This window comes from Falco punctatus (genome assembly GCF_963210335.1).
Source record: "Falco punctatus genome assembly, chromosome: 9".
In the NCBI taxonomy this organism is placed as follows: Eukaryota; Metazoa; Chordata; class Aves; order Falconiformes; family Falconidae; genus Falco; species Falco punctatus.
In genome coordinates, this window is record NC_137589.1 from 30,484,822 (window position 1) to 30,965,767 (window position 480,946).

At 46.0% G+C, this 480,946-nt stretch overlaps 5 protein-coding genes across 9 annotated transcripts; 1 reads left to right on the plus strand and 4 right to left on the minus strand.

Annotated features, from left to right (window-relative positions):
* Positions 1 to 928: 928 nt before the first annotated feature.
* Positions 929 to 3,510, minus strand: CALHM2 (calcium homeostasis modulator family member 2; the record flags this gene model as incomplete). The annotated part of the gene is made up of 2 exons (XM_080403515.1): positions 929 to 2,884; positions 2,968 to 3,510. 2 exons carry the CDS (start codon positions 3,508 to 3,510, stop codon positions 2,468 to 2,470), a joined length of 960 nt encoding a protein of 319 aa, XP_080259641.1. The 3' UTR covers positions 929 to 2,467.
* A 5,725-nt stretch (positions 3,511 to 9,235) lies between these two features.
* Positions 9,236 to 16,576, minus strand: CALHM1 (calcium homeostasis modulator 1; the record flags this gene model as incomplete). The annotated part of the gene is made up of 2 exons (XM_080403520.1): positions 11,139 to 16,576; positions 9,236 to 9,703 (listed from the first exon to the last, which is right to left on the minus strand). The coding sequence occupies exons 1-2, from the start codon at positions 11,685 to 11,687 to the stop codon at positions 9,236 to 9,238; spliced, it is 1,017 nt and encodes a 338-aa protein (XP_080259646.1). The 5' UTR covers positions 11,688 to 16,576.
* Positions 16,577 to 16,672: 96 nt separating this feature from the next.
* On the minus strand, positions 16,673 to 30,852 carry CALHM3 (calcium homeostasis modulator 3). The gene is made up of 3 exons (XM_080403521.1): positions 20,343 to 30,852; positions 19,201 to 19,456; positions 16,673 to 18,263 (listed from the first exon to the last, which is right to left on the minus strand). Exons 1-3 carry the CDS (start codon positions 20,630 to 20,632, stop codon positions 17,877 to 17,879), a joined length of 933 nt encoding a protein of 310 aa, XP_080259647.1. The 5' UTR covers positions 20,633 to 30,852; the 3' UTR covers positions 16,673 to 17,876.
* A 60-nt stretch (positions 30,853 to 30,912) lies between these two features.
* On the plus strand, positions 30,913 to 204,956 carry NEURL1 (neuralized E3 ubiquitin protein ligase 1). 2 transcript variants are annotated; one of them, XM_080402564.1, is made up of 6 exons: positions 30,913 to 39,478; positions 137,238 to 137,479; positions 142,157 to 142,478; positions 184,570 to 185,250; positions 200,496 to 200,642; positions 201,941 to 204,956. In XM_080402564.1, the coding sequence occupies exons 1-6, from the start codon at positions 39,394 to 39,396 to the stop codon at positions 202,180 to 202,182; spliced, it is 1,719 nt and encodes a 572-aa protein (XP_080258690.1). In that variant the 5' UTR covers positions 30,913 to 39,393; the 3' UTR covers positions 202,183 to 204,956. The 2 variants fall into 2 exon arrangements, with proteins under 2 accessions (XP_080258690.1, XP_080258691.1); XM_080402565.1 differs by lacking the exon at positions 30,913 to 39,478 and adding an exon at positions 105,673 to 112,989.
* Positions 204,957 to 208,253: 3,297 nt separating this feature from the next.
* SH3PXD2A (SH3 and PX domains 2A) lies at positions 208,254 to 480,320 on the minus strand. Of its 4 annotated transcripts, XM_080402560.1 has the most exons (14): positions 480,155 to 480,320; positions 432,600 to 432,680; positions 401,301 to 401,376; positions 368,656 to 368,732; positions 359,099 to 359,190; positions 308,358 to 308,386; positions 283,733 to 283,864; positions 248,149 to 248,262; positions 243,560 to 243,643; positions 231,175 to 231,292; positions 225,298 to 225,632; positions 224,387 to 224,436; positions 222,116 to 222,235; positions 208,254 to 221,981 (listed from the first exon to the last, which is right to left on the minus strand). In XM_080402560.1, exons 1-14 carry the CDS (start codon positions 480,224 to 480,226, stop codon positions 220,086 to 220,088), a joined length of 3,276 nt encoding a protein of 1,091 aa, XP_080258686.1. In that variant the 5' UTR covers positions 480,227 to 480,320; the 3' UTR covers positions 208,254 to 220,085. The 4 variants fall into 4 exon arrangements, with proteins under 4 accessions (XP_080258686.1, XP_080258689.1, XP_080258687.1 ...); XM_080402563.1 differs by lacking the exons at positions 308,358 to 308,386; positions 359,099 to 359,190; positions 368,656 to 368,732; ... (1 more) ...; positions 432,600 to 432,680; positions 480,155 to 480,320 and adding an exon at positions 287,810 to 291,866; XM_080402561.1 differs by lacking the exons at positions 308,358 to 308,386; positions 359,099 to 359,190; positions 368,656 to 368,732; ... (1 more) ...; positions 432,600 to 432,680; positions 480,155 to 480,320 and adding an exon at positions 287,707 to 291,865.
* Between the last annotated feature and the right edge of the window lie 626 nt (positions 480,321 to 480,946).

Genomic DNA, 480,946 nt, shown 5'->3' on the forward strand with positions numbered 1-480,946 from the left:
TGTCTGCTCAGACATGCCTCTCCATAGGGAGAGAGAACGGACAAGCTGCACAAGCCCCTAGCCCATCCCAGCACATGTGAAGTGGCTGGAGTTAATGGAAGGGAGGCAAACAGTAAAAGATAGTTTGTGCTCATGGTTTATTCTTGGGATAAACAAATCCATTCCGAAGTATTAAGTGTCTTGCCCATTTCCTTCAAAGGAGGGAAGGGGAGGAGGTGAAGGTGATTCAAAAGAATCTACCAAGGAAGAAAGCGAGGGAAGTAAAGGAAGTAAGAGGAACACTGCCTTGTTTCAGCAAGTCACCTTGCGTCTGCTGTTCTGTGTGTGGGGGTGGCATACGTGTCTGCATGTTCACACTTGAGGGCCAGCGAGAAGAAATGCAAATGAACTCTTTCATCTCAAGTTAATGCAATTTCATTTAACTTGCATGTGATCATTCCTGCAGATTAGTTGACAGCGAGGCTGGGAGCTAAGCCTTCCCACAAATGCAAGGCAAATCTGTAGAGGAGCTGAACAAGGATCCTGGGATGCCTCGCCCATGAAGTGGTGTTCCAGCCTCTTTATGCAAAGGAATACCCTCCAGCTCACTCTTGCAAGGGGAAGTATTTGTAAAAAGGTCTCTATATATGTTTTCTATCATTTGCTGCAGTTGTGTATCCTGATGTACAAGACTTGTGCTACTCACTGCAGGAATAACTAAAAATACAAGAACAACTAAAAAGCAGTGTTATTAAAATTGTAATATGTGGTAATACTTAAAGACTTCACATTCTGGGTCATCTGGATAGGAGAGGATCTGAATGTTTAATAGAAAGAAAAGATAAGTTCCCAGTCCTTGAGTTCAAAGGGAATGTAAAATTATGCCTTTTCTTTGCGGCACCCCCCCCCCCCCCAAAAAAAAAACCAAAAACCAACCCAACTCAGCAGGCAATGAAAAATAACTCTTATTTAATAATTAATTTCAGTTCTCTTTGTATGCAAGCCCCTCTGAGTCCTGTGAGTTTGAGTCATTTTTTGAGCAACCTAAGGCTTTTTGGTAAACAGCAAAGTGTAAAAAGAAGTTGGACCTATAAAGAAACAGTACAAGTAGGAAAAACAAACTTCATTGTCCTGCCGGCTCTTGAAACGGTGTAGGGCTGGCCCTTGGGAGAAAGGGGACCGTGCAGTGCCAGAAGAGCAGCCTCGAAGCCATAGTCAGTGTTATGGTGAGGGCAGTAATTTTGCACCTTTCTGGCTTTGCTTTCTCAGAGTCTGGCCACATCCATAAAAGAGACATTCTGCTGCCGGGACCATTTAAGTCAGTGAAAAGAGTTTCAGTGGTAGAAGGGTAAGGAGAGGGGTGCTCCCCCATGCTGTTCCTGCTGTCCCTTGTCACGCCAGGGTTCCAGTACCAGTGCAGCAGATGGGTGCATGTAATGTGGTCTTTTGGCTGGCAACTTTCTTGCCCCCTTTCCCTCGAAGAAAGATGCTCCGTTAATACAGCTAACTAAATACAATGGCGTAGTATATACACTAAATACATATATGTGTATATATACAGACGTACAGAACTAATTCTGTTTGAAACCTTGCTGCAACTCACAACGCAGACAAGCAGGACTCTCATGCGACTGTTGATGAGAAACGCAGTGAGCTGCAGACAGCGGTATGGCTCACTGCGGGTGCTGCTTCCTCCAAAGCTTTCACTGAGCCACCTCACCTGAAAGCTATTCTGCTGATGGTGCCACCTTCTGGGTTTATAAACCCACAGCTGCAACCGTTTGGGTTCATTAGAAATTGCCAGGCACTTCAGTAAGATCAAAGGGAGTTTGGTGTCCTACCAAAATCCCAACTTGGTAATTAGAGTGTCTTTCTGAATACTGGGAATATTGGTGATTCCTCCTGCCTTAGTCTTTCAGTTATTCAGTATGCTGCTGTATTAATGACTCATTCCTTCCCGGGTGCTATTGCATCCCCCTTGCCACAGGAATTTACCCACTACTTCCCTCTTTTTCCCTGTGCTGTAGTCTGTAAAGTGCTGCGGGACCTGCCTGCATAACAGGCACCGCACAACTGCGTAAGAAAACACTGATGTCAGTAAGACAGGTAGGTGTGTGGGGTGGCTGGGGCTAGCCCTGCCATGGAAGAGACAAGTGGGACTGCAGGAGTCACGGTTAGAAAGGCCATGTCCACCTCTTGCTGTCTGAGGCTTCTGCTGGTGTACGGGCAGCCCAGAGGCAAGGTATGCATCTGCTCCTTGGTCCCCTTGTGTCTCTGGGAGCAGCAACGAGATGGTCGTCTGGGAGGGAGGGCTTCCCCAGCTCAGTTATTGCTTATCAGTCTCTGCCTTGAGGCTGTTGATCCCTTTTTACCTGCTGAAAGAAGTAATCCCGCTGGGAGGAATATTCCCAGTGAGTCCCTGAGCTGCACACTGGTACTGGTAGGCCTGCCGGGTGGTCTGCAGAACTGCTGTCAGTGCCCATCTGTCTTAGGAAGCCAGAAAGAGCATTTCGTGGCCTTCTGGGCTTGGCCCATTCCCTTCCACCCCTTTGGCCCACTTGTGGAGCCGGCTGTAGAGGGGGAAGCCCTTGTTTTCCCGGTAGATGTAGACACCTGTGATGGCGTTCCACTGGGGGCTTGGCTGGACACCCTCCACTGGGAACTCCTGCACCAGCTCCTTCTCCTCCTTGTCCAGCGCCACGAAGCCAAAGAAGTGCTTCACGTTCTTGGCTGCCAGGATCCTGGAATGGACCTCAGCCGTGCGTCGGAAGAGCTTGTCCTCGTTGGAGCGGTACTGGGCCCAGTAAGCCTCCTGCCGGTAGCTCAGCGGCGAGCAGCAGTGCTTCAGGCACTTTGTGAGGAAAACCAGGACCGCAACGATGCCGATGAGCAGCCAGCCGAAGAGCTGAGAGAGAAGAGAGAGGCTGCGTTAGGACACAGCAAGGTGGCCTTACCCACTCTGCCTGGCTTTCTTCCTGGCGTGCCTACCTGGGACTCGTATCTCAGCCTCCGTGTCACCTCATCCCTGAACTTGGTGAGGTTTGCCGGCACGTCTTTACAGGGGAACCTGGCCAGCACCTCAGCCCCATACTCGGCCGGGAACTTGTCCAGGGAGGACGGCTTGACGAACTCGCTGAGGGCGCAGATGTAAGCCTCCCCGCGCAGCAGCGAGATGACTGACCAGGTGACGGGCGCCACGGCTGCCCGGCCCATGATGGAGCCGAAGAGGAGGAAGGTGGCAGCAGCAGAGAAGTTCTTGATACCACGCTTGTGGCACTCAGCCACCAGGTTCCAGGTGTGGTTGTTCCAGATAACACCGATGAGGAAGAGGGCCAGGGCCGGGACGCCAATGGCAGCCAGCCCGTAGATATAGTTGCGGGCAGGGGAGCAGGGGCAGTTGAAGGCAACGACCGAGAAGAGCTCCTCACTCCCCACCGTGCCCAGGGCCACCAAACCGTTGAAGATCATCACATCTTTGCTCTTGAAGAACAAGGAGAGGAAGCGGAAGTTCTCGGCGATGAGGGCGGCCATCTTGTCCCGGGTCCGTGCTGGCCCACCTCCCCGCACTGAGGGACACAACGAGGGGGGACGGAATGGCCTTGGCCCAGCTGGCGTGCAAGGGGCTGAGCCAGGAACACGGCACCTTCACTACTGTCCCTTCCTCCCACCCAGTGTCCCAGCCTCTGGAGCTTGTTGCTGGTACCAGGGATACTTTAAAAGCGGCCGGAGAGGGATTCAGCCTAAGCAGTGTGTGAAACCTCAGTCATTGCTTCCCACTAAGCGTCTCTACAGCAGATTGCCGACGGGACAGCTGCTTCTGCCCTTGTCATCTGCACGTTTGTCGTCTTTCCTTCTCTTTTGTTTTAGTCACCTCCCCGCAGAGGTGATTACTCTCAGCGTCGCCACCAGACACTTGAAGATCTCCCAAGCCTGCAACGAAGGAGGACGCTGTGTTACTGGGAAAACTGGACCAGAGCACTGGCACTAGGATGTGTCCCCAGTGCTGACGCTGACTCACACTAGCCCAGGCACAAGTGGCACGTGCGTGCTGGTGCCGCGCTGCCTTGAAGGTGCTGTGTGTGGCTTTTACCTCCCTCTTTAGACCTGATGAGTTAATATTTAGTAATCGGCAAAGGTATGTGAAGGAGGCAGCAAGAGGCGCTGTGAGATGGCCCAGCCGGTTTGGGGGCAGAGATGCAGCATGGGAGGACCAGGCAGGAGCAGCCACTGCTGACGGGGGTCAGGGGCTGTTCCTACAAGCAAGAGAAGTTACTTTCTGGGAAAGCAAGAGCTTATCTTGATGACCCAGGATACAAACACCGAATGCCGATAGAGCAGGGTCAGCAATTACGTAGGAGTTGTGCTAGGATTAGGTGTGGCAGGATGATCTCCCACGGTTGGTTGACATAACCGTACTTGCTGTCCTGGCCTGCAGTCCTGGCTCAGCCTTGCTACTGCTGGCCTGAAACTCAGCCCCTCGACCTGCACACCTCAGTGCCAGAGATGCACTGCACTGCTTTTTGATTGTGCAGCTTTCCCCAGCCCCTTCCCCCACTACAACACTGGTTAAACTGAGATACCCGCCCCACTGACAGAGCTGGGTTGTGTCGACTGCAGGCACTCAGGACCAAGCAGGGGAAAGCGTGTGCCCCGATTTTTTGAAGGACAGGGAAATAATCGGGGAGGGTATCCATGCTCTCTGCAGTGATGCCCATTCCCCCATGCCACTTGCAGCCTGTGTTTAAATTCTTAGCTGACTTTCCATCTGCATCCCCGCAGGGTTTCATCTCAGGAAGCCCCAAGCACCTTGCTAGCTCTGGGAACCCTCACCCACGTGACGAAACCTGCTGGCCTCAGAGGAACCACTGTCACTGAGGTTTGCTGGAGACAGGAAGGACCCAGGCACCCAACTAACCATCTCTGGTAGCTTGCACGGTGCTGCCAGCATTGGCACACATCTGGGGCTCCCAGGGGGCCCTGACCCACGGCAGGGCTGCCCCAACGTCTGCCCTGAAGCCAGCATCTCCCAGCTGGCTTGCATGGAGCAAGGCTTCTCTGGTCCAGCCCCAGCTGCAGGGAAAGGGCTGCAGGGACAGTGATGCAGAAGACACAAAGGCACCTTAATCCTATGGTCTCTTGTATGACACTTGCTCACGCACTGTGCTTTAAATCACTACTGTGCTCCAGCCCATCTGCTGCCCCACCAAACCCTGCTTTACCCACTTCCTCTGTGGGGCAGTGGAGGGAACACAGGCAGAAATTTGGCCTCGGTTCCCTGTTGTGCCTAACCTATGGCAATCCCTTTAAAGTCACACTGTGATATGGCTGAGTTCAAATACAAGCAGCTCTTAATGTCTTCCTGCATCTTCCCAGTTTTCCATATGCAAAACTCCCTCGGCAAAGGAGACAGACCAGCTGAAACCTGCCGCCATGTGACGGGGAGCGGGGCCTCCATCGCCAGCTGCTGCGCTTTGTGATACAGCACGGTTGCAGCCACACACTAAACCCGCAAACTTGTTCTGGTGCATGGGATTCAAAACCCTGTTATTAGTTACCAGCAAACAGCCCTGATAAACAAGGCCCTTCCACCTTCCTGACAGCGCCCAGCAACTGGTAAAGCAAAAATAAGAGGAGCTGGCAAAGGGGAGCATGCCACTGCGGGGGGAGGTGGGTACCCTTCCTCTGCTGGGTGGTTATGGTGCCTGTCTGGGAGGGAGAGGGTTGGGTAGCAGGGGAGGGGAAAAGCTGTTTGCAGCAGATGGTTTTTGAGCAGCCTCTGTTAAAGCCTTCCCCTGAAACGTGCATGAAAACAAGAAAAAATGAAGTCACTTACTTGAAAAGTTGTTGAAAGCAGTTCTGGAGCCTTCTCGGTGCCTTGTGTGGTTTGTGCTCGGACTCTGGCTGTGGGGGCTCCCGGCCGTGTGCGGGGCTGTGTAAGGGCTGAGGCCTGATAGGCAAAGTGAAAGCTGATGCAAACAGCCTGAAGAGTTTGGCAGCTTCCTTTTCCAGCCTGCGACGTGCTCTCTGCTTTTGGGAGGACGGAGGAGGGTGTTCTTGGGCCCTGTGCTTGGGTGGGGCGAAGTGCAGGCGCTTGCCTTCTGCTGGGTGCAAGGCTGAGGTTGTGCCTTTAAAAAGAAAAAAAAAAAATGGGGAGGAAAGGCTGAGCATGAGTCACTGGAAAAAACACATCGGCCTTTTTCAGACCCTCGATGCAGCTGTGCAAAGGCTGGCTGGGACGGCCTGGGTGTGCCTGGAGGATGGGAGCGATGGGGTGCCTCGCTGGGGTGCCAAGGGGAAATGCCGGAGCCCCCCAGCCTGGGGGGGGTGGAGGCAGGTCCCGTGGTCCCCAGGAGATGCGGTTGTGCTAGTGGGACCCAGCTCAACCGAGGGTGGTACCTAAGCTGTGCAGGAGCCCGGAGCAACCCTAAGCAGGCGGGGACAGCATGGGAAAAGCCCTTGGTCCCACGTGAAGGGGCAGAAACTTCTGCCTTTGTGCACAGGAGCCGGCTCAGCCAGCAGGGAAGACGCCAGCCTGGCTGGGTTTTCGGGAGAAGCAGGAACTTGCCATCAGGAGCCCTGTGGGGCGGCCAGGTTTACTTCCCACCGCCCAGGACGGAGCAGTGGTGCTGCTGCGGGGGGCAGTGGGGGCCGAGCGGGGCTGGAGGAGCCACGTGTGCTGGGCTGGGCACAGCTCGCGATTTGGCGAGCTCGGTGCGTTCCTGCTCGGCTTAGCTTTTCCACTCGCTGCTTCCTCTGCAGAGCGATGCCTGCGAGGCAGCCGAGGATGCCTCACCTTCTCCCTGGGTCGCTCCTCTTTGCCATCTGTTTCTTGGCTCCAGCTCCTGCCCAGCCTGTTTGTAGAGGCCGGAGGCCCCCATCCTCCTTCCCCAGCCTCCTCGTTGCCATATCCCCGGGGTTAAATTCAGCCCTCCCCAGAGGATGTCTTCAGCACAAGAAAATCTTCAGCAACACCCACGTTCCCCTGTCCCTGGAGCAAAGCTAGGCTCAGCCCAGTGCCGGCAGTTCTGCCAGGATTTTTGGACCTAGTCCTCCTGCTCATCCCCAGATCTGGGGTCCCCGGGTGGGTCTTCGCAGCTCCCAGGTGTCTGGGTGCTGTGCACCCCTTGGCACTCCCACACCTCCATGCCTGCCTGGGGCTGACTCCCCTCCCACTCGGTGCCTGCCAGCTTGGCTGGGGGCCCTGGGGCTTGCTCCATGCTCAGGGTGCTGCTGCTGGCCAGTCTCAGCACCAGGGCTGCAGCCTAGCTGAAATCCCAGCGGCTGTGTCGGGGTCCCTAGTGAAGGGTCTCCTCCTGAAGGCGATGAACGATGTCCCCAAAATCCAGCAGAGAGAGGACAGCCTGCCTGCTTTATGGGGACTCTGCAGCTGCTGAAGTTGCTGCGTGGGGGCAGAGCTCTGATCCTAAGAAACTAAATTAAAGTCCCAAAGCTTCTCTTTCTAAATGCATGCTATTTTTTTTGGTATCTTACTGGCTCTGCTGTGGAGCCCGCCAGCTCTGCACGCTGCTCGCCACTGCGGGGACTCTGAGCGCACCTTTCTGGGTGAGCCACTAACAGTGCTGAACTGCAAATAATAGGAGAGGAAACCACCTTTATCTTTTAATCTCCTTTGCTTTGTAAATCAGGTTTTGTGCCTATTAATTTCTGGGCAGGTGCCTTAATTAAAGTTTGGGGTGTGAAGATGAACAATAAATCTGTGTCACGCTCCTTTCTCCTGGGAGTCAGCCAGATTGAGCGTGCCCTTGACTACAGGCTTGCTAAGGCTCTCTTACAGCAGCCAGGAGAATTTCCTTGTCATTTTGGTCCTTTGTTCTCCTCTCCCCACAGCCTCTGTGGAGTTACACACTGATAATTAAGGTTTATGCAAATGACAGTCACCTCAGTTACCAGCCAGTCGTAATAAGTTGGTTTGAACAAGAACGCGGCAGCAGAAATGTCAAGGGGATGAGCATTTCAAAAGGGGTAAAACTCATCTCTCAGAAGGGGTTTTCCTTCTGCGTGTTGGTATTAAAGTCAGGGGCACTGGGGAACTGTCTTCAGGGCTGCGATTTCCATAGTCACCTGGAGGGCCTGCATCCCGTCATCCTCAGTTTCTATGGAAATGGGCAGTGTGCGGTTGGTGTTGCCTCCCTGGTTTCTCCTCTGACTCGCTCACTGCTGACGGCTGCACGCCAGCAAAACGCACAAACTCGCATGGACTCAGCACCCTGGGCTTGGCCCAGGCCCCCCCCCCCCCAGTCCTGTTCATGGCATTCAAACAAACAAACAAACGCCAACAGCTTTTGTAAGTAGCTTTTATAAATTCTTGTGCGCGAGCACAGAGCTTGAACAGTAAGTCTGAATTATTTATTTGGCTCTTTAAACAAACACCCAGGTGGGTTTTTAACATCAGTCTTTGTTCCAGGGAGGAATCCAGGTAAATTGCAAGAATAAATCATCCTGCAGCAAATTTGTGGCAGGGGGTTGGCCTGGCCCCCACCCTCCGTCCTGCTGAATGACAGCTGCTCTCTGTGCCTAGACACTCCCTTCGAGGAGCATCTCTGTGGGATATTTGTTCTGTGGGATGTTGAATAGTACCTGTGGCAACAACTACGCCATTCCCACCATGTGTAATGCAATACAGATTGTCCCTTTAATAGCTCATTGCCTGAGTCAAATTTATTTTAAAGCTTTTCTTGGCCTGGAAGCTGTGTGTGTCCGTGGTGATGTAGTGTGTGGAGGGGTAATGGGAAGACTTTTGGGGTTTCACAGCTTGGCGTGAGAAAGGGTTACCCCCAGCTTGTTTCCCCACCAGGGGATTTTTAATACTGCCTAAACGAACATGCGCTGCCCAGTGCTGAGCACATGGTAAAAGAAAGGAAGTTTTGCACACCTGGTAGTGTCTGCCGTGGCAACTGCCCCAACACAAACCTGCTGCTTAGTGGTGTGGGACACACGGTATGTCTGTCCGGCTGCCACATCGTGCCCGTCAGCATCCCCAGGGCTCATCCATCACAACCCTGAGTAGCTGTCCTGCTCGGCACAAAACTTGTTGCCTGAATTACCGGTGCTGTAGGACTGGGATATGAGAGCAGATGGGATTGCACCGGCACCGCCGAGCCCTTTGGGCGCATGTCCACCCGCAGCCCCTGTGGTGCTGGCTCCCGCCTCTGCCTGGCTCGGATGCCTGCCTGTCCGTCCTCTCTGCAGCCCCTCTCCCAAATGTGCATCTCTGCCTCTGCACAGCCCTGTCCCCTCACACCCAGCTGTAGTAGGCAGCCACCTCCCTGTGGGGCAGAGGGGGGTGCACAGCGGGCTGCCCTTCCTCTGCCCAGCCGCTGCCGCTGGGGAGGGCGGGCGGGTGGAGGTGCAGCGGGGGCTTGCATCTGTGCCAGCTCTTCAGGGCCATGTTCATGGTGCCCCGGTCGGTGATGCCCAAGAGCTTCTCGGTGGCTTCCCCTGCACCTGCAGGGTCTTTCCTGGGCAGGTGGCAGTGAGCAGCCACCAGGTCTGTGCTTACGCCCTCGAAGAACTGCTGGATGCAGACCTTGGCAAAGCTCCTGGCGTGCTCCGTACATGTCTCATCAAACAGCTTGCGCTCGATGTCGATGTAGTGGGACCAGTACCTGCTCTTCAGGAAGGCGGCTTGGGTGAAGCAGGGCCGGAGGGATCTGACCAAGAAAGCCAGCATAGTCATCAGCAGCACAAAGCACCAGCCCAGAGCCTGCAGAGACGAGGGGGGAACCGGACCTGTCACAGGTAGGCAGAGCACATGCCCGGCATTTCCCACCATCCGGCAGGAGCCCCCCAGGCTGCAAACAAGCCTTGCTCCACTGCGGGCTGTTTGACGCTGGGCTGCGTTTACATTGCAAAGCTGAATGAGGAGACCTTACGTGCCATGCCAGCGCATCTGTGCTGAAATTCTGTTTGATGCACCCACCCAGGCAGCACCTCTCCCCTTCTTGCCTTGCACAGATTCAGCAGGCAGTGACCATAAATAACACCAAACTGAATCCTGCACCCAGCCCTCAGTCCTGCCTCTGGTACAACCGCACCTGGGTCTAGAGTAGTCTGTGCCCTCTGAATTGCAGCTTAACGTCGTTCCAGATACTCCCCAGGTTTATGCAGCTGTCTAACCCTTTTCCTGAGCCGTTAGACCTAGTAACATCTACTGTGGGTGATCAGTGGTGACAGGTTCCCCTGTTGATGGGGTTTGACAGGAAGGGTGAGAAGAGGGCAGAGCCAGGACTGGTCTGTCTTGTTCTTCGTTGGTTTCAGCTCAGGCTGCTGCCAGGCTGTGCAAGCAGAGCTCTTGAGGGTGAGCCCCCCTGTAAATGCAGCCCCCTAAAAGACCACCTGGGAGGGGGGTACCTAAGTGGCCCCTCTTGTTTTGCAGTTCCCAGCGCTTCCCAACAGCCTGGTAATTGGGGTCTACCCAGGAAAATCTGCTTTGTGTCTTTGGAGAAGTCCCTGTGCCTCCGTTTCTCTTCAACTGGGGTTAATAATACTCATCTGCCCTAAGGAAGTCAGGGAGAGGAGCTGCTTTTAAACAGCAGTCCATGAGTGACCAGACTGGGTCAGGCCATCCTGTATCCGACATGGCCAGAAGAAGAGAACTTGAGAGGAATTAAGCACAGGACAAGTGGTTAGTAGCACTTCTTCATTTGTGGTTCCCTGGGATGGTTACTAAATACACTGGCTTTTTCCACGCATGCAGCAGAGGCAAGTGGCATAGATAATTATCAGCCTATTGCTTGCACATGTTATAATAAGCAGCAAGAGCAACCATGGGGAACTAGTGGGTTATGGGAGAAAGTGACAACCCGCCAGGCACCGAGTAACATCCGTGTCATGCCCTTCTGAACTTGCTCTAAATAAACCTCTGCATATAGCTTGGCCATGTGTCTCTGCCCTGCAGCCCTAGGCTTCCCAGGCAGGAGCAGGGACCGAATTATCAGGACAACCTACAGCTTCAGTCTCTGCACCACACTGGAGGCAAAACTCCCTGGAGCTCAGTCTGAACCCCTTTGTACCCCTGAAAAATCACCAGTCTCTCCTCCTGCAGCTTAATTTCTACAAGGAGATTCTCCCAAAGGAAGAGCTAAGGCTGGCAGTGCTGAACTCTAAACCACTAGCAAGGCACAGCCATGATGCCTCACCTGTGAGATGCAGCGCAGGTACCTGACGGCCACTTCATTGGCGATGAGCTCCTGTCCATTGTAGATCTCCTTGCAGGGGATGCGGGCAAGGACGCGCTTCATCTCCCCTTGGGAGAGGCCGGTGTGGCTGGCATTGCCCAAGGTCTCCACAGGCACCGAGGTGCAGAAGGCACAGGTGATGCACTTGCCATCCAGCAGTGTCACTGAGACCCAGACAGCCGGGGCGATCATGGCCCGCTGCGCCATGGAGCAGAACATGTAGCGCAGGACAGACGGGTCCTTCCCTCGCTGGCCCTGGGGCCGCCTCCACTCCTCTGCCAGCATGGAGATGTTGTTGTTCAGCACGAAGCCCAGCAGGAACAAGATGAAGGGGGGCACTAGGAGGATGCCCAGCCCGTAGGCCATGTTGTAGTGTGGCAGGCAGGGGCAGTTGAAATCAAAGGCTGAGTACATCTGGGTGCTCGCAAGTGCCATGATCCCACAGATGCCATTCATGAAGGACTCCTGGTTGGACTGGAGGAACTGGAAGATCATCCGAAACTTGTCCATCTTCCTTTGATGTGACTCCTTCTCCCACCGGGGTCCAAGCTTTGGCCTTGGTTTACTTCATTCTCTCAGCCCCACTCTTCAAAGGCGGGCATCAGCAAGTCTCTGTGCAGTTCACTGATTCATTCATGCGCTCTTACAGCCCCAACATTTATAGCAGAAAATAATAAAAAAATATTTCTGCTGATTTTGCCACTTGCAAAACTTCAGAGTTTGCTTCCAGCTGCTCTTCTTTGGGTCTGTGAGACCTGGGTTGTTTCTGTTTTGCTAAACCTGGCTTTGTTCTTCTCCGCATCCCCATTTCTGCAGTCTTCCAGCCACTGACCCCCTTGGCTGGAAGGTGCAGGTGCTACCATCACTGTGCCCTCCCCAGGGTAATCTGCCCTGGGCAGAAAGAGGAGTTGGCTGGTTGCCGTCTGTGAACCTGTTTGCAAATGCAGGAGGTGGGAGCTCCTCCCAGGGCCCAATGGGATGCCCCACCTCTTCGGTGCAGGGACACACAGAAAAGTGAGGTGCTGGAGCTTCCCCCCTCCCTCCGCGTACTCATCACCCCAGCAAGCACCTCTCAGGTCTGCCAGCCCCTCCTCTGTACCTGCTTCACTGGGAAATGCCTTTTCTGGTTTAGTCTGCAGAAGGACGAGAAAAGGAAAGGGAGGAAGGAGGGATAAAGCTCTCAGAGCTCTGCGATGTAATACAGCTACTGTCTGTTAGTGGCTCCCCTCTGTCCTGTGAACATCCATGTTTCAGCCAGACTTACAAGGTGATGCCTTTAGCTTTGATTTTTACAGCCCTGTGCCTTCAGGGATTGCTAAAATATCCTTCAAACCCTGGCTCGCATGGGCTGGTAACATCGAGAGGCACATAGTGCTTTTCTGGCTTTGGGGCTGGAGAAAAATAGGCACAGATTTCTCCCTGAGATTTCTTCTGTTCACCCACTTCCAACAAGCATTTCTGAAGGGCTGGCTGCTCTGAATGGCAGCGATGGAGGCTGAACAATTTTCTTGCAGCTGCCTCTTGTGGGTATAATCCCAGCCCCTTGATAAATCTGGGTTGTGCAGGAATATCGGTAATACAAGGAGGATGTGTAAATCCTGCCAGTGACCTCCTTGGCCCAAGGGCAGCCGTTATCCCCCAAGGGACGGTGTTTCCTACCAGCACCAGATCACCTGCAGGCACCGAGGGCGCAGAACCCTTCCTGCCCATCAGGCCAGCGGGTACCAGCAGCCCTGGAGGGCTGAGGGTGCAGTGGAGCTGTGGCTCCTTTGAAGATCACTCGAAACCTGCCAGGAAGGGCAGAGCAAGGACTAGACGAGCCAGCAACGTGCATCCCTTTAGCAGGAGGAGCTGAGGCTGGGATTTGGCTGTATGCCTTGAACTGAGGCTAAAGGTGTCTAAGGGCATGTTTGCCACGGAACCAGTGACGGTGCAGGGAGGACTGGGCTAGCCGGGTGCTGGGCTGGCTGGGCTGTACAGCACAGCATTGCTGACAGTTTAGCCATGCCGCTTTACGTGGGCTTATTAATTCAGCAGCAGAACCAGGCGATCTGGACCCAAGCAGACCTGAATACCTGCATTGCCCTGCCTGCTCTTAGTGCACCAGGAGCAGCCTGGGCAGAGCCAGCTCAGGTCTGTGGTGGACATGTCCCACGTGCTGACACTGGGGTGCAAATCTTCCCCACCACTTCCATCCCTCTCCTCTTCACGAGGGCATGGCTCAGTTCAGCTTGTTGCTGTCAGCTCTGCAGACCAGGGGGCTTTCTGGTGCAGAGATCCTGTGTACATTTGCTGGCACAGAGCAGGCCAGACGGACTCCTCCCCAGTTTGCCAGAACCAAGACAAACACAAATGAAACGTGACAGTGACGGTTGGGCCAGGCTTAGCTCCTACAGCACAAACCTAAAGGAAATGGACTGTGTTGTTGGTGCTCTCCTGCATTTCTATTCCCAGTTCACAAAGCAGCTTTGATATACTAGGTTTCTCCTAGTATGGGAATAATAGGGATGGGGGAATACTGGGACTACAAGTGGCCGCAGAGCAGATGGTTGCAGCACTGACTACCTGCAAGGTGTTCGGTCCCTCCGGTCCGGGCACCACCCGTGCTGTTGACATGAATACCAAGATACACCTGATTGCCTGGGCACCAGCACGGCTGCATTGGTGGCTGTGAGACACGTCACCAAGGCAAGCTGTACACAGGTGGGTGGCACGTGGGAGATACTTTTCCCCAAGGTTTTGCAGTGCGTCAGTACAGAGGTAGGAAGCTAAACCAGGTGTTTTGACCATTAGTCAGCACTGCAGTTTCTGATGTCTCCCCGCATGCCAGCCCTGGGGCTCGGTTGATAATGCCAAGTTCACCCTGAGATGCCACCACAGAGGTGAGCATAAAGCACATGGGTAATACCTAGGCAGTCTTAGCTCTGCCTGCTGTGGAGGGGTTAATTGCATGATCTCAACAAAGGGGAAGAGATTTGGCTGCATGAATATAGATGAGGCTTATTGTATTGCTAGCTAAGAGCTCAGGCTGGCTTCCTTGTTTGATGCCGAGTAGCTTTTTGAGGGGCAGTTCACATCAAAGCCTGCACGAATCAACCTCATAAAAAAGCAGAGGGCTTTTTGATCTCCAGGAAAACTCTGCCTTTCATGAGACATGAATGAGAGGTCTGACCCTGCTTGGTGCAGAGCACTGGTCGTTCTGACTGAAGCCAACAATAAGTCAGTGGGATTCAAAACAGAGCCCACAGAAGCCAGTGCTTGGGTTTTTCTTGCCATGTTGCCTTGTTAGGGAGGTCCTTGGTTTCATGAGCTTGCCAACAGAAAGGACACTCCAACCGATTTACAACAGAAGGCAGAGTTAGTGCTTCCTCCCACAATCCCAACCTGCTCATGCTTTGGAAACCAGGTCCTGGGAGAGATGGTGGGTGGCCAAGTCCCTCCCAACACGGGGTCCTGCACCTGACCTGGACATCAAGCCAGACACCAAGCCAGGGAGGTGGGGAGGGCTTTGCATGTCCCAGTCAATATAGGATACAGAGCGAAGGGACGTGAAAACAGTCACAATTCCCATCAGGACAGTTTGGGAAGAGACTGGTGAAGCTGTTTTTGCAGTCAACCCTGCTGTTTCACAGGATTTTGGCAGGTGAGGATCCCTGAATGTAGAGGGAGGAAGGAAGGCAGGTTAATGAACTTTGATAATGTACAGCTGCGGGCTGGCTTCAGGGGTGGTGGGTCGGCTGATGTGGATAATGTGCAGCTGTGGCTGGTTCCTGCTAAGTACTTAAATAGCTCTAAGGGGTATAAGAGAGAAGGACTGTATGAAGAGGAGTGCTGGAGGAAGGGAGACCTGGAGGAAAGGAGACTTGGAAGAAGTAGAGAGAGCACACCCTGGATGTAGGAGAGACAAGAAGAGGCCTCAGGAGAAACAGAGAGAAGAAGGGGGCCCAGATGAGGGGAGGAGGAGCTGGGAGAAGGAAGAATCTGGATGCAGCAGAGGCAAGAAGCAGGGTGGACTTGGTCTGAAGAGGATGAAGAAACAGCATGGACAGTAAATGAACTTTTAAAACCTTGTAGGGGATTGGTGGCTGTGCTGGGGCAAGGTGTGGGAACTACTTATTGAACTTAACCTGGTAAGTGATGGAAAAAGCCTTGTTGCAGCCAGCTAGTTTTGGTAGTGCTGCAACACCTGAGCATGTCACATATGTCTGTAGGTCAGGCATCAGACCAGCCCTGAGGGACAGAGAGCTGCTGAAGTTTGTGACTGACCGTTTCCACTTCCACAGGACAGTACACACTCCTAGCAGAGCTGGTGGGAAGGGATCCCTTGAGATTGTCTGGTCCGCCTTCCTCCCTGCTCAAAGTGTGCTCAGGGCCACATCTAAAAGGGTTGTGAATTTTTCCATGGGTGGAGATGCCACGATCTCTGGGCAGCCTGTTCAATCACCCTCAAAGTAAGTGTTTTCTTCTGTTTAAATGGATTTCCCTGCATTTTGGGTTTGTGCCTGTTGCCTGTTGTCCCATCGTGGGGTGCCAGATACCATTTTCCACAATGGAAGAGAGTTCTCTGGCTTCAAAGGGGAACACAGCAAGGGACTCGGGGAGGGCCATGGGTGTTCGAGCCTCCCAACTGCAGCTGCTCCATGGACCAGACTGACCCTCCCAGCAGGATGTGAGCCTTTGTAGACCTGCATAGATCTATAGCAGTGCCCTTACATCCCCCAGTTTTCTCCCTCCCAATACAGATAACAAAGCTGTTCCTCTTCCCCTTTTTTGCATGTCATGTTTTGCAGCCACTCTTGGATGACTTAAAACCTGAGAACATGGAAAGCAGCATGCAAAAGTGAGCTGTGGGCTTCTGCTCTGAGCTGGTTAGGAAAATAGTCAATTTGACTAGTGGAGAGTGGTGAGCCTGAACTGAGTCACAGCCTGAGATTTGTGATGTTGTGTCTGATAAAAGTAAACCAGAGATGAAATTCAAAGTGCAATCCTGATTTCAAAAGCATGTTCAGAGGCTCTCTGGACTTAAAGAGCTCCTGGTGGGAAGACCACTGTGTTATTCCCAACCAGCATGGGACATAGCTGCCTTGGTGCCCTCTCTGAGCATGTCCAGGTTATCTCAGGGATTCATCCAGAGCTGATTTTGCTATGAAAATAAGAGCAGCTCTGCACCCCACAGCTCCTGGCCGGGCCTCAGCTGGCAGAGCGGTGCAGCTGCCCACTGGTGGCCCAGGGAGTTATTTGGCCTCCCTGTATTTTGCCACATGTCTCCTCCCTCCCTGACCCCATGCATACAAACATCCTGGGGAGGAGGTGGCACGCCTCCCAGCAGCTTGACAAGTTAATTTGGGGAGTTAATGTAAGTTTTCAATTTGATCCCTCATTTTGGGTTTAATCACAAGGTGGTGGCAGGTTTCTTTGCCCCCTCACCACCCGCTGCTTTCCTCCTGGAAGCCCTGCTTGCCCCATCTGTACGTTCACAGCCAAGGAGATGTTTCTTTCACCTTCCCTCCTCACACCTCTGCCTTGCACCCCTCATTCCCAGGGACTAAGTGGGCATCAGTGTGAGCCTCAGGTGGAGGAATATATATGTCTGTGCTGGGTTAGTCTGCAGTAAAGAGTTTAATGCATCCAAGCAGCAGTGCTGGACAGGAATATCAATCACACTGGCACCGTGGTCGGCACCACCTACAACAGGGGCTGGAAAAAGGCAGGTAAGAAAGTAATTGGCATTAGAGGCTCAGATAAAGGTTATATTCAAACAGTTTAAAAACTAAGGATGGAAATAACCAACCAGGTGACACAAGGATATCTTCTGGATAGATTGGTTTGTACTAAAATCTAGCAGGGGAGTATTTAAAACTGGTGTTCAGACTTTTCAGACAGAGTCAGTGTGTCCTTTCCATGGCCCAATGCCAGTGCTTAGAGCAGTCACGTGGACCCCAGCAGAGTCCTGTGGCTCTGGATATGTTAAGCAAAGCCTCAATCTCACTTTCCTTCTGCAAATCCAATCCAGGGATGCTTGTCCAGAGGTATCTTCAATTAAATTTATGCTGCTCCATGAATTTCAGTGCATTGCCATATTTTGTTTTGAGAACTCATGGAATTATTGATGGCTTGTTAGAGGGAGGCTGAACAGTTTGGCAGCTGGGCTGGGGGCAGCCAGAGCTCTCAGCAGATGGGAAGACGTAGGAGGTGGTTTTGCCTTTTTGAGTAAATGTGTTGGTGTGGTACTAAAAGAGTTGCCGATTAAATAATTTCAGTGTCAGCACTGCTAACTCTCTGAACCAGGTTTCACTGAAATGGGCAGGAGCTCCCCACACCTCTGGGAAGCTGCTGCTCCAGTTGGTTTGCATAAGCAGCCAGATGTTGCTGCCTTGGTTGAAATCCTTGCTCAAGCCAGAAGGGTTTTATCACAGCTGTAAGGAGCTGCAAACCCTTTCATATGACAGAAGGGCTATGCAGAGCCTTTGGTTTAGAAAAGTCATTAAGTGATTGAGTCTGGGACCTTTGGATCTTCAAGAACTACTTTATTTTGGAGGTTTTGCCAGGCATGCCCTGGAGCAGAGCCTTTGGGGTTGTGGTTTTGGAGGAAGATGTGAGCACTGCTGTCATCACCCTGCTGGTCCTGGCTTTGTGCAGTGGTATGGCAGTGTCTGCAGGGCAAAGCAGACACTTTGCCTGGAACAGAGGGGATTTTTCTCACCCCAGGGGACACCTCTGGGTTGCTTGGCTGACATTCAGGGGAGGTTTCTCATAGTACCACCTTCTCAGAAGTTGATTCACCTGCTCCTGATCTGTGATGCCCTGGAGATCTTCCTCTCCCTCAGCCCCCTCTCCCTCCCTTGGCAAGCTGAAGCTGTGCAGTTTGATCTCTTGCTGCATGCTTTTGAAGAAGTGGAGGATGCATTTATGAGCAAAGAGCCGGCTGTGCTCACAGCAGGTTTCCTCAAAAATCTTTTGCTCGATGTCAATGTAGTTGCTCCAGTGACGTGCCTGCAGGAGGGTGGCCTGGTTGAAGCAAGGTCTGAGCCAGCGGGCGAGGAAAGCTGCTACTATAAGGATCAACAAAATGCTCCAGCCGAGTGCCTGAATGATAAGAAATAAGCAGTGGAATAGGAGCAAGACAGGCACAAGCTGTTTGCCTGTATTACTGAGACGGAGAATTTGTGTGGCTGGAGATGTGGTGCATTTGGACTCCTGTCCTCAACCTGTACCTGAAGCTCAGCACGCTCAAGCTGCACTCAGATGGTGTAATCTCCAACCAGTGAATATAGGACATCTATTTGTGCATCAATATTCAGTAGATAACTGCAAAGTCAGCCTGGAGGAGCCAGGTATTTGCTTTGAGCATGAGTGCGCCCCAGGGGAAGGGGGCTTCAGTGCTCTTCTTTGGCACTCGCTTATCTCCAGTGAGATCTTCTTCTGCCACCTACACTGGCTCCAGGGCCCAGGAGTCCCCACAGTAGGGTGAGGGCAGCCCAGACTACGTGCAGCTCCCTTTGGTAAGAGGGAAAGGCTTGCTTTCAATGCCCTCCCACAGGTCCTCATCCCTGACCTGGCACTCCTGTACCAAAAGCAGGGACTGGCCAGGGCCACTCACCATTGTGTCCTGTTCTATTGTTCCTGAGCAAGCTGTTGCCATCTGTCTTGGCTAGCACTGTCCTTCAAACAGTGTGTCCTGTCTGCAAAGCTAGCAGTTAGAAAGGTCTTCTAACACTGGACAGGGCCTTAGGAGGCACCTGTGATCTTTACAGTCTGTTTTTGATTATCTGGGTTTAGAAGTTGCTGGGTCTTCTAGAAATGGTTCTTTTAATTAAACCATCCTTTATTTTGTCCCTTCTCCCTGCCTGAGTGACTCTGGAGATAATTGCTGAGTGTGGCAGCATTTGGGGGCATAAAGAAGCAAAGGGCAGCCTTGCTCCCAGCCTGACTGTGGTGAAGCTGTAACAAATCGAGGTAGAGCAGGAGCAGGTGATGTGTGCCCTGGGCATCTCACAGGGGGGCTCGGCTGGCAGTGACCTACCTGGGACCAGCAGCGCAGGTACCTGGACACTGCCTTGCGGGATGTGTTGTTCCTCATGAGCTCGTCATCCTTGCAGGGCACCTTGGCCAGCACCTCCTGCACCTGCACCAGGCTGGCATTGGCAAAGCCCACAAACTTCTCAGGATCCACGGAGCTGCTGAAAGCACAGATCAGGCATTTGCCATCCAGGAGGGTCACTATGATCCAGACAACAGGGGCAACCATGGCTCGCTGCAGGATGGAGGAACACATATACCTGGAGCAGGAGAGAGAGGTGAGTGGGTAAATGCCGGTAGCTTTCTCCTCATCCAGAGCCTTGATGGATGCAGGCTGCCCTGTGCCAAGCAGTCCTCCTAGAGCCAGGGAGCTGAAGCCCAGGACCGTCCCCAGTGTTGCTCTAGTCTAGCTAATGCCTCTTCTGCTCTGGGATCTCTTTGTTGGTGCTGCCTCCCAGTGAAACCTGTGCAGGTGCATGGCAGTGCTCTGTGTCTGGTGGGCATTTGGTGCAGTGCACAGTCCTTGTGTGCTTGCCTTGACTGTCTCCCCCATGCACAAATCCTTGTCAGCTCTTTCTTGTCTTCCACTTGCACTTTCTTTTCCTGTCAGTGCAGTTTCTACCTGGAAAAAAATAATCACTTTTCTCTGCAGCCTTTCTTCCCCTGTTCTGTGTCAGCCTGTGCACTGGGTAAAACTTTGTATGTAACAGATTGAATGTGATTCTCATCTCCTTCCCACAAGTGTAAGTCAGTAAAAATTCAACTGAGGGGAGGGAAACCACAAGGCTATTGATAAAGAATGACTGTGATGGAAATGATGCTCTTTCTGCAAGTTTAAGTGGAAATACCTCATCTTTTTGCATGTTCAAGCCCCGGGAGAACCTGCATGTGCACCCCAGGGCAGCCCCATAAACACAGCTGCTGGTGTCAAAGTGCTCCTGCCCTCCTTTGCTGGGATGGGATGAGGCTCTGTGTTCCTTTCTGCTGTTGCAAATGCATTTACCATGCCCCTACCCCTACAGGCTCACGGGGAAAGGTCTTGGGAGCTGAGCTTAGAAGAAAATTATCAGGAGGATCAAAGCTATGGGGAAAAGACAACTAAGCAGGAGATGGAAGGAAGGACGCCGCTCCCGGTGCAAACCCCACCTGATGACATCTAGGTCCTTCTTTCTGTGCCCCTGTGGTCGCCTCCACTCCTCCAGCATCACCAGGGACTGTCTGTTGAGGATGAGGCCGCAGAGGAAAAGGGCGATGGGGGGTACAAACATGATCCCCAAGCCGTATGCCATGTTGTAATGGGGCAGACAGGGGCAGCTGAAGTCAAAGCAGGTATACATCTTTATGCTAGCCAGGGCTAACAGCCCACAAATCCCATTCATTACAGACTCCGAGTTGGACTGGAAGTACTGGAAGATCATCCGGAAACGGTCCATCATGTTCTTTTGGCCAGGGGTGCTCCTCCTGGGAAATCCCTGGGCTGCCTGGCACAGCCTGTCTCCCTTCACCCCTCCTTCTGCTGCCGCGGGGCAGGGGATGCAGCTCTGCCTGCAGTCGGCTGGGTCAGGAGGACAAGGATGGAAGACAGCTGCTGTGGCAAGGGGAAAAGCCCCAGAACAGGGCTCCCCACTGGCACACAGCTTTCACAGCTGTCTCACGCAGTGTGTATCTTCTGGGGCAGCTGGTAGCTTTTCTAGGTGAGCAGATGGATGTGGCCTCCGGTAGCTGTTTTTCCTGCCCCGTTTCTCATTTTCAGGGTGGTCCCATGTGCCAGCCAGCAACAGCCTCCAGTAGTGCTGTGTCCCTCCCTCCTGCCAATGTTAACTCTCAACATAGAGCTGCCAGTGGATGCCTGTGAGATGCCCTCTCCACTGATTAAGGGTTGTTGAGCAACCATCGGGCTGGGAGAAGCCAGGTGAGTCAAACAAGCTCATCTGTGTTATTGCTGCTGCCCTCTTTCTCTTCAGTGAAACAGGTCTGCAGCCCTGAGCAGGACAGGGAGCACGCTCCTGGCTCTGAGCATACCACATCACTGATTTCCCTATGAAAATGGGCTGAAACGACCAGCCCTTCAGTGAGGAGGCTGTGAGGATCAATAGCTTTCAAAGCCTGGAATGGCACGTCAGGGCAAAGGCTGTGTTTGGCTATGTGTTGTACAGGTACTGTGACCTTTATACCATACCTTACATCCATGTCCAAGACCCTTGTGCTGGGCCACCTTCTTGCTCACTGTCAGAAGGCATGGTGCAATCAGAGCACCTGGCTCACTTTTCCTGTGGGACTGAACTATTGTCTTCTGTCCCTTTAAATAACCCAAAAGCAATTATTCTTTTCCTCTCAAAAATTTATTTTACAGATAAATACAGCTTGTTGCCACACAAGGAAGCTCAGTTTTGTTCTGATGTATTCAACACCATTTTCCTCTTCCCAGCTTTCATCTGAAAAAACTTTCAGATTTCTTGGCTGAAGTTTCCACATGCCTTCAGGAAAGGGCGGGGGGAAAAGTGTTACATTTATCTATTTTCTTGAAAAAGAGAGGAACCATCTCCACAAAAGTGCACTTGCTGCCAGCACTGAGTTTTCTGCCCATGCTGGCTCGCATTGCAGGGCTGGCTGCCTTGATGGGATCGCACTGGAAGGGAGCAGTGGGAGGAGGTACCTATGGTTTCTCAGGGGCATGTACAGCGGGTGTGCAACACATGCTGACTTAGAGGGCCACAATGTCATCACCTCGAATCTAAACAGCAACTAACACAATTAGTTTAATGAAACACAAATGCACTGACCATAATATCTATGTTCTCTTTTACCTGCGAGTGGAAATGAGTGTTAATGTTCATCCAGCAGCAATAAAAACCCACAGCTAATCAGCTCGTGTTTCCATTTTTCCTTTATAGGACATCAGGACCACTCCATTTCACTGTTACAGGGCTTCAGGGCCCCCCACAGGTGAGTTTTAGCCAGGGTGCAGCCTGCTTTGGTTCCCCACTGCTTCAATGTTCACTGGGTTTCTTGTTTAATAGCTTGCGTTTATGTGCTGACTCAGGTTCAGAAAGTGCTGTGCACTCTCTGTAAAACAATTACTTTAGAGAAATAATTTCTTTCCAGCTCTCCTGGGCAAAAACATAGGAAAGGCTAAATAGTACCTCACAGCTCAGAAAAACAAGATGCAAAAAGAGTAGGAAGCAGCCTCTGGATAGCACAAGCTACAAGGGAATTTTACTTCATCCACATGCAGGGTAATCACTGCACTCTGCTGTGATCTGGGTTCTCAACAGTAACTCGGAGCAGAGACATGGAGCTGTTGAAGAAGGAATATTCCTTAATTTACAGCACAATCAGGAGCTTCCTGGGGAGAGGGGGAAAGGACCCTTAAGGTAAGTTGCTAGACATGGGTAAATGTTCAAAATTATTCTCAAAACTAAGCATGTTGGATTACTCAGTTCTTAGGGTGAAACAAAAAGGACTAAAATAATCTATCTTCTCTTCTCCAGTGAGGAGATCTGCTCCAGTGTAGTCACCCTTCTGACCCTGCCGCAAGGCTGCATGCAGCTCTCTGGGGCTGTTGGACAGGGATGCTGTCCTCAGAGGAAGGCAGCTGCTCCTTGGCAGAACATCTCCAAAACCATGCTGGAAGCTGTTGTTCCTCAGTGGATCTTTTGGATGTCCATGTTGGATAATGCTTTGGTTTTGCTTCAGCACTGCAGAACATCAGCAGAGGGAGGGAGATGCTTTTGCCTGGTCCTTAATGAGAGTAAAATACCAGCTGTAGACATTTTGCCTTGGATGATGGAGAGGGTGGTGGGTGCAGGTGTGGGAAACACCCACCCTATAGGTGAGTGCTCTTTTGGTCCAGCACAGCCATCAGTCTCTCTTGCTTTGAGGAAAAGGATTTAATCACCAAAATTTGAGGTGGTCATTTAAAATGGGATAAATTCAGCAGAATGGTATGGTCAGTTTTGTGCATGAGCCTGCAATGCTGAAGCAGTGCTGATGCTGTGTGTGCAGCATGCCTGCCCTCAGGGTGTGTGTATAACCAGAGTAAGCTGTTATACGTATTTCTAGATGGGGAGCAGAGTCAGCAGCACAGATCCAGTGTGTCTGGGGCTGTGCCCTCGGTCTGTGCCACCAGCTCCATGCTCACCGTTGGGCTGATCCCCAAGGGACGGTGGCAGGAGCACCATGGCTGTGCTAGTAGCCCTGCTTGCTCCCTGGCCTTCCCCACACCCCAGCTACGAGTGAGCTGCTGGGGATAGGAGTTGCTTGGTCACACTTCAGTCTCCCTTTTCTGTGCTGGGACCAGACCCCCTTTCCCCGAGGAAGGCTGGTGTCTAGGAGCAGACATGTCACTTTTCCCAAAGCTTGCTCTTCTGGAAACAGGCCATTGCCATGAGCACTTGTCCTGGTAGGGGTCCTGCAGGGCTCTGGCAGGAGTGGTCCTGGCCCCTGGCATGGGAGATGATGTTTTACCTCATTAGGAGCCATTTGCAGTTGTTTATAACTTTGGCAAATTATTTAATTACCCAGACTAATTTTTTTTTCTGTCCTGAACATCTGCCTTAGGCAAAATATTTTTAGAAAACTTACATGGGTTGGTCAGCTGCTCCTGAGATGATGTAAGGGCACGAAAAATGAAGGACTACTTTTTCTGCTGTTAAAAACATATTTTTGCAATTGATCTGCAAAGGCACAGCAACTCTGACACCTGCCTGGAGGGCACAGTGGTGACTGTCCTGCTCAGAGCAGGTGCTGCAGTTGGGGTCCTCGTACCAGCCCTGCAGGAGGCTGAGCTATTGCCCCATTCCTGTCCTTGCCTCTGCTGGCTGTGGAGTTACCCTGGGACAAACTGGGATGCAGAATTGGCCCAGCACATTTCTGGACAGCAAGAGATGGCTATGAAATTAATTTAGCTCTGAATGTCTCTTCCTTCCTAATTTCTTGGCTCATTAATTGTCACATGGAATGTCACCTCCAGGTGGTGTTTAGTTAAAATAAGCTACAAAAACCAGGGCCTGAGGGATGCGTGCTCCTCGCCTCACATTTAATTTACAGGGTTAAGTGTGGATCCATGTGATCCCCAGCCAGGGACTGGGAGGATGAGTAAGTCACTGGTGAAACACTTCGACCCTGCGGTGTGAGAGCATCTATGTTCTCGGAGGTCACCTCAGGAGGGCTGTGGTCCCATCTCTGTTTTTGGCACCTCTCAGCAGGTGAACTGGAAAACCCCTTCCACCTGGCCGTGTTTATTCAGAGGATAAGGGTTAATGCTTTGTTAAGGCTTAAGAGGAAATATGTTATCTCGTGTTCAAGTGAAGGCCATTAACACCATAAATCACCTTTACCAGCAACAGTGCCTGCAGACCAATACTTTGTTCCTCTGCAGTTCATGTGGGCCAGTTGCTGACCCCTGGGCACACAGGGAGACCCCCCTGAGAGTCTGTCTATACCTGGCCAGCAGGTTGCAACCCAGCTCTATTTTCTACTACCTTTTTCAGACAGTTCGGGGACCAGTCTCCCACTGCGATCTTGGGATAGCGGAGCAGCAGCATTGCTGCCTTTTTCTGCAAAGCTGGCAGAGGATTTTACCCCTTACTGGCTGGAAATCTTTCAGCTTCTCCAGTCTACCGCAGAAGAAGTCACCTTCCATTTCAACTGCTCATGAAGAAGGACACAAGCAGGATTTCTTCCCTACCATTAGGCGTTTCCACAGCATTGGGAACTGGCAGCAGAGCCAAATTAAAGCACTGTTAGCTCTGTGGGACGGGGACCACCTGAATCTCAGTATTTTTGCACAGTGGAGTACTCTGTGCTAAGAAAAGAATAAGTAATGACCATTAAATGATTAATGAGATGCTAGCAAAAATAATGGCAGCATTGTGAAATGTAGTTTGTCTTCACTAATGATGTTCTCTGGAGGTTAGATACTCCTGTGTTCTGCCTTGTAACTTCATTAAAGCACCAACATGCAGCTGACTGCCAGTGAGGAAATATATGGCTTAGTTATGTGTTGTTCTTCTTAAGAGCCCATTATATATTTCTCTCCTGGCCATTAGCACTTGGGCTTTTGGCTTACGTGGGAGCCCTGTTGCCTGATCTCTGCATTATCCCAACCTTGACCTAATTCACGCCATTTCTGATGGAGAGCTTTTTGCAAAGCCATTTATCTGCTTGGCTTGGAGCTGATGCTGCAGTGAGATAATTTGAGATGGAGTCTCTTCTCATCTTGAGAGTGAATTAGGGAATAAGGTGGAGAATTAGGGAATCGGGCTGATCTCTTAATATCCTGGCTCAGTGATTTTTCAGACTTTTTCTGATTAGCTAATGCTCACATATCTTTCAGAGAGGTGCAGGCCCCAGATAGAGGATTTAAGGCTACTGACATTTAACTAGCTTTTCTTGTTATTTTTCTCAGGCTCTTAAAATTAAGCTCCAGCCCTGGGGACTTCACAGTTTACAGGCTGAAAACCACTGATAACAAACTTTTCTTGAGAGATCAGTTTGGCTGTCATAGAAACTATTTAAGTGTCTGAAAGGAGATGGAGGTTGGGTGATGAAATGCATCTTGCTGCCACGACCCTGTGATACTGCAGCCATTGGGATTTGGAGCTGACACAGTCCTCGTCCAGTGTGACTGCTCCAGGAAGCAAACAAAGTCCTTTGATAGCTGGATTCATGGCTTTTAAGTGAAAATTTTAGTCTGTGCTGTGTGGTTAATTCGCCAAAGTCCTTCAGGAAAGTTACAGCTAAAAGCTGATTCTGTCACCTCATTTTGCCACATTCCAGAGGTGCGTGAGCACTTGCCTTGCAGATGTTGGCTGCCAGTGCTCCCATCCCAGGTACGGGCTGGTTTGCTGTCACTGTTCTCCTGGCTGTTACGGTGAAGTGACTGTATGGTAGTAAAATCTTGTTTGATATAACCATAGGGAATATGGCTTGATGTCCTGATTATGTTTCCATATCTCATTACAAGTTGTTCCACATTAACATTCAAGAACACGTCATGTACAAGGTCAGCTTTCTGTTGACTTACCAGCAATTCAAGTAGTAGCCATTTGGCATACTAGATATGGACTCTTGAATTTTCAAGATGTAATCCGTAGCACAGATTTCTTAAAACATTCCTGTGGCTACAGATACGTTGTTATAACAAATCTACCTGCACTGCTTGTGCTTGTGGTTGAATTTAGTACTTCTGGGATGCGCAAGCAACGACGTGGGAGTTTCCTAGAGACAAGCTGATTAATGTCATGGATCTTTTGTAAGGAGTGATCCTCTATTTCTCTAATTTACATGTCAGGAATGGAAGAAGTTTGTAAAGACAGAAAGATAAATTTATTAGGAAGTTTCACAATATTTTTCCCCAGGAAATTTTTGGTTTTATTCAAGGCCTTAAGTGAAACTGACTGTGGTTTTTGAGTCATTCACATAGGATGAAGCAGCATCCCAGTGTCACTGCTGTGCACTCTGGTGCAGCAGAGCAGGACCTTTAAAAAGGGAAGCTAGGGCTGTTTGCACCCGGGGGGGCTGGAGCTGGGGGGTGGGGTGGAGGGAAGGGAAGGCAGCAGAGCAAAGCCTCTAAACGGGGTGGAAACAGCTTTTCTTGGTACAACACAGTGATGCACGGGTCCTAAACAGTGCATTTTAAACCAGCAAGCCTGCGTCCTCGTGCTTCGCTTGCAGAGGGACCCGTCACCACGGAGCGGTGCTGCGGCTCCGGCCGTCCCACGGGCTCGGCGCCGGCGGCTGCAAGGGCTGTCCGCCCGCCCGCCCCATCGTACTCGTAGACAAGAGGGAGATTTTTCAGGAGTGCTGAGCATCCCTGGAAGTGGTACCGGGCAGATCAGCGCTGCCAGCCCTGCTCCGGAGTGGCTCAGAGGTACAGTGACACAGAACTTCTGCAGCATCGATGCAATGCTGGAGGCTGAAGCACAAGCATGGTTGTCATCCAGGATGCTTGGGCTCATCTCATGTATGTATCTCTGCTAACTTTTCAGAGCCATCAGGCATTTTCTGGGCTAACAGTGTGGTAGAGCAAAGTTAACTCTTTCTTAGGCACTGCAAACGAACCGCAGGGGTTGTACTGGCTGGTGAAAGAAGCAATCCCACTGGCAGGGCTGGGTGGTGTAAGGGTCTGCTCCTCTCTGCTGTAAACCATGCAGCAGTTTCCCAAGAAAATTGAGGTATGCATGAAGACACCATAACCAAAACACTACAGATGTTTTCTTGTTAAAAACCCCACAAACAATCTATTTCCACATATGTTAAAGTTCACCTTGCCTCCATGTTCCTTGGTGCTATGAGGTGGGAGACTGACTCTTCCAGTGTGTTTTGTGGTTATTTACTCTCATACACACGATGGTTAAACCCCCCTGCCTCTGTGAGAGGAGGATGTGCATGCAGCGAGGCAGGGTTTCTGCTTTGCAAAGGTGTAAACCATCACATACAGCAGTATTTAAGCCAGTCACGGTTTGGGTTTGTCTCAGGTTTCCTTTGAGCAGCAGCGCTGACTCCAAACTTGCCTCAAAAAGTGAGTCAGAGGCAGAACACTCAGCTCACTGTACCATTTCTCTGCAGAGAAGAAAAAAAAAAAAACAAAACAAACCCAAATCAGCAGCTCTTTCTCATAAGAAGCCTTTAGTCACATCCTTTGACAGCCCCTTTGCCAACCACCCTGTCTACCTGGTGGTGCAGTCACAGGGATGAAGCCTCAGCTGCTCCTCACCCGAGCAGGCACAGCCCTGCACAGGTGGCAGCTGTGGCGGTCACTGTCACCAGTGATGGAACCCACGTGGGAAGGGCTGAGCAGCTCTGACATCTCTTTACCCCTAGCTGCTGCTGCTTTTCTGAAAGCCTTTTCTTCCAGATAAAAATCTACTTTGTTTTACAGACTCCTCTGGTTCAGAGTGGCTCAGCTGGAGAACGTCTGTGTTTCTAGGTCGTTCATTCAAGAGTAGCAATGACAGTGTAGTTTAGAAACTGTGAAGAGGACATCTTAATCATCTGTGCAATTATCAAAATTCTTTGTCCTAGCTCTTCTCCTTACCTGCCAAAAAGGAGCTTTTCCAAGTATCTGGGGCCCAGGTAACAGCTTAAATGTTATGAAAGTTGCAAGAGCTTGTTAGCCAGCATATGTGTAAACACACACTGCTGTCTGGTCGTCGGTTCCTCTGCAGAGTGATAGGTGATCTCTGAGCCTAAGTAAAATCTGTGTTCTGACATGAAAATTCTGTTTCATTCTTCTACTGATGCTAGGGCCATCTGATCTAAGACATACATCCCTGAAGTATTTAAAACTTGGTGTTTCACAGTAGCTGAAATTCGTCTTCCAGCAAAATTAGAGTCCCGTTTCACAAGACTGTGTTGTCATCTAGCTCTTGACTTTATCTGTGTGTATAACCCACCTTCCTACATTAATATTTTTCTCTGTGTACATTTGTGGTATTTATATGGTGCTGGGTGTCTTCAGAAGGCTGTGAACACAAATGCAGTCATCTGATTGTGGCAATTCTCTCTTTCTCCCAGGAAAATACCAGCATGCCTTTACCTTCTCGGGGGTGTGTGTGTGTGTGTCTCTTTCTTTCTCCAGCAGCAGATATTCTCTGTGATGCCAAGTGACTTGTCAGTGATCCCTGTGGCAGATTTCATCTATGCTTGGCCATGACAAATGGGAAACCAACAAATCCTAGGAATCTCAGGATGTGCAGACTCAAAGGTACAGTTTTCCTTTCTTTGCCCAACTCTTGTTATTTCTCTCACCCACGTTCTGACTCTGGCGCTTGTCTCTGAGCTTAAAAACTTTAGAGCTTGAGCTCTAACACCTTATCAGAAGGAAGAAGGGAGGAAGAGGTGGCTGCAGGTTGCTGTGGGTTTACTGCTGCATTGCTGGTCTCTGGCATGTTCTTGCTTGCTGTCCCCAGGTATATAATCATGAGTAGTAATTCATGCATGTTTTTAGAAGAGGCAATCCCAAGAAAGCAATAAACTTCATCCAAAGCAGCAGGTAATCTTACAGGACTCGTATGGTAAAACTGACCAGCCATCCCAGCCCACCCCTTCAAACTCTTGCAGACAGTTAAGGACAAAAACACGCCATCATCAAGGCAGATGGTGCTTCACAAAACTGGCTCAACCCTCTCAGTCCTGGTCCTCAGTGCCAAGCACAAAATACCTTTGGAAGAGAAGATTATGGACTATGGTTTATAACTTTAGTTAATACTAACAATCACGGACTCAGCAGAAATGGTCTTTTAAAGCACGTTGCAATTTTCCATATTCTCTGTCCCAGGCTAAATCCTTGTGGACCCACAGGCAGTAATTACCTGCTGTGCCTCGTGTCCCGCAGAGGATTATCATCTCACTCTGCCTTTGGTAACAGCCCATCTCTGTCTAAGCACTCCTGCCTTTCTGAAGCAGATAGCTAGAACCACGTCGTGTGGGATGATAGGATCCTATGGCATTGTAATAGCCACCCCTCTGCTCCTTTAGGCTTTATCTGCAGTAACAGGGCTTGGGCTATGGGCCTTTCCCAAGAGCTCTGGGTGCCCCTGAGCTGTTCTGTGTTAAACCTCCTCAGGAACTCAGTGTCCCGACTTTGGTACCACATGCAACATTAAATGTGCTGTTGTAAATTAATCCCTGTCCCTTCATTAAGACCTTTCAGGGGCAGGCCCCCATGTCCCCTTCCCCTCCCTTCTTTATAATGGGAACATGTCCCTTTGAGCCATTTTTTGTCCTTAAACCTCGTTAAATTTTCCCTTTTTCTTTAGCTGATGGCAGTCCATCTCTGCAAAACAACTGTAGTGTAAACTGCTGTAGTGACCCTGAGAGGCACTACAGAGAATATTTGAGGTCCATGTTATAAACAGTAATGGAGTGACAGCATAGCTGAGTGAGGAGGGTCAAGAGAACTGATCCCTCGCCAGCGTGGTCTCAGCCAGGGTTTTCAGCAGTTAATGGCTGAGCAGGTTTCTGGCAGCTGATTTCCCAGCCATGTAGCAGCACCCTCAGCTCGGTGCCGCTGCACCATTTCTGGCATTCACCTCCATCCTCCAGCCCTCTTTTCATCTGGCCTCCCCGGATTCACTGCCAAGAACCACCCTTGCTCCCCAGGAGTAAATCACCTCTGGGTGACTGAAGCTGATTTGGGGGGGAACCACGCCAGCACACAGTGGCCACAGAACAACCACAAACTGGATTTGCTGCTGCTGGTTACAAGCAGCACCTGGAGCTGACTTCACTCAGATGTTTGCTGGCCTCCAGCCATGGCTTTCTGACCTGAGCAGCAGAGCAGAACGATTAAGCCATATAAGTGCAAGGCAGGGATTGTACTTTGGGTTATTTCAGATTATCAAATTCTCAATCTTTGCATCTGGCATAATCATTGATTTATTGCCTGTGTCCTCTTTTAGCTAGAAGTGTGCTCTGGAAGCGGACAGAAGCATTGCAAACCCAGCTCTTGCTATTGAATTCCTTCCCAAAATGAGGTTAGATTCCACCCTGAAAGGGTTTTGACTACCACAAAGACAGAGAAGGTGAAAATAAGAACAGTTATAATGGTATAAAAGCAAAAGCCCTGCCTTGACAATTAGTCTTAACTACTATAAGGCTGTTAATTAGTCCGTTGACCTGTTCAGTTTGTTGAAAAGAAGGTTGAATGATGGAACCACAATTCATGAGTATCTACTTTACCTGTTGGATCAAACAGAAAAACATGTAACAAGCTCCACTGACATGGAACTTGCAACTCAGCAAATTCAGACTGGGCATTGCAATTTTTTAGCAGTCATTTAAACACCACGAAAATTAGTCTAATGGTGTAGTAGCTTCTCCTTTACTTGCAATTTTAAAATTAAAGGGGAATTTGTTTTCTAAGTGTCTCAGGGACATCTTGTCTTTAATTCATAAACAGGGAAGCAAAATTTTCTTTTGAATCCAGTAGGTATAACTCAGAAGGTTTTTGAAGAGAGAATATCGAGAATATGTTTGTCAGTAAATGAGGGCTGAGAATCTCTATCTGTTCGTGACTTGAGTAATGATGGGTGATGTTTGGCTACTAGGCTCTAATGCTGCCTGCAGGATTTTAGTGACAGCATGAGCAATGTGAGTGGTGCAGTTTGAATTAGAGTATTTATTCATACGGGAAGGGAGCGTTTAGTCCTTATGTTCACATTTATCAGAGCCCAGTGACAGTGTCTGATTTCATATTGTGATCTGTTGTGCAGACTGGAAATTTTGAGAAAAGAACAGATCTGTCAGCAAGATTGTTCAAATAAGCCCTGTGGGGCACTTGTGCTCTCCTCTGTTCCTCCCTGGTTCAGTTGTGCATTTCAAGGGTACGGTTTTGAAATGCGTGCTGGCTGATCCCGGCTGTTAAGCCAAAATTAAGGCTGATATTTGCCTGTGGGGTTAGTCCTCACTGCCTGTGAGACAGGACTGTACCCTTGGGAAAAGAAATAGTTGCACCTGTTTTGCTGAATTCAGCAGTCCCTGGTATTCTTCTGGTGAGAAGGGCCTCCCATCAGGAATGCACCTCAAATTGCCTTTGAGAATCAACAGGGCTTTATGATACTAAACTTGACATTTCTGAGTTTCTGGCTGGCTCCCACCATTTGTGTCAAAGAGCAAAGAAGAGAAACGGTGGCTTCAAGATGCTACCAACAGGCTGCACATCCAGTGCCCCAGCCAGAGCTGTGTAGACTGTGAAGGTTATTGCTGCTGTTTCCAGGTCATCTTCTTGAGATTCAGACAACTTCAGTGCAATTTGCTTGGGAATCCTCATGGGGCCCAGGAGGGAATTAATGAGCAGCCTCGTCAGCCTGCCCGGGACCCCTGAAGGTGGTGTTCAGCTTCAGCAGCCATGCAGGGAGGGGCTGGACAACTTGGGTGGGATTTTGTCAGGAGAACAAATACTGGATGCATCCTGATTCTACAACCAGTCTAAGGTTTAGTCTGATGTGGGAGGACTGTCTTGGTTGTCTGGCTGTTTGGTACTGTTTTTGTCATTCTGCATGGTTGTGTTCGGGGCTGTTTGCTGTCTGGGAGCTCTGCAGACTATGGAAGACTGGAAAATCAAAACCTAGACTCTTCCTATTGCTTTAAGTTTATTTGGAGTTTGTAAACCCTGGAGGCTGTGAAGCTGCACTGATGTCCTGGAAACAGATGGGGAAAGCTTGAGGAGTCTGGATAGGAATAGGATGAGGTCAGTCCATCACTTTGCTAGGAGCGGGGCCAGGGGCTGTCAGCAGCCCTTCCAGTGAGGAATGTGTTGAGGGGGAAAAGGAGCTGGACCAAAAAGGTGTTAAAACGTCATCAGTTCTCGTGTGCAGTATGGGTAGGAAATATTACTGTGAAATAACTCCACCTGTAGGTGAAACACACAAGGTCAAGACATACTTAGTACTTTGACGGTTGACTACTGACCAGTATTCAAAAGTTGTTGGGTGCCTTCCCTTTGATAATCTAAACCACCATTTCAGGTATTGAGGATGTCAAACATTTTTAGAGGTACAGACTAACAGCCCTTATCACACTTCCCCTTTCTCTAACTGACCATATTTAGTAAAAGTTTGTTTTCTCCCATTATTTATTGAGGATGCTGACTTCCTAGCATGAGTTAAAATTGGCTTGCAATGACCCAAGTTAGAAATCTGGGCACTTCCACTGTTAATTTGGGCAGTAAATTTAATAAAAAGCAAATATTTGGATGCAGAAATAGGATATGAGGTTGGCACTGGCATCTGTCATCCAAGTCTTGCTTTTTCCCTACTATAACAGAAACCCATTTAGATCTGCAAAGAATGTAGGATCTTCTTTAGAAGACAAGTATCCCTCAGACTTGGTGTTCTGCCACAATGGTCTGCCTGCCACCTCAGTAGAAATATCCACCATCTCGACAGAGATGTGAAGATCCATTGTCCAATAAAATGTTTCAGGGGAGAGATTACCCAAAAGTAAAGTGAATGGGAGAAAAAAAATCCCTGCAACACTGGTCAGTCTGTGGGGCTGGTAAACTCACTGTAATGTGCTAGGGGGAAATCTCTGGCTCATATTGCTGGAAGTAGGGGTTCAGGCTGGCTGACACAGTGAAGCTCCAAAGGGAAGATCAAAGGCTTGATGATTAGCTGTGCTAAATTCCTGTTAGATTTCTTTTGTAGATCAAAGAATCCTTTAAATAGGGAGGAGCTGATTCCCCTGGAAATAGCCCCTGCTCCATAGTAGTCTTTCATGTAAGTTCCATCTTAGTGGTGAGATGTGGGCTTCTGGGATATGGCAAAAATGTGCCCCTTGAAGCCTTCTGCTGTGGGAAGAAGCAGCCTTGGGGTTGCTCTAACATACTCTTGGGGCTCAGCAGGCCCCACAGTTTCCCAGTGTGGGGAACACAATAGTCTTGAATTAAAAAAGACTAAAGACAGGAGTCAACCCTGTTGTCCTGCAGGATGGAGCTGAGGCTCTGAAAAGCTTAGAAAAGCAAGTGTAGTACCTTGATGCCATCAGGAAGAGAAACCTGCTAGGCTACACGAGCATCAGTCCAGGAGAACAATTTTTCCAGAAGCCTCCAGGATGGATGTCCACGTATATAACAAGGCACCAAAGTATCATGTAATTGCTGCTGTGGTTCTGCCTTGAAGGTCAGGCAGCAGCTTCTGCTCTTGTGCAGATCCTGTGCTGATGAAGGATGAACTGCTAATGTAAAGGTCAGAAAATAAATAGAATTAATCTGAAGCATCGAGCTGGCTGTACAAAACATGTTTTCCCAGCCTGCACACTGTAAATCCAGTATGTCATGAAAGATGGACACTTCTTTCTCATCTCACTCGTAGAAAAAAACTATCTACATTTCTTGCAAAAGATGCGACCTAGGATTTAGCTTTCTTAGGGAAAGAACACCAAATTGGATGATCACCTGTCATGATAACATTTTGTAGACTGCTGTCTGAGACTAAGCATTTTATAAATATTGATAAGGCTTTACATCTACAGATCTTTTGACTCTCTTCACTTCTAGTTGCTGTTTCTAGAAGTATCTTTGCAGACTGTGCTGGCTGCTGCTGTGAAATCTATTGTCCTGTTAGACACAGGAACACACAGGCAAGAAGTTGTTCACTTACGACTGAGAGCAGACTCTTGCGATCCTGTCCTATTTCAATTCACAATACTGAATTTGCTTCTGTCCCATCTGAGTCTTACATCCAGCTTTGCATCGGTTCAGAGGTGACAGCCATGGGGGTCAGACCTTTCTGAGGTAGCATCTGCAGGGCTTTTGTCTTGGGGTGATGCATGCCACATCAAGTATGCCATTGGCCAACTGTCATTCAGGTGATTAAAAATACATAAATTAGGAGATTAGTCCGGCAATTAGGTGCAGTGAGTATCTGCCAAATTATCTTTTCTCCCTGCAGCATTCAGGTCTGTATATGTCATGGATAGGTGTGGCTTCTTCTTCTACATCTGTGAAGATCTGATGCTAGGCATTTAATTACAGCAAATCAAGCAACATCTGAATTCTTTTGCAGATCCTTTTTCAATATATAAGGCAAAGAATTAAATTAATGAGCATGTGAAATGAACAGGGCCCAGTGCATCAAACCTTGCTCGAGAAGGGACATAGGGCGTATGTCCATCCCCACCCTCAGCCCCTTTGCTGCTTCAGGTACCACATAAGCTAAAACAGCTTGTTGCCTCAGTTTCTCCATCTGGAGATGGAGGAAAAGAGGAAGAACGAGGAAAGAATTCACTCCTTTAGATTATTTTTGAGATTAATGTTTCCAGTGTGTGTAAAGGGTGGTCAAACATGTCCAATTTCTTAGCACTCCCATTCACATGTGTGCTAGTGAGTGGTCCAGGCTGCTGGACCCCATGAATTTCAAAGCTAAAAGCACCTGGGCAGCATCTACTCGCTGCTCTGTGTTTTATTCTGACACTCATTCCTTGGGTCACGCCTCTTACTCTGAGCATCCTCTTGGGATGTAAATTCTGACATGTGTTTACCCAGGTCTCCAGCAATGGTGGCTTGGGCTTCATGCGTATTCCTGTTCTTGTAATTCTTCATAATTATACCTTGTTTGTGGTTGCCTGGTTTCTTGTGTAACCTCTTGAGGGATGATGTGCCTAGAAGGCACAAACACAGGCTTTGTAAAGGGAAATTTTACCTATGTTTGCTTCGTTGCTGCATAGCGCTTCAGAGTTAGAGCCCTTTGCAAAATACCCAGCGTCCTTAGATGCAATTGTGTTCAGTCTTGCCCCAAATCTAGCAGTCTGTCCGGCCACCCTTCTCCATGAGCTCTTTTTGCATGTAGATGGTACCCTCCCACCGTCTCACAACCCCCACCCCCCCCCCCCCATCCCATCTCTCTCCTTCACAAACGTCTGAGCTGAACAGCTGGAGCTCATCGTTGCACCCAGCTTTTGGGTGAAGAATTCGTGGGTGGTGTCGTGACTTAAGGCAGCAGATGTTCCATGAGCAGATATGACTGTGCCTTCCTCCTTGTGTTTGTCATGATAATCATGACGTTAGCACCTTTCCAGGAGCTGATGCTTGTTTCAGATGAAGTTCATGGAGTGACTGCATTGTCTCTATCGACTTCTAAGTACAAATTACAAATTGGCTTTCAGCTGCCCCCACACGAATACAGAAGGTGGAGAGGAATTATAATTCAGTGCAAACTGATCCTGCTCTATCACACGGCATGACCAGACCCCCACTACCTGACAGGATTGATACCAAGAAATTGCATGTCCCTAATCAGCCAATTCAATTGATATCACTAATACCAAGAAATGTCCTGACTTACTAGCGGGAAAGCCCTGCAGTTCTGGCAAGCTGTTTCAGTGCTCCCTGTTGCTACAGCACAGGGAAAAGGCAAAACCCCAGAATCAGTGTGATCCTGTTTTGTCTGTCGAGGGCCCCTGTGATCACAGAGCATATTTCTCGCCCTGCTCAACATTTTCTGCGGAAAGAGCTGACATAAGCTGGCAAGGACAGCAAGCAGCCCCTCCTTCCCACTCCTTCTCCAACCAGTGTCAGGAGCAAATCCAAAGACTCTTTGATAAAGTGCACCGAGATACGATCACAGCAAAACCCTGGTGCTGTTTTGCATTCCTCCCCACGGTGTTAACTGCAGGCTGCGGTGTTAGGCAAAACGAAGCCCACCCCTCACAGAAGCTGAACACGTTGCTAAGGCAGATCTATATGGACTCCTCCTTTCACTGTTCTCTATCTTGATCCTCCAAGGGGAAAAGGGTTGAGCACATAATCTGTCAGCCATGGGTATAGTTTAATATTCACAGTGTGGTACCAAGATTAAATTGGTGCCTGGTGACTAAAACTCAGAGTGGATTTGGTGAGAGCAGAAAGCACTTGGTCCTTCTGGGAGCGGGTCTACCGTGCAGTGAGCTATCACGCAAGGCATAGTTAACAGCATGCATGATGCACGCGTGAGTGCCTGTAATTTAACAGATGACTGCACAGAAATGTTCCCTGTGCTATTATATGGATGTCCCCTGTGTCTCTAGTTCAAACTTTTTCAAAATCTTTTTTATGCCTCTTTCCATTATAATTTGCCTTATGCTGACACCATAAAACGTGAAGCTTTTATGTTGACAGTCCTTACTCGAGACCTCTTACAATTCAAGGACAGGCACAGAGAGAGACTAAAGAAAAGGAATTGAGAAAGAACGGGGATTTTTTTTTTGTTGGTTGCACACAATTGGGTTCAGCAGGATGGAAGGTATTGTACGATGAGGAGCTTGAGTTGCCTGTCTAAGGGCCATTCCAGTCCTGTGTTTCTTTGTGGGCTCACTATATAATGAGCTAGCTGGAAATACAGTGTTCACAAAGGATATAAAGAAAGATGTGACTCACTCTCACTTAATCTCTGTCCCACCTCTGCTCATGAGCTTCCTGCCTGTGGGTGCAGCTGATGGACTTACCAGAGCAGGACCCCATATACTGGCAGCACCGAATGTTGAGAGGCTTGTGTTTGAGCAGGAGCTCAAGGCCCGCACTGCCATGGCAGCACTCTGACTGGCATGGTCATCCCTTACTGCTTCTGAGAGAATGAGAAAGGATGTGAAAATGGGGTGCACATCTCGCCCATATTGCAATCTAAGGCTGGACAGGATGGGAATGATTCCACAGCCTGGCCTCCTGCATCACATGCACCAAAAGAAATCCTCATCCTGATTTCAGCATCAGATTTTGGTCAAGATTTTCACTATTTCTTATCAAGTCATATTATTTAACCTCAGAAGGCTTCCCCTTCCCTGAAAGTTATGTACCTGAGTGGTTTCAGAGAACAAGGGTCTTTTGGCTCTCTGGGTGGGGAAACCATGGCAGTAACTGTTTTGAAGGTAGAAACGTCCACGTGTGGCCCCTGACCAGGAAGGGCTATTCTTACATTTACTAGGAGGACGGAGAGATGCGGGTGGAGGTGGATGGATAAGTGGACAATTTCACCTTTTGGAAGGAAGCTGAACATTAATTGTTTGGTCAACAGAAGGAAGGGAAAAGACATTTTACAGCCCTGACATAGCTGAACTGAAGCTGTCCTCAGCCTTCAGCATTTGCTGAAACTCCAGATGAAGCCTGCAAATGTGTGTGTCTCCAGAACGTACTGCCCCCTTTGAAGAAAAAGGTAACGAAAACGTGCAGCAGACCAGCATCAGCTGTGGATTTATTTTAATGTGGTACCAGCTGAGCTCCTCTGCATCCTGGTTTGTGCTCATCGCAGCAGTAATCCCCCTGTGGCTGAGGGGCTGCTGGGGTGAGGCCAAGGGGAATCTCACCAGCCTGTATGGTCCTGGCTGCTTCTGTGGAGCAACTCGTGGCCTGGGTGGCTGCCGGGTGGGCAAGGCAGGGAGGACCCCCACGTTTGCTGGTGGGCAGGTGTGGTATTAACCCAGGACCTTCTCTTTCATGGCAAGAGAGCGCCACGTGTGTGTGTGGTATGTGTGCAGGTATGAGTGAGTTTGTGTCAGCAGCACGGATGCTGTGCAGCTCTGTGTGGCTGTGCAGAGGCTCAGCTCTGCACAGAGGGCTCCAGCCGTGCAGGGCAGTCCCAGTTCATGTGGGGTGTGTTTATGTTGCAGCAGCTTTCAGAAGCCACAGGTGCAGGCAGTGCCCCATGCTAGTGCTTCACCAGTACAAGCTCCTGACCCTTCATGGGACTGACACTTGCTAGTGAAGTGTTTCCCTTCACCCCATTTCTACCCTGCCCGCTTCCCTGAGCTTGGCTAGAGCTTCTTGTTGCTTTTAGCCACGGGGGTGGGTAAAGCGGTGGGTGCAGGCACCCACTTGGCCTTGCTGGGTAGGTTGGGGACCAGTAAGGGACCTACTCGCCCCTCTACCTGCCTTCTTGCCCACCTGCCGCAGGGCTGGGGAAGGAGCTGCCTGCCCCTCAGATTTGCCTTTCCCGGAGCCCTGCTTGGACATCCGTGAGAATCCCTGTTGTTTTAGGACAGTTCTGTCCCCACGCACGCTGTGGCTGCTTGGGTGGATGTTGGTGCGTGACACAGCTTTTTTTTTTTTTTTTTTTGGGGGGGGGGGCTGGATTCTGGGGTCACCCTCAAATCCCCTTGCCTTTGCTGGCCCAGGGAAGCGGGTTTAGGGCCAGCAGGTGTGAGAGCGGGCCCCATAGCATCGTCCCGGAGGTGGGGCTGTGTCGCTTCACAGGGTGCTTTCCCCGCGGGCTGGGGGGGCAATAACGACCCCGGCCCGGGGGTCTGCGGGGGGAGGGCTGGCTGTGCTTGCCGCCGAGATCCCGGGGGAGCCGGGCCGGGCCGCTGCCGCCGCCCCCGCTGCGGGGCCGCGGTGCGTGCGCCCGGGACCGAGCCGGGGGAGCGGGAGGGGGTCCCGCGTGTCCCCACCTGTCGCGCCAGCGGTGGCACATCTGGGCGACGCGCGGCGGCGCGCCCCCCCCGCCGGGGCGGAACAACTGTCTCCATGGCGACGGGGCGCGGCGGGGGGGCCGCGGTGCTGCCGCCCCGCCCCGCCGTACCGAGCCGCGGCGGAGCCGGCGCGGCCCCGCGGAGGGCGACGGCACCGTGGGGCATGGGGCCCGGCGGGCGGCGGGCGGCGGCGCTCCCGGCGGCCGAGTGAGCGCGGGGGACGCCGGAGGAGCGCTGCTCCCCCCCGCCGCTGCCACCGCCACAGCCCCCGGGCACGGACCTTGCGCGGTGTCGCCCGCCCGGCTCGGATGTCGCCATGGGGAGCCGCTTCTCCAGCATCCCCGCGCTGCCCCGCGGCGGCCAGGGCCGCCTGCACCGCGCCCGCCACCACCACCTCAAAGGTACGGCTCGGCCGGCACCCCCGGCAGGACGGGCACCCCGTACCCCGGGGCACCCGAAGTACCCGTGCAGCCTGGAGCGGGATGGGAGCTCTGGGCACCCCGAGGTGGGATGGGCACCAAAGCAGGACACAAACCCTGGGCACCCCAGGGACCCCACACCGCGGTGAGACCCCTAGGCACTCGTGGCGCCCGGAGCACCCCGCGCCGGACAGGCTCCCCGGGCACCTTGGGGCAGGATGGGCTCCCTGGGCACTCCGGCCGGGTTGGGCTCCATGAGCATCTCGGGACAGTCTGGGCTGCCTGGGCACCCCGCGGTGGGATGGCTCCATGCCTGACGCCTCATGCCGCCTGGTGGTGTGACCCCCCCTGCCCAGCTCCCAGCCCTGCTGCTTCTTGCCCGGCAGTGCCCCGTGGGTGACTGGTGGGTGCACAGGTCTCCCCAAGGCAGCAGCACCCCGGGAAAGCAAGGGTCAGTGGAGTCGACCACCAAAGCATCTCCAGGTGTTTCTCAGTGAACGAAATCATTGCTTTGGTGCCTTTCCTTGGTGCTCCAGGAACGTGTCTGGGGGTGTGTGTGGTGTGGGGGTGGACGATGACTGTCAGTCCTGTTTGGAGGAGGGCAGGGTCTATGTGGGGCTCCTCGTCCAGCTTACACGGTTATATTGTTCCTCGTAAGGATGAAATCCCTTTTCTGAAATCCTGGGGCACTGTTGGATCAAACTGAGTGGGGGTGACTTCTGTAAGGCAAGCAGGAGTGACTGCCCAAGGTCTCCTCTGTCCCTGCCCTTTTTTACCCTCTTTCTCTGTAAACCAGCTGGTGGTGGCAGAAAATGACCTGTCATCCTTGAAAGGGATTTCCTTGGGCAGCAATATACACCGTATTTGTTCACCGCTACCTGGGTACTTCTTCACTAAGCACGTTTTCACAGCCAAAGGCGCTGAATGATGGGGATAGAGGATGTCAGACATCTCTCTGTAAGCAGGGAATGAGAGAAGGTGCTGCTCCCACAGCCATTTCAGATGATCGGAACTTGTTGCAGCTTCCCCAGCGTGTTGCAGAATAAGCAGCCGCTAGTGTGTAAAATAGGGATGTTGCTGTTCACCCTCATTTTTACTGAGCTTTTGGATACTTCTTTGGCATAGTTTAGGGGAGTGGAAATGGTTAATGATGGGCTGGGCAACTGGTCATTACACTGAAGGATTTGCTGACACTTGCATTATTCTTCCATTACACCTCTCTGCTCCCTTCCTCTGTGCTTGGATGATTTGGAAGGGTTGCGTGAACTGAGGAGGATTTTATCATAGCTTTTTTAATGCCAAGGAGACGTTACGAATGCTTACTGCTCTGTCATGGAGAAAGTCAGTCAGAAACTCGGCCTAGACAATGCCTGTGCTTAAAATTCGACTTGCAAGGAGGGGGATGCTGAGCCCTAAACAGTGAACCATCATCCTCTATCAATGCAAACATGAAGGCACACACTGATGCTGTAGTAGTTGGTATGCAATTGTAAACTGCCAGGGAGGATTTGTCTCTTAAGAATCATGCTGTCAGCTGGAAATCTTTCTGGAGCAACCTTAAGCAGATAAGAATTTATAAATTGGAGCCAGAAGGGACACTGCCACTTAATCCATTATCAGTGGCTTACGTGAGATTTTGAAGATGCTCTGCATGAATCACCTGATTTTGGGTGTGCGGGTTGTGTGTTAATGGCACTTTGTTTTTTTCTTTCTTCCTTTAATTTCCATTTTAATTAAATTTCTACCTGTGCTGAGGCAGCAAGCATAAATGTCCTCAAGACTAATACAGCAGAACGCTGAAATAATTTTGGAGTAAAGAGTTAACAAGGCATTGCCTTTGTTGTAAAATCCAAGCAACTGCCAGGGACAATATGTGCCTTTTCTGTCTTTTTTTTTTTGAAACTGGGTTGCCTCAGGTCCTACATTTAAATGCAGAACAAACAAGTCTGATTGCATCTGACAGGTTCCTGTAAAATGGTCTGGAGGCATAGCAGCGAAAGCGAAAGTATGAATGTCACACAGTTTTGTTACATGTCTGCCATTTAACATTTTATAATGTGTCTTTTAATTGAAGGTCCCCAGTTGTTCTTCCCGCAGCATCTGGCCCAGTGTAAGGGATACTGAACTCTGATAATGTGGCCACCGTCTAGTGCTTTCCTTCTGCCATGACCTCTTCCTAACCTGATGCTGGGGTGATTTAGGCTCATTCTTGCTAAAGAAAAAGCTATGATTGCATTAAGTTTCCCAAGGTGGTCTGGGGACTCTGAAGTCAGTCCCTGAACCTTTCAAGTTCATCTCTGCTATATATGAAGTAAGACCTCTGTAGCGGTGTTCCCACAAGTACTGAAAATTTTTATACCTTTCTGTTAGCCCTACTAAAAATGGTCACTTTGAGTTGAGTAAATCTTTTGAAGACCATGTAATACTTCTGGTGGTATCAAAGACATAACACACAAATATAATTTCAGACCGGCATGGCTGGCAGAATACTTACTTTGCTTTTGATGGCTGTGCGTAAAAAGGAAAGCACCCAACTTGGTTCTTAGACTTCAGCTGCAGTTTTACAACCAAGCAGCTGAAATAGGCAGGTCTTTACTGAAGGTGCCAGCAACAGTAAACCTGGAACCCCAGGCTGATGATTTTAGAGTTGCTTTTAGGTAGGACATTACTTTAAAATCTGCTATGTCCAGCCCTTTATAAAAGGATTTCACATTGCTGTTCACTAGAAACTGCTACTCATGAGCACTTTGGAAGTACCTATCCAAAGCAGTATGTCATGCCTGGGTTGTTGATCCAGATTTGGATGTCACAGTTTGCTTGCAGGCTTTAGCTGGTTTGGAGATAGTGAAAACTAAGGTCAGTGGAAACAGAAGTCCTCCAGGACCACAGCTGATCAGATGCCATGGTCCTGATGTGGCTGTTAATCTTAAAGTCATGGCCAGTGGTTGGAAGGAGGTTGTCACTTGGTGATACCATGCTGGGGAGGTTGAGGTGAGATTATTTTCAGCATTTCTGTGAGTATTTCCCTTCCCGTAACCCAGATGTGGCTGTGTCTCTGAGGTGACGGAAGGTGATCCATTGTGTGCTTTCTATACACAATGCTGAGCAAAAGATTATGACTATCTGATAACAATCTCCTTAACGATGCAGCCAGATAAACTCCAGGAAATTTTTGCTGTCCACCCTCTCTGAAATATGGTTTGACATAACTATCACAAAAGGTGTGTATGGCTGTTCGGAGTGGAACCGAGTGGGAAAACTTGAGCTGTATCTAATCTGGATTCTGAGATGATAAAGGTCAACCTTTGCATCAGTGGCTCTGTGTACTGTTCATTTACTAGTGCCAGGGCAGTCTGGCTTGAACTGTTCCGATCAAGGAGACTATTATTTCTCAAGACATACATTCCCAGTTCAACCCATCTCCCTGCCCCAGGGCTCTTCCAAGATAGTCTATTCAACCTCGTGTCTTGATGTGAGTGTAGCTCAATAAATTACCCTCCTTGCCTAGTGTTATAACCTCCAGATCTCTGTGGCTGTTGCGTTCCTCCTTTAGCTACTGCTTAGCCTTGCTGGATGTATTTAACTCTTCCTTCTGTCATGTGTGGGCTGCGTACCCTGTTAGGGCTGTTGTGTAGTTCCCAGATTTGCTGGTCTAGGGTGCTAGAAATGCTGGTTTTGCTATCCCTTGGGTCAGAGGTGAAGCACAGGACTGGAATGCCATTTCCTGGGCTCCGTGGGCAAGCAGCTCTTTATCCTCACTTGTCTCTGTGTCCTCAGCTTCAAGAAGGCTTAGCCATTTCTGCAGACGGCAGATCAATATTACATTGTAAAAGCTAAGAAGTATTACTGTCTACTCTCTTAAATCCTTTCCTCCAGCTTCCTACTTAGGCTTGCTGCTTGTTCCTGAGCCCCCTCTTGCCTTGGAAGGTAGATCTCCGCAGTGAGTGAGAGCAAGCAGGATTTCTTCCTCTCCAGTTTCTCACGGGTTAATGCACCTATGCTATTTATGCAAAAGAATGCACGCGCTGTATTACAGAGACAGCCTGACCTAGTCAGAGATCCTCTTTTCAGTAGTGGCTGATTACTCATGTATTATTCTTTATTATTTGTATTACAGTGGCATCTGGAGGCTCCTGTTGCGATCTGAGTCACATTGTGCTGGGTGCTTCCATGGTCCCCTGTACTTACTGCTCATTCATACAGATAGCTCTTACTCATGTGTCTGAGTGACGTCTCTGGGATGATTTGGGCTTTTGTATCTCCAGAGTATCGCATGAAGCAGACTGGCACCTTGGCAGGAGGGTTCTTCTTAGTCCCTTCTTTTGCTAGGAAACCTGAGGTCAGAGTCAGCAGTGATTTGCTGAATCTGGCTGCAAGCCCCCAGAAACACAGCCGGTTGTGCAGCATTTTGCTAAGGGGGCAGGGGTTTTGCTGCTTTTCCTGGCCCATGGGGGATGCCAGTCATGATTATACAGTCTTTGCCTGCATTTTGCAGTTGCGGTTCTAAACTTTATATCCCGCTGGCACAAAAATATGTTGGGCTTTTTTCTCCTTTCACTGGTGTTTTATGAGCTTCTGAAAGACACGCGGAAGATAGTAATCTGGCTGGTGTAGGCATTTCAATAATTGTATGTTGTTGATAGGAAAGACTGTCCTGCTGCCAACTCCATTTTGTGCACTTGCACTTGCTAGATAAAGCTGAGTGGGGAGTAAAGGGATGTCAGCAGCTGATGATCGTGGGGACCACAATTTGGGGTGCAAGCAGTGCACTGGGGGGCGATGCCAATAGTGATGCTGCGAGATAACCTCAGCTGCCATTGCTGCTCTAATTGGTTCTTCTTTGAAGTACTATTTAATTTTCTTTCAGTGTTAGAGAGTCAGAAGGTTCATCGTTCAAGGCTTTGAGGGATGCCTCCTGCTTCCTGCCCTTCTACTTTCATTCTGTCCTGGGTCGTGCTTGTTTCTCTCTGACCCGTCAGTGTCTCTGGGCTGTAGGTGTAAAGTTTTTCCTGCCTGTGGTTCTCAGGTTTAAATGACCTTCTCCCAAGCGCTAGATTTTTTTTCCCAGGCTACTGAACTTTGATATATTGCGTTTAAACTGCCTAAATTGCTCAGTGATCCAAACACAGCAATTTATCAATCTTACTTTTCCTTTCTCATTGTCCTTTTCATAAGGTGCTGAATCCTGTTGGTGGAACAGGTAATGAGCTTGACAGAAATTTCCAAGGAAATCATGTGGTGCTTTGCCCACAGGTGATGCTCTGTATTTCTCAAGGGCAAGAAAGGCTACTTTTGAAAATCGGTAGGAACAAAAACATCAGGGGGGGGATTGAGCTGAAAATGTTAGCGGAAGGCTGACTAGCAGTTAAAGTAAATGAAATACTAGAACTTATAATGAAGCCAAACAGAAGAAAATAGAAGCCATGACTAGATTGTTGTATAAATCTGAATATTGTGTGTAGTTCTGGTTCTTCCCCTTCCGCCATCTTAAAAATGAGACAAGATAACTGGAAAAGGTTCCGAAGAGGGCAACAGGGACAGACAGAAGTCTGGATTAATTGTATGTAAGGAATGGTTGAATAAACTAGGACCCTTACCTCTGGAAAAAGGGACAACTAGGATGGGAAATGATTTGGCATGTAGAGAAGGGGCAGAGCTTCACTCTTCACTTTCTCTTCTAGCACAAGAATTAGGAGGACATCAAATGAAGTTGGTAGATTCCAGCTCCTTTTGAACAAAGGGAGGCTGTAGCTGTCTGCCGTGGCTAGCAGCTCCGTAGAGCTCATTAATAGCGGATGTTATGGTTGCTAAAATGAGTCCAATTTTAGGGGAGACTGGAGGAGGTCATGAAAGAGGAATCCTTTGAAGTTTGCTATGTACAAGGACCACACATTCGCCCTGCTCATACGGACTTCCCAAGGGCATCTTCCTATGGCTACCTGTGTGTAGCTGATAAGGATAATGCTGAAATGAGAACTTCAAACTTCTCCACAGCACCGAAAGCTGGGACTGGGTTGTTCAGACAGTGGTAGACAGAGGGATAGAGCTTGCACTGGTGTTGGCTGGTCTCTAGCTGGATCCATCCTCCTTTTCATGAATGTCCCTGCCTGGGTGTTTACGGAGTGGTTCATTGCCTTGGCAGCCTCAAAGTCGTGCACAGGATGTTCAGGCTTTATTTGGGAGACAGTAGAGATTGTGTCGAGGTCTCTGTGCAAGCTTTCGTGGATGAGGCTGTGTCTCCTGCACTCTGTGATTTTGACACATAAAGGTGCTTTTGCATTTGTGGGCTCTTCGGAGTAAGAGAAAGCAGGTTCTCTGTGCTTACATTGACCTCCCGAATGACAGAGGCCTGAGTAGCCCCCACTTCTTTTTCTTTCCTATACTGTTGGAATAGCAGCTTTTGTGGATATCCCCATATTTGGGGATATTTCTAATACAGAAGCTTGGAATATTTCAGATTTGGCAGCTGTTCTTAGGTACTGCTGCTAGGATAATGGCAGAAACCAGCTACTGCTGCATCGCTGAAATTGTTGCCCATGGCAAGTACGTAGTAAGTACGCGTTGTTTTACTTGGCAGTGCATACCTTCATGGTAGCTACTTATTTCAAGATGGGGTTCCACACATGCTCTGGCTTGATATTTTAGGGCATCTGAGTAATCCAATTCTGAACTGTCCTGAGGAGCAGGATCTGCACGCCTGTGTTTCGGGATTGTCTCCATCCAGAAATGGTTCATCTAAGATTAACCTTAATCACAGCACTATGCAGGTGCTCAGCACTGTGCTGCCAACTGCCAGATCCCAAAGTAGTTTCATATTTTATTCGCAGCACTGTGCATGTGCTCGCTTCTGTGCCAAAACCTGACAAATCTCGGAGTAGTTTTGGGGACAAGAGCTGACTTTTAACTGAAACTTAGGGTCTGGCAATGGTTAAAGTTTCTGCTGTGACTGTGATACCTATACATGAACCTGAGCTACCTTTTAATCTAGCTCTACTAGGGTGTTGCCAGCTCTAGCTGGGGAGGAGAGCAGACCCTTGGATACTTACCCATACTAAGGTCTTGGTTTATGCAATTATGTCGTTAAAATTGAGGTGGGGAAGCTTTTCATCTTCATTCATTCTTGGAGATCTTTGGCTGGTAAAAGCATGTTGTATATAAGATTCTAGTTCATGTTTACACTGCTGGTTATTTGGCCTTCCAGTTACAGGAGTAAAATAAGATTGTGTTTTAAAATTATAGGGTGGAGAACGTCATGGAGGTATTATGTTTATACAATTCTCCATTAGTCCACCTCGGTTTGACTCTTTGCTGAAGCATAGGGAAGGATTCTCAGAAAACTTCCAGGTCGAACCTCAGGGCTATTTTACACAAAACTCTGAGAGGTAAATGTTAATAGTTCTCAGCCAGCCTCAGACATAAAATAATACGCAGATTTTGTTAATTAAAAAAACCCACTACTTAATGTAGACATTTTTTGGAAAAATCAGTAATAAAATTTTAGACAAAATCTAAAGTACTGGCATTGCTCACAGAGTCTCCTTCCTCTCTTTGTTCCTTTGTATTTGGTATTTACGTTTAACGCTGGTAACACTGACACTTCCAGATGTTCCTGCATGTGTGGGTTTACACACATGTGCACTGGCATATGCAGGGATTCTCTATTGACTGCTGATCTCATCATTTTTATGATACGGCCAGAACACATCCTATGTCTAGCATGAGGACCTGAGAAGATTGATCCAGCAAAGCAATGGCTGGGAAGCTCTGTAATTAGCCAGTGTCAGTAACTAGCCAGTGGGGTAGCAAAGAAGGACCCTGGCTCCTGAAGAGACAAGGGACCATGGGATGTTGGGCAGAACAGGAAATCTTTTGGATCCTTTGTCCCAGTGGAATTAAGGAGCTCTTTTAGGGTATTGGTTTCTTACTTGGGGGGCTGAATGGGAGCATGGAAGTCTTTGCAAGCAGTCCCTGTCTGGACGTCCCTCTAGCTTCACCCTACTTGAAAGCTGTAGCTCACACCCTGACCCAGTCAGAATAAATGTAATCATGTTATGCTTGATTCATTCTAATTTAGATTGACTTCCCTTATGTCAACATACAATTTAAAACCCCCACTGATCATCTTTTATCCTCTGTTAGGCATAAGCTCTGCTTGATTTCCCTTTAACTGCTACTTGGATGGAGACGTGACTGCGTTTCGTGCTCTGCTGCTCATCAACACCATCTAATGTAAAGCTTAGTGCTAGAGTCTTAACTTGCCACTGGACAGGCTTTTGCCAGATAAGCCAAGCAGCTGTAGATCCAGAGCTTATTTACCATCTCGATTCCAACTCTTCATCAGAAGATTAGTTCAAATCTCTTCCTTAAGAGATACCTATTTAATATAGCATTTACTTATATCGGGGGCACTCAGGATTTCTTTCATGTCAGTAACTGGTACCATTGCATTTTTAAATATCTATCTATCTTGTAGATCAATTTTGTCCATGATGAATGCTTGGGTTTTGTACTTAAGACGTATTTACTAGGTAGGAAGGGAAGAGATGTTTTCCTATAGAAGTATTGAGCCACTATAGAAGACAGGACACAAATAACTGTAAATGTTGCAAACAAAATTGGTGTATTATGTGAGTGAGTGAGTCACTTGCATAGATGTGATAGAAAATGGGAAAGAGAAAATGTGCCTCACTAATTATGTTGTGGCATTTCAGCAAATCCAGAAAGAGAAGCAGTTGAAATAACTTTATTAAAAAATGCAGTGAATGTATTATAAGGGACCTGGGTAACCTCTGATGTTAGCACCGGGTTTGCACATTCCCACTCCCATATCTGTGTATCATTTAGTGTACCTGTTTTAACAGTACAACCCTCAACAATTACATCCCTTAATAGGCACAGAATAAAATAAAGGTGCAAAAAGCTCTCCCTATTTAAATCCACAAATACCTTTTGTTTTTAAAGGTTTAGACTTGAGATGCCAAGTGATAAGTACTGACAGCTGAGAGCTTTGCTCCTCCACTTGAAATCTGTCCCGCATTAGTTGCAGCAGAAAGTTCTCACCATCTGCTGGATGCCTCACGGCCTGTGGAGATCATCTGGTGTTCGGTGCATTTCCTTCGGACAGTTGTTCTCAGACCCTCTTGGTGTGCACTGGAGGATTTAGCAGAGGGGTTGAGAGGCAGCTTGAGGTTTCAACTAGAGAAGTCCTGCAGGTGGGACCTGTAGCAGTGAATGGAGTGAGCTCTGGTTGCTCTTGCCCATGCGATGTGTGTTTGGTGGCTGAGCAGATATTGTCAGTCTCTGGTCGTCAGTTCAATGTGAAGCCCAGGAGGAAAAATTACTGAGGGATGGGTGGGAACAGAGACTGAAGGTAAACTCCCAATTTGGAAATGTTAATGCTACATCCATTATTAATAACCCCACTGTGAAATAAAAAATGCTTTGCTGCAGATGAAGCTGTGACATGGGGAAGTGGCAGGCAAAATTAAAATTTCATACTTGCTGTGGTCTTACAATAAAGGTTTTGTGATACACACCCAGCAATGCCACTATAAATAGTCTTGTTATCTAATCTTCCAACTCAGAATATGACAGATTACAAGTAGGAAAACAGTTCGGTGTAGCTTTTAGCTATTTTCCCACTGCTTCCCTTGCTTCTACTGGAGCATTATTGCTGTGCCCCTTGTAATTCATGTGGAGACAACGTTATTCAGAAGTACAGAATGTCAGTAGGAGGAGGAGAGTTCAGATAAAACCCAGAAGATTTATGACATAGTTTAGATAAGGCCATGTAGGAACTGAGACGAGGGAATAATGATAATTTGCAGTCCAGCGGTGTTTCTTTGGGTGTGGTGAGAACTTCTTCATGCCAACTCCATTGGGTCAGATACAGAGCAGGGCATGTTTTAATAAGGTGCTCTACATGCTTGATTGCAGAGGGAACCCTTTTGCTAATAAATAATCCAGACACATGATACAGTATGGATCTGTCCACATGGGTCTAGGACCTGATCCAAAACCAACAGAAAGTCTTTAGAAAATTTTGCAGAGGCATAGCTAGCACAGAGACAACCTTTTTTTCCTTTTGATCTTATTTCCCATGGGGGTAGGAGGAGTTGGCTGGTGGCAAGGGTAGTACTTCTCCTCTCTCTGCCCTGCTGGCGATGCAAATCCTCATTTCTGACCCTTTCTTGGAGCCCTCCCCAGCCTGTTTCACGCAGGGCACCTGAAGGCAGCGAGGGGGCCTGAGTCCTGAGAAAGCTCCCCTTGAGCAGGGGCAGCTAAAACTGACCACCTGCAGCTTTGTGCATGGACATGAATAACCCTTTCCACAGAGGACTGCAGGTCGCTTTCTAAACTTCCATGAAGTTTTCCCGTGGCAGCCATGGGAGGAGGCACGAGGGAGTATGGCTATTGAAGAGTTGGAGCCTCATGAGATTTGAACTTCTTTTTGCTCTCAGACAGGAGTTAAGAAGACTTTGAGTATTTGTTCAAACCCCAGTACTGCTCACCTGCTTCAGGGTGGCTTCCCTACCAGGTGGCTTGGAGGAGGCTCTCCACCAGCACCATGTTGGCACATGTCCAGACAGCTCATCAGAGTGCGGTGGTGGGCACACACATGTTCTCCAGCCATGGGCAATTACAGAAATCCTCTTCTGTGCCTTTATCACACCTTCTCGTGGATGAGCTAAAGCAATGACAAAATTTGAGGAGCTGAGCCTCACCACAGCTGTTGCAGGGAGGCAGGAAAGGGCTTGCACCATCCCCTTGTCCTAAAATAGGCTGATGTCTAGGGAGGTAAAATTATTTACGTTTTGCACAACAATTCAGCAGGAGAAAGACTCAACCCATCTGTTGAACGCAGTAGTCCTACATCCATCAATATCCATCGAGTTCATGTGATCCAGGCTCAAGATCCCCTTTTGACTCCTAGGGAAATGCTGGGACTAGAGGGCTTCCCTCTGTATTCCCAGTCCATCGATGCAGCTGAGCAGGCATTCACCTCCACCTGCCTGCGTCACCCCCTCCCTGCTCGGCACAGGATCAGCAGCATCCTGAGAGGAGGTGATAGCGTTCAGCTGCCACTGACTCACTCAGCTGGGCACTTCTGTCTCTTGCAGCCCTCTGAAAAGCATCCTTAAATGTTGCTAAAAGCATGAGCCAAAGGACATACCTGCCTTGCTGAACTGCAGGTACTGCTAGCAGTTCCTTCTACCAGCCCAGATTCTGGTATTTCAGCTTAAAGTCCCAGGCATAAGCAATTACAAGTGCTGGCAGGTAAAAGGCTTTCTTGATGTGAACTTTCTCATGCTGTAGCCTGTTCAGAAGGAAGGAGAATTACCTTCTTCTGATTAGATTCTGCAGGCAGAGCAAATTTGCTGTTCAAACAGAGGTCTTGTATGTAGTAAAATGCTCCCAGGTATGTTTTTTAGTAGTGCTTCTGGGCTAAAGCAAGGATTTATTAGTAAGAGGCACCCAAACCATATTACACACTGAAGCAGAGCTGGAATCCTCAGATTCAGGATGCTGATTGAATTCAGTGACAGATGCCAAGTATTTATGTCCTTGCCCGAGTTTATCTGTTAAATTTGTAAGTGTTAAAAGCCAGAGTTATTTTTGGAATAAACATATTAAATAGTGATGGAGAGTTCCAGCTAGGTATGGGTAGGATAGTATTTTATTATTATGTGTGGTTGTCCAAAGTATATTGCTCAGAGTGTCAGAATAGAAAGCTGTGGGGATAATACATTGCTCCAGATTTGCACCAGAATACTTGAGTTCAGAGAGCCTGGTGTCTTTGCTTGTGACATTGCTTGATATCATGAAGAGTACAATGAAATTATATTTATTGTAGAAGTACAGCTGAATAGAATATATTCTTTTGCAATTGTAATATTTGCTGTAAAGTTCCTGACAGTTTTCTATATTTCTGCATTTACATGGAGGGGGTATTTTAATGTTAGGTATGTTTTTTTTAGCATATTGACTAATTGCCAGACCCTAGGGAAGCTGTTACTTGCCTTGGAAGCCAGTGCAAACACACCTCTTGGTTCCTTTTGCACATCCCTCCTACCAGTAGTCTTTTGTGCTGCTTTGTTTAATTTCTTCTGTAACTTCACCTAAAATAGCTCCTGGCCTTTATTTTTGTTTATAGCTTGTTTATAGTTCCTAATAGCGTTAAATTGTTTTGATTTTATTATGTCCTCCTTAATGAGTATTTTGCCCTGTTAGTCATTATTTAGCCTTTTGATCTTTCCACGGGCCATCTTGAAGCCCTTGAATGGTGTCTCTTTAGAGCTGAACCAAGACTCAGGGTGAGGATGAACAGCAGACCCATAAACTTCAGGCAAGTTGTCACATCTCCAATGCCTCTGAGCCATCTTGTGCCTCAAAAGTTAATGTTACTTACAAATTGCCTTCTGCCATGCTCCACCAAATACTAAGATGCTGTAATTACTTAGAGATGTGTGGACGTGGTGCTTAGGTACATGGTTTAGTAGTGGACTTGGCACTGCTAGGTTAACGATTGGACTCGGTGATCTTTTCCAACCTGAACGATTCTATGATTCCATTACAGTTAAAATCTCCTGATGTATTCAAATAAAAGCCAGACATATAGGGAAACACCCTGTAGAGGAAGGTTATAGTATGAAAGAAAAGATGTCTTGCTTTGTCTGCAGGTCACATTGACAGGCAAGCTAGAAATACATGTAAGAGATGGAGACCTAGATGTGCTGGATTTAAGGGGGAACTCCGTAGTTGCTGCCATTGGACTATTTTCAGGTGTTTGGATGAGTGAATGACCCAAATATAGTTTAAGCCCGTGACTATTTCATTTTAATAGCAATGCAAATACAGTAGGTGAAGGCTAAGAGCGCTGCATCTAATTTGGCAGTGTTGCTTTAGCAACATCGTGCAGGATGCAAATAGTCTCCTTGGTAACACTTCCTTAGTGTCATTAGATAAGCGATGATTATAAACACGGAAGCAGATCAGAATGAGAGACATGCTCTTGTGCTGTGCCTTTTTATAGCCCCAGACATCACGATTAGCAGGATGGCAAAAGGAGAGAGGAAAGCTGTTTTGAGAATTGCAGTGCTTGTTAGGGTTTTATATATTGTGCTTTGGAAAATCACACCAGTGGTGATGGGATTTTCTGACTTGGTTTGAATAAGGTTTTAAATAAAGGGAGTGGTGTCCCTGCCCACTGATGGCATTTGTCAGAGACATATGCTAAGTGTCCTCCTGTCTCCCCAGGGGATGCAGACTGGCATCTCTGCTAGCACCCTTCTCTGGCACCCTTCTGCCCTCTACTTTGATGGCATACTCATGTCCTGGTGAGTTTTGAATCTACAGGTTATGAAGGGAAGAGGCAAAGATACCCCAGAGCTCAGTGTGAGTGTGACCCTCTCGTCTTCACCCTAGAGAGGAAGTGGAGGTTGAGGTGGTGGTGGAGGATCTCCTTCTGGGCTGGGGTCAGGTACAGGATCTGCTCCCCTTCTGCTGAGCTTCCCATGCCCTGGTGTCACTGCCAGTGGATTGCCTCTCCAGATTTTGGTTTCCCTGTTGAATTCTGAAGACTCTTTCCTAGGGATCAGCAGCACAGTAGGGATGAAGGTGAGAATGAGGTTACTTAGTGCTCAGAAACAGGGCAGTTGTTTCTTCTGTTGGCATTGTCACATAGAAAAGAGTAATGAATTGAGGCAGCTTTTCTGGCTCTCATGATAACTGATTTTTTTTCCTAAAGCCTCAGCTGCTGGGCTGAAGGGATTACATGAGAATCCTAGCTTTTGTTTAAATGCCTCTCAATTTTATATACTTCTCTGTTACAGAGAAAAGCTGTGAGGTATAAAAGAAATATGACCTAATGGCTCAAAAATCAGAAAGCATACAAAAGAACCACCAATGCTTTTGTTTTCAATTGATCTTTATTTTAATCCCACTGGTTGATGCCTGAGGATCTTATCCAAGGAATCTGAATGCCTGATAATGTCAAGTGGAGCACATGAAAGACAGTGGAAGGAGCCAAGTTCACAAGAGCATCAAAATAAGTTTATTCTGGTTTGAGATAAAAGTATAAAAGAGCAGATGGTTTTATTTTATCATGAGCTTGACCCTGCATCAATAGAGGCAGACAATTGGTGGACTTTTGCATTTTTTTGGAAATAAATCCTCTGAATCGAAGCTAAGCCAGACCCTTTCAGCCAAACAGCCTGTTCTGTGACCTTCAGTCCACACAAAAGTCCAGTGACTGGAGACTAGCCCATCCAAGGGTCCCTCTTTCATTTCAGTGGTGTGCAGCACCTTGCAATTTAGACACATGGCAAAACACTGACTGCTATTTTTCCTGTTCTAATGCAAAAGGTAATTCAAATGTCAATAGTCTCTCTTTACAGGGAAAACTCAGTATAATAATAATAAAAAGACCAACCATCCCCCACAGCCCTTTTTTGCTCCCAAATCTTCTTGGAATTCATCCATCTTCATATCGTTCATATCTCATGGCCTCTGTTGTAAATGTCAGTGCTAATTAATGAGACCTTGGCCCTCCGTGTAGTTAAGATGAGTAACAATCCAGTGTTTGTTTGTGAGATAGGTGCCCTTACATCTCCCCTTCGCAGGGGAAGGCACTGGGGCTGTTAAGCCTTGCACATGACAAGCTGCAAGAGGCAAAGTCTGAAACACCACTCTACTTCTGTAGTGTCAAAGGCCAGCAGGTGAAGCTCTTCTGAGCTGACTGAGAGAATTGTTTCCTAAAGCTTTTAGAGATTAAAATGGAAAGTCTGAGGTCCCCTTACTGAATTGCCCCCATCTCAACCCATCCCATCCTTGTTCTGGGCTCCTGGGAGCCCACTGGAAGGTACTGGTGAGTTTTCTGCTTTGTGAAGGAGACATTGAGGTTGCTGGACCCATGGGATGCCATTCCAGCCCTAAGACAAAGTGTTGCTGCTTTCCCTGTGCAGCATAATGGCCTTCGTTCAGCGGGTCTTGGGACTGATGTGAAGGCAAAGTTTGTCTCTGCATCCAAATTGTTCTGCAGTAGAGGGATTGAGCAGCAGTTCCTCACCACCATGGCCCATGGCTTAGTAGGACATGGGAATTTGGGCAAATTACTCTGCTAAATGGGAGCTCAGCCCTCAACCTGCCCTTCCCTCTGCTGTATTCAGAATAGAGTGTTTCTCTCTGGGACAGCTAAGTAACTGTGTTGCTGCTACATGTTGATTGGGTACCGAGTTCTTAAACATTTGTAGGCATCACTTTTTAAGCCATCTTGGGATTGGAAAATGGTCTTTCTCCCCGATATTCCTGGCGTGTTTCTGCTGCAGATGGGTGGAAGCTTGTGCTTCCTGGGGGAGCACCCAAATGGCAGGAGGGTAAGTGAGTACCTTCTCATGGTACTTTGGGATCTCCAAATAAAAACGTATCGGGGGCAAGAACAGACCTAAATCCTCTCCTTGTCATTGGTCAACACATATGTCTTTGTAGCTCTTCACTGGGCTCTGATTTTGCAAAACCAAATGTGGAACTGTAGAGGAATGAAGGCAGTGGGTTGATTAGCATTGATAATGTGCAGCTGTGGCCTTGCCTGGAAGGCAGTGGGTTGATTGACATGGATGATGTGCAGCTGTAGCTCATTCCAGCGAAGTAGTTAAATAGCCCTGAGGATGGGTGGTTGGGTGGAGGTGGAGTAGTGTGGTCTGACCTCTGCAGGAAGGAGAAATGGCATGGACAGTAGAATCTTACTGATGGCAAAAGCCTTGTTGCAGCCTACTGGTTTGTTTGTGCTGCAACAATTAGTGCCCAGTGTGAGGCTGCTGGACTCTGACTACAATAACTGGTGCCCAGTGTAGCTGAGACAAGCGGGAGAGCCTGTGACCTGAAACAGGCACTGTGAGAGGTGAGCTGTTGACAACTAATCAATATGGGTGTATTGCAATATTTGTTGTCTATCTTAACTCAAATTACAACTTTTGGTTCCCAACGTAGATGGGGACTAATAGATATGGGTGCAGAAGAATTAACAATGCTTATAGATATATTTGAAAAAAGAACCTTAAAGTGTAACAAGAAGGCAATAAGTACTTTGCTAGGATGTTGCAAAGTAAATGATGTGCTGGTTATGCTGAAAAGTGTCTCCAACGTTCAGACATGGCAAAATGCTGGAAAATTATTTTTTGAGGCTGCCTCAAGAGGGGATAAAATTGCAACAAGATCACTAACAACATGGAGATTAGTCTTAAACTTACTAGAACAATTAAAAGTGGACAGGGAGACAAATTCTATATTTGCAATGAAAAAAAGAGGTTTAAAATACGATGAAATGGCAATAAGAATTCTGCTAGTGTGGTGTAAAAAGTACGATTTGGCAGTTATGGTGAGAAAGGTTTTCAGCATTCAGACATGGCAAAGCATTGGAAAGGTACTTCTTGAGGCTGCCTCGAGGGGAGACAAAATTGCTACAGCCTTGTTAACAACATGGAGGTTGATCGTAGATTTGCTAGAACAACCAGAAGTGGACAGAGAGACAAACCCTGTGTTAGCAATGCTAATCAACCCACTGCCTTCACTCCTCTACATGGAATTATCCAGGATGATTTAGACCTGATTGTGACTTGGTCTAGCTGAAGAGCTGGCTAGCATTTTGTTCCCATGAACACCATAAAATGCAAAGCACTGTCATGTGTGACGTGAGCCGGCTTTCTCGTTGGTCATAGCCCAGGGTGTGGTTCAGCCTGAGACTCATTTTTCATGTCAGGTAGGATCATGTTAGCTCATCTGAATGTGTGCAGTCCTTTTTTTCATCTCTGGGGGTCTCAGGGGGCTACATTGCCCCTGATGACCCCCTGGGATGGTTGATGCAGCCATGCTGCAGCCTTGACCTGAGCCAGCTCAGGCGCTTCTGCACTTGCACTGCAGTCTCATCCTGAATAGCACCTCTGCATGATGCCGATTCATTGCCTGTTCGGCAGAAAGAGCAATGCTTTTGTATTCCCAGCCCTGCTTCCTGCAGCACCTGGGTTTTCCTTGGAGATCACCCGTTCACACTTGGAGCCAGCCCCACTCCTTGGGGCCGATGGGCACACGGGACCCCGCGGTGAGGCTGTGAGCCAGAATCCCCAGCCTAACCTCACACCTGAGACCAGAGGGCTCTTGCCACTGTGCAATTGCAAGCTCCATTTAAATCAGGGGTTTAATATGCACGAGGCAACTCTGGCTTTTCTGAGACCTTGTGTTATGTTTTTTTGTCCATAGTGGGAATCAGGAGTTTCACACCCCATTGTGGCTTCCTACCCCACAAGGAAATTCCTTCTTTTCTCTCTTGATCAGTTGATGCTGTAGTTTTGCAATGCAGCCTCAGTTAGAGGTGAGAGAGCCGTGTGGGATTGCAACGTGGTTCTGACAAGGGATGCGCCGTCCTCTCTGGGGCAGTGACAGTGTTCCCCAGCTCCTAATCTGCATCACTCCCGTGTCCTGTGCCCTGGTTGCTCCATATCTGCCAGCCAGGCTCCCCCCCTGCCAGCCACCCAGGGCCAGATGCTGCCCCTTGCCTACCTCCCAGCAGCTGGGGCCATCTGTAGATGGGGACTGAAATGTGTCCCCACAATAGGAGGGCATCCCAGTGCACTGTTCAGCAAGTGAGACTCCTTTCCTGAACTCCCCAGTTCTGACCTCCGGTTCTCCCTTTGCTGCCTGTTTCTGTGAATACTCTCCTTTTTTGCATTTCTTCATAGAAGAATAAAAGAGATCGCAGACAAAAATCCTTTCTAAGCAGCTGGGGCAGCCGCAGGGCAGCTCTCCCTTTGACACAGAAGTCCCTAATTCAGTATTCACCTCTGACAACAGATGACTTTTTGCCACTGTTTTTTGCTCGGATACGGGTGTTATCATTGCTCACTGGGCACTTCCTCTGCAGCTGGGAGCTGCTTTCACACTGTGCAGTTATCCGCCATGTCTTAGACTGGCACCCTTCTCTGTTATTTTTATATTTTTAGTGGCCTTCCTTGTGCAATAATATGAATTATCTTCTTTTTTTTGATAAGCTTCTTAGCAGAATATTAATGTATATAATTAAGATAGTATTTGACTCTTGAATCACACTGTTCATCCCAAAATTGGCTTAATTACACAGCTGCTGCTCTAGAATGAAGCTGTGTTTGTTTAAAAGCTTCAGTATGGAGATGGGGCAAAATTTCTTTCTCCAAGGAGAAAACCTCCATTTCAGATTTCTAGCTATGTTGCAAACAGTGGCTTCTCTATTTTAGGGAGGGGAAGAAGTCAAGGGGATAGTATTGCTGATTTTTATTTTTATCCTCTATGTAGGGAGTGAGCCACAACCCCCCTTGATGATTTTTTTTTTTCTGCATTATTGAAGGTAGAAGGCACGAGGGTCTTGCTTTTCTTGGGTTCGTTCCTGTGTCATTCCTCTGGTTTTCCCCTCTCCCTCTGAGATCTTGAAATGTAGGTGTCCCTAACAGCCAGATGAAATCTGTTAGATAAAGCACCTGCTTTTCACCAGCTTCCAGTTTGCAAACCATAAACCTAGCTTTAACAGCAGCCTTAACCTCTCAGTGTTACAACAACATGGAAGAAAAATGCCTCCTGGCAAGTCTGCAGGATTACTTCAGCTTATTCGAGACAGCTGAGAAGTTATGTTCAATTTTGCTGTCAATTCTTCCGCTTTAAACATTGCTGCTGTAAACTATCAGCCCCTCCTGTGAGTACGTTCATGTTTGGAACTATACAGTAAATCAGATTAGAGCTGCCCATTATTAACTCTTAGAGCTGCCCTTTATTAACTCTGATGCACAAGATTTCAGCAGTAGAGGTTTGATTCAGAGAAAATGAATGAGGATAGTTAAAGTCAAATATAAATAGAGCTCATTAAAAAACAAACAAACCAGCCTCTGTTTCATTATGTGACTCTTAACTGCACTATGAGAATAAAGTAGCTCTCATTAAAGTCCCCTGGCAGCCTTGTTCTCTTCATCTTCTGCAAACTCACTCATGAGCTCTTGGGGACATGAACCCAATCTGTACGTTGGAATGGGAGAGAAAGGGAGAAGGCAAACAGAAGAAGCCTGCGTGTACACACAATAAAATGAGTATAGCCCTGCTGGCACATCCCCATCCCGTCCAAGCTCCTAACTGTGTCTGTGCAGAGTACCACCACTCCCCTGCACCTGAGACCCCTCTCCTATGCTCTCAGCAGCACCCTGTCCTCACCTGGCTGGCTAAGCCAGGGGATCCCCCTGATTTCTCCTGCTCTGCCCTGTGCCTCGGTCGGGGTTTGTGCTGTGGGTGCTGGTGCTGCTGTGGAGCCAGCTCTGCGTTTCCTCCCCATGTACTACTGCAGCTGGCTGGTACCTGGGGATGGGCTGTGCAGCAGGGCCAGGATTGCTCCCTGGCTGCGGGAGAGAGCATCCCCTCTGTGCCGTCCTGACCACCACAGCGAAGCCCAGCACTGCCTGTGAAATGAGAATAAGCTCCTTATTCCCAAGCACGGTCTGTGGGGAGCCTCTGCCCTTCCATCAGCACATCTGCAAGAAGAGCTCAGAGTCTGATTTACACGCTCACCATCCCTTTGTAGGTGGATTTGTTCATTTTTACTGGGTTTTTAAGTACATATGTTTTGGGGGAAGGGAGAAAGTAAAACAGCAGTGATGTAGTCAGAGCATGGAAAAAATCCAGCTACGGGAACAAAATACAGTGTGTAGCAGTCTGTGCTGAGGAAGGCGAGGTTGCGGAATGGTACCCAAAGCTTCCAAGTCATTAATGTACAGTCAACCATTAACTTTAATGAGGCTTCAGGTATTGCCTTAATGAATAGGTGTGCTGGGCTGACCCTGGCTGGATGCCAGGTGCCCACCAAAGCTGCTCCATCACTGCCCTCCTCAGCTGGGCTGGGGAGGGGAAATATAACGAAAGGCTCAAGGGTTGAGATAAGGACAGGGAGATTGCTCAGCTGTTACCGTCATGGGCAAAACAGACTCCACTGGGGGAAATTAGCTTAATTTATTACCATTCAGATTGGAGTAGGATAATGAAAAATAAAACTAAATATTAAAACACCTTTCCCCAATCCCTCCCTTCATCCCGGGCCCAACTTCACTCCCCATGTCTTCCCCCTCCTTGGCACAGGGGATGGGGCTGGGGCTGGGTCAGTCCCTCACGCCCTGTCCCTGCCACTCCTGCCCCCTCAGGGGGCTCCTCACACTCTGCCCTGCCCCGGTGTGGGCCCGGGAGACAGTTCTCCGTGAACTTCTCTAACGTGAGTCTTTCCCACAGGCTGTGATTCTTCATGAACTGTCCCGGTGTGGGGCCCTCAGGAGGTTGAGGGGGGATCTGCTCCGCCGTGGGCCTCCATGGGCTGAGGGGGGATCTGCTCCAGCATGGGCCTCCATGGGCTGCTCCGGGGGGATCTGCTCCACTGTGGGCCTCCACGGGCTGAGGGGGGATCTGCTCCAGCATGGGCCTCCATGGGCTGCTCCGGGGGGATCTGCTCCACTGTGGACCTCCATGGGCTGAGGGAGGGGGGATCTGCTCCAGCATGGGCCTCCATGGGCTGAGGGGGGATCTGTTCTGCCGTGGGCCTCCATGGGCTGAGGGGGGATCTGTTCTGCTGTGGGCCTCCATGGGCTGAGGGGGGATCTGTTCCGCCGTGGGCCTCCATGGGCTGAGGGGGGATCTGTTCTGCTGTGGGCCTCCATGGGCTGAGGGGGGATCTGTTCTGCTGTGGGCCTCCATGGGCTGAGGGGGGATCTGTTCCGCCGTGGGCCTCCATGGGCTGAGGGGGGATCTGCTCCGCCGTGGGCCTCCATGGGCTGAGGGGGGGGATCTGCTCCACCATGGGCCTGCATGGGCTGAGGGGGGGAGGGGGAGATCTACTCCAGCATGAGCCTCCATGGGCTGAGGGGGGATCTCTCCTCCACAGGCAGAGGACACAGCCTGCCCGGCCATGGGCTCCACCATGGGCTGCCGGGGAATCCCTGCTCCGGCACCTGGAGCCCCTCTGGCCTCCTGCACCGACCTGGGGGGCTGCAGAGCTGTTGCTGTCACATATGTTCTCATGCCTCTATCCCACTGCCATTTTTTTGTGCAGATTTTTATCCTGTTCTTAAATGTTATCCCAGAGGTTCTGCCACCATTGGACATGGGTGAAGCTTCTGGCAGCTTCTCACAGAAGCCACCCCTGTAGCCCCCTGGCTACCAAACCCTTGCCATGCAAACCTGATACAATAGGACATGCTTACCTTCATGAGACTCTGAGCATGCAGGTACAGTGGATGGGGAAAAGAGTCCTGGAAAGGGTGTTGCACAGTGTGTGAAAGGGAGACCTGTAGTTCTGGAAAAGGAAGCTACTTGTAAAGCAGAGCTGAAACATACATTCTTTTAGAAAGGGCCTATTAAAGAAAAGGCTGTGTGAGTCTCAGTACTGCTAGTGCAATAGCACAAGTGGGAGATTAATATTCGGCTTAAGGGAATAAAATTTGAGCAAATCTATTCCCACGTGAACAAGAGAGCTCTACAGCAAATAACAGCTTTATGCTATTTACAGTTGCACTCCTGGAACACTTGTGGAGCCTGCAAGGGACCTGGCTGTATCAGTTATGTTTTTCTCATGGTTCCCCCCAGTTAGAAGCACCAGTACAATCCCACTGTTATCACCAGTTCAATCCCAGCATTAGTAGCCCTGGGAACAAGGTGAGAGAGTCCTTGGTATTTCAAAGCAATGCATCATCTACTTCTGCTCCCTGCAGGCTTAACTGGCATGATGCCTGGGTGCCTGCCACAAGGGCTCCCACCGCTCCAACTTCATGTGGAAAACCATTCTAAAGTTTTGTTTAATTTAATTCATGATCGCAGAGCAATTTGCTGTGTGCAGATGAAAATCGGTGGAGAAGTGTTAGTTCATCGTGCTTTAGTAATTTTTATATATGCATATGTTTTACAAAAAGAGTTGACGCTTACTCAGAACCTGGACTGGACTGTGCTCGACTGTTTAATTGCTGTTCACATAGAAGTAATTTGCAAAGTGTTAATTTCTGAAATCAATGCACTCTGGTCCAATAAATATTTAATGCTTCCATCTGCCATTTTTAGGTTAGTTACGAACCCTGCTAGATGAAGTCTATGAAACAGTTGTCTGCTGTTGACATAAAGAAGGGGTTTGAGATCCAGCTTGTGTGGAAACCTAGAAAAAAGCCTATTTCCTGAATCCAGTTATATTGACTTTTCTAGATTAAATATGGATAGGGAGAACATTGCATATGGAGACAGGTTAATAGCAGACAGGCCTATGTAAAAATACATCTTAATTTTATGAGGGGAAAGACATCGAGTCTTCCCTAGTGAGACTACAACTGCAGATTCTAGTTCTGAATTTTGGGAGGAATCTAGCTGGAGCATGCAGCATCTTTTCTGGTAGGAAAAGCCTAATAAAGTGAAGGGCATGGTGTCCATTTCAAAGAGCAAAGAGGTGGAGAAGCCCCCTGCCTGTGCAGGCAGGAGGGGGCATGTGAGGCACACAGGCAGCTGGAGGGGGGGTGCAGCAGAACTTGCCACCCTCTGGCTGCATGGAAGACTATTTAATTACTGATATTCATGGGGATTTTGGAGCTCTCTGGATGGCAATACCTTGTGCCAATGCGAATGTCACTGCTTGTGGTACAACATGGGGGCCTCGATGATTAGTTCTGTTTTACTGTTTTTCTGGTATAATTATGTTTAATTCATGTGTTGTTTCATCAAAGTGTCAGTCACTCAGGGCTTGGCCTCATCTTTTTAAATAGCTGGATATAAAATTACAATGTGTTCCTCCAGTGAGACCATATTTTCAGAACATCATGACAGCTTTATTATGACACAGGGCTTTCTGTTTAGCTGAATGGATATACTGAATTATTCTTTTTAAAAAAAATATAAAACTCTTTTGTGGTTAGATCATTAGACTCATGTCATATTCTGTACGGGGTTACCCTAAATCAACATAATAAGGATCTGGTGCAGTGGCCTTTAAGCTTTCTCGCTGGGTTGGGGTGGGCTAGTAGTTGTGCAGGAGGCAAACTGTAAAGCACCAAGGAAAGCAGGGCTGATTTTCCTGTAGATGTTCTCTCTTTGAGTCTTTCCCTAGCTTAGTGGCAGCTTCCAGGGATTACTCAGAAAGTAGCGAACTAGTGGGAATGACCCTCATGTCCCTGTGTTCCTAAAGCTCCTGTAGGACCCCAGAGGAGTGTTGCTGCCAGTACCACCATACTTTAAACACCAGACTCTGAACTGCCAGTGTGGGCTGCCAGGAAGCATGTGCCTGTAAATACAAATCTCTAGTTCAGATAACGGTTTTAGCAATGCATTCAAATTATTGCCCAAAGCTATTCCCCACTATATTCTCATATGTAAAAAGACCAACTTGTCTAAGCCTAATGGGACCCTAATGAATTTGCTTCTTGTAGCTTTATGCTGTGCAGCTGGGTGTAATAACTCCAGCTAATGCACCAGGGACATGCAACAGCAAAGTTCTCAATGCACTTGATGAAGTTGCTGCTGTAGTGGATGGAAGGTTTTTGGGATAGATAGATGTGCCAATCAATCTATAATGAGACTTCTGGATTAAAAAATTAGATTATGGAACAAGCTTTTGAATTGCTACTGTGATGGGCTACCCTTGTGTAACCAGGTTCTACAGTCTCTTTTTGGCTTCCATGTGGGTGGTGATGTGCCAGAAAGGGAGAAAAAAAAAAGAAGCATGGGAAATTGTGTTGAAAGCATAATTTGCAGTATTGCTTTGGTACAGCGCCCCCCCCCCCCCCCCCCTTATTTTTTTTTAAGATGGATTTTAATCTTCATGGGGCAGGTGCTGAATGGCTGCTGTATGGCTTGATTAACTGGAATCTAACCTCAGGAAATCCCTAGTGGCTGGAAACAAATATTAAGTTAAGCAGTCCTTTTGACTAATGGCTGTGCCTCTACTGCCGGTAAAGTGGTGTCCTGGGCAGTTTTCTTGCTGCTTTTATTGGATTTCCTGAGGGAACCAGGACCACTGCAGTCAGGTGAAGTGCAGGGGGGCAGGAACCATCTCACTAATTCTTACTCTTGATTTGGACATATGCATGGTGGTGGAGCAGTCCTAAAGAGAGTGAGGCACTTTCTGTCCCCATTGTCTCCTTTGCAGCAGCCTCTGCAGGAGAACAGAATCTGAACACTGCAGAAATCTTCTTATTAATGTAAGACAGCATGGTCTAATAGTCACAAGCAGAGCTTAGTGGAGATAAATCCCTCTACTTGATGTTCCCAGCTCTCCCACACAGATACCAAGGCATATCACCTCTCTGCACCTCACAGTGCCTATGCATAGGGACAAAGGAAGGAGAGACATAGAATTGCATTGTTGTTGTTATGGTCTATTTCTAACCAGAACCAAGTGGCAGGAAAGAGCTGGCAGTTCTCAGTTCCTGCTGCTGTCATTTAGACCCAAATTAGTGACTCAGTGTGAGTTCCAAGGAGGTTTGAGCTGGCTGGTGTTGGCTGTGCTGCAGGCCCCAGTTTCCTCCCTTGAACCCTTGAAACTGGTGACCACATGAGAGAATCCATATTTTTTTGGCCTAAAAGCAATTTCTTTCTGCCCCCCCCCCCCCCCCCCCCCCCCCCCGGGTCTTGTTTCAAAAGGTTATTTTTTAGCTGGGTCCCTGAACAGGCTTGCTGTGCCATGCAGTGTGTCCTGAGTCAATGGATGGGGCGGGATGGTCTGGCCAGGGGGAGAAGCCAAGTCATCCCCATGGAAGGATCGTGTCATGTGGCTTTGCTGAAAATTAAACTTCATTGGAGGGATTGTACTGAAGACTGAAGGCAGGTTTGAACTCAGGGTGTGGATTGTCATTTGACCAGCTTGTTGCCTTGATTTGTTGAGCTTTTGTGCAATTTAGGGGAGATTCTCCTCCTGATGACACCTCTTCTGCTCTCTGTGACAGCCCTGTGCAAGCAGGACCTTCCTGGAGATGACAGTATATGCCCTGATTTGCAAGGATGTCCCTTGCAAACACTCCTGAGGGCCAGTTTCCCAGAGCTGTGATTTGCATTGCTCACAGAACAGTCAGGGTTGGAAGGGACCTCTGGACCTAGTCCAACCCCTCCTAAAGCAGGTTCTCTAGAGCAGGTTGCACAGAATTGCACCCAGGCGGGTTTCTAATGTCTCCAGAGAAGGAGACTCCACAGCCTTTCTGGGTAGCAGAGTTCACTTTTGTAAACCAAGAGTCCCAACTGTGCATCATGGATTGAGCAGATGAAGCCATCAAGGCAGCCTTGTCATGCTGCTTCTGTCCATGTATCTCCGCCACAGGACCTGATCTCCTGTCTTTGCACAGAGGCCAGGCAAGACTGCTTGGTTTGTGGAAGAGCAGGCCTTTTGCAAGACAGTACTGTGCGTCTTCATCATCTTATACAGGGGCCTGATTGTGCCACCTCTGTAAGCTTCAGTCGAGAAATTTGCTTCCAAAGACCATATTAGTATTCTGCAAAGAAAGTGGGAGTGCTTTCTTCATTGAGTCAGCTCAAAGGACTACTGTGTGTCAGCTATCGTAGGAAATAAAATGGCTGCTGGAAAAAATAAGATTTTTTTTTTTTTTAAACTTATGTTCTGCATTGAATTATTTAGGTTCAAAAAATAAGTTGGTTTAGAAGGATGGGGGCTGATTCAGGAAAGCAGTGCTGTGGGAGCCAGCAGCCCCCCAAGCCTTCAGGGTGAGACCCCCGGGTACAACTTGACTTGGGCAGTGTCTTGCCGGGCAGCTGGCAGAGAAAGAGTCTTGTAAAAAGAGATAAGCAAAAGCAAGCAGGGGAATAACAGCACATCCTTAATACTGCATTTCCTGGGTATTAGAGTAATTCTATGATACAGGAATTTAATAGTGCAAATCTGGCTGATAACCGATTTGGTAAATAATAATAAAGGAACTGTGACAGTTCAGCTGAGGCTTGACTAATGTAGTGATAGTATCTATCTGGAAGAGAAAAATGCAATAGCACAGAAAGTTCCTTTCTGTCATTTGTCAGGTGTGTACATGTCATTGGGTGACATTCAGGCCTGTGCAAGGTACCAGCACACATTTACACACCTTTGGATCTGTTTTAAGCCTTCTTAAAATACCCTGTTTCTATGTTCTGAACCTTTGTGCTTGATGCATTTCACCCGTTGTATGGAAAGCAGCAGCCCTCCTTCCCTTGCTTAACATGGGGATTGCTTCTCTCTAACAGGCATTAAAGACTGAGCTAGCAACCCAGGCAATCTGTTTCTCCTATACTACATTAATAGCGCTTGCTAGCATTAAGAGACCTCTGCAGCCCTGGGCATCAGTATGGTTTGTGTGTTTTTCTTATTTAATGACCAAGAGGAGCCAGAGATAGTTGATAAACTTGGCTAAACATCAAGTGCTGAATGAAAGGGCTTAGATCTGGCCAGGTGGGAAATGGCAGGTTCATTGCTGTGCCTTCCTGCACTTCCCTACCATACCTTATGGCATTAAAAGCTTGGAATTATTTTGCTTTAGGTGGGGTTAATTTAAGTTAATGGGAATAGGCTGCTGAGTCATCTCCTCCAACCTGCATATTAATGCTACCTCACACCTTTTTTCCCTTCCCAACCAGTCTGAAAGCAGAGGAGAGGGATGAGGAGACTGCTTGGCAGTATCTCTGTGGCAGAGGTAGGTGCTGAAGCTTTAAGAGACCTGGCTGCCCTTAGCTGTGAGGTAACTGCTGCCTTCTGCTAGCATGTTTGCTTTGCATTTGTTTCTTCTGGTTGCAGCCAAGGTACCCTATGTCTTTTTTTCCTAGATACACTGATGTTCTTGTGTGACTAGCTCAGGAGAGGTCTGCTTTGAGCAACAAGGAGATGTTGGGAGCTCTGCTTTTAACTGCAAGCGTGAAGTTCTTAATCTGTAGCCCAAATGAATTGCCAGCTGTATTTTCATTTAAATAATACTTCTTAGGACAAAGAATAGGATTTAGAAGCTAACTATGCTCTCATTTACTTGGATGGGAATAGGCTTTGGCTTTCAAAGTGGTAATAACCAGTATTGTTTGAGTGTATCTTACGGTAAGCCAGAAGCCCCATCTAGGATTATAGTCCATGTACTGTGGTGCAGTAAGAAATATGCAGGCTTTGCCTTGGAGAATGTACACCCTTCTTAAAATGATCTCCTATAGATCTGTACAACTTGCTTGTCAAGCTTTAGTTAACTCTGTATCAAAAGAAACAGTTTTAAGTGCCCAGAAATTCAGCTTCAGTCTTCTTCCTTTTTGGTTGTTGTTTTTAAAACAAAACTAAATAAATTAAAATGGCCACTTCAGTAATGTAATGTTATTTTCAGCTTTCTAAGAAAGTGTTGGAAAGGAAAACTACAAACCTTTGCTAGATTTGGCAGCTTCCTTGGAAACTCTATCCCTGTGTGAGAGAGCATTAAAAAGAATGCTCTCTGGCAGCGCTTTTGGAGGCTGGAAGCCAAAAGGTAGTAACTGACTCTGTATTATGGACTTCTTACATCTTAATTAAATCAGAAATCACGACTATCTCAGACTTACTGTTCAAATTCATGGAGAGGAAAGCAGCTGGCCACACTTAATTTTAATGACATTTCAATATTACATTGTTCTTCCTCTTTCCCCAAGTCCTGCAATGAGGTTCGTGCTTTCATACGGTAGTGCAGGATGAACCTCGCTAGGTCTCTCTGATGGCCAGTTGGTGTGTGTGAGCTTGCCTGGAGCTTCTCTGTTGATGCCTGCCGCTATCCTGTCTCTTCAGCTGGGACCTCTTCCAAGTTTCTAAACAGAGACAAAGCTCAGCCTGAGTTTGGACCTAGCTCCTGAGTTTCTCTGGAGTGCCAACTGGCTGAGTGTTTGGTACCAACTGTACCAACACTGCTAATACATCACACTGTCTTGGATGATAAAAATTAGTTTCTAAATCTAGGATACCAAAGAAAGTGGTAGCTTTTATTCAGTGGGGACATACATATTCCCTGCCCTGAGTTGTTACTAGTCAGATATGTGTGCTGCTGGAAACATAATTTTTTTTTTAATGTCTCTTTCCCTTATTGCGTAAAGAGTTATCCATTCAACACTTATTACAGTCCAAGAGTATTATAGAATCATTTAGGTCAGAAAAGACCTTTTAGATCATTGAGTCCAATCATTAACCCAGCACTGCCAAGCCCACCGCTAAACCATGTCCGTAAATGCCACATCTACACATCTTATAAATGCCTCCAGGGATGGTGATTCCAGAATGTCCCCAGGTATCCTATTTCAATGCTTGACCAGCCTTTCCATGGAGAAATTTTTCCTAATATCCAATCTAACCCTCCCCTGGTGCAAATTGAGGCTATTTGCTCTTGTCCTGTTGCTTATGTACTTGTGAGGAGACCAACACCCACCTTGCTGCAACCTTCTTTCAGGTAGTTGAGGAGAGCTATAAGGTCCCCCCTGAGCCTCCTCCTGGCCAGGCTGAACAGCCCCAGTTCCCTCAGCTGCTCCTCATCAGACTTGTGCTCCAGACCCTTCCCCAGCTCCGTTGCCCATCTCTGGACACGCTCCAGCACTTCTATGTGTGTTTTGAAGTAAGGGGCCCAAAACTGAACACTCTAGTTGAGGTGCAGCCTCACCAGCGCCGAGTACAGTGGGACGATCACTGCCCTGGTCCTGCTGGCCACACTGTCTCTGATACAGGCCAGGATGCTGTTGGCCTTCTTGGCCACCTGGGCACACTGCTGGCTCACGTTCAGCCGGCCATCAGCCAGCACCCCCAGGGCCTTTTCTGCCCGGCAGCTTTCCAGCCTCTGTTCCGAGCCTGTAGTTGCTTGGGGTTGCTGTGACCCGTGTGCCAGATCCGGCACATCTCCTGGTTGAACCTCATGCAATTGGCCTTGGCCCTTTGGTCCTGCCTGTCCAGACGCCTCTGCAGAGCCTCCTGCCCTCCAGCAGATTAACACTCCTCCCCCAGCTTGGTGTCATCTGCAAACTTGCTGAGGGTGCACTCGATCCCCTCATCCAGATAATTGATAAAGGTGTTAAACAGGACTGGCCCCAGCAGAGAGCCCTGGGGAACACCACTGTCACCTGCTGCCAGCTGGATGTAACCCCATTCACCACAATGCTTCTGGCTTGTCCAGCCAACCAGCTTTTTACCCAGCGCAGAGTACATCTGTCCAAGCCATGAGCAGCCAGTTTTTCTAGGACAATGTGTGGGAGGCGGTATCAAAGGCTTTACTAAAGTCTAGGTAGATGCCGTCCACAGCCTTTCCCTCATCCACTAAGCAAGCCACCTTCACAGAAAGAGATGAGGTGCATCAAGCATCAAGTTAGTAAGCATAGGCTTCTTGGTGTTTGGCATTCTGATGCTTGACTGGAGGGAAGATCTACAACTTAAAAGGGGGTTGCAATAATAAAACCCCAAGCAGTAAGCTATGCTTGGGAGATAACAATGGTTGATGTTAGCCCTGAGAGTGTTGGGTTTTTCACTTAGCAGTGAAATGAGATCCTTGAATGAGAACTGTGTAATTGTGCTGGAGCCTTGTGTCTGGGGTTGTGGCTCTGGTTCCCCTCCAGTGTGATGTGTGGCCTAAGAACTGCTTTGCTAAGGACATCAAGAGGTGGTGATTTTACAGCTGTCTTTAGCTACAAGGTATCTCTCAGATTCCCTTAAGTTTAAGAATGGGTTTCTTAACCTTGCTGCTGCAGGCAGGATAATTTCTCTTTAACTCTTTGTTATCTTCACTATCAATGATAAATCTTCAACAGAAGCATCCCTTCAGGGCATGCTGTACTTCAAAAAAAGAGATCCTTTTCCCTCTTTGTACAAGTATTTTATGTTAAGAAGAGCTGGATGCGTTACTCTGGAGAGAAGGATGAAGGCACAAAGGCTGGCACGACAAGGTTGTGCACGCAGTGCTTTAGTAACGTGCACCCTGCTTTCTCATGCTCATTATCTCACAACTGTTTCTACTCTCTGGCACGTGGCTCAGGTCCTCAGCACATCCTTTATTTCCAGCACAATGATTTGATGCTTTTTTTAAATTGACTGCATTTAGCCTCTTGCATCAATTCTGGGCACCTGGTTACTGGAAAGACTAACAAGAAACTCTGAAAAAAAAATAAGTGTATGGTAATAAATTGGATTGAAAAGATTGATTTTAAGAGCAAAGATTAACAGAGCTGAATATGAGTAGCTTTGCCAAATAAAAACTAAATAAGTAGAAATGTTTTTATGGTACTTGATGGGTACAAAAATGAGGAAGACTCATTTAAAGTACTTACTGGATACAGCAAGAATTGAACTGAGAGGGTAAGACTTGATGTGATTAGCAGGTAAACTTTGAGGCATCGCTGTGCTATAGAAGCCACAGGCCTTGTAACATCAGACATACTGACTCAGTTCTTGAGTAATAAATTCAGTCTAGGACCAATCCTTCTTTAGTAGAGAAAATTAATAGATTTGGGCCTGCAGGAATTGGTTTGGTCCTGATTAGATTCAGATCTACAGTAAGTCTTCTCCACCCTGAGTGCTCAGTGATGGTGTACAGCCAGGGGACCGATGCTAGCTTTGAAGGGAGTTGGGTTTTCCTGGATAATGTGGCAAAAACCTCTTGAGATCTGTGGCAGAAAAGCACAGTATCAATTCTCCAAGGAGCTTGATGTGTGCTGCCCTACCTTTAGCATGTCCCCTGTTACTCTGTTAAAAATAGCTTTCTTGGGTGGTGTTGGTGTGGAAGGTTATGTGGCACCCCCTCTCATGCTCTTGTGTGTTCCCAGCCTCAACAGACAGACAGCTGAGAAGACCAGGTCTTCAGATGTTGATCCTTTTGGGATCTTCACAAGGGCTTAATGTTGCTTTTCCTTGAGTTCTTGCTCAGCCATCTTGCTGTGCTTTCAGCTTGAACTTCTTTCTCAGCCCTTTGTATCAGTGGGCCATGAAAGCGCAGCAGAAAACATCCAAACAGTCTAAGGGATGCACCATTGTCTTTTCTCCCACGCAGCTACATGATGTGTGCAAGAGTGTCGGTGCCCCCTCTTTTCTCACCCTCTATCACCCAGCTGGTTGGGCTACAGCCCCTGTGAATCTGTGACTCACTACAGAGCCTCTCATCATTTCTTTTCCACCGTTTTTCTGATTTTATTTCTAGGGCTCTGGCTTTGCTTGCAGGTGGGTTGGGAAGCCCAGGGCCGCCCTGCATGGAGCAGAGCTGTCATGTTGCTTTTGCTTCAGCAGCCTCTAGTGGGCAGAGTGATAAGGTTAAAGCCAGGGTGGGATGCTTCCCGGACTAACTTCGACGTCTTTGTAGACCAGCAAGAGTAGTGAATTAGTAGCGTCTGGAGTCTGAGATGAACTCTCTTTTAATCCATATTGTAAGCAAAGGCTGATGAGTAGAAGAAAAGGCTATTATTTTTTTCCAAGAGGTCAATGTGGGGGATTTGGTGTTCTTTTTTTTTTTTTTTTTTTTTTTTAATTTCAAGTGTGGGGGAAATAAAACTATCTGAGGTGAATGAGTCACTTTTATGAGTCACCAATAGTGGGAAGAGGGGATTTAATATTTGTGAATCAGAAACAAAAAGTACAGTCTGTTCCCTGCTTGGTGTGTGAGAGAAAATAATGGACAATTTCAAGAAGCTATTTTCTGCACAGAATAAGCATAAGAATCAGGTTTTAGGCTCCAGCATCTCAGGGTGAATGGCTGCCACCCCTCCTGGCACAGTGGTCCTGCCGAGCCCTGAGCCCACTGCACCAAAAGGTACTTGTTGCCTCCTGGGTTTTTCCAAACCTTGGGACTTCTGTCCCACGCTGCTGATGGCATTTTGATGTGGCTTTGGCCATGCCTCCCCACTGCCTGTCACTCACTTTCTCCTCTACAATATGAGGCCATTACCAGTAACTTAAAATTTATGAAGAGGCAGACTTTGTGCCTTCAGCAGCACTTTTTCTTACCCTCAGAAAGAAGATGTGTAAATGCAGTGTAAAACAGGGCTGCAGGCAGCGGGAGGGGGTGGCAAGCAAAATCATGCCCTGGCTATGCTAGTAACTCTTCCAAATGCCTGCTTGGTGCTGCGTAAGAGTGTAGCCACCCGAAATCTCTCAGAGAGAGTGTGTACAGCCCTGGTGATAAAAGCACTGGGGCGAGAGGGCTGCCTGCAGCAGGCTGAGGGGGGCTCAGTCCCGGCTGCTTTCTGCTCAAAGGGCGCAGGACCCTGTGCACATAGTATGTGTTCTGTGGCTCCTCGCTCCAAGGCTTGTGGGTTTTAATTCAGACTATGCAGAGGAGGAGGAGGAGGAGGCGGCAGCGGCATGGGGCTTTCCCCCCGTGTCCGCCAGCTGTCACTGTTGCTGCACACACCCGGGTGGCCGGTGCATTTTGTCTGGCTGTGCTGTACAGCTGAGCCTTCCAACACGGTGGGCACCACGGAATGTGTAAGATGATGTTTGCTGCCCCAAAGACTGAGCAAGTTTGGCTCATCTGCGGTATAAGTGAGAGCATTTAGCCTCATACTAACAACCGTTCCTGAAGCTGCAACTTTATGGCCTATTAAAAAGCTTTGTAAGAGCTCCAGAGGTAATTTTTAGTGCATACACATTTCCCCCCTTCTGGGTGTAACCGCTTTAGGGATTTTTTGAATTATTTTTTTTTTAAGGGATTGTTACAGAACTAAAACTCCCTTGATCTGCTTCTCCAATTAAACGGTGGTTTGTATAACTGAGGGAAAATAATAGTAAATTAGGACTGGTGGTCACAGCAGGATATGGCAGGCTTTGGCAGCATGCATTCACACACACAGTATCCACATACCCACCTCTGTGTGCACAGGCACTCAGCTTCTTCCCCTCGTGTTCTGTGTGAATTAGTTGAGTTAATGAGAAGTGCTTGTGCTTGTAAAGTGAATGAGATGGAGCTTTGCCTCAATGGGCAATGGCTCAGAGATGGAGGTGTTCCTGTGTGTGCTTGATGAGGGCTACTCTAAAATTACTTCCAGAAGCAGTTAGCATCTCTTCAAGGTATTGCACTTTTACTGTCTGAGCTGACAAACACAACATTCAATTGGTACGCGTCAACCTAAGACAAGAGTTATCTGAAATTAGCCCAACATTCACCCTATGGTTTAAAAGACCATATACCTATATTGTAATCACATTTTGCTTGAGTTCAGATATCCCAGAACTTGATACTTGAGAGGACTGACTCAGCATGTTACTTGAATTAAATATTGATGTATTTCGTGGAGAATACGCAGCAGCAAGAAACCCCACCACACCATGTTTTACGTGTAGCCTTGTTTTGGGTTTGAGGTTCCAATACCTATTAAACCAGATTCTGCTGTGAGAGATACAGATGTAAACTGGAAGTCATGCCATCCCTCAGTGGTGCTGCTCAGTACTTACTGCAACGAGCAGCATCCGACCTTTAAAATATAATTCTGGTAGAAGCAAGCAACAATCTACACTAATTTCTCCATTTAGATTAGATCCTGCCTCATTCAAACATAATTCAGAAGGGAAAGTGAGGTCCTGGCAGAGACAGATGGATAATCCATGCCCCTGCCTTGTGCTCACGTACTTGCTCTTGTCTCCTTTCAAACCTGAGTTTTCTTGTTGGTTGTCTCTCTAAGTGTCTAAGCTAAGTGTTAAGAACAGCAAATTGATATTTTTCAATTGTTTTCTCCATTCCTGCCTGGATTAGAAGCGCTGACTACAAAGGGGAAGAATTTATGGGAGCATGTGGCTGTGCACAGCCAGAGCTGCACAGAGTCTCCTGGAAAGGGCTCGGTTGAGTTTAACATGGGCTTTTTCTTTTGCATCTGCACCACCATATCAGTCGGACTCCTCCTGTGCTAGGTGGCTGTGTGGCTAGAAGGGGAAAGAGGCATCTTTCCCATCTGCATTTCTGCTTTTATTTTGGCAGTGCAGAGGCCTGGTTTGCAGCCAGGTGAGTAGCTGTGCTCACAGCCGTGCCTGCGCTGTCCGTGTTGCTGTGTGTCTGTACCACGGGCTTGGGAAAGCAGAGGAGGTGAGTTACGATCAAAAGGGCCATTTGTTTCTCTAATAAGGTATTTACATGTGCAGTTCAAATAAACACAGCCAGAACTGAGGCATCCTGATGTGTGCTTGGAAAACATCATTGAGCTTGGGAATGTGGAAGGAGGCTGATAAGGAGTGTGGTTCTCTGAGCTGCCTTGCTGCCTCTCCTGCCTGCAGCCAGGTGCTGCTGCTCAGCGCTCTTCCAGACGATTTTTAATTGCTTTCTTCTGATGTGGTGACTTCTGTTTGGATCTCCCGGGAGCCAGCAGTAACACAGGGTAGTAGTGGTCATGCTCCCAGCACAGCAGTAACGGTGGGGTTGGTCCATAGCTGGGATGCCTTCTTGCTTTTCTGTCTACAGCAGTCCTCTCTCTGCTGCAGCCCTAGTGCTTCCCATGTGGGGTGGGGAGCTGGCAGCCCACTGTACTGGGTTTTGGGATGGATGGGATTTAGTCTTGATTTATGCAAGAAGAGCTGAGAACTGGTTTCCTCCAAGTGTTGGCGAGTGATGGGGTTTCTGCCCTTGTTGACTCATAGGACCTTCCCTTGTTTCTCTTCTGTCTCCCTCCCCCTGTTTAACTACAAGCACTGTATTGAAATTCTGTTGCTGAATAAATGTCATATCCTGGGCAGTATTTGCCTTTGTTTTCCATATTTCTTTGCCATGTTGAGGCTTATCTTGTTTGTCAGGTTTGAGTAAACAGCCTGTGGCTGTTCAGAGATGGGGCAAAAATGAAGGAAGGGTTAACCAGGTGACATCCAGATACTGCCAGCTGGGACGTGAACATATGTTCATGTGTCAGGCAGAGGCAAATTCAGTTTGCCTAGGTTGAGCCTGAGCAAATAAGCTCTGCTGAGAGGTGGTAATACTAGGTTGAGCTCAGCATTGCACGAAGTGGTCATACAGCTTCCATATGGCTTAGGGGATGGATAGAGTACGGCTGCATCTGTTTAGGAGTGCAGCCTAAAAATACCTAATTCGAGCCTTGCTACACTAAATAGCAGTCCTGATAGATAGAAAGACAACTGAAACAGTTTAAGAAGAGGGAAATGAAGTGACCTGCTCCTATTTACATTCATGACAGCAGCTGAAAGATACAGGCTATATGGTCTATGTTTGTTGCAACATAGTGAAACTTCCCCTGATCTGACATTAATAGATGAGCTTAAAAAAAAATAAATTAGATCTTACTTCCACGCTGGCAAAAATAATGGGGAAATGAAATAGAAAGACTGCCGTGAGGCCACATGTTAAGCCTGGTCTACATCGGGAGAAAATGGAGACAAATGGTGTGGTTACACCAAAGTGTGACTCGGGGCTTGCACATGTCTACTCCTCACTGAATCTGTCCCAAAGACTCTAAAGCAAAGGAAGATAACCCAGTACTGGGTTTGCTGTGGCGCGGTTTCCAAAAGAGGCCTCTAGCTGCAGGACTCTCCTTCATCTGCACTCTGGAAACAAACAACCAATTTTTCATTTTTAGTGGTTAATTCTGAAAATATGAAGGTCTGTTTAGTCTTGTCTCGTAACATAAACCAGCCAGAACAAGGCAGCTTGAGGGGAGTTTGCAACAAGTTCCCTTATTTGGAATAACAGTCACTGTTGTAATGTGGCAGCTGGGGGACTTTCCCACCCTGGTGGGGCTTGGGGGGTCGCACTGGTCTTGTGATGTATCACCAGGTTGTGTTGGGGAAACCACGGTGGTGATGGACACATTTGAAGAAGCACAACAGGCCGGACTCTGTCGTGAGCTCCGGACATGAAATGCAAGAGAAAGTAATATTTCTGTGGAGTCAAACTTTTTCATGTAACTTCCATGGCTGTGATTTTTCTGTTTTACTTCTGTAGGGGATAGCACCATCCTACAAGCTCTTCCAGGAAGAGCTGCTGTCCCTTGCCAGTCGTGTACTTGTGGGCAGGTGCCACCTTTGCAGGATCCTTGTGTCATGGCCATGAACAGGCTGGTGCAGTGGCTGGATGGCTGTGGACCTGCCGAGCATCCCCTATTGCTGCCCTTCTTCCTCCTCCTCCTCTGTGTGGCCATGCTCACCCTGCTGCTCATCATGATTTTGATCCTGTGGAAAGGAGCACAGAATGGCTCTTTTGCACATTACGTTGTCTTTAATGCACTCTTTTTGTCTACAAGCATCAGAATTTCAGTAACTTTCGAAGGGTGCGAACTTGTCAGCCTCTCAAATTCACAACTTTCTGTGGTTTGAAATGACATGCCTTCATCCTTGGGAAAAGGGGGACTGAGTTCTGTGAGCTCCTGCTGAAGGTGTGCTGGGGATTAGGGTTTGGTGAGCTGGGCTCCACCCAAACTGTGGCATGTTCTCTGTGTTTGAGGTCTGGTTACTATTTACTTTTGGCAAAAGCAGAAAAAATATTGAAGACGTGCATTTCATTTCTATATATGGCTTTTAAAAGGTAAATTATTGTCCCCTATGTTGAACTATTTATTTACGCTCTCCTCTAATGGTTTCTGCCTTCACTGGTGGTGAAGGTGAGAGCCTTCTCTTGCTCAGCTGCTGCTGGTGGGAGTGCTCACTCTTTCTTCTGTGTCTTCCACTGTTAAAATACCTTTATTTGTTCTCTTTGTTGGAATTGCATTGCATGCTAATACGGTATGGTAGATGCTAAACACATTTAAAATATGATGATACTTGGATATGCATTCTTCACTGAAAGAGCCTTTTTTTTTTTTCCTCATTTGTTCAGTAAAGCACTAATGCAAGTTCAGTTCCCGGACAAATTCTGGATCCTCCCATGAGTTTTTGCAGTATCAATAAACTTGGTTTTAATGCATCTGTCTTTATTAAATGTACTTATAAATCTGGAAGGTAAATTTGCTTTTATAGGTAGGTATTTATCATTTCATAGTCTCCTAACCAAATTTCCATAAATGGAGTTTTGAGCACTCTAAATTATTTCCATGCCATCTCAAATGTTTCAGCGACTGTTTTCACGGCCTAATGATGATTCTAAGACAATGGAAATCTGCATTGCCATGAAGAAACATTTCCTTTTCACACAGCATTTTTTTCTGAGTCACTATAATAACTTTTATTCCTGCTCAAGGTGCTTTATAAATTCTGGATCTAGTTCAGCAATCCATCCCAATTCAACAAAGCATTTAAGTGCATATCTGAACTATACCTGCTACAAGAGAATGAGTCCAAGTTCACATGTCAGGAACAGGAGAAGACCCAGAAGAACCGACTCCCTGGCCCTTGCACTAGCTAAGGGATCTTGTGGCATTACTGTGAGTGCTGAACCTGTCTGTCCAGGGTTTCAGCCACATTGCCATTCCAGGACTTCTTCTAGAATGAATTCAGATGGGATGGGGGGAGCCAGAGCGCATCTGAGCTACTCTGTTCAGCACTTGTTAAGTCACAGAGGTTTATTGGAATTGCTGCCACTAGCTCATGTTCTGTGCTTGGAGGATGGATCAACGTGGGAGTTGTCCTGGCTCTGGGGAGGGAGCAGCGGGGTCCTTCTGGCAGCTCCCCGGTCCTGTTCAGAATGCACAGTCCCATGCTGTTTTGGAGCAACCAAGCTCTTTACTTTTGTCTACTCACTCAGATGGGTGGGATGAGCTTTTGTAAATTTTCTCCTTTTCTAATCTTTTCATTACTAACACTTGCTCTTAACTCAGTGGAGATTTTATTAATAAGAACTATAAAGACTTTTTCCCCCTTTCCACTCATCTTTCCCTTTAAAGCTCCCACTTCCAGAGCGAGCAATAATTACAGATGCCTTCAGATTGTTTTGCTCTCTCTTTAAACACAGAGCCTGACATCTGGCATGTTTTGAAGTTACTTTATTGAATCTTGATCGTTCCTGTAAATAGGCTGTGCGTGTGTCATACCCCAGAGGCAGTAAATAGATACATCTCTTCCTGCCCTGAACAGGAGATGCTCTGCCAGGCAGCCCTATGATGGCCACAGGCTGGAGGATTGATGCCCCGAGGGCAGAACCTGTGAAACAGGGACTGTTCCCACAGGAGTGGGAGGGTGTACGCACGTGGATACAGTGGTGTTAGGATGCTGGTGAGAATGGATCATGAGATGGATAAGCAAAATAGATGGAAGAGTCAAAATGCTGTTAGGGTAGGATTGAGTCAGTTTTGGGGGAAGCCTTGTTTTGACAGATTCAGATGCGGATGGGCATGAAGCTCAGTCTGTTTTCCGGATTTAAAAGCTTTTCTTTTTTTTCCTTTTAATTCTGTGAACAGAAGTTCCTTGCTAGTATAGTATGAAACTCCAGTTTCCAGGTGTTAAAGTAGGTTTTATTTTTACAAATCTGGGAGATACTCTGCAGAGCTTCCCCAATTGCTGTAGAGTTGAAAAAACAAAAAGCTTCTAGCATGATGCTACGGAAATTCTATATGTATAGCATGAAATTCAAAGACACCCAATGGCATAGGAACCAGGAGAATGAACCTGGGTCTTAATGCAAAAGTGAAGTAAACTTCTTACTCCACATAGTGATCTGGCTGATTTGTGCTGTTGGTTTTAAGATGGCATTTACTGCCTCCCTATAGCTAAACGTGGCCCTAAAAATCATGAACAGAGGCTATTGTCACAGCTTTCTGCTGAGGTGAAAGAGAAAGGTGAAATGGTTTGTCAGGTTCCATAGAGGAAGATTAGTAGGTTCAGGAATTGATCCCAGGTATCCTAAAATATCTTCTGACTTTTCCAGTGTTTTGGGGGAAGCAAATTTTCTGCGCTTACAACAGAAACTGAGGAAAAAATGTTTTTTTAAGTTGTATTTGGTATAAACGCAATTCCTTTTCCATAGTTTGTGTTCGTGCATGTCTTGCGACAAAGACAGACTGAAATTTGTTATGAAGGGCTATAATTCTTGCACATTGGAGGGGGAGGAATGAACTATTTCACTTAATCTCTATAGCATATTCCATATTTTCCTCGCTTTGGTTACATTTTTGTGAGGCGAACTATGAATTCCCTCGCCTATTATTAATTTATTGTTACTGGAACATAATAGTGCAGAATGCAGTTTGTCCAGGAAAAAGCTTCAGCAGGGAGTGAGTCATTGATGGTAATAAACTTCCGTCCCTCAGTAGACCATAGGACCGTTTAGAAAAATGTTTTTGCCATGAATCCTGAATTGCTTGTACTTTGTACAGCAGCTGGTAGAGATAAAACTGAACGGAGCTGGGCAGACTCCCTGTCTCCCCTCTATTACTATAGTATGTTTCTGAATAATACAAAAAAATGTTTTTGGTATGTAAAAGTGACTTCAGAAAAGCAACTCTGACTAGAAAACAGCCAGCACTGCAGTGAGGATACATTCTCAGAGCATGACACCGAGTGTGATATCCACCATGTATATAGTGCTCAGGCAGTTAGCAATGCATCAATGTGCAGAGCTGAGCTATTTAACATTACGCTTCCATGAGACGTGTTATCTCCTAGGAGTCTTGGGCCCTTCAGGAGGTGAATCTGAGCTGAATCAGATAGTGTTTCGCAGCTGCCTGGGCTAGGATGCAGCTTTGCACATTGCTGTCTGTAACCTCCATCTTGTTTGGTGTGCAGGATTGTAGTTGCAAAAGGCTGGTCTCCTGTTTGATGGAGCTGTGTGGCATGTTCCCTGCTCTGCTGGATCCAGGTGCCCAGGAGCCAGTGCCCCATTCAGGCCTGGGAGAGTAAAATGTATTTCTCACCATGATCTTTTGCTCTCCCTGTAAAAAGGCAGTATAGTTAGTGACTGGATAGATAATAAACACCTTTTGAGGATGTTGGATCTATTAAAAATGGCATTGGGGTGCGATCTTCACTGCATAAGCATTCCTCAGTCGGAGAACAGTTTCTGTGCATTTGTCTTCACTATGTGGTGGGAAAGGTTTTAATATAATTTCCAGCCTTCTTCCATCGGAGTCCTTTCAAGGCTCCAGGTCCTCCAAGAGACTGCAGCACCTACAGGGGAGGGTGTGACGTGGCATTGCTTTCCAGAGTATTCAGGGAGCTGTGTTGTTTCCAAGAACTGAGCATATGATTGTGATGGCCAGATTCTGTACAGCTCATTAGATGGTGTCTTACGTATCTGTGCAGCCAGTTGCTCTCATCACCTTAATGGGCTGAGTCATGTAAACATCATGACCAAAGGTTTTGCAGCCCAGCCTTAAGTGGACAGGAAGGAGTCGCCATAGCTGTCTTGTGAATTGTAGAGCGGTGGCTGGATAGCCACTTTTAAAGTAGCCCAGTGCAAATGGGAAGCTACATTGCATAAACAATAAATGAACCCAGCTTTGCCTGCCTAATGCTATTATATCTAGCTTATCGTATGATGGCTTTAGCTGACAGATATGATTCTAGCAAACGCAATTGCTGTTGTCCCTCAGGGCATGTTTTTGTTGTAAAGGCTGCAGTTGGGTGACTTTTCTTGAGTGCTATGGTGTTATCTGTAACACTGCCTATTGGAGTGCTAATACAAACTTTTTTCCTTTTTTTCAGTACAGTAACAAGCCTTTTTTTTTTTTTTTTTTTAGCAGGAGATAATAAGGTATTATGAACTATTTCATCATTTTTATCGGTTTAACAGATTTCCAAATCTTCTTTCATTACAAGTCTCAGTAGATTTCACACAGTTGCAAAAATATTTCACTTTGTATTCCTCCCAAGTGTAGCACCACTTCTGGAGTGGTGCACAGCAGCAGCAGTGTGGGTAGGGATACGCAGCATCCCCCAGGTGAATGGCGCACAAACAGAGTCAGGCTGTGCAGGTTCCTGGGCTGTCATCATCTCTCCTACAGGAAAGCTGTAGGACCTGTCCTGCTCAAGTATATTTGGGTTTATATTTCTTCTAATAAAAGAAAGAAGATTTTTTTCTGAGACACTGACACTCATCAGGAGACTGGTGAAGCCTCAAAAGGAACCAGTTCCTTCCCACCTTTAACAAACATATTATATTATATATTATATATTAAACTCCTCGTCTACTGTTAGGACTTTGAAGGCCATGCAAATACCTATGTACTTGGCTTCCTGTTATTTACTAGAAGACACAGTCTTCTCAGCAGGTGATGCAGGTGAAGGTTGCAGGCAGACTTCTTGCCTCTCAACCCAGAAGGCACCCTTCTAAATATTTGATGCTGCTCACTTGCTAGGGTTTCAGGCTCCCTCATGCCTGCTGTGCTTTCCATCCTTGTTCTCTCCATTACTACATGCAGGAAAGCAAATTGCACAGACATTAAAAAAAAAAAAAAAAAAAAAAAAAAAGAGGTATTTACATTCACAAAATGGATGGGTTTGTGCACCACTGCTTCTCCTCTCAAGTGCTTCCTCAGTTGTAGAAACGTTTGATACATCTCCACAAAACTGTGTTCAGACGTATTGCAATCTGTTGAGATACTCATAAACATGCAAATCCCACCTCCAGTGTGGAGCTGGGCATCCCAGCATTTTCTTTATGTGAATTCCAACAGCTGAAAACTTGGAGGTGATTTGTTTTGTGCTGTGCTAGTGTAAGGGATCTTGTCAACTCATTGGAGCAGATGGGGCTGATGAGGAGGTTGCGGAGGTCAGGGCAGAGCTGGAGCAGGTTGGCCTGAAAGCACCTGGCATCAGCAGTGGTGCCCGCTGCGGCAGAGTGATGGTTCTTGCTGTTGCTCACTGAAGTAGTTATCACTTGGGAGCTGCTCTGCGCCTTGCATATGGCCCATCACCCTACCTGATTTTTTTCTCTTGCTGTGACCTGGAGCATCACTTGCCATGATACTGCCTTGTCTAAGCCAAGCAGTGGGGCAGTGGCATCCTCCTGGGCTTGTCTCCATTTCTTGTAAGCTCCTTGCTCAGTGAGTGCATGACTGATGTCTGCTTGAAATGCTGGTTTGGGTTTGCACAAACAAGATTGAAATTGGGCCACAGCACACAGATTTTGAGATTGCAAGTGAAATACATGGTTTTGTCTGTTTGGAAATTGTAAATGTTGTAGGGACTTAAGTTGGACAGCCAAGGGGGGCTGACTGGAGACCTGACTGTCAGGGGCTTTGAGCTCTTGGTCCTCTGCTGAAAGGGAGTGGGAGCTGCACAATCACAGCACATTTAACAGAGACACATGTGCTTTAGGTGTATGAATACTGTGGTTTTGACCAGCACCCAGAAGGTGTTTATTCCCTGGCTAGGACTGACTTAATTTGTTTTATCATTAATTGTTTAATTTCTATGCTGGGACAGGCCAGCACAGTATAAACAGAAGACTAATCCAAGTCACTGCAATTGTATTTAAACTGGTTTGAGTTCATAAAGCACAAGAAAAATTATTATGTGTACTCTTGTTCTACATTTACCTAATGAGCTCATTGAGTGGCAGGAGAGGAGGGCGCAGTGAAATGCAGGATGGACTGTGTGCGCTCTGTGGTGGTGCTGATACACAGTTGCGTGTTGTTGAGGTTGTTAAGCATTCTTCAGTGCTCACATTTAACCATGAGACAACCAGGCTGAAGGCAAGGGAAGGGCAGAGGGTAAAAGAAGACAGAACATATTTTTTTTTTTTTTTGACACCTGGATAACTGCTGCATTGATGTGCAGAAGGCATTGTGCTGTGGGTACAGGGCATGCAGTGTATGTGTGACTTGCAAGTGCAGGGTTACCCTCTTTCCCCTGGGTGTGTGCAGCATCCGTAGGCAGTCTTGATGTGGGGGTTATCACAGATTCCTGACCAGCTGCAGCAGGTTTGCAGAAAGTCCAGGAAATTCAGTGCAGGTTCTGGATAAGCTAATGAATCTTAAAAGCCTCGAAAGCTGTGTGGTGAATATAAAGAAAATAAATGTGGCATGCTGCAGGGAAGGACAGCTGGATGCTGGCTGTCTGCCGGCCCCAGGTCTTGCTGGCTGCTGCATTCAGCTGCCCTTGTAACCCATCAGTCATCCTTGTTCCTGTGGGATGTTTTCCTTCCCTGGTCCCTGCTGACCACACTTGCAGGTTTCTCTCTTTTTTTTCCCAACCTGTGCAAGCCCTCGTGACCTATTCTTGGTCACCCAAGTTCAGCACGCAGCACTGCTGCCATGTAATAGTAAAACTCAGCAGTGCCAAACCTAACAGCCTGTTGCATTGCTTGAGCGATACAAAAGTCCAAGGTCCCTCTAGAGACACAGTTCATGCTGATGCTGTGGATATACTGGGGAGCTTTTGCTAAAATTGTGTTGCTCATGCTATGTTGAAAGAGCAGTCCATGCTCTGGCTCTTCTGCTCCAGACCCACAGTGTGGGAAGATGCACTCCTGGTCCTGTACAAATCAGTGCAAATCTTGTCACTGAATTCAGCCAGGGCAAGGCTCCGCTGTAAAGTTCCTTCTTTTCAGGGAAGAAGGGATTTGCTAGGTAGACATGACTAATTTTTTTAATCAGATCAAAATGTTTCATTTTTGCCTTCCACTAAATGTAAGGAAAATGAGTGCTGTCCTAATTAATTCTAGATACTTTTAGGTAATGTGGGTGTCTGCTGCCTGGCCTTGTTTTTTGTCTGAGTAATTATTGGGCTTTTGGGCTATAAACTCCACTGGACATCTTTCCCAACCAAAAATCAGTGGGGAAGAAACTTTCTCCTAAATTTCATGTATTGCTAATTTAAGCCCAATGTGTTTGCTTCCCTAGAGAAATGGGATGCCTTTCTGATACAGGAATTACTTCTGTTGATTCTTATCTAATACAGATATTTTGCAGCACTATTTTCTCTACAGTGACTGGTATGGCTTTGCTATAACCTTTTTTTCCCCTCACCACTTGTTCTCATTTGCTGCCTGTTCATCAGAATAATGGCAGATGCTGAGATAAAGTCAGTGCTTAACACTTGAACTCCATCATGACCAAGCAGAGGATGCTCACTCTGTGAAAGGAGTTTGTGTTCTCAAGAGGTTCCTAGTGGAAGTGTCTCTGGAATTTACCCGGGTGACATCAAGTTGTGTTGTAGGTTCAGGACAGCAGGCATTCATTTAAAAGGCAGAGAAGTGATCTGTTACATTTCATCCCAGAGTTCTTCTCTTTCAATCAAGGGCAGGTCATACAGGATGAGTGAATAGTGGGAAGTTTGTATAGATAATTGTGAAGAGCTTCTTTTGGGTATCCTAGTTTACCTGCATTCAAGATAAAGGTGTTTTAAACAGATCTGTGAATAGTAGGTGTTGCTCCGTTAACATGGCACGTTTGGTTGACAGTGTGTTCATTACATTAAACTTTAAAGAGGAAATAAAGTAAAGTTACTGCTTACTAGCAAAAGCTGGTTTCTCCCTGTGGCAGGCACCTCTCTCTAACAGGGCTCTGTATTTTGTTTTTTTAATGTTGTGTAATACACTTTAAAATCACTGCTTGCTTGTAAATGTTTTACTGTTTGAATACACTTTAAAAGGCTGTTAATATTTGAATCTGCACCCTGAAATGTTTTCTGCATGGCAGTTAAGAGCGCAGCCAGAGAATGGTGCTTCAGCTTAATGGCTGGTGAATTCAAACTGTAGCAATGCTGTTTTCTAACAAGTGTTTCTGTGATTATCAAGAGCAAAGACCAGTGAAAAGCTAAAATATTCACCATGTTGGAAAATATCTGTCTTTAATCCTGGGGCTGTGGAATCTGAAATATGATGTGTGACCCAACAGGACTTTTATCTTGGGTGGGAGATTGCTAGCTGGGTGATACAGATTTAGCCTGCCTCAGTTGACTTCAGCAAGAATTCTGCTTATTAAAGAAATATTCTTACAGATCGTCCACTAGAAAGAATGGACTGCACTGGAAATTGCTGTATTGAGCATATAGTATTTCAGGTGTAATCACCATGTATCATATGTGATCATGGAGACTGTAATCATCCAAACCATCGTATAATTATCCCATTCTTCTGCAATGACTTAGTTTTTCATGCTGGCCTCTTTCACACCTGTATCAAATTTACTTTTCATTAGTGTTTGTTAATATTCTTCGAACGGGCAGGTTTTCCTTCCCCATGAAATTTATTAGGAGGTATTTTCTTCAGGATGTACCAAGTTTGTATCTTTGGAGTCTGCTCTCCCTCAGCTGTCTTTTGCCAGCCTTCCCAGTGCCTCTTGTTTATTTATTAATTCTTCCTAGTGATTACATTTCCTAATTAGTGAGTTCTCTCATTTCACTTAGCGTGCTGTGGCCCTCTTTGGGTGACTGGATGTACGTCTGTCCATCAAGTGATCCTATGGATACCTTGGCTTTTCCTCCCAAACACAGAGGCATCTGTTCTGTAGAGTGTAATTACTGGAAACCATTGTGAATATCCTCACAGCTGCTGGTTTCTTCCTGTCAGCTCAGCTACTTACATCTATTAAAGGACTTGACTGATGGAATGTGCACTATTCTCCATCAGCTTTTAAAAAAATTCCTGATTATCAAATTATTTAACAATTCTATCAAATTCTTTTCACCCACTTTTTCATGATTTTGAATTTTAGCCGATTTAGTTTATTTTATGAAACAAGTCTTTTTTTTTTTTTCTGAGCAGACTTTTTTTCTGTAATTGTCACTTTTCTGACATCTAGTAAAATATCTCCATCATCAGTCATATTTTTCCATTAGTTCTCTTTTCTAATTTTGCTTGTAATTGCTTTCATTTTCATGAGTGGGGTCTTTTTATCATATGCATTATTCTCTAATTACTGTTTTGAACTTAGTATTTTTCACATGCCAAATGCAATGAAGTTGAGAAACTAGAGCACCTGGCTGCTACTATTTTTATTCTTTAACTCCTCTTTCTGTGTGAAGATGAGATCTGATGTGGCATTTCTCCCCTTACTGGAGATCTGAGAAGGTGAATGTTCAAATTACAGCTAAGCTTCAATTAAACACTTGGGTCTTGCGAGATGTGGACAGGAGCTCATTGCTGATGGCATTGCTGGGTAAGCACTCGCTGCTATGACTCTGGGTTCCCAAAGCAGCTGCCAGGCAGGCACCCATCCCCAGTGGGATCCTCCTTGTTGTCCTTACTGGAACCTCTTCTGTAAAAGTATTTGCTTTATCTTCTCACCACATGACTTCCCAAGCTGACAGCATCTGAGATCCTCACTGAGGATTTGAGGAGCCAAGCACTCGGCTTGTGCTTTCCTCACTACTGCACCAGGAGTGCAAAAAACTCAGCGCTGCAACTCGCAACATCAGGGTAGCTCTGAAATAGCCGCTAAGGAGAAATAGCCAGTAAGCTCCTTTGTTTTGCCTCTTCTCTTGGAGAGCCTTGAAATATTCAAGTTATTTGGTGAAGGAGCCTATTTCTCACTATCTCTCGGTATTGATTATCATTTGTGTAATAATTAAGATGCCATTTGGGGCAGGCTGTTGATGTGGTGATGCTTCTGGAATGAATGTTGCTGTAACAGACCTTCCCTCAGGAATAGAGCCACCTCTGTGATGAGGGAAGCTATAGCATTTTACTGCATGTTTCAGCAGGCTGAGAGCTTGGACATCACAAATTAATGTGGCTCACTTGCTGGGGGGTAATTAGTTAAGTAACTGGTTATATGCTCACGTCTTCAATCCTTTAACTGGATCAATGACTTAACCTAGCATAGCAATTCCTAATTCCTTTATGAAACTTTGCTGAGATCCTGGACTCCCTCCAGTCCAAGAGGCTGCTGCTTTTTCATTAGTGGTTATCTAGGAAAGCAGTTAAGAGCAGCCTTTAGAATTGGTGTCAAGAGTGACATTAAAGGAATCTTTGTTCTTATTTGAGGTGCAATAAATAATTTTAAAAGCAATGAATTGGCCCAAGAAAAACCCCTCAATCGATCACGTGCCTGCAGCACCCCTCTGCCTGTGATGCTGATCTCGCCCTGAACAGCTGAGCTCTGGAGCAAAGACACAAGTTATGACTGCTGGAGATTTCAGTGAGATGATTTTTTAGGAAACTGTTTTTTTTAGGTGACCTTAAAACCTGATAATTAACAACTGTATCAATAGCTATGTTTGGAAATAAGATTATCTGAAAAATGCCTACCTGTGTGGTTTTTTTAGTGGCTTAATATCTGGGGCAGGCTTAAGTTCATATAGTTGTTTTGAAGGGAGTAATTTCTTTTGAGTGAAATCTGTAGAAAGGTAAGTGTTATACCAGCGGGCCAGACCTGGAAGCGCTTTACTCACTAGAAACTGAAAATTATCTTGATGATAAAGTTTCAGAAGTAATTTGGAAGTGGCAGATGTGACTCCATAGAGACAACAGCACAATGCTGTTCTGGGACAGAAGAATTCATGGGTGCAGACAAATATTAGTGCAGTGGGGATCTGGGAGGCACGTTCAGTGAGAAGTGGTTTAATTCTGCTGCAAAAGAATAGAATTTTATTCCCAGGGGAATTGGCAGAAGCCCCAGAGCTGGGCTGGGACAGTTGTTCCCCTCAGTGACAGGGGCTGAGCTGGCATTACACGTCCAGTTTTGGGCAGCATGATTCAAGAAAGATGTGGAAACACTTCACAGAGCCCAAAGGAGATGAACAAGAACGATGAGGCAGAGGGAGCTGTTTCCAATGAGAAAACTCTAGAAAGTAGTGGATTAAGTTCCTTTGAGGAGGTGAAGGGAGGTGAAGTCTTCCTTGGAGATGGCTGTGAGAAAGCACAGAGCAATCGCCTGTCCTTCAGCAGCAGATGAAGGGGCAACCAACATCAGTGGGATGTTTTAGTCAAGCATTTTGGAAAAAACTTCTAGAGGTAAGGGTTGATAAGCACTAGGACTGGTTACTGCAGGAGAAATCCGTTCATGGGAGGTTTTAGTAACAAGTCAGACAACATCCACAAGTCCCAGCTCCTCACCATGCCTTGTGCCCTATGCATGCTGCGGTTTGTCCTGTCCCTGCTTCCTCACATCCATCCCTGCATGCTGTGTACATCCAGGTCCATTCTACTGACAATCACAGGCTGAGTCCTGGCAGAGAAGGTCCATTGCTACTCCATGTGCAGGTGTACTGCAGTGGCATGAGCGGGACAAGCAAGAGTGGTTTGATCCTGTCCTGATGGGACCACCTCGGGGGTGAAAGGGTGCTCAATCCTTCGGAAGAGTATTATATTATAGGATTAAGATTGATTTGCTTAGGAGTCAAATGGGCAATCCTGGATTTCTTTTGCAAAGCCTAGCTGAAATCTAAATTGCAACTCTAGTTATAAACTCTAAGAAGTGAAAAAGCCCCTATTTGTAAAACCTATAAAAGTGATTAGACACCTTGCTGATCTTATCTCTTGCCAATGGAAAAGCAGAAAAATCAAGGTGGCTGGTCTGCATGTATCTTGGTGTTCAAGAAGCTACGAAAAGTAGGCAGGTTTTAGGTCTTGCCTTAGTGAATTTGTTTTCCTCTCTTCTTCCTTTTAGATGGACCAGTATGGTACCTTTTCATACCTCTGTATGTCTGACACAATGAAGTTTTTTCTGTCTTTGATACAGGAATTGTATTGGGAAAATAGCTTTAAGGTTTAACTCATTTAAACTGCTAAATAATTGGTCAAATTTTCACAAATTTTGAACCCACCACAACCCCCTTAAACCCTCTCTGAAGCCTCAGGAGTTTGACTGCTTAGTGATATCCAGCCTGGCATGAATATCCAGCCACTTGAAAATTAGGCCTGTTTGTTTATTTGCTCTGGGTGGTGCTGCTTGAAGTGTTGTGTGATGGATGAAGCTAATTGCCGAGCATTCTGAATACACCTGATCTGGTACTCACCCTCCACCTGTATCCAAACCCCTGTCCTTTGTGAGCATCTGTGTTATGTGGCAGGATCCAGTAATATGAGCAGTCATCAGGACAGAGCGAGAATGAGCTTTGTGGGAGCAGATAAGAGCGACTTGCGCTGGAGCAGCAGATGTGACTGTTGTTTTCTGCAAGCAGATGATTCCCTAATCCTCTTAAGGATAGCCCGGGTAAAATCCCCTTTGTGACATTAGGCGCAGCTCTGGGCCAGGTGGCCTCAGCTTCTGTCACTGGCTTCGTAAGCTGCTTTGCTCCAAGGAAACTCTGTGCTGCTGCTGAAAAACCACCGTAAAAACAGGCGAGCTGCCAGGTGTGCAGGAAGAGCCCTGGGTAACAGCCAGCATCATGGTATGGTGTGACCTTTTGCTGACTACAGCTAAATGGTCTTGTGTGTTTTTAGGTCCTCAGAGTCTGTTTCGGAAATGCTAATTGCCCTTCCTAGCAGTTAGATATGTAAGAGGGTGGTAAAATACTGGGCAAAAATAAAAAGGGATGGCAGCATGAGCTGAGGGATGAATGAGATTGTATGGGAAAAGCATAATGGTGTGAGCTGAGCTGCCATGAGGAATATTTTTCAGCTCCTTCTGCCTTTCTCTAGGGAAAACCACTCCTTTCACTGATGTGTCTGGCCTGTGCAATTGTAGAGGACAATTTTTTCACGTGGTTGGATTGTGTGTAGTGTGGTGAAAGAGAGTGGTCAGGACATGGAATGGTGGTCTGACACCTGCCGTCATTTCCCTGCTATGTCACGGACTTCCTATGAGAGCCAGGACAAAATATTCTGTCCTGGAATATGGAAGGGACCCCAACTCTGTAAACAGTCTGAAACAAAGACTTGGAAACTGGGACATTTCTCCCACTTGCCTTAGTTGATATTTCTTGTACAAGCCAGTGACCTTTTAGAAAGTGTTGTTGTCCATTATTTCATGCTTAATAAAATATACCCTCATCAGAAGTCAAAACCCAAGCTCCCTCCCATTGCTGCCCTCTTCAGTGCCCCTCAGTACCCTTTTCCTTCTCCCATCTCCTTGCACCGTACTCAGCCACCAAAATCTGCATCATGAACTTTCCTCTCTTACTTAGTGCCACAAGGAGTGGTGAAGACCCTGTATGAATGCTATGTGCCACCTTCATATTTATAGCATAATACTGAAATTACTGTAAAGACAAATGACTTTGAGATTGTTGTTTTCCTTTCAGTTTGGTAGACACCACTATTTTTGTCCTTGCTTTAACTAGCCAAAGAATTTTGGTAAGCCAAAATTCATCTTTGGAATGACACAAAATACACTGTGGGAGCACATCAAGGCTGTTAAGTTCTCTGGATTTTGGTGAAGATAATTTTGGAGGGTGCAGTCCTGAGGTTTTTAGTTGGGCAACTCTCCCACAGACGCATCCAAGACTACCACGTTAAAGTCATCAAGAGGAGATTATGAAAGGGTCTGAGTCTGTATGCAGTATGATTCTGTAAAATATTTTTGTGTGTCCAAAACAACTGGTATTAGCTTGATTTCCAAGTTTTCTGGTTTATTTTTAATTCCTTCACAACTCTTGCTCATGTGTTCCAAAAAGACCCTTCCTGACATGCGAAAGGAGGCAAAAATTTCTGGCCGTGCTTCCTTTGTAAGAGGTGGTGATGGCAGTGTCTAGGGTTGTTGGTAGTAACAACTTCAAGGGGGAGGAGAACATTTTAGTCCAATTAAGCACAACAGCTTTTCTGTGGTGACATGCACCACCCTCGCTTAGTCCTTGTGACTGATGAAGCTGCTGGAATGCTGGAAGCATTTCTGGGCTGGAAGATGTTCAACATCTTGGTGCTGGTCAGCTACTCACTCTTTTCTACAGATTATACATGAATAATGTGTAAAATGTAAAAGGTATCAATTCACAAAACAGCTTTCAGGTACAGATTGTGATTTGCTTGCTCTTTTTTGAATTTAAATAAACTTTTGCATTTCAAAAGAGCTTCCTTCTTAACTGTGTCCTAGCAGTCTGCTGGAAGTCCAGTGTCTACCATGCAAGTCCAGCTCCAGTCATTCAAGTAGGAACAAACTGCCCTCTGAAGGTATTTTTCTCTGTTGAGTATCTTTCCTCAATGAAATTATTGTTTGCAAGAGACTGCATGAAGGAGTCTGGGGTCTGAGCTTTCAGGTGTTGAAACAAGCAGTTAACTTGAAGTTTGGTCAGCCCAGGACCTGTTCGTGGCTCAGCTACCACCTGTGAGGAGCTTCAGTCTTCCTGGGCTTGGGTGCTTTTCATGAATAGGTAAAAAGATAATTAAGAAAAAAATTAAGTCAGTGTTTGCATCAAATTAGCTTTTAACAGGCTGTAAGGCATGGAACTGTTGCAGCATTACGTACTTTTTTGGCTTCAGTGGAGCTACTCCGCATTTCCACTGATGTAAAGAAGATCTGAATCTGTCCTTTTGGCTGCTCCACTTCAGCAATTGATTCTAAATCAGCCTCCCTATCCAAACATGTAGAATTAAAGATTTGTTGCTAATTATGTAGCTGCAATTCCTGACTATTTTTCTTCCTAGTTTAGTCAAAATCTTTCTGACATTTAACAGATTGACATTCTCTTAGCATCTCCACAACAATCTGTCCAGTTTGTTTAAGAAGGCAACATTTTTGGAAGAAACTGCAGCATCTCTGCTGGAAACTCAAGTACCTGGCAAGAGACGCTTGAGATACTTGTTGAGCTGGCCAATTTCTGCTGCTATGCATAGTGATTGCAATGGGCAGTTGTGTGACCTCATGTGTCTTCAACCGTCTAGGGCTCACCTTTTGTTTTCTGCTAGAAGACTTGGGAAAAAGCACTGTGGAGTTACAGGGCACAGCAAGAGCCCTATTGCCCTGGATGGTTCCTTCTCTGCAGTGTTGACTGCTGTCTTTGGTGAGAGGCAGTCACTGCCAGCATGACACATGGTCATGTTTCTAGTATGTTTGCGCATTTCCTCATTTCCACGGTGGGGATAATGACTGCTTGCTGGCCAGATGTGGTCATCAACACTCAGTGAATACTTGACTCACTTCAGGGAAGGTATGAAGTGCTGGATGATGGTTCCCGTTCCCCTTGTGAGGTCTGGAGAAGATTTGGGCAGGGGGAAAGATTTCCATGTCAAAGTTGTTACTTTATGACTATATTCTAAGGGTCTACCTAGTTAAGAAGTAAACATGTCCTAGGCTAAGGACACAGGACCTGTGTCCTCTGAAACCGAATAGCTACTGAAAGGTAGTCATCACTCTGAAAATAAACATGATGGTTGAACAATTTACTCCCTGCTTGGGGGCTCCTAACTCTACCTGGGGACTGCGTTTCTCCAATCACCTTGGCTGCTCTCTCCACTGCTGTCTAACAGTGCTCTGAGAGCCTGCTTGCACTCTTCCATGTGATATCTATATTGCTTCACACTTGATTTTGATTTCTACCGGTTACTGGTGAAGTGGTCTGTCAAAGAGCCTTAACAACTGTAAAAACACTTTGAGGTGTATAAAAATGCTTTGAAGAGGCATTTCCTATTGTTTTCTGTTATGAGCATCACTCTTCCACATGTTTACACCCAATGCACTTCACATTTCAAAGTGATAGTGCTGACCTCTGCTGATGCCTGTGCAGGTCAGGATGTCAAGATGGGGGCGAACATGATGTGTGCTCAGGGCGAGGCTCTGCTGGTTTTGTTCATTTGTTTGTTCTTTATTGCAGTAGTTCGGTGGCTGCAGGCATTGTTCCATCTTGCTGGGCAAATCGGTTATCTTGCAGGATCAGCCGTGCTCATCATAGGCAGAAGTGGATTGCATGTCTGTTTTTTATATAATTTACTGCACAGCAGCAGTCATTTCTGTTGTGCATGATACAGGTACTGAATTTCAGGCTAGTCATATTGAAGTACGCACTATTTTTGCTACAGTCCTTTTTGGTCAATAGGGAAATGTAGTGATGACTTTGGGTGTTACCAACTGATTCAACAAGGGTTACTCAGAGGTCAGCCTTTTAGCAGATACTTAGCTTATCTGTACTTGCCCCTATTGGAAGATCACTGTTTATTCTCATTTTGAGCTCCATGATTTGGATAGCTTTTTACACATTGCTCATTATAAATTATACTTAGTGTGTTTCCATTTGGCCTGGATTCCTCTCTCTTTAAAAGCTTATTCCAGGATTTGTTCACTATCTCTGTTTCATATTCAAGTGGCCCTTTTATAACCTTGGTGAGAATTTACATGTAATTTAAAGCCTTGTGTCCAGTTTCAGTTTACAGACCCCTTTCATTTATGGCAGAAGCACAGACTTCGTTCGGCCATACATACAGCAGTTAACTCAGTGTTGTTAAAAAGTGGTGAAGACTTGAGACAACTTACTAGCAAACTGGTTGCTGTCTTGATTTCAGAATGGCAGCGGAGAAAACGAGGGCTGTGCTGAGCTAGAACATCAGTGATAACACACTAGCAATCGATACCTCTCAACAAAATATTTACTGATGGATGGATCCCCGCTTGTCAAAACTTCAGAGTAGAAAAGGCTGGAATAGATAAAGCAGTCCTTTCCCTCTTGCCCAGGGCCCTCTGAACTTCATCTAGAAGATAAATTCTTTGTTCTTGGGTGAAGAGGGTGTACGACTTGCTTAGGCATTGCTTACTCTGCCTGCTGCTTTGCTGTCTAAGAGGCCATCTATTAAGTAGTACGCTGGCAGAAACTTATACTCTTTTATCAAGCAATTGTCATTTGAAGATCTCCAAATCTGTCCAAAGTGGAGGAAATTTATTATCTCTATTTTGTAAATTTAGAAACTAGAAACAGACACTCAAGGTCAGAAAACCATTGCCAGCACTGGAAATAGAACCCAGTGCTTTTGAGTCATGGTTTCAGGTCTTGCTAAAAACTAGATCACAAATGGGGAAGGGAAAATGGTTCTTAAAACAACAGTTCTTAATCTACTTCGGAACCTGCCTACTGTTGCAGTTAAGTTGATAGGCTGCCGTGGTCTCTTTACCCGTGCAAGGTAACAATGTAAAGCTGTTTGCACAGTGTAACCCAGAACGTTGCCTGACACGCAGTAGCAGCAAACCATTGCAGAGCTTAGGTGTGCCTGTGCACACTCTGGGAAGGGTCAGGTCTTGTGGACCAGCGTTGTCCTGCAACGCGGCTTCAGCTGTAGAGCTGGATCCAAAGGGATAGGGATTGTCTACCTGTAACTACATACAGGGCCTGGCGAAATGATGCCTTCATCCTGCTTTGATCCGAGATGTCACTGAAATGTAAATACTACAATAATAAATTTTTAGATGCAGAAGCAGTGAACTTGTAAGAAGCAAATGGAAAATCCTCAGGTCTTGCAGCATCCAGTGAACCTGGTGTGTTGTCTTGGTCCCTCAAGTCATTCACACATTCTGTTTCCCTGTTAGGAAATAGGGAAGCATTTGCAAACCTAATCTGGAACAAAGTACAAGAGAAAAATAGTCCTTTGTGCGGGAGATCTGCAGAGACTTTGTCTTTTGTATGCAACTGGCTTGAAGGACATTACTGCTGCTTTTAAAAATAACAGATACTGGCTTGCTGGGTGAGGCAGCATCTCCCAAATTCCACCAGTCCACTGTTGGTGAAGAGGGAATTAATTTTTCATCCTTGTCTCTGGTGGAGTCATCTCCTTTCTGTGAATCACAACTCAACTCTGCTAGAGGTGGCTGAAGCCTTGACATAATGAAAACATTTCTTAGATTGGTCCCCATCACTGCATTCAAGCATCTGCTCCCTGGGGAAGACCATTTGCCTCAATATTTTGATTCAGAAATTATACTGATGTAAATAGACAGCAGCATCAGATTCAGCATCTTGAATGCACTTTCCAGTCTCTGCATATCTTCAGGCTATATACTAGGAAAAAAAATTGAATGTAGTTCCAGTGAATTCACTTAGATACTAAGTCATTTAAATTCTCAGCCTTTTTAGCCACTGTTGTTACCAGACATTTTTATAACAGCACAAAGCAGTAGTGTTCACTGCCTCGCCCTCCACGTTCACGCCAGCATGTAGTCTGGTGGGCTTGGGGAAAGCAACTTAATGGGATCCCTTTGTTAAAATGGGCAAGTCATCTCTGAAGTGGAGGGCACCTTGGTCTGATTGGAGATGGTGGGTTTTGTTCTTATGGAATAATACTCCTGCCCTGCTCCTGTGTCACATTGACAATGGGCAACTTTAAAAACCATTGGCTTGAAGATACGTCAGGGGACTGGTGCATCCAGAGCAGCCGGGAGTCTGAGCGAGCACCTACCTCTTGCTTTTTCTCTGTGACAGCACTGGGAATATATTTTCCTAATTCTGAAATGGGAACTAATTGAATGCTGAAGACCATTTGTGCAAGCTGCTGCTGAAATGAAGTGATAAAAATTCCAGAAAGGTCTGTTAGTCTAAAGCAAAGTCAAGGTGTCTGCTGTGCTTTGCTGCAAGATGTCCCAGCAGACTTGTGTTAAAGATAGCTTGCGGAAGGGCTGGCCATCCTATTGTCTTTTCTGGTTTATGGCATGTTACCTAAAAGTTTTGCCTTTCGGTTTCTGTTGGGTTTTTTAAGTTTGGAGGTTTTTTTTCCCCCTTTTTCTTTCAGTTTTCCCTGCTGAAGAAAGGTGCTGATACAGAACACAGGAAAAGTAAAAGTGAAATCTCAATGATCTGATGGGATAAAGGATTTTTAAATAGAATGCTTTGAAACTTTTTTGATTAATGCCAACTTAAGTTCAAAATCCAATGGGCAGTTTAAATTCCTGACCTAGAGGTTAAACACTTCTTGAATTCTCTTTGATTATCCCCATTACAAACGGGCCTGGTGATTGTCGGGGGTTTTCCAGCAGCACAACCAGCAATGCCAGATTTCATACTCCTATCTTAAAGTTCAAAACTCAGCTGGAAACCACAGCAAGCCATTCTGTATCATCCAGACTGCTAAAAGCCTTTAGGATGATGAAAAACCAATGCTGTTCATGGTCCCACCTTTAGGGAGTGTTTTACAGCTTACTAGTAGAATCTCTTTGAAGAAGTTTATTGCTCATGTCCTGCTTGGGGTCTCAGATCACATGATAGATGTGCAGGTATCCTGAAGGCTTTGAAGGACTGATATAATGTAGGAAAATTCACATTCTGCTTGGGCTGGATCAGATAGTCTCATATATTTATATCTAGTTTTTCTTCTGCAGCCTTGCTTGTCTTAAGGTAGATGCTGTAAGCAATAGTGAACAGATTTAGGACAAAGCTAAACTGAAGCTGTATGTTTCATGCTATAACTGTAGATTTTTGTCTTCATTACTTCCAGCTGTGGAAGCATGTATTCTATTTGTAAGGTACTAAGTACCTTGGTCTCTTAAGCTGTAAAACATTTAGCACCTGTGGGATTTAACAAAACATAGGGCTGTTTTTCTCTCTGGCACATGTTCTCAGCTGTATGAAAGTGTGAGAAATAGCTCATGGTTCAGAGGATGGACTAGGTCTATTCTCATTGTAGAAATAGGGCAGGTGTTTTCCATCGGTGCCGTATCTCTCTGTTCTGCCCCTCTAACTTCTCACTACTCATTTCCCAAACGAAGCTCCTGGACCAGAGGCTCGGGGGCTATCTGTGAGGAGGTACCCAATGCAGATGTATAGGGAGTAACATCCTTGAGATCAGCCACTGAACTCACTCACTTTAAAAGCAAAGGAAAAATGCTCTTTTTGTTTGTGGGTTTTTTTCTTTTCCTTCTTTTTTTTTTTCTGCAATGAGCTTTTAAACATTTCATCTAAATCAGGGGTCCTCAAACTTTTTAAACAGGGGGCCGGCGCGCAGATCAAGTGGCAGGCAGTCATCTGTGGCTACTTGGTTTCCCCCCCCCAGCCCCCTGTGGGGGTGAGGTGAGGGGGTCTGTAAATACCGGGGGCCAGATTGAGGACCCTGGGGGGGCGTATCTGGCCTGCGGGCCGTAGTTTGAGGACCCCTGGTCCAAATGCACTGCTTGGCAGGATTTGGCACCTGCAGTATTCAATGTGCAAGGAGAGGCTGGTCTTGGATGCACCAGGGCATCACTCTACGGCCTCCCCTCAACCCCAAATCTTCCCCCACTATTTCTGTAGTCACTTAGTTTCCCCCACCACTTCTTACAGGCAATAGAAGGAAGGAGAGGCTGTGCCCAGCTTGTCTGTTTTCATCACCTCCAGGCAGATCTGTTTATGAACAATGTCACTAAACTCCCTACCCTGTTCGCAGGGAGGAAGGACCCAAGCCCAGGGTGTGTGTCTGGAAGCAGGCTCAGCGTCCTGTGTTGCTGTCTTACAGTGTCATCCAGGGACTGTTCAAAACAAGAATTGCTCATGTGGTTTTATGCTAGTGTGTATTTAGAAAACCTGAACTAGACCACATGAGAGATGCTCAGGCTAGATGGAATCTCACTGGGCTGGGCAGTGCTGAGAGTAGGAGATGTCATTCTGCTGGACTTCCTGCATCCTCCACTTAGGCAACCGGATATTTCCTGTGGTTTCTGCTTGCAAATGCTCCCCCCTGCCTGGCAGTCTTCATGGTGAAAGCTTGCTGCCTCTCAGGCTCCTTCCAAACATCTGAGGTGTCAGGCTGCAGCAATGCTGACAGTGGAAGGCAGGCTGTTAATCATGCTAATGCCTACTCAGTCTTTATGCTTACATACCAGAGTTGCACGTTTTGCTCCTGTACACCAAATGCATTGCATGTACAGTAGCTACTTGTGTCTCTATGTTCTTCCCATAAATATCCCACCCTTTCCTGCTGTATTTTGGAAGCTCCCTGTGTCCCTGGCTTAACACAAGGATTATGGGGACTTCTGAACAACCTTTCCTCTCCTTGCTCACCCTTGTGCCATTTCCCACAAGTCAGTGGTATGTGTGGCCCCTTTTCTGTTTCTGTGGTAGAAGTCATATAACTTGTGATTTTTCTGTAAACCTTCTAGGGATGGGGGACAGAGGTGAGATGAAGAGTTGTCTTGGATACCACTACCTGTTCACTTCATCCGCACGTAATTACAGCAGCAGCTGTAGTGTCTGCAAGTTGGATGGAAACAGATTTGTGTTGCGCCTTCTTTTTTCTTCTGATTTTTTTCTTTTCCCTAATGATCCCCCTCAAATCTTCCTGTCTTGTGGCACCTGGAAAACTTCCTTGCATTTTGCAAGGGAACCAGTGGAGTTGCAAAGTTGTGCTCACAGAGAGTGAACCAATTGCTTGTGATCTGAGCAGAATAATTTGCTGCTCTTACCATTTTTAGCCAGGAAAACTTTTATCTGTGTGTTGTCCTTCCAAGCATCTCTGACAGGGAAGGGCCCTTGGGAGATGCTGTGGTGCAGTTTACAGCAATCTCCCTCTATTGATGGGCAACTGAATGTGAGGGATCTGTTTTGCTATTACTTACTTATCTATTGAGCCGTGGCAGAGTGCTGCCTACGAGCACAGAGTGGACTGTGGCAGTAAGCAGTGTAACTTACACCCACCCTGAATAACACAACAATTTAGAGATGCTTTTAGTTTCCTTAGCAAACAGTGCTCTGCTCCACAAATAGGAAAAGGCAGTCAACTTGGAGAGAAGAGGGAATGTGTAAGGAGCAGCAACTGCTGTGGCAGTGGTTGCTGTCCCACTGCCACCCATCCTGTTTGGAGGGGAAAGCCCTTCTCTCCATGGCTTTCCCATGGTTTCCGTTTGGATACAGCAGTGGTAGGGATGACTTTGTACATCTCTGTCCTACCCTTACAGATGCAGAGGAGTGAGCAGCGGCTGGTTTGGGGACGGGAGGAAGATGGGAATGGGGGGTGACTCTGCATGCCCATGGAGGGAGGAGCAATGAATGATTGGTGAGATCCTGGTCTCCATCCACAGCTTTGGTCTGACTGGCAACCACCAGAACAGGCTCTGTCCTATAAAAGACAGACTTTCAAAGCAAGAAAGTGCATTAGTCATGTTTTGCCAACAGCTGGTGGTATAAACGCAGTGAAATGAATGAGCGGCAGTTTAAGAGGGTGCTGTGGACATGTGATCCTCTGTGGACTGGGCATGGAGCAAACACTCTAACTCTTACCAGGGGTTACAGCTGTGTTTTTTTTTCCAAGATTTCATTGCTGTTGACAGTCAGTCATCCTTCAGAGTCCTTCTAGATGCTGCAGATAGCATGTGCTGACTAAAGTTGCTGTGTGGGTGACCTCTGAGAAAAGAGGTTTTGCTTTTGATCCAGTTCCATTTCCAGATCCTCACACCACAGGCAAGAAAAATGACCCTTGAAATTGCTACTTTGCTGAGGGCATGAGCAGAGAAGCCCAGGATGGTGGTGGCTGCACAGAAAGTTACCTGTAGAAGGTGGCCTGGGAACTATGGGAAGGGTCCCTGGGGGCTGCAACAGCACCTCTGACCGGGTGCACTGTGTGCAGTGAACAGTTTGAGTTGTCCTGTTCCTTAATTGCCTTTGGTAAATCTGGGATGTTTACATGTGTGTGTCTTATCTAAAGTTTGTCTGCTCCTGGTTGAACAATTAATTGCTTCTGACCTCTGTTAATAATGAGTTTTCATTCACTGCTCACCTCCCTGGCATGTGATGGATCTTCATGATAGTACCTCTACTTAACCGAGTGACTGCAGCTGTCTGGTTTGGGATGGGAAATATACTTTCTGCAAACATTCCCATTAGCATGGTTTTTCTTGTCTGTGCATTTATCAGTGGTGAATACAACTTATTTCCATGTATGGGTTTATATTTGCCATTAGTGTTTCAGAGCATTGCAAACATCTAAGGTCTGGTTGAGGGAGAGCTGTGATAATTGTGACCGTGTTGTAAGGCTTGGGCAATGAGGAGAGGCATTCATGCTGTTTGATTTTTGCATCTTTTAACTTTAAAGTCAGTTTAAAACATTTTTTTTTAATTTAATGCTATAAATACTATTTGAATTGAAGAAATAGCAAAAGGACTAGCTCCAGCAGGGAAGCTGCCTGTACACAAACAGTAATCAGGAAAGTTGCTGAACTTAAACCACATGAGATTTGCAATGATTGCCATTTCTCTGGAGCTGGAAATGAGGAACTTGCCAAGTGTCACAGCTGGTCTATCACCAGTGATGGTCCATTAAAATGTTGTTTGCTGCTTGGCTTGTGTCCCTTGTGGGAAGAGGGGCAGAGGAGCGGGCAGCTCTGGAGTGCTGTGGTCCTGGTTCTGTGCACCTGGCGCTGGTTGCCTCTTCTATATCGTCTGGGGTCTGACCTGCTGCTGGTCAGGGGTGGCAGTCTAAGGTCCTCAAAGGACTCTGGATTTGACCCATCTGTGACATCCCTGGCTCTTGCTGACCACATTTAGATGTCAGTATTCATCCATCATTACTCTTCCTCCTCCACACCTTGCCTGATGTCAGAGCTGTCTGTCTCTGTGGTGCCTCTTCATATTACTCTTTGCTTATTTAAAAAGGGGGAAGAAAGCCAGGTGGTGTCAGGCTCCATTGTGCATGCTGCCAATTCACCCTCTGTAATTTTTCATATGTGACTGAAAGGGAATTGTTCCACTTACTGCTCCAAATTTTTTTTTCAGAAATTTCTAACAAGTTTTTGCAAGTGTAGAGAATAACTGAAGAACCCCCACATTTTATTTTTTTGAAGACAAAACCTCCTCTTTTTATTCTTTGACTAAAAAGCACGAACACCTGACTTACTGGGTAAAAAACAGATGGCAGAAGCTTGAGGGATAGTATGCACACACAAAACATCTGCTAAGCAGACAGTATTTAGAAAATGATGATATCAGAGCCTGTTGCATTTTGAGGGCTGTATATTGTGTAAATGTCTCTAAGAGACACAGTTCCCAGAATGGGACCTGACCCCAGATTTGACTGCACTGAAATGCTAGACTTGGATCTAGTTGTGGTGGCCACTACTTCCCCAAAGGTTAATTGTTTGGGGTTAGTGGGAGATGATCTGGCTGAAGAACCTGCAGCCTTGAAGACCTTGGCCAGTCTATAGGGGCACCTGCAAGGACAGCGTGTGAGTAGCAGTATGGGGCTGTCAAATGGGAATTTTGATCATTGGGTTGTGGACAAATGAGCAGTGTAATTATGTAATTAGGTTTTTTTGTCCATTCAGTCTTGATGACTCTGTAGGGGCTTTGCTGTGATGGTGTGAACACCATGTGGATAAAGGCCCTCTGGTGACATTTTACTGGGAGCATCCAAACAAGTGACTTTCGGGGGGAAATGTGACACATCTTTCCTCCTATCCTGATCTCTCAGTATCTGTGTTTACTATGGGAATCTTAGGAAATATTTTCTTCATTGTGAAGCTCGTCTTCCTCCTCCTGGCTGGGGAATGGGTTGTCCCTGCGATCAGCAGGGACTGGTCAGCAGCTGCCTCCCTCCTGCAGATGCCCAGGTGAGGAGCTGCAGGGCAGACTCCATGCTCTGGCTGGGACTGGAGCTTCGTTTGCCCATGTGATATGCTGAGTTTGTGCTGGGCACAGGGTGATTTCTTCATGTCTCAGCAGTGCAGCCTTTTGCCATGAGGTTACCACTACCTGGTAATGTTTGGGTCAGCCTCCATGCTAAGTGCAAGTGGTGCCTGTCTGGCCTCTAGCTTCAGCTAAACCCCCTGGGAAGTGAAATATCAGCAGAGATATAGCAGGTAATTTTTAAGGATGTCAACCAATGTACAGCCTTGCGATTCTCAGTTTTGAAAGGCTTTTAAATCGAACTATGAATACTGAAAAAATAGGTGTATTTAATGACTAGCACACTGCTGAGTATATTCTTGTCTCTTGGGGCTGCTAAAACACCTGATGGTGAGAGATATGAGGATTTCTACAGGTGCTTTTCTTCTGCAGTCATTAGGTGTTTCCAATGCATCTGCAGAACTGCAGCCCTTGGAGTGATGCCTCTGGCTCTTTCAGTGTCCTGGAGCCTGGTCTGTGCATGTGCCAGACAGACTTCCATTGCTACCAGCCATGAGATGTGAAAGGCTGGAAAAACCCATGTGAGGTACAGACTAACTCACACTCAGGTTGTATTAAAATAAAAATGCACAAAGCTTCGCACCATATGAATCTGTGCACATGAAATACATTGAGCAAAATCTTCACTTTTTAAAGTGGTGGAAGTGGGACATAGAGGGCCACATTTCCAAGCATCTGCCTTGCTGTCAAGGGTTTAATATTTGCAAGTCTGCTTGGGAAAAAGATCTGTGCCCCTCTTGCTGAGCTCTTTACAAAATATGGCCTCCTTTTTTGCCAACATGATGGGAGCTGAGAGCATTCTGAAATGTGTCATCCCTCCCACCGCCTTTATTTCTTCTTTTATTTCTTGTTCCTCTTCTTGCTTTTGGGCTGCTGTGTATGTTGCTCTCCAGTTCCTCATGCCATTCTTCTGCTGTCTCCTAGTGCAGGTCTGCTGCCTGCATGACTAATCCACTGGGTATCCTTGGAGTTTTATGTGATAGTCCAAGTCCTGTTTCTCTGTTCTGCCTTATCTTCATTATATGTGCCCAGAGAGATACTAATTTCTGAATACCATGCTTTCCGTAGTGACTGTTCAGCGGCCATCTCATGATCTTAAAGATAGAAGGCCATATACTTTCATTTATACTGCATAAGGAGTTGGCCTCTGAAGCTTATGTGATCAGTTCCCAAACATTAATAATTTACAGAAATATTTTGCCTTTTACATTCCAAGGACTTAAGTTTATGAGGGCTACTTAAGTAATAAATTATTTACAACAAATTTTATCCAATTTTTTTTCTGTTCCTGAGCATGCATCTTAATCTCTGTGTTGTATTCTTCTCTTTTTTTCCTGTCACATGTTCTTTTGTTTGGTGTCTTAAAGATTTAGCATGACTGTCCAAATGGAAAATCTCTTTCTAAATATGACTCAGCATAAGCAGCCTTTACAAGCTTCAAAACTCTCCAGATCATGACAACCTCATACTGTGAAAATGGAAGTTTAAAAGCATCCACTACCTATGGTATATTATTTATCCATCTCATAGGCTATTAACTACAGCAATCTGTATGAGTCTAACAGCAAATGTCAAATGTTGTTTCCATTTCTGCTTTTGTTTTGCTTCCCTGGCAAAATTCTTACTGATTTCAGTGGTGGCAGATTAAGCCCTGCGTATGTTTCGTTTTCATGAGCCAGCAAAACTGTCTTTCCTCTTTGTTGTGCCCATCTCCTTTAAATATTTGCATGTCTTTACACAACTCTCCCATTTAAATTTCAGCATCTTCCAAGTCTCCTTCCTCAGCTCAAGTTGTCTAAATCCTGACAAGTATTGGCTTAGACTGTGGTCTTACCCCCAGATAAGTGTCCAGCCCAGCTACATGATAGAGACACTGCTTTTGTTTGCTAGAAGTTGAAATAAGGTGTTGAATAAAGATGCTTTTCGGTGTCACCTGAGTTTTGAGGTCAGACTGTTTGGTGTTTCCACAGACTTGCAAAGCAGCGGTTAGCTAAATGCTGTCAGCAGTGTACAGTAGGTTGTGGAGAAAGAGGTACATACTACTGATTAGGTTTGCTTGAACAATATCCAGAATGAATGACCAGCAAGGAAACTCTGGTTTCTGAGCATCCAGGGACAGACTGCTCCCTGCCCTCCTCAGCAAGAGCAGCCAGTTTGTAAGGGAGTTGCTAGGGTCACTGTGGTATGGGTTGCCCACATCTCATACATAGTCTCTTAAATAAACCTCTGCCTTGACAGGTGGTACTGGGGTTTGTCTTGAAGCAAAAAGCTTTCATCTGGGAAAGTCACAAACTCCCAAGGCATGGATCTTGCATAGACTTCTAACTGTTAAAAGGGCCATCATCCAAAATAATATCGCGACCATGTTATGTGCAGACCTGTCCTGCTGACACTGAACATGCAGAGGTGTAAATCTTTTCATGTCCATGTTTAATGCTCCTATCCTAATCTAGATGGGCAGAAAAAGATTTATACTTCTAAGCTGTTTCCATATTAATGAAAAACATTCTTGTCTCCTGTCCTCTAAACACACTCTGCAGCTGCAGGGGAAATAGTCTCTGAAGTGGGAATGAGACCATGGTCAGACCTTGAATGCGGTCTTGGAAATGTCAGTGGACTGAGTACATTGTATGGGAATTTAAGTGAGTCACAGTGCAATTTGATGAAGATCTGGTTGAAGTTGGAGAGCGCTGAGCATCAACCATCTGTGTTTTCTTCTTGGAGGTCAAGGCTGGGTGAGAGTCAAATGGGCATTCCCCAGGGAAGAGCAACAGTCTCCTATGGGCAAGGCCACACTGCTGACACCAAAGCTTTGGTAATTTGGAAGTTACAAGGCAGGAGGAGTTGCGTGGCAATGTCCGCTTCTGCCCTAATAGGGCAGAAACATTGGCAGAGAGTGTGGTGACTGATCCACTTCCAGAAAGAGACATGAAAAGTTGCTTTCAACAGAGCAGTCTAGCTGGTTCAACAGAGTGTCTAGCTGGATACCTGGTGTAGCCTGGTTAAAGACCATATCTGCAATATGAAGTCTCTGTTGCTATGACTTGTGTTGATAAAGCTGTTAAGATGGGTATTTTGTCTATGTGGCTACAAAAAGCTAAAGTGACAAAAGTCATCATCGTGCAGGTGCACAGGTGAAAATGCTTTTGGGCAGATAAAACGTCTCCAGGACAGTTTAACAATAGCTGAGTTAAGATGACCTGATAGGGAGGGAGAGATGTTCTGGGCTGATGTAAATGATGTGGTTGCTGATTTTTACCAGTCTGGGGTAAAAATCAGCATGGGTCACCTTAAGAAAGCAAAAAGCTGCACAGGTTGGCTTAGAGTTTCTGAGTCATCCTGTGGAACATACGTGTTGCTCCTAATAAACCATGTTTATACTTCATTGAAACTCAACTTCTTTGGTTCTGATTCTGTGTAGGAATCACAAACGTTATTTTTAGGCCCTCGCGCTGAGCAGGGTTCAGGTGTATTTTATCTGCTCAGTGTCCAGTTGTGCTGGGGTCAGATTCTGCCTCTTATTAGGAATATGTGAATTTACTAAATTTCTTGTTTTAACCATCTACGTTAACCATTTTTTGTTTCTCAGATAGGTGTGATTTAACCTATCATCTTCCTCTATTAAAGGCGTTTTCCTGTGTTCCACCAAATCCAAATAATAGTTTGGGAGACCGAGAGAGGGAAGGGTGGGAAGAAGCAGACATCTAAGTAAAACATATGTTGAATGGGAAAAAAATCAGTCATCTTAGGTTCTGGGCCCGTGATTATTTCCACATGCCTGGACCGTATCGCTCTGCTGTGTGCCATTAATGTCATTAGATGCTTTATGCCAGAGTGGATTTTTTGCGTATGCTGATGAGATTGCAGGAGTGGGACCTGGTAAATGCTGCCAGTGCTGTGTCGGCACCGCAGGGGTGGGTGCTGCACGTGGAGGTCTGTGGCCTCCCAAACCCCCTTCTTGTGCCGCATGTGTGGGCGCACGCCCAGCCAGCCCAGCAGCCCCTGCAGTGCCAAGAGCTGCCTGGCTGGTTAACCAGCCTCCGGGCAGCAGAGTTTGTCCTCGGCCCTTTTTAAGAAAAGCAAACAAGAAAAATGGCTAATCAACCCCCACCTTGTAAAAATGGGTATTTTTAACTGGTGCTTGGTGCTGGAAGAAGGCACGGTTGAAAATAAACATAATGTTCCTCTTCAAAGGTGCCTGTGTGTCGGGAAGAAATGCCAGCCTTTCCCCCTTGTTTTTGTTGGGGTGGATTTGTGAGAATGTGAGACTTTGGGAGCCATTGCCATTCCCTTTGGTTCCTGGTGAAAGGAAAAGAGATTTGATTGCTCCCTCCAGATAAAAATACTGAGGAGTCTTCTAGGCCAGAAAACAACTTCTTTTTTCCTTTTCTTTTGTTTTTTTGTTGTTATTTGAGCTTGCCAGATTGGTCTGCTCTCTGCTTTCCAAGTGTGTGGGCGGCACAGAAGAGGATGCTGAGACAAAGAATGGGGGAGGGAGGAAAGAGAAGTGAAAAAGACCTTTGGATTTGAGGCATGGTATATGGGAGGAAGAGAACGCAATGGCAGAGGCAGCTTTGTTTTGGTTTGCACAAGTTTGCAGCAAATCAGAAGAAGCTGTGGTAGGTCAGAGACACTCAGTCTAGATGCTGTAGTGATGAGTATATTAACATGGTTAAGATCCTAGGCATAAAGACGTTTTTCTGCATTTGGTAATTTTATGAAGCTTGTGTCCTACTGCTTTCTGATTCCTCCTCCTGGAAATTGGAATGTTGGATGGAGGGGTGGTTAGAAGGGAACGTAACTATTGCTCTAGTCAATACGGTATTTGCATTTTGTGTTCATCTGCTTTATGCTTTGATAAAGTAGGTCCAAACCAAATGGCATTTTGTGAAGGTAAAGCTCTGACTTTTTGTGCTGACTATATCCTGGTTTCCTGAGCTGAACAACTAAAACTCTCTAAAAAAATAGCTGCTCTTAGGCTACTGCATCTGGCTTGAGATCTTTCATGGTATTTTTGTGAGACTGAGTTACATGCAAAATGTCTTTTAAGTTGAGTAACAGAAGAAAGGAGTTAAAAGTTGTAGCAAGGGAGAAAGGGTAAATTTCAGATAAAACACAAATAGTCTAGGACAGGGAAGTACAAGACAGCAGTATCTGGTGAGGGGGATCACAAGACCAGATAAGGCTGAGCATCAGATGAACAGAGGGAGTGGGAAAGGGCAACTCATGTAAGAGGTGTTTACATGATTTGTTTTGCATCTACACCTGCAAGATCCATCTTGCCTGGTTGGGAAAATTCACCCTTGCTGTGTGTTTTGCCCTTGGACTTTGCCTTTTTGACTTCCAGCTCCTTTGGTTCCTTGAAGTCTAATGTAAGAGAGCTTGCAAAAGCAGCCCTGTAAAGGGAAAGTTTTGTAAATAAATCCCATTTCCTATAGGGTGGCCTGGTAGCAGGAGGCAGGTAAGAGAAGAGGTGCATGAGGAGCCAGTCCTGGGGGAGGATCAGGGACTTTCCTCTGCGACCTCAGGAGCCTTTCCAAGCCCAGGTTGAAATGTTGTGTGAGCACTTGCCGGTGGGGGACGTTGCCTCACGGATGTGTGGCGTGGACCTACCTGCCTGTCTTGCCAGCCCAGAAGGTTTCTTTTGGACCTGGTTGCCCTTCACCACCCTCTCTGAAGGTCTTTCAACAGGGTAATAAAAAGGTGTTTCTCTGCTGGGCTAATATTTACATCACAAACATCTGGCGCCTTTGCTTGGTTACAAACACCAGTGTATGCGAGTGAGAGGCATTTCTCAGAAAGGGTGGGATAGGAAACACAGAGGCTATTCTGTCCTGTCACTGTGTTTGCTAAGAAAAATCTCTGGAAATTACACCTCTATGCTGAGGAACATTATTAAGACTACAAAGTCAAGCTCACGCATGCTGCGGTGGAAGCTGTCTATCTAACCTTCATTTGTTCCCTGGTGCCAGTGTTTTCTGATTACCTTATTTACCTCTTTGGGTTCACAGAGCTCCTGCCTGTGCTCTTTCCAGAGGGCATTGAATGAAGATTGTTAGAGCAAATTAAGCTGTTGCTCGTAAGGTCCTCCTTTAACACAATAATAACTCAAAATATGCTTCTCTAGCTTGGGCAGGGAGGCATCACCTCTTCCTACAGGAATATTGTGAAAACAAATGTGGTGTTTGCTCAACAGTCACATGTTAAAGCGAAAATGCCATAAAAATGCTGACGATTCCAGCTGGTAATTTCGTTTTTCAGTGCAGAGTTTAGATGTTACCACAATTACCAATAGATAATTGTGTAAACAAGCTACTTCTATAGGAAGTGTGTAAGTAATGTACCAGTGTTCCCTGTAGCTCTGTGTGGAAAAAAACCCTCTGCTGTTGTTGCTAAAGGTTGTTGTAGTGCCTTATCACACGGGATAATACTGTTTGAAGTTTCCAAATATTTAATAGCCAGGGAAATGGGCTTGAAATAACAGATTTCTTGGTCCTGCCTCGCTGTAGTTGTGCTGTGCCTCCAGTCAAAGTAAAAATCAAGATATTGACATGAGACTAAAGAAAATCTTTGCTTGAAGATAGAAACTTTGGTTTTCTTTCCTGTTCTTATGCTTGTTCTGAAAGCAAGTCAGCTTCATTAAGTGAGTGTTATAAATCAGCATTCATTTGTGTTTTTTTTAAAAATTACAACATTACTTCTAGTGAGATGCTTTTATCTTAATTTTCCATCACATTTGGATAGGCCTAAGGATTCTTATGCTTGAAGAGTTAGTCTGAAATGGCAGTGAGAGGCTAAGCTATTAGTGTTAATTCAGCATATAAATGAAGATGAGGACTGGAGGCATTGGAAGGGTAGTCAACATCATGCCCAGCATGGTACTGTCCCTCAGGACTGGGCTTTTGGCAGATTCCAGGGGATGTTGCCCCAGAGCAGGCAGAGGTTTTCTGTGTCATCTAAAAGCTCCATTTTAGAAACACCTTTTAGCCCAATGCAATGCTTTATTGCCAGGCACATCTTATGTTGAATTCTGTCATTTCCAGTCTCTCCTACCTTGTACTGTCCCACAGGGTTTTCTCAGTATATTATCTCAAAACTATTCAAGGAGGAGGGGGCACTCTTGGCTTTTGGGGCATGAATTTCCTTCCTGACACCTTCCTGCACTGAGTCACTGTCTTTGAAGATAAACCCAGCGTCCAGTGGGGGTTTGCATGCTAATGGAAAAACATTGTGCAGTTCTGCCTAAGGTCAGGTCAGTTCCTTGCCTTGGAAAACCTTCTCCTTGCTCAGCCTCCTGCTCCTCTCCAGCACTGCCATTCCCCTCTTCCACTCCTACAGATGGTTGTGCAGGGAGGTTATGATAAAACACCGAGTGCACAGGATCAGAGTTAAGCCTGGGATGTCTGTGGCAGCTTTGGCTTTGTGTGAACAGGGGCTGCAGCCCTGAGCAGCGACATGAAAACCTGGGGCTCACCTATCGCTGCCCTGTCTCCTTCCGGAATCAATCTGCATCCTGGACATCCATTACAACACCTCGCTGATGTCTTCATCGCCCTGCTGAGAGGCAGCCTTTACCGCTGCGCCGCTGCGACTCCTGTCATCAAAGCACATGCAACTGATGTCTCATTTACACTGAGCACAAATGTAAGGTGGATATACAGCCCCGAGACTTTCCCTGTCCTTAAGTTCGCCTTCTTGCCGTGCCTGCAGAGAACAGCACCAGGAAAACTGAGCTGCCCGAGTTAGCGGTCACAGTGCTGTAGTTTGTAGGTATGAGTGGTGATTTTGATATTAAAAATTCCAGCCAGAATCTTGAATTTCATTTGACCTACACATGGAGATTTGGTTTTCATCCAGAGATGCAGCTTTATAATAACACTTAATAATGACATAACTCATTATATTCTCAAATGGGTGCATAAACCTCCACTAATCAGCATACCTTTTGCTAGGGCAGTATCTGTGTCTTTGCACTACAGATGAAGAATGGAAAGCAGAGACGCATCTTTCGTGTAAGCCCCCTCCATTAATGGCAACAAATTAATGTTAAAAGGATGCATGGAATGCAAAATTTCCTAGCTCTGGTCCCTGTTTCTTGTGCACTAGCACATGCTGGTGAGACGATTTCTCTTGGATGCTTTCCTGTTGAGAACATCATTTTTCCTCTGGTCATACAGTGGCAGAGGTTCCTGGAGGAAATCTGTTTTCTGTACAGGTGAAGGTTCCCCCCTAAAAGCAGGGACTTGTGCTGAAAAAAGACCCAAGAATGCGTTCCCCTAAATTCCCCCATCTTCCTAGATGATGTCCAGCCATTTGCTGAGAGCTACTGTATTGAGTGAAAAAGGACAGTTTGTAGTCAATCTGTTTGTTACCATAAAGTGCAGGTGGTAACAGAGAAATTGATGACACCTTGTTAAACATAAAGATCATTAAGAGAAGATTCTTTGTCCCTGGTAAATGTCAGATTGATTTCCACAGTTCCCTCCTTTCCCCCATACTGATACTCCAGGAAACTTTTTGGACCATTTCTTGGTGGGATGTCTCTACCTGCAGCACTGTTAAAGTGCGTGAAACCCCCATCAAGACAGGTTTTGCTTATTTTGTCTTGCTTATGAAAATTAAACTCCAGTTCTTCATAAAGCCAAATCCAGTCCCAAAAGAGTTTTAGCTGTGTGAGGCTCGCATGAACTGGAATTTAATTTTCCTGTCCTAGCCTGTGACTATGTATAATCTTATCTTTGATCTCCATGAGCTGGATTTTTCATTCTTTCCTTCTTCCCTGTCTCTTGTGCGAGGCAGGTCTCTGCAGAGCTGGCTTTCCGTGCCATGGTTCCCTGCAGGTATCTCTGCTGCTTTCCTTCAGTTGGGGTGGAATGGGCTGTTTGGCTGTGTGGGCATATCTTTTCCCAGACCACGGTGGGACTCTGGCATCCTCCTTGCTGACTGCTAGCCTTTTGACCAAGACACCAGGGGTGCAATGCAGATGCTTGTGACCCCTCAACTTCACACCCAAACCCACTGCCCAAAGCCCAGGGCTGGGGGTTTCATCCTGGGAGGGGTGGGAGAGGTGCCCTGTTGTCTGCTCAAGGCCACTAGGAAAGATCCAGGGTTTTAGCCTAGCACACAGCCTGATGACCGTGAATCTTACAGAAGTCCTCTGCAGCCTCAGCATCCTACTCTTGTGGTTAATAAGTATATTTAGCAAGATCCTCAAAATACTCCTGCGGCAAATTCCTCCTGGCTTGGACAGCAGCACTGCTGCTTGGCCAGAGTTCACTGGATGCTATTCACAAATGGGGATGGATTTAGGGGCTGGGTTTCTGTTGTGTCCAGCCCTAATACCTTTGTCAGTGATTTAGAAGGGAGCACAAATGGTGATGATAATTGATTTTTATTCTTGATGTCAAAATGGGAGGCCTTGCCCATTATGGCAGTGGCAAAGAGATACCCCAAGGGGACTTAGAGGGTATCGGCAGAGAGAATTGCAAAATAAGAATGGGGTTTTAATAGGTTTTCTCTATGTCTAGAGAAAAATCAGAAAAGACTGAAGAGGGATTTGGGAAAGGGCAAGGTCCAAAATGGACTCAGCGGAGGCAAGAACAGATCAGGAGTAAGTTTCAGTGCGATGGCTGCAGAGGAAGGATTTGCCATATGGCAAATGATCCTCGAGGAATTATCATGGAACAGAGCAGACAGGCTATTTGACTATCGTGGATGGCTCTGTGGGACTGCCTCCCCCAGGAGCTGCTCCACAGCGGTGAGGGCAGTTCATGAAGGTGGGTGCTGGACATTTTCTGGAGGGGGGAAAAAAATGAAGCAATTTTTAAATCAATTGAAATTGTTTATCATTTTCTGCCAAATGGGATGACTCATTCTGGCATTCTGCCCTCCCCACCGTCCCCCTTGGACAAACAAACAAAGCCAGTAAGTTGCAAAAAATAAAATAATCTAAAAAGATAACAATTCAAAATTTTCCTTTTGGTACATTCAAAACAAAGGGCTTAATGGTTTTTTTAAGACATCATTTCAGAGCTGGATTCAATGACCATAACTTGAAAAAATGAGGTAAAAGTAAGTCTAAAAATAAAATGCTTCATTTTGAGTTAAAGAAACATTTTGTTCAGTGAGACACACAAAGCATTCAGTTTTGGGCCAACATGAAATGATTTTTTTTTTTTCTAGCAATCTCTTGGTTGAGGCAGTGAACCAAGAAGTCAATTATTCACAGAACTGTAGCAAGGTTAAGGTAAGGATGGAAAGCAGAGCCGAAATGAGAAACTGAGGGAGAACATTTCGGGGTTGAATGTCCAAGTCAATCTTCATTCCTCCGAGTGAAATGTGGTAGTCGATGGTGTGAGAGCATGGACCCTTTGCTGTCAGCCCGAGCAGGTGGGCTGCCTGCCAGGAAGTGTAACCAGCAACGTCCTTATGGCATCCGTGGGTCCCCAGTGGCATGGGAGCAGAGCAGGGTGCTGTGATGGGTTGGTGTGACCCAAGAGATGTCCTGCACGCGTCAGGGTGCGGGGCCCACGCTGCAGTGCTCCTGGGGACGCGTCCTCACCCTGCACTGCTGCTGCTGCTGTAAATGCAGTATTATCTGGGAGGGGAGGGAAAAAAAATAGAAGGGGAAAAAAAACAAACGAGGGAGTCTTCTGCCAAGAAGCTGCCGTAAGCTCTGCAGAGTGTGACTTTGGGCAGGGAGGAGTGGAGCGCTGCCTGCGTGCTGCTCAGCTAGGGAAGAGCTGCTGCTTGGCTCTGGGGTCTGGGTGCAAGTCCCCTCATCTGGGCAGGTGGGAGCCAGGGGGTGAGCCAGCAGTGGTGCCCAGCTACTGCTGAGGGGCTCGGGAGGCGTTCCTCTCGTGGGTTGGGAGTGCTGGGCACAGCTTTAATCACGCACGCAGCATTAGGGCAAACACCCTTATTGTGCTTTTTGGCTTGGGCTTTTTTTGCATTGCCTTTTTTTTTTTTTTTTTTTTTTTTTTCTTTTCCCCCAGAAGTGCTGAGACCTCAGCACCCAGCCATCCTAAGCAATAATCCTTACAATACAGGCAAGAGGAGATCTTATTTCCCATTTTTCTGGTGGCAGAGTCGAGGCAGTGGGATGGCAGGATTTACCCAGCACCATGGTAGGAGCTGGGAGGCAGAGCTGCACTCGCAGCTGCGTAAATTTGACTCCCGCTCCTTTGCTGAGTGAGGAGCGACTGCGGTGCAGCGTAAAGATGTGTGAGGTAGTTTTAAGTGAGCCGGCTGGGATATACCGCGGCCGGCTGTGGCAATTTGGTGCCTGCCGTGTTATACCCTCAGAGCAGTGGACAGGAGAGCTGTAGGGAGACATGCATGCGGGCAGCGGTGCGTGGTGCTGGCGATGGAGAAGAGGGAATGAGCAAGCTCCTTGCACGAGCTACGGGGTGCAGATAGCAACTGAGGGAGCAGCCCTGGCTGCGGCACCCTGTGCGCCGCTGCGGCACCCTCGACATCCCCCTGCTTTTAATAACGCTGGCCGTTATCCATCAGCAGAGGTAATGAGCTGGAGAGCAGGAAGCATTGTATCTGGGCTGAGCATGCAAGCCTCGCACAAAAGAGTTTACGGGGAGTAATGTTTTTATTATTACAGTCCATGGCGAGCCATTCTGCATTTCAAGCACCACTTCTTTGCTATTAAATAATTAATAATTAACCAGCAGAGGCTGTGTGAAGACTCTGGTGCGGTGATGTCTGGTAATAATTTTTTAACTTTTTTTTTTTTCTTTTCCTTCCTCTTCATTTATTTATTTATTTATTTTCCCCGTTCTCATTATCCCAGGGCTTTGCGCTAGGATACCAAACCCCCGGGGAGCGAAAGTTTCAAACGGCCGAAGCCGTTTGATTTTTATAGATGAGTTCTTAATTTGATTTTTTCCGGCGGGGGTGCCGGTGCCCCCTGCTGTGTTCTGGGTGCCGCCGGGGCCCGCACCCCCCTCCCGCCGCCCGGGGCGCCTGTGCCCGTTGTGCGGGGGACGGGGACCGCGTGCGTGGGGACTGCGCGCGGGGCGGGGGGCACGCCGCATCCCTGACACGCCGGCAGCTATTTCAGGAAGCCGCGAAGTCTCCTCCTTCTTATGTAAATAAACATGACAGCTCCCAGCGCCGGTGCCGCGGCTGGAGGCGCGGTGGTGGGTGGAGGCTGCCGGCGCGGGGCAGCCGGCTCCCGCCTGGCCCGGGGGCTGCTGCCGTGGGGCGGGAGCCGGCCGGGCCCCCGCGGGCTGCGCCGCCATGGGGGGGCAGGTGACCAGAAGCCTGCTCTACGGTAAGGACCGACCCCCGCCGCCCCTCCGCCGCGGAGTGGGGGGGCGGCTGGGAGAGGCGCGGGGGATGCCCGGCGTGTGCTGCCGCAGCATCGCGCTGCCGCGGGGCAACTCAGCCCGGGGCTGCCGGCCCCGCTGCACCGGGGGCGAGAGACAGCGACCTGCCGGTGCCGGGGAGGGTAACTGTGTCCCTGTGCGCTGTGAGACGGCTCCCACCCGGGGAACAGCGGAGCCGTGGTAAAGGTCGCTGCAAGGCAGCTGGGCAGGCGCTCGGAACAGCCGCCTCGTTCTTCCCTTCCACCCGCAGTCCTTGACATAAATTCTGGTTTACCTGGTTGTACGTGGATAAGGTTTGGGATGAAGGGTGTTTGAGTTGACGGATGCTAGGCAAAGCCCTGAGGTGCAGCGTGCTCTCTGGGTTTGCTGGGTGATGCTGGGGGAGCGGGGGGAGCTGGAAGGGACCGGGAATATCCTGCACAGGCCAATGTTAAACCACAGTTTGCACCTATAGACAACGTGCGATACTAGCCACGTCCCTGTCTGCGCAAATCTCGTACCATAAATACTTTTGTGAGAATGTTGCATTCCTTAATGTTAAATGTGCCTATTACTCTGAAATGTTCGGTTTAACTTTGGCCGTGGTAAATGCACTGCACGCTCAGTACAGTATGAGTGTATTTTCAGAGATGCTTCCTTGTTACAATAGTAAATATGGGCATGAAAGGCACAGGTGAAGCGTGGCGTGGGCTTAGAGCGTCTCATATCCTTTCTTTGAATAGAGATTCATGGGCTACTTACGCTTAGGCTGTGAATGTTCACATTGCAGTCCTGATTCTTCTCACGTTTTCCACCAAGTCCAAACCCTATAGTTTAAGGAGTAAACGGACATAGTCAGGAAGTAGATGATATTTCCCCTAAAGGTATTTATGAGGCGTATCTCAGTAGAGATTACTGTTTGTTCATCATTTGTGTTCTGAAGTTTCCATGGCCTGATCTTATTTTTTCCTATTCTCATGATACATGTGCAATATGCAGAATAACAGCGTTGTCGGGTCAACATCAAAAAAAGAGCTCTGGCTGTTGTCTTGTGATTGTAAGTGCCTTTCCACCTTTGAAGCATTATTTGAATGAATTTGGAAAAAAAACCCTGGCCGCGAAAGAATAATAGCTATATATGTTTCTTGCGTGTGCCAGGGACTTGGCATTCCTGCTGGGGCTGTCTCCTGCCTGCAGCTGACAGCGTGCTGCACAGTAATCCTGCAACTTCTGCCTTTCAGCAATTCTACTCCAGCGAGTGTGCTTCTCTTTAATTTTTATTTTGTTGGGAGAGGGAAACTAATGAGGAGATGTGGGTAATTAACTCAAATTTCCTTCTCCCTACAGAGGGGTTACGGGCTGTCTTATATTCAGAGGTGATGCACTGCTGTGTTTAGCACAGCGAGCTTTAAAAAAAAAAAAGGGACGTGCATTATACTTCAAAAAGAAAAAATAGAAAGTCGTGCAACAAAGCACATTTAACTAAAAGAGACTGCATCTGTACTTGTGGTTTGTCTGTGGCTACTATTCCCCCACTTCCATCTTTCTGTTGAATATTTCTGTTTCAGATGTGTCTCAAAATAGCTGGGGAAAGAGAACTGACACCTTGTCCATTTCTCTGAAGGATAATAGAGAATGAATGTAATGATACTGAAAGGAGTTGTGTTGACAGTCTAGGGGGTTGACATCCTTTGTTTTTAGAAAGCACAGGTAAAGCATAAACTCACATCCTCCAGACATTTCTCTGTGTTGCGAGGATGAACTGGGATTTTTCACAAGCACCTAAGTAATTTAACCTCACTGAAAATTAGCTCAGATGGGGAGATACTGCACGGGCTGGCTGCTTGCAGCTCTGCTGAGCCAGTCCTGGGGAAGCAGCTGGTGTCCCCAAGCCGCGTGGCCAGAGCGGTGCGCAGGGTCTCTGCCTCCTCCAGGGCACACCCTGACCTTGGTGGGGTCAGGAAATTAGATTGAGATAAAAGCTTCTGAAACAGATTCACGAGGGAGGCACCGTTTCAAAAAAAGCATATAATCAGGGGGGTGATTTTTAAAAGCTATGGGTGCCCTGATGTAAGGACAAATGTTTATAGTACTCAAGTGCAGCCATACACAGACTGTCATGACGAGGAGCACCTGGCATCATTTTACTCTCTTTCACCTAGAAATCTGCTTTCAAGCAGTCGAGTAAAGCGACACAACATTCCTGCTAGGCAGAAGAGCCTCAGCGCCCTTTGCATGAGGAGAGCCATGGGTGGGCGATGCATCATGCCCAAGAATGCATGGTTGGTGGTAGTGGTGCTGGATGTCCCTGGACCTGCACTGCTGCTTGGGTCTATTGTGTAAAGCCCTACACGCCAGTGCTGTGCCAATCCTGTTTGAGCCATACAGTGAGGTACACGGATGCTTGCATGGGCAGGCATCTCTTTGAGTGAAAACGCTGCTTTCCCACTGATATGATGGCAGTGCAGGAAAGCCATGCTCGTCTGTCCTAATGATGGAGCTGGTGGGTGCTGAATGGGCCCTGAGTCACCTGAAGGAAAGTTTCCCACCTGGTGGGACTGGGAGCAAAAATAAGCTTTGAACTAGGGTCGCTGAAGCATCAGTTTTCTGAGCTTCCTGGGAGAGATCCACCTCCAACTTCATTCCTTGCTAGCAAACACCCCAATGGGCTTGTGCCATGAAAGACAGCACTTGTTTTTGAAAGGAGACATATGACAGCTTGACAGTTGGAACACGGGAGCCGGTCAGTCTTCTCTCTGAAATGACGTGCAGTGCTGAAGTGCACTCGTACAGTCTCCATCTATGTCCCTGTGCTGGGCACCATGAGGGTCTCTGCTCCTCTTCCCCATGCCCTTTCTGTTTCCCACTACCATCCACAGCAGTCCTTGGGGTGCTTTCCAGGGCTCTATATGCAAAGAAGAGTTGAAATAGGAAGTTCAAAGGTAACACAACCTTGATGGACAGGATGTTTACTTGCTGTTTCAAAAGTAATATCTATATATGTGGGGTTTAACAATATTTTAAACAGGAAAAGTTAATATGATTGCTTGTGGTTTGCTTTAACGATATTTTATACAGGAAATATTAATATGGTTGCTTGCGGGTCATCTGGGGCTGGTTTCTTCAAGAATGGCTGTGTACTGTGGTATTCCTGTAACATAGGCAGAGTTCACTAAATATATATATATTAAACTACTTGCTAGCTAATCGTGCTTGGAACATATCTCTGACAGATGTGTATGTAATAATATGTATGTTCTTGTTATGTGTTTGATTCAGCTGTCACCTGCTGCAGTAGTTTTTAATTCCTCCTTATTCCTATGAGTGAGGTGATGTTTGCAGAAGATCCTGTTCTTAATTTTAGGAGGCCAAATCCAGGAGTTTCTATCTGTGAAAAAGACCACCTTGAGTATTTTTTATTTCTCTTTCACTCAGAACCAAGCTAGCACAAAGCGATGGTTTAGCCAAGGAAGCTGCTGCATTGTGCTGGGAGAGGTATTCAGTGTATATAGACGTGCAGAGGTTAGTGATTAACATGGGCACATCTCTTCAGAGGGCTTTTGACTAGCTAGAGTATACACAGTGGATTAATTCACGTGCATGTGAGTGTGTACGTACCTGTACATTTGCTCAATAACCTTTCTTCCTACAAGTCATAATTACTAATAAGTCCCTCATTGCAGGGCCTTGTTTTATTTTTGCTTTAATTACATGACAGGCATTCATCGGTGTTTTGCAGTGGAATTATTTTTACAAGGAGCAGGGAAAAAGGTATCTTGTGCTACATTTTCCAAACTGTAATTGTATGGCATCGATGTAATTGCAAATAAATCCCTAGTGAGAGTGCAAGGGCTTTTTAGCCTGGGAAGCTGTACTGATCGACAGATGTGATTTTCAGTTTGAATGGCTGAATTTTTAAGGTGCTTGCAGGTGATGCTCTGTAAGTTGTGGATACAATATAAATAACGGCTCGTGTGTCTTTGTGTGCTGTATGTAGAGGCCCACATAAGTGTCATGCAAGGCTGGATTTTCCCCTTACCACATGTACGTAAGCCTGGTGAGCAATGCAGGCACCCTTGCACGGTTGTGCCACATAAAGGGAGAAGGGAGCAGGACTCTGTCCATGCTGCATGGCAATAGGCTTTTCAGTGCCTGTCTCCATTCATTTCCCATTTCATCACGTTCTTATTTTCCACAGGCTTTCCTGCACCTGGCTGGTCATTTATTCCCATGCAAAAGAGGTGTGAAGCACTGGCGTTGTCCTCCCTCTGTGTTTTGTTCTCCCGGAGAACAATTTCTGGGTCTTGCTCACACATGTTGGTGGGAGGTACGGGATGTCCGGGTGCTGTGTGGAAGCCCTCAGCCCTGGTGAGAACCGCTGAGCTGCTGCTGTAGCACTTTGGGGAACAGCAGAGGGTGGAGGCCATTTCCCTAGTGTAAGATAGCTACTGTATGCAACTTCGTTTACTCTTACTTTCCACAATAGATCTCTATTTTTAGCTTTCTCTTAATTCCTTGTAGTGTAGCGAATGGTATATCTATCTATATGCAAGGGCTGAAATCAGCCCCACGCTTTGTTCTCACTGTCTATTCACTGCCTATACTGCAATAAACCGTTCCAAATACCACATTTCACCCTTGCAGTTAATATCACTAAACAGCATTGTATTCCAGTGTACACTGCTGTACACACCTTCGAATTAAAATTTCCCTCTTCTTCTACCTAATTAAAATTGCAAATATTCCAGAAGAAATAAGAAACAACCACAGTGAAAAAATGAAGACCCGACAACAGAAATTGTTAGAAGATTTCTTTGCAAATTAGTATTATTTTGTATTCTTATCATATCTGAGTTATTGCCTAGATTTTGGGGTAACTTCTCATTTGATGAAGTGACTGGTGATGGGATCAGCCTCACTAGGGGGTTAACATCTCCCATGTTCTGCAGACAGTTGCTTGTTGAGATCTAATGTGGGACTGGGGAGGAAAGGCCCTTTCAAATACTCACTCTGCTTTTAGCACAATTGGTATATAGCCCTGAAAGCAAGTGAGTATGTGTGCATGTGTGTGAGAGAGAAATTAATCCTGCTCAGGGCGGGATTAACTGGTGCAGAAGACCCTGGGCAGGGTGCCAAAACTGTGTTGGCATTTGCTAAAAGTGGGGCTCCCAGAGATTATTTCGGTTAATGCCTGTGACCTGTGGGTCACCTGCCAGTGTCCCAGGGTGGCTGATAGTAAAGCATATTAACTGCTGACAACACTTCTGAAAACGAAGTGTGGTACCTCTGTGTATAGAGGTTTTACAGGTAACCACATTTATACTTGAAACCCGTTCTACTGTTGTGAAAGGCAGATGAGGTTTTCATTAGTTGTGGCAGTATTTGACTGTAAGGGTCTTGCTACAGGTGCTGAGAGCAAAGAGCATCCCCGTTCTTGCTTTGTCCGTTGCTTTCATGGCATTTGCCTGTTAACTTCTGTGTCAACTCGATGCTCATTTCTGGTGGGACCTAGGGACTGAATGTTTTTTTTTCAGGTTTTGTTGTCTTATTTGTCTACTCTTTGCCTGATCATCTCCCTCCTTGATACAGAAGCATTGTTACCTCTGATCTTTCCTCACCTCTTTCTTACTGAACTCCTGTTTTTTTAAGAATTATGGGTGATATGTTTAGCTATCATTCAGTTAATTTAGAGGTAGCAGGTGTCTCTTCAGAAAGCTTTGTAGGATCCCCTGACATGTCCTATGGAATCATCTGCATGCTTATACAAAACAAGGAGTCCCGCAGCCAGAAGATTCATGTTGTTAATAGTATAAAATAAATTTGCTAAACAAATACAATTGCTGACATTTAGCAGGAATTAAGAAGAGGCAGCCTCTAGACATATGGTCTTAAAATTGATAGGGCTGCTTTCTTTGTATTAAAGAACATTACATTAATGATATCCATACATACATGCAGAGGGTTGCATTGAGATCAATCTAAAACCCGATTAATCCTAAAGGAAAGGGAGTTTCCTGGGAAGCGAAAGCAAAGCAAAGAATCGATCCCAATCGATTGCCCTCAGCAATCGGCAGGGATTACTGATGGCACAGCAGGGTAAGGAGCTGGAGGTCAGGAAAGATCTTGCCTCCCAGAGGCTAAATAAGAGTGTGACTGCCAGCTGCAAGCCTCACCGAGTGCCTCCGGTTGGAGCATATGCTGCAGCCCTGCATGTCACTGTGCTTTGCTCTAGGGTTGATCCCTGTTAGTGTTGTTGTCCGTTTATTTTTCTCCCTGTCTGTCCCCCCTTAAATCCAAGTTTTGCTTTGAAAATGTATTTATCTCAGTGAAGCTGGTCCAAAATGAGTTAGAGCCACCTTCTCTGTAGCTCTTGTTGAGTTAGTCTCGCAAGTATTTCAGTTCCTTGACTCTGTCCTTGATTGTCTCTTGAAGGGACACTTTTAATTTGTTGGCGTTAAAAATAGCATTCAAGATGACTGCAGTTGATGGGGCTGGGGAGAGGAGTCCTTGGGTTTATCTGACATTTGCCGTGGGTCCAACAGCACAGCAAAGGGGGTGGGCTCAGGGACAGCTGTGATAATTGATGGGATGCATAAGCATGTTTTTCCTGTTAAGAGTGCTGGCACTTTTATTTTAAAGAAAATGGGAAAACAGTAAAAAGGGTATATAATAAAAGCCATATACGTTAATGAACATGATGCAGAATGTAAAGAGTAGGCTTCTGGTTGCCTCTCCCCCAACAGCCAGTATCAGCAGAAATCTGGATTTCTTGCCCTGTCCATAGAGTTAAAATCACTTCTATGTGGGAAGCCTTTGTGATAAACCAAGGCCCCTTGCTATGAAAATCAACTTTCTTTTTGTGGTTCAGTTTATATCCTTTTTTGCCTATATTAGTAAACGTATCCTAGTACAGAGGGGAAGCATGGTGGGGGTCAAGTATCACTAAATACCCCTGGGCTGAATTAGCCCCATCACATTGTACCTAATATGACAGTTCTGCATGGGGGTGCATGAGCCTGGTCCACGTGAGGCAACCTGGGGCTCCAGAAGTTGCTTACAGCAGGCTTTGTCAATGAAGTCTGGATGGCAGCAGAGGACCCAACACTTGTCCCAGGCAGGATGGCTGTGCAGTGACCTTTTTATAAAATTTGCTTGGGTAGCACTGGCTGTTGGCATCTTTGACTACCTTTGGAGAGAAATCCTTATGGATCGAAGCACACAGAGCCCTAATGAGGAAGTGCCCACAACTGATGTGCGGATGGCTCAGCGTGGCTCTGGAAACGCTGTGTTAGCCTTGCGGCAGGTAAAGGCCTTGGGTTGCTGGTTGCGATTTCACACAACCTTCTCTGGCTGCCACTGCTGTGTTTTCTCTGTGATGGACCTTGCTGTGCATTTTTGGCAAATACACTTGTCAGCGAAAGCAGGGCCTGCTGAGAGACACCAGGGCAGGACTGAAAATGTCTTTTTAAAGGAACTGTGAGGCACGTGGCCTGGCTTAAGCAGAGCTTGGGCATCGAGGCTGCCACCTCAAAAGCAGCGCCTGTTGAACCGGGGAAGCGGTTTGAAGGAAGCACGTGCCCGTGTTTGAGTTGCATCTTGGCAGGTCTGGAGGTTGTTTTGGTTTTTGGTGTTTTTTTTTGACTCGGACACCTGCAAGAGCCTATTCTTCTGTTCCCTGCCGTGCTTCCCAGCAACCCAGTCCTTTGCTTGCTTACGAAGTTCAAGTGATCCTCAGGCTACTTCAAGTCCCAGACCTTTGTTGTCAGCCAGAGGGAAGCTGCGTAGCCTCAAGGAGATAGTGGATGGGTTTGAGCGTGGGAGAGCTCTCCCATCGGTGGAAAGCAGGTTTCCACCTGCAAAGCAAAGATGGGGAAGGGGCTGTGCAGAGCCCCGGTGTGATGCTACCCCCTGCTTGCAAGCGTAGAGGGGAAATTGAGCCATAAACCACACCGTGGCATGCAAAGAAGCCATTCTAATTTCAGTCTCTGCTGGAAGCACCACATGGAAAAGAAAATGTGATCAGTATAAAAATAAATGTTTATGTTTCTAGAAGCAGAGACCTCCCAAATAATTAACATTACTCGACAAACTGCTGTTTAAAACGCAAGCGGTTTGAGTGCTGCAGCTCAACAGGCATTCATCACAGCTCCGGGGTAAATGCAGTATGTGTTGTGGGTTGGTTACTGCTTTAAAGAAGATTACCCATAAACATCTTTTGCTTAAGGAAATTGTCTCCATGATTTCACTTTCTCTTGCTTGGAAAAGCTAAAGGTTAGAAAATGGGTAAATGGCAACTTGGTGGCAAGGGCATTGAGGATAAGGTTTTGGAATGAAGTGCTGGATCTTAGTTTCACTTAGCTGGACAGATCAGGCTTTTGGTCAGAAGACAGACAGAAATGTTTCATTGGCTTTAGCTTTTGGGAGGAGGAGAGAGAAGGGAAAGGGCTTTTTGGGGGAGAGAGTTTTGAAAGCTACAATTTCAGCTCTGATTTATCTTTAATACTCAGTGACTCAACTAAAAGCACTTTAAATAAAACTTTACTTTTCTCTAGGGCTGTTGGAAGACTGACTGGAGACATAAAGATTGTTAAGACAGTATTTTTCAAAGGTTAAAAAAATAGCAGCTTACAAAGAGACTGGGATTAAAAAAAAGTTAAAAGAAGAAAGTATTTCTGGAAGATAGAAATATATGGGTGCCTATAATATGCTGAAGAATCCCAGGTCAAAATTACTTGTCTTTGCACATCAAAGAGAATCAGATTATAAAATATAAAATAGAGCCTTAAGAATCTAATTTCTTTTACAAAGGCATTACTAATGCTGTTGAATTTCCTGCAACTTGGAAAAGGAAAGTTGCTCCATTTATTTTCTGGTTATCCTAAACTAGTTCAGTGCCACCCTCTGATTTTTCATCTCCAAAGGGAAAGAGAGCATCACTAATGCTGCCGCCTTATTTTCTGATTCTGAGTGAAGCTATGTATTTAGAAGGAATGCAAAGTCAGAAGTCCTGATGGGTGCTGGTCCATCTCACATGGAGCTGGAGCTGCAGCATGACAGCATGGTAGGAGTTGCTGTCCTACTCTTAATCCCTCTGTCCATCAGTGACTTTGCAAAATTGTCTGAAGAGACCTTGCTGCTTGAAGGCTGTGACAAGGTTCCTTTCTGTCCAGCCCAAGGCTCTATTGCTTGAGCAAGGGTGGGTGATTCAATATCTAGATATTGTATCTCTGTATTTCATCGCTTGGATTTTGGATGGTTACTGACTATAAAATGATCTTACTCTCCTTGGCCTGTGCTATTCTGTGCATGGCTTCTAGCAGTCAGGCTTAGGTGGGAAGTGGGCAAGGCTGTCTTTGGGATACAGTAGAAGATCTTGCATCATGTTAGAAATTAATTCCTGAAATGGAGATGCAGTGATTACAGCTGCCTGTATCCCTCCTAGGCAGATTTGCAATGGTATTTATCAGACAAAGGATGAAACATTCAGGCTGTCTGTTCCCATGGTAGAAAGGATGAAATGCAGGGAAATATCCTCCAAATATTCTACAAATAGATTTGAAAGAGTGCTAAAGTCATTCAACATATTTGCAAGAGATGACTGCAGATCTTACAGTGCTCTTCACCAGAGACCCGGTAACCTCAGCCAGCAAATAGTTTCATCAAAATGCTGGAAGATGTTTCTATTCCGTTATCTGTAAAGTGACTGCCTGAGCTCTCTTTACCCACTCGTGATTACCCCACAGAGACCTTTCTGCTCTGAACCCCTCCACAGCAAAGCTGCTCACTGGAGGCTCACTGTGCTTTGGGGAATCTGTGCTTGAACCCTTGTGGACAGACTTTATCCATTTTATCTTCAGTGTGTGGCAGAAGCAGTAGTTTTATGACACATATGTGCCTGGTACTGCTGGCTCAGTTGATGCAGGAGGAGGCGTGTAACGTTGTGTGGGCAGCTGTAATGGAGTGTAAATATGGGCAAGTTACCTTAAATAACTTCAGTACTCCAGAGAAGTGATTTTGCAGTGCACCCTTTATTAAAGATCAGTAGCAGTTTTGGATTTGTGACACTTCAGTTTGATGACGAGTGTTTTGTGTTTTTCCTGTATGTACTGCATTTACAACAGTAGGTTCAGATTATGCATTGACATTGGTTTTTAGGGGCAGAAAGCTAATGAGGGAAATGCTTCGTGGCCCAGAGGTCTGGATTTGCAGACCAGTTCAACAGCTGCATCTCTCTGTACTGTCAGGAAGGAGCATCTGTCAGGGATGCAGTGTGGTCCTTATTAAATTATTATTTAGAGCTGTGGCTTTAAAGAAACAGGTGCCATTATATACTAAAAAAAAAATAAATATCCAGTGGTCTTTCCTAGCAGAAGAAATGCCCCCTAGCTGGACAAAGACTAAAGGATTTTCCATGATTTTTCAAGCTACAAAGAGCAAGGAAAATGGATGAATGAATTGGGCTCCACACTTAATTGCTCATCCTCTTCTGAAGTAGTGTAGGTGTATTCTCTTTCCACCAAGAGAATAAAGTCCCCTGAGCCCTTTAGGCTTGTTTCCTATTTGCACATGACCTTCAAGGCAGTCACACCATGAATGTGGCAACATCAGGAACAATGCTTTGAATGGTGTGACATCAGATTTCTTCCTCTTTTGACTCTTATCAATACCTCAATATGCAAAAATGCCCTTTTGCATGAATTTTAAAACTGTGTTGTTCCCGTTCCAAGCTGGCTTGCTTTTCTAGCACGTCTCTTGTCTTTCAGCTATTTAGAAATACAGTCATATTTTATCTTCATGCTCTTCCTTCCAAGTCACCTGTTCTACATTACCCGAATTCAGTAAATGGTAACTGATCATCTGAGTCAGGAAAGGTGGTGTTATACTGCAGCAGTATAAAATTGCTGAAGACTGAATCATTGGGAAGTTTTCTTCTGCTTAGCTTGCACACATCAGTGTTCACACAATTTCCAAGCCAGGGGTGGCAAAGCTTCCTTGGCACCCTGTCTTGAGAAGCATTGGGGTAGCGTCCTTTACAAAACAACCCGAGGGATTGACTGTGTTACCCAAGTGGTAAGAAAATAATCAAGAAAGTTTATGGGAATTCTGTGAGGGCTTATAATGAAAGGGCTTTGAGCTTTTAGTTTGAAGTGTATTTCGTCAGAGAGGACTGGAGCTCTTTTGTGTGCTGTTATGGTGACAGAAGAGGTGCTGGAGTAACCTCCCACTGTCCTCTGGTGCAAGGAATTGCATTGGCTGAGGGTGTTGAACAGCACGTGTCCTGACAGATTCATTAAAATCAATTGAAATCAGATAAAACTTATATTATTTAGAAAAATATCTTCCTCTTACTTCCGTTTATTTGCTGTTTATTTTGTTATATGCAGACTGTAAACAGTTTGGGGCAAGACCCATCTCATTTTTGTGAGATTCAGCATGAGGCGGTGGTTAGCAGGTAGGATCACTTTTAAAGAAATAAAACATCTTTATGTGCTCTTGTCCTCAGGCAATAAGGATTCAGCACCCCTGTTTTTTTACTGGCTGGCCGGTTACAGCAGATGCTAAGGAAAACAAGTTCCTGTATGGACTGCTCCAGCAGTTATTTATAGCAAAATGTTAAGTAACAACTTCATGGGTCTAGCATGGGAATTGCTAAGAAAGATGATGGAATAGTATTCATGCTTTTTCTTTGGAATAAGTGCCAGAGATGCTGTTTATCGTTGTTAAAATAAACTGGAATTTCATGCCCTGATTGGCTGGTGCAGTTTCATGTTTTAATTCAATGATCCAGGCTCAGATGCTGGTCTGCTGGGGAAACAGGCTGGATTACTGGTAGGAGGTGTTTAAACTGGTGCAAGCGATGTGCTGCAGAGCCAGATGAGAGCAGGAAGGTCAGTAATTTAGATTCCACTTGTGACTGTGGTACAGAAAGTGCAGATTAATGAAGGAATGTATGTGTGGATGGCCAAATTCTTGCGTAAAGAAGAAATGTTGCCCTTTCTCCTGGATTTGTCTCAGTAGTGCTTAAATTATTTGCCTGCAAAAAATATATATGTTTTAATCATGTAGTGGCTAGCACTTGAGTGCTACTGGAGACCTCTCTGGTCTGGGCAAAATTTCTTGGTTATAATTTATGTTTGTGCAGCGAGAAGTTGCTGGAGAGCAGCGCTGGTGTCCTGTGCAGGGTAGGCAGCTTCACGTCTCATGCTGGCTCTGCTGGGTGGGCTGGAATTTTAGCAGCTCCGTGGTGGGGGAGTCAGGCATGGAGCTCCCACACGTTCACCCCAGCAATGCACTTGGGAAACTGCCATTTCGATGGCAAGCTCCGTAACCTCGGTACCCAGTGCAAGTTACTTTGCAGGAATACGTTACAGATTAACTAGTGGGTGCTACCAAAATAAATCCATCTAATTATAACTTTGTGAGGTGAGGGAGCCTTGGTTAATCACTAGGACCTGTTGCTTCAGGAGAGGAGTGGTGTTTTTTTGTTTTGTTTTGTTTTCATTTCTTTTTTTTTTTTTTTTTTAATGAGAAGATACGAAGCATGCCTGTCTTAAGGAGAACAAACGAGGAGAGTGCAAGAGATTGTTTGTTTTTTTTTAATAATAATAAGGGAGTAAATTTAAGTGAGAGAGAAATGTGCGGCTTGAGGTGAGGCCAGTGGTGGAAAACTTGAAAGAGGGAACTGGCTGAGAAACGATTAAGACGATGTTAAACGTGGCTGCGTAGTAGAGGCAGTAGTAAATTTTCACCAGCCTGATAAGTTGCTAGTTCTAATAACCCCATACTTTTGGGATTTGTTTGCAGCCAAACATAATCAGGAAAAAACTGAATCAATATCTTTAGGGGTCTAGTCAGTGTGTAGCAACACTGGAATTTCAGGTGCATTTATCCTTCATGAGCGAAGAATATTCCATTTCACAACGGCATAAACCCTGCAGCTGGGAGACCCTCAGCTGATGTATGTTTGAAGGGCTTCCTTTTAGGATTGCTTTTGGACTTTATATTGAATGACAATCTTTTTATTTGGGTAACTGGTGTGGATGGAAATAGTTTGGAAACTGTACCGATGAACAACAAAGTGAGCAGTGCAATTTTCTCATGTTGAAAAGGGGAGTTTTCAGTTGATCAGAAAGAAATGAAAACAAAGAAAGACATAGAGATGTACTGGGTGACACTGTACAGCCACCAGTATGTAGAAAGGAGAAAGCAAGGACCTAAGTATGAGGACATCATCAGCAGAATGTTTTTGCAAAAGATTCGGAGGCCTGCTCACGCAGCTAAGCAACATGGTCCTTGGAGAGAGGGCTAAGTGCTCACTCCCTGGCTCCTGGGGTGATGCAGGCTGACCCTCAGCCCTGGTTGACAAGAGCAATGCAGCTGCAGAACAATGGACACTGTGGTGCTCTGGAAATTCTTGGTGTCTCTGTTGAGGGGTGGAAGATCTCCATTACAGGATTGCAGGAGCATCTGGAGATTTCACAACTGCTGTCCAAAGTTGTCTATGATGTTTCTGAACAGAAAGGAACATTATGCCTTACCAACTGTACAGCAAGAGCACATCAGGGCTGTGCTGGATGTAGCTGTGCTGTGCACAGAGGTGGGTATTTGGGAAGGCAACAAAGCATGTGTGGATGCTGAATCCCCAGCATGGCTGATGCCATGAGCTCTTGAGGAAGAAACTCTTTGCTGTGATCTAAGCTCACCTAGCATGTTGAGCTCTAAATCTTTTGTGGCTTTGAGGAACTGATGGTGTTTGAGGGTTACATTGCTATGATCTCAGGGATACTTCACTTAATGCAATTCTGGATTTTGCTGTTAGATGAATGACGCTGTCCCTGTCTTGGAGTGTTTTCCAGGCTCTTTCTAGAGGCGATCTTTGTTCTCTTCCCTGGAGCTACAAAACCAGCCCAGCACCCATCCCACCTTCTTGCAAATGCTGTCTCTGCAGAGATGTTCATGCTTTCTGTTCTATGTTGGGAAGCCTGCGCTATTCCAAGGTCTTACTGTTCACTTGCCTTATTCCAGGATCACTTGGCAGAGCCACAGTTTTTTGAGAGCAAGGTAGGATGGTGTCTCCAGCCTGGGGCTTTTGTCTTTCTCAGTAAGAGGTGGTCTCCGATTCAGGAGCTGTGCTAAACAAGACACTTAGGATATGGGAGGTCAAAAACAGCAAGAGGTTTTTGGCCACAGTGTTTTGCATTCCTAACGTACGTATCATGCACTGGGATGAAGGGTGGAGCAGTGGCAGAGCATTGTCCAGTTGATGATGCAGACAAGAAGCATAATTCAGAGATGCTCCTCATGACACTTTTAAGACCCTATCTTTTTCCACTGGTGATAGATGGAGTATAAAGAACAGTATCCTAATGTAGCTCATTATATTGTGTGAGTAGCCTGCTGTGGGCCCAGTTCAGCATCTTGAGTCTAGAGGCACATCTTTGATTTTACAGAGATACGTATTACTCAAAGCTAAATCAAGGGTTTGGGTTCAGAACCACAGCTGCTCCAACTTGCATTTTCTTTGCAAGGCTTTGTCTGTAGGCTACACCATCTCTTGGATTTTGGTTCTGCAGGTCCATTTGCTTGTCTCTGCCACCCTTATGTTTGCTTTATTCGTGCTCTCCATTGCTCCCACCTTCCTTCTTGTCCTGAAAAATGTCTAAAGTTTAACCTTGACAGGTTACTTCTGCTTCTGGTGAACTCTTAATATTCAGACTTGCAAGCCATTACACTGTACATGGAAAATGTGCCCAGGATAGACTTTCCATTAAACTGTATTTAAATTGGAAGAGAATGCTGGCACCTCTACAAGTATTTTAGAATTAGATCCCAAAATACTGAGGCTGGTTAATCTTTTGGAAGAACAAAAACTCTTACTGATTTATATTTAGCAGAGGGAATGCATTTTAAAAACACAGTCTATATGAGGCCCCTTGAAGAAAACATCTTTTACATTGATTTGTAGTGCATGGAAGTACTACGTGGCCATAAAATATTTGCAGTCAGGCTCTGCTTTAATGTAGCTACTTTTTTGCAGTGTGAACTGTCATGAACCCTCGGAGAGTGGCTGCTCTGCGGGCTGTGCAGTGGAACACGGCTACCTCTGGGGCAGCAGCCTGGCAGTTCATCACAGCTGCGCCTGGTATCGCAGGAGGGGAAGGGGAAAGCAGCGTGCAGTTAGCACTGTGGTGGAAACTCTGGGCTTGGGAGGGTGAGGCTTTGGTTCCAAACCACTGCAAGGTTTGTACTTGTGCCGTTCCCTGGGACCTGCCTAGCCCAGGTGCCTGCCTCTGGCACAGGGGCCAGAGGATGTGCTGTGTGGGGACAGCCCATGTGGAGCCACCGCTGGGCTTCCCGGCAGACTCGAGGACACAGGGGAGAGCAGAAGGTGAATTTGACCTCTCCGTGTGCTTGCATGAGGTTAGGGAGAGGGGAGGAGGTACTGTTGGCCCCAATCTCAGCAGCACTGCTCTTAGTTAAATGTCTACAATAACTACTTAGGCTTACTTTACATGACCATAAATTAGGAGTAGCTCTGTAATGTTAATACAGGAGTAAAATGTTCTGTGCATAGTTCTGATCTATATTAAGAAAATGAGTAACTGGAATAACGGTAGATGGGAGAGTTTACTGGTTTGTCCCAGGTGGACAGTTTCTGGAAAAGGAGCTGTGGCAGGGAACTGGTTCATTAATGCAGTGGGTCGGAGAAGCAAATGTAACTTATTTTATAAAGTACACATAATCGTGTGGCCAACAGTGTATCAGTTTATCTTCGAGAAGATAAGGATTATCAAGAGGAGGTAGCATGGAAAGTTTTGGGGTTTTTTCTTCCTCCTCTCCCACCATCTGCAGCATGGACAGATCAGCCGTGACCTTGGGCAAGCTGTTTCTCCTCCTCCTCCTGAAGCATCAGATATTAGCAAAGGAGAAAATTCCCAAACTGCACATTTGCAAGAGAAGGGTAAACAGAATTTTTAAAACATCCCTAAATCTTAAACCAAACTGGATTTAATCTTGCTTTCTTTTGTTACAAGACATAAATACATTTTTACATTTCTCGTTACACTGCTGACAGACATGACCTGATCGCAGCAGAGCAAAACTGCTCTAAATCAAGGAAGAGATCTTGGATGCTTCGAGAGCACTATTTTTACTTTGATCATCTCATTTCCTACTCTAACTTATGATGCCTTAGTAATAATAATAAAGATGCAAAATCACCAATATGCAAAGAGAATAAGGTCAGAAGTGCCTTGTTGCTCTCAAAAATAATTACATGGCACAGGCAAGTCACTCCTGCCTGTGGCTCAGAGAAACTGCTGGAAGGTAGTATGGGGAGAAGTGGCTGCTGTTGGAGGGATCTCAGTCTCCTTTCCATGGACCTGGCTGGACCCCAGGGGACGTGGGTCCTGAGGCAATTCATCTTGATGCTGCCCATCTTGATGCTTGCACCATCTTTCCTTACCCAGCAGACAGGAGCATATGGCTGCTTTCTTATGCTCTTTTTGTTCTTATGTGCTTAGTGGGCTTATGGTCTGCAGGGGCCTGGGGGGATTTGCACAGGGAGAGGGCAAGGAGGGAGCCTGCAAAGGGTGGGCTGCACTCGTGGGAACTGGAGCGGTGCTGGAGGTCTTGCAGCCATCCTCCGTTCTCCATGGCATCAGTGGTTGAATTGCTACGAACAACTGTGAGAGATGCTGGGTAAGCCGTTGCCTAAGTAGGGACTAGGAGTTGGTTAATGATTACATGGCATCATTACTGAAGTGGGAAGTTTAAGAATCAATTTGTAAGGGAAAGGTGTTTATTCTCAATAGCCTTATGTGCATACAGAAATACTTAGGTATTCACACACCTCTCTTATGATACCATCTTTTCTTCACAAAAAAAGGGCATGATCAGCCACCTTTGTGGTGGTTGGTATTTTTAAGTGCTTACAGTGCCATCACCAGACTGTTCCTCCTGGAGATGGTGTGTGTGAGGGTTTGCCCCCAGCTCAGTCCTGCCTTGCTGTCCTCTCCTTGGGCCTCTCCTGCGTTATAAGGATCTTCCTCACCTTCCTTCCCCCAGCTGGCAGAGTCTCCTTTAGACTCTGCCCAGGAACATCTTCTGATGTCTCTGTGGGTAATTTCAACCACTGACATTAGTTCACTCATATCCTTCCTACAGTCAATTAACAGATGCACCTCTCCTCTGTAGTTCTTACATCTCCTTTGACCAACCTAAATTTTTGCTCTTTTTTTTTTTTTTTTTTTTTAATAAAGTATTACAAACAACTCAGGCTTAATGTAACTGAAGCAGAGCTCTTATTCTTCTGTCACTCCTCAGCTATTTTATCTTCTTTTTTTAAGCTTTGTAAAAATTGCTCCCCCCCCTTAACTTTTACTAATATTCATAGCCTCAGCATCGTCTCCAAGCAATCCTTCATTACATCCAAGATGTAAGCAGGGACTTGTAAGTCGAGAGGTTCAGCTGACATTGCCAGAAAAGCCTCCCCCACAGGTAATTGCCTGGCACTCCTGCAGAGGTTAGGAGGGACTGTTGAACAGGACACATCTCTGCTCCTCAGGTACTGTGCTGCCTGTGGTGGAGGGCGAACGCACATCCCAGCTGAGCAGAGAGGTGGAGGAAATAGCAGGCTCTGTTTCAACGCATCCTCCTAAATCTGCTCAAACACATCAGTGTCCTGAGTCTTGCAGATTGTGCCTGCACCTCTGCCCCATCTTCAGGACACAGCCTTTCCCTTTTCCTTCCCTTTCTGCAAGCTTCAGTGTCTCCTCTCTCTTGCCATTGACAAAATCTTACCATACTTGTACTTATTCTAAATTTATGCTGTTTTCCTGCCCTCTGCCCTTACTGTCACTTTTTGCATCTCTTTCACTAATTCTGTTTTTCTCTATAAAATCAAAAATCAGGTTCTTCACTTTGAAGGCTCCTCAGAAACTAACCAATCCTTACCACTTATCCACCAGGTCTGAAAGATGGATCTGTTGTGGATCATCCTGCAATCAACTGCAGCTTCTTTTGCCCACTTTTTATACTGGGTTGGGGGGCTTCTCATAGATGTGTGTACAACCACCTTTGCTGTTTTTCAGATCTGTTACTTTAAATACAGCTTTGCTTTTTGGTCTAAAAAGAAGAAGAAAATAAAAAAGCACAACTCTAACCTCCACCCTGACTGCTGTTATCTCCTTTCATGTGCATGTGGTCTTGTTTGCACCTGCCTCTTGTCTTGTAGCTTGCGATTTAAGTGGAAAATCTTACACTATGTGCGAACCTACTCTCTTGATACATCTCGTCACTGCTAAAATAGCACAGATGAAAATAAGTTACGTTTTGGCTTTGACTTGGAGTCTTGGATGAGAGTGCTAGATCTGACCTGCTGGCTGAGATCCACCTCGTAGATATGTCCCTAAGTCACTGAAGTTTAACCCAAGATGCTCCATAATTTCAGGTGTTCTGGTTTTAATGCTCCAGAATTAACGCTTTTCATTGCTATCATCAAATGTCCCAACACCTGCAAAGCTGTAGTCTGTCGTTGTGGAAGAGCAAAGCTTTGCTTTTTCTTCGTGGTCATCTTGTAATGCCAAGATGAGTAGTTGACCGTGGTGACAGCAGTCTGATAGGGTCAATATCATTGTAAAAGGCACAGGGAGAGTTAGCTATAGACTGGAAATACATGGTTATTTGTTCCTCCAAGAACACCAAACATTTTTAAAGGCAGTGAAGACATTCTTGTTTTTAATTTGCATTAGTTTATGGTTCTCTTCTTTCTGTACACATGTCCTGGGTCAGGCTGCATGTGAGAAAACACTGTTTGCAATCCCTTTTCAGTTTCCACTAGTGTTAAGCTAATATTTATTTTTAATGAACTATATCTTGAAGTGTGGTTTTAAGAATCCATTTGTGAAGCTTAGCACAACAAATTCACTCTGTTTTTTTTCCTTTTGAACTTAATTAGCAAATGTAAAGATCGGCGTAACTGGTTACACTGTATTTCACTGATAATTCTCGAAAGGATGGGACCACCTCAAAAAGTGGTAAGGCTTATAAGCATTCATTTCACAGCTGATGTTTTCTCCCTGTGCTGCTAGTAACCATCCAGCTTTGGAAAGGCTGTGCAGATGTTGTTTCAGGGTTAGGGCTTTCCTGCTGCATCGTGCCAGTGTCCCTGGGGCAGGGCTTCCCTTCCATTCCCCACACCCGCAGATGGTTTCCTTTCCTTCCTTCTAGAACCCTTCATTTTAAATGCTTATACATTAGGGCTACCAGCCAGATGAAGCACTGTCTGTCAGCCTCTTGTGATAACGTAGTAATTTTGAAACCCTTTTCTCTTTTCAGAGTGTGGTGTTTTGCCCTGTCCACTCTTTTCACTGTCACTAGCCTGCAGGACAGGTACCTCTGCCACCAGCCCCAGACCTCTCCTCTCCTCCTCCCCAGGTGGACAGGGATTTGTCGTTCCCACTTACTCTGGCACGTTGGTCCCTGGGCTCTGTTTTGAAGTCATCTTTTGCTGTTTCTCTCAGTTCTGAATGACACTTATTTTACATGCTCTAAGAAGTTTATCTAAATACCTTGCCATTAGTTATGAGTCTGGAATGATTTTTTGACAGTGTTCTGATAAGTGCTTATCAAGATTTTTTCAACCGGAAAAAACATATTTTAAAAAAGTTAAATCCAGTCATTTCTTGCAGCATTTAAGAAATCCCAAGCCTTTAAGATTTTGCCTAATGTTTGCAGACCACGAATGCTTCTGGTGAAAACCCCTAGCAGGCTTCGGGATGTATTTTGCTAAGCTGAGAACATCCAGTGCTGTCTTTTAAGTATTGTCTTGGTGCTGCTCGGGCCTTGAGATCCAGGAAACCAGGGACATCTGATGCGTGGGGAGGGAGAAGTGTGCCACCTTTGGGGCAATATTTCCTTTCTCAAACAGGGCTCCGAAAAGGATGCTCTTCAGAGCGGGACATGGAAGGCAGAGCAGTTCAGGCTGCTTCACGTTGTGGTTCACGTTGATGTCTCCTTTGCCCTGGCTTACTAAAGGTTTCAGAGGATCCAGCCCACGTGCTTGTGGCTCAGGGGAGCACATGGTACATTACCACTCTTGCTGCTCTTTTGGCAGGCTTATGGCATCAGGGCAGGTTGTGTTCAGGGCTCAAACCCAGTATTGAACAAAATGGTTCAAACAGCATCTATTAGTGGGCACAAACTGAAAACTGAAGTCTATCCAATCTTGAAAACCATAAGACTGAGCAGGTGCTGTTCTCTGTGACACCCAACATGAAACCTGGAAAGCATGGTGCGCCTCTAGATTTGTAGCCCTTTGACACCAAGGCTGTTTTCAGACGGGTGTGGTTTTGCCCTGATGACTTTTGTCACAAGATACCAGTTTGTGTCACCTTGCCATGTTGTCACAACTGCTTGTTAGGGGGAAGTTGTGTTATGCTGCAGAGTAGGAAACTTGCAGTACCTTGAACATGCTGTCATATTTCAGCCTTCTTTCAGATACTTGTTTGCAATTTTTCTTTCAAGCATTTACTTCAGTTTGCCTTTGTTGGGTGACTGATGTCACGTTGTGGCACAGGAGGAGTATGGGACAGACTCTCAGTTAAGGGAGCCTTACATGGATGCTGTGAAATCAGAAGGACTTCTGACTGTTTCACCAGCTGAAACTCTGGGTTTGTGAATTTCACTCAATTCTTTCACATAATGGAAAAAATAAAAAAAAAAAATAAAAAAATTGAAAGGTACTTCAGGGGCCCCAGCTGTATTGTACCAGCATTGCTGGTAGCAAAGGCTGAGGGTGTCAAAATGTGTAGTAGTTTAAACAAGGGGATGGGAGAAGGCTGGAGTCCAGGTCCAGCCCAATGAAAACAAAAACCTTAAGCAGATGATTTATTTCCTTTTTAGCTGGCCAAGCAACGACAGCAGTGCATCTCACCAGCTTGTGTTGCTGAAGTGTCCCTTTCCTCATCTAAGTCCAGTCCCAGGTGTTTGTGTTGCCGTCTGGAGTCACACACTGTCTCTTCCTTTTGGAGTGACGTGCTGCCCTGAAGAAGTTAAGCAAAGGCCTTTGTGTTTGACCCCTTGCTTTGTAACTTCAAGTATTTGTAAGGTGTGAAACCCCATTACTAAATAGCTGCACTTTAAAAAAATTGAGACCTTTTCTGGTCCTTACCCAAGTCTGTTCATCAAGCAGAAGTCATCGCTGTGTAAGAGCATTTGGGAGAGAGAAGGGGGTCCACAGTGGTGCCAGACTGTCACAGCAAATAAGCATTCCTCTAGCACCCTCCCTGTGGGGTCAGGCAGGACCTGTGGCTCTGTAACGCTGCTCCAGCAGATGTGCGGGCCGTATGCGGTCTTGTTATCAGAGCCTGTTTTGAAAGACGTGGGCAGTTTTGGTGACTCCATTACCGCATTTTAAAAGGGCGCAATGTCCTGTGGAGAGGTGCAGCAGCTATGAGCACAGCCAAGTTATCTGATAAAATTAGCGCACTGGGAGATGCAAATAGGTTATAATGTGTGTGCCCTTGCACTGCATGAACTTGTTTTGGTGAGTGACTGCTAGTAAAAAGTTTAAGCTACAAAATTCAGATCTGGATGCAAAGATGTCATGAATTGAGTGTGTATTTACTAGCAGTTGCTTCTTTCACATATATGCATACCTAGAAACTATCAAACAGGTGTTGAAAAAAACAAGACTGGAAATGACTAGAAAAAGTTTTTCATATTTTTCTATGGATCCCTTGACTTTAAATTATCTCAATCAATTGATGATATCCCTCAATAAGTGTCTTGTTTCAGAAATGACTCTGACTTCATATATATTGTAAAGAAGCTGAAAAATGCAGGAATGGAAGTTTTCACACTAGATGTTTATTTTTAGTTAGTCTGCCTATAAAAAAGGGGTATAGTGGAAACAGAGAGGCAGATAAGAGATGAGCAATGAGGAGATCCAGTGGCTTGAAAAATTTCTGCCAAAAGAGAGGCTGGGATGATTTGCTTTGACCATCTGTCAGCGGTCTTGTCCCTGCAGACCAGCATGACTTCCCTGGGGAAGTGGAGTGGAGCAAGGTTAAGTTGGCCACTTCTGCTGGCTCTGGCTCATAACCATTTGTGAAGGTGAACAGCATCATGTTTGCAGCGATAATAGAAATACTTCTTGCAAAAATACCGTTAAGCCTGAGGAACACATCAGCAAGGTATCACTAAAGCTGACGGCTTAACAGGCTTCCAGAGGGTTGGTAGTAGAGAACATAACTGGTTTGGAAAAAATTTAGTGATGCTGGAAGGGATTCAATCTCCTGTTCTTCGGGACATAAGACAGCCTCTAGTTAAACGGGTCTTAGGAGGTAATCTCAGAAGGTTGTCTCTGTACGGCTGCTGCAGCTTGCGGTGTCTTATGACCACCCAGTCTGGGCTCTGGGGAGAGACGGGGTGCTCTGCCCCAGGCCAGCAGCGTGCCCAAAGGAAAAAGGTCAGGCTCATGTGAACTGCTGCATCCTGACCTTCCCTGTGTCAAGCTCCCCCTTCATGCAGTCTGTTCCTCCTGATTTCCCTCTCTGACCTGCCTGCTCAGGTGAACCTCTACTTTCTCCTGGTGCTCTGCACCTTATTTCTCCCTTTCCGAGTGTGAGGAACAGGAGAAGGAAGATGACTTACATTCCACGTTATTTTTAGCATCAGATAACTCCCAGTTGGTTCATTTCTCCCTTAAAGCATTAGTGTTTAAAGGTAACAGCCCAGTTTGTCTGCCCCCCCTGCTCTGTTCTGAAGGGATAGCACTGTTGCTGAAAATGGGAGAAAAAAAAACAGCAAGGAAATGAGAGGAGAAGGCCAGAGTGACTGACGCTGAAGTTTAATTAAAATGTTCTCATCAGAAACCAGGATTTTAAGTCCTATTGCTAGTTATTTACGCTCAGTCTGATGATGTGCCATTGCAACTTCATGTAGCTGCAAGCTAAAACTACCCCAAAGTCTGGGAGAAATAGGGTCTAGGCTTTTTATTACAAAACCAAGAGTTACATTAGAGGTATAAGCATTATTTTACAGTAGCTATATGAAGACATAACACTCAGCAATTAATTTATATGAAGAATGTATATTATTAGTTTCTATAGTTTGCATGTGTGAGGAATAGAGTTTTTAACTATACTGTTTAGTCATGCATCTTTATGGTGCAGGCTGGCACATTGTTAAGGTCATATTTGCTTTTGTTGCACCCCTGAGTCTATCAAGGAATAATCCTTTATTCTGTTGATCCTCTGTTTCCAAATCTATGAGTATCTCCTCCCAAACATATGTGCATAATGTAGTGTGTATGTGCACACAAGGAAAAGGAAGCAGATGACTTGAGTTCAGTATAATGATTGTTTTGTGCTTGGACTGCTGCAGGCTCCCTGTTGAAAAGAAACTCGTGCATCCATTTGTTCATGAACAAAGCTGCTGTCGTGACTCTGTTGATCATGCATTGACTCTTTGTGTAGGGCCTTGGTTAGAGAAAGATGCAATCTCTCTGCTTCATAGCCTTCCTCCCTTTCTTTGCTTTCCTCACTGTAATCATAGCGTGCTGATCAATGCGTTCTTGACAAGGGGGATCTCAGCTGAGGTTCCCATCAGTGGAGGAGAGAGGAGAATGGGTGGTGCTTGTCAGAGGAATCCATGTGGATTATTGCTGAGTGGTGCTTGAGTATAGATTAGCAATGTATGTGTCTGAGCTGGCGCATGACATGGGTGGGTAGGACAGTGTCCAAAGAGATATGAAGGCAAGGGTTGATGGAGCTGCTGATGCAAAGGAGTGAGAGAAATGGTCAAGTTGCCTGGGAGTCCTCTGGAAGTGGAACTCTCTTTCTCTAGGTGTGACAGCTTTAGTGCAGTGACTTCACATGTGTTTTGCTCCAGTTTTGGAACCAATTCCTGCCGCCTTTTCTGATGTATGGCCTCAAAATGGCCTGTGATTTCAGTGCTGAGCTGCCCTCTCCCTGTCATGCTCTGTACTATCAGCCTGCCCAGACAGGAGCCTTGAGTATCCTCATAACCTTCTATTGTTCCATATGCTCTAGAAACCCTCAGCAATTTACAGAATGGGGATTTGACTAACTTTTATTTGGAACTACAGTTCCCCTCTGAAGTACCCCTGATTTTGTTTTTGCATTGAAAGTTTTTCACTTATTACCCACAACAGATTTAAAACCCTTTTTTTTCCCCATTCTGCTTTCAGATTCCATAGGTGGGTCGTTTTCGGCTTCTTCCCACCGATGCCACCACAAGCAGAAGCACTGTCTCCCCATCCCGCAGTGTGGAGTTCTGTCCATCAGCCCTCTGCTTTTCCATCCTCACACAAAGGGGTCCCAGATCATAATGGACACGACGCAGAAGGCAGTGAAGCGCCAGGCTAGCTTCTGCAATGCCATTACCTTCAGCAACAGGCCCATCGTTATATATGAGCAAGTCAGGCTTAAGGTGAGTAAAGGACACCTTCCCTTATTGCCGTGGGAGCTGCTGTGAATGAATGTCAGGGTGTACCAGGCTTTGGTGCTGGCACCAGATCTTTAGCCCTTCCTTGAAAAGCACAGTAGTCAAATCTTGGCCTTAAAGATCTGTGATCTCTGTTGGTACTTCTGCTTTTGTCACTGTAGTTCTTGGAGCCATTGGTATAGACCCGTGTAGAAACTGGGAAGAAAAGGGAAATCTGTGCTGCAAAAGAGCTTACCTTGGATTTTAGACAAGGAACGACAGATGGAAGTTGAGATTGCTTAGAAAACAGCAAGAAAAAAGAGCTGTATTGGTCAGTCCAGAAGGCGGCAGCCTCAGCATCTCTCTAGCCAATGTGTCCTCCAGGCTTTGCCTGCATCCTGCGGAGCAGTTTTACTGGGTGGGCCAAGATGGGGTGAGGAGTTAGGTAATGTGTTCAGTTCCACAAGGAGCACTTTCTTCCCATAAACAAGGCAGCAATGAGGCTGGTCTTATGGAGGTGGGAGTCAGCTTCCTCACAGCCAACACATAAGAGGTGAAAAGGACCTGGGAGTGAAGATGCTTGCTCCTGTGCTTGGCAGGGAAGATCGAAGGGTTTGACTGAAAGGATGAAAGGAGCAGTCAGTGCGGTCACAGTTGCCGTCTAAGAAAAGGGTTTTTCTGTCAGTCTGCTGACTGCTTTGTTGAATCAGTCACCTGATAGCATTAAGGTCAGAGAACAGAACATTGCAGGCATCACATTTTTCTGGCTGGCAGAGGCTGCTTTCACTTCCTTTGTGTCTGTAGTAGCCAGGAGGATGGGGTTGGTACCCCTTGTGCTGCAGCTGGTGTGGGAAGTTCAGCTCCTCTAAGACAGCATGCCTCCACATGTACCAGGAACTGCTTCCTCATGAAGAAATTAATCGGTCCCCTCAGGAACTGAAGCACTTTTTAGGCTCTTGGCACCTTGAAGGAGCTTGGAGCCCTTAAAACTTCATCCACAGATACTTTCCAATATTTGACCTCTGGTTTGTGGGACTGCATTTTTCTATTCTGAGCTGATTTCATGCCTTTCATTGGCACAAAGAATGTCATCTTTGGCAAGTTTAGTTCGTGACACACATGAAAGATCTGCCTGCAAATCCTTCATTTACGCATGAGGAGTTTTCCAGGAGGTTTATCTGCATATAGCTACTGAATCTGAGTGATCCTGCTGTTGCCTACTGCTAGAGGTCCCAGACTGCGGGATATCAGCATATCAGCCTTCCCTGGCTCTTCCCTTACAGCCAGCAAAAAAACAAGAAATGAGGAAGATGCCTCCTTTTGAAAATATAGAGAGATTTCAGTGATTTCAGGCTCAGGTCCATAGGTAGAGGATCCCTTCTACATGTTTGTTATGTTTCCTGTGGAGCTCTTACTGCTTCCATTCAGGCTAGAAACCCAGCAGGACTCACTCACATTGCCTAATGGGATTTTTTTCCACGTTGGCCAGCAGTTTGGACAAACAACTGCAAAAAATGATTTGGGAGGAGATGAAAGCAGCATTTCTTTTTGAAAACACCATCAAAGATTTGAGTGGGTTTAGTGGTTTAGGCAAAGGTTCTGGGTTATTTCTTCCTCATTCTGAAACAATGTAGCTATCTCTGGAAATTCACACTTGTTTATCATCCTGTATTTTGGGATTTTAGCTTGCATAACATATGCGAAGAATACGCATGCAAGTCTACACAAGGGATTTAAAAGTAGAGCTCCTGCTGAGTCCAGTGGGAAAGTCTCATGGGAGCAATCAACAGGCTTCAGCAGAACTTGTACTCTAGGGATGGATGGAAATGTGAAAACATCTTTGCTTCTCTGATATGTCCATCCTGCAATTGCCTTGTTATTGTGTGTGCCTGTGGAAAATGGTGTCTTAAACCTTCTTACCAGCTAAAGACTAACCATGAACCCAATCATTCAGGTCCTATAAAGTTTAAACTCGCTTTGGAAAACTAGAGGAAAGAAGTCGGGAGGTTTCTTTCTGTTTATTAGGTATCATATCTTGGATTTTATTCTGAGATTTCTTTGCAGCTTTGGGAATGCCATCAAGCAGCCACATTTCCTCCTCCTTTGCCTCCAAGATATATATCCCAGTATGGATTCTTCCATGTAATTCAGAGCACTGCTAGGGAGTGGAGTGAGGTTGTTGAAGGTGACACAAGGCGCAGGGCAGTAAGGAGCAGGAACCTGAATCTGTGGGAGCAGCCATGGCTTAGCAGTTTGGATGTAGATTGTATCTTTTCCTTCCCTTCTGGTACCCGGTGGACCTCCCAAGATTTTCTGCTAGCAGTGGCTGCTGAAGAGAGATTTTGGTCCATCATTAATCATTGCCTTTTTTAGCAAAACTGTGTACCCTTTGTCCAGCTGCATCTAATTCTTGGCAGGCTTTATACTAGATTTTAATTTGGATATTAGTTTGCCTGTGGTCAGACTGTATTGAGAACTGTTTATAGGTGCTGATTAATACATGGAACATGTGCAGCCTTGATTACCATATGACTATTTACTTCATGCGGTTTGTGATTGCTGTGAAGTATTGGCAAGAGACTGTGAAGGCGTAAATTGTACAAATAACAATGAGGCCATATTTATCTCAGACCCAAAAGCTTTTAGGGCTTGCAGTAAATTTGCTGCAATAAATAATCTAGGCTTCTTCGTGGAGTGTGTGTATATTCCCCATTTTGTCACATGCACACCCCATCCACCCCCCTTGCACTGGGGACATGCAAGATCCCATCCCATCCTGACCAGGCATATAAAATAGCGGATCTGCTTCAGTCCTTTTTAGTGCCACCCCGGTGTCCATCCCGTAAGGAGGAGCTTCCCAGGGTTCCTGGGACTGAGCTCAGTGCTCAAGTGTTTCATGTAAATGCTTTAGGTGCTTGGCTGGACTGAGTAGCAACAAAGAGCAGCACTCACTTAGCGGAGGACCTGGTTGTAGATAACTTTTTTCTGTAGCTCTGAGTTATTTTCTCTGATACTTTAATTACAAACCAGAAATCTCTAGGCTTTGAACAACGTCTTTGTTGTGAGATTATTGTGCCCCCAAGGGCATACGTTCCAGGATTGCCTTGGAGAGGAACATGTGAAAGAAAAATGCAATATTTACAAATGTGATTAGAAGAGAATTCAGAATGTCTGGGAGAATCCCTTGGTGAAAATCCTGTGCTTCTAAGCTGGGACATGAGTGGCTGCTGCCAGGCTTTTGAAGACAAAATCCTGCAGTCCTCAACAGTTCAGTTGCTGGCATTGCCACTCATCTGTGCGGTTAAGCACTTTGGCAGAGCAAGAAGTTGCAGATAGGTAGCAAGTTTTGTGTGACATCTGGTAGGCAGTATCTATCCATGTTTCTGCTCTTGCCCTGCAGCCAAAAGCGAGTTTGCTTGAGGCTGCCAATGCTTTGATGGAATAGGGCTATCTCAATTGCTTTTGTGTTTGCTGCAGGTTCAGCACATGAACAGAAACACCGGTTACATGTCAACAGGCATACAGGAACTGTCTTGGTCCCACATCAAGATTGGATCCAGCATCCTTTCCTTAGGTCTTTCATTTCATAGTCTGGATGCTGACAGGCTGAATCCCTTTGAGAGGAACAGTTCCCAGTACGTTCATACTTAATAAAATGAGAGAAGAAATTCTCCCAGGGCATCATCTCTGTCTGGGAACCATACTAGCCCTGGAAGACTCCCTGCTTCCATGGGAAGACAAACACCTTGAAACTAGGTTGTGTTTTGGATGTGCTGTGCGTGTTTAGGACCCACTCTGCTCCTGTCAGATCCCCTCCAATACAAGGCTCAGTTCATCTGAGAAGAAGCTGATGGCTCTGGAGGCATCTCTGATCCATTGCCCTGCTGTATCTCAGGTGCAGAAGGGTGGATATGACACGTGCACCATTCCAAAAGCTATAGCAGGTGTTCCTGACCCCAGACACACTGAGTAACCGCATACTGATGTGTGGGGTGCAAATGAGCACGACAAACCTTGAAAAACACCACTCACAGCTGAAATAAATAGGTTTTCCCCAATCATAAGAACATCTATTGTTGTCTCCTAATTGTATATTTAATATAGTTAAATGCTTTAAGTTGTGCTTTCCCACACACAATTTCTCTGCTGCAAGGCTGTGATTTCATCTAATCTGACATACCAAACAGGGGTAAGACTGGCTTTTACTTGGCTGGGGAACTCGGAAAGCCCTATGGTGGTAACTAATTCTGGAGCCAGTGCTTTTCCCAGAGGTCATGAGAGCCCCCATCACCTGAGCACCATGGGGGAAGAGCTCTGCTGCTGCAGATGCTGAGATGAAAGCTCTTATGGCCATGTTGGGCACATTTTGTGAGAGGATGATTTTTAAGCCAAAAGGAATTACCCTAGAAATAGAAGTGAGTCATTATGCAGCTGTAATTACATTTCACCTCTCCGCATAGATTTAATTTGATTTTTTTTTTTAATATGTACATTGTATCCTAAGTGTGCACCATTGCTGCTTGCAGCTGAAAAAGCTACAGCAGTGTCTGGTGGGTAAAATGTTTCCTAAATCTACTGGGTTCATCTGTGTGGTGGCCATCAGTGCTTGATGGCACAGAGCCTGTAGTGTGTAAGTAGAGGTTCAAGTACCAGATGCTGTTATTGCTGCTGTTATCTTTGCAGATCACTAAAAAACAGTGTTGCTGGAGTGGGGCTCTTCGACTCGGGTTTACTTCAAAGGATCCATCAAGGATTAACCCTGACACTCTGCCGAAGTATGCCTGCCCTGACTTGGTTTCCCAAAGTGGTTTTTGGGCCAAGGCTCTTCCAGAAGAGTTTGCGAATGAGGGAAACATCATAGCCTTCTGGGTGGACAAGAAAGGACGGGTTTTCTATCGGGTGAACGACTCCACTGCGATGCTCTTCTTCAGCGGCGTGAGGACAGCAGAGCCCCTCTGGGCTTTGATTGACGTCTATGGCCTCACTCGCGGAGTACAGCTCTTAGGTGAGTACCTGGGTCCAAACATGCAGGGGTGATGCTGAGCAGTCCCTGGCAAAGGGCCAGCCTGACACTGCCTGGCCCCCTCACTGTGCTGGGACAGGTGCAGGGAAACGGCCGTTGTTCTTCCCCCAGAGCATCTCACGGCTTCAGCCTGGATCAGTGGGTGTTTGAAACTTAGCACGTAAATATAACATGAGTGGGAGGTGGGAAACAACCGCTACAGTATAGCACTAGAAGCCATCTGTAAGTAAGTGGATTTCTGCTCGGTGGTGTTGCTCTATCAGAGCATAGTCTGGAGTGTGGCAGATACCTTGCAAAACTCTTTTTTTCTCTTCTGCTGCTTTCCCCATGCCGGAGTGAGGAAATGCATTTTACATGCTATGGGTACCTCCTTCCTGGATGGCACTGTTATGATTTTCTGAGTGGTTTAATGGGCAGATTTGAAATATGGATATCTTCAAAAGTACCTGCGAGAAGCTGCAGCTGGTTTAGCCAGGCTGTTGCTTTCACAGAGGAGTTTGGTTTGTCCTCTGGAGCCTGAAAGTTGGATATATGGTTGGGGTTGGAGGACGAGGGGTGCTGAGTGACTGTGTTTTCTGCCATCCTCAGCTGAAGTGGAAATAATTTGACGTTCATGAGTACTCAATCTAGCCCCATATGTGCAGGTTGTCAATGTCTGGGCTATTTGAGTTTATATCCTAGAAGATATTAAATCCTAGAAGAATTGAAAAGAGTGTCCAAGAACCCAACTTAAGGGGCAGCTAGGTTGCTGGGGAACCAGAGGTCAGCGTGCAGCTTTAGAGCTGTCTGCATTGTCACTGGGAGGCAAATCACAGCACTTCTCCATGTAACAGTAGTTTCATGGGTCTTGTTTTCACCTTTGAAAAGGTTACATGGTACCTGCTGACCCTCATGAGCTGAAGTTCCTTCTGAAGATGAGATGATCTTGCTAGGCTGAGAGAGATCCTGGCTTTTTCCTGTCATGCAGCCTGATAATCTCTGTTAAAATGACACCTTCATGCTATACATCAAAAACTTTGATGGAGCTTCTTTCTGATAGTTCTGTTTTCTTTCTGCACTGCTTGCTGTATTAAAAAATGTGGTGGCAACACTGCCCGTAGCAACCTACATGGCAGGGAAGACAGATGTGGGTTCAGCAGGTTAAGAAAAGGGACTGACCTCTTCTTGCTGCAAAAACTACCAGCCCAAGATTGCACAAGGCAAAGGAAGTAAGGAATTTCTTAGCAGCTTTTTGTTTTCTTTTAGGAGCAGAAAAAGTTGTCTTTTGATGTGAATCAGCTTGAATCGGAGCCACTAGGCAAAAATTTGTAGGCCAAAGTGGTGATATTTGAGTTGGGATCTAGAATGTCATGCTCACAGTTTAGGTAGAAACACGAATGACTCCAAGTCCTCTGGCTGTTCTTGAGAGATTTGTCACCTCGAGGCTTCTCTGCCTGATCAATAAGATCCCATAACTCTGGATTATGTTTCCTTTCAAAACACCCAGGAAATCATTTCCTATCCATCGTCTGCCCCTGTGTTGTCCTAGCATCTTCTACATCCCCTTTCACGAGGAAATTGTGACTCTTGCCGGTCACTGACTTGCCTCTAGTCTAACAGGCTCCGGACTCTCTGGTGGGTATGAAGTCCCTGAATGAAGCAGGCAGCTTCTGAGTTTACACAGTTGGCATGGAGCTCAAATATGTATTTGTAGCTGTTTCCAGCAGCCTTCAGCAGGATTTAAGCATAGCAACTGTGCTGAAACCTCTTTGACTTGAGTCCTCTCTGTCTCCATTCATTATTACACAGCACTGGAAGTCAGAGCAGGGAAATCATCGGCTGTGTTGCCTCTGGATCCTATAGACTTACCCACAGCAATGCTCTGCGTGCCTGTTTTAGTGTAGCAGACCACACATATAGTACAGGACAACTTGCCAAAAACTCCCGGGACTTGAAATCAATTTCATAGCTTAGCTACAAACATATGGTCGAATTCAGCCTGCTATGGCATGCAGGGCATCTAATGGAGGCTGGGGATGCTGGAGTGGTATGTTGAACAGAAGAGCCTAGCATTTCAAATTTCAGTTCAGTGATTTATTGCACCCCCCAGCTCCAAACATGTTCCTTGTTCTTGAGCCTCACTATTTTCCCAATGGCTGTAGGGTTACAGGGGCATAGTGCATCTCTGCACTGCCTCCGTTTGCTTTTATGTGTATTTCACCCAAGAATTTGAGTGAATCCAAAATCCAAAAATCCAAAAGCCTTACCATTTCTGGTGGCTATCTCTCTGTTTATCACAGAATTATTCCCTCCCCACTCCCAGTTATGTAACTTCACTTCCAAAATCAGACTTGCCCAAAGGAAAGAAATGCAGCAGTAAGTCTTGTGTCACTGCAAGATCCCATCTCTGCAGGGGTATGCATGATGTGCATTTGTGTCCCCCCCCCAAAATCACAACTTCCAAAACTTCACATTTTTGTTTCGCTCACCTGCACTACAGTAGCAGTTCCAGCCAAAATAAGGGACCCAGTAAAGCAGGGCAATGACCAGATCTAGCGACACTGTTCCTGTCTTACAGATTTAATAAAGAGACACTTGAGAAAAGGGGGGGATCTGAAGCCTGGGAGAGTTAAAAGATTTGCCAAACGTTATATAGCAGTGTCACCCAATTCAGGGATGCCATCAGCCTTGTTGCGCAGCTCAGTCCTGCCTCCTTCTCTGTCAGCATCACAGTCACTGCACCACACTGGCATCACTGAATTGTGCCTGTGTATGAAAAAGGAAACAGCTGGTTTGTACCTTGATTTTTCATTTCCTTCTGCTTATGGCTTTACCCATCAGCATCAGCCTTACTGATAATTACCCATATGTCATTATTGCTGTCAGTGCACAGCTTCCTGGGTCTGGCTGCCCTTGCTGTATGTTCAGAAGCAGAGCCCTTTAGGCAGCTTCTTTGCCTGTATGATTTCGTTCTGAAACAGGTAAAGAGGGCTTGCATGGTCCACTGCATCTCAGCCGAGGGGAGGTCAGGAGCTGAGTCTGGATCACGTCTTGCCTGTCACTGCTAGGGTGAGTCAAAATTAGAAACTGGCTTAAATCCACCTTGAAGGTGGCTTCAGTAATGAGGTTCACAGTGCTCCCACGCTCACTCACAGGTGAAAGGTTACTCCTTGCTTTCCTCGCCTCTACTCACATTATAGAGATGAAAAGGCTCAAAGTCACTGAGGAATCTGGTCTCCTCTGACGACAAGGTCTCAGCTGGTTTCATGCCACAATGTAAAGGCCCACATAGGAGAGGTTGTTGCAGTCGAGTACATGTACGTTCTGTGTTTTAGAGCATAGGTTTCAGTGTAGGTGCAGGCTTACGTGACCTGTAAACATGCCCTTATACAGTGACTCTCCTGCTGACGTGCTCAACTTGCAGGCAGGATGGTTTACAGCTCTGCTTCCCTTTTTGGGCAGCTAGTTTTGCACAACTGCACTTTTACATTCCAGGATAATTTAAAGTAATATTTACTAGAAATGTGGCTTAGCCTTATGTTATCACTTCAGCATACACACATGCTCATTCACACTTTAAAAAGAGTCCGAGAAAAATGGAATATAAGCAGTCTGTTGCCTTGCTGCTATAATAAAGCATCAAAAAAAGAAAAGGAAAGGACCAGCTGTTTAAATCTTGCGGTCTTCAGAGCCCTGGAGGAAGGATGGCCGTTCATGGGAACCAGTGTTGTCTTACATTAGCCTACTTTCAAGCACTAGGCTAGTGAGCCTGGCACAGATTAAGAAACATTCATGTACATTTTCTGTGGAATCACTGCAGGACACCAGAGGTGGAAATTTTCCTCAGTGATGTGTGTGTTAAAGCATAATGTGTGTTTTCAGCATTTTCCCACACCTTTTGGTGGGGAATTCCAGGTTTACCTGTTGTGTGGTGCCTTTTTGAAAATTGCCCCATTTTTTTTTTTTTTTTTGACAATGAGATTGTAGTATGGGCTTGCAGAATGGTTAAGACTGGAAGGGACCCGTGAAGATCATCTAGTCCTACCATCTAGTGTCTTTTCATTCAAAGCACAGCACGTGCTCTAAAAGTATGGCAAAATGGGACTGTAAAGAAATTATGATTTCAGCATACCCTTCTACCGGCCCTGCATTTCCAGTGGGGTAACATGAAGAAAGGTCTGTTCATTTTCCTTGGTCCCGTTCATTACTAATATGGTCAACAACCAACCCTCTCTACTGTTTATTACTCTCTTCGTGCTCTTCTCCCATCCATCTGTATTTTCATTCGTGCAGTATTTTAAAGTCTCGGTCTTTTACCAGCACAGACTTGGAAAACCAAGAATAATTTTGGTTATAGATTGGCACACTGAGAGGCACCTGTTGAAAGTAAAGCTTTTACCTCTTCTAGTATAAAATATGTGAAAAACTAGTAAGATCTTGTGAACTGGGAAGGTTTTAAATGCATATGAATTAAATGCACACATATTAAATGTACCTGAAGTAGAAACAGTATAAATATATATTTCAGTCATAAATATGTATACAGATCCTAGCAGAATTAACTGGCAGTGCTGTATATTATATTAGATATTTAGGAAGTCTTTTCTTTCTCCAGATCCCCTTCCTAGCTTCTTATTGCCTCATGTTTGCAAAGTATCAAAAGTCAAAACGTGAACTGACCATGGATGGAAATGTACCCATTCTGGGACTCAAGCTAGTGTATATTTGACCGGGAAGTTACACATTTTGTAGGGAAAGAAGGAAACGTGGTTTTCTTTCTTCACCCCTGTCAGTTCTTAGGTAAATTGAATCTCTACCTCCAGGGCACCTTTAGAAGAAACATTAAATAAGCCTCAAATGAGGTGGATTTATGGGCAAATTTCAGGTGTGAATGGTATAAGACTGATGATAAATCTAATTTATCACATGCATCTGCAGTTTTACTATGTGGTTATTACTGTTTTATTTTCCAAGTGTAAACCTTATTTTCCATTGCCAGTGGGAATCCATTTCTGTTGCTATTCTGATGCGTGCAAATAAGCAGACTGATCTGCTGAGTGCTTTGCACTAAACAAAATTGGATAATCAAATATGACTGCAGTGTATTTTTATAGCGTATTGTTGAAAGTGGAAGCTATAAACTATTTACCCTCTCTGTGGAAGTCTGTGACTATCTGATGGAAAAGAATAATATGTGTTTAAACAGAGTCCTACTTAATGAAGGCGAGAGATACATGACCTGCAAAGAGTCAGTTGTCCTTGTTTTTCCACATCTCCTAAGGGGAGAGAGAATTTAAATTGCTCATAAAGTTTTATTGTCTGTAGCTGTTGTCTCTATGGCAGCTGCGGGAAGCTCTCTAACACTGCTAAATATGTGAAAACAGTTTAATAAATAACTCATCTCTTGCCATTTTAATTAATGCCTGCTTTGCCTTAGCACCTCTGGAAGGATGTATTTTTCCAGATGAGATCGGTACCTGAAAATTAGCCTACAACCCAAAGGCAGCTCCAAAGGTCTGCCTGTCCTCCAGGTCGGTCTGTCTCGCTTGTGACGATAAGGCTGCTGGACACAGCACTTTCAAGCAAACCAGAGCTCATCTTCGCCTTGTGAATGCAGTGGCTTTTTTCTCTTCTCTTTGCATTTGATCGTAAAGAGCTGTGGATTTGTGCCATGTCCCTTGCCCTGCCCGCTGCTCTGCGGTTCAGGCGGTGCAGCTGAACGGCAAATACCAAGTCAGTCACAACAGCCAGATGCCGAGTACAACAAGGTCTCTGAGGGATCTCTTTCAGGCTTCACCGGGGCTCGATGGGGTGTTGAATTGCAAAATGGCACAGAGGCTGTGTGCGTTACGTGTATTTTATCAGCACTGCCTGTTGGTGCACCTGTAGCTTTCACGGAGCCACCTTTGCTTCAGCAGGACCGCTCCTGGAGTGAAGGCATTGCTACAGGTGCACAGAAAGGCCCAAACCTGGCACATAACGTGCTATCGGGCACATTGCATCCATAAAACATCCACATCAGCATCAGGAGAACCGGCAAGTGAACCTGGGTAAGAATAAATTTAAAAGGGCTTAGCCTGGCTATTATTGCCCGAAGTGAAAAGAATGAAGACTCTAACAAGACAGGATGACTAGTGGAAAAACAAAATGTGCTTTATAAAGTTCCTTTAGTTCTGGTAAGGTGAAATATTGTTCCTAATGCAGGCAAGAAGGCCTATATAATAATATTTTCCATGTTACCCATAAAAGCCCAAGGAAGTACAAAAGCCCTGAGAGCTGTAAGTGGTGTTTACATTGTGGGTATGTGTATGCTGTAGTTCAGATGTTGACACTGCAAAGATAGGCCACTGCGTTAAAAAAAGTGATGTGTTGACATTAAATGTCCGTTGTGATGATTGACTTGGCTGTTGCTGTAAGGAGGGAAGTATTGCTGGTTTTCACTAAGAAGTTTATCTTGCCTTTGCTAAGTGTTGTTACTTTTTAGCAGCAGCGTGGAACCTGTGGTCTGGGAACACTGATTCCAATTAAAAGGCTTTGACCTTATTTTACTTTTACTAAAAGTGTAAACTACTGGAGTAATTGAACAGATACTGAATTTATTACAGAGCTATAGTTAGTTACAGAAGCTTCTAGTATAGGCAGGGTATTAGAGAGAATAATAACACACCACTAATGGAGCGGTGCATTCTTTTGAGAAACATTTCAGAGTTCCTTATGTTAGCAAAGATTTTGGTGTTTTGATTTAAACTATTAGAATAAGAGACCTGTGCTGCTTTTTTTTTTTAAAAAAATACATTCTCTTAACTGATACTTAATGCTGCATATAATTGTGTTTTTCTTAGTTTGTCTAATGTGGTTCCTATTGTAATTCTGTAGGTAATGTGTCTTTAAAAAGGAGGGTGGAGAGAGTACAGAGTACAGGGAATTAATCTTTGCAGTTTTCTTAATACCTTTCTCCAAAATACTCAGTGAAATAGTTTGAACTGTACAAACCTTGGGCTGTAATGCTGAAATCTAATTCCTCTTCATTCATACAGCCATAGCTTGACAAGAGTGCATTTACTCCAGCGTAAGGCAGTTGAAGCTGGAGGCTAGTTTTGGATGTGAGTTGAGTAGATGATCTGGTGAAAGTATAACAGTTTATTGTGCTAATCTTGTAATTCCACCTGTTCCAGCTGTGGAGGCCCTTCCCCCTAAGTCTGTATAACAGATGACGGCTAAACATTGCTTATATGATAAAACTAAACACCAGCTCCGTACAGTATGTCTCTGCTGGTGCAAGATAGCACTTTGTCATTTCAACATCTAATTGGCATCACAGCTGCTGAATATGCAATCTACCTTGTAGAGGATATGATTTTGTTATCCCTGTAGGTGTCTGGGTTATTAAAAAAGTTTGACACCTTTAATAAAATTAAATTGGCTTTTCTATCCATATCAGTAACAGAGCTAAAAATGAGATTGCTTTGTACTCCAAAGTCTCCATTTTTTTTTCCCAAGCTGTATAAGCAGAACTGTTGTTATTGGGCTCAGTGTGGAAATCCTTACCTATATCCCAGCTCTACTCTCAGTTTTACCAGCCTAAATTTGCAGCCACCTGTGAAGTTGCTCTGGTTTTACACTGTGAGCAGAATCTAGCCTCACGTTTTTGCTCATTCATCACTTCTCTTTGGCCAAACACTGAGGAACAGAAGCTCCTCTGGACCTTGCTTGGCTTGTCCCAAAGAAAACAAAAATTTTGGCTCGGGGAACCTGTGCTGATTCAAGCCAGCACCTCTCTTTCCCTGTACCTTTGTCCAGTGTGGGAGAAATGAGCCTCTTGAGGTCCGTGTCACTGTAACTGCGCACAAGTGGCTGAAAGATGCCAAAATGCAAGTGGTGTCATTTGCTTGTGTGGCCTTGGGAAGTCTGTCACTAGTGCTTCAGGTCTGCACTCACTGAAAGCTGCTCTCCCAGCACTGATGGACTGGTGCAGCAATGCCCACCCCAGCTGCCACTGCGTTGGACTCTCACTGACCCATGCTGTCAATAGAACTCTCGCTAAATTGTGGGGCACTCGTGCATCAAAAAGTTATTGTCCATGTGTGATGTGTAAACGTGGGCCTGATACCTGCTATCAGTAACTGGTTGTAGATACCAAGTTTCACACTACATCGTGATGCTAATGTATGGGCTAGAATGACCCATTTGTTCATTTATGCTGAAGATATTAATTATTTGGGATTTCATAGGCAGAAAAGAGCCTCTGTGTTCGTCAGCTGTATGTGACTCCTTTCTGATGTGTATGAAATGCAATTCATATGACTGTGTGTACAAACAATAGACTGCAGCTTTGAGGTTGTCTGGGTAGAGGATGTATTGAGCCGAATGAAAGAATTTCTGAAAAACTAAAATTTTCAGTGGTGCTTCCAGGACAGGCAAATACAAAGGCATCACTGGCGCTCTGGGGCAGGGGTTGGGGAGAATGGGAGGTTGCATCGAGGAGGGATCCCTGTGCTGTCCTGTGTGTGTGTGCTCTTCCCCACAAATCTGCTTCACCCCACACTGGAGGCAGAGCCTGAGGCTGAGCGGGCCCTTGGTCTTGTACCACTCTTCTTCTGTCTTTAGCTTGCTGCAGTCCTGTTCATGTCCTGGCCTTAGCCTGCGACATGCGCACCGGGTCACTGAAGGTCCACTGGATCCAGTGTCCTATCTCTGACAACAACCAGTGTCTCTAGGTTCTCCTTGGAAAAGTGCAGGTATTATTTTCTCCTGCCTTTCATCTTTAGCCATGCTGAGCTACTGCTTCTGTTCCCCGAGATACACTACTTGCCTTGAATCAACTCCCCGTTTTGATGCCGACGTTACATCAACTCTGCTTAGGATGCAGCTAATTCTGCAAAGTGCTGTGCTCAGTGAGCCACTGGGCTCCTCTCTCCTGCTCAGGCATTTAGGAAAATCTGGATCTTGCGTTCTTCTATCACACGCTCTTAATCACGTTTTCGTAATATGTTCTTCTGACACTATTACCTGTTTCCCCAATGCTTTGGCATTTGGTGAAAATAACATCCCTTGTACTGCCATGCATTAACTAAGCTGTTCTTCCTATTGTCATGGGAATTATAGCAGGGTACTGTTGGCAGAACTTTATGAAATTTATGAAAAGCATTTCCATTTATTAGGCTAGAACAGTATGTCCAGTCACTTACAAGTTTTTATTTTCATGCATTAGCATTGTTTTGATGTTAAGGGCCTTTACAGAAATATTTTAAAAGAAATTTCCATCCCATCTGCTCCTATTAGATTTTGAAATTAAACTTATATGGGATTGGTATATTTTAGTCTGCAGCTAGGGATAAAAGATTGATAAATCAGACTGCTGGCCACTGAATCAAATCTTGTGCCACTGGCTATGGCTGGTGTGTTTAAGGAGATGAAAATCTCTTGTCATGCATCTGGCCACTGGTGTGACCCTTCACAGACAATTAATTCTCTTCAGGAAAAAAAACCCCAACGTTTAATTGCTCTATCTTCTTTTAAGAGGATAAAGACCACTCCAGGGAAAAAGCCTTCAGAATCCAATAATCCTATTCCCATGGTTGTACCATGCCAATAAATACTGCACCACTTGCATGGAAAGATCTGAAGCCTCCAAAATCTTTAATGCAGAGTGTTCCCTCTTTCTCTGCGTGCCTGAGTCCAGAGGATCCCAGCACCTCAGCACTGTGTGAGTGTTTACTTGAACCATGAGACAGATGACAAGTTCATTCGATGTTTTTCCATAAACATTTGCATTTCCTCCTCGTTCTGCAGCGGCGTTGCCCTGGTCAGTTTTCTTTGCCTCTTTGCTGTCTGTAGGCAGCAGCCATCGCCCTCCCGAGCTTTTCATGGGTATCAGCAGACTGCTGTGTTTTCCCGGCATGGCTTGTGCGAAAGCATCTTTGTGACATAAACTGGTCCTGTTGGCTTCTACCCCTGTTTCCTAGGCCTGGCTGGATCTGTTTCAATGACCGTGCACTGGAGTATGCTTGAGTTGAGCCCTGATGTTGCCTGTATTTGTCAAAACGCTTTTTTATTGCTTTGTCTCTAACACGGCAGGGTCTGTAGACCTTGACTGTGGCGTTGCTTGGCCAGGTGGAAGGAAATTGGCCTTGTGCCGAAGGTCAGTGCTAGAAACAGTTGGGAATAAAACTGAACTGATGGAGAATTTCACTGCAGAGCTGCAGGGACTGGCAATTTCAACTCAGCATCATTGGCTCACTTAAGAGAAATACAAAAATAGTTTGATCTTGGGCCATAATCACTATTATGACTATTTGCATGATAATTTCTAGTGCTTCAATTTTGCATGTGAGACCTAAAAGACCAATACTCCATAAAAACCAGATAAGCTCCAAAGAGTCAAAGTAACAATCTAATGGTGAAACAGAGGGCATTCTATGTTGGCAGGCTAAAGGGATGAAAGGTGATGGAGGAAAAATTCAAGTGGGAAGTAAAATACTATTTTTTTAAAGGTGTGTAGTTTCCAACTGGACAGATTACCTGTTCTCAGTTGCTCAGAAAAGAAGACTTCATAGGCTGCAGGGCCTGAATTCAACAGGGTGGTTAGCTACTTAACCACCTCTTATGCATATGCAGTTGTATCTGGTATGCCAGAAATGAGGTATATGCTTGAGTAAGTATGTTAATTCACATTCCTAAAGATAGCCATGTGCTTAAGCGCTTTGCTGGATCTTTTTCTTTGCCATCTGCTTGTTACTGGGTTCTGTGCAGGGCTTGCTAGGTCAAAACCAGTGGTCTGTGGTTAATCACTAATCAATGGTTTTGCAGGGATTATGCTTTGTGCTTAATGTTGGGGGTTTTTTTTCTGAGAGTAAAGACTCTTTTAGGAGGAGAAGGAGGAAGAGAGAGATGGGCACGAGCAGAGGAGTCTGGAACGCACTGTTGAAGTTAGAGGGGAGGTAGACAGGTTTCCTCCCAGCAATGCTTGCTTTTCTTGGAAAGCATGGCTAGTTCCTGTGCAGAAAGGTTTAAGAAGTGGTCCAGAAGCCTGAGGAGAGCAGGAAGGTAAAAGCATGGAAACAGGGTGAACTGCTGTCTGAAAGCAATGGAAGAAGGGCATGTCTGGCAAAGACAAATCAGTTTATATTGATGGGGAAGGCAAACGCAACCCAGTGACTAAGACACCATCCCTTTCTTGCCTGGTGTCTTCATTCATGCAAGGTTCAATTTACACTTCTAAATCACTGATTCATTTTGACTTTATGTTGATAATTCATAAGCCAAAAGCTTTGGTTTCTCACTCTCTCTTTCTCCACCCCTCTTTTATCTGGACAGCACAGGATGTTGTGTGTTTGAACTGCTTTGCATGGGTCTCTGTGGATGTCTGGATGTTCCTTGAAGATAAGTGAGCTCTTTTATCAAGTCAAGCACATAGTACTGACACTCTCTCTATCAAAGGGATCATGAAGATACAGGAGAAAAATAACATGTGGGGAAATATTTGAGTCAGATATGTTTCTTACATCCCAAATTAGATTGGTGGCTTTTTGGTCTGCTCTTGATAACACCAATTCTTCTTTGTGCAACAGCTGTTTTCATCATATAGTTAATTTATTATAGAAGTCTTTTGCTACTGACAAACATTGACAGATCTGTCGAAGGGGTGTTTTGGATGAAGGTGAGCAAGCTGTGTGAGGATAGAGGAGATACTCTTTTGTTTGTTAGTGCTTTGCAGTGGGGATTTAATACTTCTCAGTCTGTCTGTGGAATTTGCTGCCAGATAAACTCCTGTCTATTGAGTTGCACTTCAGAGTTGAATCTTCCACTTAGTAGCATCTCTAACTTAGCTTGGCTAAGAAAAAAAAAATTAAAATCTTTAAAATATGTACTGAGTATTCTATTTTCCTGCAGAAAGTTTAGTTACAATGGACAGCCTAGAAAATCAATGCAAATTAATTGCAAATATGGCTTTAGAAAGGACTAGTTATGCTAACCTGAATAATTTCTGTGGGTAAGCATTTAGAACTGAAATAGCCTGACTTTGGTTTAGCCACATTCAGAGTGAGCTCAGCTGACATTTGGTTTACTTTAAGAGTTTTTCTGCAACCACAAAAGTGAGAGAAAATAATCTTAGCCCCTCTCCGAGACAGTCACGGGGTAAATGGCAGCCACTGGAGAAACTCAAGCAGCCATCTTGTCCTGGCTTTAGCCAAAGGGTGAAACCAAACAGTGAGTGATAGGAGCTTGTCAAACTGCTTTGGGTAGACCTAAAGATAACTTTACCATCACTCCTGGAGATGTGTCACTGTTGCCTATTCTGGCATCAGTGTCGTCTGGGGCATTTTTGCAGCCAGCAGTCCCAGATGCTTACAACTACTGTCCCCTCCTCAGGATGTTCCTACTGGCAGCTATTTGACCAAGATACTATTTTATGGTATATTTAGTTCTTTTTATCTTTCCTCACTTTCAGTCTCTCCAGCCCAATAATCATGTTTTCTTCTTTACCACAGCCTCCGTATCCTGCTGTCATTCTAAAAATGCTTCTGTGATGTTAAATCTTTTCTAGTTATATGATGAGAATTAATTCATTCTGACGCAGCCATGAAAATCTGATTCAATTCCTTTTTTTGGTATCTCAGTCACAGTCCTTGATCACAGATCAGCATGAGTCAGAATTTCCCAGGTTATTATTTCCTCAGAAAGGCTGATTGCCACCCTGTCTCCATATTTAATATCCTTTTTCTGACTGCGGTGGAACCGAGCATTCGAGGCTGCAGTGATTTTGTTTGGAGACCTGTCTGTTCTGACGTTCAATGTCAGGGGCAGAAAAGGTGACACCAAAGACTATCGCAGACCAGTTTCAGTATTGCAGCTTCCCATCATCAGGTAGTAGAGTCCACGCTGGCTCTACAGCATGAAGGTGACTGCAGAAACTAGCAGGATTTATTTCTCTGGAAACTAAAAAATATTGGGTCACAGGTGGGGAGGGAACACAGTGGCTTTATCAGCTTGTGCTGGGACATGAGAAGTCAATAACGACAGGTTTTCAAACTGGCCATATTGTGCTGAGATCCTCTGCCAAAACGGACTGTCCTGGGATGTTTCAGATAGATAGATTTTGATTCCTTTTGGGTTCAACTGCATAAATTAGTAGCTCATCTGGAGTTACTAAAAGCAGACCAAAATGAAAAATAAGGGGGGAATACTCTCTTTGGGGCTCTTATTGTTCACTTATTCTCTCCAATGCATGTTTGTCTCTTAAATTTTGTCTGGAGGCCAGGACCATGTTGGCTGCCCATTGAAAGAGTGGAGTGCCCTCAGTCTGTTCTTCTGCGTTGGGCTGCACCGTGGCCAGGAGAGGTTTGGAGGCACAGGGAGACTTCCCTTTCCTTACACAGAGCCTCTGCCTCTGGATGCAAACACAGGAGGAAATCCTGCTTCCACTCGCCTTTGTACCTCTCCTTATTCTAGAGGATGTGCTGTCGGCTGAGGGGCTGCAGCTGAAGGGGCTGCAGGAAGGTGTAGGCATCACCTTTTGCAGGTCACAGGAGGCAGGCAAGATCCCCGAGCCTGTCCCCGTGGGGTTTGTCACTGCACAAATTCAATGTCCAGCTTGAGGACTAAGGAACTGTTTCCATGTTTTCTATTGATTGCTGTAGTTTTCTTTTGTGGTTCTCTTGGGTTCTCCAGATAGGGCAGTAGTAGCTTTAATACTCACTTGGGTTTTTTGCTTTCTTGCTTGTTTCCTACTGAGCTCTAGGAATATTTTTTTTTTTTCACATGAAAATAAAAAAAATAATAATGCCCAGACAGAGATTGGTCTATCATTTTTATGAGGGAAAGATATTTATTAGGATTTAATTGTGCAGGAAAAGCAACCAAACACTGCCTGCTTGGGAAATCCTTTACACCCGGCTGTGAGTACGTCAGATCAATAACTACCGGTTAACAGGAAGGGACAAAAAGCCATCCTTAATTTTAGTGGTAAAGGATTCACCTCCTGATTCAGGCTCAGATTTCTCATCTTTGTTTGAGCCGAATCACACAGCTTCCTGCTTTCTGTGGGATGGAGGTACTACTGTTTGTGACAGGAGGATGGGGGTTTTGAGTGCTCCAAATTATTGGACTCCTTGTGTGCTAAAGTGGGCAAGCCAAGCTACCAGTCCAACAGAAGTGCCTCATCTTTGTTTGTGTGCCTTGCAAGCGTGTTTCTGGCAGAGGCATACGTTACTGTTTCGTATTTTGATTTTATATTGTGTTGCATGTGCCAAAGGCTGTGTTTGTGGTGCCCCTACCCAGCTAGACACAATGGTTATTAAAGCCTAGGTGAGAGAACTCTATTTCCCCTAAAATTTCCAAACAATTCCAGGCATTATTGGTGAGGATGATTAGGATAACACGCTGGTACACTGAGCAGCATGGGTGGCCTTTGTGAGACACATCCATTATTAACCAGCCATGCAATTTCCCTTACGTGACAAGGTGCAATTGTGTTCTTTTTGCACCCAGTTGCATCTTCATGCTATGAGCAGAGATAGGACCCTCTTGTCTGCGTTACTGTGAATTACCTATTTGGGAAATGAGGATGCTGTAGGTTGGAGGTACTGCCTGGGAGCTCGCTCGTGACACAGAGACAATCAGATGCTGAATAAGCAAGAAATCAATTCTTCCTTCCCTTTCTCCTTTCCCCCTAAGAGATGTATTTGTTTTTGCTGGAGCTTTGCCTGCGTAGAGGCTGTGGTATGGAGCCAGTGTGTGCCGTCACACTTAACCCTTGGCATGTCAGAAAGCAGCTTGTGGTGGGGGCAGAAACCCTTTTCTGATGGTGACATCAGCTGAGCGTGCCTGCGGTGCAGAGGGGGACCGGGGGGAGCCAAGGGCAGGGGTGCCAGCCCTGCATTAAAACATTGGAAAACAGATGAAACAAATGTAGTACTCTGATTTAATACCACCTAATAGCTGTGCTTTGCTTCAAATGACTTACAATGAAACAAATCAGTATACTCTTCATTAAAAGCAGAGTGATAGCATAATAAACATAACCTTACTGAACTCAAGGAAATATAAATCACTTGTAATTCAAAAGCATCATAAAAAATAATTATGATTCACTGCTGAACTCTGTTTTACAGTCTGTGAAACCTTTTTATGTTTTGCTTTCAAAAAGGCATTTCTCTTAATCAGAGTTGTTGCAATTAGAGGGAGTGGTAATGATCCAGAAGACAGCTGAGTGATGTTGCCTTTTGAGGATCTCTGCAGCTGCTATTTTCATAGTGTGAACGGTGATGTTTGGTGTTGGTGGAGAAGCTCCTGTGGATCAGAGCTCCAGCAATTGGAAATGTTGCGTTTTGCAGTGCACCCCTGTCCCCCCAAACCTACCGTGGTGTTGAATTCCATCCACTTAAAACAGAGCCTGTGTTTAACAATCATTTAAATCATTATCCTGCCTGTCAGCTCGGAGTTAAGGGGCTATGCAACTGTGATTCTCTGTTTAGAAACTGCCTGGAATAATAACTTTCAGATGTCTCAAATATGCAGCACTTATCTATAACATCTAAATACAAATGTCTCCCCGCTGAGCAAGCCCGACACTGTTTACCTATCATGTCCAAACCATTCCAGAGGGTTTGCTTGGCGTGGAGAGGAAGGCCCTGTATCCGCAGCTCCAACAGTGCTGTCAGCGTAATGTTTTTCAACTCCTCCTCACCTTTAGGTGATTGCAAAGAAAGAAGCAGCCAAAGCCTGAGGGTGACAAGTGAAGAATGTCCCTGCATGTGCATCCCCCCCTTCCCACCCCCACGCCAAGGGTAAAAGTGCATCGTGAGCCAGCCCCGCGCTCTCGCAGGCAGGATGATGCTCACGCCGTTGGGTCCCTGCCAGCCTGCTGTGAGATGATCCAAATGCTGAATCCCGCATGCCCCGGGCGTGCTGGGGCTGGGCAGAGTTGAGGTGCTGTCGCCGGCTTGGGGGCCCCAGGCTCTTTCTCCGCATGCAGACCTCAGTGGGACCTGTCAAGTCTCATTGAACATCAGGCTCTGGAATTGGCTTGCGCCGTATGCTCCCTGCAGCTACAGCGTGCCGTAGCCGTGTGCTGCGCAGTCGGATGGCTCTGCTGCCGCCCGGGGAGCTGCCGTGCTGGGTACGGGCGCTTAGCATGTCCCTGAAGGGACTTCAGGGGTGATGGGCTGTGGTCTGGCATGGGGCTGCCTTTGCAGCTTGTCCGTGAATAATCAGGGTGGGGAGAGCCAAAAAAACCCTTCTCTCCTTGCTACAGCTGGCTTGTGGCTTATCATAGGGTAGCCCCTGTGACTTTTGGGGGCTCTCCCAAAGGTTTGCAGTGTCTCATACCACCCACACCTGGAAAGAGTGGAGCTCCATCCCCATAGCTGGCACTGGGTACCAAAGGCCTCTGCACAGTGCTCTGCATCCTCATGAGTTATGCTACATAGCCCCCAAATTTCCTAATGCATCCTGGGGAGACCCACACAGTTTTTTGGCTTTGTTCCCTATGGGTACACAGAACACCCTTAGCTGGTGTACTCTGACCTGATGCAGCCAGCGAAGGTTAAGTAAGACGAAATGAGAAGCATTTAATGCATCTTTGCATCATCTTTGGTCCCTAGGTGAAGCCTGAGTCACAGCTCTTACGTGTTATATCAGATTTGTGCAAATGTTGTTGACATTATTCCTGGGGCTCTTACCCCTTGGACCTCAGTTAACTCCTGGATTACCTGTTTTCCAGCCCCTGCAGCACTGTTGCTCTCCTCACATTGCACAACAGCAGGTTGTCTGAAATTTATGCATTCTGGGCATTGAAAATTGCTGTTATTTTATTAGCTTTAATAGAAAGCATGAAAGTTAGACTGTTAGCAGGGGCCAGACTTGGTACCAAATTGTTTTACGTGGCTATGGTCATGGAAGCAAGCCTTCCCCTTGTCTAGCTGGGACAGCAGTTAGCATGTGTCCCCCCTCTGCAGCCCCCCAGGGCTGCCACAAAGGAACACTGCTGATCTGCTGCCTCTGCAGCCAGGTTGAGCCCATGACTGTGTTTTTCAAAATAGCAGCAGTGTGCGCAGCATTAGCTGAGCTCAGAACAGGGTTTCTTCTTCCTTTTTCTGTTTTTAATGTAGGCTTCTTTGTAGGGATGTGGCTTGGAGGGGAGTCCTTTCTAGCTTGCTCTCAGCTGGCTCAGGAAGCCAGATCAGTGAGGCTCAGTATCTGATGGCTTGCTTCATGCAGCATGCCTGCCTCCATGCACATGAATGTGCAGTCCAGTTTACTTGCTCAAAATGCCCCAATTGTGTTTCTGTTCTTCATGAAATATTCATCTGCTTGGATGTAGTAAGCCAGGTTTTTCTGGTGGTGTTGTTTCTGGACAGAAGCATGCAGAGATACGTGCTGCAGTGCCTGCTCAGCTTGCTGGAGTTGCCTGTCCTACCTGCGAATCCAATATGTGGTGCTCGAGGAGAAGCTCTGCCTGGGGAGCTGCACGGCTCTGCCATGCTCAGGCAATGAGCTGCTCGGAGGCCACCTTCCATCCATTCATTCTTCTGCTTTGTATTGTTGGGGTCTCCATCTTTATGGGCCTGTCCTCACTTACACCAGCATCAGCATGGTTGGGGATGGGAGTGAGAGCAGCATGCAGCATCCATGGACATCCTGTCCTCAAGCTGGCTTCTCCTGCATGCTGACTCTTACACCAGTTACTTTATCAGCATCTTGTCACCTCCTCAGCAGCTCTTCACTGACTTTTCCACCAACAACCATGCCAGATGGCCTGGAGCAAGGTAGCAGAGCAGAAAAATTTCGTATGTTTAAGTTGTTTATCCGTTGCTTACCTGTGTACCTGCACTGCTTGTGTGTGACAGTTAAAAACTACTTATATTGCTTATGCAGAATATTGTATTTACCAGGCATTCTCTGATAATGGTTTGCAGCTTGGCCACGTATGCAGGAAAATAATCTGCAGGGAGTGGAGTTGCCCTCATGCTGTTTGTTGCTCTGAATTTGTACTGGGTGTTTGCTGCCTGGACAGAGAGAAGGCTGAGGTCCCGGATGCTGGCATCTCAGGTGTCTTCAGTGAGAGATGACCAGTGATGGTTTCTTCCCAAGTGACATCCCAAGGTAACATGACAGAATGACGACAGATGGTATTAGGTTGCACAAGAAGCACTGCTGGCCAAAAAGGTATAAGCAGCCAGTGTAAACCCATGTGATCAGGTCCAGCCAGGCTCCGCAAGGAGCTGCGGCCAGTTTCATTAATTGGGTTTGGGAATTGTTTGTTGTAATAAACTGAAGGTTTGAAGCTGAATTGAATCTCAGCCTCCTCCAAAACCCACAGTGCTCTCCGATCTGCTGTTTTGATTACCTGAGCCCATTTGAAATGCTAGCTCAAGCGTCAAGCCCTCACATTTCCATTTAGCTGTTCAAGGAAAACAATTTTAATAGCTACCCAGCTATTTAATAGCCTACCCAGGAGTAGTCCCTGCTGGACTAGTTTGGATAACGTGCGAGCTAAGTGCAGTGCAGTCTGAGCTTAACTTGGAACATCCAGAGGCACCAAAAAACATTTGCTTCGGTAAGTCAAGCACGTTCCTCAGCCCCCGCTCTTCATGCTGCTGGCCATGCCCAGTACCAGGAGAGGAGGGGCTGGGGGAGAGCCCGCTCTCCTGTTATTCCTGGCCCCAATGGAAACAGGAAGAATCAGGAATATCAGCTGGAAGCATGCACTTTTGGAGCTCCCACCCCCAAGCTGATGTGGACAGAGGAGGAAAGCATCTGCATACTTGGGTGTTTACCCAGCTGCCCCCCATGGCAGCAGCACCTCTGTGTGCATCCCTGTGTCCCCTGGCATTGTGGCATAGAGCACAGCAGCCTCCCAAAACCACCTCTGGCATTCCAGTGGAGTGGGAGAAGTTCATTTTTCTGGATTGTCTAAGTTCAGATAGCTAGTATACTGCTCTGTCAAGTGTTGAGGGGAAAATTCCACGTTCCACCTTACATGTTTCTTGGAGTGGCCCATGCTGAACTGAAAGTCCCTGGCCAGACAGCACTGAGCACGGTTTCACATTGGTGCTGAGGACACTGGTTTGCTGGTCACTTCAAGACTTGGGAATGCACATGGGTCTCCATTCTTGTCCGTGTATCTTCACGTAAACAGCAAGAAGTTGTTGCTTGCTTAATCTTTAGTATTTAGAGGGAAAATGCCAGAAAATGTTCTTTAAAAAAAATAAATTAATAGAAGATGAATATATTACAGTTGTTTTCATGTTGTTGCTACTGGCTGGCTGGCTTTTCCCGATCCAGCCTTTGCTAGAAATCATTGGAGAATTCCTGTGAGAGGCTCAGACACCCAAACAAATTTGGACATTTAATTACTGCAGTGGTGGGGACCTGTCAAGGCTGATGTTTGGCTGCCTTCTGTGTAATCACCGAGATCTAGAAGTGGGAGCTGGAAATCCCATAGGAGTCTGGTTTCTTTAAGTACTTTGACCCTTTAGGCTCCTGGGACAGCAAAATTTATGATAGAAATTTTGCAGTGTCTTCAGTTTTAGGAAATGTTGAGGCTGAGTGGAGTTCAGTGGGGTGAAAGGGACTGTTCTCTTGTGTTTAATAACTGTGGCTGCTTGTTTGAGGTGCGTCGATTGCTTTGCAAGGGAAGACAGAGTAGTATCTGCTTTCTGTCTGGTAGGACACCAACCATTTTGTTCACAGAATGGTCTGAAAAAAGACAGATTACTGAATCTTGTAGAAATCTTGATGGTGAGACAAAGCCCCTGCTTTTTAAAGTTCTCTATATAAGTATTTACGGCTCGCTGGCTCTCTGTATGTATGTATAAAACCAACCAAACAAAAAAGTTCCCTAAACAAAGACTGCCCAAACACTAGAAATCTTCCGGACTTTCACCATTTTCATGAAAAGCAAGGAAAAAGTAATACATTAAATTGTTCACACTTTTTTTCTGTATAGTCTAGACAGTGCTATACAGAAATAACACAGTGTGTCTAGCTGAAAGGGGGAATTCAGTTAGGACTGCAGATCCTGTGCAGACAGCAATGAGGAATTGTTGAAAAGCTTTGGAGAATGGTGAGAGCAAGATGTCCAGTGTTGTCCTGTTTGGGCTGGGATAGAATTAATTTTCTTCTTAATAGCTGGTACAGCGCTGTGTTTTGGATTCAGTATGAGAATAATGTTGATAACACACTGACGTTTTAGTTGTTGCTAAGTAGGGCTTACCCTACGTCAAGGACTTTTCAGTTTCCCGTGGTCTGCCAGCGAGCAGGTGCACAAGAAGCTGGGAGGGAGCAGAGCCGGGACAGCTGACCCCAACTGGCCAAAGGGGTACTCCATACCATAGAATGTCATGCTTGGTGTATAAACTGGGGGGAGTTGGCTGGGAGGAGCAGATCGTTGCTCAGGGACTGGCTGGGCATTGGTCAGCAGGTGGGGAGCAATGGTATTGTGCATCACTTGGGGTTTTTTTCCTTTTGGATTTTATTCCTCTCTCCCTCTCTCTCCTTTTCGTTACAGTTGCTGTTATTGTATTGTAGTTTATTTCAATCATTACCTTTTACCTTTTTCCTCGATTCCCCTCCTCATCCTTCTGTGGGGTGGGTGGGGAGCAAGCAGCCGTGTGGTGCTTAGTAGCCAGCTGGGGTTAAACCACAACAGCTGTCCACCTGGGCATTACATCTCAGAAGAGGTGCTGCAGCTGAGAGTGGCTGTCAGCTGTCCCCTACCACCCAGCGAGGTGCTGGGACCATCAGCACACAGAGAAAATACAAATAATGCAGGAGAATGGGCCTCGACTCTGCTTCTCTGAAAAATAGAGAATTACCCTTGTTGGAAGTAAAGTAAAACTGTGAAGGAAGGAGTTTAGCTCTTACAGGTTATGTATTCACAATACTTTTAAGGGTCTGAAAAAAGGAGTGAATTTGTTGTTTCTCTTGTCTTGGGACTGTTCTCCTGGCCCTGTGCTTCCCTGTGTTGCACAACAAGGGCAAGATGCATCTTCTGTGTAGGGGAAGTGTGGCAATTCCCTTGAACACTTAAATACCTCTTGGTTCCTCCTGTTGGACACGTAGTGGCATGCCCTTGTTGTTTCCATCCTCCCCCGTGCCATCTCCCTAGGCAGGGAGACACCCAGCACTACTAGGTGAGCCTGGGCAGAGCTGGTGCCATGTGGAAATATTCAGGCTTTTCCACCTGGGTGGCTCTTATGGCAGGAGCAAGTGTGAAGACAAATGTCATCTTATAGACTATGTCCTCTCTTCCCCCTGCTCACCTTCAGGCACGGGATGAAACCTTTTCAGCTGAACAAATGCAATGCAGGGAGTAAAAATCAGAGCAGGACGTGATGAGTTTGAATTTTAGGCACCCTAGAGTTTTGTAGGTCATAGCTATTGCATTTCTTTTTAATGTAGGCAAAAGATTCAGCATGGTAACTCTGCCTACCAGCATGAAGTCCGTCACCTATTGCAAGATGACCTACCAGGGGAATGTTCAGGTATGACCAGGGCAGACCCTCATGTGGGGAAGCACATTGCAGTACAGGATAGCAGATGCCCTGTATGAAGAAACACTTAAAAGCTATGCCAGGTGTCTCCTCTCTGTCTGTCAGCATCATCTCAACTGAGCAGCAATGCGTTTAAGCCAGTGCTTTGTGTTTCAATTTGAGGAGTCAGGGGGTACCTCAGTGTGTACCTGCTAAAAGCAGAGACTCAGGTCTGAGCGTTTGAGTCATCAGACATGAAGTCTCAGATGATTTTACTTGGATACTGGGTGGTGATGACAAATTTGGCCGTTGTGGAAATTTCAAAGCAGAGAGCTGGCTGGGGAGGGAGAGCTGATCCCAGGATTTCCTCCAAAAGTAGGGAGTAAGAGTCCCCTGCAGCCCTGGGAAGGTTCATGCGTTTGTTGAAATCACTTCATGCTGAGCCACAAGAAGGCTGCTGAAACGGCTGGATTTTGAGTGACTGCCACTGGTTGCTACACAGTCTACAACACATTTATTTTAAGTTTTACAGGCTGTGTTTCCCACTTAAAACTGCATGGATTTCCAGGAGAAGTTCAGCTGCTGGCTATCTGGTCCCCAGACAAATGCTTAAAAGGGCTCTTTCTCCTTTTTAACACCTAAAATTTTTCAACATTTGACAAGGCGAGTGTGGGATCCACTGCTGAGGGCTGTGGGACCTTGCTCCTGCAGACACCTGGGGGTACTTGAAGCGTGGCGAGCTGCTTGCAGCAGGGGGGCTCGAGCCATAGATCATGGAGATGAACTGACCTCCTGAAGGCTCTGTGGGGAGGGCAAGGGACAGGAATAGAAACCCGGGAGCCTGACTTTCCGCCTCTTATTCTTAAGCACAATTAAAGCACGGCCTGTTGACATGGTGCGGTTGGTGACTGCAGATGTGGTGGGAGAGCAGTGGGAGGCAAGCTTTGAGCCGGGGTGGGATCAGGAGGAGTGAGAGACAGGGGGATGGGATGAAATGAAGGCAGGTGGTTGTGAGCGTGGAGAGGAGAGAACCTTAATGGCAAAAGCAGAGGTAGAACCCCCACCAAAAGGGTCATTACAGAAAATACTTATTTTGCTCAGTGTGGAGAATCCATAAATTGTTTCAGAGCCTGCTCACTCGTCAACCTGCCCAGTGTTTCTAATCTGAAATCCTGTTGTCTAACACACACTCTTGGCTGTTAACATTTTCCGATCTATTGTGTAAATAGATTCTATTTTAACATTTTGGCAAACGGCTTCCCGGGAAAAGCCCGATTCCTCCACCGCTCCCCCAGGGTCCCATTGTCCGGGGTCTCATTTTTCCTTCCTGTTTCACATGAACGTGCAGAGCTTTGACAATAGCACTTTGTAGTCTTGAAATGTGAATCCCTTCCAAGGCTGGAAGGAGTCTCTCAGTTTTTGAGACTGACCTTTGATTTCCATTGACAGCCAGGATGGATTTCTGCAATTTTTCATGTTGCCTAGGGCCTGACATTGACTAATAGGACTGGATATTCAGCAGGAATGGCAGGAAGCCCTCAGTGATGAGATTTATTCGTCCTGTCCATGCATAGTTTCAGAACTGTAGGGCTCAGTTCCTGTTTGGGGTGACTGGAGCAGTGTTACAACAGGGGTGAACTTAGACCATTGCTCCTGAAGGCACAGAACGGCTCTTTCGTTCAACCTCCCCCCAGATCTGTCCATGCTGCTTCAAGTACTGCAGCAATAATGACATGCAAAATCATATGGTTTTCTGTTGAAAACCAGCAGTGATCCTATTGCATTTGCCTTTTGTTTATCTTTCTTAAGAAAACAGCAGTTTCCGCCTGGTTTTGCGAGAATAGCCCCTTGCTGGCTGGAAATTACTACCTATTAAAAAAAAATGTAGCAAGATGTAGCTGTGTTTGAGAGAGGTTTCTGCAGAGCTTCTGCACTGACTGAACAGAGGACATGTGGAGGAGACAACTCACAGGAACTGGGGGGCATCTGGAGAAGCTGTTTTGCATCCTGGTTATGTTCTTATGGCCTACTGGGGTTGCTACCAGCATCCTTGCAACCCACTTCCTTCTCCCCTGGCTGCTTGGGAAGCCATCAGAGCCCATCACAGCTGTGCTACAGTGACAGCTTCTTCGGGGAACCCAGCGGAGGTTGGCTGTGCCACCAAAAAGGAAGGGTGCCATGCATGGTGGGGGACTCTGCATGGCCTGGCTTCATCTTGGTGCAGCTTCATCTTTCCCAGTGGAGCCAATGGTGGCTGCAGAGCAGAGGAAAGGGAGCTTTTTTGCTTTGCAGTTAGAGATCTCTGAAGCCATTTACAATTGTAGATAAATGGAATAAATAGACCCTCGCACAGAGCTTGTATGCAGAGCACTGGTGGTATAGTGGGAGCTGGTTACATTGGGGCTCCTATTTAGAAAGTCTTCATTCAGATCTCTAGCTGTCCATGAGTACAGCTTCACATGATTAAAACAAAACTGATTTTAAGAATTAATTCATTCTTCCTTCTCTTTCATGTCTGGGGCAGGGAGGGTGAACAAAACTTTTTTTTTTTTTTCCTGTTTGCTAATTAACCTTGCCATTTAGCCAGCACTGGTTGAAATCAGGGGAGAGTTTGATTTTTATTTTTATGTAAGTGAAGGAGTATATGAAAACAGTCCTTGTTTACCTTAGGTTTTGGAAAAGGCTATTTCTGTTTTTTACAAAACACAAGTTTTGGACCAAATTTGATCTGACAATATTGTTTTTGATCCAGGATTGCTTTGAACCAGCCACTCATCCTCCTTTGTCCTCAAGGGTACCTTGGTGGATTTCACAAAAGTTGAAAATCATGTTTCCATCAGTTTAGATGCTCTCAGCATCCATCAGGGGCCCTAACATGGCTCATCCCTTGCACAGCAGCCAATGGGGTGTGTGGGATACTTGGTTTTTCTTTCTCCCCTCAGTCATCACCTGGCAGGCAGTGGCTGGGCTGTGGATGCTGAGCTAGGAGGGAGGATCTCCTGACTGCCCCTCTGCAGTAAAACCCGCAGGCAGTTGCACATATTTGCAATGCTGCACTATCTTCTTTCTTCATGGGCTCTGGCGCTGGGCATCCTCCTGGCCCAGAGAGCAACTCCACCGTGGGAGGCTCAGCAGTCCCTCCTAGGAAGGTCACTACTAAAGGATCAGCAGGAATTTACTTGGCTTTTTAAGTGCTGCTTTCAGCCCCTTAGATCAGAATTTGACCCCAGTTCAGGCAAAACAAGAAATAAGCAGCCGCTTCTCCAGCATTCAAAGCAACGTGAGAATTTTAAACTGATTGCAAAATAAAGACGTTCTGCTGACAATTCATTTGGGCATAAACATATGCTTACCAAAGAAAGATCCTCAGAGAAATTAATCTGCTGAATCCTTGACCTCCAAAGGACCCCTAAATATAGCATTGTATGCTATGTGCCTCTTTTTGTGGGTGAGATATTAAGAGTTTATTTATTTATTAGAAAGTGGTTTACAATGTAAGTTAGTGAGTTCCAAGGCCCTCTCCCAGCTGCCAAATGTTGGGAGGATGTTTATGGCCACTGTAAATAATTTCATAGCTTAATACAAATACATTTTAGAAATCAAGGTTTGATGGCTGTATGTTTATGGTGCAGTGGAGGATTTATCAATTCCTCCAGAATATGAGAAAGAAAACAAACAGTATTTCAGATACTTTAAAAATTCATAGGAAAGAAAAACCCCAAAGGTGCTTTTTCTTCATTCACAGTGTTGTGGGCTCAAGAATGTGTTGCTTTGGCTGAGCTCTCCCAAGTCTCATCGGGTCGGTGAGATCAGAAAATGCCCAGCATCTTTCAGGACCCAGCCCATGCATTTTGGGGACTGCAAAGTCTGGGGCTTCAATGGTACAGGCAGGTTTCCCCTGCACTGAATATGTATTTGCAGATCGCTTTGCTGCTGCTGAATGACCTCTGCCAAGGTCAGCTTTAAATAACAGAAATCAGATCCTTCACGGTCAGCAGGGCAGTAAGGTGGAGCAGGACAAGCGATTTGCTTTATGCTGTGGCTGAACGGTAATAAGGACGGAGCAGCACCTGTGGGTACTGGTAGAAGGATGGTTGCAGAGGGAGACCTGCTCCCCAGACAAAAATAGGATGCAGAATGAAAACGGGGCTGGAAGGACTTTCCTTTTCAAGGCATGTGTGAAGTGAGGAATTGGAAATCAGTGAGGTGATGTCAGAGTGTATGTGGGATGCTTGGTATGATTTTTGTGAAAAGTCTTGGTGCCTTGGGGAGGAATGGACAGAAATGGAGTATTACAGATGCTTCAGTTGAGCTTTAGGTCTATTTTCAGCCTTTGTGTGGATGGCAGCAGAGGGCCTACAAATATCAGCAGAAGCTGTGGGATGTTTCTGCCGCGGTGCTCTGTGGTGGCTGCACGTTCCCGTGCTGTGCTCTCCATAGCAACATATTTTCAATGTAAAACCACAGAACCAGCTGAATAGTTATGAGTGTTTACACACCCGTGTGCACGATGGAAAACTGATGATGCTGCTGAGCTGCTGTGAGACAGAAATGATCCTTGCTTTAAACTGCAGCCCAAGCTGAGCTTTCAGTCTGGAGCAGAAAGGCAGCTTGATGATGGGATGTGCTTAGAAGCATACACTTGCAGGTGCCTTGTTCTTTTTTGGGGAAAAGTGACCCTTTTTATATTGTCCAAGAAGTCCACCAAGAGGCACCTGGTTTCGGGGGCAGGAGACTGCCCTGGGTCTACAGCAAGCCAGAGTTAGATGACTTGGCACAACAAGGTTTACCCTGATTAATGGTGCTGATGCTAACTACAATTAATTCAGGGCAAAAGAACTTTTTTTTTGCAGTTTTGAGATAGCAGCAAATCCTAGTGCAACCCTGTCCCGGGTTCCAGCAGGCTGAGATTTGGATACTGTCATTGCAGCAGTGTCATTTTTTGCAGCGAATGCTGTCTGGCACCATTCTGATCCTTTTCATTGATGGCGCTGGATTGCTTGGCCTTGAGTTTAGCTGTGGGGGCTGCAAGCTCCAGTGAAGTGGAGGGGCTGTGCAGCGCAGCCAGGCAGGCAATGCGCAGCTATGGGCACAGCACCGAGATGGCCAGGGCAGTAAAGGGAAGGAGCCTGCAGGGCTCTGTGGCTAATCCTGGCCATGCCTGGTTTGCTTGCGTCTGTCCCTGGAATCATTCCCCTCCTGCCAATTTCTGGGACCAGCAATACGTGTGCTGATGATGGCTTTGAGGTGGCTTGGTGGGTACCACAGCGGCAGAGCACCCTCCGAGTGAGTGCACAGCCACTGCCGAACAAGCCAGCTCCTGCGGCTCTGCCTCTGGCTGCCCACGGCACAGGCGTGCTCGGCAGGATGGCAAGGGCACAGAGACAGTGACAGCGTTTGACATGCCTTTGTGCTGAATGACTGCGAGTGCTGGAGAACAAGGCTGCTGACCTGGAAAACCAGCCCAGATTAAGAAATGTCAAATTTCTGCAGAGAAGAGTGTTTCCTGGAGGGCTGAGAGGTAGAGAAAGTAGAGTCCGGATGTTACTTGGGATGGCCAATTTCAAATGGACCATGAATCTTCTTGTAGCACTGGTGCCTTGGGAAGAGCCACCCTGAGCTGGGACTCAGCTCCCAAAGCCGGGTGCTGGGGCATGGACGGCCATTGGCAGGAGGACATGTGTCTAGAGGTGATTGTGTCCTGCTGGAGTCAGAGCTGGAAGATGATACCTTATAATCAGCGGCCTTTAGGGAGCTTCTCACAGGCTTAATGAAGCAGGCACACATGAGCCACGCTGTCCCTTCTGACTTGCATCCATCAGTGCTGCAGCCGGCTGGGCCCCAGGCAAAGCTGCCGTGTAGCAGCGAATGGGCTCCCTCAGCTCTGCTGCAGCTTCACCTACAGATAAAAACCTGCTAACCCCATAGGTATAGTAGATGTAAAAGTGAACTCACAGAGATCCTGTTCGTTTCCTTATTAAATTCTGTTTGCTTTATGTTGCCCATAAATATGAATTTTCAAAGTGCTGCAAACTTAGCCTGGGAAGGAGTTTGCATTGGCTGAGCCTGGGAGGGCATGGGTGACTGCGGTGGCTTTAACAGACCTGGGTGAAATGCTTCTGGCAGGATGAAGCACTGGAATGTATTGAACCAAAGTTGTCATTTATCACCATTCCTGCAGGTTTGTGCCATGGTGGCAATCTCTGTTCATTTCTCTGTAGACAGGGCAGTTTCCCTGCGAGGCAGCCAATGCAGCAGAGCAGGCAGCGCAGGTTGGATGAACCTCACCTCTCCTGGTAGGATGCAGGGGCTCGGGATGTGCCAGGCTGGCTGGCAACAAGCCAGCAGACATAGACAATTTCTGTTCTCAGTGCTGCCAGTGGTCCCCCTACTAGTAAAGTTTTGTGGTGTGCTGGGTGCAGGGAGAAGGCTGTAGTAATTTGGAGTCTACGCAACTCAGGTTTCTCTTTGCTGTTAAGTCGTGTTGCTCTCAGGACAAGCTCATGCCTACTCCAGCAGTCCTTATAAGCCCTGTGATTTTTCATTGCCAATTCAGGGACTAAATGCTGCCCTCATTTCCCACTGGATGCCAGGCCCTGTTGGAAATGGCAGGTCTGCCACGAGAAGCCCGGTGTCTGCGCCTGCAGCGTGGCAGTACGGGGGTAGGATGGTGCCTGTGCAGCACTGCGACCCAGGGGAGGCAACGCTGCTTGGCTGGGGGATTTCTTGGGCCTGGCAGTTCCCCAAAAGGGCTGTTCAGCTCCGGTGTTGAGGATTCAGCTTTGCCTGAAGAGGCCATAGAGTCTGTCCCAGCCGAGGCTGTGGCATCACCGTGTGGCTGCAGCATAATGGACCAGCAGGACACTTGCAAAAATGCGCAGGGATGCAGAGCCCTTACAGTGTTTAATAGGAAGAGTAAGAGAGCTGACGGGGCTTATACACAGCATCTCACCATCTCGCTTTGATCCTCTCTTCCCTGTGTTTATCATACCCTCTCGCTATGTTATGTCTGATTTGGGCCATAAGGTTCCCTGGGGTGGGATTTGCCATTTTTAACTGCCAGGGGCAAGGCACACCTAAGCCACCTTATAAATAATATTTCTCTGCAGCGGGAAACTTGACCCTGGGACGTAAAGGGGTGGCTATGGCAACAGCTGCCTGGGTGTTTTGTGTCTCCTACAGACACAGAGCAAAAGGGGCCGGTAACACGGCTTCAGCCCGGGCTGGAGCAGAGCACGTACAGCTCCATGGGGCCCTAGCTGCTTCGCTGGCTTCCTCCTGAGCAGAAATCATCTACGCTCCTCTTTCAGTTTTTTTCTTTTCTTTTCCCCCTTGCTTTGATATGAAAAAGAGTTACAGAACAGAAATACAGCCAGTAGTAACCCTTCCTTCTCTGTTTTTAGGAATTATGATAATTTCAGCACATCACCTGCTTTTTCATCTCATCTAGCTTTTGGAAATGCATGGTGGTTTAGCTGTGTGCTTTCCTAGTACTGTCCTGTGGCAGGCAAGAATAAATGCTGATGTGAATCATCCAGGCTTTTGCTCTGTTGACTGGATTACATCTGTGCTTGGAAAGAAAGAATATTTTCCTAGTTGTAAATGAAAAAAAAAAAAAAGTATACATTTTTAACATCAAAGCTGTTGTAGTACCAGGAGCAGTGGGACTGTACTGAGCACTGTGGAGAGATGAACCGTGTTTCTCTGATAACCAGGTCACAGGCAGACCCGGGATTGGTCCCAGATTCCTTAGACTGAGCAAGACATCACTGGTGCTGGTGATGATATTTCAGTTGGTTTAAATCCATCAGTTTTTATTAATATGTAGCAAGGGTTTGATAGTTCCCTAGAACAGGTCAGAAAGATTCATAACAACATTCTTGCCAAATACTGCTTTAAACTTTGATGCTGAAGGAAGCAGAAGCTGAAGAGAGATGAATCTATTAACTGGATGAGAAATCCTTGAGTTTGGAAGAGTCACCTCTATATTGTTTACCATCTTTCTAGCCCATAAAGATCTCAGCAAGGTTCTTGCGTATAATGTTGCTGTATTGGCTCTTTTTGTTGCTCATTATACCCAGTTCACTCTAATCTCCAAAACTAAACTTGTTCATGAAATTCTGAAGCTAGATTTTACGTTTTACAGACCATCAAGGAGTAGAGGTTTGATTAGCTGTTTCCCAAACCAGAGAAGTATAGCATCAAGGGCTCAGGGAAATACAGGGTAAAAATAAAGGCGTGGGAGTTTAACAGATTGAAAGTGGACAAGTGGATAAATGGACACTTGGCACCCGTTCGTCGCCAAACTGGTGCAAAACCAAGACCTAACTAGCAGGTAAGGAAGAAGTTTAGAGCATGTGTCAGTCAGAGACAGTGACCTTTTGCATGGGCTGAAATATTAAATCCTAGTGGAAATGCATTGACAGTACAACAGGGCATCATGTGTCAAAAGGAATCTGCTGAGAAGTGGCAGACATCTGTCAAGGGAGTTTAATGAGAGGTCAAAGAAGAAAGGGAAAATCACCCTGCATACAGTGAAGAGAGCCAAAAAACTCACTGCATTTTTAGGTGCCCGTGTCTTACCCTGCTCCTGACCCCTCCTTGAAAGGTCTCAGGGACCATTAATAGCACAAACCAGCTGCAAAGTCAGGGATCTCTCCAGTGCCGTGCTCACAGTGGGCACTTCGCTGGTGCAGTGCTTTTGCTGGGGAAGCTGTGAGATTGTCAGTGCCCGGCTCCCATCAGACAGTCCAGCTTTGTCCACCACAGGGGCTGTTTCTGGGTTTTAGGATGTGGTTTCCCTGAAAGACCATCCTCCATGTCATCTCCAGGATCCCAGCAGGACCAGACTCGTTTGTGCTTAGAGTGTCAGGTGAGGAAGGGAGAAAGAAGAAAGAAAAGCAGTCCTGTGGGAAGATGGGGTGGGGGGAGAGCAGGAACTTTTGGGAACCACAGCCTTGGATCCCCTTCCTTGCGGGCTGAGGAAGGTTTGGCTGCTGGGGCTGCAGCTGTATTTAGCATCTGGCAGCGGATGTTGAACCTTGTTCTTTGTGTGAATCCTGTGGCTTCAGCAAGGTTACACCGCCTGCTGGCAGCCACGCTGTGGTCTTCCAGCTGATTCTTTTTGCTTCCAACTCGCAGCTTCAGAAAAAACTCCTGTCTTCCTGCCTAAACCTTTTGAGGCCACATCCTATGATATGTGCATTTAAATTAGCTTTGCTGATAGCCAAGGTGTTGAAGCTTTCCCTTGGGGTGAGGGAGGAATTTGTCTTTTTGCTTGTGAAGGAGTTAGCTGAAGCTCTGGTAACAAGATTCAGCTCTTTAGTTCCTTTAGTTCAGTGTATCAAAATAATTGATAAAGAAATCATGAGCCTAATGGGCATTTACTGTGACAGAATATGTGAAGATCTTATTGAAGAGATGAACTCTTCAGTTATGTACCTTAGCAGAAGTGGGCATTGACAGTCTCTTTGATTCCCCCCTAATTTGCCCAGCCGTGACAGCTGGAGCAACTGATTTAGGGTTACTGTTTCAGGAAATTCCCTTTGCTGTTCACTCCACTGGCACATGCAATGGGGCAGCAATGGAAAGTGGAGTTTAGCATAAGAAATTTTTTTAAGTTGAATTCAGTCGTTAAACCTTACTCTATACCCCTGATCTGGGGCTACTGATATGCTTGTGTGTATGTCCTGTTGCCTTCAGCGGGATACAAATACTTGCTTAGATGAAGTGCTGTCGTGAAATCGAACAGACCTAACCATGTGCTGAACTTCTCTGAATTGGTGCAGACTGCAGTAATCATGCTATTTTAAAACAAGCTCATCAAACAGCCTTGATTTACTGTTACTGTGCATAACTGGGAGAGCAGGTGGCAGCAGCTCTGGAATAGGAGTGGGGTGGATGGGGTGTAATGGCTGCACGGTTGTTTTGTACATATGGAAAATAAGTCAGAAATTGTTTGAGAGCTTTTTTGTGCTGGATTTTGGGGTGGAAATTCTCCAAGAAAGAGAAATTAAAAGGAATTTAAACAAATAAATATTCTGGACAAATAGCATTATGTGCATTCTTTCAGAAATTTAGTCATTGGATCTTTAGGTGAAGAACCAGCTTGGAGAAGGAGAGATGATCTACAAACTTAATTAGTCATGGCTGAAAAATTGAAATACTTTTGGCAAACTCTAGCTGTTTTCTTTCACTATTTTCAAAATGATATATTTCAATTTTGAGTCTTGAAGTAACATTTTAATCTTTAAAATGGCAACAGTGATTTCCAAACAAGCCCCAGAAATCAACTGGAGAAGGTCTCTGTCCAGTGTTCAGTTGCTCTTTTATAAAGTAAGATAAACTGAGTGCTTTGTTTCAGGTTAGCCTGAAATACTGTATCTTTCCAATTTATTTTATTTTTTTTAAATTCAAGCAGCTGACTGAAATACTACATAATGTGACTGCCCTGCACAAGTTGCATCTTCACTACAAGATGTGCTCTTAGCTCTGGTTAGTGAGGTAGCTGTGGGGCAGCAAAATCCTTGTGGTGTCCAGGCAATTTATCACTTAGAAGTGCCTTTGGGTAGCTCTGCCAAACCAAACAGGACTGCAGCGAGCCCAGGAAGCTGACTGCCAGCAGCGTTTCGGGGTTTCCTGAGGAAAAGTGGGAAGACCCAATGGCATTAATGCAGCTCAATAAGCAATGGTGCTGGGTAAGGTGTCGGACCTTGAGGAGACCTTGTCAGGGACGAGGTGGTTGTTGGTGGGTTGAATTCTCCCTGAGCTGTAAAACTGTAAGCGATGGCAGGAGCCTTTCACTGGGAAATGTGGGGAGAAGTTGGAGGAGTTGTCTTCTCCATGCCTGTATGAAGACGCAGGGGTAAATGAAAGCAAGTGAAAAGGATAAATGCAGGATGCATAAATACCACAGGAGGGAGTATGATGGTGGGAAGGAGGAAGAAAATACTTGTTTTGAAGAAAATTGCTGTCAGATGATTCAGGGGATGAAGGAATGTGTCTGATGTAGCTTGGGAACTGGCTGTGAGCACTGAGATGCTATGGAAACATTCACACGGTGATGTATGGAGGATTGGAAATAGAGTTGTTGAAGGGCCTGTAGCAATCTGCAACACAGCACATGAAGGTAAAGTTGTGGGGTTAGCACTGCGTGCAGTGGTGAACTGCTGTCTTACCTGAATGGGTGAGATAAAAGGGTCAAAATTTCAAGGAGGAAAGGAGAGTAAAAGGAATGATAGTGCCAGGAGTAAGTAATGGAGTCACTGGCTATGAGAAGAGGGCTCTATAAAGTTATTAGACAACAAGGAATTGCAATTACTGCCTTAATTTCCTGTGAAGAAGGCGAAAAACAGAACCTTTCTACAGAGAAATTTACATCTTAAAGATCAGGAAGCGTCAGGTGAAGTGACAATTGACAGTCTCCGGCAATAATTGGGTCTTGCACAGGTAATTAAAACAAGTAATAAAAGACTCACCAGCTGTAGAATAGGAAATGGGAAAGAAAAGCTGGGGGACACTACGGAGAGAGTCAGGACTAGGACTGAAATAATGTTGGTATGGTCCTAAAAGTGCTGATTGTTTTGCTGTCGTTTTCAAGAGGGATAATAATAGCTGATCATGGAGCCTAGGAGGCCTGGGGTGATGGAGGTGGAAATCATTGCATCAGGGTGGGAGTAAAGTTCAGAGACTTCATGTGCATGAGTGGGAGATTAAGGAGTGAATAACAGGGATTAGGTGGTCTCCACAAAACCCAAGGCACATGATTTCTGCTCAAACCATATTTCTCAGACTTTGCGGAGAGTTAGAAAACATTGAACGGAAACCCCATGAACGCAGTAAAGGGAATCAGGCAAGGAGGTGCCGACATCCAGAGGCAGCTGTGGCAGTGGTTAAGCATATCTTCAGCCTGCACGACATCTGTCAGTCTTAGGACCGCTGGCTGGGGAGGATGGGTTTACCCCCCAAAAAAAGCCTTCCTGAACAAAATCCAGAACATGTTGTTTGTGACACATGTTGCCAGCACCCCGCAGACTCTCTCTGAGCATCAGCTTTTGTGGAAAAGAAAACAAATCCACAACTGTAACACGCATATGGAAGTGTGTTCTTCATAATCTAGTGTCAGACTCTTTCAGAACATTCATATTTGCTAAGGAAAACAGTAATTTATTGCAGTTTTATGAGGCTAGTTATGCTCTTCGTGCAGTTTCATATGTGCAAATCAATTGGACATGCTTACAGATGTTAGGCAGAATTGTATGAATGTTTGTTATGAACCAGACTGGTTCAGAGCACTTTATTAGACAACACATGTCCCAGAACAACAATTTATCAGTCAGTACTGAATATTTGTACCTTCAACTATAGTCTCACTCATGTATGACATTGTATGCTTTAATTCCTTAGATTTTATTGAAGAATATGCGGACGATCAATTCAATTACTAACCTGGCCTGTAAACTGCAACAGTTCACTCTGGCTTAAAAACAGATGCAATTTCCTGAAGCTCAGGGGTTTGTATCTTCTCTTTCCAAGTATTTCAACTTGGAGGCTGGCAGTACATAAGCTCACATTCTTTTAGAATTTTTGTTTGTTTGTTTCTGATTTGTCTTCCTGTGGCATTTCATCTGTACTATTGGTACGGCATTGACAATCCATGACAAGAAATCCGTGGTAAACCCAGTAAGCCAAGGGAGGACATTTATATCCTTAGAGAAGTATCCTGACCAGATCCCAAGGGTTTCCTGAGATTCACCTGGCAGGACACCAGTAGCTCTGTGCCTAATGGTACAAAGGTGCCATTCCCTCAAAGCAGGATTTGGTGCTAAATGGCTGCAGGAAGCCACCAGGTTTGCATGATAAATTTATCAAACACCTAGCAGTTGGGAACAGTTAAAAGTCTGGGTGTATTCTCTTCCATCCCATTTTTTATCACCTCTCCAAAACTGAATCATGAAAACCGAATAGCTTTAGTCCTCATTCTCTCCCAAAATGCCTGGAAAGGAATGCTGATTTTCATCCACGCAAATGCAAACACAAAGCAAAGGAAAGTCCGGTGTGATGCTCGTTAAGCATTGCTGATTTCCACTCGTTTCTGTTGAAGTGGCAGTTGTCTGTAGCCTAACAATTAGTTCCACAGAGTCAATGGTCTGTCTGCTTTTGTAACCCAGCTTTAAAATCTGGTGACGATTTTTGGTGTAAACATGAATGATTTCTCCCATCAGACAAACTCCAGCTTTGGGCTCTTTGTAACCCTTGGCTTGAACTTTGACTTCTGCCCCTTGGTTATAGCAGAAATTCTCTCAAATGCTTTCAGCAATGTTGGAAAAACACCTGGGTACCTTGTCAGAAAGCTGGCTTAGACTGTGGTGGTCACAGACAAACAAATGCGCTCAGTTCACCTAAATATCTGCCATTCCTGCAGTGAAAATAGCTGCTACGAAATGTTAGTTAGCTTGTCTTCCAGATTGCAATGAGCAGGCAGCCAAAACTTGCAGGTAGTCATTAATTCCTGCTTCAAACCATGTGAGTGCACGCGAAGCGTAAGTTTGCTCTCCACTGACTATGCGGTGATACCAAGCCAGTGTGTTGGTGAAGGAGGAGTTCTTGAACAGTGGTTTCCGTACTGACCATTGGGATCCCGTAATGGAAGAAGAGTCCCTAGCAGGTTGAGTTTTGAGGTGAGAGGAGCAATCTGCACATGGAAGCAGAGGAGCAGCAGGTAGAGAATAAGGCATTGAATGGAGAGTTAGGAAATGAGAGGGTGTAAAACAGGGCAGTTTTGTTATGCACGGGGCTAAACCCCAGAGGTTTCACTTCAGAGCTCTGCTGGAGGAGTCAGCTGCCCCCTTGGACAGCTTACTCCATCCTGTGGTTTCCAGTCTATAAAATAAGAACATTAATTCTTCCTGCTTCTCGCTCACCATTTATATATCCTTTCTGTTCATGTGGTGAGGAGTCTCTTCTGCTGTGGAGCCCAGCAGCTGAGTCCTGATCCCAGATGCTCCACAGACCAGATTTTATAGTGTTTTAAAGAGCAGCCTGGGCATTTTATGTATATAGCTGGTAAAGTGACATTGTCTGTTGGCTGTAGTTGTGCATATATTCCTGCAATCATGTGCAAGAGAGGAGCCAGAGCAGAAATAAGCAGCTTTATTTGAAATGGGATATTTATACTATCAATGCAATAGAGACGTGCACATATGCAGGTATTGTCTAAGTAGGTATTTACTTAACTGACGTCCTTGATTTGATGTGGGTGTTTTCAAGAAGGAATGGTTGATCTGGGGCAATAACTCAGGCAGTTTGATTTCTTGGTTGTTCATAAAGGGAAATGTACTTTGTAGAAGTGAATTCCTAAGAATATGGCAAAGGAGGTTTTTAGTCTGAATCATTCCTTTGAGGGATTTAAAACATTTGCCTCCCACATGCTACAGTAATGCTCTGAAAGTGGCTTCATTGTATGATCTGAGAAGCTGCATTCTGGTGCCTGATGGTTTATGAGAAATAAACAGAACAGAGTGGTCTCGGATCATATACATTCAAGGTTTAACAGAAATGAGAAGGGAGGGGGAAGGGGAAACCTGTGCACAGCATCGGAGCAGAAGCATCCACCCGGGAGCGTGGGTCTCTGCCGTGTTGTGCTGAGTGCAGCAGAGCCCAGCCTCCTCTCCAGACCTCACATGGAGAACACAAGTTTGCAGAAAACCAAATAGTTTTACGAGTGTCTGCTCAGACACATCACCAACAGGCAAGGCCACTTTGAACATGCTCTGTGAGTGGAGCTTGCCTCTTACTGGCTGTGAGCATCGCCTTGGCTTTCTTCACTTCTTAATTTTTCTCCTGTGTTTATTTTAAGTAAGGGTGATTTTCAGTCTCCTGTTTGCTTAGCTCCCTGGTATAGTAAAACAGTTAAGATACATGTGGCAGAGACCGAGAGAGCCTAGAGCAGAGCATCCCACAGTGACGAGGACATCTTTAACACCATGAGTACAGCAGGCTGCACGAAGATCTGCTTCCAGCCTGCCTTTAATGTGGGTGGTTTATGAACTCGGGGCCACAGAGCGGTCCTTCTCTTCCCAGACCCAGTCACAGCTGCTCTTTTTTCCAGTGGAGGTGATGCTGTGGACTAGGTGCCATACACACATTGGGCAAGCTGGTAACCAAAGGGGTTTGGGAACAGGTATTGCTCCTTGTCCCCAGGCACAGTGATCTTCATCCTTATTTTAGGAGGAGTAAATGAGAATATAAGTTGTTTCTATTTTACCAAATTTTCAGTCCTCAGTCACCTTGAAGTACATAATAAATTGAGCTATAAACAACATATAGAAATTATTCTGGCTACTTCTGCGCTGAAGTGTGACAGTTCCCCAGCAGTGTGCATCAGCTCACTAGGACTGAGTCAGCAAGGGAACAAAGATCACCACAGCACGACACGGGCAGAGTTTGCAAGGCAGGCAGCTGAGCTGGGATTAATACCTGCACTCCCACAACGGGGAGTACAAGGCTGTGAGTGACAGAAGGTTTCCAGAAGCACAGGTATATTTCTTGTCTTATGACCGGTTGCTTTTCCCACAGCGTGGTATGGTACATCTGCCTCATGTTTCAAACACATCTCCCTGCAATGTCAAAGTCTTGCCAAATGGACCGTTAGCTGCATAAGCCTGCTGTAGACCATGGAGGAGAGAGTGAGTGCAAGATTCAAGGTGTTGGAAGGCCAGCTGTCCTCCCTGCATAACCCCTTGTGACAGGTGGCACTGATGGTGGGAAAAGGAGCCTTCCTCTGCCTTCCTGAGTAGGAATGGAGCCCCTCCAGCATGGTGGGAATAATACGGCATACGTCCTTTTGCAGTTGTACATTTTATAGGATATTCTTGTAGGGGCCACGGACTTCAGTATGTCTTTTGGTAGTTTAGCACCTCTGGGGTTCCTTGGTCATGGAAATTATACAGTGAGCATCAGTACTCACTAAAAATGCTATTACCCAGTGAAGTGAGGTATTAAGAGAAGAAAAATGCACTTGAGAAGAAGTAAAGCAAACAACAGAAGGAAGGGAAAACGTGAGGCTTTGCACGGGAAGGGAGGGAGCATGCTAGCAAAGTTCTGACCTTAACGATTTTCTGCTTAGTAGCCGAGGACAGGAATGTTCTCCAGATGCGAGGAATCACTAGATTGTTCCTTGACTTCTCAGCATTTCTCTCTCCTGGGAGGGAAGATCATTAGAAATGGGATAGGTTCTTAGGTTGTCAGTCTGATTCCCCTAATTTTAAGTTATTTTTTGTAGAAGTCTCAAGATTGATTTAGACTAGGTGTTCCATAGCTTATTGTGGAGAGTAGTTGCAGCCCTCATACTCTGAAGAAATACAATTCATGTGAGGCCATTGGATTGCACCAGTCTTAGAAGACTCATCAACAGGAGGAGATCTGTATCCCTAGAGCTTGCAGGTAACTACTGAACTCTGCAGGTTTCCAGCGTGTCTGTGCACACGCTGGGTTGCTCTGCTTTCTCAGATCCTTTACAGGTGTGTGAGTACTGGCTGCTTGTGACCTTGGAAAGTCAAGCCTTCAGGGCAGTAACAGACAATACTGAAAATGAGGAAGGAAATAATGATTTGACAGTCTGACAGCAACAGATACCCTTTGGGTTTATGTAGGGGTGAGATATCTGAGCAGGCTTGTGGTTAGAAACGCGTTGTGTGTTTGGATGCTCATGTAGCTATATTAAATGTGCATGTATGTGAGATCCATAAAAAATATGTATTATACATGTTGAAGGAAATAGATGATTTTAAGAAGACAACATTTAGCAGTGGTTCAAAAAAAAAAGGTGGTAGTGAAATACTTCTGTATGTGGTGATTACAGCTGTCTGTGGCTGCTCACCAGCTCCTTGTAAGCGCTGTTGTAAGGCATTCCTGCAGTCACATTGAGCCTGCATGAAAGTGGGAGGCTCTTCCATGCCCTCTGAGCAGGAAAATGGAGAGATTTGAAGCCTATGGTCTGAGGAAGATACTTCAAGTAAAGAATTAGCTGCTGAGAATCTAAATTTTCCAGATAAACCTTTCTAAAAAGGGGGAGAAAACAGATGACGCCTGAACTGCTCAAGTGCCCTTCATTTCTATTTTGCTAAATTAATTAACTCCTGTTTAATTTTTTCCTTAAACAAAGCCAGGAAAAGACACAAAGCGATTTGTGAAGTTAGGCATCTTTTGCAAAAAATTCAGTGTCTCAGATTCTTCAGCTGAGGAGCACAAAATTTGTATTTAGTCGAAAACCTTTCCACTTTGGCTATGTGTGTATTGCTAGCAGAAAATTGAAGTCTCTAAATCCAGTGTTAGCACCATAACTGCACTGATGCAGAGCTCAGGAAAACCTCTCTGGAAGGCTCCCGGGGCAGCCTGCCTGCATGGAGCCGCCGTGGTCACGGCCAGCTTGCTGGTGGGTGGTAGCCCTGCCAGCTGGGTCAGAGCCTGCTCTGGTGACTCACCCAGGGCTGTGGTCCTCACTCGCAAGCCTGTCTAATTCTGACCCAAGGAGGTCTCTCGTCAGTTGACTTTTCCCAAAGAAACACTGCCAACTGCCTTATACAGGAAATTTTATAACCTTGAATATATAATAAGGAGGGATGATTTCTAAATTGCTCAGGCTGAAGCTGGGTGATCTCCTCGGTGATGGGCTGTTGGACGCATTTTGTATTTTACAGTCTCATCACAGAAAGTCATTCTGTCTTTTTGATGTGTGCTGCAGGGTTTTTTTTCTGCAAATGTAAATGTGCCTGAACACTCCTACATGGAGCATCCCTCCATCATAGGCGTTAAAGGTCAGCTGTTCTACTGACCTGGAGTAAGGCTCGGTTATGGGCCACTCCAGCATGAGCAGCTTGGTCTGTGTTTAGAAAGTGACAGCTGAAGCTTTAGTGGAAGAAAACAACTCATTCCTGGGCATCTTCTGGTGAAAGAAACTGCTTAAAGTCACCTCACTTGTTTTGTATTTCATCAGAATTGTTCTTTCATAGCCCTTGGCCATTATCAGTTATTCTGGATAAATGGCATTCCGCATCTCTTCCAGCTTACCTACCACCCCAAAAGATGAATCTCACTTTTGTTTTACTTTATATTCAATGGGATTTTTTTTTTCTTCTTTGGCTGGGTGTTTTGTGATTTATAAAAACATAGAGTCCTGAAGGAGGCCGGCATCTCTTAGAGACTCGTCTCTGTAAATTTTCGCAAGCCTACTTCAGATACTTACAAACTGCAACCTTTTCTTTCGTGGGTATTTGCAAACATTAATATACTAAATCTCACAGTCGATCCCATATGCTTGAGACATCTTATCCCTTAAGTGTCTAGGCGTCTGAGCTACCGATGGATTTAAGTAAAACAGTTGGATGTGTAACCCTGGTTTGCTGTCGCTGCCATGTGTCTTGTCTGCAGAAGAACTGCATCTCTCTTAATCTCTTTTCAGATGGAAAAAGATATTTTGTCCAGCAGCCAAAGGGAAATGCAAGCATCCTGGTGGAAAACAAGCTGTTTCAAAACCCTGGCTGCAAGCTACCCACACATCACGGTTGTCAGCCAGGCTGCACATGCATAGTTACAGGGAATAAAATAGAGAGGACCTTCTGTTCCTATTCAGAAAGGTCTCTACCCATTCACCTACACCAAAGGATCAGTGTCAGCTGCCAGTATTAATTTATTCTCCTATGCAGGTTTGCAGCCAAAGGAGGGTAAAGTAAGTCTGGTTCTATCCAGCAGGAGCACTTGCAATGCAAATGCTGGCCCATATATTACAAAGCATTAATGCGACCCACTTCTAGATTACTTGGGGTAATTTCTGATTTTATTTATTCCTCCTTTTCCTTAATTAACTTCTGGGAAGAGAAGCTAAATATCAGTATAGGGAAAATCAAATATGAGAAACAAAGCCCATTTTTATTTTGGGACTGTGCTTCCCTTGTAATAGCAGTTTATTTAAAGAGGAGCCTGGAATAATCCAGTTTAAGCAAAGCGGAGAGCTCTGCTGAAGCCAAGCTGTGTGTGGGTGTGCTCTTGTCAGGGCTCCCAGAAGAGGAGGGCAGGACAGGCTGTTAGTCAGGCATCAGATATTGCAGGAGATGTTGGGTGCTCAGTAGCTGGCATTTTGCCTTGACGTACCAGTACAGAGCCACTGCTTTGGTGTACTGGGGGAGGGTGCATCCCATTGGGAAAATCCCCAGATAACCTGAGCTTCTGGTCTTTTGCTGTTGTAAAAGAAAATCCCAAGGATACATGTCTGGAAGAGGTGCCTGCTGCAAGGGTATAGCGGGTGGGTTAGGAAGGACTCTCTGTTCCTCTGCCCCTTCATGTCATTCCCCCTTGTGCTGTGTTTGCAGCAGGCCTGGTTCCAAAGAATGTTTATCAATATGGTGATAGGCGCTTTATATGTATCTATAAATAGGCTGAGGTCTGGTGTCATTGCTTTGTGCCACCCGTGGGGGACTGTGTTGTATGGGGTGGTCCCACCTCATACCATTTGGACCTGGGCTTGAAGCTGCAACAGTCTTCAGGCGTAATTCTCGCAGAGGAAATGTTGGGATGGGTCATAGATTATTAAGGCTTTTTCAGCAAACTACCCACACGCTCAATTTTCTCGCAGTGAATAGTCTCTTGATGCTCTGGGCTTCTCAGAGTTCAGAAACTCAGGTATAAGTACAAATCTTTGCATTATGTCAGCTTACATTTATCATCTGTTTAAATAATGTGGGGTTTTTCTTGGTATATTGCTCTTTAAAATTTCTATGGCAACAGTGTAGCTAAGGATACATTAAATGAAAGTAATTTAGGCATTAAAGGCAGGTGATTATGTTTCTTAGGAAAAGAATCACATAAATTGATAATTGGCTCTTGAAACAGCAGGTGAGGCTAACAAAGTGGATAAGGTGCAATTCTGTTTCCATGGGTGGAGTTGAATGTGTGAGCATCACCTTTCTTTGTTATGCATCCATGGATTTGATTTTTAATTATTTGGCTTGGAAATAATAAATGATGGATGTTATAGAAAACTACATATTCCCAAGCTCTGCATTGTGAAATCCATGTCTGTGCTGGTTTGCAGTGAGCACCAGAACGCTGATGATTAATTATATACAGGAATATTAATTAAATTTCATATGATGAAAATAAATTAGAACTGAACATAGTGTTTTTTTTTTAAAAAAAATAGAAAAATATGTAGTTAGGTATTTATTTCCTAGATCTATGAGAATCATTCTAGACAATGAAGAGAGCATGAAAACTTGGAGCCTGTATAGATATTGATTGGTATGTTCAGGGTATATTTCAGATATTTACCCTCTGCTTCCCCTCTCCAAGGAGAGCCTCCCCTAGTCAATTCTTCCCATTGATTTTGAGTCTGCCTGCTCAGAAGCTGAAAATGTTGATGCTGGTGGGGAGAGCACGAGAACAGCAATCAATCACAAATACATTTTGTGATATGTGGCTTCCATATTTCGAAGGGGAAAATATGGTAGCAGGTCTCCGAGTTTCCCTTTCAGACATACCAATCAAACTGACAGTGGTTTGCAGACTCCTCAATATTTTGATTTTCTCTGGGGTGACCCCTTGTTTGTTTTCTCTCCCCACAGACAGTGAGATCGTTCCCCCGGACTGCCTGCGGCCCCGCTCCTTCACCGCCATCCGCCGGCCCTCGCTGCGGCGGGACACGGAGGACACACGCCTCTCAGTCAGCCTCTGCGACCTCAACCTGCAGGAGGAGACCTTCCACGTGACAGCCACCACATGTCCCATTCCGCAGAACTCCCTCAACTCACAGCACTCCCACCTCCTCCCCTCCCAGCTGGAGAGCGACCTCCGCTTCCACCACCTGCGGGGACCCCACGTCAAAATCCTTGACGACCAAACCGTGGCCCGTCTGGAGCATGCCCGAGAGGAGAGGACTTTGGTTTTCACCAGCAGACCCCTTCGGATCAACGAAACCATTTTTGTCAAAATCAACAAGTCCAACGCTGTGCGCACGGGGACACTGTCCTACGGGGTGACATCCTGCGACCCCAGCACCCTGCGCCCCAGCGACCTCCCCTATAACCCCGAGTCCTTGGTCGACCGAAAGGAGTTCTGGGCCATCTGCCGAGTCGTGGTGCCCCTCCAGAGTGGAGACATCCTGGGATTTATGGTGAATTCGGATGGTGAGCTGCACTTGAGCCACAATGGTGCTGGCACTGGTATGCAGGTCTGCACGGACTGTTCCCAGCCCCTCTGGATGTTCTTCGTTTTACACGGCGCGGTCATGCAGATCCGATTGTTGGGTATGTTGGCTCCCCTTTTTTCAAGACCTCGGGCACAAGAAAGCAAGGGGAGGGATACATCATGGGGGAAAGGTGGAGGGAATGAATGGCTCCCTTCCTGCTCTAGGATCAGGTACAAATTTTAGGTTCATAGAGGGAAAAAAAATATAAATAAATATATATATGCACACACACAAAGGCACATATGTGGCACATGGATATGATTTACAAGACTTAACCTCTTTGTACTTCTCTAGCATCCTTCACTTGATGGTCTCAAAACTCTTTGCAGTTAACAAATTAAGTGTTGGAGACCTCCATTAAAGTACAGATGGGTCACCGCTGACCTAAGAGAAGCAAGGAATGGGGAGGTGCTTTGGGCTGAGCTTATGCAGGGCATAGGCAGCAGGAAAAATGAGACCTGATGCCCTTTTCTGTATGTTAGCTATCTGGCATGACCGATTCCCAAAAAGATGAGTTCCCTTGCTTTCCCCAGGCTTGCATGAGAGAAGCAGGCTAGCAAGCAGAGGGGGAGCCCTGTGCCCCGTGGTCCCGAGCTCAGCAGCAGAGGGGTTTCCTTGCCCTCCAGCCTAGTTTAAAGCAGTGTAGCTCATACCACTTGATGGACCTCTGAAGAGCTTGTCTCCTTCTCTTGAGATTTTTGCTCTGTTTTTAATCTTGGTTAACTGAAGTATTTCATGGAAATGCTAACAGTCATGTTTTGAAGGTGTGGAGGGAAAGGCCCTGAAATAGCATTTGCTCAGGATCGGATTTACTTTGTGTGTGTGTGTGTGTGTTGGACACGAGTGTACGGTGTGTTTGGCTGTAGACTGGGCCTGTATCATGGTTCTGCTGGTGTTAGCGTCAGAAAGTAAAAGATGGATTCTGAGAATGTGATGTAATTCCTGGTACTTCTTTAACTAGGGATGATTTAAAAGTGCGCCTTCCTTGTTTATACTGCTAAATTCATATAATTTTAAATATAGTTATATTCCTTTTTGCGTCAAATCCTCACTATTAAAATGCCCCTCCTTCTTACCCAATTGGGAAAAAAAAACCCAAAAAAACAAACCCAAAGCCAACCAACACCTCCTTTTTTAGGATTTATAGAAATTCTTTGAAGATAAATTGTGGTGAACACACACATCTCTCTGCAGGGCCCAGTTCACCTTAATCACAGTATGAAGTGCCCTATATAATTTGCTTAAAGTTGACTGTAGGCCTGTGCTGTGAGTGTTTTGTGGCTGTTAAAGGCTCACAGATGACCAGTGTCATACTGCAATTTATTTCCAGGAGCCTGAGACTCAATCCCTGATAATTCAGCCTGATTACATTTGTTGTGGGTACTGTACATAATCCATGGCTAGCTCTGCTCTCCACCAACATGTCATGGTGATAATGGTAGGTGAAGTCAAACAGATCCCAGTAAAGTAGGAGATTAAATGCTCCTGTATACGTTAGAAGGAAAACATCCTGAGGTCATTGAGCTGCGGGTAAAACTAAGTCATCGACCACTGCTTCCTTTCATATGAGATCACCAATTCTGGCAGCTGTGCACAGAACGAATAGCCTGCTTGCAGTGGGTCCTGAAACAGGGCAGCAAGGATGTGTCTCACCAGAGGGACAGAATCATGTCCTCATGCACAATTCAACAGAGCCTGGGCTTGAACGCAGGCCTCCTGTGTCCTGGGCAGACCTCCTGCTGTCCATACCCTGTGCATGTCTCCCTGCCTGCTCGTTCAGCCCAAGCCAGTACACTCCTGTTTGTGTATGTACACTCATACAGTGCATGTTTTAGAAAAATTGATGTTTGGATCTATGAAATTAAATCCACTGAGTGAAAAGACTCCTCACTACCTGTTTTTGTGACCACATAACAGGCTTTTCTGGCCTTGGTCATTGGAAGAAAAGCTGAAAATGGGCTATTGGTCTTAAATGAGGTGTAAGTGAAAAGAACTGGATTTTCTGACCTTGCCTTTCACAAGGAAAAGCTAGGACCCCGCTGGGTGTACAGCCTTATCCACGTAGCTCGGTCAGCAAGCTGGTAACTCCCCGTTAAAGGCTATGAAATTGGAGCTTACCTATAGTTTTTAAGAGATACTAAAATGCAAATAGAGCTTTTCAGACCTATGTTTCCAGTTTAACAATGCTAGGAGCAGTACAGTCCCAGTATCAGTACAGTGCAACTGCCCAGAGCAGAGCACTGATGCTGTCCCAGCTCTGCACCTCTCTGCAACCGCAGTAATTATATGGATCAGCAATATCCCCACAGAAGGCAAGGAAAATAATGAACTCCTGTCTCCAGCTTTTGCTTTGTTATTAGGGAGGTGATGTGTACTGTCTGTGCTGCAACAGAACAGATTATAGTGCTTGCTATAATATCTGTCATTATACTATTAGAAAATATAAGAAGAATATAAAGTGTTCATCTTTCTAATGACAAGTTCCATCTTCAGAATGCAAACAAGAATAATTTTGTGTGATCTGTCTTTTGTAGTTTGAGCTTTATATTGGAGGAGAAGACATGTTTATGGTAATCTTTTCCTAGTTTTAATACAAAAAGAGAAGTTCCATACCCTTGAAAGAAATGAGACACAAATACTGCAAGAGGCGTAATTGTACCAAACCTATCTTAAATAGCAGATGTCATTCTATTTCTAGGGGCATACCATTATTAGATTAATCAAAGCAATGTTATGCAGTGTTAAAGGAACATCAGCACCAGAGCTGAATATAAAATGAAATTAAAGTTGCTGGCTTTGCTTCTTCTCCAGCTTTTCTGTTTCATTTGAAGGATGGAGAAGGTGGAGAGCAGCAATGCCTCTCTTGCATCTAGAGAAGGTTTATTTTTGACTCAGAGGACAAGATGGCTCAGGGATCACTGGATACTACATCACATACCTTGAGATCAGTTATTTGGTTCTGACCCAGAGCAGTGCCAAGCTCAGATCTCTCCTGGCTTGTGGCTGTGTCATAGAAGCTGACTGCAGCTATTCCACAGTGTTGGGATACAACATTTATTTCCTAATCTAAGTATCATGGGAGCCCATCTCTACCCAGGCTGGTGGTCATACAGAACTCTGTAAGAGAGGAGGGCAGTGTGGGGTTGGTTTGACAGTAAGGAATCCAGACTGCTGTTTCCATCTTATCAACCTGGCATCATATACTGGCAATATAGTTGCTGTAGAAGAAATAAAAAAGCAGAAAATCATGACAAGGCTGGAAACACTATTTTTCTTTATGTCCCCCACAGCAAAGGGAAAATAAATGAAACTCAAGCACCACTATAGCATGGTGAGAGGCCACAGTCATCTGTAGTGGGAAGTGGAAGGATGTCAACTTGTTGCAAAGAAAAGGTTAAAAGGCAACTTGACCAGATAGAGGCAAGATAAATGGAAGAGGAGGGCACTTTAATGTAGAGATAATAGCATAAAAAATACCAAGCTGCTGGAAAATGAAGGGACACAAATTTAAATTAAACATAAGTGACGGTAATTAACTACAGGAACCAGCTATTGGGGGAGGCAATAGATCATTTTGTCAGGATTGGAAGCCCTTCTAAATATTTTATATGTAAAGTGCTGGTCTTAATTCAGAAATTCTGTGGGTTATGCACGTAAAAACAACCAAACAGAAACCCAGATCATTAGGCATGTAGAAATGAAACAGTATTTGCGTATCCTTTAGGAATTCCATTAGTTCAGGCTTGGCTTGGTTTTTTTTCAGGCATCATTCCTGTACAGTCAACAAAACCAGCCTATTAAATTTGATTTACTGCTTTCAGCTTTTGCTGGTAAGCATTTCAGCTCACACACAGTTTTATCACAGCTCTCAAAGGTTGAAATGAACCAGTCTGGATACATTGGTCTGGTTTTGGTTTGGTTTTGGTGGTGTAATTCATTTATGAAGTTAAATTGATTGACCCCATAAGGTTTTAAAATGTATGACTCATGTCTGGAGGAGCTATCACAGCAATAACTTTATATATTTAGTATTAGGGGATCCAAATGGTTGGGGATGTTCTTTCATTTTCTTTTGTCTCAGAGTGAATCACCAGCATGTAAAACATCTTCCTTCATCTCCTTTATTTTGGATTTTTTTTTTGGTGTGGTTTCCCTTGGGAATTTCATTCTTTCCAGTAATATTGAAGTTTTCTTTTGAGCAATGAAGTAACATGTTCCATCAATAGTCGTACTAAAGAAGTTGAGCTGCCAACTTATCTGTGTCCTTTCTATCCATGCACTTCAATAACTCCAGCCCCACCAGAACAGCTGCACAATGTTGCAGCTCTCTGGACGTCTTCTAATGCTGGCCACGAGCCAGCATTAGGCCCGAAAAAAACAATCCCAGAGCCAGCATTTGGTGTGGAGAAGTATATATTCACATCCACGCCGCATACATGCGGAGTGTGTGGGCTAAGCTCTCCCACCTCCTTTACCACAGGCAGATGAGATGGGCTCCTACTCAGCTGCCCGTTGCAAAATATTTCGAAACCAGTTGTTTCTGAGGTTTCCATCCTCCTTTCAGATTTGAAGTTGGTCAATGGGATCCAAACTGGGGGGCAGGCAGTGAGGAAGAAAGAGCTGACCAGGGACTGGTGGGCAGAGCAGCCATGAATCCTTGGTTCCTTGTGGTTTCTGACAACATCTGGCAAAGGACCAAACTGGGAGTTAGTTCAGCAGACTGGGGGACAAAAGCTGCTGGCAAAGGGCTGTTGAAGTCAACAGAGACGTTTTAGCTGAAGTGGCCTCAGTGCTGGTGTGTACAGGCAAACTGCAGTCAATTCCATTGCAGGCAGGCTTGCACAAAGCTGTGCCCACTGGGACTCTTACTAGTGGTTAAGGTTAGCAGCCCTGGTGGTGCTGTCCATGTTGCAACAGAGCCCTGACCCTGAGGAACCAACTGGAAAGAGCTGCAGTTTCATGGGTGAACAGGGTAGTGTCTTGCTTAGGTGACACGGAGCAGTGGTTTGCCAGGGGAAACTACTTTGCCTGCTTCTGTGACATTCATCACACTGCCCAGTCTGGTTTTCTTTGACTTTAGCTTCACGCCAGGAGAGTGACCACAGACCGCTAGTGATTCACAGGCCATAGCTAAACCTTGAAGACCACCCTCTCCTTTCTAACCAGGATCGTTCCTCTGCATCCCAGGATTCCTCACTTATTTTGCTGATACATTTCCTGCAACTACTGTCTCCAGATTATCTACAAGGGAGACTTTCTTCTCTCCTCTCTAGTCTCTGCCGGAGCACTTGTCCGGCCTGATCCTCCTAAGTATCTAGGGTTTTTGGGGACTTGATCTCACCTTACTGCGTCCCTTACCAGGCTTCTGTCCATTCCCATGTAAACAATTTTCTTAGCCTGTGGTTGCTGCTTGACTGTCCCAGCACTCCCATAGCAGAGTGTCTGTCCCTTCCAAAAAACTTTTCTGCTCTAGGTGCTGTTATATAATTACTTTGCACATGCAATGACTGCAGCAAGCATACAAAATATTTAAATGATAATTGGTATGTACAGTTGTTATACACACTGCCCATGGCACAGACAGTAGGTACCTTTTGTGGAAAAGTATCACACAGGCAAGGAGAGTCTGTGATATTCGTTCTCCAGCTCCGAATTTATAAGCTTCTCCTGTCTGAGAGAAGATAGTTCTTTGCAGTAGTAAATCACACCCCCTCATCTCCCATCTCAGAGGTGGCCAGTATATTATCCATTTGGGAATTTGATCCTTTTCCACCTTGGTTCATTCCAGTGACGTTGAAATCGCTGAGTTAAACACAGCACAAGAGAAGCCTGATAAATGCATAACTGTTGCACAGAAATGCATGTAAGGAATCTCTTTCCTTAACACTCGTTCAACTAGACATGCTACAAAGTTTTATCATTTTTCTTTTTTTTTTTTATTTTGGAAACATTTCCCACTCCTTTGGAAAATGGTCTCATTAAGGTGATTGGGATCTAACAGGCTTGTGTTGTGTGGCACTTAGCTGCCTGGAGTTCTTATGCACTGTAAGGTATGTGGTTGTGTTATGGTGTCAGAGACTAGAGGGGAAGGAATAGGGTTAATATTCAATGCCTTTTGGAACGAATCCACTTGTATTAACTGACGCCTCTTCATAAACCCTACTATTGTGCATGGTTTTATTTTTCGTGGCTAGTGAAGTACCCGTTGCTGATGTTAAGTTGTAAGAGCTGCACAAGAGCATTACAGTGTCCATAACATCTGGGCTTGATTCTAGCACTGCACAGGGCTCTCTGTTTATGTCCTGGTTTATAGTCATTGTTTTAAAGAAGAATTAGCATAAAGAGAAGCTGTTGTGTTAGAGAGGACAAGTTGCTTTATACGTTGTGCCTTGGAAAACTGCATGGTCGTGGGGCACTGGATGCAGTCAAGCGCTCATCCCTCGTGGTCAGTGGCAGCAATGACAGAGTTAATAGCTGCTTATGGCACCTTTGCACTATCCCACCAAAGATCTCATGGCACATGAGATAATTAACCCACACTTGCCACGGGTGGGCGAGTCAATGAGCATTAGCCTGGGTACTGAGCTATCGGCCAGCACCTGTGTAAGGGCTGGGTAAAGCAAGCAGACCTCTAAGAGACAGCCACAGGGCTTGCAAATGCCTGGTCCTCTGCGTGGGCTCCTCCACAAGAGGGGAAATCATTCTCATCACTGGGATAACAAACTCTCCCTGGCTGCAGTGAGATGTTCGCAGCAAGTGATGTATAGATCTCCCTTATCTCATAATGCCTTTGCCTGCCTACAGTGAATACACAGGATATGGGATCATATACCAGCCTCTTTGAATTGCAACTTGTCTGTCAGGACAGATAAAATCTGCCGACTCTTTGAACTAACAGTGGCATGAATTGTTAGTTATTCTGGCTACTGTGAGAATGACTTAGCAGACGAAACTCTTCCTTTTCCTTCTTTGCCAGATGCCTTTTCATCCAGCAGAGTGCCCCATAGAAATTCAGATCAGTGCTGGCCAAGAGAAGTGAAAGTATTTGTTTCCTGTGTGCATCTACCCCCTGTTTGTGCACATCCCTCCTGGAGAAGCACGGTGTGGAGGTGCTGGGTTTGGCAGCGATTTTCCTTTTGCTCACAGAACTACATTTGCTGTGGTCTCCCAGATACTCTGAGCCAAATGGCCTTTTTGAGAGGGAGCTGGATATGGAGCGCTTTATGAACAGAAACATTTTTGGTCAGGGTAATTAATACCTATGATCTTTTAGAGAGCTTTTTGATTTGTTTTTCTTAGACAAGATGAAAACTTCAACTCTCATTTTTCATGTGGTTCAGCTACTTAACCCAGGCTTCTTTTTTTACCTCTTCTTCATCTAAGCATCTGTCTGGATGCTTTGTTGGTCTAGTATTTCTCAGGTTGAGAAATGGAGCCCCAGGAGAGGCTCTTTCACTTCAGTTCAGCTAGGTGTTCCTTGCATGGTGTCCATACCCTCAGGGTAAGTGCTGAGTAATGAACCTTCACCTGTCAGGTCAGGAAAGTTACCCTTTAAGGTTGCTGTGGGCTCTTTGCTTTCAGACAGCACATTGGGCTTGGGCTGTGAGAGCTGCTGAACCAAAAACTTCTGTGGTGTCTGGAGCTTTCCTGTTTCTCCTGCTCAGCTCGAGTGTGCTATGACTGCAGGAGGGTAATAGATGTGCTGGTGCCCTGCTGCCCTTCTGGACACAGCAGACAGCAAGGCTCCAGTGAAGCCATAAAGTACACTCCTTTCCTGATCCACATGAAAGTCTGGACTGTTGTTCTCCATGTGGTTTGGATCTAACTTTTATTTCCCCAAACAGTGGTTGTCTGACACCCATCTGCAAACACAGGCCTTATGGTTTTGCGTGCAAAATCTGCCAGGCTGCTTTTTGTCCTATTTCCAGGAATTTCTGTAGCATAATGCAAAATGTAATATTGTTCTGTTCAGAACAAATCTAAAATCCTCCAGGAAATACTTGAATGCAAAAAAGCCCATGGATCATCAACTGATGTCGGTCACCTGAGAGGCAGAGATGAGCGGCAGCACAGAGGTCAGGCTCTGAGAGCATGGTTGGCCAAAACCCATTGAGCCCAAGGGGAAGGAAACTCTGGTTTCTGGTCAATGCAGTATTGTTCCCATCGCTGTGGGAACGTAACAAATGGCGGTGTAAATACATGTATTTTATAGCATTCAGAAGTGATGGATATGCTTACATCCTTCCCTATTATTGTTCATCTTTAACTATGTATGCCGAGGCAGCAACAGGTGCTTTGTTCTTTGTTTTAACAAGATGGCTTCAAAAGTCCCTGTTGGGTAAGACCTGAGTGGCCCTGGGGGACAGAATAGCTCTCCTGCGGCCTTGGCTGGAAGCAAGAAAATGTGACAATGTGCGAAATGTATAAGGCTGCTCCTTGGAGCAGCCAGCATGCTGTGGGGAAGGCTATCATTTTAGCTCTCTCTACATCTGGTGGAACATTTGCATTACTAAAAAAATGGTTACTGAAATAAAATGTAGAAGGATTTAGCTCTTGCAAAGCTTGTATTGATAAGACCCACCTTCTAGTGGATATGCTACTGATGGAATACCAGGGTTTCTGGTGTCAGTATCAAGGGAGAGGTGTTAGTCTGACATCTGCCTGGGGTACACCCAAAGACAGAAACTTCATCTTTCTGGGAGAGGACAGAGGAGAGAACCCAGGAGATCTCAGTACAATGTGTCTTGCCACTAGATTGCAAGGTCAAGATAATACACATTTAGCATACTGTTCCAGGTTGCCCACTGCATCTTCAATATGGACTTCTGCTCTCGTAGTATGTGAAATAGTTGTGTAATTCCACCAGTCTGCATCTCTGATAGTTAAAAGTATATCTCTACCTTTTTTTCTGAAATGAGTGGATGAATAGAGGAAAAGCTGAATTGAGAAAGTTCTACACAAGCTACATCCATGAGGAAAAAAAAATACTGTTACAGAAGATTTTTCGGTAAAAAAATAGTAAGGAATAAAATTGAGGTCCCAGTTTTACCAGTCTTGCATATGGTTAGTTATCAAGGATGTTTATGTACTAGTGGTCAGTGTAAGGCCAAAGATCTGTAGTAGATTAGCTTAAACAAAGATATGACTCTTACAGAATTAAGTTGCTGTAGCATCCAGTCTCAGTAACCTCACAGCCCATCACACTGCAGGAGCTCACATGTTATGGGACAGGTCTCCTTAGGCAGATGTTCACATGAGCTCAGTACCCACAATTGTGCCATATTTTTGAAAGAACCTTGATCCTATTTAGATAGCAAAGTCAATGGCCCTGATAAACTGAGAGTGTTAAATGTGAGAACGGATATTGAGCAATTTTTGAGATAGGGGAATTATTTTAGCAGACAGGCTTAAAAATCTGGCTCTTAGCAAAAGGAAATAGAGTTGAGAGTTTTGAAAGGCATCTAAATGGCTACAACTGTCAGGTGCCCAGAGCTCACTGGACCAAAATGTATGAGAAGTGCACAGCTCTCTTGAGCACCATAAAATATGCCAGTTGAAGGCTGCAGCCAGATTTTAGCAGCTGTACTGATCTTTTCCACTGTGTGCTGGAGACTCTGGGACCTGCAGGTGGATGGAAAAACACTGAAAATCTGTGTTTACTATTGATAACTACCTGATCTTTATTAGCTGTTCTATTTATGCAGCAAACGTGTTATAAAAAGAGAAGGGGCTGTCAATGTGCTCCACCGATACTCAGCATATGGGCAAGTCAGTATGTTGCATAATGCTTTATCTGCCTTGGAAACTATAGCAGGAGGCTCCTATATTTTGTTTTCCAGGTACAATGTTTAGTTAAGATCCTGGCATAGTCCTTAAGATGGATATGGGTAAAAAAAAAAAGCCCATTAAAAAAGTGAAGGTGATCAAACCAAGTGAACTGAGAGTTCAGTGTGACAGTAGTGGTCATTTACTGACAGCATCCTGTAAGCCAGGAAAAATAAAGTGTAAGTTGGGTGGATTCAAAGGGGAGAAAAAGGATAGCTCTGGAGTGCAGTCTGATTGTTTGTTTTTTATTTTTTTAATATATTATATATATATATGTATTTATAATGTTGTGAAATAGTCATTAAGAGCCTAGACAGGTATAATACAGATAGCAGAAGGTGAGTGAGACACCTGAGATGGTGTTTGGTGTTGACAGAAAGCATTCTGGGGATAGAAATTGTGATATTAATTCCTGTTTGCAACCAGCAAACACAGGGTATTGCTCATTTGTTTCTTTTCTACCTTGGAAGCAGAGTCTTCAGACTATGCAGTACTGCATTTCCACCTCAAAGCAGCAGATGTTTTCGGCCGGTGGAGCCTGGTTTCTGCAAGGCTTCCACAAACACAGTCCCGGTGCTCCAACAGAAGCACTGTGCTTGCAGGCCTTTTGGGTTAAGGTCTGAAAAAGTGCGATGGGACTATATAATGTTGAATTTAATTATAAGGGGGAAAGGGACAAGAGAGGGGGTCAGAGGTTTAGTGGAATGGGTTGAATCTTGATTTTGTCTCCTTGTGAACACTGGGACAGTATGAGGAATGCTCTGGTCAAATCCCGGTGAGTTACTGGGCACCTTTCACTGGCTGATGGATGTTAGGAAAAATTCTTTACCAAAAGGTTGTCAAGCACTGGAACAGGCTGCCCAGGGAAGTGGTTGAGTCACCATCCCTGGAGGTATTGAACAGATCTGTAGATGTTGCATTTAGGGATATGGTTTAGTGGTGGGCTTGGCAGTGCTGGATTGACAGTTGGCCTCGGTGGTCTTAAAGGTCTTTTCCATCCTAAACGATTATATGATTCTGTGTTTTTCATAATCTGATGGAGTTCAGCCTGTTGTCATTATTTGAGTCCCAGGAGGCCCTGCCCCTCTATCACCTCTCTCAGGAAGAGATAACCAGAAATGTGTTATGAACACCTTAAACTGGCAGTTTCCCAACCTTCCGTGATCCAAAGCCAACAGTAATAAGGAAGAACATGCACTTTGGCATTCCTCTACTTTTCTCTCCATCTCAGCTGTAGTTTGAATCTGGGAATATTAATGTACTGCTTGCTCGCAGTGGGTTGGGAATAGCTGCAGGACAGGCTTGTGGCAGCTACTGCCTGCTCTAGGCCACAGAGATGCCCTGGGGATTTGCTTGCATCATAGCAAATGCCCCTAAGCGATTTCAGAAGGAGAATGCCGACAGTGCATCACTCTTCCCACCTGGTGTGCTGGTTGTTTTCCAGTTCCCTGTCTGGGGCCTACACAGTAATAAGCAGGTCAATACAATCACTTTATTATGGAAAGAAATGTAGAAATATTTTTGTAAATTAATTAATGGGGAGAGTTAATTGAAAATGTTATGTGTTTTTAGGGAGTGTTGACTTTGTGTCTGGCCTTGTTACCAATGTAAATCCTTCAGTGGTACAGCTCTCCCCAGGCAGCTGCCATTAATTGATGCTTAGAAGTTGGGACAGCCTCAGAATATCCCCTGAGAGTGGATTGCAATGTTCTGGGAAAACACCCTGCTCACCACAATAGACACAGAGAGCCAAAAGTGTCTCTGATGGCCACAGCTGCTGTGTTTTGGTCACAGTTAGGATGTTCTATAAAAGGGCAGTTATGGGTACGGATAACTACTCTCCTAAAAATCAGAAATGCTGGATGGGATCCCAAGAGACTACTGACTTCACCCTCCTGTTCTTAAAGAGCTCCAATGATGGAGACGCCATAGTCTCTCTGGGAGGTCTGATTGCTTTACAGTGTTTCCCTATGGACATAGTGTCTATCCTGAACACCTTAGGAGTCTGAACCTGTGGGTTCTTGTCTTATCCAGAACTTTCATGAAGAACAGATTGTTTCTACTCCCCTTTGAGCAGCCTGTGAAAAATGTGGTCATCTAAAAACCATAGAATCATACAACATTTTAGGTTGGAAGAGACCCCTGGGAGTTACCTAATCCAACCTCCTGCTCAAAGCAGGGCTAACTTCCAAGTTATGGAAGCACAAGACCATGCTCAGTTGGATTTTGAGTATTTCCAGGGACAGAGATAGCACAGCACCTCCAGGCTCCTGCTCCAGTCCTTAACCAGCCTCATATGACCCTGGATTGGCACAACCTTTCCATAACAGGACAGCATGGTTGATTTCTGATCAGCTGGTGACCTCCAGCAATCCCCAGGCCTTTTTCTGTAGGATGGCTGGTTTTGTAATTGAATGGACTAATTCCTTGTCCTGTATTTGGGGAGCTGAATAAGTGCTGCATTTTGCATTTGATCATATTGAATATCATCCCATTTATATCTGATCCTATTTCCAGTTTGGCAAGACCATTTTGAATCACAGACCTTTAGCATACAGGCAGCCTTTCCTGGCATGATGTTGTCTGTACATTCCATGGTACTGCTGTCTTCTACTGAAAATATAATACTCTCTTACTTTTGGGGGTGAACATATTTTGGGGGGTTCATTTATTTACACCTCTCCCAGAGCGATGACGGAAGTGTAGAGAAAGAGTCAATCTGCATTGGATTTCGCTAATAATTTGACTTTGCAAAGATAAACCAGCAAATGGTTCAAAGTCCGTTTAAAGGTGATTCCAGTGTGTTTGGCGTGTTTGAGATCAAGCGTGAGACAAGTTAGCAGCAGAGACAATTTGTCTGGGGCCTTTAGAGAGAGGAAGAATGTTTAAATTGATTTATTTAGAATTATTTAATTTTTTAAAATCATGGTTTGAAAGCTAGCTCTTGGTAGAAGCTCTCTGCACACAATGAGCGTGTTTGGCCTTGAGCACATATATCTGGTTTTAGTTAAGCCAAGTTGGCCACACTCATTCCACCCTGCACATGATCTCATTCCATGCTCCTTGTCATGGTATCTGCACACCATCCAGCAATATATTAACGGCGTGAGTAACGTGTCTTATGTTGATTATTCTGTCACCAAGGGAGAAGTGCGTCTTGTCTGGTAGGGAACTCAGACTGTTTGAAACAAAGCTCTGTACTTATGCTGGAGAAAAGTCAAGAGCTGCGCCTCGTGTTAGGAGAAAGAACTAGAAGGTGTGTGTTGGCCCCTGGGTCTTGGGTAAGGCCATTTTGGGACTCAGATCAGCTACAACCAGAGAAGCTTGTGGTTCCTGCACTGATGAGCTCTCCTTGCACTGTGGAAAGGCCATTTGCACTGCTGCCAGCATGCTTCATCAGTTCATGCTCTGGGACACTCGGGGCACATCCAAATCCTTGGTTAGTCCAGGAAGAAAAATGCTCCTGATAGTCTTTATTTTGCATTTAATGAAACGACCAGGTTGGTGGTAGAAATGCAATGTGCTGCATGTCAGGTGAACGGGAGAAGTATCTCCAGGCTGCAGGGGGACTGAGAGGGGAGGCTTGAAAAACTCGTTCAGCTGCCTAGTGTTCATATTTGTTCAGTGTGCAGTGGATGAGCTGAAATCTGTGCCCCAGTGTGTGTTACCCACAGGGCAAGTTTTCTGCTACGGTCACAGTCATCTGTCAGATTGGAGGGGAAGGGCCATTGCTAGTGGCTGTCATTAGGGGTTGCATCATTCTCTTTGCATATTTACGGAGCTAAACTCCAGCCGCAGCTGCCTTCTGTGTGATAAAGGAGGTGCCTCTCTACAGCATCTCAAGTGTGAGCGCCCCAAAGTCTTTTGCAGACACTAATTGAACTTCAGATAGTGCCTGGGAGCAAAGCGCTCCTTATATGAAGAGGGGTAAAACTAAGCGACTGAAGGCTGAAGCTAATTGCTGCTTCTGCTGTATGCGGTCCCCAGAACAGATTTTGACCTAGATGTGACCCCCCCGCTCAGTCCCTGCGCTACATTTAAAATGCTCAGTTTTGTTCTGCTAACAAGGGCAGGAGAATCTGGCACTGGCTGCTGCTGTGCTTTTGCTTTTTTTTTTTTTTTGCACAATCCACAGTTGGCACGCGGAGTCACTGCTTCCCAGGTTTAGTCCTCCGTGGCTCAGTGGCCTCCCTGCAAACAGGCACCGAAGGACCTTTCTGGTGCACGGGGTTTTCCTGGCCTCCTCCTGCCACGTTTTTTCCGGAGAGTAGCCTCCGGCTGCTGGAGGACACTGCGGATCCAAACCCTCTGTGTCTCTCGGCTCCTTATATGGTCACATGGAGAAGTCTTAGCATTTTAGTTCTGATTTGGAGTCACCCTGGTTGTCTTAGCTGGGGAACTAGAAACTTCAAAACCGCAGGGAAACTAGTTCTCACCACTAAGAAATCGTACCTTGGTTCATGCACGCGTGTGCTGCTGGCTCGCCACTGTCTTACTGAAGACCAGGCTGTGCCGTTAACAACGAAACGCCCTTGCAAAACCTTGCTAGAGTTTTAAGTGTTCCCATTCCTTTCCCTTCTGGAAGGGGCTTTAAGATACTTGTTATAGCAGCAGAAGAAAGAGGCTGCGGCAGGGGAGGGTGCCAAGCAGGCTGTGGGGCAGAGCTGCCTTTTCTGGCAGACAGCACAGTAACGCAGAGGTGATGGTGGGCAGTGGGAGCGGGAGGTAATGGAGCTGGGGACACCTAGAAGGGACTTGAAGGGGCTCTGCATTCTTGAGCCATCATATCCAGACATGCAGAGAGTGGAGAAAATGTTCCTGAGTGGGGGAAGAGTTGTCTTTGTTCATCCCAGAGCCAAATGCATTTGAGTGGCATCCTCGCCTCTGACCGAAGCCACCCTACAGAAGAGGCAGAGCAGTGAGCAGAGCTGTTCTCCTGATTGCCAAACCCTTGAGTTTGTCTCTGGGATCTCCTTGAGTGACTTTGCGTGAATTTGTTGGAGCTGGAATGATGCAGCGTTGCACTGGGTTAGTGGAGAGTACTTTGGCAAGGGGGTACGTGCTTGTGCTGGGGTCCAGCCCACCCTACTGCAGGCTGTGTCCTCTGCTGGCTACAGCCCTATCGCTGGATGTAGTACTGAGGGTACGTACGAGTGTGAAACCGTAAGGAAAGTAATTGCACTTAATGACTTGAGACATGAGACACGTTTAAGGGCAGAAACAAAGGGTTATGATGGCTAAAGCAGCTCCAGCAAACTCAGGGGCTGTGGGAGCTCGATGTCTCTTCAGAGCCAGCTACTGGCATTTAAAAAAGCATACGAGGTTGGGTTTTTTTTGTTTCCCTCTTCTCTAGATTTCATGCTGATGAAACACAAATCCTGACAAGCTCTGAGTGCTGCACCCCCTGCCACATACCCCCAGTGCCTTGTCAGCCCCATTTTTAAAAAGTAACTGTAGGTTTCTTTTCTTCTGCTGCAGGTTCCACCATATTAGCAGAGCGGCTGGGACTGTCCACACCAAGCTCACCCACATCAACACCCAGTTCCCCCACCATCCTCTGCAGCGGTGTCTCTGGCCCCATATTGTCTACGTGTGGCTCTGGCCCCCTCTGCAGCTCTATCAGTGGTAAGTGTGGGGGGGATGCCTTTCCTCTGCCTCCCCCTGCCTGCTCCCACACTGTCTCCCTTCGTGGTCCTCACACTTGTCTCCCAAAAGGACTCTAAAACCACAGTGATCAACAGAGTCCCCTGTCAGCTCCCTCAGGGAGGAAGGAAGAGCCTCTGCAAAGGCTATTTTCAGTCTGGTTTACGTGGAAGCTGCTTAGATGCCTAGACAGCAATATTTTTCCAACCTTTTTCATCATGAAGGCTCCCAAGGGAGGCAGTAGAGTTTCTGTTATGTGCGTGGCCCAGTGACGCACAGCTCCTTCTGGAGAGCTGTGTGGCAGTGACATGTGTTGCATGCTAGCTCAGACTGGAGCTATGGCTGTGCCCTACAGCCCCCTTTTCCCTCTCCACACACCTTCACTACCTTCTTCAGAAAAAGGCAGTATTGATATTTCTAATATGCCAATGAATTCCAGTGAGATTTAGATAAATATACATGCAGTAGAAAATGATAAGCTGTTCTGCAGCATTTTACAAAACCCCAGGCACCTGCATGATCCCAAGGCATTGATGGTGGAATATGTAACTTAACAAATCCTTGTCATTGTTGTCCAAACCAAGAGTGATTTTTGCTGAAGGTATCATCAGAATCAGGTCTAATAATTGGTAACAGCAAACATTCCGATTTTTAATGGGTTTTGGGGAAAATTGGTTAGCCTCATTATGGGTGCGCTGTGAGTACAGTTACTGCAGCCTGTTGTGGCTCTTGAAGCGATGGCTCACTATGAGCTAGATGCTGTCCGTGCAGGTACCACCCCACCCCTGTCCTGAAGCAGCCACATGGGGTGATTTGTAGCCAGGCACTGTGGTCCCACATCCCTGGATCAGCCCTAGAGATGAAACTCTCCTTGTCTTGGGAGCTGCTACCACCCATGTGCCACCCAGCCTCTCCCTTTTCAAAGCAGATGGCTTGATCTGCGCCTCCTTATTTTTCCTCCTTTGTTAATGTTTAGACAGTGGTTTAAAAACGTGGAACTGCTCTTTGTCCCTGCTGCATGGGAACAGCTGTCTCTTGGTTTGCTCTGCATGGGCAGCAGATCCCAGCAGATGCTGCCTTTCTGCTGCCCTCAGCCTTGGCATGTGAACCAGGACTCACCAAGTGGGACGGCAGGTCACAGGCAGGACCCCTGATCCTGGAGCATCCAATCCTGCTAGGGCATGGTTCCTCCCTCAGTAGCTAGCTTCAGGGCAGAAATTACCCTGGGATGTCAGGAAGCCTTTTAAGCAGCATCAGTGACCCTGTTCTTTGTGTTCCAGGCACAGCTCCCAACTCTCCAATCAGCTTGCCTGAGTCACCCATCTCCCCGTCCATCTCTGGGCCCTGGGGAGATGAATGCACCATCTGCTACGAGAACATGGTAGACACAGTCATTTACTCCTGTGGACACATGTGTCTCTGCTATTCGTGTGGGCTGAAGCTCAAGAAGATGGCCAATGCTTGCTGCCCCATTTGCAGACGGGCCATCAAAGATATCATCAAAACCTACCGCAGCACTTAGAGCAGCAGCAGATGCTGTGGTGGGGACTGGGCAGGTGGGGAGGAGGCTGTGAAACAACACAGGTCTTGGTCTCTGTTCATCATCCAGGAGATTCAAAAAAACATCACCCACCACCACCCTGATCCCCTCTTCCACGGACAACAGATGAGACAAGCTTAGACATTGCTCTTCTACCCTCCAAGCAAGCCCTGGGGCTGAACTCCAGCGTGTCAGGGAAGTTGTGATGGACTACTCTCCCTTGTGGATTTTAAACTTTATCTCAAAAAAAAACCAAACAACCAATCAGCTGGTGCAATCATCCCTTTTCTATACCACGCACAGTGGAGGGGAGTCTCTAATGTTTAGCAGGCACAGCAAGTGGTAAAAGGTTCAGTGTTACACATCTCCTTCTGGAGACACCCCGCATGCAGAGGACAGCTTAGCAGCAGAGGAGGAACAAGCAACATGTTTCCGTGTACAACCAGCCTGCCTGTAGGAAGCCCCTTAGAAAGGACGGAGCGAGGCAAGCTTTGACCCAGCGAGGGAGGTGCAGTGAGCACATTCTCAGTGGAAAGGTTCGGGTCAGTGCAGAAAAGGACCCAGGATGTGTGAAGCAAAACCCACCCCGTGTCTGCAGGCAGAAAAGCAGCCCCTTGAGGCTGTTCCTTGCTCCTCCCTTACCATTCCCTGGCAGAGGCATTCAGGGCGGGTTTGGCAGCCACCACTGGCACTGGCCTTGCTCCCTCCCAGCAGCGTCCAGCCACCTCCCGATGCCAGCCATTCCGCTGCATGACTAGCGGCTCTCAAACACCCACTGCCCATCTTGCACGTGGTCTCCACGCAGCACAAGGGATGCAGCAGCATCTCTGCCCCATGGGCGTGCAGGAGAGGGACATGTGGCTCCCTCACTTTTCCTCCCCCTACCATCCAGACAGTACTTGTGAGGGAGAAAATAAATTTTAAAAAAGAAACAAAAACCCCAGCCTCACTGGGGAAGAATGTATAAACCCACATGTCTGTGGGTTTCATTTACTGGTAACTTTATCACTGTGCTTTAAGACAAAATCAGCCAGGTGGTACCCGGCCCTGCACAGCCAGCCCGCTGGCAGGACGTGGCTGTCCTTATGTGTTAGGAAGAAAAGAAAGGAAAAAAAATAGCTTGGGGGGATGGTTTTCTTTGGTTTATTTAAATTAATCCACTTACCTTCCGCCCCAGTTGAGAACCCCTGCTGTCCCCAGACAGATGCCTGCAGTGGCAGCCCCCATGGCTGTCGTGACAACTGCTGCTCCGTCATCCCATGGCCACTGGCTGCCCCTGGGCCCAGGCAGGGTGGCTCTGCAGCAGAAGGGGGTGCCTGTCTTCCCTCCAGCCCCATCCTGCTGCCTTCCAGGAGCCAGAGGCAGTGTCTGGGCCCTGGCGGGTGACTGGGGTGCAGCAGCGATGGTGTTTGCCCTGCCACATTGCCCATCAGGCCAGGCTGGGGAAGGCTATGGAGTTGCACCCCTCCTGCTGAGCCTTTTCCTTCGCACTAGTAGTGTACGGCCACTGATAGGATGCAGGGGAACAGTATGGCATAGGGATAAAAGCATTTAACATACAGAGCTGCTCGTTGCAGGGGGCATCGTGCCCCCCCTGGGCAGCAGGCAAGTGAAGGAGCACTCGCAGAGCCTGCTCCTGAGAGCACCTGGAAAACATGATATCCTCGCTCTGTCCTCTTGAGGAAATGAAAAAGAGAGGCTGCTAGCTGGAGACCACACTGCAGAGCCTTTCTCTAAAGGCACTGTCATCACTGCAGCCTGCCACAGGGGTCTGCAGCTACCCCCAGCCCACCCCAGCGGGCAGTATTAACTTGAACGCTGATATTCTGGTTACAGGGATTTGTGTTAATTCTTTGCGTACTCTCATGTACACCCCTAACCCATCCTGCCCTGCCCTGCCCTGCCCTCCAGGCTGACTGTCGAAAGCCGCGGAGCACAGTGGCTCCTGCACCCAGATGCCCTCAGTGAGGGGTGGGAGGACACCGGGGTAGCACAAGCTTGGGGGAAGGACAGTAGCCATGCCAGGCGCATGGCTGGTCCGCAGGCACGCAGCCAGCCCCCAGCTTGCCTGAGGATGAGGACAGAGCTGTGACTGGCAGGCACCGGGAGCCTGTTGTAGTAGTTACACAAACTCCAGTGCAAAGATTTTGGAAAGAAGGAACCCGAGGGGTAGGAAAATGTCGATGAAAGAGTGGATGTGGGGAAACGTGCAATAAGCAGCCTCCGGAGCCTTCACCACACCCGTGGGACCGGTACCCCTCCACGCAAGGCAAGCCAAGCCAAGGGGTATGTTTTATTTTTAAAGAAACTCCATCCATGGGTACCAGTGCAGTAGTGTGAATTCCCTTTTCACCTTTTGAATTCAGAGTGTTTTAATATATACCTGTGTTTGTTTTACTGTGGACCAAACTCTAGGAGTTAGCAGAAGCAGAAAGCTCCCCCAGCATCCGAACTCGAAAATTGGGGTTAGGTCCTGCTCCCAGCATCAGATGGCCTCCAGCTGTGAACAGGGAGGAGGAGAGCAAGGTGATTGCCAGGGAGAAAAAACAACAGCAAAAGCAGTAACAGTAACAACGATCCTAACCTTTTGTTTTGTTTGACTGGTGTAAGTTCCCACTTACCTCCGTGCTCTTGTGTCATTTGCATTTCATTGCTTTACTTTAAGGTGTTTTGTGTTCTGTTTAAAGAGAAGAATAACTCATTGTGAAAAATTGGATAACTGTGATTGTGAATAAAGTTGATTTAGGTATCCTGCAGCAGCATGGGCCACTGAGTATTTACCACTTCCACAAGCGCAGCGAAACAAGGCTGGCAGTGCAGTGGTGAGAGGCTGAGGAAAGAGCAACAGTGGCATGAGAGCCTCCTCCCTGGGGGGAGTTGGGTGGAGAGGGGGCTCGGGTTTTCCTCCAGTGCTCAAGGAGGGGGTGTTGAGAGCTGGAAGACGAACAGCCCTCCTGATGGACACCACACACCCCCCTAAGGAATAAAAGGAGCCACAAAAATAAAAGCAAGGGCTGACCGCATTGCTGCAAGCTTAGGCCCCATGCTCCTGAACTTCTTCACACCCTTCCCAGAGAGAGGCCACAGCTTCTTTACTCTCATTGCCTTGTTTGCACAAGTCTCTCCTGAGTGCCTGTAGCTGCAAAAAAAGCCTTCCACCAGCACAAGAGAAAGCGTGCTGTGAGGAAACCCAGTACCATGCTGCTCGGCCTGGTAGGGCCTGGTAAGGTGGCTGAAGATGAGGTAGAGCAGTAGTAAAATAGCCCAGTGTCCCCACCCCAGCTCTGAGAACTACGATAGTCCAACACCTGACAGGAGGATCCCAGCCCTAAGCTGAGCACCGTGTTGAGAAGGCAGACTGGCAAGCCGTGGCCTGGCCAAGGGAGATGCTGAAACAAGACGCAGATGCTTCCTCAGCATGTAGCAAGGGACACAGGGACCCACAGGGAATTTTTGCATTCTCCAGAGTGATGCCAGTTCTCCCCAAACCCAACAGCTCCTCTGCTGCAAGGATCTGCTCAGGAGGACCCTACAACACAGCTGTGTGAGATTTCCTCCTCGTCCTTTTGTGTAGCATTCAGCAGATGAGAGACTGGCTGGGTTACTCTCTGTCACAGGACATAACTGAGTTAGCATGTTCTCCCTCAGTGTGGGTGCTCCGTCTGCCAAGGGACAGGGACATCCCAGGAGAGGTGTCCTCAGCCTCTCCAGCTGAAGCTGTTCCACTCTAACAGTCACTGGGGAGTGGCCTGAAACTTTCCAGGCTGGGTAAAGCAAACCCACTTCTACAACGCAGAGCTCTTGGCTGTTGGGACAAGGCAAGTCTGCACACACCTGTGCTCACTCCAAGAATGGTTCCCAGCTCCTGCTTTCCCAGGGACAGGAGGACCTCTAGTGGGTCTGGAAAGCCCTCTCTGGTCACAGCCCAGCCACGGGAAGCCGCCTCCTGCCCCGAAGAGCAAGGGACAGCGCTGCACAATGCAGACTGCCCCAGGCACGGGGGACACCGACCTGCCAAACAGTCCCTGCCACGTGCTGAGCTCAAGCACTGCCACATGTTGGGAAAAGTGAAGCGCTGATGCTTTGGGCCCAGATCAGATCTTCCCCTCCCCTGGCACCAAGAGGGACCAGGGCAGGTACCCCTGTGTTTCCCCTCTGCCAGCCCCTGCCCGTTCATCGCCTCCTGCAGCTGCCATGTCCAACAGCCCCCGCAAGCCGCGTCCTCGCCCGCTGCGCATCGCCGAGCCACCCTGCCCTGCCCTCCCTCCCCAGGCCACCACCAGCAGCTCACCAAATCCAAACCAGATCTGCAACGTCACCATCGCTCCCAAGCCGTCCTCCACCGACACAACCACGGCGCAGCACAGACCCTCCCCGGCGCAGCCCCCCCGCCGCTGCAGACAGGGCCTTCCCCAGGGCTAGCCCGAGCCCACGGACTGCGCCGGGGGGGTGAGGAGGAGCTGGAGGAAGGCAGGAGGGAGGATGCTCCCGAAGGGATCCAGGAGCGGCAGAGCTGGTCCGGCATCGCCACCTGGTGCTCCGCACGCGGCACGGCGCGCAGCCGCTCCCCCTTCTACCCGCGCTGTTTCTCCTTCTCACAACCGCTGCAAACACACACGAGCAGGAGTAGAAAATTTTAGGCTGATCAGCACAGCTCTGGTAGTGGCTCTCGGAGGAGAGCGGGGAATGAAGGGAGCAGCTGGCAGCGGGTTACGCTGTACAAGGGGGTACATTAGCCTATGGCGATTGCACCAGTCCAGAAAAAACCCTTTCAGCCCTGAGCTGACTGGCTCGCTCTACACACAGGGAAAGAGGGGGCAGAGTTCCCAGACACACTTACTGCTAAGTTCATACCTTAAAACGCCCAGGACTGTGTGCTGCCTCAGATCCAGCTCCTGGCATCCTTCAGAGAGCTGGGCTGCCCAGACGAGGCACCAGCCACCCCCGTGCCAGCATGGAGGAACATCCCACGGGTGATGCTAGCAAACGCAGTTTCTCCGACAGAGAGCTGGCTCTTCTCACGGCCCGGGTGAGACTCCTTTCTCCTCAGGTTGCTTGTGAAATGCTACAGCACATGCTGAAAGCATAAGCCCCTGCTAAAATGAGAGGTGCATTCACGCCAGGTCATTCGTTGCTGCTGGAAAAAGAAGCTGGGGACGACCAACACCCTGCTGAAGTCCTGCTCTCCCAGGTGGCAGCCAGGCACTCGGCACGACCCCTTTACCTACAGGTTTGCAAACTGCTAACAGACAGTGAGGAAATGGACAATGCTCAGGAGGGCTTCTAGTACCGAGTTGGGAACTGAAGAGCTAGAAAACCACCTCATTTTCTCTCTAGTGTTACACCCCGTATTACAACCTGCATCCCCATTATACACCCTAACCCACTGCCTTGTGCATCCCTGAGAGACAGCCCACGTAAGGAGCGGGGGATCCATTAGGAGAAACTCTTCAGTTTTACCTTTACACTGTTTCACACAGCAAAGAACTACTTGTTGAGCTATTTAGGGCCTCCAACCTTCAAAGCCAGAGAAGAGGAGTCAGCAGGGCCCATCAGACCTTAATATCCAGTCTTCAAGGACCGCCTGCTCTGCAACCTGCAGGGTGTTCCTGCAGGCTCCTCTGAACCCGCAGAGCAACACTTGTATCACAGAACCAAAGGGCCACTTGTGTAAAAGGATGCTTTTCTTCTTATTTTGGATCTGATACCACATCTCTCTCCACAAAAACATCCTGACAGAGTATTTTAAACCTTTAGACCTTGCTCAACACAGACAAAAGGTCTTCACGTTTGAGGGCAAAGGTGAAAAGTCCATAAAACTTGGTGGATTAGAAAAGAAACAAAAATATAGCATACAGTAACAGCTCAGTGCCAGGGGTAAGAGAAACTCCTTTATCCATTTAAGCCTAAGTTGAAATTTGCAACTGCATGTGTAGCTAAGTTATAACTTATTTTGGGAAAGCTAAATGCAATGATTTGACAAACACAGGTGGAATCCAACCAGTACTGAAAAAAAATATTGAAAAAAACCAAACCAAAATAAACCAACTGGATCATAATTAAAAAGGTCAAAAATTTATTTTTCCTTAGGGCATAAGAGGCAATGTAAACAAAATACCAACAAACAAACAAAAAAAATCACAAATCAATTCTTACAGTCTGCAAGCATTTGAAGATAGAGTACCCTTTTCCCACCTCCCCCCAGAACACTGCAAGCCTGCTCAAATGTTAACAAGCAACAATTCTGGACCCTGAAGGTCCAGTGAGTTTTGCCATGTCCCAAGCCGGGACTAAATTTCTCATGTAGGAAGGACACTGCATCTGTTTCATCAAACACTGAAAAAAAAAAAAAAAGTCCAACAAAACATAAATATTACAGAGACCAGATTTAGCACCACCTTTGGTTCAAGCAGTCAGTGAACTGGGAGATGACAGGTACTGTCTGTTGAACAAATCCTTTCTGCCTGAGTCTTCGAAAACATTAGAGGTTCACATTGCAAGAACCTGCAATTACTCTGAGAAAAGAGCCCTCAGACTCCGGCAGTCCCTCACAGCCTCCCCAGGCCCTGCACACACGGAGGGGGGAGCGTCACCGCAGTGCGCAGCACCAGTGAACATCACTCAAAACACTTGGCAGAGCTGAGCTCAGCCCTGTGGGACACAGCAAACACTGTGCCAAGGGTCTGATCCTGCTTTGGCCTGGCACAGCTCTGACTTCGGGCACAGTTGAAGAACAGGAAGGGCAGTGACAGTGTGCATCCTGAATTTCCCTTTCCACTAGCATTTACCAGTCTCCAAAACCTGGCGGACGGCAGCACCTGCATGCTAACGGTGTGTGATGGCAGCTGCCTGGAAGGAGCTGAAGTTGCCTAAATGCAAGTTATTTGGCATATCTGGAACAGGCAAATCAGGACCTCGCTTATCAAGCATAGTTTACTCCAGGCCCTTTTTAGGCTCATCTTTTACAATACACACATGCCCATCACAGACACATGGCTATGGATTTTTGCAGAGAGGTGTCACTGCCCAATTACTGTGCCATAGCACTAGTGTGGGCCAGGATACAGTGACAAGGATCTATGACAATCCTAGGAGAAAAATTAAGTTCATAAAGCACCTGGCAATATTTTACATTTATTTCAACTCCCTCCTCTCCAAGCGTCCAGAACACAATTTGTCTTTTCTTTTCCTCCAGGAGTTTTTGAACAGTCTTAATTAACCATTATTAAATGCTATTCAATTCCAGGATAACACCTGCTCTAATAAATGCTTAAAGAGAAATGCCAGGATCTACTTTTAGGCACAGTGACCTGAAGTTTTTGCTCTGCATCTTCACATGCACAACTGCCCAAGACAATCTGTGTTTCTCATTCCCTGTTGAGACAACCATGCAGAGTTTTCACCTTTACAGGCACAGATGTGATTCAAATCCCTCAAACAAACTTTTGTTTTTACTTCACTGCTTCAGTAAGTGCTGCTGTAGGGAAAAACTCCAAACCTCCATTGCTTTATGTTGTTTCGCAGTTCTCTTCTGAGCAAGCACTTGGGCACGGCACGTGGACAATCTGGTGATATTTAACCCCACCATTTACTGCACTTGGCCTACAATGACATCACCATGGAGACACCTCTGAAACCAGTTCTGGACTGGGCACTGAAGTAAAGTCTGCAAGTCTGGGCTAGGGGGAAGTTTTCGCTCACCGCTGTCATATCCAGAGCAAATGACAACACTGAACTATGATAATTTCAATAATTCTCACCGGGACAGAGATGCACTTTATTGTCCCAGTCACAGAACCAGGCCCACGGTACTGCATGTATCAGCTAAAAAACCACAGGTCCTCAGCTGATCTGTGCTAAAGCTTGAGGAACATCTCTACAGGGTCACTTGGCAAAAAGGAGAGCTACGTTTTCCCCACTGATAATGCATCTTTTTGTGTTGGCCCAGAGAGAAGTACTCTAATCTGCATCAAATCTACCACGTTTACATGCAGACTACTCAGGCACCAGTCATAAAAAGGTCTTCTGTTTTGTGCCAGTTCAGATAGATTGGGGCATCTGAGCCCACATTAACAATAACTCTTGCCATCAATGGCAAAAGGTACTGTTAAGTGCAAAATAACCCCAACAACCCACCACCAAACCGCAAAAAAAGTCATTTAGTAATTTTTCTGGGTTTCAGTTTTACTGGAATAACTCAGAAATGCAAAATTTTCTATCATGCATGTGATTTCCTTTTCTAGGAAAGCATCTCAGAGACGCAAGCACATCTGGACCCTTGCAGGAGCTGTTCACTGAACGAACAGTTTTATCCAACTGGTCACCATCTTGAGTTCATTAAACAAAAACTGGGCAATGCATGAGGCTGCAGTTACTCTGTCTTTAGCTCACATTTGCTATAGGTACATTAAGGAGTGATGCCATGAATGTCAAAATACCTGTCAGCTCTGAAAGAATCAATACTTGGTTCCAACATCTGCATGATGAACAATATTCACTCCACTACCTTCAGTGGAGCTTGATCAGAGGCCACAAGAAAATATGGTCAAAAGCTGTTACCACAAAAAAAAGGGTTTCCCCAGACTAATTTTCTTCCTCTCTTGGCTTAACTTGCAACCCAAAACAAACTGAATGGACTCCTGCCCACAAACTCTCTTAAAAAAAAAATCTCTCAGTTACTCCTCCTCATATATACTGCAACATAAACCACACCAACTTCTAGACCGTCTCCCAAGCAGAACAGACAGAATGGTTCCCACGTTAAAAACAAACAAAAAAAGACAAAAAAGTGTCACCAACTTAGCCACACACACTAAGACCAGCCACACATTTCTCTATCTCTGGTCACCGACATACTCTCCCAAGCTCCCACCAGGTACATTCCCACCACCTGACCACTAAAAAATGGAGCGCTACACCAACACAGAAATGACAACAGCATCTAATATTCAAGGTCGCGTTAAGAACATCAACCACCCAGGAAACCCACTGCAAAACCTCACTTAGACCAGGCCTAGATCAAAAAAATTTTTTTGCAAATTTGGGACAACAAATCCCATAGGACTTTCCAGTCCAGACACATGCAATTGATCTGCTAACAGAGGGGAGTACAACTGCTCAAACAGCTTTCAGCCTTCATTCAACAGCAGGTTTAGGCTCCCCATAATTGACTACCCACCATTTCCAGAGACAATTTGGGCTAATTAACAGCTCCAGATGTACACGTCCAGTTGAGCTGCTTTCAACACCCACCTTGAGTTATCCGCATCTGAACCTCAGCCTAAGCAAACTGCTGGCAAGACTTCTCCTGACACGAAACTTGATATTGAGTCTTAACTGAGGACGCTCATGCAAACACTGCAAGCAGAGTAATGAGCACTGCTGTCTGCAATTAAATCTGCAATAAAGAAATGGCACTGATGTAATGTGAAGTTAGCCAGGCAGCAGAAACACACCTACTCTGTACACTATTGACCCCACAGTGCTCCTTTTGGACCCTCAGTACAAAAAAAGTCACTGTAATGCTACACACACTTTGCTTTTGCAATACTCCTGGTTTGAACTCATAATGAGTAATGATCAAGTTTTTTCAGCAAGCCTATTCAGCATGCTGCAGAAAAAATCCTCCTAGAGACTGGAAACAATTATAACTCACCTCACCCCATGAAAATCCAGGACAGGAAATAGTTAAGTCAGCTATTCACTGAAATATTTCATTTTTTCAAAGGTTTCTTTTTAATTCCTTTTTTATTTGTTCCAGTTTGCTAATTGTTACAGGCTAAAGTTCCAATGACTGCACTATTCTCTTCTGTCCTGCTTCTAGGGAATGGAAACAAACCTCATCTGGGCGCTTGGGGGGACCCAGAGTCAGAACAGAATTTGATGCCACTCCTCCCCCCCCCCCCCCCAGCCTAAAGCCCAAGGGTGATGATGGGATTTTGTTTATTTCTACTTCCCTGGTGACCCAAAAGCAGTTCAAGAATAAGCTCTCAAACCACAAAAGAACTGTTTGCACAGATAAAGTTGCCATGTTATTTAAATTTCAGACATAAAATTCAGAGTCACTAACACAGCTTTGAAGGGGAATATCTTGAGAAGCCTGAAATATTTATTTTAAAATTAAATGTTGTATTTTTAAAATTCTCCTACGGTGCCAAGTGATTTTCCCTCCCTCCCCTCTGTTTTTCTCCTCCACCAAGCAGCGACCAAGACAGGTACCATCATAACCAAATAACCCTGAGCATCAGGGAGAGATCACCAAACCCAGCATTTCACTAGAGGTGCCACTAGCACAGGGCTGTTTCACAGGGGGCCAAGGCAGGCAGAGCTGGAACGGTCACTCTTGCCTGTCCTATCAGCTGAACCTCAGTGTATGCAAACCCCCAGATACACAAACCACCTCAGTTACAACAAACATGTAACCCGTGGTTGTCCTTTGGTGGATCATTGGCTTCAGGATACAGATTGTCACAATATATCACAGAGTAAAAAACCTCATCTTTTCTCAATAATGAAATATCGTAACACAGAGCAGTGACATATTAAAATCGTCTACATAGAGAAAGCACCTGCAGTGTCAGACCAAATAATTTATGGCCTTATTAGAAACATCTTTTTCCTCATATTTTATCTATCTCTCCCCTGCCAATATAGTTACCTCTCATTTATTTCCAAATTATCAACATAATTCCTGTTATTTTAATTCAGTAACAAACAGGAGTCTCAACTCAGGACAGTAGTGGCTTATGCTGACAAGAACAGGTCTGTAAAACGCCAGTGTGAAGCTTTAAACCAAATTTATTTATTAAAAAAAAACAAACACAAAACAAAAAAAATTGCACTCCAACTAGAATCAATGCTACCTTGATGCAAGAACAAATGAAGAACATTGTTGATGGGACCAGCCCAGCCCTGACATTATAAAACGGGAGCAACTAATTTGTTCTGCCTACGCCAGTCAGGTCTGCATGCGGTGCAGCGCAGCTGTCACTCCAGCAACTGCTGCAGAGCCATAGCCCTGATGTGAGGGCACCCAAGAAAAAAAAAGATCCCCTCATTCCACCCTTGGCAATACATGCACACCCCACAAAACTGACACCCCTAAGTAGAGTTATGGGTGACTTTTTACAGACATCTGTGCTTTGCTCCAAGTTGGGTCTAAGACAGAGGAGGAAAAGCAGCAACGGCAACCTGTATCTGAACCCAAAGTCAACTGACTGTGGGGGCTTCTGGATCCAGCCCTACATACAGTACTTTATTTGTAAATTACAGACACACACGACAGACATGACTACTGAGCAGCACAGAGGGAGAGAAAGAAATACAAGCACAGGGGCAGAGCTAGCAGAGGCCATCAAACAGTTCAAGTGTGTAGACACATTCCCCGTGCATCGCCACATTGGTGGTCCCTGCTTCTACCAAGTAACTAAAAGCAAATGAAAATAAAATAACTTACACAAACATTTGCTCTCAGACCATCGTATTGGTACTGTTGGCAGCTATCAAACGCTGCATTTATACACAGCACTTTGCTATGTGGCTAAATAGCATCTGAAGTTGCCAGAGAAGGAGCTGCCAGTGATGGGAAGCCACCAGCAAATAGCAGCAAAGCTCCAGTTGGTTTTAAAAAGCTGCATAACCTGCAGGAAAGTGGATCACGGCATGGCAGCACCAAGGCTCAGCAGTCCTGTGCACCCTTTGGAGGTGTAGGAACGGTGCACAGTGCTTGCTTTTGCTGAGAACAGTCCATGCTAAGCACCCGCAAGGTGCTTTGCTCCACTGCAAGTCTTCTGTCAGTGTCACTCTACTGATGCTCATGGACCTCTTGCCAATTTAGACAAGAGCACGTGAAAGAATTAAGCTGACTCCTCAAACCCAGATTAGTTTGCAAAGTATTAGAGGTTTTCCAAAATCATGTAATTGATACCATCTCTACACAGCTGCAGAATTCCATTTTCCTGTTTGAATGCAAAGGTCTCTGGTAATACTAAGGCTTCCTGACAAACCTAAGAACAGCAGGACAAAAATTAAGCAGAAAGCTGAGGTACACCCCCTCTCCAGGGACAAGAACTAGGGCCACAGGAGATGTACTTCCCAGAGCTCAGAGAATCAAATGCTCTGGCTTTCACATTTCTCTTGCATCTTACAAAAACAGTCCAGTTTTTCAAAGGTAGTAGATTTTGCTGCTACCTGGAAAGTCACATTATTTTGGACAGGTGGAAGTTCTTCCATTCAAATAGAATTTAAAGCAAAACCTCTTTTGAAGAGCTAAGTTTCTGCCCAGCTTTACTTTGGACCTGAGAGATCGCCTTTGCAAGCCAAGAAACATGAAAACAATACCCAAACCAGCTGTGAAATTCTGCAGGTGAGAACTAACCCAGACAAAACGGGAATGTTTTTTCTTAGGTTAACAATAAGGAAAGAAAAGAAATAAAGACTTGTAAAAATACTCCCATAGTTCCTGCAATAAATACAAGTAATGATGCAGTATCAAAACTTGGGACTGCACCAGAAGAATTATTTTTCCCTTCTGAAGTGATCATTGATTCTGAAGCGTAACAGAGGACGTAACCAGCAGACATACCAGAAGACAGTATCATGCATGGATGACATACAGGGTGTTTCAAGCATAGCTCAGAAGTCCTGTATCGACAAGGATGTTAATGCACATTCTATACATAATCCTAGCAACATGCTGCATAATCCTTATGCTTTCAGTAGCAGGTAATGCTGTTTTATGAAAAGCAGCCATTACCACCCCAAACCACCCCAGCTATCAGTCCCTACCTGCCCAAGGGTCCTGCTTTCAACTAGCCACCCCCTCCCCTGCATTTCCCCTTCCCCTAAGAGTGCACGAATAGAGAATTGCAAACATTTCACACTGCACGTTCCACTCCAAGTCCTGGATGAGGGGCCTGTTTATTCTATGAATATTGCACTTATCCACTCATTGGATTTGTTTTTTCTCAAGAATGCAGAGTATTTGGGAAAAATAGAAAAAATAGTAGGATACAACACAGGAAAATATGAGTTATTAACAAGCTAGCTATGAAGATCTAAAATTAAATAGTACTAGTTCTATTCTGTTAATACTAGTAATATGAAAATAATGAATGCTTTATCAAATTCCCTTGTTTTTCATATAAGATAAAAGCAGTAACTTTCTTTTTAACTGAGGAAAGCAATGAATATATATTACAATAAAATATGATTCATTAAGATCTGAAAGTGATGAAAACAATTATATAATGCCTTCGTCAAACTTTATAGCATCATAACGGAAGGAGTCTTTGGGGTACGTATGCTTAAGGGCCAAATCCGTTTTTTAGTTATAACTGTGCAGACGTGAAATTCTATTTTTTAAGAGTCTAACCGTGACCCAATTTCAATCCTTCATTACTGTGTATTTGCCATTACTGTACACATTGATTTAAAAACTTCTTGTTGACACATCAGTGAAGCATCCCAACACGTGCCCATTGTATCTTTCATCTTGAAAAGTTTGGCTTGCAAAGGACTGGTACATGCACCCACTGCAAGGTGTGAGAGCTAAAACAATTAACAGGAATTGCCTCCCACGGGGAAGGGTTGCTAACAAAACCGTGTTACTCTTGCCGTTGTAAGGAAGTGTTTTGAAAGGGGAGACAAGGGAAACCAGCAATTAAACTTTTCAGGCATTATATAAACCTCAATAACGAACTCAGAAGTGCTCATTATTATTAAAGTTGCAGTATACAGCAAGACACAATTTTCACATTCTTAAATTTTGTTCTCTGGCATTGGAGTTTGGATTTTCTGCTGGTCCAAATTCAAGAGTTTTTGGAAAGCACTGACAGCGGGGGAGAGCAAGGCAGCCCCCTCTCCCCCCGGAGGAGGGCCCCCTTCAGCTGCAAAGGGCTTTGCCCAAGCCCTGCAGAGCTCTTCCTCTTCACCATCTGGTTCAACAATAAACCAGAAAAAGAGAAATTTAAACAGTACTATTGATTTCTGCATTGAGTGTTCACTGAGGTGTACGTTACGTTTAAATATTGCTCTTGATCCAGTGTCAGTTCTGACAAATTTAGTAGATAAAGCTTAAGGTGACATGAACATTTCAGAAAAGAGCTAAAAACACTTCTAGCACTACACTGTCCTCTGAGGCACCCTGCCAGGTTTTCCTGCCCTGCTTTTCTGATTTAGCTTAAGACCTTTCACTCCGTTTCACAGCTAACAGTGGAAAAGGCTTGAAAGGGCTTGCTATTTCGGCTATCAGTGGAGCTGACCAAAAAAACTAGCTGCTTGCTGATGGGCAAAAAAAAAAAAAAAAAAATCTCTTTTCCTGATATCTCTCAGTTGAAAAAATAAAAATAAAAAAAAATAATAAACAAAAAGAGATCAGTGAGAGACGCTATGACAATGGTAAGATCGGAGGGGGAAAAACTGCATTGGGAGGTATTTGCTTTAAAAGTGCCCTTTAAACACGAGCAGTCAAAATAGCCACCAAATAAAGGGAAGCCCAAACCAAAGCTTTCCCACAAGGTGGGAAGCCTGGCATGCTGGGCGGTGGCCCACATTCATTTCTAGCACCAAGTAGGTCATTTGCACCCCATCCTTTTTCCTGGTGCAGGTGGGGGCAGAGGCCCATCTACATCTTGCAGCCCACCTACAGGCTCTGGCCTTTCCTCAGGGGGCCATGAAGCCTTTGAGATGGGAAAAGGAGCAATTGATCCATGGGACACTGAGCTGCTGCTTGAGAAAACCCTGGCAGTACTGCAGGCACCGTCGCTCTGCGTCATCCCCTGCACCACTTGGAGCTCAGCAAACCACCTCCCTGCAAAAGCCAGAGCTGGAGAAGAAGCCAGCAAGGTGGAAAGGGAGCTGCGGGACAGGCTGGCGTCTGTTACAGAGCTGGCCCGCGTTTTACAGGCAGATCCTGAAGCCCTCATGCTAATCTGAGCCTCATGGCGAGCCCACACCCACCAGGGACCAGACTCAGGCAAGGCACACGGCAGCCAGGCACTGCAACCGCCTGCCAAAAACGGACTTTGCCACCCCAAACCCTGCAAGGACTCCTGCAGCTCAGAGGTGCTCTGGGCTCGGCTTTGCTGGATGCAAGTGTGAATACTCATAGTAGTCCAGGCTCTCTCACCTGCGTGCTGCTTTCCTCTCCCTGGGTAGGGGCTCACGTCACACCACACCACACTCAGAGAATTCAGTGGCTCAATGCAGAAGATCTGGGAGCTGTGCTTTTACATCCCCCCAAAGAGATGACCTAGTGGGAATGTCTTTAAACAAAACTTTAGAATATTTTAAATAATAAGTTAATTTTTAATAAATATGTGCTTCAAGAAAATGATAATTATATACTGCACCTTTAAATAATGCACTTGGTTCTTTGCATTGGCTTCCATTTTGGTTTCTTTATTGTTAAAGTGCATTAATTCAAAATAATGAACCACTTCCGCATCATTATTGTTAAAATAAATCATAACAACATTAATACGAGTCACTAAGTCACTACTATTAGTACTGCAATCTAGCAGATAACTCTATGTATTGCTCTATTTAATACTGTCCAGCAGAAGAATATAATACTTCTATTATAACCTCACAACAGCTCCAGCAGCTTTTATGGCTGCTACCATATTAGTACAACTAACAATGGTGAGAAGTATGAGACAGGGCCACAATGCCTCAGATACACATCCAGTAAGATGGGGCAAACTGGATATATACATATATATTACGTGGTTAAGATGTTAAGGTATGAAGAGGACCCTGCACACTGCGATACAAGCTGTTGTGCAGATACACCTCCTTCTCTTGCCACCACAATTTAAAGGGATCCCAACCAAACAGCCTTGCTCCCCATCTGGATGCAGAGAGCTGCTTGAACCACAGCACTGTTCGTAGCCAGTTGTGGCACCTGGATGTTTTTTCAGCTACCAAAAGGACATCAGTCACATCAGCTGTAGGCAACTCTCTCAGTGTTACCGGAAATTAAGAAAAACCCCAAACCACAAAAAAGGAAAACCAAAGAAGACAAGAACAACGTATAAATTGTGTAAATTTTTTTGGCAGAGAAACATCCCCAGTAATGCATGATATTGTTGTGCTATTTTACTCACCCCCTTGATCCCAGCTGTTTTAAAGTCTTTATAACCTTTACCTCCCTAGCCAAATTGGTATGAAACTGTGGATAAAAGGGCATGTATCATTTTGTATAAACCAGTAGTGAAATGGTCTGCTCCCTCCCCCTTAAAACAGATTTACAATGCTGCCTATTATTTAAAGGAACTAGATATTCATCTTGAGTGATAAACAAGGCCATTACAAAAAAAAAAAAAAAAAAAAGAAGGCATGACTTCCTCAAGTAGTGCAGGGATTTAGCCAATGATGATTACAGTGCAAGAGTTGGCTACCTCACAAATAACGCCATATTCCTAGCCTTTTCCAAAGGATGCCTCTTTCATTTCCCACACTACCCACACCATGTGACATGTTTCAAAGCACAAGTTAAGAGAGGCAAATAGAAAGGAACTAGAAGAGGCAGCTTCCTGGTTAGATGCATTGTAGGCCTAATTGCTTTGATATTAAATCTCTGAACCTGAGAAGCCCAGGCACGCTTTCCAGTACAAATGTACTTTTTGGATTCAAGTGGGAACAGAAACACATATTTGGCTCCTGCTTCAGTTTTAAGTCTCTTCTGGTAAAACAAGACAAAAAAAAAATATTAAAGTAAACCCAGAATGCACAGAAAAGACAAAAACAAAACACAGAAAAACAATTTCCCCAAAATATACAAATTAAGGATGTGCAGACTAAGTTTGATGGCTTCCCCCCCCCCTCCCTTCCCCACTGTAAACACTGATTTTGCAGAAGGTTACGGTTATTTCTAATACCTTGGTGGACCTTGCCAGCAGTCAGCACACTTGAATTAGGACCAGATCGCAAAAACAGAAGTAACACATTTGACAACTTTGTCTTTAGTGTCTTAAGGGACTTTTGTACATTTTGATATTATGACAAGTTTTGAGAAACCCAACTCCAGGAAGAGAATCAACCAGGATGACCTGGCAGGAGTCAGACACAGAGCTAAATATGGAGTCTACGAAGTAACTGACATGCTTAAACATGGGGTTTGTAGGTTTGTTTTTACAAGCACCAGTAGGCATTGCTGCCCTAGAACACCTGAAATCCCAACTCAAAGAACAAGACAGAACGAAAAGAAACAAAAAGCCCCCAACCAACACCACCTGATTGCCTTTTCTGGTGAGTTAGCAGTAACAACAAAACACAGCTGAAGTTGGAGACCAAATCTCTCCACAATGAAAAGGCTCCAACTCTGGACCTACCAACTGTTGAGAACAGTAAAAAAAAAAAACAAAAAAACCCCACAACCCTTAAAAGTCTCCAAAGGATTAGAGTCCCTCTGTGTTTCAGAAGCTTCCATTTGCTTCTCACTGTAAGTTGTGGAAACACATTCAAAACTCTTGGGTATTCCACGTACAGACAAGAATGAGGAGAAAGGGAGCCAAGATATTGTAAAACAGTTTGGCACAAAACTCCCCAAGTAGATGCATGTGTATTTCTCTCACAAAAGGCACACATTTGGTTTCCTATCAATAATGGGAAAGATGGGATGTCATACCCTGTTACACATACAAGATTATTAAACAACTTCACAAAAAGGCATTTGACTATGCTGCATCTTCCTCAGTTGCTTATGACATATTAACCCCACAAACCTCTCCAGAACACGGCAATTTGTCCTCAGCATAGACTCCTTTTATCCCTTTGTACAAACTGGAGCACAGGGAAATGTCTTTTTGTGTAGCAAAGAGGTTTTTTTCCACATGTACACAGCAGGAACAGTATAAATTAGGGAGGTTAAAGATATTGCAATATTAGTTCTTTTTCTCCAAGTAATTTGAGGGCACCCAGCCTTTGAATGGCTTCACGCCATTCATGATCTGGCAGTACCACCAGCCATTTGGGTTCCTTTCAAGGACCTCCATGCACACACCTTCCTGAAACCCTGCAGTCTCCTCATCCCCTTCATAGTCTGCAATGGAAACATAGATGTCCTTGAGATTGTTGTGGATGAACTGCGATTTCTCAATGGGCTTTGGCCTGACTGTGGACACAGGAATCCCATTCCTCTGGGTAGGGAGGTTGGAGGTGGTCTCAGAGCCCTCTGTACCCGACCGCTCAGGCTGCTTTCCCTTCGCTTCACCAGGCTGCGACCATGCGTTGCTGAAGGAGGAATTCCGACGGACGGTCCTAAGATGATCTGTAGTTGTTAAAGACTCATTTCTGCGCAAGGAGCATGACAGGTTGTTATCCTTTGGTGGTGGAGACACAAACACTGACTGCGGCCGGACAGCAAGTTGCCTCACACCATTCCTCATTTTGACTGGCGCAGATGGTTTCGAAAAACCACCAGGAGGTTTGCTTGGGATGGGTGGTGTTGCACGTTTGCTCTGGTTGATGGTGTTTAAAGCCTGGACCCTCTTCTCTATCTTCTCTAAACTGTTTGACTTGTTTTCATTTTTCCTGTTCCTGGCAAATGAGGCATCAGCTTCTGCTAATGTGGTTTCTCTCTGGTTATCAGGGAGAGCCAAATAATGGGAAGGAGCCCAGCCTTCCATGTCTCCATATTTCAGGTACCACCACCCACTGGCTTGCTTTTCCAGCACTTCCACTTCCGCTCCTGCTGGGAAGCAAATTTCAGAATCCTGTACCTTTTGGTAAGAGTCAGTGGTCACATAGAAACATCTGGAGTCATTTTCTTGCTCAGTTTTGGCTGGATGGCTAGAGCAGAAAATGCCATGGGAAGGAGCTGTAATGAGATCAGCCGAGCTCCTCCTAACAGGATCATCTTGGTTCTCAGAAGCTGTGCCGGGGGGGCTCTCGGACTCTTCACTTCTTGAACCTTTAAGTCCACCTCTGAGTTGCCCAGTTGGCCTCAGCTGACGCCTTAAAGTGCTGATATCCATCTTTTCTTGGCTCTGAGAGTCTGCCTTGTTCAGGAAGGGTTTGGGCCTAACAATTGGCTTTGCTCTAATGGAAGGACTCTGCCCAGGCTCCTTCTTCATGCCTGTTCTTGGCATGCTACGTAAGCCAACATCTGAAGCTGACCTCGGTTTTGTCTCCTCACTCCTGGAATAGTGACATTTTCCAAGATCGGGCTGGATGGTTTTGTCCATCTTGAGCTTCACAAGGGATGATTTAGGAGAGCTGGAACATGGAGAATTCCTTCGGATCAAGGAAAGAGAGGAGCTTTTCTGAGAATCAGAGTCTCCACTAGATTCCTTATTGGATAAAGCATCTTCCACGTAACGCCTGAATCCCTCGTTCTCATAGATGGTCTCTTCTTCACGAGCAACTTCTTCTGAAGACTCTCCTACTTTGAACTTTGCTTTCTGAAGTGATGACACAGGAGAGGGTTTGAGGGGCTGAAACAGTCGTTTTTCAGGAGTGCCCTCTTCATTATGACCTTCACTCACGTCGCACTCCGAGTCAAAGCCAAAGGCAGGCACATCATACTCAGGCTCTTCATATTTCAGCTTGTGGGGAGAGTCCTGGGTATCTCCTGAAGAAACCGTTCCAGGAGTTGTTCCTTCTTCAGAGTCTTTTGGTTTACTGGGAGGTGCTGGGGGAGGAACTTTTGGGCGGGTTAAAGTACTGGTTCTTCTGTTTAAATTTGGCTTCTTCCTCTTGTCAATGTAAGATGCTGGAGCCCACCCTTCCTTCTCTCCAATCTGCACGTACCACCAGCCACCAGAATTCTTTTCTATAACCTAGGCGATGACAAGGAACATGTTACTTAGACAAAAATCTCAAGCAATTGCTTTCCACTCCTACCCTTTCAATCCAGTCCCCTGCAACAGCCAAATAATATTACAATTTTCCCAGCTGCACTGCTAAGGCTCACCTCTGCTTTTTGTCCTCCACGAAAGCTTATGCCATCAGAGATACACGACTGGAACTCTGCAATGGTGTAGTATTCCACTTCCACAGAGGGTGGCTCTGGTGGTTTGGGCAACTGAAAACCCTACAGCAAATAGGAAGCTTTGTTCAATTAAATCAAAGAAACAGTGGGCTGAACAGCAGTATGAAAAAATATTTGCCTTTATTCACTAAAACTCTTCCTTCTTCTTGTGTTCCTTCCTAATGATAACTTCCCAGGTCTCCAGAGTAGAAGCTGATGGGCTGACATGGGCCACAAGAGAGAAGCCCTTCAAAATATGCACTGTTCATCCTGCCTTCACCAGCTATTAAAACTGTGATAATCTTTACCTGAACAGTAAAACATTTTACTGATGGGTCATAAAGTGTGAGCTGCCATTCCAGTCACAGTAACAACAGCCCATTTACTCCGAGATTTTGTCCAGAAAGATGGCTTGCCACAACTGCAGAGAATTGCATTGCAACAGGCCTGCAGTAGATTCTGCCCATCATCAAATATGCTACCTTAGCATGTGCTCCTAATGAATTATTGGTCTTAATCTGCAGCTGGATTTTCAAACCATCTGAAATTGTCAGTGATATGAGCTAATGGGCATCTGTTGCAGCAAGAAACAAAGATAATATCATAGACCCCTATGAAGAGCTTTGCTCAGCTACAGGAGAAAGGAAGAACTTTACTACAGGATCAAAAGATTCCAGTTCCTCCCTGTATCTGAGACTCAGAACCTCTGCTCAGGCCCAACACAACTTCCTTTTAAACGGCAGTCTCCATGAGAAGCAGGATACTGCTCCTTACAGTCATTCTGGCAGCATACCAGACTCCTTTAAAAGCAAAGTGCCTTTACATTAAGCTGTCACATTTTAGTTTGTTACAATTATTTTTAAGGAGATAAATGGGGCCAGAATCCTTTCAAGAATTTCAATATTGAAAGCTTTTCAGATTAGCACGTTGCTCATCTACAGAATGACTAGATGACGGTGAAGCCTCACAGCTTCTGCACTTCACTGCTTACGGTTCTAATGCAAGAACTGCGGTACTTCAGGATCTCTTGGAACACAGGTCAGACCTGCCACAGACAGACACAGGACAGCCAAAGACACAGAATGATCCTAAGCTGTTAATGGGAGGAAGGCAAATGGCATACCGCGCTTTACTCACATGCTCCTCCATTTCTAAGATATCCTTGTTGTAACTAACAAACCGTGTTTCATCACGCACAGCATGTAGCATTTCACAGAGAACGTATCACTGCACCTTAGGAACTGTGTCTAACAATGTTATAATTGGATGTTTCTGCACTATAAATGCTGAAATACAGCAGAAGTGCAGCATAATAAAATGCCTTCAGATAATAGGATGGTTTGGATTAAATGAAGATAATTGGAAACAGCAGACATGTTCAGGGTTTCACATATGTTATCATTGTTATTTTTAGCATGGGATTAAGCATAGTAGTCTTGCCAAAACAAAGTCTAATTGAAAATAATGCAAAGAGAAATAGGAAGAAAACACTAATACGCTATTTGTCTAGTTTGTTAAGAGGCACTTCAGGTGACAAAGAAAAATCATTAAGTCACATACTGCTCATGAAGGGTACAGCAAAGATTAAACACTATGTATTGCCTTGTTATAAAGAGGTTCTGAGCATGACTTTTGTGCAAATAAACTACTGAGTAGTTCCTATCTGAAGATGACAGTCCTAATCTCAAAGTGATCCAAACTTCCAGAATTCTAGCTTTGAGGATAAACAATCATAGGACATCTCATTCCTGTAGTACAAATCCTTCCACAAGATCCCAAGCCACTTTAAACACACATGGGAGTGAAGCTTAGCCACCTCAAAGATGGTAGCAATGGAAAGAAGGGAGACATTCCCAGTTGTTGAAGACAAGAGAATGTTGAAAGGTGCAGGCTGGGCTAAAGACATCTAGAGGAACTTTAAACCTTCTGAGACAGTCAAATGGGTTTTAATGCTCACGCATAGAACACAGCAGCTTTAGGCTGTTCTCCCTTCCGCTCAATACCTGCTTATTTGGGGCAACATTTTGAAAAAATGAAATCCCTGATTAACATTAGGATGTCCAGACATCTGCTCAATACTTCAACAATAAAATGAACAGGCATGCAAATAAAGGAGCTCTCGGATACTCCCCCCCACATTGTACTTGTAGAAAGTCTCATAAAGCACCCACACACCTACCCCACTGCTAATGTATATCATAAACCAATACAAACCAGACTGGATTCTCTTCGTGGGGGTGGCCTTGTTCTTAGATTTGGAGAACCTGAGCAGGAAAGGGAAAAAGGAGAGTTTATTTAACTTTATAAGTACTGCTAAACACATTTTTCAGCAGCTCTCTGCTGTTACACAGTTTGAAAGTATTAGAAGTCACTATTTGCAATATTTAAGCCATCTCTATGAAACAAGATAGGAAACTATGAGGGTATATTAGAAATACCAAGGTAACTTAGCTATTCATCTCAGCTAAGCCAGCAAATTTAAGAGGAAATCACTGCCAGAAAGTAGTGGATTGTATTTTCTGCTGGAACTGACCAGCTCCACTGGAGACTGGCCAGCAAAGAATTGGCCTAATACTTGGTTTTCCCCCCAGCAGTAAAAATAATCCGCTAAATTAATAACACTCACACTGTCCTCTATCATAGTATCTTGCCATTCCTTGCACAGACTAGCATTAGCATCTGCATTTGCAGATGAAGTAGTAAAAACATTATAGCGACTTGCCCCCAGGAAAACAGCAGAACAAATGCAAAAGAAGACATAGGTGGTCTCCTTGACTTTAACACACTGCCTGCATTACTGGAGATGGAGGGCACATTTTAGAGTGTTCCAAAGCAAAAAATCTTCTATGGGAAAAAGAAAAAAGGAAACACATACTGGGTAAGACAAAGAAGAACCAGGCAGCCCTTGTATAAAGTGAAGTTATATTTTATCGCTACTAATGAAGGGCCAAGTTCCAGAGTCCATGCAGATCTACAGACAATGAATGCAAAGACCTGCCTGTGTGGACTCAGCTATAAGATCAGGACACATGGGACCTCAGCTGACAGGCAACGCCAGCCCTGAAAGGTAGAAAACCAGAACTGATTGCAAGTCAGTGGAAACCCAGACTACTTTACTGCCTTACTTATTTGAGCTCTTTGTGGTGCTATCCTTGCTATGGCTGGGGATCCCTGGGCCAGTTTGGAAGCCTGCTTGTCTGGGGTCATCATGGCATTGCCATTAGAGTCGTTGCACAGGATGGGCAAACTGATTTCTTTCTTGCTGATATGGGTTTCTGCAGTCTCGTTTTCTGCTTGAGTTTCCTTGTCAGTGGATGATTTCTTGTTCAGCAGGTTACTGATCTCCATGATGTTTCCTATGATTTCCACTGGCCCAGTTAAGTTTTTTTTCCTAGATGGAAGATCATCTTTAGCTTTCTTCAGGTACGAAGCTGGGGCCCAGCCCTCTTTGCCTAGATACCTGCAGATGCAAGAGGAAACATCGCCACATCAAACACAGCCTTTTCACACATTTCAGGTATAATAGGCAAAAGTGACAGATGATAATGTAAAACAAAATTTGCGGTTCTCGGATAAGCTTTTGCGATCTCCATTTATTACCTATTGATTAGACATCTCAAAGTCAGCTGAGCTAGAGTGAACCGTGGACTGCTGTTAAAAGCCACTAATCATCCTAAGGAAGGTATCTCTTTGGATAAGAAATAGTTACTCACAAGGCAAAGGGCTTCACCAGCTTCTTTTATGTCACGCTTAGTACCAGGCAAACTCAGTATTCTCCCGTAGAGAAATAAGGCAAACTAGTGAGTAACGTATTTTGATAGGTTTAATACTTTCTAGCGGCAACTCAAAATGGAAAAGGGATAGAATATGCGTGTACAGAGCCCCTGCGTCTGCAGTTTATGAGGCCCTTGTGCAAGCCTCCCTCCTTGTAGTCATAATGAACACTGTCCCTCCTCCCACAACTCCCAGACTTCTGGGATCAGCTTCTTTTATGAAGAATATGGGTCTCACACTTCTCACACTACTGCAGCTTCCTTCAGCACTGCAAGGTTGGGAAAAAAATTGACTAAAGAAAAATGGCTTTGATGGAGACTCATTTTCCTGAACAAGCTAGGGGCTATTTGAAGAAATAAACCGGGAAATCTGAACAGACACCTGAATCCAGTACATGTTCCTGGAACACCAGCCTGAGCTGCTCATGCTACACTCCAAACTGAAGTCACTCTTCCACAACTGGGCTTTTGGGAAGATGGTTTTTCTAACTCCTGCCATTCCTAACACCTCAGCAGGGATTTCAGATTACAATCAGACTCCTGGGAGGGCCACGTGGATGAACTCTGTTTCCCTAATGAAACCCTAACTTGCTACAGACTGAGTCACTGAAACCTTTCTCTCTAGCCTCTCAAGATACCCAAAGCAGGCACTTGAACTGTAAGTGGGAAAGCAGGCACCATTAAAATCCTGGTGCTCAGGAAATCTGCAGGAAATGCAAAGGTTAAAACAGTAGGACTCTGAGGCTTTTTAATAAAAATGGAGACTCATTTGTCAGCAGAGGAAGGAGCTGGGGAGGGGGCAGGAAATATCAGCAAATCATTTCCTGGCAGATGAGCAACTTTGTCATGCCAACACTTGGAGTCTGAGGTTTACGGTGAGATTTCTGCACCAGGGCACACCCTGGGTTCACTCACCACATCCAGTCACTCAAGAGTGGCACTAGGACTTTATGGGGAGAACAGGAAAATGCAGTATAGGTTTGCTTCCCTAGACTTCTTCATTACTCCTCCTGTACAAAAGCAAGTACAATTGCTGTACTTCTAGCAATGACCACAAGGGTCTTTCTGTCCAAAATCGTGCCTTTTCCCAGCCTTCCATCTAGATCAGCTGTGATGCTAGGGATGCTGCTTCCCCTTACATACCTGTCTTCTGTCACACATGAAGGCAAAGATATGGGTTCTTCCCTGCTCAGAGAGATTAGCAACAAGTTTTTCCAAAGATGCTGGTGTCAAAGGAAAGCATCCCAACAGCTTTGAGCTTTGTTTGCTGCATGGAGACTAACAAGAAGTAGCAAAATGGTAATGACTTGGTTTGACTTCAAATAGATACATAGCATTCAGCCATTGATATTATGTCAAGATACAGTTTGGATCTATTCAATCCCGTCCCCTTTGAGGCTTTTCTGATCAGCCTTAAACCAAGCCAAAAAAAGAAAAGAAAAAAGGTTTCAATGTGCTATGTCGCCTACTGTGGCAAGGCATGTATCAGTGCCATTTTCCAGCCCTGAAGACCTTTGGCTTCATCCCCTTTTGCAGTAGATGACTCTCCTGCAGAGCTACTGATCAATGCTTTCTGCCGTCTGTGCATCAGGGAGGTTTTTCTTAAAGGACGTTTATAACTTTACATGATCTGGAGATATAAAGATTTTCATGTGTGAGAAAGACACATCGACCAATGCACTGAGCACACCAGTTCCAAAAGTTACTTTCAACAGAGCTTGATTGTGCAAAATCAGCAAGAAAAAACAGTTTATATCCATCTTAGTTTGTGGGAGACTTAACATGTTTAAGATCAGAAAGGCAGCCACAGGCAGGTTCTGTACTGGCTCGTTAGTTCTCCTGCCAACTGTACGTATATGGATCAGCCCATATAACACCTCTGCTTCAGACGCCTCTGATCTCACATAGTTTCTCCAAATAAATAGTAGCAGCAATACCTGGACAGTTAATAACTGGGCAACATACCCTCAGCAGAGAGGTCGTTGCTGGTTATTTTGTCCTGTGAGTTAGTAAATTAAATGTGAAGTTATTGCTGAGCAGTAGTTACCAGCAACTGCCAGTTTATTTGTGCAATGTCACAAATAAAAACACAGGCTTACATTTTTCACCTTAGTCCTTGAATTTTTTAATCTCAAATATCTTTGCAAACATCACGTTAAAAGACTACTTGATCTCTCCATTTTGTAAGTGAAAGAACTAAGGCAACTGCTAATCAGCTTCAGAGAAGTCCTGAACTGGTGACGATCTTCATTTCATGTCTAAGAGTTAAAATCACAAGTATCTTTCCTTCATTTTTATTCACATCCTACTGGAGACACTCCAGACCCCATCCTAGATTCCTCCTCGTTTCGCTAACTGCACTTCACTGACATGGGCTGAGGCTCGGAATGAACCACAAAAGGAAGATGCAGGCAAATAACAACAGCTTTACTTAGCATATTGCTACTTACTCAGCCTGCAACCCACTTGGACCCCCTGAGATTACCTCCAGGTGACAGCAGCTGATACAAAGTAAGATCTAAATAATGGATGCTAATGCCAACTATGAACATACCAGGAAGCACGCAGATCCACTGAACTCAGCAGAACGCTAAGAAGGATCCCAGGTCAGAGCCTTTCTTTCACTTCTCCAGAGTCTCAACAAATTACTATTTTTTTTTAAAGTCATAATGCATACGGGGCGAAATAAAGGATGACACTAATATTGCCTCTAGTTTCTACAGCATTGAATTGGGAGAGTTGCAGAACTGGGTGCAGTGATTCGGTTCATCGGTGATTCCAAAAGCCTCCCTGTTTATATTACATGAAGGAAAAAATGGATTCAAACTATAGGAATGTTAAAAAAAAGTCAGAAGTGCCTCTGCAAGTCTGAAAGTCACATCTGCTTTCCAGCTCCAGAGCACTGGAATTACTCCAGAGGGAAGCAAGCTAGGGGAAAAAAAAAAATAAAGAAAAGAAAAAGGAAAAAAATAAGAAAAAGAAGGACAGGAAATGAGGATCAGCACATGGCCAGGAATTTGGGGAAATTACATATTTAAGGTGGAACAAGCTAATGTCTTTAAGGTGGATTCCATTTGCAAGCTGCTGGATTTGTTTTTATTTCTGCACATTGATGTGTGTGTTCAGCCTCTGTTACCCAGCCCAGCAGACAAGGCAGCAGGATTCAACTCCAGTCTCTTCCTGCCCCCTCTGCCTTCACGCTCACTGCAGGAGAAGGAGTTGTTCCTGCTAAGGCACTCAGTACTCGGAAAAGTGTATTTCTGCAGAATAGGAATCCTCTTCTGAGTAGTAAGTAACAGTAATCAGAGCAGTTTAAGTCTAATAAACAGCACAAGTGAGACATCAGCTACCCAGGCTGCAAAGGACCAGCTTGCAGGGATGCCTCACCACATCATTTCCAAGAGTATTGCACATGGAAAAAAACCTAAACAAACAAAACTGTTTCAAACAACAGTTTAATCCTCCAGCAAGACTGCATCTGTGCTTCTAGTGCTCCAGAGCAGCAGAGAGGATGATGGCTGACACCTAACAGACTTGTCACACATATATGGGGAGCACCTAACCCACCTCTCAACAAGAAGGCAGGTGGCTCAACCCAAAATGCCTCTTACAAAAAAAGCCAAGGGCGTGCTGCATTCCCCAACTACCATGGGCTGGGCTATCCACTGTCTTTCCAGCAGATCACCAGGTAGGAGCCACTTAAGCCACTGCAGCAAGTGTCACCGTTCATCAGAATGCACCTCTGCTATATAGAAAAATGTGTTTTAGGTCGGCCCAGAGGAGCATGTGAGAAAAAGGAAAAAAAGAAACTACTTATTGTAGAACTATGGCACAATACAATACGGCAAAGGGGAGCCTACAGTAGTAATAAGGCTGCATTTCAGAAGGAGAATACCAAAATAAACTAAAGATGTCCTGCAACATTTTTCCCCTCAGAAAACCTATGTGCTCTTGATTCCTCTATCTGCAACTTTGGATTCCACTTCTGTGAATGATTAAAGGAGAAAAAAATGTGACCTGACCAAACCCAGGCATTTTTTTAGTTTCTCCTATCTACAGTGCCTTCCTGGCTCCACTGCTATCTTTATTAGCCTATTCACTCTATGGGAACATTATGGGGCGGGGGTGGGGGAATCAGTTTTCTAAGTAAGGGACATCAAGAAAAACAACATTGCTTCAGTCAGCATTTTTACAGTCCTCATTCATAGCTGATAAATCAGGCAGAATCCAAACAAAAGCAAGTTATGGCTTGGGGAGGGAAAGCGGAAAAAATAATCACTATAATTACAGGCTGAATGGAAAAATGATGACTAGATGAGATGTTTTGCACTGCCCGAGAGATAAACCTCCGTTTTTAAGCTACCTGCTGTATCACATCTTGCTTAAAGAGAAACGGGATGTCACAACACTTCCAGATTCACACTTAAGATGCAAAACAAAGGGCAGAATTATGAAAGAGCGCTAAAACCTAAGTGCTGTGTGAACCTAGACGGAGAAAGCTCTGATTAAGTACTCATTCTGACACCTTGTATCACTGAGACATATCTAACCTACATTGTCCCAACAAGAACCTAAAAAAGGGATTCTAAAGTCACAAGTCTCCTCTATGACTGCTGTTTCAATACATAACAAAGTTTGATACACAGTGTTAACTTCGCCTGCCCTTGGAATCCAGTCCCTCTACATTACGAATATCTAATGTGGACAGGCAGCAATCAGGCAAAACAGTTGAAACCACCAATTAGTTTGGAAAAGAGCTACAGCCAGCTAACCGATCTCATATCCCTGAAAATAGCAGTACCTGCCCCAAACAGCTCAAGAGAACACAGTCAGCCTTTCAGCATTGCTATAAATAGATTTAAACATGTTACAGAATAACTCTTATATTGGAAACACATCAAAATTACACACAACAGAAAGCCTTGTTAGGTCTTACAGATCTTAACTCTGATATGGGCTTTTAACTTGAAGGGAGGAAAAAAAAATATAAATCTACAAGTTCTGGAATTTCCCTGCTGGAATAGTCCACAGCTTTTGCAGACACTGTAGTGTTACTTTAATCACCACTATATCGTCATAGCCTTTTCTTCACATTTCTTCAAGAGGTATTATGAACAATTTGGGCTTCCTTGCCCTGCTACAGAATTATTTAAATGCTAACATTAAGTGAATGCTCAGAAAAGCTCATTGTCACAGGTTCTGCAGCAATCTGGCTGCATGTTTCTTTACCTTATGTACCACCATCCTTCCAGGTTCTTTTGGATGACCTCCACGGTGACCCCTTTTTCAAACCCAATCTCATCCTTCCCCTGGCTGGCGTATGGCTGGATAGTGACATATTTCTCTTCTAGTGAGGGGAGAAAAGGCAACATCAGTTAGGGTCAGAATTAGTCCAGCTGTTTTTCTGTTCTGCTTGCTTTTAAACTGTTATGCAGTGATTACGTGGAGCCATTACAAAAGGCGGAGCCCTGCTCAGGGGCCCACTGATTATTTATGCTGACGACATGAGAGATAATCAGCCCCTTGCCACTACCCTGCTGCTGATAATCACAAAGTGTTTCCATGCCAATAATGACACAAAGTCCCCAGAGAGCTTCCCCCCTTCTTCCCACCCGCCCCCCCATCCAAGTTCCTTGAGCGGGTAAGGGAGAGGATTTGAAGCTGGACTTAACTCCCATACTGTAACTTGACAGAATCAATCTGGCTGCCAAATCAGCCAAGCGTCACCGCAGGAGCTCCAGCCAGTTGGCTCTTTGAACACGCACAAGGCTGCACAAAGCATTGTGTTACTGAAATCCAAGCCCTGCATCCTGAGAGGGACCGATTCTCCCCAACTCAGAGGGACTGGCCCATCATGCTGATCTTGCACCTTCCAAACAGCATAGGCTTACAGCAATAAGCTTGAAACAGCATTAAAAAAGTGACAAAAGAATAAAAGGGTTTTGCATTTGACAGGAGACCATACAGCATTTGCATTCATGGGTTGTGAAGTGCTTTGCAAACATACTTTTGGCTAGACCTCACTCTAGAGAAATACACGTGTGGCGGTGGTAAAGGAGGGCCAGAACTAAGACACATACTTCAAAAGCACAAGCTAGATTTCAAGCATGGTGTTTGAGCCAAAACCTTAGCATCCCTATTAATCTCCAGCATCTATCCCCTTGCCAGCCAGGCAGAGGTGAGCAGACTTGCTAAGAGCAAACCAATGAGCAGAGCAGAAAACACTTTGTCAGCATCTTCCTCCACCCACCAGGAGTCATTTACTGCAGCATTTCAGTCATGCTCAGGGTCAGCCTTTTCCTCCATTAGCTTAAAAAAAAAATTACAACTGGCATCGAAAATGTGAACTACCAGCCTTGCTCTGCAGCGGCAGGCATGGTAAGCATTACCAAACCCCTCTCCTGAATCCAAGCTACAGTGCATGTAACAGCATGAATTTCTGTAGCTAGATCAAAGGCAGGGACAGCAAGCAATAAAGCGCACCCCAACTGGCCTTCCTAGCACTTTCTACTGGCAGTGACAATAAGGCATGGCCAGGAACAAACAGAGGGTTGTCCGTGCACAGAAATGGGCAGGAAATTAAGTGAATCCAGAGCTCCTGATCACTGCAGAACAAAGGAGCTATGAAAAGGTTGCAGCAGCTTAAGGCAAACGGTCTTTTGGAAAGAGTGCAGCAGACCCAACCATCTGTTTGGTTTTGTGGCTCAACTGCATTTTGTTGCTGGGCGAAGCATGGAAACTTTAAAGAAAAAAAAAACAAAAAACTTACTCAGACAAAGTACGACATAATACCTCAGAAAGAAGAAAAAAAATGTTGGCACAGCATTTGATGGCAGAAAATTCAAAGCTACATCTCTGAAGGCAACTTCCCTTGACGGGTCGCATTTGGATCCTTCTCGTTCTGAAGGGGTAAAACCTGTCAAAACTTTTGCCTCCAAGAGAAAAATACTCTCTCCTGCTCTCCCCTAGGAGGGCTGCTTCAACTGTTTTATCACTGGAAAGGAATTCCAGCTTGTTTGTAATTAGCACCACCAGGATATGACACCTTTCCCACAGAAATACTCTACTGCAAGATGGGGCCTGAAGAATGAAATCCTGCTAATGAAACCTGGCTTCAAAGTTACAGGAAACTTTCCCTAGCTGTGTTTCTGCTCTGCACAGTAAAGGCAGACTCATTTTTCCTCAGTTTCAACTGACGGCTGCTGAAGGAGTTACGTGCCCAGCTTCCACTGCATGCAGAGCCCCAGTCACTAAACTGAACAGCAGAAGATCCCTGGGCAGCTACATCTCATCCCTGCGAGGAGAGGGCCAAGGGAAAGTTCAGGTGTGCAGAGCTGTACTGTCCAGACACACGTTGGTTCAGAAACTTCCAGGGATGTTTCACAGTAACAAAGAGCTAAGCCACGTGTTTGCTGGGCATTGGAAGAAGGCCCTGCTTTGTCTCTCCACCACACCAAAGCCACTTTATAACCCAGGCTATCAGAGTTCACCCTTGCCACTACAGCTACAACAGAAGTTTCTCTGTTTATCTTATTTTTCCTCCATATAAACAGCAGTCCCTGCTGCAGCTAAAGCCAGCTATTCAGCTCCTGTTGCTGTGCACAGCTGTCTCTGGGGATGAGACTCCTTTCCTCTGCTGAAGACAGGGTAGGGGCCATAAGTGAGGTGCTCACTCCTAGATTTCAACACAGCTTTCCAAGCTCCTGCTCCAGCAGGACTTCTTGTGTGTGAGGAATTGAGTAGTCACTCATCAACCCCAACAGCATCTGAGTCTGATCATTCAAGGGCAATCAAAGCTTGGGTGAGGGTCCTTTGCAAACTAGGATGCAATCACCTCCTAAACATTAGACCCCTTCCTCCCCCATGCAAATCCACTCTCTCCATTCCAAATACAGATGGGTGGCTTGCCAGGGAAAAGGACAACAGATCCACGCAAGCTAATACAATAGCCAGCAAACCCAACTTCCAGTGCCTGAACATGTGTAGTTGCAGGCCCAGATCAGGCTTCCCAGGGAGGTGGTAGAATCTCCATCCCTGGAGGGGTTGAAAAACCACACAGATGTGGAGCTTAGGGACATGGTTTAGTGATGGACTTGTCAGTCCTGGGTTAAGAGTTGGACTTGATGATCTCAAAGGTCTTTTCCAACCGAAATGATTCTATGTGGGCACACATGACTGCTCTACCTGTTCTTTCCTGCCTGCCTTCCTCCCAGTCACTGATTACTGGACTTCCGGTTAGTTTCAAGGTAAGGCAGAAGAGCAGGGATAGCTTGCAACTTCTTTCATTCTGTCTGAAACAGGCCAGAAAAGATTGACCGTGCTGTTGAGATGGCAGACTGAAAACAGGAGCTGCCAGCTGCATGGGGAAGCCACATCCCCAGCTGGGAGAGCTGCAGCCTCTTTCCTGGGTTTTCACCATTGCTTAGGTTTACTGAGGAAAGATTCTACTCTTGAGCAGCTACCTAACTTCCCCCCCTCCCCCCCCCGCCAGTACTGAGATTACTGCTTTGCCTGTTGCTGCTCTTACCTTGCTGTCTTGCACACACTGCACTCTATACCACCCATCAGTGGCTCTGAATGACCAGAGACACCGGCCCACTCTAGACACACCAAGCTACTGAGGAGGATGGAGCCCCATCCAAGTACCATGACACTGGCATGCACGGGTAAGGCTTTTCTGAACTGCTACTGTTTTATTCTTTCCATGAGCACCTCCAATACTTACATCTTCAGTCCTGTGGCTTTCAGCTCAAGACTACTGCTCTTTGAGAGAAATGTCCTTCAGGTGACTCCTCCCTATATGGAGGAAGGGGGGGCAAAAAGACGCTGCATGGAAATAGGAAGGGAACACAGAGAAAAAGTTCTCCCATGACACAAGACAATCAAAAGTCTTAAAAATCCACTTAGAAAAGAGGGTCCTACAATGTTTTTGTTTAGCAGTTCTATTTTTAAGCCTACAGGTCAAAACAGGAAGCCACCATTACAATTTCCCCTTGCAAAGTGCTTTCACAGCAAAAATCACAGCCATTGCCAAGATTACACACATTTGGTTTCTTTCAGTGGTGCAGGGGATACCACAAACATACATGAGGTTTGTAACTTAAACATTGTTCTGGAGATACAGGCCCCCTTGCAACCAAGGTGTAATTCTGACTTGTTTGTCAAAGATTATCTCTAGCCAGTGAACATTTCGTACAAACCAAGATTTGCTGCAGGAAGCAGTGGAGCTTTCAGCGGATGCGTCACTGAAAAGGACTGATGTAGCATTCAACATATCAGATTACTATTCAAAAGTCTTTAAGAGAAGATATTTGATACTTCATGACTGATACAGAAAGTTACTGGGAAGACTTAACACAGATAAATGGTTTCATGAGAGACTCGGCAGAGCATCAGCCATTAGAAAGACACCGCTCCAAGTTACACTAACAAATCTGAAATACCATGATGCTTTCATTCAGATACTATGACAGGCAATGGTACAAAACACAAGCCAGCAAACCGTCCCAGACCTGCCATCAAAGTTGCATGCCCAGATCTACAGAGAATATAAACATGATTTTGATTCATTAAGTTTTGACTTAACAATTAGCAGCAAAAAAATGCAAACAAAAGTATAATTTGTATTCCCCAGCTGCAGCTTCCATTACATCAACTTCACCGTTGAGGTCAAGTGGGTGGAATAAACTTTACTACATGCTACAAAGCACATACATTTGCTAAAAGGCTGCATTTTGGAAATAATGGGATGAGAGACCTTCTCCCTTTCAACATGAAAATGGCATAAAGACACCCCTGTTCTTAGCGTGCGATACCCAGAGATCTAATTGTTCAATTAGCCAGCTTCACTTATATTTTCTTCACTTCTAATTTGCAGTTCAAAGGTACCTTCCCCAGCTGAACTGAAGAAGGTACCTCTATTGGAAATTCAGCTGCGCTAGTAAATCTGAACAAGGCACGCATGAAGAAGCACAGCCTGTTTGGCAAAAGGCTACGATACAAGTCTGTCACATCATGCATTACCCAACTGCAACCCAGTTGGATAGTTTGGAAGGAAAGGATTAGTATGTGTCATTCTCCCTCCTCCCCAGACACAGACACTATTTAAAACATTCACAACAAGAATTTCTGCACTGTTTGGACTACCAGACTCATACCACCCACTTGTAGCTGTGCTCTGCCCAGCCCTCCCAGACACCCTGGCAGCCCAGGGCTCAGTACGCTAGTTTATTCCAAAGCTTCACTTCTCTATCAATCTTTTGCCTCCCTCCTTTTCTCCTCCCCAAATAAAGGCAGGCTTCTATTTTCACTCTGGTTCTACCTAAAGTCTCCTGAAGACAAACAGTAGAGACTTGGGGTTGAATTATAGAGACAGATCCTGGTGGACCGCTGGGGAAAAACCAGCAGAAGACAGTTCCCATGTCCTTGTGACAGTCCATATTACTACAGAGAAACCTTTTTCTAGCAACTGCAATTTCCCCCCAGCAAGTGTAGCCCAGGTTGCTGCAGTGCCACTGGGAGGTGTGTGTATATACAGGACAAAGCATTTGAGCTGTACAATGCCCTGCATTACAGCTATGTATAGTATGTGGTTTGCACAGATGTACACAACCATGGTATTTCCTACAGACCTGATACAAGGCAGCCAGTGGTATTTGCCAGTTACGGGTCACTCCTTCACAAGCAGCAGACTCCTAATGCCCTCCCATGTCTATTAGAAGAGGAAAAAAAGGAGAAAAAAAAAAAAAGCACCAAAAACCCAAACCAACAACAACCATTTTGTGTCCCTCCAGGAACATAACAGCATTCTGCCAGTCCAAGGTCTTTCCTACACACAATAACAGTAGCTTTAAATTAAAGTGCTGCTTTACAAACAGTTTTTCAATGCATGCCTAGGGCCGCAGTAGCTCAGACCACTCCCTTTCCCCTCCTTCATCCTGCCTTGCACCTGCCACCTCTCCCAGCACTGTTTGCAACTCTGCCATGAGATGGACCTGAAGCCAACCTGGCCAAGGAGAAGTTAGTACGATCCCAAGTCTGGTTTCATTCATTGCAGATCTGCAAAGGAAAGATGCTAGGGAAGGTGAGAATGGTTCTTCTAGTGGTGGCACCACAAACTGTATACAACTCTTCTCTGTACTAAGCCAGGTCAGTTTCAATGCAGCTTCACTTGATTTTGAGGAAAGGGGCCTATTTCTGAGTCTGCTGGAAGCGAAGTCAAGGCAACCCATGTGAAACAATCTAAAACCAGGCTAGGATAGTTTAAGAGTGCCCACATGTCTTCTCCCAGACATTTGAAGATGTCGTTTACTAAAGTGCACTTTATGCGTAAATAGGATTTATAATACAGCTCTTAAACGATCATATGATCTACAGCAGAGCAAGATGACCTGCAGGCACCTTGGCAATGCTTATCAAGCAGTAAAAGGTCACCTTTGCAGCCACAGTGTAGTGGGGACTGAAACATTTCTTCTGTATTCACCCAGCCTGTTCAATAGCTACGATACAACATACTAGTTGCAGAAAAACTAGGGAGTCCACATTTAACTTGTTAAGTCCTCCTAAAATTTAATGTCAAAGACATTGACTTTTGGATAATGGCAGACTGTGACAACAGTGCTTTCTGGTTTTTCCTTTTGTGTAGGATTGCAGCTTGTAATCAAAAAGTCATCAGATGGGTCCATTCCATCACACTCCCTTTAAACAGCATATACCCAAACAGGTTTTCTTTTGTTTCATGCGCTGTATTTCTGTCTACTAGTAAAAGGGGAACCTCTAAAGAATTTTTAGGCATTGGACATGGCATTTTCCATATCAGGTGACGTGTTAGGATACCTCTCCCACAGGAAAAACTTCAGCCAAGATGAAGCTCCGTCAGTTCCAGAAGAAACTGTACCTATTTGTCTGACAGAGCAAGACACTGAACTCAACAGCCTGTGAGGCTCCTACAATCCCATCTGTCAAACCAAAATTTCAGATTTTACACGTACGCTTGTGCACAAACATAATATACATTAAAGTTATGAGGTGTCTTGAGAAGGCAGCTTCATCCCTCCTCTCGCTGTCTGCATTTATACTTACTGTCAGGTCAAGGAAAACAGACCTATGGTTTTACTGCTCAAGTTGTAATGTAGAGCTTCAGTAGTGCTTTCCAAATCTTCCTTATTCAATCTTCCCAATTCCCTTGGCACTGGTTATTTCAGATTCCTCCTAGTCTGTCACCAAGGTAACTTGTTCCTTTCCCCAACATCTTCAAAATCCTCTGTCACTGTTGCTCCTCACTGCTAGAGCCCAGACCTGGCCTTTCAGCCTCTTTTGCACAGCCACTACAGCCACCTCCTACCTCCTTTGCTCCCTTTCCCAGCCATTCAGCACACCACTCTTGCCACCACAACACTCTGGTACTTCAGCCAGACACCTACCAAGTGTACACCCAGCTCAGTTGTCCCATCTTGAATTTTCAAGCCTGCATGGTGTACCTTGCTTTAGTATGCTACTACACACTCTCATGTGCTCTGCTCTTGTTGGATATCCCACTTGTCTAAATTCTTTCATCTTTTCCCACTCAGTCTCATGCCTTTCTTATGATGCTTCATCAACCTGAGCAGGCTCCCTCCTCCATGGTATCAAATAACCTGGAACTCTCAAATCCTTCCTAAAATAGGCCTACCCTGACTTCCTGCCCTGCCCAACAAGCTTAGTTTTAGCCCTTCTCTAAAAGCTTTTAAAAACACCAAATAAACACCACCTTCCACTGTGAAAAACCATTTTCTGTAATAAGATGCATGCCAAATTGCCACTTGTCCAGGTTCCTTTGATGCACAGATTTCCTCTTTGTTTAGGCTGTAAACTATTTGGGACAGGAACCTCGCCTTTAAGCAGCTAAAATACCATGCACGCTTCCAGCCCTGCAGAATCAGTCTCATCTCTCCCAGGCAAATGGCCAGCACTCATACGTTTCTGTTTCCAAGTTCCAAGCGCCCCGTTTTTCATACCTCTCCTTCACCTATATTTTATAAGTTTGCTCTTTTCTGCCTCCATAAATAAGTGTGGAAGTCATCTGCAGCACTTCAGGAGTCAACCAAGTAAGGGAGTAATTTTCTTTGCTCAGCTGGTGTTTCTATGTGCCCCCGGCTTTCTGTAACCCCATCCTTGTTTGATATGCCGGTAGGGGTGGGGATGGGGGGAACTGGGCTAGAAATTAGCCAATTAGCGATTTCTCAGCAAAATGCAACAGCCCCAAACCTACATCTTCCAAACCACAGAAGAATTTTCTTTCAAAATACTTTCCCCTCAGTCAGCAGTCTGCACTCGCCCTCCCCCACTCCTCCGTTCCACCCCCCCTTTGTCAGACCTGCTTCTGGAAAAAGTCTCGCTGTTCCAGAAAGCAAAGCATTAATTCAACATGGACTTTGTTTTACTTGTCTAAATATTCAGCAGAGAAAATAACTGTCCGCAGTTATCAAATGTGTTCATCTGTAGACAGGAGCTCTTCAGCCTTTGTTCCTCTCTCCCCTCCCTCTCCCTTCTTTTTTTTAAATGACAGAAAACCTCATGCCAACAGATAAGAAAGAACAATAATGACATTTCTTCTAAACAGTTCTGTATTGCGCATGCTCTTTCTTCAACCAGCAAGGGGCAATAAACATTTACTACTTTCCTTGGAGCACACAGGAGGAGAGAAAAAAAAAAAAAAAAAAAGAAGAAAGAACAAACTAAATCTGAAGCTGATCTGTGCTGGTTTGGTTTAGCATGGCAAAGCAGCCCTGCTGTACTGTGAGTGGAAAAGATTTCATCAGCATCAGGAACAAGCAGGGAAAAAGGAGAGAAAACAAAGGGAGAAGTCCTGTAGGTAATGAGGGGGCTGTGAAAGAGGGCAGAGCAGCTCTGGTGGGATGCAGGAAAGGGTACGAGTGCACGAGCATACCAGTACTGATCAAGGGCTCTTTCTATGGCTAAGAAAACTGGCTGCAGAACAGCCCACCTGGGCTAGGAGATGGGGTTCAAGAACTGAGACCAGCTCAAGTTGGAGATGAAGTATCAAGACCACTGGGTTACACAGCTGCCTTCTATCTACACCCTGTCCACCTCTCCCCACCAAGCTCTCTCCTTCACTAAGTTAGGTAAGCAGTAGGAAGACCTATAGTTTCCAAGTTCTAACTTTAACTCATTCATTGAATAGCTTATTTCTTGTGCTAGCAGCTACTCTTAAATAATAGGCTTATCTGGCAGAAACTCAGCCTATATGTCACTATATTGTTGATATGAGTAACTTTGAAGTACTTTCCTCCATTGTAATAGCTCCAGTTGGAAGTGTTTGGCACAAACCCAAAGCACCAGTAACTTACGTCAGATATCTGGGATACAGAACTGGCATGTAAAACCCCTGCTTTTCCCAATCAAACTGTAATAGCGCAAATGACTTCTCATGAAATTAGCCTGTAAACAATCCTACATCCCCTTCCAGGGGAATTTCCAAATAAATGCATGTGCAGAATTAGCATTTTACACCGTACAAGAGAACATGAACTGCAGCTTGCAAGTCTAACGTGTCAGGACTGAGGAAAACTACAAATGTTCAGCTTCTCCTCAAAATTTGTATCTGTTATTTGAGTTTTGTAATATACAGACAAAAGTTTAGAAAATGTACCGCAAATAAAAACATTTAACATTTAAAGAAACCAAGCTCTGCAGCTACATAAGAAACATAAACCAATGTAATCTCTTAGATCTGAGCATACCATGGACCATTTTAAAGAGAAGTTCAGAAACAAATGTCATCTGTTCCTCTTTGTAAAAACGGACTACAGCTGTTCTCATTGCAGATTTTTTTTCAGCTTTAGAAAGAGAGCACTATGATGATAATCAATAATTTGTCTTTCATGTTTCTTATTCACAGACCCAAATATCCCATTTGCTCCCAAATAGCTGAAGTTCAGGATGCTTAGCCTCTTCAAATGGCTTTGGAAAGGGTAGAAATAAATAAGCCATATGTTCCCCTGATAATTCTTCTCCATCAGGCAGTCTTCAAGAGAGAAGCAAACACTCTTTCCTTCTGCACTCAGGCTTTCCCAGTGTTTTTAATATCCAAGAATATCTCTTAGAAAATCCTGGCCTTCAGAAACAATGTTTAATTCCTTTGGTTCTGGCTTTAGTGAGTCTATCATAGACCTGGTCAGTAAAAATGTTCATTAGTGGTACCCAAGAATAAAGGGGAGCATCCTTTACAGCTTGCTTTTAAACTCCAGTGAACTCTTGGAGCTAACCCTTCCAACAGCAGGGATTATCTCAAGCAGAATATCGCTGGGTGGGAAGAATTTCAGCCAAAATGTTTAATTGAATTTATTTCCAAGGAAGAGGCCAAGTGGGGGAGGGGATGCTGTTTTGCCCGAGCTGAAAAATTCTGGCAACCTCCTGTTTAAGCAGCTCCAGTTCTTCTATGCTTTGGAGCAGGGACTTGAAGGTTGGCGGGGGGGTACGTATGTATACTTCATGTATTCTGTCATTTCAGTGCAAACCCACCCAAATTTGGCCTTGTTAGAAGTCTTTTGGGCTGGGATGGGAGGGAAAGGGAGAAAGAATCTCTTCTGACCTCACATAAACTGTGATCTGTTAGAGAACAGCAGGCTGGACACCCAGAGAGACTCATACTTTCAACAACTGCAGTTTGGAAGGCATAGATGTCTGTACAGGCTACAGCTATGCCAGATGATGAAGCCACTGTTTCCAACCTGTCCCCAAGTATTCAGATCACTTTCTTTACTTCCAGTGAGCCTGCTCTTGTAAGAGCTCCCTAACCTACTACTCCAGATAACATTAAGCAGTTTATTTTTAGCCAGCCTGCATAGCTGTGGCTGAAATGCATTGGAGAGAGCTTATAGGAACAGCTCAGCAACGGAGGGTGCCCCAAACCTTGAGATGTTACAGTTTGTGCCAAGTTCATGTGCCAAGATTTAGTTTGAGATAAAGCACATATCCCCCCAACACACTCAAAACCCCAGCACTGCTTGGGCCTAATAGGGAAGAAACTGTTAAGGAACAAGAAAAAGGCTGGGATGGAAGAGACTAGGGGAGCCTGTGGTGGGGAAGACTGCCAGGAAAAGACACTGCAATACCGGGCAGAGGGCAGGTCTGGGGAAGATGCACACAGATGGTGGGCACGAGTGCAAAAGGGAGAACTTGGAAATGCAACTTAGGTCCTTGAGTCTTACCAGTCAACTACGCTAAAGGAACGATCATGCATTTTAAATTTTATGGAGCTTTGTTTGCAATATTGTAGGAATATGAAAGGATATATTTGCTTAAATTGTAAACAAACTGTTTAGAAAACTGATTCCCAGAAATTCTCCCTGTTAAATTGCCAGGAAGTATCTGGCTGAGTTTGACAATGCAAAATAAGTAGCTCCCAAACTCTTGGGGTACAGAAACAAACACAAGTCATCATGTGTGGTTATGGGGTGGGGTATTTTGGTTCCTTCAGGGTGTATTTGGTGGCTGAGAAGCAAGACCTTGTCTTCTAAGGGTAGTTTCAGTTCCTGCAGGGTCAAGCTACAGAAGAAAGAACACCTCTCTTGTTATTGTTTCCTCAATAATACTTTCAGGCAAAGGTGAAAGGTCACTGAAAAGTTGTATGTGTTTGACACACATGAGCGTGTATGAAGAACTGCCGCCAAATCCACAAGAAGATAAATTTGCTGCTTTAAAAGTACATTCTCTCCCTAGTAGGATATGGCATCTTTTCCTCATCTAGGAAGCTTCTCTTGTGCTTGTATTTGGTTCCATCCTCTCAGTAAGGTTGTCTGAAAGCTGCCGACATGCAAACGGTGCTTCCTCACTCCTCCTTCCTTTTTAAAGTGCAATAAATACCATATCTGAAAAATCCCACGAGAAGGGGAGAAGGGGATAGAAAGGGGTACCTCTGCTCTGGGAAAGACAATTCACATACACTGGAGAAATGCTTGGTTTGGAAGATTCCTCAGACTTCACCCAAATGTAGCTTCAAAACACAAGGTGTTCCCTCCTACCCTGCCATGCTCACTGTCAGACCAACAGAGCTAGAAAAACCCCATCAAAATGTTGCTAATGATGGTATTTTAAACACCTACGACTGACACCAAAAGCTACCAAAAGCTCTGAAGAAGTCTGTCTTTAGTACCAAGCACTGCCTGCAAGGAAGAGAGGGGACTGAAACTGGAATTATTCTCATCTTTCCACACCAAGTGCTTTTCCAAGACGCACATCTCTGACCATGGCTTTTTGGCGCTCTTCTCATTTTAATAGCCTGAAAGTATCACTTGTCCTTCTTGAGGTAGGAAAGATTGAGTACAAGTATGTCCAAAGTTAAAACACAACAGATGTGAGCAACCCTAAGCAGCATGAGGATTCAGACTGCAGAGCTATCCTTGGTTATTAGCCTCCGGCTCTTGGGGTGCCTAACCCTGGCTCCAAGACACCCTCCAGCTGTCATGTACAAAATCCACATGTGAACTCTGGACCTTCAGTCTCTCTCTGCTAGAGTGCTGAAGATGCAGACCCCAGTGCACAACAGTCAAAGCTGCAGCATGGCTTTTGGTGCATCCTTAAGGGCTGGTGCCATAGGAAGCTATTAATTCACCTCGACTCTGCTGCCTGTTGACTATCCCGCCCAGCGTCCATCGCCGGTCCAGGCGTCTCAGGTGAGCCTTGCGTCGCTTAGAAACTAGTTTGGAACATGGATGGAAACAAACAAACAAACAAAAAAAATAATGGGAGGGTGAGGAATAAAAACAAAAAATGGCATTTACAAGCATTGGTCTTGTCAGCAGGAATGAGTTAGGTGGGATACAGACATTTTGGTTTAGTTTATATAGTACAGTGGAACAAGTTAGCTTCTTGAGCCTGAGCAACATGAACCACCTAGAACTGACACAAGTTACCACCCTTGCTACTGGCTTTCCTTAAAAAAAAAACACAACAAAACCATACATGCACCCCAAACCAAACTGCTTGTCCGGGGAGGCTGCAGTAGCAGTACAGATCAACATCATGGACGCTGCATCTCCTGGTTAGGCTGCATAATCTTTGGAGAATTTAGCCTATTGCATATGACATCAAACCCAACAGGGCTCTAACCCTCTCTAAGCAAATTACTACACTATAAACAAAATCCAAGAAAAGGAAAAAAAAAAAAAAAAAAGGCAGCTTCTCTTATGTGAGTTCACTTGTAACAGCAGGAACAGAACCCAAGTGAAAAGTGTCTGATGTCTCCTTGCTTGCAACACATGACTCACAATCACTGCCATAGCTAGTTCTCATGATCCAAACTTCTAATGTACTAATAAAAAAATATAAGAAAAAAACCTAACCTTGCAATTACTGAGCAGGCTCAAGAAGCTAAGAAGTTAGAACTGAGAATTAGTTACACACTGAAACAATATTTTATGCTCAAAATATAAATAAAGACAAGACACCTATCGAAATGGATTATGAGAGCAGCTGTGCACAGAGGACACCACTTGTTTTCTGGATCACGTATGTAGAACTGTACTCAGATCCTTCTTCTGCTTATGAAAGCGTGAATGACACAGGAACCATTGGACCAGCACAGAAACACAGACAAACATCTCTCTTTTTCCGCTCAAGGGCTTCCATGCTAGTTTGGCAACTACTGCAAGGGTGCTTGGTGCTGCCACAAAGCAATGTAATCTATTAAATTTCAGCTATCGCTGGGGTGCAAACACAATCGGTTTGCTAGTGATGCTGGGAAGCTGTCCATAAACTCTGATATCACATTGCTAGTAATCACTCAATTCTGCTTATGTGCACTCATTTGGGGAATACAATCTTAGAAGAGTGGACACCATTGTCTTCTAGAACTAACTATAGACAATCAGGCACAGCAAAATTATTTGGGGAATCATTAGCTGAACAAGTAAAAGAATTAATAACTTCCCCCAAAATGGCTTTTGCCTTTTTGCCCTTTATATCTGTCAGGGGCTTAGATCAGACTTTTGCACCCAGCTCACTCAATTTGTCCCTTGCTGTAAAGCTTAAACCACCCCTAGTCACCCTAAGTGGAGGTGTGGCAAGTGGTGTTGAACAGACACAATGTCTAGTTTGTGGTACTCTGTACTTTCCTTTTGATCCCATGTGGATCAAAGCACCACCAAAAATTTTTAGAGGAGCTGTATTTCAAGTTTATAGATCACTGTGTTCTTGGCTAACAGAAATCAGTGATCTTCTTGGAAGCCTTGGTGGCACAGAAGATGAGCTGTCCTCACTCCTTACTGGTAATGTTTTTCTTACCAATTGGTTTAAGCTGGTGGCTTCCTCCAAATCAACTGGACATTAGACTGTCAGTTACACACACACACTACATAAGAGGCAACACAGGACACTCCACTAGACATACAGATTGTAGCAGAGAGAGAAGCTAAAGCTAAATTCACAGTAAGGGTGCCTGCATTAGGAGGTTTCTGTACAAGAAAGGAGGAAATTGAAGATGCTGAACTTAAAAGGGCTTGCAGGAAGGAGTAGCTTCAAGAGTCAACACAGAGCAGTCATCCACAGCTCCTTGCTCACGCTGGGAATTTGGAGGATTCATCCATCCGGGAGCATCCCTTGAACACAGTGGATCACAGATCCACCATGCCATGTCCTCCTCACAACACATAACTATCCCCAGTGATAGCCCTTCTATACCACAGTGATGCTTTTGTATGACTCAGGGTGGATTTTTTTTCTTCTCAACAATATTGAATTTTGCCATTTGATCCCAGACTCGGACTTGGTTGGTCATGCCACAGTCACCAGAAAGGTTATTTATCAAGTGTCTAAATGTTTCCAGAGAACATTTTAAGACATTTACTTTAACAGCTCCTGTGGCTGTGAATGCTTCAGATCGCTTTCATGAATGTTTTCAAAGCCTTGTAAAATGGTGTTGGTCTAAACACACGCCCAGGTAGCAGTCAGCTGCCTACCCTCACCCTGACAAAAGATCTTGTGCAGGCTCAGATGCAGACAGGAAGCACTTTCGTCTTTTTCAGGGAACAGACTATTTAAACAGAGACACATGGAAATATTACTGCTATGCAGAGGCAGCATTATTAGTAAGCTGCATACAGCACCTCCTTATCTTTACAAGGGCCTGCCACAGCAGAGCGAACCTCTGGGTCTGCCTGTCTTGAGCACTTGTTTCAGGCCCACTGCAAATAGAAAGGGCTAAGAGGCTGATAACAGAGAGCTCCCTACATTAATGTTTCTACCATTTCAGCATAGGCAGATTGCACAGATTGCACAGTTGCAGGAAGTCAACATCTCCAGGAGTCACTCTGAAAATTGTATGAAGTCTAAATCCAGGGGCTAGGGCACTTAATCCACTTGAGATGACTTCCTCCTCAGTTACACTTGAGCCCCTTTCTCCTGCCTACTGAGAGTTGGCAAGTTTTCTGTGTAAGTATGTTCATTTTTATACACTTTTCTTTAAGAAAGTGAATCTGAGTTGTTCTTTCCTCTCTTAGGGAATAACTATTAGGAAAAGAACAGCCCAAGTAAAGGACTGGAGGGGGGGAAATACAACAAAAGAAGTCCCAGTTTATGTGGTTAATAACATAAACCAAAGTTACTGGAAAAGCAAGCAAAAGCTGAGGCACATCAAAGTAGCTGCAGAGGTAATGCAATTAGATTTGTCACTGAGATGGAACTGAACAGAAAGGGAACACCACTCAGGTTTCAGTGTATCTGGATTTGGAGTAAGGCAAGAGCACAACTGCTGACCAAAGCTGAGGAGAGCAGTGTAATGGATTAAAAAGGGGACTGAGAGGAAAAAGATAAGGAACATTTGATGGCTTTTCCATTACCCAGGAAAGACTGCTATGTGGCAACAGCCCCGTGCAGCGTACACCCCAGAGGGCAACATGAAAGGCAGAAAAGAGCTTGGAATGAAAGCAGTTTAAGCACTAAGGCTGTCAAGCATGCACCATATTTAAGTCAGGAAAAGGGAGGAAGCTACAGAACAACAGACAAGGCATTCTTCAACTCTTTCAGAAGACAGCAGTAAGTTTTTGTTCTTTACTAACAGGGAAATTTTACTAACTGCTTTTGCATCCGCTAAGATGTTGCATCATAGCAGACTGGTTCCCAGCCTACAGTCTACAGCCAGTCTGTCTCTAAACCCTAAGTGACCCAGGATATGGGCAGCTTCGAGCAGGGAAAAATGAGTTACAGAGCCAAAGATTTCAATAAGCCACAGATGTCACCCTTGGGGCCCAGTACAAAGTTATGTTTTGCCTGTGTGCTATCTTAATGAGCAGATGGTCACCCCAACACATCTCTAAGCCTCCTGACTGTGCTAAGGAAAGGTCAGCTGAGTTTCCACATACGTTTTACATGAGTGTCACATCAAAAGCACCTAGAAATTTAGCAAGATACTCATTAGAATGGAGCAAATAATAGTAAGTGTCCTTTGTACACAGTTGTTACATGAGAAGTCCATTAAGATGTGGTTAGCCTTTCATAATGGAACAGAGGAACACGTGAGGTTGTACTATTCCATTTCTGGAACCTGAATTAAGCATCTTTAGCCAAAAAAAGAAGCACAGCTAAATACATATACATGATGAATGGCATCTAAGTTTTAATAGAATGAGACCACACCATATAAAATTACCTTTCCACACAATTACAGACCACAGCAAACAGCAGTGCAAATAGTTTCAAGGATTAATTAAAAAAAATTGTAATGAGAAGCAAATTGTATCAAGAAGAAGCCATTAAAGTTAAATCTCACTCCTTTTAATGGTGTGTGGCTCTAACAAGCATCTTCTTCCAATTAAAAGCTCTCACTTGTATAATTTCTGCAAACAAGCCATGCAAGTTCTCTCCTTCCAGGGACATGAGAGTCCAAGACTTCCACCAGAATATACTGCTTGGACTTGCACCTAAGTTATCTGTATGCTTTTTAAGGGTATTAAAATGAGCATCATTTCAGTTTTTGAACCTTTTGTCACACTGGGAGCCCAAGCTGCTCACAGAGGGATTACAGACATGGTACTTCACTCCAATTTCTTCTGCAATAGTTTATTTGCTAATAGAAGACAGCAGAGCAGGTTACTACACTGGATTAAACAGCCACAAGTGGCAGCAAAAGTTTTCAACATTCTCCTATGGGGGCAAAAGCATAAAGCAAGTATCAGTTTCCCTTTGACAACAGAAAGCTTTCCATACCTTCCCCAAGTTTGGACGTGTTGATGTCAGAGTCATCTCTGGTTCCATTTTGGCATTCCAGGTATGTAGCAGGAACCCAGCCCTGCTCCTCTGCTGTGCTCACAAACCACCAACCTACAAAAAGAAATAAAAGAAGTTGCTCAGTCAACATTCAGAAGAAGAATAGCAAGATGCTACTGAGAAGGCGGTACAGTACAGCAGCTTCGGTGCGGGTTTGAGTTACTCTGCAACCTGTTAGGAGAGGGGTTTAGTCCCATTACACCATTTCTATCAGATACTCACAGTGGTAAACAAGCATGCAGACAGGCCTCATGTAAAAAAAGTGTGCAATGGCACAAACATCAGTTTATTTTAAGAAGCCTGTATTCTATCCATGACAACTCTGATATGAGCTCTCCAATTCAGTTTCTCAAGGCAAGTCTTGCGACATATACATCTACAGTATTGAAACACTTTCTGTGTGTGTATGCGTACGTGAACATATGGGAAATAGTGCAAATGCTACCTCATTAGAATTTGGTATCACAGAACTCAAAAGATGGAAATAGTAAAGAGTTTAGTAGAAGGGCACAGATTTCAAACAGGATACAAAATAAGTGCTTCTAGAACACTTGTCATCGCAGCTGGTGTTTAATAAACATGACCTGAATTCAATGCCCTAGGAAACTGGAAAGTACTGCACAGAACAGAAATAAGAGAGAAAAGCTAACTGAAATGTGACTTCAGGCCATAAACACCAGATATTTGCCTTCGCGCCTAAACATGCAAGTTTCTACTACTATCTACAAAAATGTGGAGTATTCACCAACTATACAGATATAACCTTTAGGTCACATCCACGTGTAGACAAATAAGAATATAGGTGAGCCCTCTTTATTGGCTCATATGGGACCTAAATAATACCAGCCCTAAAGCATCCTAATCATAACTAGCCTTGCCTGCTTTCTTGCTTGGCTACACTGACTTATGGAATCCTCCACTGAAGTAGAATCACTCACCCAAGAGCGTGCTGCTCTCAGATATGAGCACAACTAGATTCTGCTCCACTCAGGTAAAGGCAGAATTAAGACACAGGACAACAAAAAGCCAAGCAGGTAAACCATTTATGTTGTTTTCTACAATGTCCCAGCCTCCCAAATAATGCAAATTGCTTTCTCAGGACAATACAAGCTATTGTTTGACACCAGTCTTCTTTCAGCCTCCCCAAAGGGAGTTGAGAAAATAGCTATTTCTGCACATGCACCTCAAAACAGTTTACGGACTTTAATGGCTGCCATAAACCCAACAGATTTCACAGGAGACTCCCATGCCTGCCTTTGCTCATCACAGGCAGGGACAAGCCAGCTTGGTGCGTAAACAGGGGCACAAAAACTAGTTAGTTTATGGTGGGGCAAAGCCCTGAGCTGTGTGACAGAGGCCGCCCTCCCACAGCTGGGAGGCTGCACCCCTGGGCCCAGCGTCACTGGGCTCCACCGCCATGCCACATGCACCTTCCTTTAAACAAAACCAAAAAAGAGCAGCAACCTGCTGAAACAATGCTCAAACATTCATGCTAAAAGTCACCCAAGTTCATTCCAAATCCCATCACGGAAGATTTTACCAGAGAACAGTAGTTACAAAGCCATGTTCTCCTCCCTGGGGCCTGTGGCTGGGAGACAATGTGCCCCAAGCAACAAACCTCTCGCTGGCCACCGCACAGCTGCTAGGTAGCTCTATTTATTTACTCTCATAGCTCAGACATGGCTTTCCATTTTCTGGCACAGCAGAGGTTTGGAAACTTTGCTTCACAAGGCTCATGGTTGGAAAGTTTAAATTTAGTTATTCCCCCTCAGCAGGAGGTGGATTCTCCTGCCACGAAGCCCACAGCAGCGAACACACAGGATCTGCCACAGTGTTTCAAAAACACATCTTCATGGTTGTTCCTGATTTTACTAGTAACTTATCGACATGGGTAGCACACACAGTTTAACATACACTTATAATTAGGCACAAAATGTCAGCAGCTCTTTCAGCTGATATCAATTAGACTGGAATAGTTTATGTAAACTCTTTGTCAGAAAGAAATTAAACACAATTGCACAAAACCGGACTTGCCTACACTTAAAAGCGTGTGCTTGGGCCAAACTCAAACCATGGTAAAACCATCTTTGGAGGGCTGGATCACACAGGCTTGACGCCGACCCAGTGCTAGCCCGTGTTGCAATACAGCTCCTCTGGTTTGGCTCACTGCGACACATCATGGCCTCGCATCTGAGTCTGAGGGCTCGTGTCTGGGGCCACGGGGTAGCTGAGCCACCATCCCTCTGAACAGGGCTCCCGGCTATAAGGCAGCCCCTCACTCCCACATGTGCCTCCCCAGTATCACTGTGCCTCCCTACTGCCATTCCCAGCTCCTGAAAGGCCTCAGCAGCGAAGCCTCACACCTCCACCGACCTTACGAACAGTATCCCACGTGCCAGTTGGAGGCCAAGTCACATTTGAGGTAGGTTATAGTCCAGTAACGCAACCAAAATTGATCACAATGTGTGGACGGAGCATGTAACAGTCTAAGTGAAGTTTTAAGTTACTTTGATTCTTCAAGCCATCACTAAGATTAAAGCTTCTAATCGCCACACAGCTCATGAAAGTTATCATTCTTCACCCTGTGTGTCAAGGTGAAGTATAAATGAGAAAGCTCCACAACTACTAAGAGATCAGCAGCATCTGTCCAGGTTCAGAAAAAAATCCAGCCCCTGCTCTGAAATTCTCTTCTCCCATTTCACACTTGCTTCTCAGGAGGACAAAAGAAAGGCTTTAATGCAGCTCATTGGAATAGCATGCCCACAGGAATTAAACAGCCTGAACAACTGAGAAGCCTGAGAAACTTCCAGCAGCACCTCCCAGAAGCAGAAAAGTCAAAAATGGATGCTCACAAGCAAGACATGCAAGGTCTCAGAGTGGCTGAGCAAACATTGCAGAGGCAGCTTACTCCATAAGAGGTGAAAATCTGAATTACGATGGCACATCTAAGCCATAACCCTACAGAAAGGAAATTACAGCACAGTGCAAGAACTGACACACTCCTACCAGAAAATGACTGAAGTGCAGACAAGTTCCACAATGCAGTCCGTGCATGACAGCCACAAACTGCAGAACTCCGCCCAGCTGATCATGATGTACTTGCTCTGTACCATCCCCTCACTAGAAGCATTAGGACAGCTGCCATTTGGTCCCTCCACAGTTTTACCCCTCAACCCCAGGTTCATGGTTTGCAGACAAATTAGCCAGACTGGCCTTTGTTTACAAAAAGCCAGGGCTATAATGGAGCAAGCTATCTCTTGTCCCCTCCCCTGCCATCTTTCCCAACACAGAGCAGCACAGAAATGTTAGAAAACTCCCTTTTGAAATACAGAACAAAACATTGCATTTATTGAGTTCTCCCTCTATGCTAGAGTTGAGCTTCACTTCACAACTCATTATTAAAACCATTCTGCAGCAACATCTGCATGGAATTATGTAAAGTTATCTCTCTGCATTGCCAAGCCAGTCTGAGGTTTGCTCTTGCACTCACACCATCTGTAAAAATTAGGCAGTGCTTTACAGCTTGAGTTAACCCTTACAGATGCCCCTATCTCTCAGGCATCAAAACACAACTCTCAAGCTCATGTGGCATGGATGTCTAGACTGACACTCATCAGCCCTCATCCCTGATGAGGGCTCAAGGGAAGCTTGAGCCTCACAGAAGGCACACAGGGAGTTGTAGCCACTGTGCCCAGACCAAGCTCAGCTTTCCTGCATCACTCTAAATCCTGCTTCAATACTAATCCAAGAATATGAATTTTTAAGGTAGGAGTGCAATTTTCTCCCCACATATGTTGACCCTTTGGTCAGCATCCCTACCTGCAATAGCCAAGATCTCTCTACACTCAGAGTCCATCTAGGCTCTGATAACTCTCAGGCATTTTCAGCATGGAGTGACAACAGTTAACAAGATATAAAAGGTTCCACTTGCCACGCATACATACACATGGCAAGATGATGATTGAAAAATGGAATGGTCACACTGGAGAATGAATAAGTGACAAAAATACTTTGATTCTAAATATCATGTTCTTGCTTTTAATTGCATCACCAGTCCTCTCCCCAAAAGGCTTTACAAAAAGCAAAAGAAATAAGCAAGTGTTATCTACAACCCACACCATGGGAAACTACTAGAACATAGCTAAAGGACTATCTTATATGCAAGTTTTGTTGATGTTTACATGCATCCTCACCCATCCATGCTTCAATATCATCCTTTTCTCCACAACAACAGGAAAATTAGCTATTCCTGTGCAAGTCTGCCTAATCCTAAGATGCTACAATTCTCTTTAAAAAATAGACACACAAAACCCCAGCAGGATCATGCTGAACAGTGGTTTCTAATTCTCCCATAGCCATTAATTTCTCTGTAAACTTTGATTGTCAATTTATGAACTTTACTAAAGTAAACAAGAATAGCAACACTGTAAAAGGGAATGGGAATCTCTCCTGCATAAGTGGACTACACAGTCTTCTAAACAATTACTTAAAAAACACTCTACCTCTCAAGAGTCTTAGAAAAATCCTGCTCAAGCAGCAGTCTGGTACATTTGACATGCGCTCTTTGGAGTTAAGAGCTGCTCTGTTTTAAGTCCTTCTACCTTGGAACTCTCTCTCTCTCTCTCTCGGTTTTGTTGGGTGTTTTTTTTTTTTTTTTTTTTTTAATCCAGTAACTTCAGTTGTCCTACAAAGCAGTACTAGATGCAGTCAGGTCACTTCCAGACCTGGCGCACAGACCTCTTCATGCCAACAGCTAATATCTTCCTTCAGAGATGTCATATGCTTAAAAAAAAAAAAAAAAAAAAAAAAAAAAAAGAGCAAAAGCTAAGGTCAGAGTATTGCTGCATAGATGAAGGTGCTTTTTTTTTCCACCCCTTGAGCTCTTCCTACACAGTACATGTGTATTTGATACACAAAAGGAAGTCAGTCATAATTGCCTCCAACAGACCTCCAAAGAATATGCAGAAGCAGAAATATAAAGGCACCAGAAGTAGCATTTTGCAAGAGGGATTTTATGCAGTAACCATATTCTCACACCCACTTCCTAAAAACTCACTACACTGTCCATACACTGTTTAGACACTATCACTGTACATGCTGGCTCTGCTTTCTGTAGAAGGCTCCTTCAGTCCCACACACTTGGCAAAGGTGCTGGGTTGAAAGCATCGAATTTTTATGAAGGTCGGTGTCTGATTTCTAAGCATTTTGTCCTTATGATTCACAGAAGAGCCATCTTTATTTTAAATATGGTAATATATGCAAGAGGTCTTTCTAGCATGGAGCTGACTATAGTTTGGGGTACAGAAGTCTGTGTGTGAGTCACTGCACAGCAGACTAAAGCTGTCATCTCAGGATGAATTATTAAAGTTGGTGAAATATTAAAGGCAGCTTTTCTCTTTAAACACATGATGTTTCCTAGCTTGTGTGCACTGCAGACTTCACTGCAGCCACCGCTCAACCACAAAGCAATGTTTGTCTCATTTTAAGGATGGAAGTAGGGCTCAAACAAAGACATGCTCGAGAAGAAAGATGTGCTTGTGGCAGACATCCTACTTGAGCACAATTAAGATCCACAGCACAGGTTCTCAGCCTTTTATGTGCCATACCCAAAGCAGATTGGGCCACATATTAGGGTTCCAGCTCAACCATGTGTCATGATCCTCACAGCCAGTTTAAGACCATGGTTTGCATGGGCAACCCCACTTCCCATGGGAGCCTCATTCTGCAAAGTGTTGCAACCCCAAATGTCACTCCTAACTGCTCTCACAGTCAAGACTGAAGGTTGTAGTCTTGCTTGCAACTACTACGGGTTGCACTCTAGGTATTGAGTACTGCTTTAAGAACTCAGGAATAAAACTTAACATCCCAAGTTAATGCTTAACCCCAAGAGGTTTTTAAATTTGTTGCTGAAATACCCCAAGAGCCCCTGAGCACTGTGATGGGGTGGAGCTGCTAGCTTTCTCAGGTGAAAGAAAAGAGGAAAAACGATCACACCTGTCACTCATTTCCTTGTAGCCCAGCATGAACTTCCACATGGGTCATGAAACAGGATTTCTACCATAGGACTAAAAGCGGAAAGAAGAATTACAAATGCAAAAACTCTGCCTTTTTTTTTTTTTTTTAATAAACATGAGCTTTTCAAATAATTAAGATTTGAAATGTAATAAGCAGCAAACATTTTGCTCCTGGTACCAAATATGCCACAACTTCTAACAGGGCATACATTAGAAACCACACACCTGACCGCTGTTCAACAGCAGTCACACAGCCATAGGCTACATTCTGCCCAGCAAACTACCCTAAATATTTAAACTGGAGAAATAGTTATAGTATTTAGTGAAGCAAGAACATGTTGAAGAAGGAAGAGAGGCTGCACATTCCTGTGCTTTGCTCTAGCATTCAACTGAAATTTACAGAAGTCCCTACAGAAACATAATAGGAACACAACCTTAAGGATACTCACTTAGGAATCCCGACAACCCAAAGCACACATGGAGTACCACAGGAAACACTTTTCTTTCCCTTCTTAGAGAGGGTCTGAAAGCTGAGTTGTGTTCTCAGAGTACAGGCTGCATCATTTTTTGCTTAATTTGGTGACGAAAAAAACACTTGAGAAGGTGGCTTCCTGAGGTGAGGGAGAAGATGGGGAGCAGGAGGTGGGGACTTCTGGATGGCTGGACTCTGTTGATATCATTTTTTGGCTATTAACAGAAGAGTACTTTGCCTTATGGAGCTAAAAGTTGGAACAAATGGTCAAGAGCCAAGACCACTGCTGCTGTTCTCCACCAATATTTGGTAGCAACTGCAAAAGCTTAGGACTTCGCAGCAGCACAGGGAATTGCATTCCTTGCACTGCTTTAGGTGTTACCGAGTTCAAGGAAAATAGAAGTGAATGTCAGAGTTCGGTGCTGTAATGTATGAAAAAAAGAATGGAGTTCTTTCCTGCAATGACTAGCTATTAAGACAACTAGTTGTTTCAAGTCTATATGGTTATGGATTTGCTATCCTAATTCTTCCAGTCTGTCTTCTCCCTCCACCCCTACTACTAATCTTGTGGCATTGGTAGATGGAGACTTCTCAGCTGCGCTGTTAGCATATCCCCTTGCTGCTGTACTCCAGTTCCTGTGGTTGCAGAGCTAGCTGGCACAGAGGGCCCACTACATGTGAATAAATATCCTAGTTATTGCTGCCACACAGGTTTTTTCTGGACCAAAAGCAGCTGGCTAGGTGTATACGTAAGTACTCGATACAGTCCCGAAGTGTCTCAGATTCTGGCTTAAACATCTAGCTTGCTTGGATTAGTTTCACATCACATTATATGCATAAACACACATGTATATATGTGGAAATTCACACCCTGACCTCTGATTCAAATACATATTACCCTAGTTTTCTACTGTGATTGGAACCACGTTTCCTTGTACTTCTGGAAAAAGCAGAAGTGTTCAGAACATGGGAAAAGTTCATGGGAAAAGAGAAAATTGGATAATATACAACTCAGTTCTAATACTTTATTGGTTACATCACTAGTAGAGACGATGGATATTCAGAGTATCAGACAATTAGGAAATACATTATTGTATTTGTTCAAATCTTATAAGCTAGTAGGTGACAAGCCTGCCAGAGGTGCACATTCAGCAAAATACGTACATATTTATCTCTTATGACCATTGTGACTTGTGTGCATGTGTGTATGTAGGGAGTTGTTTACGTAAAGCACACAGTTTAACTTTGGGTTCTGGTAACACAAACTGATAATTAACAAACTCCGATTGCTGTGTCTGCAGCTATTTGCTATGGCCAAATTGTTACCCAGGGGCTTCCCCTCCCTGTTTGAAAAAGGACCTCAGATTTGTGTATTGACACAGCTGGAATGAAAGAATCTGCCAAACACGTTTTCAAGAATTCGCATGTACATCCACAAAGCCATCATAATCCAGTACAAATTACACAAGTTGTGTCCTTAAAGCAAGGGAGGAAACGCACTACTTATTATGTTAATAGTTACAGAAAAGTCTTGGACATTGTCTGTAAATCCCAGATCAAGTCCCATCACACTCCACATCACCTGCTTCCCCTAAACTGTCACGTACCCTGGGCTCCCCAAGACAGAAGCAGAAGAAAGCATCATTTGCTAAACCTGACCATGGCCAACTCTGAAACACACACAACCAACAATGCCCAAGGTGCTTGCCAGCATCCCAAGATCACTGAACTTAGAGAATCCACAAAGCAATGAAGTCATCCAGTTCTAGAGGCCAGTCAGCACCCAAGAAGTTGCAAAAAAGGGTTTGCCAAGACTCAAACATCCTCATGCCTTCTAAAAATAAATTTAAAATAATTTTTCCCTTCCGGCTTTACTTGATTTCAAGAACACCTAACAGTGAAACTGTGTATGCAATGTGAGCTGCATTCCATATAGCCCAACGTGTTTGTGGCTCACAGCCTTTGTTCAGTTTGGGAACAAAAGAAACTAAGAGGGAGTGCTTTACTCAGAGGAAATACCTCATCAATCATGAGAAGGAACAAAGCCATCTTTAGGTGGGCATGCTGTACTGTGCAAGCAGCCTGGCTGCAGCTGTTAGCCTGTGAACACAGAGTACTGTACAGTAACTGGAGTAAAACAAGGTCTACCCATAGCCCAGTGGCTTTCAAGAGGTTACAGACTTGCACTGGTATACAGGCCAGAATGGTCCTACCATCCAGTCCACAGTATCAGCTCAGTTATTACAGAAAATACCTGCTTACTGATCGCAAATTTTCTTTTTCATTTGATCTGCTTGGAAACAGAATTTCCTGTCTGATGTCAAGTTCTGGTTGCATTATGTATAATTTTCACCTTTTCTTGCAATTTTTTTGTTTTAGGAAGTGATTTACACACATCCTTCAAAAATGAAGTCTTTCTGATTTTAGTAACCACAAGGCAAGTTAAGATTGCTAGAGGGCACACACACTTAACAGCCAGTATAAAGAGATGTGCATTAAGCCTCTGTAGGCAACAAGTGGCACTGGGCAGTATCTTCCTTTCTTCGTTCCTTTTCCCCAAAGTTTCTTTACTGCAGTGGGTCCCAGAAGTCGACCAGCAGAGATACTGACTGCAACTAATGTCTTTCAGTACAGCTTCCCTGATCATTTGAGTTCATGGGGCACTTTCCTTCCTCCATGTTCGATTACAGGCTAGAGTCCTTCATCTTCTGCTTCCAAAAGGATTTCTGTCCTGTATCTCTTTCAGTGTTTCTACTGTTAGGAAGGTGTAGCTTAGGTAGGAAAGTTGAATGATAAATCCATCTCCTACCCTCCCCCACTTCCTTCTCAGTAGCCCATCATTTAAAGTTTGCAATTTATAGATCCGAGGTTTTAATGAACCTGCCAAAGGGATACTGTAGGCACCATGTTTACAAAAAAAAAAAAATTAAAAAAATCAGTAATTTACAAGGGCTCCCAGCTACATGTTGGTTTGGCTGGGCATGGACAGAGGAGGACTCCAGCACAGAATGTACAGAAATCAGGTTGGCAAACCTGGCCTGTGGCAGCAGACAAGTAACCCACTGCCTTCAGAAAGGCTATGCCAGCACAGCCAGCTCCTGCAGCAGATTTTCCAGAACCACAAACAACTGATTACAGTAAAGGCATGCAAACAGATGGCTTTCCGCCTGACGGGCATGGGGAGCTCAGCCAGAGTTGCCAATGGAGACTCTCTAATAGTCATCACCAGTTGTGGGGTTGTGTTTTCTGTGGTCAGCCAACAGGGTGCAACAGTCCAGCTCACAAGTAATTTCCTTTACATTCACAGGACTTAATCTTAAAACAAACACATTTTGTGTCCAAGCTTTCTTTAGGAAAACATGAATAAGCTTTCAAAAGGGCCTCATAGTAATCTTTTCCAAAGATTACAAATTACTTCCTAGTGGTTTAAAAAAGTTACAGACCCCCAGCCCCAGCTGATAGGAAACAGCATTCACAGGCAGCAGAGAATAGCCAATATTTACTTCCTGCACAGATCGACAAAAGTCACTTTTGTTTTAATTTCTTATTCTGAAGTCTGTAGAGAACGTGGTGTCAGTTGCTTACTGGGAAACCCTCAGCACCACACAGAATCAGGAAAAAGAGACTCTGTGGACTGGAGAGTACCAAACACCATTCCAGGTGCTAGAGTCAAAAATCATACAGGAATTCCATATTTCAGCCATAAATACATCTGCCACCTCTGAAGCAGACTGGTTATTTCATCACAGAACAGAACAACTCTGGACAAGAGCTTGAAGCAAGGAATAAAGGCTATACTATATCCAGCAGGAATCAGAGGGTAAAGCAACCAAACAGGGATACTAGTTCAGTCTGAAGCACAGCTGAGCCACCAGATTAAAACACTGCCTCTTACAAATGTATTTTATGGGATCCTTCTGAACCCCAGTGCTCCTGCTAAAGGAACTGAGATGCCTCAGTTTGCTGGTGCCCAGGACAGTGTGCAGAGCAGCACTGCTCTTCAGCACTCGAATAACCACCTCACAAATTGCTATTTCCATATTCCGGCTGTTCCTTGAAGCTCTGCCGTCAAAATACAACGTCTGTCCAGCTCTATTTATTAGCTAGATTTGGCAAGATTGTAGCCCAGATGGTATGTTATCACAAATACTGATGTAAGCCAAACCGAATGCTCTGCTCTCCCTCCGACATGGCTTCATTGCTTTTCTCCTGAGCTCCATTCAAACCATGTTTCTGCAGTGACCCTGGGAGCTGAGCCTCAAAGAGCTGCCTGCACAAGGCTGCAGGAAATGACAGCTTCGGAAATGAGCACCAGAGTGATGAATAGCAGGCTACAAGAGCAGCCGGTGCATTAGTGGGCTGCCAATTAATGAACTACATTGTACTGAACAAGGACAAACGTGGGCAAGTAGTATCACTGACACTCCCCAGAAAAGATTACAAACCCAATTCAAGATTTTCTGAAGGGTTCTTCCAGGCTTCTCTAGAATTTAGAAACTTAAGACTTGTTACTGTATTTTGTTCAGCAAAAAGCTGAACTGGCCTCATTTTGAGAAGATTATGGAAAACTCAAAGAAAAAAAAAAAAAAAACATGGGGAAAAAGACTTGCCTTTTATCTTTTTCCATCATGGAGACCCAGACAATGAGAACAGCCTGTGCAGGTGGAAACAGAAGAGGACATTCACCTTGAGGAAGGGTATAACTGAGCTCATCCACATAGACTTCAAAAAGCAAGCAGGAATTACTGGGGTATCTGATTCCCTCAGCTCTAACAAAAAGGTGCCTCAGCAGCATGAAAAGGTGAATATAGGAAAGTTACTGAGGCAAAAACCTCTGATAAGATGCCTATTTCCCCTGCTGCAGCAAAAAAAGCACTCCTCTTATATTGCAAAAAAATACTCTGCACACAGACAACTAAGCATTAGGTTCTACTCATTCTTGCTTGGCCTCTGAATAATGAGGCTACACACTTTGCTCAAGCACCTTTGCAGGGTTTTTGCTACATGTTAGTAAGCACATCAACTCCCTGCATCTTGCTTGGTTGTCTCGCCTAGGACGTTGACTTTAAAGACTGATACTTATTAGGCTTTGTTGCTCCTTACAGACTGGAAAGGCAGCCTAGACTCAGAGCAGAGTACTCTGCCTGGAAAGACTAGGAATGCCTCAGTAAGTCCTGCACTACAGGAACATCAATAGCAACGTTCCTATTAACACCTTATTAGAGAAAGGCTGGGTTGCTGGCAACCTCAGTTGCTGACCTGCCTCCAGGAAGGCACTGTTAAGTGTACAGTAAGTCAAAGTCAGAATATTTAAACATTTTCATTTTCTGACTCTCCTTTCCATCTCTTCAAGCTTATTCAGAGCCAGAGCAGGCACTAAGCGCAGATTTGCTGGCAATAATCAGTGAGGCTGATCTTCTGATGCTAAATAAAGGTTAGCAAGGCAAATTAATGATGTGAGATACAGAAGAGCTGTCAATCTCCACACATTTCACAGAGCTGAGACAAGATAAATATATCATTGTGAGGCTTATTCCTTTCCATTAGGAATAAATCAACCATGAAACAAGGGCAAGAGTAATGCTGTCCTTGGGCAAAAAGCTGAGAATTGCAGACCCTCCATTACAACCACACAGGCATTATACAATGCAGCACCATTTAAAATAAACATGCAGCACAGTAAGGGATTACCTAAACCTGTTAGACAGACGATATAGAGCCATAGTGTTTATCTTTTCAACAGGAGTCACTTAAGCTTACCCTGTGAGTGCACGCAAGATTAAACCCTTCCCTCTCCCCATTACAAGGCTACCAAAAGAGGACACGCTGGACTGCCTGTAAGTGCCCCAGCCAGACTCCGCTGGAAGTGCGATACCTCCCGTGTATCTCCTCCTTTCTTTACACAGGCAGCTGCTGTTCCCCCATCGCTCTAATGCTAATGTCATAGAGAACCTTGAGTTCAGGCATTTTGCAACCTTGTACTTTTCAGGATCTCACTCTTGGCAGATTGATGGCCTCTTCCCCCCCCCCCCCCCCCCCCTTTTCCTCAGAATGCACTGATTTCCCCTTCTTATTTTGGGAAAGGTCAGTGATGGAGCACAGAGGCTGTATGTTCACTGCAAGCTGAGAAAGAAGATGGTCCTACTGCTGGGGAGCTGGTCCAGCTTTGAGGAGTCCTCTGCAAGGGAACTAAGAACCAGATCAATTCTTTTTGTGGAGGGCTTTTTTCCCTCCCCAGTTTCCAAGTCTTAGTTACTTCCCTTCCCCTCCCCCACCACTCAAATCTGAACAGTGTTTCTTTTGTCTGTCCCTTACGTAGGCTTCTATTCTCTGGAAACAAGGCCTAAATGTCTCGCACAACAGGGCCCTGATCTCAGCTGGGCCTTAGGCACTGCCATAAAAAATAAACAGAGATCACAAAAGCATGGCTCTTGCTATGTAAAACAGCCTGGATGGTAAATAAGTCTTTGGATAGGTCTGTTAGCTGACATACTAATTACAGCATTGGAATGCTATGGTTTAACAAAAGCTTATACGGCCTGAAAATTTATTCCCAAACATCCCATTTAGTGACTATGTGTGCAACTTGGAAGGGTAATACTGCAATACTAACACAAAATATATGCAACAGTGCACCTCCAGCAAGACCAGCTGTACTACTAGCACATTTTAGGATGACTAATGAATTGAAGCTTCTTCAGCATGCATCCCTCCCAAGGGCTGCAGGCAAGGATTATGGAGTGGAAAGAACCCAGCCTGGGTTAAAGAAAAGTACATATTCCTGTAGGCCCCAAATCCCTACTGGGGAAGGGGATCTCCCATTGCATTTCAGAGAGATCTACTCCCCCTTCCTTGTTTGCATGAGCTCGTCAATACACCACATTCTAAGACTCCAGCTCAGCAAAACATCTTGCAATGCAGCCTGCAGAAGGCAACCAACCCCACGTATTTTTGGTAAGGACAAACATCACTTCCAAATCCCTTCCTAAGTTATGCAGAGACTCTCAACACCAGGTGTGAGGGGAGCCACCTCCAAGACATACCAGCCCCTTGATGAATTTCTTGATCAATGTCCTGGCTAATAACTGACACCTCCTGAAAGTTCAAAATTGCCTCCTGATGTTCCTCAATCCAATGATAAGATATAGCGCAGCTCTTTTGTGCTTACAAGCCATTTTCAGGGAGATTATGCTTTCTTCAACTGATGTATTTGTACCAATTGCTAATGTAAGTCTGGGTGGGGCTGCCTGGTACCAACACACATAGTATCAGCTGGGAGCGCAAAACAAGCTTTGTGATGCACTTATTTTGGGAAATGACCACACGCTATACTTGCAGTAGTGCATGTTAATTATTAGTGAGTATTAATTATGCAGTATTAACTTGTTAATTTTATTTCTTTAAAATGTCTTTCCAATCTGCCCTGCTAATAAACAAGTTCAACCAGATACCAAACTAAAATATGGTTTGGTTTAATAAAATTTGTAAGTCAACTTCACATGGTGCTAAAATTAAGGGCTTAATTCTCTGTCCTACAAAAAGTTAGATTTGTTGGTCATCTGCAGGATGTACTGCCTCAGCTTTAAGCTATGCCCCTACTTGCTCGTCCACACTCAAAGCTGAAGGCTCAAAGGACATTCAACATCTAGTCTGCCTTCTTGCATCTCACAGGCCATTAATGCTACATCACCTGGCTCACCAGCGTTATGCCTAATAACCTTTACCAGACTACTCATTCTGAGGAACATGGCTTTTTTCCATAGTGGAAGTTACAGTATGGAGGCTATTCCAGAAATGCAGGCACCAGCCAACGATACCTGAGGAATTATCATACAGACATCTAACCTGCTTCACAGGATAACTTGTTGAAGATTTAGGTTACAGGATATTGGAAAGATTCAACCTTGCAACATTTGCCTAGTTAAGATTTCCATTTTTTTCTTTCCCTCCTAATTTTTCCCTGCCACTTCAGCTTCTGCAGTTGCCTTGTTAACACCTTCCAGGAGTCCCAGAAAAACTCAAGCGTAATCCAGACATAATCTCAGACATTTCTGTTAGCCTATCATATCAGCAAGTATGTCAGAGTGACCAATCCAAAGTCTTGAGAACCACAACCACTGAAATTTCAGAGGAAGGTTTGACTTCATAACCTATTTTCTAGTTTGAGCAAAACACAAATCCATATTTTCATAATCTCTTAAAGCCTGAGAATTATCTAACCGTATGAGAGGACGTGATCTGCATCTACTTGGATACAATGAATAAGGTCTGACAGAGGGAGAGGATCTCAAAAGCACCTTCCCACAGCAAGAAGCAATCAGTCAATTTTGCTCACGCTTGTTTCCTTCAAGTTCTGATCTCTAAGAAGAAGATAATACTCATTACAGTAACCTTAGACCTCAGTATGACTTTTGACACATTTGTTGATGTGATTTACATCAACATGTCAGCATGGCTATGACTTACTTCCAGGAGCTGCCTCTCCTCCTTCCCCCAGGAGATGCAGAAACCTCACATCCATACCCCTTCCTTTCCTGGTATCTCTTTTCCATAGAAAATAGGATGGGAAAACCCATTAACCAGTTGACTTTGCTTTCTTACCACTTTTGCCTCTCCATCAGCAGGGCAGCCCCCTACAACATGGGAGTCAGAGAAAGCTGAAGCTATCTGCCAGCAGAAGCTGTCTCTTCACTGCTGGCCTGTCTTCTGTCCAAAGGTAGCTCTAGTGCTTGCCAGCACTGCTTCCCCACAACCACAAAGGAATGGAGCTACTCGTCTTTCATGCCATTTCTACCTTTATTTTCACAACTGTAAAGAGGACCACACTGCAGTTTACTTTTATAAATAAGTAGGAAACTTTTTGACCTGAATTATCCGAGTAGGCTGTAATGTCCTATTCAAGTAAAGGTATTTAGCAGGAAAACAGTGAAATACCCCAGACCGCATGTTCTAGTGAAGTGTAGGCTTAAGCACTTGGCTCAGCAGAGGAGCAGAGCCAAGGAGTGAGCAATATCCTCATAAAAACCCCTTCTGCAAGGAGCCACTTGTTCCTTCACTGAGGGCAATGCCTGTACTGTGGTGCCATTAAGCCTTTAACTCATCACAGCTTTGCACTGTCACTTCCAGACTCACTTGCCTTTTCCTTCCAACTATGTCTCAGGCCTTTGGATGAGCCTACGCTTATTTATTTGCAGCTCAGTTTTCAAATCCTGAGCCAGAGCCAACAAAGCAGAGTGGCTTCTCCAGATGAGGTCCTAGAAATTAGCTACAAAGGTTTCAGTACAACAAAGGACACTGCATTTGCTTCCTCTGCAAACTAAATGAGGGTGTGCAAGGGGCACAGATATTGCATAGCAAGTAAGAAAAAAGGTGAGATGAAGCCTTTATCACGGGGAAAGAAGTTACGAAACCCACTTCCAGCCAAATATATAAAGAAATTTAAAATATAGCTTACCTACCTACCCCAAACATTAGGCTAAGGTCAAAGACTGGCTTCAGGCTGGAGTTCAGGGGATTTCTCATCTGCTGCTTAAAACCACCATCCCTTTGATAAAACATTGGTAATCCTATTCAATTGCAAATTTAGAAAGCCGCAATAGAAATCAGTAATAAAGGATACTGACAGCCCTGCCTTCAAGCACTACTAGTATACCTTAGGGTATATGTCTCATAGCTGCACAGGGGAGTGCAATAGAAAACCCTACTTTGCAAGCAAGATGCCTGTCTTTAACCAGAGCCAGAAGTCTCAGGAGCATGACATTTCATTCAGACATAGCAAAAGACTTCTTATGACGAAGATGAGGTATTGATTAAAAAAAAAAAAGAAAGAAAAGGAAAAAAAAGGAAAAAAAAAAAGAAGTGGCTGACTCACCCCCTGCCCACTCAAGCAAGCTGTAAGTTTGAAGAAAAAGAACAAAATGAACTTTGGTTTGACTCCTCTGTGTTCGGAATTACTTTGCGACAATGATTCCCTGCTGCCAACACACACTCCAGCTCTGAAAGCAGGGATGACTGTGTCCAAGCCAAACACACGCGTGGCTGGAGAGCCTCGCAGCAGATTAGACAGCTCTTCTTTGTACTGATACATGAAATACATCTGGGGCACCCCAGCTATATGAAGGGCACATTCCTTGGCTGAGCCGATGCTTGTTGAGTGCTGCTGCAGGCACCAGTGACATTCATCTCTGGAGCACTGATACAGCACATTCAGCAGCTCCCCAAGCTGACAGATGGAGATACCTGGGAATGGGACTTGTGAAACACCCCCAAAGGGCTGATACTCTCACTCAGATTATCTGAATACCAATGTGGAAAACACATCAAAAGCATCCTTACTTTGAATCACAATGAAATGCTCAGTAAGGGGCTGGCTTTACAGAAAGCCAGCTGCAAGCAAAGGCAGCCCTTGGTCATCAGCGTCACAAACATCTTCAGGAGTCAACTCAGATATACAGATACAGTTGTATGTCCAAGTCAAGCTCCCACCTCAAAGTCCAATAATACTTCAGCCATACTGTGCATCTGGAACCAAGCTGTTGCCACTCCAGACACAATACGTCTGTAAAGAGTCTGTATCCTCCAGAGACACAGGTCTGCAAATAGCTCCATTTCTCATGGGGCTTTTATGGTTAAAAAAGTTTCTTTTTAAAGGTTACTTTAAAAGGGAACAGAAATATTAGACTCTGCCCTTACAGTGATGGCATCATCTAATATGAGAAAAATTAATATAATTGAATGGAGTTCCCTTATTATCCATTTAATTAAACATCATCACTTTTTTAGCCACTTTAACTGGCCCATCAAGAAGGTATGAAAATTTACATTGAATCAGTTTAAGGGCCAAAACCAAACCAAGTGTACCAGGCTCTCTTTTAAGTTTATACACCATAGCTTTTTCATGCATTTAGAAGTAAACTTTCAACTCTATAACATGAATGTCCAGCTTAACACTAGTGAGTGCTAGTAACATCACCACTCATGTAAATCAGAGGTTATTTGATGGGGCACCAGAAGATTTAGGGAGAGAATAGACATCTCTACTAGCCGTGAGCTCTGGCCCACGCAGCACAGCCTGGGCCAACAAGAACCCCAGCAGTTTTCAGTCCTCCTTGTGCTAGTCTTGCCACGACATTCACACTTTGCAGTGGTTTTGAGTTTCCAAATCAGAAGCTTTGCTGGATATTTCCAATTTTGAGAAATCCCCATGCCAGAGGAATAAAAAAAAAAAAAGATTCTGAAAAATTTAAATTTTTCCAGACTGCATACCAGGCTTAATTCCTTATTCTCTGTTACTATTGTCTATGAGTTCACTTGACAATTTTCAGCTCTTCAGATTTACAACCATTCCTAGCAAAATATTTCATCCACAAATAAACGCAACCATCCTTTTTTCTGAAGGCAAGGGGAAAATATATAGAAAGCTCACAGATGTTTGGCAAGTACATCAAAGCTAGGCTAGTCAGTACAAAAACCCTCCCCAAAACCCCTGACATTCTCAACGCTTTAACGATACAATCAAATTTTAAATATGAACAGAGGGGGATTCCAAATGGGTACATAACATCTACAATAAGTTAATTGGAAGCGCACAAAAACTTGGAGCACAGAAAGCCATACACTGTATTAAACATCTTCATGTGCCACTTCATTCTGTGAAGCCAGTCAGGCTGAGTCTGAGCAAATCTTTGTTTTTCAAATTAATATGAAATTAGATGAGGCTAGGCAGTGATATCAACTCCTGGCCAGTAGGTATCAACTTACTGTCTTTGGCAAAGCCACGCTTGTGTTCTCTAGACAGTTGGAGAATACGGTACTTGGCTCTTCAAACCCAGTGATTCGCTGCTACCCATGTATGTTCACTCAGGTGCTCTTGGATCTTTGGAGAGCAGAGAGCACTTTCCCCTCTGACAATATTTCATAACTTCAGCACATAATACCTTTTCCAAAGGAGGACAGATGTGCAGGAGTACTTTCAGTCTTCCAAGAAGTTTTCCATTAGGATCTTGATTTTTTTTTTTTTCCTCCCTCTGGCTGTGCAGTCCAACAGCATAACCATAACCACAGCCCTGCAAGGCTGGAGACAGGAGGTTGCTGCTCAAGCCATACTTGCTGCAAGCAGACCATCCAGATGAGGTACTGCCCATTCGCTCCCCAGGTTCAGAGATGACTCTGTGAGGAAGCTTGCCAGCAGGCAGCTACTCACCCTTTTCAGAAGAGCTTTGAAAAGGGCACTGTGGAAGAATAGTTTGAGCCCAGCTTACCTTACGTGGGAAATTTCAGCCAAGAGCCATCATGTCAAACATTCAGTTTTTTTGAGGGGTAGAGAGTTATCATATGGGATGGGTAGGGGGGAATGGCTCTATTTTGTATATGCTAGTTACAGGAAAGAAGCCAGCAATAATGCCTATCCCACTCACAGTTCAGGGTTGTTTTTTATCTTTGTTTTTGGGTGGGGTTTTTTTGGGGGTTTTTTGTGTTTGTTGGGGTTTTGAGATTTTTTTTTTTAATTATTTATTTATTTAAAGTTTTGTAGGCTTTGAAGAGGAGTGGGAGGAAGAGGAAGATCGTAAGCTTCAAAAATTTCACTTTTGGCATGCCAAAGCCAGAAACAGAAATGCCTGGATTTTCCATGATGGTTTGGACACATGCCACAGTGAAAGAAGCCACTTCATAGTAAGCTCTCGTCTGTGAGGAGACACGCTTCAGATCATCCAGGTTCAGGGGGAAGGGACTATTTCCCTTCGCTACAGGAAGGCCCAATCTGCATGTGAACTGCTCCTGCCAAAACAGGCTGTTCAGTCAGCCTGGACAACTACGGACACAAGCAAGTCTATTGTCCTGTTCCACAGAAGGCATCACATCCATGATGATGTTCAAGGTGCATTACTATGGGCTAAAGTAGTAGAAAGCCTGCAAAAAGCAGAAAGGAGAAGGAGTTTATGGGAAAGAAGACAGTTGCGTCCCTAAAACTCCAAGAGAAAGTCAGGTTTTTGGTAGGTATTTGGAGGCTGGAAGCAGACAGACAACCACAAGTTAACTGTTTGATATCTACATGCACCTCAGGAAACGTTATTTGTTTCTGCATGTTCCTATTATAACACACTAGTTCTTGGTTACTCTCCATTTTTTTGCCAGGAAACCCTGATGCTGCTGTCACATGATTAAGAAGCCGCTCACTAACTCAGCAGAAACCCGACGCTCCAGAGTCTTTGGCTGTAGCCACTGTACAAAGAGCATTTGGGATCCTGTGGCATCTGACAGTTTTCCTCTTCTCCAAGACTGCCATTAACCAAAAGCCTCCTATCCAAAACAAAAACGCTAGACGGAACACTATCCACGTTCCTCCTATTTTGGGAAAGTCTGGATTGGAAGCCTAATTTCTCATCTTGAACCCATGTGTAGCTGCTTAAGTATAGTTCACGAGCTATATAACATTTACAGCTTATTCCTATGAAGGCTACAGAAAGCTAACAAAAGTAAGAATCATCAGCAAAATGTATTACAAAATGCAATGCAGAATAAACTGGAACAAACACTGATCATATCACTGCTGCCCAACAAGGACCTTCTGCTGCACAGAAGAGATGTGGTATTGGGAAAAGGTAATTTAGTGACAAGTTGAGAGCTTGGAAAGTCCAGTTTTATGGAGGAAGGCTGGGCACTCTTCTCCCAATTCATCCCAAGTCCATTCCTCATTTCCATGAGAAACTGCACTTGGATTTTCCAGAGTCTTTGCCACCTATTCAGAATCCAGTCTTGAGCAAAAAAAGGCAAGTTTGCAAGGCTGCCAGTTCTTCAGTCCCTACCTGGTCACACCATAAAGTCCTCTGCCTTTTGATTCCCTTCTACCAGCCTTCAAACAGTAATTTCTGAACACTTTCAGGCAAAATTCCACCTACAATATATTACTGGCTTTGAAACAGAAGAGGGCAGACAAACATCCAAATACAAATTGAAAGCATTTGCTCAAAAGACTCCACTAGTGTCTCAACAGTTCTTGACTAGTCAACACGTTACATTTTTATTTTTAAAATGTACTTCTACCATGGTTCTTGGACCACTTAAATCAACATCATCAAATTCCACTATGGATTTAGACTTCACAATGTGACTTGAGTTCTCCAAGCACAGAGTAAGAGTCTTGTGAGAAGATTTTGCTTCTGCCAGCATCCACTTCCAAGTTATCCAGCCCCGGATAGCTGAGAAACAAAACAGGATAGCTGCCTCACGGTGGTCAGCCTCCTACACACTCAGGAGCTTCCTGACTACTGCTGCATTATGAATTTCATGAGCTGTCAAACAGAGCTAGGTCCAGCTGTGTGCCCACTGGTTTTGAACTGCGCAGCTTGGGGCACCACATGCCAGGCCAGTGCAATACCCTGTCATGAGTACGTGATAGGAGGCACAGTTCTTATTTCAGGGAAGATTATGAAGCTGTACGCATCCAGTGAAACAAAAACCTGATATGGCCCATATTGTGAGATGGAAAGGTGCACACAAATATCGAGCCCAGATGATCAGGAACTATTTGCTGGCTTGAGCAAAGCTATTATTCACACCTGTTCACTGGCAAAACTGTACAAGTCCAGTCAATTACTGCCTCTGTGTTGGCATCTCTGAATGTAAAGCCACGAAAGAGCAGAGAAAGATGGATGGAAAACATGACCAGTTATGAGACTCGTTTTCCTCCTCCACACTAGAAGTTAAGCACAGACACCAAAGAGCACAGGAGGCAAAAATTAAGTAATAGAGAAAGGGGTGCATGACAGAGGGATACATTTGAGTAGCAGATGCCAAGGAAGAAGCCAATTTTAATGTTCCTTTGCCCTTTAGGCCACAAGGCACCTCCTGTGACTAATGCACATGGAAGTGTTTTCAAGGATGTTGGCCACATAATGCTCACATAAACTTCATGGGATTAACGCTACAGCCTGTGGGATGAATCACTCCTATCTCTTTCTTTTTTATCTCACAGTAAAATCTCAGAAGGAAGAAAGCAGTGTCTTGCTATAAAAGATTCTCTCTCTCCCTACTCTCCAAAAACATTTAAAGGACTTCTTACAAATTGGATATTGCTGAGGCTACAGGTAAGAGGATTATGTACCACTGAAATAAACGTACCCAACTTACTTCACATCATTAGCTAAACTGTCTTCTGCCATTCTTTCTATGGTTATTTGTTACATCACCTACAGAAGCAGTCTGAAGTATGAGTTGGCCATAAGTAAGCATTCAGTGGAACTTTGTAATCCCCAGGAACTGGTCTTTACAAGTCCACTTTCTCTGAGAAAGAGGCATCATTGAGCTTCAGAAGTCAAAGATAAGCAGTTCTGACTTCCGTCATGACTCCAGTTGAACAGGGGTGACTACAGTTGTGAAATTTGCTTTCTTAAGTGATGGCTGCTTTTACCAACCGAGGTCAGGCTCAACTACAGCAATCAAGACTCTTTCCTGCCAACTCACCTGCAAGAAAAACACTAAGTACCAATGGATAGTCTAACTCCAGAGCTCTACCTTATAAGTGAAATTCTAGTCCATCCACCAAGACCTGGTGAAGGCACAGCTCTGAGACAGCTACAGAAAAATGCCTCAGCATCACATTGTTGAGGTTAAGTAAAAGCTTCAGTCCCACAGAAACACAGGATTATGATTTCCTTAAACAGAGGAACATGCTGTGTTACATTTCCTTAGATGTGAGATTTCCTTAGATGAGGAGGACCTGCTCCTGACAGGTCACATTAGCTGAGGATTTAGCTATCACAAAAGACCAAAAAACATTAGTCACGTGGGAGTCTCCACAGAAGATATAGGAGATCAGTGGAAAGGAACAAGAAACACAGCAGAATAAGTGGTACCCAGGAAGGAAGTTGCTATTCTCCACCTTCACTCAGTTATCCTCCTTTCAGGCCTCCCCTGCTGCTGCACACACTTAAGTTTCTAACAAATATTCCTGGGATCAGTCAGATGGTCCACTGAGGAGTCTGTTTAAACAAGAAGCAAAGAATAAATAGAGGAAGGATTATAATGATTAGGGGATATGGAGAAGAATTACTAGTTTCAGCAAGTCTCAGCTGAAGCAGATGGTGTTCCTGATGTACCAGGGATCTGGCGCTGTTATTTCACAGAAGCCACAGTAGCTCACCTGGCCACCTGCAGCCTTAGCTAAGGTGCAGGTGAATTTGGCCCAGTCACTATTTCTATTCCTGTCACTGTGTTGCCCCCGAGACACACTTGCCAAGGGCAAGGGCATGCCCAGGCACTCAGCCTCTGCCATGCCTACACATAATCAGTGGAAAAAAAGCCCTTATGCAATTCAAGCACACCATGAAAGGTCTCAACACCAGCTTCTGTCACAGCATTGCAAAGGGTGGCTACATTTCATCTGTAACGGAATCCCTGAAACCACCAGCATTTACCCTCAAATGCCACTACACAACAATTCCTGGTAGTCTGAGCCAAATTAAAACCAGTGTCAGCAAGCATCTTGCAAGCCATCCCCAGAACCGTACAGTCCCTGAGTTCCCCCATGTGCATTGCACGATGGTGGTTTCTGTTTAGGGTTGTTTGCAAGGGAGGCTCTGGGGTGGTGTAGGGAAAGCAACACCCTTTCATGTGGCTGGCTTTGAAACCTGGATACTTCTGTGAAAGAGATACTTAACCTCCCAGTTCCCAGTTGCGTGGAAGGGTTCACACGCCAACTCTCAAAGGCTCACTTCTTATTTTAAAACCAACAGGCTAACAGTCCAGGAAGTGTATAGTCAGCTCCAAAAATACACCAAAGACGTCTGGAATGACCAAGTGTGTAATTTAGCTTGTAGCTGGTACAGGAACCAGTCCTGCTTGCTGTGCTCAGGAAGAGCAAAAGAGGCAATTTCCATAGGGCTCAGTTATCCCATTTGCCTGGCGATGGAAACAGCATCCCATTTCTGGTCATTCCACTTTTATTCAAGGACATTTTGGTCACAGAAGGTCTACTCGAAGGAAGGGAATAATTTGAAAGCTCACCCTGAGCACACAGCCATCCCATAATTTTGGTTCTTCGTGCTCTGCAGAGAGCTTCTTTCTTGGTAACAGTAAGGAATTTTAGTCAGGATTAAGAACAAAATCTTAAAGAAACTGTCTCTCAGATTCGTGATCCTGTTTTCAGGCAAACAAACAAGGTTCACCTTCTCTCATGAGTCACTGTGTGCAGTTTTCTCCCTGCCCACACCCAGAAATACAGATTCTTCAAAGTGGTTTTGAGGGCATTGAATAAGTTCATCTTGAGTTTAACACTAGGGTTTCAAATAGTTAGTGATGGATCTTCCCAGGTTCACATTAACCATCCTGAATCTTCAGCTATACTCAGTTAAGATGAATGGGCCGTGTCTCTCCTAGTAGCTCAGGTTTTCCTCATGCAGGGAGGCCTCCAATAACATCCAAATGCTATAAAAGCCCATGTGGGAGATTAAAGTGCTATTTATGAACAACGTTCAAGGCAGTGATTCAGGTTTAACATTAGATGCTGTTCTTCCAGTCTTAGGATCACCACTGCACGGACATTTGCCCTGCACCCCTCCATCAGCTCCGTCATGTTTGAGTAGGGACTGTGTTGAGGGCTTCCTTAACTTCATTTCAGTTTCAGCACACTGACATTTCTCGTTCCAATTGCCAGGTTTTGTATGCAGTCACCTAGACTGCCTAAGAGCTATTGTCCTTTAAGAAGGATACATTTCACCTGCACGTATGGTCACTGTTTGAAAGTCAGCACCATACCTCAAGACCTGGATATCAAATCATGAAGGTGTTATCTTATACTTGTCAGACAGCACAGACACGCGTGTTAGTCTAGCTAGTGGAGGTGCTGCTAATCATGAAAAAGCGACAACTTATTTTCTCTTTTATCCAAGTATCAAACCGGTCTGGGATTCTTAAGCAAACACAAGGCAGCTGTATTAATATAGGAGCAAAGTGAAGCTAGTCTGCCGCGTAAGTGCACCCAGCATTGTCCTTGCCCTCAGCTGCTGGGAGATATGCTTGCATTAAGTCCCACTCCACCAGTATGCTTACCAGAAAGGTTGTGTGTGCACAATGGGAGAGAGGAAAAGATCAGCAGGAGACAGTTCTGCAAACAGAACTAAAACAACTTTTCAAAGCAACAGGCCAGGGTTTTCCAGCACGCGTTCGCATTGTGGGGAGAAATAGAAAATATGGATTCAAGCAAAGTCTGGGAAATTCTTGACATTATCACCGAGCCGAAGTTTAACTACATTGCCAATATAACTGCAGTCCAGCTTCATTTGAAATAAAGTGATGTCCCATTGCATGTGAAACTTTCAGATGAAGTCACACAGTATCAAGATACAAAAAACTGAACTGGCCAATAAAAATAGTAATGAGAAGCCAGCCAGTAAAACAGAGATCCAAGAGAACCCATCTCATACCTCGTGTCTTCCAGAACTGCTTCAGTTAATCTAGCCATGAGCCAACATCCTTCTACCACAAAAATAATTAAAGTCTCCATCAAGAATGCTGGAAAGTCTGACGTCCCAGCCTGAGGGGTGGATGGGAAGAGCTGACATACACCTCTCTGTCAAGCTACCCCCTAAATCCAATCATATTCTGAAATTCCTAAGCAAGGCAATTACTTCTTTAGGTTTTGCTTAATCTGAAGATGGACAAGAAACTAGTTTGTGGGGAAACTGGACTCTTTTTAGCATGAAAACCAAAAGCAAGGAGTTATGTAGCTGGTCATAACTGAAATGCGTCTGCTAATGATTATAGCTTCCATTTTACTGCCAAAGTATAATTGGAACTGCTTATTTGCTGTACAGCTTGGGGGGGGCGGGGGGGGGGGGGGCGGGGGGAATCTCTTCCATCCTTTATTAATCTTGTCCTCATCTGACACAACAAAAATGCACCATCAGTCTTTTGCTTACTTTGAAATGGGCCTGAAAGTCACCACAAGAGCCAAAGCTTTTGTGTATAATTGCTTTCTTGATTAACTAGAACAAAGGGCAGAAAACATCAGTCACCATGCATTAAGTTTAGTATTTTCATGGCTTATTTAAAGCCATTTCAGTGACTTGCTTTCTTAAAAGAAACAAAAACCTGGGAAATAATTGCTTTTTTAGGGTTTTTGTGGTGTGGATTTTTTTATTTTTGTTTTTTAAGGCAGTCACATCCCAAGGAACGTAGCCCACAAGGTAACTATGGGACTCATCGGAAGGCCTCAGTAATATCCTTGTATCTTCTTGGCCCCAGGCAGTTTCTTGCAGCGGTGCTGAGCTGGTGACCTATTTGGCTGATATAGGAAACCCAATCATTAGAAAGTTTATATATTCTAATATGAAAAGCAGATTTTCCTTGGAAACATTTTCTTGAGGCAGGTTTCAGGGTCCTGAAACTGGCAGTGACTGCATAAATAGAGGAGGTAATAAGTAAAGGCTCCAACCAGGGATGCTGTGTAAAATTTTTTCCTTTTCAGCCTGCCATCCTAGGTTCCAAACAGGGTATAGAGTGGAAAGAGAATTTAACTATCTGCCTGAGTAGAAAGTCTCAGCACAGCTGGATTAGACGAGAAAGGAAAGAGGAGGGAATTTGCAGGCAGCTGGAAATTTCAGAATTGAAGTTTTCAGAGGCCTAGTGGAGAGCCTACCGTTCAGGAGTACCTGGGTGTGTTGTACAGCAAACTTAAGGTAGCATTGCTTGTGTCTTGGCTTCTCCACACTTACTGATGTGCCCTGCTCCTCTGAGGCTAAATTGCCTTTAAGGACAACCAAGTCTTCACATCTGTGGTTTCAGTGGTCACATCCCACCCTCTCCCCAGCAGCCAGACTAAAAGGGCAGTCTCAGAAGCCCTGGAGAAGATTTCATGCTCACACAGCTACCAAACATGGAGTTCAGACAGACTTGTTCCCTCTCTTGCTCCTGGAGGGGGTCTTCAGGGTCTTAAGCTCCTTGGATATAGAATCATAGAATTGTTTAGCTTGGAAAAGACCTTTAAGATCAGAGTTCATCTGTTAACCCAGCACTGCCAAGTCCACCACTAAACCATGGCCCTAAGTGCCACATCTACAAATCTTTTAAATACCTCCAGGGATGAAAATTCAACCACTTCCCCAGGCAGCCTGTTCCAGTGCTTGACGAGCCCTTCTGTGAAGAAACATTTCCTAATATCCAATCTAAACCTCCCCTGATACAACTTGAGGCTGTTTGCTTTTGTCCTGTCACTTGTTATCTGGGAGACTGACCCCCACCTGCCTCCAACCTCCTTTCGGGCAGCTGTAGAGAGCAGTATCTATTATATCTAATCTAAATCTGCCCTCTTTCAGTTTAAAACCATTACCCCTTGTCCTCTCACTACATGCCCTTGTACAAAATCCCTCTCCAGCTTTCTTGCAGGCCTTTTTAGGTACTGGAAGGCTGTTTTAAAGTTCTCCCTGGAGCCTTCTCTTCTCCAGGCTGAAGAACCACAGTTCTCTCAGTCTGTCTTCTTAGGAGAGGGACTCCAGCCCTCTCATCATCTTCAAGGCTTCCTATTCACAAGAATAACCCTTCACCCTAGCTTAGAGAAATTTGGGGGTGGGGGACAGTTGTCCCACAAAGACATGACATCAGCTAAATAAAAGGCAAATGAATGCAAAAGAAAGTGGTTGGACTTCAGATGTCTCCATAAAAAAAAGAAAAGAAACCCACATAACTGAACTAGCCCTGTCAGAATACCAGTTGCCCAACATTAAGAGAAACAATGGGAAAGGGATTAAAAAATGAATGTAAACCACAGACTATAGCCCAAAGCATTTCAGAAAACACACTCTAGAGGGATGACTTCAAACAGGAAGGTCAGTTTTATTGTGTCTCTATCTGGAAAGATGTACCTTTAAAACAATTAAAGACCAAACACTACATAAAAGGGATCTGATAGGTAATACCAAAGAGGAGAATGCTTTAGAGGAATCTCTTGTGTCCGTACTATTTGTTAATCACTCTTTTCCCTCTATAGGAGGATGAAGTGAAGCAGCATTGCTAGAAAATAGTAATTAATTTCTCACTACACTGAAAACTTCCATAATGAACCTGAGGGAACAACACAACTAGTTAACTTTAGCAAGGCTTTATGAACACACTGAAGGTCACTTTAGTATGACATTCAGCTGCTCCCAGCTCAAGTGGGACCCAAATAATACAAGCTGCCATTTAAGCTCCCCATCCCAACAAGCGAAACATCCCTACTACCAGAGCTCCAGTGCAGTCTGGAGGTGTCCCAGGAAAACTTCAGCAGAGTTAGGCATTGCCAAGGGTATAGTGTTACCAGACAGCCATATTTCAAGTGTTCATAATGAGCTTGTCACCAAAAAGTCAGAGCAAGTACACACTGCAATTCAAAGCCGGGCAAAGGAAAACCAAGCGAGGATGTCTATGAAATGCAGAAGGGCTTCCAAGAAAAGATGGAAACGTCACAGCACAATTGACAAGATACTCTCTCCTTGTCACAGAGCTGAAACAAGTATTCCCAGCAGAAAAGCAGGAGCCCACCTCAATCCCTTTGCGTGGTCACAAAGCTGCAGGTATTTCAGAAGTGACGCTAGAAAACAATCTCATTTTCCACAGTGACAGGATAACTACAAACACCAGAGTATTAACAACCCTGCATTGGTTGCAGCATATAGAATTACTTTCCAAGCTCTTAAACACAGAAACAAACGTCACTTGTTATGTAAGTTACTGAGTGGGGGAGAAGAAAACCATTTAGACATCACAAGGTAGCAGCATGAATATTACAAAACATTCATAATTCAAGCATTTTGTTTTAAGCAGCAGCCTCCCAACTTCAGCTGAGATGGTAGTGCGGTGATGCTCAAGCAATAGGCAGGTCTAGAAAAGTCAGTCCCAAATAGCTTACCATTGTACAGGGCAGCCTTGAACTGCAGCTCAGAGGTAACTGCTTCAGAAATGTTGTGGCATACTTCCTTTCTGGGCAAAGTAAATGTACATTAAATTCTTAAAACTCAAGTGAGGGCTTCAGCCATACCAACATATCCTTTGCCTGCTGAAAGCTGAACAGAAGAAAGCAGCCACCACCTCCCTACCCTTGCAGGGGCACACATTTAAAAATCTAATCTGATTAGAAAAAAGGCAAGAAAAAAAGGGGGTCAGAAAATAGCTTATGAAACAGAATCACCAGAGAGGTCAGGGTAGGCTGTCAAGGGCTGCTTCCAGCTTAGTACAGCTGCTAAAGTCATTAGACAATGTCACCCCACCCTTGGCCTCCCAGGGGCAAGAGCAGAGGAAGGAGGGCTCCTCCTCATCTCCTGCTGACCTGGTTGTTTCTTGTGTCAGTGTAAATTCTCTCCATCCATTCAACATTTTGCAAACAGGCCACTGGAAGAGGGAGTGCCTGTTTGCAGGGTTGGTCAGACACTGTATTCCCAGAAAGGGGCTGATCTCCCATGAGAGCTTGGCTAGAGCAAGTCATTGCATCCAGTTTCACCTCTTTGTTCTAAGCTTGTCTCAGGTTTCCCCTGGAGCCAGCACACAGCCTGAATCAGTTTAGATGTTCCTGTCCATCCTATCATTCCTCTTTTCCACTGCCTCCTTTAAAACAAGGGACCCTGGCTCTCTCCACAGACAGCAGCTTCCAGACAGTGAAAGTTTAAAATAAAACTCACCCTCTGCAGCCAGACGCACCAACAGGATGCTTTGCCTATACTGTGGCAAAGCAAGAGACCAACCAACCTTGATCACTACATCCACAGAGCCTGAAGACAAAGACACTGCTGCAGTGAGACAAGCAAGTGCCATTAAGCATTAACAGAGACGTCTCAGACTCTGCCTACACAGAGAAGCCCTTCCCTAGCCCTTGAGCTGCAAGTGTTTGAAAGAGAAAAGCATCATTGCTTTGCCAGTATTCTCCCTGTTTGGAGGCAGGATGCATACAGTGTTTTTTAGGACATTAAACAACTTTCCAGTAACTCCTAGCCAAAATTCCTAATCATCCACCCTGCCTCCTCAGATGGCCCGTGTTCATTTGCCTTAGTACATACACTGGGCAGAAAATTGAGGCAGGACAGGAACTGATTCATAAGTGGATCAAGTATCCTCTGCTGTAGGGCTGGTGACAGTCCCAGAAATGCAGGACACAGGGGAAGGCAGCACTGTTTAGAATAGGGCACTGGAGTCTACAGACCTTCGTTTTTGAAGAAAGGGTTTGGGGTGGTCCTTCCCTGAACTCAGCCCTGCTTGTCAGTTACGAACACTGGTGCATACAGGAGTAGTTACACAAGCTATCCCAGGTATTTAGTGGTGGCCACTCACCTAAACTTGTCCTCTGGGGTGAAGCCACCAGTGCTAGAGGAGAAGTGTTCAACCTGTGTAAGTGTTTGTTTCTCCTTCTCAAATTCCAGGCACAACTCAAGGACTGATCAAGAAAAGGGGCTGCTGTATGAGGGAGTATTTACATTTTATATCACGACCACAGTCTCTTACAAGGTCTTAAAGGGAACAAACGGAAATGCAGAGAACTGAAGTAGCTTTCTCAGAGCAAACAGCAGAGCAGGGCTGGATGTACAAACAGAAATAAAGTCCTGCATCACATCTGATGGACTACGCTCTCTTGAAATGCTTTGTAAGGAAAAGAGCTTTCCAGGGAAAGCCAGCATGCACAACAGCACCCGAAATAAAGCATAATATTGGAAATTAGGTACACTGTGTCTGGCAGCACATCTGACCACTGGATGCAAAGCTATTGACAATTCAGAAGCAAACATGGTAATTGCATTTGCAATTTGTTGGAGAAGTACATCCACGTTTGAAGCCTAGGAAACGGCTAGTGTGTCACTTATCTGTTGGAATAAACAGAAGTGTACTGTGTTTTGGCCAGCTTTTGCAAGATGATAATACTAATGCTCAGAGACATTCGCTAGCAGTGCACACAGCGTCATGCTCCCCCCACATACAAAGCAGGAGATCATGAAGACAACAACATCCTAGAGAAAGCAGCAGAGCAGCAGAGAAGCAAGACAGGAATAGTGGTCCTTACAGAATTTAAAACAAAAACGTCACCAACACTAAAGAAAGGGGAACAACAACAAAAAAAATAAAATCAGTGCTACTTGCAAAACCAGGCATGGTAGAGGGGATATAGAGATAACAGATTGATCCATCAATTGTGAAAAAACATGTTTCTCTGTTTCAACCTGTAAAACTTTAAGGGTGCACCTTTAGCTAAAAGGCAGTAGTTAACCATGGAAGTCATCTTGGCCTGATTTGGTACCAAGTAAAACCACTTATGTAACTTGCAAAACAACACCTTCAAATAAAGGGTGCTATGTTCCCCATGAAGAGGCAGAAGCCTAACTCAAAAAGCCTACAGTCTAAGAAGAGGGAGTTTGCAATAGGGAAGCCGGTGTACCCTCAGAAGTCAAGAGTCCCAAGGGAGCTGTGGCCTGTCTGCATCTCCCTCCTAGATCATGACTGCAGCCAGTGAGCAGCACAAGTGAAACCAAATGGTTTAGCAGAGCACATTGCCGAACTTTGAAAACAACACCAGTCTTCTGACACTGTGCAGACAACAAGCAAGTCCCAAGACCCCTAAGCCAGAGCACCCTGATGAGCAGAGATCTTGCTAATGGTGGTGCTTCAGTGCCATGTCTCGCATCCCAGCTAAGGAGAGAAGAGTAGCTTCCCTTCCCAGAGACCCCTTTGGGTCCCGATAAAGTTATACTAGCCATAATAGCTTTGTTCTACATATTGCTTGTAATATAATATTGGAAATTGGTCTGCAATTATGTAATTGCAAAGGAAATGGCTACAGTTCTGCTCAGCCCCAGCTGAAAACACCATACCATGATGCCTCCACTACAGACATGGCTCCCGGAGTCCGCAATGGAAAAGCCTGCAAGCAGAACATCCTGCCTGCAAGCAGAACAGCAGCAGAGCCAGAGGTGCTCGTGAGTATGCTTATACTTCACTGTCTGTCAGGTTTTCCATTGCAAACACTGCTGCCACAGTTTATAGCTTCACCATTTCAAGCCACATCCATGCAAAACTTGGCAGAGAGCTGCTCTGGCCCAGTCCCTCCCCCTTCTACCTTAAAGAAATCTGTGTCGGATTCCCCCTTCTACCCTAAAGAAATCTGTGTCGGATTCCTGCTTTAAAGTCACAACATTTCTTTCCTGCAGCAGAAAGATTTTTAAGTCATTCCACAATGCTTTTTCAGTTAAGGTTTAAAAGAAACCTACATATATGACAGACAAGACTGGACTCAAGTATTCATATTGTTATCTTGAAACAGCTCAGAAATGTTTAGATAGTGTTGGACAGTGCAGGTTGGTTATACAGTGCCTTTAAACAAATCACAGCCACTTCTAGCAGGGAACACAGGCCCTGTTAACTACAGCCTGTTCCCAGACACCATCTGTAGAAACTATAAACCTCCACTTTTCTCCCAATGCATCTGTGGCCATTGTTACATGCAGATTTTCCTCTCAGCTAAGGAAAAAAGAAAGAGATAAATATCCATCAGACACATCAGGTACACTGAGGGTCTTCTGCTCATGTAACCAGAATTAAGGTCTGAAGGACAGTTTTTGTTGAGCCAACATAGGTATTCCCTGCAAAAACCGAGTGCTGACATCTGAGAGCTAGTACATTACTAAATAATTTGTTTTGAAGTACAGAAGTCCTCCAGGTTTCTTTCAGACTAGCAAGGTTTGCATCCATGGCAATTGCAGCTACTGTCAGGTTACAGTGACCCATGGGCTTCATAACAGTGATGAAAGATTTTAGAAATTACTCACCACATATGCTACACTGACCTTGCTTTTAAGTCAAAATACTGAACAAAAATTTCAACTTCAAGTGATGTCCAAGTCCTAACTTTTATTGGCACAATAATGAAGACAACATTATCCAACTCCTTCAATGAAAGGGAAAACTAAGCATGAGACAAGGTCCTACCAGACAGGTTTACACATATCTGCCTGCAAGACTCCTTAAATACTATCTCTTATATGGGAAAACTAACACTGAATAATACTACTCAGTAAATGCAACACCCTTAAGATGTCAACATTGCCTGATGATAACCAGATAAGACTGCAATAAATCAAATGGCAGATTCTCCCCCTCCCCCCCGCTGCCTCTCCTTCTGCCCTATACACTGGCCTTTGAAAACAGAGCTCACTTCCTTTCAAAGGGGTACACAATTTGGAGGCAAACACCAGAGAAGATGGTAACTCTAGCTCAGGTCCTAGAAGTGTTCAGAAGAAAACATCAAGCAGAACATGAAACAGGCACCATTGTTTGGAAACTAGTTTTGAGGTTCCTTGTGTAAAAAGCATAGGACCATCTGACCAGTAAAGAGAAGGGCTTTTTTCCTGTACAAAGCCATGCAACAGAGTCAAGTCAAGGTTTTTCCCACTCCAGCGAACAAAAAAAAACATTTAGGTGTCCCTAGGCTTTAGCAAGCAACCCTGTTCAGGCAAGGTTTTAAAATCAAACAGTCACCCGTGCCTTTTCATACCTAGCTTGCCCAAAGTACAGATAAAACCCCCAAACTAGACCTACAATATGCTACATGCACGTGTACGCACAAGGAAGTCTGAGATCCTGGCTCAGCAGCACATCCAATGCACACTGTCCAGTCTGATGGGACTTCTCAGCCACGCAGCTAACCAGCTATCAGCCATACTCCTTCCGTTCCCTGAAGGAACCGGCCCTGCTGCAGGTGACATCTCTAACACCTTACAGCACCTTTGTCTGTCTAGACCAGGAGAAGAATGAGCATAATTTATACAATCACACCTATAGTTTTACGACACTTACCAAGTCAACATAACCATACAGGTCAGACTAATTACTACACATGTGCATAGTCCAACAATCTTATTTTCTTGGAAAGTAAATTGCCATGTTTTCAAAAGCCATAGCCACACCATCTAAGCTTGTTTGCCTACACTAAACAGACACCCAAATTCAATCAGTAACTTGTGAGTTTTAGAGGTCAACACTTGAGAAATTTTTGCTAGATTCGTTACGTGCCATTCACAGGTTCAGCTATAGCTGAAGAGACAAGATGTCATAGCATTAAAGTCACTCCTGTGGCATCCCTAACCTGGGACAGAGTGAAAGTGTACGCTTGGAGTCCTGTCCTCTGAAGAACTAAAAATGATTTCTCTGCCAGAACAGTTTAGACAAGCATCCAAGCAAATGATGCTCCCTCCATCACCAATCTCACTTATGGATGTTCTTTTTTAAATATATATTGATATCTTTATTTAATACATATCTCTGTATGTATCTATCTCTCTAAAGGGCAAGATCATAGCATGGAGTTCAGGACTTCAGATCTTCCTTGCTTACATGGGCATGAAGACGTTTGGCTGCTAAGCATCATAACATGGTCTTAGGAACTTCAGTCCAATTTCAAGGATGTTTCCTTAGAAGAGTCATGTTTCTGGACCCACTAATTAGATTCAAACCCTGACACTCTCCATTTATATCTCCACAGACCACGTGTTCAATATAATATGACGTGAACTGTGTAAGGCAGAGATGCCACATTAAAAGAAAGCACAAAGGAACTGTAATTTGAAATTCAAACACTTCTTGCATTATTTAACGGCCCAATTTCCTTGGCTCCACAAGCCATTATTCAAGACAGGGATATCATGGATATGAATGTAAGTTGCCACAACAACCGGGCTTGTTCTGACAGCAGTTAACACCCAGTACTGACAATGAGGAGCCATCAGGCTTGGAAGGGGCAGATGGGCATTTTGGCCTCTGCTAGTTTTGCAAGTGATGCAGTCTGTGCCCAGGAGACAGGCATTTCTGTTCACACTGGCCAGGGCATTTCTACAAACAATCCTTTTGGACACCATGCTAAATCACTGGCCAGCAACTGACTGCATCACTTTGAGCCAAACAAGCATTAGGCTTTCATACAGCTGAGAAATCACCACTCCATTAAAAGAAGAGAAGAAAAAAAGAATAAAATACAATGCATGGTCATCATTGTGGATAACCTGACTCAGAGCTCTGGAAACTGGATTTGAGTCCCAGATCAGGGTGTCCTGGTTCCCCCAAACTCTGGCATGCCCAGCACACTCCAGAGCCAGCCAGCTGTGAGAGCCCTGCATGTGGAGCTACCACAACGTGAGACTTTGCTTGAAAGGCTCCGAATGCCAGCAGCTCCTCTAGATGAGGACACACAAGTCATGAGTGGGCTGGACACCAGTCCTGGACAACATCTCTGGTTTAATACACAAAGAGTGCTGGAGGGGAGGAGGGGGAGCTGCTGAAGACAGGCAGTTATTCAAACCAGCTGCTAACCCGCTTCAACCACTCACACGTACACAGTCTGCTGTGTTCAGCTCGAGTCAAAGCTACCAGGCATCCAAGAGTTAAAGTACACGAAAAGACATCTATACAAACACTTGCCAAAAAAATCTCATTTTCCAAGTGAAGCTGGTTGTTCCACGGATGGCAGAAGGGATTTCGTCTTGCTTTTACATGACAGCCTCTGCCTGCTTGCCTCAAGCTTCCCCAATTAACACTTCTGCAAGAAGTTTTGAAACCGTGCATGACCACGTATTTATCTACGCACATTCTCTCCCCTCCCTACCAAACTCTGGGCCATGGGCTAAGCTGTCAAGCCAAGTTTCATCCCAAGCAATTTTTAAACACTCATCCTATAAATCCTCCAAAAAAGGGAGTTAGTAATGGAAATGCTGACAGAGACTTGAAGAGACAGCAGGGCAACTCTATCAGTCTACTATACATCAGCTTCATTAGCTGCAGATCCTTCTCTCCTTCACCTTCGTTTTCCATTAGCGTACTTTGGCTAATTAACGCACAAAACCTATGAAACATTCTTATGGGAGAAGGCAACATTTGGCCCCCGTCCCAAATCAACACTGAGAAACTTCAACATGCTCAGTACAGTAACTGTACCAGATGGAGCTAACGTACAAGTAGTGACGAGGAAACTGGAGGAAGAGGAACACATGCAAAAATCGGACCATTGGAACAGGGAAAAGGAGCAAATGTGTCTTACCGCTTTCGTTTTTCTCTATGACATCCACGACCTCTCCAGCCTGGAGGCTGATCTCAGAGTTCTCCTGCTTCTCATAGTTGGACACCACCACATATTGCTCCAGGATCATGGGTTCGGAGCTAGCATCAGCACCTGGGGAAGGGAAAAAGCAAGCCGTAAGCCAGCTTCCAGCCATGGCTCCTTGAGAGCGACCTCCGTCCATCCGATTCACAACAGGCCAACTTGTCACCAGAGCCAAGCGAATCAGCAAACAACCTTGGCTCGCAGCATATCCCCAAATGGCTGGCCATATAGAAACAGCCTCCTCTGGCCCACAACCCAGCAGCACAGAGGGACATTGGAGAGAAGAAGAAGAAAAAAGGGGAGGAAAAAAAAAATATGAATAGGAGCCGAAAACAGTGAATTAGTTGCAAAGTTTCATGATGGATTCTGAAAGTAAACCTCTTCCCAACATGGTTTGCATAATCCTTGCTCCCATTCAGAGAGAAAAATCCTGGGCAGAAGCAGCATAAATCCACAGCTGAGCCATCCCCCCAGTAAACCCAAAGAAAAAACAGCTCTCCCCTTGGCGGCTCAGCTCCTTCTCCACTCTAAAGGCTTGTGCTGAAAGTCAAGAGGGGGCTGTAGATGCCAATCATATTCGTCTGCACTGCAGCCCTTAAATAGAAACACATGAGCAGGACTGAAAGAGAGGGAGGTGGGGTGGAGGGAGAGAGGGGAGGGCGGGGAAGAGTGTTTGCTTGAAACACAAGAAGAAGAAAAAAAAGTTATAGCGCCAGATCCTTACTCGAACACGGCCACCCCCCGCCTGCCCCGCAGTTCCGCATTCCCCACGGCGGAGCAGCCGTGAGTGGGACAGGGGCACGGCGCGCTCCGGCTTCCCCCTCTCCATCGCTCCTCGGCGCCTTTTCGGAGCCCTGGGAGCCAACCTCTCCAGTTGTTTGGTTTCTCTCCGTACCGAGGGCTTTCAGCTGTCAGGGCCGTTTATGAATGAGAGCAGGCTCTCAGACAAACAGGGGCAAAAAGACGTGCAAAATAACTGTTCTCCTCCCTTCCCCCACATTCCTGGATTTTCTTCTTAGGTTTGGTTTGGGTTTGCTTTTTTTTTATTTCTGACTTTTCCACCCCGAAACCGAAATCGTGCGTTTTGGGGTGGAGCTGCAAGGCGGGCACACCACCGCACCAGATGTGGAGGGAGACCTCCTCACGCTGCTGCTTGCTGTGTGAGACACATCTCGGCTCCCTGGTGCAACATAAACAGTGCAGATGGGGGCCTCCGCAGTCTCAAGCCCAGGCACAGACCGCCTGGAAACTGCCTTGAAAAAACACAAGAACCTTTAGGACACCAGGGTTTATTAATTTGCCCTCATTTATACACTCTTCAAAGTGTCTGACCAGAACAAAAAGCACCCACAATCTCTAAGAGCCAACATGCCCCAACACAAAACTATTTTACAGGTTTCCTGAATTGCAGCAACGTGTATTAGGGCAGAGCCGTTTGGGCCAAGAGCATTATTACACATTTTACATATCAAGAGGCAGTTCCTGTCTCCCTAGATTAAGATGCAGATGGAAAGGGGAGACAGAAGCAGATGTACGACTTGCTGAAAGTCCCATTTCACGTGATGGGGGCAGAGCCAGGAGCAGACTCCCAGTCTCCTGATTCTCTGATGACAAATTGGCTATAAGAGACGGGAAGGAAGCAGCATGGTCTGAAACTGTCCACCAGACAAGTCAGGGGACTGACAGCCAAGCACAGGATGCTCACTGCCATATTTCCAAACGCAGCATGTTCATATGTGTTTCATATGCAAAGTGATTCTACAGACAAATAATTAGCATCCCTGCCAAGAAAGAGGTGAAGAATGCATCAGCCATTAAAACAGCATCCTGTGAAATGAAAATCCTAGAACAAAAAGCAATTAATTCAACAGTTTCCTTTCAGGAAACGCTATCACAATGCCTCTCTTTGGACCAGATTTAAGAAATCCAGAGAATCAGAAGACTACCTTACTCCCTAAGCGTGCCTGACTTTCCTCAGGTTACGTAAGCTAATTTTCTTTAAAGAGGAGTCATCTCCTCTAGAACTTTATGTTTAAGAGATTTAGCTTTTCTAGGTAGTTGAACCACAGCCAGTAGCAGGAACAGGGGAAGAAGACCATGAACTGACAACATTGTAATTTGTAATAAAAATTTTCACCACAGCTGTTCATTCCAAATAAGCATCGTGTTTCTGTTCGCGATGAATCAGCTTGACTTGTGTGTTCTGGTTTAAACTAGTGCTAACTGGGTTACCTAGGGTGGGATACAGTGCTTTCCCCTCTCTCACACTGCTTCCCACACAGTCCCTTCTCCAGTTCAGAATGGGGCAGCATGATCATCCTCCTGCAACCTATTTATGCAAGTAAAACCTACAACCCCTACTTCGTTTTAGTCTTAAGATAAATACCAGTTCTCTAAACCAGAACAAAAGGTGTCATGGCCTTATGTTTATGAATGAGCAGCAGCAAAGAATTCATTGTGTGAAAATGCAAAAGGAGGGACCGAACAGTGGCAGAGGGAGCAGGGGACATGTAGGAGGCTACTTGCTAGCCTTCTTTCCTCTAATCTCCTGGACAGTTTTCATGGGAGTAGATTGAGACAAAGCCCAAAACCACAGCACTGGCTTGGTGGCAGGAGTGGTGCTCATGTCATGCACATGTCCCTGCTAAGAGCAAGGGGAGGACCAGGCTTGGAGTGCAGGCTGGCAAGCGCCCCGCTGCCAGCCACCAAGGGCAAGCCAGGGACTGTGTGCTCAGTGAGCACCCTTGCCAGGAAACCCAGAGAAGCAGCACTTCAAATCCACCTCTGCAACTCTGGCTCTAAAAAAAGTGGCTTTAGAACCCACCTTGTCAGGTATCTTGTGTCTGCACTCACATCTCCAAAACCCAGTAGGACTTCATGATGCTGTTTACTCTGTCCTGCCTTGGATAAAGTGCTCACTGCAGGAGGATTTATTTGTCACTACAGTGGCTGGGGCAACATACACGATCAAGAGACTGTTCAAAGAAGCTTGAGTTTTACAGGGTTCTTATTAAGAAAAAAAAAAAAAAAAAAAAAAGTGATAAATTCCTTGGTCAAAGAAGTAACCCAGGTCAAACAAGCTTGTCCATTTACAGCTATAGCAGATCATACCTAGATGATACCCCCAACCCCTACCCACCTTTGGAGGGGTGGGGTCCCCACAGCTGCCAGACTGATGCTTGCCCAGGATTAGGTACTGCACAGTGGGAAAGACTTCAGTAACAGTAAAGAAAGAAGGAAAGGAGGAAGGAAGACAGAGACACAGCTCCTCCCAGTAATCAAAAGCCTTAAACATCTTCTGGGTAGCCTAGTTTAGGTTGTTACTATACTCCCTTCAGGCACTTTAACCCCTCCTCAGCCTTCCATTCCCCACAAGCATCTTTATATGAATTACTCCTCAAAGACACTCAGGATGCCCACAGTATTGCTGGTATGTTAAGTCAGACTGCAGGTTCCCCTCCCAAAGGGGATTCTCAAGAGAACAAGACAGGCAGCCCCACAGAGAGCACAGCACCAATTAACACCCGCTGCCGTGAGCGCTTCTGCATCCTTGCCAATTGATTCAGATCTAATTTGAGACACAGGACACAGCATTACATTGAAGACTAACAGCCTGCTCCGTGTGAAGCACGCCAGGCAGGAGGGATACAGAGTGGCACGAGTTCCCCAGCAAGCTCACATGCATGCTGTGCTGCTCCCGACACTGCAGCCCCACTTTTTTAAAAGCCTCTTCAGTCCAGGCAGGAGAAACAGAGAGCAGAGGATAGGATAAGGCTGATGTGCCAGGTGAAGTTCCCCCCTCCTCTCCCACAAAAAAAGCAGAATTAGTATTTTGATTTAGCTCCAACTTGCAAGCCCTCCCCAGAGCAAAGCGCATGATAGATTGCTGGCTGAAGTAAGAGTTTGCTTGCCTCTCCATTTCTTTTTGCCGCGAGTCCGTTTCCTGGTTAAAGTCTTGAGGATACCCCTCCTCCTCTCCATAGGGCTCCACTTTACAATCCTCCCGCTCCTCACCTCAGCAACCCCTTTCCTTGGGCTGGGCAGAAATGTCATCGGAGCTTGTCCATGCCCCTCAGAGCTGGCACTAAGTGACACAGTTGCACCCTGTCCCCCTCACTGGGCAGTGAGGAGGGAGCGTCATTCCTCCCACTGTACTCACGAGACCAGCAACTACTGGGAAAGCCTCCTAAATAAGAGCGCAGAGCACCCGTTCCAAGCAACGTCTTCCTCCTCCTCCTCCTGTGTTGCAACAGCTAAGACCTATGATGGTTTTGCAATAGCCAAAAATTAAAACCACCAACTGGACTCCAAAAATAAAATCATCTGGATATGGAAATCTGAGACTCCTGATCTTTGCCAGAGTATGCCGTTGTTATCAGGCTATAAACATGTCTGCTCTTTTAATCCGTACAGTGCACAGGCTTTTATATTGCCCTTTTATGATTATCAATCAAGTGTTTACAGATTCAGACTAAATGAATTAGTACTGGGCTGGTCAGTGGAAGTTTCGTGGAAGAAGCCAAAACCACAGAAACGGTCAGTGAACGCCATAAGGATGATTCACGGCTGAACAACCAACTGGCAGGTAGTCCAGCTCTTCCGACCCGGGCACACTGCTGAGGACACGTGCAGGGTCTGCATGCAGGGGTGTCTGGCAGAAAGCATCCCCAAGTGTCATGGCATTCCATATGATAAAGTCAGAGCTCTGCACTTCTCTGTACATAGGGAGGAGTAATAGTGGTAGCTTGGATCTAGAGCTGTGGTTTCTTGTTAAAGCCAATTCTTGAAGGGCAAGCCTTTATATATCTCTGGAAAACTCCTTTTGGGGAAGGAGGCGGGGGATAGATAAAAAAAGAATACCCAGAAGAGCAGCAAACCTACTTAAAACCCTCACATCAGTCCATGCCCTCACAACAATCATATGCCCAGCTCTAAACACAGGGATTTTCTTCCCCTGAAAGCTCTACTTTTCTTTCTTACCAGAAGGACCACATCACTATGATAAATAAACATATTAAAATGGCATGTTTTCTTTGAGCCTTCCACCAGTGATCTACCCCCAAGGATTTTAAAATAGAGAGCTTAGGTCTGCCTAAAAATTGGGTTAAGTGTCTGTTGCACACAAGATCAAAAGCAGACTTTACCACGTAAAGCACATGAGCTCACAATCTCACAGGGGTCTTGGAAAAGCAGTTCCTAAAATAACCAGTTCCTAGAGTAAGCAATGGGACGAGACTGATGAAGCCTCCTACAAATCTCCTTTGGGACAACACAAGTCAGATCAAACCCACGTTTCTAAGCCTAGGATCTCTTTTCTATTCAGTGTCGTGGGGTTTTGTTGTTCTGGATTTTTGTTTGCTTGTTTGTTCATTCTTTTTTTTCATTCTGTGCCCTTTTTCACGCCTGTGCCCTTAGCAATCAGGCCTTTGACTCATCTCCTGGATATTCCAGGACTCCAGCCTGTCACTCTTCAGCCCCTTCCCACTTACCAAAATTCAGGCTATATTTACACATCAATTATTGGAGGTAAAAGGCCACCCACAGGTTGTGGCAACAGGAAAAGGGATTAGTTTCCATCCCTTCTGCCAGACAGGAATCCCCCTCAATTCTAGCAGTGTTCAACTGCTCTTGGTGTAGCCATTCTGAGCCACAAAAATTTAGGGACAGAGACAAAGGTCAGAATCACCCATAGTAACTAAAGGAATTCAGTGCAAGTCCGGTCCAGGTCTCAGCAATAAAGCAATACTGGCAAAAGTCCCCTTGCCTCATTACAGATGAAAACAAATGTTTGGATAAGTCTATCAAATGTGTTATTACTACACTGTAATTTCTGTAGTTCTTCCCTGAGTTTGGCCAGGTAGCTCTTCATAAAAAACAAAGCAAACCTGTTGGTTTTTCACAAAAGTTTCAGAAGCAGGTGACACTCTGCTGTTAGGCAAAGACAGGATTGAAAGCAGAAAGAGAAAGGTTTGGATCTGACTGCTTAAGTAATTCAGAAGACCCAAAGGCTGAGAAGTTTAGCCTAAAACCTAGTCCAAATGCAAAGAATGCCTGAGAATAAGCCAAGGCTGAGCACTATGCGCCCAGTGCTGGCCAGGTTAGCGTGCAAACCCTCTCACCCCGGGTCAGCAGCCATGGTTAGTGTACAAGAAGCTTCTCTGTAAGTGAGCATCCCTGCACACACCTTCCTCAACTCCACAGTGCTCATGTGCTCTGCAAGCCCTTCAGTACATGGGGCAACAGCTTCCCTGAAGAGCAGCTACAACTCCAGTCTTTCTTATCTTTCTGGCTATACAGGCAGAAACCTGGTATAGAAGGTGTCTCCATGAGCTGCATTAGCTTCCTCCTGCCCCCCTGGGTTGCTGCTACAAATAGCTACAGGGAGCCCAAGCCAACAGCATGCATTGCCACCAACAAGGGAATATGACCAGCAATCATAGCAGCAGAAAAATAACCTGTGCCTGGATTCATTCCCCAGCATAAGGCACACGTAGTATTTTCTAGCAATTCTAAGAACCAAGATCTGGATAAGCCTTCAAGAGTTTGGGACTAGGGGCAGCTTTAAGGTTGACTATGGCTTCCAGCAGTGGAATACGTGTCTGACACACAGCTAAAATCAGCAGCAAAACACAACCCCCACGGGGAGGGAGTCAAGAACGAGCTTGGCCCATGGTAAATGGCAGGCATGCTCTCAAGCGAGTTCTCCAGTTCAGTTCTTCCTTCTTTACAGTCCTCAGCAGCATTTCCAACAAAATCCTGACAAACAGACAAATTCAGTGCTGCCCTTTGCCAAGTGGAGCTTGTTAGTCTCAGGATCTTATTTTTTATTTTTGATCTGCTAGGTTCTACAACAGAGCCAAGAAAAATTAGCGGCAGGAGGGTGAAAGGAAAAAAAAAAAAAAAAGAGTCCTCTTCCCACTCCTTCTTGGAAAGTTGGCTCCCTGAACAGCAATTCCAACCAAGTAGGTTACAGGTAGCAACAGTTAAGAATACTTAAGTATTTTGCACACAAATCTGTTAAACTGCTTGGAGATTTTCAAACAGCTGCTAGACAGGGTCTTCCACCAGGCTGAAGTCACCTATATACTCTGGTATTTGCCCTAGTCCTGCTCAGCAGCGCAACACATTGACATCACTTCACACGGCACAAAGCAGACTAGCCAAGGAATTTAATGGCAGTTGGGGTGGCCCAAACTAGTGCCCCACCACAGCACCTCTCAGGATCTGGCTGTATGGCACCTTTTCCCGAAGTAGGAAATCAAACCACTTGCAATCCTTGGTTAGTGACCACTTCACAGAGCAGGTTCGCGCCCTCAGCTGGAGCTCAGGCAGCATGAAACTGGCTTCTGTTCCAGTCCCCAGCCCCCAGTTCAGGACACAGGTACGCGCTGGACTGGTCAAGATCATATTCAAATTCAAGGCTGCTCTGTCAGCCTGCCACATTAGTATACAGCCCATGGCAGATCTGGACTGAAGACTAGCTGTGTTGGAAACCGTGGATTCTTTTAGATGAGAAGTAAACTGAAAGGCCGTGTGAACTGGAACAGCATGGGGAGCTAAGAACCTGCAAACGTACCAGAAGACTTCTGAGCAGGACTATGTATCAACAATCACCTTCTTGAGCACCATGCAATGCAATTAGTCACGTTTGCCCTATCATCATGCACAGATTTTTTTGGAACTAAACTAGCAACATGCATTTAGCTAAAAACAGTCAGCAGAAGGGAAGAAATTTATATCTGTTTGAGATTTTACTTCCTTGCCCTTCAAGAAGGATGCAAGCCTTGGCATTCTATTTGTCATTTTACATATAGCAACATGAAACAGTCCCAACGGATGTAGAGAGTCAGAGAAATCCAGAGCCTCACCCCACCCCAGCCGGCTAATCTGAGGGCTTCTTGTCATTATTCCCAAGCAACACCACCTCTTCTGTCTCCATCTCAACACATTTCTCTCCTGCTTAGCCTTTTTCTGTTTCCCTGTCTGAGCTCCCTGGTGACCTTTCAGCCACCAGGCTCCTGTGAATGAATACTTCAGGTATTTCTGCATTTTTTATCCCTCCTGAATTTAGACCTACTCTGCTAAGATCAGGCACATACACACACACACACACACACACACACACCGGGTTATATTCAACTTCTGTCAAGAATAGCAGTTCTGAAATCACAGCAGTCTTCCCTACTATAAACCTCAGACAAGCAAGCACTCACCCATTGAGGATGGTGGGATTTTGTTCACATACTTTGAGCAGGGCATGAACTTGAATGTTTACCAAGTCAGGTATGGAAAGGAGCAGGAGTGTTTCCACCTTTCCTTGCCTTGAGACGTATGTGTGGCCTTAACTGCCTGGGTGACCAGGCCAGCATCCTGTACAAACACAGGGTCTACAGCTTGTGATCATTTTTCCTAAGTCTGAAGGAAGACAAGATCCCTTCTCTGGTATTCCATGTCAGGTGACAACTGTTTGCAGAAGAAATCCACTGGTTACTCAGGAGAAGTCCCAATTCCTTACGCTATAAAGCTTAGGTTTTGCCTTGTATTGGTCCACTTCTCCTCAGACTCTGACACCTCAGCTAGAAGTTGTTTCTCTGCTCCTTCCTCCTTCCCAACTCCTGGTGACAAGGAGTCTCATGTGCCCATGACAATTTTGCATCTTCCCGAGTCCCACGTTTTCCACACAAAACTGTTTCTAGTTACTGTGGAAAAGCAAAAGAGCATTTCAGAAGAACAAGGAGCACAGTGTCATGTTTCTTTCCTGTGTCTTGACCCACAAGATTTCTCACTTTTGCTCCTCTTTTCTCCTCCATCCCACATGGGACAGTGAGAGAGCAGCTGTGCAGGTACTTAGCTGTGGCCAGGGTCAACCTACCACAAGAGGGGAAGCTGCTTCGGATTGCAGCTTTGCGTTAAGCACGAAGATACAACACACCAAGCTACTATCTGCTGCTAGCGGTGACATCAAAGTGAGGCAGCAGTCATCACAGCAAAGCGCTTATCAGAAATCATGCATCATGAAAAACCAATACACAAGCAGAGAAAGACCCTGGCTATATGCGGTCAGAGACTCATATTGAAGACAAATCCAAAACCACACAGTTTGAACTACAGAATTCTCTTTTTAATAGCATGCAGAACACCAAGACATGAGAATTTACCTGGAGCGACACTCTTTTTTGGAGTCTCAGACAAACTGGACATCCAAACTTGAAATCCAAGAAGAGGGCAGCCATGAAAAGAGAAAGTAATTAGAGAAACAAGAAAACAGTCATACCAGAAAGTTTTAAAGTTAGTCAAGACAGCTTTGAAAGAGATGTTAGGTTTCTTAAGAGTGGTGTTGGCACGATAGGGACTCAGTTAAAGGTCAAGTCATAAGAACTACCCGGTTAATTTTTATGTTTTAGGGGACTTGCAGAGCTTATGAAACTGATCTGTAGTGATCCAACTTTGAGATCTTGGAATAAGATATGCTCTGAGCTCACTCCCAATAGGACAGGTAATGCACACCAAGAGACAGTTTGACTTGTTAAGCCTCAAACCTGCAAAAGTATTTAGCTTTGCAGCTGTTAATGATCCCCAAAAGACCAACAGGCAACTCACAGAGAGCAGCTTAGCACACACATGCAAGTTTCTACAAGCATTTTGTTACCCTGGAATAGCATTAAGGAAAATAACAATAGACAAATAATGCTCAATGGAAAAAGAATACAAAGCTCCAATAAAGGTACATCCAAAGTTAACTAGAAATACCATTTTTTAGCCAATGAATATGAGGCAGAAACCTGGTTTAGGAAAAAGCTAACAGAGTTGCTACCAACAAGGTCAAAGACTTCCCTCCCCCTCCATGAAACGAGGTGTAAATACTTGGGTTGGGATTCTGGGAATAATCTTCAAATGTTAAGTGTTATTTTTTTGTTTGAATACACTGGAAGCACATTTTAAAAGTTGGCAGGTTTGCCCCCATTTCTACATAAGAACCAGCAGACATTCCCCTTCTGTGGGATGAGGGAGCAGAAGGGCAGCTGTCACTGTCACATTGCCTGGGAGAAGAGATGAGGAGGCTTGTTTATATGACAGGCTAAGAATTTCCTAAATTCTAGCAAACAATACCAAAATGCAATTTAAAAAACTCATTTGCAATGGGGAACCCAGTTCTGGACCCATCAGTTTAACAGCAGAGAAGATGCACCCTTCAGTCACTTGGAGAGAGGAGCAAGCTGTACTGGTGCCCTCGTCTATTTGACTTATCTTTTGACCTGCAGATTACTATCAAGACAGCCAAAAATCAGTAATGTATATGACTAGTATGTATGTAACTGAGAAATTGCTAGCATGACACAAAACATACGAAGCTGCTTTCAAACCTCTCCACTGGAAACCAGAGTTCCAAGAAACACACTGCTGCGTTTCCTCAGTGCTAATGGAATGGTGAAGTTTCGGAATCCTTTCTTTAGATCAGGCACACAATTTTTATTGCGTTAGAGCAAAACCGGAATTCACATGGATTCGGTATTTCATTTACTTTTCAGTAAGTTCTCAATAGTGGCAGTCTGGAGAAAAAACTGAAGGTTTCCAACAATCTAACTCCCAAACTTATACGCTGTATTGTCACAATACAGTACAAAATACACTATGGTACATTACTGTAATTTACTTTGGCTTTACCATTTAAGAAAAAGAAAAAAAAATGAAAGGCTCTGCATTGGTAGAGTACAACAGGAAATCATTTGGCAGAGTAACTTGTGCTCTAGCTTATGGAGGGTATATACAGCATGTTTCTATTACAGACTTGAGGCATGCACAGGAAAAGGTGTGAAGGAGTTGTTGTCAGCGACTTGTCTATTAGCTTTTGAATAGACTTCACTGCCTTCAGGAACTGGATTATGAACTTCAGTCAGCTGTCAGATCTTTTTCCAGACAGAAGAACCTGAATATGGCAGCGATAAATAAAGCAGAAGACATATTGCAGGAGCAACTGGGAAGATTTCAGTTTGTCCCAATCCAAGTTGGCAGCAAAGTGCTGAAACAGCCAACAATTAAAGATAGAGCAAAGAAGGTGCACTTAGCACAAGCTTAGGGCTACCCTGAATCTGCCTGCCCAGGAAGAGAGGGTGTTTAAACTTAGACACTCAGTAGCCATATCTACAAACGCCCCCTGTGAGATCTCAAGGAACCAAACTCCCCATAAAAACCAATCCCGTTAGTGACTATCAATTTTTTTTTCATTTCTTTTTAAACAAAGTAATTTTTTCCTCCTTGTCAAAACTATTGGCCTAAGTTAGAAAGGGGCAATCTAAGTATTATCTGGTAAACAATCCCACAGGTCCCCAACATAGGCTCCCTGGCCCCAGCAGCAGCACAAAAGCAGCAGCACTTCTCGGCTGCCTCAGCCTGACAGCAGCTAGATGTGGATGAGGTTGCTTCTGAAGCAGAAGACAGCTAGCATATTTCAGCTGCTCCTGCACATCTGCTTAGCATTAAACTTCCTTCTTGGGGATTTTTTTTTTTATTCCAAGACATTTAAGCTCTAATTGCTACCAGCTTTTAAGAGTCCCCCCTACAAATAATAAAAATATCAGACATTAGTGATGGATTCCACTTCACAGAGAGCTCAAATGAAGAGCCGCGGAGGGAGCCAGGGTACAGGGAGGAGGTCAGAGGCCCCAGAAGCACACTGTGCCCGAGCCAGCAAAACACAAGCTTTGAATGGACCTGGGTTTCCCCTTTAGGACAGAGTTTTACTGGAATTCTGCATGGGGCTTGGAGCCGGTTTCCAATGGGATTGGTAACGGTAAACGAACAAACCCTCGCTTCCTGCCTCTCCTCTCCCTTGTTGCTGCACGGCTGAGCGCCGGCTGGTCTCAGATGACTTGGAGGTGGGGGGGAAATCTCAGCCTTTGGAAGGGAAATTAAAGTTGCCTGCTCAAAGCAAGCCACTCCTAAGGCAACAGCATCCCAGTTCTGCTCCTAACACCAACCCCCACAGCCCTTGCTGCTGGCTTCGGCTGCAGCCAGAACAAACCCCTCCAACTGGAATTATTTTTAAAAGCTCAAAAGAAACACTGGTCCATAAATTACAGTTAAGCCACGGGGCCAAGGCAGTTGTGAAGAGCACAGAGGAGGCTCCCCTTCAGAGCTGCACCACACAGAAATAGCGGTGGAGCAGGCAAGTCACTGGACGAGGCCACTGAACCCCATCTCATCTGAGCTGCCACCACAGAGGTGGGTGACCCCTCAGATGGTTCAGCTGGGCTCCTCAGGTGGGGAGGGAAAGGAAGGAGATGGGTGTGTGTGTGTGTGTGTGCACACAGGCTTTAAAGACACAATTAAGACGGTTGCTCTAGTGAAGAAAACACATGAAATGGATTATTTTAGATTTCACCAGAAGCTTTCCTGCTGCCAGTGAGACTGGTTTGTTTGCTGCTCCTCCCACCCCTAGCAAGAGAACAGGCGCCAGACTGCTGGGGACCAATGCTTTATGCTTGCGATACTGCCCCACTCATCTCATTTTAGCAGCAGACTATTTGTCTTGTGTGCAGTTACAGCAGAGCGAGCTTCAAGGAAAATCTACAAAAGCTAGAGTCAGTCTAGCACGAGCTCAATGCTACCAAAATCCAGGAGATGCTGCATTCACAGTTCACATCAGTACTGCAAATCCAGCTGGGTCCCTGGTCCAGCAGGTGCAAAGAAACGCCTCCTACACAGGCATTTTAGCAATAGCTACTAATGCAGGTTTCTTTGTTAATGTCACTTAAAGTGTTCAGATCAACGTTGAGGCCGGCATCCGTTATTTAATACTGCTGTAAGGCCAGAAGGAACCCCCTCCTGAAGGTTCACAGGTTGCATATTGCTGGGGCTATCGGGGACCTTTAAAACTTTTTAAAACTAGTGTCTGTAGAGCTGTCTAGCCTGTTAAGCTACATATCTCCCAACAACATTTCTGCAGTAATCCTGGGGAATTGGATCATATTGGTCATAGGTCTCAGCATGGTTGTAGCTCTGGCCACGTGGCCCTTGCCCCACATGATTTCTGTGCACAGCTGAGAAGTTAGCATGGGTCAAAGACAAGTCCTAGAATGATTAGGAAAGGACCTTAAAGATCACCTAGTTCCAAGCCCCCTGCCATAGGCAGGGTCACCTTCCACTAGACCAGGTTGCTCAAAGCCCCATCCAACCTGGCCCTGAGCACTGCCAGGGATGGGGCATCCATAGCTTCTCTGGGAAACCCATTTCAGTGCCTCACCATGCTCACAGTAAAGGATTTCCTCCTTATATCTAATCTAAATCCACCGTCTTTCAATTTAAAATTGTTACCCCTTGTCCTATGGCTACAGGCCCTACACTAAAAAGTCTGTGCCCATCTTTCTTGTAAGCCCCTTTAAATACTGAAAGGCGCTATAAGGTCTCCCCGGAGCCTTCTCTTCTCCAGGCTGAACAACCCCAACTCTCTCAGCCTGTCCTCACAGGAGAGGTGCTCCAGCCCTCTGACCATCTTCGCAGCCTCCTCTGGACTCGCTCCAACAGGTCCATGTCCTTCTTGTGCTGTGGCCCCCAGAGTTGAACACAGTACTGCAGGTGGGGTCTCACAAGCGGGGTCCCAATAAATCACTTAGATGTGGCTACCTTGCTTTGGAGGGTAAAAAGCTTAATTGTAAAGGCATGACCTGTTCTGCAATAGTTGTCATATATAGGAGGTAGCAGACCGAGGTCCGTTTAATTAATAAAACTCTTTTGTTCTCATGAAGCCCTATCTTAAACATCACCTGGGAATACTGAAATCTCCCTGCAGCTGTTGAGGTGCACCTTAAAATACTGAGAAAAGGATTGTAAGAACAAGTGGCTGTGCCGAAGAGATGCTAACGTCTGAAAGAGACCGCCCCTTTCTAACAGTGACCAGTTCTGTAGTTTGTTAGTCTTCTCCATGAAGTAGTACTACTGGCTCAGTTACTCAAGGACCACAGCAGTGAGTGCAGCTGAGCATTTTGCAGATTCATTTCCCAGACATACACCCTTCCTGTCTTAACTGGAAGGGTGAAAAGAGACTAAGCAGTACAATCCTAGAGTAAACTGAAAGTATACTGGCGTCCTGAGAAGTCAACGACCAGCACTCCACTCCAGACAACCTCACTGGTGGTCCAGTAACTGGCAGTGATTCCTCAGACTGGAGCTGGGGAAAGTAAATGATGTTTCTACTCACCGCTTTTCAAACAGAAAGCATTAAGAGAAGAAAGGGGTGTTCTCAGCCCAACAGTGGTATTTGATAAGTCAGCAAGAAGTGGGCTGACGGGGCTGTTCCTTAGAAGTGTCCATTTCTTACAGTTGGCCAAGAGCCTTGTTCACTGTGATGTTTGTCACGCATGGCAGAACAGAAAATGGAAGTTAAGCCGTCATTTCAATCTAGATTTTGGAGGTCAATCCTGCCAAGGAGTTGGTATATATGAAGTGCCACATTCTCCTGGGCGCTCAGGTGGGATGCCTTACTGCCCAGAGCAGTGAAGACTTCCAGAGGGCCAGGCTCAGTCTACCCCAGCTCCTCCAGAGCTTCTTGCTGGTATTTTGCCTCCACTTCTCCCCTCATCATTTCCTTTCTGGCCCCTCAGACAAGCTGAGGAACAACCTCCTCCTGACAAGGTGAGGCCTGCCATCCATACAGCCAAGAGCAGGAAGGTCACTGAGGCACCCCAAAACTGTGGTGCTTGTTTCTGCTCCCATCTGCAGACAGAGCACCGTGCTCAGTATTTCCCCCATACCCTTGTGTGTCATCTCCAAACCCTTCATCCCCCAGACTCATTGACCATCCTTTATCAGCCCATCTCCAGGTTTCTCTCCTCTAGTCTCTTCTCCTTCAGCTGGGGCTTGATACTTTGGCGAAATGGGAAGGCAGCAAGATACACTAGTACTAGACTAAGGGATAGAGAAAGAAATACTTGACGTTGCTAGCCTTCGCCAGGAATTGAAGTACTTTTATCAGAAAGTTACTGTGATATAGTGTCTACATGTAGCTCTACAATATGGCTGTAAAACAGCCTGGAAAGATTAAAAAATGCAGATGAGCCTTAATCTGAATTGGAACCATTTTCACACATTTCTGGCTCACACAATTAATTTATCAGAAAACAACAGACAGCCAGAGAAATGGGAGGATGGCACAGAGAGATTGCAAGTGTTTTGATGTATTTCAAGCGCTGTCGCTCAAGGCATCCTGTTGAACTGTGCCATTGATGTTTCGCTCTCCAGACTCCAGAGGGACCTAAACAAAAACAACGTTTGTGCCCAGTGCCTGACCTAGGGTGGGCCTGCTCAGCCATTACACTTCCTAGGTACCACATGACAGATTTATTTGCTACTGTAATCGTTGGACAAGCAGCAGCCATCCCTGTCCCTCACCAGAGCAGCTTAAATAAGTTCTCCTTACTCTTATGTCTGTGGGATGCTAATGCATCATGTTTGAAAGAAGCGTTTTGAGATAGTCCTTGAAGGAATACAGAGATATAATCTTGTCTCCAACCCTCCCTCCTTGGGAGACTTTTTTAAAGAAAACCTCTCATCCCTGCAGAGATACATCCTCTTCTATATACCTGACACAGAACATCACCTCCACCCCCCATGCCATCTGTTAGAGAGGCAGTATCTTAAAGGGCTACATCTTGAAAAAATACTTGACTAGTAGATTTGCATGTATCAAACATGCAAATTCAGCCAAAGTGCATAAGTAAAAGAATTAGCAGCAGGCATTAAATAAGGCCTTTAATTTTAGTCCTATGCAGAGTTCAGCCGCATCACGAACAGCTTGTGGAGGGCCCAGACTCTGGAAGAGGCACTGCATTTGTGCTGAGGGTGGGGGCAGATGTGCTTGAGCTGCAGTGCCAAGCCCAGCCAGCACCTTCTTCTCCCTGTCAGAAGCAGCTGCCGGGGAGCTGCTGGGGCTCCTCGCCTCCCCAGCACCATGCTGCAGCCCGATCTCAGGCCACTTCCACTTGCCACGTAACCAGAGCTGCCTGGCGTACACTAGACCCACACACACTGCTTGGAAAATGTTCACATCTGGCTTTCACGTGACTCAAGCATGCCTCATAAATTCATCATCTGGATAACTCACTCCTGCAGGAGAGAAATCTACAACCAGAGAGCCTTTTCCAGAGTCAGAACAGAGCAGCGGGGCAAGAAGATTGTGTGCTCGACGAACTTCACAGTGACGCCCTCACCAGCTGCGTTTCCACAGCCTCACACAGTCCTTCATACTTTCTAAAAAGTATGAATGTAGAGTAAATTAGTTCCCATTTTCTACTGGTTTACATCTGCAAAAGCCCATCCTAACCCCATTCACAGACCCAGAAATGTCCAGGATTGTTTCGTTTTTGTTCTGGAAGCCACAGCTCCTATTAACTCTTTCCACATGGCAAGCAAGGACTGCTTCCCGCATGATCACAGTGGTACGGCCCCTGCACATACAGTTTTGTAGCAGTTCCCAGTTTTGCTAGGAAGTGCCTAGAATATCTGAATACTAATCCACATCTACAGCTGTAAAAACTGAGAGCATCACCCCTCTGAGCAAAAAAACCACCAGCCTCCAACATTGCCAAGGAAGCCGGAGAAGCCCCAGACGTTGCACTTGGAAAGTCACAGGTATGTACACACACTAGGATTCATGCATGGTTCAAAAAAGAAAAAAAAAAAAAAAAAAAAAAAAAGCACAAGTCAAATCCCAATTGTGAAGAAGTCACGCTGCCAAGCACAGAGAACGTACCATAGCATCAGCATGTCCAGGCAGCGTGTTTTCACTGGCAGCAGAGTGAGCTGGCCAATTGATGCTTATGTTATAACTCCTGCTGAACACCTTTCTAAGTAATGCTTTCAGTCATCTCTGCTTAGATGAGCCGCTCCATCTAGAGCAGACTGGTGAAGATTTTGCTTGTCATACAGCCTGGATGCAGGCCAGCCAGAATGTGACAGCTATAAAACCATGCACAAAGCTGGAGACACTCAGGGAGTGCTATTTTAGGGGTGAGTGCTCTCAAAAGCCTAATTCTGCTATCCATCCAGAATGCTAACACATTCTGCTATCCAGGTTTCCTTCTCACAAGACAGATTCAAATTTCAGGTGCTCACCAGCCTGAGACTAAGTTATCTAAACACCCAGCTAAGAGGTCTGCTCCTCTCAGCCAGCCAGACTCGTCTGTGCCACGTACAGATTCCTGCAATGGCTGAGGATCATCACCCTCCACTCCAGCTCCCAAGTGCATTTCTCTCTTGCCTCATCTAACATGCCAAAATCAAAATCCAATACTATACAGCTCTCTCCATGGAAGAGCAGGAAAACTCATGCAGGCAGTTTTAATACCATCTGCCATCGACAAGACAGGAGGAAGGCAGAATAGGAGCAGATGGAGAATAGAGAACTCCTTAAAACCACAAGAAATGCCATTACATCCCCTAAGGTACCAAGTGCTTTCTCAGCACTCAGCTGAAGGCTCTCAAAGGCATTTCCAAGGGTGCATGCTGTTCTGCCATGGTTGTGCTTGAGCCACACCTCATACTTGCAGTGCTTCCCTGCCCTCTCTCCCCAACACGGGGCTCTGTGCAGCATCGGCGCTGAACTGGGAACGGCAAAGAGCAAACACATTCCTTTCGCTAATCCTGTACCCTGTCCCTACACTTCAGTTTAAAAGCCAAGGAGCAAAACAAAAAAAACCAACACAAACAACTCTTCTTCTCTTGTCCTGTCTTCTTCCCACTCCAGCATATGGGCCACCCAGAAGACAGCGACCCTATACATCTAACAGGCCACATGTCCTGTCAGCAGAAAAGGCTGAAGCAGTGTGAAAAAAAAAAGTCTCCTATCTGCTCTTCTCTTCAGTAGCCTCAAGCAGAACTCCAAAGCATTTCAGTTTAAACAATGACTTTAAAAATATAGTCTACAAGGAGAAGTGTGAGATCAGTTTCCTCCTGCCAGAACACCACAGGCTGGATGTGGAGTGTGGGATTTGAGTGGACAAATTCACATCTTGACTGAAGATGCAGAATTGGGTCACACACTCACAGACACTGCAAGGAGATCAAGTCTGCCTGACTTAGCTGAAGCTCTTCCTTAAATCCTGCTCTGTGCCAATGCACCTGAGCACAGAGCAATAGCCCTGCTTTGGAAATAACACAGAGTGGATGTGACTTCAGTTATACGAAGAATTTGCTAAAAAAAAAAAAGACAGAGAGAGACAGGCTTATTAAAAAATGAAGAGGAAAGAAAATGAGTTGTTTTGGGAATTACTGCATCAGGCAAAAGCCAATAAACTGAACAGAAATGAAGAGTTTAGCATATTCACTAGCTGAGGAAGAATAATTCTCCACCATAAGAAGAGGCAGCTCCATCATCAAGGACTGAATCGAGGATGCACACTGAGATCATTAACTACTAACTCCTTCCAGCACCAGGCCCAAGATGTATATCCCTAGTAATTATACGCTAAGGTTTGTTTGGTCCTTGGTTGCTATGCTTCTGCCTACTTTATCCTTATTTTATTACTAAATCTTTTATCCTCCTGTTAAAAAAAAAAAAAAAAAAAAGCTATGTGAGAACCAAAATGTTCTGCCAGAATCTGCTGTTTTTAAATTCCATGCAGTAATTAGTACATACAGCCAAGAAGGTTAATCGTATGACGGGGGAACAGATCCTGATTTCTGATCAAGAGCAATCCTGTCAGTACATGCTTGTGAAGTTACAAAATAGTGGCTGGCAAAATACCTTGTCCAGCCATCCTCACCAACAGGCCAAATAGCACCAAGGAGCCCGTCCATTGCTGCTGTTTTTGCACTAATTGTAGAAAACAATGCAAGGAGTCCAGCACACACGTGTGATTCATCAGGACACAAACAAGAGCACATGTCCTACCACAGATTTCTTAAAAGGATTAAGACACCAAGCCCAAGCTACATGATTTAAGATGTTCCTGGGACCTTGCCATGGGCTTGGACAGACTTAAATCCCCATTTACCACCTTAAAAAAACCAACAAAAAAACAACCTCCCAAGCTGAAGCAGAACGTCTCAAACTAAAATTTGAGTTTAAACCCGCCACGTTCTAGCCTTGCCACTATCACCTGGGCTCAGATTCATCGAGCAATAACAGCTGCGTGCTCCGTTACTCACACACTCAACACAGGTAGCCCCAAAACATCTGCTGCAGTCAGCACCCTGACAGGAGATTTGTTGCATCATGCTGGGATTCACCATGTTTGTTAACTGGACTTTTCAACATCTTTAGTAACACACGCCTAGATTTGGCCCCTTTGAGAACCCATTTAAAAGGTTCAGGCTTCCTCGGGCTGAGAGAGGGAAACTGAGACAGATTTCTTCCCTCCCCTGTGGCCATCTCCCACAAATAGCTAAAGTACCTGCCAGGGCTGGAGGCCATGTGTTCCCTCCTGTCCCTGTACCCATGTGTAGCTAAGTGCCTGCTGCAGAGCTACGAAGCTGGCAGAGAGCTCCGCACCCAGTTGCACCTCAGTGCTGCTACAGGCAGAGCCAGCCCCAGCCACACAGCATCACTGCTCCAGCTCACGCTTGTGACCCCATCGGGTGATTAAGCACAGGAAGGGTAGCACACACCATTCATTATCTCTGTATCGCCTCCAAAGGAGACAGTTCAAACTGAAGTTAAGAAAATAAAGCTCATTTATAAAAATATATATAAAAAAAAAAAAGAAGTGAGATGTGCCATGGAGCTGTAAGTGCAGGCTAGACACTTGCGGTGTGACAGGACCAGAAAGGTTAAGTTCTGAAGTGATGAGCACAGCTCAGCTGTAAAGACATAAAAAGCCCAATGTCAAGCCACTTCCCTTTGTAATTACAAAGGAAGCAGAAAAAACTATCCCTGATAATTCAAAGAAACAGCAATTACGGCATCTCCCTGAAGCTGACAGAGCATGCATCCTCAGTGTGTGAGCATGGAAGAGGGTTTCCCTAGTAATGAAGAATTAGGCTAAAGTAACAACCCTTGCTGTCAGCATCACCCAGAAGCCCAAGGCAGCAATCCTGCAAAGTGATCAGCCACCAGGGCCCTCGATGCTGTTACAATGATCTGCTTGTTTCTCACTTGGAGGCCCCACTTCCATCACTGTTGCAACTCTCTCAACTTTACTTAATTTCCTCATTGAGGGAAAAGACAGCATTACAGATGTTTCTATAAAAAGTCTGAGAAGTAGCTTCCCATGGACTCTGAAGTTTTTACTTACTTGCCAATGGATACAACTTTCCTAGCGTAAGACTACAGAAGGGAAAGGAAGCAGACGTTGTTGTCTGGGTGCTGCCATATTCTGCCAGTCCAAAAATTGTCTGTGGGAACCAAGTTGAAGGACAGTTCTCTGCTGAGGAAGCCAAGCCTTACTGGGGCTTGGACCTAACTGTTCATATTTCAAGTACTCAAATACAGCCAGCTTGATGCAGGAAGGATCTGATCAACTAGACAAAGGAGACACACTGGTACTGATGGAAAAATACACTTTTTTATTTTTATTTTTTAATTTTTTTGTCCCTCACTTGGAGCAGCATCCTATCAAATAGTAGCAAGGTGCCAGAGAAAGCCATTGAGCAGCAGCTTGAGCTAGCTGCACCTGAAGCAGAAAGCAGGGCAGCCAGAGCAGTGGCAGTGAGCAAGCAGTAGGGTTTTTTGTTGTGATTTCAGAAGGGGGTGGCCAGCAGTGCTCCTGCTAGCGCGCACTGAAAGCGGCCAGCAGCCAAGCCCTTGCGCTTACAAGGCAGGTAGAAGAAATCCATGCCTTAACTTTGAAAGCAAGGGTGAAGCAGCATCTCTGCTGCTGGGTCTGAATCCACCATTAACAAGGAGAACCCTCTCAGTAATTGAGGAGCACTAAGATTCAGCGTGGAAAAGCTGTGGAGCCCACACCAACTCCCTATTGCCATCAAACACTAGGTCCCAGATTCTCGCTTCAACTTCATGACTGGGGATCTGACAACAACTTTGGCATGAAACAAGCCAAGAAAGATTCTCAGCAAGGGAAGACAGCAAGATCATCTTACTCCAGGAGTCTGAAACTTGCCCTAGCCAGCAAGGGGGTGGGGGAGGTGGGGAGGCACATCTTTGGGGAGGAACATACTCCAACTAGTTTTACAAGCCACATGAGGATTAGCAGATGTCTCAAGGGTTAATTAGTTCACCATGCACAGATGGTAGCTGGTAGAGTTTGCAGAGTGGATTAACCTAATTTGTGGTTTGTAATGTACCATGCAAATATCCATTACTAGACTTGCAGCGATTCTGCTCTTATTTTGATTTGAGAAGAGAAAACCACACAATGAATGCTTGCAGAGAAGTAATGCCTATTTTGAGTGACAGATGAGTTCTGTTCACTTGGTTAATGGGATCAACAAGTTTAGTCTGAAAAGTAATCCCTTCCCTTTTTGCTAGAGAGGGTCTTTGGAGAGACCTAGATGAGACCATTTGTTGCAAGTATACAGAATATGCCCACAGTAACCACTCCTTACAGTTGTACTGAGGTCTCTTCAGCACTGACAGATGGTCATAGAACAACAATTCAGTTGGCTGAAAATACAGAGGCAGCTTTCTGAAGCAGCTCTGCAGCATGTCAGGTAAAGCCCCACAAATCCAAGGTAACAGCACATGCAGCAGTTCAGGCCACAGCAAACGCCCATGCCTACACAGAGCCTCGGGTCTCTGAGCTGACTGCAGGTTAAAACATTTGTAATTAGATCACGTCCAAGTAAAGGACTTCATGTTTATAAAGCACTTTGCACAAAAGGAAGCCTGGCTCAGGGCTGGCATGCCAAGATGCCCCAGGTTGGTGCAAGACTCCCTTCTGTTTAGCTAAGGACACACCATGCCATTGCACTTGGTTCACAAGGTCTCAGATGTTTACAACCAGTATCAGCTGCAGTGATAAATGTTTCTGTAACTCCCATTAAACTCTGAACTTACCCAATTTCTCCCTGCTCTAAGGGGCGAGTACAGGACTAGCAGACACACACACTGGCAAGGCAGAGGTCACAGTAGAGGTGATGTTGGCCATCAGAGGCATTCCCCAAATGTTTCTGCAATCGGCCATGCCCATGTCATGCCTGCACATGCCTGAGACACAGCAGCTGTGGGATTCCTGTCAGACAGTGTGGGACAGCCATGCTCACACCCAAAAGCCTCCTCCCAGCACATCTTTGGTCAAGACAGAAAATGTGTTCACAGGTCTGATTCATTGGGAGGTGCTTGCATGTATAGGTGCCTATTTGTCTCTTGTCTAAAAATTGAGTAGTGTCTGCACTTATGGAGGAAAATACGCTACAAAGCTATTTGTTATCTTTGCAGACTCTCACAGCACACCCTGGAATTCTGTGCTTATTTACCCCATCGTTTGTTCAAGTGTCATAAAGCTGGTCTTTGTTAAGAGGCTGTAACTACCAACTCCCTTGGCATATTCCCTGACTCATTGCATACATACTCCCACAATACCCAGCTCCAAACAGAAGGAAGCATTCCTCCGCTGCTCTAAAATCAGGCAAGAGGATGGCCGAGAACAGAGTCCCTTTATGCAGCTCACTTTGGTCTGAGTGCTGCTTCACATTCTCCTTCATACCGGGTAAGCAGAGAAAAAGCATCCCTAAACCCCGCTGTTTCAAAGCCCCAGTTGTGTCAGCAGCCAAGCACCAAGAAGCAGAGAGGAGGCAACAGGAGACCCAGCAGCATGTGGAGGTGGGACAGCCAAGGGAAGAAGCCTGACCTGAGCATCTATCCCTTCAAGGGATGGATGAGCACATCAGTTGGGATGCTCAGGGAAGGAGGCCAACAAAGATTCCAGCAGGGAAGCGTCCACAAATAGCATTTCAGTTATACTGATTCAACTTAATCCCTCTTCCCCCAATGTCATGGGGCATCAGCTCCAACTTCCCCCCAGAGCCACAGGAATGGAGGAGCAGCAGTTTGCTCACACTCCCAAAGCAATTCCTCACAGCTCTTCCAAATATATTGCAGTTCCTGTGCATATCAACTGGTGCACTGAGCCCAAAGCTCTCCTGTTTTCCTAATGCTGTTCTAGGTCACTGCTAAATCAGGTCACCCCAGAGACTTCAGCAACGTTTTTCAAAAGTCTTTACATTGCCCCAAAGCCCCCAGTGCTCAGGATGTGGCACTATGCGAGGAGCTCCCACACTCAGCTCTGCCTTCTACAGTCACTTGGACCTTTATGGTCAGCCCCTCCAGAGAAAGTGCTACTGCCAATTTAATTTGCAGGCCATTGTGAACAAACTCTTCACTTGGTACTACATTTAGGAGGTCCTAGAAGCACGACCTAGACAAAAGCTTTGTAGGAGATTAGGAAGATGAAGCATGCTCTTGTTTATCGTATCAGGTCAGCACCATACTTGCCCCTTCATTACCACAACCCATCTCAGGGAAAGGGTACCAAAAGTATTATTGACCTGCAAAGGCAACAGCTATTTGATGCACAGCATTATCAGGGTCAAGCAACAGTTTCGCTTTAGAGCATCACTTAACTTATTACAGCACTGCAGCTTAAAAGCTCTCATAATTATCCAACAAATCAATCTAGGCAGTGACATTCATTGGAGTCCAGTACGTTACATCCATCTTCCCTTTACTTCCCAAAGACTAAAACACTGCAGTGTTTCTTCATCACCTTAACAAGGAAGAAGAAAAAAAAAAAATCCTCTCCGCCCCTGCACACAGGCCAGAGTTTTCCAGGAGTTGCTATTGGTCTGAAAGGCCTCTCTGGATGCCCTGAATGCAATTTGGAGCATCCAAGACTCCAAACAAAGTCAATGAGAGTTGCAGGTGCTCAATGCTGCTTGAAGAAAAAAATAAGAGAAAAAAAAGGAAAAAAAGAGAAAGCCCTGACACTTACAGCTCAGAGCAGCCAAACCCAGAGGCCCATAATTACACGTCCCTATTGAAAACACATCTGTAAAAATCACTAAGAGCTACACGGGGAAGGGAAAATTTGGATTTATATCATTTCAAATCAGGTTTTTATAGGACATTCGAATCCAGGATCTCAAAAACAAAACACTGAGCTAGAGCCTTTGAGGCAGCCCAAACCCAGACACAGGCACTGAGAACATTTTGCATCAGAAGCCTCACCAGAGCCTTTTAGAACGAGTGGGGGGGGTGGGGGGTGGGGGGTGGGAAATCAGACCAGAACAGAAAAACCTTCCCTTCCTCTCCCGCAAAGAGCCCCAACTCTCAGGCTGCATTTTGACTGTTTGCTCAGGTAAATAAAAAAATCAAAGAGAGAAATTTAATACAATTATCATCTCAGAGTGGAGAAGGAGCTGTATAAATACAGTTAGAGGAGAGCAATAATTTTAACTGCAATACTATATGGTGGGCTGCTTCTCTCCAGCGCAGAGGGAAGAAACTGATGCCTGTCTCTAGCAAGCTTCAACAATAAAAAGTTAAACTGCTATACAATTTAATGCCACACAAGATAAAGAGAAGGTTAAAAAAAAGGGAGGGATGGGGGGGGCGGCAGGGAGAAAGGACCTCTCTGTAATCGTGCAGTATATAAAAAGCCTGGTATCTTACCTGATTTTCTCTTTGAAGATCCATAGTCCCTGAAAAAAAGACAACAACAAATAGACATGGTTAGAGCTGGAAACGGTGGTGAGAAAAGTGGTGCCTCCCAAATTTCCACCCATATGCTCAAGGGCTCATCCTGTGTGCTCCCTCCGCTAAAGAGGAGGTGAGGGCTGCAAGGCATTGACAGGCAGGGTCGGGATGGATCCTGAGCAGCACCGGCTCATCAGCAGAGCAGCTGGGCTTCTGCAGCACCAGGGGCTCCGGGAGCATGTGATCGAGACAGAGCAAACCATCCACAACCGGCAAGGCAGGGGAGAAGGGTGTCATTTTTTCCCCTTTAAATTGAGCTATTAAATGCACATCTACTGAATTAACCCCTGACGTTCCCCTGGACACGAAAGGGAACATTAACTGTTTGCTGCAGGGGTGCAGCTGCTACAGGCTTATCTGGCATTGCTTGCAGCCCTTTCCTTTCAGAGCCTAATTAATTTGTGAATAACCTCCAGACCTCTCACAGTTTTGACAAGCACTTGTCTTCCACTAGGAAAAACAAACAAACAAACAATCCCCAAACTTTGTCTTTTCTTCTTTCTTCCAGGATGAGGAATGCACCCTTACTTTTCTGCAGAGATTTAAAGGGTGCTGGCACCTTTGCTCATGGCAGAACAGCTGAAAGCTCAGACAGCTGCTGCAGAAGTGGGAAGAAATTACAGAAGGGAGCAGCGAGAAGTGATGTGGGGTAAGCAGAACCAAGGACAGAAATACTTCGCTATGGCTGTGCATCCTCCCAGCGCTCTCTGGAGCCTCTCAGACCCAGCTCTGAAATTGTCTGCACAGGCAGGAGCCCGGGCAATGACAAATCGGGCAGAGGCAGCACTGCTGTGCAGGCACAGTGCCCAAGGCATAGCCACATGCTGCACCCAGCACCCTTAACGTGGGGAAAATCACCCAACGAACCCACTGCAGAGGCAGGCTGTGTTTGGAGGAATCCCACCGGAGGGGCAGGTAGCAGCCTCTAAATTTTGAGGGGGGCAGGCTGTCAGGAGTGGGGGTTTGTCCCTTGCAAGCACACTGTGTACTCCAGAGGAAACCCAGAAGGATCATCCCAAACTATTTATTTAATTTCAGGAGTATTTGGGGAATCATCTGCAGAAATGACACGTGTCTTGAGGGCAGAGGTATGTCTACCCATAAATTCTGTTTCTCCCAGCACTTTGCCTGCATCCCATGCCTTATATGTCTAGGATTTTCTTCCAGTGAGTAAATAACCACTTGGGAGTTTTTTGCACCCTCTTTGAATTTTCCAGTGTCATTTCTACTTCAATTAAATGGTTGTTTTCTCAGCCATGTCTGCGGTTATATTTGATGTGAAGATGCTACTGCTCATGAATAGCCTGCTTCTTCTACAGAAGTGATATCATATGCAAATATAATGCCTACTATATGGTGCCTGAAACAGAGATCCCTCAGAACGAGCCAGGGGAGGCACAATCCCCAAAATGTAGTCCTCTGCCCCAGCTCTGCTCCCACGCCAGCCTGGAGCTTTTTGGTTGCTGACAATACAGCTCTCTTGGCATGTGAAGTCTGTGTTTGGTCCTGCCCTGAACTGCCTCTCTTCCGACAGTGCTAAATGGTCAGGAGGTGAAACCCTGCTGAGATCCATACGTGTAATTTGCTTTAACCTAACAGCTCCATTGCGCACATGCTTGATGCTCACTTCAATCCCTCCTGCCTGTCCCGGCTTTCTGAAATGAAGCTCCTGGACCTTCTCAGTACTACAGCTTGGAGCTGGGTTTGGCTGGGATTTCCCTCTGCAGCGTGTTGCGTCCCCACCTCCCTCTGTGTTGTGCAAAAAGGCTGCCCCCAGCTCTTGCAAATGTTAGCGCCCCCAGGGACCTGGGAGGAGAGTGTAGCTAGGTGTAATCCACAGAAGAGAAACACAACCATCCTCCCAGCCTTTGCCAGAGGGCCCTCAGCACACATTTCCAGGGCAATCTCCTACCAGCCAGCCACGCTGAGGACACCCCACAAACATCCTATGAGAGGCTGTAGGTGAACCGAGCATGCACAAAGGGTGAAGAAAAGTGGCATTAAACAGAGGCGAAAGAGCCTTCAGCCTGACTGAAGCTGCAAAAGAAAATGCAACTCCTTTTTGCCACTTCAAAGAAAATCACCCAATTTACATGATTAGAAATGGGGTATTGATGGACTGGTATGGTTAATAAGCAATCAAAACCAGATAGAGATGTTGCTGAATATCTTTCCCTACCAAATCAGGCCAGAGCTGGTACCCAGGTTTGGAAAGTACAGTAGATGATTTGTCTGTGCTCTCAATGTGCAACGGTGGCAAATGCCACAAAAGGCTCAAAATTCAAACCTCCATCCTGTGCTCTCCCACATCTCTCAGCACAATCTCTAGCTGCTTTTACAGCTTATGTGAGTGACTGCAGGAAGGTTTTAAATGAGGCTTGTTCTTTTAATTCTGAAGCATGACTCAGCCATGCAATTTAAAGAAGGTAGAAATTGAAAAAGAAGCAAAATTTTGAAACTGTTTTTTTCTTTCTACATGCAGATCATGGGATTATGAGATATCACTCCATAAATAACTTTTTCACTTTCCCCCCCCACCCCCCCACCCCCCGTTCAGTCTCTTTCATCTGCCTGGCATTTCTTCTACAGCAAAAGCACATCGTTTATGGAAGTGTACTTGCCCTTAAGTTCCGTCATGCAAGCCCTACAGCGGGCAGACATGTCCCACATCACACCACTAATGCAAGCACAGAGCACTGTCCTCGATACGATGTGGCAAGCCACATTTCTGGTCAATGACAAACATGGTGCCAACAGGGGCAGTAGCTGTTCATGTGGGCCAGAAGCTCTAGTTCAGCAAACCCCATCACTGCTTCTCTCATGGCTTGTGTATTGTGAAAACAAACATTTAGGTTAGTTTGAAGATGGAAAAAGCCCCTTGCTGTCACTGCAAAGTGCACAGCTGAGCAGTTTAGGGTCAGCTATAAGAAGATGAAGAAGCAAGTAGCTCTCAGTGCTGTCCCTTTGAGATCAGGATGGTAACTAGCATCATCAGAGGATCCAGAGTGTGTTCAGACACTTGAAGGCAATTGAACCTACAACTTCTGATCTTAGTTTCTAGACTTAAAGCATGAGATCTTTTTACAGAAGAAATTAAATGATCATTACAAAATATTTATTTGAATTACCACCACCCCCCAACTAATGAGGCTCACAAAAAAAAAAAAAAAACACAACCCACTAACAATCAACCTATTGGGCAAGTTTTCATCTTTTTGTTCTTTCTGTATTCTTTCTGTAAGCTTTAAAGTCAAGTTTCATCAGGTTCTGATTTTGGAGTTCCTGAAGTCCATGTACTGCATGTCTCCCCATCTTGTCACTTTTTTGCACACCCACATTTAGTTCCTAAAATCAGGACAAAGCAGTATCAAATAAAGTGGAGCTAGAAATGAAATCCTCATCTCCCTAGTGAATCTCTGAAAACAGAACTTGGGAAAAAAAATCACTGTTGAAAAGCAAAGAAAGTATAGCAAATAATCTCTCTGGCTGTGTAAAGTGTTGTTTGTATACATACTCTTTGTACACATACTCTTTTCTGCTAATGAAGAAAGCCTGTGCTGCTGCTTTGCAATAGCAGCAGCAAGGAACCCTGCCTGACTCCATGTTTATTTTTTATGTCCTATTATTCTGTATGGAATTCATTGATGCCTTTTCCCTCTCCCACCTGGGGAGGTGAATCTATAAGGTGAATACCTATCAGCTTCACTATTTTCATAGGAGCATTAATGTGAGGATGAAGCACTGGATTATGTCTCCAAAACAATAAAGTGCATTATTTAATGATTTCTCGTAACTGTAACAACTTCCAAGTGAGAACTCTGATCTCTCCTGCAACACAGACTGTGCCTGGGGCACTGCTAGCCCTTACCTCAGACAAAAACCTGGCCTTGCAGAAGAAAAACCCTTCCAAGGAAAGGTACAATGAATGTCACATCCGCAGCTACACAGGGAAGCTCACTTTCTCTTCAGCTCTTGCTCTTTTGATCTTTTTAACTTTATATACACACAGACATACTTCCATTCTTCTTCCATTTCTGTACAAGAACAGATACCACCATCCTAATTTCCCTTCCAGCCATAGCTACAAGAATAGCAGTGAAACCAGTGAGTGGAACTAAAAATAGCTCTGGCAGGTCCCTTCTTCATTAGTCAGGATCACTCCACACTGAACAAACACCTTTCACAAAAATTGCACATTTCTAGCCTTCTTTGTATCGGAATATAGCAATATTGTCTAAAGTCTTCCTGTGGGGCACCACCTTTAGCTGACACTGAACCTCATTACTGGCAAGGAAAGTATTTCCTGCTGCTAATGATATTAAAATATTGCTGGTGCCAAGCACGTCACACAAGCTGGACACACTTTTTAATGACAAAGGAGAAAGAGTCTGGATCTCCTTTCTCGTCAGCATTACACCAGGATAACATTAGTCATTTGAAATCTAGCAATGAATGTGAAACGAAGACCATAATCATTGCTGCAGAGCTGATACAGGCAGCCAGGAAATTTGTGAAAGGTGAAAATATTTTATAACATTGAATTTACATCACCTGCAATCTAATTTAATTATGAAGGTTATATTAACAATGCTATGAAAAAGTTTTATGGCACGTCCTTTTTTAGGGACTGACTTTGCTGCTGTATTCAGTGACAGTTAATAAACATTGATGTGTGAGTGTGCGTGTGCTTTCATCTACCTAAATACATACATATATACACAAAAAAGCAGCGGCACAACTGGGAAGTCATTTAACAAATGAGGATTATCCTGATACTTGTTCAATAAAGCCTAAGAAATGTTCCAAGTGGAGGAGAAGACTGGAGGTGACTAGGTGCACCTGCAATGGACTGTGTCGTTCTCTTTAGCCATACTTCTCATTCAGTTTGATTTGCATCTGGCCCAAAGGGTTTCTCCTGCATCTTCCATGAAGATCCAGCAATTCAGCAGAAGCCTCCTGCAGGAACCAAGGAGAGTTTGCAGAGTAATGTGGCATCAACAGAGGGGCTGCAAGGCTGCGACTTGGCTTCTGCACAGCTCCCCCTCAAAAGTGATCCATTCAGTTGCAGGACCTCATCCCTGTGGCACCCACGATGCAAAGGCTCTTCTAAAAGCTTCTCCCCTTTGCCGTGGGACAGCAAACCCAGCAAGCTCACTCTGTGGGACTTCTCCTTTCTCAGATAAGTCACCTTTTAGCCCAGGGCCTCTGCCTGATGGCAAAGCAAGGCTCAGCTTCAACTCATTTAGCAAAGATCTCAGACAACCGTGAGCTTCAACCATGAGAGAAAACAGTGCCTGCCAAGCATGAGGAGCTGTCAGAGGAGGAACACGGCCAGGGAGCTGCACAGCAGACATTTCATTAGATGAGACAGAAGCTAAAGGGAAAGTAAATCATCTTTCTGTCTGTTTCTCAGTGTTTGCTGTCCAAAGGAGATGAGACAGTGACAAACTCTGAGTAATGGAGGTTAATCTGTATCCTCTAGAGTATCTTAATACATAAATTAAAATTGTTTAGTATTTGTTGGCTTTTGCTAATTCATGTTTAAATACATTGTAGGCGTTTATGTTCCCATGCTCCTTAATTCCTAAAAGTCCTACTGGTGTGGGCAGGCTGCGGCAGAGATGTATGACATTTCAAACAAACAAATCAGATTATCATTTAATCACCAATGATTTGCCAGGCAGACTAAAAGAACAGAAATGTTTTAACAAGAAAGTCCACTCTCTGCTTCCCAACACTCATACTTTTTGCAGTCAGTAACGAAGACCACTTTTTCACAAACTATTTTTGTTAGTGCTGCTATCAGATGCTGTGACCATGTTTTTAAAGTAAACCATACAGGAATACTTTGCTACTGCTCTTTACGCATGCAAAAACCTGAGCCTCGAGAATATATTTGCATCTTGAAACTCTCCTAACTGATTCTCCACAACACCAGACTGACATTTTCTATTTGAGACAAGGCACAACCTCAAGTGTGACTGAGAACTGTCACTAGGTGCCTGCCTGTCATCAAGGCCTATGGCTGGAGGAGCACCCAAACACCTGACTATATAATACTATACAAACACAAGCTATACGGAGAGTGCAGGGTTAAAATTCACATTCATGGTAGCCAAAGTGCAAAAGCTTAACCATATGCATGAAAGTATCTCCATTCCCATTGAGCTCCAAGACTCACATAATTAAGCACGTAATTAAACAAAATTAACTCTATATGTTATGCACCAGGAACTCAAACACATGGATGCATCAGCTATATGTTTTCCTCTTCCAGCACTCCATCTTCTGAAATCACAGAAGCACAGCTGATCTCTTCCCTGAGCCAAATAAACGGGTGAAGCTTTTTTCTTTTTCTTTTTTTTTTCTTTTTTTTTTTTTTTAGAAAATATTCTGCTCATTTCCTGATATAAATTGTTGCATTGTGGAACCCCCTCGAACATGAATCTGTCCTTTCTGAGCAGAGGTCAAGCTTTCCAGCCCTGTCAGAAAGGGCCCCATTGTGGCGGCCCCGAGACTCCAGAATCCTTGCTGCAAGCAAAAGGGACTTGAGGGGCAAGAAGAAAGTCTGGCAACCTGACTTCAAACCCAGGCATTTCTTGCTGCCTGGAAGCGGTCTCTGCTTGCTGCAAAGAAGGGTAAGCCACTGTTGTGCGACCAGGGCCTTAAGAGAAAAGAGGGAATTTTGCTTTCCTGCCACCTTCCTGTTGTCTTCACAGCATTGCTGTAATGCTGGCACAGAACAAACGGCCCGGCTTTATATACTGTATACTCCTGGTTACGCTGCAGTGATTTTCTCTGCAACATATAACAATGGTGGACCAGTTTGGCCCACCAGGACCCAGCTGGAGGTCCTGATTTAGTGCTGACTTCTGACAGCTCCCTTGAACCCAACCAAGTAAAAGTCAACCCGAGTTCTCCCTGAGAAACTCCAAGCACAACACTGGAAACTCATCTGTAAGTGCAGAAGAGATCTTCCCTATACCAGTAGCCTTAGCTTGCACAGAAAAGCCAAGGTTGGAAGGAGATGGACACTGCCTCCTCTCCAGCAATGCTCCTTGCACCTGAATCCATGGATTTGGATCATGAAGGGGAGGTGCAGGACGAGGAAAACCAGTGTCCTCTGCTCTGCATTCAGAGGATCGAGGAGACCTGCCTTGCACAGCACAACTTGAGCTCTGCCACCAAGTCCAAGATGCAGGGGATGCAGACAGCTCCAAGATAAACGACATCCCCATGGATCAGCTCAGCCTCAACCAGACCCACAGTGTTTGGGGGCAGCTGTCACCACTTCTTTTTTTGTGGAGAAAAGGTGTAGAAGAATGAGAAATGGGTTTGAGGCATCACGCCCCTTCCCTAAATACCTGGGGAATGTCACGGATTTCTGTCCCAAGATTCCTCAGCGGTGAAGTTGATCACTTGGCTCCAGAGTGCAACTTCAGTATTTGGCTCGGGCTGAAGAAATGCAGAATTAGCCTCTTGAATTTTTCACAATTATACTTTTTTATGATGAAGTTATCCTTCTGTAGGAAGACAGGGCTTTGGAATTGCACATTCAGCGTTTCACCAGGCTGTAAGATATGGGGCAGGGCGATCTGACAGTGAAGCCCGGCCTCTCCGGCACCAGGGAGAGATGGCTTGGCACAGCCTGGAACTGCAGGACACTGGGGCAATGAGCTAATGCCATGTGATTCTCTACTGCAAGGCTCCAGCAGCCTTGAAAGAGACAACACAAATGTTTATAGCAAGCTTTTTCCTGGAAAGAAGTATAAAAACAAGATCTTGCCTAAGAGTCACTTCCTCATCTGTTTTTGTTTTACCCTGTTTATTCCTTCAGATGACAAATTTCTCCACAGGACAGAAAAATGTATTTACCTTAGCAAGAACTCTGGGTGGAGGTGCTCTGCACCTCCTCTAAACCGACCTTGCTCACCCCTTGCGGGGAGGCCAGATTTATCTCTCTCTTACAATGGCCAAGCACGTGCCACTTATTATAGCCTTTATAGCATAAATGCTGAGTGATAAAAACAAGGTAATAAAAATTAATCATTCTCATGTGCAGCTTTTCCAGTTGTGTTCTTCACTTTGGGATTTTATTACACATATCTACGTGCAGATACATTTTAAAGATGCATCTAATCATAGTTACAAATCAAGTACTGATTAACTCAAGTATCAGAATCGTAAATTCAAGTGTACCTTGTACACTAGTCGGGCTAATGAGCTTGCGTATGTATCGTACAGATCAAGAGCGTAAGAAGGCAGCACAGACTTTGAATCTTCTTTTTTTTTTGATCCCTTCCTAATTTGAGCGTGGGCCCCTCCAGTTCTAGTTTCCATAGTAGATCTGGGTCCATCCTCTGACTGGCAACCACATGGTCCATCTGGGTTTCCAAACTGCAGCCCAACTGGTGGTTATAAGAAAAGACAGAGCCCCTTTGCTGCCCCTCTCCAGGGACACCTTCCTTCTGCTGTTTCAGACTAACTTTGCCCAGAACTACATGTATGATGCATGGCTACTGTCTCCTCCATCCCATGGTGTCACTGCCCCCCTACAGATAAACTCCCCAAAAGGAGACATCACCCACTACCTGCCAAGTTGTGCCTGCTCATGGGAGGCAGGATACCATCCCTCCACCAGAGCCTGCATGGAGACCAGCAGCATCACCCCAAAACTCTCATCCCAGAGAGTCCTTTGAAAAAGATAGAGGGAAGGAAGAGGAGAAAACCTGCAAGTTAAGAGATTTCCAAGCCTCAACCCCAGGTCCAGACATAGTTTGTCCAAAAAGGCTTTTGTCACTGAATTACTTCTCCAGGAAGAATAGCTGGAGCACAGCAGTTTGAATTAAACTAAGAGAAGAGCTTCTGCATGTAACACAGCTGAATTATGGTACTCACTGGTGTTAGACATTGTAATCACCAGAACTAGGCATGGGTTCAAAAAGCAATGAGATAAATTCATGAAGCAAGGATAAATGGTGACTATTGTACTCCATGCTCTGGATGCTTTGACCCAAAAAGTCCCGTAATGGCTGAGTGCCAGAAGCAGGGAGGATACACGAGGGAAGCTCACTCTTTATTTGCTTTGTTTCTTGTACTGACTGGAAGCCACTGTTGGAGACAGGAGGCCAGATGGGCCTCGGTTTCACCTAATTGTGGCCTTATAATATATTCTCCTGTAAAAGATCAGACTGGATTAGGATAAATTACATCCAAATCACACTGCATTACTCAGCACATTAAGTTGTCCTTAATCACATACTTTGATGGTCTAGATTCCTGCTTAGATTTACCTCCTGTGCATATTTCTGTGCCTCTTCTGTTGAAACCACTGCTGAATTCCAACTATACATAACCAAGCTCTAATGAAAAGCCAATAAGGCTCTTTGATCAAGCTTTAATAGGACTAATCATGGGGACATACTCTGCTGTGGCAAAATGGTTTCCTCATCCTGTCTCTTTCAGAAATGTTTTGTGAGCCTTTAAAAGCAATTTAGCCCTGATTTATGTTAGCCAAGTGATTTCTGTTGCACATGTGAGTTACAAGAAAAGGGCTCTCATCTCAATTTGCTACACTGTTCAGGAAATCGGTTATAAATGCTGCAGTGCCTTCAGTGTCTCTGACTTCAATGCAGCAGAAACTAGCAATTTGAGTAAATATTTCATCATTCCCAATTCCCCCATCCACTGCATGCAGTACTTGACAAGAGACAAGCCACAGGATATTTTTCTTTTGGTAAAGGGTACCAAGCTTCCCCTGTCTAAGCTGTTTACCTAAGCTGTTTCCAAAAGACATTCAAGGAAAGAAACATGCAATTCTTTAATAGAGAGCATATGAAACATGCTGATGACTATCTAATAAAATTGAGCACACATTCAATAGGAGTGAGTCACCTCATCACAAGTTCAGAGATGAGGGATGTAGAAATGGTGACTAAGCAAGCTCATGTACTAAGCCAGGGGTGCAACAGCAACCCAAAAGTTTTGATGGCCTGGGCTGACCTGTCAGTGACACCCAAGCAGCCCTGGGCATGGTTAGAGCAGGTCTCTTCCCACCAAGGGACAGATGCCAGTAGAAGGACCGAAGCCATTGCGAAGTGCCGATGGCCAGGAGGTGTATTGCCAGTGGTGGAAAGCACTACAGCCACTGCTGCTGCTTTGCTTGTGGTGCTGCTGAGCAAAGAAACACCCCAAAATCCATGAATCCCTGAAATGAAGGATCTCAAACAGCACATCGACACTTCTCCCACATTTCTATAAGCCAGAGAGAATAATGACAGTAACTGCTAGGGAAATAAGGAACTATTTTCTGTGAAGTTTCTTCTACTGTCCAGTTTCAATGTCCCACACCAGTTTGTGGCCATTGCTCTTGTTTGTACTGTTTGCCACTACCAGCAAGAGTTTAATTCCAACATCCTTGTAACTCCCCTTCAAGAAGCTGTAGATCACCTCTTTACTTCAGCTTTACCAAACAAGTATCAGAAACACAACAAAAATATCCAGCTATTTTTTCTCCCATTTCTTCTCGCTCCTCATCTTGGGGCAGAGGGACCTGAGAAAGGAGCAGTGGCCCACATGACAGTGGTCTGGGCTGCCTTCCTCCTCTCTCCCCTCCTGCTTGCAGGAAAGCCCTCAGCACAAGCAATCCCCCTTGACCCACACACCCTCATGGGCCACATCCCACCTGTGAGCACGGTTCCCCATGCTGAATCAGCAGGGGCTGGTGACACTGAACTCTGGGGAGCCCCACAGGAACAGGACCCTGGAGGAAGCCCACTGGGAAGGCAAAGCAGAAGAGCCTCCTGTCCACCCTTCCCCTTTTGACTACCCAAGCCGCAAGGATTTCCACTCACTGCCCCTCCCTCAAATGCTCTTCTTTGCCCCATACCAACCTCAAAACCACCCCATGGTGGGTGCCAGGTCTCGGCATTGCTCCCCAGGATCCCCTGCAGCCCGTCCCAGTGCATGGCATAAGCACTGGCACCAGCCCGCACGCTGGAGGTTTGCACAGGGAATTCCCAGGCTGCCACTGGCATTTTTGACATTTTAAAGGCTCTAAATTAGCAATGTACGAAATGAGTTACAGGCATTTCCAGACATGGTCTGGGCCCTGCTAGATCTCCAAGCTCCCAGTATAAAGGAGAACGTGCCAGATGCTTGGTATTATACAAGTTTGCATTCTGTTCTGGTGCAGTTCTTATGGTGTCTAGCACTTCTGCGTACCCATCTGGCTTTTTAGCAACATGCTCCTTGCACCACTCTGTCTTGTGCTCCTGCTACGTGTCCAAGGGCAGCAGGACCTGAAAGATTAAGACCACAGTGTGCATAGACAGCAGATGGCTATTGCATCTGTACTTACTTTGCACTGCTAAATACCCTATTGCCCTAGCTAGTTTTACATCCCCTTTTAGTGGCAGATCTGTCTCCCGATCTTTTAAAATCATCTGTTGTACATATGGCCCTAAGAATGGTAAATATTTGTTCCAGGAGAGGCAAAAACTTACGATGCACATGGGAAGACAACATCAAGCCCACAGTATGAACTCCAACTTCATCTGGTGACTGTAGTCTTTCCTTTCCTTATTACATTTCCTTCAGTTAGAACAGCAAGATTGAAACAGCCGTTTCCCAAATCTGCCTCAGCAGCATGTCCTCAGTTAACTGTCTTGCAACATCAAATGTATTTCCAGCATACTAAAAAGTAATGTAGTTCTCTATAAGACACCAATTTTATGTACCTTGGAATTGTTTCTGCCTGTTTCTACAAAGCGGCACATGGAAAGATCTTTCAAGTCATCGGGTTCTTTACTAGTCAGAGACATAAATCACAGCATGTAGGATCTACTGCGAGTTCATGAACTCTAGGAAATTTTTCTAATCACTGTTCTTTGAACCAAGCTTTTTCAGAAACTGTAAAACTCCAAAACATATCTAGTAAATTTTGCTGGATTGGCAACTACTAAAAGCAGACTTGTCTTCCCTGATTACCTACCAGCATCAGGCCATCTTAAAGCATCCTCTCTGATTCTAACACTAAAACATAAAAGAAAAAAGAAGTCTTGAACTTGTCTTGCCCAATATAACTGCTGGGATTCATTAAATGATTCCAAATTATCATTGACAGGGACCAATTAAGCCAGAAATATAGAGACAACTTCCCAAAGATAAAACCTTTCAAACCCCAGGTTTACTTTTCAAGGTAATGACCGTGATCCCTTTCAAATACCCAACTCTGATAACTGGTCCCACTCTTCTCTGCTCCCCAAAAGGTTAAAGAGCTAAATTACGTGGCTTTTGCTAAGAAGCATCACAAAGTTTCCTGAGTACTCCACACTTGGAAGTATCAGACTCACTGCACAAGGATTTATTGCACCCCATGAGTGAATGGTGATGCTATTTTTTGTACTGTGGGTATGGAATAGCAATATTTTAAAAAAGCTCTATACTTCAAGATGGTGTAAAGGGATTGTTTCTGTATCAGTACTCTGTTCATTTGGGGAAGGAAACAAAGAAAACAGCACAGCTACTTCAGCCTGGACCAGTATAAGATTTCTGAGTCTAGAGATGACAGAGATAGCCTAAGTTTAATAGACACATACTCAAAACTATCAAAACTTCTAGTAAATCTTGCTTGGTTGGTATCTGATCACACACTTACAGATTATAATACTGAACTCACTTTGCGGAGGCAGAAGATGGTTTTGCTAGTACATGTACGGATCCATGCTAATACTTCCTTTTGAGCCTTCCTCAATTAAAAGGACAAATCAAAAAAATAACGTTGACCTCAAATATATGCATGTATACTTGCTCCAAAACACCTCAAATAATGCCAGCTGACTTTCTAAGGTGACCAGCATTAATAATTAAATGAATCTGGAAAATATAAAAAAAATACAATTTTTATAGGCATTTAAAACATATGCAGATTGTAGGCACCAAGGCACAGAAGTGCCATCACATGCCATGAAACAGTGCAATGACTGAATAGAGCAAAAACTTTGCAGTCCAGTTCAGATACAAAATTTGGATGTTTTTCAGACCTACTTATACAGAAAAGAGTAAATTTCTGCTTGTTCCTTTTATGTAACTCCTGTCCAATTCTCAACCCAGACATTAACTTTTAATTCACCTCATACATCTCCAAAGGGTGTGTGGGTGTGGTATTTCCACTATCTTTTTCTGTGTTCTAGGTTCAAAAAAGTGAAGAGGCATAATGAATTAATTTAATTATTTCCATCCATTCAACTGGTTATAGAAGAAGACCTTTTAATTCAGCTAAAAGAAATCACTTGTTACTTCAAAACGAACACAGATTCAGGGGCATTTCTGCAATATGAAGTATCTCTATGTTTTCAAAGCTAAACAGTCACTGGCAGCTTATTACTGCTGTAACTGCTCACGTTATCTGATACAAAGATATCATATGTGGGCGAAGGGAAAATGTCATCGATTGTCAGGAATGATGCCCCCTCCCTTTCAGGGTGTTGATCTCACTTCCTCAGTAATTCAGAAACTCAGAACATGAATGAGGTTCTGTAAATGTCGTGCCCTGCAATCAGCTTTTGTGCACTGTTTTCTCCCTTTGTTACCTGAAATGCCAGAAGCTGGACAATAAGAAACAACACTTTCAGCAGGAACATTGCCTTTCCTATCAGAGCCGTGCCGTGCTGTGCCTGGCGGTGAGCTCCTCCTCATGGAACTGCCCCTACAACAGGATCCGCACATCCCTGAATTCCTGGTCTGTGTATCCTGAAGTCCACACTGGTGCCCCACCAAGCAGGTACACTGGATGTTATACTATACCACAATCATGCTGCATAAAAACAACTGTAAATGTGAAATGCAAAGGTCTGCATTGCTCTTCGCTCCCAGTACTGAGTCTGAATTCAGTGCTATTTTGAATAATCCCTCATCACTGTAAAATACTGCAAGATTCAAAACTAGGATCTGGGCACACCAGTTACGAGATGCAGCAGTAGGGATTATGAAGCAGAGCACGAAATGGAGTGTCCTGCTGCCAATAACCTACTTATTAATGATTCCTTCCCCAGTCATCCTCTGGGACTGAAGCTAATTCCAGGAACCTTCTGCTTTGCCTCTGTTCTCTCTCCAGCATCTCTACCCACCCATCCTTGCCTTACCGTACCTGGCCTCGACCTGTTCTCTCTGTGGCTGGTTGCCTCCCTCCCCTTCCTGTAACACACTCCTCACCGTAACGGAATCACACTGATCACTACAGGGATATCCTGGGCCCGGCACAAAACCCAGCTCTGACCTACCTAGCAATCGTGTGCAACACCAGAAACTCAGCTCTCTGTCTTACCCAGCCGGAACAAAAACCCGTCAAGCCCTGCTGTGCATCCCATCCATTAGCAGTGCCTGGGGAGCGGTGTAGAAACCTACCTCATGATTAGATAAAAGCTTTTCCTTCTAAATCACTGTCCAGAAGAAACCAAAGGTCTGGAACAGTGAACTCCACACACATTAGAGGCCAAGCACATCCCCTATGCTGGTTATTTATGTGTCTTTGTTTTATGCTAAGCATGCAAGGTTCTGTGGTAGGGAGTATGTTGCTTCATTTATTTACTGTGATAACGATACCATGACCCTTTTCTTAGTAAAGACACAGAAAAGGGAAACATGCTCCAGTTTCACCCAAGAAGAAACGGTTTTTAAACAACATTGTGAAAATCTCAGAGCCCTATGTGTACCAAAACAAATCTGGGATGGTGATGAGAAGGAAGGTCAGAGATTTTTGGCTACCTCTCTGCCCTCACTTCCCTGGAGCCTGCAGGGCACCTCATGCCCAGTAGGTCCCAGAACTGCTCTAACCAGCACAGGAACAGTCCAAAATGCAAACATGATACCCTGTCCTGATCCCTCCTTCACCTGCCTGGAGAGTCTTCAAAGGAAGAGGAAGCCCTGAAAACAGCCAACCTCCCGAGGCACAGCCATACACAGAGATGGGCTGCACCGCGGGCATGCCCTGGGGCGGTGCTCACTGCCAGCTCCAAAGAAGAGTCCATCTCCCAAACAGAACTTGTGAAAAATAACAGCAACAACGACGAGAGCTGCAAATATGTCTCCAGGTGCAGTTTTGCTCAATGCTTAAAGTCATGAACATCTCAGGAGGAAAACTGCAGTTCAGGCTGGAACCAGATCCTATTGGAAAGATCTCAGAGCATCCAGTCAGTAATGCAACTGTGGCCATGCTATCTCCACCACTGAGCACCCACAAACTTGGGTGGATCTCTCTCTTCAGAAGCAGGGACAAGGTGCCACTGCATTTTGCAAGAAGAGAGCTGAGCAAAGAGCTCCCAGCACAAAGTCGCAAAGGAAGAGTGGAGGCTGGGGTTTCACTTCTTGGTCCCTCAAAGACTCAGACTCAGTTGGGCTGACCTTCATCTCTTGCCATAGTGTGAGTTTAAAAATACACTGTTCCTCTTGAAAATGTGTCACAGCTCTTGGAAGCAAGAAAATCAGGTTGTGGGTGGGAGTAACTGCACAGTATATATATATCTACTTTTAAGCAACAGTCTTTTAAACTCCATTTTACATAAACCAGACTTCATAGCACTTCAGGAGTTGAACATACAATTATTACCAGAGGCTGGAAACAGAACTGTTTTAAGAGGTAGCGGTCACTTTCTAATCATGTTTTTAGGAATTATACTTCTTTTTTGCGGGTCTGGTTTTTCTTTAAAATAATTACTTTATGCTCAGTCACAGCTTTTCACTGGTAATGTCACGCCCAATTTAGAAGATATGAGCACTGAATGATTTGGCATGGCGATATACACAAACAAAGGAAAAGAAACTGCTTACAATTTATGATATGCTTTGATAGCCGTGGTTTAAAAATGCCAGTGTTTCATTCCAGCAAATGTTACAATAACAAGCACTAGACTAATGACCTGATGCTTTGTCACAGATGTTCACAGGTCAGATAAAACCACCACACTATACCTGCAGGATCCAGCATTTCAAAGACAACCCGGTTTGAGCTTCTCCTGGGCTTTGATCCCTGCAAGACGTATGTCAGCACTATCTTCCCAAAAGCTGGCCTCATGCTGAGGGTTTTTCTGCCGACACACTTTCAAACCTCTGAAATATGGCTGGGTTGTCCTACCTCCCATCCATGGCCATCTAAACCACCCGAGTGCTTTCCTGCGTTACGGGGAAGCAGTGAGAGGACAGAAGAAAACATTCAGCCCCCATCAGGCTTTGCCAAACAGCTGGTAAAGGATAACCTTAGAAAAACTGATATTTAAGCAACTGTGGAGGAGATTTGCCGATTTAAGAGGAACAGGGTGAGATCATCCACTGCCTTCTGTTGTCTTTTGGCTGAAAGCGGCCAATGGACAGCTGGATGGCCCCTGATCCTGCACTTAAGCACAGTCACAGAAATATTCGCATTTCATCATCATCATGTTGCATTTTTCTCTTCTTTTCACAGGCCTTCCCTCAGCTCGCTCCAGGGTTGCCAGGCCTGTATCACATCCCTTCACACCTGCTGTGGGCTGTTCACATTTAACGTTGAGCAAAGCATGTGAGCAGTAACAAATAGTTTTCTCAGCATATTTAGTATCTTCTTTGTTCAATAAACTTTACAATTTTTTCAGTTACCGTTACTTAAAAGTATTAGCTACATAATCTGGGGAAATGGCACTAGATTGTCCACAGGTAGGATGTTCTGAGGACGCGACCTCAGAAGCTCAGAGGTGCAGCAGCAAACTGTATTAACACATTGCAGTGCAGACTTGCGCTGGTGATACTGCTTACGGATCAGGACACGCAGGCAGGATTTCAGCAGCACCTGCATTTTTCAGTCACTACATTTGCTACAGAAAGACTTAATTTCCCAGAGAATCCTGCAGCACTCGGACTCCCTCATGCTGCCAACCTACCCTTGAAGAGGCTGCACAAGGACTGTGCAGGCAGCCCTGTGTGACGTGATGGAAATGGCTGTGGTTACAATAACCTGACAGAGAAACGAGGTTTTGCTGGGACTCTTCCACTTGTCTGTGCACAGGCATGGCTGAACCTCCTCGGGTGCTGCAGAGTGGCAGCAGCACTCAGCAGCCCTTGGGGTGAATTGCAACCATATCTTGCAAACTGAGTTTCATCCTTTACATTTGACACTTCTCCCTCCAAAGGAGAGAGAGACACATGTACAGGTACATTCACATGTAAATATTACACTGTCATATGCTGGGTACCAGAACACGTGGTCTTTCCAAGGCCCATGTTCTTGCAAGAACAACCTTCTATAGTCATAGAATCATAGAATCGCTTAGGTTGGAAAAGATCCTTATTTCACCAAGTAGAACGATTAACACTGCCAAGCCCACCACTAAACCATGTCCTTAAGTGCCACATCTACACATCTTTTAAATACCTCCAGGGCTTGTGACTAAAGCACTTCCCTGGGCCACCTGTTCCAAAGCTTGACAAGCCTTTTGGTGAAGAAATTTTTCCTAATATCACAGAATCACAGCACGGTCAGGGTTGGAAGGGACCTCACCTACAGCAGGTTGCACAGAGTCACATCCAGGTGGGTTTTGAATGTCCCCAGAGAAGACATCACCACCTCCCTGGGCAGCCTGTTCCAGTGCTTGGCCACCCTTTCCGTGATGAAATTTTTCCTGATATCTAATCTAAACCTCCCCTGGTGCAACCTGAGGCTGTTTCCTCTTGTCCTGTCGCTTGTTACTTGGGGGAAGAGACCGACCCCCACCTGCCTGCAACCCCCTGTCAGGGAGCTGTAGAGAGCAACAAGGTCCCCCCTGAGCCTCCTCCTGGCCAGGCTGAACAGCCCCAGTTCCCTCGGCCGCTCCTCATCAGCCTTGTGCTCCAGCCCCTTCCCCAGCTCCGTTGCCCGTCTCTGGACACGCTCCAGCCCCTCTGTGTCCCTCTGGCAGTGAGGGGCCCAAAGCTGAACACGGTGTTCCAGGTGCGGCCTCACCAGTGCCCAGTACAGGGGGACGGGCACTGCCCTGGTCCTGCTGGCCACACTGTCTCTGATACAGGCCAGGATGCTGTTGGCCTTCTTGGCCACCTGGGCACTGCTGGCTCACGTCCAGCCGGCCATCAGCCAGCACCCCCAGGGCCTTTCCTGCCCGGCAGCTTCCCAGCCGCTCTGCCCCGGCCTGTAGCGCCGTGTGGGGTTGCTGTGACCCGCGTGCAGGACCAGAACTGAGCTTTTGCAGAAGATACAATTCAAGGCCAGATGCCTCTTCATTTTATAAAGCATTTCACAGAACCGTTTGACAATCCAGATGGATTTTCTGATCTGCTTTACTTATGAAGTGATTTAACATTTTGCTTTACAACATGTGATTAGGAGAAGACTATAAACCAATTAGATTAAATGGAGGTATCAGAAGAAGTTAAGCCACCGAGTTTACTGAGCAACTTTTATTGGAATACATGCTATGTCCTTCCCTGACAGGACCCACATCTGTACCCTCTCCCTTGACTCACTGAGCAGCCTTATCAAGTCTGTCAAGAGATAAATGCTCAGAGACACAGCGATGCTTGTCTGCCCTTCCTTCTGCAGGATGCTAAACAGCAGCTGATGCCTTAATGAAAGCAGGCTGCTCAGGGCTGACTTTACACTCAACCTTCGCCCAACACGGCTTCCCCCTCCTCCATGTTACTAAGAAAACTTGCGTGACTACAGTCTCTGTTCTTTGTGGCTCACCTTCTGTTCTCTGGTCAACACTTCAGCACGACTTGCAAATGATTATGAAAGAAAGGACAGGGAGTCAGATGAAAGCTGTGCAACCCTCAAAATGGGACAGTAATCCTGTTTTCCTAAAAATGTCCCCATGCAGGACACAGAAAGCTGAGGCGCAAGGTGGGCTCTGAGGTCCCAAAGGAGCAAGGACCAAGCATGGTGCATGACACGCTGCTGCCTGACGATGTTGGGGCACGATCACCATTTCTTCCAGAGCACTACAGCTGTGTCTGCCACCACATTTTCAGCTGTTTGACAACTGGCAACCAACATGCATCCCCCCTCCTGGCAGTAGACAAAATTTTCCCTGCTGTGAGACATGGGCTTTTTAACTACGCATGGCCAGCTCCTGCTATGACCAGCTTGCTTTGATCGATAGGTGGTAAACACACTTTATCCCTGTCCCCGGCCACAGCCTCCAAATCCCTGTCGTGTCGAGGGCACTGACCTTCGCTCTCTGCCCACTGAGTCCCACCGGGGCCCATCCGGTGCTTGTTCCTGCTCGATTTCAGGCTCCTTTCTTTGACACACTGCTCCACACCTCCTTGTTTCTCCGTGTGTTAATCACTTTGGATCAGCAGACCCGCAGCAGGGTGAGGGTTGGCGTTATCTCCAGTGAGCAGTCTTAGCCCGGATATCCTTGGTTTTCAGACCAGATATTGCTTTCCAGGCAGGTTATGGCTCACGACAAAGTCCTGGCAGCACCAAGTTGTTATGGGGCAGGGGCTCAGACACATCACCATCTTCTGCATCCTCTTCCCTCTCCAACTGGAGTCAGCCACAACGTGGATGGGCCCAAGCCAGCCCTATGGGGACACCGAGCTTGGGTTCAAGCCCAGACGCTGAGGCTCTGCTTTATCTCTGCCTCAGAATGGAGCACAGCAAAAAGCAACTCTTGGGACTCTGCAGTGACCCATAAAAATTAATGGGGTTAAATCATCCTGGTGTAAGCCACCAACTTCAAAAGAATTACACAAGGGATGAATCTGGAGCCATTATTTTTCTTCTTTGTGCCTCTCAGAAAGATGATCTACTTTCCAGACTGTTATGCTCAGCCAGTCTTTCTAACTAAAATAACTACCCTCTCGTTGGTCTCTCACTCCAAGCAATTCCAAGAACTGCTCACCTGCTCTGGTTTTCCTGATGCAAAGCAGCCCTGTATACTTCCAACTGGCCTAATCAATTTATTTCAGAGGCAAAACCAAACAAACAGACAAACAAACAAACCAAAAGAAAAAACAAGTGCAAAAGCAAGGTTTCATCAGAGAAACCAGAAGGGTTCTGTACCCACATAGCACATTTCTCCTCCACCCTAGGTTGCAGCAGCAGGTAAAGAGCAGGTACAAGTGCAACACTTGACCCCACACACACACACTTAAAACTGAAGTGCACAAAGCCCAGACATGACTGATGTATGTCACATACACTTTTCTGTAATTGGAAGCACTTGTTTGAGTTAAAGGAAGTCCAGGAGACCAGTAAGACAGGCAGCAAAACCTCATACGTAAAAGATACAGGCTCCCAGCTACGCTGTGATCTGGAAGCCAGTCTTGCTCCTGAGGTGGCTCATTCAATAACAGCACCTGTGGAGATGGCCTTCAACTCTTTCAGCAAAGAGCTCGGTAACCTTAAAAAGCATAAATCAAAACTGTTAAAACTGGCAGATGATTTGATAGGAAGAAATTGCCTTTTGGGGACTGCTTTTTGTCTGCCAAATTCACCCAGACACAGATCCACATATGGATTTCTAACCTACCCAGGTTTCAGTGGTGATTACAGCAGCAATTGTGGCATGAACCATGCTAGACATGTTATTTTGGGAGAGCTGATGCATTAGAGGTAGACAATGAAAAGCTCAGAGTGTATTTGGTCTGTGATTTAACCCAACTCCATAGTTCCCAGGTATTCAGCTCTGGGGGTTTTGGCGCAGAAAAAGCAGACTTGAAATTCAGCTCCTGAACTGGTTTCAAACTTTGCTGAAAGTCCGGAGGTGTTTGGATCTGGGATTTTGACTAGTAGCTCCCAAAAGAGGCTGCTAATTTCTCAGGGTGAGGCAGCAGTGGATGGGAGGAACTAGTGTTATTTCACTTTGCTCTAAACGCAATGCAACCATCTGTGCAGCCACTAAACCACAGGGCCTTAGAGGAACTACAAAATAGTCTGACTGTAAAGTCAGTCACTGAGAAACAGTCACTGCCAGGCTGACACAGCCTGCTGGTACTCCTCAAACCCCTGGAAGAAATGTCGCCTGACAGCTGCTTTCCATCTCCCATGCTTTGGCCCCATCATGTCCCCACTAGCATCTTTTACAGCGCTGGTTAAACATATACCAATGATGCATCAAGATGAGTAACGGACTTAAAAAGAAAACCTACAGAGTGATCAGGAGCTCCACAAAGCTGCTTGTAAATCTACTGAAAGTGGCATGTTTCCATAATAAACAATCCGTTATCGCATTGCTCTGTTCCCACTTAGCAGTCTGCCAGGAGAATGGGAAGAGACAGGCTGGTCCGCAGGGCTCTGCATTTAACAGACAAGCAGCCGGTGTGCAATGGTCCACACTCCCTCTGCCGGCTGCATCCGCTGCACCCAGCATCCTCCGGCAGCTCTTGGAGACGATGCTTCTTGCTCTGATGGAGGCCAGGCACGATTAATTCCTACTTGCACTGTGGCAACATCTGTCCAGGCACTGTCTGTGAAGTGAGACCCTCTCTGCCGGGATTTACACAGATAAAGAATAAAAGCAACAGTATTCTATGTGAAAGATGTTGGGCTGCAGCTGGCATGGGACTGTGAAGAAACACTCTCCAGCTGGGACCAAGAAGTCCCTGCTGTCACCTCCGTGAGATGGGAGCCATCACCACGTACAAAGCATGCACAAGGCACGTTGGGTTCAGTGGGTGGGAAGCATCCTGGGAACCAAAAGGTTTGCAATTTTCTTACAGGCAACACTTTCATTTCCCTTGCCCCAACAACCTCTTTTGACAATATCCCTGGACAAACAGGGGTCTGTAACTGCTAAAATCATCTGCCTTCCAAACGGTCTGTTGGTGAAATGTGTTCGGCTCAATATGCTTCATCATGCCATAGCAAAACTGGCAACACCTGAAAATACAAATGTGTATAGAACAACGCGGCTGGCAGGAGCAGGGATTAACATATGTCCATGTATTTCATGTTAGTAAAATGTGTATTTCCAAAGCACAGACTTGATGACATTACCCTGTCACCACCAGGACCTCGGAATGTCTCAATCAAAGAGCACAGAATTGCTGTGCTGTCCATCAGCCACAGGTATCCCCTGCTGGGAGTTGGCCTGAGAGCTAAAATACAGACTAAGCAATGCACAGGGAGATAAAGCAGCTCCTGTAAAGCAAATCCGCAGCAGACAGAGAATGTGAATTCAGGACTTCTTAATCCCTCCCTCCCACTCATCCCGTGAGTCCTGCCTCAGCCTCATCCAAGGAGGCTCCTACTGCACTGGCTATGCAGAGCCCCTGCCCCCAACGGCAATGGCAGGCACAGGGCACCTCAAACCTCCATCAAACAGCTTGCCTCCTGCTAATTACATCTTGAAAGCTAATGAGCTTTAAAAGCCTAATTCCAGACTTATTTTTCCTGCATCACTTTTGATGTAATGGGGGCAAACCAGCTCACATCATAGCTTTTAAGGTATCAGGCAATTTAATTTCTTGCTTCTCTGCTGATCTCTAAGCAGACATAACCCTTTTGATGTTCTGCCCCACGTTTTAAAAGGATGTGGCAATCCTGACAGTTTAGAAATGTGCACACAATTATGAATGCTAATAGAATTAACAGTGAAAGACTTGTACTTGGATCACAAACTCAGCTCTCTTCCAACTCAAACCCTCCTCACAGGCTTCCGAGTAAATGGGTCAGATAGCAGTACAAAACTGCAGATAAAGAAAACTAATGCTTATACGGAAAAAAAGACCAACAGAATTCTTCAAAAAGCCCTGACTAGGCACCGTCACAGAGATTAAAGACAGGCGCAGCTCCTTAGCTATTAGGTGCCAGGGTCCAATTTCATGTAGGGCAACTGAAGGCAGAGTTACTCCGGGGATGCAAAGGATCTGGATCAGCGGTGAACTACGAGTAAGTTTTACCCCTGTGCTGGGTGCAGCTTCAGGATTAGTGCCTGTACCCCCTGCAAGGCGCACACATACACACACAGAGCGAATGATGAAAAATGCATGATCAAGTTTACTGCAAAACTCCCACCAAGGATCAAAGCTGCCGCCCCCAGCAACACTCACTGGCCCCAGCCAGCTTCACATGCTGCCTTTTTGAATTTTCTAACATGGGAAAATACATCAAAAGCCTGGAAAGGGAAAAAGAGCATCTCCAAAGAACAGCACCTTATGCAGGCAGCCAGCATTGCAAAGGAAGGGGTTTTTTCAGTACTCTGCAAACATCACAGACACAAAACCAGCCACCTTCTCAGAAGAGAAAGAAAACTCCACTTGGCCAAATCCAGAAACAATTAGCCCAGGCACATGCTGTTTGAAGCCAGCACTGCAACAAGGGGAGACCCTGCCACAGCCAGGAATACTCAGTACTTCCGAGAACAAAGCAGTTAGTACAAATGTAACGGATTCAAGTAACTGGACTAAGACTGGTGCCTCTTCTCAGAAGCTTTGAGGAAATTTCTCTTCCCAGACCCGGGGGACCACAGGCAGCTGGCTCAAATCAGCCTGGTCGTCCCATAGCACCGCAGGCTGGGTCAGCATCTCCATCGCCAGCGGCAGTGTCCAGCTCCTCCTCCCTTCCCGGGTCACTGACTCACCCGTGTAGGGTAAGGATGCACCTTGCCCAGGACCTGCAGCCCCAGATTCTCTCCTGCCAGGAGGAACTCTGCACCCAAGGCAGCTGCTGCCTAAGAGGGCTTGGCCGGGAACTGCTCCTGGCACTGCTGAACACTGGGAGGCCGTGAGAAGGGCAGAGACTCTGAGTCTCCCAAGAGCAGCTGGGCATGGCTTGAAAACCTCAAGAGCTGTTGCTCAGGTTTTTGAGCTCATAACTGCAAATGCATTTTCCTCTTAAGACCATTTTACCAACAATTCGTAACTCTGTGGCTTGCAAATTGCCCAGCTCTGGGTCAGACGGTTGCTTGCAACTGTAAAACATCAGAAATTGCTTGATTAAATCAGGTTAAAGAGGTCACAAGACCCTCTCCCCTTCCCCCAGGAACAGTCATTCTTTCCTTGACTTGATCGCTTAAATCTTTATTCTGCACCACTCCTGCCCTTGCACTGAGTTGTCCATTTCACCCACAAATGAAGAGCAATTTTCCTTCAGAGCAGCATTTGGAGGATTTTGATTGTAAAGTTGTCCCTGTTCCATCATTTTTCACAGGCTTTGTGGTTCCAACCTGCTTCTCACTCCGCGTTAAAAGGAGCAACGTGTACAGCTGTTTGTTTTACTGCAAGGCTGGAGTAGGGGCTGGCAGGGAGTACCTCAGCTTGGCTAAGAAGTGATCAGGTGCTGGCTGCCAGATTCCTGTAAGGTCCATATGCAGTCTGCAGATACCACGGTGCTGGGGAGGGAAGGAGGGAGGGTTGCATGGATGGACGGATGGATGGGAAGCATACAGGACAAGCAGAAGCAATCCCTGCCACCTAGGGAATAGCTGTGCCTGGAAAGCTGTGGAGGGAAAGACCTTCTCTGAGCTTCGCTAAGGAGCAGCAGTGAGATTAAGCAGCAGCCCAAGTGAGCCTCAGCAGATGTGGGGTGGAGTTTAATCCTTCCTGGGTCAAGCAAGCAAGCCAAAACTGGATTAATATACAGTGTGTCAAGCTGCACATGCATGCACTGGCAATACTATTTGGATGACAGCAAACACCCCGATTAGGTGCTGACAACTCCCCTAAAAGGATCACGCATGAAATCTGGCCATAAGAAAAGCTGTCGCTCTGACTTTCACAGCCAAAAACACAAGCAAGCCAGTGACACCTTCCACACTGAAACCCTGCCAAGTGCCCAACACAGCCAAAGCTGGGGATGAGAAAGGTTTCCCTTTCCAAGTGGGCTCTCTAGCTTAGTGGAGCAAGAGCAAGGAGAGCCTGGTGATCAGCACCGCTTCCCAGGCCTGGGGAGATGATGCAGTCCCAGACCAAGTATTAAAGAGACAATTAGATAATCTTCAATCTCTTCCATATGCTTACAAATGTCTGATCCAGGTGTGGTTCTGCAGTCGTTTGTATTAATGTCCAAGACCGCAAGTCTGCTTCTTTCCCATTCCCTCGTCAAGTCTTAGATGCAATGTTACTAAATACAAAAAAATGTCTATCATAAGACCAACGGAAAAAGATAGGGCTGTAACACCTAATAAGAAGCCAGGTGGAAAAGCTATTTTGTATCTGTTCATAGCAACATGACATAGCTTTCCCACTGCTGTCTAGAGGAATTCCTGCTCTCTGAGGTGCAAGAGCCAAAAGAAAGTCAGCTTCGCCGGAGGAGCATGGCAAGGGGGTGAGGCAGGGCACGTCCCTGGAGAGAGCTGAATGCACACACCACCCTGTCCAACATCCACACAAACCCATGGCATTTTTTTCCGGCTCAGCTTGCGCCTTTTGCTGCACAGCACAAGCGTGTAAAGCCGCATTTCCCCACGACGTGGCAGCAGCTGCCTGCGGAGTCCGTCAAACAGAGCCTTCCCATGCCTGACCCTTGGCATCAAGTGGAGCTATTTATACAGGCTGCAACAAGCTGGGCAACAAATACGCCTTTTCAAGAGGGTAGGACAGTTCTGCAAAAAACACCAAGAGCAAGCCTTGAAAATTTTAAGTTTGCATGTCTTGTTGGCGAGGTTTTCTGGCCAGGCTTACCTGCAGGTTGCCTGTGAAGCACGAGCATTGCCATTCATTTTTAAATAGAAAGTCAGACATAGGGACAGCTGTGATAGAAGGGCTGTACACACCTACACATACATACATACACGCACACGAGCAAAATATTCTTCCCCTCATCAAGTAGCTTTTGACACATAATGGGCTTTTGGGTAAGTTTTGTGTGAAAAGCAGTCAGAAATCTCTGCCCTCTGGAGCAATGTTGAACGCAGAGCATTTTGTGGACAGGGGGTGGACATGCCTCTTAATGTCCCTGGCTGCCCTCCAGCACGATCAAGTGTGCTGAGAAGTGCCTCTCCTGGCTGTCCAGGAAGGGAAGGACACTGGGCAGGTGAAGCCCTGCCTGCCCCGCTGGGAGCTGAGTTTGGGAGTCTTCACCAGCCACCGCTAGTGAAGAATGGGGTATCAGCCTGAAGTGGCCTCCCCCAGGGGAAACCCTTTGCAGAACAGATGCCAGCAATGGGAGGGAGACACTGGACACCAACTCAATTTCACCACAGCCTCAATGTGGTCTGCAGGAATGAAGGGCAGGACACACTGAAAAAGCTTGTGCAGGGCTGGGGAAGGAAGCTGTTCCTTCCCTGCTGCTGAGTCCTCCTGCCAGCGCAGAGCATCCAGTTCATCCCTTGGCACCTGGTCTCCAAGAACAGTCTTCATCCTCTTGATCTTCATGCTGCTCTCCTCATGAGTCTTCCCTGTGGCAGCACTCATGAGATCAGCCCTCTCCTGGCATTGCTCCTGGAGGATACCTTAGCCCATCGCACTTCAGGCACACCTCAGTGCCCAGGGGTGGCCCTACACCGAATCTGCCTGAAGACCAAATGAGTCACGTCACCGCTGGCAAGAATAACTGTTGGAATGAGGGGACAACAAAAAAAAAGGCAATGGAAGAGAAAAGGTGTTCATCAAAGGGGGACCCAACGACAGCAGCCGAGTCACATTAGGTGTCATGGCATTTACCTTCAAGTGGTATTAGTTCAGTAAATGTTACAGACCTTGGATTCAACAGTCGTCTTCAGCCAGCAAGGCTCAGAGGAGAGGACCTATGGATAATCTTACTGTTCCTCAGGGCCTTGGGGAGTGGTGACATGCAGGCAGCATCACCACCTCCTTGCCCAGGTAGCCCAGATGCTGCACTCTTACACTGAGGTTGCTGCTACACGCTCCAGCTGCAGCATGGTGCTCTTATTGCTAAGGAGACCTTTGGGGGTCCATCCTTGGACTAGCGACATGGGTCTATGCAATGCATGGACTGCTCTGCCTTCAGTGGGAACTTCCAGCCCAGCACAATTAGCTTCCCAGCTCCCATGCAACCTGCCCCTCAGGCAGCTGGGGATGAAGGCACATGTGCTTACTCCCCCATCTCTTTCCACCTCACGCTGAAGACGTGAATGAGGACTGAAATGTGTTGAGACAACATTTGGATAAGGTCAGCACTATGCATTAGCCCCTGGTTTTCAGAGATCAGAGTCCTGCCCAAGAAGCTGCCGTAAGCTGAAATCTGGCCAGTGCACGGCAGACGGAGACCAGGCAGGAGGTGAATCCTCTCACACACACAGTCCGGTGAGCTCTTGCCGGGCATGGCTTAGCTCTCCCAACACAACACCTGCAGCAGCAGGAGCCGCTCCACTGGCAGCCACGCTCCCAGGCAGCCTGGTGCTAACTTGCCTCTTCCTCTCATGTGGCTTGGATGGTATTTCCCTCAGCACTGCCAAGCCATGAGCCCTTGTCCTTCTGGGATGAGTGGGTACCCGCAGGCAAAGCTGGCAGGGCTGTGTGCTGGAGTTAGCGAGGCTCCTGTGTGCAGGGTGAGCCGGGCAGGGGACTTGGGAAAGCAGGACGGGGTCCTCTCCAGGGGGCTTGGGAAAGCAGGATGGGGTCCTCTCTGGCTGTCCCCATCAGGGCTGTTCTCTTGTGATAAGAACCGTCCCTCACACTTGGCTCCACTGCAGGAAGCTTGTTCTTGTCACCCCATTTCCCACCGCCCTCCCCTCTCCCTGCAGGCTGGGGAGGTCGCAGCCCTGGGCCGTGCAGAGGAAGGAGGCACGCTGGAGCAGGCCAGCCCTGCCACCCTCCTCTAGCCAGACCCGCCAGCAAAGGACTTACAGGGAGGAATGCCTAAGAGCAGGTCCACTGGTTTGGTTTCCCTTGCGAGCACAACCCTGCAGTGGGCTGTTTGCAAAGAAACAAATCATCCCCACTACAAATCTTTCAGTTGTTCCCTTTCCCCACCCTTCTGCCAGGGGGTTTGCCCCCTGCACTGTGCGGGGCGGCACAAACCGCTGGTTCAACATCCATCCTGAGAGGGGAAGAGGTGGGAGCCCGGAGCTGCCTGCACTTGACACAGGACTCTGCTGGCAAAAACAGCTTCTCTCCACCTCCAGAGCTCCTCTCCAAGCGCAGCTCCCCACAACATGGATCTTCTGCATCCCTCGATGCTCTCTCCTGTCCTCTCCATGCCGCAGAGAGCAAATCAGCATTTCCATTCCTCCTCGTGTGGGCAGCTGGCGTGGGGGGCAAACCCCAGCGAGAAGCAAGAAGCAGGCAGAAAGGAGTGGCTGGGGATGAAACTCTTGAAATGATCATAAAAGAATACATGGCTTTAAGCAGCCCAAAAGCCAACTGGAAGCAGCTTAAGGGAACACACTGCATGTCTGCATTCACACCCTCTGCCCTCAGCTCTGCCTTCACACGGGACTGGAACAGCAGCATGTCCCTCCCCGCTTCAGGTTTCAGCATCACACACTGAGGCTGCTTGACGGAGGGGCAGAGAAAGGGAAACTGGTGGGTCATTCCAGCAAAAAGCCCTCTCTGTGCCACTTCTCCTCCACCTAGTCCCGTGCTCCCAGACACGTCGAGACATACGTACGGTGCCTAGTTGGCAGCGCTGATGATCAGCATGGACGGATATTGCAGGCGAAGGGAAGCTGCCAACAAACCGTGTGACAATAGCGGCACTTCCCACACATTTAGCACTTCCCCTGCCAGAACCTCCAAGCCCTGAGGGAGCCAAAGAGTCAGGTGGGCTAGCAGCAAAGCCCATTATTTTCTGGGAAGTTGGATGAATTTAGTCTATTCTCTTAGTTTTACAGACAGGCAAGTCGCAGATATCTAAGACACCAAATTTGTTCAAGGTGCGCCCCAGTTCTGTGTGCTGTCACACACCCCAGGCTCTATTCAGGCCTTGCATCCTGAAGTGAAGAATCCCTGGGTAGCATTTCTAATGGGAAACTCTTCCCACAACACACTTTTAAATGCCTTCATACAGTATCTGATCAAGTGGCTGCAACTCTCCAGGGCTCTGGGATTTGCTCTCCATTTTCAAAACTACCAACTTTCTTAATGTGGGAACAATCAATCTTATAAATGAGTCTCCCTAAAACCTGTTTAAAAACACCAGCTCTGGTGGCAAAATCTGCTGCTGCGACCCCACGTCCTCAGCCCACCTCAGATTCAGGTAACATTTACCTCAATCTCTCTGCTCGCTGTCACCATTATTTTTTCCCTTCCAGAAACAGCAGGGTCAACCACAGGTTTCGAGGAGCAGCTGCACACAGAGGTGGAAGTAGCATTGTAGCCTTTAATGGTAACAGCCTGCTGAGGAGTCACCAGGCTGAGCCAGGGGAGGGAGGAGGTTTCTGAGCTGCCGAGTCAGCACTTTGCAACTCCTCTTGTTTCTGAGAGCTCTGCACAGGCAGGTTCAAACCCTTCCTGCAGGTCAAAGCAGCAGCACCACCACCACCAAAAACACGGCGGCAGAAAGCAGGACGCGCTCCGCAGCGTGGTGCAAAGCTGACTAATAAACTGCCCCACCTTGTGCCTCCGAAAAACCTAAGGACTGATGTATCCCTCGGGTAACTCAGCTGACACCAACAGCATTACTGCATACGGTGCCTGCCCTGTAATGTTATACAGAGCCTAAGAGGTGGCTCGCTGTGCCAAACACCACGCGGCCACCCCTGTAGCAAGAACCAAGAGTCTGTTGCAGGATCTTCCCTGAGTGCTGGACTTTGCTGGCACCCTGTGGGCAGGTGGTTTACAGCCTCTCCCTCACTGCAGCCTGAGGAAAGTCCTCACAGCACGGCACAGGGAGAATTTCAGGTGCATGCTGGGTTTGGCAGGCTATTTGCACACCAGAATTATTGTTTTCCTATTATTTCCTATTATTATTATTTCCCCAATTCAACTAGCCAGAGTGAAGCGAAGCTGTTGGTATCATGCAAGCTGTAGCCGATCACAACCAAAGTATTAATAACTACCCACTGTTTACATTTCTCCTTCCTATGCCTCTGACCCAAGAGATGTTAATAGCCTCAAGGCTGAAGAGAAGAGAAAGCAGCATAAGAGATTTCTTCCATAAATGACTTCGCACTGAATATATGAAAAACCTCTATCTGGAGAAAAATGGTTCAAAAGCTTCTGTTAAGCCCAGCAGATGCCCTCTCTCCTTGTCCTGCCTCTTTTAGGTGTCAAAACACTGTGATATCTATCGTTCAGTGTCCCTATGCTCCTGAGGATCAGGGTCTAAAACATGAACAATTCGACACCCAAGTGGGTTGCAGTATACGCTGTCACCCCTTCTCCCCACATGCTGCATCCAGCACCAGGTACCCAGCAAAAGCAATTCTCTAAACGTAGTCACAGTAGTTACCTGAGGTTTCGCTCCTATCTCAGCATAGCCAGCAGTAACCCACTTTTCAATCCCCAGCCTGAAGCAAAGGTGGAAGGAAGAGAAAACCATCCATTCTTATAGCCAGAAGCACTTCAGCTCCAGCTGGAGATGCACATTTTCTCTACTTCTTTCTTTTTTAGCTCTTTTTCTACTGGTGCCACATTTGAGCTGACACAGGGAGGATATCTGAATTTTAGTTTCAATAAAAAATAAACTAAGAAATAAAAAGCAATCGGAACAGATTTTGCAGTGTCAAATTCAGCTCTCCAGAGGCAAAGGACCACCTTGGATTCCCAGTGCTCCTGGCCCTCCCCCCATTCCTCCCAGTCTCATCTCCATCCCTCTCCTGTGCCTCTGTGAAGGCTCCACTATTTCAGTACGTTCCCTAGCAGAAAGCAATTATTGATGGTATATGTTACCTCGGCCATAATGGCCAACCCAAACGGGGCCTGTTTGTCCGCTGCAGAAACACACACCTGCTTGTTTCTGCCCCAAAACTTGCGATCTGAGTGGCTGGACAGTGCAGGGTGAGGGAGCACAAAGCCCAAGCTGAGGACAGCCAGTACTGGCAGCAAGCTCAACCACAAGCCCGTATTTTTCTGGAGCCAGTGTGGTTAGTAGTGGAAGTGAAGTGACAGTGGTAGGAGGAGAGCATGGAGCAGAAGACCAACTGGCCAACTGAAGGAAAGCCCACAGATGAACTGCAGGATGTTCTCTGAAGGTCCCAAGGTCTTGGCTTGGCTGCTTTTACAGCTGTTACGGCTGGCTAGAGCCTGGCTGGTTTTCCTCTGCAGTTTCTTTCCTCAATCCAGTTGGGACAGAAGAGAGCAAGGATGCGAAGCAGCAGGACCGTGGCACTCTCCCAGTGGCACGCACATCCCCTGCATGCTGCTGGGGCTATGACATGAGAGGGAGAGGTGGCCTGGCCTGGGTACCACTTCCACACTGCCACCCCTCAAACACAAGTCCTGTATCTGCTTGTTTGTGCCCCTGCTCCCACCAGCTGGAGTTTGGCTGGCTCAGTCTGGGTGGCTAATGTTTGATCTCCAGGATCAAGGCAGCGGGGCAAAGAGTACCCTCTTTGCCATCTGTCTGAAGGAGCAACACAGCCTTGGCTCTTGGATGGAGTCTGTAGGTGTTTCCTCACACTCACACGGGTAACTTCTGGCCCGCTATGCACGCACTGATTCCTGAAAGGCTTCTCCCGAGTCCCACTGACATCACAGCAGACCTTACCACAGCAGCAGCAGCAGCAGCAGCACAGAGGAAATACAGCAAATACATGCAAAATCCGTTCCCTTTTCTTAAGCATTTCAGAAAGGGGACATTTGCTGCAAGAATCCTGGACTGAATCCAAGAAATGGCAACTCTTTGCTTCTTATTTCCACCACCACAACCTCACATCAAGTGGCATTCAAAATGCCACCAACTCTGGAAAGTTCAACCAAGAAACTCATCTCCAAATGCCAGCAACGGCTGCCCCAGCTCTAATGATCCCCTTGGATGCTCTTCTGCATCTCAGCTAAGCACAGTAATACTGTGTTACATTTATTCAGACCATATGTAATACGCACAAGAGCCCATAAAAGCTTAAACAGCACAATAAATATTTGGAAAAGCACAGTGACCAGATTTACAGGGTTTGGATACCTGCCAGTATGACCCACCAGCATCAGATCCTTAACTTTTTGTGTAAGCCCAAGACATACACACAACACGAACACAAATATGCTGTTATCCTTGGAAAAAAGATAAACTGCCCCTAAAGCCCATCCCCAGCACTGGAACATGACAGCCTTCCACTGTGACTGACTGGATTTAGTTTATATCAAGGCCATAAAGAAGGTCTTGGCAAGGAGAAGTAAATGCAGCACAACAAAACTTCACTCCAGAGTACACAGTAAAATTGAGAAAGAGGGAAAGACGAAAAGATTTAGACACTTAATTTCCATTGAAGGGGAGATGAGTCCTGCTGCAGAAAGAGCTGTGCTTTGCCAAATTCCAAGATACTTTTGTGCTAATTTTCCTCCACAGGGATGATGTGATATCTCCTGTGCCACCTACCAGGCAGGAGGAGGGGGGTTGATGGCTCAACAGAAGAGGTGTGAAATGATGACAGATCCCAGGGGACGCAAAACATTTTGTCTCAAGGATCTGCAAAAACCTTGAGCTTTCATTTGTACAAATGCACTCTGGGTTAGTGGGACAGCAAGGCACTGGTGGGACGTAGAAGTTCCTCAATTTCCCAAGGTGGAGAATGGTTGAAACAGTTCCAGTTTTCTGGTTTCTTGGGCATTTTGTGACACCTTTTTTCCCCACTTCCCTACATTTAATAACATTTATGGCCAAAGACAGTACTTTGCATACCTTATATACATTGTGTACCTTGCATACAGCCCCTTCCAGTTCACAAAGATACTGCACGAGCAGGATTTAGTACAGCTGAGTGCTCAAGACAGAAGCCAGGAGTCCTGGCTCTGCGTTTTGTGCTCTAAAACACATCCAGCAGAACCCCATCTCCATACTTAAAGCAAAAGGAAAGAGATGAAAGAACAGCACAAGACACTGCTTTTGAGAAACGTGCCTCATTTGTTATGATAAAGGAGAGTACTACAGATTAGCTGGCAATACATGGAAGGAATTGCCCACCTCCCATGCATAATTTCCCAGAAAATGTTTTTACACGTTTAAGATGAGCTGCTACATAAAGCTGTACAAAAGAAAGACTAAAAATGTGACGACAGATTTACTTACATGAGTCTCAGGACGTGAAGATGCCCTTGCTGTTAAAGAACTGGCTCAGAAGCACTGCTCCGCTCTGCTTGCTGAAGCACAGAAAAAGGCTGTTTGTGTTTATCTGCTGCTCTGGGAGGTGGGTCGTGCACTGAGAACAAAAGCTACATGCAAGGGCACATTCTCTCACCCACTGGCACAGGCATGCTCAGGGATGGCTTTGTGGAGGACAAGGTCTATCTTCAGCATCAGTGGCCACAGAGGAGGACAGAGCAGGGGCCCTCTGGTCAGATTGCTTTACGGTATGAATTTCTGGAAAGACCACACATTTGGTGACTGCAAGATCTAGCGAGGAGGCACAGAGTAGTAAAGGGTCCTGCGGGAGGAAAAGATGCTCTGAAGCAAGAGCCAGAATGGCGTGGGTAATGGAGCACACGCCAATGGAAAGTCTTAGTAGCTCCTGAGGGGGAGGTCAGGCAGTTAAAGGTCTATGTGAGGCAGATGTGCTCGTGTTAGCTCACAAGTCAACAGGCACAAGAGTTAGGGATGGGAAACAGGACGGGACAGGCAGGGAGAGAACAAAGCCAGCGGGAAGGGCAATGCGCTTTTGACACATCCCTCTTCCACCTGCTTGGGAAGGTAACTCGGACCAGGAAAGCTCTGCTCAAGCTCCAAACTACACAGCTGCCTGACTGCCAGAACGGCCCCAGCCAAACCCCGCTGCGCAAAGAGCCCCGTGGGGCTGGGGGCAGCCCCAACACAAGCTACCATCCGCCAGCACTGCAGTAAGGGACATGGACAACCAGCAGTGGAGGAGGCAGCCAAACTGGAGAGCAGAGGACATCAAGAGACACCAAAGGCTGACTCTGGACAAGGACCTGCAGATGGAATAAGCTGACCAAGTGTCACAGGGAGTGGAGCCTGCAGCTGCAAATGGACTGGTGTGCCAGGAGCCAGAACAGAGTGTAGACTCCTCAGCGATTTATTTTTCTACAGCAGACTGTGCTCCCAATACTTACAGAGATTTGGTTGAGCAAGAAGAGGGAGACCCAGGAAAGCACCAGCCCTCCCTTCCTCCAATGCTCACACTGATCCTTTCCAGAAATACCATGAGGCAGAGTCTGTGCACGAAAGTGGCTGCTTCATCCACATCACAGCTACAGCCCGCCCTGGTCACCACGCTGTCCCAGCAGATGAAGAAGCGTGGGCTGGTCTTTGTGTCTCTTCTACACAGGTATCTGCTGTTCATCTGGGGAGAGTGACTTAGATGAGGTGATTCACCACAGTTTGGGGTAGGGAGACAACAGGGTGAGGTCGATCTTGAGCTAAAGATGCTTACGAGCAAGAGGTGAGTGTGTGTTAATTTGGAGGACTGGGGGGCTAGTGATTGAAGCAGAGAATTTAAGGGCATCCTGAATCCTGGTCCCACTGTAACCTACGGCAAATTAGTTCAATGTTTCTTTGCCGCGTTTTCCTCAAATGCAGCGCTTTCCAAAAATTGATATGGAAGCTGACCCACTCCTGCAGATCCAGGGCGCTGTGTATCAGCAAGCCAAACTGCTGGTGTGCTAGTGGTGTTCGCAAAGGCAAGTAACAGAGAGTATGCTGAGAGTCACAACATGAAGCTAAAATTCAGACCTTCTGGCTCCTGTTCCAGCCTTGGTGACCATTCAAAAGCACTTTTGCACTTTTGCTTCCTTAGTTCTAAAATAAAACCTGTATTTCACAGTCAAGCTGAGAGAGCGGATTTGTGTTTGGGCTGTACCTTGAGGACTAATGGTGAGGTAATTCTATAGAAGAGCAACGCAGTACTATTGCCGTTACTACTATATGATTCACACGACACTTTCTTTTCAGTATTATTCTTAGGAACAATCCCTGGGAATATTCTGTTTTCACTAAAAAAAGAAAAAAGATAGATTATAGGCAGCTAGGGACAAAAATAATCCCATTCCCCTGTGGTTTGTGCTGTTTAAAGTGACATAATACCTATTTTTGCAAAGACCAATTCCACAAGACAACAACTGACATCTGTCAGCACAAAGAACTTTGGAAAAATAGATGTAATATAATTTTCAAAAAGCTTTAGGAGTGCCTGAGATGATCCAGAGTAAGGGAGCAGGGGGTGGAAGCACGCCCTGTGTGACAGAGCCCAGCCATCTCTCTGGCAGCATATGAGCAGGGAGTAGTATTTCTAACTAATTTTTAGAGCAGAATCTTGGTTTCGAGCCAGGAGGTTGAAGGGTGAACACAGCAGCACAGGACCAGGCACACAGGAAGAGCATTTTGTCCCACATTCCCACATTACTGTTCACTGTCCTGGCTACCGTGAAGTGGGAGAAAATGCATGTCGTGTATTCAGCACGGATTGCCATTCCATATAGTGGGCTGAGTTCTCCTCTGCTGAAGTATCTGGTGGTTGGACAGAAGCCACTGAGCTAACAACATCTGTGTCTCACAACCGACAACAGCTGGAGGCACCAAGAAACTAGCAGACAGGGGGAATTTGCCCCGCACAGCACCGGATAAAACAGGAAGGTCTTACTCCTCCTGTATTTCCACTGCATCCTCCACGGTGATCTGCTGGGGAAAACTGTCTGCCAGGATCCAGAGATGCGGGGATCCAGAGGTGTGAGGATGGACTGAGGCGAGCAGTGGAGCTGAAGGACATGAGCAGACAGAGCAGGGACTGCAGGAGGAGCAGAGGGACGCAGCTGGGGATGCTGGGATTTCACAACATGGAAACCAGGGCAGGATCACTTTTTGCACGTTCTGGCACATCCTGACCCTCATGCAACTGCTACGAAGCATTAAACTTGTCCTGGACTACAACCTGGAGGAAATTTAGACATGTCTGCAATATGGAAAATCCCAAGTCACAGACTCTAGAGTTAGTCTGGGTGTGTTTAGATCTATGTGTTTTGCTCTGGGAGCATCTCAAACTCCAGCAAAAACATCGTGTAAAGAAGCAGCCAAGAGAAGGAGCACATTCTGTTTGTGCTGGTGCTGCCCATATAGTTACCGTCACTAACAACCAGTGGGAAATCAGTGAGAGATGCCTGAGACACAGCATCTTCAAAGGAAGATGCTCAGCACACCATCTACTGCTGCCTCATTTATTCTGAAGACTTAAAACAAAAGGTTTGGGGCAACTGCAGATAGGACAAGGCTGAACACACAAGAGTAAACTTGCTTTTGTTTGTCTATAATATTCATAAGCGCATTATGTAATTTCCTTGGCTTACTGATGCAGCAACTCTGGTTACAAGACAGGATGGGATTTCCTTGAGGTCATTCCCCCAAACTGTGTGAGTTGTTATTTTCCTGGCTCACCCACAAACAGAGTGGGTTTGCTCTTCTAAAACACTAACGTCCGACTGTTGAAAGGTTTTGCCAATCAAAACATTGTGGCCTTACCCCGTTTTAATAATCTAAGGCATCAGTCTCCCCCTTAGTATTTGTTTGATGTGTTCTGCACCCTGCTGAAATATCCCCTCCAGACCTCCCTGAGCTCAGGCTCTGATTGAAGAGAGATGCCATGCATCAGGCCTGCAGCTTTCTCTCTGAAACATTTAGCAGGGGATGGTGGTAAAATGTATTTATTTTTGTGTATTGAGGAAAGACCATATATTCCAGCCTCTTTTTTTTCCATCACTCAGAGATGGGCCTGAGGCCAAAACGGTGCTGCTAAACTTGTTTTCTATTTAAAACCTTCATTTTTATTAATAACCCTTTACAGCCTACACACCAGCACTGCGGGAGTTGCATTTCCGTGTTATGTCATCGTGAACCGTTATGTATTTAATTCCTGTACCCACAAACCCATATGGACATCATTAAACATGCACCGTACAGTATTAAAACTGTGTTCCATAAAGTGTGATTTAGAAAAAAAAAAAAAAAAAGACCTATGAAGTGTGGATTTTTTTTTTCCTAAGGTCATGGGAAAATTAAGAAGTAGGGGAGAGAGAAAAGGTTCAGCGGTGCTGCGGGTTAGCTCATAGCTCTCCGTGCCTGCAGACTGAAAACCCAGCCCACCCTATCCACCACGGATGACTAATTACCCAGTAACTTCAGGCCAGAGATTACGAATTTCTGTTTGGCAGACCACAGAGACAACTTTTACAAAAATTACAGGTTACAAACCGGCACAAGACCTTGATGATTTTATTTCTGCCAAATTAAGTTTCCATCACTTCTTCTGAAAGAAGATGCCTTTACTGGGGCAAAAGAGCAGGTTTCCCCATATTGCTGAGGGTTAGTTATCAGGGGCACTAACACAGGTGAGAGTAGACGCTCACCCCATGCACAATGTGTGTGTTGCACATGGTTTACTCCCTGTTTCTGTTATGGCCCCAGCTTGGCTTGTCCTCGTAGTCTATGCTAGCAGCAAATCCAGCAATCGGGCAACTTCTGCAAGGCAGCAAGCGCACACCTATCCTCAGCCTCAGGATCTTGTCTGTGTCCAGAACACTCCTGTCATCCCTCTGTTATCTCTTATGTGGGATTGGGGATGACAAGATACGGGAAAGAGAGAAACTGATGGAAGAAATACAACAGAGAGCAAATAAACCCAGCGTACAGAGCACCAGTGGGACAAATAGCAATGAGTGTAGCTGTGCTGGGTGAAGCAGGACAGAACATATTGAGAAGGAAGAAAACAATACCCAAAGGTTTTTGAGGATAATGAAAAAACCCAGAGTCAGTTAAAAATGACACAAGAAAAGGTATGTCAATATGAGGCAGAGAAGCTGATGCAGACAGGGATGGTAAGAAAGCAAAAAGAAAGCAAGAGATAAGAACAAAGCACAAATTTAAAATGTCCAGTAAAAGTTTTATATATTTATGTATGTAAAACAGGAGACAATAAGTTAATTGCCTACAATACACACTACAGAGCTTATGATGACCCTCATACTGTAAAAACCTGTCAGATACTATTTTCACTGTGGTTTGTTCGCTTCAGCTAGTACTTGCTCCACAAATGTCCATCTCCAGACAAGACAGGTTAACATGATCTGCAGAGGTAAACTGATGAATGAACATCCTTTATATCCCAGCCCTCTCCAGAATTTTTCATTCCCATCAAACACACACATGAATACACACACAAGTAACATTGAATGCACGTGTGCTCCCGTTAAGTTCAATACAGTTACTCACTGTGTAGAAAACTACCCATGTGCATAAATGTTTGGAGGAGGTGGGCTACTCATAGGATGAGGCTGAGGCTGACAGCAAGTTTTGTGTTATCTAGCTGCATTAGTCTGGAGCTGAAATGTTTTTGACGTGTGTCTCTGTAGGGTTGTGGAATTCTTCACTCAAATCAGGAATCTGCTTTAATGTTTTGAAAATAAAGCCTTAAAAGAAGACACAGACACAACTGGCAAAACTTCAGGAAACTTGCAAAGGACCATTAGAGCCCCAAGCTGTTAAATGGTACATTTTGGGTCAGTGCTCTCTTAAACTGACAGTCACATCTCCTACTTATACAGCTCCCTGGCATGTAAGTGTATCTGAACTGAAAGCATCTGAAACGGAGATAAGATTGGAAAACTTCTGAGCACATACTAGGATAGACAAAATCATAGCAAAAAGCAACACTTCTTGGTTAAAGCCAAAAATTCTCTGATCACTGGTATTAATTCAGTCTTGCCTCACAAACTTTATTTACCTTGCCAGGGATCAGGACTTATTGGGCACTAAACCAGGGCCTCAGTAGCCTGTAGCCCTTTCAACAACAACAACAAAATATAAAACACTTGTCATAAATCTGCACGAACACAATTTTCTGATTTATGAAGATGTTGAATGATTGAGGTAAGAGCATATTTTTAAAAAAAAACCTTAAGAGAAAGCAGACAAAAAAGGAAGGAAAAAAAGGTTGTAATTATATAATGCACTGGAGACCAGCCTTCCATAAGAAGAGGGGGAAAGGGACTCCTCTTACAATGCCTATTTCATCCCTTGCCTAATAACCCAAAAGCACCTAACTTTCAAAGCACTGTGTTTTTTCATAGGCTGGAAGCACCACAAAGCATCCTTCATCAGCCTGCCCTTTTGGCAGTTCTCCTCCAAATGCAAATGCTACATCTGGAAAAGGCAGGAATCCTCTCTCCTGCCTGAAAGCCTCCTTTTATCTCCGTCCTCTGCAGAACTCCTACTTCTCGCAACTACTCACTCCAACATACTACTTTATTGAAGGCATTCAAGGTTTTCTCCTCATACGCTGAATGCCTGCCTCTTCTTAAAGTCCCAGCTCACCTTCGGAGCCCTCTCGCTAGTTAGCGTGGGTCACCCTGCCATCCCTCAGCCAAGCATCCGTTAAACAAACCCCTCCTGGATGCACAGATGAGCATGAAAACAATAACAATGAAGATTAACAGAAGCTTATTTGTCAGGCCTGGAAAGAAGAGCATCTCACTAGCTGGTATGCCCTGTGCAATTCAGCCGCCGGGTGTTCCTCCTCCCCCCAAGGGATGACACTGATGCATCATGAACATTAATAACACTGTTAGTGCGCGTCCAACAGAGCCCTGCTTTGTGCCTTGAGACAACCCAGCAAACAATCAGATATTTTTCCACTGAGCTCTTGCTGGAAGAGTTTAAAGCTGTTTGCAGGGATGTGAATGACTCTTGCAGCTTTCTCTAGTTGCTCCTGGCCCTTAGTTCACTATAAAGATATGTATGGAGGTGAAGGTACTAATCCAGAGCCAGTAAGATGCCTCAGCACCCAGGTTACTGGCTACAGAGACTGCAAAGGTTATGTGTAAGCTGAAGAACCTTATTTTTGGGACCGCAGAAAAGAAAGCGCTCAGTTTTGTTACCCACATTGTTCCCCGAACTTGGGAGCTGTATTGCTAAAATGTCCCACACTGTAGCAAGAAAAGTAGAACATTGGCAAGATGTACTGGCCCCCACCACAGAGTAAAAGCTACGTAAGTTACTCAGCCTGCACACCTTCTTTGCATGTGCCCTTATTTTCAAGAGGTTGATGACAGCCTTACACCCCACCTTCTGCTCCTAAGTTCAGAATAGCTGAAACAATTTTCCTCACCTGGGGTGAAAATTGCTGGTACCACAGTGCTGTGGTCGGGCTTTTTCACAGAGAAACCCTCTCTGCTCCTCTTTTATTCAGCAAATATTCATAATGCCCCAAACAAGTGTTGCACCAGCACTTGCTCTTTCATGTGTTCATGAGCCCTTTCTTTGCTCGCCAGATGCTGGCAGGGGAGAAAGGGATCGGCCACGTGGATGATGCTCTCTCCCAGAGCTGCCCGCTGGAAAAGTAAGGGATTCAGTAGGCATCACCAGACACACTGCAGCACTATGAACGGCAGATCAAGTCCCAACCACACAGCACCCAGAGACCTGAACACCATTGCAGAAAGGGTCACCTGCAAAGCCATCTCTTGGATGTCTTTGCACATGTCTGCTCGCTGCTCTAGTAAGGCTGATGAAAACTATCCGAAATTGTGGGGTTTGGGACCATGTTTCAACAAGAACCATTCATTTTTGGTAACACATTTTCATGAAAAGCTGTTCTTTTAGCCAGATTTAGAGGATAACCAACATCTCCACAAAATAGTGCATTCTGATTGAAATATGAAGATTAATTTAATCTTAACATCCTCAAGATTGCTACTACAGCTCCCCTCGCAAGAGAGGACAACATTGGTGCGGTTCTAATCATTAGAAAAAGGACTGAGACCTATCCACAGGGAGCAGCAAATTACTAATTCCCTAGTGAACCAGGACAGCTTCAAGTCTCTGATGAACACTGTCTCTGGTACGAGTCACTCACACTTCATTCCCAGCACACTTGGATGGGAAAGGAAAAGCTTTATCTGTTAGATATGGTGCCCCTCCATCCTAACCCCACAGCTGTTGCAATGGGTCTCTTCTCATAAAGCAAAATGGACATTTTTTGGCCCCAAACATTCAACATTTTCTTCTCCTTTCGTATTTTCATGCACTAGATATCTCAGGTTACTAGTGATTTTTTTTTTGCGGTGGTTCCCAAATGAGCCTGAACTGCTCTGATTTTTCAAACCCACAAGACTGTAATTGAAAGCAAATGTAATCAGACATATACAATGTTCTGAGGTTCACCACAGTGCACTGCAGTCAGCATTACTGGAGTGGCTATTAAAACTCCTTGGAACTGGGAAGCAAATACAGCTTGCAAGAATCCAGCAAATAACCAGCATTTATTAGATTAAACTAAAGTATTGCAAAGCCACAGTCAATCCTCTATTCAGAATGTATCCGAGGTCTGTTTAAATGAACATCTTTCCTGAGCTTAGGCCAATTGTTTTAAGAGATGTGACTGGAAAAAAGTAAAGCATTCTACTTTTAACACAACAAATTCTGCAATCCTTAAATCAGCGTAAATCTCAAATAGTCCATTACTGTCAGCAGGGTTGTTCCAATCAAACTCTGCATAACTGGAAAAAGAAAGTGGCCAAAAGACAAAGGGTATCTCTGAACCCAGACACACAGCTCTAGCTAGAGATAAGCAGTAGCAAATCCCTTCCATAAACCTCCCAACAAAATGCCAGCATTAAAAGGAGGGGTGAGGGGTGTTTAATTGAATTCCCACTGGCACTTGAGCCTGCACTTAAAAGCAGGTCTAGGGTTATCTGTGAAATTTCAATTAAATCAAAAGCTTTGATAACATGATAAGTCACTCCCAAGTTTGGAGTCAAAACATGTTGCTATTTGATCCTCTGCTTGTGTTTCTGGGAAAGCACGCATGAAAGACAGTCAGCTGCAGACCAGTCAAGAAGATGGAAAGGGTGGAAATGAATCTACCGATAGATCACTGTGTCTCCTACAGCCAGAGCCACTTGAGGTCTAGTATTTTTTATACATCCTAAGTCCTAAAGAAGGCATCCCATTTCTCAAGAGACACAAGGACAGAGCAAAATAGATCATCCCAGATGCATGCAGCATTCCAGGGGATAGGTCCCTGCTGCCACCAACGTTTTTTCTCTCCAAGCTTGCTACAAGCAAGATTTTAAGCAGCAACAGCACTGGGAGCTGCATGCAGAACTCTGTGGACATGAACCACCAAGCCCTGTGTATGTAATGAAATGGATTTCCAGTGCAAACCCTTTGGTGGCGTGGGGTGAACAGGTGAAGCCAGGTGTACCAAACAAGAACTGTCTAACATGCTGTTATGATAGAGCCAAGCCAGAAAGGAAGCCGAGCTGTCATCCTAACTCAAAGCAGGAGGCAGTGGCTCTCCAGAGACCTGATGACTCGTTTTACTTGTTTTACAGCACTCTGATTACTAACGCTGCTTCCTCCTCTCTCTTCAGTAGCAACTGCTGGATGCTAAGGGCAGTACCACAGACTCTCAGAGTTCAGAGTCCTGTTTACCAAGGAACACCACCTCTACCTCCTCGTGTTTAGACAGAAATGCTTCACCTTAAATAAATGTGAGATGTCAACTCCACCTGCCCTGTAGTCAACAGCATTAGATCACATTTTAAGCAATGCCCTCCCTTGTGATGTATAGTTCAGCCTGATAAAACCCTATCAAATGTAATGGGATGTCTTACGTTGCACCCAACCAGTTCAGAATTGCATATAGGGTTCCAGTAGTCACGTGTCCATGAGAAAAACACTCTATTTATAACTGGCGAGGCTACCAGTCCTTAACAGCATTAAAAATAAAGGGACTCCAGATAAGCAATGTCAGAGTTACATAGTGATCAACAATAGGAAGAGCAGAGCACTGAAAAGTCCCATCCGACCCCAGGCGCCAGTGGGAGATAATTTATCACCCTGGAAGCAAAGACACCATCCAGCACATCTGTCCCTAGTGCCCTCCTCTTTGGAGTGGAAAAATATCTTCATTAAACAATAGTGCGACCATACTAAATGTAGACATGTGCGACCATACTAAATGTAGACATAGTAACGAGAAGCTGGATTCTTCTCCATGATATAATTAAATTTGTAACATAAGCTGCCTATTCCTGTTTTTCAGAGATGTGACACACAGAGGACAAAACAGGCTATATTCAATTCTGTCACATTAGTGCAAAAACTCCACCCCATCTCCTCCAGCCTGGCAGGTCATGAGTCAACAGTGACAGACAGCTCAGTGCATGCAATTAACCTGCTAGCGGGGGCTCACCAGAACAAGAAATCCAGATTAGAAGAGGAAGTCCCCATCCCCCTTCCTCTCCTCAGTTCAAGCCTTATGCACTAAGCACGGCAGGACCAGACACTCTCTTCTGCGTGGACCTAAATATCTCTTCCGTGTTTATTGGCACGGGTGATTCAACCTATGGGCTGCTCCTGCTTTGGGGTCTCAAACCAAGCATGGCCAGTTTTTAAGCAGAGATATTCAGAAGATCCTGTGGCACTGAACTAAACATTTCTAGAAGTGAGGGCTCGAGGATAATGGGTGCCCTAAAAACTTCACAACAAGTTTGATAACCCCTGAATCCAGTTATTTAGGTTCTGCTCCGATCTCACCTCATTAGCCTGGCTTTACCCCACTGCCAGATGAATAAATTTGTTCTTTCAGCTCCCTAACCAGTTTTGCATATAGAAGCACCAGCAGAAAAGGCTTTCCTGACAGATTTTGGAAGCAATGTTTCCTCCAACGTTGACTGATGATTTTAAAAACAGATTGTTTTTCTAACTGGTCATTTCTAGAATCATATTAATGAAGGAACAGGGTTTCTTTACTAGAATCAAATCCTCTTAGCCAATGTCTGAAACCGTACACTGCAGATGCAGCCAGATGTGAGAGGCCTTTCCAACATCACAAAATACGTCAGTAAGACAGTAAGGAGCAGATTTCCCAAACCCTTGCATTAAACGCTAAACTACTCTTCTCCAGAAGGAAGGAATTTCATGGGTTAAGTTAAATATTAAGCAAACTATTACTTTCTAATCTACAAAATAGGTATTGGCAAATTATCAGCAGTGATTGTTCCTTTAGGATATGAACAAAAATTACTGGACAGGAAAGAAGCCCTCAAGCCAATGGGCCTGGCATTTAGTTTTCTAAAGGCATGATCTCTGCATTTCAAAACATCTCTTCAGTCCCAACTCTTCTACAGAGAAAGAAAAAAAAAAAAACCACCAGTCCTGAATTTGTGTTCATAAATAGTAAACTTTTACTAGCACCAACACTACCGTTGTGTTTGGCCCCGGCCAGGCAGTGTCTGGTGCCACTGCTGAAGCAGCAGCGTGTGGGCAAGGCTCTGATCTCGGCCACATTCTGACGGATTTCAGAGAAGCCTGGTTATTCTTAACCCATCCTGTGCCCATGACAGCATACCGCTTTCAAGCCTCGCAGCACGCGCAAAACCAATCCAGGCAAAAGCTATTCCTGGACACTTGGCCACCAGTGCCAAGCATCAGAACACTGAACTCTCTTTGCTCCTCTCAGCCCTGTGTCCTTTCACAGTCAGACCTACAAAGCATGAGCAAATCCAAATGTGATATTCAAGGCAAGAAATAAAAGCTCTTGCTGTACAATAACAGCAGTAACATATGTTGTTCCAACTGCAGTTCTACATCTTTTTATGGTTGCTGAACCTATTTCATTTAATGTGCTTTCTGCTTCCCCCCAGGATTATTGTTTGATATTTATCTATATATAATATTTTTAAAAAATTTTCTGGATGAGTAGCAAAAACATTCAAATCTTCTCCCAGGAAGGCTGAGTTATTTTCTGGTATCACTGATGCTGCAGCCAGTAGCAAATTTCAATATCCTTCATTTGATAAGCCAGCACAAACTGTTTATATGTTGCAAACAAAAGGGAAAGCTCCATGTCAAACCAAAGAGGACAAGTAATGCATCTGTTATTTCCTTTTTTTCCATTCCTAGAGACTCCTCCATCCTTGCACTGGCTTAGTTTATTTAAGATAATGATCTCTAAGCAAGACCTTCCCAAAGACCATGATAATAAGCATTGATGAAAGGCAGCGTACACTGTCAGTGTATCTAGAGCCCCATCTGACAAAGGCCAGGTCCCAGGGACTGAGCTCCTGCTCTCCAGGTCAGAGGGGGCACAACTGGGACTCAGCCACTCTTCACTCCTCTATTTCTGGGGCACAAGGCTGCCTGACCTCTCAGCCACTGATTTATGACAGCCCCACACTGTAAGCACTTCCTCGATTCAGAAGCTGAAAAAACATCTTCATGCAAATTTAGGTGCTGAGGCCAAATATTTCTAGTAAATACAGCCCTAAAACAGACATGTTTGAGAAACTAAACACAGGTGCTCTACTACACCGTCTTTATACAGAGCTTTTGCTGCTCTGTGTTTTACAATTTACTTCCCAGCTGATAAATCCCATAAAAATAAAACTTCCATCTCTTTTTGATTTTGTATTTCTTAGGGAAATTAATTTCCATTCTGCATCTCTCAAGTGGAATGAATTTCCCTAATAAAATGTGTGCATTCAGCAGTCGCAATACCACTGCCAAGTGCAGACTGTAGCACTGATTGTCACAAAGTGGTGCTGACCACATTCCTAAATGATGTGAAAATTATCTGTACTGTAAGTCCTATAAGAAAGAGCAACCACAAAAAAAGAATGACAGTCTTGCTCACAGCACATCTGCTCAGAGACTCAACTATCAAACGTGTTAGGAAATGCAATTCTAAAACGGATGAATTATAAGAGAAATGTAAGGGATGAAATACAGAGAAAATATTTGCATAATATCAAACAAATCAGAATAAATACAGATATTTTACAGATGAAAAATTTTCCTCCTCTACAAATAGGTAATTGAATTGTTATTACAGGGCAGATCAGAGTACATCTGGGAAACAGAAATAGTTGTATGTAAACACAGTTGTGCTTATGGATAGAAAAAAGCGTATTAGGGAACTGTGCTTTAGCACTGGTACATGCATAAGCTAAAGCAAGCTTCCTTAACGTGGTCGCTGCATTACCCTGGCAACTTCTTTCTGGTTTCCTTATCAGAAATTTAATACATGAAGAAGAAAGGGAGAATCCAGCTTCCATTTTACAGCGGTTGCCTGGCATCTGAGTATCTGAGTGTTACACCAGTATTTATGTGATAGAGATACGATCAGTAAAGCTCATGGCTACAGACCACAATAAAGCATATCTGTTCTTCAGTAAAGGCACCTTCAGCAATAACCCCATTTTCTGCATCAACCCTCACAGTATTATGTCATATACCTAACAAGTTTCCTAGTTTTTCTGGATTTGCATGTTGTTTGAAAATCGCTTTATAATTCTTACAGGAAAAATACTTCCAACTATTGAATACTGCTTTAAATTCAGTTGTTAATGTTAATAGTGATGGTTGAAACAGAAATCTCGTTTCAGCCTGTACGCATTTCTGCAGGCAGAGTACTGGAGAACTGAATCCTTGGCTTTTACTGGATCCAGACCCAGAAAGAAAAAACTCATGAGTGGTCTGGCTGAGATACTTTGAACCTAATGCAAAAAAGCCCTAAAAGCAGTGGACCATATGCAATGTCAAATTGATTAATCCTACTCTTTGGCTATTTCTGTTATTTCTAGTAAAAAAGAATCATTAAAAAAATGGTTTCTGAGATTTTGTTTGTTGACTATGAGCCCTGGCCTGACCTCAGCCTTGAATTTAAATCCCCAGTAGAAGTCTGAAATTAATCCACCTCTGGCTTAGTTATCAGTAATTATAATTATTAACAGAAGTATCCAGTAAATGAATGGCTTTCAGTAACATGGTGTTTTAACTTAGAATAATGGATAAATAAAAATGCACTTCCTTCTTACCTTGCAGCACCCTTTTCCCATAGCAATGCAGGATCTGATCCTGACATGGGCATGGTAAAACACACAAGCCCAGTCATTTGCCTGTATACATATGCATTTGCTCAAACACTAAAATTCCACATATTACAAATGTAAGACATCAAAAACTGCTCCTCCTGTACCAGACTTGACTGTTTAAAGCTTGCTTTCTCCTAAGCTAATCAGTGGAATGGAGTGAGAGCAGCAGAAGCAGCTGCCCTGGGAACACCCGCACTGGAGCTCCAAACCCCACCTTGCACATCAGTGCCCACAACATGTGCAGGCTCCCTTGCAAAGACCACACTTGCACCACGTGAAATTGTCCGAGAGAGCTCCCAGACTATCCCACAGATGGATTCAGTGTCCTCCTATGGTTTCTTCCATGCAGCATGAAGCAAATCTGCTGTTGGGAGCTATCTGACCTGGAGCTAGCTCCACTGCACATGAGCGCTCAGCGAGGACTGTCAGCTGGTTCAAATGCTGTGATTTCTTGAGACATCTCTCCAGCTATCTGCCTGTGAGCTGCTGTACCCAGAAGAGGTTTAATGGGGCTGAAAGGAATACCTTCTGCCTATTGTCACAGGACCCGAAGCCTGGACCATCACCAAAACAGGAAACAGAATACCTAAGCTGCGAATCCAGCAAAACAAATTGGCTGGATTATAAGAGTGTTGGGAAAGCCCAGCTTTTGTTATAGCTGGATTGCGTGCTGCTCAGCGCCACGGGCAATCAGAGCACAGCAGCGGTAGGAAATGACCCTGCAGGGTGCAGCCTGCAAGCCAAACATGGCATAACCCAGAGAGGACAGGAGATAGAAGCGGCGAGAAGGCAAGGGTAGGGCCGATGAGGATCATAAGGAAGAAGCCAGGAACACATCTGTAAAAGTGCCTAAGGGATTACAGGGAAATGTTGGTTTCTTTTAGGACAATAGGAACAGAATTGAAGGGCACAGCTCTGCAGCTGAATTACTGCAGTAATACACAAATTACTGCACATGCGTTGTCACAAGCCATGGCTCAGCAATTAAGGGGTTGGATAGCTCTCCATGCATCCCAGCTGCAAGATAAACCAGACATTTTGTGCCTCCTCCCTCGAGGTTTAAGCTTCCATGGTTTTTTTGCCTGGGAGCATGTGCTCAGTCACTGCTCTGCAGACATGGAATAATTCAATAGACTCTCTGGGCTCAACAACCCAAGTGCCATGGGATTAAGGCTACGCTCTTGAAAGTTAGTTAACTAAACTCTAGATCAGATTTTGTCTTATGAGGCTGAGCTACTGCAGAAAAATAGAGCAGGTGATCATGCAACTAATGACCATTTCATTGTGCACTGAAAGAAGACATTAAGGTGGCTCAAGCAACTCCGTTCCACCATCCCTTGGTGGCTCAGTCCCTGGCTTTGCAATGTTTGTTCTCCTTTAACCCAGCCAGCTGAATGCCACGTCTACACTGACAGATCAATATGCAAACCTCTTCTGCACTGAGGGCTGAAAGAAGCAGCTGAAGAAATAGACAAAATAATCAGGGTAGTCTAGAAGCTGCCCCCAGGCTATACTCCTACCACCCCCAGTGAGATGAATGATGGACCATGAGGTCCAGGGAAGACTGAATGCACAGGGCTTGGGCACCACTGGCTCATGGCTTCTGGAAGGACTTGGCAGAGTAGCCAAGTCAAATGAGGAATTAATCGGGGATTTCTCTGGCTGATCGTGCTCCTTCCTGCAGTGACTGCTGAGGCCGAGAATCGCCCTGGAGGTGTCCTTCCCCTGGACCCTACACAGTGGTCCAGTACACCCCAGATCTCCTCCCTTCCCCCTCATTTCACAGAAGAAAAACACCAAGATGTTTCCGTTGGCTTTTACATCATCTTTTTGTAGAGACTAATCTTCAGTTTCAACAATACATCTTTTGTGAAGCACTCCCAGCAGAAACCTTAGACACCTTCCCTAAGATCTGTTTGCTTACAGAAGACGAGGTAGGATTTGTTTAAACCCAGCTAGATTAATGTCTTGCAGACATTAGTGAAGTGAGATTTAATCAGGTTATTGCTCTACATTTTCCAGGGAAATAAATCACACTTATTACTAGGTTGGAATAAGATGCAAGGCTTGGGCTGAGAACATGTAGTCTTTTTTGTTTTTCCAGCGGGGGGGGAGTGAATGGATAACTTGAAAATTGCTGCAAGGCTGTCGAACAGGGAGCTCAGCAAAAGACCCTCAACAACTTGTAAGAGGGAAAAGAGAAGGCAAGCCATAATGACTAGTGCCAGCCCAGGGGTGAGCCCTGGTCCCCGTTCCCTGCCTGGTGGAGGTCCAGTCCTGACTCCGTTTTACTCAGCCCTAACACTGCAGGGTCCATGTCAGTACAGAAAGCAGACAGGAGTGTTAAACAGCATTTAAAGCAGACTTCTGAGGTCCATTTGAGACCCTCCAGGTGAACTCTCCCATAACCTGGGGGACCTCACTCCTCTCCTGGCACATGGGGATGTCTCCTTGCATCAGAGGGGTGGCTGTGGGATCAAGCAAACCTTGCAAACCTCCTTACAGATCCTAAACGGAAACTCTGATGGTCAGCAGGTCTCAAGAGTGTAGGCATATCCTGCTGCAATGGTTTCTAGGTTTGCAATACGTGCTTAACAATGAACACGTAACTGTTTATTCACCCCACACATTTTTCTAAACCAAGGTTGGCTAGAAAAAGGAAGAAAAAAAGAAAAGCAGACCTCTTTCCAGCCCTTTAATTTAAAAACTGCTCTTTTTCTCATTCAAAAAACAAAAAAGACTTCGCGCTCAGCTATGCTAGCAGTGTTTTCTTTAGTGCAAATGCTAATAAATCCCCTTATATAAAACCACTTACGTGCAAGAGACAAAGTTTGGGAAATCAAACTGCAAATGTCCTCTCCTCTACACCAGCATGGGAACAGACAGCTGAAGCCAATACAAATCTTTCTGCAAACTACAGGTTTGCATGTGCTGAAGTGCCCAAAACCCAAAAGCTTCACATCCATTTTCCCTTCCCCAACAGGCTGTGCAAACACTGAAGAAAGCAAATTACGATAACACAGCCTGCAATCAAGTTTCAAATTGTGCAACAAAGCAGCACAAAACACGATGGGACTGAGTCAAAATCTTATTGCTGAGCACAATAAAATATATCCTGTTCTGTATGAAGGAGAAAAGGAAATATCAGGTGAGGCAGCACAGTTGCTTGCAAATACCCTCCTGCCAATGCTTCCCCTGGATAAATCAGTCCTGTGAACCCTGACTGCATCAGCATGAATCAGCCTGTCTGCTCCAAGGTAAAGGCTATGATTCCGTTTCATGTTCAGTGGGAACTCTTTTTCCCAGCCTTTTCTTGGCTTCCTGCTTAGAAAGAATAGACTCTCCAGAGACAATTTTGGATCTGGACCACAATCTTGCTCTCCCTTCAGATGCCTAAGTATCTCTGGGCAGGAGTACATTTAAAGAAGCAGCTGGTAATTATGAGCCAAGTGCTTACTGGCAGGATTTCCCCCTGCTGCTGAGCCAATGCCTTTGGGAACTGAATGACTCTTTGGTGATAATTATCAGCTAAAAGCCACAAGCCAGGGGAGGTTCCCTCATTAGAACCATAAGCAAGAAACACTGCAAAGGTGGGTGGAGGATGGCTGAAAATTGTGTCTGAGGGCTGCCTAACTCCCCTGTCCTCCACACACCAGATGTAGCTGTACGTAACTGCTGGGCATTTTCTAGGCAGTGCTTGCAAGCTACAAAATCCGTTTCCACACCTACAGCAGTAATAAAAGCAAATGACCTTTTCCTTCCAGCTAATCAAAACGAACTGGGCAGCACTGGAAATCCATCACAGCACTTACTCTTTTGGAGGGTTAAGGTCTTCTGGGCGAGCCTCAAAGAACCTGAAGACTTCATCGCACTGTGAAATGTGAGGAGGAAGCCGAACCAGGGCCTGCAAAATAAAACAGGGAGGGAGGAGGATTTAGAAAAGTCAGGTTCAAAACAGGCCTCAAACGTCTAAACTACCAAGCAAGAGGTGGTAAAACAGTTCTGACAGGGGGAAGGGAATACAAAAAGCAGGTATCACGCCTGGCTACTTAATTGAGAAGAAAGGAAATAGCATGTCTTGACTCCAAATGTCAAGTAGGATGCAATGAACTTGCAATGAGACAAGCAACAGTTCTTAGAGTCAGCCAATGTAAATTCTTTGCCATGTGTACAAGAACAGAATTTGGTCCACATGTGCAAAACAGTAACACTGAGTAGATAAGTGTTCTGTAGCCAGGACAGTCTCCGTGACTAGTGTTTGCACAGTACCTCAAACAATGCAGTTAGGGCTTACAGGTTTCATGTCAATGCACACAAACTCAGGTAGTGAAAATCAACAGACTCAACACCCACTAATACAACAGATTAATGTGCTCCATAAAGTTTTCTGTTAAACACTGTCAACAGAAAAAGCAGAGTTTGCTAAAAAAAACCCCAACCGACCAACCAACCAAATCAAACAACAATTAACAAGAAAGACGGTTTAAGTGCCTGGAAAAAAAACCAGGCAGAGAGGCTATTTCTCCATGAAGAAGGCTTCGCAGCACCTCCTGGCTAACCATGTCCACGCACTCCGCAGGGCGCAGGTACGCAGCGCTTGTCGCACTCAGCAGTATTTAAGCACACTTTGAGAAGCAACCGCATTATGCTGAAGTGTACTGGGAAGTGAGACTTCAAACCAAGGAGACAAGCACACAAGGCAGAAACACACTACGAGTTTGCTGTTCAGAATCGAGCCTGATGGTACCAAAAGACGCCAAAGAGCTGTCTGCAGCCCACAGAAATGGGACAGCAACTGTAAGTGACATGACTCTGAGATTGCCTCCAGAAATGACCAGCAGGAGAGGAAAAGAGATTGGTGCTCACCTCCTCCTGTGCTAAGTTTTTATTGAAAATAGGCCACAGGTTAAATATAGACCAAGCTTCTTAGAGGTGCCATAAACCTGTTTGACAAAATGAGATTGTCTGGCTCTTCTGCTAGTTGCAAGTAGGACAAACAATGTGGAAAGATGGATAAAAACAGCACTAGAGCTAAATGAAGGTGCATTAGGTTGAACTGGTTATACTAAGCCATGAGACATCTGATTGATCTTGGTCAGACACACCAGAAGGCCCAGCCAAAGCACAAAGGCAGAACAGGGCAGTTGGTTACCCTCATGGCTGTTTTTAATCAGGCTTTAGAAGTGGCCAGATTTGTTCCAAGACCACTCCTGCTTGGAGGTGTGAAGAAAAATGCTGAAAAATGAAAAAATACTGCTCTGGAACTGCAGGTCTCCAGTATTACATTGATGGGGTCTTGTTTTAAAGGCAGCCTGAAACCCAAAGCCAAGTGCTTCTACACCTACAGCTCTTCTTTCCCTCGTGGAGGTACGTTATAAAAACACAAGGAAAATCCATTTGCTATCAGCAGGCTGTGATGGTCACATGGAGCTGCACTACAGAACAGAAAAAGATACCTTGCAATAAGGAAGCAGCACCAGATGCAGAAGCCAGGCAACTGCCTGTTGGGTCCAAGTGCTGGGGCACAGAGTACTGCTGGCTGCTGCACTAACACAAGGTGAAACACAACAGGTGGAAAACTCAAGTGCTTTAATTTGAATTAAGGATGCCCTGGCCCCCACTGCTATCCACTCAATCATGCCTAAAAGCGTAACAAAGGCGTGAGCTCTCTGCCTGTATTCCTAGCGTGCACAAAGGCACGCATCCAGCTGCCAAATCAGGGCTAACCCTGGGAAGTCAAGAACTGCCCAGGAATAGCAACAATCTCAGCACGCTGAAAGAGAAAGAAATGCCTCACCACCACAGGCAAACCAGGACACAGACAACATTAAAGCACGTTTTATTCATCTCTATCTCAAGCAGGAGACAGACATACATAGAGAAGCAAGGCTGTCTAACCAACAGTGGATGGGGCTGAGATTTAGTGATGTCTCTATTACTAATGCCCTTCTCGGTTTGGGCAGGTTACTTAACCTCTTTCCATCAAATTCAGCAGGGCTGTATCTTCAGCTACCCATTTACAATGCTAAGCAGTAACACTTACCTAATCCACAGAAAGGTTATGAGGCCCAAATATTTAAAATCTACAGTGTGTTTTGAAATCTCAAAGGGCCTGATCCTGTGCAGTCAATGGGGCAAGAGCAAGCGCTGCAAATGATACATATCGTTACTAGAGAAATGCAAATACCCAACTCATAGCTATCGTAGGGGGTCCTGGACATAAGATGCTTTCTCAAAGAATCACCACTTCCCTAGAGGTCGCAGGCGTTCACCCTGCCCAAAACCAGGCCACAGCTGTCAATGCTCAGCTGGAGCACAGAGTGGATTTTCAGTGGTGGAGGAACACAAATCCTAACAAGCTGCTATGGAGATTTGTGTTTCTAAATCAAGGGAAGCTTTAGGAAACCTGAAACCCCCTGAAGCAGTGGTCTGCTGCCTGGAAATCTCCAGGAGCACCGTGGTCCTGCCAGGTTGAAGGAGGATAACTGAAAAGCACCTCCAGGACTCCAGGCTTTTGCAGGCAGCAGATAAAAATCAGCCAAAGCCATTTCCACACCCAGGCATCCACCTTCCCACCCTGGGGCAGGACTGGCTCTCCTGCTTCTGAATCACCTCCCAGAGTACTGCAATTTTCAGCCCTGTGCACAGAGGTGGAATGAAATCCACCCGGTGGTAACTTGCCGATGCATGTTTTTGGGGGAACTTGGGTGTGAAGTCTGCAGCCAGTCAATTTTTACTTGTTTTTGTTAAGGAACAAAACCCTAAGAAGCAGTAAGAAACACTAAGAAAGGGTTAGGAAGAGCAAACGAGGGTGTAATACCACGCAGAGTTGGTCTATTGATTTTGGACAGTGGCAGGGACCAGAAATACTGGTTTGAGAAACAAACGTCTCTTCAGCAAACACACAACATCCACCCAGGAGCAAGCCAAGTCCAACATGATTCCAGTGAGCGAACAAAAAGTGCATTGAGGAGATGAGGGACACTGCTGTCACTCTGCAAGGGGAAAAATGCAAGTTTCTGGCATTTCCAGCAAGACGGTTCCAGGGCAGAGCTGCAACAGCCTGAAAGACTGCAGGGTCAAGGAAAGAAGGGTAAAGAAAAAGAGGAAAACCAGATGGTAAAAGGATGGAAAGGACAAGGAAGTGATATTCTTACTGGAATGTGGAAACCAGAGGTAAATGCACACAGCTACAATCAGCAAGCATCCAGAAACAGCAAGGAATTTGCACAGGAAAGGTGAGAGATAATAAGGGCCAGTGAGCAGAATTCAGCCTTGCACAACCATCAAATATTATCAGTAAGAGCATGTTTCCTTGCTCGGCATGCAAAGGCAGACGTGCGCTGCTCTGACCTCACACGCTCCTCAGGAGATAGGGTTTTATGTGTTATTTCAGCCTGTAATGATGTCTGTCTCTCTGTGTTACAGGTTTCAGACAGTCTTGCAGAGTGGATGATTCCAAAGGCTACTGAAAAGCTGTAACGTCAGGCAGGGTGTGAGCAAGCAGCCCTCGGTGTGGGGGACGGCCAGCTACTCACACAGTGCCAGCTTATCCGCAGGCAGGCTGCTGCACGCCACACGCGGCACTCGAAGCGAACAGAGCACCAAGCACAGGCAGGGGTTCATTGCTTAAGGTTACATGAACTGGAAACAACTCCATGGGGCTACATTACAGCTCAAAGGCTTCATGAAAACATGTACATGGGTATAAAACCACGCAGGTACTTGTAACGAAGCATTGAGTGCGTGTGTGGCATTTATGCAGACAGATTTATAAAAAACAGACGCGGAGACGTGTATATGTAGAGATATACAGTGTGTGTAGGCATGTGTGTATATACTCACAGAATGATATTCACCCCACTGAACTTCATGCGTCTAAAATGGGAGACTGGTCATGCTTGTCTATCAACTTGTATAATCGCTAGAGAAAGACCAGCACCTTCAGGGGTGCTTTGTCTGCCCCACCACGGATGTCTAGCTCTGGATGGAATGAATCACTGTTTCTCCCCGCAGCCTGTTGAGGCACTTCAGGTGCATAGCTTTTAGATCCCTAATGTTCGATGGGGTTAATCCCAGCTCTGCACGCAAATACACAGAGCCAGCTGACAGTACTGCATCGTTAGGACTCCCTGACTTTTCCTATTTAGCATCCTGTTCTTAATTGTTTATCTCTTTCATTAATGTTAATCATTGCCGCCAGATGTTTGGGAATGGTCATGAGTCCAGCAAGAGGGAAGGTGCAATTAAAATAGTTCATTTCTCAGAACAGAAAAGTTAGTTGTTTCACCTACGTGAAAACACTTTCTGCTTTGCTGAGAGCAAGTAACGCCAAACTTGAACTCAAAAAACACTGCAGTGTGGAGGCTGGATGGCAAACACTAACCGTCAGAGGGGAGGACAAAGAGTGCATGCTGGTGCCTCAGGAGAAGAAGTGGAGAGATGTCGGAATAAGTAGAAGGCTGACAGAAGGAGGAAAGAGGGTGCAGAGTTTTGGAAGTAAGTGGGACATAGAAGGGCTTCTGGCATGGAAGGACCATAAGGCAATGGAAAGTGAGGCTCTACTCCAGATGCTGAGAGGCGTGTTGCAAATACTTAACTCTTTTTACAGCAGCTGGTCTAAATGCATCAGGATTCTGAAATGTAGATTTAAAAAAAAGACAGATAAAGTTTGAAAGTTTTTCACTTAAAACTCTTTCATTCTTGACCAGGACTATTAATTCCATGTTCAGTCAACACTAGTTTAGTTGTACAATGGATAGAGAGAGAAATGGATGTGCATCTGTCTTGACAGGTTCAAGGATTAAACCTTGAACTGAGAGACCAAGAGGGAGATCATCATGTTTTTGAAGTATGGTCTCTCAAACTGTGAACGTTACTAAAGAATGAGCAACGTTCCCTGGCACTGATGTGACTTTCTCATCTAACCTTCATTTGGGCACCCAAGCCTCACTATAGAAAAGCCCATAAGCTTCTACTTATAGAGCCACCTCCAGCTGGGACAGCATAAAGGCATGTGACAAATCCAGGTAAGTCTTTATGACAATTGGACTTCACATCTGAAGAGCTTCCCTGCACAAAGATGCTTCCCTTGATTATGACCAACACAAAGATGCCAGTCTGCGACTGCTGGCCCGAGCCTTCCCAGAGGGCTGTGTAAGGAGCCAGCAGTGGTTTTGTGAACCACTGACAGGAGAGGTCTTTCTTGAAGACAGGATGGTACACACTGGACAAGCACACACCAGAGGTGTGTTTGGGAGATCAAAAGCTTAATAAGTAAAAAGCCCCTGGCAAGGGAAGGCTATGAAGTTGCTCTTTCTTTCACATTGGCAAAAGCTCCCAAACAAATTAAGAAAACCAGGTCCAATGAGCCCAGAAGACCTTAAATCACACTAAACTAATTCCAAGCCGGGAGTTAAGAGGGAAATCATCCAGAGATACCAATTCCAGTGGGCAGCACATATTTACTGGCAAAACACAGCTTGTTTGGTAACTCAGGTTACCAGTAAGGACATTCAGACCTTGCACTTTCATGTTTATAAATGAGACAAGTCCTGGAAATCTTCCTCTGAATGTCCCACTCCTCTTTTTTTCATTGAAACTTCAAAGTTTCTTATGGCCTTAGCAAAACCACTGGCCTGGTTACCTCTGTGATGGCATATTTCTAAGCTGGGACAATGCAATGAAGAACCACCCAGGTGTGAGGGGTTGGGAGGCCCATGCTGTAGGGTCCAGAGGGCTCATGCCCTGATACAGAACGTTTTGCAGACCTCCCCTTACTGCCAAGCATCCCCACAAACTCTCAGATGGCCTCTGCCTTCCTGTGCCCACTGGTGCAGAAGCCACAACACAACCAAACAGCAGAAGTCAGACCTGCTTCTCAGCCACGCAAATCACCACGCTCTGTCAGAGACAGTCTGCAAAAACAAAAGAACAAATGGCCGAACGTTTGCACCACTCATTTGCCAGGGCCCCTCTGTGCTTTGTCATTCCAGGGCAGGCAAAATGGATGCAGAACCCTCTTCTGGCAAAAAAATTACCACAAACTTTACATCCGAACCTGCCTCCCTCCTCTGCTTCCTCACAAATCCCAGTGGACAAAAAGGTCTGTTGTCTCATTTATTCATTTCATTATCCCATGTCAGATTTTCTCCATCAACTTCACCCACATAATTCCAGCATAATTCTCTAATTTTTTCAAAATTAAGCATGTTGTCTGCCTACGGATTTTAGGACTAGCACGGGACGTAAGCTTTGCACAGGACTGAACTTTCCAAAATTATGCTCTTGCTCTACAGTTCTATATAATTCTCTAAAGAGTCAAAACATCCATTGGACAAGGGAAGAAATGCAGAAACAGCTAACACTTCCAAACAGGCAGGCATAATCCTGCTCTGAAGTCACACACATGCACCGGTAGCTGCTACAGAGTATGAAACAGTAGTGTGTATTATTATTTTACTAGCAAAAAACACCAACCTGCCATATTTTCCCTTTTTACACGAAGCAGGGGTTCATTGCATTTCATTCCAGCTTTCTAGAAGTTAGCATCAGAGCTAAGTGAGTCACTCGGGTTCCCGCTGTAGTTACAGCTGAATGGGGAGAGACTCTGTGCCTGGTTTAAGCTGGCAAAGTGGGGCTACTCTGGTTCAGACTCACCACCTAATTTTCTGTTTCCAATTCACAGCTTTCGGTCATTTCTGGTTAACTCCATATTGGGATGAGAAGATTACAGGAGGGTTATGAAGGTCATGTTCCCAAAAACCTTGTAAGTGGTGGAGGTGGCAAGAAGGCATTCCTGAATTTTAAGCCTCTGCTAAGCACCAGAAATGAAATCCTGTCCCCGCTGAAGGTCAGGAACAGAACTACTGCTGATTTCACTGGATGAAGAAGCTTTCCTTCTACAAGCTGTTTCTCTAAATTCTTTGTGCCTTTGAAGTTCAGTGTCTCATTTTCATCATTATTTTCAGTCCTGTGGACTTTCATATCCTGGACAAGGTTTGGAACAGCAATAACATAGGACAGTCATTTTCTGAATAAATGCAAATTGGATGAGCCATAAATGTTCAAAAGAAAAACTTTGAAAATGTGCAGACTTAGAATGGCTGGGAGAGGTATGAGTTGCAACTCTCTGGTCCCTCTCTTTATTTACACAGGTTGCTCACTGTATGTCCTGGCATTTAAGAATGACTGAGTATGTCCTGTGCCAGGTGAGGGTGTGACCAACTACCATCTTCATTCACTCTGTAATTAGGAAGAAGCTGTAGCAGAAGGAGAAGAAAACAGCCCATAACTGAATCTGATGACAGGCAGGACATGATAGCTACTTTACACTGTTTCTGAAGAGTGGGACTTCCCTACCATCTACACTAGACAAAAACTAATATCCAGGCATGGGTCAAATGCAGGCAATGGAAAAAAAAAAATTGGCATTGCTTTACTTCCCAGCACTGGCAAAAGCACCCACCTACCTGCAGCCCAGACTATTCAGGCACAACCAGGGTTATAAATGCTCCAACAAGATACATCCCAGGGGGATGGACGAGCTAGCCAGGGCCTTCTTAAAGACACTCTAAGCAGAAAGACACTGTGGAGGACGTAGCCCTCTTGAAGCACTCAGAGACATGAGATGTAATGCCTGCTCAAGCTTTTCAATGCCTAGCCTCGCTCTCCAATGCCATCCAGATTTAAACATCTTCTACAGTGAAGTACAGAGGCAAATTAAATACAAATTACAGTAAACTGCAAATGCAATAAAGAGACATTGCATCAGGCACAAGAAACTTGGGAGTCAGAGACCACTGGAAGCTAGGATAGTGTTCTGAAGAAGTCACTACAGGTCTGTCATAGTCGGTGCTGGGCACCACTGTGGCTGCTGCTGGGGACGAGAAACACTAGGCTGGGGGAAACTGGGCTAACCCAGCATGGCTGGATCTATGCTTATAAAAGCAGCACCTATCAAAAAATAGGTTACATAAACAGCTTGGCTTTGAGGAAGCATCCAGCCATGTCTCTGAGCTGGGCAGCAGCAGCAGATCTGCCCCCATATCATCTGAACCAGAGCGAAAGCATTCTGTGATACTGTGATTCTATGGACTAAGCCAGACTTCCCCAGGACAGAACAAAGGAAGCGAGGAGGAGGGTGGCAGTGACAGTGCTGCCGTGTCAACGAACATGACGCCACAACACATCCCTCGCCCGCCCGGCGGGCCTGGGGGGTCAGGTCAGGTCTGTCTGGGGTGCAGACAATGGGGTCCCAGAGAGGCAGCTGCCCCTCGGCATAAGTCACTGCTTTCTCCACCGCGCATCTGCTGGGTGAACCCTGACACGAGCCCTCACCGCTCCTGTTGCCGGCAGTTCCTGTCTAAGGAGGGCGGCTGGGGACGCAGTGGGACCCTACGTATTTTAAAGGGAGCCGTTTGGCTGCCGGCAGGAAGACAGTGTATTAATTGTCGCACAAGAAAGCCTGATCTCATGAGATAAGACTTTAATCACAGCTTCCTCGCCCAGGGGGTGCAGATGGCATGGGTTTCACTGCACCCCCCAGCACGCCTCAGGCACTTTGGCGATCTGCTCCCAATTTTGGATGAGCAAATGTCTGACTGGAGAAGTTCTTGGGAATGTATTTTTTCCCCTCCACCTGCTTCTCTGGCTTTCTAAAAACGGAAAGAAAATGCCACGGGAAATAAGAAAGGAAGTCTGGGGTTTAAATTATGTGCTGACGTGCTCTATACCTCTACATAAACTGGGTATCCGCCTTGCTTAGAAATGACTTTTAATTTACTGTCAGAGGATTAATTATCATCAAATCATAAACTCTAAGCTAGAAAGGAAAGATTAGGTGACTTAACTTTCTTCTCAACAGAGTCGTGCATTTCTGTCCTGCAATAAATTTCCAGGCTTTCACTCATCAGGAGAAGCACTCCTGGAAGCCACCCGTCCACCCCCCGTGCTGCACCATCCGGCACTGTCCCTCATGCGGCACTGGGGGACAGACAGGCAGGGAATGGACGAAAACGCCATCTTAGTTGTGCCTCTGCAGGCTCAACTCCTGCATTCATCAAGGGCAATGCAGAAATAAAATCCACATTTAGGGCAGCTGAGTCTTACAGCCTTTACTGAGTACGTGAGGCACCGACCCAGTGCACAGTCTGCAGGGGAAAATGCTGCGAGGAGCCTGGGAGCAAAGAGCAGCCTCTTTTCACCTGTCCTGTTAGTCTCGGTGGTGTTTGGGAAGGACCATCCTTCTTTATAACAGAGACAACACAGATAAAGCTTTTACTAGTATCCGTCAGGGGAAGCCCAGTGCTGGCGGTGGCTGTGAGCCCCCCCGCCGCAGGGCTGCCAGGCGCCCCCCCAGAGGTCTTACCCTGCAGTACTCATCGATGGGCTTCAGCCTCTTCACAGCTACGTCTCGGACATGGCTCCTCCGGAACAGGATCTTGCCTGAGGAGGGAACAGATGAAAGAGGAGGGTTAGGGGCATCACCTGCCATGGGGGACAGCGCAACAGCACCCAGCAGAAAGATCAGCAGCCATCCCTGGCTCCAACCATGGCTGGTGGCAGTGCTGGTGGGAGTCCCGGTACTGGAGAGGTTCTCACAGCAGCAGCCTTGTGTGACTGCAGCCCCTCATTGCTACGAGACAGACAGGACAGCACACTCAGAGGAGGTTTGAGCAGATCAGCAGCTGCCCTCGGAGCAAACTGCACAGAAACATGCCTGCGGGGCAGGCAGCGGAGGGATGCAGGACAGTATCTATTACAGGAGCGTGCATGGCACCTCCTGCAGCTGGATGCTGCTGGTCCTAAGTTTGCACAGGAGACGCAGTGCACGGCCAACGACGACCACCGGCACAGCAGCAGGTGTGAAACCTCAGCCACAGCTGCCGAAGTCCTGCTTCTGTGAGCCATGAAAGGCTCATGGGGCAGAGGCAGTTTTTTCTGATTTCATCCTGTAGATAACACATAGTTTTTGTTCCCTTTTAGTGATGGCATTATCCTAGAAGGGACTGACACTGTGTTATGACTCCCTTCGACTCTGGGGCCACTTTGACACATCCATGCAGGCAGCACCGGGAGCATCACTGAGGTGGGTTGTGGACCCCATCTCTGCCCCACACCTGCCTACTCAGCTGCCCCCCACTGCAAGTGCTCCTGCCCTTGCAGGCAGACAAACCGCACAGCCAGCTCACAAGCAAATACAATGCTGTTGGTGACAGAGCCCTTATAAATCTACAGAGTAAAACCAAATAATAAAAGAAAAATAAACAAACTCTCTTTTTTTTTAAGGTAAAAAAAAAATAACCTCCTCAGTGTCCCTACTGGATGACATTTCTGCAGGCAGTTAAGATTAAATAAACGGCTGGGTTTTGTGTGAAACTGATTGTAACAAAGTTTATCAAAATAATCTAGGAGCTGAGTTTCCCCACACACAAGGATGTCATAGAATTGGTATTTTTTTTGGCTAGAAGGGATTATATCTTCATATCCTTTTTTGGTCATTTTCTTCCCTATTTCTTTTGTGCTGTATTTCTTTTAATGTAATGAGACAAGAATAAATTACACGTTCTGCTTGTGGTGGAAGAAAACAGTATCTGCCAGCATTATTTAGTCCATGAAATGTCTACGTAAAAAACCCACTGGCATATATACCACTCCCTGCTCCAAAATTCTTCTGCCAACAGGCAAATAAGATACTCATCCATGGGATAAGAAAATGGACTAGGAAATGAAATCAGATGAAAAATCTGGATGTGTGGCTTTGATTTTGTCATGATTACACAAGCCGAGAGGTTAATGAAATGACAGCCTTTAACAGCCCAGTAGCAGAGGATCTAAACCCTCCCAGACTCTGCCCCTTTTGGTTGCCTTTTCCTCCGTAGCTGCTAATCTGAAAGGTGTTAAAGCCTTTTGTTTCAGGCAGGAGAAAGTGGTCTATCTCCATCCCCAATTCTGGCAGCAGAACAGTTTGTCCTGTGAGGTAACAGCATTTCCTAGTGCCATAAATTTACCTCTCTGGGTTCCCTGTGGTTATCTCTTTGCAAAGCTGGTGCTGAGCCATCCCTGTAGGATGTGCTGCCACATGGTCACCGAGCACAGGGAAAATCTTCAATAGGTGTCTGAAATGTTCACCTGAGCTTGAGCAATTTAGTCAGAAGCTTCTGGAGAAGGGAAATGGCACTCCCGCCTGCCTGCACCAACCCTCTTTGGGCACAGCAAAGCATCGCTGCTTTCCCACTTCTCTGTCTGGCAAATGGGTATGACTACCTCCACTTCCAAAACATTTCTTATTATTTCTGACAGCCTCCAGGACCACACTGTACTTGTACTGCATCACTGCAGTAAGCCGCTTTTTCGTGGGGGAAGGAGTGTGGGGGTAGCTGTAGAGAAAAAACTAGTTCCTTTCTCAGTACTCCAGAAATGCTGGTGTGGGAGATCTTGGTACTTCTTTGTAACTTTTACAAATATACTGCAAAGAGAAAGCAATGTTTTGGAAACATTCTCACTTTCTGGCTTTCCTGTTTTCTGTTTAATCTGTGAGTTGAAAGTCAAACCAGTGACCATATAAAAACATAAAGGAACCAAAGACTTTGACACATTAAAGATCTCCCGTAAATGCAATTCAGCTTTCCTAAAAATAATAATAAAGAATGCTATATTAAACTCAGAGTACAAAAGAGACCCCAGGACATGATGAGTCTTAATTCAGTCCTTAAATGGAAGGGGAAAATATCAGGATAACTGGGGCATTAGGATGAAGCAAAGCCCAGAAGGTGCTTTCATTTTTATCCCTTCAGAAAAAGGAAGATTGCTTTTCTGCTACTGAAAGCTGGAAAAGGCTCGATAAGGGCTGTGTGGAAGATCTGTAGCTGCTTAGCCCAGTATGGCACTCAAAACTGAGATCTGGAAAAGGCTGAGTAGTTTAGAGCCCCATGGAGTAGCAGACAACAAAGAGAAAAGCAGGAAGAAAACCAAGGACACACTGTGAGCGCATCCAGTTCTGGTGGGCAGCAAGGAGGAACCCCCTCAAAAATCCTGAAGGTCTTCAGGCAGAGAAGTCTCATTGCCAGGGGTACTGGAGCAACTCTAAGGAGGGGTAACTTCCCAAATGCCCAGCTTCTCCCCTTTTCAGACAGACTGTGCTGAAAGAGGCTCAGCCAAGGCCATCATGACCAGCCAGCAGAAACCACTGCAGATCCAGCAGGAGTTACTACTGCTTTCGCCATCCCCTTTTTCTACTAGCCTTCCTCCGAAAGCAGGGGAGGTCCCGTGGGGCTGGGAAGGAAGGTAACCCAGGACAGCCATGCTGTACACCCTTTACACTCTCCAAGCGGGTGCACTGGACACAGATCCTGTTAATGGAAAGCTCTACAAATGAGGTAGGTACTTGGGGTGGCCATAAAAAACCGAAGAGCAGGCAGACAGCCGAGCCATTGGGGCACGTCAGCACCAGCGAAGAGCCCTTAGGAAGGCAGTGGCAAGGAGCATTTCACCCACTACTGATGTGAAGCAGGGAAGTCCCAGGGTGGCTGGTAAATGCAGAACAGCCCAGGCAATTTCCTCGTGAGGGTGGAGTAGCGGTTTGTGTGCCGCGTGGCTTTTCCTCTGGGTAGTTTCCACATCCCTAAGGAAGGGACCTACTTCTATGCAAGTACATACAGTGGGCTGCTTCCTCTCTCCTGCATTTTACTGCAGCTCTTTAAAGCCTCCGCAGGCACTATACCCATTTTACAGGAAGACGAGCGGCTTTTAACCAAGCTGCAGCCCAGCTAGGAAGTGAACGGGAAGTCTGTCTCAGACTCGGATGGGAAGCTATAGGCTACGTGGGATGGAGCTGCCTCATTCAAACATTTCTTTCACCAATGCACCAGGCTCGGACCAGGCCAGGGGAGATCTGGCACATGTTAGGAAGGGCTCCAAGGACTGCAGCACTGGGAAAGAGAGACGTGGGAAAGACACAGGGCTCCAGCCCTGCTGCTAATGCAGGATAACAATATTTATTTTTATCCTTTTTGCTTTAAAGAAAATATTATTCCTAGGAAATTAATGTGGATAAGAGGCAAAGTATCAGGTTTAGCATTGTAGGGGACATCTTAAGTCATCCCTTCATCTCTCTGTATACATATAGATGTAGTCTTTAATTCCACGACCACACACCTCTTCTCTCACAGGACCTCAGTTTCCTCCTGTATATACAGTGGGTGCACAAAGTGGGAAGAATAAAGCTATGCAGGAGACTGTCCATCTGGCAGCTGCTGATTCTGCAAGCTTAAAGGTATCCTCTAAATATCACCTTATTCCTGTGTACCTTCATACTTTACAGTAGCATAGGTTTTAACAAGCACCACGGACTCCGAGAACAAACAGGTTTAAAAGCATCCCAACACTCTTGTCCCTCCATTAGCCTACAGGTCTCTGCTGAACACACCAGAAGGGTCCACAGCCTAATGTTTTTTAATGGTCAATGGTGTGGTTTGTGCCGGGAAGAAGACCAGCTCCTGGTGGGCTTGGTGACACTGTGAAGCACAGTCTGAAGGCAGGACAGCACCAGGCAGAGAGGCACGAGAAGTCCCTGAGGGGATGCCTAGCAGGACAATCCAGTCTATCCTCTTCAAGGGAGGGGGACATATGCCCCTACGATCACAGCAGATGCCAGCTGTCACAGCAGCTATGGCCTTAGACTGGTGATTCGTAAGCTCTAAGACGGCCTCTAAACCAAAGCTCCTAATCACACCTTTCACTGCTAAGGAGAGGTGCTGCATATCTAGGCCTCGAGACCTTGAGATGTTTTTGTCATCTTCCCACCACGGTGCCAGCGGCTCAGCCCCAAGCTGCCAGCTTTGCTGCTCTTTGGGGCCAGGCAGTGAGTGGGAGCTGCGGCAGGGCGACAGGGAGGCAGGGAAATTCCTGGTTAGCTCCTTTCCAAATCCACCACAGAACAGATCCACCTCTTGCTTTTACTCTCCGATTGCTGATCTTGAGTCTCCTTTCAAGGGACATTTGGGTGACAGACTGGTCTAAGGACACCAAGGTGTTTCACGCAAAGCCTATCTGTCAGAGGTTAGGAAGAGCCCAAACCCACTGTCAGAGGGACGATGGACAAATGCATACCCACGTTTAATCTTCTACTTCAAGCGCCGTCACCACACTTCAGAGGGCAGTAAGTGAAGCAAGCCATATGATAAATATTCAACAGCAGACAGCCTGAAGACTAATGAGTGCATTAAAAATACTGTGATGTCTCATCTGATTTATGTTTAAAAGAGACTTGTGCTGCCTCCAACTACAGAAGCTCCAGCTGGAGAGGCTGTCAGTCAGCTGTCCCCCAGGAGCAGGGAAGAGCTCCTGCTCCTGGCTCTTCATGTTCTTGTTACTGTGCTGTTGGTTCTCTCCTCTGTTTACCCGAGAACCTGGGAGGTACCAGGTCTGTATATATATTGCCAAGGTGTTCAACTTCAGATCAACTTCTCAGAGACAGTCTGCTTATGAGATGAGGTCAGACCCTTTTTGCAGTTAAGATTGGGGTTGCATCGGTAAAAAAAGAGTAAAGAATTTAGCCCTCACAGTTACAGGGTCAAGCAGCTTCCTCCAGTGTAACTAAAACCATTTTGCTGCTCAGGTATTTTTATGAAGGCTTCTACTTGTACACATAGCTGTTATTATTTTTATAAATAATATGCTGAAGAAGCACATACATGCAATCAGCTATGACACAAATAGCCCTCAACCCATTTTATCCGTGACATCCACCTCAGGGTCCTGCTCAAAACTCTCAAGCACCTGTCACACAATGTAACTCCCAAACGAAGCATTCAAATATTCACTGCCACCTTGCAATGTAAAATAGGTAATTCAACAGCACAACACTATGGGACAGAAGAATTTTATGTTTCTCATGGAAGTAAGTGTGATTGTCAACCAGATGGCAATCTGACAGTGGCCAAAAGAGAGGCGTGTTCCTTACAAAATAATGTCTTCTTTTTACATGGGGATTCCAGTTTCCATGGATTGTTTCACCCATGATTTCCTGGAGTCAGAAAACCAGTGCCAGGGTCCTAACACTGATGGCATTTGCTCCTGACAAAGGGGAGGGAAATGATTCATAGTGTTTCCACCGGTGGGAGGGGGAAGGACTTTTTTAATAAGTAGAAACTCGTGACAGAGTCAGAACTGCTGCCTGAACTTGGCTGCCAAAGAGCCTCAGTTGATAAAGGCCTTTGCTAATCAGCAGGAATTACTATGAAAGCTGACAAATGGTGATGGAGACAGATGGGGCAGCCAGGAAAGCCAACTCAAGCAATAACAACATTGCCCAGAGATATGGGGGATGGTGGGGAGGGTGTCCTGCACTTGGATCCTGTTGTTAATGTGCATAAGTTGCAGTGTTAAAGAAAATCACTGAGAAGCAATAAAGCATGGGAAATAACACAGCTTGTACAAAAGAAAATCACCAGGAAGACAAATCTTCCTCCATTAAAACTGATAAGCAGAATATGCCCTTATGTGAATAGTTACAAGGGGAAAACAAAGACAGGCAAGAGGTGAAGCTGGATTCCCCAGCAGCAAAGAGCTCCTAACTCGGAACCTGGCTGCTTTTCACCATCTGTAGGGGTGGCTACTAACCTCCAGGGACAAGAGCTCTAGAACAGCTTTGCTAGGACAGACTTTGGGAATTCAAGCACCAGGCACAGCCTGAAGAAGGAGAAATGCCATGAGCACTGATGTTGAAATTCAGGAGTGACAGATGGGGACTATGGGGTGCAAATCTCAAGCTAACAGCTCTGTTACTGTTTGTACAGTGTTTTGCAGAAGGCAAGAGCTACTTCATGTTGCTCTGTGTCCTGCTGCTACCACCCAAACAACCCATTGCTCCTGTAATCTCCTCCTCAGCTGTCACAGCTGCAAAACTCCCACCTCTCCAAAGCAAGGCAGGAATCATGGTGCAGGCAAATTATGCAGTGTTTGGTCTGGAAAGGGCACGTGAAAATGCTACAAAATTATCCTTTCAATTTTCTTACTGTGGGGCGGCTCTCTGTGTATTGGTCTGTATGTACCAGCAAACTTGAAGAGATCCATCACTTTGCGTAAACCAAGTTTACCACCAGAGTACAGCAAAGTAAAGCACCTACCCCATGCAAGAGGATCTCAGTGTGAGCACAAGTGCCCATATCCCTTGAAACAGAACTTCCCAGTCTGTGAGTAGTTGCAAAATGTTGGGAGTGTTGATGCAGTGACTAAAGTTTTAAATTTCTGCAGTGAAACCAGTGCCTCCTCCAACTACATGGCTCAGCTTCACCAAGGGGGAAAGTGAACTCCTTTCTAATTACTGGTTGCAAGTGCTACATTAGCCTGCAAACAGCCAACTGCTTTTAATTGCTGAAAGCAGTCAGTTCGTCCGAGGGGAGAGGGAGAATGGTATTCATACCTGCAGCCAGCAACACTGGCAATTGGCACACCCTCACTCGGAGAAACCAACCTGATGATAAATTCTGAGTCCCAGAAACAAGGAGCCAAAAGAAGGTCACAATTTCAAAACATCTGAGAAAAACTGCCTTAGGAAACAGTACAGCTTCCTCACACAGAGGATGCAGGAGCGTCCCTCTCTTTACACACAGTCCTGGCTACGCTGGAAGCAAATGACACAGAAAAACAGGAAAGCCTATGCAGATCCAAAGCCTATGCATACTCCTCCCCTAAGGTAAGAATCTGAACACTTACACACCCACTGCATCCTGCATTTTGTTGAACATCCTCCAAAAAGATCTGTTTCCAAATTTCCAGGACCAAGTCATCCAACATGCGGAAACATCAGGGCTTAAGTAACAATCAAACTATCTACACCCTACACCAAACCAATCACAGAAATGTCAACTACTACTTCTCATTACTGAAACACTTGGTTTTCTTCCTGTTACCAGCTGATGCCAGTGTCCTGCTTCCACCTAGGTAGTTAGTACCTCCTAACCTGTAAACTCCAAATCACTAGTGGTCCATAGACAGCCTGCAGAGCTGTGTTCAAGAGTAACTTTCACTCCCTAGCCATTGTGGGAATGATATGGATCGCTATACTTTGGTCCAACAAGTTTGGGAACCAGCAGCCCCTGTTTGTATTACACACTTGGTGGTGAACATGTTTCTATCATCTGAGCTACTCCAGCTCCTGCCCCCAGAGTGGGAAAGGCAAGAGCCTCTCAAATGCCTTTGTGCCACCTTAACCATGAAAAGTGCTCTTCCAGAAGGGCAAGACCATGCCCCTGTAGCTATGCTAACTAAACTCTTCCTCTGTTCTTTCCAAAAATACACGAAGTACCACCTTGCTCACTGGGGTCTGCTCAAGTCAATAGAAGTCTTTCTGCTGACACTCGGTGGTATCGACTCTCAGGGAAAGACCATATGGTCACACTTCAATCTTTTAAAGCAGGAGCTGCCACAAATTAAGCCTATTAAAACATTTGTACTGTCTCACAAGCTCTTGTGAGACTTGTCACGAATGCACACACTGGTGTGACACTAAGCCCAAGACACTACCTCACAGACACTGGGCCAGCACCAGCCTTACCAACAGGCAGCCTTTGAGCTACATCCATGAGGGTCGAAGACCTTGCAGCAAGGTCACTGGAGGCAGATGGATGTGCACCACATCCTTGCCAAACTACACTGGAAAACCTAGCCACATCCTTTGGTATGACTGGCAACAACACTGCTTAGGAGACTCCACCCTTAAGCTGGTTGAGAACCGGAGCAGTGAATAAAATAATATTTGCATTCACACCATGCAGATCAAAGTTATTATTACTAAGAGGCAGAACATGCAATAACACAGTGCTATGGCATATACTCTTACAGGAACATTGCAGGTAGAAATTGAGGGGTAGGGATGCAAAGGTGGCTTCGCAAGGTCACAAAATGAGCACACGCTAATGAAAGCAAAAAAAGCCAGTCCCTAGATCCCTCTGGTGATGGCATGCAGAATGAAAATACACCTACCTTGGCATCTGGGGCCAGAAAATCTTTCTGTTCAAACATTTATTCTAATCATAAACAAATCCTCAATTTCTGCCACAAATGAGGCAAAATTCTCTCCTGTGGAAGACACGAAGTTAGCTGCTGCCAGGTATACATGTCCTACACTACAGGAGATAAAATTCAGCAGTCAGATTGGCACCGACAGTGCTCCTCAGAGCAGTTGTGGTATTTGGAAGGCACCAATTAACACAGAAATTAAACAAACAAACAACTTGCCGGTAAACATACCTAGGTGTCTGTGCTTGTCAGAGGCTGGAACTCACCAGCTGGGGTTTCAGAGAGCAGTATTCAGAAACAAAATCCCCTGTGCTTTGCAAAACAGAGCACTGTTCTCTTTTTTCCAAATGGAAGTACTATCCTGCAGTCCTCTAAGTGAAATCTCTGACTAGTTTTAAGCTGAATTTTCAGTAGACAACAACTGGCACAGAAGTAAACTGTTGAACAACAATCAGACCAAAACTGGCCAGCCTCTGAGTCAGGAAGCTCATCTGCAGAGCAAGACACCATCTCAAGTCACAGGCATCATTCCCTGGTTCCACGACTTTTTAGCATGTCTTACCTTTCTGTGTCATTATGACATTTTTGGGGATTTCCTCTCTGCCTGCTCTGATCCCTGATAAAGCTACTGTTGATCTCAAAGGCTCAGGAGCACGTGCTTTAAGCCAGGGATGCCAGATTCCTGTGTGTTAACAGGAGAAGAGAGCAGGGCACTTTTATTTCCAGCACACGCTGAGGGTCTGACTGGTACAGTCACGTTGGCACTTCCCTGCGCTGATTCTGAAGACAGACCTGCACCGCTTCCCCTGCCTCCTCTGACCTTGCAGTGCAATAACCAAGCTGGGATGTACAATCTGCCCACATGTACTTGGTCTGGCTGAGATGGAGTTTATTTTCCCTATGGCAGCTCTGATAGTGCTGTGCTTTCTATTGGTAGCTAGAAAGGCGGTGGTAACGCACCAGTGTTTTGGCGCCTACTGAGCAGTGCTCACACAGCATCAAGGCTGCCCCTCCAACATCACCCCCGCCTCTCACCAGCAGTCTGGGGGTGGGAAAGATCTTGGGAGGGGACAGAGCCAGGACAGCTGACCCAAAGTGACCAAAAGGATATTCTATACCATATGGTGTCTGCTCATCAATAAGAGCTAAGAGAAAGGAGGAGGAAGCAGTGGCATTCGTTATTTATGATGTTTGTCTTCCGGAGCCACCACTACCACGTACTGAAGCCCTGCTTCCCAGGAAGTGTCCGGGTATCACCTGCTGATGAGAAGCAGAGAATACATCTTTTGTTTTCCTTTGCTTCCACGCACAACCTTTGCTTTTGCTTTATTAAATTGCCTTTATCTTGACTCACAAGTTTTTTTCCATCTTAATTTCTTCCCTTTATCCTGCTGAGGAGGGGAGTGACAAAAGCAGCTTGGTGGGCACCTGGCGTTCAGCCAAGGTCAACCCACCACACCACATTGCCTGACAAAACAGCCTTTGGGTCAGGTCTGTGGCCAGGCCACTCAACAACAGCACCTCCTCTTTAACTCTTGACCATGAAGCCACTCCTGTTGCCCCTGCCCAGCTCCTGGATGCTCGGCTAACCCACTCCTTTGGCAGGCAGTGGACACAACGAACCATGGGCGCATCCAGCCTACACCATGAGCCAATGTCCAGTCACTCAGCCTCCTGGGGACAGCAAGGCTGCTCAGATTGCTCCACCTCAACTGCACAACTAAAAGCACTCACATCAGCAGTTACCATGGCTCAGCTGATGCACAGGAACACGGAAATTATTTTATAATTACTTATCAGATAATCAGCCTCCTTCACACCTGGCTCCTCAGTGTGTGAGCCCTTCAGCCATTTCCAGCTCAGACCACTTCAGCCAAACTATGCTCACATGCAACTTGGCACCAGCAGTGCCTGATGATGCCAGAAGACAGCTGAGGACAATCTCCCTGAAACATTCCTCTTGGTTTGGTTCCTCCACATGCAAGTAAATGCAGCGTTAAGGGTGTGAGAGCACGCCTGAGGGCAGAACTGCTGCCCTGGAACTCAGGGTGGAGGATGCTGATCATCCCCAGCTTTCCAGGGCCACCTTCCCCTGGGTTCAGCAAGGTACCTCCCCTGGGTTCAGCAAGGTACCTATGTCTGATCAAAGGAGGAAACCGCACTGTCAGATGTCAACAGCTTCACCCACTGCAGAATAACAAGCCTCTTTCAGGGATTAATGCTCTAAGGAATTACTTGCCCCATGAAAGGAAAAGTGCTTTCAGCCAAGGTGACAGCAGGACCCTAGGACTATGCACGCCTTAGTTTCCCTTTCACAGTTAATACAGCCTTTTCATTTCCCAGGGAGAAGAAAAAAAGGTGGACTGGAAACTAATGTTTTGTTATTTTTTATTTTTAATAAGGATCGCTGGGCCAGCAGCATAAAAACATGAAAATAACCCCAACTTTATTGCTAAATTAAAGAAAAAACAGTAACAGGCACAGGAATCTGAATTAGGAATGTGAGCTGATAATTACCCTTTCGGGCCCTGATTAATTGCATTTGAAGCCACGGAGAGACTGAGCAGCCAAGCGCGACTGGCTGCTAACAAAATCCACATCACCAAACAAACTGGTCTTTCTCTCCCTGTGCCACCACACAGGAATGGCAGCTCCCCAAATGCTGTTTGCCTTTGTGTCCTGGTGTGTAGCGCTACGCGGGGCTGGCCAGAGGTACAAAGTCCCACTATTGGGTACCTCAGCTAACCCCTCTAAGGTGGTCCAGCCTGCAGACTTGTGGTCTCCAAGCAGAAGGTCAAGCACAGACAGACGCCATCTCCTCCACTTCCAGATGGAGGATCACCATCTATGGGTTTAGCTGCTACAATTCAAGAATGCAGCTTCACTGGTAGTTATAACACACGAAAAAAGGACCGAAGATTTAGTCGACGTTGAGATTTAGCCCACTTTGTTGCAGCGATATAGGAATGTTGTATTTGGTTGGGACTCAGACCTCTGTAGTCTAGGTCCCTGACTACAAGAGTGGCCAGTAAAAGTCAGGCAAGAAATTAAAGAACAGGACTCAAGTAATGGGATCCTTCTCCTGATACACACTCCCCATTCCTGTACATCAGTGGTTAGACTTTTTCAGAATTAGAAAATAATTTTTCCAACCAGTGCTGGCTCCATCCTACAGAAACTGCTCTAGTACATTTTTGAACCCACAGATATTGTGGTCCCTATAGAGTCCTCTGGAAATTAATTTCAAAATTTAATCACACAGCATGTGATTACACACTTCCTTTTGTTCATTTTAAGCTTGCTTTCCAAATTTCACAGGCTGCACCTGGTTTTTGCATACTGAGAAGTAAAAGTAATCGTGTCCCCTTCACTCTCTCAAATTCTTTGTGATTCCACAAATTTCTACTCTACCCCATCACCTTTGTTCCAGACTGAAGACTTCGTCTATTTATTCCCTTCATACAGAAGCCAATTCCCTCTAATCACTCCTTGTCATCCCTCACAGCACTTTACTTTGCCATGTACCTTTATGAGAGGCAATGACCAGACCTGCACACAGTATTCATTATGTGGGGAAATCGTGGATTTCCACAGCTGAGGCTCTGGGTTTTGTTACCCATTCTTTGCCTAACTTTTTCTAACACCACCTTTGGCTTTCTGACTGCTGCTGACTGTTGAGCTGCAGTTTTCATGGGAACAGCCTCAGAACTACTGAAATCTCCTTCCTAGATTGCGACGGTCCTTTCCCCCCCCCACCCCACCACCACCCCATAGCACTGCTTTGCACTTACCAATATGAAACTGCCTTTTTACCATAAATATCATGAGACCCTCCTCCACCTTTTTGCAGTCAGCTCCAAATCTGAGTATCCTAAGTAAATTTTGTGATCAGCTAAGTTACATCACTTTGGCAGATGCTGGGTTGAACAGGTCCCTCAAGAATCCTTGCTGGTAAAATCATGTTTCTATTTGGATATGAAGTTTTGAGTCTCCATCCCCAGAGGATGCATTGTTTTAAACTGTGTGTCCATTTGCACCTATTGCCTTTCAATCCCCTATTTTAAAAACCTTCCTATCCTATTTTTAATTTCAAATGTCAGAAACTGAGGATTATTGTTGATGTCCACAAATACCAAAGCATCCATCCTTAAATGAAGGCTCCAACCTGGCAGAAAATAAGCTTACAGCCTATGTCAGTCACACATCAAATAACAAGAATGGCTGTTAATATAATTATCTTCTTATTGCTATTTTGGGAGGCACAGTAGGTTTTGATGGAGCTTGCGGTAATAGGATCTCTTATGCCATAATTTACGAGCACGTCTGTCTTGAACAATTTTCCACATGGGAAATTAATCACATTCTGCCTAATGGGAGGAAAAATATCCCTTTGCAGTTTGAATTGGATTTGCCATGGTCAATTGGACGTGGGATTCTTCTTTATCCCTACTCATAATCTGAGGTGTAATGTTGCTGTCCAAATTTCACTGTGTTAGACTCCAAAGATGGAGATTATTTCACTGACAAGTGATACTTTTATGCAATGACCACAATGAAATAAGTCAAATATACGAGCATGGCACAGCCACAAATTTATATTGTTGCATATGCCAGGTACTGTAGATAATTACTGCAGAAACCATCCCCCAGTAAATTTCAATTGCAGCTTTTGTATAGTCCAAGCATATTCTGGTGTTACTTCTGTGAAAAAGAAATATTCAGGCCAGCTTTAGGAAGCAGGCGACACATCTCTCCCCACCAGTGGACCTACACAGATCACCTGGAGCCAGATCAGGATGAAATGACTGACCTGGCTTTGCTCAGGACTTGCCGACACAGCTCAAGCCACCAATTCATGGACCCATGTTCTGATTTGAAGGTGTGAAACAAGTTCCTGGGTAACACAACTACCTAAAACGTTCACGATCCTCCCTCTGATACATACCTGTATTTTGGTGGTGCAACAGGAGGGAATTTAGCTAAGGCAATGGGTCGCATACCTGAAATCACAACACCAGCAGCTCACTTGATACAGGAGTTCAAGACCCCTCAGCAGAGCCACCACCATTCAAAGACGTGCCACCGGGCATGAGGACCCTGGAGACAGGACTGGATACAGAAGGTCACTAAACACTGGTGCCATGCTGCAGTTCTGAATGACACAGGACAAGGTATCAATGACAGTTCAAGGACTCACAGCTCTCATTCAGGTAAACTCCTGCAAGAGACCACAAGGAACTGAACTGAAGTTTCCCCATGTGCCAGCCTAATGACTCATCTGGAGATCAGCTGTTCTTTGTATCTCCAACAGCACTCAAGAATGAACTCTCCAGAAACCAGGGCTGGCCTTCCCTGAAGTTTTTACTGAAATAATTTGCCTAATTTCAGTTCAGATTTGGGTTTTAATCCCTTCCTCTCTCCCCATCAAATACCCAGTGTTCAGAGCAAATGTCCTAGTGTCAATTCATCTCCATTGCATATCTCCGAGACACACTTCTGCTTGGAAAATCCCAATTTTTTTTTCAGTCCCAGTGGAAAAGGGGCAAGAAAGAGATACTCAGAAAGGGTGAGGGAAAATAAACCAGAAAACTAACACTTCAGCTGGCACCAGAGATAAAGAAGGTGTTTCCAGGTAGCAGGAAAGGAAGCCAAAAAGATCCATGTCTCTGGGATCCCTTGACTGTTACTCAATGTCTCTTTAAGGCTGAAAGACTAAAGGAAAACAGGACTGCTTAAAGTAAAAATGAGAAATTGTATGACTGGAAACTATGAGTGCCCCTAGCCAAGCACCCAAAGGAACTGAGTAATGTTCATTAGTCAGTGACTTTATTGGTACTTGGGACTTTCGACCGCTGAGCAAGACTTAGACCAAAGAGATATTCTGGGGCATGCTACTCTATTTATGTTTGGACGGAATTCAGCCTCACCCTGCGTAATATTTTTCCATGCTGATTTGAGCAGAACGAGCTCTCACTTCTTCCCCAGGCAGAGTAAGAGTGGGTCCCTTCTCGGGATCAGCACAGTAGAAATGCAACTTCCCAGCCAGCGGCGTGACAGCAGGGGTGGGGGGGATGGCTGGAGAGGAGTGGTCCTTCTGCAAGGAACCTGAAGGTATTTTCCAAAATATTTAAACCCAGAGCAGAAACCCACCATCCCAGATACTGTACAAACACAAGACTGTCCCTCGAGATTCAAAACGCTAAGGTCCACTGCGGATTTGGAACAAGTTAATACATAGCAGAGAGGTACCGAGCACCTGAATTAACACTGAGCACCTGTGCAAAACAAAATCCAGGTCATACCTCAAAACTACCCGACTGCAAGAAACATGCAGCATTAAAGGCAGCCTGTTCAGCAGTGTGGCAATGCTGCACCTACCACAGCAGATTCAGATTCGACCGGTAGTAAAGTCCTGTGCATGAAGGCACAGGGATGGGGAGAGAAGGGAAATGGGACCAGGGCGGCCCAGTAGAGAAATTCCTCAGGCACCCAAGCGCCCACACCAGGCAGCAGAAGCTCCCACTGGACTCATTTGCAAGATGCAGGAGAGAGCATTACCTGCTGTGTTACATAAAACTATGTGGTTGCAAATGGATTTGAAAGATCGGGTTTTTTCTTTGTAGAGAGGAGGAAATAAAAAGTATTTCTTGCCACTGCTACAATGACTCCTCTGTGACATGAGACCTTCTGAATGCAATATTCATACCTGAACGCTTCAAAGAGCACATTCAACTGAGGGACTGGTGTTGTGGTGACAAGAATTATACTGGTGCCACTTACAAATCAGAGGGGTGTTGTCCAGAAATCATGGGGTTTGGATTAAAAACCTAGAGTAGTTCAGGAAAACGTTAGATCTTGAGAAGTTTCTGCTACTGGGTAGACTAAAATTCTTCTTTTTGAGACTGAGATCTTACAACTACAAACTACTGACCCTTCATATCCAACTGCTACCCACTCTGAATTAATCTTCATCACAATCTTTTCACAGTATGGCTCTAAATAACTAAATCACAGAAATCAGCACTAGAAGGGAGCTCAAGAGACCAGCAAATCCATTACCCTGATTCATGCCATAATCAACTTTACCTATGGCACAACCGAAGAAGTTTGTTTAACTTGTGGTTATAGACCTCCAAAGATGGCGATTCCTCCCCTCCCCAGGCAGTCCAAATCCAAAATCACCTCTCCAATGCACTACGACAAGTAAGGAGGATGCACATCCAATATCTTTAGGACACAAAGAAAAGTTTACATCTGATTCACCACTGTTTCTCCCTTTCACCCGGTCAAAGCCCATGGTTGCAGTAATCTACCTTAGCAGACACTCAAATAATGACCAGTTCCAATGACTTTGCTCTCCAAGGTGAACCTGATGTGATGAGGAAGGGACACAGCGAGAAGATGACCAACAGGGGGAAAAGGACTGTGCACAGTAAGGCTGATGACTTGTTGAAGACCTTATCCAGAGTGCAGAGGAATTAAAAGGACTTCTCCCGTTCACTCACTGATGCTGTGGCAAGCCTTAGCTTACACATGCATCTTGAGCATTTCAGAAGTACGCACTTTCCAATCTTCTTGATTCCCCTTCTCTGACAGGACAGCCATCTGAACCCCAAGCAGATCCTTAAATCACTCTGATTCAATACACAAATCTTGTTTCAAGTACCTTCTTTTTCATGTTATTTACCCAGAAAAAGTAACAGATTAGTATTTTTCACAGGTGTTTCATTTGTAGTTCAGCAGGTGGGGTTTTTTTTATTTATTTTGTTTTGGATGATGCTGTTTTCCATACTGTATATTCTAACTCACATTTTATTAATTTTTGTTCATGTGCCAAGAGGGCAAGACAGGTGCATTTCAGATATTGCATTGGAGTTTAATTAAATAACTATTATTTGAAAAAGAGGGCACTGAAATGACCTTTTTGAAAACACTCACAGAACAAAGAATCTTTCTTACTTCTGATATTTTTGAAGGCATACAGAACATTTTGTTTTTAATGACAAGCAGATCAATCCCCTGCAGTCAAATCTTCAGACAGTTCAGCTGCCTGGGAGTGATTCAGGAGGGTCACTTCTGAGTCAGCTCAACAAGTCAGGTTGCTTTAGATCATCTTATAACCCCCAGGAAATCTGCATTAGTAACAAACCACAGAATAAACCTAGAGCCCCTGACGAACCCCAGGCATTACAAATGACAAAAAGAAAAATTCTTTCTTGGCCCTTTCTAGGCACTGCAATAGGGAAACACTGCAGAAAGGGAAGCACACACTTCCGAATGAAAAAGCCATTAATGAGAGCAGAGTCAGGCCCTGGGACTGCCACGGTTCAGAACCAAACTGAGTGACATTGGAGCTGATGTCTCATTCCTATGAGTGAGAACCCAGCCTGGCTACACCACAAGATTAGAAACATATGCTGCATCAGTGAGCCTCTGGGGGACAGCAAACCGTTTCAGGCTATAGATGAGAGAAGGAAAGAAAGGAGCATGGCAGGGACAGTCCCTTTATCATGTTCTAGCATTGAGACGCACCCAAAGGACTTCAGAAGCGGACACAAACACCCTTGCTGGCCACTGTGCAGCACCACAAGGACCTACATGTGGCTCATCCAGCTGAGAAAGCCAAGAAAAGCTGTGTCCTTGTGCTGGAGACAAGCTGCATGTAAGGACAGAAGCAAGAGACTGCAGTTAATGAGACTGAAGAGGATTACCCCTCTCCCCAAGGACCCACGGGTAAATACAGGTTTTTCTGCAAGCACACTGACATTCTTGACACTCCAGCCAACCAATTTGAAACAGAAGTCAAATTTCCAAACACACACCAGGAACACACTGATACTTCAGAAAACAGGAGCTGGGGTCAGATGACACTTGTGCTCCTCTGAAAATTTCCTGCTGGAGCCTTTCACACTGTAAAACTATCCTGAAATAATTCGAACACTCCAGGCGGCAAAAGCCAGCTGCTTCCCCAGGTCAGCCTGAGAACTGCTCTTGAGACCCTTCGCTCGCTCACCCAAAACAATCACATGCTCTGGAAGGAGGCTTTTGCTGCCTTCCCCAAGATCCAGAAAAAGCTCAGTTTGTGATCCCCGTATGCCAGTGGGAGGTTCCTACAGCCTGTCTGCACCAGCCTCTGTTTGCATGAGGCTGTGTTTTATGAGCCTGAGAGCATTGCTTTGAAGGAGGATAAAATGGGAGTGAGAGACAGTAAATCGCTTGGGAAGAGCAGTACTTGGCTCTCCCTGATGCTCTCAGCTCTTTCAGTGTGGTACCAACATCAAGAGAAACTGTGCCTTGGGCAACCTAATCTAAACCAGACTCTCATGGGAAACAGTTGGGCACCATCAGGAGGAGGGACCGGGCTCCCACCACCTCCCCTCCTTCACACTGCACTGAAAAGCCGCAGGTCACCCTCTATTACCCCAACAACTCCCTCAGACCTTCAGTACCCAAATTCACATTCCCTCCTTGTACCCGCCACCCTCCTTGTCCTCAGAGGATGCAACAGTGAACCATCCTCTCATAGTCATGCTACTGCACATGGCAGCAGCCAAGAAACAGTTCTTCCTTTGCAAAGAAACCACCTCACCATAATGTAGTAATTTTACTCCCTGGTAATTAAAAAGCTTAAGCTCCAACTCACGCTTCCAAGCATTTGCTCAGAAGGGAAGAAAACTAACAAAAACATTCAGAGCCATCACCAGAACCACCCCTGTGAAAGGCCTAATTCCCTATACTGCTTTAATTAAAGCGGATGAATAGCAGTCTCCCTGCCTAAAAACCTTTAAGAGAAATAAAGTCAATCTATAGGCTTATGAAAATAAAACAGGAGGAGGGAAACAAACACAAAAACCCTGCCAATTTTAGGGCTTACCAGAGGATTATAACATCTGGTCTGTCTTTTCAAAAGGAGTTGAACCGGGGAATGGACGGTACAGAGAGGACACAACCACCTCTCAGAGCCAGCATCGTGCGTGGGGAGCTGGCGATGGGAGAAGAGAGGCAGAAAGCTGCAGAGAGAGGCAACACCCATGCCTGCACGTTTTTGTCTTCACAGCTGTCTGGAGGAACGCTCCTTTCTGCTACAGCCACAGAACAAAGGATCTGATTTAACTGGGGAGTGGGGGGGGGGACAGGGCCCAGGGGAGCAAATCCTAACAGATGATGAGTATAGCTGACCTCCAGTGAAACAAAGAACAACTTGCAAGGAATAATCTAATCCATAAGAGCAAAGTATTTATCATCACTGCTACAGCAAGAGACCACCCTGCTCCAGAGGACATCTACAAACAGATGTGAGCATGGAGGCTTTAAGCACACTAATAAAGACACCAGTCAGGCACAGGTAATTACAGAAGGACTTTAGCACTGCAGTAATTTAATGCTACAAAATATTTTATAAATTTATTTTTCTAATGCCATGGGGAGATATGGCAGTTCTAGTTTGTCTCTCTTTGTCCTCAGTAAAAGAAGCACAGAGAGAGTCAGGGGTGGATTTGGACCCTCTACACCCCACCTGAGTCCCCAGATCTTCTGTTTCCCATTTGTAAAGCATCTCTGGCAGTGGAGAAAACTAGGATGAGTCTTGGGCAGAATTAATGAGTAAACATGAGCTTAACTGATGATTCCCAAGATCATACCCTATGGCTGGGGGACACAGAAATTGAAACCAAGTGTGCTCCAGCCCCATGCCAGCCCCATTCACCTGCTCTCACATGCCTTGGGTAAGCCCACATGTGGTGATGGGTGCAGGACATCATCTCCAGTGCTTTGCAGGAGCGGTGTGGACACATGCCTGGTGGGCACATGCAGAATGAACAAACTTGACTGTTTTTCCACTTGGGCAGAGAAAATTAAAACCTTGTGAAAGTCGCTTTGTCTTAGAAAGAAAGCAAATTTACTTTGCTTAGCTTTATTACATCTTAGCCTTCTTATCAGTTTGATTTCATTCTTAAGTAAATTTAAACCCTAGTGTCACATAATCTGGCAGCAACAGCGATAGGCTTTATACAGAAAAACACAGGGAAAGGGTTCTCAAAAGCACTCAGACCTGCTGTGACTGCTCCTGCTGAAGTCAACAGTAAATGCAATGATACCACAGGGAGCAGAGCTCAAGGCTGAGGAGGCTTGGCGCTACGGAAACTTATGGGTGGGATTTTCAATCTCTTCAAAAACGATTACTAATAACAAAGTAAATTAAAACTAAAGAGCTAAGTTGTGACCCTGAAAATATTTACATATGTGCCTAGCTCGCACCTTGTAAGTAATTACAGGGGGGGCTGATTTCTCTCGCTTTCTCTAATGTAAGCCAGGAATAAGGGTCCGGACGCATGTGGAAAACCTTGGCTCACAGAGAGGGTCAGCTACAGTGATTTTGGTGGAGTTACTCATGCTCTGCAGAGCTTTTGAGCACAGGCATGCACACAGCAAGACTCCTTAGAAACACCAGGATCTTCCTAAACCCACAGCCACACTGACATGTAAATACACTGTAAAATGGGACTTTTCTGGTTATGATGGTGATGGATATCTGCAGAAACAGCATTAAAATCCATTCACTTCTAACTGACCATAGTAAAACTTGGATCAGAAAGCGAGAGTTAGTTAAGAAAAACTGGGGGAGGAAAAGTTTTTTATTATTTGTGTGGATCTGACACAGTGGCACGAATTAACCTAACTTCAAAGGATAAAGCATCATCATTACAAAGCACTGCATCAAGTATAATAATTTCCAGGCTATTATGCAAACCCAATTGAAATAATATTATGGGTACAAGATTATTCTAGTTCCCTATTAATCCCAAAAGGAAGAGGGATGTGACTTATGTTCTCATCCTGACAAATCATCTCAAGACACTGCTGAATCAGACATGCTTGAAGCTTAAGAGGAAATAAGTAAAAATGTTAAGCTTTTATTACTAAGTTTGAGGATTCGTTAATGAGAATGTAAAACTAAGCCTCATTTAAATCCCCTCATTGTTCCTGACATAAATCCTTAGATTGTGTAGTTACTCGGGAATGGAGAAAGAAACGAGCTAGGGAAGGTCACCTTCCCAGCTATTCATTTCCAGGCAGTTTCACTCCCAGGTTCCTGCACAATACAGCAGTCTTCACTGCAAGCGTTTTGGTGGAAATGCTTTACTTGCATAAAGGCTGCAACTGTTCCCACTGCACTGAAGCCATAAAACTATTGCAATTGAACCAAAACTTGATAACAGCTTAATGGCATAAAGCGATGTTTGGACTAAATTGAACCTGACCATATCACTCTGAAGTTCTTTGCCAAGTTAAAAGGCTTTTATTTATATTCTTTACTTACATCCAAGAGACTTTGACATATTTTAACTCACCTGCCTTCCTTGTCTTCTTAACCTTGGTCCCTTTCCAAGAAAAAAGATGTCATCTGACCACGGATGGGGTTTGATTTCCAGCAGCAGAATTAACCCACAACACAAATCCCTCGTGTTTATTCAGTGAGTGATGGTGCATGTCCTGGGGAGTGAGCTTAGCCAATATTCCTTGATGAAAGAGGTGGAGGGGGACAGGCTAGAGGTACCTCTGTTACCACATCACCCACTTGCATGAAACAAATCCCTGAGTTGTACCTATTCCAACTCTTCTGGTTTCATAGACAGTATGGGAAGAGCAGAATACACCGAGACCCACCAGTAGATCAGTGTCACTATTACTGGGACTTGCTGAATCTCCTTACATACGGGTCACCTCATGTTGACGCAACCGTGGCAGACTGCTGTACTGCAGAAACACGGCTTAGACAGTGCAATCCTGGTTACAAACACAGACTAATTGGACCTCCTCAGGCAAAGCACGCAGCAGCCTTCCCTCCACCCGCTGAGTACACACAGGAGGGACTTCGGAGCTGCTCCAGCGGTCAGATACTGTGTCAAATGTACACAGCATCTGCATGGCACTACACCAGATACCCCAACTGAGGAGGGTTAGTGAAAGGACAAACAAACAGCATTTACAGCCAGAGAGCATCAATTCACCCTCTCTTTGACAGGGCTGGAAAAAGTAAGTTTTGTCTAGGGTGAGGGAAAGGAATTGAAAACCAGGATTATATCAGGCTGAACAATGCTATGGATCAAAGAAGAATCTTTTCCCTACCTCTGAAGGTCCTTTTTTGACCTGTGTACGAGGGTCTTTTTCAATCAGGTCTAGCAAGTGCCACCTCTGCACACAACGTGGCTCACATCTGCTCCAAACCTGGCTGGTAATGGGTGTATGATATGGTGGCATAACACAAGGTGCTGCAGTCCCCAAATCCTGGACACCTCATTTTCCTGCAGCAGCACTGCCCTGAAAGCTTTGTGCCTTCATTTCCCCAAACCCCTTCCCAAGGCTGTTCTCGGGAAGAAGCAGGAATGCACCTCGCTAGCTTGACTTTGTTAGAGCAAGACCAAGGAGGAGGAAGAGAGGCCCATGCAGGTGGTTCAAGCAAGCTTGTGGCAGCCCAGCAGCACATCCGTGGCAGTGGGATGCAGCAGGGGGGTCAAGCAGGGCAGTATCACACTCCAGCAGAGCAGCTTTCGCTTGGTGGAGAGTGTGTTCCTTCCAGCTGCAGGCAGCCCACCGGTGGCTCTCCCCTCCCCTGTCACCACGTACCAGAGCCAGCAGCAAGCAACCCCTTCTTCCCCAGCCCCTGAGAGAAGGGGGTGGCTGGGACACTGTGCAAAAGTAAATATTTATGTAGCCAGGGCCTTCCTTCCCCTGCCCTGTATTTTCTCGCCCTTCTTAAAATGTTACAGATCAGCTGTTTTCATAATTGTGCAGGAAATGAGTTCCCTGCTGGCTGGCAGCTTAACACCCGTGCGTGCTGGGTCTACTGTGGCTGCACCGCTCATCCCTGCTGCCAGCTCCTGCATCCATCCAGCATCTTCAGAGCATGGATTTTGGCCAGGTGGGAGACAGGATAGTCAGGGACATGCGCAGAGAACTGCCTCACTACAGTAGTCCTTCTCACATCTGCAGCTTAGAGGAACCCCTATCCCTTGGTCCATGGGTCAGATCAGGATCCCGGGAGACCCGACACTCTGTTTATGCCACTTCAGAGCAAACATCCAAACCAGACTAACACAGCTTCCTGCCTGCACGCAGCAGCGAGCGCTCTCAGGAAATTCAGGCATATTTCAAGCTTGCGACTTTTTCTTTGTTCTTCAGACAAAGCCCCGTTCACTGGAGATGTTGCTAAAAGGATTATTATCTATAGAAGACTTCTCTTCCCAAGAGGAAATCTGCTAAACACACAATTCTGCATCTGCTCTGTTTTGTAGGAGCTGAGATTAAGACAGGAATATTTTTCCTTCTGCTCCCCGCATCTAATGACTTAAATAGACCAGTGGTGACGACACAGCCTAGAGGGAATAGGCACAAAGGCCTTTACCCTGTACTCTGGCCTGATGGTTCTGCTGCTTGCCTGAGAGGGTACTAAGCTAACTTGCGCTCAGTGGGAAGAGTTGGAAGGATCTGGTGGGAATCACATCTAACGGTGCACTCAGTGAGACCTGCCCACCAGCCCGAACACCTCCAATAAAACCCCAGCAAAGGCCAAACCAGACTGTAAACGTTCTGCTTGTTCCGGGCTAGCCCTGTGCTGTTCAGAGCCCTGAATACAAGAAAAAACCTGCAAGTCTGAACTTGCCAATGCTTAGGATGTAAAAGCAGAAGGAACGCAATTTTCTACTCTTTATTTAGAGGTGGCAAAATCCTGATAGAAAATGACATGGTGAAAGTGTTTAACTTCAGACCCAAGGAAATTTGAGAGCAAACATTAATTACCTCCATCCTGAGTACAAGCCTGGGGCCTGTATTAGCACCTTTCTGAATGGGAGAAGCTCAAGAGGGTTGAATTTCCCACTTCTAGGACTTACTTTATTTTCCTCATCTACCTTCCCTTGGCTTCCCCTTTCTAATCCCCACGTTACTTCCCTCTCTTCACCTCAGCTTTCCCATTAAACATGACTACAACTCTAAAAAATATCACAGGGGGGCAGACGCTGCCATGGGTTATTTCATTATAGTGGAAATAGATTCAGTTTGGCAAATCCCTGCCCGCAGTATCCCCTCACTCTGCTCCTGAGTATAAAGATCCCCTTATGAGTAAGGACAAATGTGTTCACTAGAGCCTGAAAATAGCTGCATTGTGGAGCAGGGAGGTCTGCAAACACACCGTGCTTAAGAACATCAGCACCCAAAAAGCTTAATAGATAGAGAAAGTAAAGTTGGAGAAATCACTTGCGATCAGGCAGCAAATTCCCAGGTTCATTGTTTCCAATCCACAGGAAAAAAAATAATCAGAACCTATTTTAGGCATGTGAGTATATAAATAAATCAGCTGGTCCAGCCAAAAGGCAATGGGGGCTGAAAACAGATTCAGAGGTCTAGACTATTACTTCGCTGTGAATCTCTGCTGGGCTCTGCTCTCCTCTATTGCCCAGGCAGCTTAAATCTCAACGCAACAAACGCAGATCAGGCAGAGAAGTAACATCCAGAGGGGCTATCTAGAGCCTGTGGGGCTGCAAAGCCATCCGAGCCCCTGGCAAGCTTGACTCCCACGTAAAAAAGCACTTTCATTATATGGGCCATTTGTTGATGGATTGTGGGAAAAAGTCAGATTTCAACCCAGAGACGAAGACAAGCAAACCCTTATATAAAGCCACCCTCTCCCCAGCCTGTGGGTTGAATGCAGAATGCTCTCAGACTTGCTACATACCACCCACTTTAGATTACAGACTTGCAGAGTTATTTTTAAAAAGTAATTATAGTAGTAGAGGGCACACTCATCTGGAACGGCTGCCTGAGGAAACGAGAAGCCCAATGCAGCTCAAACTGCTTTTCAAGTCTATAACCGTGTTTATTTATTGCCTTTAAAAACAAAAATCAAAATCCAACTAATTTCTGAGTTAAAATATCTGTATATTTCCCCAAGGAGTCCAAGCAGCTATACTGCACTGAAAACCTGCCCTGGCCTTTTTGGTCTAGCATCCAGCACCAAAAAAATATTAAAAAAATAATCCCCATTAGCTCTGGCTTCAAGCAAACCAAAACCCCTTTCCATTCCTTGTTTTCCCTTGAAATTGTGGCTTGATCATTAGAAAAGTCTCATCAGGAGACTCCAATGGTCTAATGAGAGGCACATCACATTCTGCATATGCTGATTTCTGCCCAGAGGTGGTTTCTGGCTGAGCAACACACCAGCTCTTAACCCATGTGAGAGGAGCAGGTACAAGCCCCAGCAAAATATTCTGTAGGTTTTTCCTACTCCAGTCCCTCACTTCAGCTGCCAGATGGTGGATTTTGGATGCAAAGAAAGGACTTAGAAGAGAATGAAAAAGAGGAAAGAGGTCCAGGTACTTGGGCAGATGCCAGTATCGTTCTTTTTTTCCCCCCTTTTTCTTCCTTTTGCCATGAAACCAGGCCTTTGGCTTACGCCCTATTAATGCCTGAAGACCTCCAGAAGGCTTGACGCCGCCTGTCAAACAGGCTCAGCATGCAAAGCCAAAAGCCCCCCTGCACCCCACTACATGGGGCTCGCTGCAGCCCCTTCCTCAGTGGGCAGCTCTGAAAGCTGGCAGTCGCTGGCAGCTGCCTTTTCCGCAGCTTCTTCAATAGGAAGCAGCCTAAGGGCATCCTATGACCTCACACTTGACGACTTTGTCTTTCAACCAGAAAAGACTTAAACCCTAAAAATATCTCCACGGAGCCTGAAGAAAATAATATGCCTGCCTGACCCCCTCGAAATCATCAATCCTCCTGCTGCCCCACCAAGGAACAGCCGCTTCCTCCCAGCAGCCCCTGCTTTCCCTTCAAGCCTGGAGCCGACAGGAAATCCATTCTCCTCTTGTGAGAGACAGGAGATGAATTTTCCACAATAGCTCTCCCAGCAAGGCAGAAAATAGAAAGAAACAATAGAAACTTCTTTCTCAAACAAAGACGCTGCTGAAGAGCAGCTCACCAGAAGCTCAGCATCACCCAAGTCCTAAATAAGTTGCAGTGGAAACAAGCCAAGGACCTGTTAGCCGTTTTGCTAACACACTACCCTGGCTCAAATATAAAACCTATATTTTAAACCTAGAGGCACTCTCCCCTTTCAAAGAACAGGCAGGAAAACTGAAAACGTGTACGTTAGAAGGAAATTATATTGCATTATAGAGTGGCCCCCCAAAAGCTCTCTGTAGCTGTTCAAGCCCCCAGCATCCCATGCACAGTGCCATGGACCACCTCCCCACCTCCTGGCAGCCCCTCTGAGGTGGGGACAGGGGACGGTGATGGTGATTTACAGCAGGTGGGTGGAAGGGGATAGGGGGGCAGAGGTCCTTTTTCTCCATCTGAGAAAGTCTGCCATTCCATATTCAGAAAAGCACAGTACAATATCTCGGTTATTTGTGTTAAGGCAGGTAAGGCTGAGCAAACCAGACACCCGAGACTCTTCTCTGCGTGTGCGTGTGCCTATCACACCTGCAAGACTACCCCTGCATATTGAAAGAACACAGTTTAAGGTAACTTAATTCATATTATTTTAATCTAAAAAGTAAGATATAACTGGGTCTAAGATAAAGATAATTTTGTCTGATATCTTTTTTTTTTTTTTTTAACCTCTAAGCTACTTTTTGACTGGCTCTGAACTGCTGCAACATTGTTTGTTTCTGTGTAGGTCAGGAATTCTGAATGACTCCAAAGAAAAGTTATAATCACTTACTAACACCTTGTTGCCCTGGCACAGAGCGCTGCAGGGCAAGACAATAAAAAAATGGAAAAGAAGTTTGAAATTAAATATTTTTGCACACAAAATCCAGCTAAAAATAAGGACAGGGAACGCTTTTCCTTTTTAAATGTCCTGCTAGCAACCACCTCTCCAAAGGAGAATACAGCCTACAGTAAGAGTATCTCCGAGATTTCCAAGGGGACTCCTCGGCCAGTGTGCTCCTTTACAGTCACCGTGCCCCCTGCCTCCCCAGGTGGGCAGAATAAACGTCGAAAACATCTCGCAAGCACTGACCAGTGCTGGAACACAGCACCTTTGACAAAATTACACATGGCCACGTCCTAATTTTGCTGATCCTGGTCTCAACACAGGTGGAATGGGATCTGCTGGATCTGAAGGTCACCACAGAGCTGGTTGTTAGGATGAGCCTGCCATCCCTGCTTCTGCTCAAGCATAACTGCCCAAGATCTCTGAACAAAATGCAGTTTCTCCTCCAGCCCAGAGCAAAAACAAAAGGAGCAAAGCTGGAATATATACAACCAAAGGAAAAAAAACCTGCTCTCATCACCATGGATGAAATCCTGCTGTTGCAAACCTGCTCAAGCTTTTCTGCTCGGCTTCCTTTTCTCCAAAGACAGCACTGGAAAGGGGCGGGGGGGGGGGGGGGGGGGGGGGGGGGGGCGGGCGGGCAGAAAAAACCCAACACACCAAGCCAAACCCAAAAAGCAGACATATCCACCTGGGATGCAGTTCATCGGCAGATCTCCTTCCCCACTGCGGCCTGCGAGCAGCAGAAACAGAGGCGAGGAAGGTCCGGGCCAGCGTTGGGGAGAGGTTATTCCCCATCCTCCTGCATTGTGCAAAATGGGGAGGCTCCCGGCCGCCGCCAGCACTCCCCGCCTGCCAGCACCCCTCGCCAGCCCCAGGTATCTGGGCGGTGCTGGGATGGCCTCCCACACCCTCTGCAACCGCACCTCTCCCTTCTCCCAGCCCTCCTGACTCACACACGGGACTAGACTCGGCTGGGGCCTGCACCCCCGGCTCCCACTTGGCTGGGGGAGCAGCCTGCAGCACACCTCGGGCAGGGGAGGAGGAGAGGCTGGGGTTTCTCTGGGAAACTGGGAGCCTTGCCCAGAGATTAAAGTCGGGCAAAGCCCTCCTGGCACAGAGCAGCTCCCCCCACTCCCCTCCCACCATCGCTGGCACCAGCCACACGCTGCAGCTCAGGAGCAAAAACCGGGGCCAAACCTTGCTCTACCTGCAAGGATATTCCAGCCACCCTGTGTGTGCTGCCTGTCCTTAAAATGCCTCAGCAGGGGCACCGAGTGTTCCCACTGCCTCAGGGCCGAGGAAAGAGAAAGTCCCAGTGACCCCTTTCAGATGGTCCTGGGGTGTTTCTCTTCTCCGGGGGTGGGGGAGGGGAAAGCAGGTCATCGGGGCACAGCAGGCCAGACAACGGCTCGTTGACATCTCATCCATCATGCTGGCATCCCTCCTGGTGCCCCAGGACACAGCCACCAAGCTCCGCCGGTAGCACATGCCATGAAAAGTATGGTTTCCTCTTTCCTTACCCTAATCAAGGAAGGAGAAAAATCTGAGTGGGAAAGAAAGGAAAAGAGAAGGTGCCTTTCTGGCAGAGGCTCCCAAGCATTCGAGACAGGGACTGGAGCCAGGCCAGGGTGTTGCTTTCTGCAGTTGCCCGAGTGAGCTGGTAGGGCAGCCTGCACCAGCCCCCCTGGTCCCCTGCGATGGGACTCAGCATCCCAAGGGTAAGGAAAATCAGACAAAGCAGTCTCCTTGAGCAGAATGTCCCCCTCCCAGGCAGCAGGGAAGCTGCAGAGCAGGCATCCTGTAAGGATCTTCCCCTTCCAGAACAGTTTATGGCAAAAATCTCCTGTGTTTTTCAGCAGAGCTCAAAACTGCTTTGAAGTCCAGGCAGGGACCAAGCTGGAATCTGAGTAGAAAGTGCAAGGGGCTGCCATCATCAGTGCCCAGCCCTCCATGCCATGGAAAGCCCAAGCCTCTCTCCACGGCAGGGATCTGCAGCCCAGTAGCCAGCATGACAGGATGATTTTATGCTGTGCAGTGTATTTTCCCCAAGGCCACCCTCTGGAAGACACAGTGGAGCAAGAAGAGCTGACATCCCTCCAACTTTGGCTTTGTGTCCAGATGGCTCTTCCATTTAGTGCCAAAAGAAATGAAAAACAATGCAAGCCCTGAAGTCTTGAGTCAACCACTGCAAAACTGTTAATCCCAGAGTTGTATTGCCCTGTCTCTGCCATTTGTATTTGCTGCCATGTTCTCCAGAAGCTCAGCAGTCCACTCTTCTCCTTCCAGCAGAAGTTCTTTCATTATTCACCTTAAGATCCCTGAAATAGGGAGCCCAAATCCATAACCTCTTCTCTCTGCTGATGCAGATATAGAAGTATCTGACAGGGAGGGAGCAAAGCTTCAAGTCCACACTCCAAAGATCACTCTTCAGATATGCAGCAGGAAAGGTGATGGAGAAATCAGTGCATTGCAAATGGGCTCAACCAGCAGCCACACTGGTACAGCCAAACAGTGCTTTCCATCTGTGTCTTCTTACAGTGACAAACCGTCTTTGGTCTAGAAAGGGTTTTTTGCAGCAAATTTTATTCTCACTCTTCCAGAGTCTCTCTCCATACTCTCACACAAAAAATTCATACCGTCAACTACAAAAATGGTCTCTGACCACCCCAGAAAATAGGTTTCTTACACGGTTTTGTTCTGCCTCACCTCCCAAGATGCAGACTTTTCCAACAGTAAAAAGGGAAATCAGAGAGAAGAAAGGGAAAAGTCATGGGAAGAAGATAAAATGGGGAAAGGGAAGGAAACATAGCAGGTTTTCCTTCTCCGTATGGTTAAAAGAAAAAAACTCACAGAAGAATTGAGGGCAGGGGAGTGACTCTCAAAAAGTAAAACAAAACTTCAAAATTATCCACAGGACATCTTTTACAGGACTACCTGAAACTGCTTATTATTTCCTTGCTCCTCTCCATGGCACTGAAAGCTGTAGAGTCCTTACTTGTGTAAGAGAGGGGAAAATATATATAAAGAAAAAAAATTGATAAAAATAAGATAAAGGTGTCTAGAGGAAAGAAAAACTGCACTTTTGTCCTGTTGGACCCAGTACAGTCTCTCCTTGGAGGGCAAGGCTCTGAACTTGCAAAAATCACAGCCAACACATTACAAGTCAGCAAAGCAGCAGCCATTTTCACCCAGGTGGAGATGAAACCTGCAGTGAAACACCTTCCAGTACCTAGGGAACCCGTGATCTGTTCAGACAGTGGGAGGGACGGAGATGTACAGCTGGGAGCTGAACAGGGCAGCGGGACACCTTTTGCTTTCCTCACAAATCAGGATCATGCACCACCATCCCTGCTTTGTGCAGGGTAAGCTGAGACACAGCGTGACTGTGCCTAAGGAACAGGACCTGGACTGTCTAGCCTCTTGCTCCAGATGCGTAGCTGACTGGTGCTCCTGATCCTACTGGCATGACAGCTGAGCACACACTAGCCCTTTCCCTGTGGGAAGGAGATGCCGGAGCTTGCTTTCACCCAATGAGACCCTCTGCACACCCTTTCTGCCACCCAGATGATCATGGATAGACCAGGCGGGTGTCCCAACGGCCATCCATCTCTTGGTTTAGACATCTTCTCCTCTCCCTCTCCATGCCAGAAACAGACTCATTGTCTTGGATCCCCCAACTTGCTGCGACTGCTAAACAGTCAGGGTATAGAGAGGGAGATATTGCACCCCTCCTTTGGGACCCACAACGGGCCACCCCCAGGGCGGGGTGGCCCTCTGGCCCAATCTGCTGCAGCCATCCTCAGTTCTTCCTTTCCAGCCCTTCGCTGATTCAGGTACCACCACCACCCACTTCTGCCTATGGAGCAGTGGCTGCACGGGCTGCTGCTGCAGCTGCACCACACTACGGGTGACCTGCCAGCAAGTCCCACACGCACCCTCAGCCACGGCAAAGTGACCTGCGAAGGCGGCTCCTCAGCTCCCAGGCTCAGATCATGCCTTTATTTCAGGAGAGCACTACAGTGTTGCAGACAAGCAGGAAGTCATGGGCTGGCATACATCAGCTTCCTAAACCAGACCTGATGGGGGGAAGATGCCCAAGCCTGCAAGTGTCACGGGCAAACCCCAGGCACTCAGAACCCAGCAAGCAAAGTCATTCCAGCTTGGTTGAATCAGGCCCATAATAAGCAAGCAAGATCATAACATCTTCATAAAAGTAGGATTTAAGTACAAACATCTGCCCTGCTGTTTTTTAATTAAGGGAGTTTATAGCTAGGTATTCATTTCAGTAATCCATGGCTCCAGCTGCAGAAATGCCATGCGTATTCTAATTATGGCAGCTAGTTTATTTAACAGAGTTTGACACTGTTTGACATTTAGCTGAGTCACCTTGTTCCCAAGTAAAGCAACAAGGGCTTTTCAGCAGTTCAACAATAAAGAGGCAGAGATTCGATATCAAAAGTAGAGCATATATCACAGAAATTTTAAATTAAATACAGCTGAGGAGTATTCTGTTCTGGCAGCTTCTCTCTTTGGGACGCTAAGTCAACCCAAATGTTTTCCAGATATAACTCTTCCCTTCAACGACATGCAGCAGTACCATCTCCCTCATGTTCTTGGAGGGTGGGAAGGGTAGGAAGTGTTGTAATGGGCATATGGGATGTACCTCATCCTCCGCAAGTATCACCCAGCCATATATCAGGACATGCATCACAGGCTGAGTGAGCACCAGTCACCTGCATTCAGCCAGCATTTTTCTAGGACAAAGTAAAAGAAATGGGCCGTTCATGGTCAATACAGGAGGAGCAACTGTTACCCGCAGACAAGAGATTTTCCTACAGTGCCTCACCTAAAGCCTTTTGCACTCCCACACAGTGCTTTTCAAGGACCTCAAAATGCTTTCCAGCAAGAAAGGCAGGCCAACAATATCCATCCTCATCATACAGAGGTTTCACAAAGGAACTTGTTTATGAGTTTGTCAGTGGCACAGCTGGAAAGAGAGCCCAGCTTGGACTCCTCACCCCAGGTTGGAAATGGAGGGCAACACCACCTCCCCCTGGCTGCAGGTCTGGCTGCAGCACAGAGCACGGCAGAGAGCAAACCCCAGTCCTGGGGCTGTCTGCTAGAAGATCTGCAGAGGCTGCCAGGCTGCCGCGCTGCCCTACTGCAGCTCTGATGCTTGTGTCACGTATTTGCACTGCTACTTTCCAAGTCCCTGCTTCCCCACATATTTGCACTGCTGTTTTCCAAGTCCCTGCTTCCCCACCAGTCGTGGAGCTGTGCTCACCACACATCTGGAGCAGCTGCTCTGCCTGCAAACGATGTTAGGGACCACAGCATGCTCCTGGAGAGTCCTAAGCCCCCCCCCATCCCAGCCTCTCTTTACAGACCCTTTGGGGAAGAGCTGGGATCTCCTTTTTATAGTTAAGGGCAGAACAGACCTTTTAACAGGCTGAAAATACTCCATTTATTCTGGCAGGCAGTGCAGTGAGCCGAACTTTAAACCAACAGCCAGAATCATGCAGTCAGACAATAGAGAGCTGGCCTGAGCGTGCATTTCCAAGAGCATGCTGCGGTCTGGCTCATCTCCCCGATGCCATCCCTGCAGTAAGAAGCTGTGTGGAAGTGTGTGCCATTACCCTGAGGAGATAATATCCATCATGTGCCGGCTCTCTCTGAAAGCTGTCAGAGGGACAGTGGCTCAAGGCCAAAGAGATATTTATTTATCTTTTTGGCCAGCACTGCAGAAATCCCTGTTTGCATTTAACCTTCTTTCAGTTTCCTTTATATCCCAGTGGCAGCTCTAATTATTCATTCCTCATTGTACAGTAACAGTGCCTGCAGAGCCATAGCATCCAGAAATGAAGATGACAGTGCCTCTAGTCTCCAGTGGCCTCCCAGCTGGTGGCCCAGGCTCAGGCTGCCTGGTGGCACCCCACAGGCACAGCCCCCAGAAGCCATCGAATGCCTTTTGTGTGGCAGGGCACGAGCCAACCTGAACCTGAACAGCTGATGCAAGATCCCCTGGGAGCCCTAAACACTATGTCGGTTATTTTAGGAGGAAGGGGAGGTCTGGTATCACAAGGCCGCATGTACGAGCTCCCAGGGAAAAGGCATTTGTAAGAGTGGTCACAAGAAGTACTAGAGATGGTGGCTGGGGAACTGCAGTCCCCAACTGTTCTCACCCATCTTATTTAGGGCTTTCCCCACAGCATTACCTGGTAGAAAAGGGATGATTCTTTGCTTGGGGTCTTTCTGGCCTCCTTCAATAGGGAACTTGTCCAGAAGCTGCATCTGCAAAAGAAACAGAACAAATTTCTCAGGGGGGAAACACAGACTGGCCGCATAGGGACCAGGGGATCTCTTGGCCTGTGTGTGGTTTCAGAGACGATTAGCAAAGCAAAGCAACTGCAGGAATTGCTCTGCCTCGTTGCAGGGCAGCCTGTGCATAAAAAGGTACGATACAGTTCACTCCAAGAAAGGGAGGGCAAAGTTTCTGGCAGCACAGAGGAGCTGGGACAGGGCCCAGGCAGACATCTGAGCCTGGCCTTGCTGCCGTTCTAAAATTAGGCTCTCATTATTCCTCACAAAACACACGCCTTGTCTCTAATCCACAGCCTGCCCGCGTTGGTGGAGACACAGTTTTTACCCGTCCGTGTGACAGACCACCCGCCTGGCTAAAAATGCTGTTCAAGCAATCGGATTAAAGCATATTTAATAAAACACCCACTCTGCTTTCTTGCTGGCAAGGCACTGCCCACTGCCCTGGTCCGGTAAGAGTGCTCCTGCCTTCCCAGGGGGAGAGAGGTGGGTTTGGGGGGAATAGCCTCCACTGCAGTCCCTGCATGGAGGACAGCAGCAGAGAAAGGGCAGCAGGGAGGAAGGCCTCGGAGAGCAGAGCATCCCAGAGAACACCACCACCGATGGCCAGCAAGCGCAGCTCAAGGTGAGTGTGCTCTTAGCACATGACGAGAACCTGTTAGCACACAGTTACGGACCACCCGAGCCAGAGTTTCACCCACAGCAGCTAAGATCTTGCCCCACCAGCTCCGAAAACCTGCCCACCACAACCACCTGTTTTTAACACACCCCTAAGGGCCAACCAGGCTCAGGACCCTCTGGTACCACAAAGCTGTAACCAGCCTTCAACCTGAGGAGCTCAAAGGAATATTGATGGCTAAGGCCAGCTTGCACGGTGGAGCAGACTGCTGACCACCAGTGACTTTCTACGGAAACAAACCTAGGAAAGCAGTATGCTGACATGCTGATCCTTGAATGAGTCCCTACAGTTTCTCTTTGGGTGACGAGCCTGGATGGACCAGTGCCACTAAGGCTGAACTGCAGCCAGAAGGCCATGCACAACCTCAGCCAGAAAGGAAAGGAGCACTTGCTCCAATGGCATCATGAACCTGCCCAAGAGAGACCATCCCCAGCCCTGAAAACTCCAGAGCCTCTCACCCCTCCCATTCACTCCCTGCACCCTTTCACTGTCATTCAGCCCATGGTAGAACCAAGACAAATACCCAAATCTTCATATTCTGTTTTATTTTCTCCCACGCTTCAGATGTACAATGCAATGGTCTATGTCCCTGTTGATCCTACACAGAAGCCCTGGCTCCCCTGGGCTGGGGGAACACCAAAGCTCCTGCTAACGTGGTGAAACGTTTCCAACAGACTAGGAGGGATGTCTTTCAACACACAGTCCACAGGCCCTGTGGCCTCTGAGGAAGGTAAGGAAGGAAAGAAAGAGGTCCTGTTACTTGACCTTGCAGGACCCCTATCTCCTCACCTGAACTGGATCTACAGCTCAACACAAATACCTAAAGTGGCAGCAAAAGCTGCATGTGGAGGGGCTCATCAATCAGCATTTAACCTCATCAGTGCTACCTGGCCAACGAGAGGGGGTGTGTGTTAACAGTGCCTTTGCTAGCTCAACAGATTTCCTTTTAAAATATTTTTTTGCTACCATGGGGGGAAAAACAGTCAGATTATTTTTTTTTACTGTTTTTGTTTTAAGCACACAGAATCATTCTCCTCTTCCACCACACAGAACATCTCCAGCATTTTCACCATATGGTACAGCAAACCGAAGATCAAGAGGAAACTCGGGAGTAGAAGGAACATCTGTGCAGGAGAAAAAGTTAAAAGATCCCACATGTTTCCCCATCAGGGAGTCAGCCTGGTAAATAAATAGACCATAGCTCTGCGGATTGTTGGCTAACTCACTTTTCTGCCTACAGAGACATGGTTTTTATTGAAAATGGGAAATTTTGTTTTCTTGTAGGTAGAGCTCTGAGTGTCTGAGGTCAGACATGGGCAGGAGTTTTGTTCAAAGAAAAAAGGGGAAAAAAAAAAAAAGAGGGGGAAGGAATCCCCACTGATTGACTTGAAGTTTCACTGTTGCTACACTTTTAGCCAGGAAGGCAATTCTCACTTTACTACATGGTGACTGATTCAAGCTGGAACCGACACAGTCAAATTCCCATGGTTATTCTTGGAGTTAGATTAGCTTGGCTAATACAAGCCTCTTTAACCACATCAAGAGAGTCACAATGTGTATAACTTAGCGCTATTTATCTAAAGGGTGGATATCAGCAAAATACATACAATAAACTGCAGCTGGAAGAGTTTGGCTAAACGTTCCTAGACTGCACTTTCCACCCCAGCTCTTACCTCCACTGGGACAGGCTGGATGGCAGGGAGCTGGGGGGAGGCAGAGGTGCTCCAGAGGCCACTGAGGCAACTCATGGAGACACAGCCTGTCCCAGTGCAAAGTCCTTGGGGAAGCATGGATGAGCATCGAGCCAATGTCTCGATGGGCAACATGCAGACATTTGTGTGAAACTGAAGACAGGGTGTGACGTTGCTGCTCCTCTAAAAGGCTATACAAGGTTGGGCACCCATGGAGGGGTGTGACAGTCCCCTTCAAGCCCCTGACCCCAGATGACATTTGCCACTGGCTTGTGGATCGCCCCCTGGACCAATGAGTTGGGTCTGGTATTTGTGCTGCTCCAGCAAGAGAGACAGGCTGGTGTTGGGCAGCTGTGTGAGAGGTTAAGGAGGAAGCTACCGGCTGAATCTCAGGCATGACATGGGAAACCCAACAGACCTAGAAAGGATCTGAGCAAGGACATAACTGCAGCCCAGCAATTACCCTGTACCTCCATGCCCAGCTGTTCTCATTAATGACTAAAAAAGCACTCCCAGTGTGACAATGTCTGTACAGATGAGTACTAACAGCACGGAGAACCTGCAACACAGACTGGAAGGCACTGACTGCCCTTCAGCTTCTGCAGTGCAGGAAACCCTCCAGGGACGTTAAAGCCAAATGAAGAGCAGCAGAAGCACAGAGCCTTCCTCAGCACTTCCCTGCACCCAGTTCTGCCATTCAAAGCCTGTCAAAGTTAGATCTAAAATCCGAGAAAAGCAGGATTTCATGGAGAAGGATGCAAAGCGCAAGACGAGGAAGAGACAGATGCAGGCAAAAAACAAGCAATGGGTCTAAGTGAAACATCCCAAATCTCGCAGATGTGATGGAGCATCCTGAGCCAATACCTAACAGCCCCAGTCAGCCCAGCTCTGATAAGAGGAGACACTAACCATGGAGATAAATGGAGCAGCTGGGAATGGAGGTAGCTAAGGGCTGAACCACACAAACGCTCCTGGTAGTCATAGCACTTTCCCCGTGTGGATGATTTAACAGCCAAAGGCCAATAAAGATATTTTCAGTTCATTTAATGTCTACAGAGAATCTGAAGGTCGAAAATTCTTTAGTCTGTGACAAATGTTTTTTCCATTAAAGGGAATTATTATTGTTATTACTACTAATATACATATGATTGTTGAAAAAAAATCCTTTTCTTAAAGACCCAGGTTATTCTGCTCAGACATGGGCAGTCTCCACAAGTTGTTGCTCGCATCTTTGATAGATGGCATTTAGCTTAGGGACAAGATTTTCTGAATAAGAAAGTCATCCCGCTACCCAGAGTAAGCGCATCTCTGCCTGAAGGGAAAGAAGGGAAGTCTGGATGCAGAGTCCTGAAGGATGGAGTTAGGGCTGTAGCTGGCTTTGGGCAGGCAAGAACACACAAGTGGGTGATGCATTTTGGCAAACCTGGGGGAGCTCATACTCAGTTCATCTGCTTATAAGCATTAGTATGTGAATGCTACCAAGGGGGAGCCTCCAATCGTACGACTGGTGTGATGAGCAGAAAGAAATCTGTCACCACGTCACTGTGTCACAGGGTGGGAGATTCATTTGGAAACAGGGAGGGTATGCGGAAACTGGGAAATGAGCTTCCCACCCACTCGGGCAGCACGTCTGGAGCCAGGCTGAACAAACACATCCCATTCCTGCTTCTGGCACAACAGACACATGTCCACAAATAACCCGCCACCAAAATCACCTCCCCAAGCTTTGTCTCTCCAGACTGCTCTGGGTCTGCCAACAGCTTTCCTGTGCAAGTCCTGCATGGAGTCCTGCCTCCTGCTCTGAGCAGTGACCTTCTTACTTCTGCACTAAACTCATTCAGAAAATCTGCTATAAACCTTGTGGTCCAGATTACGACTTTCTCACAGTGGTCAGCAAATGATCATGCAATTAATCCCATTAAAAATCAAGGGAATTACTCATGTGAGCTGCTGCTCATTAAAATGAGAGCAGGCTCAGAGCACTGACCGATGCCACTCTTTATCACTTGCACTTAACCATGAAATCACTTGACCCGCAGGAGTGGAATAGGAAGGTTTCAGTGCTATCAACTCTCATAGTAACTGGCCTTTTGTTCAAGTCCCAGCTTCTAGACGTGAGCAATTGGTTGAGAATTAGCATTCACTGCTAAAACCCAAACAAAAACTAGTCTACCTTTTATGGTGAAAAGCATAAATTTACAAACAAGACCCAAATTCATCCTTCAAGGTCCAGAAACTGAAAGGCAAATAATGTAAGAGTCTCTATGCTTTTAATATAAATGTAGGCAGCTCTGGAAGCTGCCTCACCCATGTAAATGGGAAATAAAGAGGTGCGCTCAGTGTCCTCACCTACAGCTAAGCTGTTACTTCATAGAATCACTCAGGTTGGAAAGGACCTTTATGATCATTGAGTCCAACCCTTAACCTAACACTGCCAAGCCCACCACTAAACCATGTCCCTAAGCATCACATCTACACATTTTTTTTAAATACCTCCAGGGATGATGATTCAACCACTTTCCTGGGAACCTTCCTTCTCAACTCTTTTGCTTCAGGCCACCTCTACCTAAAAATGTGAATATGCCATGAAGAAAGAGATGTTCATGCACGCAAGGACTGTTTGGGATCAGCAATCACCAGCTGATGGCATCTGTGGTCACTTCACATCAGTTTTGCTATGAAAAGAAGATTCAGCCTGTCTGTCCTGCAGTGGTACCACCTGATTAAAAATCTTAACCAAAAAAAACCAAACGTCACTTGAGATGCTGCAAGTAGTACCTCTGAGGATGAGAAGCCAAGCATCTTCCTGATAATAATTTACTTACTATGTTTTAATTATCTTGGTTAGATTTTCATAAAACATTTCTTTCTGGTTTAGATATAAGGACTTACAGCACCTGAGACTAAAGAGTGACTTCTCTTTTGCAAGAGAGGTTTTGACTCTGGTAAGCCAACCAATGCAGGGGGCATGAACATATAAACTGTTCAATGTCCTGATCCTGTGGCATTTGTCAGTGGGAACTTTGTTCCTGATTTGGTCTCGAGGTTTTGGAAGTTTGTGACCAAATCTAACTCCCTAAAATTAATCCACTGAGACAGCTATCTGACCTCCACCTATGCCTTACACCACAGACTCTAGCTGGAGCTTCCCGCTGGGCTGTTAGTTCCTCCCATTCCTTACTTGCAGCAGTTTTAACTCTCCTCCAGTCAGAAAAGTGAAGTTCTCCACACCTCTTAAAATGAGTAAATTAGGACATCCTCATAACCTCTTATCAGCATGCATATCTTTCTGATTCCTTTTCAAGGGGATGTAGGTTTGCCATGTGCACAGATAAAAATCAAAGCCCTGAAAAAGGTCAGCACTGCAGTTACAGGACATTTATTTTAACACACAAAGACCCTGAGGATGACTTTCATCCAAACCCCTTTGGCAACTGAAACAACACACACTGCTGCAAAGGGACACGGGACCTCTTGCAGAGTGAGATGAAGCCTCACTCCCTTTCCGCAGTGTCTAACTGTATCCCACAAAAACAGTGAACAAAAATCAAAGCATGCCCAAGAGACTGAGAGCAGCAGATTTTTGGCAAGATGCCCCCAGAAGTCCCAGTGAGTTTGCCACCTTACTCTCAATCACTCAAGCAGTCCCAAGGCTACAACTCTTCCTAGACTGGATGTCAAGAGGTCTGTTAGCTTCCCATTTTCCAAGTGCTCATTAGAAAATGCATTTGTCATTAAAAATGAGGCGAGCCGACAATAATTTAGCCACTGCTGGAACCGAAAGGTAAAGTGCATGAGGACAGTTAGGCATCAGGCACACGGTGATCCCTTCTCACGAGGCTGGTCTGAGCTCAGCGTCCCACGGAGAAAAGAGAGGCTACAGCCAACTGAGAGATGGGGCAGAGGAAAGGAGGCAGCTGGACACCTATGGGGTTGCACACACACTTCTAAGAGAGGGCTGCCAAAGGAACTGGAAGAAAAGCAAAGGTGCTTACCAGGGATCTGGAACAAGTGATGATGGAACTCACACCCTCAGCAGGAGGGGTTCAGGGCATGTGCAAATCAGAAAAGGTTGAAAGGCCCTGATATAGATAACAAAAGCTTAGATGAGAAGGGGAGGTAAGATACCAGAATAGAGGAAGGGTTATTAAAACCCTGAGGAGCAGCATCAATTTCCTTTCATTTTGAAGTTGAAAACCAGCTGTGCTGCTCACTGACATGACTGACAGTTACTGCATTATCAGCTATATTTTGAGTTATAACAATGTGATCTGCAAGAAAGGGAAGGGCCAGAACTGGGTTAACTCTGTCATCTGCCAGAGTTTTCCCATGGATAAACCTCTCTGGTCCCGTCTCTGCTTTTGCATCTGCAAAATGCAAGACAGATCTCAGGAAGGTGGCATGAAATTTAATCAGAAGCCACCAAAAGCTCTGAGCCTCATGCTGCAGAGCAGGAGTCAGAGACTGAATTCAAAGGAACTGTACTCATCTGAAATCAGCAGGACAGAAGCAAATGGAAGAAGTATTATCAGTGCTTTTCAGATATACTTATCTTCCCATTTGTGGGCTTGTCCATCTGTAGCATATTGCAAATCCTGGTTAACCAGAGCATCCAAGGGGGTCTTTCACTTACAAAAGATGGTTAGCCACCATTTCCAGCAAATGGCTCTCATGCTACTAAGTAACATCTCAGCATTTAAATGTCAGCAGGTGAAAACAAGCAAGAGAGTGGAGAACATGAAAGACCATCTCCACCGCTTCACCTTCTATATTCTGGTCTAGAGACCATTTTTCAATGGTTTGATTTCAGGACAGGTTTTCTGCTAAGGTTAAACAATGGAGCATCCATGACATAAGTGGAAGGACCTGATTTATTCCAGCCTAGGACCATACCTGCTGAAATCAATGACAGAAGGACATGCATGACAGGGAACAAAACCACTGCCCTTGGGGCAGATACCTCCACAGGACACAGATGTTGGAGAATTTTCTCTAGACGTGGGTTCCACTGAACTTCTTTTTATTCCCCCTCTGCTTCACCCTCTCACAGGAACAACAATCCAGTTTGCTCTCACAGACAGAAGACAGCAGGAGGGCTGCCTAACTCCCACTCCTTCAAAATTAGCCAGAACAGAGCTGGTCCTGAGCATAGTATCAATTAGCAAAAGTTGCAAAAGATATGGAGATCCCTGGGTGAGGGCATTAAACAGACCAAGCACTGCACAGCCCATCTGTTAGCCACGCACATGTATAACTGATATCTTATGCAGCAGAAAGAGGTGAAACTCCATCTCTTCCTAAAGCAGTAACAGGTTCCACAATGCAGCAGGAATAATTATACAGGCAGCCAGTGACACTGGCTCTCTCATGGTGTTACATGATGCCACGGCATGCAAGAGAAGTGCATTAATTCAATCCCTGAGAAGCAGCAGCAACTGGCTTTCCTTTTTTTTCGAAGGGGGGGGGGGGGGGGGGAATTTAAAGCAAAAACCATCCGGATAACCGGCTGACATGCCTGACGATTATAGCATTATAGGATATGTTCTGAATTAAATATAGTGCAATCCGTGAGAAAGTCAAACAAAAGCAGGAAAATGCATATAAAATAAAGAGAACAGACATTTACAGCATGGTGTAATCCCCAAAGGGAAAATGCCTTTCTCAGGTCTGAAAATTTCCACCAGAAATGTTGGAAATCTTACAAAACTCTCAGCATCCAACTAAAGCAGCCAGGGGAGGAGAAAGGGGGTGGGAGCAGAGACTGAGGGTCTTTCCCCAACACAATCCATCAGAAGAGGGAATACTGTTTCCCAGCCAAGACATTTGGTATTTTTCAGAAATGCAGCTTTCTCCAAAGGCTCCGCAGAATGAGCCCAGCATTTGTGGCTAACACAGACTGGCAAAACATTCAGAGGTGCTGGTTGGGGATGACAGAGGCACTTGGTGCATCTCTGAAGAGCTTCTCAGAAAGCCCACACTGTCCTTTCACAGAGCAGCTATTGATGTCTCCTGCCAGAAGCATTTTCTTTCCCCAGTGCTAAATTAGACTGGCCTCATCCAACTTAACCACACTGGAAGATGCTTGGACAAAGGCTACTTCATACTCTTCCATCTATCCATGGTGATTATATGTCCCTTGTTACTCCAGTATCTACAGTGGATTTGTCCCAACAGCATCCCTGGGAAATAAGACCACGCCATAATGCCTGTCTTAGAGATGTGTGGAGAGATGAATGCTGCAGTTATACAGCACAGCAGGGTCATGCAGAGATGTCAGAGCCATGCTGATGCCATGCCCCATCGGGTCAGTTAGCTTCTGAGGAACATCACAGTTTTGTGATGGGGCACAAGCATTTTACCTTTTTTCCAGAGCTGGCACAGCCAGAGCCACCCCAGGTGCTCAGACTGCACAACCTGGACATGTCCTAAAAGGTCACAGCAAGAATCCCAGCTGGGGAGAAGAGCTAACCTCAACAGAAGAGCATCTTTCCTTACAGCCTGCAACTTTTTATCCTTACAAAAATCACAGGCCTTAAAGTGTTCCTTCAGACTGCACGTAAGCAGCAGAACACCAATGTGCTCCAGCAACAGATGCTGCAGTAATAGTGACAATTGCCCTTGGACATTAAGGGGAGTAGGACCAGGTTCTCCCGCTGGCCTCCAGACAGAAACAGAACTACATCTGACAGCGCTGTCAGAGCAAAGGTCCCGTTTATAAATACAATGGCAACTTTAAGAGCCTCGCTGGAAGGGAGGCAAAGCACCAAGGTCACCTCCATTAATCACCACTTCCTACCTCACCCGGGAATTTTAAAAAATATTTACCTTCAATCCTTTAAATTTCAACCCTTTCAAGCCAATGACTGAAATACAGCATAGCCTCACTAAGATTTTTGGGTTTCTCAGTGCATTCACCTTACTGAGCCACTCCAAAGGCCTCACAATGCAAAAACTGCAAGCGCTGAAATCCTGCCCAGGAGAGACGGTTTGTGCAGGCAGGCACAGTGCAGCCCAGCACAGAGGCTGGACAGGTTGGTGGGAGGCTATGGGGCTTCAAAACCTCCATTCCTTTGGAAACACCTGGCAGCAGTGGTGAACACTGTGTTGCAGCTGCAAGCAAGGTGCTAGAGGGTGCATCCTAAAAGCAGCACAGAACAATTAGCAGAGTGCTGCTATTCATTACATACTCGCTACTAGCAAAAACGCACAAAATATTAAAGTCAGCACGATTTGCAGGCTGGTTTAGTTTGCCCCAGTGTGTTTTGTCCAGTGCTGTCAGATTACCCAGGAAACAAAACTCCTGACCTGCTCCACAACATCACAGATTTAGGATGGCATCTTGCATGGGGAGGTGGTTCATCATTTAAGGGTCTCCTTGTGTGCTAGTGTGACTCCTCCTGGGTCTACCTGGTTCCCCAAAGTAACAGAGGTGTCAAGGGCTGAAGAATCACATCCGCCATGCAATGCCCTCTTCTACCCTTCCTTATTCCTCTCTCATAAAGATGCAACTGCTGATTTCACCAGCGTTTTAGGCAGGGACTACCCAGCCAGCCAGACCCCATCTTCGCTAGCTGATTTTGTTTGAACCGGTGCAAAGCCTGGTGCAGGAATGCTCTAGAACCCAATTTATACATTGGGTGGTCATCGACTTTGCACCCATGGAATCTATCCTTAGAGAGACTTCTGCTGCTCACACAGTGGTGACCACGTTTTTAAATAAACCTGCTTAAAAACACACCCTTAGTTAAATCGGTAGAGTTTCATGAGCCTGCAAGACTACTCCCCTGCTTACACTACTGTGAGAGAGATGAGACTTGAGCTCCAAATGTATGAAACTTAATCCCTCTGTTTTCATAATCTACATCTTCTCTACAGCCTGTTAGCTCTGCTTGATATACTGTCCCCTGGAAACCATGAGTAACTTCAATATTGAAAACAGAAACAATAGCTCTGAACACAATGGCACATTTTACTTCAGAAAGTCCATCTGAAATGGTATCTGCTCATCTCTGTAGGACACTGCTTGTAGCTCTGGGGAGATGGGGGAGAGCGACTGCCCAGCTCAATACAATGAAGAAACCGTGCCAAGCACAACATAACCACAGGTTTTAACTCCACACTGGGAAGAGACTCCTTTGTCTTCTTTCCTCCCTCTTGCCCTACCTCCAAACCCCGAGATGTTTTGCCTGCGTATCTGGTTCCAAACAAGTGTCTCCCATCTTGGGGGGGATTTAGAAAGGAGTACAGACAACAAATCCCACTGCCCGAGCAGGCAGACGGAGCTGCACATGTAACAGATACCTTGCTCCGGGCCCCAAGGGAGACGAGCAAGCAGCCAGCAGGACAGGCGGTTTCCAACAGTGCAGAGCCAGCTGCCAGCCTTTACGCTCCCAGGCCCTGCGTGCATCCTTCGGCTCGGGCACTGCCTGGTCCCGGGTGCCAGCACCTCCCCAGGACGCTCATCTGGCATGCAGGGACAGCAAAGGTGTTCAGGGCGCAGAAAAGACAGACTCTAAGCCACTGTTGCCCACTTGGGCTTGCAATGGAGGGAGGGAGGGAAGGATTTACATGCTAGAATATAAGAACAAAGTTAGGCTTGCAACAGTCTGTCCTTAATGGTGCCTGTGGCAATGGCATCTCATGGATTGGTTTCTCTCTGCAGATTTATTTCTGGGCAGAGGAGACAAAGTCCACAGGTATCAGAAAAGCTGTTTTAAAGAGCTAGCCATCGCTAACACAACCACACAACACAGGCACTTCAGCTGGACACTCAAACCCACACCAGCTCCTTCCAATCACTGCCCCGACACAGCACAAACACTGTTGTCTCTTTAGAAAAAGAAAAGGGGTAACATCTCAGATTTGGGTAACATCTGAGTCCTTGCAGCCCATGTCCAGAAGCAGGATCCCAGGGGATTCGCACAACTGTCCTGAAGGACCTTGCAGATGGACCAGACCATGACGCAAGACTGTCCCGGAAGGAGGGACAACACGTCCTGCAGGAGACACCCAACCCAGCCCCCTAAGAAGGGAGGCTGGGACTAAAACCTTATTTTTGTAAGTACATGTCTGCCTGAGGAGCTTTGCTAATTTAATTGCGAACGAAAGCAAACCCTGGGAAAGTAGATGGGTTTGGACAGCGGCCACGGTGGCTGCGCATATGCTGCTTGGAGCAGGGTGGGCACCGACTGTTTACGGGGCCTCTACATTATGCTCTGCATGCTCGTGAGTTACTCCAGGATTTTCATTCAGATGGTAATCATCCATCCTGGATGTGCCACTCATGGAAACAGATGGTATTCTGTGTATTATACCAACTATCACATGCAGGGTATTAAAAGCATCGATGGAGGTCTTTGACAATGGGGGGGCGGGTTTCGGTCTTTTTTAATCTCAGTAGCTTTTAAGTGGCACAGGCACATTGTCAAGAAATACTTTCAGGGCCGTGACTTTTCCAAACTTGCAGATGATAAAACTGCTACAAGTTGCGAGGCACAAACGGCACATGGAGGCAAACACCTGCATCTGGGAGGAGAGGGACTCCTTCCAAGCTCCATCCTCCCATCAGGAGGTTTCCAGCCCACATCCCTGCCTGGTGGCATCTGCAAGACCTGAAGGTGGGACCAGGTGCAGGAGGTACCCAGTACACTGCTACCTGCCACAGGCAGCACAGCACTGCCTTGAAAGCCAGAGCTGTTGTACCCATGCAGGAGATGCCTCTCCCATCCCCATCATCAGGGCAGCAGCTTACTGAGCTTTAAGCCGAGGGTGGCCACAGAGCCACGTGGGCTGCACACCAGCACCCCTTGCTTCACAGACAGCTGGCTACGTGTCTACCTTGCCAGCAAGTATCCATGCCTGCTCTCCGCTAGCAGATGCTCTTCCAATGACACAAGGAGAGGTGCACCACCAGGGACTGCTTGCACAGAACCGGGCATGCACTCTGTTGGTAAAATGAAAACAAGTTTTCTCTAGTCTGTCTGGCCACACATGCCCACTGTGGCCAAGTAAAGGATACACACTGATCAAATGATGCAGGTGTGCTTGGGTGATGAAAGGAAAGGGTCCTGAGGAAGAGCAAACTGCAGGGCACAGGCAACCACAACAACTCGTCCCATACAGTAGCTGCTTCCCAAACATTTCTGAGGGGAAGAAAGTGACCTACAAGCTGTTTTGGTGGCCAGGCTGATGCCCATCCAGGGCAAAGATTGGTCAGGATGCAGATTTCTATGGCTCTCCATGTCTTGTGACCACTTTTGGAAGCTGGATGGGGCAGGCAGGCAGGCCAGACTCGCATGAAAGTCACCTTGCAATCACTGTGCAAGCATCCAGAGCCATTTCTCATCCTCCCTGTGGGTTTGCACTCATTCATTCTGTCCTCCTTCCCATCACAGAAAGCCACAATAAAGAGACATCAGAAGGATGCCCAGATTGTGGAAACATCCTCACAGACGTGTTGGAAACTCCAAGCCTAACCAACAAGCTGCAGGTACCACACTCTTCTGTGTGGCTCAGGCAGGGAATTAAGATTTCACAGACCACCCCCCACTCCTCGAAATTACTTGATGATGCTTTGTCACAGAAAGCATCCAGGAGCATGGTAACCTCCATCAAAGAGATTCAGGCCACATCCAGACCGTGTAGTTCCCTTACAAGCAGCAGCCAAGCTGTCTGATGGCACTGCGGTCTCCACACCTGGCTGCTGGGTTTGTGAGCCCTTGTGACCCTCCGGTGCTCCATGGAGTTATTTATTTGATTAACCTTTAGCACCTCAGCATTACGGCTGTAAGGGAGCAGGGTACAGCTTCTCAAGGGAATTGATGATTCAGCCACCTGCAGAACCTAGCCCTAAAACTTTAATTTAAAAAAAAAAAAAAAAAAAAGGATCCCAAGAAAGAAGTGAAGTGGGGAGGAGGTGGGAAGAGAACCACACAGCAATTGCTTTCTACCAGGACACAAACAACTTCAAAAACTAGGTTCCACCTGTGCACCCTGCTGAGGGTAAGGTGACTATTTCAGAGCACAGAATGGCCTGTTTTCCATCAGAAAGGAAGACGCCAGCCTCAGCGAAGAACAGCTGCTGCTAACCTCTCCTCATTATCAAACAGAGACAGAAAAGGGCATGAGAGGGCGGCAACTATACACCTGCGGCCAGCATGCATGCAAGCACAGTGAGCTGCTCTTTGCTAGCAATGCTGATGCAAAGTTATCTTGCTTAATTAGGGCTTCCTTTGGGGGAAACCTTGGCTCAAGTAACTGAACAAATAAATTACACTACCAGTCGCACACGCATACACACAAATAACCTATTTTGCTCAGCCAGGTGCAGACAATTGTTTCTAGCCCTTCATCTGGAGCTGGTGCATGTCTCTCCATGAGGTCAGATGCAGGAGAACACCATGCTGGCTAGGAACGGAGAAAAACCCGAGAGCAGCTTAAGAAAAACAGAAAAAAATCTCAGAAGAAATTTTCCCTGCTCTAACAGGTGCAGAGGCGTGATTATATGTGCTTCAACACACGGACTTTCAACACGGCCTGAGCGTCACACTGCAGATCTAACATGGTTAAGAAGGCTTTGAAATCTCACCCCTGCTTTGAACCTCGCAGATTAGTATCAACATGGAGAAAGATTTGAAGCTGGAGGAAGATGCTCATATTTCGAAAGCGAGCACCAGCAGGTGAAGGGGCAAGCAAAGGGGCTGTTCTCTATTACAGGCAGCAAGAGCCGCCTGGGCAGGCGATCCCCTTGACTGGATCTGGGACTGAACAGCGTTAAACAGTGCAAATACAGCAGAGGCTTGAAAATGAAAACAAAATTCCCTTCTTAGCCATATTGAGGCATACAACAAGGCAAACCGCCAGACAGCTTCAGTTGCCTTTGTTAAAACCAAGCAGAATCGATGCTTCCAACGACAGATGGGCTGACACTGTAATAGTATCTCATCTACTTAAAAGCATCTGTCAAATGTCAAAGGTGGAAAAAGAGCTCCAAACTTCACATCCTGAGTCTGACTGTGTCCCTTCAGGTACTACTTCCAGATTTAATCTGTGGAGAAAGAACCTACTTCTAACATCAGATAGGAACATAGAGAAAGGAGGAAGAGAGGATGCTGAGGGGTTATGGGGTGGATTCTCAGCATAATGCTGACTCACAGGAGCCTGCCAGGTCCAGGAGATGTGCAGGCGCCCTGCATGCCTGCAAGCAGACAAAACCACAATGAAAGTACTCCGAAAAGTAAGAGGAAGAGCCAATTTCAGCAAAACCAATGATTTCTAAGTTGTAGAAGGACCACTTTTCCATGCTCATGCACTTCATGCAAAGGTGATTCTTTTTTCCACAACACCACTGGATTTTCAGGTACAAGGCAATTCCCTTCCCTGGGAAACCTCGCTTTACATTTGCCTTCCCAACTGGGAAGTCTCCAGGAGCTATTACAGTGCACCTGACAGCCGTGAGCACACAAGGATTGTGTAGGCAATGAATAACTACAACCTGGCTTATATTCTTAGTAAAGAGAGGGCAGTCAAATCGGAACAGAATTCCTAGAGAAGTGGTCAATGCCCCAAGCCTCTAAGTGTTTAAGAGGCATTTGGACAATGCCCTTAAATAACGTGCTTTAACTTTTGGTCAGCCCTGAAGCGGTCAGGCAGCTGGACCAGATAATCATTGTAGGTCCCTTCCAACTGAAATATTCTATTCTAATTCTGAAGGCCTCTAGGATGGACACACAGCAAGGATTTCCATATTTCTGGTGTTCCAGATTACGACAATCTCACAAGATGAGAGTTTTCTGTGAACTTTTACTGTCCTTGGACCAGAACCCAATACCCAGGACTGAGTTTAAAACTCCACATGAGAACAAAATGATTAGTCTGAGTTTTCATCATGACCCCAGGCAGCACTGCATCTGGAGTCCCAAAATCCATGGGAGAACAGGGAATCCAAAGCCCAAATCTCTAAAATCCAGCTTTTCTGCTTTAGTCAGGGCAGTAAGAAAAAATAATACAGTGTTCTTCCCTGCAGCCACTGGTGCTTTAACCACCCTAAGAAAATAAGACAGAAGGCCAATACACCTTATATATCTTTAGGCCATGAATTACAGTTTCCACCAGATGTAGAAGTATGAGAAGACTGCTGTTAAACTTGCCATCCCCATGGAGAAAACCAGCTCCCAGTGCTGGCGGGCTAGAGCCCACGGAAGCTGTGACTGTAACCTTCCCTGAACGAAGGTCTGGCTGCTGATCTCCCAAGGGCAGGGGCACAGCCAGTGTCCAGCACAAGTGGTTCAATCCTGAAGTCTCAGCCCAGTTGTCGCCACCTCCCTTCCCTGCATTGGTAAAATGCTGCTAGCCATGTAATGCTTTTATCTCAACAGAGAGCTCCCAAGCTTAATGAATCATGGTGAAGAAAGGGATTATTTCTTTCAACTTATATTCAACAGGGCTTGCAGCTTTTCATGTGTGTTCCTAGAGAGACCAACCTCTGCTCAGAGCTGGTATGTGCTACTGAAATACAAATAAATTAACAGGTCACCACAAGGGAAAGAAAGAGTTAGTTTTCCATTCTGATGACTGACGTACTTGAGAGCCTGACGTATCTGAAATCCATTTTAAAAATATATATTTAAAGAGCTGTCTTTTATAGAGGGACTTTGTTATGACGTGGAAAATTCACAGCTCTTAACATCAAGCCCTGGGTGGAGGGAGTCTGGAGTATGAGTTAAAAATAATGTGGTTGTTTGGAGAAATTAGCAGCACCGATTTAAATCCACATCCCCTCCCTCCTCAAATAATCACCCTGTGAACGGAGGTGGTTTATGAAGCCCTCTGGAAAATGTTCCTCATGGCCTCCATTCCGAACTCAAAATAAAATACATTACATCGCAGCAAATACTTCACCAGGGTGCTGCTCTCTCTTCCCCCCAACCCACGCCTCCCATTTGTTGCTAATTAAATGAAACAGCAGGTGCTTAGACCACAAGCGCAGCGGGGCTGCAGTGAGCACAGTGATTAAAACCCCCTGGAATGTCTTCTTGGAGAGCTGTATCTTTCCAGGGACTGGACTCGAAGAGGAAAGATGAGATTAGAGGTGAGGGCTGGGTTGCTCTTTGGCTGAGAGCTCCACAATTGGAGGGCGCTTTCGAAGGACGGGTCACTAGAAACATCAGCTTTCCGGGGAAGATGCTGGCTCCTCTCTGTTTTGCCAAGCCACCTCCTTTCTACGGGGCACATGCAACATGGGGTGCTCTGCCTCTGGGCTGGAGACATCTCCTTTCTCACCCAGCTGAGACCCGTCATCCCAATGCAGAGCAGCCTCCCCCACACCAAGGCATGTGCGGGCAACTCAAACCTTCAGGCATTGATTAGCAATGCAGTCCCTGAGGCAGGAGCCATCCCAGCCTAGCCCTGGGTGAGGCCAGGGAACAGATGCACAACAGGCCAGGGTGTCAGAGCTGGCCGGGAAGGTTGTCGGCCATGTCTGAGCACACAACACATCAGGCCACACTAATGAGATGTTCCTAATTGCCATCCAGAGCAAACGAGTGCAAGCCCGAAGAACAATTTTGTAACAGCAGCTCACTCTCTGGCACATGTCCTTACACCACAACTCCCGGCACACCTATTTACCTGCTTGCCTCCACACTGCAATCCCACCCACGGGTACTCTGGGGACACAGCACACACTGAACCTGCCCCATTTCCTTCATATGAAAGAAAACGACCCTTGCTGCCACCAACGCCGCCACCAAGCCTCACCTCCTGACACCAGAAATCAAACCAATCAAAAGGCAAATGCTGTTCTGTTATTGATAGGGGGTAGGTAGTGCTGTAGGAAACAGATAGGCATGGAGCCAAGCGTCCCATCAAACCAGCCCTCCACTGCATCCTGCTCTGGGGCCTCCTTCTTTTACCCCAGTGAAGTCCTTCCCCTGCTTGCCGTGCACCCTGTCGATAGCCATGGCTCTCTCCCATCCCAGCATGCCAGCCTCACTGGTGATTTCCTATCAAGACAAGCTGGGATGAATTTATCACCCAAAAGGCACCTGTGAGTACTAATGCACAGGGACCCTAAACCAGTTATCAGCTGGGATAACATGATACAAGCCTGGAAATAAGCTGCTCATCTCTTCTACAAATTCCACTCCTGGCAGCAAAAGTCCATGGGACCAGGACATAATCCCAAGAAAGAAAAGCACTATTTATATTTCTGCTGAGTAGTTCACTTCTCTTTGGTCACCCTGCTGATGCTTCACTTCTTCACCAAACCCTGTTAGAACTGGCTGGGGGCTCGGGGGGAGGAGAGGGAATGTGGTCATTAAGGTCTGGCTCAGCTACTGTAATACATTCGGCTCTGTTAAGACAACTTCCAGCTGAAGACTTCAAAACATTTTAGAAACATTAATGAACAAACGTTCTCCAGGAGGGCTGATTATAGCCCCCATTTTATGGGTGGATATTTGCAGATAACCTTCCTGCCACACCAGCCGTTCCCCACTCCTTGTTTCACACTGCAGACTCCCAGCCCCTAACTACATAAAAAACATCTCCACACTAAGGCAACAAAATATATTTTGACCTAAGAGTGGAACAGGATTCAATACAAGGTTTCTTAACAGCAACAGGCAGGAACGTACAGCCCTAGTGCTGCTGCAGCCCACATCACACCCCTGCTCAGCTGTATCATCCAGGGCTGTCCCACAACCAGAACGAACCCGAAGCTTGGCAGGGCTTGTCTCCACCTTGGAAACATTTTTTTTGCAAACTTGTCTCCTTTGCATAAGGATGGCCAGGGACCACCTTTGTGCAGCACATCACCCCTTGCGGCTCCAACTCCCTTATTGCCAGATCCCAACAGCAAACGAATCTCTGCCACCTCTTGAAACATCAAATGCTAAATTCTACCCTTACATGCAAGTGAGATGTGTGAAGAGACTGGCACTCTCTAACCCTCAGCACAGTATACAACGAGCATCACAGATGGCTGCAGAGATTTTTGCAAAGCTGTGCTAACAGCCACCAACACACCAAAAACTACAAGACAACGTGGACTTGTTACAAGGATGCAGGTATTCGCCACGTGCCATCCCACAACGTATTTTCTTCACCAGGAAGACAGACACGCCAGTTTTGTTCAAGCAGCAGCAGGACATCACTGTAGTGATCAGGACAAGCCTGGACTTGGATTTCAAAGCTCCCTAGATCACAGAGAGGCCAAAATGTCCCAATTCACTGGGCTGCCAAAAGCCAAGAGATTAGCCAGATCAAAAGAAAAAACTGTGAAATAATTTTTGCTCCAGGTAGATAAGATATACTCCCTGTAAGACAAAACTTCAATTATTAAACTCACCTTAGTTCTTGGAAAGATTTTTTTCCCCTTTTATCATTTTACTTAGTCCTTCTCTGGCTTGCTTTCTAATTCCTTCCCATTTGGCATTTTCCTTTCTCTCACACAATGTTTTTGTGGTTTGTCCTTCGCCTCTCAAAATATCTGGTTGAAGGTAGCAGCTCAGCAAGTCCCACTGGTTTTCTTAACACACCCTTAAAAAAGCAAACGCATCAAGATCCAGGCACACAGCTCCAATGTTAACTCAGTTTGTGAAACCAGTGCTAAATCCATTAGGATCTGCCCTTCACTACACCTGGGGAATCAGAGACATCTTTGCATTGACATTGATGCCTAAGGAATGACTTCCACAGAGAGCCCTACAGCTTTACAGAAATTATTTTAAACACACAGGGATGCTTTTCTGAGTCTCTGCTTAGCCCTTTGTGAGGTTGTTCACAGCTTCTGCCAATCAAGAATTTGTCACCAACTCACTCCACTCCGAAGCGTGAACCTCCTCCCTAGACTGCAACTCCTGCTCTGCTACCTTTGCACCGCCACAGGGTCCCAGCTGCACTTGAACAAGTCCCGTGTTCAAGGACCTGCTTGCACCTAGGACAGCTGCAGCTCAGGCCAGCCCTGCTGCAGCCGCAGGCCTGAACAGTGTGACCTGCTGCCATGTCCCTGTAGCTCCTACCCAGAATGAAGCTCTAGGGAGTTGGACCTGGGAATGCTGTGGGTCAGAAACACGCTTGTGGCATGCTCCCACCACATCCTCATCTCACGCACATACCAAGGCACCATCACCCCTGCCATGCTTCTCCTGGGCATGGGCAGGGAAGAACAAATGCTAACCCATCAGTCAAATGGCGTAGCTTCAGGAAACTATAGTTTTGGCACTTGTACAGTTAAATGCTCTATGAAGGTGTGTACCAGCCAGGGCAGTGCCAAAGGATCTGTCATGCTGTAAGAGTTCACATCCTCCGTCTCTTGCATGAATCCTATAGATCAGATCTGTCCTTTCAAACAAAAAGCAAAAGGTGGAGAGCAAAGCCCCCAGATTGGCTGGGTGTTGTTCAAACAGGGCATCCAGCAGTAAGTGTGCACAAAGCTGTGCTTTCCCCAGAGCATCTTCTTGCTGCTTGCATGACTTCACCACTCATCTGCTCAGCAGTGTGGCTCCTCTGTGGGTTTTGCTGTCCTGACTGCTCCGCTGAAAACCCATCGATGCTTCCCCTGAAGGAGGGAAAGGGGAAATTGCAAAAGACTATTCTGCAATGGGAATACTTGTGTTTGCACAAGACATGAAACCACTCTGGCTTCAAGAAAGCAGAAGCGTGCCATGACTTTAGGCAGGCAGGAAGGGAATAAGGCAGAAAAACTCCCAACTTCACACTCTGTAAACTGCTTTTGCAGAAAGGGTCAGTTATTCCGGTGCTATGGGGAAGAAGCAAATAGCACCCAATGCTCATAAATCAGGCTGGGGTGAGCCTGACCAGGAGCCTTTCCTATGGCAGGCAGGACTACACACAGTCCGCAGTGGAACAGACACCAGTTGATGCTCTTGTGTGTAAGCAAACCCTGGTGTGACATGACCAAGATGCATGGCTGCAGACACAGCTTTCCCACATCTGAGCCTGCAGGAGCAGAAAGCCGGGAGGGGCGAGGTGGCAGAGAAAAGAGCTCTGACAAGAGCCCTGCATAACCTTTCCATTATGGCTGGGCAATTTTCTATTTGCACTTAAATGCAATAATGTAAATAAACTCCCTGTAACCCTTGCAGGGCTATTTAGGACGTTTGTGAAAACAACCAGCTCCTCTCATCACGAGCCAAGGGATGCGAACACAACAGGCACTTCTCATCTCGGTCTCCGCACACTTAATGAAAGTGAAGGATTGTATTCGCCGCACAAAAGTGGAATTGTGTTTCAGGGCTGGGGGTGTGAACTCCACACGATTTTCCGGCAGTATAAATAACTGAAAGCTGAGCATGATTAGTGGAGAGCGGTGAAGCAGTGGAGGGGGTGGAATTGTCATGCCTGAACTTTCAGGGTTTGGGTGCTTCGGGGAAGGAAGGCCACAGAAAAATCCTTCCAAGGAATTTAATTTTCACACAGATACTCAAAAAAAAAAAGGCTGATCTTGATCTCTGGTAGAAGAGGAAATACACTAATAAAGCGGCACTTAGAGAATGCAGTGCCTGTGCGAGAGCAGCCCCAGAGCCGCAGCTTTGGCTGGGCCTGATCCCACAGCCAAACTGCTCTCCCGTGTCTTATTGTTCCAGCAAACAAAACCTGGAACAAGGTTAACAAACAAGAGGGCTCCTCCCAAGGCTGAGTTTTTTAAATCCTACCGAGGAGACCTTCCTATGACAAGACTTTCCAACACTGGAATAATGGAGGTGGAGAAGGGATAACACAGGAGGTGTATGTTGAGCCTTGACACAGCATTGAGCTGCTGAAGACAGACTTTTAGCCCAGTTTTACCACGATTCTGCATAATCCCTTGTACAACATATAGTGTGCAGGCAAAAAAACAGCAGGCCTGGGCCCAATACCAAAATCTTCCATCATGGCTCAGAATTTTTGGCAATTTCAGGCATGGTTTTAGACTTCCACTAGCAACTTGCAGCGACTCATTTTCCTGATGCATTTGATATTTAACATGAAAGGCAACCAACAGCTGTGAAATTAGGTCTGAATCCTTCTCAGCTGATATAAGTCAACTCAGTTCATTTGGGAGAACTTGCTGGTGCTCCTCTCTGTGGCTGTATTCAGGAGACCCCTTCCCACAGCAGAGGGTCCCCATTGTCCTCACAGTCTCCAGATCACTGATAGATGTGAGATGTAGATACTGATAACAAGAACAACTTACATAAGCCAAACCTCTAGAAAGCAAAGGAATAATTCACAGCATATAATGCTTTTGACTAATTTCACTGTTTTCTGTGCTTGCTAGAGGCTCATAAGTGATGTCTGATATTCTTCAAGGATCTTGAAGGATCTCTGCAGGTAACAAGCTTGTTTAGTTTGAACGGTAGATGCAGAGTATCTGACAGCAGAACTATGATCTTAGAGGTCTTTTCAATCCAAATGATTCTGTGATTCTGTGATAAGTGAGCCTTCCCATTCCACAGCAGAGTGGCTTTTAATCCTTCCTAAATCAGGTTCCTACTCCAGACAATGTGAATTTGTCCACTGAGAAATCTAATATCTATTACAGTTTTGCAGCACTCCCTTGAGATTCTCGAGTTGGACAAACCCACGCAAATTACACCCCTTCTAGGTAATTCCTAAGAAAATGCATGCACACAAGAAGCAGCTAAAGCAATTCATTTATAGCTTCCAAATAATACCCCCAGAGAGTTTTCAGTCTAAAAAAATACCACCCCATGAATATGCGAGCATCTGGTAACGTGGCATCACTTTACAGCTATCAGATCTGAACTGGAGAGGGAAGCTGAACCAGGAATGGGTATCACAGCTGAAGCTTCCCAAAGCTTATGCAGCTATGGGCCAAGAGCCTGCAGTGCAGGCTTCTCTCTCATACTCACAAAGTCCATACACCTTCCAAAATCCACGTCACGCTGGGCTCTTTATAGGCAGGGAGAATTCATCACTGCTAAGCTCTGCCACTCATTTCCAAGCCCCAACTGTACCTGTGACTCTGCAGCCAGGGGAAGCTCCAGTCCCGCGTGCTGGGGGCTCCTAACCATGACACTTCCCACTGCTGCTGTTTTGGAGATCCAGACTCCCAGGGGTACTCTGGTTTATGAGCTCTCACTCTCCACCTGCAATCTGAGCCACTTTGTAACTCCACACCCCGGTGTACATTCCCCTCTGAATGTCCTAAGGCCTTCCTCCATGAAGCGGATGGAGCTGACAGTCATTGCCATCCCAGCACGATCACACACCTTGGAGATGGACTTCACACTCTCCCCCGGCTGATGAGATTTACAGGGCCCTGAATGTGCAATCCAAGCCTCATAAAATTGTGCAGATCAAACTCCAAAGCTTAGCATCGTGAGAGGCAGCAATTTCCAAAGCATTGCCCACCACAGAGCACACACTGTCCAGGCGCTGCACTCCGCAGCTGCACGGTGCTTTGGGGAAGCAGCAGACCGAAAACCCACAGTACCCTCGGTCCCAGGGGCACAGACTCTTCTCTTAACAAGTAAAGTTTACCTGAAGGCCAAAAGCACAAAGCGGAGAAATTCTGATTTATTCCAGCAGGAATCAAGGATACATCTGTGTGCATCCACACGAAAACTCTCCCTAGAGTGATGATGGAAGATGCCTTCTAAGAGGGTAGAGGAATAGCAGTAGGAGACCATGTACAGTTAAAAGGATGCAGCAAAGATGTCAACGACCTCTTTGTGATGCTCCTAATATTTCTTTAAAAAAAACAACCCCCCAAACAACAAACAACAACAACAACAAAAAACACAAACAAAAACCCTACTCATTTGTCTAACTACATACACAACCCATAGCTTGCTTAAACTTTGGTTTACTTCTAGGATCAGGAGCCTGCCTAAAGAAGAGCTATAAACTGAAAGCTAACAAACATCTGCCAGTGCTGAACTGCTCAGAAGCTGCAAAAGGCAGGAAAATCAGCAGAGACAGCAAATTCCCTTCAGCAATCAGAGTAGATCACTAATTGTGTGTGGAGGGTCTCAGATTCTCACGGCACAGCACCCGAGGAGATCACAAGGATGGCGGGAAAAACTCATTTTTAGAGCTGCCTGCCACTTGCTGTTGTGCTCTTGTAAGACCTTAGAAGCGAATCAGCATTTGACCTGGGTCAGATAAGGGGACAGCTTCTTGATAATGTGATGAAATGCTTCAATACTACTGATTCCACACACAAGACATGAGCACCAGGGAAATAAGGACTTGTCAACTTCCAGGAGAATTTTGGCACCACACGGAACAATGCCCATGTGGTGCAATGACCCTAAACCATAGTCACTAATGCTATGGTGGGGTCCAGGACACTGGTCTTGTGCAGCAAGGGAATGGAGCAGGAACACAACCCTCAGAGATACAGCTTCCAGAGATTCCCATCTCATAGTGGGGTCAGGATAACCACTCAACCAGAGCTCCGAAATCTCACTGCCACCTTGTCCAGAAGACTCCTGTGGGTGTTTCTGGTATCACAAAACCTTTTGTGCACAGTGAGAGGTTATGACAGCACCGACGGCACCAACAGCACCGTTGGCGTTGGGAGACTCACCTCTGACCCACAGCAGCCCCCAGAGAAAGTAAGAACCTTAATCCTTTGGTAGCAAAATCCATTCCCTATCATTAGAGAGGCACATCTCTATTGAATCCTCAGACCACCCAGACGAGGCAGCGTGCGTATCGCCTCTGTTCTTGCCTTGCTGCTGTCACACCCCGAGGAGCTGGCTAAGCCACCACCTCACTTTCTAAGCTCACATGTGTCTTGGCCAGACCTGAACATGGGGCAGGCAGGGGAGTGTATTAAATTGGTGCTGAGCAGCAAGTATTGCCCCATAGCCACCACGCAGAAGATTCCCACGCTGCAGTGTATGGGCGATATTCAGGATCAGCTTTATGCCTCAACAGCACCCACGTGCAGAAGTACAAAGGGGAGGGTTCCCACAGGCTGGGTCACTTTCTTAGCCACAGGTTATTTGCTGTGCTCATTGAACGCAGCCCGTATTGTAGCTTGGCAGGCACTTTGCCATTTCCCCATCACGGTCCTCATCTTTGTCTGACGTGTAAAGTCTCTTCAGAAACAAATACTGGAAGCTGAACAGATTGTTTTGCCAAGCAAACATTTAAATAATGATGGAAATAATCATAAACAATTCCATTTATTCGTTGAAGACAAAGTTACTGCCCCAAGCCAGCTGGTATCCTAAGGCACTGACTGAGGACTAGAAAGACAAATGGTATTTAAATAGCCTTTAAATCAGCTGGGATTCTCAGCTTAATAACCATATCAGCTATTTATTTTTTTCCAGGGGCATCTCAATTCCCCCAGCAAACCCTCATATTGGTGAGCTTGCCACGGGGCTACTTTTCTGAGGACAGGCTTTGGGAGGTCTCTGCTACTAAGAGTCAAGTATTACAAGTGCAGCTGCACCAGGAGCTCCATTCACAGCCGCTGAAAACACGGGAGGCACAGTCAGCCTTCACAGCCAGTGGCATAGAGCTCCTCCTGGAAATCTGCTTTTGTATATCACCTGCAAACCTTGCCACTGCTGGCCTCTCCACACACTGTCTGGGTTAGCAGCAGACAACTGGACCACATTTACTCGGAAGAAAGGACATGCCATTTCTCCCCAAGGAGCCGGTGCTGACCTTTGGGAACAGACACATTGACAGAGCAGCGCTCAGTTTCCTCTGAATTTTCCCAGGCTTGTTTCGGTTTCAGTCCTGCTCTCAAGGAAGCTGTTTTCAACCAAATCCTACATCCCAACTGCTGGAGCAACTCCATCCCCACAATCCCGTGACTATCAGGGATGGTGGCCCTGAAGCCAAGCCCTGGGTCCGAACCTCATGGGTCAGGTACGGAGCCAGGCTTCTGGTCGGGAGAAGGATTTCACAGCAACTCTCAATGTCTACAGCAGGGCCAGGATGCCGAGGCCCAGCATCCCACACCAAGGGCATGCGAGCAGGAGAAACTTGATCCTTGCAACCCAGACCATCCTGGCCCGCACAGCCCAGAGCAGAGGGAGGCATATGCTTGGACTGCAGAGCCCAGATCCCTTGCTGTCAACACAGCTCAGTGGGAGCAACACCATTAAGTAAAATCTTCCCCTTCTCCCCCTTTGTCTTACGTTTCATAGCACACACACCACAGCTTGATGCAACAACCTCTGCCATGCTGTTCCTCCCCACCTCCCCCCGTGCCCTATTCAACCCCACCTACTCCAGCTTTCCTGCCTGTTTCCATACGCACTCTCAGACACACACGAAGCCCAACAGAAACACTCCCTGAGCTCATCAGAGGCTGGGAATCTTTTCAACACAAACCTCCCACGCTGCAAGAGGGGCAAGCTGCATCATGCACAGACCCAATATCAACAGCCCTCCTTCCCTTCCGACAGTGCCAGGGTGCGGCGTCATGCATGTGGGGTGGCACCTATGGAAAAGAGCATCACGCACTGCAGAGGGACCCTGCTGCTGTGGATGGCTGAGAATACCAGGCAGTGACTCTACTCATCGTGCTAGAAGGGCCTGGTGGGTTGAGAGTTAGGATTTAGCATTTGCAAATGTGGGAGCATGCCTGCCCCGTTGCATTCTTACCTATACTCTTCACCACTGACACATTTAACGCAAGCTTGAAGTTGTCCATCATTCCTGCAGAGCTAAAAGCATGATCATTACAACATGAAATATCTTAGGTCCTACAAGAGACTGCACTGGACAACTAGATGTAGGATTGTAGGTCTCCACTTGGGCAATTAACCAAAATTAATGGAGTGAATATACACAACCCCATCAGGATCACACTGGGCATGTACCCTGCACTGATTCCCCCTTTGCCCTGCCCCAGAAAGCCTGCACCCCAAAGCCACCAGGTCCTGCTTCAAATCATAGCGAGCTGTTGAAATACAGGGAGCTCAGCAATGTGGCACAGTCACAATCACCTAACTGGAAATGAGAGCAGACGTTACAGTATTTGATACTGCTTAGGGCCACAGAGAAAGGGATGTTTGTATGGAACAGCGTGCAATGGAAGAACAATCAATAGCAGCAGCGTTCAGATGAACTCCAGTCTGCATAAGAGAAGCAGAGACACCGACTGCAATTACTGTTTTTTATAGTACCATTTTTGTTTAACGTCCTCTTCAATGCTCAGTTACTCCATTACAGCACTATAAACAATCAGGATGACCCCAGCAATAACAAATGAAGCTCTTGATGTTTTATCGTCAGCCTGAAAACAACTTACATCTCTTTCCGTTCCCTAATAAAATTCCTGATATTCTTTATTTTTTTAATGTTCTAATAGGCTGCTAGTGAGTTCCTCTTTCTGCGCCACTTTGAAGAAAACCTGCTTAGATCAGCAGACCACATCAGGCAGATAATTTTTTGCTAACTGATATACAAAGCCAATGCTTGAACAGAGCTTTGTTTATTTGCCTTTTCAAAATTGTGACATTTCAGATGTCTCCTTGCAGCCAAAACGTCTGTGTGGGTCATTGTGCAGAGAGACTGCTATCAGCCTACCTAACATTCCTGCTGTGGCTCCAGCGGGGACATTGTTCACTTCTGGTGCAGCCAGAAACACAACGTGGGATTATGGCATGCTGCTAAAGCCAGCTGTTGCATTTTGCCTTGGAGAAAGCTGGATTTTGCTATTGTGAGAAAGGATCCTCCCCCAGCTCCGTGCACCGAGACCCAGCTGTCCCCAGGGGAGTGACAGAGAGGCCAGTATCTGAGCCTAAGGTCTGGTCCCTCTGACAAGGTTCTGGTCCTGTTCATACTCTGACTCCAGGCACTGAGTAACACAGGCACGAAATCAGAACAGAACATTTGAAGTCACTGGATAAAATGCAGAAGATGAATCACTCATGATTCAAGCTAAGGCACCAGGCACTGAAGCTTGGCCACATTTTCCCTGCTTGCTTTGCTGGGGAGAGGGCTTCTCAGCAGCAAGGGACAGCACCCAACTGGCATCATAATATCTATAAAAAGCCCAAGGTGGTACTGTGCAACTGCAAGGGTGATAGGGGGAGCGGGGAAAGAGCCACCCTTCATACCTGCCAGCTGCAAACTGTTGCTGCTTTCCAGCCCAGCATGGCCACTGGGATAGTGGGTGGGCTGTATCCCCACACTTCTCCACCTTACAATTGGGGTAATTATTCATGCACACGCTCAGCTGCAAATCCCCCTTCTGCTAACAGGCTCCAAAAGCACTTTCCAGCAATTAGAATGTGGGCCTTACATCTGTAGATGTCTTCTACTGAAGACTAGAAATGCCAGGAGTTACCCCTGCTATCCCAATCAAACAGGGTCCTTTTCAGCTCCTCTGGGGACAACAGGAGTATTGCTGAACTACCAGCTCAGAACCACCACCAAATCCATCAGGAGTGATGGGAGACCTCAAACGGCATCTAGGGAATGTGCCTCCATGAGCCACCAGCCTGTCATTAGGGTCAGTGCTACCTACAGACGATGTTCACATCACTCTCCCCAGTGACGTGCACCTCATGCTCCCCCCTTCTACATTGTGGGCAAGTGCCCAAGAAAGCAGCACTTAAAATATTCCATTAAGGAAGTAGCTTTAACCCCACATGGTGCTCAGGTGCAAGAGCCTCCCCAGGGTGAAAGACAACAGATAATTGGACTTGACAAGCCATTTATTGTAATGCTTTCATCTATGCAGAGTTAATACAATCCTTTCAATCCTATTTACCGAAACATTGGCACACACATGTATTCTGCTGCCATCATTTGACCCACGCTCCGCAGCAGACATGACTTGGTTGCACGATTAAATGATGCAGCAACACCCTGATTTAATTTAAGCCTGTATTTATAGATCTCCAGCCCTCACTGAAGCAGCACAGGGCTGACAATTGGCTTGTTGCATTGTGTTGTTTGCTGCACTTCTCACACTTTCAAGGGGCAAACTCCAGCTTCCAAATTCCATGGTACATCCAGTCTCACCGCCCTATTACTCATCTTGAAAACAACCTGACTCCCAGTTCAAGCACATGTGCTGCTGAAATAGCACAACCAAACACTCTGAGGATTTGAAACCTTGGGATGGAGCAGCCTCTTACTGCCTGCAGTCCCTAAGAGGATTTGCTAGAAAGTGTTTCAAAAAACCCAGTATCTAGTAATGCAAAGGCTCTCAAAACCACTGAGCCACTTCCCACAGAGACAGCTGTTCGGGGAAGGGTAGGCTCTTTTTTAAAGAAACGTGAAATTGCAGTAGTGAAATTAATTATCTGTATTCCTCCCTCCTTGCCCCTGGACAGCCTCCCAGGTTTCCCCATGGGTCATATCCAGTGTCACTGTCAACACCAGGCACTGCAGCCCTGATTAAGTCATTACAAGTCAGCCCTTGTTCCCCCACTTCCAGTCAAAAGCAAATGAGACACGTGCAAGCTTAGCAAGCCCTGAAGTGCAGCTCTGTCATGGACACAGTGGGACGAGTGGAGCTGGCAGAGACCCACAGGCTCCAGCTGTTTTGGACACAAGTAGTGCCCGTAAATTGGCCAAGCATTACTTACTGACGGTTTGCTTGATTTTCTGCTGGAAGGGCCACATAGGGATAAGCAGGGACATTACCAAAGTAGATTGACTATGCTAAGGACACATTACCGTGCATAGTATCGGGTCGCAAACCCTAGGTCCAATGATTGCTAGGTTAGAAGTTCAAAATCTGGAAAGCACAGGTCATCCTCTTACTAGAGCAAATTTGCTGTGCGGCAAGAATTACTGCACATCAAGCCATAGGTTTCCCAAAGTGCCCTAAGCTTTCATTTGCTTTTCCAACTCCCTTTTCAGGGTTCATTAGAGTTGTAAATACAAGCTGCAATTCAAGACCCAAAGCCCATTTTGCTTGCCTCACCTAGGAGATGCTCAGGCAGCATCAAGAGCCCAGAAAAAATAATAAAAAGGAAAAGAAGAAAAAAAAAATAACCTATTATTTCTGGGAGCCTAAAAGCACTTTATGGCAGCCTGAGAACACAGGGTCTTGTCCCCATCTTACAGCTGGGAAACTGAGGCACAGTGACGCGCTTACAGAGACACAACAAGACCATGGAAACCCCAGGTGAAGACCTCAATTTCGGTAACTGTGCACCTCACACTGCAGGAGCTAAAGAGGCTATCGCAGAGGGCTGTCACTGCTCAGTGGTGGCCTTGACAGATCCCCGGGAGGGAAAAGGGTTAAGGAAGGGAATTTTGTTACTTTCTTGTCGTATTTTCTCGTGGGGGGAGAAGCGTTGTGCAAGCGAGAGTTTTCCACTGGCGCTAGGCCCCCTTGCACTTATCAATGGGACCTTTCAGGACTCACTCCCTGATTGAGACATCATTTCCTGTCCAACACACTAACCCCATTGATAACTCCACGCTTGATGGGAACTTTTCAAACCCACCAGGAAAGGCCAGGAGACCCAGAAGAACATACACATGAAAACAGAACTGGGGTGAAAAGAAAGAGAAGAGAGAGAAAGAAACAGTTTTGGCCATAATCTGTATGCTGACAATAAATGTTAGTAATTATGGAGCTGTGCATCTTTAGCAGGTCCATCACACACAGAGAAGCCACCGACATACTCTTCACAGAGTGCGACAGGCAGGTCTGGCACTTCAGCCCAGTAAGAAGTGGAGAGAGGCACAAAATGCAGCTTAAGAACATCCTTCTTTTGTCTTCCAGCCACACAGCAAACACAGAAATCAGGACTGGCCACAGAAACAGTCCCATATGCCACCAGAAAAGCCAGGAGGCCATAACCAATACAGCTTGCCAAACAGGCTAGAGACTTCAGATGTCCAAGTACCAGAAATTATGCATATAGGGGAGAAATGATGAAACTAGGACTCTTCAAGATATCTCGGATCAGGTACCCATGGGAGTAGTACCCTCTTTTTCCTAACTTATCACTGCAAAAAAGGTCAGTGTTATTTCCCAGGACACAGCACAGTCAGCCGCGTACATCCTTAACACTGGCTGCAAGGACTCACTTGATATTCTAACCACAGCTGAGCCCCAAACACAAGCTCTCCCCCAAAACTGACATTTCCCCCAAAGTTTAGGAGTCTGTCAAACCACAGGTTTCCTTTTCACCCCAGGCAATTAACAGTTTTGCTGCTTACAAAGGTATCAATGGATCTGGGTTATCGCTAAATAGGACACCAGCCAGTAAGCTCTCCCTACACGTGTTTGTGCCTGCGAACAGTACCAGAAATGAAGTAGCTGATGCCCCCACTGAAGCTTTGTAATTTGGACTTCGCTCGTTTCCTGACTTCAGACTTCGGTCAGCAGCTATCGAGCAAGAAAGCTTTTGATGAAATCTAAATATACAGGCGCAGAATACAGCAAAGGAGCTGTACAAAACAGCAGGAGTCAGGACATCGGCTGGCTGAGTAGATGGTTAGGTAAAGGGTCTGAAAGGTTTCCGCTACCATCTCCACTACTGAACTGCTCTGGGAGTGAGAAAAAGCTCTGCTGTTTTCAGTGATTTGGGTAAGTAGTTTTGGGGGGCCCAAAATGTAACTCTCTTTCTGTTCTAAGTGCATCTGAAGTATTTAAAATTAGATCCTCTCTTCAATAGGAACCATTCATGAAAATGTCAGCTTGAAATGTCTTTACAGTGCAAGTTACTCACTGTGAGCATACCACCCACTTATCTTATACCCTACAGGGACAGAGCCTGAAAAGTTTCAAGATCATGACATGTAACAGACCAAACAAGCACAAAGCCTCATTTAAAGGCACTATTAACCCAGCTGGAAACATGACTACAAGTGTGAGTAGAAATAATATTTTATGTTAGACAAGATAAACTTACCTGCAGGTCGAAGAACTTGCTGTATCTCCGGTAGATGATCTGGGAAGTCAGGTCTGACCATGTTACGTTGATGATATAGACCTGTTCAGGAAAAGAGAAAACTCAAGTCGGTGTGGGCCGTGAAGCACAGGATATGTCCAAAAGCTGAACAGTCAGCACAGGTTCATTCCACGTCTTACTGCCTGCTCCTGCCCACAGTGAGGAATACATCCCTGGATGCAGGACTAGCCTAAATTAAAGCCATGCCCTGTTGCAACCTTTAACAGAGGTCCTAGGAAAGCACCCAGTATTCTTCCGTCCATCCCCAGCTCCCACCGACTTTGCTTTCTCTGGGATTAAAGCTTTAATTAAGTGATGGCACATTTTCTGGTCCATGGTAACACACCCTGCCCTCTGCCTGTTTGGAAGTTCCCAGAGCCCGTTGCAGGAATGGCCAGGAGAGCTATCCTGCCCCTGAAGAAACAGCCCATAGTGAGCTGCTGATCTCCAACATCACGCTCCAGGTTTTCCTTGCATATGGAGATGCAACCATGGCCCTTGCCGGGCAAGACGCAGCTCTAGTTCAACAAGGGAATTTAAAGGGAACGCAGCTCCAGGGGGCGGCTGTGGGATTACAGCCGTGCAACACAGCTGCTTATGCACACCCATACACGCGTAACAGCAGCTCCAGCACACAGCCCTTGCTGAGTCACATCACACCACTCAGCACTTCTGCCACCTATCAGACTGATTTGAAGGTGATGTAAAGCAGGTCAGCCAGCGACACTGTTTTCTTACATTGGTGGAAACAGCAACACAAGCCCAGAACGAGCCCAGGATTTCCCTTGTCCAGCCACATTCCACCCCCAAAACAATCATCTTACAGTAATACTGTTTTGCCGGAAGCTGTGATAAATGGTTCACACGTGCACGCACACACATGCATGTATATAAAATACACAAGTGTTCCCTTTTGACCCTAGAACCTCCAAAAAACTTAAAAAAAAAAAAAAAAAAGAAAAAAAAAAAAAAAGAGACAGCTTCTGCTTTCTTATACACATGCCTTCAGACCAAATGTTGGTCCTGCTGCCTTGATGACAGGTACACAAGACTTCAGCAAACACAGGATGGAGCCATCAAGGGTGACCACTGAGGGTGACTACACACCACCAATGTAACGGAAATCACAGCTAGGCCAGCTCCCGGGCCTTTAAAGCAATTTCCAGGTTTCACATATGGAGTGAGATAAGGATCTGGCAGAGGAAACAGGAAAGCATCCCTCCTCCCTCTGCCCGAGTGCTGCAACAGGAGCTCTCCCTTTATGCCATGGATGCAGAAGCGAAGCTCTCTGTCACCAGCCATGGGGGATGGATAAGAATCACCCTCTTTTCTCCATCCCTCCCAGGCCACTAGCCCGTGCTGATACAGGGTAATTGCTTATGTGCCTTTAATGATAGAGGATGTTCCATGAAAACCCCTAGAGGGATGTTGAGGAACAAGCTTAACAATGCTTTTCTGAGGACTGCGAGGGATTTTGGTAAAAGAAAGGTGCCATCTGACGGCCTGAAAACCATGGAGGACACGCATCCTCACTTTCCCCTCTGCTTGTTAAGACCACGTTCAGTGCCCAAGACAGTTTTGCGCCCTGTCTCCTGCAGCCGTTTCATGCTAGTTGAGAACTGGACATGCTAAGCGCAGGCTACTAAGGAGACCTGGGGCCTTTTATAGAGTACTGAGGGCAGGGACTAAGAGCTTGAGTCTGACTCAGTTACCATATCAAACCTATCGCTGCTCCCACCACACCAGAGACCATCGAGGCTGGCAAAGGAAAAAACTTCCCAGGGGCGAGCGCATGACTCTCACCAAACCCAGGTCACCTCTTTGCTGCATCTCATATTTCTGCTCAAAAACCAAGGCACCCAACCTGCCTCCCACAGCACCCATATACACAAGGGTGACACCAGCACTGCCCTGCTTCATGGAGGGGAAATATAACTGTGTAACATGAAGATTTCAGGTCTCCTTTAAATATCTCACCCGTGCAGACATGGCAGAGGAGTCAGAGCCTGGGAAGGAAACTGCTGTTGCCAAATTTCAGGCCAGCCACACTACACTGAAGAATATTTTTCCACGTGTTTGTTGGGGGGGTGGGGGGTGGGGAAGTTTGTAGCTTCGATCTGAGCAAATTCACAACACAAATATTTCTACTCATTCTTTATCCAACATCTACTTTCAGATGGAAAACCCATTTGATTAAAAACAGCTCATGACAGATGGGAGCTGACTAGGATCCAAAAGCAACTTCAGATACTGTAATTCTGGCCCCGGGTTCTCACAAAGCAGACGAGACAGGGATAGGAGAAACATATTGTACATGAAAATAAAGATTTTTTTCCTTTAATTATACATCTTCTCTCCAGAAACTAGAAACAAAACACATATGCCACAGACATCCAGTTTTTTTCGAATTTCATGGCACTTCAGGCTTCCCCATGCTACTCCTCAGAACCCACAGGAACTGTGTATCCCTGAAATTTTTAACAGCCTGCAAGTCTGCTTGATTGAGATCTAGTCCAGACAGGAGTTCATTCTGCTTCAAGAGTCCAGCATTGTTCAGCACTGCATTAAGTGGCACAACACCCCATCACACTAGAGGGGGCAGAGCTGGGTGCAAAAGGATATTGTGGGCAAGAGGTTGGATGTGTTTGGTGCATGGAGTGGGATTTGGAGCAGGACCCCACTGCATGGTGGAGATAGAGCCCCAGCTCTGACATCCAGGCCCTGCATGAATGAAGCTGCCACTGACTTCAATCAAGCGAGAGCTTTGTAGCACATTTAAAACAGCAATTAAATTTTTTTGAGCCTTAAGTCTCTTCAAGCTCAGCAAGTGACGAACTGGGCAGCACGCATATGCACTGACTTCTATTTCATGAGAAGATCATAGCAGGAGGAAGGAAAGCCTTTAATCATAACCTGGAGCTCTGTGAAGCGAGAAATGAATAGGCTCAGAATCTGCCTGGTGGGACGCAGGTGCGAAATCTGAAATGGCTACTGATTTTCTTTGCTTGTTTGTGTAAATCAAATTGCTTCTCAGAAGTCGCCATTTAGAATAATGGGGAATAACTGTTTGCTTGAAAAAGATCGGTAAAATGCCAGATCTTAAAAGCAAGGTCTAGAGGTTTCAAAAGCCTTAGATATCACATTTCTCTCCCTCGGAGATCAGAGTTTGGTGGTTATTCGCTTCTGCTGCCTTAGCTGGCCCATAACCTTTTCATGAGCAGCAAACATTACATCAGCGTACCTCATCATTTTTTTGCTCAGATCTTAAAACGGGTCGCTGTGAAAGCGATCAGCTATATCCCACGGGAGAACGAGAAAAGCAGTCCTGGGGAGGCCGAGGTCATGCATTCGCAACGGGACAAGGAGGCAGCAGGAAATATCAGATAAATACAGAGAGCCATCCCACGCTTGAACACCCGGCAGGCCCAGCATCACTCTCACAAGCTGCCTGCAGAGCCAAGGAAGGGCTTTCTGTGGCATCTGACAGCTCCCCAAAACTGAGCCACACAAGCCACCACTCCAGCACACAGCTGGTCCTGGCCACAGGAGAGTCCCAGGTCCTCAGCATGTTGCTTCTTGAGAAAAGAAGATAAAATCAAAGCATCTTACATGTCTTGAGTGAGCTCTTACATTGAAGCACAGTGTCTTCCTACAGTCCATACATGCACAGAACTCAACTTTAATCGTGATTGCAAATTACAATTCACTGCAATAGCCAATTACTTAGGGTAGAAAGATCTCCTTTATGTATCTGCCCTATTTATGACCTTAAAGAAACTAAAACCCAGCTGCTATTCAAATGCTCCACCTTAAAAATCCTGAACAAAAAAAAGTCCTTAGTAATAAATAATAACTGAAGTACACATTGCAAGCAACTCACTGCACTATCACTGGGTGCTCCAGCCACTAAGAATGTTCAATTTTTAATTTGACAAATCCAGTCTTTTTTTAGTCTACTATGTATTTTAAAATAAATCCTTCTTCAGAGAAACAAGAAGCAGGCCTGTACAAACTGGATAGTATTAATCAGGAACTGAGCTTGATAAGCAGCTCTTAATATTCACGCTGCATGAAAGATGGTGCAGGATGTCAGGGGGATTTTATCAGCTGCTAATTACTGTTTAATTCTAGCTCTGGGACACTTCCTTTTTACCCACTGCAGAGCAGAAAATCCACTGCAAACTGAAGTTATTACTATCCCTTTACTGCCTACACCAAGCAATGAGGAGAGATGACTTCCTATTACAAAAAGCATTCACTCAAATGTCATTAGGCACAACTTTATCATTGAATGCCTTGTTTTAAATGGAAAATATCCAGTTCCAGCTGGCAGAAACCCCAGAGGTAAAGAATTAAGGTTATTATCACGTGACCGATTTTTTAATTGGCTTTTTAGAGGCTCATGTTTTGTTTTCCACAGCCAGATGAGCTGAAATGGAAGATAAATGCCTGCAATAAGCAGTATGATGAGACCAAGATAAGAGCATCCACAAATACGTGAGCTATTGGCAAAGACAAGATTGAAGAGCAGAGACTAGAAATATCCCTGCACACGTAAAAGAAGGTGCTGTAGTTACAGTAAACACCAGCCATTAAGAAAGTTTTATGAATGCAAAAAACAACGCCATGGTGCCATTTGTATGCAGGTGCCATCACAATAGCCCCTTTTATCCTGGAGAATGTTGGCTTCTTCAAAGTCTTGTATTAAATGTTGGATGTTTGTCCTCCTGTGAATCATGACTGAGTTGGAAAAGACACTCCTCTCCCCTTTCTATATTCAGACACTATTGCTGCCTGTGAGCTGGAAACTTTCCACTGGCACAGCTCAGCATGTGAGCGCTCCCTGGTCCGCTTCCATGCGAAGTCAGCCCAGCTCCCGCAAGGCTTGCGGCAATTTCAGCTGGTTTATTTAGCTGGTGGAGTTTATGTTAAAACAACTGCAGCATCCCTCCACAAAGTCAACATAATGTCTGTGCCTTAAGTCACCGGAGTACGGGCACTGTATCAACTTACTGTTTCCATAACCATTTTAATGTCAAAGATGTTCCAATAAGCACAGATCAGTGCTGACGCAGATATGGAATGGTAACAGCCTAGAGACAGCACTTTCGGTACCTATGAGGCCAAAGCAGCAAAACTGTTCACCTTCCAGAAGCAGCGTGGTTGATTTCAGGTACGTTCTTCCACCCCACAAGACACTGGCACCAGTAGCCAGGGTTTCCCCAGGCTGAGGGCCCCCAGTGTGCTCAATCCCTGCCCTATACAAGAGCCAGCATGGCAGCAGGGAGAGTAAAATGCCCCAGGAAGCAGCACTGAACAGGTAAGCGCTTCTCCTGCGCACATCGCCTGTGCCTTCACTTGGTTTGGATCAATTGTCTCTGGATCCAGTGAGTGCAGCATGGGCTCCTTGCCCAGTCCACCAGCACCCAAAAGGCCCAGAAAAGCATGGTGAGACCTGGGCAGTTCTTTTAGAGATGGGAAGTCAGACCTTCAGCCCCAAGCCCATGGCGAGGCCACCACCAGTGCTATGCAGTGATGTCACCTCTCAGGATGAGAACCTCTGAGGGACCACAACTCAGTTGGGACAGGGCCAAGGAAGAGCTATTTTCAACCCCAGTCTGGAGCTGTTCTCACCCCAGGAATTTGAATACTGAGCTGAGAAGGCTCGGAAGAACCATGAAACCCAAGCGGCCCCAAACAGGAAAGCTTCTTGCAGGATGGTGGTTGCGGTGGCAGGGCGCCTCAGAGTAGTCCCGAGCACGGGGGCTGATGCAGGCTGCACACAGGTGCAGGGTGTCTGGCTTTTCCATGAAGCAGATGTGGTTTCACAGACATCCCTCTACCCGGCTTGCATTTCCATTACCAACGGAGGAAACGTAACTGAGAAAAAACCCAAAACCACCCACGGACCTCAGGGACAAACGTTGCATGTACCTAAGTTTTGGAAGCAAAGCAGAGTCACAGTATGCCGAGAGGGAACGAATCAGACAGCCCCAGCGCTCGCCAGTTCTCATCCCTGAGCAACCACCACACAGGCAATTTAAGCAGGACACAGCAATTCCAGTCTGCATCACAATTTGCAAGCTAATTTACAGTCTAGTTAAACATATAGGGACATGGGATAGTTTTCCTTCCTTCACTGTTTCCTTTTGTGGATCTTGTTTCAGCTCTGAACAGCAATGCAAGAGGATTAATGCGGGATTTGGGATTAATGCTGCTTCTCTTTTCAGCCACATCACACCAAGTCTGTACAGCTCTGAATCCACCCATACTCAGAGACTCAAGCTGGGTCCTTTCCAGTTTAGAAAGCCCCATCACTACTGCATCCTATATGGGCACAGACCTTCCTCCTGGTAGAGAATTAACCAGGATGAAATCAATTTCTCTTTGCCAAATCCTGGTACTTAAACACAAATGAGAATAGCAAACAACTGCCTCAAGCCAGCCAGCAGACATCCCTGGGAACACAGGAAGAAAAGCTCATTTGAGTATGGAGGCACCTGGCTAGATGTTTTTGCTGGCTTCCTAGCTTTGGGGATGTGGACTAGACAAGTAACAGGGTTGTGTCTGAGTGATGAACCCAGCTCATTATGTTTACACAGGCAGAGTAAGACATAGCCTCCCGCATTTTTCTCATACATTTATGAAGTTTCAAAGACCATGGTTCAAATTTCTATTTAGCCTCATCTTCACCCTTCAGGTTTTTGGCATTTGCCAGCTTGGGTTTTTAAGCACCTTCCTGCTAAGGAGATGCTAAGAAGTCCGACACAGAGTAATAAGCCAAAAGGGGAAAAACCTCCCTGCTGCATTTCTCTGCGTGGCCACAAGAGGCATAAAGAGCGCAAAGCGGAGTTTGCACCCGTGACTTCCGACAATTTGACCAGAGCGCTGCAGAACTGGAACGGCTGGGAGCCCCGCAGCTCAGTTACAAACCACCTCCAAGCCCCTTGCTGGGCTTGTTTGATTACTTCATTTAACTTCCTTCTTAGGGGGCTATGATCAGAATATGATGTGTTGAATTCTTACAGACATGCAATATCTGTGTTGCATTAGCAGAGCTTCGTTTTTTAACTGATATCCTGGGTCACATCAAAGACCTGTCAAGGCTCCTATCTTATCTCCAACATACTCAATAACTGGAGCTTACAGAAAGAGAATAAGAAACAGAACCAGTAAAGACTGGTCACTCCCCTGCTACCACCTCCCAGGTTTGGGAAGCAGTACAGCAGCTTCCCTGCAAGGGAAGCCGGCAACATCCATCCGTTAGATTTACATACATGCGTGAAGGAGGGAGAACATCTGTGCAAAGTAAAACATGGACTTGCATTTCTGTTTCCAATCTGTTTCCATCCTCCTGCATTTACTTTCAACATGTGATGGAACTATTTGTGAAGCAGAATAACCACGGGACTGAGTTTCTACCATTTAAGAGTTGACAGATGATTAGAAAACACAACATCTAAGCCTACAGAGCATTAGAACAGTAGAGTGACAAATGTTAAGATGGAAACAAGAACATACAGGCTCTCTGCGAAACCTGGCTCCCTCATGGCCTTCTCAAATACCCAACCTGGGTCTGAAAGAGGCTGTCGATGGCAAGCAAACTAAAATAATCCAGCTGCATTAGAAGGTAAGAAGTTTTCACCTTACTGCCTCTTAAATCTGGATACCACCTGAATAAGAAACTATTGTAACTCAGTGCTTGTGTCTTTTTCCCCAGAGGGTGGTTGGTGTTTCATGAAGACCCCCAAAATATGAGAATGTCATGGTGGAAGAAGAGAAGAGAAAAAATAAAGAGAATTAGGAAAAGCAACAGTCAACAGACAAAACAGACCCTTGAATTTCAAGTCCTTCAAGTAAGTTTCACTGAAAGGTTTTGAATACAAAAATTGCATCAATTTCACAAACTGGTTTTAGAAACTGATTTGTAGTTGAAGTTGTTCTGAGAAGAAACACATCACCCTGAAGAGTCGGCTCAACGGAGAAGTCCTCAGAGCCAGTGCTGAATGTGGAGCGAGGTGGACATCCCTCTAGCCAGTCACTTCTCATCTCTTACAGCCATTGTGTTGGTCACATAGTAAAGGACAGATACAAAGGAAAAACAACACTTTTAAAAAATTATTCTCAAACCTGAAGATAATTGCATCCTCCTGAAGTTATTCTCTACACAGAAACGGATCTTAAAAACTGACTCAAAACTGTCTTCATCCCGCTTCCACTGAAATTTGTTTTAATAGGGAAGTATTGAGCTATGAACTCCTTTAAAATGTCTCCTTAGTTTATAACACATCTCTCTAGCTTCAGCTACAAGAGATCACTCCTCTGAATGGTGCTGGTACTGACTGGACAGCAGAGTGCAACATTTGAAAATTAAAACCAGCACCGGTCCAAATGGGTGCAACCTGCGTTTGTTTTTGACTGCCATCACAGAGTCATCAGACACATGGAAGACAATGGGAAGAGTTTCATTCCCTTCATGGTGCTGGATCAAACATCACATGAAAGTGGGATTACTAAAATATCAGAAGGGTGCTGCCAAATCCGAGAGACTTAAGAGAGAAGTAGCCGAAGTGATTCTGGCACAAGAGGAATCGACTTGGGGGATGTTCAAAATAGGATGAGTAGAGCTCTGCTCTCATTTCAGGCAAAGAGATTTTTGTCATCAAGTGCCCTGGGGGAAGGGATGCAGGACAGTTTGTTCAAATGAGAACTAACAAGAACCTGTTTGCTCTTGTGTTAAATGTATCAAGATCAACGAGCCACAGAGAGAGAAAGTATGATCTGGAAATTGCTGTTTTCCAGTTAACACCAAATCTCACACATCTTTACACAGTTATTTTTGCCTGCGGGAGATCTCTCCAAGCACCTTCCTTTCTGCTCTAAGAACAAGGATCTGTCTACGTTGTACCAGCAGGGTTGTACTGTGATGTTTTCCCAACTACGAAGCTCATATACAGTGCTAGAGTGTACACAGCCTGTGGCTGCATGAAGACAGAGCACACAGTGATTCCGCTGACCCTATTTCATGTACAGAGTGAGCAGATTTTTGCACACTGTAGGTATGTAGCCTTATTTACACAAACAACAGAAGTGCCCTGCGCAGTCAGCCTTACAATTGCAAAGAGGTGTTGTCAAAATCCAACCTCCCTTGCAGCTTCTCGTGTTTGGGATTCCTGCTCTGCACCAACACTTGCATATAGTTTATATTAGCATGCAAATCTTCCAGCTTTGATTTGTAACCTTACATATGACCCCCAGATGCAGTGTTGGAAAAGCAAAGCAAGGGCCTGGGAAAGGGAGAAAAACTCCTCCAGGCCCTTCCAGAACAATGACAAAGCTCTGGGACATTCTTAGTCCAAATAATGGAAATTCTCCTGGGATTTTACCATAGAATAGTGGGATAATTTTGTTTTCTTCTCATTTTGAGTAGAGGGAAACAAAAAGTTCATGTAAACCAAGAGACCCTCAGATTCACAAAGCAAGACCTGAGGGGTACAGTACTTTCAGTGTGATCAATGATCCCTGACAAAAAAACAACTCTGAAAAACTCTTCTAATTTCTATATAGTTTGTGCAACTACATTTTTCATGCATGACTGAAGGATAAAACTTAAGGTGAAATCAACTAGATCAACCAGCAAAGCATCACAGAATTGCCAGCATAACACATGGATAGATGAGTATTTGCATTTTAATTGCAAAATGCTAAAAGAGCGAATGCAAAATGGACCCATCCTCAAAACATAAACACCATTAAACAAACATGTAATGCACATAAATCTTTGATTGTACTGCATGACCATACATACATGAGACTGAACGTACTTGTTCTTTACAGGACAATCCTGACAACGAGAAACCAACTCTTGGAAAGAATGGAACAAATCTCCCCAACCCCAGAAGGATGCAATGCGGAGGTCACTGGAAGAACATCTTTCACTGCAGTAACTTTTAACTTCAAGCTTCAAAGAAATCCATGTTTCTTGTGGGGAAAAGTGTGAAGAAAGAAAACTATTCTGTGTCCTAGTCCGGCCAAGAACACCTGAATCACACCATGAAACACCAAAGAGGCGGCAAATGCAGAGCACCCTCATTATTCCTCCCAGTGCTTCTGGTGAAGGCAGGAAAACTGATGCAAGAGTCCTGCGCGGAACAGCTTCCCTCCCATCAGGGCATGGCGCTGAATTTAACACAAAATTACCTTCTTCCTGTGGAACTCCAGGGTTTTCAGGAAGATACTCTGCCAAATCCTCACGCCCTCAATCATTGCCTCTTTGCTAAGCTGAACTATTGTCTCTGCCCTTTCCTTCCCTCCTACTCCTCTCACAACCATCCTCCTTTTCCCTCCTTTCCCACGCTTGGCTTCCTGCCTTCCCACTTGCAGGAACACCCTCTCCTGCCCCAGATGCACAGGACTATCATGGACAGCATAAACCCATCCCTCTCCAACTCTGCAGTTTGCACCCTGGGCCACACACAGGCACAGAAACACGTAGCCATCTTCACTGGTTTCCAGATCGCATTTATTCAGCACACTGGGCTGCGGCTTCTGCAGATGGGCGAGCACTGCTCTGCCCTACCAGGATAGATACGGAGGAGATGCTTTTTCAGCCTGCAGCAATACTTTGGTTTAGGCATTTCTGCTCAAAATGTCACTCCCCCTTTAAAACCTGCAAATATAAGGATCCTTTGGTAGCAAAATATATTTAACTGCTGAGCACAGGGACAGCTGCTGGTCAGGACAGTCACACTGTCTAACTTTGTCCCCAGCTGAGGAGTTGGGAGATGAGTCTCCAGACTGTGCTGCAGCCAGAGGAGAAAGTCCCCAAGTTGTGCTACTGACCTGCACTGCTGACCAAACCAGCCCGCTTCTCCTCAGACTGTATATGGGGTACAAAGGAGATGGGCCCCTAAACAGGATATGAAACGTGGGTACATGGCTGTCATCATCACTTGTAACCCTACTGCCAAAGGACACAACCACCAAATCATCCCCCACACCTGGTTCACATATGGGCACACGCCATCACCTGCTGTAAGCCTGGACTCTTTTGGTGCAGGGGAGAAGAACATCCCCAGGGATTTTCGGTCACCCTGGGCTGGGCTTTGTCATTCACACAGCTTGCCCCCATAACAAACCCCATGCCTCCTCTGGAGACATGCACTGCTGTTTGGTAATGCGCTTCCCGTCAGAGCTGTCAGGGGTGGCAGTGATGGCGACCACACTAATTCCTTCCCATTTACCTATCGCAACCCAGCCACAAGCCACACATACCCCAGGAGTTACTCATTTTTGGAAAGAAAGTGTGTGGCTGCAAGTCAGCATGCGTCACCTTAGAAATAAGCCTTTTAAGGCCATGCCTATATTATGTGTTCTATCAAAACCAGTAATAAAATACAAATCAGCAAAATGACTGTATGCATTTACATTTCTGTCAAATTCAGGGTTTCAATCCCTTGGAACAATAAACAAACCTCTTCAGTTCCCAAGCCTGAATATTTTCCCACTCTTAGACATTTAAAGGGAATTATTAATGTTCCAGAGATAGAAACTTGTATTAAATCTGCTTAAGTGACAACCCAAAGCCCAGAAAAATTACTGTCTGTAACAGCAGGCTCTCAAGAACTAATACAGCTGCACTCTACACATACAGCATCTGGAGACAGCACGAATTTCCTAGGCAGGATTTGGGGAAAAAAGTCCTAGTTCTATGCACCCCAAGGTCAGAATCTCAAACTGGCCAAAGCTGCTCATCTCAGATCCTTCTCTAAGTATGTGGCTAGGGTAGACATCCATCTCTGGAGGTGCCTCTTCCTCCACCTGCAGGAGGATCCTATGTTAGATAGGCATCTAATGTCTACAAGGCTGAAGTTAAGGTAGATGTACAGTAAGGAAAATCTACATGGTGCAGAGATGCCCAAATTGATGCTGACCTGTGTCTCCTCCATGATGCAGCATTATCAGTCCGTGGTGGTCCACAAAGCAGCCTGGCTGGGTTAGTCCCACTAATTCCTATGAGCCCCACATCTACGCATGGCATGTTAGCTCCAGTACACCATCACTTGGATGCGGCTGCTGTGCTTGATGGGACTTTGGAACACCACATGTTTCTGTGACAGCCACTGGGTCCAACTGCTAGCAATGTAACACTTTCAGTTGCCACATCCTTTCAAAAAATAAGCATTTGACTCCAATCCTCATTCAGAGGATTTAAAGTTTTTAAGCTAGGTCACCCCCGAGCTATTTAAAAGTCCAGTTTATGAAGTGCTAACACAGGAACAAGCTGGAGGCACCACTGCAATTTACCATGAAGCACATATCAAAGATAATAACACGAAACAGCATCCTGAGAGCAGGCCAGGCCTGACTGCCAGCGCACCACAGCCCGCACGGGCATGGGATCGTAGGCAGCGTGTGCGTTTAGTGACCTTGGACAGAAGAGGAACTTGTACTCATGGAGTTTGGGAAGAGCACAGGCTTTTTTAAAGAGATGCTTCCTCTTTGACTTGGCTGGGCTGCCAGCTTCAGAGCAGCGCTCTCAACACGCAGCTGCTTTGCCAGCACCCCCCCGGGCACAGGCACGGGATGGGGCTGATGGGCTGGACAGTCAGTTTGGCCGACAAGCACAGAAACACTCTCCCACCCTGCAGGTGTCCTGAGAGACAGGCAAGCAAGCAGCAACTTTTGTCCCACCCTAGGGCAGCGAATGGGTTACTCCATCCCTGAAGCAAGCTGCAGGTTGAATGTATCTCCTGCCAAGCCTTTCGTTAATAACGATCTGATTCAAAAATCCTTTCCCTAAGCACTCGCTCTTACAGCGTGGATCTGAAGCAGAAGACTGATAAAGATGGATGTGCTCAACAACTTCTTGACCCATTTCAGACTTCAAACCTTGTTTGCTGCTCCCAGGCACCAACCATTATTGCCCCAAATGTTTCCAGCAGATAACAGGAGCAGTGCAGATACAACAGAGCCTCTATAGTACCTAAGGTGTCCTTGGCTTTTTGCTAGGACATGGATCTGCTTACAGGTAAGGATACACTGAAGTCAGCTGTGATTAGAAAGATGCAAGTCCTGTCCTGAACACCCACAGCTTTGCTTGCCAAAATAAAAAGCAGCAGCAGCGTCAAGTCCTGTAGCTATCTCTGCTTGAGGGCTGAGCCAGCCACGGGGGCAAGCTGAACCAAAATCACTCATGCTACATCTGCAGAGCATGAAGCAGTCGGCTGAATGCCACAAAATGCATGAGGTGTGAATTACAGTATCGTAACTCATGCCCTGAAGTGTCTTACTGCAAAATGGCTCAGGGCAGAACCAGGATTTTTTTTCAGTGTTGTAATTCCCCTGCCTCTTTTCTCTCCCCCACAACTGCCCTTTGTGCAGAGATACATCCAAAGAGGATCAAATCTCACCCTCCTCAGCCCTGTGAAATGTGAGCAAAACTAGCAGGGCTTGGCCCACTGTGCCTTCTCCTTAAGGCTTCAGTAACATTAAACTAATAGTCTTCAAATATAAACCACTCGTTGCCTTGGAACAACACGAAGACAGATGTAAAACCACCCAGTTCATGGACAGGTGTTATCAATGGGCTCTGGTAAGGGCCACAGCATCCTGCTCCCTGACAGAGTGCCTCCATTCCCACCCGCCTCCGCACACCGCTCTGGCCCAGGAGCGGACGGGCTGCCACTGAAACCAAGGCCAGATGCAAAGGAAGGTCTCCAGGTTCAAGCCCCACAGTCTCCATGGACCCAACTCCGTTTGCAGCCTGCTGATGTGAGCTGGCTCTCCACTGGGAGGTCCCTGGGTAGAAATAAACCCTTGTCCACGCACCAGCAAATGCACTATTGAGAGGGGATGCCCTCAGCAATGCCACTGGGCCACTTGCCCTTGTCTGCCTCAGGCAGAAGAAGCAGATGTCCTGGGCATCCCCTGGGTGCTGTGATGGGGCAGTTCATCACTCTGGAGGCCAGTGGGATATAGCTTCCGAGGTTAAAACAAAAAAAGAAAGAAAGAAAGAAAATCTGGGGCAGGGATCTGCTCCTAGGTCAACTAAAAACTAAATCACACTGGAAGCAGCAAGCAGGGAGGAAGCCTCCCACAAAACCCACCCAACCTTGTCTGAAACAGCCACCGTGGAAGAGACAGTCAGACACAATGAAGGCAGGAGCTCTTCCAGATGAGAAAGCCACAGGCTCGGGTGCCAGAGACACACTATTAGGCTCCCACAGTCTCTCCTCTCTCTGTTAACCACCCAAATTGCTCTTGAGGGTAAGTGAAGGAGGCCAGCTGGAGAACTCACCAGTAGTTTTAGTGCAGGATAACCACCATCCCTGAGACACAGCTGACCACAGGGCAAAACCACTGCTCCCATCAGCATTCTCCAAAAGCATCTCAGCAAGCCCAGGAGCACCCTGGGTGCAATAGACAAGAGCAAAACCTGGGCCTACACACCTGGAACCCATGTTGTCCCTGCTCCAGATAAGATTTCAGCTTCCCTGGGCTGCCTGTAAGGCTTCTGCACCAGCAACAGAAACACAGCCAAAAGTTCCTCATGGCTTGTAAACACAGACCCACGCCTCGCCTGATGGTAAGATGGTGGCCTGATGCTTCCAGTTCTTCATAGCAACAAAAAAAAATCTCCCGAACAATCACCCCTTTCTAAACATTCAGACGATCAGTGTTTTGCTCTGGTCCCGTGGATAAATGCCATCTCCTCAAGAGAGAAAATCTTCCTGGAAAGCACAGGGCAGAGACCGAATGGTCTGCGGAGATCACAACAGTGATCCCTTGGAGGCTCAGCCTGCCAAGGCACCGAAGGACATGCTGCACTTCAAGAAAGGGCTTAAATTCCAGAGATTTCAACGGGATTTAAGCCTATGCTTAACTCTGTTGCTGACATGCAGCCTCTGACTACCGAGCTCCTCCTTTTTGTCACTTTGTCCAAAGAAGCAACAAATTACAGCCCCTGGACTTGCACAACTGTTGATTTGCGGGCTCTGCTGAAAATCCTGACTCCTCATGACTATCATCCTTCCACCATAATTTTGGGCTTTCCCAAAAACCGGTCCGTGCAGTCGGTCTACAACCCTGACCAAGTATGATCATGCTCTTCCAGCCTGCACAGATGAGCAGGAACCCTCTAGCCCAACATTTCCCCTACTCCAGCACACATGAATTTCTCCGATAACCTCATTTCACACATCAGTTACATCCTGCCAACTTTCAGCTAGAGAAGACTGAATCCTCTCCAGATTGGCTCGCTTCTTGCCACAGCTGCAGCAGCCTACACACATTTTCAACTCCTGTTAAACCACCCTAGCTGTGGATGCCAGTTGTACAGGCCAGGGAGGGGTCTACAGCCCCCCCTCCATGGTGGCAAGAAAGCCAGGTCATGACTGCAGTCACTCAGCAGCCAGGACCCCGTGGGAGAGGCTGCCATGTGGCTTTGGTCTGTCAGCTGCACTGCCTCTTCACTTGTAACCACAAAGAGCCGCAGCCAGCGAGCATGTCACCAACTCTCCAAGTCAGCAAATCACTACTGCAGTGGGAAATCATGCACACAAAAATACAGAAAACAGTGTCCTGGTTTCAGCTGGGATAGAGTTAATTTTTTTCTTAGTAGCTGGTGCAGGGCTGTGTTTTGGCTCTGGTGTGAGAACAATGCTGAGAGCACACCGATGGTTTGTGTTGTTGCTGGCTGATGTTTATGCTAAACCAAGGACTTTTGGGTTTCCTAGGCTCTGCCAGAGAGAGGGCTGGAGGGGCACGGGGAACTGGGAGGGCACACAGCCAGGACAGGTGACCCAAGCTAAGGGGTATTTCATACCATACGACGTCATGCTGAGTATATAAACTGGAGGAAGAAGGAAAGGGTGACATCTGGCATTGTGGCGTTTGTCTTCCCAAGTAGATGTTACCTGTGATGGAGCCGTGCTTTCCTGGAGATGGCTGAGCCCATGAGATGCCTGCCCATGGGAAGTGATGAATGAATTCCTTGTTTTCTTTGCTTGCATGCACAGCTTTTGCCTTACCTATTAAACTGTTCTTATCTCAACCCTTGAGTTTTACACTCCTTTCTGATTCTCTTCCCCATCCCTCTGGGTGAGGGGGACTGAATGAGCAGCTGTGTGGTGCCTGGATGCCGGCTGGGGTTAAACCACGACAAACTGAAAAATGTCACACTTCTTCTAGCTGACTAGCCCCATTTCTGGCCCAGGGATTTAAGGAGCAGGACAAGCGAAAGAGACTGAAGGATTTTTTCAGGAGTTCAGAGAAATCTCATAAATGAGAGAGGGGTACCAATTCCCACCTGAAGACCTAGTCACTCAACAGGTCCCCCAGCCCACTTGGAAACACCTGTCAGGCCAACTGGAGACCCAGTTGCTTTCTCACTGACATGGGAGCCCTCCTTAGCTCAAAAACTTGACTCCAAAACACCACTGAACTGCAAATCTGCTTGGCAGGGTAAATTATCGAAGCGTGATTTAAAAGCGAGCTCTGAATCTAGGGAGCTCAGCCAACTGCTGCATCTGGCCATAATATTGTGAGTCAATCCCCCAGTTAATAACCTCAGACTCCATCGAGGTGTGACATTAAAAAACAATCCAAATAATATCCCAGCCATGTCACTTTATTCTTTTTCCCCTTGAAAGGACATCTGGCATGCAAGACTTGGGTTTTCCCTCATTCCAGGGAAACCTGTAGCAACATTTTCCAAAGGTTTCTGTTCCCTAACCAGGGACTAGAAGGGATGCAGTCAGTTCATGCACAGCTCCTAACATTTTTCTAACCAGCTGGACTCCCATTCCCTTCTCTTCCCCCCTCTCCCATGGAGAAACACAGTTGCTACAATCAACCTGTAGCTGGGGAGGGGAAGGAAATGCCATTCCTATTGTTGCCACTCCAAAATCAGCATCTGACAGTGGCAGGCTGCAATGAACCTACAATTTCCTTTAGGAAGGTAAAAGCATCTCTCCCATCTCACATATAAAAACTCGCCAGGAACAAGTATCTCAGTCTGGACATAACTAGTTATAGAAACACTCTGTAGATCTGTTCCTAAACCAAACTCAAGCAGAGCTTCCTCCACGTCCATGCTATTGCATGTACCTCTGTGACCCCTTTAGAAAAACAATTTCAAGACCTCTCCGGTAAAGCAAACACTGACTTCAGTTGCACGGTACAAGGGATGCAGCTCTCATTCTTCCAGCCTTCGTTGCATACTAGGAGGCAACAAACATGTTAACAACTGAAAACATTTTTGCATCCTTCCCTGTTTTTTGCTTGCCATGAGCTGGAATTTTCTTCCAGCTTTGTGTTCTTTTGATTTTTCCAATTGCCAAGAAACTATCTTTTCCCCAAAAGGAACTGTGGAAATGGGTTTGGATATCTATCACGGCTCCAACAACCTTACTGAACACCTCACAATGAAAACAGGTAGGACTCAGACCAACCCAGACATCATCTAGACTCCTACCCTCAAGTGAGCACAGGACCAAGGACCATCGATGCCAGTGGGACAGATGTGAGGATGGAGACCATGAGAGACCCAGTCTGAACTATAACTGCAAAACTTAATGGAGCTGTTTCCCAAACTTGAGAACATGGCCTTAAAAAGAACCATAGCATTTCCAGAGTAAAACTGATTCAATGCTACCTGAAATGGAGTCACATTTGGAAGCTCTACTCCAGGAACAAATAAAACCATCCCTGGCTCAGAGCCAAGGGGACAGCATCTGGATGTGAGGGGGGTGGGAGAGACTTTTCCAAGACGGGGAGATAAAGACTTCAGGAAAAGCTTGTGCTTAGGTCTTAAAGAACCATTAAACAAAGAGGTGAAATGCAGAGGGAATTCATAAACAAACATCCCTTGGAAACACCAACATCAGCACACACAGCTGGGACAGGTAAACTCAACAGTGCCAGGCACAAGACAGAAGAAAAAATGTTTTGAAGGCAAAAAAAAATTTTCCAAGAAAAAAGAGCAACACTACTATAAAATATAGTGCATTTTCATACCAAGTTTATTTTGAGCCTTGAGCTGCAGACAGTGCTCTCCTAGACTGCCAAGCTGGCTACTGTGCTCCTCTTCACTCTGCAATACTTATTTGATTGGCAAGATACTATTTCAGACCTATAAAACCCTCTTGGAACATGCTCCCAATAAACTGAATTCCTTTTCTACCTAATCATTTTATTTGCCTAATTATTAGCAGTACTTGGAACAAACTGAACACCACAGGCAGAATCCAACAGGGTCCAGTCCCTGCCCAGCAGCTATTTATACACCACCCTACGAAGGACCAGGACTGAGGCCTCCAGCTCAGCTCCTCGTGCTGAGGCTGGGCAGCAGAACAAGCAGAAAGCTCCTAGAAGTGTGCTGGGGATCTGCCTACCGTTGGGCATGATGTACTTCCAAGGCTGATAACATCTGACTCAACTTCTATGTCCTACACTGGCCTAGAAAAGATGCTCTCTTTGGGTACTTGCCTTCATGGAGTACTACGTCCTGTCTATCCACTGCAACACAGGCAAGTGTGCTCTTACAGAGCACGAGGTCCCTCTGCAATGAAGTTGCCCTTTGGCAGGAATGAGGCCGAGCAGTAGCTGTAATCGCCCTACACAAAGCAAACAAAGTACACCCCCTGCGTTCCTCTGGTAGGAACTGGAAGCATAATCTGGATGCAGTACCCAGGAGACTGAACTGTTCTCCAGCCCATACAGAAGCTGCACAGTAAGGGCAGGTCTAGTCAAACCCAGATAAAACCCAGTCTAGGGACACCTCAGAGCAGAGACGAAAATTTGGAAGTTGGAGGACGGTTACTCACAGAAATGAGGGGTGAACAGCTGTGTGAAGCAAGTATCGAGGGCACTTAATCTTTCAGGTAACACTGAAATAATACTAATACAGGCCAATATTAAGAGGGCATGTTGCTGAAATGCAGCAGCATATCAGTGCACCCCACTCAACCAAAGCTGCCCCTACAAGCAGCAGAATAAACTCACCGGAGCCTCTCTGTGGCACACTCAAATCCTGAGGGATATAAAAACCCTTTTGACTGGCCTGGCACAGGGGAACAGCAGCTCAGTCACGCACAGGGATTTTCTCTTAAAACACTTCTCGTCTCCCTCCATGTGCAGGCATGCAGACACACACATTCTCCCAGCCCAGCACGGATGGGATGTCCCAATACCAAATGCTTCAGAAAATTCAAACACTAGACATGTCTGATGGGGAGAACAGCACAGGCTTCAGCATCACGGGGGCAGGAAGACCTCCTAGGTCCCCATCCACCTCCTACTCCACCTCCTCTCCCATGGAGCCCGAGGTGCTATTTCCACTGAAGCCCTGTGTTTCCACACAGCCAGGTTTGAGACCCAGGGCAAAGGCAATCCTGAGATGCACCTGCTCTGCACATTGTGCAGAGGGCAACAGAGATGTCCCCAGAACAGGGAACACAAGCCTTAAAATAATCTTATGTGTGGGGGGGAAAAAAGGACAATATCCTGAAGCATAAACCCCCTTAAAGCATATTCGCTTCACAGTTGCTGGAATAGAAAGCCAAAGCCCTGGAGCACTGCCAGCCAGTCAGTCAGTACTTTTATGACTGTATCAAAGCACATGGTAAAACCAAAAAGCTTAAGGGTCAAACTCAGCGCTGGGATTAGTAACCAGGCTGAAGTGAATAACGTGATACCAGGTCTGAACAAGATACTCTGATCACAGGCACTCAGAACATGTTTGTTTTCTACACAGACAGCACTCATGCCTGAAAACCCATGTGCCACATTCTTCAGCCCACTCAGGTGGGGAGGACTTTGCACAAGATCTCTAAACACTCTCCACTAACCAGTACCAACAGAGTGTGCAGATGTCTCAAGTTAGCACATCACCCAGAGGAGCACTCTCCAAGCCCTTCCCTCATTGCTATTCCAGACCCCTACTGCAGAAGCTGCTCCTGCCAGGGATGGTCCCCACAGCAGTGCAGTATTTCCAAATATCCCTGTGTTTGGCACTACCCAGGGTACCAACATGTTGCAGGTTGGAGCCTGCAAGCCCTGAGAAAAGACAGCTCCCTTCTGGGTAGACTTCAATCTCTTACCGAGCGAGCTAAAGACAGGTATTTTTAATTTATTCAGTATATTTATTCCCATCTACATGAAGGGCAGGAAGGAGGACCCCAGGAGCTACAGGCCTGTCAGCCTGGCCTTGGTGCCAGGGAAGGTTATGGAGCAGATCATCTCGAGTGCCACCATGCAGCACGTGCAGGACAGCTGGGGGATCAGGCCCAGCCAGCATGGGTTTATGAAAGGCAGGTACTACTTGACAAACCTGACTTCATTCTACAGCAAGATGATCCTCTTAGTATATGAGGGAAAGGCTGTGGATGGTGCCTACCTGGACCTTAGTAAAGTCCTTGACACCATCTCCCACAGCATCTCCTGGAGAAACCGGCTGCTCATGGCCCGGGTGGGTGTGCTCTGCGCTGGGTAACAAGCTGGCTGGATGGCTGAGCCCAAAGGGTGGTAGTAAATGGGGTTACATCCAGCTGGTGACTGGTCACGAGTGGTATTCCTCAGGGCTCAGTGCTGGGGCCAGTCCTGTTTAGTATCTTTCTCAATGATCTGAACAACGGGATCGAGTGCCCCCTCAGCAAGTTTGCAGGTCACACCAAACTGGGCAGGAGGGAGCGCTGACCTGCCAGAGGGCAGGAAGGCTCTGCAGAGGGGTCTGGGCAGGCCAGGCCGGTGGGCCAAGGCCAATTGCATGAGGTTCAGCCAGGAGCAGTGCCGGGTCCTGCACGCGGGTCACAGCAACCCCACACGGCGCTACAGGCTGGGGCAGAGCGGCTGGGAAGCTGCCGGGCAGGAAAGGCCCTGGGGGTGCTGGCTGATGGCCGGCTGGACGTGAGCCAGCAGTGCCCAGGTGGCCAAGAAGGCCAACAGCATCCTGGCCTGTATCAGAGACAGTGTGGCCAGCAGGACCAGGGCAGTGCCCGTCCCCCTGTACTGGGCACTGGTGAGGCCGCACCTGGAACACCGTGTTCAGCTTTGGGCCCCTCACTGCCAGAGGGACACAGAGGGGCTGGAGCGTGTCCAGAGACGGGCAACGGAGCTGGGGAAGGGGGCTGGAGCACAAGGCTGATGAGGAGCGGCCGAGGGAACTGGGGCTGTTCAGCCTGGCCAGGAGGAGGCTCAGGGGGGACCTTGTTGCTCTCTACAGCTCCCTGACAGGGGGTTGCAGGCAGGTGGGGGTCGGTCTCTTCTCCCAGGCAACAACTGACAGGACAAGGGGAAGCAGCTTCAAGTTATGCCAGGGGAGGTTTAGATTAGATATCAGGAAAAATTTCTTCATGGAAAAGGTGGTCAAGCACTGGAACAGGCTGCCCAGGGAGGCAGTGGAATCACCATACCTGGAGGTGTTTAAAAAAAATGTAGATGCAGCGATTAGGGACATGGCTTAGTGATGGACTTGGCAGTCCTGGGTTAATTGGATGATCTTAAAGGTCTTTTCCAACCTGAATGATTCTGTGATTCTCATATAAGTAATCAGCCAACTTATGCTGATGGATTTAACAGAAGAAGTTACTTCAGAGATTAAGAGAGACCATGGGGTCCTTTCATGCTACACCAGAAACTCTGCTGAGAAAGTGCATCCATCTCAGCAGGAGATCCCAGTCCCAGCATTGCCCACAGAAACTGCCTCCATGACCGCCAGCAGCATACACACCCTGAGCAAGCCACCTGGGAGCCCTGCTTTCCCAAAAGCCAGCACAGTCACTACAGGGTGACAAGATGGTTATATAACTGGGATGCTACCTGCTGTCACTGCTGCAGCTCAGAGCACAAAGGGATTGCACTAACTCAGCTGAAATTAGCCTAGAATTAGCAACCACCAGAGACACCTCACCCTGCAGACTCAGCACTCTGTGCCTTTGTCACCTTTGTCCTGATAAGGCAGGAGGCAACAATGATGGGCACATGAGCTTGGGAGATGGACGGGGGCACTGGCAGGTGGTGGCATATCCCCTGCTGCCTGGCAGGAGCTGAACAGCTCCAGCAGGTCCTGGTGCCACCTCCTGCCATTGCAGTCCCCTTCTGCATGGCCACAGAACCAGAGCATCCAAAGCAGACCTCGCTTTCAGCTAAATGTCTCCTTTATCTGTGAAGACAGGAGGTTTCCCTATCAAACAGTCTCCAAGAGTGAATTTTAATGGAAGAGATCAGAGAGAAGCTTAAAGCTTGGGTTGTTTGTTTTAAACGCTGGATGTTCCCTTGGCTTGGTTATTTTGGCCGTTGATTAAGCCCCCTTTTATGTTACATGTAGAGATAATTTCTTCTTTTCTGTGGCAAGGCTGATCAAAACTGGGAGTGATTTCCTTCCAAAATAGTTTTGGGGTTTTTTTTAAAACTAAATAAAATGACTTATTTGTTGCATTCAGTATTTTTAAACAGTACTTTTAGTTTCTGCACAAGATGTACAGTTTTATTCCAGAGGATGTAGATTGAAATAAAAGTCTTTTTCCACCTGTCTTTCATCTGGAAAAAAAAACCCGCCACCTTTTTTTTAAGGTATTAGCATTGATTTAACATGAACTGCAATGACAATTCTTCAGTTCATGTTATTGCACTAGAACAAAATGCACATTTTTTCACCCGGAGTGGTTTTAACTGCAGACAGGAGCTCTCTCACAATGGGAATTAAGGACAATTTGGGGACTACGTTTTGCACAGTGGAAGTTTTTGACAAGTACATGTCACTGTGACTAATTTGCAAGAAATGACAAAATTACAGTTGTAAAAAAGCACCAAAGGAGGAGACAACTGTGAAAAGAAAAAGCCTGCTCTCCCTTGTTCAAGCTGTCCACCACCCATCACTTGTGTCCCTAAGCTCCAACCTTATTTCACACAAGCTGCCAAAAATCTCTCATCCTGCCAAGTACTGAGCATGCTCTACTCCCACACACCTCTCTCCATCATCAAAGGCTTGGTGGATTTGGGGCTGCAGCTCAGCCCCAAAAACATAGTGAGATTGCACCAAACATCATTTCAATACCCTGTCCCAGGCACGCTGTAATTTTAATTAGAGAACCAAAATTTCTAGCTCCTCCAAGAAGCCTCAGTTCCCATTTGAATTTTTCTTTAGATCCATCTGTCCCCCTTAATCAGATTTTTAAACAGCCAATGGTGTTCTCTTCAGTCCTTCCTGACATCATCTGATCCACGAGGCTTGGCTGAGGCTAGACTTGAAGCACATCACACAATATTATGCCACCTCTGATGCAACGTGTCCCTGCAAGAGACAATGGAATTATACCGTGCCATTGCACAAAAGCAGAAAGCAATTTTAGGGAAGAAAACACAAAGAGGAACCTTTAAAGGAATAAATTAACAACAAACAACATATGCAATAGTTTCTCTATTTCCAGCTACAGCTTGTCTGACAGAGCAAGTAAAAAAAAGTCGTTTTTACAGGGTCTTTTGAACCTACTCCCTTATCTGAAACATCAGCTGGTATCAGCAGGAAGAACACAGGTCTGATCACACTGCGAAAAGGAGGGGTTAGCCTTGCCCCAGAATATACCTAGATTAAATCCCAAGGCTGCTGTAACACGTGGCTCCAGAAAACCTGGTGTCACTGCTGTTGCATCCCCAGTCGAGGACAGCTGGGCAGGGATCAACCCTAAACTGCGAGTACTGTCTCCTTGTGACTGCACACATCACTTGTACGACCCTATGAAGACACCTTCCATTTGCTAAGCTGAAACCACCTGACAAAAGGTAGAAACACACTGCTATATCCCCTAAAACCAAAGTAGGGAAAACACAAGGAAAAGGCAGTAGCTTGCATCCAACTAATAAACACCAGTGGCCACCGTGACCTTCATTAAGGTAATTTTGCAACTCAAATTTTAAAAAAGACGACAGGAAAAGAAAATTAAAAAAAATCAGACCACGAGTGATTCGCCAACAGTCACAAGGCAGTCTGTGGCAAGGATGAGGACAGAAGCCATGTCTCCTGACACTCAAGCCACTATGAGAGAGGTTTCACCACAGCTCTTTCTCCTCAGAAACAGCTCTCACTGAAGCCCCAGTTCAAATATCCCTCACTTCAAGGGGCTGAAATTTCAAAGGAGATAGGCCCTTCCACGCAAACTCATCTCAGGCTGTTCTTGCTGCTTAGAGGAGATGATGCAGCCTCTATCTTAAATGGGGACTAAAAAAAAAAAAGATTGTTTTTGAGCCAGTTTCACATGTCTGCGGCAGACCAAACTCTGAAGAAGGAAAAGCCAACATACTTTGGGTTCCTTGTCCAACTACAGGCCTTGAGCACAGAAGTTTGCTTCTGTGGACCAGCTTGTAAATCCAAGAGACAGGAGGACCATAACACCTTAATGACATGGCATGGAGACAGGCAGACCCAAAACATCTCAGAAACCGGCAGAGTAGATCCTGCAGTGCAAACCACAACATCCAGGTGAGAATTTAAGTAAACACGTCATGCTCTGTGCTGTTCCATCTACACAAACCCAGGGCTACAGCCAGTTCAGACACATATACACAGAGTGCTGTCATGGCCAAGACCCACTTTCTTTGCCAAGAACAGAAGTGAAAGCAGTCAGTCTTTTCTCATCTTTTCTATGATGATTTTTAATGCTCAGCATCCACAAAATCAGATAGGCCAGAGCCCGAAGAGCTGCTTCAGGTCACCCCAGAGGTGTGCCAAGGCAGGGACCCCCACATCTGAGAGACACACTGAATTACTACTGCCCATACAGGGCTTGCATTTACTTTCTGACCTTGCCTCTTGGACCACAGCTATGGTGTATAGAGCAGGTGCAACTCAGAAGATGCCAATTTATAAAGCAGCAGCTCCCAAACAGACACCTTTGCATTGCAGCTATGCTGGCTACCCCCACAAGAGTGGGCCAGAGCCTCCAATTCCTTTCACCGCTCCTAACCAGGGAGTTCATGAGGATGCCCATGCGACAGATGCAATCCTGGTTTTGGCACAAGGGAAACCGTTCCTCAGAGTGTCCAGTGGGACAAACCTGCATGCTCACCTTGGCCAGGTCAGAGGGACTGTGGGCACCCATCACCTTTTTTCCTCCTTCCGTTCAAAACAGAAGAAAATAGCATCAACCCTTTAAACTGTTCTGAAGACTAACGAGCCAATTATAGCACAGTGCTGAAGTTGACTCTTACTTCCAGCTAAGACTTATTCCAACTGTAAAATTGAACAGCTTATTTTAAAAGCGGTAAAATGACTCCCACTTCAGAACACAGCTCTTGTGGCAGGGGGGTGGGTGAAGAAAGTCTGCAATTTCAGCAGGGCAATGCAGGAGATTGTATCTTAATTACCAAAGAAAAGGCAGCTGGTTCAGTTCCTGCTATCTTAATTTTCCTCTCTTTGATGTCTTGATCACATCTTTTGAACAACACGCTAGAAGCGTAACACTGCAGAGAACACTTATTTTCATAATGAAAGGGAAATATTTTGCTTCATGCATAATATTTAGTTATCCTGATAGGCTGCATTGATAGGGCTTCATATATTGTGTTTTCGAGCTAACGCCTGAGTTTAAGAGGCCTGCAAGGTATTGCAAGACTTCTATCTAAATGATAAATATGAAATCAGTGCACGTGTCTAGCATCCTTTAAAGTGGTATCAAACTGTTTCTGCTAAGAAAGCTACAAGGACACAGCAAGCTTCAAAACATGCCCTAAATGGATTCTACAAAGCATCAAATGCACTTATAGCATTCAAAAATAAGCCAATTCTCAGCCTTTTTCAAATTTTGTGATTTACTGCAGAGCGATGAACAATATTTCTGCAAGAATCTTAATTATGCAAACACCTTAATTACGAAGACATACATGCGTATGCATGTATAGAATACACTGATTAAAGTGTATTTAAAGGCATAAAACAGACGTGTACTTGTTTCCCATTTTAGTTTTAAAAGTTAAAGTTTCTAGGCCATATGAAAATGATGTTAAACCTTTGCACAGCATGACAACATATCTACTGTTGTATAACATACACAATCAAAAATCATCTCCACTTCCCACAGACACCAGAGATGGCCAAAAATCTGCAGCAAGCACACATTTTTGAAAGCTATTGATAACAGGATGGGGTTTTCTGAGAGTTGCAGCAATCTATAGCAAATATATTTGTATGGTCCTACTGCACTGCAGTAACAGGAAAAGCTGGAAGATGACCCAGCTACATACATGTACAGGGCACCAAATTCCTCAAGAGGCAGCTGGCCACACACACTGGGACAGCAGCTCTTTACAGCTGCCCACAGCTAGGAGCTCTTTTCTTGGTAAGTGGACCCCATTCAAGATGGGTTGTGACTCAATTTGTCCTAATGCTGTAAATCGTAATCTGAAGTCAATGAGGATATCCCCATCAGGCCGCACATCAGAATAAGGAGTACCGAATCATGGAGAACTTGCTAAACCTATGCTCCGAGGCAGGAAAAATGTCTCAAAGATGTTTATGACCTGGGCAGAAAGTATGGCAAACACTCAGCTTTTGCTCTAATTCTCCATGTACAAGCTGAGTCTTGATATTACAGGTTACATTCAATCTATATAAACAAAACTTAGCTGCAAAGGAGTGACTTCAGGATGCAGACTTTATTTTAACCATAACACCCATTTCCTTGCTCTTTTCACTTTAAACCAGATGTTACTATATTTGCGTGTGTGACATTTACACTTAACAACGCAGACTCTGGTTGGATTTGCTGAAACAGGGAACAAACCCATGATTAAACTACTTCCTATATGCAAACATGCTTTGAACATCGTGTGTGTCATGAAGACCGGTGAACTGGAGGCACAACCGCTGCTTGGCCGAGGTCAGATGTGCTTCAAGCTGCAGCTGAGCAGCTGTAGGAGGCAGCTGGCCACTGCCCACCACCACCTGTCTCTGCTCTTTCCCTCCAAGTTACCACCACCTCACATCTGCCAGAGGGACCAGGTGTGCCATCCCTTGAAAATCCAGATGAAAAAACCCTACTAGGAAATGGGCTCTAGTTAATCCCTACTGTTTTGGGAAGAGGGAGGGTGCTGGGGATCGGATCTGCAGGAGGATGTGACCTCTGGCCAGGAGTAACTGAAAGAGATGACACTTTACCCTGGCACAGCATAGCATCCCTGAGCACAGCCCCAGGCTTCCACCGACGGACAGAAAAGCTTCTCTTCCAAAAAAGGAAACAATTTGGGACTTTTTTTTTCTCCCTGATTTGGCTAACCACAGCCTCAGAGAAGTGCAGAGACAAAGAGGGTACAGGGGAGAGGACCAAGGCTCCTTTCTGTAGCTCAGCAGCACTGTCACACTACACAGCAGGAGCCTGACTAGCTCTGAGACCCAAGCCCATATGACTCTCTGGCTGTAGCTGCATAGGGTATTGGAAAAAGGACGTATACCATACTCCTAGATATGCAGCAACAACCTGAAGTCACTCATACCAGCAACATGTGTGAAAGGACAGGGGCATACACCTTCCCCAGCGCTCCTGCTCTCAAGAAATGCAAGTTTAATTGAGATTGAACTAGAACAACAAAATTAAGAACTTAACGTGCATCAGCAGCACTGTGGCTGGAGTCAGGACCCTTGAAGCAATCTTCCCCTGATCAGAAACATGTCTGAAACAAGTAGGGAGGAGCGAGACAAAGGAAACCACCTACAGCACCCAGAGGAAGCCCTTCACAGCCACTGTGATGCAATGCAAGCAGCCCTTCCTTGCTGGGTGCATTACTGTCCTACAGAGTGGCAGGGCTGTCATGGCTTCGTGGCTCAGGCCAAGATCCTCTCTCCTGCACTCTGTTTGCTTCCCACCCGAGCTCTATTAGCAACCAGAAAGCTTTGGACATGCCCAGAGACAGCTAAGACTGTGGCTATGTCTACCCGCCCCAAGTAGAGTTTGGACCCATTTCTACCCACATTCATTTGATACCGTCTTCCTTGCCCTTGCATTTGCCTCACTGCAGAGCAGCTTCCAAAACTTGCTCGTTTTCACCTTCAAAACCAACTTTCTGTCCCACTTAAAGATGCTGCAAAGACAGACCTGGACTGAGGGCAAGCCCAAAAGCCAGCCCAGGTTCCCGCTCTGGTGACACTGGCCTCCCATGCTCTACTCGTCCTTTCTCCAGTGAGCTCCGAAGAGTGGAGAAAGGCTGGGAGCAGTATTAACACATGCCAGCTGAGCCACTGGGAGGCATGGGAAGGTACTGACTGGGCATGGGCAACACTCACCCTGCCCTTAAAGCCACGGTGCGAAGACAAGGCTATACCCTCCGCAGACTTCCTCGCAGGGAGCAGAAGTGACACACATGCCCCTTGGCTACAGTTTCATCCTGTAATTTATTACTGCACAGAACAGAACTCTACCCAGCCTGTCTTCAAAAATAAAAATAGACAGAATTTTGTTGCTGGGACAGCCCCCTACACTCACAGAGCCAGCAAGGGGCTTTTCTCTGTCTCGGTGCTGTCCCCTGACAGCTGAGCTGCCAAGGAGTTGGGATGTGCCGAAGGAGGCATCACAGCTGCAGGGCCAGCTGAGAGCCCAGGAGAAACCAAGCCAGTGCATTCTGCAAAAATTTGTGGAACAGTTGCTCCAGCAACTTTAGTTTCTTGTCCACTACACAGACATCTCTCCCCCAGCACTGATTATCAGCGTCAGTTTGTGCTACCTGGAGAAAGCTAAGCATGGAGCTGAATTCTGACTTAAGTATTCATGTCTGTCAGAAAACTACATTTCTAGTGAACTAACAATGTATTTCACTGGAGGAGTTTTAGGGCATCCTTTGGAATATTACTGTATCTCTAAGACTGAAAGAGACACTTGCTGTATTAGAAACTGGGCCAATTTTCAGGCAACAGTAACGATAGTAGTATTTATATCCTGTTCCTCCTTCCAGCATGAAAGAGAGCTCTTACAGTCTAATAGGACAGCACCACAGGATAATAAAACCACAGCTTGTTGAAATACAAACACAGTCAAAATAAATCAAATTAGGAGTTGTAATTTGAGGGAGGGAGGCATCTCATGTTGTGATAATAGATTCTTCTGCTGGCAAATTCATAGCACTCCATGGCCAGAATCATCGTTAGCATGTTTCTTTGTAAAGATCAATTAAACCAGGGCAGAAATTAAAATATCTTCCCAAGGAAACCCAGTGAGGCAACTGGAATTGCAAAAGAGACCTTTGATTCACCCTTATTCACCAGATGAATCATTTCATGTTGAACAAACATCAAACCACACTGAAGAGATGCAACCAAAAACTCCCAATCCCTGAAGCCATTTCAGATGGCTCAACTAAATCATGCAACAGATTGATCAGATACCTTACCAAAGTCCTACAATTTACCTCATTACATGCATTAGTTAATTCATGGCAACTTTGTATAAACCTTGACATGCACTGCAAGTCAATTTGGGTCAGTTTAGCTGCAATGAAAGAAAGTCTGTCCTACGACCTATTTCAGCAGACTGAGTTTGCAGGCAGTGAGCACCCCACTACTCACACACTGTTACTTACTAAGTTGCAGTAAATCGCCCATGCAATTTAAACTGAGATCAAAGGGAGACCAGATCCCGCCCCTGTAATTCTGGCAATAGCATCTCTTTGCAAGATCAGCATCGAGCGTGTGGAGTCAAAATCACTACTACAGCTCACTGCTCAAGCATGAGGAGCCTCAAGTCCTCTGCCAGCAAGTACCACCCCCACCCCGGACACAAGCAGGAATCCAGATGCCGCAGAGTTAATTGCGAGAGTCAGTTGGGTTTTTTTCTCAGCTGCACACTCCCAGTGCAAGAGAACTAACCTATTGCTGAAAAATCACCTGGGGAAAAAAAAAACGCAGAGGGAACAGTTTTGTAATAAATGTTCTTAATTTTAACTCCCTTTGTTACTGTGATATTTAAAGAAACAACAAGCCTAGTAAGTCCATTATAGCCAGAGTTACACTGCTGATTGTCAGCAATCCCGCCAACCCAATGCCTCCTGCTAATCCCCATCTGCCAATGAGGTAACATGGCCTCAAAAACAGGCCCAGTATCTCTGGCTCATTGTGGTTAATGCTGTCCCACCTCACCTCTTTACACCACGTTTCCATGCCCTCATGGGCACATCTCTGATGTGGCTGGAGAGGGAGCCAGGCATCAGCTGTTTGCCCCAGGTGCTTGTAATCGCATCCGATACAGCATGGCTCGCTTCAGACTGAAAGGTCCCAACTGTGTGACTGCCCAGGAGGTACCTTTCCTTGTCTCCTAACTAGTCAGTTGGGAGCACCGATCCCAGTCCCTCAGGCTAGCAGCTAAAACGATGTGCTCCTTAGGACGCTCAGTAATAACCTAAGAGAGTACTAAGGACAATCATTGTCTTTGCCCCAGAACATATTCACGTAGTTAGAGCAAGGGTGGAAAACCAGGGCCAACCCTGATCCTGGCCAAGACTAGCAGAAAGGACATTGGGGTGGGCAGCTCAAAAACTCCCAAACAGTCCAGTTCCCAGCACACAAGTACTCACCACCTCCTGAGAAAACAGCCTCAGACAGGCCTCCCAAAACCCCAAATAAACCCCAAATCCACCTGCAGGACCACTCTTTCCTAATTTCACCACTGCTCAGTGACAACAGGCAAATCATGCCAAGTCGTCCATCTTACAGGCAAAAAAAAACCCCTAAGACAGATCTGTACCATTTCCTTGCAGGGCTGCACAGAGGTTTCACCAGCTGCATACAAGGTTTTCATGAGTCTCAGAGAAGCAGTTAGCTGCAAGCACATCACCACACTCCCACTAGTAGTCAGCCCTAGTTCCTCCCCACCCCCACATTTTTTAGCCTCTCTCCACATGAACCACTGATGCATCACAAAGGAGCTGTCACCAAACCACCATTGCTATACCAGCAAAAACATCTCACTCCACCCAGAAAGATCGTTTGCAACCTTCTGGTTTTACCTTTAACAAGTTAAAGACTTTTAAGAGTTTCTCTCTCAATCCCCAACGCTGCTACCTATTGCTGACCCCTTCATGGTAAGCACCTACTCCAAGGTGGTTCTGCAGTTTCACTGATGCTTGTGGAGAAGGGCAAAGATAGCAAATATAATTTTAACAAGGGGTCTTTGCACACTTTTCAGCCACTAAAAGTGAGTTTAAGCCTAACAAAGGCAAACCTACTACCAGTTATTACTTCTACCAGTGCTTCTAAAACAGCCCACAAGTCTCAGTGTGAAAACTACTGCCTTAAAATATAAAGGACCGTGTCCTCCTCTTGGGTCTCCCAAAGAAATAAGCCTCTAAGAGTTAAACATCTGAAGGGCAAGCAGGTCTCAGACTGCTTTGAAGAAGCAAGCTGCAGCCATCCCAAAGCCTTAGTTCACTGATAACAAGTCAGTCCTACAACATGTGTAAAAACTGGCTCTGAGCATGCCAGCAAGGACACTGCACAATCTTCATGTCAGGTCCTGGGAATGTTCCCCAGCAAAGGAGGGTGGAGAGACACCAGCCAGGACAGCTGGCCAAACAGCCAGGGTCAAGGATGGCTTTGGACAAGGAACTCAATTCTTTGGAGCAGAGTCAGCACCCAGCTTTGTAAAGGGATAACTTCAAGAGATGCTGATTTTAATGGCAGCAGATCTATAACTGCACAACTTGGACTCATGGGGATTGAAATCCCAGGGGTTACTATGGCCTCTTCCTTACCCCAAAGATGAATGCCAAAATCATTAAAAAAGAACAGATATGGAAGCTGAAAAGAGAGAGCATTTGTCCGAAGTGTCCCGCCATCCGTTTCGGATCATCAACATCGCAAACCAATCTACAAAGAACCTTGCTGATAATCACAGCTATCTCCACCGATATACATGACGTGGCACATCATTTCTGTGTCTGCCAACACTACAAGCTCCAAATGCGACCCTGGTTCTCTTCCCCACGCACTGAGAAACTCTTGTTATGTTTGGCTCCCGCCCTGTTCTCCCTTCACAAAAACAGCATGCTTCCACAACGTCAATCTGGAATTATTTACTGTTGTTGAAGCTCAGACAGAAACCACAGGCCACCTCTCCTCTCTCTCAAGCGGGACACACAGAGGTTGCCCAAATGAGAGGGCTTCACCCGAGCGCTCCAGCACCCCTGCCAAGCATCTCATCGGGCCAGTCGCTGCCCACTAAAATAATCCCCTTCATCTCTCCCGCTCCCAGCCCGAGACCTGCTGAAAACTAGTTTATCTGTGGTTTCAGAACATTGAATAGACACCATCTGCTTAAAATTACCCTCATTAAAGCTAACGTGGGAACATAATCAGCTGCCTTTTCTCTCTTCTGGTTTTGCAAGTGGAGTGTCACTTGCAAGGCTTTGGGACTAGCTCTGAAACTCCCTGAAGGGAAGAGAATGAAGCCATAGAAGAACCATGTTGCTCTCCCACAAGCATCCTCCATGCTGCCACAGCACACTGCTCAGGGACAGGACAGACCCAGAAGCCAGCCTCCTCCAAACCACACCTGATGACATTTGGCAAATCACCCCACTGAGGTCAAACACATTCCCAGGCAGCTGCACCTGGCCCCTGCCAACACGGGCAAGGCTGTACCCAGCAGTGCAAATTAACCCACCACATGCTTAAAGCTGTCCAGACCGATTTGTTGCCAGTGCCTGGGCTAAACAGCTCGCTTGTATCCACCCTGCAGTGACTGTGTGAGAAGTGTGGGGCAGAGAAACCTGTTTGCTCTGCACCTTTGAGGGTGGCCTTTTCTACAACAGGAGGCTACAGCAGCTCAGCAGGATGACGGCTAAGAAGGAATGTGATCACTCCCTACAAAACATCGGAGAGAAATGGGATGGGAAGTCAAGCCAAACTGAGAGCAAAGAGACCTGTTTACACAAAAGGACAATACTGGTGTGAGAGCAAACAGGATGCTTGTGAATAAGAAGAAAAGTCTACGCTGGACATCATTAACCATCAGAAGTCTGAAGCTTCCAATGAAGCCAATCCAACACCTTGAAGGTTCATACGTAGAAGTGAAATACGCTGGCACATGAACCTAGGTCTGTCCCAGGTTTAAGTTCTACAGTCCCAGCACCCACTCACAGTGCTTTCAGCCATAACAGAAAAACATTTTCCCACCAGCTCAAATCATCCACTAGCCTGTGACAGCTCTGAGGAGGCACTTCTGCCAGGAGATTAATTAGTGCAAACACAGTGCTCTCACTGTCTGACCTGCCTACCTTGCAAAAAGGTGCTGGTGCACAAAGTGTTGGTGGATCCTTGGATGAAAGGCATTAGATAAGTACAAAGCCTGAATATATATTAATAGTAATATCAGACATGATATCGCTACAAAAATAAATTGCCACTTGACCCAAGGCTGGGAAGCAGAAAGCGATCTGCCAAGGCACAGATGTGTGACACTAGTCCACAAATGTGTGTCAGGATCCAAAAAAAAGTATACAGAGCAGAGGAGGGAGCTGGAAGTGATGATGAGAGGCTCCCTTCCTCACGGCATGCACTGTGCTCCCTAACTTCGTCTGGTCAAGACTCAACGGCTCTCACGAATATCAGCGATACACAGCAAGGCTCAGGAGCCTGAGCTAGCACCATACAGTGAAGGAGTATCTGGGAAAGCATCAGAAGACCCAGGATGGGCCAAAATGAAGTTGTATTCAAGCTCAGCACTCTGTTTTTAGTGAAGCTAGATGGTAACTGCTTAATAGCAACAGAGAGAACACAGTGTGCTTAGTCTTTAGCAATCAGTAAATTAGACTCTCTGACCCAACCACGTATCTTGACTGCTGTGTTTAACAGCAGTCAGTTCTATCCCCAAAAACTTGTCAGGTTTGTTGTTTTGTGGTGGTGTTTTTTTAAAAAAAAAAAAAAGTATTTTTTACTTTCAGCATTAATATCACTTTTCAGCAAGGTGTTGCAGAGCTTAACTACATAATGGAGGAAAAAAAAAATTTATTCCACCTCACACCCAAGAAAGTCGTAATTCCTGCACCACTGCCAAGAGGCTGAACCTGTTCCTCTGCATCATCTCTCCATGTCAGTACCAGAATTCAGGATCTGCATTCAAAAGAGCATCTCCTTCTCCTCTTTCCTCTATTTCAGCTGATTTGGGTTACCATTTCAGACAGGTCTTAGTACAAGGAAGACTGGACTATTGCCAGTTCCAGAAAGACCAACTAGAGCTAGAGATATTTGTTTTAAGCAGATTAGCCCCCAGCCACTGAAGGTAACTTTATAAATCCTTACTTTCATGTCCTACACAGGTACAGCTGGAAATAAATCTAGAAGCAAAACAAGGAACAGTTACAAGAATGTTATAAATGGCTTTATTTTATCTGTGGTGTGTGTTGTTTCTGAAAGTTAAAGAAGTTAATTTATAATGTCAGCCATCTGACAACCAGCTTTTTTAATAGGAACTCAGCTATTGTGTTTTGAAACAAACAGGAGCCAGCATGGGTGGGGTATTGCCCCTGGCTATCACTTGGGCTATTATTTTATCAATTAGGAGCAAGTCTGGGCTGCAATTCTCTTCACCTTATTTTGCACACAGGAACTCATGAATCCAAGAGTGTGTCTTCCCTAAAGTCACCAAAAGATGAAGCTTTACAAACGCATCCTTGCTAAATAGATACAGGAACCCCATCTAAAATAAGTAGGTTGGAAAGCGGTAGCCACAATTGCTAGACTCTACACATTTCCCATAAAGCATCCATAGGCTTCTGATGGACACAGAGACCAGAACACAGGCAGCAGTGGAAAGAAAAAGCCTGGGAACACAGATAAAGCCCCAAAGTGAATGGACATTTACTGACGACAGCACTGTGAAGTTGGCTTTGGTGCTTGGCTCCTGGTAAAGCAATGACATAATGCTGTGTTTACTAGCAGGGAAATCTGAGGGTTGGAAATGGATCTGTAAAAAAAAACCAAAACACTGACACTGTTTTTTGACAAGCCAACAGATTAACATCTATTGTCACTGGGGCAAGGCCAAACTTGGCTGGAAAAGGTCCAGGAGTTTGATGTCACTGAGAGGCTTGCAAGGACGTCAGCTAAAGACTGTTCCCATGTCATCTCAGCATTTACTGCTGTAGTACTGCCTAAAGCAAGCTATTAACCACCATCACCTTCTGTTTAACCCTTTCTGTCACAATATGCAGTGAAGACAACATGATGGCCTTTCGGCAATAGGGGTTTGATCCAGATCTGCTACAGCCCATGTTAACCAGACACAGAAGATCGATAAAGGACCAGAAAGGACAGGGTGCTGGCAGATAAAACACACATTCAATCAGGTTCGGACTGTCAGTTCCTGTGCTAGTACTAAAGTCGCTACCTTTCTACAAATAGAAACAGTGGGCACCACCTCCTCATTTGATTCCTTTGTAACTTTTCAAGTCCTCTGTGAAGGCCAGTTGCACCCTCACCCTGGTCTGAGTCAAAGTCTTTATCATAACCCAACCAACACCTCTCACACACACCAAGATAGCCAAGAAGTTTCAGCTCCAAGGACACCTGAACTCCCGTAAGTGTCAGTGCCTGGTAGTAAAATAATCTCCCTCTACTCATCAGAAGAGTCAGAGCCCCGACGGCTTAGCATCACTATGTGGTAACACGGTTGGCAGACCCCACAAAGCTCTCAGCCCACAGGGAAATCTTTGTGTCACCACTCCTCAGGTGTAAAGGCTGCGTTAAGCAATTATCAGTGCTACACTCAGTCCTTCTACAAAACCTTAAAACTCAGCAGAAGGCCCTGGTAATCACCCACAAGAGGGTCTCCACTCAATACATTTGGAAGATCACCTAGTACTCCAGGGTTAAGACAACAGGAAATAACCCCATGCTGTGGGCAAGAAAAAGTTTGTCAGAAGAAGGGGGGGAAAACTCAAGTGTATTCTTAGGGTCTGGCCAGGACTGTGGCAGCTCCAATGTGACCTAAAGATTCTTTGCAAACCTCTGCTTTCCACCTCATTTCTTTGACCATGCCTTCTTCTTGGTCAAATGCAGAGCAACACAGAAGCTAAAGCCGAAGCAAAACACAAGCAAGCACACACAAAGCCCCCAGTTCCTACCAAACACCAGCACACTCTGCCAATACATGAAGAGAAGAATTATGTAAAGCAGGAATCCCAGTGTTCAACCTGGCCAACACCCAGGCGCACAGATACACAGCATCACTCGCAGCTGAAAGGACTGACAGAAAATCCAACGCTGCCACAGCCAAGCAATTTAGCCAACACCTTCAGCAGTTAGGCCAAGGGCAATGCCTTGCTCCCATTCCCAGGCTGTATGTCCTCAGATCCTGCTTGCTTGGGCCACAGCCTCCATTCTTTCAGACAAGGAGACTCCCTCCAAGACGGCAGTGCCTCTTGCACACGAGTACACGCTGTCACTATCCAGTGCCCCTGGTAAACAGCCATTGTTATACAAAAAGCCGCTGGTCCTTATGCCAAGAGGAGAGAGGGAAGTTTAAAGACAAGACTGATGGATGGACTCTCCTGCCCAGATCATGACTACCGCAATCTCCAAAGGTTACTACCCATGACAAATTCACTTAAAATATTTTTAGTTTAAACCAAACTATTTATACTTATCTTGTCCGTGTTAAAGGATGAAATACAAGCCACAGCTGCCCAGCTCAGAAACAAGTGGAAAGCTGCTTCCCCAAAACAGTTCAGCATTTTGACGTAGACTGTTACAATCACACAGACAGCAGCAAAAGATTAAACTGAAAAACCTCTGCTTGAGCAGTAACAGCCGGAAGACTCTTCCATATGCCTGAAGAGTATTTCAGAAGCTGGCTACTGCACTAGATTCCTTTTGAGTAAAGCACCCTGTGTTGTCTTTATAAAACACCTTTTGCTGAAGCATTAGAGGAAAACTTACCTGGATTCAGAGACAGGAAAGAACTTGCAAAAGACATCCAGGGCTTGTAAAACACAGAAGATACAGGATTGCTACTCCTCGGACCACGGAAAACCAGCAGGGACATTCCTCTAGAATCAGTCACTTTTTACTCCAGTCAACAGCTCTGATCTCTTGTTATTAACAGAAAATCAGCAGCCCTTTTGTTAACAAAAAGAGATTATTACCACAAATGCTGGTTCAGGGATTCTGCCAGTTTCACCTGATATAGATGTATTTATAAAACACTCACACATAGAGCTTCCCTCCTATTCCTGGCTTTCCTCTGCCCTGTCCCAGAAGCCAACACCAGAGCCAGTTTTAATCCCACTTGGGAAAATGCTGAACTCCAGTCTTTCTTCCTGTGACATGTTTGAGAGATGGGAGGAGGGAGATGCACTGAATCTGCTCTCCATGGCTTTCTTCCAGGAAAATACTTCACATATCCTTGTTTGTTTGTTTTTAAATGCTAAGTGATTTTAATGCCGGTGAAAGTTGCTGGTGTGACAGCCCTGGGAAACTGCAGGCCTCCCGTTTATGCACTAGCAGGGGCTGTGCCAGCTGCCCTGCTTCTGCTGAAGAACAGGAGCTCAGCTGCCTCTTGTAGCATCTATCCCATAAGCACTCCTCTGTTCAGGCTCCTCGAGATGAGGCAGGTGGCAAAGAGTGCCAAATTTTCTGGCAAAGGAAACAGACTGAGCTCAGAGACGGTGCAAAAAGCACTCGCAGGGCAGGGGAACGGAAAAACATTGAAAACTGATTTTTGCTTGGGGTCACAGGGGTCTACTGTGGGCTTGTGCCTGCTGGAAAGAGGAAAATCAGGAAAAGCCTTCTACCCACAAAAAATGCATGCATTAATTTATAAATAATAATAGAACAGCTTGAGCCAAGGAGTAGGAAAATCCCATGGCACGCTGAGGGAACAGTTAAAAACCTCATCTTCACAGTGTTAGGAAAACATTTAGTTAATTCAGAGCTCTCTTGTTGCATCAAACTCCCGAGGGTACAAGAATGCCTGGCAAGAAGATCTCACCTCTGCCAGTGAGCTTTTCTGGCAGGGAATACAGAAACACAGGAGAGAGATCAGACAGCAGCAGACAGCAGCCTACTGCCCATGCCTTCCTCCCAGAACGACCATACGCCTTGCTTCCCCCTCAAATACCTCCGCAGACCCCGGGACTCCAGGACAGGAAGGAATGCCCTAGAGGAACAGACCTACAGCTGGCAAGCATTGCTGGCACCCTAAACCTACATTTCCTCACAGGGGAATGTAGCTTTTGTATCATCCCGTTGATTACAGTGCCTGCTGAACGCTGTCAGGGAAGCAGCGGTCCGACTCCCACTTCTGGCTAATGACATGGCCTTGGCATCCTGCAACTGCTGCTCCCAGGGGTGGACCTGCTGGCAGAGGAACATGACCCAGACTCGGGGGTTTCAAAGCCTATGCTACCCTTAGGTAACACACGCATCTTTACACTTCAGAAAAGGTGAGAGAATCCCGTTGTCTTTTCCACAGAGCACAGAGATCCAGAGAGGTTAAACAAATAATCCAAGGCCACACCACCAGTAAAGAGGACCCACAAGCTCTTCAACCACACTACACAATGTCTTGTGTGTATCACACTCGACATTAATGTATAAACTTCATAAACCATCCAGAAAGGTTTGAACTAACGTTTGCGTTTGCATGACCTGGGCAGTGGAGAACCACGTTTCCAGTATTTCAGAAGCAGCTATGTGAGACTTCTGCAAAGGCAGTGTGGAGGTCCTGTTTAAACACAGCCATGGTTAGCAGAGTTTTGGCATGTTTCTCCCTATGAACATAGATAGGGATGTTTTCCTTGCAAACAAGTTTGCATCAAGCCTATAAAATCATACTGCTGACTGCTGCGAGCGTAGGAGCCTAGTGCATCACCGCATTTAGTTAGTGTGGTTTATAGGGAAAATAAAACACACCCCACTGGTCAGAGAAACAGTGCCAGCAACATATCAAAACATGATTATCGCTACTTAGGTTTCAAACAGTATGTATAGGACCACACATGTACTAATGGACACTTAAAATCTATGAATATTTTATTCCGTCCAATGAGTCAGCCATCACAAACTGAAGAAATTGCATTATAATATTGAATGTTACTACACAGCATTACAGCCTTATCGTGAAGCCATGGTACACCCAGAGCCTGCGCTAGAGCAGTCGGTGACTATTAAAACCACTTTTAATGGTTTTAATGCAGAATACACTGCAGCATACTAGTGCAGTATGTGGAATACTGATGAAAACGCAGACTTGGGGATGTGTACTCTGCCCACAAAAGTAGAATGCTCCCAGCCTAAGGCCTTGATTAGCTGGCTACACATTTGAGTTCCTCTTCCAAAAACTGCAGTAAGGAGTAGCTTTGCCAAAATCAATAGCTCGATAAAACCAAGAAGATAAGCTTTACAATTGTCACAAAGGTGACCCTAAGCGTGAGAGCACCAGTTAACGCCACCACCTTCAAGCACTTACAGATAGTATCTCTCTGCTCAGCCTTCACCCCAGGGTAACTTAAAGTGTTATTACAATATCCTTCTTCATACCAGTTCTTTGCAATGATGCCTAGATGACCACCAGGCAGCTGGAGTTACCATTATGGTGAGAGGATTACCTGCTCAGCTAGCTGGCTCTGTCTCACTGCCCCCACCTGCCTGTATCTGTGTGTCACCACTTGTCTCAACAGCCCAGCACAGAGACCATCTTGCTGGTCTGTCTGACCACGCTTTGGCACAAAAGCATCCTTGCTCTATAATAAAGTTTCTTACTTTATTTATAATAAAGCACTCCAAAAAAATCCCACATGTATAAATACATCCAATGAGTATACCATATTACTGACATTTAGTGAATGTGAGCTTGAAAGACTGACTAGATTATTATTGCACATTCACCTAGAAGGTGGTGCAAAGAGTGAGCAAGCAAGCTGAAGCGGGAAGGTTCTAACTAGGTTGCAAGACATTACAGATCCTTTCCGATGAAGGAATCCAACTGGTTTCCTTTTGCCTCCCCCCACCCCACCCCAAATGTGATGATGTCCCTGCCTAGCAAAGAGTAACAAAGAGATCCGGAAGGATATATTTTTGCTTTTATAGTAAAGGCAAAGGGAGATGCACTATATTAAAAAAAAAACAGTAATTACAAACTTCTCAGTAAAACTTTCAATAAAGCCTTTCTCTAGAGGTGTAAGCCAAGGCCCAGGGAAGTTACTGGGAGTTGTTTTTCCGTTGACTTGACTGTATTTGGTTTTGACACTACTTGATTAAACAGCAAACACCAACAATTTCAAACAGTATGCTACTGTGCAGCTCTTCTCCATGTAGTATTTACACAGCATGCTCTGGGCAAAAAGGTGTCAGCTCTAGCTACAAGAAAGCATTAAGCTTCACAATGCCAAACAACACATGACGCTGCCAGCCCCTTCTAATAATTCTGCTTTTCTACGTGGTTACTGGGGACCAGTTCCCTTTGTGTGAGCAGGCGTGGATGAAGAGGATACGGCATGAAAAACGAAGATCAAAAAAAAAAAATAGCAAACCATCTCACATTAGAAGGTCCAGCTGTTTCCTCCCAAATGACTAAATTAGAGAGCTTGTACGTCACCTCCTGCCTCAGGTAGGGTCACATTGAATCCGTCTTCCTGTTTAATCCATACAAAATGGGAAATGGGTTTTGAGGAAGACAATGACAGAATACAAGAGTAGTATTTTTTCAGGCTACACAATTTTATCAGAAAAATTGCAAGACTGCTTTGGAAGCCAAAGAAAAGAATAGAAAATGCTGCCACACGCTCCATGGGTGGCCTTGGGCCAACCACTTCACCTCTCTTTGCCTCATCTTCCCAAGGAGAGTACCAGCACATAGCCCACCTCACAGGGATTGGGGGAGGGCAACACCTTTGAGCTGCCTGTCTCCAAGGGCTGGGTGCATGGGTGGGATGAACAGACAGGCTGCTCTGGGATGCAGGAAGCCTGGGCTCCATTTCCTATTCCATAATTTGCTTCCTTAGGATGCCTGTTCATCCCTCTCTCCGGTCATCCCTTCTGGGAAAAGGGCATGATTTAGTCTCTCCATTCCTCCCCCTTTTAGCTCAAAGGGTTGAGACTGACACAATTTTTACTAAGCTGTGTTGCACAAGTGGGCCCCAGCACCCACCCAGCCCCCCACCCACCCCCCATGCAGGGCTCTTAGGGAGCCAGAGGTCACCTGCAGCTTTGCAGCAGCTGAAAGCATCTGTGCTATCTCTGCAGACAACTTCTTTCTGGAAACCAAGTCCCAGTAAAAGTCAGTAGTGCCATCTTCGTCGCTTTTAAAATGGAATTAGATGGCTTTTAGAGTTGTTGCCCCCAGCTCATGGGCTTGCTAAAAGCTTTTCTCCAACCTTCCTTTTTGCTGCCCTCCCAGCACACTGCAGGCTCAACCAGTACAGGCAGCCTGCTGGGATGTAAAGCCTCCTGCCTTACTTCATTCTACCCTGATAACAACCAACAAGGACAACTACCTTGCCTCTGTTGGTTTTTAATCCATTCCTAAGGTTGGGGACAGCCATTTACTTTGCAAACTGTTGAATTTCGATACTAGTCCCTTGGCTGAATGTTACCAACCCACAGTTCTGCTGGAAGAAAGGACTGTGAGTGCTCCCTGATCTGCTGGGCTACTCACTGCCTGCTGAAGCAGCACTGAGTTACAGAGGCAATAATTGCCAGACACTGCATGATGAAAAGCAGGTAGATGCCTACAGCATCTGAGCTACTTGGCAAGCCTGCTCTGAACAAGTTCAAAGGACTGTGCCTCTCTGGGGCACTTCCTAAGATAAGGCAACATGGAAAAGACCTCCAAGAGAGAGAATCACACGCAGGTATGGCACTGGAAGGCTACAAGGATGCTGAGAAAGGGAAGAAAGCGAATCTCTCAAGGCAGTGAATAGGAAAAAACTATACGTTATCTTGGCTTCATGAAACAATGGTGCCCAAAAAGTAAAAAAAAAAAAAAAAACACACACAACACAGCATAGAAACTAAAACCTCTGCTGTTAGGGAAGAATTTTACTTCAACAAGCAACCATCGAGAACTGGTTGCAGTGATAAGGAAGAGACAAGTTCTCTGAGCACTAATGGGTGCTGGCAGCTTCAGACTAGACAGGTTTGATCTCTGCCTCCCACTGTCCCTGCTCCTCTGGCTATTTGGGAGCAGCGGCAGAGCTGAACTAACCTTCAGACAACTGTCTATTCACAGCTTCCAGGTATTTCAGAAATACTGATGACTTTTCTTCCTGACATGTTTCAACAGACATCAAAAAACAATGAAAATCGTCTGCAAAATCATAAGATTTGCACCTAAAACAGGCAGTGTGGGGAAAATTATCCTTAAAGACATGTGTCTACCCCAGCAGGCTGGTGGTCTACAGACAGAGAAAGCCACTGCAAGGGAGTGGGAATGTTTTACCCCAACCTGCTTTCTCCTGAGCTCTCCTCTGCTCTGCACACAAGGGATCACAGCCACCTTTGACATAACCCTTGCCAATGCACAGAAGTTCAGTTCTGAGGAACGATGAAGTCATGGAGCAGCCTGCTAATTTTCTGGCTCTTTCCCAGCACCCCAGGCAAAGATAATAGCAATAATAATTCGACCAGCGAGTCAAGCTGGATCATGGTCCCTGGAAGGAAAGCCACACAGGGTACCTTCATGGGAGAAACGGGAGAGCAGAAAATGGGTCATAAGTCCTAAACAGGTGCTCCATCTAACACTGCCTTCTGATTCACATCAGGTGCCTCACTGCACTCTACCCACAGGCCACCAGCCATGCGAGCTCCAGGTACGTCACATCCTGTTCTGGCTCAGAGCCTTCAGCTCTGCTAATTAAAAGGGACAAAAAAAAAAAAAAAACCAACCAGGCTGAGCCTCTCTTACCCATAAGCTGCTGGTACTCCTAGCACAAGTGGCACGTGGAGCTCCTCAACTCAGATGTGCAGGCAGGGCCACACTGGACAACCCATTTGATGACCCAAGCAGGGCGAATCCAGCTCCTTCCCCCATGGTACCAATAAGGGACCAACACAGGCACAAAGATCCTTGCCACTAAACTCACAGCACATCCAGGGCCTCCCCATCAGTGCTAGTCTTTGTGTAACCAGCAGCTTGCAACAAAGAGAAATAAAGCCACGAAGATGTCGGATCGCATCAGAACAGGGCTTGACAGTACATGTTTTTTCCTCAAAGCATGCTGACATTTTACAACAGGTCACTTGTGACGAGGACACTCACATTCTCCTTGGAATAGCGCCGAAACCCAACACAGCAGCCCTCAATCCCTTACAATTCAGCAATGCCAGCACACTGAGAAGGTCAGCAACCATATCCATACAGCGCAGAGGTTCCTACAAGAGTGATCCTGAGACATTCAGTGATGGCATTGGGAAACAACTACCCTGGGGAAGAACTGGGACAGTACACAGGCATCTCAGAGGAATAAAATCAGCAATGCACCTCACTAACTGGAAAGAAACCGGGCAGCCACTGGTAAAGGAAGAGTGTTTTACACTCCGTGCTGTACAAAGCTGAAAAACACACAAAGTCCAACTACACCAGGAGCAGAGTACCAACGGAAGAGGAAATCTGTACTGATGTATCCATCCCCGCCCTTGGGATAACACAGGCACATTTAGAGACCTCCAAAATGACCTCAAACATATAAACTTCTAGTGAGATAATGCACATCAGTAACTACTCAGTCCTCCACAGAAGAGCAAGTGGTCAGGGAGAGGGGTGGGGGATCCCATCTATTTGGCTTCTAATTCATGTCTGCCATCTCCCAGGTCCTGCAAAGCTGTGAACAGGTGAAGATGCCAGCCCCTTCTCACTTCCCTGAGAGCAGGATCAAGCACATCTGGTAGACAGAGGCTCCCTGCAGGGCTTCTAAAAAGAGTCAGATGTTTTGGTGAAGGGTCAGCTATCTACCCAAAGATAATCTGGAAGCAGAGAGAGGAGGGGAGGAAGTCTTGTTTAAGCTCCTCGACGGATGGTTAAAGGAGGCAAGCATCAACAGTGGGTCTCTTTAAATAGAGAATGCACTTCTAGTTTGGGATTATTGCATGTTTAATTCAGACAACCACAATTCCAGACTAAAAGCCAGAGAAGCTACCCCATAAACAGATCAAACTTCAACAACCCGGAGAGGAGACTTTTCGGACTGTAAAACTTAGCAGGGGCCAAAAGGGGATTTGGATTTTGTTACCAGCTTTTTCTCTTCAGAACAATTAACTGACACCTTCAACCGTCAACCACAGTGTCCTAACCCACCCAGCTTCACCACAGCACTGCTCAGCCAATGTATAAACCCTGCTGCACCAAGGGTCTTTCCAACAAACCCAGACTTGACCTTCCTGACATTGTTCTTGTTAAAAGCAAAGGGGGAAAGCAAGAAGATTGAACGTTTCTGAAGCATTATCAAGCATAAATCAATTTTTAAAAGACCATCAGTATGGAGTAAGAATAGGCAATTAACTTAGAAAGCCAAAAGCTGTAAGAGCAGCAGTATCTTATGTTAAGGATATACCATACAAAAGGCATGTGGTTATTGATCCAAACTTCTGTATATCCTTTCACATGCTGCTATCCAGGGCCCCCAGCCAACCAGGTAGTGTCGTGCTACCCAGTTGCTGACAGGAACACAGAGAGAGGCATTGCATATCCCTTGCCTAGCAGCAATTTCCAAGGGAGGGAGAGTGCTGGCTGAGTTCCTATCAAATAGCACTGGATCCAAGATTTTAATCTCTTCTCATTTGAAAAGCCCTGCATATGTTCCAGTAAGGTATTAATCTCTTCAGAAGTTTCACACGCAGGGATCATAGCAGAGGATATATGTGCAAAGCCACCTTTTTTTTTTTTTTACACTTTCTGGAGTCAAGGCCAAAAGAGCTATACTTGTATCATGAACGACATCTGCTCCAGGGAAGGATTCTTGGCATCAAGGCCAAGCAGTGCAGGGGCTTATGTGCTACTCACATTTAGCCCTCTCCACATGCTCACAATGCCTAAGCCTTGCCTTCATCTCTCCAGGCACCACCATGGCCCTGAAAGATCACAATTAAAAGGAAAGGGAGTCACATTAAAACACCTGCAACTATGTCACCATCCACCAGAGAAACACATCATTAATCTGATGCCAAGGCACAAGTCACATGACCTTAAGGCATGGCATGAAGGTGTTTACGGATGCTTGAGGTAGAAAGGCTTTTTGATATTACAAAGCCATATAAGGCATACGGGACCAAGCTTTACGCTCTCTGAACTATCCACAGGTAATGGAGAGAACTAAATCCCAAGTCACATTTATATTCATTTGAGAAGAAAGCCGTTGTTTCATGTTAAGGAAAAGAGCACAGAACCAAACTAATGGCAATCAATGGATCAGATGCAGAGAATTAAATTCTTTGACAGTGCAGGTTCACTTTCAGTGAGTTACTAAGGCTGCAGCACATGCATCTGCAGCAAACTGCAATCTAGGAAATGGAGTCCAAGACTTTCAGACCTGTGGGCCAATTCACTCATCTAAAAGAAAGAGATTCACAAGGACGTGGATGACTTATTTTTAACCGAAGTACTCCAATGTTTGTTTCTGAACCAAGACCCTATTTGTGCTGAATACCATACAGCCAGAGATTGAGAGTAAGTGGGACAAAAGGCAGATGGAGCACCAGTCACCCAAACCACCATTTAGTTTGTGACTTTTCTGGCCAAGAACCAGACATACAGGGATGTGGAACTGTTGTGCAAAACACAATATTAGAAAAGGTGTACGGAGAAAAGAGTAAAGGGGAAGAACCAGATTTGCCACTAGAAACATTAAAGAGAGCTTCCTGGAACAGCTTAAGTTATTGTTATTAAAATGCAATGGCTATGATCATCAAGGAAATACAAATTTGCTTCTACAAGCAAACGGGAAATATTGTTTTTCAAAACTGTAAATAAAGGATTTAAAACCTTGTTTTCTGGTTATTTTCCAAATAAGAAATTAACATCATCGATTTCTCTTGGCAATCAGGAAGGTATTGTTACCAGGTCTTTTGTATATCTTTGTGCCTAGCAGATGTACTTTTCTGATGCTCAATTGCCGCCACCTTTCAGGTGAGATAATAGCCTGCAGCCCTGTCAGCCACAATTCACAGCAACAGCTTGTAAAAGCTCAAGTAGCCTTTCCCACCCGAAAGTGGTAAATGAGTAATTGACTGAACGCACAGGTCCAGCTGGCAGCCCGAGAGAACACGAGACCTAATACATCCACTCCTATGAACTGGGCACAAGATGCTTAATTCCACGGTAGATGAGAGCTTCAGCTTTACATCTACAAACCAGCGTCTCTCAGCAACATAGTGCCCTCTAGCCTTAAGCTAGGTTATGGTTTAAGCCTTAGAGGAAAAAGCTCGGTGATATGAAATACTAATACAAAGCTTTATGTCCGATCTTTGGCCTTACCTTTCAAACAACCCACCCAAATGCTGACCAGCTCTGAAAAAAACCTGGAAGACGTGCAATGCCAGGAAACGCAGTACACTCAGAGCGATTTCACACCAGGCACAACACCTCCTCCGATTCCAAAGCAATACCAAAGCTGGATGCTTTATCTTCTCTATATGCAAGGTCCACCCTTCTCTGTATCAAAAATACGGGTTGTAATTGAAAGAAAGAGTTAAGGATTTGGTGCAACTCAACCCCTGAAACAGCCAGAGAGAGAAGATGCCTTCTCAACTTATGTGGATAGGCAATAGCTGCTCCACCATATGCTGCAAACTTCGGCAGGCAAAGACACTTCTACAGGACACCCTGCAATACTGGAGTCTGGAAAGGTTGTTAGAAGTCCTCCTGTGATGCTGCGCTATTGGCAGGAAGGTGTGAAAGGAGGAAGGTGAAAAAGAGATGAAAGAGTTGCCAGACGCCGAGTCTACTTTGATAACCATGCAAACCAGCTCCCCCCACCGCAAAAAAAAAAAAAAGTTCTTGATGTAACTCATGGGAGAACAGGAGCGACGATGCATTCGGCAGCCCTGGTCTGACCCAGCAAGCTGCAGCGGCTGCTCCGCTCCCCGCCGGGCACCCCGCAGCGCCCGTGCCGGGATGGAGACAGACCGGGCAGCCGAGAGACCTGCCCCGTCCCGTGCTTAGCATCTCGCTGAGCAAAGAGGGAAGACCCACCGTCAGAAGGAAAGGAAACTTCGACACGATAACGTACCAGGGAAAAAAAATAAAAAGTTAAAAAGCCAACGGCCCAACGGGAGAAGGAAGGGCGAAGAGAAGGAGCCGCGCTCCCGCAGCAGCTACCTGTCCGCACGGCTGCCGGAGCCCGCGGCCACCTCACCTGCCTCCCCCGCAGGGGCCGGCCCGGGCCAGCGGGGCCTGCCCGCAGTCAGGGGGGCTCGGCGCCCCGCGGCAGCACCCCCCGCCCGGCGGGGCACCCCCGCGCCCGGCCCCGGCCCGGCCCGCCGCCCCCCCGTCGGCAGCAGCCCGCCCCGCGGCGGGCCGGGGGCTCGGCCGGGCGCCGCCGCCACTTACGTAGTGCTTCGAGGGGTTCCTGCGCTTCTCCACGTCCACCACATTGGCGTCCAGCACGCTGTAGGAGAGCATCTCGGCGCAGCCCGCGGCGGGGCTCCGCCGCTCCCTCCCGGCGCTGGCAGCACCCTCCGCCGCGCTGCCCGCCGCGGCGATGCCGGCCGGCACGGCGGGCGGGAGCAGGCAGGGAGGATGCCCCGGTGCCGGCTCCGCCCCGTGCGGCGGCGGCGGCCGCTCCCCCCTGGCGGCGGCCCGGCCCCGCGCCCCGCCGCTGCCTCAGGCTGCGCGGCCAGTGCGGCGGCGGCGGGAGGGGCGAGGCCCGGCCGCAGGCCCCGCCCCGGGGGCGCCGGCGGGACGGGACGGGGGCTGGGGGGGCGGGGAGCCACCGCCGTGTGGTGGGGGGCGCGGCCTGCCCCCGGCCCGTGACCCCTGCGCCCCGAGGGGCGGCGGCGGGAAGGCCGGGGGACCCTCGCCCTCTCCCTCCCGGCCTCGGCCCGGGGCCGCTGAGACACCGCGTCCCGGCCTCAGGGAGACCCCGGGGCCGCCCGGGGCCGAGGCGGGGCAGCTGCCCCCGGGGCCCTATAGAAGACGACCGAAACCCCCTCCCCGAGGCCAGGCAGGGTCCCGCCGTGTGGCCGCAGGCTCCAGGGGAGCTCGGGGCCGGCCACCCTCGGGCAGTGCCTGGCCGGGGAGCACAGCGTGTCCGGGGGTCACAGGGACTCTCAGGTGGGCTCTCTGAGCTGGCCTTTGTACGTGCACACATCCATAAACGAGCAGCATCCTCCCAGTCACACC

Bases quoted from the DNA above. Each gene is read 5' to 3' on its own strand.
- CALHM3 (XM_080403521.1), bottom strand. From the start codon at position 20,632: ATGATGGACCGTTTCCGGATGATCTTCCAGTACTTCCAGTCCAACTCG. The intron at 19,457-20,342 runs GTGGGGTTTGCA...CTCCTGCTCCAG, and splicing joins AAGGACCTAGATGTCATCAG to GTATATGTGTTCCTCCATCC. The intron at 18,264-19,200 runs GTAGGTCACTGC...CTTATCATTCAG, and splicing joins ACCTGCGCTGCTGGTCCCAG to GCACTCGGCTGGAGCATTTT.
- NEURL1 (XM_080402564.1), top strand. From the start codon at position 39,394: ATGGGGAGCCGCTTCTCCAGCATCCCCGCGCTGCCCCGCGGCGGCCAG. The intron at 142,479-184,569 runs GTGAGTACCTGG...CTCTCCCCACAG, and splicing joins TCGCGGAGTACAGCTCTTAG to ACAGTGAGATCGTTCCCCCG. The intron at 185,251-200,495 runs GTATGTTGGCTC...CTTCTGCTGCAG, and splicing joins CATGCAGATCCGATTGTTGG to GTTCCACCATATTAGCAGAG.
- SH3PXD2A (XM_080402560.1), bottom strand. From the start codon at position 480,226: ATGCTCTCCTACAGCGTGCTGGACGCCAATGTGGTGGACGTGGAGAAG. The intron at 432,681-480,154 runs GTAAGTGGCGGC...TTTCCTGAACAG, and splicing joins GGAACCCCTCGAAGCACTAC to GTCTATATCATCAACGTAAC. The intron at 225,633-231,174 runs GTAAAGAAACAT...TTGCATCTGCAG, and splicing joins GAAGGATGGTGGTACATAAG to GTATCTAGGCAAAGAGGGCT.